The 556,912-nt window shown below is 36.9% G+C and overlaps 25 protein-coding genes and 2 long non-coding RNA genes across 87 annotated transcripts in view; 16 read left to right on the top strand and 11 right to left on the bottom strand.

The window, feature by feature from the left end:
* Nucleotides 1-71,554: 71,554 nt before the first annotated feature.
* LOC125268873 lies at nucleotides 71,555-75,277 on the bottom strand. The gene is made up of 3 exons (XR_007184984.1): nucleotides 72,490-75,277; nucleotides 72,325-72,388; nucleotides 71,555-72,072 (listed from the first exon to the last, which is right to left on the bottom strand). It is a non-coding gene; the product is annotated as an uncharacterized LOC125268873 (long non-coding RNA).
* Nucleotides 75,278-91,113: 15,836 nt separating this feature from the next.
* On the bottom strand, nucleotides 91,114-95,370 carry LOC125268872 (RNA polymerase II-associated protein 1-like). 3 transcript variants are annotated; one of them, XM_048191475.1, is made up of 7 exons: nucleotides 95,159-95,370; nucleotides 94,862-95,074; nucleotides 94,562-94,704; nucleotides 94,382-94,474; nucleotides 94,130-94,298; nucleotides 93,880-94,038; nucleotides 91,114-91,934 (listed from the first exon to the last, which is right to left on the bottom strand). In XM_048191475.1, the coding sequence occupies exons 2-7, from the start codon at nucleotides 95,043-95,045 to the stop codon at nucleotides 91,720-91,722; spliced, it is 963 nt and encodes a 320-aa protein (XP_048047432.1). In that variant the 5' UTR covers nucleotides 95,046-95,074; nucleotides 95,159-95,370; the 3' UTR covers nucleotides 91,114-91,719. The 3 variants fall into 3 exon arrangements, with proteins under 3 accessions (XP_048047432.1, XP_048047431.1, XP_048047430.1); XM_048191474.1 differs by having other exon boundaries at nucleotides 91,115-91,934; nucleotides 94,862-95,054; XM_048191473.1 differs by having other exon boundaries at nucleotides 91,115-91,934; nucleotides 94,862-95,370.
* Nucleotides 95,371-95,678: 308 nt separating this feature from the next.
* si:dkey-13p1.4 (transmembrane protein 151B) lies at nucleotides 95,679-105,255 on the top strand. Its single transcript, XM_048191472.1, has 2 exons — nucleotides 95,679-96,460; nucleotides 101,880-105,255. The coding sequence occupies exons 1-2, from the start codon at nucleotides 96,356-96,358 to the stop codon at nucleotides 103,428-103,430; spliced, it is 1,656 nt and encodes a 551-aa protein (XP_048047429.1). The 5' UTR covers nucleotides 95,679-96,355; the 3' UTR covers nucleotides 103,431-105,255.
* A 1,126-nt stretch (nucleotides 105,256-106,381) lies between these two features.
* On the top strand, nucleotides 106,382-115,715 carry heatr4 (HEAT repeat containing 4). 3 transcript variants are annotated; one of them, XM_048191462.1, is made up of 15 exons: nucleotides 106,383-106,859; nucleotides 107,049-107,584; nucleotides 107,818-107,842; nucleotides 107,933-107,999; nucleotides 108,129-108,311; nucleotides 108,517-108,660; nucleotides 109,956-110,132; nucleotides 110,277-110,446; nucleotides 113,243-113,347; nucleotides 113,449-113,567; nucleotides 113,646-113,826; nucleotides 113,948-114,017; nucleotides 114,100-114,289; nucleotides 114,377-114,455; nucleotides 115,570-115,715. In XM_048191462.1, the coding sequence occupies exons 2-15, from the start codon at nucleotides 107,052-107,054 to the stop codon at nucleotides 115,660-115,662; spliced, it is 2,136 nt and encodes a 711-aa protein (XP_048047419.1). In that variant the 5' UTR covers nucleotides 106,383-106,859; nucleotides 107,049-107,051; the 3' UTR covers nucleotides 115,663-115,715. The 3 variants fall into 3 exon arrangements, with proteins under 3 accessions (XP_048047417.1, XP_048047419.1, XP_048047416.1); XM_048191460.1 differs by having other exon boundaries at nucleotides 106,382-106,859; nucleotides 107,818-107,999; nucleotides 110,292-110,446; XM_048191459.1 differs by having other exon boundaries at nucleotides 106,387-106,859; nucleotides 107,818-107,999.
* Nucleotides 115,716-115,885: 170 nt separating this feature from the next.
* haus2 (HAUS augmin like complex subunit 2) lies at nucleotides 115,886-125,936 on the bottom strand. 5 transcript variants are annotated; one of them, XM_048191468.1, is made up of 8 exons: nucleotides 119,541-119,669; nucleotides 119,302-119,350; nucleotides 117,913-118,018; nucleotides 117,734-117,829; nucleotides 117,570-117,639; nucleotides 117,343-117,475; nucleotides 116,539-116,647; nucleotides 115,886-116,314 (listed from the first exon to the last, which is right to left on the bottom strand). In XM_048191468.1, exons 3-8 carry the CDS (start codon nucleotides 117,997-117,999, stop codon nucleotides 116,156-116,158), a joined length of 654 nt encoding a protein of 217 aa, XP_048047425.1. In that variant the 5' UTR covers nucleotides 118,000-118,018; nucleotides 119,302-119,350; nucleotides 119,541-119,669; the 3' UTR covers nucleotides 115,886-116,155. The 5 variants fall into 5 exon arrangements, with proteins under 5 accessions (XP_048047425.1, XP_048047426.1, XP_048047424.1 ...); XM_048191469.1 differs by lacking the exons at nucleotides 119,302-119,350; nucleotides 119,541-119,669 and adding an exon at nucleotides 125,890-125,936; XM_048191467.1 differs by lacking the exon at nucleotides 119,302-119,350 and having other exon boundaries at nucleotides 119,541-119,676.
* On the top strand, nucleotides 119,468-123,635 carry adprs (ADP-ribosylserine hydrolase). Its single transcript, XM_048191463.1, has 6 exons — nucleotides 119,468-119,806; nucleotides 121,514-121,610; nucleotides 121,691-121,898; nucleotides 122,324-122,511; nucleotides 122,921-123,021; nucleotides 123,099-123,635. The coding sequence occupies exons 1-6, from the start codon at nucleotides 119,632-119,634 to the stop codon at nucleotides 123,470-123,472; spliced, it is 1,143 nt and encodes a 380-aa protein (XP_048047420.1). The 5' UTR covers nucleotides 119,468-119,631; the 3' UTR covers nucleotides 123,473-123,635.
* LOC125268870 (cyclin-dependent kinase 2 interacting protein) lies at nucleotides 124,744-126,243 on the top strand. Its single transcript, XM_048191470.1, has 4 exons — nucleotides 124,744-125,141; nucleotides 125,274-125,406; nucleotides 125,492-125,621; nucleotides 125,919-126,243. The coding sequence occupies exons 1-4, from the start codon at nucleotides 124,975-124,977 to the stop codon at nucleotides 126,119-126,121; spliced, it is 633 nt and encodes a 210-aa protein (XP_048047427.1). The 5' UTR covers nucleotides 124,744-124,974; the 3' UTR covers nucleotides 126,122-126,243.
* A 58-nt stretch (nucleotides 126,244-126,301) lies between these two features.
* Nucleotides 126,302-134,822, bottom strand: znf839 (zinc finger protein 839). The gene is made up of 7 exons (XM_048191458.1): nucleotides 133,758-134,822; nucleotides 131,889-132,776; nucleotides 131,622-131,804; nucleotides 129,124-129,216; nucleotides 128,830-128,976; nucleotides 128,613-128,747; nucleotides 126,302-127,922 (listed from the first exon to the last, which is right to left on the bottom strand). The coding sequence occupies exons 1-7, from the start codon at nucleotides 134,568-134,570 to the stop codon at nucleotides 127,257-127,259; spliced, it is 2,925 nt and encodes a 974-aa protein (XP_048047415.1). The 5' UTR covers nucleotides 134,571-134,822; the 3' UTR covers nucleotides 126,302-127,256.
* A 3,425-nt stretch (nucleotides 134,823-138,247) lies between these two features.
* On the bottom strand, nucleotides 138,248-149,338 carry vsx2 (visual system homeobox 2). 2 transcript variants are annotated; one of them, XM_048191456.1, is made up of 5 exons: nucleotides 145,206-149,338; nucleotides 144,732-144,816; nucleotides 143,989-144,112; nucleotides 140,647-140,827; nucleotides 138,248-139,263 (listed from the first exon to the last, which is right to left on the bottom strand). In XM_048191456.1, exons 1-5 carry the CDS (start codon nucleotides 145,636-145,638, stop codon nucleotides 138,890-138,892), a joined length of 1,197 nt encoding a protein of 398 aa, XP_048047413.1. In that variant the 5' UTR covers nucleotides 145,639-149,338; the 3' UTR covers nucleotides 138,248-138,889. The 2 variants fall into 2 exon arrangements, with proteins under 2 accessions (XP_048047413.1, XP_048047414.1); XM_048191457.1 differs by having other exon boundaries at nucleotides 138,248-139,200.
* A 4,803-nt stretch (nucleotides 149,339-154,141) lies between these two features.
* Nucleotides 154,142-170,152, bottom strand: lin52 (lin-52 DREAM MuvB core complex component). 2 transcript variants are annotated; one of them, XM_048191455.1, is made up of 6 exons: nucleotides 170,038-170,152; nucleotides 169,332-169,406; nucleotides 169,145-169,182; nucleotides 168,987-169,053; nucleotides 168,673-168,756; nucleotides 154,142-154,526 (listed from the first exon to the last, which is right to left on the bottom strand). In XM_048191455.1, exons 1-6 carry the CDS (start codon nucleotides 170,054-170,056, stop codon nucleotides 154,471-154,473), a joined length of 339 nt encoding a protein of 112 aa, XP_048047412.1. In that variant the 5' UTR covers nucleotides 170,057-170,152; the 3' UTR covers nucleotides 154,142-154,470. The 2 variants fall into 2 exon arrangements, with proteins under 2 accessions (XP_048047412.1, XP_048047411.1); XM_048191454.1 differs by lacking the exon at nucleotides 170,038-170,152 and adding an exon at nucleotides 169,661-170,000.
* Nucleotides 170,153-170,791: 639 nt separating this feature from the next.
* pomt2 (protein-O-mannosyltransferase 2) lies at nucleotides 170,792-182,391 on the bottom strand. 2 transcript variants are annotated; one of them, XR_007184983.1, is made up of 21 exons: nucleotides 181,856-182,391; nucleotides 181,689-181,773; nucleotides 181,474-181,578; nucleotides 180,248-180,356; nucleotides 180,039-180,147; nucleotides 179,791-179,950; nucleotides 179,243-179,349; nucleotides 179,058-179,140; nucleotides 178,814-178,923; nucleotides 177,124-177,190; nucleotides 176,980-177,040; nucleotides 176,824-176,902; nucleotides 176,510-176,661; nucleotides 175,723-175,814; nucleotides 175,543-175,619; nucleotides 175,357-175,428; nucleotides 172,199-172,258; nucleotides 172,008-172,113; nucleotides 171,758-171,926; nucleotides 171,443-171,554; nucleotides 170,792-171,180 (listed from the first exon to the last, which is right to left on the bottom strand). XR_007184983.1 is itself a non-coding variant. In XM_048191453.1 (21 exons), the coding sequence occupies exons 1-21, from the start codon at nucleotides 182,125-182,127 to the stop codon at nucleotides 171,075-171,077; spliced, it is 2,265 nt and encodes a 754-aa protein (XP_048047410.1). In that variant the 5' UTR covers nucleotides 182,128-182,390; the 3' UTR covers nucleotides 170,792-171,074. The 2 variants fall into 2 exon arrangements, 1 of the variants encoding a protein (XP_048047410.1); XM_048191453.1 differs by having other exon boundaries at nucleotides 171,786-171,926; nucleotides 181,856-182,390.
* Nucleotides 182,392-183,825: 1,434 nt separating this feature from the next.
* Nucleotides 183,826-184,957, bottom strand: dtd2 (D-aminoacyl-tRNA deacylase 2). 2 transcript variants are annotated; one of them, XM_048191451.1, is made up of 3 exons: nucleotides 184,684-184,957; nucleotides 184,525-184,594; nucleotides 183,826-184,417 (listed from the first exon to the last, which is right to left on the bottom strand). In XM_048191451.1, exons 1-3 carry the CDS (start codon nucleotides 184,795-184,797, stop codon nucleotides 184,095-184,097), a joined length of 507 nt encoding a protein of 168 aa, XP_048047408.1. In that variant the 5' UTR covers nucleotides 184,798-184,957; the 3' UTR covers nucleotides 183,826-184,094. The 2 variants fall into 2 exon arrangements, with proteins under 2 accessions (XP_048047408.1, XP_048047409.1); XM_048191452.1 differs by having other exon boundaries at nucleotides 184,525-184,613; nucleotides 184,684-184,945.
* Nucleotides 184,958-184,965: 8 nt separating this feature from the next.
* Nucleotides 184,966-189,723, top strand: nubpl (nucleotide binding protein-like). The gene is made up of 11 exons (XM_048191450.1): nucleotides 184,966-185,270; nucleotides 185,423-185,570; nucleotides 185,687-185,721; nucleotides 185,836-185,926; nucleotides 186,007-186,046; nucleotides 186,747-186,837; nucleotides 187,094-187,187; nucleotides 187,459-187,544; nucleotides 187,850-187,970; nucleotides 188,107-188,189; nucleotides 189,452-189,723. The coding sequence occupies exons 1-11, from the start codon at nucleotides 185,139-185,141 to the stop codon at nucleotides 189,512-189,514; spliced, it is 984 nt and encodes a 327-aa protein (XP_048047407.1). The 5' UTR covers nucleotides 184,966-185,138; the 3' UTR covers nucleotides 189,515-189,723.
* A 5,409-nt stretch (nucleotides 189,724-195,132) lies between these two features.
* Nucleotides 195,133-234,572, top strand: arhgap5 (Rho GTPase activating protein 5). 2 transcript variants are annotated; one of them, XM_048191442.1, is made up of 7 exons: nucleotides 195,133-195,436; nucleotides 197,382-201,271; nucleotides 201,912-202,065; nucleotides 224,758-224,835; nucleotides 226,664-226,795; nucleotides 232,342-232,447; nucleotides 232,700-234,572. In XM_048191442.1, the coding sequence occupies exons 2-7, from the start codon at nucleotides 197,555-197,557 to the stop codon at nucleotides 233,013-233,015; spliced, it is 4,503 nt and encodes a 1,500-aa protein (XP_048047399.1). In that variant the 5' UTR covers nucleotides 195,133-195,436; nucleotides 197,382-197,554; the 3' UTR covers nucleotides 233,016-234,572. The 2 variants fall into 2 exon arrangements, with proteins under 2 accessions (XP_048047399.1, XP_048047400.1); XM_048191443.1 differs by having other exon boundaries at nucleotides 195,133-195,455.
* Nucleotides 234,573-236,289: 1,717 nt separating this feature from the next.
* abraxas2 (abraxas 2, BRISC complex subunit) lies at nucleotides 236,290-245,241 on the bottom strand. Of its 2 annotated transcripts, none has more exons than XM_048191444.1 (9): nucleotides 245,107-245,241; nucleotides 242,959-243,049; nucleotides 242,181-242,217; nucleotides 241,694-241,760; nucleotides 241,360-241,550; nucleotides 241,012-241,134; nucleotides 239,919-240,003; nucleotides 239,108-239,225; nucleotides 236,290-239,036 (listed from the first exon to the last, which is right to left on the bottom strand). In XM_048191444.1, exons 1-9 carry the CDS (start codon nucleotides 245,236-245,238, stop codon nucleotides 238,579-238,581), a joined length of 1,302 nt encoding a protein of 433 aa, XP_048047401.1. In that variant the 5' UTR covers nucleotides 245,239-245,241; the 3' UTR covers nucleotides 236,290-238,578. The 2 variants fall into 2 exon arrangements, with proteins under 2 accessions (XP_048047401.1, XP_048047402.1); XM_048191445.1 differs by having other exon boundaries at nucleotides 241,012-241,131.
* On the top strand, nucleotides 245,132-247,554 carry eef1akmt2 (EEF1A lysine methyltransferase 2). 3 transcript variants are annotated; one of them, XM_048191446.1, is made up of 7 exons: nucleotides 245,132-245,259; nucleotides 245,802-245,938; nucleotides 246,203-246,268; nucleotides 246,611-246,725; nucleotides 246,855-246,962; nucleotides 247,083-247,299; nucleotides 247,379-247,554. In XM_048191446.1, exons 2-7 carry the CDS (start codon nucleotides 245,832-245,834, stop codon nucleotides 247,474-247,476), a joined length of 711 nt encoding a protein of 236 aa, XP_048047403.1. In that variant the 5' UTR covers nucleotides 245,132-245,259; nucleotides 245,802-245,831; the 3' UTR covers nucleotides 247,477-247,554. The 3 variants fall into 3 exon arrangements, with proteins under 3 accessions (XP_048047403.1, XP_048047405.1, XP_048047404.1); XM_048191448.1 differs by lacking the exon at nucleotides 245,132-245,259 and having other exon boundaries at nucleotides 245,824-245,957; XM_048191447.1 differs by lacking the exons at nucleotides 245,132-245,259; nucleotides 245,802-245,938 and adding an exon at nucleotides 245,959-246,086.
* A 4,570-nt stretch (nucleotides 247,555-252,124) lies between these two features.
* On the top strand, nucleotides 252,125-257,793 carry ube2d1a (ubiquitin-conjugating enzyme E2D 1a). The gene is made up of 7 exons (XM_048191441.1): nucleotides 252,125-252,236; nucleotides 253,219-253,282; nucleotides 253,372-253,403; nucleotides 253,522-253,599; nucleotides 253,676-253,781; nucleotides 257,230-257,323; nucleotides 257,590-257,793. The coding sequence occupies exons 1-7, from the start codon at nucleotides 252,213-252,215 to the stop codon at nucleotides 257,633-257,635; spliced, it is 444 nt and encodes a 147-aa protein (XP_048047398.1). The 5' UTR covers nucleotides 252,125-252,212; the 3' UTR covers nucleotides 257,636-257,793.
* A 2,991-nt stretch (nucleotides 257,794-260,784) lies between these two features.
* bicc1a (BicC family RNA binding protein 1a) lies at nucleotides 260,785-301,724 on the top strand. The gene is given in 22 exon segments (XM_048191440.1): nucleotides 260,785-261,296; nucleotides 269,261-269,307; nucleotides 279,093-279,162; nucleotides 282,522-282,601; nucleotides 284,377-284,535; nucleotides 285,458-285,511; nucleotides 286,173-286,358; nucleotides 288,367-288,618; nucleotides 290,843-290,974; nucleotides 291,050-291,251; nucleotides 294,024-294,227; nucleotides 294,309-294,469; nucleotides 294,562-294,685; nucleotides 294,860-294,998; nucleotides 295,129-295,234; nucleotides 295,331-295,370; nucleotides 295,474-295,628; nucleotides 295,751-295,852; nucleotides 295,855-295,924; nucleotides 296,026-296,183; nucleotides 296,542-296,641; nucleotides 299,596-301,724. Coding segments are annotated over 22 exon segments (2,859 nt in total). The 5' UTR covers nucleotides 260,785-261,109; the 3' UTR covers nucleotides 299,727-301,724.
* Nucleotides 301,725-303,304: 1,580 nt separating this feature from the next.
* On the top strand, nucleotides 303,305-313,912 carry phyhipla (phytanoyl-CoA 2-hydroxylase interacting protein-like a). Of its 5 annotated transcripts, none has more exons than XM_048191434.1 (6): nucleotides 303,305-303,449; nucleotides 303,719-303,963; nucleotides 311,502-311,695; nucleotides 311,938-312,112; nucleotides 312,314-312,431; nucleotides 313,007-313,912. In XM_048191434.1, the coding sequence occupies exons 2-6, from the start codon at nucleotides 303,867-303,869 to the stop codon at nucleotides 313,542-313,544; spliced, it is 1,122 nt and encodes a 373-aa protein (XP_048047391.1). In that variant the 5' UTR covers nucleotides 303,305-303,449; nucleotides 303,719-303,866; the 3' UTR covers nucleotides 313,545-313,912. The 5 variants fall into 5 exon arrangements, with proteins under 5 accessions (XP_048047391.1, XP_048047393.1, XP_048047396.1 ...); XM_048191436.1 differs by having other exon boundaries at nucleotides 303,407-303,482; XM_048191439.1 differs by lacking the exons at nucleotides 303,305-303,449; nucleotides 303,719-303,963 and adding an exon at nucleotides 309,002-309,628.
* A 2,610-nt stretch (nucleotides 313,913-316,522) lies between these two features.
* Nucleotides 316,523-326,401, top strand: LOC125268851. 2 transcript variants are annotated; one of them, XM_048191431.1, is made up of 6 exons: nucleotides 316,523-316,638; nucleotides 317,191-317,241; nucleotides 319,208-319,551; nucleotides 319,645-319,972; nucleotides 324,573-324,866; nucleotides 324,959-326,401. In XM_048191431.1, the coding sequence occupies exons 2-6, from the start codon at nucleotides 317,202-317,204 to the stop codon at nucleotides 325,225-325,227; spliced, it is 1,275 nt and encodes a 424-aa protein (XP_048047388.1). In that variant the 5' UTR covers nucleotides 316,523-316,638; nucleotides 317,191-317,201; the 3' UTR covers nucleotides 325,228-326,401. The 2 variants fall into 2 exon arrangements, with proteins under 2 accessions (XP_048047388.1, XP_048047389.1); XM_048191432.1 differs by lacking the exon at nucleotides 316,523-316,638 and adding an exon at nucleotides 316,958-317,108.
* Nucleotides 326,402-326,975: 574 nt separating this feature from the next.
* On the top strand, nucleotides 326,976-340,006 carry tmem26a (transmembrane protein 26a). The gene is made up of 6 exons (XM_048191433.1): nucleotides 326,976-327,498; nucleotides 332,092-332,188; nucleotides 333,017-333,094; nucleotides 334,827-335,035; nucleotides 337,799-337,878; nucleotides 338,976-340,006. Exons 1-6 carry the CDS (start codon nucleotides 327,308-327,310, stop codon nucleotides 339,275-339,277), a joined length of 957 nt encoding a protein of 318 aa, XP_048047390.1. The 5' UTR covers nucleotides 326,976-327,307; the 3' UTR covers nucleotides 339,278-340,006.
* A 9,287-nt stretch (nucleotides 340,007-349,293) lies between these two features.
* cdk1 (cyclin-dependent kinase 1) lies at nucleotides 349,294-356,404 on the bottom strand. Its single transcript, XM_048191430.1, has 8 exons — nucleotides 356,265-356,404; nucleotides 355,625-355,679; nucleotides 355,238-355,394; nucleotides 353,701-353,824; nucleotides 353,034-353,204; nucleotides 352,765-352,928; nucleotides 349,883-350,024; nucleotides 349,294-349,786 (listed from the first exon to the last, which is right to left on the bottom strand). The coding sequence occupies exons 2-8, from the start codon at nucleotides 355,659-355,661 to the stop codon at nucleotides 349,673-349,675; spliced, it is 909 nt and encodes a 302-aa protein (XP_048047387.1). The 5' UTR covers nucleotides 355,662-355,679; nucleotides 356,265-356,404; the 3' UTR covers nucleotides 349,294-349,672.
* Nucleotides 356,405-356,484: 80 nt separating this feature from the next.
* On the top strand, nucleotides 356,485-362,174 carry LOC125268850. Of its 2 annotated transcripts, XR_007184982.1 has the most exons (4): nucleotides 356,485-356,563; nucleotides 359,942-360,334; nucleotides 360,407-360,459; nucleotides 360,561-362,174. It is a non-coding gene; the product is annotated as an uncharacterized LOC125268850 (long non-coding RNA). The 2 variants fall into 2 exon arrangements; XR_007184981.1 differs by lacking the exon at nucleotides 356,485-356,563 and having other exon boundaries at nucleotides 358,252-360,334.
* A 44,107-nt stretch (nucleotides 362,175-406,281) lies between these two features.
* Nucleotides 406,282-505,513, top strand: ank3a (ankyrin 3a). 39 transcript variants are annotated; one of them, XM_048191389.1, is made up of 51 exons: nucleotides 406,283-406,716; nucleotides 431,619-431,720; nucleotides 432,654-432,752; nucleotides 433,085-433,183; nucleotides 436,741-436,839; nucleotides 437,449-437,634; nucleotides 438,021-438,044; nucleotides 442,150-442,248; nucleotides 442,903-443,001; nucleotides 444,068-444,166; nucleotides 445,775-445,972; nucleotides 446,338-446,436; nucleotides 446,637-446,735; nucleotides 447,556-447,654; nucleotides 447,814-448,011; nucleotides 448,133-448,231; nucleotides 449,724-449,822; nucleotides 451,275-451,472; nucleotides 451,553-451,651; nucleotides 451,794-451,892; nucleotides 451,974-452,072; nucleotides 452,436-452,531; nucleotides 452,787-452,859; nucleotides 453,201-453,239; nucleotides 457,356-457,479; nucleotides 461,159-461,170; nucleotides 464,586-464,673; nucleotides 466,683-466,733; nucleotides 467,206-467,315; nucleotides 468,351-468,383; nucleotides 469,873-470,097; nucleotides 470,333-470,487; nucleotides 470,587-470,798; nucleotides 472,730-472,937; nucleotides 473,310-473,406; nucleotides 474,286-474,514; nucleotides 474,858-474,983; nucleotides 477,057-477,179; nucleotides 477,486-477,512; nucleotides 478,096-478,174; nucleotides 479,379-486,572; nucleotides 487,266-487,340; nucleotides 488,704-488,835; nucleotides 488,999-489,142; nucleotides 492,594-493,647; nucleotides 495,687-495,867; nucleotides 496,062-496,142; nucleotides 498,919-499,002; nucleotides 499,299-499,454; nucleotides 501,960-502,046; nucleotides 503,443-505,513. In XM_048191389.1, exons 1-50 carry the CDS (start codon nucleotides 406,600-406,602, stop codon nucleotides 502,020-502,022), a joined length of 13,680 nt encoding a protein of 4,559 aa, XP_048047346.1. In that variant the 5' UTR covers nucleotides 406,283-406,599; the 3' UTR covers nucleotides 502,023-502,046; nucleotides 503,443-505,513. The 39 variants fall into 39 exon arrangements, with proteins under 39 accessions (XP_048047353.1, XP_048047351.1, XP_048047371.1 ...); XM_048191398.1 differs by lacking the exon at nucleotides 453,201-453,239; XM_048191392.1 differs by lacking the exon at nucleotides 461,159-461,170.
* A 1,632-nt stretch (nucleotides 505,514-507,145) lies between these two features.
* On the top strand, nucleotides 507,146-524,973 carry ccdc6a (coiled-coil domain containing 6a). Its single transcript, XM_048191429.1, has 9 exons — nucleotides 507,146-507,629; nucleotides 508,611-508,760; nucleotides 511,539-511,667; nucleotides 512,035-512,138; nucleotides 512,246-512,406; nucleotides 513,496-513,652; nucleotides 513,956-514,056; nucleotides 515,356-515,477; nucleotides 523,731-524,973. Exons 1-9 carry the CDS (start codon nucleotides 507,330-507,332, stop codon nucleotides 523,908-523,910), a joined length of 1,404 nt encoding a protein of 467 aa, XP_048047386.1. The 5' UTR covers nucleotides 507,146-507,329; the 3' UTR covers nucleotides 523,911-524,973.
* A 6,096-nt stretch (nucleotides 524,974-531,069) lies between these two features.
* On the top strand, nucleotides 531,070-539,671 carry slc16a9a (solute carrier family 16 member 9a). Its single transcript, XM_048191385.1, has 6 exons — nucleotides 531,070-531,558; nucleotides 531,935-532,176; nucleotides 534,637-534,780; nucleotides 535,799-535,894; nucleotides 537,146-538,030; nucleotides 538,200-539,671. Exons 2-6 carry the CDS (start codon nucleotides 531,972-531,974, stop codon nucleotides 538,406-538,408), a joined length of 1,539 nt encoding a protein of 512 aa, XP_048047342.1. The 5' UTR covers nucleotides 531,070-531,558; nucleotides 531,935-531,971; the 3' UTR covers nucleotides 538,409-539,671.
* An 11,494-nt stretch (nucleotides 539,672-551,165) lies between these two features.
* npy4r (neuropeptide Y receptor Y4) overlaps nucleotides 551,166-556,912 on the bottom strand; it is a 5,866-nt gene continuing 119 nt past the window's right edge. Inside the window, exons 1-2 of the mRNA XM_048191384.1 lie at nucleotides 556,373-556,912; nucleotides 551,166-552,407 (exon numbers count right to left, since the gene is read on the bottom strand). The exon at nucleotides 556,373-556,912 is cut by the window's right edge and continues 119 nt beyond it. Coding sequence (XP_048047341.1) covers nucleotides 551,230-552,363 — 1,134 coding nt within the window. The 5' untranslated portion in view covers nucleotides 552,364-552,407; nucleotides 556,373-556,912 and the 3' untranslated portion in view covers nucleotides 551,166-551,229. The remainder of the gene's footprint in view (nucleotides 552,408-556,372) is intronic.

Below are 556,912 nucleotides of genomic sequence, written 5' to 3'. Positions count from 1 at the left end.
AAGACTACATCACAAACGTTAAGCTCTGATTTCCTTTGAAACAGTAAAACCTTTCCTGACATCTGATACAGATTTGCACAGGCCATTTACAATGGAATGACATATACCTCGCCTAAAGATGCACTGATAGTAAAATTCTTGATGACACCGACACCCTGATAACTATTTGAATGTTATTGCTAATATATCTGGCCCATATTAAAACTCTATACCTTACATTAACATCAATATATTAGCAGTGTTATTAAAGAGCAAATACTATGCCCTTTTACAAAGTCTTGTAAAGCCTTGTATTTTGTTTTTGGGCTCTACTAATATGGGTTTTCATGCTTGAATGTTCACAAATCAAATAATTTTTCCCATATTTGATATTTTTGCAGCTCCTCTCTTCCGTCTGTCAGTAATAGGGCTGACCGATATATCGCATGTGATTTTCACGCGCATTTCATCAGTAAAGCCGGTTCCCTGATTACCGCTAAATCGCCATCAACTGCTTTCAAATGGAGATCACTGACAAGCTACGCAATATCGCGTTCATATCGCAGATGAATCGCCTTCGATAATAACTCCGTTGCTTAGTAACGACGGCGCAGGAGAAGGCTGCAAAATGCCTAACGTTTCTCTCCTCAATTTGATTTTTTTTGTTTGTTTGCTTGTTTTTGAGCCGTTGGTTTTGTTTCCAAAGCTTCAGTACATAACGGCACTTGCAAACGTAGAACGCTGAAGGCGAGCAGAAATGAGATATACAGCTCTCTGCTTGCAGCACATCAGTTACGCTATCGGGAAAGTGAGTGAAATGCACACAAACACATTTTTTATGAAATAATACGGCATTAATAGCGGTTCACTTCCGTGGTTTGGTACGTTTGCGTTCATATCAGCAGGGCACCGTGCCGGAGTTCGCTTGAACCGTACCCCAGACCACCCTTTTTAAGCAGACTCGGGTATCTGGTTTGTGGGTGCGCACCCGAGTTCAGAAGACAGTGTTCACATCAACCAAACGTACCGAACTCTGATGTCAATCGAACCCGGGTGCGCACCAAAAGTGCTAATGTGAAAGCACCCTTGGACTACATTTGCAACTAAAACAGGATACAAATTTGCATCACATACCTAGTCTACATTTAAATTTCAGGGTTTATAAAGATTACAGACCAATTTCTCATATTCCCTCCACTAACCCTGCATGAGGTAGATAATTACTATGGCAACAAGTTCAGTTGATAAACTATTAAAATCACCTCTCTTTTGTATGCGTTTGCTTTTTCCAGCAAATCTCACGGTCTCAAAACACATTCAGGGTCTTTTCCTGCATTGGCAAAAGGTAATATCTGAGACCTTGGGGAGCCCAAGATTCTTATAAGACACAATGTCAAACGTAGAAGACAGATGACATGTCACGCTCACTTTGTTCACGAATTCATTCCCACTGATATGCGCCTGTGCACACACACAAACACCCACCCACAAACTAAACAATACTTTCATCTTTCTCAGAAAATTTCCATAATGCACAGGCTCAGCATTTATATTGCAGGTAGGGAATCCTGTGGAATGTTGCACTTTGAAGTGTGCTTCATCAAAGCCTTCCCCGCCATCAAGTGCAATGATTTTATAATGAACCTAAATATAAAACATTTGCATCTACGAACATTGGTGAAAAGAGAAATAAAGAGTTGGAACAAAACGTTCCATACAGCAGACAAAATATAATTTATGTCTCATCACGAATCCGGCTATACGAAATCCTTTGAAGATGCACTGAAGGATCAGACATTTTAACATGGCAAAAAATGTTTTTGTGTGTGGTATTAAAAATCAAACACTCAAACACAATGCAGTCCGAGCACATTTATTGTTAAAGCTGTCCTAGAACCCTTTTTCACAAGGTGTAATATAAGTCTAAAGTGTCCCCTGAATGTGTCTGAAGTTTCAGCTCAAAATACCCCATAGATTTTTTTATCATTCAATTTTTTTAACTGCCTATTTTGGGGCATAATTAAAAATGCACCGATTCAGCGCGTGTCCCCTTTAAATGCTCACGCTTCCCGCCCCCAAGCTCACAACTCTATAATACATTGCATAAACAAAGTTCACACAGCTAATATAACCCTCAAAATGGATCTTTACAAAGTGTTCGTCATGCAGCATATCAGATCATGTAAGTATAGTATTTATTTGGATGTTTACATTTGATTCTGAATGATTTTGATAGTAGCCTATGCTGCAGCTAATGGGGCTAAAGCTAACATTACACACTGTTGGAGAGATTTATAAAGAATGAAGTTGTGTTTATGAATTATACAGACTGCAAGCATTTAAAAATGAAAATAACATGGCTCTGTGAATACAGTAAGAAACAATGGTAACTTTAACCACATTTAACAGTACATTAGCAACATGCTAACGAAACATTTAGAAAGACAATTTATAAATATCACTAAAAAATATCATGATATCATGGATCATGTCAGTTATTATTGCTCCATCTGCCATTTTTCGCTATTGCCCTTGCTTGCTTACCTGCATAAAGTCTGTTGATTCGGCTGTGCACAGCTCCAGACGTTAATACTGGCTTGTCTAATGCCTTGAACATGGGCTGGTATATGCAAAAGTTGGGGGCGTACATATTAATGATCCCGACTGTTGCGTCTCAGTCCGTTTTATGTTGAGATTTGCCTGTTTTTCAGAGGTCTTTTGCACAAATCAAATTTACATAACGAAGAGGAAACAATGGTGTTTGACACTCACTGTATGTCATTTCCATGTACAGAACTCTAATTATTTATCTATGCCAAGGTAAACTGAATTTTCAATTCTAGGGCACCTTTAAATAATTGGCAGGGGCACACTGAATAACAACACAGCAAACTTTGAAACACCTAGAACGTAGGGCTGTTAATAATAAATTTATTTTCTATTTCAGCTTCCACTAATTATGAAAACAACAATCAATGTAAAACAATTATTGTGCTGCATTCCATCTACTACACCTTCCAACTGTGAGCTTTTGTTCCATGTTAAATGTTAATTGTTTGAGGACAGTTTACTTACACTAGTTAACCTAGTATTTGTTTTTGCTGAAGTATCAAAGCTGTTCTTGATAATTGTGAAATTTTATTGATGTCTAAAATTACTTGTGAAATAGGAGTTTGATCATATCGCCCACCACTAATAGTGTTAAAATCATCAGAATTTCAATAACAGCCAAAATCGGATTATGATTTCTGACATAGAAGAGCCCTACCAGGGGGTTAAGGCTGAATATTTGTACATGTCGTTAATACACTAAATTAGGCTAATCAATGCTTAATCATATAAAGTTAATCAGCTTTATCTCTGACTACACATTCAGGTAGGCAAATCATTCATTGCATTGCATTATGGGATTGGGATTCCAAATATCCCAAAGAAAGAGCGAATCTACAAGTTCTTGAATAACCTGCAACCACAACCATAACCCGCTGAAAACCCACACCCTGTAGAGACTGCAGAGATGCTGATCCCAGCAGACAAGAGGCGTGGAGTGAAGGTTTGCACTGTCTGCTCAACATGCTTTACTTCCCGTCATCATTGTGTGCAAACCCTCACGCCGCTGAGAAACATGCTCGCTTTATGTCTGGAGGCTTAACCGCAGGAGCCAACTGTTATCATCCCCATAAACACCACTTTGTTTGGCAGATTTTGGACTGGATTTGTTCTGACTTGAAATAAAAGGATTAAGTGATTAGCATTAGACAGATTTGCGCCATTCCTGACTGAGCCGTTGAGGATTTTTCTGTGCATGAAGGAGAGATCTGCAATTCACTTCGGCACATGAAATGAGACAAACCAACAATAGCAGTTTGATTCAATGTCACGAATCATATTTTGCCCCGTATTCAACTATGCTGGAAATTTCGGATAAAATGAACCATTTGAGAACTTCATAAAGACATCAACCCTTGATAATGCAACATTTCTTGGAACTGAACTGGAGTTCAGTCTGATTGGCCATTAGATTCATTGTCCATTTTAAATTGATTGATTTTATATTTTTGTGCTTTGAATAGTTTATCTGGATATGCCAAATGAAGGTCATTGGACCGAAACGTTGTGATAAAAAATTTGATACTTTTTGTATGCTCTGATTGTGTGTGGGACTTCCTTTTGATTTTTGACCACTTTAAATTAATTTTTTTTTATTAAAGAAATACTCTCAAAATGAAAAGGTAGGGAAGAGATGGCAGCCAGGAGGACTTCAAATATGGCTCTGTTTGTGAATGTGACATTCATCCCAGAGCTTCCTGTCTCAGGCTGGAAAGGCGAACACAGAAAGAATGCCCAAGAGTCCCGGTTTCTAAGACAGGGTGGAACTGAATGAACGGGGAAGAAAAGAATGAAAAAGAAAGAGAAAAGGGTGGGCGGGTCAACCAGGAAGATTGACAACTAGTGAGTGTCGCTTGACCTCTCAGGGTTCACCTCCAAGTATTCTTGACAGGCTTAAAGGAGGAGAACATAAAAGAGCTGGAATGTTAATTTATTTTCAATTGCCAGGCCCAAGATGGGAGAAAATAAAGAATGCATACATACATGCATAGCAAGTGAAGCAGGCACAAATGAGACGTAAAGCTGCATTCAAAATTAAGCTCAAACGCAGCTAAATAAAAAGACCAGACCAGATTTATTTTTCATTTTTGGAGAATACTTACTCTTTCAAACATGGACTGTACAATTTTCATAAACTAATCCATCTGTCATAACAGGGCTCAACAGTGCAAGCGCTTCACTCACATCTAAAAATATAAGATGTGTGTAACTATAAAATGTAAATATAAAATGTATTTAATATATGTATTTAACATGGTTTCTTAAGTCTAAAAAATTTAAAGTCATAAAAAAGGTATAGCAAATTTTGGGATGAAAAATAGCAATACAAACTAATGTGATTATTAAACTTCAAAAGGCTATGATTTCATTAAATAAGCGCTGCACATTTCAGGGTAAAAACGTGGCAATGTTGTGCGTTCTACAGGGCCGTGGATTCAAAGCACTTCGTAATCAATGAATACCATGCATTTATGACACTAGATTGCTTATGACTTACTGTTGATGAATTATGACGATGTTTACTTAATGTCTATACTGTAATATGTTGTAGATGGTTGTATTTAACACTCAATTTAATGTAAACTCTTGTATCTCATGTCTGTGCTGCCCTGTCATAAGAAGGAAGGAACATTAACACATTATTCAATATATAAATTTGACTAGTGCTGGCACAATAACATGTTTATTACAGTGTGTGTATAAATATATAATTACATAATACAGTCTGAAGCAGAAATATTGAAAAACCTAGTGTACTTCTGCTTGTAAATTTTTTCCCGTTTCCCTTTATTAACAAAACACACATTTGATAAATTCACCCACATTTGGTCATTGCACCCCTTAAGTTTTTGTTTTTAAAGCACTCTTAAATATAAACTTAGGAGCACATATGCTCCTTTGGAAAAAAGTAAACGTTAAGCCATGTATAATAATGACTCGCATTGAGAGAAGAGACTATTTAAGATGTAAAAATGTGAGAAACATTTTTGTCAATCGTGCATTTCTAAAATTAGCACTTAACGAATCCAAAATATTAATGTGATTTTGATCAATGTGTCCAACACATGTTGTCACTGATTATGATCAATGGATGTAGATAACCAACGATTAACCCACCTTAATTTATTCGACTAATGCCATTGGTTAATTTACAAAAACATTTTGCTTATTTATTTTTTTTGACAGGCTTTTCCAATTACCGTCATGTTAAATTCACAAACTACAATCATTAAAAAAATAAATAAATAAAAAAAAATGGTTATCTGGAGTGTATGATGTTTCACAACAGGTGCTCTGTTTAATTATTCTCAGAGTTATGCTATATTATTATCATATACTGATAACTAAACTAATTATGCTACATGTTTACTCTGAGTGTTAAGTGTTTATTTATGGCTCCTTTAGAGCAGCACACTTAATTTCCAACTCTGCTCTAACACACCTGTCTGTCAAGCAAAACCTTGATTAACTGGTTTGATTGGGAATGAAGGAGTACTGGGTGCAGGGTTGACTACCTCTACAAACATTTGGTTTTAAACTATTTGTTTTGTAGAACATTAAGCATCACATTAGTTCTAACATTCCACATTAGTCAACCCCTGATCTGACGTGTAACAATCCGGTTTAGACACTTGTTGCAGTGGCCCTTTAAATTCAATCACATTCATTCATCACTCTTACATAAACAAACTGACACCTCCACACACATCTCCACTTTAGCTGATGGATGTCACTGATTTTTGGCTATGGCACTGTAATCTTTTCAACTGTATTAAGCCATGTTATTTACATTTTTGCACAACTATCGAATCTGTATACTATTGTTCTGTTCAGGGGAGTATAAAAATATTTCTGCTCTCATCCAGGCATGGCTGGATGTTAACTGATAAAGCTGAAATTATATATAAATATTAGTTAAAAAAGAAATATTACAAATGTTGCCTTGGCAAGAAACTGAAATTAGTTTAAGTAGAAGCACTAAAATTCACCACCTTGGAAATTGTAAGGCTCTATCTGCATTCTGAGCAGTTTTGAGATATTGAGCTTCCAAGTTTTTGCGTTCCATAGCAAAAAATTATATGGGGGAAAAAATTGATCCTAGTTTCTTTCATACATAAAAATGACAGTGACTCTAAATGTATTCTAAATGTACAATATCAAAATCTTGTCAAATTTGTAAATGGGGATTTTTGGAACAGGTCAAATGCAGATAGAACCTTCTAGTTCTAAACAATCATTTTCCGCTGGGAATTATTAGGTTCTGTCTTGCAAAACATTAATTGTACGGTTTACTTATTTGTTTTTAAACATAAAATTAGTGTTGTAACAATGTGTCATGTATGAGAAAATGTATGAGTTAAATGTAATGCTTTCTATGACATTTTTTTCATATTTTTAGAACAAATAATTATTTTCTTGTTCAACTTAAGCATAAAAGGCAGTGATAAATATTTTGTCCAGTGCAGATGTTCATTTTAGGTAGAAATATGGTGGGTAATTAAACACATTATTGCAGGAAACAGTTTAAATTTCTTTTGGTTTAGAGTTAGACAAAGCAGCTGCTGTAATAATAATATTCCACAGAAAGTGGGACAGGTAAAATGGCTTTTTCTCTAGAGATCAGTATGGATTGGAAAGTTTTAAGTTTAAAATATTTTTAAGTTTTAGCTTAGTAGTTTTAAAAGCTAGAACTGTAGGTGTAGGTAGGTAGAATGGAAGCTGAAATTAGTCTATAAGGGCTTCTGGGTGTTTAAACTTGGCTCATTGATCTTCTTGTGTACAAAGTGCTGATTGGCTCACAGATAGAACCTTATAGAATCAAATTAGAGTTTGACTTTGTAGCTAGAACCTTTTTTTCTAAATAAAAAGTCCAAAAATATACACAACTAAACAATAAACATCACATAATGTAAATGCGTTGTCACAGAATAAGAATATGTGAATAATAATGTCAAATTTTTATATATTTTTATTTTTATAACTCCAAGGTGACGAATTATTAACTGGAAATAAATAACTATACCTATAAAAAAAAATGGCAAAAGCACATAATGAAATGACAAAATTAGGGCTGCAACAGCTATTGGACAAAATCAATAATAATCGATAATGAGAATCGTTGTCGATGATTTTCATTATCGATTATTATTGATTTTGTCTAAGTTGGGTCTGCCTAGTCGTGTCAAATTACAGCACTGAATAACACATTTATATGGGCAAAAGTGCATCTAAAAATAGTGGAGGAAATGGAGTGCGCTGCTGCAGGAAAGGTATGTGATCCAAGCTGCCCAAAACATGATAATTCTTTATTTTAAGCTTGGTTGCTTGTAGGTCTCCCTAGGTAGAAATCGCGTTCCGGGGGAGGAGAAATGGGAATGCAGCGGCAGCGAGATGTGACGGCAAAGGGCGCTTTCACTTTTCACTTTCGCGATCAAAGGGGCAGGGGGGGGCCCTGCTACTGCAGAACATTTATCTTGCCTGTTGGTTAACAGAGTTTGTTTGTTATTCTTTATCATCTTTATTACCTATCTTAATTTTTAATACAGAAGATTTAATATACATTTTTAATATATTCACTATATACAGTGCTTAATTTTTTTAGACCTCTTCCACCCTAATGTAAGGTTTGTGCCACAGCTGCCCTAAACTATCAGGAGGTTATTTGTCATTACCAAAATCATTTTTCATGTTTCTGTAATGATTAATCCACCAGTATGTGTAAGCTCTTTAGTCACAGCAGTGTTTTCTAATGCTAAAATATAATTATTGTTATCCATGAATTTTCACTTTTACTGTTTTACAAGAAAGACAAGAAAAAAAGTAAAGCACTTTATAGTTGTGATTTTTTTTTCAGATGCCCAATTACAGTCAATAACAACAGAGACTGTTCAAGTATTTTTTGGGATATTATGTGTGAATAATGACTATTTAGCTGTTTCAGTTTGTTATTTGACTAATAAATGGCAATAACATTTTTAGTTTTAAACAAATTTTTGATTTCTAAAATATTTGTGATCTCTTTTTATTATGACATGTAGTCTGATAAACTAAGCACTGTATGTTTTCATAACATTCAATTGCCATATTTGTTTGAAGTACACTGGGCAGGATGTGCAATAGCATTTTTTTATTTTAAAAAATAAAATTAGGATTTTTATCCGATTAATCGGGGGGGGGGGGGAATAAATATATAATAATCGGCCAGCTAATCGATTATCAAAATAATCACATCGCTGCCAATGATGCTCAGCCACAAAGATGCTGAGGTTGTCGGGCACGGCCCTAGTTCCCGAAGAAAATTCAGTCTTCTATTGATAAATTCGGCATTGCGTTCACATGCATTTATTAAAAAATTACTTTTGTCAAAAATGCCATGGGAATCTATGTGGACGTTTTATCTAAAAATGTTTATCATTAAGCTTAAATACCAAATCATGGTATGGAATGAAGATGTGAAAAACTTTCAACATCTAAGAATGAATAAGCATTAAATAATGACATTTCACATGAATAATGAAGACACCAGTCTTTCAACTGTACCTTTTATCAATGTTCTGTTCATTAATGCAAGGAAAATCATAATAAATCTGCAGTCGCTTCAGCTTCATTGGCTTTGTATCCATGTATTTTGTATAGAAAGAATGAAAGTAACTTTTTTGATAATACAACAAAAGAAAAGGGACTGCTGGCCGCTGGATCCATTTTCTGCCCCAATCCTCCACTCCAGCCTTTTCCCTCTTCTGTCCCCCAGAACATAATTCCTGCTGGTGTCTGTGTACCATCCCTTAGTAACCGCATAGAGAACAAGGCAACACAGTGATACAAAAAAATGCCAGGTCCCACTCTAAAACAAATCGTTCAATGATTCACAGTAATTAGTAGCATTATCTAAAAACTATTTAGTTCTTAGCATAGTCTGTGACAGGTCAGGAAAAGATCACGATGACAAGATGGAAAGAGGGTTTGTTCTTGGAAAACAGGCCAAAAAAGGAAGCAATAAGGACAATTCAGACTAATTGAATCTAGAGATCCATATATTTAGTGTAGTAGTCCATTCCTTTAGTGTTTAAAACCACACCTTCTAACTAGAGGAACGTCTATGTGACCAAGACTTATTCATTTTACTTAATTAAAATAACTTAATGAAAACTGAAGAGTTGCAAAGTGAAATCAACCCAAGCACCTGCACTTTTTTTTCAAAGCCTTTTTTTTCAAGATTTACACATTTCGATTAATAGTAAAATTCCATCAAATTGAATTTGCATACTATGAATTAAGAATTTTAAATGAGGAAAACAAGAGCTTAATAAAACATTTTGTATAAATCTTAATGGAACAAGGAAATGGACCATTTAGTTTATGTGATTCGCATTCATAAATTCAAAAGAATGAAAATATGTTTAAATTTAAGTTTAGGATTTATACAAAATGTTTTAAGCTCTTTAAATTAATTGAAATATGTAAATCTTGAAAAAAGGCTTAACTTTTTTTGTGTGTGTGCCCGTTTCACAACTGTATGCTGATTTAGCTTGAGCAATGCAAGCTGAGGAGAAAGAAAAAAAAAAAAACACCTTACAGTGAACAGCTACATAAAATCAAACCTCAAAATTTCATTAACAAAATGTGACGATGATAAATAGGTGGCAGTGATAAAGTTCACAGCCTACATTTTCAAGAAAATGTACCATACTTGCAACAATGACAACAAAAAGCCTTCCTGAGAGATGTTTGAAGCAGTCTTACATGTTGGAACAATAGGGTAAAAAAAAAACAAATGTGTTGTTAAAAAATCCAAATCCAATAAAAATCCAATAAAATTCCAAGTATGTTAAAAGGTTCCAACCACAAGCAAACTCAAGCGTTAAACATCTGTAAATGTAGTGCAACAATATTCGATACACCATTTTTATGACTTGCACCATTAGCAAATAGCTTTGAGCATTTTTAAGAGCTCATGATTTCCATAATTAAAACCCTGAACAACCAGCAATCATGCTACTGCTCGCCTGGCTGATCAACACAGACTCGCTTTAGCAACGCATCTATAGTAAGACAGTCATGCCTCTTTTTCCACAAGCCTGTTTAAAATGGAACAATTCAGAGACAATCAAGAAGGAGGGAACGGCACCTGGGTCTAAAGTTGCCCTGACACACCAAACCGACGCTCGACAGCCGAAGACTGACAAGTAGCACATCCGTTCTGCACCTGCGTAAGATGAAATGCCTTTCCATACCAGCAGGTAGCAGTAGCTGAACAGCCAATCAGAATGATCAGACGGCCCGACAGACCGACGAGCTCCGACGTTGATTCAACATGTCGAATAGGCCGAAAAAAAAGCCAACGAGGACCAACTTCAGCCGATGGTGCGGAACACACTGAGAAAACTTAGTCGGCCGACGAACAAAAACTGCCCGACGGCTGACCGTCGGCTTGGTGTGTTCCTGCCTTAACACAGCTGGTCCATGTGGCAATTATGTCAGGCAGGAAATCCAAATGTTTGCATATCATTCAATGAGACTTATCATTTGAAACACATAAGTAGGGCCCTATGAAATCCGTTTAATTTTTTCCCAAATTCCATTTTATTTTTTCCCAAATTCCGTTTTTTTCTGTTTTAATTTTTCTGGATTCCGTTTTTTTCCGTTTTATGTATTTTTGACTCCATTTTATTGGTTAAATTAAATTTTAGTAATCAAAACGCATGTCTAATTAATTGAAATAATGAATCTTGTCCAATTTACCAACAATTTAATTAAAGTTTAACAAAAAAATATATATATATTTTTAGGGCCCTATCATAAACGTTTTATTCCTTCCCCTCAAATTTTATTTTTACCAAATTCTGTTTTCTGGATTCCATTTTAATGGTTTAATTCCATTTTAATAATCAAAAAGCATGTCTAATTAATTGAATTCTTAAAACAACAATATTTATTAATTAAAAAATATATTTTTATGATTTTTTTTTCCAGAAGTACTGTTGTGTATTTAAATTTTTCTGGCAATCAAATGAACGCATACCATTTAATTTATCTTTTAATCATGAAATTAAACTTTTTTGTCAAACAATGTGCACAACAGAGCTTTACTGTTAAAATGAAAACATGGAAGAAACACAGATTATTGTTTAAAAATATATTTTAATAATTGTTAAATTAATTTATCTAAATTCAACAGTAATATGTTTCTGTCAAGTTAAATCGAACTTTTATTTTGACGGTTTGCCTAGAGCTTTGAGTTTCTTTGTGTTTATTTATGGCGGTAGTTTTCTCAAACAAATGCTGATGAAGTGACTTTCAGAGCAGCTCTGGAGATGAATTCGTGCTTTCATATAGTGAGGCGACATAGGACGAAAACACCGCGAGCGTTGCATGTGCTTCATCGTGCGAGTGTGTGTGAGGCGGTGTGAGGTAAATGAAACCGCGCTTCCTCATCATTCATTTCAGTCACACAGGCAGTGGCGGCTGGCCAATAGAGGGCGCTAGGGCGCCGCCCTCCCTGAACCACACACGCAAAATTATAATAATATAAATTATTTAAATGTATATTTGTATGATGTAATATATTAGAAAATCATCTGTGGAAAATATTTTTTTTCACAATCACCATATGTCCTCTGTGTGCACCATTCAATTTCAGCTGAGGGGCAATCGAGAAATCGCCCAAAGGAGGCGGGTCTTTGTAGAATTTAGTCAAATGCCTATTCAATATATAAATATATTCAAGATGTGACATAAAATTTAGCCAATCAGCGTCCTCAATTCTTATCTGCAATGGGCGATTTTTTTTGTCGCCCCCAAACTGCTCAAATGAGGGCTTGGCCAGTAGTGGCGCGATTCAATGCATTCTCTTTTTTTTTTTTTTTTTTATTGAAACAACAGTAGGGGAATACAAAGACATTTGAATATATAAAACAAATCAAAATTCTGTATCTTATATCACAAATCAATCATGTTTCTATTACATTAAGTATCCTTTTCAACAGTTTAGATGTCTTAACAGCTTTTCGATTGTTCTGTATTGATGTTAGAGAGTCATAAAAAATCTTCAAATCAGTGGAAAATAGTCTACTATTTGGTACAGTCGATATACATTTTGCTTTATGTATATGATATTTTCCTAATAGAATAAGAAGTTTAACTATATTATCCATTTCCAATAAACCAGTATCACAATCCATAAACAAGACCATTACATCAGTTATAGTGACAAACTTGTAAAATAAGTCAAAAAGAAAAATAGAAACTTGGGACCAAAATGTTTTTGTATAATTACAATTGAAAAATAAGTGTACAATTGTTTCAGTTTCTTCTTCACAAAAACTGCATAGTGGCGAAAACCCTTCTTTAAATTTACTAATAAAATTGTTACATGGATAATATCTATTTATTATTTTAAAGTGAGTTTCTTTGACTTTGTTAGGAATTACAAATTTATTTATATCTGACCACAAATTCTGAAAAACAAGGGAGTGATAATCCTGTTTCCACCTCACCATTGCCTTAGGTGAAACACTTTTTTCTTTGATTAATATTTTTCTGATATACATATTATTAAATTTTTTATCCCTAATGGAAAGGCCCTCAACAGTCAGAGCAGGAAGAGAACCAATTACAGGATTATAAATCTTTTCGTTTTTTATAAGATTTTTTTGTTTTAAGTTTTGGTGAGATACAATGAATGAGTTTTAAATATTCTTTAAAAGATATATTTGTCCCAAGATAATTAACTAAGTCATTATAATTATATAAGTCACCTGACTGATTTATTAAATCTGTAACAAAAATTAAGCCTTTGTTAAACCAGTCATTCCAAAAAATTGTTTTGTTTTTGAATAATATATATTGGTTGTTCCAAATTACACAGGAATGGGGAGAGAAATTATGTTTGTAGATTAATTTCCAGGCATTCAAAACTTGTTTGTGAAAATTGGACAACTTAATTGGGAGTTTAGTACATTTAAAATCACAGGTAAGTAGAAAATTAAGACCACCACATTCTTTGAAAATTAAATTGGGAATAAAGAACCATGGAAAGTTGTTATCACAAAGACAGTGCTTGATCCAGTTAATTTTAAATATATTATTGATAGTGTCAAAATCTAAAACATTTAGTCCTCCTTCTGATGAACTTCTGATTATAGTTTTCCTTTTAATACACTCCGTCTTGCCTCTCCAGATAAATTGAAATAAAATTTTATCAACTGCGGCACACATTTTGGAATCTACATAAAGAGACAATGCAGGATATACAAGTCTGGAGATCCCTTCAGCCTTGGAGGTCAATACACGACCTTGAATAGATAAATTTCTTTGGAGCCAACAGTTAAAAATATTTCTTGTTTTTTGTAATCTCTGCGAAAAATTCTCTGTGATTCTCTCTGAGGCTGATTTACTAATTACAATACCCAAGTATCTAACTACCTGTTTAACCTGTATTCCAGATATACATGAGTCTTCTAGTTGGTGTACAGCCATAATCTCACTCTTAGATTGATTCACAGAGAGACCTGAGGCATCAGAGAATAATTTGAGTGCCTCCAGAATCACAGGGACCTGATCTTTGTTTTTCAAAAATAAACAAGTGTCATCAGCAAGTTGACTTATAGTTAAAGTGAAATCTCCTATCTCAATACCTCTAACTTGGGAGCAATGCAGAGTGTAAAGATTTAATGTTTCAGCTGCTAATAAAAATAAAAACGGGGAAATAGGGCATCCCTGTCTAATGCCTCTTCGGATAACAAAACGAGAAGACGTACCACCAGATAAAGAAACACTACTTGAAATATTATTATAGAATGTGTGCATCATATTTGTAAAGGTTGGGCCAAAACCAAAGTGATTAAGGGCCTGATACATGAAATTGTGCTCAACGGTATCGAAAGCCTTACAAAAATCTAAAAACAAAATAAGAGCTTCCTTGTTTACTAAATCTGAGTAATCTAAAATGTCTAACACCAATCTAATGTTATTTGAAATACTTCTTCCCTTCATAAATCCAGACTGTGTGACAGATATGATTTCCTCCAAACAAGGTTTTAATCTGCTGGCAAATAGAGATGCTAATAATTTGTAATCCGAGTTAAGGAGTGTGATTGGGCGCCAGTTGTCTAAGTGCAAAATGTCTTTATTAGGTTTTGGAATTAGTGTAATTACTCCCTGTTTCATAGATTCTGTAAGTTCCCCATTTACTGCACACTCATTGAACACATTCAAAATAAACTCTCTAATATCTTCCCAAAAAACTCTGTAAAACTCAAAAGGTAAACCATCGGGTCCTGGGCTTTTGTTAAAAGGTGTTTTTTTAATGATATCATCCAATTCTTTCAATGACATTTCCTCCTCACAAAGGTTTTTACTATCTATACTTATGCAAGGGGTGAAAGGTTGTATCTTGTTAAAAAATATATCGCTTAAATCAGGGTTAAATGATAATGTATATAGTTTTTGGTAAAAATCTGAAACAAATTTTGAGATTATTTTGTCATCTGATATAATAGTGTCATCAATATATAAAGAGGAAGTTTTTTTAAGTTCGGCTCGTTTTTTTTCCAAATTGAAAAAGTATGAAGCGTTTTTTTCTCCGGCTTCTAGCCATTTGGCCCTAGATCTAATGAAGGCCCCTTTAGCCTTTTCTATATAGAAGGTGTCTAGTTTTTCTCTTAATAGGTATAAACGTTCCTTCTCTGAATCATTTGGATTGGCAAGACAAGTAATATGGTTAATTTCTTTTAATATAGATTCAAATTGTAATCCTTTTGATTTTAGAAGATCTTTACTAAATTTTATAGAAAACTTTCGACACTCATATTTAAACAATTCCCAATTTAAGGTATGAGAAATATTAGTATTTTTTTTAAAAGAATCAATTGATTCAATGCATTCTCTTTGGGTTCCGGGAGGTCTCGCACTAACGTGCTTTCGTCATCATACGTAACCTTAACTTGTGCTGCGATTGGTGGACACAAACATACTTCTATTAATATTTTTTTATGCTGAAGTGACATCCAGTAATTTCCTCAGTGCATTATTTACATTTCACAGATATATTCTCCATCTGCAAATGTTAGAAAGTCGAGAAAATATTTCCATTTTGCAGTCAGGCGTGGATGAGCCTTCAGCAAGCACAAACTTTCATGAACGAGCGCCGCCGCGCGCATGCGCGCCAAACAGACGGAGTTCAATCTGAGTAAAACACATTTTGCTAAAAATATTTGTAGTTGAAAATTCGTTTTTGTTGGCAAACATAATTATGCCATATGTAGAATTTCGAAAATACAACTAAGTGTATTTGTACGATAGCAGTAACTGTGTAAAGTGACTGTTGTAGGGCATTTAAATAGACTGTTTCGTGTATTTAACTTCTGCTTTAAAAAACGTTTTGTTTTTAGATTGTAAAGCTATAATTTTAGAATATAGCCTAGGCCTAATGTGATTTGATCCCTTTTTTGCACATAATATAGCATGTACTACACAGTTACATTCATGTTTGTTTTTATAGCCTTCAATATGAACATTGTTTCTAGGACAATATTGGGCAGGATGTAATTTTTTTTTTTTTTTATTAAATACAGAATTTTTTTTTTAGATCCCAGCCCTATGGCATGCTTTAAATAATGAATTTTCCATGTTTTAGATAAGCGGTAATGATACATTATTATATCACTTGTTAAATGATTATTTAACAATTAGCCTATTCATTCCTGCATTTCTAAAACAAAAAATGTTTTCACCCCACCAAAAATTTTTTGCACCAGCCGCCACTGCACACAGGTATGCAGGATTCATGTTTAAATAGTCTTTTTGCGGTTTAATATTCACAGACACTAGTCTTTATCGCGATTTAGTGTAAGTGTACTGACCTGCTTTTAATTCATTCATCAAAAATTTGACAAATTCCGTGACATTCCGCGTTATATAGTAAATTCCGTTTTTATGAATGGATTCCGCGATCGCGGAAATTATAGGGCCCTACATAAGTTGTAGCCTTTTTTTAGGCACATATTCAAGTGTTCGTGCAGAGTGTGGAAGCTAAATTAGTACCGTGCTTATGGCATGGCATATTTAACTTAACATGCATTTCTCTCTATAGACCTTTTTCACAAGAATCGGAAATCACGTGATGCGGGGTAAAGTTAGTTCCGCTATGCGTCTACGGCTATTAGATCGATATGCTCTTTTCTCAAATATCGCTTCTTACCTTTTCTGTTTTGTCTGTTTTCCGAGTTGCTGTTGTATAATCTACAAAGAAATTATTTTCTACTTGTTTGTAGCTTATACGGCCACTCAAACCGTTGCTCGAATTTACGGCATGTGGATTTATAGTCAGTATAGGCTACGCAGCTACTCGTTCAGTAATTCCCCTGATCACATTACGTATGATGCACATTATTTATATAATTTATACATAACAAAAAAAAACCTCCCAATATATACTTCAATGGGGGATATAAAGTCGTGAGATACACAATATTGACGCAAGTTTAATACGTTTTAAAAATATATAGGCTAGCATGTATTAATCTCATGTGGCATTACATCCCACATCAAGCATATGTTATATCCTGATCGATTAAAATTATTAAACTAGTAAGACAATTAATTTCCAACACCACACTGTACACAACTATCAGTCTTTGCATTAATGTTGCAACAGCACAATAATACTGTGCATAATACACACTTTATGATGATGACGACAGGAAAATATGAGTGAGAGATGACTGAAGTGTTATATATATATATATATATATATATATATATATATATATATATATATATATATATATATATATATATATATATCCAGAAATATCCAGGGTGCGAACGGTCCTGTTTTATGAATCGGAGGATCAGGCTTGCGTGATAAGGGAGCTGCCAATCATTTCCCCAGCACGTCGCTAAAACAAACTCTATACATCCCAATGTGCATACTATCCACCCTAAATAGTACTAAATATTACTAATGTCACATAGACTACTATTCAGTATGGCTAGTATGCACGTTTAGACGCAGGCACTGTCTTTACAGCACATAAAGCGCGATAATGCACAGCCGCGCCAAACAGACACAAAGAATATAACCAGTTTAACCGCCATCACTTCAAATTATTTATTAAATTTAGCTCTTAATCAGAGCTCTGTAGTCTCACCAATAACTCACCAAGAAAGTTCAAACATTTTCATGACATTTAATTTGTAAAACAACTTTGATTCCCGAGCTGGTTCTGATCGAGGCTATCTATCACTGTAACCGGAAAAACTTTTACCCAGCGTGGATCATTCCGGAAGCCAAAAACACGGAAGTGTGAAAAAGGTCTATAAACACAGAAGCACTGGGATAAAAGTTTATAGTTCTGATATAAACACTGATGTCTACAGTAGTGATCAAAACAGAATAAAATACCTTTTGAAAGTAATTTGATGCTTCAAATAAAGATTGTATTAATTACATTGTTTCACCAGTAGGTGGCGACAAGTGACTATTAAAAAAATGTAAGTCATTAAATTATTCTTTCAAGAGATTCTTTAAAATAAAAACTCCAGTAATGAAACAAGTGAAGTCTTTATGAGTGAGTCATTGAATCATTTATTCAAACCATTTATTTTTAAATAATTCATTCAAATGAATTATTTTTTAAAATAAACTGCAGCAATTAACATTTTGTCATAACCTGTAGTAAATTACATTATTTTGTTTAGTTGTCCATTCAGAATCGTGGACGAATCATGATCTCGATTTTAAATGAATAATAAAACTAAAAATTTGCGATTCTCAATTTATTCCGAATCGTGCAGCTCTAGTTCAGTTCATTTCTCCAATGTAGAACAATGCTAGAAATATTACATATAATACAAGCCCTGAAACTCAAACTATTTTCTGAAGCAATTAAGATCATAAAAGTGCAGCTAGTCAACTAATGGCTTAAATGAACTACTAGTTGGGGGCAGCCCTAGCTGAAACAAACACAACAGAGGAAACATTCCCAGCTACTGTGTGCATCCTATCAGCCACAAAAATAAATAAATAAATAATAAAAAAAAAATAATAATAATAATTAGAAATTCCCGCAGAGGTATACAAATACATTATCACACTAGTCTCTGATGAGCCTGTGGTCTCTATCTATGTTAATGTAGCCATTTGTTGTGCGGTAGAGCCCAGGGGCCGATGGAGAGGTCGCACAGGTCAATGCTAATCCCCTGATAGATGGAGCTACAAGACCTTTAACCATTCATCAACCCTCTTATCCACAGCTCCAACTGGATGTGCTGCCCCAACACAGAGCGCTTAATACATAACCCAAAGGGTCTCACAAATATCCATCCGTCAATCTTGGCAGCTCCAACAGGGTGTGATTAAAAGACTCTTCTCTAAAAAGCTGCATGGAGAACTAATCTGTCCCGTTCACCAACACAGCAGTTGCAACTCATGCTAGGTGTGCAATACAGGTTCTAACACACGTCTTTGTGCATTACTTAAAATGTCAAGATTACAGAAGAGAACAAAGGTGAGGTTACAATACATTACCCAACAAACTGGAAGCTTGGATTTACACTTAAGTTTCTCTGTAATTCCCCAAACTCTTTTTACTAACATGATTTATTAGCATTCATACATTTGTATGAAGTGCAGTTTTAGCACCAGTGAAGTGTACGATGTTAACATACTGACAGCATCTAATGTAAAGTGTTTTAAGCACAACTTATACTATACACATGTAAAGCACTATATACTTTATATAAGGGCTGTCCCCAAATAAAGATATTTCTAGTCAAATAGTAGTCCTCCATTTAAGCCATTTTTTTGACACGCTCCAGTTCACGGAGACCAAAATGGCAAAAAGTGCATCCTGTTTGTTTTCTTTTACAAAAGCACAATGTTTTATTGTTATTGTGAGTTTACACAAATCAGGGCTCAACGCTAAGGATTTTTTCTACTGGCCCAGTCAAATTTTTACTTGCCCCACCAAAATTTTCACTGGCCCCACAACAAAAAAATGTATAAAAGTAAAAGACAAGAAAATGGGCCTATAAAATAAGCATAGTTATTGTTTTCATTGTCTTTGTTACAATTAACCTCAATAAATAGGGTTATGACACCAAAAGCTAAGATTAACTTATATTTTAAATACTGTTAGACAAATAAACAGTAAGTAATAAAATAGCAACAAATATTCAAATTACGAGTAATAGCACAAATATATACAACAGAACAAACATAAAAATGAAATAAATGGTGCTTTTCAAGTTTTTCATGTAGGTTTAAACAGGAGATTTTCAGGTCCAGAAATTGTAATCTAATGTATAACTATAGAATAGATTAAACTTTATTAAAGTTAATCAGTCAAGATTAACTTTAATAAAGAGCAGATACAGATGCATAAATAATCAAGAGCAGTTACAGATGCATAAAAATGTTTTAATGTTGAAAATATAAAACGTTAAATACTGTTATTTGAAATCATTGAGAATCAACCGATTTATTCAAGCAGCCGATTCATTCAGGAAGTGTTGCTCAGAGACGCAAAACAATTCTGTGGACTTTGGAACTATTTTCGTTGGCAAAATACAGCGAAACAGACGATTTGATGTCTAAAATGTAAGTCACTTGATATTAAGTTCTTGTTCATTAAACCGTACGCTGTATAAAATCAATATCACATTTGTAATCATGCTAATATTTTGAGAAAAATGACGCTCTGTGTAATATTGGTAAACTATATTAAATTATATAAATATGAAATATATAGGGGGGCATTTTTGCCCCTTACCTTAAATTCTGGGGGGCATTCTAAAGGCATTTTAATAGACTAAATCACACAGTGAATGCGTACGTTACACTCTAAATATGCACGCGCACTAGTCTAAACTACTGGACTACGTCACGTAGTGCATGCGTGCACTGAATGAGTGCGTTTTTGTTTGGTTTTTTTGTAAAGTGAGAGACATACTCGATAATATCAGATCGTTACATAATTCCGATATCATAGATGATATAATGCACAACCTACAGCACTGGCTCGATCAGGCAAGTGACTGCTCCGTCTACCGTCCCGAGCGTCATTCACACTGTCCTCGGGCCATCGGGCAGTCCTCATTGTCGAGCCCTGCAAATGATGCATTACTTATATCTGTATGACAAAAATTACGGAGTATTTTAAGTTTTTTACACTGTTATCACAAACACTTGGATATGTGCCTAATAATTACTAGGGCTGCCCCTAATAGTCAACTAAACGTTAGTCGACAAAGAGAGGCTTAGTCGCCCAAAATGTTATTAGTCGCAGGGGGAAAAAAACTCCACAGGAAGGGCTGAAGTCACGCAATCTATGACAGACAGATTGTTACCAGCTGGTCTATGTGGTAATTACAGCGTATCAGGCAGGACATCCAAAAGCTCGCCTATCATTCACTGACCTCAAATATGGCTTATCATAGCATCTTTACATGGCCGCTTGCTTTAACGTTAACCTAGAAAAATGTGAACTATTCAAGTGTTTGTGCGGAGTGTAAAATTTGAATAGTAGCACACCTACCGCCTGGCACTTAAAATACTCTGAAGTTTTTGGTCATACAGATAAGAGTAATACATCTTTTGAATCTGTTAAGAGTCTACTTTTATTTGTGTGCACTCACAATAACAACAAAACGTTGTGCTTTTGTAAAATAATAAAAGCACACAGGATGCGCTTTCTGCCATCTCTCTCTGTGAACCTGAGCGTGTCAAAAAAAAAGAAAAAAAAGAACCAATACACCATGTAAACTTCCCTCACAGACATGAAAAATCTATCTATAGAAAGCGAAATGTCTACTTTTAAATGAACCAATTCAAATGGAAAACAAATATTCTTAAGTTATGAACTCGGTATAAAACATGTCCACTACTGCGGAGATCAACTTCATCACTGCAGCCGAAAATACAGAAAACACTAGTTCATCAATTATTTATTAAACTGTTAAAGCAGTCTCCTTGCTGTTTTTCCCCAATGCTTTCACAATTATTACTTTTGCCGGTGTGCTGTGGCAAGCTTTATGCGTGCTCTTGAACGCCGATTAAGCTGTAGGCATTAAAGTCTCTTTATTATGATTTATATGGTTTATTAATAAATGTGAGATTAGTTGACTAATCACTTAAGATGCAAAGAGTAATCGCTTATTGTAAGTTGCTACTACTTACGTTTCAAATGATAAGCCATATTTGAGGTCGATGGATGATAGACAAACGTTTGGATTTCCTGGCCAACATACTGTAATTACCACAAGGACCCACTATTAACAACTTCGCCACTTCCTGTGGAGTTTTTTTTCCCCCCTGCAACTAACCAACTAACATAAATTAACTAAAAAAACTAACAAAAAACAACCGTAACATGTTTTCTGACAGATTGTAGTTTGTCCAGCGCTACTTTCAACCAGCATTTTCTTTCCCTACATTTCTTCCAGTCTTTTTACACAGATGAATTGGTGAGAAATGCTTCTTCTACAGGTAAATGTTTCCTCTCAAACATTTTAGCCTTCATTAGAGAAATGGTGAGTGACAATAGCCATGTGAACGGTTTGTGTTTTCTCTATAGGAATCAGTGGTATTCTAGCACCATGTTCTACCAGTTGAACTGCAGCAACAGAAACGCGGACACTAGCTTTCTTTCATGTGTAGATCAGTAATAAATCTGACCAGCAGAGCTTTGTTTTTAACAGAGCTCTCTTTAATGGCCTATGTTGTTTGTTCACAAAAAAAAAAAAAATCTGAAAAAAAAAAAGGTATGATTATCAATAGCTTTCATCATTGTCACTCAAAGAGCACTATGTGTTACTTTTCAGCTACTTAAGGTTACTGGCATATACGGAAAGACTCAATTTAATTTTTTTATGAAAGTAAAATAATGGCAAAAAATATTTGCATAAGCAAAGTAAGATTTGTGAAAGCATGGAAAATATTGTTACCAGACTCACCACACACACTTGCGTTGGAGTTTAAATTTAAAACGTAAAAAAAATTGTCCTGAGAAAGTACAACATCCCAATTATAGATTAAAACTCTGCTTAAATGTAATAGTAAAGTATGGTCATATTAATCTACATTTAGAAGAGCATTAAATTGCAATATAAATCCAATACAGGGAAATGTGTCATGTCAAGACAATCTGAACTTGTAAGCTTTCTTTAGGTTATGTCCACATTTCTATTCGTTTTGTCATTGACATAACATACATCTGTACTGCAAGACAAATGCATAAAGTTCTGGCTTTCTTCTGCATGGCTGCCATTTGCTCTCTCATATACTTCCATGTTACGGAATTTGTCGCATGATTTACAACATTTTAGTAAAAAGAAAAAAACTTAGATAATGTGTTACTGTAAGGACTTAGCCTATTTATTAGCTCAATTTAATTGTTACAGGGAATAAGAATTTAATCAACTGTAAATGATTCACTGTAAATGATTCAGAATTAATATTTAACACTTCATCAATTATTCGTCCAGCGAAAATTGAGGTTAGAGTATTTTACCAATTCTGGATAAAATATTATTCTGCGGCCAACAGTAACAATATTTTATTATGATTATTGTTATTATTGTAATTATTATATTATAAGCAAGAGGTAACTTGATCTTTAAGTTTAAGACAGTAATTTGATACACAGCACAAGAAACTCGTATATGTGAAAATCAAAACAAGATTTATTGACTACTTCTAATGATTACAGGAAACTAAGGCTAAACACACACACACACACACACACACACACACACACATACATGCACACACATTTGCGGAGTTGATGAGTTATGAAAAGTCCCAAGTTCAGTGCTAACTTAACTCATAACCTGAGGAAAATCACAAAAGCAGAGCTTTGGCTTGATTCTTTAGGTTTAAAGGAGTTTCACCAGTTTCCAGCAAGAGAGAGAGAAGTTTGCTTGTACCTGCGTTTGCTGTGACAGCTGAGGTAATCGGGTTGTTCCGTGACTCGTGTACAGCGGAATCCCGTTCTGGATTGGCTGTCTTTCAGGTGACGTCTTCTCGGGAAAGCCCTGTGGGTTGCGCGGAAGCTTTGAAGGATGCTGCTGGCTGGTGTGGTGCGCTGTTCTGAGCGTCTGGCTTGAGCGGCTCTCTTCTTGGGAGACTTTGGTCAGATATTTCACAGAGGGTTGCAGAGTCTGGATGTGACGGCTGTCGAATGATCAGCGGCGCAGCTCGTGGTTGAAATCGGGTGTTAGATGGAAAATCAGCCCCGGTCAATCAGTTATCAATGACCCATGCGACTTTTCCGCCGTGGTCAAAGTAGCGGTGTTTCGGCTACCGGCTTCTGACCGATTTCGAGCGATTTCTGACCGACTTCTGGCTTCCAGCTTCTGACTTCTGACATTAGCTTGTTCGGACAGCATAGTTTTAAGGGAGCGATCCTCCAATGAGACGTTGCTACGGAGATTAGACACGCCTCGTCTATTGTCTATTGATCACATCGCGTGATATCTGCAGAACATTCTGTTTCATTCACACAGAATTACACAGAATTATAAATTCTGCATTTAGAACTCAGTCCCGGGTCACGATGGACGGTCAACACAAGGGAGGTATTGATAGGACAGATTCGTCTTTAAATCCGTTGATGGGTATTTTCCTGTTCCGTCCGATAATACAAGAGGGTTTTGTGAGAGAATCAATAGATTTAATGTAATCAGATCCACGTGATGGGTTCTGATTAGTTTATTGCTGATGAGCTAAGAAGTCCTTTAGACAGAGTCCTTTGTTAAAAGAAGTCACGTCATCACTTCAGGAAATGGATCTTTTGGACCAAATGAAGCTTTGTTCAATCATGCCTCTGGCTGATGAAGCCATTTGGTAACGTCTGTCGAACGAGTCCCTACATACTGATGTAGAAACTGTGTAATACTGGGGTTTAGTGCAATTGTGTGTGTGCAGTAAGCCATGTTGTGTAGTGTTATATATTAACCCAACCATAAAAACACATTTTAAAACGATTTTTGGAAGACAACACATGATAGTGGCAGCTTGCTTACATGCATCATGAAGTCTAAGTAGTAACGCAAGAAAAACTCAAGACTTTCTAGGACAGCAGAAATAAGATATGTCAAGCACTTGAGTAATCCAGATAATTTCTGTGGGAACATTAGCAAACTACAGAGATCAATCTCCATTCATCGACTTTAAAGAGTGAAACGCATTCAAAGACAAATTCGGGAAGCTGTTAATTACTTAAACACAATTAAAGGTATGGGCAAGTGGCATGTTAGGTCAGGAAATCACACTTTTTTCAATTCATAATACTAAAGATTATGACATCCATCCATTGTGCTGTGTAATATGAGAAACATTAAACAATTATCATCATTCCTTATGCATGAGGTAGTCGGCGCAACAACTGAATTCTCCCACTGTACAAAACATCACTGAACTTTTCCAGATGCTTCATTCCTCATTGCACACAGCTCCATACCATTTTTTCCATCGACTCCAAGTACTAACCTCGTTCTGCCTTTCGCCCCAAGTTCTTGAGCCATTATTGCTTTCGACAGACAAAGTCTTTTGGTGGATGGAGTCAGTGAATAGTGGTAAAAGAAACCAGTGGTGTAATATGATATAGCTGATTGCCGTCTTCAATGACGTTTTCTTCTGTGCAGCTATGTTCACAACATATTATATATATATATATATATATATATATATAAAAGAATTAAAGAATAACTTATACATGTATGTATGTATATGCATTCTTCAACAGGACAGTGAGAATAAATTGACAGGAAGTGGGAGAGAGAAAGGGGTCGGGATCAGAAAAAGGACCCCAAGCCACCGGGACTCAAACTTGGGACGCTCAATGTGTTGAAGAACAGCCCACATGATAGACTCTGACAGCAGCATTGTTTCAAAGATACAGTAAGTAGCTGGTTTCACACCATCAGTGTAACGTAATGTGTGAAACTGCATTCAATATGTATAATATTTACATAAAAAGTATCATATAAAAACAAATATAAACATTTTGTTTGGTCATAATATGAAAAAACAGTTATTTATTTTTTGCATTCAATTAATTCTAATTTAGTAAATATGTAAAATAAATATATTTTTATTGCAGCAATTGTTATGTGTTATTTATTTCAGTGTCACATGATCCTTCAGAAATCATTCTAATATGTTGATTTGATACTCAGTTATTATCATTGTTGGAAACAGTTGTGCTGCTGAATATTTTTTGGTACCTGTAATACTATTTTCAGGATTCACTGATTAGAATAGAATAGAATTTATTCAAAATAGAAATCTTTTCTAACAATATCACTTTAGTATCACTTTTTTTTTTTTTTTTTAACAATTTCACACATCCTTGCTGAATAAACGTATTAATTTCTTTCAAAAAAAGAAAGAAAAAAAATGACTGACCCCCAAATTTTAAACGGTAGTGTATATTGTTACAAAAGATTTCTATTTTAAATAAATGCTGTTCTTTAAATTTTTATTCATCAAAGAATTCTAAAAAAAAAGTATCACAGGTTATAAAAAATATTAAGCAGCACAACTGTTTCCAACATTGATAACGGAGTATCAAATTAGCATGTTAGAATGATTTCTGAAGGATCTTGTGACACTGAAGACTGGAGAAATGATGCTGAAAATTCAGCTTTGATCCCAGAAATAAATTATATTTTTATGTATATCAAAATAGAAAAAACATTATTTTAAATTGTAGTTATGTTTCACAATATTTTTTTCTGTATTTTTGATCAAATGTGCATGTTGTGGAAATTTTAATTTTCATATGCTTTTTACCTGTATTCTTGTGAAATATGATGCTTATGGAACATGATATGATGCTGGCTTAAGTGGTAATGTTTAACATAGTGTTAACATAGATGTTAGAAATAGAAAGAGCAAGATATGGTATGGGGAAATGCAAGATGTATGTTAAAAACATGTCTGTGCTAACAATGTGGGAAAGTTACAGCCACTAAGGGATGTTCCAAATATGGTAAAAGGATAGAGGCTTCGGCCTTGGAGGTTAGAGATATAAAAGTGAGGGGAAACTTTCGTTCTGGGTCTTACACTCTGCAGCTACTTGTGTTTCTGTATGACCTGTCTGACCTTTCTTGCAAGAAATAAAAGCTTTAAAGACAATTGGACGTGTTTGTCTCTTATGCAGTAGAGTCGGAGTTGATTTTTTTTGCCACAACAATTTGGTGTCAGAAAGTGGGATTCCATGGATGTGCCTTTTGGACCCGAGAGCGGACGGTGACTGATCATCCTGGACTTAATAGTAGTCTCAGCCCTACCCCGAATAGATTAAGGGATGAGGGGCCGACCGCCAGGGTCCAGAGGGGGACAGCACTGGAATCAGAAAACGAACCCAGGTGGCTACACGACTCTCTGGTAAGAGATAAATTTAAATTTTATGGGGAATTAAGACTAAGTATGATTTGGTAAAGTTTGGAAGATTAGGAAACAGGAAAAATTGAAAAATTTGTGATTTAAGTGATTTAAATATGAGTTTATGTGGGTAAAATAAGTTTTTGAATAGAAAAAGTGAAAAAAAAGGGGAATTTATGGTTTGAAAATTATAATTAGGAAACAGGACAAACCATTGTGGCGACTCTGACTGACTCTGTGGTCGTGGTCCGGGGGGTTTTGGGAATTGAGGTCGGCTGCTGTAGAAAATTTCCGGGGAGAAATTTTGAGCTGTACCAGGTGAGCTGGAGCAATCTGTGGGAAAGGAAATCCCGAGAGGCAGATCGCGCCAGGCTTTATGATGCATCTTTTTTTTAACATCATAAAGAAAGAAGCAGTGCGATCAAGAGGTTCCTAAAACTGACCACGTTTGGGTAGTAAGAGCGCTTTCCAAGGTGGAAGATTTGCAATCGGCGATACCTGTTACCGATTTTGGGGTAAACATTCGGCGATACCTGTTACCGATTTTGGGGTAATAAATCTAGGCTGGATCACACTGAAACAAATTTTGGGATTGAGCCCAACTACAGACGAGGTTGCTGTAGGTTATAAATTTGTGAAGGTGTGACAGTCTGAGCGCTCGAGTCTATAGTGATCTGAGCAGAGAGGCTCAACCCGTCCAATTTTGGGATAAAAATTGGATCTGGAGGAGACGTCCACCAGATTATTAGGTGCGCGCCGAAAGGAAAGCCACGGGAGTCAGAAAAGGAGAACCAAAATGGGGAATCCCAGAGCAAGCTTGCAAAAAGTGTGTGTCTAGGGGACATTGATAAATTAAATAAGTATCACAATTTCCCAGCAGAAGGGACATTAAGTGTAACTCGGCTCACAATGATAAAAGCGGATGTAGAGGCAGGAAATCAGGTGAAAGCAGGCTGCTGGAAAAGAAAACGTGTGTGTAAACTGCGCTCAGACAGTGAACTGCTGGTTGCAGGAAGCAGAAAAGAGAGAGCGGAGAGCTCTGCAGAAACAGTTAGTGCAACCGGTAGAGGAGGAAGTGCAGGATAAAGAAAAAAACCTGAAGAAAAACAGAAAAAAATATAAAACACGATAAAAATGAAGGAAAAGTTAGTTAAGTATTGTGATTTCCCAGAAGAGGGAACGTTGAGTGGTCATAAGACTTAAGGTCGTAAGGGAATGAGTTGAAGAGAATTGCGATTTGGGGATGTTGTGTTTGTGTGAGCGCGGTGTGTGTGTGAAATGTAAGCAGACTAGAGATTGTAGGCTAGAGGAAGCAGACAGAAGGGAAAGAAGGTTAATGCAGAAAGAATTGGCATGTAGGGAAGAAGAAAGAATTGGCATGTAGGGAAGGAGGATAGAATGTAACACAAAAAAGTTTTGTTTATTCATCCATTAAATGGATGCATGACATTAGATGTCTAGAGAACTACAATTTATATAAGAATGGTTGAAGGAGAAAGCAGCTATAAGGCTGTCAGTCCAACCTAGTAGTAGAAATATGATTAAAATAATATTGTGGTTCTGCAAAACAGTAGAAACCATATTGATAATATGTTTTGCATCTGCAAACTAACTATTTGATAGTGAGATAAGTGGCTATGATGAAGGGAAATATAACAGGAAAAAATTAATTTTATGAAAGTGAAAATGAAAATTCTAAAAGAATGTTTCACTTTGGGGAAAAAGGTTGAACAGTCTCAAGTATGTTTTTATGTGATGAGCGCATCGCTATCACAATGTAAAATGACTAAAATGATTTTGGACCTTTAATGTCTTAATGTTTGGTTTTTGATGATCAAAAGTGAAATGGCAGAAAAATGAGACTGCCAGTTGTAACAAAGACTCAACCTGACTGGAAATTTGTAACCTCTAATCTCCATGATGTGTGAGTAAAAGACGAATATAAACAGTTGTTTATTTGGAAATCAATGTCATTTCTGGCAAAGTCTTAAGCTGGGCCAGAGTCAAAAGACAGTAGATAAAGTTTGATGTTAAAAGTTATAAAAGGCAGAGTACCAGTCCTGAAATCCTCAGTCTCTCTCACTCAAAGTCAGCTAAAAGCTGCTATCTGAGCTTGTGTCATAAGAGATAACAAGCTATTTATAGTGAAGCACAGTGTCTCAGTTGAAAATCATGGACACAGAGATGTTAAAAGAAATGACTGCCATGAAGAGGGAAATTAACGGTTAAATTTGTTAAAGGGAAACTCAATGAGTGTAAAGAGGTCTTTAAATTAGTAATATAGACCTTGAATGATGTAAGAGACTATTTTGATGAATTTCTTCTATGACCAGTAATTTTTTGTCTGATCTTTGTCACCACCATGTGCAGGGCTGATGGCTCCAGTTACAGATGTGATAAAACACTACACTGAATGGACAGTTGTGAATTAAATTCACAGAGTATCGTCTCAGCACTGATATGCTGCTGCTGAGAGAATGCACAGTCTAATGGTTTTAGTGATTAAATACTGCTGTTATTAACCTGTCTCCATGTGTTAACACTATTAGGCAGTCCAATGGCTCTGGTGGCTCTTGAATGCAACTTCCCTAAGCTCCAGAAAACACCTGATTTTGGTGAAGAAAACTGTCAAAGATCTGGAATGGGAAAGAGCGGGTACCAGTGTGCACGAGGTGATTTCTCAAAGACGGGTAAGATCCTCTTTGGCCAGACGAGGACAACCTAAGGCAGGGGGTCACGCCGCCACTGGGCACCTACCCTGATGGGAGGTGGTTATGTGAGATGGGTATGAGAGTTGAGCAGGATGTCTGTGAGGCCAGCAGCATCATGAAGGGGGGATGACCTGTGAGAAGAACAGCAGTCTGACCCAAAAATGCTCCTCTATACCACTCACCAGAAACCGCGTTCCTAAGATGGCTTGTTTTTCATTGTGACAAGCAACTATGCCAGGGGACAAGACCCTGAGGAAAAAGAGTATTGATATAGAGCTGATGGGAATGAGCTTTCAAGAGCCGACTGAGAACATGAGGTGATTGTCCGTAAGTTCTGGGGAGACCAGAGTAAAATTTAGTAACATGATGTTGGTTGCCCTGTTGGCAAGAATTGTATAGAAGTTTAGGATTCAGCAGGATGATGAATCCCTGAATTCATGAGGCTGTGTGATTTTTGAACTAATGTCTCTATCATAGTTTTTACTCCTGCAGGTCATTAGACATGGCAGAGGATAATTCCAAGGCAATGGTGGTGTTAAAGATGAAGACTGATTTTGCAGATTCAAGAGAAAGTTAAGTGCATTCAGCATTTAAACTAAAGATACCCTCAGAAAAGGCAACTGGCATAACATATTTTAGATGGTGGTAATGTTTTCTTTATTTGAAAGTTAAAACATTTACATTTGACCAAGGGTTATGTATAGTAATTTGATGTTAAATTCGGTCTAAGTTACAGTCTTGAGAGGCTGCTGAATTGATTATTTGTGCAGTAAGAGAGAGAGACGGCTGGGGTAGGGGCAAGGACACTCTGTCTGTCTGTTATCAGTCTGCTAAAGTTTAAACAAAACAAAGCAATGAGACTATTACCAAAACAACCCAGCTGACTTTTGTGAAAAAGAATTAAAATGAACAGAGATGTTTTGAGACTGAATAAAAGATCATGTAAGAAACGTAAAGTAAAGATCTACAGAAAAAATGGGAAGTTTAAAGATATGCTTTTAGATTTAACACCAAAAGCAACTTTGAAAGTGAGCAGTTTATAGTCATGTGTGACTAGTGTGAATGAGTGTTTATCGTTACAGATGGGTTAAGTGAAACGAGAAATTTGGAGAAGCAGATATTTTTGATTTATTTTGATTGAATCTGATGAAAAGACGATACAGAACATGGGACGAGCTTTAAGTGGATTGTTTATCCAGCTCTGTCTACTAATAGTAATTATGACTACTTTTGTCATTTATGATATTGATTTGAATTACTCTCTGGATCAGTAAGTTTAAGTATTTATGGAAAATTGGAATTGTGAAATTGAAGATTGCCGTCCATGGGTTAAAACCCCTTGTCTAAAATTCAACTTGGGGTCTGAATTTAAACACTGTCAGCTATGTGTGATCACAATGCTAAATGTAAAAATGTAGACTTGGCGGCAGAGAAACAGTGACACACTGGCAGTAAACAAGATTATCCAGAGAGCCCAGTAACTTTCATAGAACGAAGGATGATGAGAAGAAACATCATTGTTGTTTGACTATCCTTGATCAAGTCTGTACACCATGACTTGACCTGCTAGATAAACCATTTGATAACTGTGAGTTAGATTGTAGATGGCTCTGTCTTCAGAGACAAAACAATAGGCCGGAATAGCGAAGGATAAGTTGTGACCATGGAATGTGAAGTGTTGGTTTCAGGGCTACTGTCCTAACTATTTGGTATAAGCAGATGAGTTTTGACCCTCACTGGAGGGGGTAGACTGACTGAAAGACTTGTAATACCAATTCAGAAACAGAGTAAAGAAAATCATTCAACAGTAAACAATTGCGCTTCAGAAGTACACCGAGCATTGGCTGAGGTACCTGCTAAATTTTGAGCTAAACATAAGAATAAAGTGGTCTGGTTTGTCAGAGAAGTGTGTTGAGACTGCAGACTGGAGTCTCAAGAAAAGAGTGACAATGTGAGTTATAGTGAGAAGTTAGGAGCTTTTATGACAGAATACAAGGGAGAAGTCAAGGTGGAAAGAATTGTGATTATCTATAAAAGTGCTCATTATTAGGTTGGGGTGGTAGATGATCTTTGGGGTGCTGTGGTTTGAATTTCTGTTTGTGCCCAAACTAATAATAAAAAAGTTTCTGTTTCTTTAGGAAGTGCTGGAGCAGACACAGGAGATTGTGTGTAATCTGTCATCTGAAAATAACCTTGATTTTTCAAACTCTTTACAGAGCAGGTTCAGAGACAGAGAAAGCTGGAGAAAATCTGGTTGCAGAATTGAAGATGGATTTTAGTTTATTGTTGATGGCAAATGTTGTTTAGAGAAACATGTTTCCAACCACTATGATCAATTAATGATGAACAATGCATCAAAAAGGGGGATGGTAACTAACGAATGCATGGCTGAAAATATGCCTGAAATTTTTAATTTAGGTTGGAAGAGCCCATTTTTGGGAATAGAAGGGGCTAAACAACGAGTGGCATCAACAGAATTGTGTGAACAGGACATGTTGAATTATTGCAAAGAAATGTTTTCTATTTTCTATTACGTTTTCTATTTCTATCTGTTTCCTGTCTAAAATTTGCATGTAGGTGAAATCAGCTCAAGGAATTCCAAATCACCACTGAGGCTGGACAATGACACATCGTGGGCTACAAAATGGATCTGTTGTGATAAGATGTTATAGAACCTAAATTTGCATGCTATATGTCTGTAAAATGAAGGATTTCTATGATTGGCTGATGTATCTGAATTTGTTGTTTGTATGAAGATCAGAAATGAAGAGCATAAATGTGACGTAAGAACTTAAATTTACTGTATAAGATACTTTAAGATGAATATGGATGATTAGTGGTTAATCCTCAAAGAATGTGATAGTAAAATGTGACTGAGGTATTTGACTTCATGGTAAAGCCCATTCTTTATCTATCCTATTTAGCTTGCTAAAACACAGGGTCTATCCCCACAGAAAAAGCCTTAAGCATTTTCTAACTTTCTTCACAAATTTAAGAGTGTGATGCGAAATGAAGTAGAAGTAATCATTAGTTATCAATGAATGATAAGAAGAGGGAATTGTTGTGGAAATTTTAATTTTTCATATGCTTTTTACCTGTATTCTTGTGAAATATGATGCTTATGGAACATGATATGATGCTGGCTTAAGTGGTAATGTTTAACATAGTGTTAACATAGATGTTAGAAATAGAAAGAGCAAGATATGGTATGGGGAAATGCAAGATGTATGTTAAAACATGTCTGTGCTAACAATGTGGGAAAGTTACAGCCACTAAGGGATGTTCCAAATATGGTAAAAGGATAGAGGCTTCGGCCTTGGAGGTTAGAGATATAAAAGTGAGGGGAAACTTTCGTTCTGGGTCTTACACTCTGCAGCTACTTGTGTTTCTGTATGACCTGTCTGACCTTTCTTGCAAGAAATAAAAGCTTTAAAGACAATTGGACGTGTTTGTCTCTTATGCAGTAGAGTTGATTTTTTTTGCCACAACAGTGCATGTTATGGACTGGGAGAATGCACAGTGTATGCAGGGGGTGTGGCCTCAATAGCCCTGCAGTAAGTAGTGTGCTGTGTGACTGATTGAGGAATGTGCAGGGTAAAAATTCAACTGAAATTGCATTAAATATGGTTGTTTTAACCAAAATTATGCTGCAAGATGTTCTTTTCAACTACATTTAAGTACCCTGTTACAGGCTAACCTGTAATTTTGCAAATTCCCTGTTTATTCCCATTAATTCCCATATATTCCCGTTAATTCCCATATATTCCCTTTAATTCCCATGGAAAGTTTCCAGATTTGAAAATTCACGGAATTTTGCAACCCTAGCCACAACTCATTATGTGTGTTACAGTGCATGACCATGATTAAATCATCAAACCAATAGCCTAATCATTATGGTGAAGTGATAGGGAATCAATTAGGTGCTATTGAAATTGTCTATATAAATGAAAATGTTAAAATTGATCAGATCACTGTTATCTCCTTAGAATTACACTTAGAAAAAACCTAACCAAAGTTTCCACCAACTATTATTACTATCTAAAATTAATAAAGGATTTCTTTTAATAGAGGTTTAGCAGTCTTCAAAAATCTATCATTTAGTTTCTTTTTGGACAACAGTAATGGATGGTTTTACTGTTTTATTGTACAAACTATGATATACAGCTGGATTGCTTGTATCGTTGCAAAATGTAAACTATATTATTGCCCAGCTCTAATTAGCTAAAGGCGATTTAAGGTATGAAGACATTAACGTCATTTTTTTGTAAAGCTGCTTTGAAACGATGTGCACAATCAGCCATGGGCATACTGCAAACAAACAGATTTAATATACACAGAAGAGCAAATCACAACTGCTGTAAAACAAAAACAACAAATTCACAATAAAATTACATTTCTTAAAGTTATTTAACTTAAATTAAAACCATTCTAAGAACACTGCAAAGTCAAAAAAATCCTAAATTTTCTGACAATCGAGATCTGGATCTAGGGATTTTTGGAAAATTGGAAAATAACTAACTTAATTGAATCTTTTAGTATCTGAAAACAAAAGGCTCAATGAAAAAGAAAATCAGACTGAAAGTACTACTTTAGCATAAATGGCAAATCAGTAGGATCTCTGAACACAACTGTGTGCCTCAGTTCAGCCATACTTTGGGAGGGGGATGGTGGCGACTCAAGTTTTTCGCAATTGAGATTCAACCACTTTGTTATGTAAATGCAAGCTTGGAAATGAAGCGGCAGAAATCAGAGGCAGTTGATGTGAGCTGAGATGGCACTTCCTCAACAAACGGAGCGCTCCACAACTGCGCATTTGTTCATGTGAGTTCACTCTCTGAATTCAAATGAATGAGCACTAAACAATGACTCATAATACAGATCTGAAATACATTTAAACTGTACATACATTTAAAATGTAAACTATGGGGTTTCCACATGGATGAGTCCTTCATTTGTCCTTTTACACCAGCAGGTTTTATGTTATCCACATACTTACAGAATTATTTCAAGTAAAATGCGTTTGGTTAAAGAGGACGGGGTTCATTCAGACAACATTCTTTTTTAACCGTTTTGCTCATGTCACGTTCAGACACGAGAGTCTGCTTTCAGGTTTATCTTGCTGCGCTGCTCTTTACCGTTTTTGAACACAAAACACATCCAGTGTGAACACCTTCTAATCCAAATTCAAATTTGACAATTTTAATGCCATTTTTATGACTTCTTATTCAAATGACAAATTATAGGCTCATCCATGAGTTTGTCTCTCATGAGCTATTGTGACGTGTAGCTCATAACATGGTGAATAATGCATGTGCAGTAAAATGATCTTAATGTAGCTGCAGCACACGGACCTTCAAAAGTCAACTGAAATAAACTCCTATTCCCATTTTATCAAGAAAGGGCTCATCCCAAAATATCCCACTCTAAACTACTCATAATAAGCCATTCTGTTAAATAAAAAGTTCACTACTTTATTCATTTTATTTTACTAGGGCTTCTACATTCTATGCATATATATATATATATATATATATATATATATATATATATATATATATATATATATATATATATATGTGTGTGTGTGTGTGTGTGTAATGCATAGAATATATTTTATATATACATAGAATATATAAATATATATACACCACAATGCAGAATGAAAGTGGGCTTTTGTTTGTTGTAGCTATAGTTTGAGAAACTATACTCATCATAGTCTCTCATAGTGTTTTGCCCCTTTATTTTATGTTTTATTGCACAGGTCTCTATATTTCTCCTATAGAGATAATTCTAGGACAGATAAGCATGATGTATAGCCTCCTATGAAAATCACATCTGGCCCTCATCCTTTTCTTTTTAAAGAAAAAAAAAAACATTTATTTCTAAGATAAACTGCCGTGTTATCAATATTACTAAAACAATGCGCGCGCCATTAGTCGACCCTGCACGCTTTCACCCCTTTAGACATTAAATCTTTAAAAAGTATTGAGCAAGATCTTCATCCTGCTGATGTTTTGTTTAAAAAAAAAAAAAAAAACACTGCAGTTTTGATGCTCGTTGTCCCAGTATCTTAATACTCAAATGGAGTCGCTAAATGTGTAGACATGATATAAAAAACACGACATTCAGTCACACTGTGACCGTACAATGGAAATATGCAAGGTGAATAATACTCACAGATTAAGGAATAGTCCCAGCGGATCTATTGACGCAAGATAAAACGAGGGTTTATAAGTCACCTCTAAATCAGCGCACAAAGACTTTCATCGCGTCCAGTGCGTTCGCGCAGGTAGATCGCAGATCCGTGCAGTCCAGATAACCCCATTAGGCCTACGAATATGGAATGCTGAGGAAAACCAACCCCGAGCATTTCGTCGTTTTCAGCAGCTGGAGTTGTGCTGCTCCATGCAACACTCGGTTTAGGAGAGAGCGCGATGAATGTCCGTTTAAATCAAAGCCACGCGCCTTTCTGTCGTCGTGGTGGCCCGACGGGTTTACTTCTAAACCCCCGTTTTGCAGTACCGAGACGGTACTTGCCGCACACTTAATTGGAAGAATGCAGGGACGTGCACAGGAATTTTGAGGGGCAGTTGCTCTGACCTAAAAAAAAAGGGCACCCCCCCCCCAAAAAAAAAAAAAAAAAAAAAAAAAAAACCTCATGGGCTATATGAAGGACTGAGAATAACCGCGGTATAAGCGGAATAATTGACTCCGCTTCGAGTCGTGACCGAATCACGACCTCAGGTGTGCATTATTTTTCTAATAATTCAACGGCCCGTCGTCAATTATTCCTTACTTGAATCACAGCTTAAATAGTGTTTTGACATCGACAACCCTTGCATTTTACCTGCGTCTAGTTAACTTTCTTTCGCTTCTCGGGTCGACATTAACACACTGACAAAATTATATTCAGAATTAAAAATATTTTTATACCACTTTTTAATGTGTGATTGTGTAAAGATTTTCACGAGATACCAACCTTTCGCAAACTTGCTTCCAACACTCGTTCTCATGGAGGCGCGGTGTGCACGGAGGGAGGGGCTGTGCGTGCGCAAGTATGTGAGAGAGACGCGTGAGTGAGAGACGCAGGGAAATGAAATGCAGCTGAACGTTTGCTCTATGAAAGACATTGACAAAGACGAAAACTAAGGACATTTAATCTATAATTGTATTCTATTTTAGTTAGTTTTGCCAAACACACATCACAGTTTTGGTTAGTTATCGTTTTTTGTAATGCCTCGTTTTTATTTTTATTTCAGTTAACGACGTTGTTTTTCCCCAACTAGTTTTCGTTTTTTCGTTCGTTTTCGTTAACGATTATAACCTTAATCACCTTTCCGACAACGTTAAGTCGTCTCTCCCGACAACCGCGACAATCTCCTTCTAGTGCCGCTCATGCAGGCTCAGCTCAGGTGCCGGTCGCGTGCAGCGCTGCAGCCACGTAAACAGAGTTTGCCCTTCCCCTACTGACTTTCACTTTAAGACGGGTGCCCGAATATGGAAGTGAATGAGGCTTTGCGATTTTTATATTTTTATTTTTTATCTAGGCCTACGTGAAATTCTGCATCCATTGTACGATTTTTTTATTTATTTTTTCCACCTCGGAAGGGCAACGTGAGTCGAGAAGGGCATATGGGCAGTTGCCCGGGCAACCTGAGCAACCCCCCTGTGCACGTCCCTGGAAGAATGTATTTTTTTTTTTTTTTAAAAACAACAACTTAAGGAAATTCCACTCGTTTCGTACTGCGGAAAGTGAGTCTCGATCCAGGATCAGAAAGACGGCTAGAGCGTCGAGCCGGCTGCGTGTCTCACTGCAGAGGCGCACTGGAAAACCCGACCTGGAGTTCACACAGACCTGAAGACGGACCGGAGCAGCACCTGGCGAGTCATGCCCATTCAAGGGGCCATAAACCTCACGGAAGTCTCTCTTCTCAACAACTGTTCAAACGCTGCCAAAACTTTGCTTTGGGATAGTGATATAAAATCTGACTTCCTCTTACACACTGCTCATTCTACACTTTTGTTTAATATTATTGTCTAAATTCTGTGTGAGCACATTATTACATACTTTTGGAACATCTGTATAGATATTGTGTGATTCATTACATCACAAACTAATATTAAACACATCACAATTGTGTAATCACTTTACAATTATTTTACCATATAACTACACTTGTTGATTCATGAATCATATGAGAATGAGAACTTTTTATTTTCATTTATTTTCATTACAACTATTACAGTTTTGTGGGCTGTTTTTCATAACAGATACCATAGCTACGGTAAAACATGTCTTCCCTAGCTAACAGTGAACATTAGCTAATGTTCTGGCAAGGTTCTCTCAAAGTTATAAACAAACGTTCTTCCAGTAACTTTAATGAATGTTCATTCAAAGTTATTTGGCCTTTACAAATGTTCTCAAAACATTAGCGCAATAACATTTATAAATAAATTGTTCATTGAGATTTTTTCTTTCTTTCTTTCTTTTTTTTTTTTGAAATGTTAGGCTACTTGTTTCAGAATGTTCAGAGAACATTCAAACGTAACATTCCCATAATGTTTGAAGAATTTTCATGTGGAATGTTCCCTTAATGTTCTTATTGCCAAAGGAAAAACGTTTTTAAAACATTAAAAAAAACTTTTTGAAGAAATAGTTGTTAAACTTGTTTTTAATTAAGTCAAAGTATCTTATTTTACAGTTAAATTATTTACAAAAGTTCTTTATAAAAAATAACTGCACATTTTAACATTTTACAGTGAAATGAGGTGACATCTGGTTTTACCTCCAATTATTGGGTCATGTTTGGCCATTTTGATCCCACTCTCCCTTCAATTCAAGCAGGAAAACAAGCTGAATCATTTCTCTTAGATGAAGGAGGACATTGAGGAAAGATCTTTTCGGCTGATGAATGAGGTTTAGAGAAGAGTCAGATCAGCAGGAAGTGGAGAGTGGAACAGGAGGGATGAATGAATTAGGCAGACTCAGTGGTAACTTGAGCCCCATGCAGTCATCTCAACACTTCAACCAACAAAAAATGTTTGTCCAGCCATTTGTTCCCAGTGGTGTCAGTAGTGTCTCCCCTGAGTAATACCTCTGGGGGCCCCAGCCCGCTTCCAGGAGGAACCAAGATAGCCAAGGAGAACAAATGATATGTGCTGCAACAATAGTCGGTTCTTTGAAACATATCAGACTGTGTTTTGTCATTGTGATTCATTGTGATTGTGAAAAGAACATCTTTCAATTTTGATCTGTATTTCAGCGCAAAGAATTGTCCTATAGCCTATCACACCACTAAGCTTTCTGGTTGGTTTCAAACACACTCTTCATTGTCTCACCAGTATATATCTGAAAGAATGAGAGATTTTCTCATTTGAACCAGAACTCACTCTGCTACTGTGCTTAACACAAATACAAAAACAAGTTTCACGTTGCTTCAGAAAAATTAATTTCCATCTTTTTCTTTTTTAATTCCAAGAATAAGAACATAGGTCATAGGATCTCATGTGGTGTCAATATTAATAATATTTTAAAAAAGAAAAGGAAGCACACAAGGGAAGCTATGAATTTGGGTCAGATTCACAAGGTGGATTAGTGGTGTACTCTCAATGTATTAATAGGCATAATTTTACATAATAAAAAAATAGCAGAATATACCACAGGTTTCTACCACCATAGCCACATATTGTTATTGGAGCAAAAAAAAAAAAAAAAAAATGTTTAAGCAGGTCGAACAAACAGGAAGAAATATAGATACTGACATTCACTGTGTTTTTTCTTGTAATGCAAACACTTATTTGCATGATATATGAATTGATCTATGTATTATAAACTATTTATTATTTAAAAAAAAATGATGTTGCATCCATTATAATGTAATGCAAAGTTGCAAAATTAGAACATTTGAAAAACTTTTGTAATACTTTAGAATAAGTTCACATTAGTTAACTTTAGTTTATGCATTAACAAACCTTAACTAACACTGAATAATACAATGGTTGTAGTTTACTTTTAAAAGTATTAATATTTGTTAACGATATTTATGAAAAATACAACTGTTCATTGTTAGTTTATGTTTGCTCTGCTGTATTATAATATGCAATTTTAAGAGATAATTATAAAATAACTTATTTTGACAATCTATAAGTAAATGTTGAAATTAACATTAACGAAGATTATTGATAAGAATGATAAGTAATGTAGTTAACAAATGTTAACAAATGGACCTGTACTGTAAAGTGTTTCTATTTTTTTTTTCAATTTTTACTATATGCGTTGGTAATAGCGTAAAATGCATAATACTCAATCAGCTAATGCATCAGCAACAAACTATGAAATGCATGTACTTTTTTTTTTACAGAGATCAAATAAATGAATATACAATAAATGTATGTGAACAACTGTATATAAAAAAAGAAGAACCCAGATTTAAATTAAAAATGCATTTCATACAATTCTTGAATGCAGTTTCTGCAATGAAAAGTAAACAGTAAAGCTTGCCTTCTTTTGATATAGCAGTTGAAAACTACAGACCAGTCTCTCTTCATCCTTCTCTGTCAAATACTCTTAAAAGAGTTTTGTTCAAATCAACTCTCTGCTTTCTCTCACAGAATGGCCTATTTGAAAACAACCAGTCAGGCTTTAAAACCAGACACTCAACAGAGACCGCCCTGATGTCTTGTTGCTAAAACTGTTTGGCTGGCAAGAGCGAACTTCCGATCATTTGTTATTATTTTCTTCTGCCTTTGACACTGTAAACCAACAGATCCTTCTGTCCAACCTTCATGAAACTTTCGTGGCTTCAGTCTTACCTCAAATTTAAATCTTTCAAGGTTTCATGTGGATGGGTGTCTGAGTCAAAATAGCTAATCACTGGGGTACTTCAAGGTTCAGTGCTTGGACCTCTTTTTTACTCCAATTACACTGGGATTAATCATAAAGGCACATGACTTCTCCTACCATTGCTATGCAGATGATATGCAGCTTTGTGTCATTTCAACCTGACTGTCTCAGCTCATGTCTTCCAAACATCTCAGCTTGAATAAGCATCATCTACAGATCAACCTTGCACAGACAGAGCTCCTGTAATCCCTGCAAACCTGTCGGTTAAACATAACATCACTGTTCATCTGGGACCTACATCACTGGGATCTACAACCTGGAGAGCCTGAAATTGACTTTCCTCCCACATTTCAATATGGCCCGATCATATGGAACCGTGCTTTATAACATCAGGAAAATTATACCCTTCCTGTTATAGCAGGGATGCCCAATCCTGTTCCTGGAGATCAACCTTCCTGCAAAGTTCAGCTCCAACCCTGATCAAACGCACCTGGACCAGCTAATTAAGATTTTCAGGAGCACTTGATAATTACAGACTGATTGTTGGATTAGGGTTGTATCTGAACTCTGCAGGCTGGTAGATCTCCAGGAACAGGTTCTGGGACCCCCTCTGTGTTAGAGTATGCAGTGCAGCTTCATTGTCCAAGCTCTTGTCATTTCAAGACTGGACTACTGTAATGCTTTACTGGAAGGCCAGTGCGACTAACCCTCTGCAGATGATCCAGAATGCTGGTCCTCAATCCTGCCAGCTATGGTCAGTGAATGAGTAGCACCTTTTGGAGGCATGGCACAAAGATGCTCTCCCAAGCCCTTCACCCTTCTCTTCCTCCTCCAGTTCCCCTATGGTGGTCTCCATCTCTGTTGGTGCCACTGTGGTCTCCAAGGCCACTTACACCTCATGGTCCTGGCCCTCCATCCCTCCCCCTAGTGCTCTCCACCGCCACCTCTCGAAAGAACATATGTTCTGCTTTTGTGCCTTTTGGGTTGCCAGGAGCGGCAATGTTTATTTATGTTTAATGTTTTTAATATCTTCATCCTTTCTGTTTTGGGGACTTTTAGTTTGCAGCTATGTTCTGTTCCTGTTTCCCCTCATTAACCCATGTCTATTTAATGCCTTGTGTTGTCTTTGTTGATCTTTCTGGTCTTGTCCTTGAATGACTTTATTGGTGAGCTCAGTTCTGTTTTCCTTTTTCTTCTGAGTTTCCAGTGTAACAACAAGTCCTTAGGTGTTTTTCACTTCATGCAGTGCTGCACAGACCAATCAGCATCTGACTTGAAGCAGTGCATGTTGGTTAGAAATTTTGTCCAACTTGAGATGGCAATGATGCTATGTCAACATTTCACAACAGCATTTCAGGTGCTGTGCAAAGAGATCTGTCCACTGGTTGGTCCAGATATGCCATCCCACCGCAAAGTCATGTCTTTTTTGAAGTGCATCAAGGAATTTAATTGGTAAAAGTGTTTCCATTGTAGTTTATGCGCGTTTCCGTATCACATAAAAAATGTATCCGACTCAGTTTTTTATGCACATTTTTAGAATCTATGCACATCTTGGCATTTCCATCCAGCAGTTTTTAATGTGATATCCCAAAATGCGCATAAAAAATAGGTGCATGGAATCATAGCTACTGTGACGTATGCCATCAAAGTACCTCGAGAGTGATTCAAGAACAGTCAGCCAGCTCATTCTGCACAGCTTTTCCAGGGCTGCTGTTCGAGCTCTGATGAAAACACAGCTGTTTTGCACTTTGCCAGATTCACAATGATAATGATGACGAATTCTGACTCCTTCGGTTCAGTTTATGCTCACAAATCCATGTTTTTATAAAAGTAAAAATCTTTTCATGTAATCAATGTTATATTGTCTCATATTTAACAAAATAAAACTGAAAATATATATAGACCCCACGTTATTGATAAATAGTATAAGCTAATATGTTTAACTTCATTCTTGTACATATGGGTGCTGAATTAATCCGTACATAATGCAATGAAATGTGTTAATGATGGCACATGAAAACCTCTGAAATGTCTGTGTATTTGACAAATATTATCAAATCCACTTAATCTTTGATGAACGTCACTGCAGGAAGCAGAAAGTGTCTGATTTGCCTCAGTTTTTCTCAGTTTTCATTTCCTCCCTGACTGCAAGTGGCAAATCTTGCCAATTGGTTACATCCAGCCACATTTTTAAAAGCCAAATCTGGTGAGACGTGGGAGACGAGTTCATGTACATAAGAAAAATAACTAGAATTGCCACTTACTACTGTAGTTAGGGACGTTTTCATATAGCATTCAACAACTAAATATGTGTTGCCCTTGATGATCAGTGTTCAATATGTTTTTTGTCCACTTCCCTGGAAAAGAAAAAATGCACATTTTAAATTATTAAGTTAATTTGTTTTATCTTTCTGGTGTACATATAAAACGTCAGTAGGCGTAGCCTAAAAAAAACCCCTCTTTTGATGACATCTAAAGAAGAATTTCAGCAGGAAAATATTTAAATTTTTCCATTCACATGCACAGGGTTTCATTTTCTCACCAGCCTCTGCTTTGTACTCTCTCCATATTTTGCACGTGTTTCCCTTTTAGACATTGTTCTCTATGTTGGGAAAACATCACAAAGAACTGAGAACTTTTCAGAAAGTGTTTCACCACTAATAAGAGAGCACTGGAGAACTGCGGCAAAATATATATCTGTTGTAAATGAGTCATTCATTGGTTAGTTGGGTTAAAAAAACAATGTTGTTCAGATGACTCTTCATCAAAACTTTGTGAAGAAACACATTTCTGTGCTTTTTAATGGAACACAAAGCACATGCCATGTACTCCATCCACAAACTATCTTTCATGACCCACTTTTTTAATCACATTCTTTGCTGCTGAAGTCGCCTCAATTCTTCACCCGCCTGCTCATTAATCTATGAGAGACTGAAAACAGTGATGCTGATTTCAGCACTAATTAAACAAAATCTGATGAGCCAGATCTCTTCTACTGTTCAGTGTAAAAGACTTCTGAGTTAGTGTCTACTGGAACCCTCTTGTATTTCTACTGATTTTATCTGGTTTTCAAAGTCAATATGAAATCAAAATTGACAATTTTTTATGGAACATTACTTTATTATTCCCCTCCAACAGCGACATCTGTTCTCTTTGATGATGTGTTTACCTGTCACTCAAGTGAGATCGACCAATAGCAAACCACAACCATCCAATCAATTCCCCATGGACAAAATCAAGTCCCGCCCTGCATTTGTTTTTGTTCCAGAAGCCATTTCACTTGGATATACATCACAATAGGGAAGAAAAGACTATCACAACATCTGGTTAATGCTGATGTTAAGTGTGATGTCACAAAATGTGTTAACGTACATTCATGTGTGTTGTATTACTACCAAAAAAATCATCCATAAGGGGCTGCCGCATTAACTTTCGCTTTGTGTTTGTTTATTTGATTATTAAAGTTGTTAATGTTCGCTGGTTCCCGCCTCCTTCTTCCCTGAACAACTAACCTTACTACATTGGTGGTGAAACCATCAAGAGGAAGGAGGGATATGCTGTCAGAGTGCCCTCGCTGCTGAGGGGAATCGTGGTGCTGAGGAGGTCGGGCAGCGTGAAGGAGTGGAAATCGCCAGTGGCTGCCTGAGGCGGTGGTGCTGGAGTGATGGAAGACCAGGTGGGACAGAGAGCTCGCTGCCATGTTCCTGGGTCAAGGTGGGGTGGCTGCCATCCGTAAGGGGACGGAGAAGTTGCTACCGTTCTCCAGATGCCAGGCCTGCTGTCGTCCACCATGATAGGGAGGAGCAGGCAGACCTAGGGAACGGGGAGCTTACTGCCGGGCCGCCGTAGCGGAGGAGCCATCGCCGGCCGCCAGGAGGCGGAGGAGTATCGAGCTGTCCACTGAGTGTCCAGTACCATCGCATGGCACCGCGAGTGAGAGCCTTTCGACTGGCTGACGACCATGTGCCAGTGTGTCGGGGAACCGGACCAAGATTTTTTTTCCTCTCTCCCCTTTCTCGTCTTTGTTGCTCCTGATGCTTCCGTCTCCTTTTCCCTCACCTCATCTGTCCTTAACCCCAGATGCTGCGGCCAGGGTGGGGGTGTGAATAGAGCGCAGTCTCGTGAGTACCACCGGCCTGCGAGGGGCGATGGGGGTAGGTGGTAAGAAGTACGAGGCCGAGAGAATGGCAAGTGGTGTGATTGATAATGAGTGTCACCTGTGCACTGCACCAGTCTCGTATCTCACGGAGGAGCTCAGAGGCATAAAAGGAGGAGTGATGACAATGAAGGACGAGAGAGGACCAGGCCTGGACTTTACATTATGTTCTGTTTATATGTATGTTATGCATGAGGGGCTGCCGATTTTACTTTTGTTTTGTGTTTGTTTATTTGATTATTAAAGTTGTTGAACATTCGCTGGTTCCTGCCTCATTCTTCCCTGAACAACTAACCTTGCTACACTTAGCTTAAAGGGTTACATTTTTGGTTAACCCAAAACTGAAAATTCAGAGATATATTTTAATATCCTGGCTTCCGTGTTTTATAATGGTAGTGAATGGGAGGCGCGATTTTGAAGCCCCAAAAAAATGTGTCCATCCATCATAAAAATAATCCATACAGCTCCAGGGAGAGATGGGTTATCCATATAATATAAACCTTATAAACTAAAATAACTAGCTTACGGCAGACGATCGTACACATACTGCCCAAGTCGACTTGCGCCACAAGAGTAACAACTGACGCAATGTATGACATAAGATGTAGGAGTATCGTAAACTCCTCAATCCTGACGCCTCTCGAGGTTCAAACAAAAAGGGCTGTGTAACAAACTCAAACTCCTTTTTGGGTCAGGCATTACTCTTCTGCCACAAAGTGATGTGTACGGCCGTCTGCCAGAAGCTAGTTATTTTAGTTAATAAAATTTTAAATATGGATATTTTTCTTACAAAACCCCATATCTTCACTTCAGAAGGCCTTTATTAAATCCCTGAAGCCAAATGGATGAATTTTTGGGGGCTGCAAAATTGCGCCCCCCATTCACTACCATTATAAAGCTTGGAAGATCCATGATATAATTTAAATTTATCTCCAATCGTGTTAGTCTGAAAGAAGATATTCACCTAGGATGGCTTGAGTGTGAGTAAATCATGGGATAATTTTCATTTTTGGGTGAACTATCCCTTTAAAAGTTTGAATTATGCACATAAAAGACTGTGGAGATGGTATTCTCAAATAGAGAAGAGGCTTAAACTCGAAACAGTAATCGATACATAACAAGTGGATTAGGGCCCTGTGCACTGTGTCATGTCTTGTTTTGGTGTTGTTTCATGTTCACGTTTTTTGGTTTATTTTATTGTTATGCTATGTTTGTTTTCCTTGTTTTTGCTATGTGATTTTGTCATGTGATTTCCCTTTGCCCTCTTGTGATCATGTCATGTGCTTCCCCTGTCTCATGTGTCATGTTCTCATTAGGCTTGTTCGACTTGATGCAGCGCTGCACAGACCGATCGGAGGCTGACTTAAAGCAGTGCATGCCGGTAAGAAATTTTGTCCAACCTGAGACAGCGCCGACGCCATGTGACTGTGACGTATGGCTTCAAAGTACCGCGAGAGCGATTCGAGATCAGCCACCTAAGTCAGCCAGCGCAGTTTCTCAAGAGGAGCTGCATGAGCGCTGATGACTACACAGCTGTTTCATGATTGGCCTGTCATGATCACTAGTGAGAGTGCCCTAATCAGCCACTAGAGGGCACTCCATCCTGGACTCTTGTTTTCACCCCATGAACTACATTACCCATAACACACTTCCCGGACTGATTATCCCACATCATTGCACCCAGCTGTTTTGTGTTTGTTCATTAGTGTCTGTATATTTATACCTGGTTTGTCTTTGCCTTTGTTATGGTGTTTTCATGTATGGTTCCTGGTTTCGTTGTGTGTTCTCTTGTTTTTCTTGTTCTTGTTTTGTACGTACGGCTTTTCTGGATTTTGACCTTTTGCCTGTTTTGGACTCACGATTGTTGGATTACCCTTATTAAACAACCCCTGATATTGGAACTGTCTTTTGTCTCCGTGTTTCAACGTGACAGAAAACACCATCACTTAAAGGATCCAGCAGGATGGGAATCCAGATCACTCCCCCGGCTACTATAAAGGAGCGGATGGATCGCCTAGAAAATTTGACCACCCTTAAACAACGGGGGAATCAGGTGGGTGGATTGGCACAATTATTTTGGACCCTGGCGGTAGGGCTGGGTTACAATGATGCGGCTTTAATCGACCTTTTCAATGATTGTCTGGACAACTCATTACCTCTGTGGGAGATGGAGAGACTGGGAGACCTGGACTTTTGGGGGTTCGTCCACTACCTCAAACGTCGGAGTAGGGGGCCCGCACCGAGTCAACTAGGGCATGCTCCAGCCAGTGAATCCCTCCCTGAAGTCACAGAGGAGGTGGGCACTGAGCCTCTGCTTCACCGCAGTAAAAGGAGGAGAAGGAGAAGGAAGAAGGCTTCCTTCATCCCTCAAGGCCCGGAGGCCTCTCCAGCCAGTGAGTCCACTCCAGAGCCCGCTCCAGTCAGTGAGTCCACTCCAGAGTCCGCTCCAGTCAGTGAGTCCACTCCAGAGTCCGCTCCAATCAGTGAGTTCGCTCCAGCCAGTGAGTCCACTCCAGAGCCCGCTCCAGCCAGTGAGTCCACTCCAGAGCCCGCTCCAGTCAGTGAGTCTGCTCCAGCCAGTGAGTCTACTCCAGAGCCCGCTCCAGCCAGTGAGTCCACTCCAGAGCCCGCTCCAGTCAGTGAGTCCGCTCCAGCCAGTGAGTCTACTCCAGAGCCCACTCCAGCCAGTGAGTCCACTCCAGAGCACGCTCCAGCCAATGAGTCCACTCCAGAGCCCGCTCCAGTCAGTGAGTCCGCTCCAGCCAGTGAGTCTACTCCAGAGCCCGCTCCAGCCAGTGAGTCCACTCCAGAGCCCGCTCCAGCCAGTGAGTCCACTCCAGAGCCCGCTCCAGCCAGTGAGTCCACTCCAGAGCCCGCTCCAGCCAGTGAGTCCACTCCAGAGCCCGCTCCAGCCAGTGAGTCCACTCCAGAGCCCGCTCCAGTCAGTGAGTCCGCTCCAGCCAGTGAGTCCACTCCAGAGCCCGCTCCAGCCAGTGAGTCCACTCCAGAGCACGCTCCAGCCAGTGAGTCCACTTTGGTGCCTACAGATGAAGTAGGCACAGTGCCACCGCCTCACCCTCATAAGCGGAGGAAGAGGAGGAGAAGGGCTTCCTCCGTCCTTCAAGGCCTGGAGACCACACTAGAGGTTGTTTGTTGTCTTCCCAAGCTCCTTGCCCTGCCGGCGCCACCCAAGCACCTTGCCCTGCCGGCGCCAACAAAGCGCCTTGCCCTGCCGGCACCAACGAAGCGCCTTGCCCTGCCGGCACCAACGAAGCGCCTTGCCCTGCCGGCGCCAACGAAGCGCCTTGACCTGCCGGCGCCAACGAAGCGCCTTGACCTGCCGGCGCCAACGAAGCGCCTTGCCCTGCCGCCGCCGCCAGAGCAGCCCGTGCCCGCTGCCGTCCCAGAGCAGCCCGAGCCCGCTGCCGTCCCAGAGCAGCCCGAGCCCGCTGCCGTCCCCGAGCTACCCGCTTTCCCTGATACGGCCACGGAGGCTGTCACCGAGTTGCCCGCTCTCCCTGATACGGCCACAGAGCACCCTTGGGCTGCCCTGCTGCCACCGCCCAGGCCGTCTGCCTTGTCGCCTGGTCTGTTCCTCCAGCACCACCCTGGCACTCAGCCAGGAGTCCAGTTCTGCCAGTGCCCGCCTGGTCAGTTCCTCCAGTGCTGCCCTGGCGTTCAGCCTGGACCCCAGACTTGCTGGAACCTGCCTGGTTAGTTCCTCCAGCGCCACCCTGGCAATCAGCCAGGACTCCAGGCCTGCTGGCGCCCGCCTGGTCAGTTCCTCCAGCACCGCCCTGGCCTTCAGTTGGGGGCCCTGGATCTGGCCCGCTATCCCTCCCCCTGATCCTCCTCCTGTCCTCCTCCCACCTGAGTTTTTGTGTTTTTTTGTTTTTTGTTTTGTCTGGTGGAGCGTCTGGTAGCCGCTCCTTTGAGGGGGGGGTAATGTCATGATCACTAGTGAGAGTGCCCTAATCAGGCACTAGAGGGCACTCCATCCTGGACTCTTGTTTTCACCCCATGAACTACATTACCCATAACACACTTCCCGGACTGATTATCCCATGTCATTGCACCCAGCTGTTTTGTGTTTGTTCATTAGTGTCTGTCTATTTATACCTGGTTTGTCTCTGCCTTTGTTATGGTGTTTTCATGTATGGTTCCCGGTTTCGTTGTGTGTTCCCTTGTTTTTCTTGTTCTTGTTTTGTACGGACGGCTTTTCTGGATTTTGACCTTTTGCCTGTTTTGGACTCACGATTGTTGGATTACCCTTATTAAACAACCCCTGCTATTGGAACTGTCTTTTGTCTCCGTGTTTCAACATGACATGGCCGGATTCACCACATGACAACGATCACGTGTGTTTCGTGTTTATTGTCATGCCTTTAGTTTTACTAATGCTCACAAATCTGTATTTTTATAAGAGTTAAAGCTCTTTTCATGTAGTTGCAATGTTATATTGTTTCATGTTTATCAAAATAAAACTGATAAAAAACTTAAACCCCACTACATTAGTTTTTATATAGTATATAGGCTTATATTGAACTTTATTCTTGTACAAACAGATGCTGTAAGCAGTACATAAAGTATTGAATGAAAATGTCTCTGAAACATCGGTGTATTAGTCAAATATTTATTTAACTGTGATAAAAAAGTATGCAAATGCAGCACGAGCGTCACTACGGGAAGCAGAAAGTGTCCGACTTCACGTCTCCGTTTTCATCTCCTCGCCGATTGGTTACATCCAGCCGCAGTCGATGTCGAACACACCTTGTGGTTGTCATTGTCATGTAATTTCAGTTCTGTCCTGTCATTGGTCCTTTGTCTTGATTGTTCACAGGTGTTCCTTGTTTGTCATTAATCTCTTTGTATAATAGCCCTCATGTTTCATTGTTACCTTTTCTAGCTTTGTTTATATGTAACCTGCTTTTGGTGAGTGTCGTGTCAAGTCAAGTCAAGTCAAGGTCAAGGTCAAGTCATCGGGATATTGTTAATAAACTGCACTTGAGTTCCAACTACACTCGCCTCCAGTAGGTCCTTATGTTACACACTGTAGGTTTTGAAGATTTTTTTTCCTAAGGATTTTTTTATTATCTAATGTGCTAAGTACTTTGTGTATGTGAGTCACACTACAATTTAAGGTGTGTTTCATGTTCACAGTCCACAGAGTAAATTAACTGACCATCAACTGTTGGTGTCGTTCACCTGCTTGTAAACAAAGTTTAGCGCTTCCGGCTATGCCAGCACTTCATCTTGAACACTAGGTGGCGGTAATACTCCTAAGGAGTGAGCAGCCAGTAACAAGTAGTAGTAGAAGAAGACCGTCGTCAGTTTAGTTCTCGCGCATGCGTCATGGAGCTCTCGTGAACTAACGTCAGAGGCCTACAAGAAAGAAAATGAATAGTTGAATAAAGTCGTTCTTTTGTTTGTTTTTTTCGCACGAAAAGTATTATCGTCGCTTGAGAAATGTACGGTTGAGCCACTGTAGTGGCATGGACTATTTAAACATTTTCTTCACTGACTTTCTGGACGGACAAGTTTGGGCCCCCGTAAGGCCAATGGAGGAGTATTCCACCGCTCATATTTAATCACAAAAATATTAATTTGTGATCCGAAGACGAAAGAAAGACTTACATGGTTGTATCAACATGAGGGTGAGTAATTACTGACAGAATTTTCATTTTTGGGTGAACTATCCCTTTAAGACAGTGTTTTGTCTGAAAAAAAAAAAAAATCCTTTACAACTTCCTTTTCATTGATCTGCACTACTTCAGAGTATGACAAACATTTCACTGTTCCTCTGAAGCACTCTGGCAAGGACAACTCATCATGTTATTCAAGAAGTACAATTCCTGCGTGGGCCCAGTGGAGCAGCAATACTCTGCAAAGCAGGCAATACTCCTGTTCCCATGGATTTTGAATTGCTTTGAGTTCTGGTAGAGAAACTTGGCCTAGAGTGGTCTTCCTCTGTCAAGCCTTCACGCAGCTGATTGGATACGTAGTTTCTCTAGTTGGGCCTCAGAAACCAGACACTTATTTCCTGGCCCGAACCCAGTGCTGATTAAGTAGCTTTGCAGTGCCATGGATTTGGCTCTAAGTGACCAAAGTGACAGCACAATCTTTTGGCCGCAGTATGGGGGGTTTTGACATGCTGAACGTAAATCTCACGAACATGAAAGACTCAGAGAAAAAGGACCTCCTGGATGTCCTGGTGAACCCTGTTAGCCTTTTTGGGGATGCCGTTGAAACAGAGTGCTTTCTAGAGACTCAGAAGCAGATAAAAGGCATAAGTCAACATTTCAAGCTAAAGCATGCCGGAGCACCCCCTCCCACGCTCCTTATCTGTGCGACACTCTGCCAGAACACCAGCCAGCTCCAGCTGTAAAGCCCAAGGTCTTGTGGCCATAGTACCACCCCTTTCCAGAGTGTGAAGATCCTCACCCAAGTGACAAACCATCTTGAGGAAAACAGCATTGTTCCTGACAATGCTGCTTGACAATGGCACTGAAGATGGTACGACAGCACATCCCACTGCCTGTTGTGGGCAATGAGGGCACAAAAGTGTTATTGTGTTCCAGCTGTTCCACTGTGCAGTGTAATATAGTTGAAAAAATGCACAATTCACCTCGACATCAGAGCTCTTTTCCACTTTCAAGTCACACTCACTCTCACTATGAACAGTTTCCTGCCTCCGAGTGGTGAGCGGTTGTTTAGTTTTCATGGACTTGTATTGTTTCCTGTGTTTCCTTTCTGTTGTCATGGTTTCTAAGAATGTTATCATTCATTGTCATAGTTACCCTTTGTTAGATTGATTTCATTCACCTGCTTCTTGTTTAGTTCATCTGTTTGCCGTGTAACTATTGCCCTCAGTTTGCTCTGTTTTTTGTCTGGTGTAGTTTGTGTATAGGTCACACTGTTACATGCTTATTTTGTTCTTTGGATTCTCACCTTGTTGTATTTTTATTTTAATTTGTTTAATAAAGTAAAATTGCTGCAAATAGATCCACTTTGCCTCATCTCATAATTTGACCTGTTCAGACGTGACAGTGGTTCAATCCAAGTCTTCTGAAGAGACTAGAGATGCAAAGTCTGATACATTTCCGTGAACCAGTTCTTTTCGGACAGTTTGGCTCAATGAACCGGTTCAAAAAGCTGATTCATAGATTCTTGACGTCATCATGCTCTGATGCCACTACGCATTTCTTTCAGTGTCATGTTCTATCAATGAAACGTTCAAACAAATTCACTTGTGTCAACACATATTGAAACATTCAAATAAAAAGTTATTTGTGTGAACGCATATTGCTGATTATTGCCTTTCATTCACATAAGTTTGTGGTCACAGTTTCTTTGTATCACGGATCCTTTATGTCGGATACAACTGACCAATATTGATACAGCCTACATCAAGATTCACAACTACAACACACATATTTATGCACAAACGCAGATATGTTCTACATGTCTAAAGATTAAACTCATCGATTTCACTTAACAACTTAAAATATAATCTGCATTTATAATAAACCATAGTAAAATTTATCTCTCGACAAAAAGGTTTTTGCAGGTTTTAATAAAATGGTATTTAATAACAGTAGTCATAATACGCGTATTTCCAGTACGTGCCTCAGGCTTGCATGGTATCGTCAACTCACTCATCAGACTCCTCGATGATCCTCGGCAAACTTCGATAGTTGGTTGAACTGGCTCATTTGGTTCTTTTTGAGTCGGACGTGTTACTTCGGCTTGTGCGTCTTGTGTCATCAACCCGGAAGTTCGATTAGTGAACCGGCTTGACCTGTTACTTCCTATGAACCAGTTTCAACCGGCTCAAAAGAATGATTCGTTCAAGAACCGAACATCACTAGAAGAGACATATGATCACTTTATGAACAGATTTAATTTTGTTGTATCTATATGTATACTAGGATGTAGGATGAAGCAGTGTAATTAATCCTGGAAAACTTTTTTCATAAAGACCTAAAATATGGAGAGACCTCCATTGGCCAGGCCATATGACATGACCAGGGGCAAACTGGGGAGCACTGGGAGTTTTCCCGGTGGGCCGCTAGACCAGTGGTTGTCAAACCTGCCCTGGAGTACCACCAGCCCTGGACATTTTGTATGTCTCCCTCATCTATCATACCTGATTCAACTAATGAGCTCATTAGTAGAGACTGCAAGACCTGAAATGGGTGTGTCAAGCCTCGGGAATACTTCACTTTCCGCGCCCGGACGCGTCAGGCGTGCAGTCGCGCCCGCGCATCTTTCAAAGTATACTAAACCAAGGATGCGCGCGGATGACAGAGTTCGACACATGCGCAGTTCAATTTTTTCTATACTATTACCAGACAACCAGACATTCGCTGGGCAGGATCGGAGGAGAAAAATAGTGCAGCCACCATTGCAACATAGTTCAGAAGATACACCAAGAGAACAGAAATCAAAAACGATGGAGAAGGCATGCTTTTGAGTTTACTCGTCTTATTTTTGAATCGTTCTTTACACACTCTTCTTCGACGACTGCCCATTGTGCTCAGTACTGTGTGCGTATTGCCACCTAGTGGACTCTTCTGTCCTGCTTGCGCATGCGCTGTTGCACGCGCACTGTCTGTGCGGTCTCGAAATTTGGGCTGTGCGCGTCCGCATGACGAAAATTACGTCATGCAGACGGTGCACGAACGCGGACAGCTGAAGTATACCCGGGGCTTCAGATATAAGAAAACATACAAAGTGTGCAGGGCTGGTGGTACTCCAGGACAGGTTTGAGAACCACTGTGCTAGACAATGTGGGCCGGCCCGTTGCTACTTAAATATATAAAGAAGGAATAATAGTACATTTACATGTAATTCCGCCGGCCCAGGCGAATGCCCACATGGCCCACATGACTCAAAATGATTAACCTATTTAGCATGCTCTGGCTCAGTGCAGTGGTCTAACAGCGATCGTCAATGTCTAAATGTTTGAGATGGTCAATCAATTAAAAGAAGGCAGGGTTTACTGTTCACAGAAGTCAACCCCAAGCAGTAATGCTGCATTACAGGAATATTTGCTAACTGTTTAAAGGTGCCCTAGAACTTTTTTTAAAAAGATGTAATATAAGTCTAAGGTGTCACCTGAATGTGTCTGTGAAGTTTCAGCTCAAAATACCCCATAGATTTTTTTAAATAAATTTTTTTAACTGCCTATTTTGGGGCATAATTACAAACGAGCCGATTTCAGGTTGCAGCCCCTTTAAATCGTGTGCTCTCCGCCCCTTTCCCGAGCTCTCGACTCTATCACAGCATAAACAAAGTTTACACAGCTAATATAACCCTCAAAATGGATCTTTACAAAGTGTTCGTCATGCATACTGAATGCATGCGTCGGATTGTGTGAGTATTGTATTTATTTGGGTGTTTACATTTGATATTGAATGAGTTTGAGGCTATGCTCTGTGGCTAACTGGCTAACACTACACTGTTGGAGAGATTTAAAAAGAATGAAGTTGTGTTTATGAATTATACAGACTGCAAGTGTTTAATAATGAAAATAACGACGGCTCTTGTCTCCGTGAATACAGTAAGAAACGATGGTAACTTTAACCACATTTAACAGTACATTAGCAACATGCTAACGAAACATTTAGAAAGACAGTTTACAAATATCACTAAAAATATCATGTTATCATGGATCATGTCAGTTATTATTGCTCCATCTGCCATTTTTCCGTTTTCCTTGCTTGCTTAGTCTGATTATTCAGCAGTGCACATCCAGACATTCTGCTCTTGTGTAATACTAACTGCCCTTGTGTTATGCCTCAATCATGGGCTGGCATATGCAAATATTGGGGGTGTACACCCTGACTGTTACGTAACAGTCGGTGTTATGTTGAGATTGAGGTCTTTTAAACAAATGAGATTTATATAAGAAGGAGGAAACAATGGAGTTTGAAACTCACTGTATGTCTTTTCCATGTACTCAACTCTTGTTATTTAACTATGCCAATATAAATTCAATTTTTAATTCTAGGGCACCTTTAAGATAAAAATGGAAAATACGGTGGCCATCTGCCTGGTTTTAGGTCGGGCAGTCCGGTTTTAATATACCATGCCCATCTACCGGCACAGCCTTGAGCTGGACGCTCATTTGTCCTCCTTTTAAGATCATCATTATTTTATACTTTATTCAATAGTATATAATTAATTCATAAATAGCTAATAAATTAAAACATAGGCTAAGTTTAATCTCTTGATGTACATCCCCCTTTTGAGCCCAAAAACAGGAACATGACATGCTTGAACATGCTCAAATGGTTGTCTTTCCTAAACCCTTTAGAGTTTGAGCATAGTTGTGGTCAGAAGAAGACAAATGGAGCTTTGTTTTTCAAGTTTCAGAATTGATATACTGTAAAAATAAGTTGTTATTGTTCTTAATATTTTTAGACAGTATTCTATAGAGTAAATGTTTACCATGGTAAACAAAGTGACATCAAGCCTGAGGTCAGGTCAGTGAATGTCAAGAGGTTAAGCTGATATTAAGTGATGAAGCCCACAATATAGACACAATATTGTGTTTTTACTCCAAAATAGTTCCAAACAGAGTCACAGCAGAACTTTTGTGTCTCTGCTGAACACAGTAGTGTTTTGTTCTTGAATGATTTTTTATTGAATCGCCTGAGTCAATGATTCAATGACTCATTCATAAAGATAGTATGTTCAGTTATTTCACTTTAATGGCAATGAAAATGACCTATTAATTGCCACTGAAGTCAAATTACTGAACCTAAAAATACGAGCTTGATAAAAATGCTCATTTTAGAAGAAAATTTCAGACAGCACTTAGAGGCTTTTGCATCTGAAGTCTTTAGTTTTAAAAAATTATACAACTGGCCTCTGTATCCCTTTAAACAGAGTGTGCATTTTTGTGAGATAAACCTTGAAATGTAGGGATGATCACCTGGAAACTGTTGCCATCAACCAGTCAGCCACATGGATTTTCCAGTGAATCAGCTCTGAGCTCATTCTTGCCTCTATATGAAGAAATATTGCAATTTAGAAAACAATGCGTTATAAAATATGAATAAAAATAAACTTTTCGTTTTTACTAAATTCTCTCTCTCTCTCTCTCTCTCCCGGTAAGGATAAAAAACGGCAAAATATCTTGAAATAGTACATGTGGAAAAGGTGTAGTAAGTGGTACACCCGGAATTATTTCTCCAGGCCGTTAAATTGACAATATTGTGGCCGCATTAACACGACGTGTCTGCTTAGGCCCGTCGTCATTTATTCATTATCACACACCTTAAAGTTATTATGACATTAAATAGGTGTTTCATAGCTTTTCAAAAAGTTAATAGTTTATTTGAGACGTTATGTTGTCTTACCTCAGATTTTTGTGTCGTTCCGCTCAGTCCCACTCGGTCCTGCTGCTGCCGATTCAAAATTTGTAACGGTTTTTTCCACGTGACCACTGACATCATTGCGCGAGAGAGACTTGTGGAGATTAAGTGCATTGCGTTGCGCACCAAAGCCCCGATATAGAAAACATTTAAAGCATTTTGAAGGATTTGCTTATTCATGCTTAAAAACGAAACAATATTAATAATCTCGTTTACATTTAGTGAAAATAATGTACTTTTGAATTGCTAGTTATTTGTCAGTGTTTTTATTTTGTAAAAACGTTTAGGCACAAGCAATCTCAGCACATAAATGATTAACAACAGTTGTAGTAAAAGCAATAGTAGTAGTAGTAATGATAATAATAATAAACTAAATAAAGAAAAAAATAAGAATAAAATAATCTTCCTGATGAAACCTTACACAATACAATTATGAAATGTTTTCTAAAACATGAGCTAATAACAAAGTAGATAAAGTTGGAACAGAAGGAGAGATGAAACACGTAAAATAAATTGCCTGTGCATCGCACCCATTCATGATTTTTGCTCCAAAACTGCATAGTGTCCTTTTCAATTGGGGAATATTTATACGGTTGTCTAAGCGGAAGATATTGAACACAGTCTATTTTTAGGGCTAAGAATTTCACGTCACCTCTCCATTTAACATTGAACAGCTTCTTGTCCATTTATGAATGTAAAACTGAATTTTTATTCTTGTTCTTCTTAGTTTATGCTTTAAAAATGGACAAAAAACATGGTGTCTTTCAATGTTATGATGCAATTTATAGAAATGTGCGGTGAGGTCGGGGGGTACAGATGAAACACTGTATCGACTGTACACTCCATAGAATCCAATCATACTAGAAAAGGTTCATAAACGAACCTTAACTACACACAGGTTCTAATATGAACCCTGTTACCACAACAAAGGTTCTAAAAAGAACTTCCAAATAACCAGTTTACCTGTAAGTTCAACTTTGAACCTTTTTGATAGTTAGAAGTTCATATTTGCACTATAAAGTTCTTTATTGAACTCCAAAGGTTCGACCTCTTCTAAGAGTGTAGTGCACAACAATGCCCGGCCTCACGTAGCGAGAGTATGCAGGCAGTTCCCGGAGGATGAAGGAACACCATTGAATGGCCCCCACATTCGCCTGACCTAAATCCAATAGAACTCCTCTGGGACATTATGTTTCGGTCCATCCGACGCCACCAGGTTGCACCTCAGACTGTCCAGGAGCTCAGTGATGCCCTGGTCCAAATCTGGGAGGAAATACCCCAGGACACGCCATTGCGTCAGATGCCATGTCACTTAATGTTAATGCTGCTGCTGCAGACAGGCATGCATACAAGCACGTGGGGGCCATACAAACTACTGAGTACCATTTTGAGGTGCTGCAATGAAATTTCAGCAAAATGGACTAGCCTGCTGCATAATTTTTTCGCTTTGATTTTTATGGTTTCTTTGAATTCAGTCTTCTGTAGGTTGATAATTTTCATTTCCATCAAACGATGTGGCATCCTTTCCTTCCTAACACATTACCCAGTCCATATCAGTATAGATACCCAGCACAATATTTTCTATATATATAGACACCGAGCTGCATTGTCATGGGAACATCCGAGGTGAAGATACCTTCCCCATTGGTTCACCTGTCGTCTCATTCATAGACATAATAAAATACCTACATATATATTTTATCAGGTCTCACTAACCAGGTGCTCTTAATACACAGCAGTGTCACCCAATGGACAAAACACACATTGCTTTAAAATTGCTCCTACTGCATTTCTGGACCTTTTGTATGAGGTGATTTCGTTGCTTTCTGTATGGGAGATAAGATAAGCCCCCCCCCCAACCCCCCCACCCAATTAATATCTTAATTTGTGTTCTGAAGATGAATTACGGGTTTGGAACGACATGAGTATGACATTAAGTAGGGTGAGTACTTTATGACATAAATTTAAGTTTTGGATGAACTAACCCTTTAAGCTTTATGAGCTGGATCAAGGTTTCTGTAAAAAGCTGAAGACTATTCACTTTATACCTTTAAGACGTGTGAAACAACCATATGGTGCTTTTGCAAAACGTAGCCTAAATGTAAGAAACGTATCCAAGATGATGATGCTGATGATGCTGATGATGTCGATGATAATTATTATTAACTTAAGTTGATTACAAATTACTTTATTTGAATGTGTTTCAATGTATTTTCATCCGCCGGGACGATAGAATTGTCGTCATTACGTGAGGACGTAAAAGAACCGGTGAACCGGCTTTTTGAACCGGTTCATTGAAACGAACAGTCCGAACCGGTTCGCAGAAAAGAGTCAGACTTCCTATCACTAGTTTAAATTAAAATATCGCTCATAAACTCTCAAAACAGCTACAACAGGCTTACAAACGCGCAGGCTCCCCATGTGTGATAGCCTACTCTGTTATCTTTTACACTATAAATGGTAGTTACAGACTAGAGACGAGGCGTGTTTTCTCATTGGAGAATCAGTGATGCTGACACGAAAGTGAAACTAAAGGCGAAACAACGCTAGTTGGGTCACTGGATAAGGTTTCCAAGAAATCACCCGTTACCGACTTGGGCGGATACTGAAAAACAACACCGTCTGCAGTTCCGTTCAGTGCGCAGTGAGAAGCATCGTAAAGGGAAGAGAGAGCATCGGTATCTTTCATCTCATCATACAGTAGATTCAAGACAAGTTATAGCTAAATTTAGTGTCATGTAAGTCAACCTTCTTTTATTTATTTGGCATTTATTCAAAAATAAAATATTCAAAAATGAGAGATCAGTGCAAACATTTTATTAAGCTACCGTTAATAGGTTATATAATCAGTTTTCATCGTATGTTCATTCAAGACTTAATTGTGCAAGTTACACATTTTATTTACAATGTGATTTTTATTGACATTTAATTTTTAACAACACATTCTAATTATGTGAATATCTGAAGAACTGTTTTGAAAATACATCCCTATTGGCTTTGAAATCTAGCCTGACGTGGTCATACTCAATTCTAGTTCGAATATGAGTCTGATACTGCTCCATTGGGCTTTGATTATGGGGGCGTATTTCAACCGATCCAGGAAAGACCTCAATTGGATAGACCTACAACCAATCAGAGCTACAGAGTAAGTGACGTATGTTGAGAGACGCATAGTTGTCAACAGAACTCTTCTTAGCGACCATCGGGGCCAGCTGATAAATCAAACTTTTGCCGAATCCCGTAAGAAGGACGGCAAAGACATCTTTCCCATCGACAAATGCCTTGATCGCGGTCCTCTGTTCCTTTTTTAAAAATAATGCGCTGTCGATATCTTCTATAACGGCGGAATCTACACATCTCAGTTCTTCAACAGCCATCATTGTTGTAAAATAATTGACCTTTCGCAAAGACCCGCCCCCCTTAGTTACTGTTGCTTTGTCCGACAAGCCGTGGCGCTGTCACGCCACACAGAGTGGAAAATACATCGCGGAGCAAAGAGGAAACTGACAACACATCGACAGACGAGACAGAGCAGGTTACTTATGATATTAAACAAAGTCCCAGCTTTCAAACTGTGTAGTTCAGACAGGACCACTTTGGCAAGTTACTGAGTTTATTGAACACAATTATCTTTGGCGGTATGGTTCCTTACGGGGGTTCTTGCTCAAAAATTAATTGGACATACAAGAGCTTTAACATTAACCCCCCAGAACCATCAGCTTGGAAATACACAGACAATTAAGACACTAGTAATGTCTTTAAGAGCGAACGTGGTATCATGTAGATATGGCAGCAGGACGTCTATACTGTAGCTTGGTTATGAGGATGAGTGTCTCTCAGCAGTGAGGTCCATGCCGGCCGGGACTTGAAGCCTTATTGACTTTAAAGGTAGTGATCTGGAACAAAAGAAGACGACAACCAGAAGGTGCACTGTAATATGCTCATGCTTATAATGGGGAGGGAGGCAGGGTTGCGAGCAGTTTGAGCATACTTACCGAGCAGCGATGCCACGTATATATGTCCCGTGTCTAATAGGAGAATAGTAATGATTGGAGTGATTTGACAGCTGACCGCGTCAGCTGGTCGCGGCACTATGCCTACGTGGCCTGACTGAACTAACGCTGCGCTCGATTTATTAAAAAAATTCAAACAATAAAAACCGTTTTGTGGCTCTTTAATGGGTTGTGACCATGACCGTGACAGATTGCTGTAGCGCCTCAGCTCAAGAGGCTCGTGAACCGATCATCTCTTCCTACTAGTCCATTTATAGCATCAAATAAACATGAATGAACATGAGAATGAATGTTGTTTCAAACGCGGAAAGACGTCAATATGCACAATTTTTCAAGTCTAACTCCACCGAGGTTAATCTTCTAACTCCTGACTGCTTTGTCGGACAAAATGGCGGATGCGGCGTTCTGATTGGTTAGATCGCTTGTCAATCAAACTCCCCAAGCGCTCTTTGATGACGTGGCTGATTACGTTTCTGGTGATAATCTGTCAATCATCGCCCTGACAATGTGATTGGTCCGAACAGTTTCTGTTCAGGCATAATTACTCCTCTACGGATCGAGTCCAGACCGAACTCCCCGACCTCAAAATGTTGTGGGCGGGGCTAAGTTCGGCTGGCATCCAGGCTATTTGAAATCTGCAGCAGATAAATAACTATTCCTATGAGACAAAAATTATTTTCCTTTAGGGGGCGCACGAGGGCTCGGAAAACCACATTCAAATGTCAGGACGTTTATGTCATTCCGTTGTGATTCTGACTCGTATTTAGACCAATGCGCGATCAGACCGGACCCATTCCTGCTCAGATAAATGTAGATGCTGTTTTATTAAAACACTGTTTACCTGATTTAATGTATTATTGCTGATATATAGTATTATTATCCCTCTGTGGTACAGAGTTACCATATGGCAACAATTAATTTCTACTCATTTCCTTGTTATTAAGAAAAATACAATATATTGCACTATGGGAATTAAAAGGTTAGGCCTTAAGGTTGCCAATGATGTGCTGTTTTTAATTCCCATGACATTTGAATGTCCCTTAAAAACTCTCTCCCACTGTCACCCTCACACGGAAGACATGTAGAAGTGCTCCAAAAATTGCTCTATTTACCTAATTTCTAAACATCTCTTCTCAAGGGGGATTTTTTCTTTTTCTTTGATAAGTAAATTAGAAAGTTTTATTCACAAATCAACTCTGTCTAATATAGTTTTACTGTAAATTGAGAAAATATCAATATGGCAACACTACCACTATGGAAAAATAGGTATGTTGCCATATGGTAACTCTGTACCACAGTGGAATTGCAGTAATGTATTTCCCCATTGGGATTTTTTATAGATAGTAGCATCAACAATATGATTGCTGTTATTTATTTATTTTGAAGTTTTTTTTTTTTTTTTTTTTTTTTTTTTTTTTTTTTTTTTTTGTAGTATAGTTGTGTTTATGTATAAATAACAAAATTATTTCTTCTTTTCAGAAAATTAATATAGCAATATTTTACGGAAAGGGCAACAGGAAGAGTGCAGAGTTAGCTCTTCCATGTGATGACAGTGAGGATGAGTTAGCCAAATGATAGGGAATGATAGGGATTAAATGATAAGGATCTACTTATTTTTGGTTTGCATGAGTTCCAAGTATATAAATTTATCAATTTCTAAAAGTAATGTGCATTTAAATAGAGAAGAAAATAATAATTTTATATATAAAAAAAAACAAAAACGACTTTTTTGACCATTTTCCATTGTATACAGAGTTGCCATATGGCAACTTTTTCTAAGTTCCCACCCCCCAAAAAATCTTTTTTGATTTGCATAATTGAAACTATTTCATATAATAAAAACTTATTTGAAAACTTATTTATTTTCCCCTCGAAAATAAATCACAAACCACAGTGGAGCTATATACTATTTTCTGCAGATGTTACAGAAACATTTTTTTTTTACAATATACTGATTTAACCTTGAGTTTTGAAGTATTAGACAGATTAGATAGCTTCGATATTTGACTACTGCTTACAATTACACTAATAATTCTTAATTTCTGATAATGCAAAATCATGCAAAATCAATAGTTAGCCTATTGATACTTTGAATAGAATAACGAGACACAAACCTCAACATTCAATCGCGTTTGCTCCATTTATTTTTGATCACAGTGTATAACCTACACAAACATATAGTCCAAGAGCGCGCACATTAGGAGAAGTATGTATTCACACGTTTACCTCATATTTCGTTAGATAGAATAGAACCAAGGCCATAAGCAGGTTTTCATAATTCCAGAGGTCACAAAATGTAGTTTGCTAGGGGGGTTGGGGGGCATGCTCCCCCAAGAAAATTTATATTTAATACTTCCTACATACATGCACGCACAGTTTTGAGGCAGCTTTAATCGCATTTTTGGAAATATCATGACTTAATTTACAACAGAACAACGATGCTGCATGCTCATAGTTTCTTTTGCGCTTTATTTATAATGAAATTATATACAGCGCGTGCCGCCGCATTTGTGCGTGCAATTCTCGAATGCACGCCGCGAGCACAATATAGCCTAACGGCTGATTGGACAGTCATGTTCATTTTTACTGACATAGCCTGACAACATCTCATCTGATTGCAGTTCACTGTTGTTCAACTGAAGCTCTCTCGTCGTCACCTTTACCATTTCCGTGCTCGTTTGTCTTGTGCCTGGTGCTGAGGCGAAGTTGGAATGCGCGTCTGAAAAGTATCATGTTTGTTGTGGTCATAAAGTGACGGTTCTGGGTCTATATAAACGCAATTATAGTCTAGAAAAAAAAGAGAGACAGAAACAGCAGTCATGAGCGGGGTGGCCAAGCTTAGGCCAATATTCACAACCAGCACATCCTAGCTCGCCCCTGCATTGATGAGCGCTGTTTGACCGCTGACAGCTCAGATGAGAAGGTCGGTAATCTTGGCGTTGTGCAATATAGCCTATCCGTGCGGCCGGCACCAAAGAGTTAATACTAGGCAATTATTTCACAAACTTTATTATAAACACCTCATAAAAAGAAGTCCAGACATTGGGGACCTCAATTGTGGGTACGGCCGGCCCAAAGTTTCGATTCTCTGCCAACCCATCAGTCAATTGCATGATAGTTCCCGGTAAACTTCTGCGTTCTCTCATAATACACTTATGCGTCAGTTTATTATATACAAACCCGATTCCAAAAAAGTTGGGACACTGTACAAATTGTGAATAAAAAAGGAATGCAATCATTTACAAATCTCATAAACTTATATTTTATTCACAATAGAATATAGATAACATATAAAATGTTGAAAGTAAGACATTTTGAAATGTCATGCCAAATTTTGGACTTCATGAGAGCTACACATTCCAAAAAAGTTGGGACAGGTGGCAATAAGAGGCTGGAAAAGTTAAATGTACATATAAGGAAAAGCTGGAGGACCAATTTGCAACTTATTAGGTCAATTGGCAACATGACTGGGTATAAAAAGAGCCTCTCAGAGTGGCAATGTCTCTCAGAAATCAAGATGGGCAGAGGATCACCAATTCCCCCAATGCTGCAGCAAAAAATAGTGGAACAATATCAGAAAGGAGTTTCTCAGAGAAATTTGCAAAGAGTTTGAAGTTATCATCATCTACAGTGCATAATATCATCCAAAGATTCAGAGAATCTGGAACAATCTCTGTGCGTAAGGGTCAAGGCCGGAAAACCATACTGGATGCCCGTGATCTTCGGGCCCTTAGACAGCACTGCATCACATACAGAAATGCTACTGTAATGGAAATCACAACATGGGCTCAGGAATACTTCCAGAAAACATTGTTGGTGAACACAATCCACTGTGCCATTCGCCGTTGCCGGCTAAAACTCTATAGGTCAAAAAAGAAGCCATATCTAAACATGATCCAGAAGCGCAGGCGTTTTCTCTGGGCCAAGGCTCATTTAAAATGGACTGTGGCAAAGTGGAAAACTGTTCTGTGGTCAGACGAATCAAAATTTGAAGTTCTTTTTGGAAAACTGGGACACCATGTCATCCGGACTAAAGAGGACAAGGACAACCCAAGTTGTTATCAGCGATCAGTTCAGAAGCCTGCATCTCTGATGGTATGGGGTTGCATGAGTGCGTGTGGCATGGGCAGCTTACACATCTGGAAAGGCATCATCAATGCTGAAAGGTATATCCAAGTTCTAGAACAACATATGCTCCCATCCAGACGTCGTCTCTTTCAGGGAAGACCTTGCATTTTCCAACATGACAATGCCAGACCACATACTGCAGCAATTACAACATCATGGCTGCGTAGAAGAAGGATCTGGGTACTGAAATGGCCAGCCTGCAGTCCAGATATTTCACCCATAGAAAACATTTGGCACATCATAAAGAGGAAGATGTGACAAAGAAGACCTAAGACAGTTGAGCAACTAGAAGCCTGTATTAGACAAGAATAGGACAACATTACTATTCCTAAACTTGAGCAACTTGTCTCCTCAGTCCTAAGACTAGGGTTGTAATGATATACCGGTATGACGATATATCATGGTATGAACACGTACGGTTATCATATCGTGTACATTTGCTTACTTACGGTATGGCACAAAAATAAATAAATTAAAAAAATCAAGACGCAGAATTTCACTTGTGCATAGACAACAACTTTCCACTTCATTAAACTTGCTCCACACCCACACATACAGCAGACAATGAGACAGAAGTTGCTATCTCTATTCTCTGTGCCCCGTTGAAAAATAAGTTACAATTTGCAGTATGGGAATACTTTAGATATAGAAAAACAAACGCGGGGTTGTCCTCGAGTGTAGATATCCAAAAACAATGCGGGCGCAAAGTAGGCCTAACGTTACCTGCAAAAGGAGGAAACACATCAAACATGTTGACCTATATATTCGAGAACACCATCCGTGTAGATGCAGGTATGTTCCGTTTATAACTTAGGTCGTATGATGTGCGTGATGGAGAGGAATCCCGGAATCCAGTCATGAAAATGGAATGTACAGTATAACGCAGCGATGTCAGGTAAAAACGTGCGATTTGTTGGACTGATGAATAAAACAGCAGAGCTGTACAATATATCAAATCGCGACATGGTCTAGGCGGGGTCTTTGAATATTAAACGCAAACAGACTGCTGTATAAATATATCTGTCTGTTTAAAGGTACAATATGTAATAATTTTGTCCGCTAGAGGTCACTAGAAGCCTATTCAAAACAAAGGCGTAGCTTGATGACGCCAAGTTTTAGAGCGGAATCTTGGGACATGTGGTCTCCATCTCAATGGACGGTGCAAAAGAATAGGGATACGACTCGGGATCAAATCATGTTCATGGATGAGATTAACGTTACTGTAGTATGAAGCAGAGCAGGACCGAGTGTTGTGGGAGCTTAACGAGGCCGCTGGAGCAATTGCGCAACACACGCCTCACAAGCAGCGGAAATTTTATTATGACACAGTCGCTGGTGCCACTTCCGCTATTCCGGTCATGAGTATGAGGTAACACAGCCCTTTTTATCATGTTAGATACATTTGAGTGTGTTGAAAGTGATGTTATAACGTTATTCTGCGCGTTCGCTCGGCGGCTGCTGTGAGACACTTGTTTGAGACACACTGCAGTAAGCTAGATCGATTTTAGAATATCACATTAAACATTGGATGGCTTGTATTGATAAATGGCATGCAATTAATTTTAAAATTAAATTAAAATTAAAGCTGCATCTGATTATGCTATGTTAGCTACTTCACAAAATAGTATTTTTCTCTGAGGCATGGTAAAGCATGGTACTTGGAAAAAATCAAGAAAATTGATTTAAACAATAAGAATAAACATGTTGAGCTATATAACAACAATTTGTTTTCTGTCTATAAATATATCAAAACAGCTGTCCCATTGTCTATTAAAACATGTAAGTGTCTTTGGTGTTTCCATGGTTTCTACAAAATAAAACCGAAAACCGAGGGTAACGCGGGTGTGACGCAATTTACAGGCGGTGACTCACACGTCCCGGAGCCTTGGTTAAAACTGCAATTTTCTCACGATTTACAAATAGTTTGAAACATTTGGGATGTTGTAAATACTCAAGTGAACAAAATATATAACACTGGCCTAGTGGTTTTTGGATATTTTACTGCAAAAATATTACATATTGCACCTTTAAGTGAGTACTTAATGACATCAATTTAATTTTTGGATGAACTAACCCTTTAAGCTTTATGATCTGGATCATGGTTTCTGTAAAAAGCTGAAGACTATATCAAAGAATATACAATAATAAGAAGCGACACTTCATAGAACGTTCCATTGCAACACCGGCGCCCAGCGGCAGCCCTGCATTTCCGCCATTTTGGGGTGAAAGCGAGTCGCAGTCCACTAGTTTCTATGGCAATATCAGCTGCTTTGTTAAAAAAAAACGTACATTAATGCTGAAATCGAACCTGAATGATGACAACATCTCTAGTGATCATCAAATCCTTTTTACAGTTTATTTTACACACTTATTTTAAAACCTTTGCTCTCTAGAAACCTAGTCAGTTTGGGTTAAAATTCTTTAAAAGGCTTATAAACACTGAATTATTACCAACATATGAAATTAAATTAAGGACATGCATTGGAAAAATTGGGAATGTTAATGACAATAAATATATGAATATAACAGCTTGATTTTGCAGTGTTGTCTAATGTCCGTTAAAGCAAAAGTGTGAATAATGAGATTACAGACACAGCATCATGTGTTTTAGATCATTATGTACAGCGTGATCCATTAAAATGTACATTGAATTGAAATAGCCTATTTCAATTCAGACTTAGATATTCCACTAGGTGTAAAATATATTGTTCGCTGCAAACATGAAGATCTTAAATTAATTAAGTATTAATTTACTATTAATAAATGTGTAAAGTTGCATGAAATGGAAATACTCAATAAAGTAGGCTAACTACGTTACCTCAGATGGATGAATGGTTGGATTCCACAACTGGTAAAATAAAACATATAAGACAATACAACATTTACTGTGGGAGCCATACAATTTACTGGTGACTTAATTTAAAAAAAACTGTTCTATTGCGCTTCTGATTTGGTTGTGAAATTCGCAGATTTTGGGTGCATAATATGTGAAGGATTCTATGGTCCAGTTAGCATAGATATACAGTACAGTCCAAAAGTTTGGAACCACTAAGATTTTTAATGTTTTTAAAAGAAGTTTCGTCTGCTCACCGAGGCTACATTTATTTAATTGAAAATACACTAAAAAACAGTAATATTGTGAAATATTATTACAATTTAAAATAACTGTTTTCTATTTGAATATATTTCACAAAGTAATTTATTCTTGTGATGGCAAAGCTGAATTTTCAGCATCATTACTCCAGTCTTCAGTGTCACATGATCCTTCAGAAATCATTCTAATATGCTGATTTGCTGCTCAATAAACATTTATGATTATTTTCAATGTTGAAAACAGTTGTGTACTTTTTTTTTTTTTCAGGATTCCTTGATGAATAGAAAGTTCAAAAGAACAGCATTTATCTGAAATACAAAGCTTCTGTAGCATTATACACTACTTTTTGAAAAGAAATTAAAGAAATGAATACTTTTATTCAGCAAGGATGCATTAAATCAATCAAAAGTGGCAGTAAAGACATTTATAATGTTACAAAAGATTTCAGATAAACACTGTTCTTTTGAACTTTCTATTCATCAAATAATCCTGAAAAAAAAATATTGTACACAAATATTTTGTATAATTGTACACATTAAATGTTTCTTGAGCAGCAGATCAGCATATTAGAATGATTTCTGAAGGATCATGTGACACTGAAGACTGGAGTAATGATGCTGAAAATTCAGCTTTGCCATCACAGGAATAAATTACTTTGTGAAATATATTCAAATAGAAAACAGTTATTTTAAATTGTAATAATATTTCACAATATTACTGTTTTTTTACTGTATTTTTAATTAAATAAATGTAGCCTTGGTGAGCAGACGAAACTTCTTTTAAAAACATTAAAAATCTTAGTGGTTCCAAACTTTTGGACTGTACTGTACATAATAAAGGCTAGATGTCTCGTCCGCGCTACTGGCCAATGGAGGTCGACGTCCGCACCTGGCGGCCATCTTGTAACAGTCAGCTCGCTCACTCGTAACATTGTGTTTTAATGGTGCATGTACTTTTTAAATAACCATAACTTGCTCAATTTTCTACCAATTTTCAAACTGTTTGGTTTGTTATATAAACGTCAGAGATGTACTTATGACACTGCATACTTATGAATAATTACAACCATGGACTTCCATATGAAAATAACATTGAACAGAACAGATAGGTGCAATGAATATACACACGCACAAGGTATTTATGTTAAATCAATATATAGGCTACTAAAACTCAGTGTACAGAATGGCAACATGAGATATATATATATATATATATATATATATATATATATATATATATATATATATATATATATATATATATATACACTTGTATAATATGAATATTACTATTATAATAAAACAATTTGAATTATTACATGTAGTGATCGACCGATATTGATTTTTTATAACCGATACCGATACCGATTATTTGCATGTTTATGTACCTGATAACCGATATGCAGAACCGATATTTATTTACTGTTATATATATATATATATATATATATATATATATATATTATACTTCTGTTTTTGACAATTATTACAACACAAATGAGCTGAACAAACTTTTTTATTTATAACAATCACTCCCTCCTTGCATACAAAAAAAAAAAACCTTTATATTTATACACAAATAAATAGAGGGGTCTGAGTCCAAAAAATTAAAGTGCACTGTTACTAAGTGTCTTTGTTTTAAAATAAAAGCTTTGAGGTAAAAAAAAAATAAAGCACAAAAATGATTATAACATATTGGTGGATGCCAACTGACAAAGTGCTGTTTGACTATAACTTAATCAACCGCGATCGCGCATGGAGATAATAAATAATTAATTTCCACAAAGCGGTAGGCTATATTTATATGTGTATTAGCGAAATAATTGTTATGTAGTAAATGATAATATAATCTAGGGCGTTTAAACAAGATAATCTTGTCAAAAGTTCCATTCAGTACAGTAGCCGTGCTTAAGCCTCCTGATCATCCGTCAGTTGCTAAGCAATATGAACGAACTTTTTCTTCTAGACTAATGGTGAGCAAATACAACAGATAGAGAATTAAATTCAGCGCTTTTATTTTCAACATGCACTCATTCATGTCTGTTTTATTTAATTCATGTAAAGTTACGTTTTTATTGGGGCAGGACATGACGAATTACACTACGTGACTCAATGAGTTCGTCTCAATTGTTTAGAAACAAGCTGCATAAATTAACTATATCAGGAATTTATGTCTCAGATCTAATTTGTGCATGTCTGTTATGTTAAATAAAGTTGATTAATTAAAGCAAACCAAGTAGAACATATACTTTACCTGTGCACTGAGTTGTTGTTGACTGATCTCCTCAGACGCCCGGGCTGCAATGGCGGAAATCTCAAAACGGCCACAAGATGGCGCCGTAAATCGGCGAATCCGATATTACAAAACCGATACCCGATTATGGAAAAATGCTTAAATATCGGGAAAAATATCGGTAAACGATCGATCACTAATTACATGTTTATTTTAACTTCTTCAGGGTTGGGCCATTTACTAGGCTTTTCCCCTCGACATTGCACTGTGCCTACTTCAGAGATCACTGTTCCAAAAAAAAAAAGAAAAAAAAGAAAAGAATGTCCAAAAGAAACATTCTGCGATTGTGTAAACAAACTTGTAAAAAGCTTTGGGTCAACAACAATCTTGTAATACTATTATGTCACAGCCCCGCTGTTCCTGTGTAACAGGACCTGTATTGTACATACATCCACTAAGTAACTAATGATTATCCCAAATATAATCATATTATTGTCATATCTTACAGGTGAAAGGTGATCCCATGGGCTCTCGTTTTGAGACTATGGTGATTGGAGCATCTGTAGGCTGCACAAAAGTCTGACATCTTCTCCTGTATCATAATGTAAGATGTTTTTAACAAACCAAACCGATTGGAAATCATGTGCAACTTAAGTTACCATATATTGAAAAGAAAGAGCAATTCTGCCTCTCCCACTGATGTAAAATTGCTGGGTAGCAGCTAAACTGTCAAGTCAAGTCAAGTCACCTTTATTTATATAGCGCTTTTTACAATGCAGATTGTATCAAAGCAGCTTTACATTGATAACTGGTACATAATTTTTGCTGCACAGCAGCTCTTCAAGCTTCAATAGTGTCAATGCAGGCAGATCAAAGCACTGTTGAATAATGTCAAGAATACTGTTGAATATCGAATGTCAAGTCAAATGTCAAGTGTCCCCAACTAAGCAAGCCAAAGGCGATAGCGGCAAGGAACCCAAACTCCAACAGGTGACATCAGGTGGCAGACAAGTGGCAAATAAGTGTTAAAATGGAGAAAAAAAAAACCTTGGGAGAAACCAGGCTTAGTCGGGGGGCCAGTTCTCCTCTGGCGAACAGTGCTTTGTTACGAATCAGGTTGCTGTCATAAATCTGATAGGATCGCAACATTCAAAGTATTTATTTCAGTTCCATCCAGTTGAGGATCGTATTCATCACGGCGGTATGGATGGTTTGTTGAGGAACTGTGCTACTGGCTGTCGTGTCGATGAGACCTTCACAGTGGATGATCTAGTCGACTCGATCTCTGCTGATACTTCAGGGCTGCGTTGTGGGTGTGTCCAATTGAGGATCGTAATCATCACGCCGGTATGGGCGGTCTGTAACTACTAGGTCTCACTCAAAGCTTCTTGTTATTAGCCAGCTAATAACTACAAACACATCCACAAAGATTGTAATTTAGACAAAAGATTAGTTGTCATAAAATCGTTATTGGTTTCAGTAAAACATATATAGCCTAATTGAACAGCTCGATTTTGGTCTCAGCCTTGATAACTCAAGTAGCCGTGATACACAACTATGCTGCACGGTTAAGTCGTTTTTTGAAAAGAAAAGCTGCAATTTCAACACCTTAAAGCATCCAGAATTATAGCCACGTCAATAACGTTTGTAAGAAACCAAACCATTTTAAAATCCGTCAAGATTTCAGCGAGAGTATTTGTGTTCGTGCAGATCACCCACCTTACATCAGGTACCACAGAGCCGGCCAGAAAGCTTGCCTGTGACAAGATGGCCGCCGGTGATGACGTTAGAGACTCCGCCATAAGACATCTACCCTGTGTCTCAATCAGCTCCCTAGTTCAGTAGTCAGGGCACTGACCAGGGAGTCGGCCATTTTAAGGGCTGTCTCAATCGCAGAATCCTTCCAGGGCACTGAAACGTTCGCTCCCTGAAAAGTCCCACAATGCACCGTGAAAACCAGGGAGCATCGATGCTCACTATGCTCCCTTAACGGAAGTTCTGAAGCGCGAAACTTGAATCACGTGAGCCAACTCACTACACATAACAATGCGCGATAGATGTTTTTTAAAATACAAACCGTTATTTTATTATATTTCAGCATAAACATACATCGCTAGACAGGTAATGAAAGTATCTAGGAACATAAACAATTAGTCACAGACCCAACAATATTATTATTCAATGCCAGGTTTATTAAAAGAAAAGAAGCTACAGAAGAAAAAGAAGAATACACATAAAATAACAGAATTTATGTTTTTTTAGGTTTACTTATTCATTAAATATTGCTCATACAGTGTCACTTACATTTGGATGTCAAAGCCTTTTAAAAAAAATTAAATAAAAAATGTAAATTTGAGAAAATAAAAAAGAAGAAAATGACAGATGCATGGTTTAGGTGAAAAATATTGTGGAAGAAATGTATGGAGTTATTTGGTGGGTTTCCTCAGCTCACCTGTGTCTCCTTCTGTCAGCAGCTTCCTTCAGAAATGTTGAAATCTTCGGAGCTTCCCCTCTGTTGTAGAGGGGCTATTTTGCTGAAATCACAGAACAATGTTTATCAATATTTGTTTACCATAAGAGCTCAAAACGCTTTTGAAAACTTGTGCTTCACTCAAGTTACATCACCGATTAACTAGGCTACATTTACATTTATAAATTAGCCAGCTTCTAATCACCCATTGACAGCAAAAACCTTTATAAAACTATCAAAACCTCTCATCTACACCTAAAGATGTGATTAAAAGCCTAAACTATCATAAACAAATCGATAGTTAGCCTAACGTTACCTCTTCTGAAAACGGGATGCTAACGGAGATGCTAACGGAGTTTTTCGAAGACACTAAATCGTTTCTATAAAGTAAATATTCAACATAATTGTGTCAATTACATGTTAGAGAAGTGTCAAGAACAGTTGTGTGTATTATTTGTGTGATTTTAGCGACTAAACTCACCTGAAAGAAGTGAAAACAACAGCGAGAGACTGCTGTTTTTGCTGCTTGTCAGTTGTTGTTTGTCCGTTTCCATGGCAACTTTGCGCAGCTCCAGTGTTTGAAAGCGGTTCGAATGTTCGGCGCGCACGCGCAATAAAACACGTCACAGTCATGCAGTATTTACATAAATAAACACCTAGAATTAAAACATTACATAAAAAAAATCTCATTAATATTAAATCATGAATTTAAAACTCATTTTGTAGTTTTGTAACCCGTTCATAGGAGCAAAATGCCACCCCCAGCACGTGATAGTGGAACAATTGTGGCACTTTTATAACTTAATAATTGTATAACTTAAACTTTTATAACTTAATTATTTATTGTTGTTTTTACAATCATTTAACCATGTTATTTTGTTTGAAAGCGTGCTTATAGGCAGTTATACCAAGCTTTTGATATAGATATTAGGTTAGTCTCAATATTTTTTTATTCAGTGCTTTCGGATTCTTTTGTAACTGCAATAAATATAAGATAAATACAAACTTATCAAAAAAGATGTCCTGTAAGCGCTCAGTAGAAACTGGACCGACTATCAGTTTGCCACTGGTGTACCAACGGTGGCCCAGCAGTGGCAAACCGCTGGTGGCGTGCCACCCAAAAAACGCTGGCAGACCGACGGCATTTTCCGATTGGTCGGCTTGCCGATGGTGTGCCGACGGTGGTCCGACCGCGTCTAGCCGCTGAATTTGTGCCGCCCAAAAAACGCTGGCGGACCGCCAGGTCATTGTTAGCTGGGTAATCTAGCTAACGTTTATAATTTATTCACGGCTGAAATGTTGCACGTATATGTAACAAGCAAATAATTAATCACAATGTACTTTAAATAACATTACAAGTAATGTCAGAAAATATCAGCTCTGTTGTTGTTCATAAATACCAGTAGTGACCCAGATAGCAAACTGACATAGAATCAACGTAGAAACGACGTTTCTCGTGACATCGAAACGACGTTGATCTCCGACGTTGATCCGGCATCAGTTTGCTCATCGGGGTAATGTTGAATCAACGTCAGAAACTCCATTCAAATCTAACGGAAAATCGACGCAATTGGTTTGGTTACCGAACGTTGAAACGATGTTGATTTTCGGATGGTTGAAACGACATTGTAGAATCAACACATATTCAACATAAAATCGATCTAATTGGTTTGCTTACCTAACGTCGAAACGATGTTGATTTCAGCTGAGTGAAACGACGTTGTAGATCAACACGAATTCAACATGAAATCGATCTAACTGGTTTGCTTTACCCAACGTTGATGTTGATTTCATTTGGGTGAAACAACTCTATACACAGTTAACACATTTTCTACTTATTTTAAAAATCTCAAACACTTAATACTAAAAGATAAGCCTGTTTACAAAATAATCACACATCACATTCAGTTAACATTGCTTTAATATTTACAAAATACAGTTACAAATAGCCTACATCGTTAGAGCATACAAACCTTCTATACAAGACTAACATAGAAAAGGCATTTAATCTCAAATACACACAAAGAGGTATACAAGTTAATTATTAGCTATTATAAATAGTCTCATGCTACAAATTAAAACCAATATTTACTCAAGTATAAAACTGGTCATGTTCTTTTGTACCAAATGTGTTATTTTTATTGGAGCACAAAAGGAGATGTAAGGCAGAACATCAAGAGACTGACAGCCTGAGTCAGAATTCACTATCACTGCTTCTTTTCTAACTGTGACTGAGACTTTATGACTCTCTCCTTTTGTGTTCAACAAAAATAAAGACATATGGATCAGTAGATGATTTATAAAAAAATCTTACCCTTAAAAATGGAGGACAGAAGAATATAGACGATGAATTGGTTTTCCTGTGCAATTAAAATGTAAGTTCCTTGCTCTTGTAACAGGAATGTAAACTCATCAGGGGTGAAAAGGGTGACAAAGATGTAACCCACAATTTCAATACAATGGACAATAAAATATATATTTTTAATTACTTTTTTAATTTCAAGGTTTATGAATATTTAAATTTATTTCATAATTATTATTGACATTTATATCAAAATTAAAATATTTCATCTTTATCTAAATGTAAACCAGTGTCAATTCATGAAGTGCCCCAATGATTTAACGGATTCACTCCTGTAATTGGATAAATGCGAATGTCACTCCTGAAAATTTGCAGTGCAGGTGGTTCTCTAGCAGCGTAAAAATAAAACTGAGTACAGAAAGCAATGTGCATATTTATTATAATATTGCTCATTTATTATAAGTCTATAGCCCCCATCTGTTAGAATAGCGACTCAATTATGCACATGCTGTATTATATCTAGCATTATTGTAGTGAAACTGAGCAACTGACAGTGGAAGGAGTAGACAATATTTCAGTGAAGTCATCAAAATGTTTTAGGAGTTGAAAACTTAGTTCCTTTCTCTCTCAAAAACACAACAGTTACACCTTTTAAATTTCAGAGTGTCTATTTACATAAAGTGCAAATAGCGTCCCTTGTTGGCAAACGCTATTTACACTAGCTTTTGGGCCACTCAAGTTTTAAAAAAGAAGCACAGAAGGCAACGTCTTCAGTGACACAGCAGTAGCGAGTAGGGAGTTCTGGCTTTTGATGCAGGTTCAAATCTGCCTTTTGCTAAGCTCACATTTATTTTCAATAAAAATGAAAATAATGTTCTAAAAGAGGAAATAAGCTGCAAATGAGTGTTTAATAATATTAAAAGTGTTTATTGGGTAGGGTTAGGAGAAGGTGTAGGGAGGGTTTATTCTACCAATAAGGCAGCATCCATTTAATCATTTTAATAAATACAATCATTTACACTCTATATTATTGCATCCTGTTAATGTACAAAAATACTGAGGTGCAAATAGTATCTGCCAATATTAAGTAGGCCTATAGATAGCATCTATTTACTCTTATTGCAAAGAATTGATACTTTACATGGTGTAAATAGAATCTATCACTATTTTCACCTAGTGTAAGAAAATGTGCTATTGTCACTTAGTGCAAATAGCCGCTGCCTTTAATTTTTTTTCATTGCAGGTGCACTAAACCTATTCTACAAATCACAAATTAAGAAATTCATAGGCTCAATTTTTTTGTAGATCAGTAAAACTTTGGCCAATCATGCACATTTCTTTGTGTATGATTTTGTGAATCACCTACACTGTTTGGCTATTCTCATGTGGTAACATTAAAGAAATATTAAGTGCTAGCTACAAAAAACAAACAAACAAACAAAAACAGTTCGTAATAAAAAAAACATCATACATAAAAGAGACTTGTATCCCTTTAATATAGACTAAAATACTGAATGTCAAATAGTAGCATTTATAATAAATATTTAGCTACTGTTCATTTCTTGCCAAAACCATACTTCTGCAGTGCATGGTAATTTCAGGGTGGTGCGGTGTTGATTACTGATTGATTAATAATGACAAGATCAGATTGTCAGATTGTATATCTTTACATTTTGAATATATTTGTTAAAATTTGAATTCATGTTAATAAAAAAGATACTGCAAAGTGTGACATCATATCAGGACTGTTACAGTGTCTGAAGAACACGGCTTAAATGTGAGCATATGAATTTCTTAATTTGTGAAATAGGATTTGTGCACCCCCAATGAAGAATTTGAAAAGGTATAGCTGTTTTTGTAACTGTAGAAAAAAAGTTTGCAACTTTTAAAAATCCTTTCAAATTTTTTAATAAATAAATAATTTACTGATGTATGACTATTCTTTAAAATTAGAAATCCCACTGTCACATGTGCTCAGTTTTGCTATAATAATACCCTCACAGAACATGGTAATAATCAGCCATCCATTTAAAAGCAGAGGTCTTTGTGGTGAACTGTTGGTACATCTGTCCAGGCCAACATCTGATGTCCTGATGCCTTCAACTGGGGATCCCTGAGAACCTGCAATAGAAATAGTACAGATCAAAATCATACATCATACATACCCATTACAAAGTATCTCATCTGGTAACACAAATTATCATTCCAGGTTTAGTTTAAGTTTAGCTCAATATACAATATTTGTGGCATGATAATGCCCAAAAGAAATTAATTCAATTCGCCCTTCTGAATATTCCTCTAACGTGGCATTTTGTGAGAAGACCAATGACCTTGTCACGTCTTCTTTTACATTGTAATTTTCATATAAGAGAAATAATTAATGCAAAATATGAAACATCCATGCATTTACAAACCTCATTTGGATAAATACAATGGTGGAAAACTTGAATCAGTGATACACAGGAAAGCCTGTCAGTGATGTGCTGTAAAGTAAAAGGAAAGACACGAATAACACTGTAAAACTGTGTTTTCATAGTGGGTCCTTTTATAATAAAGTCATTATATTATGTTTTTAAAAGATCTTGTTAATTTTGTTTAATAATATGAACAATATTAATAGTAGTAATAGTAGTAGTATATATAAATGCTAGAAAAATTTCACCATGAGCTGTTTGCATGTAAATGAACATAATGGGAACAGAAAGTAAAAAACAGCTCCATCTGAAACTTTTCAATCAAATCAAAGGAGTACAAGCTCCTGTTCTAAAATTATAGTACACAAGACACACAAATGAGAGGTACAGTCTCTCCCTAATCTTACAAAATAACAACCATCCTGACAAACACATGTTGTATGAAGACTAGAGTTGGAATAAAACACCCCTCCTAATCCTCATATAAAGTATTTCCCCTCCTCAAGTCCATATTGTCCTTTCATCTTCAGGAAGCCATCTTTCAGCCTCCATGCAGTGGTTGGGTAGAGCTACATTAGGTTAGGACAGCCTTAAGAAGTTATTTCATGTGACTCATAGAAATTATGTCAGTTATGTTATATGGGTAGGGATAGGTATCGTTATACTTCTAACGGTATTGCTACTGTTAATTATTGATCGGGTACTTCAACGGTATTCTTATTGGTTCTTTTTATTATATACAAATTAAGAACATAATTAACATTGCTTTATAGATTAAATCAACTGAATATAAAATACATTAAATCTCTCAAGATCTCAGCAGAGGAGGATTAAACAACTCTAAACAACAACTAACACCGTGTCTACACCAGACATGACTTTTTTTGTGTCGCGCCTCAACAGCTAAAAGCTGACCGACTGTTGCAAAGCACTTGGTCTACGTCAAAAATAGAACGGGAAACCAGGAATTTGTTGTGTTGCGTCACTCCTCATCCAGTGTAGACAAAATCACAGATTATAACGGGTTCTATTATTAAACATGCTGAGAAGATGTTACTGTTTATGTGATCACAGATATCCCGTGCATCACAGCACACATGAGCTTTGAAGCAGTCTGTCTCAATCGAGATGTGTTATAGGCTGCCCACAATATGCGCGGCAATATCCATCGGCAACTGTAACAGATTTTAGATTTTTGAATTTCATCTTGGGATTTCAAACAGAAACCAGATTTTTCTTACCCCCCCAATTTCTAGATATTTGGAATATAAACAATACGAAAATATTAAATAAGAAAATCATTTTTTGTAGTGCAGTACATTTTTAAATATATCTCCGATTGTGTTTGTCTAAAAGAAGAAAGTCATATACATCTAGGATGGCTTGAGGGTGAGTAAATCATGGGATAATTTTCATTTTTGGGTGAACTAACCCTTTAAGGTCTTTTTTTTTATCTTTGGTTGATTTCATCTAAGGCTGTGGCTGGAAGTTTTACACTTTTTCTGTTGTTGTTTCTTTCCTTCAGTAATTCTGCTCGTTAACAGCAGGACTGGTTTACGTCACGTGACAAGCATTGATAATGACACAAGAGTGGGTAACTTTTGTCCACCTCGTCTATAGGCAAGGACTAAAATAGAGAAATTTCATATGAATTAATATTGATTCTGGAATAAAAATGTTTTTTTTTTTTTAAATCATAAACAAATTGCGATAGGTGAAACGATTTTTTTCCCCCAGCCCTAACATCTATATAGCAATAATGAATAGTGCGTGTAATTTCTCCAGTACCGACGGCAGAACCAATATTGTTCAAGCTTATCGATACTCTGGTCTTTCAGAATTTAGCCCCGGGGCCTGTTTAATACCATGTTTCGGTACCCATCCCTACATATGGGTGAGTTCATAAGGATGAAAGCTTGAGTCAGTCTCTTGATTTGTGACTGTGCAGCTATTGTGAAACTCACCATCTTCATGTATCAAGTGTGAATGGCATCTTGTCCTGAAGAATCACAGCTCCAAATGCTAGAGATTACATCTCATCTGGTAACAAGAGCATAGTACAGCCATATCTGTAAGAACTGTAATGATATCTTTACCCCCTAATATTGCATTGATGATATAAATTCAAACATATTAGAGGCTAAGAGTATGAGCAATGAGTAAGCTGCCCAGATTTCTGTCGAAAATAACTTACTTGCCTAAAGTTGTCGACCCCCTGGACCACAATCAGCATTTATAAGTAAAAAGTATTTAAGAATATATCATTAAAAAATGCATGCACGTATACAAATAAATAAATACCTTTGAGTGGAACAGTATGGCGTCTGTCACTGGCAAACATAACTACAAATAGACAGAGAAATACAATAAAATAGATTAATGACCATGATATCCTGTCATCATAATAGTTAAATAAATGATTATAACTACAAGCATTATAACATTATACTTGTCACGTATGTTACCTCTTTTAGCTGATTATTTAGCCTACAGGCCTTTCAAAGACAACCTCACTGAAACAACCTGGGGTTAATGATTTTAAAATGTGAGACTTCTTTCAAAGACATGTAAAACTCTTACAGACCCACAACTTTTCAACAGTAGTGTAGTGAATGATTGAGGTTTTGCTTACTATAGTCATCTGGTTCATGGCCTTTGACAGGAGGTCGCTCAGCTCTGCTGGGGTGCAGGAGGCCATCCTCATGGAAGGATCTAGGAACACAACATGCAATTTGTCACAGAGCCAACCACATTTATTACAGGTTTATTACAAGGAACCAAGCTAGAGCAGAGGTGGAAAGAATAAAATTCATAATATTAAAAAATAATTTCTTAAGTTAACAGAATTTATATTTTTAGTATTAGAATTCACTATTGTACATACAGCGTCACTTACGTTTGGATGTCAAAGCCTTCTTAACTAATGCATTAAAAATAATTTTACAAAAGAAAACTGCAGATGCATGGTGATATCGGTAAAATATATTGTGAAATAAATGCATTTTAAAGTATTTAATGAGCTTTCTCAGTTCACCTGTGTTTCCTCCAGAAATGCTGCAAACTTTGGAATTTACCCTTTGTTGGAGGGGGTTTTCTGTCGTCCCTGAAATTACAGAACAATTTTTATCAATATTTGTTTACCATTAGATCAAACCGTGTTTGAAATAGTTTCAGCTAATATTCGCGCTCATGTAAATGACGTCACCGATTAACGGTACAGCAAGCGCATACTTTTAGGTTAAATAAATAAGTTTACCATCATTCATTGATAATATGCCAAAAAAACGTTAACAAAGCTATCAAAACATCTCATCTACACATAAAGATGAGATTAAAAGCCCAAACTTTCATTAAACAAGGGCTCAAAATATAGAGTTAGCCAACCGCTTCTGAAAACGGTTGAGATGCTAACGGACTTTTTCAAAGACACTAAATCATTTCTTTTAAGTAAATATTCAACAGAAGTGTGTCAGTTACACTTAAGAAAAGTGTCAGGAACAGTTTTATATATTATGTGTGTGATTTTGTGGACTAAACTTACCTAAAATCAGTGAAAACAACAGCGAGACGGAGGCTTGCTGCTTGACGTTTCCCCGTTTCCATGGCAACTCAGATCCGCTACAGCATTTGAAAGCGATTCGAACGTTCAACGCGCACGCGCATTAAAACACGTCACAGTCATGCAGCATTTACAAACATAAACATATAGAATTATAACATTACATACAATTATTAAATCATGAATTTAAAATGCATTTTGTAGTTCTATCGACCCATTGTGCAAAATGAGAAAGTGAAACTTTAAAAGAACTTATTTGTATTTTTGGAAAACGTGCTTGGAGTATTTTTATACCAACACTTTACTTTTGTTATATATAAAGCCAGTTTTTTGTGCTTTTCAGATTCCCTTTAACTGTAAAAAAATAAATAAAATAAATGTACAATATATTAGATTTTTTCATGTCCACTACAATGGGCACCAGGACGGAAGCAACAACAACAACAAAAAACATATTTTAACCATACAGTATTATGAGCTAGAGTTCAAACACAGTATGTGAACTAGCGTTGAAGACTTTGAACTTAACACATATACTGAAACAATGAGCAATGGCAATCAGAATGAAAAAATGTAAGATAGGATGGAGTCTCAAAAAACATTTTGATTCTTTTTGTTGGTCGAGTGGGTGAATTGAAGTATATGTACTTGCTGGTTTTGATAAATATGTGTTTGTGTGATTGATTGCATATAGCATCCAGGCATCAGTGTGTGTGTGTGTGTGTGTGTGTGTGTGTTGCTTTGTGTACACTCATAGTCATTTCACATTCGTTGTTTCACAATATTGTCTCTTGTTAAAAACTATACATAACATGATTCATGAATAGGCTATATTTTTTAAATATATATTTTACATATGTACACAGGCCTATTTATGCATGTAACATGAAGATCAATTTTTAAGCTTTATGTTCTATGCATTTTTACATTTTTAAAATATAAACTGTATACACACACACACACACACACACACATATATATATATATATATATATATATATATATATATATATATATATATATATATATATATATATCTGGAAAAAATTAAGAGACCACTTAATATTGATTTCTGAACTTGGAGTGGTCTCTTAATTTTTTCCAGAGCTGTATATATATATATATATATATATATATATATATATATATATATATATATATATATATGTATATGAAGACTTCAGATGCAAAAGCCTCTAAGTGCCATCTGAAATTTTCTTCTAAAATTGAGCATTTTTATCAAGCTTATATGTTTATGTTCAGTTATTTCACTTTAATGGCAATGAAAAGGACCTATTCATTGCCATTCAAGTGAAATTACTGAACCTACGAGCTTGATAAAAATTTCAGACGGTACTTAGAGGCTTTTGCATCTTAAGTCTTCATATTAACAGTGTTTCACATATATGTTGCATTCATGGTTTTCATTAACGCTCCTTCTCGTGTGTTTATGACCTGCCGATACCGTTTGAGCAATCTTCGGTAGGCTATGCTTTCATTTAATTTTAAAATGGATGCATCGGACAAGAAATCACGGAAATATTGAGGACTGCTCATTTTATCAGTGTCAGAGTAAGAGCCTGCTAGATTTTGCTGCTCATTTATGTGGATTTATTATAAATAACCACTGCTATAAACTTGTTTAATTTACTTAAATAGGGTTTTTATAACGAATTAAAATTATATCAGTAAATAAGTCAAAAGACATGCACGTCCTAATGCACGCAATGTCCGATTCCTCTAACCAAGTTTCAACATATATTAGACGTTATAGATTTCGATCATATGCGTCGGTGTAGCTATCTGTTGATGAAACAACCTCATTTCGACATTGAATCGATGTCATATTTTCGACGTAATAACGTTCTGATGTACCGATCAAAAAGTGAACGTTGAATCAACATTGAAATTTGATCGGCGACTGATACTGATCTTTACAACCAAAAATAAACGTTGAATCGACGTCCGTTTGCTATCTGTACAATGAGGATGTTGTCACGTCGCCGGAAATAGAGTCATAAGTGTCTCAATGTGTAGTGAACCAGCATCTTTTACTGTCCTTATCAGTGCCCGAATTCGTGTACACGATACTGATTCACGAGCTCGGGAGCTAGGGAACTGATTGAGACACACCCCTAGACTTTAATAGGTATGTCTATGCCAGTTAGTATTTTCAGCTCGGCCGCGCTACCGGAGCGCCATCTAGTGGCTGTTGCCCAAAAAATATCAGAGTGTCGCATTGGGTTCTAAGCTCTTTGACTATGTTCACTTTATAGGCTACCTTTAAGACGTGTGAATCAACCGCGTTTGCAATGCAGTGCCTGCATTGGGTGCTTTTGCAAAGCCTATGTAAGAAACGTATCCAAGATGATGATGCTGATGATGTCGATGATTATTATTATTAACTTAAGTTATGATTACAAATTACTTTATTTGAATGTGTTTCAATGTATGTGCGTTCACGCGGCCTCGTAATTCCTGTAGTTACGAGATTCCTGCTTGTAAAAAGCGTTCACGTCCTCGTAGAGCTCATAATTACAGCTTGTAAGCTGGGATTTTTCTGAAAGCTCCCAGATGTACCACGTGGCTGCTATACCACCTGACCGCTGTAGATTCATTAGGCGTTGGTTGAGGTGCCTAATGCTGCGTTCACGTCACCTCCTATTTACCGGAATCTTGAAATGACAACACGTGACGTTATATTCGGAGCTGTTCACGTCCTTTTGGTCCTTGGACTGGGAATTATGCGTTTCCATGGCACCACTATCAACGCCTAAATGAATCTACAGTGGTCAGGTGGTACAAGCGCCCACGTGGTACATCTGGGAGCTTTCAGAAAACTCCCAGCTTACAAGCTGTAACTACGATCTCTACGAGGACGTGAATGCTTTTTACAAGCTAGAATCTCGTAACTACAGGAATTACAAGGCCGCGTGAACGCACCTATAGAAACGCATAATTCCCAGTCAAAGGACGTGAACAGCTCGATTTCGGTAAATACGAGGTGGCGTGAATGCAGCATTTTCATCCGCCCGGATGATAGAATGGACGTTTTTTTAATCGGTTGAAACGAACTGTCCGAAAGAACCGGTTCACAGAACAAACTTCCCAACACTAGTTTGAAACATCGTTCATAAACTCTCAAAACAATTACAACAGGCGTACAGATACGCAGGCTCCCCATGTGTGATACTTTATTATCTTTTACACCATAAATGGTACAGAGACGAGGCGTGTTCTCTCATAGGCCAATTTCACACGTCCGGGTTTTTGGCTTCCGGAACGATCCACGCAGTGTAAAAGTTTTTCCGGTTACAGTGATAGATAGATAGCCTCGATCAGAACCAGCTCGGGAATCAAAGTCGTTTTACGAATTAAATGTCGAAAATGTTTGAACGTTCTTTGTGAATTATTGGTGAGACTACAGAGCTCTCATTAAGAGCTAAATTTAATAAATAATTTGAAGTGATGGCGGTTAAACTTTTATTAAACTTATATTCTCCGTGTCTGTTTGGTGCGGCTGTGCATTATCGCACTCCATGTGCTGTAAAGACAGTGCCTGCGTCTCAAAGTGCATACTATCCATCCTAAATAGTAGTCTATGTGTAATAGTCAGTGCTATTTAGGGTGGATAGTATGCACATTGGGATGTATAGAGTGCTTTTAGCGACGTGCTGGGGAAATTATCAGCTGGAAGCTCCCTTATCATGCAAGATCCTCTGATCTTGGACCGCTCGCACCCTGATATTTCTGGATATAAACACTTCAGTCTCTCACTCATTTTCCTGTCGTCATCATCTTAAAGTGTGTATTATGCGCAGTATTATTGCAACATTAATGCAAAGACTGATAGTTGTACAGTGTGGTGTTGGAAATTAATTATGTCTTAGTTTAATCATTTTAATCGATCAGGATTAGTTATAACATATGCTTGAATGTGGGATGTGATGACATATGAGATTACATGCTATATATTTTTTAAAACATTAAACTCACGACAATATTATGTATATTTTATATCCCCCATTAAAGTATATATTGGGAGGTTTTTTTTTTTTCAATATTATGTATCTCGATTTTATATCCCCCATTAAAGTATATATTGGGAGTTTTTTTTTTTTTTAATGAATAAATTATATAAATAATGTTCGTGGTACTTAATACGATCGGGGAAATTGCTGAATGAGCTGCGTAGCCTTTACTGTATGACAGCTGGTAATATAAATCCACCTGCCGGTAAATTCGAGCAACGGTCTGAGCGGCCGTACAAGCTACAAACCAGTAGAAAATAATTTCTTTGTAGATTATACAAAAACGACTTGGAAAACAGACAAAACAGAAAAGGTAAGAAGCGATATTTGAGAAAAGAGCATATCAATCTAATAGCCTTAGACACCTGCGTGAAGTTGGCCCCCCACCCAACGCAAAACGTCTGCAAAATAGTCTCAATCGTTTGTGCTCCGTTTGTGCTGGTTTGTGCCGTAAAAATTTTCGTTTGTGCTGCTTTGGTTTTTTAGATATTAAAAGAATATTTATAGGTCATTCTCAGGTCACTCAGCCCCCCCACATGTTCCAAATTCATCGAAAATAGTCTCAAACGTTTGTGCTTCGTTTGTGCTGGTTTGTGCCGGTAAAAGTTTCGTTTGTGCTGCTTCGGTTTTTAAAATATTAAAAGAATATTTATAGGTCATTCTCAGGTCACTCAGCCCCCCCCCACACACATGTTCCAAATTCATCGAAAATAGTCTCAAACGTTTGTGCTTCGTTTGTGCTGGTTTGTGCCGGTAAAAGTTTCGTTTGTGCTGCTTTCGATTTTAAAATATTAGACTTTGAATTATAGGCGATGACGTCACTCAGCCCCCCACATGCTCCAAATTCATCGAAAATAGTCTCAAACGTTTGTGCTTCGTTTGTGCTGGTTTGTGCCGGTAAAAGTTTCGTTTGTGCTGCTTCGGTTTTTAAAATATTAAAAGAATATTTATAGGTCATTCTCAGGTCACTCAGCCCCCCCCCACATGTTCCAAATTCATCGAAAATAGTCTCAAACGTTTGTGCTTCGTTTGTGCTGGTTTGTGCCGATAAAAGTTTCATTTGTGCTGCTTTCGATTTTAAAATATTAGACTTTGAATTATAGGCGATGACGTCACTCAGCCCCCCCACATGCTCCAAATTCATCGAAAATAGTCTCAAACGTTTGTGCTTCGTTTGTGCTGGTTTGTGCCGGTAAAAGTTTCGTTTGTGCTGCTTCGGTTTTTAAAATATTAAAAGAATTGGGTATTCATTCTCAGGTCCCTCAGCCCCCCACATGCTCCAAATTTGCCCAAAATAGTCTCAAACGTTTGTGCTTCATTTGTGCTGGTAAAAGTTTCGTTTGTGCTGCTTCGTTTTTTTAGATAGGGCCTATGTCTATTAAAATAATATTTATAAAATCTCAGGTCAATCAGCCCCCCACATGCTCCAAATTCACCACAAACAGTCGCAATCGTTTGTGCCGATAAAAGTTTCATTTGTGCTGCCTCGCTTTATAAATATTAGACATTGATTGCATTGAAATGAATGACACTGAACGGCTGTAAATGCAAATCGCATAAGAGCATATTATAGTGACTATTAGGCTATATACCAAAGCATAGACATTTAACAGAAATAGTAGGCGCAATGTGATTTCAAATTAAGTCTGTTTGCTTTCCTCCTTTTCAGTGACAAGCGCGTGTCAGAAACGGAAAGTTGTTGCATCAAAAAAGCTGCATCAGTCCGTGTAATTCCTTTAATTAATTAGCCTACGTCAAGAAAATACGACTTATTTAATTGTCTAACTAAACCAAATCGAAAAAACAAATATAGGCATTCGTTTAATTTGATTTTACTTGAAAGTAAACAAAGACAAAAAAGAATTAAGCCTATATAAGATTAATAAATGAGCTTTAAGAGTTTTTTTTTTTTTTTTTTTTTTTGTATTTTTGGTTTATGGGTTTAACTTAAATTAGTTTATGCTTTAAAATTCGTTTCAAATGTGTGGGTGGCCCCTAAAATACTCATTTTGGCTTTATGTGGTCTAAAACAACACTGAGGAAATTTTAATCTATTTGTATTTATTTTATTCTTAAAAGGCCTAAGTAAAACCTAATGGTGCAACATGTTTCACTCGTTATTACAAGCAGTTTTTTTGTTTTGTTTTTTATTCTTATAAATAATAACATAATTTGTGTTTCATTGGAAAAACCTAAAATATCAGAAAACAATGGATAGGATTGCGCAGGCGCCTCCGCGGACAAGATGCTCTCTGATGAGTGATTGATTCCTAGATGTGTATGTGTTTTATGTTTTGTATGCTTTATATTAATTGTCCCTTGTATTTTCTCCATTTTAATGTACAGCACTTTGGACAACTTCGGTTGTATTGAAATGTGCTTTATAAATAATAAATACAAATAAGTACAACGTTGTTGAAAGGTTTATATAATATTGTGTTTCCTGAAGGATAATTGATCATGATTACATAATTAATTGATGATAATTCTATTATTTTTATTTTATTTTATTTTTTTTTTTCATTTTGGTTTTGTAAAGAAATAATGAAATAACAATATTGGATGTTTAATTGGGGTCCGGGTCCGTCATCCGTGCACCTGGTAGGCTGATTTGATTTTTTTACTTAAAAAGAAATAAAGAGGAATAAGAAAGAGTTTGATTTTTGTTTTTTGTTTTGTGTAAAAAAAAAAACTGAAAACTGAAAAATAAAGCTAGATTTTTCGTAATTTTATTCATGGGTAAAAAATATGATTATTCTTTAATATTTGTTTCGCATGAGTGACGCCCTGAAACGCCATTCAACTTATGTCTTGCATGTCCCATCATGCAAGTTTATCTTATGTAGGCTACTGCTCTGCATATTAGTTTTTTTTTTCATATATTTCTTGCCAATGTAGCCTACATCTATAGTGCAGAGCACAACAATAGCCTACTTCTCTTGTCCGCGGAGGCGCCTGCGCAATCCCTTCCATTGTTTTCTGATATTTTAGGCTTTTCCAATGAAACACAAATTATGTTATTATTTATAAGAATAAAAAACAAAACAAAAAAACTGCTTGTAATAACGAGTAAAACATGTTGCATCATTAGGTTTTACTTGGGCCTTTTAAGAATAAAATAAATAGGCCTACAAATAAATAAAAATTCCCTCAATGTTGTTTTAGACCACATAAAGCCAAAATGAGTATTTTAGGGGCCACCCACACATTTGAAACGAATTTTAAAGCATAAACTAATTTGTTTAACCCATAAACCAAAAATACAAAAAAAAAAAAAAGTCTTATATATGCTTAATTCTTTTTTGTCTTTGTTTATTTTCAAGTAAAATCAAATTAAACGAATGCCTATATTTGTTTTTTCGATTTGGTTTAGTTGGACAATTAAATAAGTCGTATTTTCTTGACGTAGGCTAATTAATTGAAGGAATTACACGGACTGATGCAGCTTTTTTGATGCAACAACTTTCCGTTTCTGACACGCGCTTGTCACTGAAAAGGAGGAAAGCAAACAGACTTAATTTGAAATCACATTGCGCCTACTATTTCTGTTAAATGTCTATGCTTTGGTATATAGCCTAATATAGTCACTATAATATGCTCTTATGCGATTTGCATTTACAGCCGTTCAGTGTCATTCATTTCAATGCAATCAATGTCTAATATTTATAAAGCGAGGCAGCACAAATGAAACTTTTATCGGCACAAACGATTGCGACTGTTTGTGGTGAATTTGGAGCATGTGGGGGGCTGATTGACCTGAGATTTTATAAACATTATTTTAATAGACATAGGCCCTATCTAAAAAAACGAAGCAGCACAAACGAAACTTTTACCAGCACAAATGAAGCACAAACGTTTGAGACTATTTTGGGCAAATTTGGAGCATGTGGGGGGCTGAGGGACCTGAGAATGAATACCCAATTCTTTTAATATTTTAAAAACCGAAGCAGCACAAACGGAAATTTCACCGGCACAAACCAGCACAAACGGAGCACAAACAAAAGAGACTATTTTGGGTGAATTTGGAGCATGTGGGGGGGGGCTGAGTGACTATAATTCAAAGTTTAATCGCCTAAAATTCAAAGTTTAATATGTTAAAATCGAAAGCAGCACAAACGAAACTTTTACCGGCACAAACCAGCACAAACGATTGAGACTATTTTGGGTGAATTTGGAGCATGTGGGGGGCTGAGTGACGTCATCGCCTATAATTCAAAGTCTAATATTTTAAAATCGAAAGCAGCACAAACGAAACTTTTACCGGCACAAACCAGCACAAACGGAGCACAAACGTTTGAGACTATTTTCGATGAATTTGGAACATGTGGGGGGCTGAGTGACCTGAGAATGACCTATAAATATTCTTTTAATATTTTAAAAACCGAAGCAGCACAAACGGAAATTTCACCAGCACAAACCAGCACAAACGGAGCACAAACAAACTAGACTATTTTGGGCGAATTTGGAGCATGTGGGGGGCTGAGTGACGTCATCGCCTATAATTCAAAGTCTAATATTTTAAAATCGAAAGCAGCACAAACGAAACTTTTACCGGCACAAACCAGCACAAACGAAGCACAAACGTTTGAGACTATTTTCGATGAATTTGGAACATGTGGGGGGGCTGAGTGACCTGAGAATGACCTATAAATATTCTTTTAATATTTTAAAAACCGAAGCAGCACAAACGGAAATTTCACCAGCACAAACCAGCACAAACGGAGCACAAACAAACTAGACTATTTTGGGCGAATTTGGAGCATGTGGGGGGCTGAGTGACGTCATTGCCTATAATTCAAAATCTAATATTTTAAAAACCGAAGCAGCACAAACGGAAATTTCACCAGCACAAACCAGCACAAACGGAGCACAAACAAACTAGACTATTTTGGGCGAATTTGGAGCATGTGGGGGGCTGAGTGACGTCATCGCCTATAATTCAAAGTCTAATATTTTAAAATCGAAAGCAGCACAAACGAAACTTTTACCGGCACAAACCAGCACAAACGAAGCACAAACGTTTGAGACTATTTTCGATGAATTTGGAACATGTGGGGGGGCTGAGTGACCTGAGAATGACCTATAAATATTCTTTTAATATCTAAAAGACCAAAGCAGCACAAACGAAAATTTTTACGGCACAAACCAGCACAAACGGAGCACAAACGATTGAGACTATTTTGCAGACGTTTTGCGTTGGGTGGGGGGCCAACTTCACGCAGGTGCCGTAGACGCATAGCGGAACTAACTTTACCCTGCGTCACGTGATTTCCGATTCTTGTGAAAAAGGCCTATTGGAGAATCAGTGATGCTGACACGAAAGTGAAACTAAAGGCGAAACAACGCTGGTTGGGTTAGACCACTGGATGAGACTTCCATGAAATCACCGTTACTCAGCTATAAATCGATTTGGGCGGATACTGAAAAACATACTGCGGTTCCGTTCAGTGCGCAGTGAGAAGCATCATAAAGGGAAGAGAGAGCATCGGTACTGTATCTTTCATCTCATCATACAGTAGATTCAGATTCAACGTAGGCCATGTAAGTTCTTTTATTTATTTGGTATTTATTCAAAAACAAAATTTTTCAAAAACAAATATAATCGCAAATTATTATGAGAGATCAGTGCAAACATTTTATTTAGTTTTTAGTTTTAGTTTAGTTTTCATTAGGCCATATGTTCATTCAAGACTTGTGCAAGTTACACATTTTATTTACAATGTGATTTTTATTGACATTTAATTTTTAACTACACATTCTAATTATGTGAATAATATCTGAAGAACTACACTGGAAATAACTGTTCCGATGAGACAAAAATTATTTTCCTTTAGGGGGCGCACGAGGGCTCGGAAAACCACATTCAAATAATAAAATATTAATATAGCTGCGAGCAGCGATGGCGGGCCCAAGCCCGGTGGCACCGCCACCCCGGTGGCTTCAGGGCAACTGTGCACAGCGGGCAATAGGCATTTAAAACGGTTAAACATCAAAGGACTATGTCAAATTCACTCCACATTTACTGCACTACAAGGTGCCGCTATAGAGCCCCTCCTCCCTGCCCATTTTCAAAGGATTACATGTGCCAAGTTTTANAAAAAAACTATTCCTGCTGCCTGTTTTTAATGTTAAATCAAACAAAAAATAACAAAGAAATCACTCACTGCTCTTGACTGAATAGTTTTTGTAACTTCAATAATGATTCATTTTTATTTAATTTATACAGTGAAGATAATATGCAGTGTTATTTTATATTTGATTAATTTATCCATTGTCTGTACTTGAAAACTACTGTTAGATACCCTGAAAAACTGAAAGGTTTTTTTATTTGAATATTTGCTTTATTGTACTTATTTGTGATGTTGCTTGTAGTTTGATTGTTTGTTCTTATTTTCTTTATTTTTATTTGACAATAGTACTAAAACCGTAACGAAACCGTGACCCTAAAACCGTGATACGAACCGAACCGTGAGCAATTTGAACCGTTGCACCCCTAATATATATAGCGCTGAAGCGCTGAACGTAAACAGCGTATGGGAATGACACAGAAGAGAAGAAACTGTTGAATAAAGTTATTTTTGTTTTGTTTTTGTACACAAAAAGTATTCTCGTCGCTTCGTAAAATTAAGGTTGAGCCACTGCGGTCACATCACCTGTTTTAATGATGTCTTTAGTACCTTTCTGGACCTTGAAAGTGGTGGTTAAAAGTCATATACCTCTCGTATTTCACCAAAAATATCTTAATTTGTGTTTTCCGAAGATGAACGAAGGACTTACGGGTGTGGAACGACATAAGGGTGAATAATTAATGACAGAATTTTCATTTTTGGGTGTACTAACCCTTTAAACAGCCAATTCGCATGCATATTGACAGTACCACATGCTGACGGCAGTGCAACTACGGAAGAACTGTCCTCTGAACGGTAACCCCTGATGTGCTTCATCCATAAATGTCAATGAGTTCCTCTTATCTCTATTACCTTAAAACAAATTGGTGCTTGCTCTAGCTAACTCTGATCTAATCAGACTAATTGAAATTGATGCATTTGCCTTAGCATGCTGGGCTCACAGCTTAGCTGGACAGATCTGCAAAGTGTACAGTCCGAAATCTGTGTGGCCAGTTCCAAGCCCAGGGTGAATAAAAAACTGGAAAGCATCCAGCTGCACTTGTGCTGACAAGATTGATAAGACCTCGTCCAGGACATTAGCTTTACTTTCCACTGCTGTATGCATGCAAACCAGTACAAATTCAAAATACAAATACAAAAAAAGACTAAAACAATACTGTAATGAGTAGCATGTGTCAAATAAACCACAAATATGTAGGTTTTCTGTGTCTTTACAACATTTCATCGCAACACAGTAGTATATTATATGATCTGCTGCTGCTAAACAAGCTCTGAAATCACTTACCTGTAATCGGAGGTTGAACTACAAGCTGATTCTCATCTTCTTCCTCATCATCCTCCATGGTATCCCTTTGAGATTCCTGTGCTTTTATTGTGTGGTCTAACTCTGTAGAAGTGCTATTAGGCAGACGTTGCACAGGACTGGATGATGACTCGGATCCTGGTGTTCTCTGTGCCTTCCGAGATCTCACAAAGTCCACTAATCTGGGGTCTGACATAATGCAACAATGTGAGGTCTAAAACTCTTAAATAAATTAAATGAATAAAATCAACAAAACAAAATTAAGAAAATGGTCAGTGAAAAAGGTGATTAAATGAAATAAAAAGCACTAATCAACCTTATGAGGTCAAACTATGGGTGTCTTTTATTAAATATTTATTTTATATGAAATTTGCAGCCCCGTAACTAAAATATGAGACATTTTCAAACGTATGGGGTTAGTATGATTTCTTAAATGTTTTTGAAATAAGTCTCTTTTGGTCACCAAGGCTGCAGTTTTCAATCAAAAATGTTATTTTATATTTTAAATATTTTTATATCTTAAAATGTAATCAATTTGTTTGATGATGGCAAAGCTAAATTTTCAGCATCATTATATCTAGTCTTCAGCGTCACATGATCCTTCAGAAATCATTCTGATATGCTGATTTACCACTCAAGAATCATTAATCATTTCTTAATATCAATGTTGAAAACAGTTGTGCTGCTTAGTATTTTTGTGGAAATCATGATACATTTCTTTTCAGGATTCTATGATGAACAGAGAACAGCATTTATTTTAGATATAAATCTTTTATAACATAGTAAATGTCACAATCGATCAATTTGATGCATGATAAAAGTATTACTTTCCTTAAAAAAAATGCTGACCCTAAACCTTTATTATACATAATTTATTAAATTACTATGCAAGAATGGGTTTGCAAGTAAAAAGCATTTTCATGCAAATTATAATGATAATTGAGAAGGCTAGCCTGTTAAAGGTGCAATATGTAATATTTTCTGTCCGCTAGAGGTCGCTAGAGGCCTATTCAAAACAAAGGCGTAGCTTGATGATGCCAAGTTTTGGAGCGGAATCTTGGGACATGTGGTCTTCACCTCAACGGACGGTGCAAATGAATTGGAATAGGACTCGGGAAGAACTCATGTTCATGGATACGATTATTAACATTACTATAGTATGAAGCAGAGCAGGAGCGAGTGTTGTGGGAGCTGAACGAGGTCGCTGGAGCGATTGCGCAACACACGCCTCACGAGCAGCGGAACTTTTATTATGAAACAGTCGCCGATGCCGCTTCTACTTTTCCAGTCATGATTATGAGGTAACACAGCTCTGTTTATCATATTAGATACATTTGAGTGTGCTGAAAACGATGTTATAACGTTACTCTGTGCGTTCGCTCAGCGGCTGCTGTGAGACACTGTTGCACACTGCAGTAAGATAGATCGATTTTAGAATATATTAAATGCTGGATGGCTTGTGTTGATAAATGGCATGCAATTAATTTTAAAACATATTGTATGATGGAGAAAATGCTGTATTACTGTTACTAAAAATAAAGCTGCATCTGATTATGCTATGTTAGCTATTTGACAAAATAGTGTTTTTCTCTGAGGCATGGTAAAGTATGGTACTCGCAAAAAATCTGGAAAATTAGATTTTAACAATAAGACTAAACGTGTTGAGCTATATAACAATAATTAGTTTTCTGTCTATAAATATATCAAAACAGATGTTCCCTTGCCTATTAAAACATGTAAATATTAAAGCGTCTTTGGTGTTTCCATGGTTTCTATAAAATAAAACCAGAAACCGAGGGTAACGCGGGTAAGACGTAATTGACAGGCGACTCCTTACACATCCCGGAGCCTTCGTTAAAATTGCAATTTTCTCACGATTTACAAATAGTTGGAAACATTTGGGATATTGTAAGTACTCAAGTGAACAAAATATATAACACTGGCCTAGTGGTTTTTGGATGTTTTACTGCAAAATTCTTACATATTGCACCTTTAAGGAAGCAAATAATATATTCCCATAAACTAACAAATATATATTTGTATATAGTATTTTTTTCTTACAAAGAAAAACAGATATAACAGATGTGAATGGTTGATCCTGCTGAATGCAACACTTTGAAGGTATTGAGCTCACCAAGCTGTGCCAGAAGCTTCCTCTGTTCCTCAAGTATCTCACTCTTGGACATCGCCTGCAACCTTGCCTGATTCTCCTCATGGATTTTCATTGTCTCCATGGCACTATTTGCAATCCCAAGTCCTTGACCTGAAAGTAGCAAGGGGCCACCAACACGGTCTGTAACAGAACCACACACAGAAAATATGTCATGCTTTAGTTAGCCATGAAAAACTAAAAAACTTTGTGGAATGTGATAGCACTCACTCACCCATAACATCTGATTCAGGTCGCTCAGTCTCCATGCTCTCCAGTGGTGAGCAGCCCACATGTCTAGATGCAGAAGACTTATCTCTAGTATCTGAACCATTTAAAGACCTCTGTGCTGCAATTTGACGTGCGAAAATACTTTTTCTTCCTCTAGGAGCTTTTTCCTGCCCCTAAGTGCAGTAAAAAAAAAATGCAGAAACGTCAGACAATAGATCTAAAGAAAGGATATTTTGTATGTATAATGTTTTCTCACCTCATTTTCCACTACAGATCTACGTAAGACTTTGGGGAAAGCAGTGCCTGTGATACACGGGAGCGACACAGGTACTGCACTCGTGTCCCTCTCCTATTGGGAGGAAGACATAAACAATAGGCATGGCATAATCTTATCATTCAATTAAACACCAGACATACTGTAATAAATATAACTCACAATGATCCTGGAGAGAACAGCACTGATATGAGTATCATGCCTGTCCAGTCGCTCTTCTGGGTCCTCATCTTCAAAACGCACCCGCTCCTGTTTAAAGCGTGACTTCTTTGCGGGGGTCAAGGTGGGAATCTCATCTGGAAGATCTGAAGGTGCAGTCAGATACATTAATTTCAGTCCAAGGCTAGTTTATTTTCTACAAAACATGAATGCAGGTCTAATGAAACTCATTATTAAATCTGTGTATGATGTTAAAACATGTGATTCAGTAATTTACAGAAAGCTCAGATCTTCCTAACTTACCTTCAATAGTAACAACATCTCTCTGCTTTTCCTGCTCATGTGCATCAGCAGCTGCAGCATCTCCTCTGCGTTTGTCAGGGCGCTTCACTACAGTGACAGTGGACTGGCCGCCCGCCGCCAGAAGTTCTTGCTGCTCCCGGAGCAGATCCGCCTCACTGTCTGTGGGCTTGGGACGCCGCAACATCCCAAACTCCTGAAATAACACAAGGGCGTCTAATGTTTCAGAGAAGAGTGTCAGGAATAATACCGACTCAACATTTACCCCTTAAATCTGCATCTTGTACTTCACTGACTTACAGTCTTAATGTTTTGTTATTGGCTAGCAGTGGATAATCAACACATATCCAGCGAGCTTCTAATATCTTTATAATAATAGTTAGTCCGTGATCAGCACAGCAATGACGCAAATGTTTCTTTATTGGGAATCCAGGAAGATCGTTCATGCCACGATCCTCTGGCTGAATATGTACACTAAACACATGTAGAGTTTACAAACGTGCCTCAGTTTCCGGGTTAACCACTACAAAATAAAAGCCTTTTCGGTTTAAGATTTTTTTATTTAAATAAAAGATAGCATCGTTATTAAATAATATAAATATATAATATAACATAAAATAATGGATTGTCTTATTTTTTGTGTATATTCTTATTATTGTTTTTATTTACATTACTGAAATTGTATGATTTATTTCCCTTTCATTACTATCATTGATTATTATATTATATTATATTATATTATATTATATTATATTATATTTATTTAAAAAACACATAATTTAATAAATATATCAGGCAAAAAGCTATAAGAGGCTGGGGTTGAGTGTCTGGCATTGGCATGAAGGATAATAGAAATTATATTTGAGCAATAATGTCTTAAGAGAAGCTATGACAGACATAATGTCCTAAAATCCATGTCTGTGTATCACTGCCTTTCCAGACTGTTCACTTTGGCAGTTTATTTATATTTATGTACATATGTTCATCATCAGTGAACGTCATACATTAGCAGGGAATTAATTTAAAAGTTTCTTTCTACCGTATAAAATGCTTAATATAAAATTAGTAAGTTTAAAATGAGTTACATTAAAGTTCTATGTGTTGAATATATCTTCACAGACACTATTTGTGACAAACATGGCAAAAAAGAGCAAAAAAAAGCAACAGCTTTTCTCTAATTATGTTGAAGTATCGATCAGATCTCGTGCAGTCCGGTGAGTTCAGTACACATAAACCAAAGAACAGTCTTCGGTCTCCATCCATGAGACTTTGGAGAGCAGTTCTCTTTTTTTCCTCTGTCCTCCGCAGTCTCCCCGCGGTCTCCGCCCCCCCAGTCTGCCTGAATGGGAACACCCAGAGCGGGATCCCCGGCGTTCCTGGCGTCTATCCCAAACACAGCTCACAGTCGGTCAAAACAACGTCCTAAATTGTGTTTCATTAAGAAAGGCGGCGTATTGCAGATAAAATATTTGACTGCAATGTTACACCTGCCGCAGGATGTTGTCTCTAGATCTGGAAACTGATACTACTGCGGAGGACACAGCGCCAAGCACCCCAGATGGTGGCGCGGAGACACCGGCCAGTCTCGATGTGCTGGAAGAGGTATGAGATAAGTCTTATGACTGCTGTTATTACTATATGTAGGCTACCACAGTCATGGAGGAGAGGGATTTCTGTGGAGTGTAACTGTCTTACTGTGGTTTCACTTCTTCCAGTAAAAGGCTGGTCACAGTAGATCTGAGATTGAAAAATGTTATCGTAAATTCACTTAAAGAAGAAACTGTTAAAAGTGATACCTTTATAATTTCTCTGCTTCCAATTGATGCGTAAACTTTATGGTGTACAAGTTATTGATAATCATCTAGCCTGGAAGACATTACCGACTGCAGACCCATAGGATGCCATACTTATCTGATTTATGCTGTATGGTCTGTACTGGAAGGAGAATGTTTGAGACACCTCGTTTAATTTTTGTGGTGGTATTAAAATCAGTGCTGCTGCTTGATTCCATAATGGCAATAAATTAGACAAGACCTCACATTCACAAGGACAAACGTAGATTTAAATTACATCAGGTGTATAGCTCTAAATGCACTGTCATAAATGTCTAAATGTGTGATATGCCATATATGTCATATTCACTGCACTCAGCCTCACTTTAAATGATTTGTGCATTGATTAACAACACCTCAGAAATACACTGCTGTAATTATGGAACTGCCGTTGAGGAAAAGATTATATGCCTGTTAGCTTGATAATCAGTCCCACCAAGGGAGTTAGAGTAGTTTTTGAGCAGATCTGTTTAACTCCATGTTTGGATGAACCCTTTTAAATATAGGCAAACACACTAAAAAGTCTGGCACTGGTGCGGAGTCCATCCATGCATCTCTGGGTACATATTGTCTTGTGAAGCATTCTGGCATGGCCTGCCAGTTCTATGAATGTCCCTCAGCTTTCACACAAATCCTGCTTGCTTAAACCCAGAACTATGATTTGTTTTCTTCTGAAAAATTACATCTGAATAGTATGTTGAATTGACTTGCCATTTTCAGGATGTTATTCTTTATAAATATTATTGAATTATTAAATGTGCTGAAAAAAAAAAAAAAAAAAAAAAAAAAAAAAAATATATATATATATATATATATATATATAGAGAGAGAGACACACATCAGGCATAACATTATGACCCCTGACAGGTGAATTGAATTATCTCTTCATCATGGCACCTGTTAGTGGGTGGGATATTTTAGGCAACAAGTGAACATTTTGACCTCAAAATTGATGTGTTTGAAGCAGGAAAAATGGGCAAGTGTAAGGATTTGAGCGAGTTTAATAAGGGCCAAATTGTGATGGCTAGACGACTGGGTCAGAGCATCTCCAAAACTGCAGCTCTTGTGGGGTGTTCCCGGTTTGCAGTGGTCAGTATCTATCAAAAGTGCTCCAAGGAAGGAACAGTGGTGAACCGGCGACAGGGTCATGGGCGGCCAAGGCTCATTGATGCACATGGGGAGCGAAGGCTGGCCCATGGTCTGATCCAACAGATGAGCTACTGTAGCTCAGACTGCTCAAGAATTAATGCTGGTTCTGATAGAAAGGTGTCAGAATACACAGTGCATCACAGTTTGTTGCGTATGGGGCTGCATAGCCGCAGACCAGTCAGGGTGCCCATGCTGACCCCTGTCCACCGCAGAAAGCACCAACAGTGGGCACTTGAGCATCAGAACTGGACCACGGAGCAATTGAAGAAGGTGGCCTGGTCTGAGGAATCACATTTTCTTTTACATCACATGGATGCCCGGGTGCGTGTGCGTTGCTTACCGTGGAAACACATGCCACCAGGATGCACTATGGGAAGAAGGCAAGCCGGTGGAAGCAGTGTGATGCTTTGGGCAATGTTCTGCTGAGAAACCTTGGGTCCTGCCATCCATGTGGATGTTACTTTGACACGTACCACCTACCTAAGACCATGTGCACCCTTTCATGGAAACGGTATTCCCTGGTGACTGTGGCCTCTTTCAGCAGGATAATGCACCCTGCCACAAAGCAAAAATGGCTCAGGAATGGTTTGAAGAGCACAACAACGAGTTTGAGGTGTTGACTTGGCCTCCAAATTCCCCAGTTCTCAATCCAATCGAGCATCTGTGGGATGTGCTGAACAAACAAGTCCGATCCATAGAGGCCCCACCTCACAACTTACAGGACTTAAAGGATCTGCTGCTAACATCTTGGTGCCAGATACCACAACACACCTTCAGGGGTCTAGTGGAGTCCATGCCTCGACGGGTCAGGGCTGTTTTGGCACCAAAAGTTGGCCCAACCCAATTTTAGGAAGGTGGTCATAATGTTATGCCTGATCGGTGTATATACACACACACATACACACATATATACAGAACCGTGATGAGCAGTTACTTCAAAATTAAACGTAATTTCTTACCACAGGTACCACAGTAATCAAACAAATATAATCACTGCTCCCACATTCTGTATTCCTGAAGTCATTATCAAGTTTCAGCTGTAATCTGCTTATGCATCTTAGATCATCATAACCACATTATGTCCAAAGTTTCACTTATCACAGAGCAGTGAGGATAAGAGCAGTTTTTCTAGAGTATGCTTTTGAATGGCTGACTGTTAGCTCTGTCACAGTATTCTCTTTCATGTGGGATTTCCATTATTGATGTTGCACCTCACTCTTCCCTCTTTAAAAGCCTTTCAACCCCTATAAATATCAGAAGCAGTGGTATTAGCTGCTGAAATGTACAGATGCTTACTGGACAACACCATACATTCTCAACTCATGCAGATATTGAGCTTAAAAACGTTTTTTACACATTCTCAGATTTTTGATCTGTTCCTTTAACTAACAGTACCATATTAGTATTTTTAATTCATTGAACTCACAGCAATAGCTGCCATTTTTCATCATAATTTGCATTCAGTACCCTTTGAGTTAAATTCAATCTCACAATTGGGAGCAAAGGTCCTATTCCACTTCTGTGCACTGCTAAAGAAGTGTACCGCAAGTTCAGAGTTAGCACACACATGCATTGCTGAGCCACTCTCCTGCAGGTTTCAAATACAAAAAATCTATTTGATAGATTTTGTCTGACATTGATTGAAGACTCAATACAAGGTGGCAATGACATCCACCATGTTTTGTTTCAACTGACTGTTGCCTGGATACATAGGGCCCTATGATTTTCACAGTGTTGAAAGGAAAAACAGGAAATCGCAAAATGTCATCATAAAATTTTAATTACCTGTTAACCATTTTATTGCAGATCAATTGTCTAAAGCAAGAGTGCTTGTTTTAGGCTTAATAGACATAATCTGGAGACTTTGTGCCAGGATGTACTGTAAGTAATTAAGTCTGAACTGAGGGATTGCTACAAATCCTCAGTCTTGTCAGGCCCCACTTTCTCACATAGATCTATATCCCTCTAGTCATGTTAAGGGTTTACTCTCAGTGCGTTGTCTGCACTTTATTTGAATTAGACTCAAATGAAACCATGCCCATTGCAGACTTGAATTTTATTTTAAATTGATTTTATTTTTTTTTAGAAGTGTACATGAAGAGGTTAAAGGTACAGGACATTTAAAGGGATAGTTTATGCAAAAATGAAAAATTGCTGTTAATTTACTCAACCTCAGGCCATCCAAGATGTAAGTGACTTTTTTCTTCAGTAGAACAGTACAGAAGATTTTTAGCTGAAACTGTGGTCCTTGGTGATTCATATAATGGAAGTCAATGGGTGCCGTCACTTTGAGATTAAAAAAAAAACATATGCAGACAAAACTAAATTAATACCTGCGGCTCCTGGCGATACATTGAGGTCTTAAGAAGCAAAACGATCGGTCTTAGCAAGAAACTGAACATTGTTTACAACATTTTTACTTCTAATCGACACCCTTGGCAAACAATCCTGAGTGCATTCACAACAGCCTGGAGCATGATGTTACTCAAAGTATGGAGACATCCAAAGGAACCAAGTAGGCCTACTACTGAAATCATCAGCCAATGTGATGACCAGTACTTTTAAACAGCTTTAGAAGTTTGTACTGCTGGTGAACACGCGTCCTCCCTCTCTAGTAAACAAACAACATCAGCTTCGATCGTTTCACTTAATATCTCAATGTATCGTCAGGAGCTGCGGGTATTAATTTTGTTTTATCTGCATAGGTTTTTTTGAATCTCAAAGTGACGGCACCCATTGACTTCCATTCCATGAATCACCGAGGACCAGGGTTTCAGCTAAAAATCTTCTTTACTGTTCTTCTAAAGAAAAAATGTCACCTACATCTTAGATGGCCTGAGGTAAGTAAATTAACAGCAAATTTTCATTTTTGGGTGAACTATTCATTTAAGAAGAGCACAAGATGCACTGGAGATGTAAAGCCGCATTTCCACCACAGGAACTTTCATCAGGAACTAGGGACTCGGGGTGTTTTGACCACAGGAACCAGGGTCTAAATGAAGTTCCGGGTAAAATTTTCACCCCCAGAAAGTCCCTGCTCATGAGGTAGTAATGTTTTTTTAAAGTTCAGCAACATTCGGGGGTGGAACTTGGGCGCCTAACATGCTGATTGGTTGAGTTCACGCAGCATTTTGATTGGTTGACTCCTCACAGCATTTTATTTCAACCACCATTTTTAAAAGTCTGTTGCGGTACATGCAGTAAGAGTTGTTTTCTATTTGAATCAACAAAAATATGACAGATGGATGGACCAACGACGAGGTTCAGGCTTTATTAAGCTTATATGCGAATGACAAAATCTAGCGGGAGCTGGAAAGTCGTGCATGCCTAATCCTCACGGTACTTTAACTGCGATGGAAAAGCAGCCAGCAACAGGTCTGGAGGGAAAAAGTTCCTGGGACGAAGACTTCAGATGCAAAAGCCTCTAAGTGCCGTCTGAAATTTTCTTCTAAAATGAGCATTTTTATCAAGCTCATGTGTTTAGGTTCAGTAATTTCACTTTAATGGCAATTAATAGGTCCTTTTCATTGCTCTTAAAGTGAAATAACTGAACATAAACATACGAGCTTGATAAAAATGCTCATTTTAGAAGAACATTTCAGACGGCACTTAGAGGCTTTTGCATCTGAAGTCTTCAATTGTTCTGGGTAATTTTGGTGGAAACATGGCTTAAGGCAGTTTTATTTTATTATTTATATTATTTCGAATTAGCTTTTATTTTTATATTCTCAGTTTTCATTTTAGATTAACATTTACTAATTTTGTGCTTTTGAAAATAATTTCTGTTTAGCTTTAAAGTTTTAGTAATTTTAGTACTCCAACAGGTTTTTGTTTATATTGTATCTTATTTTAATAGTTTTAAATTTAATCACAACACTGATGTGAGGAAAAATGATCCTTTTGTACAATATCATTGTCTCATATAAGAGACACTAAATCTCTGATGATTTGTTTCTTCATTACCTCTTGTTTTCTTATTCACGGCTAGTCCGTGTTACAATATACTAATTACTATTTCTCTTTCTCATTATCCCTTGTAGCAATGGCCAATAAAGCAGTCCCTGGGTGCCTCAATGTGCCGCGAGACGCACTGGCGTTGTCTTCTCCTTTCCTTGCTCATGTATAGCTGCCTGGGTGCCGTGGCCTGGTGTCAGCTCACCCAGGTCACCAAGCTGAGCTTCGATTCCTCCAGTACTTCCCTCACAGCCTCAATGAACTCTCTTAGAGGAGGTCGCTCCATGATATACCACGACAGCCCTTGCTCTGACGGTTATGTGTACATCCCCTTGGCCTTTCTGCTAATGCTCTACGCTGTTTACCTTATGGAGTGCTGGCACTGTCGGGCTCGTAGCGAGTTGCAGTGCAAGGCCAACGTTGAAAGTGTGTACGATAGAGTTCTGCGCATGCGTCAAGCCCGACCGTGCGTCTGGTGGAAAGCCATCAGTTACCATTTTGTACGTAGGACTCGACAAGTAACGCGTTACCGGAATGGAGATGCGTATACGACCACGCAGGTTTATCACGAGCGTGTTAACACGCATGTGGCCGAGGGCGAATTCGATTACAGCCGCTGTGGAATGAGAGACGTCTCGCGAAACTTACGTGGACTGGAGGGTCATGCGGCAACGCGATTGCATTTCTCCAAATGCTTCAGCTTCGCAGGAGCAGGACCTGAAAATGCATACCTCAACCAGCGAGCCAGGTTCTTCTCAGAAATTGAGGGTTTGGACGACTACATGGAAGCCCGTGAAGGCATGCTGCTGAAGAACGTCGACTTTAAAGAGCACCTCATCGTTTACGTGGATCCCGACCAACTGCCGTGGTACACTTCTCGGGTCACCTTCTGGATGGCGGCTCTCCTCATGCTATCCTGGCCACTGCGAGTGCTGATCGAGTACCGGACGGCGTTTGTGCACTACCAAGTCGAGAAACTCTTCGGACTAGAGTATAGCAACAACAGCCCATCTCCAGAGGCTGACACCACCGTGAGGAACACTCGCTATGGCCTTCCGAGAGCAGAAACGGTGGACAGTACGGAGCTGGAATGGCACATCCGTTCAAACCGCCAGCTTATACCCAGCTACTCGGAAGCCATGCTGATGAACCTGGGGGCTTCTGGGTCAAACCACAGAGACAGCATTTCCTCCAACCGCTTGCTGTTGGACAGCTGCTCAGCGCAGAGCTACGGGACGTTGGTGCAGAACTGTGAGCACTGTTTGCAACAAGAAGGTGGGCAAAGACGGCCAACAATCAGCTCTAGCTGTTCCTCCATCTTCTCTCGCCACACCTTCCACTCCCGTTTGTCCCTGGACACCTCGCACTTCTCGTTGTGCCGCATGTATGGCTCCAGACGCACTATGGGACTGTGGAGAAGCCGCAGTAGTACACTTACAGAGCGCTGCTGCCCTGATGAGCAGTGCTGCAGGTCTTACACCAGTCAGCTCGCCCTTAATGAGAGCCCGCCAAACTACCAAGACGCTCGCTTCTTCCCAGTCCTCATTGTCCATCGGCCTGAGGGCTGTGGGGACTCATCTGAGGTGAGGAGGTATTATGTTCGCAGAGGCTCCTGTTGTGTGGAGACTTCGGTTTGAAGTGGCTTGAACTGGTCAAGCTGACTAATTCTGTGATAGAAAATGTTTAACAAACATCATTATTTGCACTATACGCAGAAAGTGGACTTGATGGCTATTTCATTCAATATGAGGAATTGCTTGACGTTGAACCGATGAAGTGTATTCTCATGAAATGTATCTTGCTCTAACAGCTAACAAATGCAAAATTAGAAATGTGGCGATACTGAAGACTTTTTTGTTTACATTTTAATTTTAATTAAGGGCTGAATTGGAATTATCAACCAGCTTTTGACACTATTTATTAATGGTTGGTTGACAAATATGTCAGCTTGAATAAATCAATTTAAAATAAAATCTACCAATAGACATGTTGCATTTATATATAATTACCTTATCTTATTTTTATTTATTATTAATAAAAATATGTTTTGTGTTAATCCATGTATCATTTATAACTTATCTAAACTTGGCCATAGTGTTGCTGCAGAAGAAGATAAGCATTGCTATAGGATTATTAAAGACTAAAAAGGTTTACTTGTCAAATAAAAGGAAATGGAATATCCCTAAATCCTTAAAAGATTTTAATACATGCTTCAAAATGAAAGAAATGAGTCTGGTTGTATCATGTACTGTTATCTTTTCAGAAATTTTATTTTTCTTTTATTATTATTATTTAGTTGTTGCTTTATTTTGATACTGCTAATCCATTGAATGAATATGTTGGCATCAAAGAATTCTCTGTGATGTTCGGTTTATATAAGCTAAGGTTGCATGGCAATTTGCTCACATTGTTTCAAAGAAGCAGGTGATCTATTATGTATGCAGCTTGTTGGAAACTTTCCCTCTGAAGAGGTTCCCAGACACAGCAATATGGTCCTTCACACCTTGGTATATCAATGTGTAAGTCTCTGTAACAGGAGAGACATCACATTCAAAATACATCAGCTCATCAAATGAGCTTAATGAGACTTATTATATTAGCAATTCCCCTTTAAAGTAAATGTTATGGCCTGTATCTTTGAAGTATGGTTGTGAGAAAGACAAGAAATGCTGTTGAAATGGCAGTGACTGTTAAAAAAATAAATTGCGGCAATGCTAAAACATGCATAAATGTCTCCCAAAATGTCTTTTATTCATCGATTTGTTTATTCTTTTCATGTGTAGATGTGGTCACGATTGCTTTTGTTTCATCTGTTGTGTAGTAAGCATTGTCTATGTGAAGCTGTATTGTGACTGAATCCTCCTCCTGTCATGCTGCATGGAATTATGGTCCGGTCTTGGTCCATAACTCACTTGCCGAAGTCCAAGCAGCTGTACACCAGAAATAGGCCAAACTCACTCTCTCACTTTTCTTGTTTGCCCAGAAAGCAGCTTTAATTGGACCATGACTGTGCATCATTCACAACAAATGTAGCCTACACAACAAATACATTTCACCATCTTCTAAAAGATATCTCAACTCTCCTTAGGTCAACCCAAAAGTTTTATCTTTGTTTTTAATTTTTTAAAGTATTAAGTGACTTTAACAAACAGGCTACATCAGCATAAGTCATTTTTATAGGTTGGATCACATAAATAGATGCTTAAAATAACAATTAGCATGGAGTGAAGAGCACTGAGCCGAATCTGCACAGTACAAATCAGTTCAGTCTTAAAGGGTTAGTTCACCCAAAAAAGAAGAAAATTCTGTCATTTATTACTCACCCTCATGTTGTTCCACACCCTTAAGACCTTCATTCACTTTCAGAACAATTAAAAATAAAATTAAGATATTTTTGATGAAATCGGAGAGGTAGGCTATATGACTTAGCCTGGTAATACCAGACTCTGCTACTTCACTTTGCTTCGTAGACAGAGTCTGGAATGGCATAATAGAGAAGTGTTTTCTCTCTCGCTAGGGGGCGCTTGTCTGAAATTTAAAATCATTGGTTACCCGTAAGCCAATCAGATACGTTTAGTTATGACGTATGTTATGGGCCTGTACAGCCGCATGGAAGCACAGACATCATGCATCGAACTCAAATCTATGATTGAACTTCCACTGTAAACCTGTTGTAAACACATGATGATGCGAGCGAAATACCGGAGTGAACATGGCTGTAAACGACTTTTGCAGATTATGCGAAGTTAATGCATCCCGAAGTTTGCATCCCGTGTCTCGTTTCCCATTTCCGCGGTCGTTTCGGTTTTCGATTTCTCTAACCTACAATGTAAAACTCGGCGCTTAGCATTACGTCACGGCTCTCAGCCCGCCCTCTGTTCGTTGATTGGCCCGGCTGTTTCCAGACCGGTGGCAAACACAAAGCTCTGACGCTGTATCAGACTGAGTACAGAAGCGAAATGAAATTGAGCGGAAGTAGGAAGTCTGACGTAGTCAGGCTATATATGACTTGTCCAGACAGCAATTTAACAACCACTTTCAAGGTCCAGAAAGGTACTAAAGACAACGTTAAAACACAGTCGACATGACTGCAGGTGGTTCAATGTTAATTTTAGGAAGCGACGAGAATACTTTTTGTGCGCAAAAACAAAACAAAAATAACTTTATTCAACAGTATCCTCTCTTCTGTGTCATTCTCATACGCATTTGCGCAAATAGCAAAAGAAAAACTCCACAATAGAGTTTGCACAACTTTCAAAAAGAGGAAAAAAATAGAGAGTGATTGATAACAGCAGTCAGAAGAGAGAAAGATGTCATTTTTACCATCACTCCCATAGCCGCTGTATTAGAAACACCCTCACAGCAGCGTTAACTAGTCTTTTGTAATTTGATGCAAATGTAATACAATACTAAACATGGTGTTATAAATGTACACACATGTTTTAAAAAAATAAAAATATAAACAAATTTGCAGGATTTACGATATAGATGACCGTTAAAACGCGTCATCACAGTCTTTGAAAGTGCTCCGGAGGTCGCATTTGAAGGCTGCATACGTCATCGAGTCAGTCTCATTTGAGAAAAGTAAACGTTAGATTTCTGTTAAACATTAAAAAAAAGAAAAAAAAAAAAAAAGGAAACGTTAGATTGCAAAGTAATGAAGAAATTAAAGTATTTTATACCTCACGAGGAATAAAAGTCCATTTTATTACGGTTACTTTTTCTTAAATGAGACCGACTCGATGTCGTATGCAGCCTTAATGCGACCATTTGGACAGTTTAATATATCTAGGATCATACGTTCACGGAGGCATGGCAGCAGCTCTGCAGCGAAAACAAGCGAGTCTCGTTGCTATGCCAACATTTGAGCGCTACAAGAGCTGTAGTAACTTAACTTTACCTTTGTCAGCGAACTGCTTTTCTTGTTTTGTTAAAAAAATATATATTTTTACCCTCCTTGCAAGTCGAAACGTTTGATATAAACTGCTCTGGAAAATAAATATGAAATTTCCAGTGTGATCTTTATGCTGCGATTCCAGTGGAGACGTGATTTGTGAAGTGTGGCGGTAGGTGGCTTTACATAGTAACCATAGTGGCTAACTTACTGTTTTTTTATTATTTTATTTCTTTATTCATTGTGTTCAAAGTATGTAGTGTTTTACAACGAAGTTCAGATTTCTTTTAACAGCTAAAAGGCTGTTTTTGTTTAAGAATCAAATAATCAATTTCTATTTGATCGTTGTTTCCTTTTTTAGACAATGTCCCATAAGACCTCACAGACAACCATGTATTTACAGCATGCAAACTGGAGACCAGAGCACCATAGCAAGCGCAGAGAGGAGCGCCTTTACAAACGATTTCTGAATAATGCAAGCCGGAGCCTTTCTTTCTCTGAAGAAGTTATGTATGACATGGGGGCCATTTCATACAGAAAATTTGATTTTGGCTGGCTTTTCCAAGCCACAGGCCCTTTAGCACCATGTACCAAGTTAAAGAAAATAAAGAAGCACGAGAACAAAAATATAAACTGCAACATTAAACCTTTAACCCAAGAAGGCGGCAGAATTTCAGTACAGGCTCCTTCAGTGAACACCAAAGCATCTTTCATCACTCCTAGTGATCAAACCAAGACATGCGATGCATTTAGAAACACACAACCAGTCAAGGTGTTGAATGTGCAAACCTGTCTAAAGAAATCTCATACAGAGGATCGGGAAGCCCAGAGCAGCGAGTGGCAGGAGTTTGCACAAAATAAGACTAGTCATCTGTTGCAGCTGAGGAAACAACACAGGTAAAACTGCCACCGAATCTTATCATCATTTACTCACCCTCATGTCATTCCAAACTTTTTTTGTGGAAAGAAAAAGAAGATATTTTGTTGGTTTCGGTCTTGGAATGACATGAAGGTGAGTAAATAATGACAGAATTTTCATTTTTGGGTGGACTAACCCTTTAATTCATACACATACTTGTATTTCACATGGTTTTGTTTTCTTTTTTGTGGCGTCTGTCCTTATTTAACAGGATACCAGGTCATGTGCTCTCTCCAGTGAGTATCAATGTGCAGAACCACTTAAATAAGTCAGCAACCACTATAACCATCAAGCACATTGAGATCCCACAGGCCCCTCGTCTGCAGGATATCCTGAATCCATGTGCCGGTGGCCATGTCACAGAGAACATCTTTAAACAGGAGATCTTCTCAGGTATGGCTTACTAAAAACTTACTAGACTTACTTACTAAAGTAAGTGTTAAAGATGTATTGAGACATGGAAAGCTGAAAGGTTTATATATGTGGCAGTAAATATTCAGGTTGTTGTCTTACATTTGGCAGGTAGAGCTGTAAAAGCAGAACAGCGATGGGTGGATCAGCCCACCAGTATTGACTATGACCTCAAGCAGGGTCTCAGACCTCCTGACTTCAGCGTGCAAGAACCTGAGACCCCCAAACAATCTGTGGCCGAACTTTCCACTCTTCGCTATGCAGTTGACAAGTGGAGGAGTGCCTGCAACATCAGTAGGTGTTTCTTTTATTGAATTTATCAAGTACTTGCAAAAATGTATAGATTTGTTAGCCGTGAAGCACACAGCTATATATAAAGATATACGATGTGTTTCGTATGAAGGAAAGCACCTTAAACACCTGCATACATTTGATTATTTTTGCATCAGTTGCTCTCATGGGAACACCTTTTGGAAAATAATTGTGTGTTTTCATCTAGAGTTGCCCTTGCGGAGTGTGACCATCGAGGGCCTAAAAAGGGCTCTTAGTGACCCTAATAACACAGTGCGGCTGGAGGCCATCATAACCTGTGCATCAAGAGCAGTTAATGGACCACAAGAAGAGCTTCACCCTGGCAAAGCAGGTTAATCTGTCAGCTAAAAACTTTCAATGAATTTAAAATAAAATAAAAAACGTTCAAAAGTTTGGGCCCAATAAGATGTTTTTAAAGAAATTATTTTAATCAGCAAGGATGCATCAAATTAATCAAAAGTGACAGTAAAAGCCTTTACATTGTTATAAAAAAAATCTATTTCAAATACTGTAAATGCTGTTCTTTTGAACTTTCTATTCACCAAAGGTTTCCACAAAAATATTAAGCAGCACAACAGTTTTCAGTTTTTTTTTCACAACAGTTTTGATAATACTAAGAGCACCAAATCTTGAGCAGCGTATCAGCATATTAAACATATATTTTATAAAATGTATAGTTCCAGGCCTTGATTCTGATTGGTTGAGCCGCGTTTGAAGCCGTTGTAAAATTCCCAAAAACATGCAGCTGACCGCAATTACATAAGTATCACTGCGCCACTTGAATGTGTATGTTGCTGAGTTTGTTTAGCAACAACTCTTAGCAGCGTAAACGTCTTTATTGATTTTGTTCATTGAAGCTTACTGCATTATGTAGAAGAGTTTTGTGAGAGAGATATCGAGTGACCGAGTTTATTACCTGCATTCAGATTTAGCATTTTCCTTCAGGTCAGTCCTGTTTATAATAAAAAATCAGTTTGAATGTCCGCTGCAATCTTGTCCTTTTAACATTTAATGGGTTTTCCCGTGCCCTGCTGACTAACGGCATTAGTCAAAGCATTTATCAGTTGCGTCTTGCTCCGTGTTCACATCAAGTTTCAATATAAAATCTTTTTGACTGAGTGACTCATAAAGGCAATCTGTTTACTTCATGAAAGTTGCATTGATACGTATTTTTTGGCTTTAATATTTGTATGGTACTCCGCTACGCGTCGTGTCTAACAACGCCCCTTAGCTGTTATAAATTCACTGTAAACCACAGCTCCACGGGGCTTATTGCTTTATTGATGGATCATGTGACACTGAAGACTGGAGTGATGACTGCTGAAAATTCAGCTTTACCATCACAGAAATAAATTACATTTTAAAATATATTAAAGTAGAAAACAGTTGTTTTAAATAGGAAAATATTTTACAATATTTCTGTATTTTTGATCAAGTAATTGCAGCCTTGGTGAGCATAAGAAAATTCTTTCAAAAACATTTAAAAATCTTACCGAACTTTTCAATGGTGTTGTAATATAGCAAAATATAATATAATATAATATAATAATCTTTTTAAAAAAATTAATAATTAAATAACATAGTAGAATTTTATTTGAAAAGTGACAGCTAATTCTGTTTGCTCAGCTCAGCGTAGTAAGGAATGGAAGTTGAAGGCGGAACCACAGGAGCTGCATGCTCTAATTGTCTCAGCCCTTGAGGACCCAGTGAAGAGAGTTCAGATGGCTGCTGCAGTGTGCCTGTATGCCATGAGGACACCTAACACACACGCCAGAGACCTACTGCGAAGCATGATAAAACAAGGTGCATAGAAGGAAGGATACCACTGCTTGAAACCTAAAAATGCCAATTAAAAATAAACTTAATAGCAAACATTATTGTCATAAGTAAAGCAATCTGTCCTACTCAGATGTTGACTCAAAATGACCATCATATGTTATGACTCAGACCCCTCTGACACAGGTGCAGACAGCTGGGTGGCGGCGCAGTGCTTGGCGATAGACGGTGATGCAAGTCAAGCTGTCATACAGAGACTCCTGTCACAACACTTCCTCAGAGACGCTCCTTCGGATCAGGAACAGTCTATGACGTTACTCTCCAACATCAGCAGCAAGACTGTGAGTGACTCTCTCACTGGTTTTTGCATAAAAGAAAGATTATATCATTTTTGCATGCACTAGTTTATCTTGTTCACGTGAAATAAAAAGTTTGGGGTTAATAAGATTTTTGAAAGAAGTCTCTGACCAAGGCTGCATTTAATATTGTGAAATATTAGTTTAAAATAACCATATATATAATTCATGTCTTGGCAAAACCTCATTTTTAGCAACCATTACTCCAGTCTTTGTCACATGATCCTTCAGGAAATAATTGTAATATGCTGAATTGACCCTCAAGAAAGATTTCTTATTATCAATCGCAGAGTTTGAATAATGTACTGATCAGGAGATTGTGCTCGCCCCAGGGTATCAGTAAAAACACATCACAGGATCCAGAATTTTCTCATCTTTACTTTCTATTTTTGTGTGTGTATGGGTGTGTGAAATAAACAAATGAATAACATATTACAATAAGTAATTAAAATATACATATATAATAGTAATGTACATGTCATTCTACATTCAGTTCAATTCTCAGGGTTTGGACTGCACTACCGAAATTAACCATTAGATGGCGCAAATAAACACAACAGGGATCGCAAATTCTCCGTGTCTCTGAGAAAACGCTCAGTCATCGGCTGCGTCCGAAAACCTAGGTAGCTGTCTTGCTGCCTCACTATCTTATAAGAGAATGACTTGTACGGCAGCATGAAGGTACCTCACGAAATTGATTTCGGACAGACTGCTGAGACAGCGTAACTGTTTAATGATCTACAGCAATATAGCGCGAGCTTTGGTGAGAACTAAACAAATATTTAATTACTACAGTAGTAATTTCTCGATAGAAATGATATCAAAATTGAAATATGTTGATCAAAATCGTACATTTATACACAAACTGAGCAGCAACTTTCGGACGCCATCTTTATTTTTCTAGCTCAACTGCCACAGAATGGAAAGCACTGGATTGTGGGATATCAAAGGCAGCTAAGGATACATCTGTGCTTCCTTCAAAAATCGATCTGAGGAAGGTATCTCATGACAGAGGAAGTGAAGCTAACATTGGATTCGGACGTGCCTTGATGCCTTACTACCTTGAAATGTGTCCTCGGAAGGCAGCATTTTCCAGTTTTCGGACGCAGCCAATATCATATATCGGCAGGGTTACGGAAGATAAGACAGATATTATTAACTTGACACTAATTAAAGGTGTTAACATTGCACTAACTACAAGCAGGGAATAAAGCAACTAAATAACTTAAGTAAGTTAAATAACTTTGTGAATGCTAAGGACACAAAGGAGACAAACAACTCGATAATTTACTTTGAACACATTTGTAACAAGACAGATAACTATACTAAAGAGCACAAATAAGTAAAAAGACTTACATTTTATCATGAACACACACAGAAGGTAAACTTTGAAGGTTAAAGGTGCTAAAGAGGGTGTTTTGTTTTATACATTTTTGCAATATTACTTGAAACTGTCTTTACTAACTGATAAAACACTATTTATTAGGTGCACTGAAACTAATAATATTAATATACATCATCTGTGCACGAGGTAGGGCCTTAAAAACATCAGCCAATTGTTTACGCGATCATCGCGTAAACGATTGGCCCTCTGGCTTGTCAATCACTGCCGTGACATTCCTTGTGAGAGACGTGCGCGGATTGGCCCTCTGGCTTGTCAATCACTGCCATGACGTTCCTTGTGAGAGACGTGCGTGGCTGCGCGCTCCAGTAACTTTCCACACTCCACAGGCGCTGCATGCAATGTTTTTGTCAGGAGACAGGAGTAACAACTGCAGATTATGAGTTACCTGCGGTGAGTCTGACATAATGAATCCACTAACACGATACGGTGGCATTCACTCGTGTTCTAATACTCGTGCACGAATTTTGGGAGGCGTTCCCTCGAAAGGAAGGGGGGTTGTTCTTATGCATGCGCTCATTTCAAAAACTCAGTAACAGTCTTTGGTTTCTCAGTCGACGAAAAGATCCTCTTTATCACCTTTAAGATAGAGGAAGATATATGCGTGTTCTTCTCTTATTTCCAAGGAAGTTTCTAGCACGCCACCTAGCGTCCTTTCCGACGTCACCAGTAAGTTCGTCGCTGATTGGTTAAATGTCCTTAAAGGTGAAATGTGTAAAATTTTGGAGGATCTATTGACAGAAATGCAATATAATATACATAACTATGTTTTCAGTGTTGTATAAAGACCTTACATAATGAACCGTTATGTTTTTATTACCTTAGAATGGGCCATTTCTATCTCATACACCACGTCAGCAGCCCTAAACGGACACTCTACAGAGCGTGTTTCATCACTATGTTGTTCTTCTTCTAAATCGTCACTATGTTGAATACGCACAAAAAAGTAGGTCTAGTACCTTTTTCCATTCTTTGTTCGAAGTAAGAAGAATCTTCATCGCTTGACTGGCTAACGTACTCTCTGCTGTCTCAGACGATGACATCTTTGACTTGTGTCGGCCAGACAGCCACCGTAGCTTCTCTATTTTGCTTCGAAAAGGAGAAGGGAGCTGCCGTTGGTTGCAGTTCCCAACCTCACCGCTAGATGCCGCTAAAATTTACACACTGCACCTTTAACATCAATACTATTTGTGTTAGGATTCTTTGATGAATAAAAAGTTCAAAAGAACTGCTTTTATTTGAAACTGAAATCTTTTGTAACATCATAAAGGTCTTTACTGTCACTTTTGATCAATGTAATGCATCCTTCCTCAATGAATATTCTTTCTTTCAAAAACATATTTCTGACCCCAAACTTCCGCATGGTGTTTCCCATCCAGACCGTAGTGCGCTCTCTTCTAGCAGAAGAGTTAAACAGCGCTAACTGGAAAACACGAGTTCAGGCCTGTACTAGCATTGCAAAGCTCAGAAGTCCAGTCAACAAGGTATCATAAAGTAATTCTTTAGGACATTTCAGATACCTATATCTACATATCTAATATCTCTATAATGATTGTTGAACATACTAGAAATGCTTCTCTTGCAGGATATTTGCAACAAACTGATACACATGATGTGGAACGACTGGAACTGTGCTGTTCGTCATGCTGCAGCACTGGCTCTGAGTGAACTGAACGAGGCCAGAGAGATGCACAGTGAGCTGAGGTTACTATCTCTACCCAACAGACACATCAGAACACTTATATTCAGTTCATTCTTAACAGACAAACAATATCTCCACAGCGCAAAACTGGAGGAGGGCCCAACCGCTTGGCGGGTGCAAGCGCTGATCTTAATTGGTCAGCTCAAAATAATGACACCCAAGCTACTGCCCACTTTCCTGCGGTGCTTTAATGATGACTTTGTGACTGTGCGCAAACAGGCTTGCTTGACTGCAGCTTCTCTAATGATGAAAGACCAGTCGGTGAGGAAATGACGCAGCTGTGGAAATGCACAATAGATCTATGATAGCATGTGAACAATACAAAGACTGTGAAAAAGAAATTGAGGGTTCACTCGACTGACCACATAAAACATGTTCACAGATCCTGAATCAGCTAATTAACCTGATGCAGAATGAGCCAATATGGGAGGTGAAAGTGGAAGCAATTAATGGTAAGCTTGAAAATGAATGTGCAGCCATTCTGTGTTACTATTTTTATTATTATACTAAAGAAATATTATTATATAAATGAAGCTTTAAAGAAAATAGGTTGGATGAACACGGCTCTTCAGGAGTTGTTGATGTGGGCTGTACACCACGAGGAAGAGCCCAGTGTGCGCATTGCTGCCTGTGAGGCCCTGAGCACTTCAGACGCAAAGGGCCCCGAGTTACAGCATTTCCTACAAGAGCGTTATGCACTGGAACCCATTGCTGAGGTGCAGAGGTGTGTGCTTATAGGCCACTATCATTATTTGGAGTAAGATTGTAAAATTGTTTTCTAAATGTTACTTTAATCATATTTCTCACCAAGGCACATTAAAAGTCTCCTGAAAAAGCATGGATACAGTCTGCAGGCAGATGAAAGCAAGATTCATGAGATAAAGCTCCAGGTAGTACGCTTCACTGTATGTTACCATTGCTTCAGGTACAAAAATGAAACTCTGGATATGTGTTAAGACTGTCAAAATACACATAATTTCTTTCTAGATTTTTACAATAAAAAAATTTAAGAGATATAATCATTTAAACTAAATTGTTATGCAAACTCCCTTTGCATTCAGATCCGTTTTGACCTTAAGTGAACTGTGGCTTTACACGTAAAATAAAATAAAAAAATCTATTAGTTAGGTTTATCTAAAATTATATCACATTTTTCCTTCTTACTGACAGCATTTTGTTTATAAACATACTCATGCACACACAAATATTCTGAAATTACACTAAAATGGCAAATTTAGTTGTCTGAAGGTCAAAAGTTCAGACCAAATAGTCAATGTCCATATATATACATAAGTCTATAAGTCCTTTTTTCATCTGAAAGTAAAAGTTTATGCAATTAAAATTAATATATTTTGTTTGAAATCATTTCAGAGTAATACTGATGTTGTTCTGTTAGAAAAAGATTGTTTAGTTTTTCCTGCATCACACTGGTTTTTGATGTAGTTCTTGTAACATTTTAAATGTCAAAGAATTTCTCCCTCTCTATATATATACATATTCTCTATTTAATATTTCAATTAATAAAAAGGGGGGGGGGGGGGTAAATGAAATAATAGCATTGTAAAAACATGATAACTTCATTAATGACAAGTTACTTATCAGATACAAATGTTTTTAGTTGAAAAATATTAAGTTATGACTGCATTATAAGCTTACATTCCACAGGGTCCAAACGGACTGGGAATGCAACAGGTGTATACAGTTTTTTTTAAAGTAATAAAAATGTTTCTGCAGAGCCAAATGACCTCCAGCTCCACCTCTCTGGAGCTTAACCTGTCTAATGGGTGGAGAGATAGGGTTATGGGTAGGGTTAGGGTGTGGTTGGGGGATGCAGCTCCACCCATCATGCCCACAGTAGGTCGAGAGAGGGGGAGCTGGAGGTTATACTCCACCCCTGGCTCTGCAGTGAGTAGCCTCTCCACCTGGTTGAGAATTACTGCTCTAGAAATAGATGTCTCAGCATCACGCTAATTGCAAGTTTCTCTTTTTTCTGTTATTCTATAGGTGGAGCTGTTGTGTACAAAACACATCATTACACAGAAAGTGCTCTTAATAGAAGAGATGGGAAAGCAGCAACAGCACAAATTATTGTACTGAATTTATTGTTTCATTTGTTCTACTATATAAAATATTAAAAAGCCTAAATCAAACTTTTTGAGTTGTTCCACCTAAAAATCATACATTGCAGTCGCTGATGTTTAAGCAAGCAGGCTCCAACAGTTCACTAATTTTACACTGATAGTATATTGAGATATCAGCAAAAGGAAAGTATATGTAGCACACAAACATGATGCTGGTTACCAGTGCTGAAACCCTCCGGTTTTGGTTTGAAATGTGGAACATTTATTTATTATTATTATAAAAGAAAAACATACAAAAAATTTAAATGTATATACTGCCACAGAATATACTCCATAAATCAGCTCTCTCTAATGCACCAAATTCCTTGTCACCAACCACTAGGTACACGGAATAGAGACAATATTAAACAAAATGTGAAAGCTTATAGTTAGATGTTTACAGAAAATACAAATGTAAAAATGTATACTAAATCTAGTCAATGATTTTGTAATTAGTTCATTTTATTATTTTACTGTCCACTAGTATCCTGAACAAACAGTGAGTGATTTTCATTCTGAAAATCTTTATCAACTAGACGTGTCTGTGAATGTCCTCGTCGCTTAAGAACTTGCTTGTACAGGTTCTCGACCTCAGTGACCTGAGCCAGCAGTTGAGTTCGGCCGTTGTTCTGATGGGGAACATATGCATTTTCATTATAAACATGACAGGTTTGTGAGAATAAAGGTAAAAATCAATCACATATAGACAGTGGTTTCAAAGCATAACACATTTATATGAACATTTAACCACCATATTCTGTATATTTTTAGTTCTAATGAGCACATTCATGTTGACTGATTCATCAAAAAACATATATATACACTATATACCAGTGCGTATATATACACTTACCAGATCACTCAGATAACTATCAGTGTTTGGAATTTCTCGAACCATCTTAATTTTCACTTCCAAGTTCTGAATAAACTCCACCACCATCCCCATGAGCTCTACCACATATCTGTACACATAGTTTTGTTACATTAAACAATAATCAGTGCTGTAAGTAAATATTTCAATAGAAAAGCACAATTTAAATCTCTAAATGAAAGCCATTTTGTATGAGTGGCACATTAAAGGGATAGTTCACCCAAAAATGAAAATTTGATGTTTATCTGCTTACCCCCAGGGCATCCAAGATGTAGGTGACTTTGTTTCTTCAGTAGAACACAAATGATGATTTTTAACTCCAACCGCTGCCATCTGTCAGTCAAATAATGCGAGTGGATGGGAACTTCTACTATAAGAGTAAATAAAACTTGCATAGACAAGTCCAAATGAAACCCTGCGGATCGTGACGACACACTGATGTCCTAAGACACGAAACGATCGGTTTGTGCGATAAACCGAACAGTATTTATATCATTTTTTAACTCTAATACACCACTATGTCCAACCGCGTTCAGCACTCGTTAGTAAGGTCTGATCGCGCTCTGACATCACTAAGCGATTGCTGAACGCGGTTGGACATAGTGGTGTATTAGAGTTAAAAAAATGATATAAATACTGTTCGGTTGACAGACGACAACAGTTAAAAATCATCATTTGTGTTCTACTGAAGAAACACAGACACCTACATCTTGGATGCGCTGGGGGTAAGCAGATAAACATAAAATTTTCATTTTTGGGTGAACTATCCCTTTAAAAGCCTCTGACCTGTGAAGATCAGCCTGAATGGGCAGGTTCTGCTGACACAGTGGCTTTGTAAGTCTCTCTCGCAGGACTGTCTGTTCTCGCAACACTTCCTGAAGGTGGGAAGTAAACTGTTGCAAGGAAGCAAACCTCTGACCTTAAAACGAAACACATATTAGTAAAATTAAAGTCTAGAGTATGTGTAAATCTATGTTGAAAAGTCAATGTAGGTACACAATTCCAACACTTACTGAGGTAATGACTGTGAGTGACGTCTGCACCGTCTCTTTCCAGCCTCAGCAGCTCTAAATCTAAATTAGTCTAAAACAACATGATGACAAATAGAAAATCATTTCAGTTGTTTGTAAATCAGAAAAGTGGTGAAATGTTTTCATGGCTCTAGTTTGGTTTCAACCTGATCAAGATCATGTCTAATTCTGCTGAGCTGTTCAGCTTCAAGTAAAGACGAGGAGAAGACTTCTGATTCCCGTGGGATAGCATCAAGCTCCTCCTGTAAGATTCATAATACAAATGCATAAATTTAACCATCAGAACCGTTTATAATCAATGTCAAAAAATCATCTCTTGGTTTACCTGTGTCATGGTGCCTGATGTTACACATCTTGCTAAAATCTTAGCAGCAGGTGTCACTGTGTAAGTAATGGGGTCCCAGGGATTCATAACATGCGTGATTTCAGACCTGATGCCAATAATACAAACAATAAAGCCTAATAAATTAAGTTGTTTCTTCAGATATGGGCATTTTCATGATTTTTACTCAAACTAACAGATTACAACTTTTTGTTATGCAGGTCTGACAGACATTGTGATGGGGAAAAAAATATCAGATGGTAGGAAAAATTATATTTCAATGTTTTTGCTTTCACCCACAAAACCTTTCGCGTACAAATGTTTTGCATTTTCTCGCAAAAATATTGCTTTCCCCCGAGAAACCAAAATCACTTTTCTCAGTGAACGCAAAACGTTTACATTTAAAGACAACATGAAACAGAAGTCTTGTATTGTTACATATATGATATCCTAGTAAATTCTCAAACAAGAAAACATGTAAATTAGATTGAATCATTGTCCGCCCTAGCGCCAGTAAACACGTCATCAGAGAAGAGATCTTGTTACATTAAAAAAAATAATAATAATAATAATAATTAAAAAAAGACAACGACGGCGCATTTGTTTAAAAAAAGTAATGATGTTCACGGATACACCGTTTATAATAATGAAATATTCCATAAAAAAATAAGAATTGTCCACTTGAATTTCATGGTGACTTTAATTTTCAAAAGGAAACTAGACCTTTAGGGGCTTCGTGGTCCACTGCTGGACATTGGACACATTAAATTAACTCAAAAAACATGTTCTAACTCTATTAAAACGTTGAACGCTCAGTAATTTTCTTTCTAAAGTAAAACTAGATTGACAGCTTGTTGCTCTAACAGCGCCATTGCTATGTCTCAACTGTTATATTAATAAAAATGCTGACTATATTGCTGTGTGACTTGTTATTTTCAAGTCGTCCCGTATTACCTGTCGTTTATGAATGCGATGTCCTCGATCTGCAAACAAAACGTCTGTGTTGTTTCAATCTACCGCCTCTTTGTAACTTCTCACTTGAACACTTGCACAGCTACGCAAGCGTATAAGAAGCGCAGATATCGTCAACATAAGCGTACATTAGAACAGGATTAATCGCTAACCTGAATACTATGCATATAACATACAGATCATAGAAAATGAAGCGCGATGCGCAATGCAACTTCCTTCATCGTGATAGTCAGCAGATTCACAAATACCCACAAAGAAGAACAAGTGTGCACTTTTATGAGTAGTTTAAATCACTTATAAATAAATTACAAAAGTATACATAAATATGACTTGCCTATAACGGTCTTATATCCGTGATTTAAATAATTTCCGAATTTAGAATTTGTCGAATCAGCAGACATCGAAATGTAGATCACTAACTTCAACAGCTGCACGCCATTGCTGTTTGCATACTAGATCCGCAGCGATTCTGTAATAATGAAATTGAGGCATTACGTGAAATAGAAACAATCCTTTCTGCAAAGTTAGGCATTTCCGTTGTAGTTAGTCAGTCGAAATTATTATATTCGCGAACAGTTTGATGAATCGTGATGCGGTTATATTTGACATGGTGCAGTAAGAAGCGGGTCACACAATGACAACAGTCCAGCAAAACAAACCCCAGATGTCACTGTGCTAGATTCATCCCAGGGTCGTCTCAACCTGTTTCTCGAGTGCAGTTCACATTTACATTAAGATATAGTGAGAGAAATGTCGGCTGCGGCGCGTATAGCAGCGCCAGTGATGCTGTCCCGGTTCCGCGGCGCTCTGGTCGGTTCGGTGTTGGGTGACTGTATAGGCGGCGAGTTCGAAGGCGCTGTTGATGTGCCTCTGGATCGAGTCCTTCAGCATCTCAGCGCTCTGGATGATGAAACACGGGGCGACGGTGAGCATTCTCCTATGTTTACGCTGTACTTTTTATATTATTAAACGAGCCTATTTAGTCAAAGTTGCGTCCCAAATGACGCACTTATACTGTATATTTAATCTCTGAAATTACGACATCATTACCATATCATAAGGCCATATCACGTACTAATATGAGATATATAACCCTTGGCATGTCCTGAAGTCGTTGTTAACCCTCTGGTTTTCCTCACTTAGTGGTCACACTCGTAATCTTTAGCGATCAGACCGAAAGCATAACATTTTATTTGTAGGGAATTTAATGGTACTACTAGGTAATATTCACCTGATGCACTACTTATTTCTATATAAAACAATACAAATATTATAATATACATATTTTAAATTCATACATGATTTAGGTTAAAAATGGAGTAAAATCAAATGGATGAAAGACAGATTACCAGATGTCTGTATTGTCATATTTACATACATACATATCCAGTGGTTGCAGTGAAACTGAAACACTGGCTAATATAGTCTTAGAGGTTGGTTTCACGCCTATATGTGTGGCCAATTTTCACTTATTTTACAGTCCATCAGTAAGAGAATAGTGTGAAGGTTGAAATTGCAGAGCAATAGCACAGCTGTACATAAAATATTGCAATCCAGACAACATTGTCTGTGCGCATCTCGCTGGCTTGGACAGCAAGTCTTTGTGGTGTATTGAGAGCTTTGCTATCCACTGTAATGTTGGCATATCAACACCTAAGAGGAACCACATCCAACAGGAGTAACTGTGGATGCTAAAGGAAGCTGTCTGAAAGGGATGTCCAGATACTAACCTGGGGCGCGTTTCCCGAAGCGAACTATGGTCGCAAATTCCGTCGTTGCCATTAGAGTTCAATGGGACTTACGACCATGGTTCACCAACGATGCTTTCGGGAAACGCACCCCTGGATTGTAACCAAAAAACCACAGATGTCCAACTCACTGCAGAATTAAGTGCACACCCTTGACTCAGCTGTCTCCATCAAAACTGTCTGTACAGAGTGAAAATTCATGGTCAAGCTGCTGTAGCCAAACCTTTGGTCAGTCGTGCCAATGCCAAACGTTGGTTTCATTAGTGCCAGCTGTGCAAATCTTGGGCTGTGGACAATGTTGATTTCCCTCACTTTTAATTCTTTTACTTCAATGAAAGGTTAGATTTTTGCGAATTTTTTGAATGAAAGATAAGTTAGGATTAACAATGCAGATTTATTTTTACAGTCATCTTTGATTATATTTAGCAAGGGTGCCAATAATTCTGACCACAGCTGTATTTTTTGAGACATAATTTTATTATGTTTCACATTTGGATATATATTTAGACCTTATAAATTACTATCGTGGCTTATTTGTAGATTATACCCCAAAAATTGCACTGCATTTTTATATTTCCAATTAATTTCCTATGGTGGTCATTTTGACCATGTAGATCAGTAGTGTGACTGTTTTTTAAGACCATTTAGCCTTTTTAATCTTATCACAATTTTTTGTGTATGTTCATATTGCAAGTGCCACAAAAGTCACAAAGTTTTGCAACATGCGTACCCAATTTTTAATATGTAAAATTTTTTTCGGTCCAAAAACCACCAGAGGGTCAAGAGTGACCATCAAAATTTTACTTTCGTTAACAATATTTTTGACTATAAATCCAATGTTTCTTAGTTCATTTTACACAACATCTCATCTACATTTTATCCAGGAATTCTTCAGTACAGTGATGATACAGCCATGATGCGATGCGTTGCAGATTCACTCCTCACCAGGATGGCGTTTGATGAACGAGACATGGCTCGAAGGTACAAAACTGCTGGAAATGGCTAAAAGAGTCCTTTTAAGCAAGTATTTGCTTTTCCTTGATCATCTTACTTGATTCTAGGTTCGCAAAGGAGTATAACCTTGCTCCATACCGAGGATACGGCTCAGGTGTCGTACAGGTACTGCGGAAGCTTGCATCGCCCTATCTGAAGGATGTCTTCCAGCCGGCACAGGCTCAGTTTGGCGGCCGCGGTTCTTTCGGGAATGGAGGTGCCATGAGAGCAGCACCTTTCGCCCTGGCCTTTAAAAGTTGCGATGATGTCCGCAAGGTGAAAAGTCATCCGACTGTCACATCTAAACATTTAGCGTCTTGGACTAAGTTGCCATAAAAAGACTGAATTGCAACCAGCAAAAGCTTTAGACTCTATAAAGCTTGTTTAAATCAATAGTTCTCAACCAGATGGCTTAACCAGGTACAATTAATAAATTGTATTAATATATTTTAAAAAGAAACTTTCATAAAAAAATAACTATAATTAAAAATCTAATTTAGAATGAATCAAATCAAGGATTTTTTTTTTTATGTATCTCTCTAATGTTTTTACTGAAGAACATGCAGTTCTTGAAACTTCTGGAATCACAAAATTAATTGTGGTTAATTTAATATATCAATATTGAAAACAAATGCTTCTTTTGAAAGGCTAATTTGGACTGTCCCAGGCTAACATTCTGTCCTTGCATTTGCTTTTGGCAGTATTCGCGGCTTGGCGCTATGTTAACACACTCATGCTCTTTGGGCTACAACGGGGCGGTGTTGCAGGCCCTTGCTGTCCATCTGTCTCTCCAGGGCGCTTTGGCTATGCCGAAAGAATTCATCGACAAACTGATCTCAGAAATGGAAGAGATGGAAAGAGATGAAACAGCCCAGTTTGATGCTAAAGCGTAAGTGAGCCTATCAAAAGAATGGACTTCAGTTGTTTGTTTCCTAAAGGGATAGTTTACTCAGAAATGCTAATTCTGTAATTTTCTCAACCTCATGTATTTTTTTTAAGTTTAAACTGTTTTTGTCCATGCAGTGTTGAACCCATGATCTGTTGCTAGCACCATATTCTACTGTTTGAGCTACAGGTTTTTTTGGCTGAACTATCCCTTTAAAATTATTTTTAATAGAATATTGCATGTTCCCTCCTAATCTTCAATCAAAATAACTTCCCCTCCCTCTCGCCACCACATCTCATCTCTTTTCTGATGACACGTTTACTGGTGCGAGGGCGGGCCTACATTTTTTTGTTTGTTTGTTTTTGTTTTTTTGAGCTGTCTGTTTCATGCCAACTTGGGTTCTGACCCACAGACTCAATTTATCGGAGTTCCCATATTGCTCACGTTTGCACATGGTGAAAGAACTTATGGACAAGAAAAGTGTGAGCATTGAGGAGGTCATATCTGAACTGGGTTAGTATCGATTTGACCATTTATAATGGCATTCTGCTTTGTTTTGTCTTGTAGTTGACACTCTTTTTTTGCATTAGGAAATGGCATCGCTGCCTTACAGTCTGTGCCCACCGCTATCTTCTGCGTGCTGCATTGTTTGGAGCCCCGGGAAGGGCTGCCAGAGCAGTTCGGAGGACTGGAGAGGACAATAGCCTACAGCTTGGCTCTGGGTGGTGACACTGACACCATTGCTTGCATGGCAGGGGCAATTGCAGGGGCACATTACGGCATCGACTCCATTCCCCAGAGCTGGCAGAAGAGCTGCGAAGGAGTGGCGGAGGCCGATGATTTGGCGCACCGTTTGTATGATCTTTACTGCCTTCCACAGTTCGAAGAGGACAGGGGGACAACAAGCTACAAGAACAATCAACTGCACACACATACCAGTGATCAGCACACAAAAACTGACTGACCCTCTACACGGCCATATGCAACATGCAGCCACACATAAGAGAAACATTACTTGGCACATAGTGTCAATTGCACTTGATAATATACCATCATCTGTGTTTATAAAATTGTGAACCTTCAGTTCAAAATGTTTACAATAAAAAGAAGAAAATTGTATCGTTTCATTGGTACTAATCTTGTGTTTTATTCTTTATTTCTGTCACATTTAAAATGGTTCGAAAAACTATATACAATACAGTGGGGTTTGGAAGTTCACTAGTGAACATGTCTCCATTTTTGCATTTTTTCTAATTTAATTACAGTTTATTTTAGCAGCATAATATGATTTGAATACATTAGAAATACATTAGAGAAAAAAAAGAATTCTAGTACATTTTCCAGTATTTTTCCACATTAATTTCCAAAACCTATGATGGTTGGGTGATGCTGCACGTTAATTTTTAATGATAAAAGCTGCCCGTTATGTGGCTGTGAGAGGAAATACAACAACTAACATTTAATGGCCTGTGGGCAAAGTTTCAGGAATAGGGAAATTCAAACCTGTAACATAATCATATAAGAGATATAATCACAAAAGAACATCCGAAGATTGTTATAAACATTGTTAGAAACCCATTGAGTCTAGTTGTGTTCATATTATTTGTCAAAAGGTCAATGTTAATATACATTTTGAACCACACACAGATTAATAAATACAACACTTGAAAAACAAATATGTGTGAGAATCTCCTGCTCTCAGCTCTGTATGAGCCCCTATGAGGTAATAGATGAATACCAAGAGTTTTAGAACCTGACATGTGACTATATAAAAGAGTGAAACTCACCTGCTTACTTTGTAGCGAGTAAGGAGTAGTCTCAGCAGTGTTTACAGTTGTTAACTTTCATCATGTGTTAATAATTAGTGGAACAACAGTCGACAAGGCCAACATTATAATTTCAAATTAGACATGTCTCTTGAGCACATGGTATAAACAGGGTGTTAATGACCAAAGCACAAAGAGCTTTTTACATTAAGTAAATTATTAATATTGACATTCCAATCAGAATCTGGCTAAAAAAAATATTTAATTGGTTCTATGCATGTGAGTTCTGTGGTCCAATTACAAACCAAGACTTCGCTAAATAATATAATTAAGTAATATATATTAAATTTAAGACGGCACTAAAGACTTAAATACTTGTATAGCTTCTACCCGCATGCATTCAAGCAGTTCTCAAAATATAATGACATATCTGTTCCAGTAGGTGGCACTAACGCACTTTGCAATTGTCATAGCATGAAACTATAGAAGTACAGAAGAGTAGAAGAAACACGTGAGTTTCTGCGACGTTGTTATGAATTAAAATACTTTGATTGTATAAAGGATTAAAATGACAACTATACAGAGGAGACAGATTTGCAAATAGATAATTTGTACTGAGGTTATATATTACGTTATGAGGAAAAGTGCAACCTAATTCAGTTGCTGTTGTATTATACATACAAATAATAATAAATGCATAATGTCGGAGTCCACGACCCCAGGAAAAAAAGGCAATTTGACCGGCAGTGCGAGAAAAATAAAGGATAACGCCGCAGATTGGCATAATCTCATCCTGAAATGGGAGCGATTAAATGACGAGGGATCCACGATTGCGACTAAAATTGTTAATCTGGGACTGAACAAAAAGTAAGTTTAATGTGTCAATTAAACAATAAATACTATAAAGAAATTATACATTAAAATATAATCAAATATTTATATACATCTGCCTGCTCTTTGACACCTGTAGCCTGTTTTCTCTGTCATCTCTGTTCCCAGATCAAACACGGAGTCTGATATCCTGATGGAAGGAGGCAGTTCGGCAGCTGGAGACCTCTCCGAGAATCTTAAACAGAGCAACCGAGAGCTTGAGGAAGAATGTTTGAAGTTACAAGATGTTGTGGATAAAATGGTACTTTTTTTGTTGTTGGAGAACGGGCTTTACCAGTATTTTATCTTTGTGACATTTTTATGTAGTCTAAATTGTTTCACCAAAGGCAAACATACTGTCAAAGATGGAGAAGATAGTCCATGCTGAGCATGGGATCTGTGAGCTAGAAGCATTCCAGTATGGAGAGAAAGGAAGAGCAGAACCACTGTTTCACACGTGGCCCACTCAAAAGTTTGGTAAGAGAAAGGCTTATAATCATATAGCAAGTCATCCCATTTTCTGTTATTGTTAATTTGATCTGCATTTACTTAGTAGAATTCGTTTGGATCAAAAATTGAAATGAATTACTGATTTAGGAGTGTTATCTGTTCTGAAGCAGTCATCTGTTTACCCTGCATATATAACCCCTTATAAGACAACCATAATATGTCTTTGGTAGCTGAAATACACATAAATCCTATGTAATCTCAGAGTGGTTTTTAAATGTCCACTCATGTCACTGACCTTTTGTTTCTTTGTCCTCTTCATGGCAGCTGAAGTGTCTTCTAAGCTTTACGAGTCATACAAGCAGGAGTTGGCTCTGAAGAAGACCATACTACAGGAATTGGCCCACACTTCTAATGCTGATCTTTCAATGGTCTACCTGTCATCTTGGCTATATCAACCCTACATTGAGGACAGTGGAAAACTGCTGCTAGAGAGTTTGCTATTAGAAACGGGTCACAGACCTTTGTAATTCAGTCTGGAATCCATGCATGAGGACAAATTGAAAACATATCACCACATGTGTATAGCTTTAATCTGTTTAACCTTCAAAATCCTCTCAGAAAAAAATAAAATGCTGTCTTTATACTGTAATACTTCCTTGTCATAACTTATAAGCAGTCTTTACCATACAAACTAAGTACTCCATAAACTCACTCACAAAAATTTTAATGTCATATATGAACATGTCCCTTTGTATTAAAAATGCTGAGATGTTTCAAAAACACAGTAAACCAGGTATTATATAAAAAGTAATAAAATAGTGCAACAACTTTTCAAATGACTTTTGCACTAGACAAACTACTAAGTAACGGAAACAACGGAACATCTGAGGCTGCAGACTAAGATTATAAGCACCTCAAGTCTCAGTTTGTTTTACAAATCTAGAGCGTTTTCTCACTGCTTACAGTGGCCTGTTATGAAAACATCCCCTATGTATAAGACATCTCATAATACCATGTTTTTGGGCAAAACCTCTGGGGAACAACCATTTCAGCCTGAAGGGTTCATTTTCAAACAAATGTCCAGAAATGTTTGAATCGATCAAATGTCAGAGTACCAATTTAAACTGTATTAGAACTACAGCCTGGGTTTCTAACATAAAGAAACAGTTATGTACAGATTTCACTGAATGGGCAACTAAGAGGACACATCACAAAAATCTTACCACAGCTTTACTGAACCTTGCTGGAGTCCATAACTTAGTTTTGGCAGATAGTATTTTCTTTCCTCCAGTTTGTGCATGTTGTGAAAGAATCAGTTTCCAAAATGAAAAGCACTGGATTCCCTCCAATATTTAGTGTGTTGTCACATATGCGAAGCCACCATGTAGTCACTTTCCCCTTGAGACACGTAACACGCAGCTACATAATCATGGCCTCCAAAACCAATAGTTAAGATATGCCAACATAAGTGAACATTGTCTAAAATTCAAAATGAACAATGACTTTCGTTGTATAAACTGAGAAAACACTAATATATAATAATACTGTTTTTATACAAATTTACAAAGAATGCAATAAAAGTTCATTGAAAAAACACCATTATGCAGAACGTATGTATGGTGTGAATAATGGACAAAAACAGGACGTGAAGATGTGACTCCATTAAGTCTTTCTTTCGGTTTCAATGCCCAGCAGGGCATGAACGGTCTCTAAAGGAACCCCTTCAGGTGCCTCAATGTGCATCATTGTGCCATCAGGCCCGTTGACAATGACGATGCCTTTGGCGGCTAACTCTTCTGCGCTCTGCATGACAAGCCCCTCTGCTGTCTGGATAACAACCGGAGATTCTTCCTGCACCACCAGACTGGCCTCGGGATCCTCGAGAGTGTCTGCCTGGCCGTCTTGAACCTCTTGCTGAGCGGGTTCTTGCGAGTTCTTAAACTCCGAGTCGGTGCTCAGAGCCTGCTCCAGCTGTTTCATCTGATCCGCGATGTCGACGGTTACGCTGCTGTTTAGAACCTTGGAGATGTCTGGATCTTCTACGGTTTTTGTAGCATCAGAATCCGAAGGCGGCACTTCCGTCTCCATAGGCTCTTCTTCTGTCCTCGGCGGGCTGGTGTTTTCAGCGCTCTGTGTAGCGTCTTCAGCGGTCAGGTCTACAGAAGTCAAGTTCTCCAGTCTGGTCAATACCACCTGAGGCTTTCGCAGCACAGAGCCATCAACGGTCTCGTCCTTCTGGATACCATTCTGATTAACTTGATAGCCGTTGGTTTCTTCATTGCAGTTTTCTATTTTAAACCTTTTCGCAGGAGGCAGCATTTTGGCATTCTAAGGATAACATGAAGGATAAATATGATTACCATACACAGTTAACAGCGTTTTGTTTATATAAAAGTATGACGAGTAACACAGAACAGCTCAAAGTGGAGAGGTTATGTTATGGAGGTTCAAAACCCACAAGGAGCAAATCATGATAAAAATAAATAAAAGTGTCTACTATATCATGTTAACTCTGATATTATTACATTTCATTCTGCTTTCTAAAGGCAGAAAAACGAAAAAAGCGTAACTGACGTCACGCCAGTTACGCTTGTTTCGTAAGCTGAACATGGAAGAACTGCAAGAGGCGTTACACTTTCTTCCTAAGGTGAATACGGAAGGCGGTCTGGGGGAAGCTAGTTATTTTACTTTATAACGTGTTAAATATGGATATGCAAAATCATCGCTTTGCTTAAGAAGGCCTTTATTAACCCCCCCAGAGCCAATTGGAGTACATTTATGATGGATGGATGCACTTTTTTTGAACTTCAAACAGGTGGTTTCCGTGCACTGCCATTATAAAGCTTGGGAGCAACAGGGTGATTATTAGTATAACTCCGATTGAATTCGTCTGAAAGAAGAAAGTCATATACACCTAGGATGGCTTGAGGGTGAGTAAATCATGGGCTAATTTTCATTTTAAAGTGAACTAATCCTTAAAAGGAGTCTTTACTGGATTTATTTGTGCACAGAACGTACCTCAAAAGTCCGTAGACTCTTGGTGGCCTGATTTGCTCGTGGCTCTGACTGATTTGTCTTTTGACTTTGTTGTCCCTCAGAGGAAGTCAGGAGTTTTAGTGCATTGGGATCAGTTATACCCAGAGATTGTAAAACCTGGAAAGACAGGAAATTTGTATGGCATGTACTCAAGTTTGATCACAAAGCTGCAATAATTAAATGTCTAGCAATTACTTACTCCCATGTTGTTGACTTCAATAGCTGGCCGGGAGGCTGGTGAAGTGTGCAAATATTCAAGTGCCATCTTCTTCACTTGGCTGTGTAGTTGTTCAAACTCATGGTAGACGCTCGGGAACTGTTGCTTTGATGGGTAGCCCTTTTCCACCTATAGGGTCAAGGACACTGTTATTGTGCATGAAATGCTTCCAACACACGTAGTAACATGGTATTTTACATTTTGATTCAACAGTGAGAAATGGACACAAGACAAAATTCAAAAATCTATCCCATGTTTCAGAATATCTAAACATACCTTCATCAGCACAAACTCCCATACAGTCATAACTCTGGCCAGACGTGGAAGAATGATCTCCATGAGATCCTCATCGTCATACTGTTTAATAAACTGGAGAAAGATGAAAGATACTCAGTATTAGTATAACCGCAGTTACACTAAGTATTAGTATTAGTGGTTTAATTAAAGGTGCTAAAGAGGATGTTTTGTTTTATACATTTTTCCAATATTACTTGAAACTGTCTTTACTAACTGATAAAAGACTATTTATTAGGTGCACTGAAAGTAATAATATTAATATACATCATCTGTGCACGAGGTATCAGCCAATCGTTTACGCGATCATCGTGTAAACAACTGGCCCTCTGGCTTATCAATCACTGCCATGACGTTCCTTGTGAGAGACGTGCGCGGCTGCGCGCTCCAGTAACTTTCCACACTCCACAGGCGCCGCATGCAATGTTTTTGTCAGGAGACAGGAGTAACAACTGCAGATTATGAGTTACCTGCGGTGAGTCCGACATAATGAATCCACTAACACGACACAGCGAATGCCGGTGGTAAACATTCGTGTTCCAATACTTGTGCACAAGTTTTGGGAGGCGTTCCCTTGAAATGAGCTGTGAAGGAGGGGGGCTGTTCTTACGCATGCGCTCATTTCAAAAACTCACTAACAGTCTTTGGTTTCTCAGTCGACCAAAAGATCCTCTTTTGCACCTTTAACTGTTTAGGTGAGAACTGTTTTTGCAGCCATGAGAATATTTACCACTGCATTATAATATCTTTGTGAAGATAGTAGAATAAAAGTTTCACTTTAATTGCTTAAACATGGTAAGAAATAAACTTCAGTCAGGGATAAATTAAAAATTACAGTCAACAAACAGTCATAAGTCTCAAACAGTCAAAAGTGTCAATCCTATCTCAATATTCAATATGATTTAGAAGTATCAGTTCACACTGAAAATTTGTGACATTGACCATGTGAATCGATTTGTAAAAAATAAGACTACTAAAAGAATCTAAAGGCATGTTCACACTAAGGACGATAACTATAAAGTTTTAATAGTCATTCTAATTCTATAAGAATAAGGAAGTCCACACCATGACTATAACGATAATAACACAGAATCACTCGTTGGAATCACTTTCAGAGCAATGTTTTCCAGTAGACAAACACTAAAAACATTGACAGCAAATCAGAATCCATCCTTCTTTAAAGAGCTCAAGCTTTTAAATTGGCAGACGACATAACTGCAGTGACTATAAATAAAAGTTAACGTGAATTGGTGTGGCCGCCAGTAGCAGCTCCTGACTGTAAATTTAGATAGGGCAGATTCTGGGTCTTAGTGCTAGTTTATGATAAACATTCGGTAAGTTTTATATTCTAATCACTGAACACAAGCAGTCTCCTTGCGTAACACTGAAGGTGTCAGTCTAACGTTGATCTTATTATTGCCTTAATGTAGTACTTATTGCCTCCAAGTGTTGTTTTAGAATGTTACAAGTTGAGGAAAAATTCCAGTGAGGAAAAAGGAAGTCATTTCTATTCTCAGAACAAACATAAAACAAACACAACAAAACTATAAAGGCTTTTCACATAAGCATGTTTAAAATTTCATTAATTTGATAGGAAGAACAGACATGCCAACTAATTACTGACCTGATGCAGATACACATAGCTAATGTTTGTTATTGTCTTGGTCTGGAGCAAGATTTACGTAAGGTAACGTGAAAATAAGCAGGGCAGTCTCAAATCTACCCCATTGGCTCTCAATTAGAGATGCAGTTCCATTTTTCATCACAGAATTACATTTACATCTGTGGGGCGCTGCAGAGCTGGGCAGGGCTCAGGCACCCGCTTGCCCTGCTTAGTATCATAATAGATGCCTGCCGAAGCCATGCGTTAAATTTCACTTAAAATAGTCTAGAAATTCCGAAAATATTTGTTACAGAATGCTGAACATATTTACAATTTATTATTGATTCAGTTTATAGAGGTCCTTGTTTTGGATGAATATTTTGGTGAGGCTCTGCCCCATCTGCCCTAAGAGATGAGCCACGGCTAGCGGACGCTAATATAGTTATCGTACTTGATATGAACAAGAAGACATTCTGGAATTTAAGTCAATTATTTTTCAAACTTTTCAAAATTATTTTTTAAAATTTTTCTGATAACATAATTTAAAAAAAACAACAACAACAAAAAAATTAATTTAGAAAAATGCAAAAAAAAGAAATATTTTCACAAGTGGACTTTTGAACCCCACTGTATCAAGCAAAATACTGTTATAACATTTGGCTTATATCACCCAGCCCTCACCATAAGCATTTTACTCCGTATGTAACATGATGTAACTTCCTCATAGGTGGAACGCATCAAATATGTGAGTGTACAAACCGCAGAGATGATGGTGAGAAGTCACCATAACAAAGCATTTCTTTAAAAAACACTTCACCTAGAATGTAGGAATAAATGATTTGAATAGTGTAAGCACACAGATGTATAGCAATCATACTTCTTTTAGCCGATTTCTCTGTCTTTGTGCTTGCTGCTCCAAGCTCATTCCTCCTGGGTACTTGGGTGGCCGTCCTGGTCGTCCTCTCTTAGGTGGCCGACCAGGCCTCCTAGGACGGCCAGGCCGTCCTGGTCCCCTAGGCCGCCCAGGTCTCCTGATTTCTACCTTGCCAATTTCTTGAACCTGAAATATTGTTAACAACATGTGATTATTTGATGAATCATATAAATACACCCATTATCAAGCAAGCAAAACAAATCATCTTACTTTTTGAGTACTGAGTGTTTTCACATGACTAGTATCGGTGACTTCAGTTCCCGAAGGTTGTTCGTCTCTAGTTTTGGAGAGGTCTTCTGCTTGAGGTGGCGTCGGGTTCTTGTCATGTGTGGGATTTAGCTTATAGTGTCTATTCAAACCGGCGACGCCGATGTACGCTTTATCACAGGTATCACATTTAAAGGATTTGTCACGTAGATTGAGGGTTACATCTGAGCTCTTCTTCCTGTGTTCTTCTCCATCCTCATCCTCCACACTTATCTCAGAGTAGTCATCGGAATCTGATTGGTGGCTTTCTGCCAAGTCCTCATTCTTAATAAACTTGTAGTCCTTCACCTTGTGCTTAGGTGGTCTAGACACCCGACCAGAGCGGGTCTGGATTTTTTGAGGCTTCTTCTGGCGATTCTTAACTTTCTGTGTGTCCTTTTCAACGGTTGGAGTTGAAGTTTTTGTTTCCGCAGTAATAACTTTGGTAGGCATCGTTATCTTGGCTGGAGGAGATAAAACTTTAGGAGACGGCACAAGGACCTTTGGGGTAGGAACAACCGGCTTGGCTGGTGGGCTCTTGACTGTGGCAGGTGCAGGGACGTGTACCTTGCTAATTGGGACAGAAATGGTGCTAACCACAGGAGATGGTTTCTGAAGGAGAAGCTGAATAGGAGGATCGCTTGGGTTTTGTAAGAAATATTGCTGCTGTCCTGGCACAGGGGTGATATGGATGATCTGTGGGCTGCTTAATGTTCCTACGGTTGAAACCTTCACCAGCGGCTGACCGGCTGACAGATTCTGCGACTGTAAAATTGTTATTGGAGTTGTCTGCCGTTGTTTACTGTCTTGCTTCAGAGGTGCCTGCACTTGAATTTGGATGGGCTCGACTGCCTGAATAATTTAAGGTGTGAAAAAACATTAACACTGGAAATAAATGGCAAAATAACATGCTTACACAGTCTGTGGACTAATTCAATCATGTATATTAGAATACCTGACTGAATTTATGCAGAATACTAAACAGAAGTTAGGAGGATGCATTTGACATAACACTATTGTACGAAGAAAGAATTGGTTTGTCTTGCAAAAACTTCACATCTATTATTTCTGCCCAAATATTATAGAATTACAATTATTATACAACAGTAAAAACAGAGACATTACTAAGATCTCATGCCAACAACAGTCTAATAGGATTTCAAAGTACTTAATAGTTTGTATAATTTCTTTATGCAATACATATGCATGAATAAAAAGATGTATAGAGAAAAATAACTATATACAGAAAAGTGCGAAAATAAGCAAGCACAAAAAGAAACACTTGTGGAAGAAAAAAAGCACAAAAGGAAGCGAGGAAGTACAAGGTAATAGGATTGCACAAGGAAGTACAAAAGGAAGAATGTTTGAAAGGAAGTAAAGAAGCAAATACTTGTGAAATGTACAGAAGGAAGCATGGAAGGAAATCTGTAAAGCAAGAGGAAGAGAGGGAGGAATTACAGGAAGACACTTTTGGGAAAAAGGAAGTATAGAAGGAAGTATGTGCTGAAGAAAAATACTATGGGGACAGGAGTACAGAAAGGAGGATGGAAATGCAAAAAAGGGAAGTACAGAACGAAATACTTGTGGGAAAAGGGAGATGTACTTTAATGTGCAGAAGAAAGGAAGTACATATGGATGGAAGGAAATGCAGAATAATTCAAGTACATGAAGGAAAAACTTGTGGAAGAAATTAACAATATACACGACAGGAAAAAGGAAAGGGAAGGAAAAGGAATTACTGTTTCTAGATTTTCTTCAGTCCCATTCCACACTGTAAATAACTGGATCTTCTTGTAATACAATCTCTCTGACTTATGAAAGCCAATATCCTACCTTCTGGGTGGTCGTGTTGGCTCCATTCTGCGACTGCTGCAGCGCGACCTGTTTGGCGACGCTCTGCAGCTGCTGCGACGCGTTTTGCACGATACTGACTGGCTGTGGCTGGATCGCTGTCGCCAACTGCAAGTTACTGGATTCCAGTGTAATATAGGACGTCTGCTGCGATGTGACAGCTCTCTGCAGTATCTTCGGGGTAGTTGTATGGGTCGTAGCTGGCTCTGTCTGGGCGATCACTTGTGCTTTACTCACTATAACCTGCTGCACGTCCACGATAGGGGACGTGGAGGGTTTCACAACTGTCTCAGTCCCTGCCACATGGACTAATTGTTGTTTGGCTAATTGCTCGATTAGTTGCTGCTGCTCCTCGGCCGATAAGCCCGAGCTCTCCACGAAGCTGCCGTCGGGCTGCACGTAAATGATGGTGGTCGTCGGTGCAAGAGCGTTTAAGACTTCGCCGCTTACAGTGGTGCATTCTGCCGTCACACCGGCCTCTGCGGTGGCCTGGACATAGGACGTTATGATATTCGGATCGGTTATCACCTCACCCCCCACGATTTGCCCGATCACCTCCTGAGTACCATCCACAACTCTGACATCCACCGCCGACTCGCTGTGCATTAACTCGGCGAGGCCTTGATCAACGCCCCCTTCTGCGGTGGACGGCGTTTTGCTTGCGTCGACTTCATTATTTTCTCCCTCGGCTTGTGTCGTCTCTTGCTGCGGCAGAGGTCCGCTCGCGTCGAGATTTTCCATTTTCGCTGCAGCAGATTTGGACGCTGAATTATTATCGTCTTCATTGTCCGCCATTTTGTTTACAGGAGCAAAACTTGCTAACTGACGTAGGGATTTTCACAAGAGCGCGAAAAGAAGCGGTTTGCTTGCAGGCGATTAATACTCAAAATGTGAGTAATATGTGCAAGATTGATTCAAAGCCAAGTCCAAAACATCTCAAATTAGGAATACGGTTATAATCCAGAGACGCTCGCGAAGGTAACGGTAGCCAGGCAATTGGTTTTCCCGTCCATGCCACTGATGACGATAGCACGGAGGATGGGTAATAACAAATTACGTCATTTCCGCTTTAAGCGCGCCGTTCTTTCTTTTCTGTCTTTAATAAGACATATTTTACCTGGTTACCGCTTATATTGTCCTACTGCCTTTACTTAAGAATTGTTGTTAAGATGTGAAGACACTTCTCATGAAAAAGGGCTTTTATTCGATGAAAAAACCTTTTTCATATTGAATGATGCAGAAACACAATTTGAGAAGTATTAAATAACTTTGGGACACACCTTAGTCAACAATTGCCCCTTTTTCTGATTAATTCCTATCACTTTTGACATTTTATAATATCCCATGTACGTTATTATAGACTACTATGAATCGTGTACAGTAGGCCTATCTTATACATTTAACAATTTTTTTATCTCCATTTTTTTAACCCAACATATACATTAATATGGAAGCATGTTTACGCCACAGTTTAGTAAAAATATTATTCAGTAAATCATAATAATGAGAGACTTTCTCATAATAATGTAGCCTAGAGTAGATTTAACTCATAATAGTACATAATTTAAGATGTGTTGGTTGGGTGAAATGTTTTTGATTTTCAGAAGAATAAACAACAATATAATTCTCTGGTGCATGTATAAACACTGTTGGACATTGTTAGTGGATAAACTATGAGAGTGTTAAAATTGTATTTCTTAAAATTTATACAGGGACAAAAAATGCCAATAGCTAAATAAAGACTATGTCGTAGGGAAAGCCGTTATATGCACACAATCCCTAAGGAAATACCTGCATTTATTATTAAGACTAAAACACCATAGTAGGTTAGTGTTGGTGTGTTTGTGAATCGAATTATGTATTTCCCCAGTGGAGTAAATTATCTACATATTACAGTAAATCTCCAGCAGGGGGCAGGAAAGCTCCATTTTTACATTTCTCAATCCACATTTCATGGTCTCTTTTGTCATGCTGAATCACTAATAGGATTTTTTTATTATTATCACATTGTTGCTATTATTTTAATGGGCCAAAATACCCTCAAACAGAGTAACACCTATAATATAATAATCATCAAGTCCACTAAACAAACATGTTATTATGCCTTCAAAATATGCCATTTTCTCACAAAGACTTTTGCAGTCCAAACATTTTTACAATATTACAATACATATTGTATATAATACAAAATAATACACAAAAAAACACCTTTTTTAGGTGGGAGAGAAAAATTTCTTTCAAAACCTTTTTTTACTCCCAAGATATTTTTCCCTGTAACTGTGCGATACTGAGATAATGGTCATGTGCGAAGAGTAATAATATTCGAATGATATATTATTCTTAATGATCATGGCAAATGTTATCCCTACAAAAATCGCATTCAGCCAAATTTTATTTTATATATTAACATTTAGAATTTCTATAAGATTATTAGTAAAGACTGCACATGAAGTCATTGGACCAGCTTTACGATTAAAGGATTTAGAAATCAATTAATAATTCAAATCAGTTTCATTGATATCAAAATGTATTCTACATGGATGTCATCCTTTCTTACCTTTCTTTACTCCAGAAAAGACTATTTTCAAACATCTTAATTGCCTACGTTACTTAACGACACAGCAGCTTGGTGATCATCACAATCTGATTAAGAAATCACTCTAAAGACAGCATGGATAAGTCCAGTTCATCCCTCAGCCAGCCCTCTAATGGCCACCATTAGTGACATTGTGGGATTAGCCTGCACAAGTACTTTATGTGATTCAGGATTCTCTTAGTGAGAGTGCATGAGAGAGCTGCCATAAGTCCTAAACAAAGAAACTGGTATTGTCACAAACAGCTTATCTAAGTCTCTGTAGATCAAGAACAAACTAGTTAATAAAATACGCATCACAGTATAAAAGCAGTGAGTTCATTTTAGTTTTTGAACAACATTTATTTATTAAACCATGTCTAGAGCAATATAGAGAAATGTAAATGGCTAATATGCCTGCAGGATCAGCTGGGTGACAGAGATGTCAGAAAAGCGGATAGAGATACAGTATTCTGTTGCTATAAGCCTAGCCTTATCACCCCAGATGTCAACTAATTAATTACGCAGACACTAAGTAAATTAAATTACAGTGCGTATCAATAATCTGTTGACAGGCCTTGATAATAAGGGCATGGAAAGGATCAACAACCCAGATGAAATAGAGAGCATGTGCAACATACTTTTGGATGGTTCTTCTAATCAGCACAAATCCTGATTGATTTCACAATTTACGGATTAGCCAGAGGAAGACCTATATATTTTCATTTATTAGGTTTGAACATGGCAATTTTTATGGCTAATATTTAATTATGTGCAGTTGTAAGATAATTACCATGCTTTTCTCTATCCTGTTATGTGAGGATTTTTAAATTATAAAGCATCCAAGAATGGCTAATATCAGCTTGTCTGTAATCCTGGGTCTTATTTATTCAAAATATCAGTGCAGTAATTCAGGAGAACTAGCCTCTTGGATGGATGGATGGATGGACGGACGGATGGATGGATGGATGGATGGAAGGAAGGAAGGAAGGAAGGATGACTCTAAAAATGCTGGGTTAAAAACAACCCATTTTGGGTTGAAAATGGACAAACCCAGCGATGGGTTGTTTTAAAATGAACCCAAAATGTGCTGTAAATTAACATTTATTAGTATGTTTAATAAATGAGCATTTATTAATAAGTTTAACTAATAATTATTAAACAATAAACATTATTAAATTGCTTATTAATAAATGTCTTTTGATTATTATTGTTTCCTCTAGTAATTATGTGTCTGATTTTTAATTTCCAACCTATTTTTGGTTCATTTTAAGCCAGCCATATAGTAATTTTTAAACAATGGTTGGGTTAAATAAAACTGCCCAGCATGTTGGGCAAACATTTAACCCAATCACTGGGTTTGTCCATTTTCAACCCAACTTGGGTTGTTTTTAACTCAGCAATTTTTTAGAGTGATGGATAGATAGATGTTAGATAGATAGAAATGTTTATTATTTTATTATTATTTATTAAACTTATTAATAAATGTTCATTTATTAAACATATTAATGGGTCAAAACCCAAGATAGATAGATAGATAGAGAACTAGCCTCAGTGAGAGCACTTTATCTAGGACTGCTTTCATGCTCTCTCCCATATGTCTGTTATGCATCAGTCCTGCTGTTTAATCTGCCCAGATTGAGGCCTCTCAACTGTGTCGGATTACGCTCAGTGACACAGAACTGTTTAGGCTACATATAAATGATTGTTACTCCAGGCAGATAGAGCGAAACATTGCAAAATGCAAACAAAGAAAATGATTTTAGTGCAGATTTGGATTTTAAGTACTTCATTATAGCACCATGTATGACATAACCTTGACGCTGTATGTAAAAAATTCAGTTTGTTAAAATTTGTTCTCTTTTAATTATGATTTAAAACACAGTTGATGTAAAACAGGTTAGCATTGTTCATCCTTTTTTTAATAATTTGTATTGCATTTTACATGTTACGAAAAAAGCACATAATAAGACTACAGTACATTGATGTATAGTTCAAACAATACTGTAGCAGGCTATCTTAATTTACAATATATACAGCAATACACTCTATTACAACTTTTAACCACCGAGAGTTTGATGGGGTTCTGTACAAAATGAAAAAGAAAAGCCCTGAATACTGTTATTTCAAAGCGCAGGTCTTGATCAATTATTTTCTGATAATGACAATATTAATTTATCCTGAAATTAAATATCCAAACATTTAATCTTATTTAATTGAGCCATTCTGCAAACAGCACTGAGTACGCTGGCAACCTACCAATCAGTATTCAGTACACAGTATTCATTTTTGTAGGCCTATATTTAAAAAAAGAAAAAAAAACATTTTATCAATCACTGGCATGATGGACTGATGCCACTATCAAAATACTGGAAAATGTTAAGTGGTTTTGATCTTGCTAAATGAAATAAAATGCAGAGGAACATTGAGAATCAAAAGTCCAGTGTTATCATGGAGACAGTGCAGGAATAAGAGGAAGAGAAAATAGCCCAGATATTTTCACACCAAGCATATCTTATGGCATTACGAAGAAATGCACAATCTAAGAACTCTTTTCCTCTTCTTTCGCATCTATCTGTTCGCTGGACTTCTCCTCTGTCAACGACGTCTCCATTTTGTGCTCTAGTCTCTCAGAGGAAACGGTTCCCAGCACTTTGGCACTGTGCTCCTGTGCTTTTGCCCTGAGAACAGCAATACTGTTCTCCCTCAGTTCCTCTTTAGACATAGGTGACTCTGTCCTCCTTTCTTCAGCCTCGGCCTCATCCGCCTTGGGATTGGTGGGTTTCATCTGAGTGACATCTGACTTCTCATGTGGTTGGACTGCAGCAGTCTCCAAGGACTTCTTGTGCATCCCTGCAAAGAATGGTGGGTATTCGTGTTTAGAAAAGCAGCTGGTGGTAGGAAAACCATCTTGAACTGGAAATAGCAAGAGAGATTTTAGATTTAGTGACAGCATATGACTAATCTGAGCCATGAGAGTCACGAATAAATGGATGATAAGAAAAAAAGATGACTAAATAAAAAATACAGTAATATTATTTTTGTTGTTTGTTATTATAATTGAATAATTTAAGTAAAGCCTTAGTATTTTGTTTTCAATTATAGAATAGCAAGCGTACAGAGACTTCGAGTAGCTTACAGTGATGTAATGAGAGATTTAGATGGTATAGTGCAAGTGAAATGTTTGTGGTTGCAGGAGTTAACATTTTTCAAGCCATGTAACAAAATCTAATGTATAATATTTGTCATCTTAAGGCTTCAAATAATGATTGTGGGTTTATCAAATATAAGGGTCAGCACTACACATTATCAGTTCAAGCTGCGGAGACACTGGTATCATTGTATTTGTGTAACACATTGATTTTTATCTTTTGTGTGTGTGTGTGTGTGTGTGTGTGTGCGCGCACGTTTTTGTGATTTAAGAGGACATAAATTTGTATAATGACAAGGGTATTACACTGGTATTACGACGTAAACATGAAATATGAGGACATTTCATGAGTCCTCATATTTAAAATAGCTTTAAAATCATACTAAACAATGTTTTATTAAAAAAGTAAAAATGCAGAATGTTTTCTGTGATGGGTAGGTTTAGATGTAGAGGGATTGAATGTACAGTTTGTACAGTATAAAAACCATTACGCCTATGGAATGTCCTCACTTTGATAGCACAACAAACCTGTGTGTGTTTGCTGTTGTATTTTCTGTATTATCTGTTTTTAAATTTGGACCCTGAGTCTGTAATAAAGTTTGATGATGGTGATGGTGATGATGATGATGATAAAGTATAGCAATTTAATTATATGGCTAAACATTTTTTGTTCTTGTATTTTTGCAATACAGTAAATTATTGCTGTAAAGTGGTTAAATACAATTTAAAACATGCTTTGGTAATTTATTTGCTAAAAAATATGACATTTAAATTATGGACTGAGAACATTATTTTAAATGTAACCAAATTACTTAATTTACAGCAGGTTTAAATTCAAAATGCTTGTACTGGTTAGGCAATTTTGCATATATAGATATGATGTAGATCTGCTCTCAGAAATTTTGATTCATAATGTTCATGCATAGGCTATAAAGTTGAAATTCAGCAGTGCTGGTGACAAATGAAATACAATATTTAGAGTATAAGAAAGGCTCTGAATTATTATTATAATTAAAGATTTATAAAATAGACTATATAAAAACATAAATACTGCAATTAGTTATAATGATGGTAAAATATAAAGGTCAATAAAAATGAAAATAAAGGTGTAATAAATAAATAACTAGTCTTAATGTGCTCTGGAATACCTAGAAGCCAGGGGGCACAGGAGTCCATGATGCCATCTTTAGCAGATTTCAGTATGGACTCAGGCAGCGGGATGGAATGACGCACCATTGCGCCGTAGAGCCCGTACTCCGCCATCACGCTGCTGCGACCCCAACACTTCTCCCGCTTTCTCCACTTGGCCCTCCGATTTTGGAACCACACCTGTCCATAATTAAATGTATACAGTTTATTAATAAAGATAGCCAAAAAAAAAAAAAAAAAAAGTCAAGTCTATTTTAGGCGGAATGACAGACATTCATATGGAAAAGATGAAAAGTAAAAGGTGAGGTTGTCAATCTGTCTAAAATATTTTTCTGTGTGCGTGTTTCAGCAAGATAATCAAACAGATTTGGAAAAACATGAAGGTGAGTAGCCTAAATGATGCCATAATTTTCATTTTTGGGTGATGGAACCCTTTTAATTAGGATAATCGAACAAACAACAGCATGCTGTTGAAATTTTCAACCACAAATCTAGAATAACAAATAGCCAACGTAATTTCCAAAGTGTGCCAACTGAAAACAATTTTTAGGCTATGTTTAACCATGGCTTATCAACTACAACTATCATATTGTAGTCATATGTGGGCCTGTTACATGATTGCGCAAACAGTTTAGGCAGGCGGGCAGCATATAGGCTAGTGTCCATTTCAGATAAACGACACGACGCGCAAAGCGCCTGCAGTTCAGTCCTGTCATGACGCGACGCGAGCGCAGGTTGATCAGCTATCACAGCAGTTAACCAGCAATTGCCCTTCACTAATTCTAGCTGCTAGCAGAGCTGACGGAGGGAGGGCGAGGAGGAGGAGGAGGAGGAGGGGCTGTCGGGTCCAGAGAGGCCAGACATTGGATAAGAAATTATCAAAACCATTTTCCAATCTTTTCTGGTAATGCCGATGATGATAGCCCTCATTTCATGCAAGATACTTTTTGAGGAGAAATTGGTTATCGGGCACTCAAAAGAAAGCGCGTGGAGACAGCGATGAGAGACGACCCCAAGGGCACGCAGAAGCTGATTGAAAAATAAGTTAATTTCGAGCCCAATCGATGGTGGACAGGCGGGCAAATATCACGGGAAATTAAACGAGCAGGACCCGAGAGAGCAGCGCCATTGACCCGTGCTAATAAATTCAATGTAGTTATTTCATTTGAACTCCCCACATCTCGCCACATCCCTTCCATCGGAACACGACGGGCTTTTCTCATTTAACTAATTACACTCGATGAGAAAATTAGATGTTAATTTTACTTTGGATTGAAATAGAATTATTTATTTATTTCCTTATTATTTATTCACTGAGAGGCACGGTAATGAGAAGGAAATTAAAAGGCGTGCCAGCAGATGGATGGTTCAGGTCACACAGTAATCTTCTTCCGCCTTGATTGCTTGATTAGGTCGTTAGCGCCTTTCTCTCTCTCTCTCTCTCTCTCTCTCTCTCTCTCTCTCTCGCACGCACACACACACACACACACACACACACACACACACACACACTCTCTCTCTCTCTCTCTCTCTCTCCTCTCTCTCTCGCACGCACACACACACACACACACACACACACACACACACACACACACACACACACACACTCTCTCTCTCTCTCTCTCTCTCTCTCTCCCTGATGAGGCCGATGAGATATTATCTGTCCTAGTGGGATGCTGAACTTGATCAATATAGTCAGTGTGCGAATTGTACAATGACTTTCAGGGTGGTCGACTATTTTAAAGGGATTTCGATGTTTTTACAGTCTTCCAACTTATTATAACTTACTAAATAGGCTATTAAATGTCATTTTCGAGGCGCCATTTCTAGAAATAATTATCTAAAACTTTCTAGGCTATATCTAAAAAGATATTCTTAAATATTCTTATTTAGAATGTACATTTATAATAAAGTGATACATAAGGATAGTATTTGTCATTATCGACTTAAACTAATCGCAAAGTAAAGCGCAAGCATTATTATTATTATTATTAGCCATTATTAGGCTATTATTATTATGGTTACCTCGCTACAGGCGAAAATACTCACTCTTACAAACTTGTAGAATAATCTAACTTTAATAATTACAGAAACTTTTGAAACCCCTTTTGAAATATATGCTCATAGGTATGAAAAGAAATAATAACTTTCGAAAAATCCCGTAACACTCTTTAAAATAAAGGTTCTTTATTGGCATCTATGGTTCCATTGAGAACCTTCAACATCCATAGGATCCTTTCATTCCACAAAAGGTTCCTTACAGTCGAAAAAAAGAGAAGATTTCAGATCTTAAAAAAATGTTCTTAACACTAGAAAAAAATCTGTGGCATTGCTGGAATTTGCTGGGGTCCTTTTGGAACGTTTACTTTTAAGAGTGCAGCAGGGCTAATTAGAGTGCTCTAACCCCCATAACACCACTGATATACCTTCTGCTGCTGGCGTGAATCATTCTCCCCCAACTAACCTCTACACAAACCACTATCCGATTAACTAAATGCACGCAACATAGGGTCCATCCAAACGGAAAAGATACTTAAGGCACAATTTCCAGATCACCACACTGGCAGAACCTTCTGAGAACCTAAAGGCTACACGGCCTTTAAAAGGTCAGTTCTCTAAGGAACCAACAAGTTCCTGCACGAACTCTAAACACTGATACATCAACAATGGGTCATGCGAGGAAAGGTTTTGAGGCACTTCAAAGTTCCTTGATTAGGCCCACAAAGCAGCATATCTGAAGCAGCTTCAGAAAGGACATCTCCGAGAGCATCTTCATTTTTATAGTGTGTAAAATAAGATTACCTATATGGGCTCAGAGTAGAGACCTATTTACCAAATCCAACCCAAGATGAATTTATTTTATTGCATCAGTCCTTTTTTGTGTGTGTTCGATTTCCTAATTTTTAAGTGTAAAGTTTTCCTTGGAAATAATTTAAAACAATATGTTGAGATAGCCTACCTAATTAGTCATATTGATGTAAAAATAGGAAATAAATCAAAGCATTTTACGAAAGAAAGAAAGAAAGAAAGAAAGAAAGAAAGAAAGAAAGAAAGAAAGAAAGAAAGAAAGAAAGAAACTGGCGTGATTGCAATTTTATAGGACATCAAAATATTTTTACGTCTTAATGTAAAAAAAAAAAAATATATGAAAACATATTTTGGACAACATATGCTAATAACAAAAGTCAAATAGCTTGTCACAGAAAAATGATCACAAAGGCAACGCCCGCATAAAGAAAAAAAAAAGATTAGGCTTATTATTTAATAAATAAAAGAGCGTTCGATGGCTGTCGTTTCCTTATATTCTCGTTTAATTCAAGCGGCGAGTGTTCGTTCCTTACCTGTATTCTGTCCTCGGGCAGCTCGGTTTTCATGGCCAGCATTTCTCTGGCGTACACATCCGGATAATGAGCCTCGTTAAAAGCCTTCTCCAGTTCTTCCAGCTGGTAAGATGTAAATATTGTTCTACAAAAGAACAACATTCAATTGTCATAGGAAATCAATATTAGAAACATCACGCATAAATTGTATTTAAATAACTGAGTGAACCAATGTCGAGGTGTAAATGTTTTCTTTTAGGTTTTAAATTAGTTTAATGAACAAGAAAATTGTGTGTAGCCTATTAATTTATTTTGTTCGAACATTTAAAATAGGAAAAACTAAAAATCATAATTAATAGGGCCTATTATTATAGGTGTTTCTAACTGTAATTGAACTATAAAAATACGCTAAATGCCTCGTACAAAATTACAATATAAAAATACAAATCACAACGACAATGTATTATTATTATTATTATTATAAAGGAAAATAGGCTATTTTCACACTGCCCTTTAAAACCTACGAGCATTTAATTAACTAGTTACGAAAAAACAAAACAAAACATAATTAGCTCCCAAAAAAGGCACAGAGATCTGGGCATCATAACCGCAGTTCGTCAGTTTCTCAAATGTTATTTTCCAGTTGGTATAGCCGTGATTGCCAAACCAAGGAACAATTTTATCAATTCCTCTGTTCCGGAAATTTAATTTCATTCAGGCAATAATGCTAAAAATAAGTGTCAATTTACATTCGTTCAGCCTACCTGTGTCGTCTCTTTTTTCTCTTCTTGCTCTGACTCAGTGAAGACTTTGATATTTTTCTTTCGCTTGAAGAAACATCCTCTGAATCTGTAACATCGGAGGAAATGTCATTCAAAATGGCTGAGACATTTTCAAAATGTAAAATATTTTAATTTTCAAAACTGCTATTTAACATTTTTGACAAATTTTAATCACTTGGGATTTGGAGGAAAATATAATGTAGCCTATTATTATAAATCATTTAAATAAAACAGACAACAGGTTGCAAGGCTTTTTATTGCACATTTCCGTCTTGATAAAATGTGTGGCCTAATAATAGCAACAACAAGAACTGTATTGATATTAGCCTATTATTAAGGCCTTTCCCCCTTCGGTTAACATAATGACAGGGCACTTTAACAACAAGAAATTGGACCTTTGTCTTACAAAGGACAAACCCCGAGCGGGCGTTAAAGGTGAATTTCGCAGGCCTGTACCTGAGCTGGCAGATTGGTTATTTTCCAGCGGGCCCACTGTCCTGTTGAGCGGCTGTAGATGGACGTTCTGCGCGTCTGACAGCACCTCAAGAAACGCGGGCTGGCTGTAGAACGACGGAATACCTCCAGGGCCAATTAAGCCCATCCCGACCCCGACCCCAACACCAACACCAACACCAGCTGGACCGAGCATCGACCTGCTGGCTAGAAGGTGCGCCCCGGCAGGGAACGAGTCCAGTGTGCTCCGCGGAGCCGAGGACGGCTCTTTATTTAGTCCCAGGATCTCCTGGATGCCGAAGCCCGTGCATTTAGGCGGATGTGTGGTGCTGCTCTTTGACAGATGTGGATTGTTATTTCCCCCGTTCTCAGCGGCACACACTGATTTTGATTTGTTCAAACTTTCCGACAAAACAGCCCCATCCTTTCCTGTCATGGTGCCTCTGAGACTATTCCCTTCTTCACATACGAGTCGGTCCCTTGTGCACAGGCATCCACGGTGCAATACGCATGATCCCTCTAGAAATTCTCCTTTTATCCAACAGGTCCATCCCAACAAGGGTCAAAACTCAACAGCCAATCAGCGGCGAGTAAGTGATTTAGAATTCCAGAGGATACAGGATGCTGCTCTCCCTGTTTGTCACGCATGATATCATTTCATTCACATCACATTTTGCTTGCAATTATGTGTTAATCAGGCATTTAACCAAAATTAGAAAATAAAATGAGATCACTTCGAAATTATAGCCTATTTCGAAATAAATTCAGTCGTAATTTAATTAATATCATAATAAAGGCTAGTCTTCGATAACCAAATTTTCTGTTTGCTTCAACATTTTAGACGTGTTATGTCTATTATTAACGGGTTTAGGAATCTGTTTTACGTGTATCTAGATGATAAAATAAAGGGAATATTATGTCTGAAATAAAAAGGACACCTGGACAACGGAAACGTACAGCCTATAGGTAAGACTAATGTCGTCAAATGACAGACCGATCAGAAGCATTACAATAATTGTTGTGAGAACCAAATCAAACAGTATAATGAATGAAGTTATTCACTATTACAAAAACAAGCAAATTTGACAAATTAGTTATTTTATTGAATAATACATCTAATAAAACTATATATAATTTAATATAAGGTCGAATGTGTCCAGTTGAGATTGCTTAGTTTAGTTTAAAGAACTCTTGTATTGAAGGGTTCCACACGTGCGAACGTGCGAGGATTTATAATTCCTAAATCGCTAAACAGCCTATTTCAAATCCATTTTAGGTTTAAAATAAAACGTTTCGAGGTTCAAGGATCCAAACATAAGGCATGCAAATTAGCAAAACATCTTTAAACATTAAGTTCTTAGAATATTATATGACAAGGCTTCCTGCATGTTTGGGAATGACACTGAATTTTGAGACGAAATTGCATTTTTTTTTTTTTAAGAAATATAGTAAAAGATTACGGTAAACAACTAATTTTTCAAGAAATTCAGCTTTTTTTAATTTATATTCCCCCCATGAAAACATGTTCATGGCAGAAAAGGTGCAATTTATAATTTCTTTATCTTCATCTTTGAATACCAAATAAGAATAAATGTGCACCTAAACGTACATTCATGCACTTAATAATCATAATCTTAATAGTCATATCACATCAGTAAATGTAAAATTTTCATGATAAGAAATTCAGAGAAATCAGCTTAATATAATGCATGGCATGACCTAGCTGAATTATAGAATATGAAATTTATATTTAGTCAATTGTAAGCTGAAGACCAACAGGAAAGTGGGTGTTCAATATTATGACCATAAAAATATATGCTTAAAGATAAATGCAAATTAGTTTAATTTTAAAGGGTAGCCTATTTAGTGGGGGAAAATCCAGGTAAATCTGGACATCTTCCATTATTCTTCATTATACACTTTCAGAACTGTTGCATATAAAACATAGTCGATACCCATCTGAACAGACTGCAAAATATAGCTTATTCTAATTACATCCAAGTTTCTTTAATACACCGAGGTCTAATCAGCTATTACTAAATTACAGTGGGATTTTGATTCGTTTTGCAGATAATTTGTGGCACAATTTGGACATCTGGACAGATAATTACTGGAAGATAATTTATGGAAATGAGCAGCGAGCCGTTGATGGAGACAGAGATAACACCAATCTTATCAAAGTGCCATGTGCTGATGCATAAATAAACGTCATGATTCATACGACACCAGCAGAACGTCAGACGCGTGGCGTCAGAGACAGGGAAAGCATCCGAGCGCGCGCTCCCGAGAGACAGCCCCTGATCTGTTGTTTTTCTGGCTAATTATTAATAGCTACACTGAACACTTGAGATGTTTTTTCACGACGAAGTGGCCTGATAATAACCATGCCCTGAATTTTACTAATAAAGGTGCACTGTAATCCTGTTTGAACTGTTTATCAGCTTAAAAATACAGAAAAGCCATGTGATTTTGTGGCCTTATGGGACATTATTCAATTAGCCATCCATGCTAATTCTTTGTTGGCCTGGCTCCATGGCAATTACATGAGATGATCATCAAAACTGGCAGCCACACAAAAGTAAAGTTTAATCACATATAGGAATAGCGCAAATGCAGACACATTGAGAAACAAACACGTAGTAAAGTGCAAGAGAATGAAACTTCACGCAAGAGTTTCCTTGTCGTATCAAAGCATTAAACTCCTCTCCGCTGTGCAAAATATTACAGCTGCAATTACATGAGCACCAGTTGAAACTAATTAGAAGCCATTAAGTGGAAATTTCATTAAGGGTAATGAAGAAATCAATGTTATCAAGATATGCTAATGACACATCACCCGTTCTAGATAAACCCATCTATTCACAAGACTCGCGCTCTGTCAAAGCAGCCTGTCAATTACAAACTGCTTCCTGCCCTCTCGTAGCCACAGCTTCTGCTGTAATCTGTGCCGGGCTTTGTTGTTTATTGTGAGCTGGAAAAAAAACCCACTCTCCCTCTACGGCTTTTAATAATCCATCTACATATGAAAATGACTGCATTCTGATTTACATGCATAAGAGGACAAACTAATAAGGCTGTAGATTAAGGAAAGATTTAGTTCAGTCATTCGTGTAGATTGGGTGGCCTATCAAAGACTGGAAGATCTGATGGTGGCAGATTAAAAGGCAAACAGCTGTTGCAAAAAAAAAAAAAAAAAAAAAAAAAAAAAAAAAATTGTCCCTCTTTCTGCGAATATTCGGTCTCTTGTGGGCTCATGTCTATTGCCTACTTATTTTAAGTGAAATCTGCCATCTCCATCATACAAACACAAAGCTAGTGCTGGAGATACTGAAAAAACGATTGCGTTAGTCAAACAGATGGATGGTAAATTACACCGTCGCCTTGACCTCTGTGCAAAATGGGACACAACCCTTGTGTACTTTTTCAAAGCTGCTAAAATGAGAGTTTGTCCAAACTTGTAACAATTACAGCATGATGTGATGCATACAAATAAAGACCTCTCTTATATTGAAATGCTTGACAGCTATTTGTCTTTACGAAGAACTTGGAAGCTGCTGGAAGGTCACCGCAAGGTAATGAGCTTTGGAATGGGGCTGTATTAGGGACATTGTATTGCATTAGTCCGTCCCCTACACAGATTGCTGCATGGTGCTTGATCTTCTCATGCCAGGCAATCTAAATGAAGAATCACTTGTGCTCTTCTGGTCATAATTCTGTATTTGCAATGTATTGGAAGTGATGAATTGTTTTTAATGTTGCATTTTGTTTTTGTACACCAAGCACACATAGTCTGAAGCATAGAGGAGTGTCTTTAAACCGCACACCCAAAGACCAATTTAAGAACCCCTTCATCCAAATCCTTGCTGATATTGGACTTGATACTATTCAGCATTAATCTTATTAATATGTCCATTATTACAATAATTCAGTCAACTGAAACAATCAATACTGTGAAAATATATTAATAAATGCAATATAGTTAAGTCATCATTTCTGTTTTATACACTAAAGTATATAGTTTCTTTCAAAAAAAAAAAAAAAAAAAAGACCAACCCCAAACTTTTGAATGGTAGGTTTAAAGGAATATTTTGGGTTCAATACAAATTAAAGGCACAATATGTTAGATTTGGAATTCAAATATCCAAAAACCACTAGAACAATGTTATACATTTTGTTGACTTGTGTACTTACATTATCCCAAAAGTTTCCAAGAATGTTTAAATCCAGACAAATAAGCGTCCGTGCGTCGCCTATCAATGACATCATACCTGCGTTAACCCTGTTTTTATTTTGTAAAAACCTCATACAGCTCCCACAGCACTCGGCCCTGCTCTGCTTCATACTACAGTAACATTAATAATCTCATTCATGAACAGGATTTCTGCCCGAGTCCCATCCTGATTCTTTTCCACCGACTGTAGACTCAAAGACGACACCTCCCATGATTCCACGAAATCAAGGCGTCATCAAGCTGCGCCTTTGTTTTGAATAAGCGACCTCTAGCGGTGAAAATTTACATATTGTGTCTTTAAGCTGTATCAACAGCACTTGCATAATGCTGATTAAAATTTCATTTCTCTTCTTTTCTTTAAAAAAACAGCAAAACTTGATGTTTACAATGGAAATTAATGGGGCCAATCTGTACACATTAAAATACTCACCGTTTCAAAAGTACAGCGAAAAAGAAAAAAGTAAACGATATGAAATAATTTTAGTGTGGGGTTAAAGTTACACCCAATTTTACAGCCTTTTTGCCACGACAACACAATGCCATAACTTTACAGCTCAAAAAACAAACAAGTTTTACCTGAAGAATTAATGTAGGCGATTTTATAAAATAAGGCTCACATTTCCATTTTTATATCTTCCAAAAATTGGTCTCATTTGCTTTCATTGTAAGCACCTCACTTGATTTTTGTCTAAAAATATTTTTTGTTTGTGTGTTTTGTCAGGCTGTTGACTGAGTTTAACTTGTATTGAACCTGGAATATTCCTTTAACGAAAGCAAAATCAAAGTACAATTTAATTTAGAAAGTTAAAACCCTGTCTTGAATTAAACAAATGCCTGTGAGGTTTTTTAAAGTTACTGCTAAGGCTACCTTTTCCTGAGACTAAGGATTTTCAGAGCAGATACTGAGGACAGCAGTCTGATAATGGCAAACACCTTGTGCTGAGTAGGTGGAAAAAAAATGGAAACTGTAGAGTTCTTTCCCCTCATGAACCGCCAAGGGTGCGATGACCCCCTGATACAGAGCGAGTTTGCTAGCTCCAGTTTTCTCATACAGCTCCCACAATAGCGTGTTTGGAAGCTGCCTGCCGGCATTGCTTAATTAGGCGAGGAGTTGATTAATTTGCACTAATTGACAGCTAATTAAAGGCCTGAGGGCACATCGGATTGACGTCTGTTAGGGCAGCAAGGCCCGTCGAGGTCAGCCCGTCGGGTTGTTTATGGCTGCTCTAATGTTTCTCCTTTCTTCCCCTCGTCCTGGAGACAGCCCCTCTGTGGGGAATGACCCTCAACTTAAGGAGGATGTCTGGACAGGACCTCTTTGACAGGCAGAGACTACTGGCGGGTGCCATTATGTGAACCGCAACTTCCGTGATGTCAGTTTACTGGCTGGTCCATTCACAACAGTCATTGTACATCACTACTGTCACAATGTATGAGGGCAACAAAGTGTAACAGACGCAATTGTACAAAACCAACGAGTGCAAAGTTCTGTCAAACTTCATAAAGTCTATGACTGTAGACTTAAAGTCAACATCAAATCAATTTTGATTTTTATGGAATATTGCAGTATTTATCAAATTATTTATCCACATAAACGATTTCTTTTTTAAAAATTCATGTGCCCTCATAATCTTTAATCAAAATAATGTCTCCTCCGCTTTGAATTGACATCTCTTCTCTTCTCTGATGATGTGTTTTTCGGCGTGAGTGCGGGACAACTTGTCAATCAGATGAGATCACAGCAATAGCAAACCACAGTGATCCAATCAATTCCCGATGGACAAAATCAAGTACAGCCGTACATTGTTTCTTGTTTGAGAAGCAGTTTCATTGGGATATGTTACAACAGGAAGAAAAGATCATGCAACTTCAGTTTCATGCCAGCTTTAAGGTCCCATGGCCAAGTTCTTTTTCATTTCAGGGGTAAACAGAAGTTTGAAATACCTGAACAGCGGTATACTGTTAGCCAACATCCCAATGCCGCGCTGCTTGGAATTGCAGATGAATATGTAAATATGTGTTATATGTTTTTATCTAAAAAAAAAAAATAAGCACAGCAAAAATGACAGCGGTGAGAAAACAGCAGTTGGTAAAGAATCTGATCATAGTGATGTGATATGCTTTCACAAGTTTGCAAATATTTTTGAACTCCTGAAACAAACTTCAAACGAACTTAAACGGCTTGATTTTGAAATGACGTCACAGCAGTTTATTCTTCGATTTCACTTGATGTATATACAGTTGTGGTCAGAATTATTGGCACCCTTGGTAAATATGATCAAAGATGACTGTAAAAATAAATCTGCATTGTTTTTTCTTTTGATCTTTAATTCATAAAATTAACAAAAATCTAACTTTTATTGAAGGAAAAGAATTGAAAGTGGGGGAAAATCTCATTATGAAATAAATGTTTTTCTCCAAAACACGTTGGTCACAATTATTGGCACCCTTTTATTCAATACTTTTTGCAACCTCCTTTTCCCAAGAGAACAGCTCTGAGTCTTCACCTATAATGCCTGATGAGTTTGGAGAAAAAGAATCTCTCCAGATCCTTCAGATTCCCAGCTCCATGTTGGTGCTTCTTCTCCTCAGTTTACTCCACTCAGTTTCTTTAGGGTTCAGGTCAGGGGACTGGGATGGTCATGGCAGAAGCTTCATTTTGTGCTCAGTGACACATTTTTTAGGACACATTATAGGATTTCTAGCAGAAGCGGTCAGGTTTTGATTTTTATCTGTTGGTATTTGATAGAATCCATGATGCCATGTATCTAAACAAGATGTCCAGGACCTCCAGCAGAAAAATAGGCCCACAACATTAAAGATCCAGCAGTATATTTAACCGTAGGCATGGGGTACTTTTTATCCATGTGTGCACCAAACCCATCTGGTGAGTTTGCTGCCAAAAAGCTCTTTTTTTAGTTTCATCTGACCATAGAAGCCGGTCCTGTTTGAAGTTCCAGTCGTGTCTGACAACTGAATATGCTGGAGATTGTTTCTGGATGAGAGCAGAGGATTTTTCTTGAAACCCTCCCAGACAACTTGTGGGGATGTAGGTGCTGTTTAATAATTTTTTTAGGCTTTCTGAGACTCAAGACTCAACTAATCTCTGCAAATCTCCAGCTGTGATCCTTGGAGAGTCTTTGTCCACTCAAACTTTTCTCCTCACCTCGCATTAGAATGATTTAGACACATGTCCTCTTCCAGGCTGATTTGTAACATCTTTAGTTGATTGGAACTTCTTAATTATTGCCCTGATGGTGGAAATGGGGATTTTCAGTGCTTTAGCTTTTTTCTTACAGCCACTTTCTATTTTGTGAAGCTCAACAATATTTTGCTCACATCAGAACTATATTCTTTGGTTTTACTCATTGTGATGAATGATTAACAGAATTTGTCCTTTGTGTTTCCTCATGTTTATACTCCTGTGGAACAGGAAGTCATGGCTGAACAATTTCATGCTCCTAGTCTCCCTGGTGTGCTAAAAAATGGGAATATGAATGGGAATATACTTCAGAGATATTTTACTCATAAAAAATTCTAGGGGTGCCAATAATTGTGGCCAATGTGTATTGGAGAAAAACATTTATTTCATAATGTGATTTTCCCCCCACTTTCAATTGTTTTACTTCAATGAAAGGTTAGATTTTTGCTAATTTTATGAATTAAATATCAAAAGAATAAACAATGCAGATTTATTTTTATAGTCATCTTTGATCACATTTACCAAGGGTGCCAATAATTCTGACCACCACTGTAAGGGCCTTTAGTAAAAGATCAACAACAGGACAGAGAAAAACATACCTCCATTCAGCTAGTATGTGAGACTATTTGCCAGAAGTTAAGGTTGTTTGCCAGAGAATTTGCAAGCTTACTTCACTTTAAACTTGCAATAAAAAGCTTGTTTAGACAGTTTAAAAAAAAAGGGGGAAATCTGGGGCCTCCAGAGTGGGATCAGGCACCAGTAGCTTTGCAGGGTTTAAATCAGCAGCTTCCTTGTTCTGTGTGAATCAGAAAGACAATTAGGGGCTTATTAGACACTGGGGGAGAGGCGCACCCCTAAGAATTGGTGGGAGCATGAGCGAATACTCGCCAACCGCAGCATCTACGACATCTCCAGCCGAGAACAGTCCTGGCCACTGTCTCACCTAATTACGCTCGCCAGAACGTTCTTTGTTTGCCGTTCAGCATGCCTGTCTGATTCCCTTTTCTCCCGGACCGTTCGCGCCAATGTCCCTGGAAGTGTGCTAATTAGAGAAGAAATGGCCCTAGTAATTATGTCAACTCTTGTTAACAGGGATGACAATGAGCAATATTATTTTTACGCAATGTTTTGTACTGGGGGCCTTCAAAACTTCCAATTCCCATTAAATAGAAAAAATGGCCTTACACTTGTGTGGAAGCACTCTCATGTCAAAGCCTTTTACATGTCCGGAGCAAAAGAGAGACGTTAATGGAGCAGTCGATGGAGTGGCACAGGCATGAAGTTATTGCCCTAATTAAAAGTTTGAACGCTACTTCATGAACTTGCTCATTGTTTCATGGAAGCTACTTTTAGGAGACGCCATTGGCTGGCCAATGGAAAACAAAGCTGCACTAGCTGAAGCCAAAAGCAAAAGTGTTTAAAATGTACATAATAATAATAATAATAATAATAAGAAGATCATCTTTTTTCCCAGCAGGGCATGTAGGCGAACACAACCAACTGTACTTCATTTAAACGACACAGACATTTTATTAAAACAATTGAAGTTGTATTAAACTGTATTAAACACAGCATAGTGAAAAATAAATACATTTATGAACAATGAATAGCACTCCACTATCCTACCCTTTCTACTCAGCACCTGTCATTTAAAGAACGTTTTGCGAACATATATACAAAAATGGTGCATCGCTGTTGTGATGTTTTGACCTCAAATCAGTCAAATCTTAGTGAAAGCATTTAAAAGCTAATGTATCATGCTACTGTTTTCTGCCTTACAAGATCACAATCAAGTGGTAGCTGACCCGACAGGTCAGCGGTCACCATCTGGGTCTTCACTTTTTGGGTCTCTCCAAGATGTTCAGGAATTTCCCTCTCGTCATTTCTCGGGCTGGAAAAGGATAATGAAGTCAACAGGTTATTGCACTATAATATGAAAGACCTTGTTAGATTCACATTAAGTAACTTTAAATGACATATTTTAATCAGGGAAAGTGAGATCCTGAGAAATTAAATATAATGTACTTATTTACTTAAAAAGTAAATATAATGTACTACATTAAAGTGGTTCTAAAGAACCCATTTTTTCATCTTCATTTTCAAAGCTCCAACATAATCTACAGCACACTCTCCTTATCGTTTAGAAATGGAGGTGTAACAGCTATGACCCCTCCAGTGGTCAGGCTGACACAGGCACTGATGAGCTGTTTGGTGTGTTTTTCTGGCAGGAAAATGATGGGTGTGAGGGACAGGGTAAACGACGGTGTTGGGCAGCAGATAATAAAATAATGTGGCGGATTGTAATTTAGATGAGCTGCCCTGCGTGGCGTGTTAATGACGGGAGCAAGTGTCAGTGAATTCACCTTCAGCTTTCCATCACTGGATTAAACATGATGTTACCTGGATTTAGATTTAGATCTTTAAACCATCTCTTCAAACATTTTATTTTCAAATATTAAAAGTTTCCACAGTTTAAAAGTAAAGGAAATTAGCAAATCAAGATGAAAGAAGGCAATAAACAAACAATAGTTTATATATTATATATTGTTGTGAAATACTATTACAATCATTACCCCAGACTTCAGTGTCATACGATCCAGCAGAAAACATTATAATATGCTGATTTGTTGCTCAAGAATCATTTTTTATTATTATCAATGTTGAAAACAGTTGTGCGGCTTAACATTTTTGTGGAAACAGTGATACATTTTTTTCAGGATTCTTTGATGAATGGAAAGTTCAAAAGAACAGCATTATATTATCAATTTCATTCATTTGAAACAGGAATCTTTAGTAACATCATAAATGTCTTTACTTTCACTTTTGATGCATTCTTACTAAATAAAAATATTAATTTCTTAAAAAAAAAAATCTTACTGGCCCCAAAATGTACTAACCCACAACTGAAAATGTGTATGAATATACTTAAAAGGTATTTTAGAATATTACAAATTAAATTTAATATTCTTTTTAATTGACTTTATATTCATCACACATGAATGTAACATGGTGTGTCATAACCAGTTTAAAGAGTTGAATGAAGCTTAGAGTCACCCTAACTCTAAGGTCAACTTAATTTTCAGTATATTAATACAACGGATATCAATATTATAAGTAAAAAAAACTTAAGTAATGATGAGCATTATAAGATATTACAGTCATTAAACATCCCACTGCAGTCTCAAAGTAAGAGATTAGTGCTTTAAGTACTTTCCATAAGCACATGTGTGTCTTAATCCCAGGTTTAATGTCAATGATAGGGCAGCTAACGCTGTGTTAAACGGGCCACTGGTTTCTGGAGGGGTCCATGAACGGGGGAAAGAGCTTTGTCATAGCTAAACTAACAACCCTACTCTAACTCTTACTACCCCTCTCCGAATCTCCCTCACATGTTCTGTCCAAAACAATACAGGAGTCTGTCTGGCCAAGCATTCTCCCATGAGACCCCTTCACCAGAGTGCACCCCTCTGATCCACTCATTAATTAGATTTCCATTTATCCACAATTCCCGTCAGAGCAGAAGAGAAATGATTTGCATTGAGTGAGTTAGATTAAAAAGGGGAGTGTAGAGGGTCCTGCCAGCAAGCCTTGCTCAAACACACATTCACACACACACACACACACACACACACACACACACACACACACACACACACACACACACACACACAAGTATGTGCATTTACACACACACGCACAAAGCTGGTGCTGCCACTGGACGGGGCAGATCAATACTGATTAGCAGGAGTTAGAGATTTGTTTAGTTGATTAGAAAGGTCAATTACTAATTCTGTACTTAGTTAATCAGCAGCTTGTTGCCGGTGACATCCATACTAAATGACATATTATGGATTCCAGAGGCCATATTATCTTCTTGATGGTGCTTGTACACTCGTTCATATGTGAACAAAACAAATATGCTACATGATGAGTTAATAGGCAAAATAATGGGAACAGAAATAAGCTGGTATATAAGTAAAATCAAAAGTGCTACAAATGGTTGTTTTGTTTTTATTTTGTTTTAAATAATGTTTTGTTTATATAAAATTAAAATATATACATATCTGCAAATATTAAATTATAGATCTTATCTAAGATAAATATAAATTTAGATCTATATATGTCTGCATATAACACATTATATGAATTATAATCAAACATGTTACCATTAAACTTTTTTTTCTTTCAAAATGAATGCAGTTTAACAGACATGAATGGTCTTTCATCTTGGGAATCTTTTAGAGGCCATTACGGCACATCTGGAGACAAGATGGTTTGTTTTTAACAGAGGAGAAAATGAATTCCTGGACCTTAAACTGAATTTTCTCCAAAACCTGACTGCCCCAATTCACTTTCATTAGAAGTCAAACACACTAATCGTGCCCCTGTTGCACATCTGAAACTGCCACTTGGCTATTACGGGGAGTAATCTTTATTTAATAGATTTAACATCCATTCTCGCTGCCTGAACCTCATGGGACGGGGGAGGACAGACACACGCTCGCACACAAACCCACCCTCCCGTCCCCGCGTTGGAACACATACACCTGATGCTCATGTTTGTGTTCAAAATTCAATTACCTACTTATTGATACTTCACAGAGATATTTAAGATGCAGACATGGTGAGTGATTTCCCAAGGGAGCCACTGCTTCCTCTTAATGTCCCAGCCGAGAGCTCTCCTCTTCTTACCCCTCCCTCCAACCGCTTGACACCACGAATCATTACACACACGCGCTCACGCACGCTGCCAGCCCTGCCACAGCCTATCCCTGTTCAAGAGGTGTCCTTATTAATAGGCAATCAGTCAAAATTCATTCATTAAAAACCCTAAAAGGTTTCACACAGGCGCTATGATTAGCTGGGAAAGAAAATCCAATGAATTCCTAATGTATTTATGGAAATAAGGTGTCATTTCCGATCTGTTGACAGAGGTGGTGGCTAGGACAGAGAAGGAAGAACGATTTAGATGAATTCCCTCCACTTTTCCGCTATGCTGGTCCACATTCCATGCTGAGCTCGGGTGTATCTGTGCAGTCGAAGAGTCTGAATGACGTCATAGCATGTCAGGGTCAAAGTGAATAAACTAATGCACTGCAAAAAATGTTTTCTTACTCAGTATTTTTAAATTGTTTTACAGTGCAAATATATAAACATTCTTAAATCAAGATAAATTTATTGAGAAGTAAACTTACTAAGAGTTAGTTCAACTAATCGTCAAACGAAAATATATGAATAAAGCAGTTTAGTCCATATTTTCTGAAGAGACTAGATCGCTTTATATGACGATTGAATTTAGGCTTTTATTCACATATAAACATTGATCAGCAAACATAAACTGAAGCTCATCCGTACATGCTTGACACGTGAGAACACAACTCATTGGTTCTTGCGGAAGCTCAAACGTGATGCGTAACATGAGAATGAACCTCATTGGCTCTCGCATCAGTTGATGAATGTTTATATGTGAATAAAAGCCTAAATTCAATCTGTTCATCATATTAAGCGATCAAGCTTTTTCAGAAAATTTGGACTAAACCACTCAATTCAATTCATATAGATTAGTTTTATGATCTCTTTATGAACTTTTTGAAGCATCAAAGTGGTAGTTTCGTCAACTGTCAATGGAGGGACAGAAATCTCTCAGATTACATACAAAAAAAAAAAAAAAAAAATCTTCATTTGTGTTTCGACAATGAACGAAAGTCTTACAGGTTTGGAACTACATGCAAGTAAATGATAACAAAATTTTCATTTTTGGGTGAACTAACCCTTCACTTACAGTATTAAAGGTGCCCTCGAATGAAAAATTTAATTTATCTTGGCATAGTCAAATAACAAGAGTTCAGTACATAGAAATGACATACAGTGAGTCTCAAACTCCGTTGTTTCCTCCTTCTTATATAAATCTCATTTGTTTAAAAGACCTCCGAAGAACAGGCGAATCACAACATAACACCGACTGTTACGTAACAGTCGGGGTGTACGCCCCAATATTTGCATATGCCAGCCCATGTTCCCAACATTACGAAAGGCATTAGACAAGGGCAGCCAGTATTAACGTCTGGATCTGCACAGGTGAATCAACAGACTAGGTAAGCAAGCAAGAACAATAGCAAAAAATGGCAGATGGAGCAATAATATCTGACATGATCCATGATATCATGATATTTTTAGTGATATTTGTAAATTGTCTTTCTAAATGTTTTGTTAGCATGTTGCTAATGTACTGTTAAATGTGGTTAAAGTTACCATCGTTTCTTACTGTATTCACGGAGACAAGAGCCGTTGCTATTTTCATTATTAAACACTTGCAGTCTGTATAATTCATAAACACAACTTCAATCTTTATAAATCTCTCCAACAGTGTAGCATTAGCCGTTAGCCACAGAGCACAGCCTCAAATTCATTCAGAATCAAATGTAAACAATATAACAGTATACAATACTCACATAATCCGATGCATGCATGCCGCATGCATGACGAACACTTTGTAAAGATCCATTTGAGGGTTATATTAGCTGTGTAAACTTTGTTTATGCACTGTTCAAGGCAAGCGCGAGCTCCGTGGGCATGGAGCACGAGAATTAAAGGGCCAGTAGCCCTGAATCGGCTCATTTATAATGATGTCCCAAAACAGACAGTTAAAAAAATGAATTAAAAAAAATCTATGGGGTATTTTGAGCTGAAACTTCACAGACACATTCATGGGACACCTTAGACTTATATTACATCTTTTTAAAAAAAGTTCTAGGGCACCTTTAAGTGTTTTCTGAAATAAATTATCGAAATTAAGTGAGTTTATACTTAAAACAAGAAAATATCTGCCAATGGGATCAGAAAAATAAATTTAATTTAATTCAAAGTAAAAACAAGTTTTATTTTTCCTACCACATATTTGTCCTTGTTTTGAGCATAAAGTCACTTAACCCAGATGTTTTATTTTTTTTAAGAAAAACAAGACTTTATATCTTATGTCATTATCTTGATTTAAAAATGTTTAGGTATTTTACTGAAAACATGAAAAAAACACTTTAGAAAATAATTTTTGCAGTACAAAGTTAAGGATTATATTTTGAATGTGATACCGCAAACATTCCTGCTCCATTCTGCCGTTATATTAGCCATAAAGATTCAGGAATCCAGCAGGACTGTGTGAGGGGAGGGGAAGATGAGAGGACAGGAAGACAGAGGAGAGTAAAGTCGAGGAGAGCTTTCCCCCAGCTCAGCCTGTCATCTAGCAGCACTTCATAACTGCTTGCCCCTGCGGTCAGGTGTCTCTGATGGATTGATGGAAGCACATTACTAGGGTAGGGTAGCATCACTGCAATCATATTCAGCGACACACTCCGCTTAATAGAGAAGAGATTGATCTAGGGGAGGAGGCAGTGAACATTGGGGCCATTAGTGCTGGATGGGTCTGACCTTCATACTGGGTGCAAGAACAGATTGAACAGAAGGAGGTTCTTGGACGTTGCGAGCCAGAGTTTTGTTCCTTTCTGAATCTTTAACATTTATCATATGCATCTAGATCAGTTAACCTCCTATATGAAGAACCATATATGGGTCAATGACATGACACCCAGTTTTTATGCGAAGATCTATTAATTTGTTCAAAAATGCATAAAAAATGCAATTAATGCACACAATCACTTGAATATACCTCCTCTGAACATTTTTTTACATTTCTGTATTAAAATTCATTTAGATCTTTTTGGAGGAAAGGAGATTAAAAATGACAAACTCCTAATATTATAATAAAAGGAAAAGCCTTATTTAAAAAACAAAAGTATTTTTGCATATTCTTAGTTCTTATGAAAAATATTTTAACAAAAATCCTTTACTGCTAATTAATATTTTAAAAAGTTTCATCCACCAAATCAAAATCAATGTGAAGAAAGCAACATGAATCATAGAGGACCCCTGAGTGCAGGCATTCAAGTGCATGGCAAGGTCAATGGGCCAGTCCAAAAACCAAAAACTGCGGTTTTGCCAACTAGAGAGCGTGTGTTTATGCGACAGGAAGTAAGCGTGCAAGACTGTCCCAGATCTTAAAAACGCAAAAGCTTAACGCACACTAAACTAACACACACTTATCTTGAATACCGCTTGAATGCCCCGAAATCGCAAGATGTAAGTTAAATTAATTAGATAAAATATTTAATTTGGTAGAAAAAAGATGTTTTACATTTTATTGGTACAAAGATGAGCATGTGTATTTTTGTACAACATTTACAACAGCTTTTTATCACTTAATTAGAAGCACCACAATTACTAAATTGTGTCATCTGTTATACAGACTAAGAAACAGAAGTTTATATTAAAATTCAGAGTATTGAAAATCAAAATAAAGCTCTGTAAACACTTGCATTTTTACAACACTATAAGTGTGTCCCATTGGGCAATCAAAATCACTTGCAGTTTTCAAGACCACTTGAACACTTGGGCCAAATACAGGAAATACGTCATGTAAGTAGACAAGTCCAAAAACTGCAAGTGCAGGTATTTGGACAGGCCAAATAAGTCTGTAAAATATCAGATAATTTGGCCTTTTTATTACAAGGAAAGGCAAGATCAGGTTATAAAATGTTATGTGGTGTGACTACTCAAAAACGTAATGACATTTATGAATTAATAATTCATGTTTGTTTATACACACATATACAGTAGTGGCCAAAGTGATGTCTGGCCTAGGAAAATTGACATCTTCATCCTTTATTAAAATATTAATATATATATATATATATATATATATATATATATATATATATATATATATATATATATATATATATATATATATATATATATATATATATATATATATATATATATATGTTTTTTTTTTTTTACTTAAGTTGTTTTATTTGTGACACAATAAAACATGCCAAATTGTACAGAATGTTTAGACAGGCCATCATACAAGAAAAGTATGAACATGCAAAAACATGAGAACCATCAAAATAATAATAACTTATGATTTGGTCAATGTATGCTTTTTCCTGTGAGTTTTTTGTTTTTCTATACATTTTTTTTTTTTTTTTGCATAGTAAAAAAACAAAAACAAAAAACAGATAGATAGACTGACTTGATTTTTAAAAGACATTTCCTTTTCTTTATTATGGACACTCTAATTTGTCATTGAGCCATATATGCTCCTACCGTATCATCTGTAATAAATAGTAATCATGATATCTATCCAGGGAAACATGAGACTAACTAGAACACCATATTTTCTGAAGAAAATGTGATTGCCACTTGACCGTACAAAACACGCCGCCATGTTACTAGAATGGTTGCCAGAGTTTTGCTTTACAACTGCAAAGGTTTTTTAGTACATTCCTAAATCTGATAGCTTTGAAAAGTAATAGCCCACCTCTCCACAACAAGCGGCATGATTTGAGGTGATCGAGAAGATTATTTATGTTCAATCCACAGGGTTGGGCACCTCAGGGTTTTGAAAACCCTTTATTGGGTATTATTAAAGGGTTAGTTCATCCAAAAATGACATTTCTGTCATTAATTACTCACCCTCATATCATTCCACACCCGTAAGACCTTTGATCATCTTCAGAACACAAATTAAGATATTTTTGATGGAATCTGAGAGTATCTGATCTACACATAGGCAGCAACGTCATTGCACCTTTACCACTACAGTGGTTCAACCTTAATGTTTTGAAGTGACGAGAATACTTTTTGTGCGCAAAAACAAAACAAAAATTACGACTTTATTCAACAATTTGAACCGTTGTCATACCTAGTGAACTCAGTGCAGGCTTCCTTGTTTACGCACGAATGCCAACTCAGTACTGGCCGAAGCTGAACACGTGAGCAGCACGACGCATGCATGCGATGCTGACACAGGATCCGGCCAATAATGAGCCGGCATTCAGACGTAATCAAGGAAGCCTGCACTGAGTTCACTAGGCATGACAATGGTTCAAACTGTTGAATAAAGTCGTTATTTGTGTTTTGTTTTTGTGCACAAAAAGTATTCTCATTGCTTCATAACATAAAGGTTGAACCACTGCAGTCACATTGACTATTTTATCCATGTTTTTAACTACACCTGGACATCAAAAGGTGCAATGACGTGGATCAGAGTCTTACGGGTGTGGAACGACATGAGGGTGAGTAATTAATGACAGAATTTTCATTTTTGGGTGAACTAACCCTTTAATACATTTTATGCATTCCTATTTTCTTGCTGCTTATTTTGGTTCAAAACACAAAAATGCAGTTGTAATCTTGTTAGACCAACAAAATATTTCCAAATTATTTAACACCCCATTAAAAATAACACCCCCACAATTACTCAAGTACAAACAAGTGTGTTACATCATCTGTGCAAGCCGCCGCAGTGGAATCGGAGGCATCATCAGCATCGCCTGAGGCCTGGTTGTCCCAGAGGAGCACTCTCCATTCAATTACCTTCAATAACAGTACTTATCAGTGTAGTGACTGGTCCTGTGGGAGTGGAGGGCCTGATGACCATGCTCAGCAGCCCCCCGACAGCAGCATTCATCACGGCCTGGAGCAGATGGGTACTGGTGGGGGGCTGGAGGGGTAGGCACGCGTCAGGCCCTCCCACAACGACCCTGATCAGCGTCACTCAGCTAGGAGAGGAGGGGTTAACGTCCCCAAGGAGACTGGTGTGGCACATGTCATGCTCACACACACAAATAAATACACACGCACATGATATCCTTATCTGCCTATGGTCGCACCCCTCACGTAGCAGTTACAGATGAAAATGTGCTGATCCACTCAACACCAAGCTATTAAAATACTTAATATACACTTATTTATACATTTTTAGCTTAACATAAGTCCACGATTAATCAAAGCTTAATATATGCTGCCGTTGATCATATTTTTCCACCCCAAACATAAGCAGCTAATGCATCTAAAGGCTCGGCATCTGCATGTGCCTGAGTCGAAGAACTAAATAAATATATAAATCAAATGTGTGGCTGATAACCTTGCCTTTGGGGTGAGTTTTCACTGCCTGATTGCATTATCCCCATTAACTGGATCACGACTTTAATGGCCGCCGAGCCAAAGATGCAGTAAATCTTCCTCCTCCTCCTCCTCACCCTCCCGCCTCCTAACACTACCTCTCATCAGCTCGTTTAAAAGCACTGAAGAGAGAAAGAAACATGATGAAAAAGTAGCTCAGATTTACAAGGCTTCCCCTGACAGCCAGGAGAAGGAAGAAAATTAAACCACACCACATTAAAGGGCGCTGCGTTAAATGCTGCACTGAGCCGAATGATAATCATAATTCCATATCTGTCTCCTCAGACTAGGAGGTATTACATACAAGTACGCTTACTTAAAATATCTTTATGGTATTGAAATATAGAATATAGAAATGATGCAGAACAATATAATGAATTGATGTAAGCACAGACCGGATTACAGCTTAGTTCCCCTACATTCATGTTACACATGTGAACAGAAGGGTCCAAACATCCAAGACCATATTGTGAATCTGCATTTTTTTCTTTCCATCTGAACCTTGAAATAAACAGTATTACGATTTTAAAAAAATACAAAGAAACATTATAATGTACACTACTGTTCAAACATTTGGGGTTAGTAATATTTTTATTGTTTCTGAAAGAAGGCTCTTATGCTCACCAAAGCTGCATATTTTGATGATAAATACAGTAAAACTGTAATATTGTGAGATATTATTATAATTTAAAATTTGTAACATTTCTATTTTTAGCAGCCATTAGTGTCGTATGTTCCTTCAGAATTAATTCTAATATGCTGATTTGCTGCTCAAGAAACATTTCTTATTATCATCAATGTTGAGAACAGTTGTGCTTAATAGAATAGAAAATTCTATTTGAAATAGAAATCTTTTGTAAAACTGTAAATGTCTTTACGGCCACTTTTGATCAATTTAAAACATCCTGGCTGACTTAAAGTATTAATATCTTAAAAAAAAAAAGCAAAAAAAAAAACAAAACAAAAAAACAGGTAAAATGAATATGAAATATTTCAGAATTTGCACTCTCTCTAACTAACTAATCTAAGCAAATTTATGACATCATCATGTGAATGCCTTTGCACTGACGTTCAGACTTTCTTGCTTCCGCACAATAAGATGCACTTTGGATCATTCTCAAATTATGCTGGAAAAAAAATGATAATTTGGTTTTACACAAAACTTCTGGGAGTTCATGCAGCCGACTATTTTCTAACTATTATTTCCCTCAATGGCATAGAGCTGTGACAAATTATGTTTGGCATAATCTTGGTTGAACGAGCCTACTTTAATCATGCGTCTTGATGGAGATTTTACAAATCAACAGTGAACTCACAAGGCGACCTCTCATCACTTCACCAGTATATTTTCCACTTTACAGCACCAAGTTTGACCAGACTTAAGTAACCAGTGGGTGGGTATAGCCAAAGATACATAAGAAACAAATGTGAAAACAAACTCACACTAAATCACAGATTTGTCATGCACAGGTTATATATTAGATGGAGAGGACCTGCTTCTAGAAATTGGAAATTAAATTTCTTACTGCTGTTAAAAAGAATAAATGTCTTGAAGTAGGTTGCATTCCTACAGAAGTCACCATGAACAAGCAGAGGACAAAATGACTGGAGGGTGGAGACATCTACATTGACTTATTACACTGCTAGCAAGCTTACTGAGTGCAAAGTCGAAGATATTAAATGGAGGCAGAACAGACTCCGGTTATGCCTTTCTACTTGCCATTGTTACATAGCAAAAGCGGCATGGAAGCTAAATCCAAAAGTGAGATATTTACCCCAGAAATATGCATTTAGACAGCATTCATGTACTTTTACAGAAATATAAATAAAAATATTGCTATGGGATACTCTAAATATTAAATGATAAAACATTAACTGATACATTAAAAATATAAAAAATATGGAACTTATGCTCTTTCTCTTAAAAAAAAAAACGCATATTCAGTTAATAAAGCAAAGTATATTAATATAAAACATTAAGTTATTATTTTATGCACCATTTACAACCAAAAGACATTATAAAATAAGTAATATGGAGATCCTCTTTACTCAAATGTAATAGACTAATTTATGAATAAATATTACTTTTTCAAGTCAGAAAGACATTTAATTTCTATGCCCCTTTCACATTTCCAGGGTTCTCAGAAGCGAATGTCGTCATAGGGTAAACTTCTGTAGCAGTCAACGGGAGATGACAGCAGATATAATTTTTGTATTTGCATAATAGCAAAGGAAAAAACACATGATATTGTATCCACAACTTTCCAAAAGAGGAGAAAAAAAAAAAATATTGAGAGATTGATTACAGCAGTCAGAAGAGAGATGTCAAATTTGCCATCTCTCCCTCAGCCGTTGTATTAGAAACACCCTCGCAGCAGGGGTAATTTATTTCTTTGTCATTTACTGACAAGGTAATATAACACAATGTATAGCTTTATAAATGTGTATAAAAAAAAAATGAAAATATGAAAAACTTTACTAGACATCTATGAAAATGTGTCACCACAGTCTGGGTGCATAATAGGGTAAATTCAAGTAAACTGGGAAACTTTTGTTCGAGATTTTAACTGAATTCATCCTATGTCTCTCCTTGAAGGAATGCTTGTTGAGGGACGTTTTTGAACATGCTACATAAAAGGTCAAAATGTCAGATGGAATGTAATATATTTGAAACAAGTGTTTATAAATGGTTTGCAGTAGTCACTTTCAAATTGTGCAAGATTTGTACATTTGATGCCCATTTTCATCTAGTAAATCATGGAAACACTTATCTTTCCTGTAATCCTGCCAGTATGGATTATGGCTTCATCTAGCAATTCTGCGATATAACCTTTCAGAGCTACTGGGCAACAAGCCAGTTCTGTTTAAATATAGAGTGGGGATTCATTTGAGACTTATCAAATAAAATAAAAAAAATAGCATTTTTTGAGTAATGATGAAATTTTTCAGGTAGGTTTTAGACAGATTTACATTCTGGATCATTTATAACAGTTTATATGTTTTAAAGAACCTGTATCATAAATCTAACAGCAGTTTTTCGATCAACTTCGCAAAATATTTAATGGTCTTAACCATTTTAATCACATATCACTGGTCAGGAAATTAGCAAAAATTCAACAAATACTGTAGATAAAGTAACTTAGCACAGAATAGCCTTTCCCTTTGTTTTCTTTAAATGTTTAAGCCATGTGAGTAAACTTGCAGAAAGTTTTTTTTTTTACAGGAAGAAGTCAGTGTTGTTGCACCTAATGTTAAATGCTTAAAACTTAAAGGTGCCCTAGATTCAAAATTTGAATTTACCTTGGCAGAGTTGAATAACAAGAGTTCAGTACATGGAAAAGACATACATTGAGTTTCAAACTCCATTGCTTTCTCTTTCTTATGTAAATCTCATTTGTTTAAAAGACCTTCCGGAAAACACGCAGATCTCAACATAACACAGACTGTTACGTAACAGTCGGGGTGTACGCCCCCAATATTTGCATATGCCAGCCCATGTTCCCAACACTATGAAAGGCATTAGACAAGGGCAGCCAGTAACGTCTGGATCTGCACAGCTGAATCAACAGACTAGGTAAGCAAGAACAACAGCGAAAATGGCAGATGGAGCAATAATAACTGACATGATCCATGATAGCATGATATTTTTAGTGATATTTGTAAATTGTCTTTCTAAATGTTTCGTTAGCATGTTGCTAATGTACTGTTAAATGTGGTTAAAGTTACCATCGTTTCTTACTGAATTCACGGAGACAAGAGCCGTCGCTATTTTCATTTTTAAACACTTGCAGTCTGTATAATTCATAAACACAACTTCATTCTTTATAAATCTCTCCAACAGTGTAGCATTAGCCATTAGCCACAGAGCATAGCCTCAAACTCATAGAGAATCAAATATAAATATCAAAATAAATACTTCACTCACATAATTTGAAGCATGCATACAGCATGCATTACGAACATCTTGTAAAGATCCATTTGAGGGTTACATTAGCGGTGTGAACTTTGTAAATGTGCTGTAATATAATCGAGAGCTCATGTGGCAGGGAGCACGCGAATTAAAGGGGCAGCGCGCTGAAAAAATCAGTGCATAGTTAATGATGCCCCAAAATAGGCAGTTAAAAAAATTAATTTAAAAAAAATCTATGGGGTATTTTGTGCTGAAACTTCACAGACACATTCAGGGGACACCTTAGACTTATATTACATCTTGTGAAAAAGCATTCTTGGGCACCTTTAAAAAAAAAAATGTTTCCCAGTTTGTTTGAGTTTAATAAGAGTCCAAATATTCACTAGCATTCAACTCTGGACTCTGACTAGGCCAATACATAAAATGGATGGACTTGTTCTCAACTTCTCAAGCTACTTCTTGGTTGTTTTTGCAGTTTGGCCAGGTGCATTGTCTTGTTGAAAAATAACATCTGGTCATTCCTCTTTAGATAACTTTTCATTTGTGGGAAGCAAGGCATTCTGCAATATTCTCCTGCACTCCAAAGCATTAAATGACTTTTCATAGTGAAGTAGTTCATCAATACCAGCAGCTAAAAAGGATCCACACAAAAGCACCTCTTCCTCTATGCTTCACTGTGGTAGAGATTCATTTATTATTATATTTTTCAGCAGATTTTCAAAGACACCGCTCTGGAGCATCACCATGCTACTCGTGTTTCATTGCAATACATCACTCTTCACACAACTTCCCATATAAAAACATTGTTCTGTCTTTGATGATTTTCTGAGACAGCAATGGCTTTTTAAGTAGTGCATTTGCTTAACTTTTGCTAATTTCCTGACCAATAATTTGTGATTAAGAAAATTTAAATCTTAGCGTTTAGCCTTTTTTTCCCCAGGAGTGTAGATGTGTAAAATGTCTTAATATATAACAGATGTGTTTGCGTTTGTGAATTTTTTTTTCCCCCTTTGGTAATAACGCCATCTAGTGGAGGCTTTACAAAGTCACTGCATAAACGGTGAACTGATGCACTGACAGTTTCTAAGAAACTAAGATTACTTACACTCCTCCAAGCCCAACTGATAAGCCAGATTCTGCAGTCCCTTCACCTTCTCCATCAGATTTGCTGTGGTCAGACTTCCTAATTCTAAAACAAATCAAGAAGACCGAATCACATCTAATATGTATTGACCTATGCCAATGACGGCACAAATAAGTTAACAAAAATGACCACACTTTTCTAAACTCAAATTGCAATTTATCAAACCATTATTAATCTCTTCAATTGAAGAAATCATCTGTCACATGGGGCCATGACAATAAAACAATATTCATTTCAATATTCATTTGTTTTATTTGATGAAAAAGGCAACAGACCTTTCAACATTTCAATATCTTCTGACTCCAGTTCAGCCATCCACTTGGGCGGAGAATTTGTGATAGGCTGAAATAAAAAATAGAAGTCTTAATTCCATCTCTCATGTTTGAAAATAATTTATTATAATTTGCTATGATAATTCAATTTTTTTACTCACATTTTTGAAGGATGCAGCAAATTCTGAGACACCCGGTACTGTTAAAATATCAAAGAAGTGCATGGGACTTTCAAACAAAATTCAAAGATACATTTTTAAAAAAAGCCATTCACAACATCTGTGAGTGTGGCATCTTAAAAAATACTATTTGTTGTCAAAATCAATAACATTAGACAATCAAACTTACACTGCTCTGGCCACAAGTCAGGTGAAGCCCGGTCAAGTTTTTCAAAACTCAGCAGAGAGGACTCGAAGTCCTCACCTATATATAGAAAAAACAATCATATATGCTCTTTATTACAACACTGGTTCAGATAAAATCGATCAGTATTGACTTTTTTTTTTTCTAAAGGCATTGATTACAAAAAGAACTGATATTAGAGCAATTCTAATACATGTACAAGTTTAAATACTGCGATTTTGGGAACAATAATCCTTGTTATTCAAGATATAATATTAGTATACAAGTAATGTTATGACGGGTCACAAAAGAGGGGGAGGTTAAATTATGATTACTCAGTAGTGCATTGTTGTGATCAAGCTGAGCTAGCTGCATTGAAGAGCAATGTTTGTCAAAAAATAAACAAAAATACATATTTAAAGATAAAAGCAAGATTCAACAAAAGTAATCTTTTCCCGCATAACCGCTGCATCATCGCATTCGTAAAATATTTAAGACAGTAACTGATGTCGCTTGACACGTAGCTTGCTAATGACTGACTCCAAACAATTTTATGACGCTATTCCGTGGTAAAAGCTTATTTTGAAACTCAATTCGAGCTTTTTTTTAAGAGGATATGCTGAACAGCATAACAGTTGTTATGTTTAATCGGTCCGTTGCACTGCTACATTAACAACTAATGCTACCAGGGAAAAGAGGAATTAAAATTTACCTCCATTCGGAGACGCCATCTTGACAACAACACACGTGATTCGAGGTAGCCAATGGCTGAAGGTCGTGGACACCTGTAGCCCCGCCCTCTCGTGTTGTGCGAGATGTCGCAACCATTGACAGCGAAATATGAATCATTGGTAAACATCAGTTTCAGCTTACCTGAGAAGCGACAGTAGTTTTAACTGAGTGTTAATTTAGTAAAACTGAGTACAAGATTCAGTCTGAGTTAAACAGGACATATTTAAGAACATACAGCAGAAAAACTTCTGAGATGTTAAACTTACCAAATATACAGCCCAAAAACGCAACACGACTCTTCCTCCAAGTATTGTGGTTTATGAAAAGTATTTTATATTTTCAGTAAAAGAACCAAGAAAATTTTTTGCTATCAAATGCAACACAAATAAAATTAATACATGGACGTTTTTGTATTGTATTAATTTCAGTCAGTCATTGATCTGCATTTATAATTTCAGCAAGACAAACGAAAGCAAACAGCAAAAAAAATCTTGCAAATAACATTATTATTTCAGAACCACATAGCCCAACATAAATCCAATTGAAATTCTGTAGTATGGCCATTTCAAATTAACAAAAAAATTGGTTAAAATGGAAAAATCACCCTACATATCATAATCAAAGGTTGCCTGTTTTTGAATACACTATTTCATAAATTTCTTCTTAAATGAATTTTGTAACAAATGAAATGTAAAAAAACCACAATCAAGAGGGTGAATACATTATACAGCATCTTTAAATTTGAAAACTGAAAGGCACTTTATTTCTTCTATCAGTTTATTACACTTCAGCAACAGCAGGTAAACACTATCAAAAATACAAGACTGTAAAATACTTTAACTTTAAAACACTATTTTAAAAAACGTTTCATCACAGCAGAGTAAAGGCTGTCCTTCAACAATGAAATCACCCAGTCAACACGAAACAACTAAAATGGTTAAAACATGTTATTAAGCCCTGGGATAAATAGTCTAAAATTGAACGGAATTAAAATGGTCTAAAATTGAATAGAAATGTCTAAAATTCCCAGGATTCCATCCACCTGAGGCCGGCCATGGAGGAGGCAGGGTCGTGTGCCAGCGGCCCCCTCATGCCATAGGAGAGAGGGTGAAAAAGGTAAAAGCTGAAACAAGAAGGGACAGTAGAAATTTCAGAGTGAGATCAATATTAGAAATGGGCTGAATCTTTCACCTAAACAAACATAATACATAGAATATTTGTATAATACACAATTTTTGCATTAAATAAATAAATATACCCTACTTTAATTATTTCAAACTGGAAATTTTGTAAACAGTTAAAAAAAATAAAATAATAATAATAATAAAGAAAACAAAGTAAATGTGAGCCTAAAACAACTAAAAGTAAATATTGTAGAGCCTTACCTGTAGATGAACCCTAACAAGAGTATAGATTGACCTCCCCTCAGAAGATAATGGGATATGGATGGACTAAAGAGAAGCTGAAAATTCTGAAGGAAGATGTCCAGAGTAATACCTTAAATAAAGAAAGTCATTTAATGTGTTAACTCTAATAATGTTGTGCCAACAAATATGCTAATTAATGCAGAGTTTGAACTGTTAAACAACCAAAACATTTTAAAGACCAAATTAGGTTTAAATAATTTACATAAAGCAAATTAATTATTAACCTTCAGTCCATATGAAAACAGTCTGATAAGAACATTAGCAGATTTTCACCGTTTGGTTATCTTGTTTGCCTTTGTACCTGTGAGCATACTGCTGAACAGCATGGCAGGAAAGTAATGGTGGTAGTAGAGTATGCGACCCATGATGAAGAAAGGGAGGTAGTGTAACAGCCAGCCCAAAAGCAGCATCCCACCACCCTCCATGAGAGTGTGACAGTGCACTGAAAGAAAGCATCAGTTGTTTTAGACTTATTCAGATTGGCTCTTTTTCCAAGTACTGCATGACCTGCAGTGCTGCTTACCATTCCTCATTCCCTCCATCTTCACTCCTCTCTGTACTGCTAAAGAAGCCACTGTCAGCATGACAACAAATAGAGCCAGACTCAATATGTTCAGCCACCAGATGACCTGAGGATGAAATATGATGTTTTGGTAATGACAGGAGAAGAGATCTCAGCAAACAGAGGGCATAAAAAAGGACAGAGACACTTACAGGGTTGCCGAGGAGATAAACACGGTACTCTGTCTCATTCACTCCAGAAAACCTCAAACCCTGTTATGAATAATGAATAATGATGAGATAATACTCAGATGTGGATCTTCAAAAAAATCATTTTTGTTTATAGAAATACAGCTGAAAAAAAAAAAAAAAAAAAAAAATGTAGAAATGTTGTGCTGGTAACTAACTAAAAATAAGTTGAAGTACTAAAATTATTACAATTTAAAGTGCCCCATTATGCTATTTTAAAGGCTCCTAATTTTGTTTTAGAGGTCTCACACAATAGGTTTACATGCATCCAAGGTCAAAAACCACTAATTTTCTCATAATATATAATGTACATCACCTCATTTCTTAAAGGTGCCCTCGAATGAAAAATTGAATTTATCTTGGCATAGTCAAATAACAAGAGTTCAGTACATGGAAATGACATACAGTGAGTCTCAAACTCCATTGTTTCCTCCTTCTTATATAAATCTCATTTGTTTAAAAGACCTCAGAAGAACAGGCGAATCTCAACATAACACCGACTGTTACATAACAGTCGGGGTGTACGCCCCAATATTTGCATATGCCAGCCCATGTTCCCAACATTATGAAAGGCATTAGACAAGGGCAGAACGTCTGGATCTGTGCAGAGCTGAATCAACAGACTAGGTAAGCAAGCAAGAACAATAGCGAAAAATGGCAGATAACTGACATGATCCATGATATCATGATATTTTTAGTGATATTTGTGAATTGTCTTTCTAAATGTTTTGTTAGCATGTTGCTAATGTACTGTTAAATGTGGTTAAAGTTACCATCGTTTCTTACTGTATTCACGGAGACAAGAGAGCGGTCGCTATTTTCATTTTTAAACACTTGCAGTCTGTATAATTCATAAACAACTTCATTCTTTATAAATCTCTCCAACAGTGTAGCATTAGCCGTTAGCCACAGAGCACAGCCTCAAATTCATTCAGAATCAAATGTAAACAATATAACAGTATACAATACTCACATAATCCGATGCATGCATGCCGCATGCATGACGAACACTTTGTAAAGATCCATTTGAGGGTTATATTAGCTGTGTAAACTTTGTTTATGCACTGTTCAAGGCAAGCGCGAGCTCCGTGGGCGTGGAGCACGAGAATTAAAGGGCCAGTAGCCCTGAATCAGCTCATTTATAATGATGCCCCAAAATAGGCAGTTAAAAAAATGAATTAAAAAAAAAAATCTATGGGGTATTTTGAGCTGAAACTTCACAGACACATTCAGGGGACACCTTAGACTTATATTACATCTTTTTAAAAAAGGTTCTAGGGTACCTTTAAAGAGTTTGAAAACGGTTTGTTCAAAGATTCAGCCTCTCTAAACCCATCCTTTCCGCAAGCCTGCTTTGCACCGATTGGTCAGACTGCCCAGTCTGTTGTGATTGGTCTACTGCTTACAGCGCATGCCGGAAATTAAAGGGCCATTACCTCCAGAAGCATACCCAGCTCCTGTATATACAGTGATGAATTATGAACAGTAATGATGGTGTCGTATTTACCGTATCAATTTGAGTCAGAATCCTCATCCTTTGCAAGCGCATGCAAAGTGGATTTGCTTTCGCAGCGCAGAAACCAGTGTCTTCTTGACATGTCAACAACACAAACCAATCTCTTCCAGGCCTCAGTTTTTGAAGGACGGTCAAAGTAGAGCAGACCAATGAAGACTATCACCTTACATTATGCAGATTTGTTACAAACCTACATAGGTTTGTGCTTAAGTAAGAGTGAATAACTGACGACTTGTTTCGACAGTTCAGAATCGGTTCTTTGTTTTGGGAGAAAATAGCTCCATTTATCGTGCACTTTGATCTTTGAAAATTTGCAGACCTTTTACATTCACAAACAGCTATATTATACACAACATGAAAGGTAAATCCCAAAAAAGCATAATGGGGCACTTAAAAAAAAAAAAAAGCTAAATAGAAATACAAATTTATTAAAACAAAATAAAATTACAAAATTGAAAATATAAAAATAAAAGCCAATTAAATATTTATAAATACTATAATAGTACATAAATACGGAAGAGGATTAGGGCCAAGCAATAATAAAAAAATAAAACCATCTCGAGATTAAAGTTGTTAAATTTCAAGAAAAAGCTCGTTAATTTCGAAAGAAAAGTTGAAATAAAATGTTGAGAATAAACTCGTTAAATTATGAGAAAAAACTCGTTAAATTTCAAGACAAAAGTAGAAATAAAATGTTAAGAATAAACTCGTTAAATTACGAGAAAAAACTCGTTAAATTTCAAGAAAAAAGTCGAGATAAAATGTTGTTCATACAAATTTATTCTCGAAATTTTACAACATTTTTCTCATAATTTAACGATTTTTTTCTCGAAATTTAAAGAGTTATTTTCTCGTAATTTAACGAGTTTATTCTCAACATTTTATCTCGACCTTTTTCTCGGAATTTAACGAGTTTTTTCTCGGAATTTAACAACATTTTTCTCATAATTTAACGACTTTTTTCTCGTAATTTAATGACTTTATTCTCAACATTTATCTCGACCTTTTTCTCGGAATTTAACAAGTTTTTTCTCGTAATTTAACAACATTTTTCTCATACTTTAACAACTTTTTTCTCGTAATTTAATGACTTTATTCTCAACATTTTATCTCGACTTTTTTCTCGAAATTTAAAGAGTTTTTTTCTCGTAATTTAACGAGTTTATTCTCAACATTTTATCTCAACCTTTTTCTCGGAATTTAACAAGTTTTTTCTTGGAATTTAACATTTTTCTCATAATTTAACGACTTTTTTCTCGTAATTGAATGACTTTATTCTCAACATTTATCTAAACTTTTTTCTCGAAATTTAACAACATTTTTCTCATAATTTAACGACTTTTTTCTCGTAATTTAATGACTTTATTCTCAACATTTTATCTCAACTTTTTTCTCGGAATTTAACGAGTTTTTTCTCGGAATTTAACGAGTTTATTCTCAACATTTTATGTCGACTTCTTTCTCGAAAAGTTTTCTCGAGTTTTTTCTTGAAATTTAACAACTTTAATCTCGAGATGCTTTTATTTTTTTATTATTGCTTGGCCCTAATCCTCTTCTGTACATAAACAACACTTCTACTCAAAACATCTGCTTTTTCACAACATACCTGATAGTTGATGGGCCAATGCCAGGGCTTAGAGTTTACCTCATTGTCTTTGGGCTTTAAACCACTATTTCCCTAAACAAAAATACAAGTTTTATTAAACTTAAACCATGTAATTGAATTTATACATCATTCCCATGTAAAAAGAGCATTTTTAAGGGGTAGATTTTCTTGTAGGTGAAATCTTACCCTGATCATCACAATATGAGACTCCCAGAGGATCTCCAGGAAAGTGGGTTTGAGCACTGAAAGACTGATGTTGGGCACTGCAAATACACAAAGACATTTTACAATCAGCTGAGAAAAACCCATCCAGTGGCACAATTCTACCTATTATCATGATTTTAAAATGTAGCTATATGCACATACATTTAGGGTTGATGTGATCCTCAATATTCCATTGCGAGTTGGGGGTCTCTTTGACATACGGGCTACATGTGACCTCCACTTGTTCCCATCCCCTGTTGAAAAGTAAAATGCAGTTTAATAATGGCTTTCTTTAATATGTTATGCGCTACTAACCAGAGATGTGTTTCCTGTACAACTATGTAACTTGCTGATTAACTACCATTGTATGATGCATCATTGGAAAAACAAATCACCTAGTCATGACGGTTTCCCAAAACCATAGTAATATGGTCGCACCGCTGTCGTTTTAACCACATTGGTTCAACAATATAGGACTATCGTCAATACTTCACACACAGGTGGCAGAGTAATAACTTCGGCTAATTAATCTGTACCAGATCTCCGAGATGCTGCTATTACGAACATGGCACCTAGTGACTACTTTACTGTTTTTGTTCCATGTCATTTTGCTTTATTTGATGTTTAATTCATCACGGGTTCTCTTATACGTCATCACTTCAGAGTTCCCCTTGTATATTCCTACAATATATTATATTATATTTAAATAGAATGAAAGATATAGAATGTACAGAATGCTAGCTAGGTTATTGCACCCAAGAGCATGATCCATTTAAGTCCACGTCATTTAACAAGAAACTATGCTTCTAACCACAGCTCAAGAGGAAACGGGAAATGCCAAATTGTTGAACTATGTTGGTAACAACAGGACTTTCAACCATAGTTGGCTAACAACGCTTTCGGGAAACGCACCCCAGATCTGAGTTTTGTTCTGAACAAACGCTCTCACCACTTGGGGAGGGTCTTTCCAGAAGAGCAGAGCACGCAACCCGTGGAGCGATGGAGAAAGCGCACTTTACTACGCAGCACCTTCACCGGATCTCCCTTCCTCCCTCCACACACCTCCACCTGCCACAAGTCATTCATGTCTCCGCTTCCATTCTGAAATGAAAAGCGATTCTGTTTGATGATGCTGCTGTCTTTGAACTTATAAAAATGATTAATGTTCATTAAAGGTTTAAAGATGTGCTGAAGTTCGCTGTTATCTAGTAGGAATACCAAAACCAGTAGTACATGAACTGTTACTTCTACTGAAAAACTCACAATGCCGTATCCTGTGACCTGCAGATGTTTTTTGGTCAGTGGAGCTTCATGGAAATGACTGTGAAGATTCCTTGTAGTTCTGATGAAGAGAATCAGGTGTGCACTATTACTATTATTATCACTGTTACTTTAGAAAATAAAAAACTTGATGCTTACTCTTTGTGTTCCAGTCTAATGATGTCACCATGTCGGACCAGCTCTGGTGACCCTGTGGGATCTTAGCAGAGAACAGGAGTTATCGACTCTTGTGCAGTGTCTATACAGAGTAGTAAAGTAGTGCAAACATATAAATGAACTCACCTTCAGTGTTGTCAGGTCTCTTGACCAACCACAGGTTGTTATAATCTTTGTGCAAATAGGCTGTAACCTACATGGGTTAAGATGCAAAATAGATTTAGGAAAATTATTTACTGTTACACACCACCTAATAGAATAAAGTTCAAAGTACAAACCATATAGAGTACCAAACATACACATTAAGATACTGTACATTACTGTTAAAAAAAATTGAGGTTGGTAAGATTTTAAAAGAAGGTACGTTTTAAAAGAAGTCTTTTATGCTCACAAAGGCTCACAAAAAATTCATTTGATCAACAATTATTTTAATATAATAAATGTTTACTATTATATTTTGTATTTATTTATTCCATTATATATATATATATATATATATATATATATATATATATATATATATATATATATATATATATATATTTATTTATTTATTCCTGTGATGGCAAAGCTGAATTTTCAGCATCATTACTCCAGTCTTCAGTGTCACATGATCCTTCAGAAATCATTCTAATATACTGATTTAGTGCTCAAGGAACATTTCTTATAATTATCATCACTGTTGGAAGCAGTCGTGCTGCTTAAAGGGTTAATTCACCCAAAAATGTAAATTCTGTCATTTATTACTCACCCTCATGCCGTTCCACACCCGTAAGACCTTTGTTAATCTTCAGAACACAAATTAAGATTTTTTAGTTGAAATCCCATGGCTCCGTGAGGGCTCCATAGGGAGCAATGGACACTTCCTCTCTCAAGATCCATAAAGGTACTAAAAACATATTTAAATCAGTTCATGTGAGTACAGTGGTTCAATATTAATATTATAAAGCGACAAGAATATTTTTGTAGTGCCAAAAAAACAAAATAACGAAATATTTAGTGATGGTTGATTTCAAAACACTGCTTCATGAAGCATCGGAGCACAAATGAATCAGTGTATCGAATCATGATTCAGATCGCGTGTCAAACTGCCAACGGCTGAAATCACGTGACTTTGGTGCTCCGAACAGCGGATTCGACACACTGATTCATTTATGCTCCGATGCTTCCTGAAGCAGTGTTTTGAAATCGGCCATCACTAAATAAGTCGTTATTTAGTTTTTTTTGGCGCTCCAAAAATATTCTCGTCGCTTTATAATATTAATATTGAATCACTGTACTCACATGAACTGATTTAAATATGTTTTTAGTACCTTTATGGATCTTGAGAGAGGAAGTGTCCATTGCTCCCTATGGAGGCCTCACAGAGCTATCGGATTTCAACTAAAATATCTTAATTTGTGTTCTGAAGATTAACGAAGGTCTTACGGGTGTGGAACGGCATGAGGGTAAGTAATAAATGACAGAATTTTCATTTTTGGGTGAACTAACCCTTTAATATTTTTGTGAAAGCCATGATACATTTTCAGAATTATTTAATGAACAGAAAGTTCAAAAGAACAGTATTTATTTGATATATAAATCTTTTGTAACATTATAAATATCTGTGTCACTTTTGATCCATCTAATGCATCTGCTAATGTTGCATCCAATATTAAATTCTTTTAAAAAAAATCTTACCCACCCAGCAATTAGAAATTATAAACGAAAATAAGAAATATATGTTGGAATTTCATCTTAAAATCTTACAGATAATATTGTTACTGTTGTCTACCTTTTTGGGTTTGGTAAGAGAAGAAGAGAGTGGTGAACTGACCTGCTGCTGGTGAGCTCCAACCCCCTCTGGGTAAAGATGCCAGTGAGAGTGCAGATATCCTCCTGCAATTCGCAGATTCTTCACCGTTATGACAGAGCCATAAGCCAGATCTGTGTGGAGAGAGGAGTAAAAGCCCAGGACATTGTCAGAAAATTGAATCTTTTCACAATTCAATAATGTTTTTAAGTAATAAAAGAAACATGAGCAGTAAAAATGCTCAATATTGATCTTAAGTTGTACTTACACTCTGGCATGGAGGCGTTGTGTAGATTGTTTCCAATCAAGCGAGACTGGAAAGCAGAACTGAAGAAACCATCCCCAGTACCGCTGTGTATGAAAAAAAACAAGGCTGTTAAAATTATGTTTTATTTTATTTATGACCAACTGCTTTTACAATAGAACAGAATATCATTATTGGCTCAAACATACCTTCTGTTTAAGACAATGAAGTGGACGGCAAATATTGTAGTGTATAGGAACAATGGAAGCATTATCAACCCAAAAACTCGAGCACATAAGTGCTTCCCAAAATCCACCTAGAGGAAAATAAGAAACTATTTTCAGGGTTTTTTTTTTTCTGGGGGGGTTGACAGGGGAGGGGGGGGGGTCATATCATGGTTTCCACAGAAATATTAAGCAGCACAACTGTTTTCAACATTGATAATAAGAAATGTTTCTTGAGCACTAAATCAGCATATTAGAATGATTTCTGAAGGAACATGTGACACTGAAGACTGGAGTAATGATGCTGAAAATTCAGCTTTGACATTAAAGGAATAAATTACATTTTAAAATGTAGAAATAGAAAATTGTTATTTTAAATTGTAATAATAATTCACAATATTACAATCATTTTGATCAAATAAATGGAGCCTGGGTAAGATTAAGAGACTTCATTCAAAACCATTAAAAAAATCTTTTGAACAGTAGTGAATATGTTTGAAACTTTCAATCTTGAAACAGGTTCTCATTTATACCAGAGACAAGCTGAGATCCCCAAGCAGCCTCCACAGATCAAATGCTGTGTTGATTCCGACCAAGACGATGACAAACAGCCCCACAAACTTCACTCCCAGAGACCCAGAGAGGCAGACCCCCGTCAGAAGCAGCCAGAGCCACCAGGAGAAGCTGAAAGGACTGAAGACAAGAAAGACAGTTTGCATTCCTGATATATTAGGTACACAAACTCAAACACTAAAACTTCATAGAGAGATTCCTCCTCTACCTGAATCCCTGTGTGTTAAATTTGACCATGCACAGAACAGAGCCCATGATGAAAAACATTAGAATGGGATCCAGGAGAATGTACTGAGACAGGGTGATGCAGCCAGTGTCTGTTGTAAAAAAAAAAAAAAATAGACCAGTTGATTTAGATTCAGATTATCATTGTTGAATACAGCTCACCTCTGTGTTGATGATCACTACCACACTCACCAAAAATAAGAAGAGAGGCTGCGATTAGCGCTGCTGGTGTAGAATGGGACAGCTCCAGGACAATAAGAAAGGCAAAAGGAGGTAGACAGGAACCAAGAGCTGCACAGAACTACACACAAAAGGAATTAATCACAATAATATACACTACCGCTCAAAAGTTTGGGATCGGTAAGATTTTTAATGTTTTTAAAAGAAGTTTCATCTGCTCACCAAGGGTGCATTTACTTAATTAAAAATACAGTAAAAACAGTAATATTGTGAAATATTATTACAATTTAAAATGACTGTTTTCTATTTGAAAATATTTTAAAATGTAATTTATTCTTGTGTTGGCAAAGCTGAATTTTCAGCATCATTACTCCAGTCTTCAGAAATCATTCTAATATGTCAATTTGCTGCTCAAGAAACATTTATTGTTTACAATTGTACAAAATATTTGTGTACAATATTTTTTTTTTTTCAGGATTATTTGATGAATAGAAAGTTTAAAAGAACAATGTTTATTTGAAATCTAATCTTTTGTAACATTAGAAATGTCTTTACTGTCACTTTTGATTGATTTAATGCATCCTTGCTGAATAAAAGTATTCATTTCTTTAATTTCTTTAAAAAAAAAAAAAAAAAAAAATTCTTACTGACCCCAAACTTTTGAACGGTAGTGTAAAATGTTACAAAAGCTTTGTATTTTAGATAAATGCTGTTCTTTTGAACTTTCTATTCATCAAAGAATCCTGAAAAAAGTACACAACTGTTTTCAACATTGATAATAATAACAAATATTTCTTGAGGAACTAATCATCATATTAGAATGATTTCTGAAGGATCATGTGACACTGAAGACTGAAATAATGATGCTGAAAATTCAGCTTTGCCAACACGAGAATAAATTACTTGGTAAAATATATTCAAATAGAAAACAGTTATTTTAAATTGTAATAATTTTTCACAATATTACTGTTTTTTCTGTATTTTTAATTAAATAAATTAAGCCTTGGTGAGCAGACAAAACTTTTTAAAAACATTAAAAATCTTACTGATCCCAAACTTTTGAGCGGTAGTGTATATATATATATATATATATATAAAAATTTTTTTTTATTTTTTTTTACTAACAATATTTTTTATGTTTTCTTATAGAAATAACTTAAACTTTAATATATAAATATAGTTTACCTCAGTCTTAGAAATCTGCATGAAATTAACTGGGAGACAATTAAAATGTTTACCGCTCTCATCCCCCAGTAGTTGTGGTGCTCATATTTGTCCCCTGGTTTTATGAAGGGAAAGGTGCCATCATAGCCTGTCAGGTATCCAGCAAGGCCAATCAGCATCTGAGTACGGAGTGTAGATGCATCCTTTTGAGTCACAAACTACACAAAACTGACAAAATAACTCAGATTATAGTGGAGCAACAGGGGTCTAGATGCAATGAAATCCATACCTTTCCAAGTGGCGGATGGACATCAAAGAAGAAGGTGCGATTAATGTAATAACTTCCCATTTTCCCGAAATGAGTCTCATCCCAACTGCAATAATGAACCATAAGGTTTATTGACCGTGCACTGGTATTAAGGTTATTATTATCAATTCTACAGATCTAATGCTCACCATACATGTGGAGGCTCAGTGATCTTGTAAAAGCGTGTGCATACAGAGAGCAGAAGCACCAAGACCAACGTGTAAACTGGAACATGATCATCTCTGCAGGGAGAACCGAAGTGTCCTCCTCGCTCGGGGATCCTTTTATTTGCCCCGTTAGAAGTCCCATTAGAAGGCTGGGAAAGGCATTCAGCCCCCTTGTTTACCTTACATGTTTTTCGATGTCGTACAGCTGATGTGTCTTGTCTTTGTGAGTAAAGCTCCTTCGGTCTGCCGTCCATTAGAAGGTTTTTTGATGAAGAAGACAATGAGTCATTTTCAAAGTGCCAAAAACACTATAAAGATAGTGCCTTCGGAGTTCATGAACATTGAATCCTTACAGGATTTAAGATCTTGCAGCCTGGTCGTGTCGACATGTCGCTGAATGAAACATTCTCTTGCTCATTATTGCAATGCCCACATTTGGTGTGCAAACTGTTTTGGATGTGGATCGTTGGTTAAGGAAGCATTTGGGAATGTCTGCTCTTCACTGTCACCTGCTGGACAGGAGAGGGACATTCAGCCACAGTAAATCCAAAGCGTGTCATTCAACAGATCAAATGTTGTGGATGAGTTAAATGACACGTCGAAATTGATTTCTTAGGGTCTAATACAAAAACCGGTGACAAAAAATAATGTGTCAACTTTAAATTTAATTTGGAATTTAATTAACTGTGCTTATAGATTAATTAGCAGGTATAGTTTTTTTTTATCACTGTGTTTTGAGGATTATACAGTCAAACCAAAAATTATTTCTTATATGTATACCAACCTCATTGATTTGTATGGAGAGGATGTATTTACCTTCTAGACTTAAATGGGAAAAACAAGATACTTGGGAATTCATCTGTAAAAATGCTTTAACATTTTCATACAACAGTAGTCACGGAATAATACAGTTTAATATTATACACAGGGTATATTATACACCTGAAAGATTACACAAGATAAGTGATTCATGTTCAGAATGTTGTCCTAGATGTAAAACAGAAGTTGGTACATTATTGCATATGTTTTGGACTTGTTTGGAACTTGAAACCTATTGGAGAAAGATAATAGCCTACAAACTATTGACAAAATTGTTTAAGCTTGCATTTGATCCAAGATTTATGTTATTGGGGGATGAATCTGTCTTCCATCTTGATCAAAGGAAGAAATTACATTTTGTTAAGATGGCTCTGATGGCAGTAAAGAAATGTATAGCTATACAATGGAAATCAGAAGAACCACCCAGTCATATTTTATGGCTTAGAGTATACTTTCATCCTATGTTCCTGTTGAAAAAATAATGTTTAATTTGGAACCCCCCAAATTCTTGATTCTGTGCAATATTCATGTGAAAATAATAAATATATTGATTAAAAAAATATATTAATTTTTTATATTTTTGATATATTTTTACTAGTGAGTGCAGGTCACTATAGTTCATTTATGTAAGTGAGGATAGCATAATAAAGTAAACTGTGACATATTATACCCAAAAATTCTTCATACAAATTGATAAAAATTTGGAACCAAAAATGATTCAGACACTTTGACCTGCCCATGTTTTGCTTAAGTGTTATCTGACATAATTAAGATAAATTTTTTCTAACACAACTCTGAGATCTTGTCATATTTTATTACCATTTAGTGAATAAACTGTATTAATGAATGAAATGTTCAAGGTGTCTGAATAAATGTTGGTTTGACTGTTTATGAATTTATATGTATGTATGTATATATATATATATATATGTGTGTATGTGTGTGTGTGTGTGTGTGTGTGTGTGTAAAATAAGAGGTGCATACAAATAAATTAATTTTGAAAACTATAATTTGCTGTTTACTACTGCTACTACTACTAATAAATGTAGTCCTCAAGGGGCCATAATACAGAAAAGCCTTTAGTTAAAAGCCAATCTTCCTTCCTAACTGGCTCAGATAAAACACAGCACAGATAGGATTGTATGATTTTTTTGGTAGTTATGGCCAGAATTACAGGCAAATAGGTGATTAACATACTCACAGAATCACAGCACTCATGAAGATAACAAAAACACAGACACATACACCAGGCTTACGCTTTGCACTTTAGTCAGGAGTGGAAACTATAAATGTGCATTAACAGTCTATTGTACTTCTGAAGTCCATATTGGTCCTTCAATCACCCATATATTACCGATCACTACTGTGAAGCTGATTCTACAAACAAGTGAAAAAGTCAATCTTAAAACTCCATCAGATGAGTATAAGGTCCGTTTGTATCCAGCTTCAGTACTTGTCGGTTTCCATACGTTCCATGTTTGACCTCTGTAACAGTGTCACTGTTCTTGCAGGCTGAGAGTTCACTTTGACAGAGAGACACAAAGCTGTCGTAGAGCTTCAAGCCTTCATCTTTCCCAATGTTGCCATGGTACTGCATCCCTTTTCCCTTTGGCTTTCCTCCAAGTGTGGCTTGGGGTACTATGAGAATACTGCCAGGTAGTGCAAGGACTGAAGTATACTTTCCAGATTCTGTCTCACAAAGCTTCATGTTCAGCAGAGTGTTGACTGAGAGAGAAAAACATATCTTGAATAGCCTATATAATTTATTACATTTCAGAATTCATGCATACGGTATGTTTTATTGCACATGTGAGACAGGAGCAATTGCATACCCATTTTGGGGATTATATCTTCAGTTGCACCTTTGAAAAAGCAGATGTAGATAACCATTCCCCTATTAATCTGAATAATCAGAAATACACTAGACATGTCATCATTTAGGCAAAAACTGGAATTAATTAATATTAATTATATAATTATTTTTCTGATACCTCAACCCATTCAGCTTCACTCTCAGCATCTGGAGGTTTGACCTGCAGTCGTGCATGCAGACACTGCTGGAGAATCACGCGCGCTTTCATGCCGTCATCTGTTCTCTCGGACATTGCTACGAAATAAGCCAACAAATGACGAATGCGATGACTGTGATCAATATAAATAATATATGTGTATTTTGCGTGAACTTCACTAATTCATTGGTTATGGAAATGAACTCTGGAACTACAGGGGGTTCCGCTTCCGCGTGTGAATCCAAACATTGTACGTCATCAACAGGAGACAGTGCGACGCATATATTTTGGAAAAACTGCTCTGTACTAGCAATGTTTCTTAAAGAAAGAAATTGGTTTACCACTGTAACCGAGCGCTAAACTGATAGAAACTAGTTTCACATTTAAGTCTTTGTTTTGCTCGTGGCATAGTCTGTCATCTTTATAAGCTTTATAAAATGGTTAAATTACACGACAACTTCAAAAAGCTTTTGCAAATATATAAATTTTCCTCAAATATTATAGGCACTCCGCTATTGCTTAGCAGATGTGTTCCATCATATCAAAATAGACATGAAATCCGTTTCAAGGTAAGGAAATCTCAGAAATACTAGGTACAGGTTCCATTAGTATTAATGTTGTATTGTTTTCACATAGTATTAATAATTTATTTTCACATAGATGCAAAGAACCCAACTATATTAAATTATATAGACTGTAATACTGGTGTCTATTCTCACAGACTTCAGGTGCTGGTGAACGAGCTCTACAGGAGAGACAGAGGCAGCACATGGCACGAGGTTTGCCAAAACAGAAGCCCATAGCTGGAGTCAAGGAGGTCATTGTTGTTGCATCAGGGAAAGGAGGGGTGGGAAAGTCCACCACAGCAGGTATATTGTCTTTTGCATTCATTGACCTTAGTTTGTTTCATTCCACACCACAATAATCTAACAATAAAAAATATGCCTTTGTCAACTGCCAATATTTCTCTTTAATGTCTTCACAGTGAATCTTGCTCTTGGACTTATGGCTAATGATCAGGTAACATACAGAATCCAGATAGCACTATCAACTGTATTAAATTCACACAGTTATTGCACATTTCTTATCTGATTTGCCTTCAGTAATCTTCTTTCATATCACTTTTGCATGTAGAGTAAATCGGTGGGTCTTCTAGATGCTGATGTCTATGGCCCTTCGGTTCCCAAGTTAATGAACCTAAAAGGAAACCCTGAATTAACAGACAGTGAGTGTTGTGGCCACAATTGCTTTGTGAACAAAAATCATAAAAAATGGTCTGATCCATTTTTTCCTCTTTATTTTCAGATAACTTAATGAGACCACTTGTAAATTTTGGAATGTCTTGGTAAGTAAATTTCTGAATAATAGTTAATAGTATAATAGTAGTGCAACAATGTTGTTTTATATAGAGTACCATTTTTTTAAAAAATTGAGTCGGTATGATTTTTTAAAAATATTTTTGATAGAAGTATCTTATGCTTCTCAACATAGCTGCATTTATTTAATAAAATACTGTAAAACAGTAATATTGTGAATTATTATTATTAATGCAATTTGAAAAGAATTGTTTTTGTTTTATTATTTTAATAAATTTTAAAAATGTAATTATTTTCATCATCATTACTCCAGTCTTCAGTGTCACATGATCCTTCAGAAATCATTCTAATATGGGGATTTGGTGCTCAAGAAACATTTCTTATTATTATTATTATCACTGTTTCGACTGCTTAATATTTTTGTGGAAACCATGATCCTTTTTTCAGGATGCTTTGATGAATAGAAAGTTCAAAAGAACAACATTTAATTGAAATAGAAATCTTGTGTAACATAACCTTTTTGTAACAGTATATCTTTACTGTCACTTATGATCAGTTTAATGCATCTTTGCTGAATAAAAGTCACTTGCTGAATAACTGTCACATTTGATCATCCGTGCTGAATGAAAGTATTAATTTCTTTCAAAAACAAACAACAACAAAAACCTATGTTTTTTTTATTATTATTTTGTACAATTTTATCTATGTGTGCTTCCCTGTCCTCTATAGCATGTCAATGGGCTTTCTTGTTGACGAGGTCGCACCTATTGTGTGGAGGGGTCTGATGGTGATGTCAGCTATTGAGAAACTCATTAGACAGGTGTGTCATTTAAATTTGGAAATTGCTGTTGATAATGGGATTTATCAAATATATATTTTTCTCCATTGTCCTCGTCCTGCACAAATAGATGTGGTTTTCTTCAAAGGAGTTCAATTTCCATTCTTCCATCTTGAATTATTGTACATGCATTTTTGTTTACATGCAAAATTGGTAATTTTCTGAAGTCTAAGAAAATGATCCAATTTACTCAACATTGTTTTTTCTTTCACTACTGTAATGACTTTTTCCCTTGCAGGTAGACTGGGGGAATCTGGATTACCTTGTGATTGATATGCCACCTGGAACTGGAGATGTCCAACTGTCTATTACTCAGAACATTCCTATAGCAGGTAAGTAAACAAATGTTTTGGCTGATTTGTGGTCTGAAAGCACCATGGATTTTTCCAATTCAGATTCTCATTTAAGGGTTGATTGTCATCTCTCCTGTCGGGTGGGAGACAAATGGATGCATTAATGTTTTCTAGTATTCGGAACATTCATTACGAAATCAGTTTTTACCGCTCTAAATCACACATCTATGTAGAAACTGACAGGTTTATTCTTTAAATGACAAGCCTTTCTGTATACTTTATGCGGACTTATGTCAATTTCACCTCTCAGGCGCTGTGATAGTGTCCACTCCTCAAGACATTGCCTTGCTAGATGCACGAAGAGGTGCTGAGATGTTCCGAAAGGTTAACGTTCCGGTAAAGCATTTGCTTTATATTTAAAGGTTTTACCTTGTCATTTATTTTTATATTATATTATATTATATTATATTATATATATTTATTTACATATATTTATAGTAATTGAATTTAGAATGATTTTTAAAGTCATTAAACTTTATTGTTGTAGTTATAGTCTTGGTGTAGGCCTTAAGAATCTTAATATCAGTATCTTTAATCATTGGTTTTTGTTGATTGATGTGCAGATTTTTTGTTTTATTTTTATTTCTTTATTTATTTTTGCTTTATAAATATGAATTTAAGTATGTGAATTGCTCTTTCAGGTGCTGGGTCTGGTTCAAAACATGAGTGTTTTTCAGTGTCCCAAATGCAATCATCAAACGCATATTTTCGGCTCAGATGGGGCTAAAGAGCTGGCTCATACCCTCGGTGTTGAGTTGCTTGGTAAGATTGTGTATCAAAAACTGTGGCATTTACGAAATATAATACGTAATATGAAGTCAAATTGTATGTAACTAGATTTGATTCAAGTGGATTAGCCAATCTGTGAGGACACACAGTTTCTCTGTTCTCACTGCAGGAGACATTCCTCTTCATCTTAACATTAGAGAGACATCAGACAAAGGACAGCCTGTGGTCGTGTCGTCCCCAAATAGCCCAGAAGTAAGTGGATCATAATAGACTCCTGTCTTGCTTTTCATTGTTTGAATTTGGAAACCCTTGTTATTATCGAGAACGGTGGCCATTAAGTGAACTGCAGCCAGCAACTAATTGCTCGTGCTTTCAATGTTGCACACATAATGTACAAGAGACTGAAAGTTACGTGATTCAGTGCATCGGTATACAGTACTTACAGTGAAGATTTTTTTTATTCTTTGCTTAGAAGTAAAAAAAGTTGGAAATAACTTTTTCAGTAATGAACATCCAGACGCCATCCAGGCTGCTCAGAGTGATGCTTAGATGAATAAGTAAATATGTGCTGTGTGCGTTCCTCTCAATAACAAAATAAACACAAAATGACAGCAGTGAGAAAACAGCAGTTAAGAAAGCATCTGATCAAAGCGATGTAGATATGTTTGCAACAGCTCTGCAATTCACCGCCACATGTCAACAGATGACAGATGAGGTAAAATTACACAATTATAATGATAGTTTGATTATAAAGTATATTTGAGACAATAGACTATATAGATCTGGCTATGTGAGTCTATAATTAGCATGATTAGGTTAGCTTTTGCATGACACATTGATTACAATAAAAAATGGCTCTTTCAGCCTAATCCTGAACATTGTATAAGCATTCATTTAATTTGTCATAGAGCTGAAGAGAGGCTCTCAGGAGCATGCATAACCGTCAAATCCTTTTGATATTCCCGACAAAAACGTGCTTCACATAAAAATCAGTCTACAGGCTTTCATAGACAACTTAGGAAGTTGTGGAAGGTCTCGTTTTTTAAAGTTTCGTTACAAGCTGTTCACACATTGGCAAAAAAAAGCGATTAATACATGAAAATTCTTACAGCCCCTTTAAATATATATATATATATAATAGTATACTTGAATACTAAATTATATTTCTCAAACCACTTGTGTTGAGATAAATGGCACAAATGGCAATATAAATATTGTATATTTATTGTACATAATATATCTTTTTTTTTTTTTTTTTTTTTTTTTTTAAATGCTCTTTGAAACTTTCTAGTTTGGTTAAAAAACTTGGTTATTCCTAAAATGAATAACTGAATTAATATAATATGCCTTTTAAAGTACTGGAGTCGTAAAATGTTAAACTAACCAATTAGTAGATTTCTATCAAACATAGCTTCAGATTATTACAAGTAACAAATGTTTGTAGAACTGATTTGAAAAAGAAAAATTATAAACTCATTTTCTAATATATTTATGCATATTTATCTGTTTTGCAGGCTGAAGCTTACAGAAGAGTTGCCGCAGCAGTAGTACGGAGACTGGCGAAGCAAGTTAAATGACTTCCACATTTAATCTAGTCTTAGTGACCTGAGGAAAATATCAGTATTGTATCATTGTCTCCTAATCAACTTGTTTACCCATTTAAATTGGTATCACATGCCAATTAGAATGTTATAATTTATGTACTTTATTTATACACAGACATACTGTTTATGTTATTTACAGACATTAAAATAACTAATATTAATAAAGTAGTTTTGAGTTTGAACAGTTTGGGAAAATGTAATATTTCATTACAGAATTTAAGTTACAAAACAATGACTGCAATTATGATCATATTATAAGCTTTAAGTCATTAATGTATTGGCCCTTTTAGTGTGCGAATTTAAGATGTGGATCTCTTCCTGCCAGAATAGTTGTGTTTACCCAGAAGGAAGGAACTGGGACAAAGTGCAGATTTAGTGCCGCTTCAGTCAATGATTTTACTTCAGCTATGTGTCATTCCAGACTCTTTCTCTCAACATAATGATGGTCATTACAAGTCTTAACCACTTGGTGGCACTGCAAATGTATTCATACATCTTATCTTGCTTTGTGTTTGATTTATAGGGAAACAAGCTAAATTAAGTATTGCAGTTAAACTGTGACTTTCCTAATATGATAGTTAACATGATTGGACTCTTTTCTTACTTCACTCCATTTAATAAAGATAAATGGTCCCAGTCCAGTAGGAAGGTGGGATGAAGTTTTCATGGGATGAGAAAAACAGGGTCACTTCCTGCATATTTTCACAACTCCCTTGACTCAGCTGAAACAGCCGTATTCAGTCCACCCCTGTGTAACACAGTCCAGACAGACCAGTCTGTGATTCATCACCGCAATGAAGCTATTTTGCTTTCTTTTAGTCTCAATTGCTTAACTGTTCCCAGAAGACCGACCCCATGGTTTCAGCTGTACAATGACCTCAACTCAATTTGGACAGTTTCACATTTGGTGTTATTTATTTTCTCTTTGTTTTCACGATAAAGAAAGCGTTATCCCGATAACATGCCTTGTCTGATGTCACTGAGCACAGTAGTGTGACTCACACTGCCATGAGTGTGTCAGTGAGGTGTGTAAACAGCAAATAAACATCCATTCATAAATAGATGTAGAATTCACCAAAATTCTGTTTGGGATTATTGTCCCAGAAAGGGAATTTCACAGTGAATAGGAGAAAATTGAAAGAATTAACAAACCAGCTGATCCTAGTTCAGACAAATTCCAGTATCTGTTTGTCGGAGACTAAGATGGCATATTCAGATCACTTAAGAAGCAACATGATTGAGCATGTTTCAGGCAATTCCCAGTTTTGCTGGAAACACATCCCAATGTCCTTGTAGTGTTATCAATGGCATTATAAAAGCAGACTTTGCCCCATGTGGTAAATATGGCTTATAGCTTCTACTTCCTACGGCTATGGAAAAAAATCAATAATTAAATGGGGTAGCTGTACAGCCCAAGAGGACAGAGGACAGTCTTATTTCTGTGTCATCTTTGATTCATGAGCAGATAGCATTATCAAACAAAAGAGACTAAAAGAGGAATCAATTTTTTAATGAATTTTGCTCATGAAAGATCACATGGAATGCATGTTGTGGGTCCCTTGACTTTAAATTGTTCTATTTACATTATTTAGACTAAAACTGAACACACTTTTCAGTCCGATCCATGATCAAACAATATCACCGCAATACTTTAACTATAGTAAGCTTTCTCTGCAGCCATGAAGACTTCATCATGTACATAAGGCTGAAGTATTGGCTTCATGCCCGTATATTGGCTGAAATGGAGATCTGCACATGTATAATAAAAGACATATGTATAATTGATTAAAATTATGTAAGGTACATGCCTTTTGGGGCCAAGGTTTTCAAATGGAAACCCTTCTCTGGATGGGTTGTGCTTGACCTAGTCCAGCTCCACCTCTGTGGATCTAATAGGTGGAAGGACAGAGTTATGGGTAGGGTTAGGGTGTGGTTGGACCCTCTAGCTCCACCCATTATATCCAGATTATAGAGTGGAGGAACTGGACGACCAGAGAGGGGGAGCTGGACTTCACACTCCACCCATGAATCTGCAGTGAGCAGCCTCTCAAGGATTTTCAAAGCTGCTATACTGTTGGCATGTATAATATGCATTAATTAATGCTATATCTTGAGACCTGGTTCTAAAATATCAGAACGCTTTCAGAAATAAAATGTTAAAATTGTACCAAGCTTGTCACTGGGGCAGCACACTTAAAGGGACAACTTTGTGTTATTTTATTAAATGTTTTGAAGTTTTCAGGTACATACTATGAGGTGCATTTAGTAATTTTTTTTATTAGTTTTTGTTTTTTAAATATTTATATATAGCTTTAATTTATTTTTATTTTAATTTTAGTATTTTTACTTGAACTGTAGTTGCCAAGGCAACAATTAACATTTTTTGAAGTGTGCACCTCTTATAAAGATACTTTTTTTTAATATAAAAGCGTGTTACTGAATTTGATAAATTGCATATATCTTGCATATAGCAGTCAATATTTTGTATATTTATCATGTTTAGCTTTTCTATTTTATTTATTCTGTAAAGTAGGATCTTTTCATCATCTGTCAGTTTAACTGAAGTAACAAAATATTAACACATTGATGTTCCTCCCATTGAAAATTCTCATAGGAAGCATGTACTTGAATTCTTGAGCACTTGTTCAATTTTTCATCCTAGCTAAAAACAGCATTTTTAAGCTCTAGATTTCAAGATCAGAGAGACCATTTTTGACAATATTCCGCATGTGGCTGTACATATTTTCATGATCTCTCTCTCCTGAAGCCTTATCTTCAGTGACCCGGAAACCCAGCCCTTCTCACAGTCCCAAGCGTGGATCCATAACCATGGCAATGTAGCTGTGCTGCTGCTCAGGGTAAATAGCAGCAGCAGCTGGTTCCAATTGCACTGCAGCACAAGGAAACAGGAGGAGGGCGATGTATGCTTTAAGAAACGTCTGAGAGTTGCTTTTAACTCTCTAGCATTGGTCGTCTTTACAATAAACTTTACATAAATCTCTATAAGTAATATTAGCCATATAAAACTATATTATAAGAAGTAGTTTGTGTAGTTAATCAGGTATTTATTAAAAAAAAGAACTTGGGGGATGCCCTTCCTGAACATTTACCTAAGCGCTTGGCTAATCCACAGCGATGACTAACCTAATCTTGCACAATCAGGCTTCACACAAAGGGTGTGGACACCAGAGCTTCTCAGCAAGACTCCAAGCACAGCTGACAGTGAATCTGCAGATCTGAGGGGTGTTGGAAGGAGATTTGGGGGTGGGGGGAAGGTAAATAATTCATGATGTAAAAAAAAAGAGAGGGAAGGAGATTTAAAGGAGGCACGGCCAGTCACATTAGTGAGGTTTGATGCTGAGTGTTTGATGTACACGTTTGTGTTTTGTGAGCGGTAGCTGCCCTAATGAGCATAAATTAAGAACATTAATTACTGCTCTTCTGCATACAGCCTGTGTTGGTAAATTACAAGCATGACAACTTGATAAATAAACTGAAGTAGTAAAATGAGTAAAACTAAAAATTAAATAAAAAAATTAAAGCCATCGGCCTAGAAGTATTTAAAAACTAAAAAAACAAAAAAAAAACAAAAAAAAAAACTATTTAAAATATTAATAAGTACTACAGTAGTATTTTAATAATACTAAAATACCACTGTTTTGAATCTGAAATTACACAAAAATAGATATTTATTGGCAAACAGAGTTTCAATGGATTGTTTTCAAATGAATATTTTTAGAGGAAGTGATGGCTGCACATGGCTGATGGCCGTAATATTTGAATGCCAAATACAGACACAATCATGACACTGTGATGAAATTCACTCTGCAGGCTTTCAAATCACTGTTCAAAAATTGTAGTCACACTTACTTAGGGCAGACACAAAGAACCCTGAAAAAAAAATCATGTTTTTTTTTTATTTTTTTAACATTGATTTCTGTGATTTCTGAAGGATCATGTGACTGAAGACTGGAATAATTAGCTTTGCCTTTACAAGAATGAATTACATTTTAAAATATATTAAAAAAGAAAATGTATTTTAAATTGAAATAATATTTCACAATATTACTGTATTTTTGATTAAATAAATACAGCCTTGGTGAGTGTGAGAGACAAAAACAATAAAAAATCTTACGGAACTTTTACAACCTTTGAATGGTATATATGCAGTATAAAGTCATAAATAATTCGAAGCAAACATTGACACCTCTAAAACTCTGACCCTCTAAAAATGAAAACATAAGTTTTGTTTTTTGTTAATAGTGGTGCCAAATTTACAACATACAGTGGTGCAAACGCTATGGTGTACCACATGACAAAACAATGATTTCAGACCCAAAGTGGTTGGATTGATCATTTGCATTTACAAAAGAAGAAACTTGACATTTGTGTTGTGTCTCGGGACAGGGAGGGGCCGGCCGCTGACCACAGAAGGCGTTGTCTTGGGAACAGATGCTCTCTAGACAATAGATTTGTTGAACAGAGTGTTATTTTATAAAACACAAGCATATCAAACACAAGCATGTAGGCTGACCCACCTTCATTCCTTAATCAGACCTACCCATGTCAAGTTCTGCTGGTTAGTTGCAGGGGATCCTTCTGTCTGCCACATATCATTTCAAAATCTTTTTATATGAACACCGAAGGAGTATGTTATTAAATTATTTTGGATATGCTAGTGTCTGAAGCTCAACTGACACTCAAAGATAACAAGGAAACAAATAGTAAACAGAATTTTTATTTTAACTGATTTCAAATAAAGGCTCGTAAGCACAAATAAAGGCTCGTAAGCACAAATGGGGCTGTGCAAATCCAAAAGGTATAGGCAAACAATGGTAAACAATGGTAAAAAAAAAAAAAAAAGGTAAACAATATAACCTCTCAGTCCCAAAACAAAACAAAACAAACAAACAAACAAACATGGACTACAGATGTTTGCCAAATTCATTCGTCGATAAATGAACACTCCTATTGACATATTGATGGAGTAAAGGTATGATAAACTAGTTTATAATAAAAGCTATAGGCTCAGAAATGGTTTTTTAATTGAACTTTAGACTTTGTTCCAAATCTTTCCATAAGAATAGTTAAAAATTGTGCACAGAGGATAAGACCGGCCTTCCTAATCTGTGGTGTTTTTTGTGTCATTGAAATAGCAGCTGACCCTTCATATAAACGGACTGGACCAGGACAACAGAGCTTCAACTTCCAGCTTTATAAAGAAATTAAAATAGAAGATATATGCAATACAATATGCAAATGAGTATTTATTATAATATCACTTAATATAAAATAAAGCCAGGCACTTCTTTTAAAACTTTAAATTGTAGTAGGCTATTTGAGAACAGAAAAAGAAATTATGGAAAAGACACAAATAAATAAAACAACTTAAAACTCTATGGATAGATAGATAGATAGATAGATAGATAGATAGATAGATAGATAGATAGATATTGATACATTTTTAATGGTTTATTCCTTGCTTTTACTTACTTATTTTTGCTATAGCATAGATCACATTAAGATATCAAAAATCATAAAGTATTAATCTACATGATCCTCAGAGGGAATCGTGAGCGCGCGTCGTGCCCCCGCGGTGAGCGGAATGGAAAAGTTAGTGTGGAGAGAGTGAGTGAGAGCCGGATCTATCCGTCGCCATTACTGACTGGAATGAGAGGGGAGGGGATGGCTCTCCGATTGAACGCATACCACTCTTACTGATAGAAAAGACTCAAAACAACCACTTTAGGGAAAATTTGCCGATTATACCAATCACCCTCTGGAAACGCAACAAAACTGGGATTTGTTTCGGAATCGCATCCTTGGAAATTAAAGGAAATAGTTGGAATGCCACCTCCTATCTGTGGTGTCGGGAGCTGGGAGCGACCATGTTAGGTAGGGGAATGCACACGGAGTATGTGACTTTCTAGCATGCTTTTTGTCGTTTGCTTTACTGAATTTGGTTAAATGTGTGATTTTTTTCTATGTGTAAGCGGTAGTTGTGTAGCTTTATGTAAATGCTCAGATTTGTCTGTCTCGCCTACTGTGCGTTGTGTCGGTGTCACACTTAACTAGCTCTGGCTAACTGGGAAGCTAGCAAGCAAAGGAAGCATCTAATGCCTTGTTAGAGGCAAGGCCCCTGTCGATGCGAATACAAATAAGCATATTAACAGACACTAAACTGACCTAAATCGCCTTGTTATTTAATACAACAAGCGCGTGTATGTAATTAATTTGCTGCGATAAAACTACTCTGATGTAAAATTCAATGCTGGGATTTAAATGCAGTGAATACTGTTGGGTTGAGGTGTTTCGAAGTAAAAGATACTCAAATTCTTGCCAATTTGAAACCCCCGTTCAGTTCGTTGTCATAGCAATCATTGCGAATAATTCACTCGACTAGTTTTGGGAATCGTTGCGTCCACATCTGATCGCAGTGTGGCTCGCGACTCCCCGTAACAATAGCGCTGCTGGTCGGAATTCCTTCTCACCTTCAGCAGATGCTTCTGTCTGCTTTACATCCTCGCTTGAGAAATGCAGCAGCCGTCATTTAGACACTGATGTCCAGTGGTTCACGCTCGCGAGGTCAATATCTCCCATAAACGCGGCCGTTATTTATGAAATTCACAACACAAAGGGCTAATTAGGCAAAATGATTTTTTTTGTCATCATTTACTCCAGAGTTCGCACGGTCATGTAAAAAATGGCAAATAGCCTATATAATAATTTCAAAAAGTGTTTTCCAGACGCGGAAAATTTAAGTCATGGACATTTCAAAAGTGAATATGATATGTTGAGCTTTTCCGATATTTCATCAATCAGTAATTGATCTTGTGTAGAGTGAATCGATTTGTGAGCCGATTGTTCTTTTGAGTCGGTTCTTTTCAATGAATTGTTCTGTTCGGTTCATATAATGGTCTGAAAGATTCATTAGAGAATTTATGCGAATCGAAATGTCATTTAAATGTCCTTATCCAGTAATGAAAAATGCCTGAAGTGGCATGGGAATTCATTGTTTAAAAATGTGTGTGATTTTATTTCTAGAATGACGGCCTCAGTTATCATTCACTTTCATTATGTGGAAAACAGATGCAATGAAAGTGACTAAGGCTGTCATTCTGTCTAACATCTCCTTTTGAGTTCCACTGAGAGAAAAAAAAGTCATACAGGATTGGAATAATATGAGGATGAGTAAATGATGACACAATTTTCATCTATGCATCGCATAATCTTTTAAAAGATTCACTTCAGGGTTTATATTGTCAAATATTGAGTATATGCATATTCAGAAGTGTAATAGTTAATCTATCAGTGCCAACACTGAATTTAATAGCATTTATAAAATAATTTCTTTGAATTGTTTTGTTTATCATGAACAGAATGCTCTTGAGCATAACTTTGTTGCCTTATTTCTACTGACAGAGGCATTTTTCTGTACAAATCTTGTCACTGCCGAAGACAAGCATAGCTTGCATATATATATATATATATATATATATATATATATATATATTATTTTTTTATTTTTTATTTTTTTTTTAAAACTGGGGTACATCAGTAAAAGTATATTTAAGTAAATGAGCTTGTGCCACAGTGTTAGTACTCCTACATATATTAAGATCATCCAATGCTTGAGCTAGTTGAACAGTAATAGTACAGGAGCTCAATAAATCAGATGTGTTGCTTATTAATCAAGGCATCATATTTGGTTGATTCTGTTGTGATTGTGTCTGTGTTGTCAACAAAGTTATCATGCAGAATATTAAATGATCAGTATTCTGCTATTGGAAACTTTAAGCTTTATCATATTGTTGACTAATTTAATATTTTTGTATTGCAGGAAGGTGATAGGAGGGGAAAGAGCAATCATCCAGTACAGATGATCCAGATTAAAGCTACATCGGCTTATTTAAAGGGAGACATGGAAATGTGTCTGCACTAGCAAATGGAAGTACATGCTTGCCTTGCCGGCATACTTTGCTTAGTGTAACAAGCAATGAGAGGGGCAATATAATGGCCAAGAATAAGGAGCCCCGTCCGACATTCGCTATCAGTGTGGTTGGGCTCTCAGGCACTGAGAAAGAGAAGGGCAACTGTGGCGTAGGTAAATCCTGCCTATGCAACAGATATGTGCGCCCCAGTGCGGACTGCTACTACTCAGAGCACACTTCTGTGTTGAGCACAATTGACTTTGGAGGGCGTGTGGTGAATAACGATCACTTCTTATACTGGGGTGAAGTATTACATCGAGGGGATGATGGCCTTGAGTGTAGAATCCAGGTCATCGAGCAGACCGAGTTCATCGATGACCAGACCTTCTTGCCTCATCGGAGCACAAACCTGCAGCCTTACACAAAACGGGCTGCAAATACGAAGCTTCAGTCTGCTGAGAAGCTGATGTACATTTGCACAGACCAGCTTGGGTTGGAGCAGGATTTTGATCAGAAGCAGATGCCTGATGGCAAGCTCAACATCGATGGCTTTGTATTGTGTATAGATGTAAGCAAAGGATGCAATAGAAAATTTGATGACCAGATGAAATTTGTCCACAGTCTTTATTCTCAAATTTCCAAGACAAAAAAACCCATAATCATTGCTGCAACAAAATGTGACGAATGTGTCGAGCAATACCTGAGGGAGGTTCAGACGTTTGTTACAGGTAAAAAGAATCTCATGTTGGTGGAAACATCAGCTCGAGCATCTGTGAATGTGGAACTTTGTTTCAATGCTCTGACACAGCAGATGGACAAAACCCGAGGTAAACCCAAAATCATCTCTTATTTGGAAGCATACAAATCCCAGAGACAGTTAGTAGCTTCGGTCTCTGACAAGTTTGAAAAGCTCATCGTTCAAACTGTCCGAGATTATCACACGAGCTGGAAAATTGTGAGCAATAAGTTGAAAAGCCACCCAGACTATGAAGAGTACATCAACTTGGAAGGCACCAAAAAGGCCAGAAACATCTTTTCAAAGCACATAGAACAGCTGAGACAAGAGCATATCAAGAGGCGGCGTGAGGATTATCTTACCAGTCTGCCAAAAATTCTTAATAAGTTGCTTAACAACCTGGAGGAAATTGAGACTCTGAGTTGGACTGAGGCTCAGAGCCTTATGAAGAGCAGGCCTGAGTTTCAGTACTGTTTCATTGAGTTAGAACAAACGCCATGGTATGAGACTGACCACCTCGATAAAACCGACGACAGAAGAGTGCCCTTCGATCTCCTCAAAACCATGGAAGGAGAGAGGATTTATCAAAACCACGTCCAGCATTTGATATCTGAGAAGAGGCGGTTGGAGATGAAGGAGAAATTCAAGAAGACGCTGGAGCGAGTGCATTTCATTAGCCCCGGCCAGCCGTGGGAAGAGGTTATGTGCTTTGTCATGGAGGATGAGGCGTACAAGTACATCACTGAATCAGATCGCAGGGATGTTTACAGTCGGCATCAGCAGGAAATAGTTGAAAGGGCCAAAGAGGAGTTTCAGGAAATGCTTTTTGAGCACGCAGAGCTGTTCTATGACCTCGATTTGAATGCGACCCCGAGCTGTGACAAAATGAGTGAGATTCATGCCGTACTTAACGAGGAACCTAGATACAGAGCTCTCCAGAAACTCGCCACAGACAGGGAGTCACTTTTACTCAAACACATCGGGTTTGTCTATCACCCTACAAAAGAAACGTGCCTCAGCGGCACGGCCTGCATCGATCTCAAAGTCGAGCAAGTCCTCGCCAACAGGCTAGTTCAGCTGGATCACGGCCGCTCAAATATCTACTACAACAGTGCCAACATTGATAAGGTTAACCTGTGCCTCGTAGGCAGAGAAGGATTGGCGCAGGAGCTCGCAAATGAAATCCGAGCTCAGTCCACTGATGATGAATACACCCTTGATGGGAAAATCTATGAATTAGACCTTTTGCCTGTGGATGTCAATTCTGGCATGCTTTTGAACCATTCCTGGATATCGACTTTCAAGCCCCATGGGTTCTTTTGTGTCTTCAGCTCTATAGAGTCGCTTAATTACATTGGTGACCGCATAAGCCGGATACGAGCTGAGATTGCCCAGAGCAGAAGGGATAGGTATAGCCAGCCAGTGCCATTCATTCTCATTCTAGCAAACCAGCGCGACAGTGTTTGCAAAAACATGCCTATTTTAAGGCATCAGGGCCAACAGCTTGCAAATAAGCTACAGTGTACTTTTGTAGATATACCCTCCGGCACTTTTCCCAGGAAGTTTAATGAGTCTCAGATAAAACAGGCCCTCAGAGCGGTGTTGGAGGGATTGAAGCACAATTTCGACATGATGAACCCCATGCCCTCAATTAAAGATCTGTCTGAGACAGATTTACGGATAGTCATGTGTGCCATGTGTGGAGATCCATTCAGCGTGGATCTCATTCTCTCCCCGTTCCTTGACTCGCTTTCCTGCAGCGCCGGACAGCCCGGGCAGTGCAACACGTTGATCCTGGAGAAAATCATCGGCGACAGTCGCAGACGCATACAGGTCACTGTGATCTCCTACCACTCCTCAATTGGAATCAGAAAGGACGAATTGGTGCATGGGTACATTCTTGTTTACTCAGCAAAACGAAAGTCTTCCATGGCTATGCTGAGGGCGTTCCTGGCCGAAGTCCAGGATGTCATTCCAGTTCAACTGGTGGCCATTACGGACAGCCAGGCAGACTTCTTTGAGAATGAAGCGATAAAAGAGCTGATGACTGAAGGGGAGCACATTGCCACGGAAATTTCTGCTAAGTTTACCGCTCTTTACTCGTTGTCCCAGTATCACAGGCAGACAGAAGTTTTCACGCCATTTTTCAATGAGGTCCTCGAGAAGAAGAGCAACATTGAAAGCTCCTTCATGTTCGACAACAGCAGAGACGGAACAGGCACAGGTGAAGATGTCTTCCCGCAGTCACCTCATAGCCATTCACCTGCCTACCAATACTACCCTGACTCTGAGGATGATGGGGAGGGTCCGCCACCTTACAGCCCAATAGGCGATGATGTGCAGCTGCTGCCTAATCCTAGTGAACGGAAGTACAGAATCGACCTAGAAGGAAATGAGTACCCGGTTCACAGCACACCTCTTGGTGATCACGAGCGTAACCACAAAGTGCCTCCCCCAGTAAAACCCAAGCCCAATGTGCTGCCCAAACCCAATGTTAAGAAGCTGGACCCCAACCTTCTGAGGACCATTGAGGCTGGAATGAGGACCACCAGGTGGACGCGAAGTCCAATGATGGGTCACGGCGATGACCTTGAAGCATCCGACAACTATGCAGAGCCGGCTGACACTCTTCTCAAATTGAAAGGCTTCAGTGATGATATATATGCCGTACCAGAAGATGCACACGGCAGATCTGGCAAGATCCGCAACTCGTTCGGTGGACTCGCTCTGCACGGGGATGAGGAAAATGGCTTTGACTCCATGTCTAAGTCTCAGGGTGGCAGACGGCCTTCTAAGTATAAACATCGTTCAAAGATCCTCTTCAGCAAAACAAAAGCTTATCAAAGACGAGTGCACTCAGATGTCAGTGATGATGAGTCGGGGCCTGCAACGCAGAAGAAGAAGAAAGGAAGGGGCAATCGAGGAAGTGAAGAAGATCCACTCCTCTCACCAGTGGATCCTTGGAAAGGAGGGATAGACAATCCAGCCATCACATCAGACCCAGAGCAGGATGATAAGAAAATGAAGAAAAAGAAAGCACCAAAGATCAAGGAATCCAAAAAGGTGAGCTAGTGTATATATATTTTTTAAACTTGTTCTCACTTAAAACTCAAAGAATTATGAATCATATAGGATTAGGTACCACATTGACTAATATTATAGATATTTTTTTATTTATTTGTTTGTGCCGATGTTGTGTATTTAACTGTGTATTTCATTGTGCATGCTCATTTTTCTTATTTTAAGATTTAGATTACCTTTGCTGTCATTTAAAGCTCACTTAAAGTTAATCTTTTAAAAACAGTTATGTAATTTAATAGCACTTTTAAATCTTTAACTCTCCAAAATGAATATCAATTTTTAATACTGTACATTATAATGTTGTGATTCCTAAATTTAGATAAAAGTTTAGGTTTTTGTATTTAATTTAATTTATTTTTAGTTTTTATTTAGACCAATTAGTATAGAATTTTATTATCATTATTTGCCAGAATTTTCATATCTGTGCAAAGATTTCCAAAAATATTTTTTTTATTATTTTTTTTATTTTTTTCTAAGATGCTTATGAAGAAGTTGATTTATAAGATAATTATAGTTTCCACCATTCTCCAATTTAAATGCTAACAGCAGGCACATTGAAACATGATTGTTGTCAGCATGCATTGTAGTGGTCATAGTATGTAATGTTATCTTTTCTCAACAGACAAAGCCAATAAAGACCCCAAAGCCATTGTACCCACCAACTCGAAGAAATTGGGAGAGCAACTATTTTGGGGTGCCTCTTCAGAACTTGGTCACTCCTGATAGGCCCATACCATTGTTTATTGAGAAGTGTGTTGACTACATTGAGCGAACAGGTAAGTTTCCTGTTTTTCTAATGCTGAATAACTAAATATAACATCTGAATACATGTAAAAGTTTCTTGTCAGTTCTTCGTTTGAAGGCTATTTGAGAATTGTATCTTTATTGTGTGAGTTTGCAAGAAGAAAGTGATTTATGTTAGTCATTTTTGTTCTTGGCATTTTTCATTTAGTAGATTGCAGTTTTAGTAACATTTGCTAAAAATTTGTCCTTCCTGGTCCTGAGGTGCTTTACTGAAAATTGTACATTTGTGCGTTTCACATTGCATACTTTGTGAGCTTGATACAGTCTATATTTTAAAGCACAGAAATTCTGTATGTGGTTCAAATGCCATCAGTAACGAATGAAATCCATTACTCTGAGGTAATAAATTCTGACACAACAGGAAGTTGATGGGCAGGGGAGGAGGGAAGTCCGTCTGGTAAATGATTGAATGGATTTTTATGGCACGTGTTATGATGATCTAATTTTTCCCAGAGTACTTTGTTCAGTTAGACTGTGGTTTGCATTTTCATGGACTCTGCAAATGATGTGTAAACTCTGAGGCCCATCATACATCGTAGCCACGGGGTGGGCTTAACATAATTTGTGGACGTGCTGACCATATTTGGACTCGAACAAAGTCTTCTTCATATGCATAAAGCAGAGATAGAGGCCCTTTTACTGTGGCTGTTTGTTTGGTTACAACATGCCCTTCAGTAGCTTGTTCTGTAACTGTGTTCAATGGAAACTCTGACTAACAGGGCTGTCAATAAACCCAGCTGACCCGTAATATAGCTTGAGGTTTCATTAGCGAGTAGGTGACACACACATTCTGTCATTCAGGTTGGTTGTGGTCAGATCAGTGCAAATCATGCATGGATGACATACGTTGATGTGGTTTCTTAAAGGAAATTATTAAGCTGCTGTTTGTGGTTTTTATGGTGTGTACTAGAAGTGGGCAAAGTGTCTGTGGTGAGTGTAATACTTGGCCTGGTTTTGCTTTGTATATGTGTGGTCGTACACCCATGAAGCCTATACGTGATTATCCGAAACAGATTTTGCTGATCTCATGTTTAGATCTCACATAGTGCTGTGCACTGTTAATGTGCAGGACTATTTTGTTGGTGAGTGGCTTGATTATTTTTGTGACATGCAGGTTTGTGGACTATAGGGAAGCATTTAGCGTTATCATTTAACTTGAATAAATTGATGTAATTTATGGAAGGCATTCTACACAATTTGACACAATTTTGTCAACAAAAAAAAGGCTAAAAACTAAATTCAGGCATTTTAAATGCTACGATTGAATTTCACAACATTATAATGTACAGTATGAAAAATAAATATTCATTTTGAGATTTGCTAAAGATAATTTTTTTTTTTTTTTTTTTTAAAGATTAACTTTAAGTGATCATTAGATGAATGCAAAGGTAATCTTAATGTAGAAAAAGATAAATGAGTAGAGCTGGGCTGTGCAAAACATATTGATTTCTTGACTTAAAAAAAAAAAAAAAAAAAAATTTATCGATTCTCATTTTTATGAACTAATATCAATCCTTAAATCCCAAGAGTCTATTTCTTGGTCTGTGCTGTTTTCAGGTGATGCGTGAACAAAATTTCACTAAACATTTGTAATGTGCCTCTTATTCAGTAAATCACATTAAGCTTTGAGTTTTGTTACTTTTGATATGAGACAAAGTCTTAGCTTTAAAATTCTGTCAATTTTATAGCAAAATTCAAACAACATATACTGTTTTGACACTCTTTAATGTGGCGTGACAGATTGATGTAGTGCCTCAGTTCAAGCAAAGCGGCAGTGCAGAAAGTGTGTAAACTGATCATCTCTTCCTCTTTAGTACTAGTTACAGCACAAAATAAACATGAATGAACATCAGAAGGTATGTTTAAACATACAGTACAATTTACTGAAAAGTTTCATGTCTCATGTAATGACTAATCAGTGTTTCAAATGCCGAAAAGGTGTCAATAAAACGGCTTGTAAACAATATCATGTAATGTTACATTTACCTCAGCAAAGCCATTCAGTGACCATAGCTCACTCGTTAGCTAGAAAAATTAACTCTAGCAGCATTTTGCTAAATATATGCACTATATTACAGATTCGTTATATTTTAACCTGTTCTTTAATATTTAATACATTTGTATAAATCCATCATGAAAATAAATCCATCATCCATAAGTGTGTAAATGTGTTTATTTCAAAAAACGAATAGAAACATAATTGTCATTAAATTTATTATAAAAACTGCCTTCTGTGCAATTTAAATGGTTGTATACAAATGTTTGTTAATTTGTAATAAATTAATTTACATTTTTTTTCCTTAAGAAAAATAGACATGTAATGTACCTGATGTATATCCAAATGAATCAATAACATATCAGATTGAATCAAAATCAGAATTGGATCTAACCATAAGCTTGAGTCAAATCGTGAAATTTGTGTCAATGCCCAGCCATTTAAATGAGCAAGAAAAGTGATGTACAATAACAACCAATATATGTCCAGTATTGACCAATGCTGATTTAAAAATATTTAAATTTAGTAAATATTCAATATTAATAGTCCGTATTAATATCAAATATTTATTATACGTGTACTATCCCTTTAAAATCAAGGCTTTTTGACCGTGGCTGAATCCGGGCCTTTTTTTGGTTTCCACTGGAATGAGATGAGATGGCACATTGTGCCCATGGCTGCATCTGAGCATCGCGGGGCTCTTGTTTAAGAGCTTTTTGAAAGCATCTTGCTTCACAGAGCTGTGCAGATGAAAAGGTTCATCAAACACCCTGCCCCCCAAGCCAAACGCTCACTCCCTCCCATTTATGCCCCTCTGTCTCGCTCTGTACTGCATTGTGAAACCCAGAGGAAATTATAATACTTGACTCCATTTCTTTTTTTTTTTGTGGTCAAGAACAAGTAGTCAAACAATCCACTCTTCCAAACATGGGTGTATGCACACACACAGTCCTTTATTTCTCGTAGCCCAGCATTTCTGAAAACCTAGAGCCTGTGGCGTTGAAAACTGTACGAAGAAAATGGACTTTATGGATGTTTCCTAATTGACTTTCATGGCTCATTTAGGCCTGGATGCTTCATTTATCCATCAGAAGAGTACCCCCATTGTCATTTCCTCCTTGCAGGGCTTCACAGTAATAACCTCTTCTTGTGTGAAATGTTATGGATGTTTAGATATTTATATGAGACACTAACTATGAAATAAACCATGAACTTGACAGACACTGAAGACATATGATCAGAAAAACATTGTTGCGTCAGTTCTCAGCAAATTTTTCTAGGCCTTGAATAGGACTACATGAGTGAATAAATGCGCTGACCACAATGCGCAATCTTTGGATCCCACAGTGAAATAAATTTTATGCCAATTTAAGAAATGTTGCAACAAATAGGATGCAAATTAGGTGCATTTTAGTTGACTTGATGTGTTCCCTAGGGTGCAGCGGTGCGTTAAACAGCTCTGTGGAAAGGAGGTAATTTACAAACAGTGCTTACTTGCTTAAGTTTGCATGTTTGAATTGTTGTTGTGCAATACAGTTGGAACATTAGCTCATTTTTTATATAACGGCTTTTCCTGGAAATATTGGATATTAAAGGGTTAATTCACCCAAAACTGAAAATTATGTCATTACTCACCCTCATGTCGTTCCACACCCGTAAGACCTTCGTTCATCTTCGGAACATAAATTAAGATATTTTTGATAAAATCCGATGGCTCAGTGAGGCATGCATCGCCAGCAATAACACTCCCTTATTCAGTGCCCAGAAAGCTACTAAAAACATATTTAAAACAGTTCATGTGACTACAGTGGTTCAACTTTAATATTATAAAGCGACGAGAATACTTTTTGTGAACCAGAAATAACAAAATAGCGACTTTATTCAACAATATCTAGTGATGGGCGATTTCAAAACACTGATTCATGAAGCTTCGGAGCTTTATGATTCTTTTGTTTCGAATCAGTGGTTCAGAGCGCCAAAATCCCATGATTTCAGTAAACGAGGCTTCGTTACGTCATAAGTGTTTTAATGTAAGCCAAAGTCATGTAAACATAATAGTTTACATGACTTTGGCAGTTTGATTCATGCTTCAAACCACTGATTTGAAACAAATGATTCGTAAAGCTTCGACGCTTCATGAAGCAGTGTTTTGAAATCGCTCATCACTAGATATTGTGGAATAAAGTAGCTATTTTGTTATTTTTGGCGCATAAAAAGTGTTCTTGTGGCTTTATAATATTAAGGTTGAACCACTGTAGTCACATGAACTGTTTTAAATATGTTTTTAGTAGCTTTCTGGGCATTGAATAAGGGAGTGTTATTGCTGGCGATGGAGGCCTTACTGAGCCATCGGATTTTATCAAAAATATTTTAATTTGGGTTCTGAAGATGAACGAAGGTCTTACGGGTGTGGAATTAATTTGCTAATTAATGCTTCTATGAGAGTGAGTAATTGACATAATTTTCATTTTTGGGTAAACTAACCCTTTAATATAACAATTAGTGTATGTTCCGGTATTTCCAGTAAAAACTTTGTCATGTAAATAATTTGGTAATATTTCAAACTCATTTAGCTGCATATTAATATTATAATTTCCATTAATTCATATTCCAAATTTGAATATTAACTACTAATTATTTAACGATAAAGCATTGCTTGGAATATTTGAATATTAACTAATTGGAATATTATTATCCAACTAACTGGAGTTGGAATATGAACTAATTATTTAAATAAAGCATTTACCTCACATATTAAAATATTAACTAATTATGTATACAAAGTGTTACCTTAACTTTCTTATTTGCGACTCATTGGTCTGCAAAATATTTATTTTTAGCAAAAGCTATTTTATGTATTCTGTGTAAAACATCACAACCTGTATTTCAAGTTCAGTTGACATTGCTTTGCCAGCATCATTTGATCAGCTGTCGTTGAAATCCACAACATGGACTCAGGGCTGGTTGCAAAGCCAAACACAAAGGCTTCCCTGTGGGCGCATTTTGGTTTTAACTCGAATGGAAAAGAAAAGCCCAATAACTCGGATTGGCTGTCTATGCAGCAAAGCGGTGGCAGCTAAAGGCACCAATACCATAAAATGTCAGTGGCTCCCCATCAGTAGACTATTACAGAGGTTTCGGTCCAAATTTGAATGCGATATGAATGGTGCGAAAGCTTGATGAGCTGTATGAATTGCCAGAAAAACTTCAGAAATTACAGTTCCCAGCCTATAAAGCCACATGAAAGATGTCAAGGTTTAAAAACCTGACTTGGCCAATGCATACATGTGATCAAGTGCAGATGTTGCCCCATACGCAAGCTTAACAATACATTACCTCACCAATGACTGGATGCTACCAAGTGTGAAATAAGATATGTGCCAGAGAAGCTCATAGCTGAATGATTTCAGTATGCTTTGGCAGACTGGGTATTAGATTAGCAGAAAATGTCCTGCCTAAGCACGGATAGCCAGCAGTTCTTGGCCGGACATGCGGAACTGCTTCGAATGAAGAAAAAGGCGAGGGTATTTGTACAACAGTTAATCAGCTGACTAATATTTCATGATTAAGACCACACTGGGCTGAAAGGGTCACAAGTGTGTTTAGAGACAATCTCTAAACCATTATTCTGCAACATTGGACTGTTTTCCAAGAGAATTTGATGAATTGTGATGGGGAAATGGACAGGATTGTTTACAGCTTGTTGACGCTTCCTCTCAAGGTCTATGTTTTAGTTTATTTACACGTTATACTATAAACTGCACTGTAACAAATCATCAGAGAGCAAATTTTGTGAATACTGCGGTTTGAATAGCAGCCCAAAAACGCCTCTTACATGTGTATCACCTTGTTTTTCTGGAGTCAGATATGAATGTGAGATTACAGCCTGTATATGTCAATAGCTGTGTTTTAAAACCTAGTCAGCAGGATAACTAGACAGCTAGCTCTTTGATTGCAATGTTTGTGCATCTTACTGTTTCAGGTCACAAAAGCAAAATGCTGCGCATTTCCCAGGAGGCTGTCGCAATGATGCACTTTTTAAAGTGACTCTTTTGCGGTGAAAATGCAGGAGTCAGCCTTTTCACAAGTCTTTAGCCCTTTAGCCTTGCTTTTCAATATTGTACGGCTTCCTCTCAGTCATAGGGATTACTTAACTCGGTAGGGAATAATTGTCATACCCCGTTTCTGCGTTTTGAGACCTAGTGCTGCAGAGTATGATGCATTGCATTTTAAACAAGGAAATAGCTCAATCTTAATTGATTTAGCTACCATGGTAACTATATTATAGTTAATAGTTATTGTTGCAACTGAAAAAAGAACAATAATATAAAACATTTTGATTGATTTAATTTGTAATATAATGAAATTCAATATTTTTTATAAATTTCAAACTGTGAGAAATTTTTAGAAATCTATCTGTCATTTTGGAATAGTTCCTTGTTTTGATAATAGTGGCTAATTGTGGTATTATGGTGGAAACTGTGGTTACTGTATCATTTCTGTTTGGGTATTCTAATCATTTGCTTATGTCATGCTTTTGTCGACTTACACCTTACACCATGTAAAACCTGATATATGAAATAATAGTCAGGAAAATATATTTTTCTGATCCAATAAACCACACTGTTATTATGTGCAACAATCATCAGAGAGACATTTTTGTGAACACTATGGTTTGAACAGCAGCCCAATAATACTAAGAAAAATCTATTTTTCTTTAAATGGAACAGTTTGAGTGTTTTAGATGAAAAATATTCATTCATTCATACACACATATACAAGTTAATTTTACGTTTACTTTAAAAAAAAAAATCATCAGTGAAGATAAATCAAGATCTCACAGCAAAAAGGCACATGTGCCACAACCTGAAGGGAGACGGTTTTAGAATTATATTAAAATTATACTATCAATCAAATGTTAGAATGTAGTAGAGTGTGTACAACAGGTTTTTCAGCAAAGTTTTGATCATGTTGATAATTGAGAGGCCTATATGATACAGTAGGCTTTATGGGGTTAAGTGTCATATCACTTTGGACTCGCATCCAGACCACTTCCTCTTTGAATAGTTGTTCTCTCTTCGGCGCTACAGAGCACTGAGCACCAGATCTATCTCATGAACCGTTAAATGCCCCCACTGGGCAATAAACATGTAAAATACACACAATACTATTTATACTCATATTTATTTAGCATACCATACCTCTTATTCACATTCCTTGCAATGTATATAACATACCTGTATATACATGTATTGTCTATTTGTATTTTTTAAATATTTATTTTTATCTATTTATTTAACTTTTATTATCTGTCTTGTTGCTGTCGTTCTGTCTGTGCACTGGAAGCCAAGTTTTGTCACCAAGACAAATTCCTTGTATGTGTTGGCATACTTGGCAATGAAGCTCATCTAATGCATTGTGTTTAGGACAGGGGTAGCCAACCCTGCTCCTGACTTCAGTTCCAAGTAGGGCTGGACGATTATGACCTAAAATCAAAACCTCGATTAATTTAACATTTTACCTCGATTACGATTAATGAACGATTATTTTGTCTCTTTTTGTCCCCATAGTTCACTTTAGAGGTGTAAAGTACTTGAGTAAATGTAATTAGTTACTGTACTTAAAGGTGCCCAAGATTGCTTTTTCACAAGATGTAATATAAGTCTAAGATGTCCCCTGAATGTGTCTGTGAAGTTTCAGCTCAAAATACCCCATAGATTTTTTTTAAATTAATTTTTTTAACTGCCTATGTTTGGGGCATCATTAACTATGCACTGATTTTTTCAGCGCGCTGCCCCTTTAATTCGCGTGCTCCCTGCCACACGAGCTCTTGATTATATTACAGCACATTTACAAAGTTCACACAGCTAATATAACCCTCAAATGGATCTTTACAAGATGTTCGTCATGCATGCTGTATGCATGCTTCGAATTATGTGAGTAAAGTATTTATTTTGATGTTTATATTTGATTCTCTATGAGTTTGAGGCTATGCTCCGTGGCTAACAGCTAATGCTACACTGTTGGAGAGATTTATAAAGAATGAAGTTGTGTTTATGAATTATAAAGACTGCAAGTGTTTAAAAATGAAAATAGCGACGGCTCTTGTCTCCATGAATTCAGTAAGAAACGATGGTAACTTTAACCTCATTTAACAGTACATTAGCAACATGCTAACGAAACATTTAGAAAGACAATTTACAAATATCACTAAAAATATCATGCTATCATGGATCATGTCAGTTATTATTGCTCCATCTGCCATTTTCGCTGTTGTTCTTGCTTACCTAGTCTGTTGATTCACCTGTGCAGATCAAGACGTTACTGGCTGCCCTTGTCTAATGCCTTTCATAATGTTGGGAACATGGGCTGGCATATGCAAATATTGGGGCGTACACCCCGACTGTTACGTAACAGTCGGTGTTATGTTGAGATCCGCGTGTTTTCAGGAAGTCTTTTAAACAAATGAGATTTACATAAAAAAGAGAAAGCAATGGAGTTTGAAACTCAATGTATGTCTTTTCCATGTACTGAACTCTTGTTATTCAACTATGCCAAGGTAAATTCAAATTTTGAATCTAGGGCACCTTTAAGTACCTTTTTGGCTACTTTGTAGTTGTACTGAGTATCAAAGTAATCGGCAAATCAAATCAAATATCGGCATCTAAGGTATTGAAGGTACTATATCTTGTGCGTTTTGCCTTTACTCACCCAAACTTGTCAACAAGGCTATTTTATGTGAATGCGAGTGCATTAGCAGGTAGTTTCTTAATTGCAGGTGTTTGATTTATGAGATCATGACTGCAGCTGGTGATGAGGCTGAAACCAGCACATCTAGTGCAAGTAGACTTTGACTATTTAATTTTACTTAACTTTATTTTATTTATCCGCTATATTGACAAGACCTTTTTGACGGATATAGGTTTACTCATGGCCTTTTTGTGCACTTGAGCTTAACTGAGACGTGAGAGTTTGTAGACATTTAAAAGGTTGTTGTGTCGACCTTGATTTATTGCAACATTGAGGTGTTCAGTTTTATTTTGATTTTACAAAATAAACATATTTTCTCATTTTACAAATCAGTTGTTTATTTTCACCGGCATGTCTCTCAGGTGTTGAGGACTAGTGCATCTTTGAGCCTACATTCAGTACGAGTAAAATACTTAAGTACTGTTAAAATCATATACTCTAAGACTTTTACTCAAGTCGTATTGGAATTGGTTACTTGTAACTTGTAATGGAGTCATTTTCGATGTAAGGTATCTGTACTTTTACTCAAGTATGGTTTTCAGGTACTCTTTACACCTCTGGTTCACTTACAAGGTTTGTACTGTAAATATGCTCGACTATTAAAGGTGGGATATTTTTTTTTCCTATTGAAAGAGTGATCTGACATAACAGCTCACTTTCAGAAGTTATGTATGTTTCGTAACATTTCTTACAGATTTCTGCTCATTGTAAATCAGATAAAGATAAATTAGCACAGTACCAGTACATAATGAGAGCGACTGCGTGTGAATTAGTCATACTGTCTCTCTATTGATTGTGAAGCTGTGGGTTGTAAATAGTTACTTCAAAAGTAGAAAAGTATATGCTATAATAACTTTTGAGTTTCTAAGCTACTTTAGTGATAAATCACAGGACAGCACTGACAACTAGTTTCTGCTACTCTCAGCAAGCGCGATCTTCAAGTTTTGTGCAGCTACTGTACTGCACGAGCACGGTGGCTCGATATAATACACATCCGATCGTCTAAAATCGCTTTAATGTCCAAACTGGCAAACCTTAAAACACATACAACTGATAGTTTAGTGAAGATGCAAGGCTTACCGCTCACGCACCATCTCTGTGTGTTGACTCGGTGTTCATCTGCGTGACCCTCACAGTGCATTATGGGTAATTCTGTAGGCGTTGAGTGTACATCAGTTGTACGCTCGTTATTGTGGTGCATTGTGGGATTGAATGAGCGCACTCGATAATGTCCACTATGGTTTCGGACACCACTACAAATGGCTGTCCCCTCAAATAGTGCCCTATTTAAGGTTATAGGGGGCGATTTCAGACACAACCTCTGTCTGCAGGATGATCTACAGATTATCCTAATGCCTATGTAAAGGTGTGGCTTGTAATTGTTGGTGTGGCTTGTAAATAAGTACCTTGACTTAACACTTTGCTCTGCTTTTACATGCTCAGTTTATTATCAGTCCGAATGAATTTATCAGACTTCGAATGTAATGGTTATATGTACCCTGAACCTAATGTTTTTATGTAAGTGCTGAGATCTACGCCAGAAATGCTGCAAAACTACACTGCCACTTTGATCAAATATATGTATTCATGTTGGCTTTTCATGCCAATTGATCTCTGTCATATTACCATTGGTTTATTTGGCTGTATGTAAACATAGCTAGTTACTGAATGTGTTTTACCTTTTACAGGCAGAGACTAGATTAGTGTAAACAGGATGAGTCCTAATTTATGTGCCTCCACTTCCCACACTTCCCTTTATATGATGCAGCTAAATTAAGCATATTAAGGACACATTTAATCTGCTAGGCTGCTCTGCAAGTGGAGTTCCCCTCCTGATGACTGTTGCATTGCCCACTCTAGACATGCACCTTGCTGGAGGGTTGCAGAAAGTTTTGATGACTCTGGCTTTTGCCTCCTTTGACACATTAAGGTCTCTGGCGAATGCTTAGCAATAAGTGTCCGACAACGCAAAGTCCTGTTATTCCCCTTGGCCTGCTACTGCTTGTCGTGCTCGAGGGGAGAGGATGTCAGAAGCACTTGGCTTTGACATGCTGTCGCCACACATCAGCCAGTGCATCTAGACTCAGGATGTGGCTTAGAAAATGTAATGAAGGGGAGGGCGATGATGCCATAAGCTCTGGGAGCTTGTGAAAAAGCAAGAATGAAGCTTATGTACTTGAAGAATTGACAAGCAGAACTTTGCTAACTTTTTTAAGCTTTCAATGTGCTCATGCCCGATGATGGTTGTTTGGGGCTGCTGTCCATGTTCACATAAGAAATGCTGCTGATTTGTAATATCTAATTGGCAACTGCCAAAAGAAGAATTATGTTCACAATAGCATTTTTATTTTTGCAGTTGATACTTTATGCACAGTTTGAGAATTTTCTGTATGCATTGAATACCCATGTGACCTATCAAGAACTGGTTCCAGACCACTGAATCAGTCTAAAGACAGTCTGTTATGAATCAGCTCTCAGAAGTACTAGAAAAGTCATTAATGGAATTAAGGAACCAGAATCTTTGTTGACATGGAATTGTAAGCAAAATTTTTACATTTTTGTATGATTCACATTCCTGTACACCAAATTAAACGAAATGTGCAGTATTCATTGAGAGCACACTGTAGAGCACTCAGTGCACTTTTCTTGACCTTTTGTTTACAGTGTGAGAAATTAACTGGAAATAGACCAGTCAGACCAGGAAATAGATTGGTTTCAATGGAGCTACAATCAACTTAAGCTTACGATGCTTTTGGGAAACGCTGCCCAGATCAGACTTCTAAGAGTTAATCTATGTTAGGGCTGCACGATTATGACAAAAATTATTCCCTCGATTATTCCCTTGAAATTGTAATTGCGATTAGCTATTAATTACGATTATCACAAGTAGGGCTGCACGATTAATCGCATGCTATTCTCACGCGCATTTCGTCAGTAAAGCCGGTTCCCTGATTACCGCTAAATCGCCATCACCTGCTTTCAAATGAAGCGGCATTTAATAGACAGAGCCGTAGGTCACTGAAAAGCCACGCAATATCGCGTTCATATCGCAGATGAATCGCCTGCGATAATGAACGCGATATTGCGTGGCTTGTCCGTGAACTACGGCTCCGTCTATTAAAAGGCGCTGCGTTTAAAAACAGGTGATGGCGATTTAGCGGTAATCAGGGAACCGGCTTTACTGACGAAATGCGCGTGAGAATAGCATGCGATTAATCGTGCAGCCCTAATCACAAGTTACATTGAATGATGTTTCAAATAGCTTTATACCATTGTTTTAAGCAACTGCATGCCATATTTTTATATACAAATAAAAAACAAGCTGAAAACACTTCCTGAAAATTTGTTTTATAAATATTATTATTTATAAGACATGTAATAATAATAATGATAGGGGCTTTCACAACGGGCTGTTCTCGGAACTTAGTTATAGGAACTAGCCACCAGGGTGGTTCCCCGAGAACTAATATCCCCCTTTAGCCATTTTCCTAGTTGCATTCGCACCGCCAATAGGAACTCTGAAGTGACGTAAACTGCGCTTGTTGTTGTGACTTTTATTTTGACTGCACTGAGAATGGCTCAGCCAGAGCATGACCCATTCTCCATCTTCATTCGTTTACGATCTGTTTAACAGTCCTATCTAATACGTTATTAGACAGAACTGTTATACAAAGTAAGTAGATGAAATATGAAAAAGTATTAGCTTTTGCCGTGTGGTTGATGCCCAGTATCGCTAGCTGAGCAGAAATACAAAATCATGTTTCGCTTGGTCCGCTCAAAGTCACGCTGGATTTTCTTCTTAGTGTAAGGTTGAGAGGTACATCTATCACCATTTTCCATGTTCGTGGAGTTAATATTTAAGCTGTGTACACGGCTTTTTAAAAATGGTGGGTGCCGGTGTTTCGTGTGTGGTCGACCAATCGGCATACACTTAATGTCACTGGTAGCTCTTTTTGTGCTGAGTTAGACCTTTTACTCTCTGAAGGTATTCACCTCTCACAATGTAAAATGCTCTAAACACACCTCTTAAGTACGCAGAATAATGTAAGTGGATACATTTTTTTGTAATCGTGCCTTTGAATGATTACGAAATTGTGGCATCTGTAATCGTAATGATGATTAGAAATTTGATTACGGTAGTTGTGCAACTTTTTAAAAAAACTTTATACAAAATTAGATCAGATATGCAAAATAATTTGACGCTTATTGAATTAAACCTGTAACATAGAGAACATGTGACTCTTATACCATACTACTGTTTGAAAGGTTTATAGTTGCATAATGTGTCCTGTTATACACACTGGTTTTAAAACATTGTAAGCAGTAACACAGTGTTTTTTTTGCCTGATGTTTTGTCAAATGTTAACTAAACAGACATGCGTAGAAAAGCATTGTTTCTGGTTAAGATTTTGCTGTGGAGTAAGAATGTAGCTGCAATGTTACCATCACTTTGGTTTTCGCTAAATACACCTACTCCCAAACGGACATGGTATCTGCCGCTGATTACGCAATTGCAGTAGTTTGCAGATTAAAAAATGACTATTTTTAAGCATATCCCATCTGTTCATGATGAATTAGAGATGAGCTGGAGCAAATGATGCCGTTACTGTTTGCTGAAGGGCAGATGTCCTGGGTCAGTCCATGGTCGAGCTGACCACATCTCATCCGCCGACACATTACACATGCTTTACTGCTTTAAGTACAGACTCACTGCAGTGGCCTCACAATGAGCCCTTGATGATAATTCACACTGAATAATTGAACATGTGCTTTTTGTTGTTTGCTTTTTTTGATGGTTTTGTTTTTAGTTCTGTTTTGGTGGCTTCTTGCATTTGTTCCACAAACAGCTTGCTTATTTTCATCATATCAGAATTTATGTCAATCAGCCCGCTGTGCACCTGTGCCGCTTGCCTGTTCACTGCGAGCAGATATTCTACATTAAATCAATGCCACGTAGTTCTTAGGACTGTGCGAGGGGATGCCGTTTAGCTGCAGGCACTAGATAAGGCCGCTCGGCTCTGCTAAATCCTCTCGACTGCCATGAATTTCTCATGGGGCTAAACACACGCAAACCCACCCCTCTTTGATAACAGCCAACTTGCTGCGCTCACAACTTAGATTGGACTCGTTTTTTATTTTAAAAGCACTTATGCCACTCATGCAGCTGTCAACTCAGCATGACTAAATATGTCAGGGCTTAATTTTTAACCACTTTCAGACAGTTGTTTGACTCCGGAATCTAGACATCTAAGCGTTTATGTAAAAAGCATAGGCTTAGGACCTTACATGCCACTGCTTGACCTTAAAGTAGCTGAGCTTATAGGGATTTCTTTTGACATCTTTTCCCATTGCCGTTTTGCATTTTCTGCCGATTCTTTCACAGAATAGCGACTAACTTCGGTCCGAACGCACAAAGCTACCATGTGGCTTTCATAAGAAATATATATGTATATAGTACATAGGATATGGACTACTTATACTTTTAAGGTGCATTTGTTTCCTTTTTGAAGCTTGAGCACTCCACTTTCCATTCTTTACAGTTGAAAGGAAAATAGCAGCCAGCTTGTCCTTTAAAACTTGTTCAATGGTATGAATAAAGTCATTAAAGGTGCCCTAGAACTTCATTTTAAAAGATGTAATATAAGTCTAAGGTGTCCCCTGAATGTGTCTGTGAAGTTTCAGCTCAAAATACCCCATAGATTTTTTTTTTATTCATTTTTTTAACTGCCTACTTTGGGGCATCATTAACTATGCACCGATATATAGGTTGCGGCCCCTTTAATTCTCATGCTCCCCCTCCCCCGGAGCTCGCGCTTGCTTTGAACAGCATAAACACAGTTTACACAGCTAATATAACCCTCATAATGGATCTTTACAAGATGTTCGTCATGCATGCTGCTTGCATACATCGGATCATGTAAGTATAGTATTTACTTAGATGTATTACATTTGATTCTGAATGAGTTTGAGGCTATGCTGCGTGGCTAAAGCTAACATTACACACTGTTGGAGATATTTATAAAGAGTTGTGTTTATGCATTATACAGACTGTAAGTGTTTAAAAATGAAAATAGCGATGGCTCTCTTGTCTCCGTGAATACAATAATAAACGATGGTAACTTTAACCACATTTAACAGTACATTAGCAACATGCTAACGAAACATTTAGAAAGACAATTTACAAATATCACTAAAAATATCATGTTATCATGGATCATGTCAGTTATTATCGCTCCATCTGCCATTTTTCGCTATTCTTGCTTGCTTACCTAGTCTGATGATTCAGCTGTGCACATCCAGACGTCCTGCCCTTTTCTAATGGCTTGATCGTGGGCTGGCATATGCAAATATTGGGGGCGTACACCCCGACTGTTACGTAACAGTCAGTGTTATGTTGAGATTCGCCTGTTCTTCGGAGGTCTTTTAAACAAATGAGATTTATATAAGGAGGAGGAAACAATGGAGTTTGAAACTCAGTGTATGTCTTTTCCATGTACTGAATTCTTGTTATTCAACTATGCCAATATAAATTCAATATTTAATTCTAGGGCACCTTTTAAGGTTTGGAACAACATTAGGTTCATTAGATTCATATGTGAATATTCATTGCCAGAATATTCACTTTTGGGTGAACTCTCCTTTTAATAAAGGGGCATTGTCAACACGTTTTTTTTCTTGTATGGATTTGAAAATCAATAAAAGGAGAGCTGATATGCTTTGATATTTTCCTTCACATCTGCTGCTTTGATTTATAGTCGCCAAGAGCTGCAGAGAAGGGCAATTATTATCACAGTAGTGTGAAAATTGATGACTTGACTCAGATTCTGCCCCCCTCTACATTCTGCAAGGTTCGATTTCCAAAGCAGCTTTTGTTTGCGGAGTGACTAAGTGACACTAATGTCGGCATTTGAGGCTTCACGTCTCACATTGCAGAATCAACCCTGACCTGAGTTTATTTCCTAAACCTTGTTAAGTATATTGAAACCCTGTGAGGAATAAGGTTAATAAGGGTTGGTATATTTTTAAACCGATTTCCTGTGGAATGAGCATGTGAGTCGACGCTTCCCCTCTGCTGATTTATTATCGTGTGTTAGTGGAATGCTGAGGCAATAGCTTTGAAACTCACGTTTACCCCCCGCTAACACAATCATACTGTATCTCATGGAGCATTTCTTCACCAGGCTGCTGCACTGACGGATGGAGGTTGGTTTAGAAAAGCACTTTCCCTCCATGTCTATTTGTGGACCCTGATATTTGGTCTTAAACTCCACCATAGGGGTGGGCGTTATGGCAGAATAATTAAGCAGATGGTATCAAGCGATGGTGTATAATGGTTTAGCATCAGCACCAGCTGCACAAGATCTTCCATGTAATCATTTCCCTTCATTTGAATGGTTTTGGGTACTTGCTCGTACTGGAAAGATGCATTAGAAATCACTCTCATTTCCTGCCAACACACTAGCTCTGTTCCAAAACGTAGGGAGCCACCTTGCTCCCTGCTGCCTACTTAGGCTACTAATTTAGCATCCTAATTTGCATGGAACCTATATATAATAAATGTATTTATTCTATTAATATATATTTTTATTGACACTTTGTGGTATTGAATATACTTATAATCAACATTTCTCTCGTCTACTATGGTGATATTTTAATTTATTTATTTTTATCCATTATTCTTTTCTACTGATCTTCTTGTCTCAGTGCATTCTGGGTTAGGAATCCAAGAAGGATACGTGCAGAGCTGCCTCAAAGTTTAGCCAGGAGAATGTATCTCAAAGGAATAATTATGCAGCCAACCTTTTAAACAGATTTTGCAACAGAGGTAATGTTTCAACACAGATTTAAAATTCTGTATTTATGTAAAATAATTTTTCACACAAGCTGTGCTAGTCTGGGTGCTGCAGAACAGGTGCAATCTGGGTACCTGGAAGGAAGACGCATCAAACATTTGATTTTACAATAGATTCCTTTTAAGCTCCTGAAACATTTCAGAATAATAAGATAAGATACATAAGATAAAATCCCATGAAAAGGTGTAGCATATAAAATGGATCAAAGCATCATACCGGGAATACTCTTTGTTGGGTTTACACAGGCCTCTGTGGGGGAATGAATCTTTTGATTGCGGCCCATCCCTGGTGTGTTCCTGTACAGGCACGCCCTTTTCAGAAAGGATTTGATGACAGCATTATAGTGAAAAGGTTGCAGTCCCGGTGTGACGTTTGTCCCAGCTCTGAAGCAAGAACATTGATTTTGCACTGACATGCGCTGTAGCATTTACAGAAGCTGTAACCCCGGGCTTTGCCCTTTTATTTTGTACGACCCCTTCAAGACATTGTGGTATCATGGGAATACGATGCGTGACATTTGCCATTATCCTCTAGAGTCCAGCCTAAAGCATTCATGTTGACAGCGATTTTATCACTGGAGGTCGCCAGGTCACTCTACTGTTGCTCGCTGTAATCGCAAAAAAAGATGTATTCCCAGTAAAAACAAGATGTCATTGTGTTTTGACAAGAAATCTTTCCTTGCTTGTGAAAATGAATGTTATTCACTCACAGCAACATTAACTTCTCATCTACAGTATCTCACAACAGATGGATGATATGGGCTCCACTGTCTTCACTTCTATAGAGCGCAACATTCGAGCTCTGAAAGCAAATATCCCATTCACATTCTCCATGGCAAAATAGATCTGTAGTAATAATATAGGTTTATTTTGTTAAATAAAACGGGTTGTTAAATCATAGGATATGCTTAGGGAAACTACAATTTTTAACTTCACTTACTACTACATTGTATAGTATTAAAAAAACTACACTACCCACAATGCTGACACAATTTGCTGTTGCCATAGAAATGAAAATCATGGTTAAAAATCTCAGCATTAAGGATTGGGAATGATGTAACTGAAGTCTCCCAGCAATCTCAGATAACTTCGACTAAAATTTTAAGAGATGAAGTAAATACTTTTATTCAGCAAGAATGCAAATTGATGAAAAGTGACAGTAAAGAATGAATGCTATTCTTTTGGCTTTGCCAACACAGGAATAAATCACATTTTAAAATATATTAAAATAGAAAACAGTATTTTAAATTGTAATAATATTTTGCAGTATGACTGTTTTTACTGCATTTTTGATCAAATAAATGCAGCCTTGCTGAGCAAAAGAGACTTCAAAAACTTTCAGATAAAATAATAAATACCCAATCTTTTAATCTGTATTGTATATATTTCACTATTTTGCAATAAACTTAAATATACAAATATATTTTATTATTAAAATAAAGTAATGACATTCATTCTAATTACATCATGTCTAGATGTTAAGTACACAGTCTGATTTAAAACTTTTTGAATCAATCACGTAATGTGATTTGTTGGTTTTGGTTCAGGAAATTACTCCTATAAAAACCTTTCGCAACAGTCACTGTTGTGCTTTAGTGCTCATTTGCATAAAGTTAAAAAGTTATCTCAACACTGAGTCTCTGAACATGTTTACATGTCACTGGAAATTATCACCAACTCTCAATGAAAATGAATGATTTAGCTCTGCTGCTGTTATGAGGGCTCATTGTTGAAAACAAATACTCATGAACAACCTGACATTTTAGTTTTCCTAATGAAGCATCTGATTCTGTGTGCAGTGCACTGATATTGTCTTCTTCCTGCTGTGTAAACACTTCATCAGGTGATAAAACAGCAATGCTCAAAATGGCAGGTTTCATTACCATGCTGACCTTTTGTGTTTGTCGTCTCACATAATTTCTAGCCAGATTTGAAATCACATCTCTTGAAGGACAACTACTAAAGCTAGACTGATGAATGTGTTATATTGTGATTTTCTGGGTTTTATATGAGTGCCTGATTTGATTTATGGTCTGGTTTTGCATATAGGCTCTATTTTGACATTTCCTGCTACGGTAATGCGTGTGATTTCCTGTATCACGGTGGCCTTTTGTTGCCACTGAGGTTGAGCGTGATGGTAATCTGCTGATGAGGAGGTGCAGATAAAGTCCAGCGGTGGATGGGATGGGCTTAGAGGGGACAATAGACATGCATCCAAGTTAAGATCACTTCCCTTAGTACCACTTCCTGTTACTGTTTTCACCACACTTTTGACATTGACCTTCCTTGCAGCATTTGACTAAATAAGATCATCACGTCTGAAATTACTGACACGCTACACAGGATCTGTATGCTGACTGATTTTACTTTTATGGCTAGCGGCTGTTGGTTGCTGTGATTTATTGTTGCGTTCAAGTCTGATTTTGGTGTGTTACTTACTTTAGATAAAAGTGTGGTTATTAGAAAAAAGTAATTTCCAGTTAGTTTTTTGGCCAAGTGCATCCAGAATTGCATCCCTAATGTTTGTACCACTTTAGAATGGCCAAAGCTCAAAGAAGTGGGAATGTCTGTATTTATTGTCTGTTGTAAATAGTATATGAAATACTAAGCTGACACATTCCCAAGCAGGCTGACGGTTCGGTATGTGTGAACTCCTTCAAGGCATTGACTTTGATATTTTACAGTATTGATGTGTTCCTGCACTTGTAAGTGAGCTCACACTCTGTTCACAGTGTCAGGCTGGGCATAACACCATCAGGCCAGAGCTCACGCTCTCACATGTGACAGGCCTGACAAAAAGGGTTGGATCCAAACCCACGCCGTTGCATGGTAACCTCACCAAACCATCACTTAATCTCCATGAGTCATCAAACGCTCGCCAATGACAACGCAAAACAACAAGCAACCACGGATGGGTCAAAATGGTTGATTTAAGCAATAAATGAATTTGGCTAATTTATCTAGATTCCTTTTTTTGATTTTTTTTGTTTTTGTTTTTTAGGTTTATTCACTTGAGTGTTATTTAAATCACACATTTGTGTGTGTAAAACTACATACCTTTTGCACAAGCTCTTTTGACTCTTTCTCAGGAGAATATACAGTCAAACCAAAAATTATTCAGACATTTTTGATATTTTTGATATATTTTTACTATTTTACATAAATAGTTCATTTATGTAAGTGAGGATAGCAAAATAAAGTAATCTGTGAAATATTATACCCAAAAATTCTTCATACAGTGGACTACCAGTAAAATTGATAAAAATTTGGAACCAAAAATTATTCAGACACTTTGACCTGACCATGTTTTGCTTAAGTGTTATCTGACATAATTAAGATTATTTTTCTTACACAGTTTAACTCTGAGATCTTGTCACATTTTATTACAATTTTTTTGACTATAGTGTATAAACTGTTTTAATGAATGAAATGTTCAAAGTGTCTGAATAAATTTTGGTTTGACTATATTTGATAATATGTTGTTAGAATTAAAATCATGTGCTCATTAAGTTTTACCCTAGCTCCTACCATAACTATCATTTGCAAGTATGAGAGCGTCAAAACATTAATTTCAGTCACTTCTTTAGAGATGTTCACTCAAATGAATAAGTGCAAAGCATTAAGTTCAAAGATTTATTTCCTTCATCACTAAACTTTCACGTCCTCATGTCCTGTTTTACAGCATTGAAATTTGTTTTAGTGGAAACATTTAAGTACGTTTCTCTTTTTTATCCAATGAATCACACCCAAAAATGTAGGGAGGCAGAGAGAGTTTGTAACCATAACTGTACAAAAGCACAGGAAAAAAATTAACTAGATCGCTCTGCTCTGAACTCCATCAAACATGTTCAATAGAGAATTCAAAAAAGGCTAGTGTCTCAAGATTTTCGAAAGTAATTTTTTTTTTGGACATGTTTGAGGGAAACGGGTGACTCACCCAAGGCAGTAAAATAGCCCACATTCGTCACTACACCTGCCCTTTCCGTAGCAACACGTGGTGAGTTAAGAGGCAGGCGCCTCTGTGTAGCCTCCCACCGCTCTGGAGGAGGAACCGGCTCTGACATGTGGGAGCATCTCAAGAATGCACAGCGGTTTTGACTTGTAGCAGTTAGCAGCCCACAAGGCTTTGAGAGTGACTGTGGGGGCCCTGTGTTTTGCATCAGTGCACCAGAGCACTGCGGAGCTGCACAAGGTCATGGCTTCACAGAGCTATCTTTAGATTGATAAACGAGCTACAGTAGATTAGACATAATGAATATAAAGAGATACTTGCAGCGTTATCGGGCAGGGAACTGGGAAGTGTGTGTTGAATTCTGCTGCATTATCTGCATTTCTGCCCTACTTTTCTCTTGGTGACATCAGCTAGTATGTCCACTCATCCATCTGGAGTGTCCCAGTTTACTGGGTTGAGTGCATGATTTTTAAATATTTGAGCAAAGGTTGTAGGAAAAGAGCTGCTCTGTGATATGGGAAGGCTTTCCTGCTCTCAGTAATATTTGGTCTTCTGTGGAAGATTTACACCTCTGTAATGACAGCATTTCCACTGATGTGACACAAACATGTACAGTTTTGGCAGACGCATTCTTACCAGTGTCTGACAAGAACCTCCGTATAGTATACTGTTACTTCAGAATGTATCAAGTACTCAGAAGCCAAAGTATTTGTGCTAAGACCGGCAACAGCAGAAATACAACTAGTCACATTCAAATCTTTAGGCGAAAGGGCTAAGGGCTAGCAGGGTAATCTCAGTTATGAAATAAAACTACTATATTGTCTAGGGCTCATATATTGATATCACAATGATTTTATATTGATACTTTGTGACCTTGTAGAATGGTATTTATTTTTAATTGTTTTTTTAATGATTTATTATGTGTAAAATAATGATCTTAATTGTTTTGTTTATGATTTGTCAATTCATTTATAATTTATTATGTTTTTTATGATTATGTGTTCGTTTATAAGGTTTCCTATGGTTCAAGCTATGAAGAAGCAGATAATCATTTATTTATCTGGATGTTAAATATCCATAAACAATTAACTTAATTAAACTTATGTTGAATTTTTGTCATTCTCTAATTAAAATACCTGAATAAATTGTTTGCATTCAACAATTAAAAAATAAATAATTTGTCCTTGGAATAAAATTACATAGGATCAGCAAAAAGTGCTGAAAAGATGCATTTTGTTTATTTTCTGTTGAAAATATGGACTTGCTGTACCTTTAAAGGGATAGTTTACCCAAAAATGAAAATTTGATGTTTATCTGCTTACCCCCAGCGCATCCAAGATGTAGGTGACTTTGTTTCTTCAGTAGAACACAAATGATGATTTTTAACTGCAAGTTAAAAATCTTATAATGCGAGTGAATGGGAACACAATCAATAACTAACTGCGTTCAGCACTCGTTTAGTGAGGTCTGATCGCGCTCTGACAACGGCAGTGATGTCTCACACTCATTGAAGTATATGCACGAGACATCACTACCGTTGTCAGAGCGTGATCAGACCTCACTAAGCGAATGCTGAACGCAGTTGGACATAATGGTGTTTTAGAGGTAAAAAATAATATAAATACGGTTCGGTTTCTCGCACAAACCGATCGTTTCTTGTCTTAGGACATCAATGTCACCATGAGCCGCAGAGTTTAATTTGGATTTGTCTATGGAAGTGTTTTCGACTCTTATTGTTCGAGTTCCCATTCACTCTTATTATAAGACTGACAGACGGCAATGGTTGCAGTTAAAAATCATCATTTGTGTTCTACTGAAGAAACAAAGTCACCTACATCTTGGATGCGCTGGGGGTAAGCAAATTTTCATTTTTGGGTGAACAACTTGTGATTTCTTCTTGTACTGTTTGTTCCAGCGTTTCTTAATTTGTATTCACTCCATATTTAATAAGAAACTGTGGAACTGACACCCATGTCATTCATTTTTGCATCCTTTTAAATGGTTGCTTTAAGCCTTAGCTGTTTTTTAGAACACTAACTGCTTTGTTCCACTGAAGTTTTGTCACATAACCTTTGCGGGATTGATTTTAATGAAGTTTCGCTCTTAATTTGCAGGTCTCACCACAGAGGGCCTTTATCGAGTGAGTGGAAACAAGACGGATCAAGACAACATTCAGAAACAATTCGACCAGGGTACGTACTGATTTTAACTGGGCTCTGTGGGAAATTAGGCTTCATTTGCAGGTGTTTGATGCATGCGGCTAGGACACGTTAGAAGATATTTCACAAATTGGATTGGAGTCCCTGATAAACTCCAATTTGAAGGGTTAATTTGTGTGTTTTATCTTGGCCACCTCACACTGAGTGGATATCTCATCAACATTTAGATTCATTGTGGTTCTGTTTAAGCAAACCATGCACAGTAGTATTCATCAGAAAATGGTCTCCGCTTTCTTGGATAAGTTATTTTAATTTAAAATATGTTTATTTTAATTATTTTATATAAAAATATATAATTTGTATGAAATTTTATGGATGGATGAGTGTGTATTTATATGTAATTTTGTTTTAATTCATTAATTATTATTATTAACTAAATAATATTATCAGATATTTAATAAAGATTATATAATAGCTTAATATATAAATATAATGTATTTATATAGTTTGCAGCTATTAATTATATCTTCAGTAGTGTAATCAGATTACTGTATTAATTACTCGTTTAGTTTTGACGTTAGATTGGTTTATGTAGAGTTGTTTTATAGTCTATACAGTATTTAATGCAATGGCATCAAAACTAATTAAATTACAGAAAATAGTCCCTTACCTTTTTAAGGGAAAAATAATTAAATTACAGTAATTAATCACTTTGTAATGCGTTACACGTATTGTATGCAATATTTTCTTTTAATTTCTAACTTATAACTATCAAGACTAGTGAATACTCAGCAACACTCACCAGCATGAATGATGAGAAACAGGCCCTGAATTACACAATTATGATCTGTCACACTGTAAATGGACCATTCCTGTAAAAACAAACTTGACATTTGTGGCTTCTGACTGGCTTGGTGCCTGCAGGCCTCCATCAAGCTGTGATTTGCACTAGTTATTAGCTTATGCAGGACGTTTTTAGCTTAAATCTCCTTGTGATACATTAAAGTGATCTGTTATGTTCTCTTTTTAAAGCTCAGAACTAAATTGTCACTACGCTGACGATATACTGAGGCAGTTACAGGCTAGCGGTGGGCGGTATGACCGAATGTATTCCATGCCATAAGTAATGTTATTTCACAGAAACTGTTTACATCATAAAGTAGTTATTTTGCAAATTCAATGAAAAAATGGCTTATATAATAAATAACCATGACTATTGTAGATAATGCAGTGAATGCAATCTTTTACTTCATCTCATTTCATTTTTTTATCTTCTCCTTTGGAACTTGATGGACAGGAATCAAATGATAAGATTATTCATAAAGGAAGTCTGGCATCCATGCAAAAGCACCTTTTAGCACGTTATGTAACACTTGAGTTAAAAACAATGGCATCAAAATGGTTGCGCTTAGCAAAAGCTCTTTCTCATTTTTACTTAATTTATTATATTTGCATTCTGGAAAATCTTCAGCCGAGTGACCACATTATTCATTCAGTGAGCCATCGTTTGCCCAAAACAGTCACTATAGGCATCAGCCTGCCCACTGGCCTGGAGCCATTAGTCTTTCTCTCTTTTATTCTTCTCCATCCTCACGATACTGTGAATTGGGTGCTTTTACCCCTTCTTGTGTTCATTCAGTGACTTTGCAGAGAGATCTAATCTGACAGCTGTCATTTCACCTTAAACCCGGCTCTTACAGCCTCTCTTTCTCCTCTCTTTCCTGTTTATTTTCTGTTTTCCCCCCATAGTTTTCCTTCTATTCTGCTCAGTCCCGTTAAATCTGTTTTAGTGGCTTTACCAACACTGATAAAGGCAGTTGGATGCTTACACAAGATCACACTATTTTCGTTCTTCTCTCAGACCACAGCATTGACCTGATAGTGATGGATGTAGCTGTGAACGCCGTGGCTGGGGCCCTAAAGGCCTTCTTTGCTGACCTCCCTGACCCCCTCATACCATACTCTCTCCATCCAGAGCTAGTGGAAGCAGCCAGTAAGTATCGACTCATTAAATTTCTCAATCGTTTCCTCTTTTGTCTGAGGTTTGTGGTAACGGACTGCTTTAGAATGGTTTCATTTTACTAGTTGCATATTGTTTCAAAATGTTCATTAAACCTGACAGTTGTGTAGCATTCGGTGTAGTATGCTTTATCAAACCTTAAAGGGCAGGGTACGTGATTTGCAAAACATTTTTTGTTATGCTGGTTGAAAGTCTCTTCACAACCCGATAGCAGTGTTTTTTTTTCTAGGCTTGATTGTGTTTTTGGGGCGCAGTTTAACATAACAGTTTAACTTAATGCTTTGTTTTTTTGAAAACGCTGTATTTTTCATATATTTTACATTTATTCTATACCTCTGTTTCCATTGTTTTTCGAATGGCTCGTTTGACTTCCTGGGTCTATGAAGCCGCTCCCTCCAAAATACACAATGTGCTCAGATTGGGTAGCTGGCCCAGTGTATCGTGATTCGCTCAGGATTCGCTGAAGCTTCCGGAAGCGCCACGCCCCTTACCATTACCTGTTACGTGTGCTTCTGCTTCAGTGGAAATAGAAATAATGGCGTCTATATTGCTGTATCAAATTGAGCTGAATCAGACCCAGATGAAGAGGGTCAAGCAGAACCTCTGCAATCGCTGCTATAAGACGTTTATAAATGGTATTTCATTTTGTATTTGTGTCAAAGTGTTTAGATGCTGTCACTGCTGTTTGTTAGCTTTCAATATACGATTTTATCCTGATTAAAACTTTACTGTAGCCGAATACATGACTGAGTAGTAGCATTTTTGTAAAGGTAGCGTTTAATTTATAGCATGAACAACTGTTTGTCTATGAACATAGAAGTTTGTTGGTGTTTGTAGAATTTAGCTAACTGGATAGCAAAGCAAAAACGCATTGGTCTTTGTTTACGTCCTTGATGCAACTAGTGATGTCTCGATCAGGTTTTTTTGCCCTCGAGTCCGAGTCCGAGTCATTTGATTTTGAGTATCTGCCGATACCGAGTCCCAATCCGATACTTCTATAATACATCAAAAAAAGAATAAAAAAGAGCGAAAAAAAACCCAGACGTTCCAGGACGTTCCTTATTTTTTATTTAATCACAAACAGAGCACTTCTGTGAGGTAGCTTGAACAATCAAGTAATAAATAACATAAATTGTTCACTTCACTTCACTTTAGTGCAACAGTAAATATAAAAAAGTCTAATATAAAAACAAATATATTTGGTTTGATTTGGGTATGCTGCAGTCTGTGTAATAACTAAAATAATGTTTATATATATCATATTTTCTGGCTAGTTTACTTTAGTTTTTTATAATACACCATACTTTAACCCAAACTGAATAATAAAAAACAAGTTTAAATGGGTAAATCTTCTATTATTATTTTTGATTCTTAATTTTCTTTTCTGTCATACTCAAATTCTTGTTAAAACACATTAGACATGCGTATTGTGTGCATTTTGAACACTTTTTGTGTGAAATTATATTTATTTTGTCCATCAAAAGTGTGCTTTCACTTTAATTACGCGTCAGCAGCGCAGCGTGTGTCTCAATCAGCTCCCTGGTTCAGTAGTCAGGGCACTGATCAGGGTATCAGCCACATTCACTTTCATTATATACTGATTCACGACCTAGGGAGCTAGGGAGCTGATTGAGACACAGGGATAGACTCGGTGCCGAGACGATCGCGGCACTGCTGCTTACGCGACGCTCCTGCCTGACGCTTTACGAGCTGCTCCTGCTGCCTGTGTGAATGCATCCGTTGGTTGACATGCACGCTTAAAAAAAAATGCGCTACTCACGCGCCGCTTACGCTTGCAGTGTGAAACAGGCCTAACTCTGTGCCACCGCATCACTATAGATGTGTTAAGAATAATGAGAATATATATACATATATATCCGAGTCCTGATCGGGAGGTAACGTCCGATTCCGATCGAGTCTGAAACCACATGATCGGGCCCGATTTCCGATCACGTGATCGGATCTGGACATCCCTAGATGCAACCAAAAACAGCAACAGAACTATACGTTTAAAAGACACGTACAAACAATAAAATGTACTTACAGTTTGAAGCCAATAAACAGCAGCTTCTGCTTTTAAAGTGGGAACTGCTTCTTTCAGTAATAGCATTTGTGCAAATCCAGCATTGAACTCGTGTAGATTCTGGAAGCTATCTTCAGTGCCGCATCCAGTGTAGAAAATATCACAGATTATAATGGGTTCTATTATCTTTTGACGCGTCGCTCGCGTCCAGTGTACACAACTCTTCTGCTTCCACATGCTCTGCCACATGGCCTCACCCACTTTTTATTGCGTGTTCCCGGGGGCGTGTTTTGCAGGGTTTATGATGTCACCAACCCGGGAAGAAGCTCGTTGTAGTCCAAACCGGTTATTTTTGTAGGCGTTAAACTTCCATAACTTTAAAAGACAATATCTCCGTTTGCATTGAACTTTCAGCGCTGTAACTTTGCAGATACTGTTTATGTTCAAGCAGCAACATTACACACTAACTAAAGTTAAAAAAGTGAAATCGCAATGAGCCACCCCTTTAAGTGGTCTAAAAGTATTTATATGCATTTCTGTGGAAGGCGTAGGACCATAAAATGTTAGTCCGATCATATCCCTCGATCAAAGGGATACGATGCCTGTCAACGTATGTTTTTACATACCCTCGTGCACACTGTTCACGCTGACATCATACGTCATTAGCGCGTTTCATGCTATGCAGAGTTAAGACAGACGTCAGTCACGAGCACCGCAACCAAAACAGCAGCCACGTTTTATAGTTCCTCCTGTACCAAAATAACGAGCTTATGCTGCATTCACGCTATAACTACCGTAATTTGAAAGGGATGAAAACTCGTGACGTTATACTTGGAGCAGTTTGTGACTCGAATTTATGCATTTCAATGGCAGCACTATCAACGCCGAAATAAATCTGCAGCAGTCAGGTTGTACAGGTCAGTGCTCTTTAAGTTGTTTATGTTCATTATTATAGTAATGTTATGTGCTTTGAGACATGAGGTAGTTTAACGCCGTCTCTCGTGACACTTTTTTTTTTTTTTACTCCCTGCTGTACGTGTTCATGTGTTTTGGAGGAGGCGTGGCTTTGGAGACGCTCTGAAGGGAGAGTGGGAGCCTCTCTGAAAAAGATCTACCATACCTTTAAATAATAAAGTGTGTGAATTTTTCTTTTTTTTTCTCAGTAGTGTTGACACTACCAGTTTTGTGAGTTTGAAGCGTGTTTTTGTACCAAATCAGGGTGTACTTAGTTCAGTTTCGTTTTTTTTTTTTTTGTTTGATCATGCAAAATCTGATGTGATTTACAGACATGAATAAAATTTCACCAACAATTTAGACAGTCTGGTAAAATATATTTTAAAATGGAATTTATTCCTGTGATGGCAAAGCTAAATTTTCAGCAGACATTACTCAAGTCTTCTAATGTGCTGATTTTCACATTTCACACAAGGATTGAGATCTGGGTTAGCACTTTATTTTATTGCTAGTGTAAGAAGGCGTAAGTCAACCTGCAGTTGACTCCATCTGTAATCATATGTCTGACTCTAGCTCTGACCTCAGCCTCTCATTCATACATTAGTCTTCACAAGCTGGCAGTGTGTTGAGGTAAAATGAGGTGGGTTTAGTGAAACAGCATTCACCTGTGACATCAGCACAGGTTGCGGCTACAAGAAAGACAGGAAGTGTGTCTGCTACAACTATGAGATCAAGTAGAGACATGCTCGTCTTTTCAACGGTCAAGTTTTTTTTCTATCCTTTGCATACCGGTTTCTGCTTTCAGCTACGTTCAATATTAATCCTATCACCGCACCGTCTAATCCCAGCCCAAGGTAGCTGAGAAGTCATTTAAATGCATCTGCATTTCCGTTTGATGCTTCCGAGTGCTGAATCTAATCCAGGGCCCCCTGTGACATACTCCTCGTTATTTCTGATCCTTGCTGCTGTAGATAAATGAAATAAAGTGCTGGGATGCTGTTCTCTATGAACATACTGATATTTCATCTTTATCTTCTCCCTCCCCTCGCATGTTCTCGGCCAGGCAATTGTAGCTCATTGCATCTTATAGAGAAATCTCTTTTTGATGATGTTTAACACACAACTGCAAATCTTCTTAATTGTCTTTTTGCTGGAAAAGATGAAATGTTTCAAATCAAATCACCTTTATTGTCACACCACCAGAAGTGGTGGATGAAAGTCTTTGGTACATACTCCAGACAGTGCACAAGACGTGACGTGAACATAAAATATACAAAATACAATAAATACACAGTGTATACAATACAGTGGTTTCTTATGTGCTTCTTAGTTTTCCATGTTCAGTTCTTGTTGAATTTTGTCCACTGATTGCACATCTCTCTGAATGCTGGATTCTGATGGGTCAATTTGCGGTTAAAAAATTTTGTATAATATATAGGGATGGACAGATATTGACCATAAAGATAATCCTTATATAACTTCTGTGTTTTAAAAATAAAACACTAAAAAATAAAATCAGTCATTTAAAATGCTACAAGTGAAGTTATGCATCACAACATTATAATGTACAGTATTAATATTCATTTTGAAGTTTAACAATTTCATTTAACAGTGTTATTAAATTACTAGTTCACAAAGATTAACTTTAAGTGGGCATTAGATTACAAGGTAAATAAGCATAAAAACAAGGGGAAATATGTACAATTAAATATCTAATAATTTGTTTTGAGCGACTTTATTACCTGCATTCAGATTTAGCATTTTCCTTCAGGTCAGTCCTATGTTCATAATAAAAAATCAGTTTAAATGTTCGATGTATTATCTTGTCCTTTTAACAGTTAAGGGGTTTTCCCGTGACTGACAGCGCTAGTCAAAGCATTTATCAGTTGCGTCTTGTTCCGTGTTCACAACAATTCAGTCTTTTCAATGTAAAAGTCTTCGCTATTGACTGATACACTCAAAAAGACGGTCTTTGCCGCCATCTAATGGCATAATAATGTAACGTCTGTTACAGTTCACGGTCAGGGACTATTTATTCTGGCGGAAGGAAGGCTTTAGTGAAAGTTTACTTGATGAAAGTTGCATTGATACATATTTTTGTCTTTAATATTTGTATTGTGTGGTAACCGTTTTATAAAAGCAATAAGGTACTCGAGGCTAGTGCTGTATCGTGAATAGGTCATGGCTGAAGGGGTTGCTTCGCGTCGTGCCTAACAACGTCCTTCAGCCATGACTTATTCACGATACAGCTCAGTCTCTCGTACCTTATTGCTTTTATTTATATATATATATATATATTAACAAATATTGCTAGATTTGTCTTGCATCACTTTCTCACATAACTCAAATCATGTCTTTATTTAGTAATTTATTTATTTAATAAGTAATAAGCAGGTTAATGTATAAATAGCTACTTACTATGACAAAATAAACCCTAGCAGGAAGTTTTTGTATCAACTGGAAGGAGTTGCCACAACTATTTTAAATTCTGAATTTCCTCATTTCTCTGTCTAATGAGTTTGTTCAATGTGTCCTTTTCTAGAAATCGTAGACCATTACGAAAGACTGCAGGTGCTTAAGGAAATCGTGAGAAAATTTCCTCCTGTGAACTACGAAGTTTTCAAATATGTCATCACTCACCTCAACAGGTAAAGCTTTGGCCTTCCCCTCTTTAGTAAAAATGGTTTCTCTTTGTTTATGCTTTGTTGATAAATAATTCATACCAGTGATTGTTATTTATAAAGAGGTTGATTCCCAGAAATCCCCCCACCACCACCCAATTTTGTTAACGTTATGAAACTATATTATGTAAGACAAAATTGTTTAATATATCTTGTGAAAATATATATGTAAAAAAATAGTTAAATTGTAAATTCATTTGTATCTCCTTCCTCCACCAGGGTAAGTCAGCATAGTAAGACCACGTTGATGACGGCCGACAATCTCTCCATCTGTTTCTGGCCTACGCTCATGAGGCCTGATTTTGAGAACAAGGACACGCTGTCCACCACCAAACTCAACCAGTCTGTCATCGAGACCTTCATCCAGCAGTGCCAGTATTTCTTCTATGGTGGTGACATCACAGAGCCCTCCAGTGCTGAGGGGACTCCTCCTCCACACGGCCACGGCTTGGAGTCTCTGCTGGCCCTGCAGCTCCCTCCTCCCCTCCAACCACAGCAGATCCAGCACCCGCTGCCCCCCGAACCCCTCATATAGACCCCCAGCTCACATTTGGCTGACTGCAACATGCTTGTATGTGTGCGTGTAAGCCTCTTAAAATAAGAAGTGAAAAATCTTTTTTTTTTTCTTTTTTTTTTTTCGTACAAAAATGTGACTTGCAAAAGACTTTTTCCTGTTTTTTTTTTTTCCTTCCCTTTTTTTTGTTCCTTAGCCAGACTGAATGAGAGCGAATAAAAACTGTAAAGAAAAATTGTAAAGAAAATGTCAATGTAAATTTGACAGTAAATGTGCAGATTGACTAATTTCAAACATCACAAACTTAAGGAAGATATATTTATAAAACTTTTATTTTGTTTTGTTTTGAAAGACAATGGAGCTGTCAGTCACTCACTAAAACCAACACCACATGCACGGCTTGCCATAATGGCAAAGTGTGCCATTTTTCTGCTTGTGTTTGTCCCCTTTTTATTTCACAATGGACTAAAGATATATTTTTAGGATATTTTTATCTTAAAGACAGCAGTCGTTGTTGGGGTGGTGGTATCCCAAGGCATTTGGGATTGAACTAACATGAGTTTATAAAATCAGGGGCGCCTGCCTAGGATGCACTTTGTCCTACAGACATTGAGCCAGGAGCCCCTCGTACTCTGGAAACCACAGAAAGGGAAACAGCCCACTGCAACCATTTGGCACATCTCAGAGATCCAGGCTTCAGAAGACGCCTGGTTATCTCCGTCTTGTTTCATGTTTGTTCGTTTCGGTTCCACAGACCATCTTTAGAATTTCTATGGTTCTGTTAATTCATTTTGTGAACTGAATTTGCATGTTCTTTGCCACTTGTAATAACTGAAAGAGTAAGCGCGGAGAAAACCCGTAAATGCTTAACTGTTTTTATGCAAGACTTTTTTTTTTTTTAACCTAACTTGTTTAAGGGAACATTAAACTGGGGTAAAATTGTTATATATGTTTGTTTGTGTCATGCCATAGTTCGAATTTTAATATCATTATTTTGGCTTTAATTGTTTCCCTAAAATAGGAAAATATAAATATCTCTATATATATATACAATATATATAAAAGGCGGCATCATTTGATGGCTGTTGAAACAAAAATCACGGGGTACTGGAGCTCTGTATAATCTTGTAAAACCTATAATCAGATCTCTTTGTGGTATGATGTATTAAAATTTGGGGTTAGATCCATTGACTGTACTTAATTCCCTATATGAATAAAACTTTTTTTTCTTTTTTTTTATTAGATGGTACTGAATTTTGTTCCACTGTAACAGATGCTGTTTAGAAAGCTTGCAGTCTTTGTGTGGAATACAGCACAACTCAGAGATGTTTAGTTGTGATGCGAGAGCTTGTATGTGAATGGATGGGAACAAAAATGACAAGATTTATCTCAATTGACTCACTAAAACGGAGGAAAGGGCTCAATAGGGTAAGTGTGCAGCTGCTAGGATCCCATTTAGTGTAGTTTTAAAAAAAAGAGCAACATTATGTTCATATGACTGCCTCATATGATGTACAAACTAAATATTTTAACATCATCTGCTATGTATTATAGTAAATAAATGATTTTGACAAATGATGTTTGCCTGATGTTATTTTTCAGTGAAGAAAATAACCAACCAATGGTAGCGTGCCTTTAAAATGTCCCCAGCAACCAGGGTTGCCAGATCTGCGTAACAAAACCAGCCCAAAGACCAAAAATATACCACTCCCATTTCTAAAATAGAGTAATGTTAATTGTAACATTTAATAATAACTTATTCAAATCAAATTATGTCTATGTTAACATTATTAATGGACCTGAGCTGGCTAACAATCAGCAATGTATTAAGTTTAACAAAGACTAATAAATGCAGTATAAAATGCATTGCTCATTGTTGATATATTAACAAACATTAGCTAATGGGACTTATTGTGTGACCAATAAAATCACCTTACCTTAAGATTGACTGCTGGGAGTTTAAAAGAAGCCGAACTTCACCCTGCCTGCAATGTTGGTTTGGCATAAAGTCGCCTATGAAAGACGCACATTTGTCAGTGAGCGCCGCTGCAGACCTGTGGATGAGGAACGCCACCTTGAGGTGAGGATATGAACTACACAACTCAATCCAAGCGTGCGGTAGCTACTGCACTTTATTTGATTTGTTTACATTATTAGGCAGTAGTCACAATCCCTCAGTGTTTATGTTTTGCAACAAAGATGCTAACACAACTAGCCTCAAGCACAAAATTTAGTGTATATGATAAAATATTCGACATTTCTTTGAAAGGAAGTCATGTTCCAGCAGCTTACTTTCTCAGGAGTCGGCTGAAGCTTTTGCCATCAAAGATGAGAATTTGAAAGGGTCACATACAGTGAAAGGGGGATTGTTCTTACTCTCGAACTCGTATATTTGATCTCTCAAATTTCTTTGCCTTGTGTAAAGAGTAACAAATCATATAGTTATTCTTAGCTGGAGGTGGAGTTCTTGTGAAATATGAGGTTAGCAAATCACACGCCAAAATTTGCCGTCGAGTGCCAGTTTTTAAAGAATGTTCCTTATTATTTAACAAATATTTATGTATGCTAAAAAATCTTTTTATTCAAATATTATAGTTATAGTAATCATTTTAATGAATGAAATTATAAACAAAAAAGAAAAAGTGATTACTGAACATAAATCTGGATAAAATATTATCTCATGTCTTTCAAAACCTGTATGACTACCATAATGTTCAAGCTGCTCTTTTCCATACTATACGTGAATGTCCTGTCCACGACCTCAACTTAAATTTCTGTCATTTCATGACATAAAGATATCAATACAATATAGTGCTTACAATATAGTATAATTACAATATAAAGCATAGGTCATAAAGACCAGCTTTATGATGTGTTTATAGTGTTTTTGTCCTTCGTGGAGCTTGACAGGACCTGATCCCCATACACTTTCATTGTGTGGAAAAAGTAGCATGAATAATCTTCAAAATATCTCCTTTTGTGTTCTACAGGGAAAAAAAGTAGTCTGAACTACATGAGGGTGAGTAAATGATGACAATGGGCAAATTAGCCACCAAAGGATGCTAAAGATAAAATATGTGTTTGCTAACTGTATATTTGGGAATTTGCATTGTATTTGTTAACATGGTGGAAAATTTATGACAGAAGTAAATGGGAACGGTTAATGCTTGGAAGTGCTGCCAACCACAGACTGCACTAAAACACGAGAGTTCAGTTCAGTTCTGATGGGAACAATGTTAGTCACTTACAGCTGCTCGATCTGACTAAACTGACAATAAAAACGACAATCACATCATTGCTATTTCCCCATTAAAATGGCACACTGCCACATTTTGATTTATTTCGTTATCAGATTTGAAAGCATCTATTAGAGGAAGGCAAAAAGCAATATGGCAGCAGGATTGACACTGAATGAGTTGTGATTGAGATGTTCAGAATAGGTCACTATGAATTGACTAATCATAAATAGTAAATATTTGTTAAGAAAAAAAAATCAGACTGTGTATGTGTATATGCATATATATTTTCCTCATCTTAAGTGGCATTTATGCTCATTCAAAACTTTCTAAGGAACATGTTAATATGATAAAATCACATTTTTTTTTTTTAAAGCTCTGAGGGACTGGCTGCCAGCTGTCCAAACAAACATCAAATTTAAGCGTGGCATTTCACCATATCAGTGTCACTGTTCACTTAAACGCTTTCAGATTTGTACCAAAATCCATGGGCGGTGGTGTTTTTTGGCCTTACGCATAAAGATGTGTAACATTTAAAGGCAGAAACATTTAAAACATTTAAAGCAGACGGTCATTTCAACATGATACAGCTGACTAAATCATCTGTCGGTGTACTCATCCACACTCATGCCAGGGAGCAAACATTTGTTTTTGTTTTTTTTGTCCTACATAGAACTGGAGAAATATACTGAATGAAAAGTGAGACATTCACAGCCTCTGCCAAAATAAAAGTCAGAGCATCAAATCCTGAGATAAAACAAAGAAATTAGTTTTTGAATTCTTTGGGTGAAAAAGTCCATCAGCTCCTCAATCTCAATTCAATTTGCCCAAATTGTTGGCAATACGCACTACATGCGTGAATCTCACAAGAACATGTCCTAATCATATTTCACATACATGTATGTAAAACAATGAAGAGTATGTTTTTGTACCATTGAGTTTTGTTGCAAGTTTTTTTGCAACAGTTTCTGTTTTTCCCCCGAACTTTATTGCAAAAAAGTTATGAAAACATAAAAACTAAACTTAATGTATTTATACATCATGCTAGTATGTTATACTACCTATACAAACACAGTAAAACATTTCTGTATTATGAGAATAAATAATGATAATCATATGTATATATTAATATTTTACTCAATATATAATTTATATAACATTAATTAATGGTAAATTATTATTATTTAATGTATAAAGGTAAAGTAACCCAGACATGTTTTTCTGAGACTCACACACAAGCAAACTTTAGAGGGGAAAAGCCATTTTGGTTTGATCAGACAGCAAAACGTCAACTAAAAGATGACAAAACTGTGCTTCTATAAGTTCTATAAGTTCTGCTGCATATGGCTGAAATCTTTATTTCACATTATCATAGAGCGCTAAACTGATCCACCGCTGCATTGCTTTGAGTAAAGCGATCATATATTCTCAACTAATGAAAAAAAGACGTGGACAAAATGATGAGAGAAAGCAACAGTCCTGGTTACTGTAAAACAATCCTGAGATCGATGATGCTGCATTTTGACCCTTCCAGTTTCTGATTGGCTCCATCAAACCACACAACCGGTAAAATCAGTTAAAGCTCAATGGTAAAAGTTTGAAGTGCAGCCAAATATAATATAATCATCGGTTCATTCATCAGGACAAAAACATGTTTGATTTAAGCCAATGAAATTAGTAGTGATCTACAGTATGTCATAAAAAAATACAAGCATTAAAGAAAATTATATAATCATTGACCAAAAATTATCCCCCCCCCCCTCCATGAATAGGCCATTATATTACTCAATTAAATCCAATATAACTAATAAAACCAAAAATAAAATAAATTTTCTAGAACAAAAACTGTTCAAGTGTCAGGCAGCTGCAGTCCTAAGCACTTATTATAACTGCTGATTTTTTTTCCTTTTCTTTTTTTGTCCATTCAGATTTATGAAGCGAGACAATGAACAAGTCGTGGTTTAAGCTCACACAGAGATGTGTTTGAAGGCCGCAAAAAAACATCTTTCCCTTTGCTTTTCTATTTAAACGCAGATCAAATGAAGGCAAAACAGTGCAAGAGGTAAATGGTGCAAGAACTGAATGACTCCAGTGAGTAGCAGACGCCGAGATAAGCAGGATGCACCTCTCCAACCAAACAAAGAGCATGAAACGGAGAAAAGGGGGTCCGTCGGTCCACAAAGATGGGAACATCATTCCATCACCACTTCGGAGTCCGTCACAACCCGATGACGTCCCCTGAACAGAGCTGTTAAATGTGTACAACAGGACACAAAAGGCAAGTGCTTGTTTGTTGTGAACACCACCGGCCTCACGATCACCTGTAGTTCTGTTCGTTTGTTCAATTACTATGAGCCCGGAGGGCTGTGGGCATCTCCGTCGGGCCACAGGGTAGCCGGTCGTCCTACTGTAACGGCTTCCGATAAGGAAGGTGACTGCAATTGCTCACTAACTAAATTTTCATACTCGCTACTGTCGTCGTCCTCATCCTCATCCTCCTGGTCTTCCTGGCCGGTGGCCTGGCGGTTCAGGGAATCTGAGCTCGAGCCGTCTCCGTTGCCCAGGCCCAAACTGGGAGATGGGTGGCCGGGCGAGCCCACGGCTTGGGGCCGCGGTAGCAGTATAGCGCTTGGTGAATCTGGAGGCAGTGTGGTGCTGTAGATTGGTGGAGACGACGAGTTTACGGGTCTCTCTAAGTTGGGCTCCACCGAGGGACCTGAGAGCACGACTCGAGTCAGCGAAGAGTGTGAGGAGTCGGGAAGGGCAGAGTTATCGGGAAGCGTGACAGCGGCTGCCTCTTGTAGTCCTGTGGAAAAAATAAAGACGATTTTAAAAGAAATTCTTTCCTTTTTTTTGCAAATTCACATCAGCACATACTTCTCTCTTCCTCAGCGCTGTTACGTTTCCTGAGAGCGATTTCCTCTTTGAGTTTGTTCACTTCTTCTTGGATTTTCTCCCTCACTCGTTCACTTTGATCTACTTCACAGCACACCGTCTGCAGAATGACAGAAAATTCATAGATAGCACATCCTCAGCATTATGCTAAACATTAGACAAGTATTAAAACATTTAAATGTTATTACCAGGACAAATGCTGTTGGATTTCAACAGTGGTGTGTAACACAGTCACTTCTACTAGCTACTTGTAATGTAAATCATTTATAAATCTATGTCAAGACAGGAGAATACATCAATATGTTTCTAAACTTGTGAACTGCTGTTCATCATGATTTCAAAATAAAAGTTTAAACCTTTGCTTTGAGTTTGCATTAGATTTGATGTCCACAACTCCTCATTATTCTTGTTCAAGAAATGACAGTGGTTGTAGCATTTCTATCGTAAAGAAGTGGCAAAATACTAAAGATTAAGTGGACATTTGAATTAAATGTTATTTGGTCAATATTACACAGGGTCATGCTGTAAAGTGCAACAATCAACCCAGTATCGTGTATCGTCTCATGAGCTAAGTGTATCATCACAGCCCTAATAAAAAGTAATTTCCCTACAACAAAATTGTGGCCAGTGAAAATGCTGAGTGGCTAGTAACTTTGGAAAACCACTAGCCACAGTGGCTGGTGAGCAAAACATTAAGGTTAAGCCCTTGTTATTGACCTACAAACTGTGCTGTATGTTTACAAGCATCTCCTAGATTGATCTTAAAGTTAAGCAGTATAATTGTGTAACTCACCTGCACTCTTTCTTGAAGGGCACTGTACACCTGAAAGATAGCTCGAATGTCTTTCATCACCCCATCCTTATCAAAGAAGTCAGTCCTATAAATAATAATAATAGTAATGTAGTAATAGTAATTAGCAATCACATATTCAAGTATTTACTGCAGCAAAAAAAAAAAAAAACAGCACTAGTTTATGTTTTATGCTGTGTAGTTTGCAATAAGCATCATGACTTGAGCTGTGTAAATATATGGCCTCAAAAACAGATAAGTTTCATCTTTTTCTCTACTGATAGACCAAATATTGGCAAGGCTGATTGATCTGAAATATACCAAACTTGATATTGGATACTGCACATTTTCTGTTTTCAAATATTCCTGTGTAAAATAAATATTTATTTAATATTTAATGAATATAATGAATAAATGTTGAGTAATATATTTAATGTCAGCAAATTTGAGAATGCCTTGCTATACTTTGCTAGCCAGTTCTCTAGATATAAGTATTGGTCAACCACTTATTTTTTCAGATAAAAATACAGTTCAAAAGTTTGTGGTCACTAAGATTTTTTTTAAAGGAATCTAATAAAAGTATTAGATTCTTTAAAAAAAAAAAAGGGGGGGGAAACAACATTTACAAAAGATTTATATTTCAAATAATGCTGTTCTTTTGAATGTTCTATTCATCAAAGATGAAGAATCCTGAAAACAATGTATCACAGTTTCCACAAAAATATTTTGCAGCACAACTGTTTTTAACACTGATAATAATAATAATATTTTTTCTTGACAACCAAATCAGCATATTAGAATGATTTCTGAAGGATCATGTGACACTGAAGACTGGAGTAATGATGCTCAAAATTCAGCTTTGCCATTACAGGAATAAATAATATTTAAAAAAAAATATTAAAATAGAAAACAGCTACTTTAAATTTAATAATATTTCACAATATTACTGTTTTTACTGCAATTTCAATAAAACAAATCCAGCATTGGTGAGCATAAGAGACTTCTTTTGAAAACTTTAAAAACACAATCATTTCCTATAGCTACATTCTGTAACATGTCAATAAGAATATTGAACATTGCAGTCAGGTTGCCTCACCCATGTTCTTTAATGACACTGGCGTAATTCTTGGAGGTATTCGGCACAGATGAGACTTTATATTCCTGTTGACTGGTGTTGCCCAGGTTTGGGATGCTTAGAGATATCCTCTGATTATACCTGCTGGGATAAATATGAGAATTCCAACAGAAACACTCATAAACACGTTATCAGCAAAATGGTGCCATTTGCAAACATTATGCATGGTATTATGAAATAACAATAAAAGAGAAATTATTATAAGTATAATAATTTTTAAAGTTAAAATGAGTCTTGATTTTTCATATTTTTTTTTTCCAGACAGGATTACATATCTCCATAAGTTAGTATTAAATAGCTAGTACATACTTTCTGTTGGGCCTGAAGAGCACATACTCCAAAGCATGTGTGGAACTATTGGCTGTGGAGATGAAACTGAAGAGAAGGAAGACCAGATCTGGGATGCCAAGTATATTGGTCAACTGCTTATGGATCACCTGCTCTCTAAATGACATCTGCTGTTGGGTGTTCCTTCGAAACCGGTACCAGCCGATAACATTCTGCACAGGAAGAAGAAAGTGAAGTGTGAAGTGGGTCGGCTGATTTAAACACACAAAGAGGCACAACGTATCTGTCAAGGTACCTGTTAATAATTTATTTGTCTCTCTCACATTTTTATGCATATTTTATGGTAACTGCTTACTTTTCTTCTATCCTTGAGGATTCTGTTGAGATTTTCTTCATTGACGTTACCTGCATAGTCATAAAAGCTGCAACATGCAAGACAACTGTAAGTTTGATTAAAAAGAAAGAAAGAAAGAAAGAAAGAAAGAAAGAAAATGTATCTTTCTTATAACATTCAAAGTTTGGGGCAGTAAGATTTTAAAAGATTTTTTAGAAGAAATGAATACTTTTATTCTGCAAAAAGTGACTAAACTGGAGTAATGGCTGCTGAAAATTCAGCTTTGCCATCACAGGAATATATTTTTAAAATATAGTAGTATAGAGAACAATTTCACAATACTACCTTTTACTGTATTTTTTGGTCAAATAAATGTGGCTTTGGTAAACATAAAAGACTTCTTTCAAAAACATTTTTAAAAATGGTACCGACCCCAAACTTTTAAATGATAGTGTATATTTTTATAACATACAATAAACCTACTAAATCCAATGCAGGATGTTCTTACCTAAACAGTTGTGTACAAGGTTCGTGATTATGGACCTCTGAAATGCAAGTAAATGCAAGTGATCAGTTATATTCAACATCTGAGTAAAATAATCATGGTGTGACAGTTCAAAAGGTCTAAATTTAAATATTCATATGCATACATGCAACATTAACCTTGGAATGGACAAATAAAAGTAGGCAGGCAGTATGCTGTCATGAGCAGAGTTGTCTAGAGGACTACATGACCTTCATTATGACTTCTTACTGCAAAAATAAGATACTATCCAGGACCACATTTAATGTTGGAGGCCTTTGTGAAATTCTTTGTAAAGTGATCAGAGACGAAGGGGTCTGGGAGCAGCGCCAAACTCAGAAAACATGATCTCTTAATGTTGGAGAGGAGCTATTTCCAGCATTTCTGAGCAAAAATTGGTCTACTTTGATGTATGAAGCTTTATCTCTGAGGCCTCAAGACTTTTCTCATCAATATTGGCTGACACAAACTTAAAAACACAAATCCAGTCGAAGTGTTGGGTGGTTTATCAGGTTATTGACAACCAGGGCTGACTGCTACAGTACTTTGGATGGTTGAGAATGAACAGATTACATCAGCCATATCTTGAACTGATAACGCACAGGAAGGTCATCACGTCCTCACTGTGAAACATGTTATGTCTGTGATCTGAGACTGGAATGAGGTTTCCACCAAGGATTTCAGTGATGAGAATGGTCATGAAAATCACTACATTTGTATCTGTAGCTTTAAGACAGTAAAAAATAATCAAACATGGTTTTACCTATTACAGTGAGGAATTCTGAGCTACCGATGTGCGAGTCGCTGATGTTTAAAGTTTCCTCTTGTCTCACTTCTCCCAACAGGAAGCCCTCCTAAAAGAGTCAGTAAACATTTTTGCTGTACCATCAAAATTGACTTTTGCATATTGAATATTGCAGTATTTATTATAAATGATTTATCCATGCACATCATTTTTAATCTTTAATCAAAACAACTTCCCCTCCCTCTCACAGTGACATCTCTTCTCTTCTCTGATGACGTGTTTACTGGCACGAGGCCGAGCCAACCTGTCACTCGCATGAGATCACAGCAATAGCAAACCACAACCATCCAACGATCCAATCAATTCCCAATGGACAATCATTTTTTCTTGTTCGAGAAGCCGTTTCACTCAAATATACACATCACAAAAGGGAAGACAAGGCTACAGTTTCATTCCGACTTTAAGATAAATATGGACGAAACTGAATAGGCACCTTCCACAACTTCATGCAACTGTTTAAAAATTAAGTAATCATTATTAATATTATTTTTTATTACAGCCCTATTACTACATACAGCTTTAAACCTTTGTATGGTTTAGCAATTTCCTAGCAATAAACAAAAATTATGCTGTCACACCATCTGGGCTACTTGGGTTCAGTTCAGTTTAAGTTTATTTGTATAGTGCAATTTACAATACATATTGTTTCAAAGCAGCTTTACAGAAAATGCTTGTTTCAATATTACAATTAGGAATTATTCTGTCAGAGATGAGTGCGTCAAGTGGTTAGTGGTTAGTAAACATCATGTATTCAGTTAAGCAGACACAACAGTTATGTTAGGCAGACTACTAATAATAAAATATGAAATTAAAGTTGTTTTATTTTTTTTGCCTTACAGGCTGAATGCCATTTAAAGGGGGATACAGATATTTAATGTGTTTAAAAAACAAACAAAACATGAAATTTGCACCTTTAATGGTCATGATATACCAAAGTGTACATGTTAGTCGAATGTGCCCAGAATTCATGCAGTAAATGTGTTAAAAAATAATGCAAATTTGTACAAAGAGGTCTGAAAAACAGAAATTTCACTGCTGCAATGAAAGAACAACAGAAACTTTGTTCTCCAGGCACCAATGGCCGTTTACGTGTTCAGTTTGAGCAACTAGATTGCATTGAAATGGCTGATTATGTTTTACAATTAAAATAAAATTAGGTCATGAAGGTGGTTTTGTATCAAAAGCCCACATATAAATTTTTAAGATGTTGACAGTCCATCCCACAAATACGTTCAAATCAAAACTAAAGTGGTTGTCATTTTGATAGTCAATAAGGAAAAAACAGTAAAAAAAAAAAGTAATATCTTTGACAGGTTGAAAACAGGTTAAGCATAACACCTGACCAACCAGCTCAAGACAACTATGCGAAGCCTGCAGGGTCAATGGCAGATCACCTACTTCCTAATGTCTCAGATATTACATTAGAGAGAATGACACAAATAGCAAAATTCTATAAAAATTATCATTATCATGTTAAGCAATTTGTGAATACTTCATTCAATATGTCTGTTACACATTCAAGTTTGCATTTGACAGTTGTTGCTGACAAACAAGTTAGCCAGTCAGCTAATGTGATCATTTGGGGCATGGACACCTATAACACTATGTCGACGAGATTTAATTCACTGAACGCTACCGGGCAGAATACATTAATGATAGCGAGAGATGATGCACTGAATTAACGGCAATGCCACTTTCGGGCAAGCTTGTAAAATCCGTCGGCTTGTAGGTTTGCTAGCTGTCACCCTGACTGCGTCTCAAAACCTAGTAAGCTGCCTATCTAGACCGCATTTAGTTTTGCATCAAAGGCTTGTTCTGAGTCAGCTCTATTAGAATTACGATATCTGAAGCGCCGCAGACATGAAATACTACAAAAATACCAAAGACTTGGAATTCTGCATGTTCTAATGCACCCTTGATCCTTACCAACGCTGTCTAGATAGACAGCTCACCAGGTTTTGATACACAGCCTTTCTGTAGCCACACCAGGAAGATGACACCGGGAAATGAATTAATTCTGATTTGATGGAATAAACTGTTTGTTGTTTCGCTATGCGATCGTGCCCTTAAACATTCAGCCTCAAAGTCAGGTGACAACGTACTTACATGGTCAGAATTGCTGTTGGCACTGTGATAACACACAGAACTAAAAGTGTATCCCGAAATTGACGCCGCCATGATGGAAACATACGCGCCGAGCCCACAATCCTTTGCGCACGCACTGTCCAGCCTGTCCATGAATAAACATCTTCTGATGAGGTAAAAAATATATATATATCATAATGCTGACCCTAAAATGTGAACAGGCGTTTTTATGTTTGACAGGATATATTTTAATAAATACATAAATAAAATGTTGTGCATTTATCTGTTTGGTATATAAACAAAATATTTTCCTTGAAACCCTTACAACTTTATAAATAAAACGTTATTAAAAATACATTTATATACTTACTTGGTATGTAAATTATAGTATTTACCTTACAATTCGTTATAAATAAAACGTTAAAAATAACATTTATATGCTTATCTGACGGAAAAAGCATAGCTAAAAAAAAACAGAACAACCAAAACAATAATAATCAAATTCTGACATATTATTTACATAATTGCAAATTCATTAACTGTTTTTTGAAGTGCACCATTTGTCAACTGTATGTTTTTTTATTTTAATATTTATTTAATATATTTTCTTTTGAGACCCTTCATTATTATTTTATATTCATGTCAAATGTGTATCGCTTTGCTTTCAATTTTGAATATACAATAAAAGTGTTCAACTCTCAACCTTTATTTTGAAGTGTCACCGGAAGTTGTTGAGACAGGACGTCATGATGGACTCGTCAATGAGCAGCATACATGGGGCAGAAAACTGTCTAATACAGTGTCCAGAACCAGAAGAAGAGTTTGCTCCGTCAAAACTAGGAACAAAGGAGTAGTAAGAGATTTTTGCCCTGGTATTACTCGATCTCATATGATAGGGAAAAGATTAGCACATGGGTTACATTTATGTTTTTGCTTCTCTGACACCACACATGGATATTTATATTCTGCCCAGCAACTGCTGCAAGTGAAATGTTACTCCTGTATGTTAAATAAAACCAAACAGGATTGCTTTGAGTGATTGCTTTGAATGTAGTGTGACTGATGTTGGTAATTAAGTGTTTCTTACCAACTGGCTTTTCTACTGTTTTCCTTGAAGCTGGGATGATGCTTATAAGAGAGAGCTGCAGACTTACAAAGACATTGGAGATGTGGGAGAAATATGGTAATTTTGCTGTTTTGTGTCACATCACTCTAAAAAATAACTGTAAAAAAAAAAAGAAAGAAACAAATGTAAACAGTAAAATGCTGTTTTCCATTGAAACAGTAATTTACCATAAAAACGATACATTCTGGTATCCTACTTTCTCGAAAACGACAAATATTATCCAGAATACATTGTTTTTAAGGTTTTTATTTTTATTTTTGTGTAGTGTACTTGTTTATGAATGCCCTTGCATATTATGATATGAATCTAAACCAGCACCATCTTCTGGTGTGTTAGTTGTGTTCTGCAATTTAGGACAATATAAAGACTGCAATTCTTATGCCCCTGATCAACCCTTAGGTTTGGTGAGGAAAGCATGAACAGAGTGATCCGATGGATGGAAGCACAAAATATATCTGAAAATGCTGCCGTACTTGACATTGGGACTGGAAATGGGATGTTTCTTGTGGAACTGGCAAGTCAAAAGTTCACTGTATATCTGCATTTAGTTATGGACTCTATTCATTTAAATACTTTTTAAAATCATAAAAATGTAAATTAGTATAACTATAAATGATGATAATCACATGAATTATCCCCTAAGGCCAAGCATGGATTTTCAAACCTTACTGGAATCGACTATTCTAAGGCTGCTGTTGAGCTCACTATAAATATTCTGGAAGAGGAAGGCTTAAAAAATGTTAAAATTCAGGTAGTGGAAATAATTTGCTTTTAACTCGCATAAATCAAGTAAATAAATTCACTGCTCTACTAAAGAGCGCAGAATGAAGAATGATTTCTGTTTGTCTTTGTGTTTTGCATGTGACTTCAGGTGGAGGATTTCTTGAACCCCAGCACAGAATTGAAGGGCTTTGATGTATGTATAGATAAAGGCACATTTGATGCCATTAGTTTGAGCCCAGAGGACAGAGAGGAGGCAAAAAAGCGCTATGTGACCTCTTTAAGAACTGTTATGCAACCTGGCAGCTTCTTCATCATCACCTCCTGCAACTGGACCAAAGAGCAGCTGCTGCAGATCTTCAAACCTGGTACCAGAGCTAAAGCACATTTCTTTAACTAACATTGTTTCAAATACTGAAATGATTGTACAATAATTGTCTCTTGCAGGTTTTGAGTTGGTACATGAGCTGCCCACCCCCCGTTTCCAGTTTGGTGGTGTAACGGGTAACAGTGTGACAGCTTTGGTATTTAAACAGATTGACTGATCTTCAGGTTTTTTTAAATGTTAATTTTTTCATTGTAATACCATTGATTTAATTCTATAATAAACTCTTTTTGGAAAATGCTTGTTTTTCTTTATTATAAAGATAATGCAAGTAATTAAATTTTGATTTACCCGTTAAATATAAACTGGTGTAGTATACGGAGATGAACACATGAGGCCAGTATTGAGCTAAATTTAATGTTAACATTGTCCATTTTTACACTGTTCTCATAAAGTTGATGTCTTATATATAACAGAAACATGAAGTTAATTGCTGTGTACAGTGTTAGATAGTTATTTTTTGTCTTTGTATGTTGGATTTGTCTGAAGATTTGAGTAATAATTTTTTTTTTCTTGTATATTTCTTAATGTATTCTGAAACTATTGAGGCCATACAAAGGACTTAAATTTAATGAGAATTCACGGTTGTAATGAAGTGCATTAGAACTTGTTAAATGTTTACATTTGTTTGTTTTTCAGGCAGCACTGTAAAAGCCAATTTAACACAGAATTATAAAATCGATTTAACTAAATTGTCAAAAGCTCCTTTATTTGTGCTACATAATTTAATACATTTACTAAACATCCAGTAATTTAGCTATTTTCACGGACCAGAGCTTCACCTGAAGTTTTCATAACCGTCCCTATCTAGAGAATATAATGAAAAACAAAGACCTGAATTTGAATCTCTCTTGGCACCTTCTAGGGATAAAAACAGAAGTTTACATTAAGCCCTGAAGGCATTTTTAGAGTTGTTTTTTTCTGAGTAAAGACTCATAACTCCAAAACTATAGTGTAAAAAGGTAGGTAATGTTTGATAGAAAACTTTTTACATTTTTAGATAATTTTTTTTTTCTCATGCTGAGAAACTGCTCATAAAATACAAAATATATATAATTTTTTATTGTAATTTTACATTTTTTTTTATTATTATTTGACATGGAATAACTCAGGAAGGAAATAAGGTAGGATGACAGTCCTTTTTTGGTGAAGTTTCCCTACATGTGAGCTGCATCTGGTCAAATTTTGTGATGATAGCATAAAGTAATCAAAAGTTACAGCATTTTGAACCTTTTTGTTTAGGTCTTGATGCCCCTTAATGAGCATTTTTAAAATAGTTCCTTCATGAGTAACGACGCAAGGAATTATGTTGATTTTTATGGACTCAAAATCATGCCATATAGTTTTGCAAAAGAATAAAGTATTGCAAAATAAAATAAAGTTTTGCAAAAGAAAAATAAAGTATTAAGCAAAAAAAAAAAAAAAACTGTTTTGCAAACAAAAATAAAGAATCGCAAAAGAAAAAGTACTGAGAGAAAAAGTTTTGCAAACAAAATAAAGAATTGCAAAAATCAATGACAGCTTATGAACTTTGATCTTATTTTATCTCTGCAACAGATATTTTCCATGGTCACACTTACCAATTAATGAATTTCAGTCAAGTCAGCTCGTGATACTGTTTTCCCTTTGCGCTGCACTTTTCTGTGCGTTTCACTTCATGGTACTGTTTTGACGTGGGGTGGCAAGTGCAGTTAGAGTAACAGAATATGTGTGAGAATGTTGCTATAGTGTGACTATACTGTACTGCAAAACAGACGGTAGCTCATTCTGAGGGATAATTTGAGCCACTCAGGATGTGCTGCCCCTCTATTGGACCCATTTTATCAAGACAGAATGAGGCAGTGCTTCAGTAGTGTCCCATGGCCAAACCCTGGCTTCCTACCAAAGCTAAGCAGGCTTGAGCAAGGCCTTGACATGGATGGGAGAACTTTTTGAAAAAACTTGAATGTCATTGGAAGATGCTTTAGTGAGGCCACCTTTAAACCGAGGTCCTGACTTGCCATGGTCATTAATTGCCACTTTAATTAGTAATTTGACCTCATTAATTATGATGGTAGCACATTCTGATAAGGGTGGTTTCACTACAGTAGCTGTAGGATTGCCAAATATCACATTTATTTTTTCACATTGATTTGTATAGCGCTTTTTGGGTGTCCCGAGATAAAACAGAAAAGATATGATATGCATTATGTGAACGTTTGGCTAAAGAGTTGCGTCTTTAATCTAGATTTAAACTGGGTGAGTGAGTCTGAGCCCCGAACATTATCAGGAAGGCTATTCCAGAGTTTAGGAGCCAAATGTGAAAACGCTCTCCCTCCTTTAGTGGACTTAGATATGATAAAGGTGTCTCCTGGAAAAAAGGTTGTTAGAGTAACTCTAATAATGTTAGGGTAACGTTAGAATAAAGTTAGAATAACATTAGTAGAACGCTAGAATAACGTTAAAATAATGTTCCCCTAATGTTATAATAATGTTAGGGGAATGTTATAATAACGTTAGGGGAATTATAGAATAACGTTAAGGGAATGTTAAAATAACATTAGGGGAATGTTAGAATAATGTTAAAATAATGTTAGAATAACATTAGAATAACTTTAAAATAACATTAGGGGAATGTTAAAATATTGTTAGAGTAATGTTAAAATAACATTGGGGAACGTTAAAATAACTTCAAAATAATGTTAGAATAACGTTATAATAATGTTAGGGGAATGTTAGAATAACGTTAAAATAACATTAGGGGAATGTTAAAATAACTTTAAAATAATGTTATAATAATGTTAGGGGAACGTTATAATAACGTTAGGGGAATGTTAGAATAACGTTAAGGGAATGTTAAAATAACATTAGGAGAACGTTAAAATAACGTTAAAATAATGTTAGAGTTATTCTAACATTATTTTAATGTTATTTTAACGTTATTTTATTTTAACATAATTTATTTTAAAATAACGTTAGAATAACGTTAAAATAACATTAGGGGAATGCTAAAATAACATTTAAATAATGTTATAATAATGTTAGGGGAACCAACAAGTTTGCTTCAATTTTGCCTAGGGCCTCCAAATGTTTAGAACCGGCCCTGCCGGTACATTTTCTGTTTTTATTTTTTACAGTGTATCATGTAAGTCTAAATAAACTGTTTTAAAGATTGTCGTTTAGTGTAAGTTCAAAGAACTTACAATTTCTTGTCAAAATTAAACTGCTGAAAAAAAACAGCATATGCTGTTATTCTAACATTAGGGGAACATTAGAATAAAGTTAGAATAACATTAGGGGAATGTTAGAATAACGTTACAATAATGTTATAATAATGTTAGGGGAATGTTAGAATAACGTTAGGGGATTGTTAGAATAACGTTAAGGGAACGTTAAAATAATATTAGGGGAACATTAAAATAATGTTAAAATAACGTTAAAATAATGTTAGAATAACGTTAAAATAACAATAGGGGAACATTAGGGGAAAGTTAGAATAAAGTTATTATAGAATAATGTTAAAATAACATTAGGGGAATGCTAAAATAACATTTAAATAATGTTATAATAATGTTAGGGGAACCAACAAGTTTGCTTCAATTTGGCCTAGGGCCTCCAAATGTTTAGAACCGGCCCTGCTGGTACATTTTCCGTTTTTAGTTTTTACAGTGTATCATGTAAGTCTAAATAAACTGTTTTAAAGCTTGCCGTTTAGTGTAAGTTCAAAGAACTTACAATTTCTTGTCAAAATTAAACTGCTGAAAAATACAGCATATGCTGGTTAAGGTAGGTTTTGGAGCTGGTATGATGGTCTTATGCTGGTCTTATGCTGGTCCTATGCTGGTCTTATGTTGGTCCATGCTGATCCCATGCTGGTCTTATGCTGGTCTTATGCTGGTCCATGCTGGTCCTGAGATGGTCTTATGCTGGTCCATGCTGGTCCTGAGCTGGTCCTAAGCTGGCCCATGCTGGTCCTGAGCTGGTCTTATGCTGGTCCATGCTGGTCCTATGCTGGCCTTATGTTGGTCCTGAGCTGGTCCTAAGCTCAGGACTAGCATAAGACCAGCTCAGGACCAGCATGGGCCATCTTAGGACCAGCTCAGGACCAACATAAAACCAGCATAGGACCAGCATGGGCCAGCATAAGACCAGCTGAGGACCAGCATGGACCATCACCATCTGAATGTAGATACGTTGGCTGGATTGCGTTTACATTACTCTGAGATCTGATCACAATGCGTCCTCGACTACCTCCGAACCAGAGCCCGAACCAGGGGCCTGTTTCATAAAACAAGTTTACCAAATAATCCAGGTTTATTTCAGTAAGTCTGATTTATTGTCAGTTGATTTGGTTCAAAATAATCAGACTAACTGAAATAAGCTTAGCTTATTTGGTAAACTTGTTTTATGAAAACATTCCGATCACAAATACACACTCTCAATGCGTATGTGGACAACATCCAGATACAGGTCGCATGTTAAGGCCAAGTGTAAACGCAGCCATTTTTTGTTTGTTTATTATAATTAAAGGATTTGTGAACGTGCAGTATTCAGAATCCATGCCTGAGTTTTTGTTCAGTACTTAAACACCCCAGTTTAGCCAATGTGTTCAAGAAATCAACAGATATTTTGTGATTCCTTAATGCTGCAAAAACACTAAAAAAATAGAAACATTTGACATTCTCCAGAGCACAAACACAAATATGGACTGGATCCTTAGCCAAATCTGCTTTGCTAATATGCTATTATTATGAAAAAAAAATGAGCCTAGACCAGCAGGAATGGGAAGCATTTCCCTAAAACAATCCCTCGCTCTAAAAGGTTACAGGGACTTTTATTTTGAAGTGAACTCCCCTCATGTCTGCCCTCTCATCATTGTTCCCTTCACATCCTTAGGCGGAGAAAAGAAGAGATCTGATGGCTTTGAAAAGGATCCAGAAGGTAATATTTTTATTTATTAATAGATTAAATGTCTTAAAAGTAGACTAGCTTTACGGCGAACCAAGAGATCTACACATGACTGATACCGTGAACTACCTCTCTGACCACATTACTATGTAAAGTCAGAAGATCAGAAGAATTTATTTTTCGGCCAGATGAAAAGATCTTGATGTCGAGAACAAAGCGAACTCAAGTCTTAAGACATCAGAAAATATTATATTATAATAGTGATATAATAGTGATGAATGCCATTGCATTAGTTTAGCAGCTATAGTTAAACAAGGTTAGCCTTATTTAAATAAGAAAATAGTCCGTTTAGACATTAGACAGTGAGTACATTAAAAACATAAATACGTAAATATATAATGTTACATTATAATAAAACAAATGTTATATTTAAACAAATACATTATATAAAATGTGTAAAATAAAATATAAATATTAGATTAGAAAACCCTAAAACAGAACGAAAATTAGAAATGTTGCGTTGGAAACTAACTGAAATTAAGTGTTTTAAGTGAAAGTACTAAATTTACTCAAACTGAAATAAAAATAAATTAAAGCTAAATATAAAATATTTAGTTTAATTTAAGCTAAATAGATAATTAAAAACAAACTAATAAAATGACAAACGCTTTTTGAAAATGAAACTTGAAAATAAAAAATAAACAAATTCAAAATATTAATAAATATTATAATAATATATAAATAATAATAGAATGGATTATGCATATAAATATATAGTTAAACGATAAAACAGTTTCTTTAATATTAAACCTGGCATGTATAAGACTAGGGTTGGAGCTCATGAATTTTAATACAAATATATTAACTTGATATTGTGTGTGTGTGTGTGTCCCACTTTAAACTTTCAGAAATAAGCACTTAATAAACCTTTAGCCTTGTTTGAATTGAAACTTTGCTTCTTAAATCTGTTTTTGAAGCATATCAATTTTCTCATCCATTTCTGCTGTATTTGTAGGAGCTACAGGACTTGCAACGGGATCCACCCTCGCAGTGCTCAGCTGGACCACTTGGAGAAGACTGTAAGTGTGTCCATTTACTACATACTCAATAATGGCATTTAATTCTTTGACAGGATGGTCTGCTCAGTATATTTTATTTGCTCTTTCAGTGTTTCACTGGCAGGCGACAATAATGGGCCCAGTAAGTACACATGAATAATTTCAGGTCAATGTTTATTTTGTGAAATTAGTAATTGGTTCAGTAAATCAAAGGAATTAGCTTCGGTCATACACAAACTCTCTCTTTATCTCCCCCTTAGGGTGATAGTCCATATCAAGGAGGGGTTTTTTTCCTCACAATCCATTTCCCGACTGATTATCCCTTTAAACCACCAAAGGTGAGGATAACATTTGTTCTTATCTCCTCCATAGATTATTTGTTTTTAGACATTTGACATTCTGTTTCTCTGACAGGTTGCCTTCACAACAAAAATCTACCACCCAAATATCAACAGTAATGGGAGCATCTGTTTGGACATTCTGCGCTCTCAATGGTCACCTGCCCTCACGGTATCCAAAGGTTAGAGAGCAGCCTTAATCGATCTTTTCATCATAAACAAGTCCAACATGATAACATCTACATCAGGGCTGGGCCACTCTGGCCCTCAAGATAGGGGTGTGCAATATCACAATTTTAGATTGTGAATGTTTAAAATGTCTCCATGATCTGCTTTTGAAGAAGAATCGAAGTATGCTGCAGCACACATTTTATCAGTTGCAGTTTTGGCGCCTCCATCCCAACATACCGTACATTCACATCCCGTGTTTAGCAATGCAGCGATAGGGTTATGCGCTTGTGACATTGCAGTTCTTCGCAATCACTATTGCATGCATTTTAAACACTTGCCAGTTAAACATTTTATTCACACACCATTCCAACATACGCTTTTCTGAGCGTGTACACCCAAAGCGCACGCACACTAAAAGCATGTCACACAGTGTGTGAGTACTGAACTAAGTTCTCTTTCACGTCTTATTGCGCTTTAACTGTCAAATACATAAAAGGGTTACATAAGCGCAGTCAGTTATGTCTTTAGTGAACGTAAAGAGTTGGAAGAAAATTGGATGCGAGTCTGTGTATTAGAGCCGTGCATGAGGTCTTAAAGTGATAGCAGCCTAATAAACCTTCTGCCGCTATTCGAGGAATAGTTCACCCAAAAATGAAAATGATCCCATAATTTACTCACCCTCAATCCATCCTACATGTATATTACTTTCTTCTTTCAGCCAAACACAATCAGAGTTATATAAAATAATATACTGGCTCTTCCCAGCATTTTAATAGTATTGAATAGTGCCATTAGGAAAAGCTCCAAAAAGCACATCCATTCATCATAAAAGTAATCCAGTGGGTTAATAAATGCCTTCTGAAGCAAAGTGATGGGTTTTTGTAAGAAAAAAATCTATATTTAAAACTTTATAAACTATGCTTCAAGCAACGTCCGTATGCGCATTCACTAGAAAGTCGAGTTCCAGAGGAACGGTGACCTCTGACCTGATGTATGACGTAGAAGAGGATATATGAGAAGAGGAGCTACATCATATGTCAGGTCAGAGGTCACACTTCCGCCAGAACTTGACTCTAGTGAATGCGCATACGTGCCTCCTCAAAAAATTGGATGAGAAAATAACCCACTGTACAAAATAAATCAACTTAAATATTACGAAATATGACATTGAAAGATTTGTGAGGGGGGCGTCACACCCTCACCCGGACTATCCTGCTTCCTTAGTCAAAATCAATGTGAAAATAGATTTTAATGATGAAATTGAATGGACTATTTAAAAAAAAAAATAAATTCACAATTCTTTTTCACAATATCACAATTGCCAAGTGCATAGGCTTTCTAGCATTAATCTTATTAGGCTATTATAGCAACACTTTAGTTAAGGACAGTGTGTTTCACAGTATGTTTTCACCCACGCCATGAAGAATGCAGCTCTAACTCACTAGGCTAAAGGTATGATGAAATATTTTTTTTCATGTTTAGAGGACTAGATAATTGATAGGGCTGGGACAATTCATCAATGCATTGTGAATCGAGAAATGATTCTGGATCGATTCTGATATTTTCCGTATGTGTCGCAATTCTCTCTCGAATTGATTCTGAGCTGATTCTGATCCTGAGCACAGTTAATTACTTTTGCTGGTGGTACTGTAGTATCATGGTAACCTGTCTGTATTCATTGTGAAAAATACTGAAATTGTGTTTCTGAAAAGACGTACAGTACAGTCCAAAAGTTCGGAACCACTAAGATTTTTAATGTTTTTAAAAGAAGTTTCGTCTGCTCACCAAGGCTACATTTATTTAATAAAAAATACAGTAAAAAACAGTAATATTGTGAAATATTATTACAATTTAAAATAACTGTTTTCTATTTGAATATATTTCACAAAGTAATTTATTCCTGTGATGGCAAAGCTGAATTTTCAGCATCATTACTCCAGTCTTCAGTGTCACATGATCCTTCAGAAATCATTCTAATATGCTGATCTGCTGCTCAAGAAACATTTAATGTGTACAATTGTACAAAATATTTGTGTACAATATTTTTTTTCAGGATTATTTGATGAATAGAAAGTTCAAAAGAACAGTGTTTATCTGAAATCTAATCTTTTGTAACATTATAAATGTCTTTACTGCCACTTTTGATTGATTTAATGCATCCTTGCTGAATAAAAGTATTCATTTCTTTAATTTCTTTTCAAAAAAATAAAAATAAAAATTCTTACTGACCCCAAACTTGTGAACGGTAGTGTATAATGCTACAGAAGCTTTGTATTTCAGATAAATGCTGTTCTTTTGAACTTTCTATTCATCAAGGAATCCTGAAAAAAACTGTTTTCAACATTGAAAATAATCATAAATGTTTATTGAGCAGCAAATCAGCATATTAGAATGATTTCTGAAGGATCATGTGACACTGAAGACTGGAGTAACAATGCTGAAAATTCAGCTTTGCATCACAGGAATAAATTACTTTGTCAAATATATTTAAATAGTACACAGTTATTTTAAATTGTAATAATATTTCACAATATTACTGTTTTTTACTGTATTTTTAATTAAATAAATGTAGCCTTGGTGAGCAGATGAAACTTCTTTTAAAAACATTAAAAATCTTAGTGGTTCCAAACTTTTGGACTGTACTGTATTTATATCTTTTGGTCTAAAATGTGTTTATGTCATGAGTTGAATTTTCGAATATGTTAGCTTAGGCCTTTTCCTTTGTTTTGTGTAGTAATATTATTCGATGCTCTGCCATCTGTATTTGCGCAGTAGTTTTTAGTTTCATAATTGTAGTAGGGACAGGTTTGTTTACGGTCTGACAAATACGTGAATGGGCCACATGTGTATTTCTAGCTAGGGATACTTTGTGTTACACCGTGCCCCCTTTCGTTACTTCAGAAGCCTCAGTCTGCAGTGCTCTGCTGACGCTGGCTCTACTTGGATATGTTCACTTATCTAACTCATCCACTTCATGTCACCTGAAATGACACGATCTGTGAAGGGTTTTTAGTGAGCAATCTGCTTGGTGAAATTAAAGGTACATCTCTGTGTCTTTGACCGCCATGCAGTGTTTACCGAGCTTTGTTGACTGATTATCCGAAAATAAGCTGACTATTAAAAAGAATAGCTGAACATCACTACACAAATGAAATGGATGTAATCTGAATTTTTTCAGTGCATTCTTTTAGTTATTATTTTGGAATAAATGTAAAAATGCATAAAAAGGTGTTTGATACTGTACGTAATAATGTCTATTTAAGCTGGAAAATGTGTCAAAGAATATAAACTTTTTTTTAAAGTTATTTTTGCAAAGAATATAAATCTATACCTAAAATGGATATAGTTCAGCATTAAGCACATAAAATTAATTTATTTAATAAAATATGAGAAATATTCACATTACTTTTATCAGCATCACTTAAATGATTCTGCTGTTTTCTGTTGTTGTTTTTCCAGTTTTATTATCCATATGCTCACTACTTTGTGACCCAAATCCAGATGACCCTTTAGTTCCAGATATTGCACACATCTACAAATCGGACAAAGATAAGTAAGTAACTTTGTGTGGATGGCTCTCTCTCCTTATTGTTTTATTGCTAAAATAACTACATCTGCATGAACCATCTTCTCTTGTGTGGTTCAGTCATACCACATTTTCATATCTTTTCTACATTTTCTTCTTTTATTACTATCAACCAATATGTAAAATGTTTAAGTACCAAATTACTCTAAATTTAAAGCTGGCACTTCATCTAGACTTTTAATTTCAGCTGAGTGCTATTCTTTTGAATGAAGTTGGCTCATCTTGTTTTTTAGGTATAACAGACTGGCAAGGGAATGGACTCAGAAGTATGCAATGTAACTGGATGGCAAGATTTTGAAATGGTTGCACATGGACACTATTACTGCACACGGCTCTACAATGCACCTGTACAAAGACAAGACGTTTACCAACAGATGAACCTCCCCCACCACAAAACACACACACACACACACACATACTTGTATATGTGGTTTATGGAGACTCTCCATAGACATAATGGTTTTTATACTGTACAAACTGTATATTCTATCCCCCTACACTACCCCTACCCCTAAACCTACCCCTGCATTTTTTTGAATTTCAAAAAAACACAGTTTAGTATGTTTTTTCAAGCCATTTGGTTTACAAGGACACAGGAAGTGTCCTTATAAATCATGTTTATGTTGTAACCCATGTCATTATACACATTTGTGTCCTCATAAACCATGTATACAAGAATACAAATACAAGAATACACACATGTGGGCGTGTGTGTGTGTATTATATATATATATATATATATATATATATATATATATATATATATATACACACACACACACACACACATATATATATATATATATATATATATATATATATATATATATATATATATATATATATATATATATTTATAATACACACACACACATGCCAACGCACAGCTTTTTAGAAAATCCTTGTTCAGGAGGTAACTTGTCTCTCTTCACAGAGGCATCCTGGAAAAACACAGTCAGTTAACACATAACAAAGAAATATTGTTTTATTTTCAAATGGATTAGCTACATTTTAGTAATTTTATTGTATAGAAATAAATACAATACTGGATCATTTTTATTGTTTTTGCATTAAAAGGTGTTATTATAAAATCTGTCTCTCTGCAACTGTTTTATGATGGCTCTAGAATATTGTTTGAGAGAAAGGGAGAAAGAGATGTTTTCCATACAGGTGCTGGTTATATAATTAGAATATCATCAAAAAGTTGATTTATTTCACTAATTCCATTCAAAAAGTGAAACTTGTATATTATATTCATTCATTACACACAGACTGATATATTTCAAATGATTATTTCTTTTAATTTTGATGATTATAACTGACAACTAAGGAAAATCCCAAATTCAGTCTCAGAAAATTAGAATATTGTGAAAAGATTCAATATTGAAGACACCTGGTGCCACACTCTAATCAGCTAATTAACTCAAAACACCTGCAAAGGCCTTTAAATGGTCTCTCAGTCTAGTTCTGTAGGCTACACAATCATGGGGAAGACTGCTGACTTGACAGTTGTCCAAAAGACGACCATTGACACCTTGCACAAGGAGGGCAAGACACAAAAGGTCATTGCAAAAGAGGCTGGCTCACAGAGCTCTGTGTCCAAGCACATTGATAGAGAGGCGAAGGGAAGGAAAAGATGTAGTAGAAAAAAGTGTACAAGCAATAAGGATAACTGCACTCTGGAGAGGATTGTGACACAAAACAAAAATATGGGGGAGATTCACAAAGAGTGGACTGCAGCTGAAGTCAGTGCTTCAAGAACCACTACGCACAGACGTATGCAAGACATGGGTTTCAACTGTCGCATTCCTTGTGTCAAGCCACTCTTGAACAACAGACAGCGTCATAAGCGTCTAAAGACAAAAAGGACTGGACTGCTGCTGAGTGGTCCAAAGTTATATTCTCTGATGAAAGTAAATTTTGCATTTCCTTTGGAAATCAGGGTCCCAGAGTCTGGAGGAAGAGAGGAGAGGCATACAGTCCACGTTGCTTGAGGTCCAGTGTAAAGTTTCCACAGTCAGTGATTGTTTGGGGTGCCATGTCATCTGCTGGTGTTGGTCCACTGTGTTTTCTGAGGTCCAAGGTCAATGTAGCCGTATACCAGGAAGTTTTAGAGCACTTCATGCTTCCTACTGCTGACCAACTTTATGGAGATGCAGATTTCATTTTCCAACAGGACTTGGCACCTGCACAGAGTGCCAAAGCTACCAGTACCTGGTTTAAGGACCTTGGTATCCCTGTTCTTAATTGGCCAGCAAACTCGCCTGACCTTAACCCCATAGAAAATCTATGGGGTATTGTGAAGAGGAAGATGCGATATGCCAGACCCAACAATGCAGAAGAGCTGAAGGTCACTATCAGAGCAACCTGAGCTCTCATAACACCTGAGCAGTGCCACAGACTGATCGACTCCATGCCACGCCGCATTGCTGCAGTAATTCAGGCAAAAGGAGCCCCGACTAAGTACTGAGTGCTGTACATGCTCATACTTTTCATGTTCATACTTTTCAGTTGGCCAAGATTTCTAAAAATCCTTCCTTTGTATTGGTCTTAAGTAATATTCTAATATTCTGAGATACTGAATGTGGGATTTTCCTTAGTTGTCAGTTATAATCATCAAAATTAAAAGAAATAAACATTTGAAATATATCAGTCTGTGTGTAATGAATTAATATAATATACATGTTTCACTTTTTGAATGGAATTAGTGAAATAAATCAACTTTTTGATGATATTCTAATTATATGACCAGCACCTGTATGTGCGTGATCTTGGGATCAAACCACGTTCTGCTCACATTTACTCACATACTGCGTGGTAGCTTTGTGCCACTAGATGGCGATATTCCTTCGTTTTATTTCCACCATAATAAGTTAATGCAAAGACGCTTTTATAAATGTGTTTTTTATAAAAGTTCTTTTAAAGGATAAATCCACACAATTAAGTTTCAGTGACGTCGGTCTAATTAAATCTTTTAAAAAAATATTAAAATACACATAAGTTAATAGAATTCTAATCTTTTTGTTTATGTTCATACATTTGGAAAAAAACATTTATAGATTTTCCTACATTTTTGTTGTTATATATATAACAACAAAATGGCTTCCTGTATGTTAGTTAGGCTGCACTTCAAACGTTAACGTTAAATATCTCACTAAATATTTTTAAGGGAATGATTTAAAAAAAAAAACAACTTATGCCCAACTTTTTTTTTTCTCAAGAATATCAGTCTTTTAAAGAAAACATGTTCATCACAGAAACACAAGAAGTGCATGCAAAGTGGTTTTGAAAAAAAAAATCACCTTTTTTCGAATATATATATATATATATATATATATATATATATATATATATATATCTATCTACATATATATATATCGGAATGTTTTATTTTGCCCGCTTGCAGGAGAAACTAGGCGAGCGAACTGGATATGATGATGAGAAAGTTTGGGAGGAGAGTGGGCGGTTATCCTGACACGTGAATGCTCCCATAGGAGCATAATCCATCCATGCATCCATGTCCTCCAACTATAGTGTGTTCTGGTCCTGGAGCCAGAGGAAAAGTGGAAGGGAGAGGAATCAAGGGGCAGACTGATTTTCACGGGGGCAGTAACTGGCCAGAGGAGCTTTAAGGGACTTCAAAGGCAGGATAGGAAAAACTTGCCTGGACATCGGAATGTTTTTCTCCTAATGTTGATTTACCTCTTTCACATAAAAACCCTGTTTAGTAAGTTTGACACACTTTAAAGCGCAATGGCTGAGCCACTGAGTTTCATGCATCATGATCATGGTTCCAGCAGCGAGCGGAGTAACGACTCACCGTCTGCCGTGTCTGAGGATGACTCTAGCGGCCACTGCGGCCACATCTCCCCGCCTGACCCAGACTGGACCGAGGAGAGGTTTCGAGTTGACCGCAAGAAACTAGAAACTATGTTACTGGGTATGTTAACTTATTAAAAACTGCCTAAAAGAACTGGGAAGACAGTTTGATGTATTGAAAATACTTTTAGCTAAAATTGCAGTGTTGCTTGGCGTCGAGTCAGAAATAGTTCTGTCTAAAAATATCACAATGTTTCCTCGAAGCACATCTTGAAGGAGATGTGTTGACTTGGTGTGTAGGGCATGTAGACCAGTATTGGAATGTTTTATTGTTTCATTTAGTAGCCAAGTAGGACAAACAAACAACAATTTTTGGGTAACTTTGCATTTAAACTAAGACTTTCGCACTCTGTAAATAGAATATATAAGTCTCTTACGTTCATTTAGTACAAATATGTTGAGGTAGATTTTCAAAACTTTAAAATTTCAGGCAATTATTTTATTTTGGTGTCATGAATGGCTTACATGAATAGTCATTTCAAAGCATTCAGCAGTTTCACAATAAAATTTAAATATATAATATGATGAATATGGGATCAATATTACTGATCAATCAAGGTCATCACTGTCACAGTCTTTCAACACATATATACTCACTCACTGGTTTCCATATCCCTATGAGATCTCAGACAATGGTTTTTATACAGATGTGATCATTTTTGCTATATATTCCCCAAACTTTAAGAGAATAGTTCACCCAAAAATTCAGATTCTGTCATCATTTACTCACCCTCATGCCGTTCCAAACCTTTATGATGTTCTTTTGTGGAATACAAAATATATTTGGAAGAAAACTGTTTTGGTTGCCATTGACTTCAGTTGTACCCACAAAAATTACAGGGACAATTCTCAAAATCTCTTCTTTTATGTTCCACAGAAGTCATCATACAGGTTTGGAAGGACATGTGAGTGAAGAAATGATAACAGTTTTCATTTCTGACCATTATTTCCCAGTTTATCACCATAAAGCGGATTTGAAACGATCTGTATTGTGTAAAGCGCTATATAAATAAAAGTGACTTGACTTGGCTTGACTTTTGGTTGAACTATCACTCATTAAAAACCTAATTATGTCTGTAGATTTGAAGCAAAACATGATTTGTTTAATTTACTGTATGGGTCTGTTGAATATTGAGAACCGCTTAAATGTCCTCAAAAGTCAATTTTTAACAAATTCATGGCTCTCACAGGTATAATAACATTTAGACATTTGAAGTTATGTTTGTGAGGACCTCTCATACATGCAATGTTTTATAGTAGGATAATGATATTTACTGTATTCTAAGCCTTAAACAAACCTTCAAATATAATGATGTCAGCATGTTTGTGTGAAGTAAAATATAATTTGGCTGATTTATGATTTATTTCAAACTGTGAGGACCACTTCACATCGCTTTTCACCATGTTTAGCTAAATTATTGAGGACATTTTCACAATTGTGTCCCTCAGAAGTACTGCCACACATACAAATAAATGGTTAAAGCAATCATATTCTACAGTAAGTCTGTCAGCAATGGACAGTTTACTTCACTGCAGAATTATGTTCAGTTCGCTTTGTTTTTCTTTTGTTGTAACTTCAGCAGAGTAGAATTTTAAACAAGTTTAAGTATTACAAGTTGAGGTCAGTGGTTTGGTATTGGCCTTTTCTAAACATGTACTAAAAAGTTCTGGTCTGTTATAGCAGGGCTTCTTAGTTTACAAAGACTGCATTTGTTAACATGCATTCAAACCAACCATACTGAATGGCCATAGCTGCCATACATTTATACGCGTATGTGCATTTTTTGTGATTACTATTTTATGTAGTTGTGTATTTGGGAAACGTGGAAAACTAAGACCCTCGGCACCCTTCTACCACCTTGAGTGTGTTCATGTGTGCGACTGCATGAGTGAATGCTTCCCTGACATTTGGACCCCAGGTCAAAGGTCAGTTCAGCATGAGAGAGCTCAATAGCACCAAGAAAACTTCCATAGCAAGGCTACCGCATTTTTGAGACGTTTAACAACACCTTTCATGTCACACAAAGTCATATACTTACTCCAGAATCATTGTTGTAGTGATGTGGACATTTTTCCCACACCTATGATTCAGTGACTCGTAATCATCCCTTTGCTCCGGATGATGTGCAACATCTGGAGGTGTTTGAACGGTTGTTGTTTTGATTGGTCGGATGAGCAGTAGGCGTGATCATAAATCCAGTGATGTGTGTTTTTTGTGTGAAGGTTTATGTGTGGCACAGTTTGGCTCCCCTTTTCTGGGAAATGGAGAGAGGCTGAGAGAAACAAGACAGAGAGGGTTACAATTAAAATCATTTTTCTTAAAAATAATGATGACGAACGTGGTGAGGGAGTAACAGAGGGGAGACCCATTCTTGTACTTTCCCCTTCGGCCAGACCACAACTAAATCAGCTCATTTTTATAGACTTATTCAGAAAGACTAATGGAGAGAAATGGATCACCTATGATTCATGTTCACGTAACGGACTATAAGAAGCTTTAGGGGTTTGTCAGAAAGCAACAAAGTTAGATAGTCATACTGTGTCAAATAATCACTAACACAAGTGAAAATTAGGAGGAGGGAAAACATGCAAACACACTTTAATGACTGTCTTTTTCTCTTGCACTTGCTTTTTCTCACTAACTTTTATGGGAATAGTTTGTATATTAGGATTCAGTTTTCTCTTTACCCCAATGTCTGTTACATCAGATGTCTGGTTTTGATTAAAAACAGAGGAATGTGTGCTGGCCTGACCTTATATTCTGTGTGATAAGAATTCTAAAATGAATGTAGTGTTTGTTTAGCTGAGTTTATTCCGGCACTTTATGGAAATACACCCCCCCCCACCCCAAGTGGCTATGTGATCAAAATGTGTCTTTTGTGGGTCACAGAAGCATGTGAAACCACATATTAAGCTAAATGCCAATACATCTCACACCTGCCACATAAATCCTTGTTTTTGTGTGTGAATGTGTGTGTGAGTCGGCTTATTACCACCAAAAGTTTGCTTGTATTTTATTAATTTGCTTATGCATGCAGCGTGTTTTATGACATGTGGGTTTTATTTAATGAGTCTAATTTCGTCTGGGTGCATGTTCTGTGCATGGTGAGTGAAGCAACAGGAAGTGCGTTGTGTTTTGGGAATGTGCTCATGGCTCAACGCGCTGTTGCCAGGGAAACCCAGGTCTGTTGCCTTGGATTGTGATTTCTTTATGTGCATACATGTGCAATTTTAATATTAAAGGCACACTTGTGTCACAATGTTTAAGTGATAAATCGGTATAAATCAGACATTGATGTGTATTTATGAATTATTAATCACTCGTTGTGGTATTAGAATGAATTTTGAAGTAGTGTTGACTTGGTAACACACGTTGACAGATGCAACATGCCAGTATGCTGATTTTATTATTTATTTTGGCATAATTTTACCCATACTGCCAAAATTGGTGCAGTTTTCTTCCAAGAAATCTTCTTTTTTATGTTTACAAATGTAAATCAATTTCTTGGGTTTAATACATCAGTATTTGCATTGTTTTTATAAAACACTTAATACTTGAGAGATAAATCTTAAAGAACTGATGTATTGGATTACTAAAACTTGTGTTTGGCAGAAGTACTCCAAATCTGGTGTGGGAGAGTTTTAGTTTGGATGCAAACTCATCTGTGTTCATAACTTGTCATACAAGGATAACGTTTCATTCTCGACACAGGGAGATGAGATGTTCACATTTTTTAATTCACATTATAGCCTAATCCTTTTCAGTCAATACCTTCGGAGAGGGCTTGAATGTGTTTTCGGCACATCTGTAATTTATAATACAAAAATATTTGTGCAGTTCATATTGCCAGATTATTGCCCTATTTTCCATCTTAAGTGGAATAGTTTCACAGACTTGTCTTTTAGTGGTACACATTTAGTGGTACACATTGTTTCTGAAAGGAATTCGGCCCTGAGTGTTTGACTTCAGCTCTATACTTTCATGCAGACTGCTTGCTTTTTAGAAGTTGCAAAAGAGAAGGTTGCAAATTGTACAACCAGTTTGCAATAGATGTGTCTGTGGCATGTGTAATCTCAAGTTATGACATGGCGCATAAATTGTTTGAGAGGATAAAAGCTCTGAATCTTTTGCACAAGTGGTTGAGTACTTTAGTTTGGGCATTGATAGGGCCGTGCTTATGTGTAGCATGATTTATGTTTCCTGTTGTGAGAGGTTTTGCCGTAACCAATCAGATTATACTCCACACTATCTTACACTACCGTTTAAAGGTCAGTCTGTATGATTTTTTAATGGTTTTGAATGAAGTCTCTACTTACAGTAGTAATATTGTGAAATATTATTTCAATTTAAAGGTGCTCTAAGCGATGTCACACGTTTTTAGGCCAAACATTTTTTTGTCACATACAGCAAACATCTCCTCACTATCTGCTAGCTGCCTGTCCCCTGAACACACTGTAAAAAAACGCGGTCTCTGTAGTCGCCACAAGCTCCGAAAACGGTAATGAAAACAAACTGGTGCAGCCTGGACCACGAATCATAATAAACACGCTCCAGCCGATAACCGACAAGAATGATTTTAAAGGTGCCCTAGATTCAAAATTTGAATTTACCTCAGCACAGATGAATAACAAGAGTTCAGTACATGGAAAAGACATACATTGAGTTTCAATCTCCATTGCTTTCTCTTTCTTATGTAAATCTCATTTGTTTAAAAGACTTCCGGAAAACACGCGGATCTCAACATAACACCGACTATTACATAACAGTCAGGGTGTACGCCCCAATATTTGCATATGCCAGCCCATGTTCCCAACATTATGAAAGGCATTAGACAAGGGCAGCCAGTAACGTCTGGATCTGCACAGGTGAATCAACAGACTAGGTAAGCAAGAACAACAGCGAAAATGGCAGATGGATAAATGACATGATCCATGATATCATGATTTTTTTAGTGATATTTGTAAATTGTCTATCTAAATGTTAGCATTTTGCTAATGTACTGTTAAATGAGGTTAGTTACCATAATTTCTTACTGAATTCACGGAGACAAGAGCCGTCGCTATTTTCATTTTTAAACACTTGCAGTCTGAAGAACTTCATTCTTTATAAATCTCTCCAACAGTGTAGCATTAGCCGTTAGCCACGGAGCACAGCCTCAAACTCATAGAGAATCAAATATAAACATCAAAATAAATACTTTACTCACATAATTCGAAGCATGCATACAGCATGCATGACGAACATCTTGTAAAGATCCATTTGAGGGTTATATTAGCTGTGTGAACTTTGTAAATGTGCTGTAATATAATCGAGAGCTCGTGTGGCAGGGAGCTCGTGAATTAAAGGGGGCGTCGCCGAGTGTAAATCAGTGCATAGTTAATGATGCCCCAAAATAGGCAGTTAAAAAAATTAATAAAAAAAAATCGATGGGGTATTTTGAGCTGAAACTTCACAGACACATTCAGGGGACACCTTAGACTTATATTACATCTTGTGAAAAAGCATTCTTGGGCACCTTTAAATGTGCATTCATGACTGTTTCAGGAAGCACGGAGGGGAGGAGGAGGAGGAGGAGGAGGAGGAGGAGGGAGGGTCTAGCTAGCCTCTGTTTTGTTTGACAACACTTCGAATGTCAACAGGAAGTTACTCCACCCAGGATCGCTTAGAGCACCTTTAAGATAACTGATTTTAATATATTTAATAAGTTATTTATTAAATGTGATGGCAAAGCTGATTTTACAGCAGCCATTACTCCAGTGTCACATGATCCTTCAGATATCATTCTAATATGCTGATTTGCTGCTCAAGGAACATTTCTTATTGTTATCAATGTTGAGAACAGTTGTGCTGCTTAATTTTTTGAGGAAAATGTGATACTTTTTTCAGGATTCTATAATGAATAGAAAGTTAAAAAAGCAGTTATTTGAAATATAAATATTTTGCGAGATAGGCCTAAATGTTTTTACTGTCTCTTTTGATCAATTTAATGTGTCCTTGCAAAATCGTACCGACCACAAACTTTTGACCGGTGGTATATTCCGTGACATCTCTGACTGCAGAACAAATGGCTTCAAATCTTAATAGTTAAGATTTGAATCCAGATGCTGATCGTGGGTCTGTTTCTCTGATCTCTCGCCCACTCTCTGAGCTCTGGAGTTGAAGGGAAGTTCCAGGATTTTTCAGGAGAAATACACTCAAATTATACAGTTTTGCTCTTACACTTACACTCACTTACTCATCACATTCCTAACGCACACAGTTTACAGGAGCTGTGCTATAATCAAACACTATTCTTCATGTGTGTGTGAAACTGTTTCATTAAAGCAGAATCTCAAACTCTGTGGAGTTTTTCTGACCCACATCCTAAATAGAGCACAAGAAAGAGCTGAAATCAACACACACACACTGCATTTAACATTCTGTCTGGTTTAAGGCTTGCTATTTTCATATTTTTCTCTGTGTGTGCCTCAGTACAAATGGATGCTTGTCTGTGTTTTTTTTTTGTGAGTATGAGAAAGTGAGCATCATATCTGAGAGAATAAGAGTATTCTATATATTGGAACACAGTGTTGTCAGCATATGTGTTGATCTGTCAGCAACAGGGACATGTTCAGTTCAGTGGTGTTGTATCCTGTACTCTTTACAGATGATTGACCATATGTGTATCCATTCTGCACAGATACAACATTGTCAAAACATCTCATGAAACTGTTGATTCAATTTACAGCATTAGATAGGAGAGATGTGAAGTGGGGTTTCTCTGATTTCACAACTTCAGAGAGTGAACTCAGTCTTTCTCTGTCCTCACTTCACCCAGAGTGCCAAACTCTGGATTGGACTTTTGTGAGCTAATGTGAATAATGCTAGATGTCTGAATGCTTTATCTATATATCTATCTCAATAGATTTAGTTTTGGGAATGCAGGAGTTTGTCTACTTCTCTGTCCATCTCTCTTTCTCTCTGAAATTTCATCAAAATCTCATTGCTGTGTAAATCCCACCATTACTCCTAGCCTGTGCAATGATTTTTGAAGTAGGGTTCAACACACTTTGGTTTAATGAGATGGGAACTTCTTGTAATTGTAGCTCTTTCCCTGCTTGTTTTGATCTGGAAATGTAGTGAATTTCATGGTGAAATGGGTGGATGTGCTTTTGCTTGTGATTTTAGGGTCATTTAGAGGTTTAGATGACAAGATTGTCTCATTTCTAACCCTTTTATTTCCTCCCATTTGGGGTTTGTTGTTCTGAACTCTCTATGAAATCCATATTTCAATGTTATATGTAAAGAATAGTGAAGGGAAGGGCTTGGTGCTATTAGATAAATCGCTCTTTATGCAGACGCTTAAACATGTTAAACAACATGTTTAATTTTATTTGATAGGACAATCTAAACCAAACATCTGGAGACCCATCATCCCACCAAAGAAAACAAGTTCTCAGATTTTCCTGTGATACATATTTAAGTGATTCGAAATCTGATAATGGTCAAAAAATGGATGTAGATCATTGTAGTAGTTAGTTTAAAATGACTTTTTCTAGTGTTGTTTCAACACATGCTTTACATGCATAAGCCATATGTAAGCATTATACACTGTGTGGGATTCTGCAAGTGTGTTATGAAGATTTATGAAGTGTTTTTTTGTCATCTATAACTCAGTGCATGAGTGTGAGCTTGCATACAGCTGCTGTGTGTGTGTAAAAGACAAGCGTGTGCGTGACATGTGAAATAAATTTACTTTCATCAGGCTTTGAGAATGCTGCTGCCTGATTCTTGTATGTGTGTGTTTTGTGGCTGTATTTGAATACATCTTGTGTAAGTATGTGAATCTGGGACTGAAACTTGTGTGCTTCTCACGTCGTGCCTAACAGCTCCTCAAACTAATTCACAATATAGCATGGCTTCTCATACCTTATTGCCTGAATAACATTCAAAAAGTTCAACAATTTAGTGAACAGAAATAACTGTGAAATAAAAGTTTATCTTGCTAATGGTAATGTAAACATCTCTCTCTTTTTCTCACACAGCAGCCAGTGAGGGGAGGATAAATGGAGGAGAGGATTTTTTTCAGAAGGTGAGAACCAATTTGTTTATTTTTGTTTATTTCCATGAAATCTCAGGGGTAAAAACTCAACTCAAAGAGTAAAGGTTTTAGCAATTATTTAAAGGGTTAGTTCACCCAAAAATAAAAAGTCTATCATTAATTACTCACCCTCATGTTGTTCCACGCCCGTAAGACCTTCATTCATCTTTGGAACACAAATTAAGATATTTTTGATGAAATCCGAGTGGTATATGACTCCTCAATAGACAGCAATTAAACCACCACTTTCAAGGTCCAGAAAGGTACTAAAGACATCATTAAAACAGTCGACATGACTGCAGTGGTTCAACCTTAATTTTATGAAGCGACGAGAATACTTTTTGTGTGCAAAAACTAAAAAATAACAGCTTTATTCAACAATATCATCACTTCTGTGTCATTCTTATGCGCTGTTTACATCCAGCGCTTCCAGGTTCAACGTCAGAACGCCGGCTCAGTATTGGCTGGCTTCTGCGTCAGCATCACACACATGCGTCACACACTGCAAAAAATGCTGTTCTTACTTAGATTTTTTTGTCTTGTTTCCAGTCCAAATATCTAAAAATTCTTAGATCAAGAAGCATTTTCTTGACAAGTAAAAATTATTTTCTTGTTTTTAGGAAAAATAAGTCAAAATTAAGTGAGTTTTTCCTTAAAACAAGCAAAATAATCTTAATCCAAACTGAAAACAAGATTATATAGCTTATTTTTGGTTTGATATAAAATTATTTTGCTTACCCCACTGGCAGATTATTTTGCGTGTTTTAAGGAAAAACTCACTTAATTTTGATTTATTTTTCCTAAAAACAAGAAAATAATTTTTACTTGTCAAGAAAGTGCATTTTTTGCAGTGCGCTGCTGACGTGAACAGCGTCGGCCAATACTGAGCTGGCGTTCTGACGTTGAACCTGGAAGTGCTGAATGTAAACAGCGCATAAGAATGACACAGAAGTGATGATATTGTTGAATAAAGCTGTTATTTTTGTTTAGTTTTTGCGCACAAAAAATATTCTCGTCTCATAAAATTAAGGTTGAACCACTGCAGTCACGTTGACTGTTTTAACAATGTCTTTAGTACCTTTCTGGAACTTGAAAGTGGTGGTTTAATTGCTATTGAGGGGTCAAGAGCTCTCAGATTTCATCAAAAATATCTTAATTTGTGTTCCGAAGATGAACGAAGGCATTACAGGTGTGGAACAATATGAGGGTGAGTAATTAATGACAGAATTTTCATTTTTGGGTGAACTAACCTTTAAGCCACAAAGCCACCTGCTCTTTTGATACACACTACCATTCAAAAGTTTGTGGTCAGTAATTAAAAAAAAAGAAAGAAATTAAGTGTTATTCAGCAAGTACAAATGAAATAAAGTGAGAGTAAAGACATTTATAATGTTACAAAAGATTTTTATTTCAAATAAATGCTGTTCTTTTGAACTTGTATCACGGTTTCCACAAAAATATGATGCAGCACAACTGTTTTCAACATTGATAATCATGAGAAATTTTTCTTGAGCACCAAAACAGCATATTAGAATGATTTCTGAAGGATCATGTGACAATAAAGCCTGGAGTAATGGCTGCTGAAATTTCACAGTATTACAGTTTCTTTTACTGCATTTTTGATCAAATAAATGCAGCCTTGGTGAGCATAAGAGACTTCTTTCAGAAACATTCAAAAATTTAACCAACCCCATATTGATCAATCACTATTCTGAAAAATTGAATGACCTGTCCCCCTCAATGTCTATAGTGGTTAAGGCTCTGAAATTATTTCAGAGCTAAAGAAGCCCTTTTGTGTCATCCCACACACTTATGTACATAGTGAGATGATTAAGCTTGAATGTCTCACTTTACCTTATTTACCCTGTGCCAACTCTGTTTGCTTCACTTTATTATGCTCAAATGACATTATTAATTTCAGAATTTGTTTCACAGCAGGATGGAAGTATCCCCCATCTCCTGCATCACACACTGTAGCTGTTTAACACAAACTCACAGCGAACATCCTTGTTCCAGTAGCATGCTGGTGTTTCTAGCATGTTTTATTGTGGGAGAGAGAGCTTGTGGTGAGGCTTCTTCAAGCACACAATAAACCTGACCAAAGATGCTCAGTGAAGGGGCCAATTCAGAATGATGATTGATTTGGTCCAAACAATTATCCCTGCTTAGGTTTCTAATAAACAGAGATAACAAGGGCCAATGAAATTGTCAAAATATTCTTGGTTTGGCTCAGATGATTGAGGTTTGCATATAATCTATGAAAAGCACTACTCTGGTTGCAGTATTGATATGATCACTGGTTTTTGTCCTTACTTGCACTTTTGCTGTCTTTCTATGGTTGATCCAGAAAACCTATGTGCTTATCATTTCTTTGTAAATGCCAGTGCTCAGGCAGTCCAAAATGGTACATGCATCCATATATTTTCTTGTATGCATGTCATGTTTGCACAGAATTAATCTTTGTTAGAGATTAAATGCCAGCAGACTTGATGATTCTGTTCTTCGTGTATGATGTGCAAACAATGCAGGCTGATTTTTGGTAAATTTATTGTCAGTTTGCATTTTGGTCTGTATGTGACGCTTTTTTAACGTCATAATGAAGCAGTGGCAGATCATTATGATGTACATCCGAGTGAAATGGATTATCAAAAAAAAAATAAAAAAAAAATTGTGGAGCGGCACCATTTGATCTTTCCAGCAGTTGTCGCTATTTTGTCCTGTCAGATGCAGTTTTAGTCTTCTGAGAATCAGCCACAAGCAAAGATAAATGGAGACACACAAATGTCTGATGATTTTGATAGTGGTGCATGGGAAGCGATATCATTGTTTGTTTTGGGAGGCAAGCAGTTGAAAGTAATCATTTCAGTGATTAAACCTTTTGTTGAGTTTCCCTTCCCTGAAGTGAAAGGGTTGGAATTATGCCTGTTGTTCAATTTTTCCTTTCAGCCATGCTCTCTGTCTCTGTCTTTGTCTTCATCATTATCATTATCGCAAACATCACCACAGCAGGAGTCTGCTAATCTCTTCACTGTTCTTTTACTGTTGTTTTACATGATATTTGCTGAAATTTGAATAACTCATTCTGTATATTTACTCAAAATTCACTCAGAAAAAATTAAACACAGAATCTAACATGACCAAGAATTACACTTCTGCTGGCATAGTTACCGTTTCAATATCAATAATTATACAATACAGTTTAAAAATTTGGGGTTGGTTAAAGGTGCCATCGAATTGAAAATTGAATTTACCTCGGCATAGTTGAATAACAAGAATTCAGTACATGGAAATGACATACAGTGAGTCTCAAACACCATTGTTTCCTCCTCCTTATATAAATCTAATTTGTTTAAAAGACCTCCGAAGAACAGACGAATCTCAACATAACACCGACTGTTACGTTACAGTCGGGATCATTAATATGTATGACCCCAATATTTGCATATGCCAGCCCATGTTCAAAGCATTAGACAAGGGCAGCCAGTATTAACGTCTGGATCTGTGCACAGCTGAATCATCAGACTAGGTAAGCAAGCAAGAACAATAGCAAAAAATGGCAGATGGAGCAATAATAACTGACATGATCCATGATATCATGATATTTTTAGTGATATTTGTAAATTGTCTTTCTAAATGTTTTGTTAGCATGTTGCTAATGTACTGTTAAATGTGGTTAAAGTTACCATCGTTTCTTACTGTATTCACGGAGACAAGAGCCGTCATTTTCATTTTTAAACACTTGCAGTCTGTATAATTCATAAACACAACTTCATTCTTTATAAATCTCTCCAACAGTGTAGCATTAGCTGTTAGCCACAGAGCACAGCCTCAAACTCATTCAGAATCAAATGTAAACATCCAAATAAATACCATACTTACGCGATTAGACATGTTGCATGACGAACACTTTATAAAGATCCATTTTGAGGGTTATATTAGCTGTGTGAACTTTGTTTATGCAATGATAGAATTGAGAGATCGGGAGGGGGTGGAGAGCGCGAGCAATTAAAGGGGCCGCAGCCTGAATCGGCGCATTTCTAATTATGCCTCAAAATAGGGAGTTAAAAAAATTAATTTAAAAAAATCTATGGGGTATTTTGAGCTGAAACTTCACAGACACATTCAGGGGACACCTAAGGCTTATATTACATCTTGTAAAAAAACGTTCGATGGCACCTTTAAATATTTTTTAAATATTTAAAAAAAGCTTCTTATGTTCACCAATGCTGCTTTTATTTGATCATATAAATACAATAAAAACAATATTTTTAATTCAGTTTTTATTACTATTTTTTATTTTTTATACATTTTTATTAATTTTTATAAATGTAATTTATTTTTACAAATATTTTAAAAAAGTTTTCTATTTTAATATACTTAATTTTTTTTAACTTTTAGATTCTTTGATGAATAGAAAGTTCAAAAGTTAGCTTTTGATTATTTTAATGCATACTTGCTGAATAAAAGTATTAATTACTTTAAAAATAAATCTTACTGACCCCAAACTTTTGAACGGTATGATGTCAGTCTGTCAAACCAAACATCATCATACGTCTGTTAAAGGGATAGTTCACTCAAAAATTTAAATTCTGTCATCATCTACTCACCCTCATGTTGTTCTAACTTTCTTTTCTTTGTGGAACATAAAAGAAGATATTTTGAGAAATGTCTGTGTCTTTTTTTTCTTTATACAATGGGGCTCCAATGTTGTTTGGTTCTCAAAAAAAAAGAAAGTCATACAACTTTGGAACAACATGAAGGTGAGTAAATGATGACAGAAATGTTTTTGGTTGGAGGATCCCTTTAATTCCTAACGTGCCACTAAAATCCCATTGTACAAATCAGTAAATATACTGCAGAGTCTGTAATAGATTTGTGTTTTGTTTTTTTTGTTTTTTTTCCAAGAGTACACACCTCTGCAGTTTAGTCTCCAGTGAAAGTCAAGGCTTTCCCAACCCTTCCCTCATTCTGTTTCCCTCCTTTTCTCCTCCTCACACCTCTTTTCTTTGCTTGTTCTTCTGAGTGCTCCTCAGCTGAATCAACAAAGGAAACAGGAAGCAGATCTCTATACACAAGCTCTTGCACATGCACTCTCTCATTCACAACATTTGTCAAATATAAACACTCTGCTCTCCATCACAGTGCCCATTATTAATGATTTAATGAAGATCAGAGTTTGTGTGACTCTGGTACTTTGAAGTCACAGCCGTTTGTAACTCTTTCTTCTGTTAACGGTGCGTGTATACATTCCTGTGACAGGATGATGTTGGGTGTGGGGGAATAGGAAAGTAACATTTTCAAATGTATAGTTAACCCAATTTTTCTGAAATCGTCTGACCCATTTGAGAGGTATGTGCTGGTCCGTCACAAAAATAAACCGCAAACCCCAAAACTGCTGTGTGGTCTGTCAGAAATCTCCCTCATCTGCAGATCGGAGCCAAAGAAAGCAGTCAAGAGAGAAAGTGAGAGCAGGTCAGGAATAAAGACCTATAGAATGCACAGCAGCATGGCAGCACAACACAAACACACAGAATGGAAATGGGATCTGGCTCTCTGCCTGTACAAACTTTAAGCACCGTTCACCTTTTCATCCCATCTGAAATGTTTAGGTTTCCTTCAGGCATGTTTGATTGTGTCTTCGCTTGATTCAAGTTCATCAGTGTAGAGAGTTCTGACGTTGTTGCATTGCTCAACGGAAACACCATATTTAAACTACAATGTAGCAAATATTACAGGTTGGCTTTTTTTTTAATGCTACAGTCAAAGAGTTACTTTGTTTTTAGCTTACAAGTAACTAGTTTCTAGTGTCTACAAGTGACTTTGGATATAATTAGTAATATAATTTACACATTGGTGTATTCAAATCAGCTGAATTTTTAAGAACATGCAATACATTTGAAAAATCAGTGGTTATTTTTGCAAGGCATAAAAACAAAAATCAACGAACATAAGATGTATCTTTTTTGTTCATCCCATCACATATGCAGAATGACACAGATTAGGCATGATACCCTGAATTTTGGACACTTTGAAAAGGCTTGTAATTTCATAAAGCCAAAGAGCATATTTTGATGGCTTAATGGTCAGAATTGTGAAATGGGAAAATTGTTTTGCATGTTGTAACATGGAAGGAAATGCAACCTCATTCAGGCACACTGTAAAAAGGGTGTGTAGATGTAGCTGTTTTATTGTAGCTTTGCTGAACTTTGTTGTTTTCAAGCCATAATTTCACAACTCTAAATCACAGGATGTGTCTCAGCTGTGCGTGTGATTTACAGACTTAAGATGATCTGGAGAGATTAATAAACTTGTTCTCCTAAGTTAAAAAAACATTCTCGTGTTCTTTTGTCCTTTAGGGTGTCAAAAGAAAGTAAAAGCTGAAGCCTGCTGTTGAACCACAGGTCCAAGACTAATGAAACCTGGAAAAGTATGGGCCATAAATTTTAGAATAGCACGCGGGACCGAATGTTCCCAGTCTATGCATGAGCATGTGCAGGCTGGGGTGTAAACATGCAATAAGTGCAATACTGGAGTATTTACACTGTAAGATTGTAACTGCCTTATGACATCACTCACTTTGCTCTTATGCACTTAGATGTGTTTTTTTCCCAACAGTGTGAACAGCACAACCACATGAAATCGAATCTTTTCACCACTTCCATATGTGGCATAAAATCATATACAGGTCTGATGTTTTGCAGTCTGAACAGGCATATCAAAATGAATGCGAATTTCACGTCACTCACAATTCAGCACTGATGGGAGTCAGTCAAAAGATTTTACATACCGGTAGTTCTTTGGTCAATCGGTGAGCATAGAAGACAGCAGCAAAGTTAGTCAGTGGAAGGATGGTAAGCTGTTATACTCATGGCCAGTGTTGGGGAAAGTTACTTTTAAAAGTAATGCTTTATAATATTGTGTTTCTCCCTAAAAAAAATAACTAATTGCATTACTTGCACTACCATTCAAAATATTGGAAACATTACTATTTTAAATGTTTTCGAAAGAAGTCTCTTCTACTCATCAAGCCTGCATTTATTTGATCAAAAATAGAGAAAAAACAGTAATATTGTAACATTTTATTACAATTTAAAATAATGGTTTTCTATTATAATATACTTTAAAATATAATTTATGTCTGTGATGCAAAGCTGAATTTTCAGCATCATTAAATCCAGTCTTCAGTGTCACATGATACAAATGTGCTGCTTAATATTTTTTTTCAGGATTCTTTGATAAATAAATAAAAAGTTAAAAAAGACCAGCATTTATTTAAATTAAATCTTTTCTAACAATATACACTACTGTTCTTTTCTTTTCTTTTCTTTTTTTTCAGCAAGGATTTGTTAAATTGATAAAAAGTGATAGTAAAGATATATATTGTTAGAAAATATTTCGATTTTGAATAAATGCTGTTCTTTTTGACTATTTATTCATCAATGAATCCTAAAAAAAGTATCACAGTTTCCAAAAAATATTAAGTAACAGAACTGTTTCCAACTTTTATCAAATCAGCACATTAGAATGATTTCTGAAGGATCATGTGACACAAAAGGCTGGAGTAATGGGTGATGAAAATTCAGCTTTGCATTACAGAAAAAAAAATATTTTAAAGTATATTAACATAGAAATCCATTCTTTTAAACTGTAATAATATTTCACAATATTACTGTTTTTTCTGTATTTTTGATCAAATAAATGCAGGCTTGATGAGCATAAGAGACTTCTTTCAAAAGCATTAAAAATAGTAATGTTTCCAAACTTTCGAATGGTAGTGTAGTTACTTTTTATGAAAAATAATGTGTTACATTACTTTTTCTCACCTGGGCTGGGCTTGCTTGTTTGTTTGTTTTTTCTAATAACAACAAAAAAAGTTCTATTTTGGCAAATGTTAAGGCCCTTTCAACCAAAAGTGAAATGAATAAGCCTCAGGCTGAAGGAAATGCATATTTATACCTGTACGGTAGAGGGCAATCCTTTCAGATGTGCTGCAATTCTGGATTAAAGAAGAATAGGATACAGTAATACTAAGGATACTAAATCTAATCTAAAGTAATTTTTGCTTATTAGTATGGTTGAATTAGATCATTGAAGGTCAGCAGCAAAGACACTGGTTAATAATGTGAGATTAAATACATAAAGTATATTTGTTTAATTTAATATAGTTTATTACAAGTTTGTGTAAAATTCATTGAACTTATTTTGAGGAATACTGAATGTTTTCATGCAAGTGAGATGAGAAAATGCATGTTCACCTTTAGTCTAGAACTACAATAACCATCATGTTCACACAGCGCACACAACACCTCTGTACTTTATTTCTCTCAACATGGGGACAGGAGCGCTGTCAGTCAATAAATGTGTAAAAGTAACTTGCGTTACTTATTTGAAAAAGTAACAGATATTTTGTTGTCTGGACGATTAATCAAAGTAATCGACACCAAAGTTCAGAACCTCTAACTGACGTAATCATTATTTTGGGCTACTGTGCTGATGCATTGTGACACACAAACACTCATACGGACAGCTTGCGCATCACGTGAAGAAAAATTTCTTCTCATCCTTGTCTGCGACTTCCTTTATTGTCTGTGCTCAAATTCACTAGCTTCCCGCAGCACATCACCTTAGAAGTGCATGCAAAAGTGCTGACTTCAGTGGCCTGCCTATTTACTTCCATATGACAGTGTGCTGCCTATCGTCTCTGTTAATGTTCTTTTGTGCTTGCGGGCCAGTTCAGTACTGTGACCAGTTCACACTCAAACCTGATGTCCACATTTAAAAACAATGTGAACAGCCACAAAAAGAAATCCGATCTGAGCAAAAAGTCTGTAGCCAAAATGACTGCTTATTATAGTATATGCAGTCAATCTTTCAGAGAAGCAGATGCAAATCTATGCCACGTTTATTTAAAATAAATTTAAGTCTAGTTAGTATTAGCCCAGAGGCTGAGATTCTCCTAAAGTTCATGTGGAAAGCTACACTTGAGGATTTTTTTTGTTTTGTTTTTTGTTTCATGCTCAAATTTTTTTTTCCTGAAAGAAATTGGGTTTGTTGCCAAAACTTCTCATGAGAACTGCTGTACAGTAAAGCCTTGCTGACCATGAAAGCCAAGAGGTTTTATAGGAAGGAAGATAGAGAGTGTGCCACAAAACGGGTACAGAAATGTGTTTTCTGTAGAGACAAATTAGTGTTTTGCCAAAGTTGTGGTTTTCTCTAAAAAAATGAATTTACATGAACGACAAAACCACTAAAAATAGTGAAGCGCTCTGCCTTCTTCCAGAGGAGGATTGAGCTCCAGGCAAAATCATGAGTTTTATAAAACATTGAACCTGTATATTCATGTAGCTGCAAATTACCGTAAGTCTCTCTTTTGTGTATTTTATATGGACACAAACACATTAACATTCTTGCATTCTCTCTTTATTTCCTTCACATATGCTACTGGTTAGCACACTAGGCCTGTCAAAGACTCGCTGCCAACTGGCTGTTACATGTTTCACAGGTTTTTGAGCCAGCTGTGTATATGTGTGTGAAACCGAGAAAGTGGGGCATGTTTTAGCCAGAGAGAGCGATGATTGTAAGACCTTTATTGAAACAGCCTGAACATTTCTGTCAGTGTGATTTAGCATAACTGAAAAGGTTCCTGTGTGTTTGTTTGAGAATGACAAAACATGGATTTGCTAATATTAGCGTAGCAGGCCAATGTGTTTTAATGTATATTTGAGTATTTTAAATTGGATTTGCATTCACTTATGTTCATTTTTTTTGTGTTTAAGGTCATGGATGAAACAAATACTCAGATTGCTTGGCCTTCCAAACTGAAGATTGGAGCAAAGTCCAAAAAAGGTATACACACACACACACACACACACACACACACACACACAGACGGTAGTTATGGGAAAAGTTGTTGCGCTAGTCACACGCCATAAACCTACAATCTGTTTACAAGCAGCCGCGTCTCACAGAGAATGTGGTTATTTTCACTTGATATTCTGCTGTCATGTTTTGTGTTGTTTGTGTCATTTGTAGCCTGTCCTTTGGTTGTGTGTTGGAATATCTTACAGCTTTTAAAAGCTTGGTCACCCAAAGATGAAAACTCTGTCATCATTTATTCAGCTTCATTCCTTTCCAAGACTCTCTTTCCTTTGTGGAAAATAGATATTTTGACAAATGCCTCAGTTTTTCATTGAATTTCATTTAGAGATGCACTGATTGCAATTTTCTTGGCTGATTCCGATTTCCGATTTTTTGTTAGTGAGATCGGCCGATACCGATTTTTGCCGATTCCGATTTTCTTTCTAAGAACTATAATTGACAACATATACAAACAAAAATCTACTTTTCTTCAATGCAGAGTTTTATTTTCATTAAAAAAAAACAAGTAAAAGTCAGTAATAAAATATAAACAGCTCAAATAAATGCAATAGAATAAAGAGAGCTATGAAACTAAGTTTTTTGGGTTAACTGGGTTTCTATACAGGTAAGAAATACTACAGAAATTAAAGTAATCAAATGTAAAATGACACATTCAGTATTATTTTACATTGGTTACATTAATTTCTGTAGTCTTTATTGTAAATATTAATACAGATCAATTCTTACCATTAAAGTTATAAAACGTATTTAGTCAAGAGTTGAAACTGATTTTCTTTGTCTTTTGTTCTTTGATTAACATGACAGACAGCAGCAGGAATATTGGACTGCTGTCCCTTTAAGAGTTTATGAACGGCGTTCAACGGACCCAATACTGTTATACACGACATGGGTTCACTTAGCTATTTAACGATTCAAAACTTACAGTGTTTATCTGTGTACTCGCCAAGATTGCCTGTGCCGCTGGTTTTGACATACTTGTGTGTGCATTTGACAGTTTGAACGCAGGAAGGCGATTATTTTGGTACTTGTGAGTCTGTTTGACTTCTATCTCTGTTTGAGACTGAGCGTGGCTTGTTCGCTTCAGTGGAGCGCGCGCTTTCGGTGTGAGCGCGAAACCTGCGGGAATGACTAAAATTATGCGCAGTAGGCACTATTTAACCGGAGCGAATGAGGCGAGTGAGAGAGAGGAGGCGCCCGCGCGGGTGTGTGTCACTTCACCGTGACAGAGAAGAGAGCGGGAACGCGCATTTGACGTTATTGCCTGTGCCGCTGGTAACAAAAAAGATCGGCTCGGCTGTTTCTGGACCCATTTCTGGGTTCTCAAAAAGAAGTAGGCTAATCATAGTTGGGTAAACTTCTATAGAGGTAAATGGGAGACGACAGCAAATATAATTTTTGTATTCCCATTTGCTCCGATAGCAAATGAAAAAATCATGATAGAGTTTCCACGACTTTCCAAAAGAGGGAAAAATATGAAGAGATTGATTACAACAGTCAGCAGAGAGAAATATGTGAAATTTGCCATCAGTTGTTTTAGAAACAGACATGCAGCAGCGTTTATTTGTTTTTTGTCATTTACTTCTATGGTAATATAACACAAAGTATAGGGTTCTAAATGTATATTAATTAAAAAAAAAAAAAAAATTATAAAACATTTTTAGCAGAGATTAGGTGTAGCAAGTTCTCAATTTTTTTGTGTGGCAACAGTTCAGACCAAAATGTTGGCTTTAAAAAACCATAGAACATAATCAGGCCCTTAAGGATTTTCCTAAATGATTCATGTGAGAGGATCTGGCAACACTAGGCAAAACCAAATCTAGTGTGGGTGAAGAGTGACATGGAGCTGGATGGATTAGGTCTCTCAAAAGAAGTTAGTGTTCTTTGCTACCTTGAATGTTTAAAAGACAGAGGCCATTTTGCTGTAATTCTCGTAAGTCTTATTTAAAAGATGATAGGCTCTTAATTTGTGCTTTTCCATATAACTGATGATATACAAATGTACTTTTGGAGCTAATATTTCATGAAGCTGTTTTTGTGCTTATCTGTCTGTCTGCCTGTGTGCACGTTTGTGCACATTTTTGTATATGTGGCTTTCTTTCTTTCTGGATGTGCCCAAGATCTCTCTTTTTCTCCATCTCTGCACATTCTTCTGTATTTCTGTAAAGTCCCCTGTTGTAAATAATGGTCACTGTTAGGGTTAACGGTTAGACTCGCATGCTATATTTTACTTTGCCAGGTCTCAAACTCTTTTCTCATTTTCTCTCTCTGTTTTCCTTCTTATATTTTTCAGCCTCTGTAACAGATGTTATCAATCTGAGAGATGTCTGTTCCACTCTGTCCTGAGTCAGTAAAGCACTTTTAAATGAGACTGTCGGACAAAACAAAATCACTTTTAACTGGAGTGTAGAGAGACCAGACACTTAGGTTGACAACAGAAGTAAATGACTCGATTGAAGCCATGCCCAGCCACTATGTCTTTGTGTGTATGTACTGTATGTCTGTGTATTAATATATACACTAACATTTAGAAGTTTAGGCTCAATAAGATTCTTTTGAACTTACTATTTATCAAAGGAAAAATATCATGGTTCAAATATCATATCATGATCATGGTTTAAACAAAAGTTTCTTGAGCAACAAATCAGCATAGAATGATTTCTGAAAATTCAGTTTCCCATCACAGGAGTAAATAACGTGTTTTTATACATATACACCTTTATATTGAGCACTTAAAATGAAAGACAGACATTGGTGTTGATATAATAACACTGTATATGCATGCATGAACTATTAAATTCTTCACAGACATGCATAGACATTCTCCATTCATAACACATGCCACACATGCAACCCCACACAAACACACACATGCTGGAGTTGATGACTACCACATGGCAGGAAGAGGATAGTGTTGTGGGCTGGACAAGGAGACCCCTACTGGTGTTACTATAATACCTCCCCCAATAACAGTGTAATTTATATATGTGTGTGTGTGTAAGACAGTGATCCTTCCTGTTTCATTCACCCCCTCTGCTCTTCTAGGCCCAAATCCTGAAGTTTGTGGGAGTGTCTTAGGGGGAGTGAGTAAGTCGGAGAATGTGTGTAGAGAAAAACAGAATTCTAAGAAGTTACGCTACAGGAGCTATTTTTAGAGCAGCAGTAAATAAGCTATATATTTCTCATGATGTATGTTGGGGTGTCTGTGTGGAAAACTGAAAGAGAAAAGTGTTAACTCTTGAGACCACTGGTTTGAAACCACATTTATTAATGGATGACTTTCTTTTCTTTTCCTGTACTCATCTGCTCTCTTCCTCTCCTCCTCACAGATCCACATATTAAGGTCAGCGGAAAGAGGGAAGATGTGAGAGACGCCAAAGAGAAAATAATGTCTGTTCTTGACACAAAGGTAACAGCTAAGTATATGTTTGTCATGGTAACTGCAGGAAAAATACAAAAACCCATTTCTATATCAGTATTTTTTTTTCTTATTTTCTAGTGTAAGGATGTTAATATACTGTATAAACATATTTAAAAGCTAAATTGCATAATATATTCAAAGAGAATATTTATCTTTCTTACCCCTTTGAGAAATATTTTTTCTTGTTTTTTTTAAGCATAAATTTTGTTTTCTACCGTTTTAGTTCATTACCAAGACTGCATTTATTTGTTTAAAAATACAGTAAAACAGTAATATTTTGTAATGTTACCATTTTAAATAATGTTTTTATATCTAAATAAATTATTTTAAAGGTGCCCAAGAATGCTTTTTCACAAGATGTAATATAAGTCTAAGGTGTCCCCTGAATGTGTCTGTGAAGTTTCAGCTCAAAATACCCCATAGATTTTTTTAAATTAATTTTTTTAACTGCCTATTTTGGGGCATCATTAACTATGCACTGATTTTTTCAGCGCGTCGCCCCTTTAATTCGCGTGCTCCCTGCCACACGAGCTCTCGATTATATTACAGCACATTTACAAAGTTCACACAGCTAATATAACCCTCAAATGGATCTTTACAAGATGTTCGTCATGCATGCTGTATGCATGCTTCAAATTATGTGAGTAAGGTATTTATTTTGATGTTTATATTTGATTCTCTATGAGTTTGAGGCTGTGCTCCGTGGCTAACGGCTAATGCTACACTGTTGGAGAGATTTATAAAGAATGAAGTTGTGTTTATGAATTATACAGACTGCAAGTGTTTAAAAATGAAAATAGTGACGGCTCTTGTCTCCGTGAATACAGTAAGAAACGAAGGTAACTTTAACCTCATTTAACAGTACATTAGCAACATGCTAACGAAACATTTAGATAGACAATTTACAAATATCACTAAAAATATCATGCTATCATTGATCATGTCAGTTATTATTGCTCCATCTGCCATTTTCGCTGTTGTTCTTGCTTGCTTACCTAGTATGTTGATTCACCTGTGCAGATCCAGACGTTACTGGCTGCCCTTGTCTAATGCCTTTCATAATGTTGGGAACATGGGCTGGCATATGCAAATATTGGGGGGCGTACACCCCGACTGTTACGTAACGGTGTTATGTTGAGATCCGCGTGTTTTCCGGAAGTCTTTTAAACAAATGAGATTTACATAAGAAAGAGAAAGCAATGGAGTTTGAAACTCAGTGTATGTCTTTTCCATGTACTGAACTCTTGTTATTCAGCTCTGCCAAGGTAAATTCAAATTTTGAATCTAGGGCACCTTTAAAATGTAATTTATTACATTAGTAGTAGTTTTTTGTAGTTTTTCATGTTGATTAGTCTCCCCAGGTGTATCTTGTTTCTTCATTACCTTGTTAAGCTTGTTTGCCCCTGTGTATTTATAGACCTTGTGTTTCACTTGTTACTTTCCCTGTGTCTCAATCAGCTCCCTAGGTCGTGAATCATTATATCATGAAAATGAATGTGGCTAACTCCCTGATCAGTGCCCTGACTACTGAGCTAGAGAGCTGATTGAGACACGTAATGGTAGCTCCTGGTTCTGTTATCCTCATGGTTTTGTTCCTTTGTTCCTTGAGTTCTCTGTTATCTGTTCAGTGTTTTACTTTATTAAAAAACCCTGCATTTAGATCTGCGCCTCAGCCTGCTTTCTCCAGCTCATTACATAAATGATTTTAATTCAGCTATGAAAGGTTTCCATGAATGCTGTTTTGTGACCTTTGACACCTACAGAGTAATCGTGTGACCCTAAAGATGGACGTATCACACACAGAACACTCACATGTTATTGGGAAAGGAGGGAATAACATCAAACGTGTTATGGAAGAGACGGGCTGTCACATACACTTCCCTGACTCCAACAGGCACAGCCAGGGGGAAAAGAGCAACCAGGTACAGACACACACAAATACAACAGACCCAACCAAGACCAGCAACTAGCAATACATTGTTTTTCATAACCATTTTCAGGATGTCCATTTTTATTTTAGTAAATGTTCACCCTAAAATGATAATTCTGTCATGTACTGGTGCTTGTGTTCTTTCAAACCTACTAGCAGAGGGATAATTACTTACATTTTGGTGTTTTCCACACAAAAATATTAAATGGAGGGTGAATACATGATGACAGAGTTTTTGTGTTTTTGCATGAAATATCCCTGCTATGGGAATATGTTTAGTTCTTTGTGCTAATTTAGAAAACACACAGCAAAGCTCTTCCATCCAGCCAACCTTCACTATCCAGCAGTGGCTGAACTCTAGCTGAATCATTTTATTGGCTGAGAGACATGAGGCAGTTTGTATTGGCTGGAGGATGATAACGGTTTGGAGTATGATGGATCTGATTGGCTGTTGGACAGCTCTCAGGTTTAAATAGACTGCTGAGTGGCCTGACGAGGCGTGCAGACAGTTTGGAATGTTAGTAGCGTATACACGACCACGCATGCACAAACATTGACTTCAGAGCCAAACCAGATGGACTCTCTGAACTGGGCTGAAGCACCTGGTTCCAAAACGGGATTAATTCTCACAGGCCTTGATTAAACGTGTGGTCGTCGGGATGAAATGATGGAAATAAAAAAAAAGCTAGCAGGACCTTTAATTAGGGTTTTTAGTCTGGCGCACTGCCACACACATACTCCCATTTAATGTTTTGATGGGTAATAAATCAGGTTTCTGGATGTGACACTGTGTTATTTAAGATTAACAAAAAAATTCTTACTGGATGAGAGAAAGGAATAAACAGCTGCACATATTACGAAGAAAGATCATGAAGAACAATCGTTTCTTTGTCCCCTTTTTCTTTTTCTGTCAGGTGTCGATAGCGGGGCAGCTGACTGGTGTAGAGGCAGCACGAGTTAAAATACGGGTGAGACTTTTTTTTTTTTTGTGCTTTATGAGCTTGCTTTCTTCTTTTCCTTGTCATTGTGTGCAGGACAGGGGTTTTAAAACTTTTTGATGGCAAGGAACCTCATATATGGTGATCCCCTTGCGAAGAACCATCCATTTAGGCAGCTATATAAAGGCCCATTTACAATGTAGCAAGGATTACATTAAAAAAATTGTGATTGCACTAAATCCTAAGTGCAGTGTAATCTGTAAAATATTTACTTGTAAGTATTCACAATTTGAGTGTATATCTTTTTACCCATTATTAGATGTATAAACTTGAAGAGAAACCCTTTTACGTTAATTTAAATTTATTTTAAGCACCTAAAACAGGAGTTTTGCAGATGATTTTGCCTTAAAACCCATATTTTCTCAAATATCAATACATTACTACATCGATATATTAAGCTACTTAATAACTTAACACAATAACCTGGACAGCCCTGTTTTTCCTTTTTAATTTTCTGTTGGCCCCCCCTAACGCCTCCTTGTGGTCCAGTTTGAATGGCCAATCATAGATTAGGGGCTTTATGTGCTGCACCCTAGTGGTTAAAAATGTCATAATTTCTTGTTCTGTGTTGTCTTCAAGTCATCTGTTGTTTTCTACTCAAAAGCATTCTTCTTCCCCATCCTCTCTGTAGGAGCTGTTGCCGTTGATGCTGATGTTTGAATGCAGTGGGGTGGTGCAGCATGTGGACTGTAGCTCTTCTGTAGTTCAGCATATCTCCCACACTTGCAATGTCTCCATCTCCTTCAAACCACCCTCCCGTCTCTATGGCAACACCGCCATCGTCCGTGGCAACCAGAACAATGCCAGTGGCGTTAAGGTGAGGCATGAAGTGATAGACATGAATGAATGCTGCTACTGAAAGAGATGGGGACTGTTTTTATTATTGTTATTTTATAATTTTATTTAATCTCTTTTATTATAATTAATTTAATATTATATATTATAATGCTTGTATTAAGCAATGAACTATTTATGATTACATATGTGTATTTATATATACATAATAAATATACACAGTACAGGCATATATTATGTAAATACATTTTTTTTTGGATGCGATCAATCGCGATTAATCATTTGACAGCACTAATAAATAAATAAATATATATATGTTGTATGTTTCACCCTTGTATGTATATGTATATATACAGGTGCTGGTCATATAATTAGAATATCACCAAAAAGTTGATTTATTTCACTAATTCCATTCAAAAAGTAAAACTTGTATATTATATTCATTCATTACACACAGACTGATATATTTCAAATGTTATTGTAACTGAATGTTGTATTATAACTGACAACTAAGGAAAATCCCAAATTCAGAATCTCAGAAAATTAGAATATTACTTAAGACCAATACAAAGAAAGGACTTTTAGAAATCTTGGCCAACTGAAAAGTATGAACATGAAAAGTATGAGCATGTACAGCACTCAATACTTAGTTGGGGCTCCTTTTGCCTGAATTACTGCAGCAATGCGGCGTGGCATGGAGTCGATCAGTCTGTGGCACTGCTCAGGTGTTATGAGAGCTCAGGTTGCTCTGATAGTGACCTTCAGCTCTTCTGCATTATTGGGTCTGGCATATTGCATCTTCCTCTTCACAATACCCCATAGATTTTATATATTGTTAAGGTCAGGCTAGTTTGCTGGCCAATTAAGAACAGGGATACCATGGTCCTTAAACCAGGTACTGGTAGCTTTGGCACTGTGTGCAGGTGCCAAGTCCTGTTGGAAAATGAAATCTGCATCTCCATAAAGTTGGTCAGCAGCAGGAAACATGAAGTGCTCTAAAACTTCCTGGTATACGGCTACATTGACCTTGGACCTCAGAAAACACAGTGGATCAACACCAGCAGATGACATGGCACCCCAAACCATCACTGACTGTGGAAACTTTACACTGGACCTCAAGCAACGTGGATTGTGTGCCTCTCCTCTCTTCCACCAGACTCTGGGACCCTGATTTCCAAAGGAAATGCAAAATTTACTTTCATCAGAGAACATAACTTTGGACCACTCAGCAGCAGTCCAGTCCTTTTTGTCTTTAGACGCTTCTGACGCTGTCTGTTGTTCAAGAGTGGCTTGACACAAGGAATGCGACAGCTGAAACCCATGTCTTGCATACGTCTGTGCGTAGTGGTTCTTGAAGCACTGACTCCAGCTGCAGTCCACTCTTTGTGAATCTCCCCCACATTTTTGAATGGGTTTTGTTTCACAATCCTCTCCAGGGTGCGGTTATCCCTATTGCTTGTACACTTTTTTTCTACCACATCTTTTCCTTCCCTTCGCCTCTCTATTAATGTGCTTGGACACAGAGCTCTGTGAACAGACAGCCTCTTTTGTAATGACCTTTTGTGTCTTTGTGTCTAAAACCATTTTGATTGAACTAAAATAAAAGGTAAAGACATGGTAAAAAGACAGTTTTGACATGATGATCTTCCTACACCAAATAATAAAATTGTAAAATCTGAATTTCTTAGTCAAAGTCAACCCTTAAATGCACGTAGTGGACCCAAAAACAATCAAAACCTCCTACTGAAGTGGCGTTCATTAGCAGATATGAAATGAGCAGAGCTCTTAAGTAGAAGAAGGAATGAAACTAGGTCATTTCATGAAATGGAGAGATTTAGTTTTCGAGTAGAGCTGCCAGAAATGAAACTGAAAACAGCAGCCTCCACCACATAATATAAGACATTACAAGTGATGGGCGACGGGTTTATTAGTGTGTGTGTGTGTGTAAGCTCAGATGCTGGCATCCCTGTGTGTGTTTGTGCAACTTCAGATCTATATCAAGTGTGTGCTAACATATTTGTGTGTTTCAGCGTGGTACGGCTTTGTTATTGGAGCACCTCGCTGGGACTTTGGCCGGCTCAGTGCTGGTCAGCACACAACTGGACATCGCACCCCAGCACCACCACTTCCTTTTGGGCCGAAACGGAGCCAATGTCAAGCACATTAACCAGTGCACTGGAGCCCATATACACTTCCCCGAGCTCAACACACACACCAGCCGCTCTGCTGTCTACATACAGGGCAGCATTGATGCCGTATGTGCGGCTAGACAGCAGCTTATGGTATGGCAACAGTTTATCTGCCTTTTTTCTATTTTGTCTTATGCTCTTTAGTTTAATATCTCTCTATATTTGTGGCCAATCTGAAAAACAGAACAAATGTTATGTTGAAAGAGATGACATCGAAAGAGATGTTTGGATGAGAATCACTATAAGTACTGGCAGATGATGAGACTCATACCAGGCTGGCTGAAGACCTTGAGGCTTTAGCAACGTGCCCAACCAGAGGGATTTCAAGCCTCTTGCCAGATTTATTCTTCTCTGCTTTTTTATTTTCATAACAGGAAATACAGATTTAGCCTTGCTGCCATTTCAGACTACAGTCTAATGTTAGAGGTCCCATAATAGACATGTGCAAAACTACATTTTCAAAATAAATTAGTCGGTAGATTGCCTGAAGGACTAATCATCTAATCAGCAATGTTATTTTAGTATTATTTATATACTATTATATTATTTATTAATATTTTGAATTAGCTTTTATTTTTATACTTTCAGTTTTAGAAATGTTATGAGCTTGTCATTTTTATTTTTATTTTTTTAATATTTCTGTTTAGCTTAAATTTATTTTAATTTATTATTTTTAGTACTTCAACTTGACCTTATTTTATTTCAGTTATTTGACAAGGCAACAGTTTTTCCATTTAAGTTTTTCATCTATATCTATGTTTTATTTTATTTCAGCTTCTTTTAAATGAACAAAAAATGATTTGTAATGGTTATAGTTGCAGTTTTATGTAACAATAGCAGCACTGGTAATCCGTTTTAAAGGAATAGTCTGCTTTCAAAACTTAAGCTTTTTTTAAAAAGTAATTCCACTTGTCTCTTTTGGTTATAGTGAGGTATTTATAATAGAAGTGAATGGGGCCCATCATAAATGTTAATATGCACTGTTTCAATAACACAAGACGTGAACAACATGAACATTACCATGATTTTACTGTGATAAAATCCCTTACTAACCATTTCTGAGTAAAGTTATATCCACTTTTACAATTTTGTTGCCATGATAACATAAGGGCCCAGTTTCACAGACAGGGCTTAGCCTAAGCCAGGATTAAGCCTTAGTTCAGTTAGGATATTTAAGTAGCTTTTATAAAAGTACACTAGATAAAAACATTGCTGGTGTGCATCATGAGACAAAGCAATGACGCTGACATATTTTTAATATACATCAGTACAAGCTGCTTTCAGTTAAAACAGCTCAAACATGCATTTTGGTCTAGGACTAGCTAAAGCCTTGTCTGTGAAACTGGGGAATAGTCTCTGAAATGACCTCAATCAAGTTTACAGCTCAGATAATACAGAGCAGTTTATGTGATTTTAAGTTATAATATAAGCTTCACACTTCTGCTTTTAAATAAAAATAAATAACTAAATAAATCACCCCCTTCACTTCTATTGTATAAGGAAGAGGATTAGGGCCAAGCAATAATAAAAAAATAAAACCATCTTGAGATTAAAGTTGTTAAATTTTGAGAAAAAACTCATTAAATTTCGAGATAAAATGTTGAGAATAAAGTCATTAAATTATGAGAAAAAAGTCGTTAAATTATGAGAACAAATTCGTTAAATTACGAGAAAAATGTCGTTAAATTTCGAGAAAAAAGTCGAGATAAAATGTTGAGAATAAAGTCATTAAATTATGAGAAAAAAGTCGTTAAATAATTTAACAACTTTTTTCTCGTAATTTAATGACTTTATTCTCATAATTTAATGAGTTTATTCTCAACATTTTATCTCGACTTTTTCTCGCAATTTAATGACTTTATTCTCATAATTTAATGACTTTATTCTCAACATTTTATCTCAACTTTTTTCTTGAAATTTAACGAGTTTTTTCTCGTAATTTAATGAGTTTATTCTCAACATTTTATTTCGGCTTTTTTCTTGAAATTTAACGAGTTTTTTCTCATAATTTAACAACTTTAATCTCGAGATGTTTTATTTTTTTATTATTGCTTGGCCCTAATCCTCTTCCGTAATTTTGTAAGTGCCTAACCGTAACCTTGATTTTTGCTTTTTTTAAATATTGAAAAAATATGTGGTAAAAAATAATAAATATAAGCATTATATTAAATATAATAATTATAAGTAAATAAATAAAAAAATTGAGTTTAACCCATACATTCCTTTAAGGAAACCCATTATATTTTTTTAGGTTCATAAGGTAAAAGTTTTGATTTGAATTGATTTGTATGTGTGATTGAATGCATGTGTATTTTAGGGGTGTCTTCCGTTGGTGCTGCTGTTTGACATTAAAGAGGAGACGGAGGTGGCATCTCAGGTCATCACTACACTTATGGAGCAGCTAGACGTCTTCATCAGTATTAAACCCAAACCGAAACAACCCAGCAAGGTAAAAAAAGCCCAGCTCTTTTGTGTATATGTGGTACATTTAGCCTCTGTCACTGACTATACATTTTCCTTACAGTCTGTGATAGTGAAGAGTGTGGAAAGGAATGCTGGGAGTATGTATGAGGTACGCAGGATCCTGTTGGGGCTGGAGTCCAGCAGTGTGCCCTCTTCTATCAACCATGTCTCTGTTAATGGACATGCTCCTGCCTCCCCTCCCCTGATTGGCTCCATTGGACTGGACACCCTAGCTTCAGCTGAGCTGAGGCTAAGAACTCTGGGTAATGTAGTTATTGTGTGTGTATATACAGTGGGTACGGAAAGTATTCAGACCCCCTTAAATTTTTCACTCTTTGTTATATTGCAGCCATTTGCTAAAATCATTTAAGTTCAATTTTTTCCTCATTAATGTACACACAGCACCCCATATTGACAGAAAAACACAGAATTGTTGACATTTTTGCAGATTTATTAAAAAAGAAAAACTGAAATATCACATGGTCCTAAGTATTCAGACCCTTTGCTGTGACACTCATATATTTAACTCAGGTGCTGTCCATTTCTTCTGATCATCCTTGAGATGGTTCTACACTTTCATTTGAGTCCAGCTGTGTTTGATTATACTGATTCGGACTTGATTAGGAAAGCCACACACCTGTCTATATAAGACCTTACAGCTCACAGTGCATGTCAGAGCAAATGAGAATCATGAGAAGAGCCTTGGTGAGAGAGGTAAAGAAGAACCCAAAGATCACTGTGGCTGAGCTCCAGAGATGCAGTCGGGAGATGGGAGAAAGTTGTAGAAAGTCAACCATCACTGCAGCCCTCCACCAGTCGGGGCTTTATGGCAGAGTGGCCCGACGGAAGCCTCTCCTCAGTGCAAGACACATGAAAGCCCGCATGGAGTTTGCTAAAAAACACCTGAAGGACTCCAAGATGATGAGAAATAAGATTCTCTGGTCTGATGAGACCAAGATAGAACTTTTTGGCCTTAATTCTAAGCGGTATGTGTGGAGAAAACCAGGCACTGCTCATCACCTGTCCAATACAGTCCCAACAGTGAAGCATGGTGGTGGCAGCATCATGCTGTGGGGGTGTTTTTCAGGACGACTGGTTGCAATCGAGGGAAAGATGAATGCGGCCAAGTACAGGGATATCCTGGACGAAAACCTTCTCCAGAGTGCTCAGGACCTCAGACTGGGCCGAAGGTTTACCTTCCAACAAGACAATGACCCTAAGCACACAGCTAAAATAACGAAGGAGTGGCTTCACAACAACTCCGTGACTGTTCTTGAATGGCCCAGCCAGAGCCCTGACTTAAACCCAATTGAGCATCTCTGGAGAGACCTAAAAATGGCTGTCCACCAACGTTTACCATCCAACCTGACAGAACTGGAGAGGATCTGCAAGGAGGAATGACAGAGGATCCCCAAATCCAGGTGTGAAAAACTTGTTGCATCTTTCCCAAAAAGACTCATGGCTGTATAAGATCAAAAGGGTGCTTGTACTAAATACTGAGCAAAGGGTCTGAATACTTAGGAACATGTGATATTTCAGTTTTTCTTTTTTAATAAATCTGCAAAAATGTCAACAATTCTGTGTTTTTCTGTCAATATGGGGTGCTGTGTGTACATTAATGAGGAAAAAAATTAACTTAAATGATTTTAGCAAATGGCTGCAATATAACAAAGAGTGAAAAATTTAAGGGGGTCTGAATACTTTCCGTACCCACTGTGTGTATATATATATATATATATATATATATATATATATATATATATATATATATATATATATATATATATATATATATATATATAGTAGTGTAGCCAAGTATGGTGTCCCATACTCAGAATTTGTGCTCTGCATTTCACCCATCCAAGTGCACACACACAGCAGTGAGTATTGAACACACACCCGGAGCAGTGGGCAGCCTTTTTTTTGCTGTGGCGTTTGGGGTTAGGTGCCTTTCTCTAGTGCTCCTCAGTTTTAAATAATGATAGTGGAAGAAAGCGCTGTTCACTAGGTCACAACTGCCCCTATATATGATGACTTAACCACAGTGTAAGGTACATTTATGAAATAAAAGAAATTCATTTGAATGTGTATTCTAAGCAAGGCCTGTTTGTATCAATACAACATACACAGTCCTGCTTTAGCTCTGCAGTCACTATAATTACTACTGTCTGTGTTCGCAGATTACAACTCATGCTGCCAAACAGCTCCATAATTAGCTATAGCTGTGTGTATGTGTGTATTTGCATTTGCCTGTGTTCCGTATTCACTCACACACTATTTGTGTGACTTAAAACGGCCCCTTCTGTTGTCCTCAAGACTTAGTTGTGCATGTTTGCAGTACAGTTACGTTTAGGATCAGTAAGATAATAGTAATTAAAGGTTAACAGTCATGCTGGTAACAATAGCTTTGTTTCAAAACCTTAAAAGCTGTCTACCTAGATAACTTTTACAACATGGTAGGTTGCCTTGTAAGATATCTCTTTTTGACCAAATCAAGGCAGTATCACATGTGTAATTTATGGATAAGACAATGATCATTTTTGTTGTAATAATGTATTCTGGCAAAGACTACACAAATCAAATGGGTTGTGGGAAATATTGAAAATAATACAATAAAATTATATTGTTTTTTTTAAGAATATAATTTATTTATAATAAATAAAGGATATTTTGTTTTATTTTTTATTTATAATTTAAAATGTACTATTTCACACAACATTTGTGTTTTTTGTGCTCGTTAAGAGTATCAAATTATTAGCTTAGCATCATGCTAATGTTTGAAGATTGTTTATAAAATCAGTAATAAAAATCATGCTTGTTTTTCAGGCAGGTCCAACTAGTATGCTAATGAGCTATTGTTGTCTCTTGTAATTGTTTGTGCTGTCCCTCATTTGATAGTTGCATTGTAGCTAAATAAATAATAATAAAAAATCTAAATGTATATACGTTATGCACTATACTTATGCACTATACACTATACTATGCTAATACTTTTGATATTTACATGGCACTCTCTCTTCTGTCTGTTTCTTCAGCTGGTATTCTAAGGTCTGTCAGCCCCATTCCTAATGGTTCCCCAAACCCAAACTGTGTTCTTAATGGACACGGCTTGAGCATTCAGAAAGGAGCAGTGAAGAACACGCAACACATTCACACATCTGCTCACACACATTCACATGCTCCTGGTCACACTGCTTCACTCTGGGCCAGTGCGCTTAGTTCAGCAGCTAACACGTCAGGTGAGTGCATGCTCTTGTACATCTTTTGTACATCATTTTTTATGTTTATTATATAACCCTCTCTCTCTGTCCCTGGCTCAGGGTTTTCCACAGAGCTGATGTTGCAGTCAGTGTCTCAGACGACTCTCAGTGGTCTTCTGCTCTCTGGGGTCCAGAGTCAAGCACACACTCACACACCTTCCCCTCCACCTGGACTTCCACCAATACACAAACCAGCCAATGCAGAACATCTCAACGGACATGTGAGGAACTTCTCTTTATCAAAGTTACTACTTTGTTTTTGACTCGGTATGCTCCCTGTGTATGTTTATGCTGGATGCTGTATATGTTGCAGCTCGCAAATTCTGTGTACAGCCGAATCTCCTCTGTGTCACTAAACCCCGCCCACAGTGACACAGCCCAGGAAGTCATTGGACACTCCCAATCTGAATCCATTTCTAATAAATCTACAGATGAAGGTATCTACAGATCTCTCTGCCTGTCTATCTACCTATCTGTCTGAATGCCTGTCTGTCTATCTATCCAACTATCTATCTAGCATTTTTTGCACCCTTGGTTCACTGTGTACAGTATTGATTCATTATAATATTCATTATCTGTGTGTGTGTGTGTGTACTGTATGTTTATATCAGGCTCAGATACGTTTGTTGAAGTGGGCATGCCCAGAAGCCCATCTCACTCAGCCAATGGGAGTGAGCTGAAGCAAATGCTGGCCTCTTGCACAGTGTCGTCAGGGAAACTTCTGCAGAGAACCAAGAACTCACTACTTCAGTATGTTCAGTCATAAAATGACCTTATATTATTATAATGTCATTTCTGTGTAACATCATATAAAAGTTTATTTAACAAGGTTACGCTGCAGCTATGAAGTGCCGCTTAAATTTTGTTTGTGTGTGTGCAGTGTTGAGTGCGTGTTGGCCGATTCTGATTGTGAGAATTCAATGGCTGATAAAAGAGCACCAGGAAGTGAGAGAGCTGCAGAAAGAAGACTTGGACCGCATATGCAGGTTTATATACACACATACACACACACACTGTACTCGTATACAAGTGTACACAATCTAAACATATTTACACGGAACTTGTGTTTGAATGACTTTCAGGCTTTTGACTATGAGAAAAAGAAGCTACTGGCCACCAAAGGTAAGCAAAGACTAACATCTAAATGTGAAAATGTACATAAATAACATCTGAATATGAGATCGCTGGTTAGGTTGATGTTAAACAGTTGTGCTGTTTTGTACAGCCATGTTGAAGAAGCCGGTTGTGACAGAGATTCGGACTCCCACAAATACCTGGAGCGGATTGGGCTTCTCTAAATCAATGCCAGCGGAGAGCATGAAAGAGTTGCGCAGGGCACACCATGTGCCTTATAAACCCAGCATGAGCACAACTTATGAGGTACAAACTCACTGGTGCACAGTCACATGCAATTCAGCTTAAATGAAGCCACATCTAAAGGTTTTGATAAAGATCTCTTTAGTTTCTCAGGGTTTTCAAAGTTGCTTTTTTGTGTTTTCCAGGACTCTCATCTCTCTGTGTCACACTCTGGTAGCCAGGAAGGTTTGGGTAATGACACAAAATCCGATAATTGGGGGGATTTGAATGGGAATGTTAACATCAATGGAACGGACTGTCAGGAAATTCTGAATTTTCCCCTGCTGTCAGCAGCCCAAAGAGAATCAAGAACAAATCTTGTAAGACTAAAGATTTTGTACTCATTGAACTTTCTTCTAAACTTGAAGCAACCTACTCACTGGTTCTGTCCTTCTCCTCATCTTTGTGTTTGGGTCAGTAGGTGAGCAGTATCTCAGCAGCAGTAATTATATGGACAGTATCTCCATGTCTGGCAGTAATGGCTGCTCTCTCAGCTCCTCTCTCAAAGGAACAGATCTCCCGGAGCTCTTCAGCAAACTTGGTCTCGGCAAATATACAGACATCTTCCAGCAGCAGGAGGTAATTTATTAACATTTGAATGATGATTTCAGTTTAGCATAAAAGGAATTACCAGTGTGCAGTGCACTGCAATGCAAAAAACAGATGTGTTTTGATATTTATATTAAAATATTTTAGTTAAAATATATATTTAAATGTAAATTATATTTATTTAGTGAAACAGTGAGAAAAACATGCTTTGATTATTTTTACTTCCTCCATTAAACATTTTTAATCTAATTAGCAAAACTTCATACTTTATTTCCAGTTCTCCTTGCAAGAGCAATAATAATGAACAAATGTGAATTAGTGGATATTCGTTTCTGCCTTTTGTAAATGTACTTTTATATGTGCATGTCTGTGTGTTGTTGTCTGATAGATTGATCTGCAAACATTTGTTACACTAACGGATCCAGATCTGAAGGAACTGGGAATCTCAACATTTGGTGCTCGCAGGAAAATGTTACTGGCGATCTCAGGTCTGTCAAATTTGTGTTTGTGTCTAAGCTACAGATCAACAGATAAACCAAAATAAAGGATGTGGAAAGAATAGGATGACAAAACAGACTTTTTTACCACAGTAACCTGAGAAAAAAATGTATTTGCTGAATAAATTTACATTTTCTCTATTTGATAATGTGTAATCTGTTTGTATTATATATATATAGACTTAGCAAAAAATGAAACGTCCTCTCACTTTCAGCTGCTTTTATTTCCAGCAAACTTCTTAACGTGTAAATATTCATTTAAACATAAAAAGATTCAACAACTGAGACATAAACTGAAAAAATTCAAAATTTAATGGACAGAAATGAAATAATGAGTCCCTAACAAAAGTAGCAGTCAGTATCTAGTGTGGTCACCTTTACGGTGCATCTTATCCTCATGGACTGCAGCAGATTTGCCAGTTCTTTCTTTGAGATGTTACTCCACTCTTCCACCAAGTCATTTGCAAGTTCTCAAATATGTCTAGGGGCACATGGTTTGACACTGCAAGGACGATCAGCTGTCCTTCCTGTCTCCCTGTAGCTCTGTCTCTCACCGTGTCCTAACTAGACGCTATGCGATAAGATTTCAGTGACAAGCAATTTTGTCTGCCCCTGTTTTATACAGTCTGTTGTCTGCCCACACCAGATGAGACTTGTCTACGAGGCTGTGATCAGAAATGAAAATGAAATACATAATCAATCAATCAATTCATAAATATTTCACCATTTAAACATTATTAAAAATACATGCAGTGTGACTGAAACAATCTGTCATAGAATAGACTTGTTCACATTGAGTTTCACAGTTTATTTCTTTTAATTTATTTTCAAGGAGGTGAATTATCCATTGTCGCTTTCAGTATGGCTATAAAGGTAAAAGGTTTAACATAATAATAATCACAGGTACTGTTTATGTGCTTTGTCACATTTTGTATGATGTTGTTCCAGCCGTGACATCGCATCGTTATTTAAACCCTTTCCAATAAAGATCTGTAAAGCTTATCCAGATTTTACCAAATTATCTTTAAAAAGGAACTAATATGCAAAATTCACTTTTATAAGGTGTTTGAACACAGTTGTGTGTAAACAATCAGCCAATAATGATAAAAATCCACCCACTCCTTTTTTATAATCTCCATAAATCATAAACAGTCTCTCCAAACGAGTGGTTCCAGATTTCCCACTCCTCTTGCCCTATTAGCTTAGATCCTACCCTGAATGAGCTGAACACAGTCCGCCATGTTTATCTCATTGACAGAGCATTTAACAACAGCATTCATGTAAGAAATGTATTCTTATTAAAGCTACTAAAGTTATTCAGTCAAAAGCAGTAAGTGATTTTCTGTTTTTCTTTTATTGGTTGATTCAAATGAACAGCTTATACAGCAGTAGGTACTATATATTACACTGCTGTCACTTTAAAGGATTAGTTCACCTTCAAATGAAAATTAGCCCAAGCTTTACTCACCCTCAAGTCATCCTAGATGTATATGACTTTCTCCTTTCTGATGAACAAAATCAGAGATATTTTAATAAATATCCTGACACATCCAAGCTTTTTAATGGCAGTGAACAGGGTCACGAGTATGAGCTGAAGAAAGTGCTTCCATCCACATCCATCCATCATAAACGTATATTCCACACAACTCCGGGGGTTAATAAAGGCCTTCTGAAGAGAAGCTAGGATGGCTTGAGGGTGAGTAAAGCTTGGGGTAATTTTCATTTGAAAGTGAATCCTTTAATACACTGATCTAATATACACATGCGATTTCTTTCCCTGTTGTTTACGTTCACAGACTGTTTTGTGAACTTTGTGTGTATTTGACAGTTTAAGTTCAATAGGACGTGTAAGAGAAATCAGATGTGTGTGCTCAGAAAACCCTATATCAGAAGTTTAAACTGCTCTGGAATTAAAACTCACGCAAATAATTAAAGTTGCTACAGAGGATGTTTTGTTTTATACATTTTTGCAATATTACTTGAAACTGTCTTTACTAACTGATAAAAGACTATTTATTAGGTGCACTGAAAGGAATAATATCAAAATACATCATCTGTGCACGAGGTAGGGCCTTAAAAACATCAGCCAATCGTTTGTGTGATCATCGCATAAATGATTGGCCCTCTGGCTTGTCAATCACTGCCATTACGTTCCTTGTGAGAGATGTGTGCGCTCCAGTAACTTTCCACAGGCGCCACATGCAATGTTTTTGTCAGGAATAACAACTGCAGATTATGAGTTACCTGCGGTGAGTCCGACATAATGAATCCACTAACACGACACAGCGAATGCCGGTGGTAAACACTCGTGTTCCAATACTCGTGCACGAGTTTTGGGAGGCGTTCCCTCGAAACGAGCTGTGAAGGAGGGGGGTTTTTCTTAAGCATGCGCTCATTTCAAAAACTCACTAACAGTCTTTGGTTTCTCAGTCGTCGAAAACATCTTCTATAGCACCTTTAACTTTCATGATAATTAACTTTCAACTGCAATGTCACGTGAGCTTAGCCGCGACAGAGATGATAATCAAAACCAGACAGATTTTGTTAGTTTTTGCAGAGTATCCGAGGTACGAGTTGTACAGGCTCCACCCTCTTCTGGAAGGTAGGGTAGGGATCAGCAGCTCATTTGCATTTAAAGATATATGCACTAAAACAGACAGTTTTCCCTTCAACTCAAAAATGGACATTTACAACATGGTATAATAAATGAGATGTGGGATATTTTGAGCTGAAACTTCACAGACCCATACTGGGGACTCCTGAGACTTATATTACATCTTTTTTTAAAGATGCCTAATGCTTATGTAGAGTTTAACTTGCAAAGCTCCATTTGAGTTAGGATGCTGCTTTAAAGTACAGCTGCCTATGTAGTAGGAGAAGCAGCTTATTAGATTTAGGAATGAAGCTCTTGAAGGATTACTGATCATTTTTGAATTTCTCCTCAGAGCTGAATAAGAGCAGGAGGAAGCTTTTTGACTCGCCCAACATTCGCTCTTCCTTCCTAGAAGGCGGGGCCAGTGGTCGTCTGTCGCGCCAATTCCACTCTGACATGGCGAGTGTCAGTGGTCGCTGGTGATCTCTTACCTGTAGGATTCTGGACCACAAACCACTTCATACTGGACTCTGATTGATATAGAAAGCCAAAAAGTGATGCAGATTCTTTTAGATCTAAAAAATGTGGTGGGGATGTTATTAAGGTTGCTTTTTGTCTGTGCCAAAAAAATAAATTAAGGGAATATATTCAATATTGTTAAGAGAATGTGCCCTTAATATGATCTTGCATTTACTCTGGGAGAACAGGCAAAGCACAGAGTTTAAAACTAACCATACTGTCAGCAAGAGCGCTTCGGTATTGGTGTCTAGCACTTTAATCTTGTAAACTCTGCTGTTTTTGCAACTCGTCTGTCTTTTGTAATGTTGGACTGTCCAGTGTTAAAGCCAAATGTGTGCACTTAATTTGCAGGTAATTCCAGATCACACACAAAGATCATCTGCTTGTAATCACAACCAGCTGATGCTTATGTTGTTTACCAGACTGTGTACTAGACTTCATGTTCAGTGTTTAATTACTCATTGGTCATTGTGGTGGTATTGTATTGTAATACATTTTTTTTTATATAGTTTGTTTTCATATTTTATGTTAATCTTTTTAAAAGGCATTATCAGTTTACTTTTTTATTTTTACATTGTTTATTGTTTAGTCTGATTCATCAGAACGCCGCACAGTCATCTCAAACAGATGTCAGTCATTCTTTTGGTGTAAATGAAGTCTTTGGTTTTCTGAAGAATAGTAGGATGTTATAAAATTCCCGTGATTTGTTTAGGAAAATCTGTTTAATCATTATTTACATAAACTTGTAGCACAAACATCAAATTTAAGCTGCATTAGTACTTTTCATGTCTAAGCCATTTGATGTTTGCATGTATAGCGGAATTAGTTTCCTTTGTATGTGCAAACATGTTATGTATCTGGCAGGTGTTTTGTCATGGTTTGTGTGTATAAATGTATATGTGTGTGTACTTGTCCTTAAAGCCATAAATGAAACTCAAGGGCTACCTTTGGTAAATTGGATTATTCAAAACCTTGACCAGATATTACTTTTTTTTTTTTTTTTTTTTTTTTTTTTTTTAAGTTTTTGATTTTTGTTCTGTTCTTTTCCAGCCAGATTGTGTATATCAGTAGAATTATTCACAGTAAAATCAGTGTTAGCAGATTTTTTTTTTAATTTGTTTACATTTGCATAAGGTTTGTAGTACATTCATGGTACAGCCTACAAAGAAGAATGTATAATGCATGGAAAGAGCTTTTTGAAATAGAGCTTTTTGAAGTCATCTGTTGTTAAATACTTCATAAGAAACCATACTAATCTGTTTTTATATGCTTTTGTTTTATGAAAGGAAAATAATGACGTCTCTAAAATATTGCACAAAACACTTGTGGTACTCATGTATTATTGCTCAGAGATAATATTAAGTGCTTGATTTTAGGTCCAAAGTGAAAATCTCATAACATTCATGTGCAAAATATGGACTAGAGATTAAATTTCTCACTATAGTGGAACCAGTGTATATGGTTAGTGAGCAGGGTTTGTGATCAAGGTTCATTATTATTATTATTATTTTTATTTTTTTTTGCATTTGACAAATGTGTTCATTCAGTTATTTTCCACTTGTCACCTGAAATAACTGTTTTAACAGTGTCATTCATTTTTTTTTAATATTATTTCTTCTGAGGGAACAACTGTGTTCTGTTTTTTGGTTATGCTACCTTCCTCCTGGACTGTTTTCATTTTCTTTTGGAAGTGACACTGGCATTTGCATCATGTGTAAGTCTTTGACAAAGGGAACAATGTTCATGATTTTGCTTTGTGAAAATGTTCTATAAATTCAAATCGGTGTCTCCTAAAATGGACAGAAGCCATTTGCTGTCTGTGATTCTGAGTGTTGCCAGAGTATTTCTCTCTGAAAGTAACAGGAAAAATGGGGATTTAAAACAAAAGCAAAAGAACAAAAAATATTTGAAATGTTCTTTTTGGTTTTGTTCTAGAAAATAAAAGAATGTTTGCAAGCAAAATCAAGTTTACTTTATTATTTATTATAAATCTATAGTAGTTAAAGGGATAGTTCACCCAAAAATGAAAATTGTCATTTACTCACCCTCAGGTAGTTCCAAACCCCATTGACTACTATCGTATTTATTTTTCCTACTATGGCAGTAAATGGGTGGTGAGATCTGTTTGGTTACTGACATATCTTCCTTTGTGTTCAGCAGAACAAAGAAATTCACACAGGTTTGGAACTACCTGAGGGTAAGTAAATGATGACAGAATTTTAATTTTTAATTGGGTGAACTATCCCTTTAAATAGGTGTAAAGCTATGCAATTTCTTTAGGTATGCAATCAAATGAAAGGGAGAGAGAGAGAGAGAGAGAGAGAGAAAGCCATTGTCTGTTGATTGCAAATGAAATGAGAGTAGCTGGCCAAGTTGAGACCCTAAGAACACATTTAGGGTTGATGACCATAGCAATCTACAGTGGCACTTAAAATCGAAAAAATCACGATCTGCTTCACACATCAGAAAGGACACCCACTTCTCTTTTGAAAGTAGTAGCAAAGGCACGGCTAATCATGTGTAATTGTATGCTGTGTTTTGCATATTAATGTGCATCTGCCTGTAAATAGGAAAAACTGCAGGACCCGTGTGTGAGGAAGAGACCAGGAAGGGTGAAGCTTGATGTGAAAGACTTTGACAATAAAACGCTGAGTAAATAACAAGCAACAAAGCTTTGAACCTCCAGGCTTTTCCATTTTAGAACTAGCTAATTTAGCGCCATGGGACATCAGCCACCCCGAGCTATTGAAACTGGAGACAGAAAGAAGAACTGATGCATGAAGGGAAAAACCTGTGCTATATTGTGTCGGTATAGATTTTTAATGTACCCAAGAATAGTAATACATACAGCCTCTTAATTTAACTAAACTTATGGTAGCAAACGTGTGCATTTATGCATTAAATAACAGCATTTTGTTCCAAGATATTTGGATTTGTACACAGTAGAGGGCGCCAGTTGCTTTATTTACTGCACTTGTTTGAATGAACATCAATAAGAGATGTACAATTTGACCTATTTGTATCTAAATCTGATTCAATGCAAATGACTAATCATGACTTACAGGACTACTAATGGGTAACATATTTTCCCCTCCTTTTCTACAAGTGGCCCAAGAAATTCATCAATTTGTACCGTTTTAGCAAAATTGTGAATCTCTCGTCAGTGTTTCGTTCGTTCGATTGTAAGTTTTTAAATGAATCTTATAAGTGAACGACTTGTTCTCGTGTATATTAATATTTTTCACGTGTGAATTATGAATCTGCATAAAGTCTAAGGTTAGTTTCAGTTGTGCATGACTCGGTGTTTTTCTTTCTTTCTTTCTTTCTTTCTTTCTTTCTTTCTTTCGGAATCGATTCACTCATTACATGTCACCTACTGGCATAAATAATAACTGATGAAAATGAACTAATTTCGGTCGTGAATATTCGTTTTTTTTTATCGATTCACTCATAACACATCACCTACTGTCATAAAAATATCCATTGGACGAACCAGTTCAGGAATCGGAGTGAATTTTGGTAAACGGTTTCAAAAGATTCGAATCACTGGGATGAATCGATATCCCCACCCTGTTCATGCAGGGGCCGATTCGGTACCAAATAAGGACATGAGCTCGAGCGCTTGAAGTGACGTCAGTGAGATGGACGGAGGAATAAGGAGTCTTTCGCTCAGAGGCGGGAGCAAAGGTACAGTCAGGAGGTGTAGAATGAGAATTAACGGTAATGTAGACCGTAATATCGTTACATAACCCTTCACTGAATGCGCCGTTCGTCTGTTCATCCGCGTTAATCCGTTATTCCACACAGAAAACACTTGTGGCGTTCGTCAGAGCGAGATAACTTGGACACATTTCTGTTTCTCGAGATGAGGAGAACTAAGTTCATTTTATCGAGTTACTAGAAGAAAATACTCTTCCTTATAGCGTATATGCTTCTGTCCTTGTATCTATGTCTAGTGGCGACGACCCGCTGACGCGGTTTCCACCACAACGCCAGGGAAGAGAAAAGAGAGGAATCAAGAGCACCAGAATCACTCCATTTGGTTTTCCGAGCCGAAGGTAAAGAATATTTCCACAGATATCTTATCCACGAGCCTCTGCAGACATGGAGGCGGCGAGTTTGGCACACGGGGTCGCGAGCCCGCGCGAGGGCATGATCAAGAACGTGAGCCTGGAGTCGCTCCAGCTGTGCGAGAGAGACGGTAAGAAACAGCTGGAACCACAGAGAGAGTGACTGTAAACTTGACAGTTTCATCTACGCCTGTTTCCCATCTTTAAGGAAAGTGTATATTTTGTCCATGTTTATTCATGTATTGAACGCTTAAAATACTGTAGTAATATGGGATTATACATTGATGCAGAAAAAATCGCTTGTCACATCCATGAAAAGCGGAATAGTGAGACATGGCAGGCTGCCTTTGTGTGTGCTGGCAGTGGTATCTCAGAGTGAAATCTCTGTGAGGGTTTCGTTTCAGCACCATGGACACTACCCTCTTGCAGTCAGCTACCTTTTCCCATTTAATCTCGTTTTATTATCAGTCAGTCATGCTGAAACCATGAAACCGGTATTGTGAACATGTAGAGAAAATAATATTTAAAAAATAGTATAAATATCATATCCCTAAACAATTTAAGAATGAGGGTTTTTAGTCTTACTTCATACATTAACACATTCTTGTTCTCGTTCTTCTACAAATGACTTAATGATTTTAGACTTAATGGCAGAAGGTAAAGTCATGTGCTTAAGACACATATTGGGAGGAACCTGCTGTGGCTTTCAAAGGTATAGATGCCTGATGTAGAGGCTTACACAAGGATACAGTATTTGCCTGTCATCTGATCCCTGCCTCTACATCTCCATCTCATTTTGTTTGTGTGGGATTGCAAGCTTATAAATGTAAATCCATTTTAACTGAAGGAAGCATTTTTGTCTTTTTCATAAGCGTTACAATCATCAGTGTTTCAATAATGAGCGCGAGTTCGAAAATGCCAAAATGTGTCAATCCTCTAAGAATGACTGAAGCAACAACCTGCAGATACGCAATTTGGCAACCTTCAGAAGAATGCAGTGTTCCTCTAAGGGTAGCACAATGACTCACCAGGTTTTTGAGAGGGAGGCAATGTTTTTATCTTCCCTGCATGAATGTATTCGAATCAGGATTAATTAGCCTGAATGGATTGCTGTGCTGCTCTTATCTCTTTTGAGTTACCATCAGCGCTTGTTTTATTTTGTTTAAATGCAACAAACTGAGGGAGTGCATAATGCATTGTGTTTTTGAGGTACTGACTGAACTCTCTCATTAGTTAACATGAGTTTGTTTCTCAAAAACATTCCCTTTAAACATCAGCCAGACTGCTCACCTGTTCAGGTGTCCTAACCAAACACCGCTGTATCGGATTTTAGGCATCCTTATTTAAGATCTTTACAAGATGATGTTTTGCATATTTTAAAATTGAAAATTATGCTATAAAAAAGATTTTAGCTTGCACATGTATTCAGATGATGTTTGAAACTGCTAGCGCTGCCTAATGCTAACCCATCAGCTGAGTGCTCGGTGTCAATATCTAAATCAGATTAGCTAGAAACCAGAATCTGTTCCGTGCAGGACTTTGAACTAGTGATCAACCGATATTGATTTTTTTAGAACTGAAACCGATAATTTGTGTTTATGTGCCCGATAACCGATATGCAGAACCGATATTTATTACTGTTATACTTCTGTTTTTGACATGATTGCAACACCACTGAACTGAACAAACCATTTTATTTATAACAATCACTCCCTTCTTGCATAGAAAACAAAACAAATCTTATTTATACACCAATAAATAGAGGGGTCTGAAAGTGCAAAAAATAAAGAAGTGCACTGTTACTAAACTAAAATACTTCATTTTAAACTACAGTTTTAGTAGATTTGTAAGCTGTTTAATAGGCTAAAGAGTGAAGAATAATTCGCTGGATAATGTTTAATAACTGAATAATATTCTCTGTATATATAGGAATATAACAAACAAAACATATTTTATTGCATTTTTTTCTCAATGGTATATCAGAATTATTAATACTGTTTTTTAGCACTGTTTATCTATGCATTTACACAGAACTATACTCAAACTGCGATCGCTCGCGGAGATAATAAATAATTAATTTCCATAGAGTTGTGTTTACTTGGATGTTTATTAGTGAATTAATGGTTATATAGTAAATGTTTATATAATTACTGTGTTTTAAACAAGTAAATCTTGTTAAAAGTTTCTGAGCATCAACATGCTGAGTAAACAGCAAAATGCAGACGACTTCATGAGACTAATGATGAGCATAGACAACAGAGAGAGAATTAAATTCAGCGCTTTTATTTCCAACATGTGCTCATTCATGGCTGTATTATTTAATTCATGCAAAGTTACTTTATTGGGACAGGACTTGACGGATTATCTTACGTGAATCCGTGAGCTTGTCTCTATTTCTTAGAGACAAGCTGCATAAACTAGCTACATTTCAGGCATTTATGTAACACATCTAATTTGTGCATTAATGGCTGTTATGTTAAATAAAGTTTATTAATTACAGCAAAGCAGGTAAGTATACATTACCTGTGCATGCCGTTGTCTCGTCTCCCCTCAGATTCGCTGTAATGGCGATCCTGCGCGCATTTCTCAAAACACCCACAAGATGGCAGCGTTTATCGGTAAATCCGATATTACAAAACCGATATCCGATTATGGTAAAATGCTTAAATATTGGGGAAAATATCGGTAAATCGATATATCGGTCGATCTCTACATTGAACATCCCAGTTAGAGGTGACTGGTAAACTGTAAACTTCACTATTGTGTCCTTGAGCAAGGGATATGAGTATATGGGATGCATTGTATGTGCAATATGAGGCCTAGGCTAGGATGTCTGGATGAGTGAAATATAAGAGAATTAACAAATTAACTGGCTAAAAAGAAAAGAAACATCACATTCCCAGTTAAAGAAAAACATTTGTATGGAAAACATTGATACGGAATTACAGACATGCTTAATTAATAGAGAGACTGCTTGTAAAATCATCTCTAATTAAATTCAAAGATTTCATTCTGTATGATTAAGTGCTGTAATGATTATATGTTGCTTGAGGCTTATCTTGAGTTCATTTTCCCTACCCTAGAGAAGCTGTGGGCTCATAAACTAGAAAACAGCAGCCTACAGTACCATTATATTATGTGCTTGTGTTGTCTTTATTGCTAGTGGAGAGAAACAGATTATGTTCTGAGCAAATTTTGCCACACATATTTGGAACTAGGATCCAAGGGATTCATGTAGAATATGTTGGGTTTTTTTTTCTTTTTACTAATAAAATAGCATACAACATCCTTAATCGTTGACCGGCAGGCTTTTATGTGAATTGTTTGGATGGTTTGCTTTGGATGTAAAATTAATATCCTTTCAGGTTAAATTATTTAGTGTAGATCAGAGGTTTTCAATCCCACTCTTCATCTTTATTGAACTCTTGATTGTGTTCCTCATTCCTAAACAATGTGTGCAGTGTGGCAGGGAGCATCCTGCTGAAAAAGGTCACTCCCACCAGGCAGCACCACTGTCATGAAGGGGGCTACCTGGTCTGCAACAATGTTTAGGTAGGTGGTACGTGTCAAATTGATGTTCACATGAATGGCCGGACCTGGACCCAGCAATGACTTGCCTTAAAGGGACTTTGGTGCAATGCACTGTGTGTTGTGACACATTCCTCCCATTACCATCATTAAAATCTTGTGGGACTTGTGCCACAGTAGACCTTCTGTTGGCTTGGACCAGACGGGATAGTCTTTGTTGCCCTCATGCATTGATGAGTCTTGAGCACCTAACACCCAGTTGCTGAAATTCTCACCACTGTAGACAAGGAGCAACCCACAAGCCTTGCCGTTTCAGAGATACTCTGACCCAATCGTCGCTCAAGGGTGTGTTTCCCGAAAGCATCATTAATCAACTATGGTCGTGAGTCTCATTGAACTCTATTGGTAACGATGGAACTTGCAACCATAGTTCGCTTTGGGAAACGCACCCCAGATCTTTAGTCCTGCCCTTTTCTCCTGCATCCAACATAATAGGCTTGTTCGAGATGAACTACACTAGCCTGACATCAGTTGCTTTGGTGGCACATGTAATCGTAAGGTGGCTGCAGTGCCGATCAAAGTCTGACAAATTTTTTTGTAACCAGAATGCATTGCTTTTGTCAGGTGGCAGCTGATCTTTGATGAAGTTGAACTGTTGTTTACGAGAACTGATTGGTTGCTTACCATTGGCTTGGGCTTGTTATGAGATGATCAACGTTATTTGCTTCACCTGTGGCTGGTCATAATGTTTTGGCTCATCAGTGTGTGTGTGTGTGTGTGTGTGTGTGTGTGTGTGTGTGTGTGTGTGTGTGTGTGTGTGTGTGTGTGTGTGTGTGTGTGTGTGTGTGTATATATAATTGGGAATAAATTAGCCTGGGACTAAACTGTTAAAAATATGAATTTGCTGCCGTGCACAGCTTGTTGATCTGCAAATTACAAATGTGTTTATTGTTTGTGTGTATTAATATGCAGTTCAGTGTGCATTTTGGAGTGGGTCCAAAGCTCATTAAACAAACTGTAAACCCTGATAAGCTAGCATTCTGCCACAATAGCTTGAAGCTGCAATCTCGCTCTGCATTGAAGCTTATACAGGAGAAAAGGCTTGTTTTTATTCACAAGGTCCACTACTCTTTTGTAGTCACATGATGCAGTGCTGTTTGCCCACATAAAGACCTCACTGTAGTTTTCGATTTGTGAGTGTGTGGTATTTCCTAGGTTAGATTTGCAGTCTGTACAGTTACGTTTCTGTTTCGCTTTGTTATGTAACACTGCAGTTTTCTGGGTAAGCTGCTCACACAAGCTGCTCTCCTGATGAATATTCTTGGGTTTTTAGGTGTTTGTGAAAGGAGATATTGATGTGCATTGGTGATTTATTTGATATTTCCGATGTTGTAGTACTGTAGGTTCTTTTGTGTATGGATGTCTTAGATTATGGTACCATGGGAGGCTTTTAGCCCTGATTGCAGTCAGATATAGAACCAGACGCTATATATATATATATATATATATATATATATATATATATATATATATATATATATATACATACACATATATACACACACACATACACTTCTGTTCAAAGTTTGTGATCTGAAATATTTTTTGTTTTTAGTTTTTCATTTTTTTTTAAATGTTAATAGAAAATTTTACTTGAAATGCATCTTTTGTAACAAATGTCTTTACTGTCACTTTTGATCAATTTAATCTATGCTGAATAAAAGTATTAATCTTACTTGACATGTTTTAATGGTAGTGCTAGTGCATGATATATAAAATGTTTTATCTGTCAGCTTTTCAGAAGAAAAAAAAAAAGATATTTTTCTAAAAAAAAAGAAAAAAAAAAAAACCTAAAATCTTTCTATTTGAATAATATTGTCACATATGGGTGAGTACAAACTCTAAACGAAGGAGAATATCTAAACACAAGCTGTCTTTATTAAATCCAAAGGAGAAAAAGGCAAACACAACCACTTTACATCGACGAGACAGGACAAAGAACTGAACAGAACAGGTTGTATATATACCAGAATAAACGAGGGAACTAATGAGTTAAATAATCAACAACAGATGAACTGAATGAGACTTGCATATACGTGGGAACTCGGTTAACTTAGAATGACATGAACAAACACAGCATAATCCTAACAGATATAAAAAGTTTATTTTAACTGCTAGAGACTTTTGTTTACGATCTTACAAGACCAAAACTTGAGTGCTGATCACTGTGTATGTAAAGGTTCGGCCAATCTTCCTCTTTAAATTATGGTACATTGATTAATGGCCTTGATTTGTTTCCATAGAAACTGCAGTCTTTGTTAAAGCATGTCGAAAGACCTGTGGGTGTGTTTTGAAGCTGGCATTTTAGAAGAGAGATGCATTCTGCTGGTATTGTACTTGTTTTTAGGTACAAACAAGTTTGGAGTTATTGATGCAAAGGAGTTATTTTAACCACTGTTTGACCAACACTTCAGCAAGATTATATTAACATTTGCTGAAAATACAGTCGTTTGTTTATGCTGAACGTATGACACATCTAACCAGTTTCAAAGCGTGAAGGAAAGCAGATTCTGTAGTGAGAAGATGTCTGATCAACACACATCTGTTGTTTGTGTAAGTGAGGCTGTTGGCAGGGGTAGTTCTGACAGGGCCAGTGTTGTGGGAGGACTAGTATAGTGCAGGAACGTGTCTATTACTGAGCTGAATGTTGTAAGTCTTTTCACTGTTTTATTTGTGCATTTGTCTTCTTGAAAGACCCTTTCTCTTTTCCCTTTTTCTCTTAAAACTTGTTTTTAGGGTTACCTTTTTGATCATATTTGTTATTTCATATTGTATTATACATTGGTTTTAATATAATGATTTCACTCTGTATTTTGTAGTCTTTGTATTTTTACTTTATTCTTGTAACGCACTTTGAGATGCAACTTTTATTTTATTATTATAATTGTGACTTTATTTTCTTTAATTGCAAATTTATATCTCACAAATATGGCTTTTTATCGCACAATGTGACTTTATATCTTTAAATTTTGACTATTTCTCACAATTTAGATTTTTTGCTTATTTTGAACTATTTCTCATAATGGCAAATTTATATTTCACAATGTGACTATTTCACACAACTTTGAATTTCTTATTTTAGCTTTTATCTCACAATTAACTTTTCTACTTTTTACTTAAAGACAGAAACAGGCTTTCATATGATGTGCTGTGGTCATTTTCATAACATAAGCAGAGGTGCATGAAATAATACTACCATTCAGAAGTTTGAGGTTGGTAAGATTTTCTTAACGTTTTTTGAAAGAATCACTTATGCTCACCAAGGCTGTATATATTTGATTCAAAAATCAGTAAAAGCATCATTACTCCAGTCTTCAGTGTCACATGATCCTTCAGAAATAATTCTAATATGCTGATTTGCTGAAGAAACATTTATTATATTATTAATGTTGAAAACAGTTGTGCTGCTTGTGATACAATGTGATAATTTTTTTTGATGAATAGAAATTTCAAAAGAACAATTAAAACAGAATTTTTTTTGTAACATTATAAATGTCTTTACTGTCACTTTTAAACAATTTAATGTGCCCTTGCTGAATAGACGTAATAATTTCGTTAAAAAAATCTTACCGTTCCCAGCTTTTTTTAGTGTTCAGTACTTAATATAATGAAAGTGCATCTCCCCATGAATCATGCAGTAAACCGGATAATTTGTGAGGATTATACCCTTTAAGTTCATATTAAGAGTAATTTCTTTCCAGAGGAATATGTCAGCAGTAGTAAAGAAATAAGTTTAGGAGAGAAAGAGGTCAGTGTTTAGTTGACAGCAGACTGAGGGTGCTTATTGTACAGTGAAGCTTTAAATTGATCCCATTCATGGTTTTGAGGGGCGGATCTATGTTCACTGTGGTTTGTTTAGTGTGTGTGTGTGTGTCATTGTGGATTCCCACATTCCTGTTGTGCATCTCTGGTTTCTAAGATAACACAGTGCCCACACTGTAGCCATACCAGTGCAACACAGCACATTTCTCACTCTGTGTGTGTGACTGTGTATGCGGGTCGGAGGGCAGTCATGTAGCAGTACTTATAGAGAAACACTACAATACAAAGGATTTCAGACAATATCCTTTCTTTCTGTCAGGTAAAGCTGAAGACACTGGAGTGGTAGGAATGGAGGAGTTACCTGTTGCTCGCAACATCAAGATCAGTAACATCACCTGTGACTCCTTTAAGATCTGCTGGGATATGGACCCTCACACCACCGAGAAGATCACACATTACTTCATTGACCTTAACAAGAAGGAGAACAAGAACTCTAACAAATTCAAACACAAGGTATTTTCAGAATGAATATATTCATAATAATTAATATTCTTTTTAAAAAATTACATTCATTGGCATTTCTCAACAATTTACAGTTTTACAGTTTTTAATAGTAGTTTTATAATGGCTTCATTTTATTTATTTATAAGGGAGGTACAGCATCAGTTGGCTCTGTTGTTCATCAAAACTTAAATTTTTTTAAAATTAACTAAATACGACTACATTTTAAATTCTTTCTTACTCTCTGTCTTTAGGATGTGCCTACGAAGCTTGTTGCTAAGGCGGTCCCATTGCCCATGACAGTGCGAGGCCATTGGTTCCTGAGTCCACGGACAGAATACACCGTTGCTGTGCAAACAGCTTCCAGACAGACCGATGGAGACTATGCCGTATCAGAATGGAGTGACATTGTCGAGTTTTGTACAGCAGGTTAATCATCTAAGCACACACTTAAATATAAAAGACAGTGTAATACAAGGCTAGTGTAATACAACACCAAAATAACTTGCTATGAGAGAAAAAAGATAAGAAAACAAAATGTTATGCTACTGCTCAGCTTTTTAGATAGATAACATTGTTCGACTAATGAAAATTGAGGATGAATAAAAATATTTCCCTTCATTTTTCTAGATTATTCCTCTGTGCATTTGACGCAGCTGTTGCAGAAGGCTGAAGTCATTGCTGGCAGGATGCTCAAGTTCTCCGTCTTTTACCGGAATCAGCATGAGGAATACTTCCAACACTGCAGGTGATTCAGGATTAAAAATACCTCAGTAAAAATGCTTAGAGGAGAAAGAGATGAGGTAATGTTGGTTGAGGATGACAATGACAATCTTTCTTTGCTTTTGAGATTCAGCTTGTCGCTAGGAAGCAAACAGCTCCCTCTTGTGGAATAATGTCCTCATTAATTGGCCACGTTTATGTTCTGTTTCTTGCAAACCACATTTTTAATTTTACTTACACTACCATTCAAAGGTTTGGGGTTTAAATTGATCAAAAGTGACAGTAAAGACATTTTCAATGTTATAAAAAGATTTCTATTTCAAATAAATACTGTTCTTTTTATTCATTAAAGAATCCACAAGAATATTAAGCAGCAAATCATTGATTATTAGAAATGTTTCTTGAGCACCAAAACTACATTTTTAACATATATTAATAGAAAACAGTTCTTTTTGCAATATTTGACAATATTACTGCTTTTACTGTGTTTGTGATCAAACATTTGCAGCCAAAATCTTACGACCCCAAACCTTTAAACAGTTTAATGAAAATATGAAAAGTAATTAAGGATATTGAGAAATGTCTCTCTTTCTCTCACAGAGATGTTCTTGGCGGCCGAATGATGCCCTCAGTAAAGGATAACAGCGGTAGTCACGGTTCACCTCTCAGCGGTAAACTGGAGGGGATCTTCTTCAGCTGCAACACAGAGTTTAACACGGGTCAGCCCCCGCAGGATTCCCCGTACGGCCGCGTCCGCTTTCAGGTGCCCGCCGAGATTCTGTTCACCCCTGACACGCGCCTCTACTTCGGGGACTTCTACTGCATGTATACTGCCTATCATTACGTTATCCTTGTCCTGGCTCCTCGGGGCTCGAGCGGAGACCTTTACTGCAGCGATCGCCTCCCGGAGCTGGATGTGACGAACAACCGCTTTCTGACACGTGTGTGCGGGGAGGATGGGCGGGTGGTGTTTCAGCACGCGCAGGATGTGATTCTGGAGCTGATTTATACTGATCCGGTGTCGCTGGCACAGGGGACTGTCTCTCAGATCAGCGGCCACCAGTTGATGAGCTTGTCAACCGTCAACGCCAAGAAAGACCCCAGCTGCAAGACCTGCAACATAAGCGTTGGCCGCTAACTTTGGCGCACACTCACTCACAGACCCAATTGTGCATAGGCTATAACAAGGTGAAGACCTCATGAACAAATAAGACCCCTCAAAATGGTACAGATGAACTCCAAGAAAAATGGCCCCACAATCCTCTATATATGTCCATGTGGCACTCAAACCCCTTGGAGGCTTCCCAGAATCTTCGCTTAGGCTAGAAAATTCTGTGCTTGTTTAACTGAGCATTCTAAAAGAATACATGTAAATTAAAAATACATTATTGTGCAACAAAGATAAAAAAAAACAATCAAATAAAAAAAAGAAGAGTAAGACAAAAAACAGATTCAAGGGGGGAAATGCATATCAAGACAAAAAAAAAAAAAAAGAAAAGAGAGAGAGAGAGAGCAAGAGTAAAAGCTACTTTTTCCAAAAACTTAAATCCCACTGTGAATCTTTCAGATGTGTTCTTGGTGCTTTTTCTGCTCGATATTTAGACCCCAGCCCTGTTTATCCGCAAACCATTTGTGACCTTTTTTTAACACACAACGTCTTGTTCAGTTTCCTCTGAGGCCATCAAACCGCCCGTGTTTCTTATGTCAGACTTGTACTGCATGAAGTCTGATCCTTTAAGCATATACAGTACATGCCATCTCAGCCTTTAAACTTCTATATGGGGATTTTCTTCTCTTAGACCAATCATTTCCCCTTTGGCCACTTAGGCCCACTCTATTCACCCTTGACATGCGCCTCTGAGGAATTCTACTGCATGTACAGTACAGTATACTACCTATCATTACATTATCCAGATGGAGCTGCTTTAAGAGTTTTACGCCAACCAATCCTTTAAGCACCTACATGCCACCTCAGCCTTTAAACCCTCTATTTTACACTTAGTCTTTTCATTTTCTACTCCGATCGCAGTTGTCCTTTAACCTTTCTTACTCACTAAAACATTGTATTTCCATGTTTCATTGTTATGTTTTGTTTTTAGAGAATGTGTGGTGCAGTAGTAATGGTGTATGTTGATTCTTGATAGAACATCAAGCAGTTAGTAGAATTAATTTAGTCTAAAACATATCCTAAACAAATCCATTGCTGGACACAACTAGGTCCAGGTTCTTGAGGGTTTGCACTGTCCTATTAGAGGCCCTCTGGTGGTGAAAAAGATCACAGATGCATGCCTAAGATTTTGTGCTGTACTGTATCTGAACTTGTTACTTGTTCCTTAAGCTTCAAAAGCCACAATTTTATTTTCATTTCTGAAAACTATTAGCTGCCAGTATCCTAAAACCTGTGGTCAACATGTAGCTTTTGCTCAAAACAAAATATTTTTTTATATTTTCCCCCACTATAAACAGTTCTACACTCTTTATTCTCATACACTACTGTTCAAAAGTTTGGGGTTAATATGATTTTTTTAATGTTTCTGAAAGAAGTCTCCTTACCAAGCATTTATTTGATGTAAAATATTTTTAAATGTATTTTATTCCTGTGATGGCAAAGCTGAATTTTCAGCACCATTACTCCAGTCTTTAGTCAGATCCTTTAGAAATCATTCTAATAATGTCATTATTATCACAGTTGTGCTGCTTAATATTTTTGTGGAAATGGTGATGCATTTTTTTCAGGATTCCTTGATAAATGGAAAGTTCAAAAGAACAGCATTTATTTGAAATAAAACTCTTTTGTAACATTATAAATGTCTTTACTCTCACTTTTGGTCAGTTTAATAAAAGTATTAATTTCTTAATGTTAATTACTACACCCAAACTTTTAAACCGTAGCAGTGGGGGGGAAAATCCAGTGAGTTCTGATTAGTTCTCTGGGAGTGTGTGTGTTGGCATGTTTTGTTTATAAATGTGTATGTAAGTGTGTGAGCTGATTAGACTAGAGTGTGCTGTGTGTCAGCTGGAGATGCGAGTGTTTGACTGATAAGAAGCTCCCATTTACTTAGCTCAAGAATTTGTCTTTTGGCAGAGGAAGTCTGTCCTACCTCTGTGAACTTCAATAGAGAAGAAGGGATGAAAATAAAAACACTGACTTTTTTGGATCAACTTACTCTAATCTTACTCTGTAGAAAACAATAGTTCAAACTTTGGACTCATGCACAGGTCAAGCGACTCATGCACCCAAATCAAGTTCTTGCTGTGTGAATGTGCCTCAAACTGACAGACATGTTCAGTAAATATTTTTGTTTTTCTTGTTGCCATGTTTATGAAAACCAAAATGTGACTGTTCAATAAAGATCATCCTTCAGAATGAGACTATACTGTGTGTTTATGTGTACCCACCAATCTTTGAGATCATTTTTCTTCAACAATCAATTTTTTCCCAATCATCCATGCATTTTTATACTTTAGTTTAAGCTTTACATATTTATAGAGTTTATAGATTTTTACTACTTTTGTCTAGCTGTCCAAATATATACTTGCAGGTATGTTGTACAAAGCAATATATACATAAAATAAACAAAAAATTCAAAGAATTATATTAAATCAATATTCTGGTTAATGCACAACAAATATATAAAATGACCAAAACCTTCATCTGAATATTCTTTTTCAAAAATTCTCCTGATCTTCACAAAGAGAAAAAAAATGAAATTGTTCATATTGCAGTTTTTTTTCAACTGCTTACACACATTTTCAAAACTTTGCCTTTTTTTTTTTCAAAACTTTACACACAAATCCAAGAAATTAAGCACTGCATTCAAAATATCGCAAACACATCTCAAAAGCAAATATTTGTCTTACGTTGCAAACACCTTTGCCATAATATTCTATTTTTGGATATACACAGTTATTAAAAACCTAAAGCTCCTCTTTCATGATTGTGTGACAAGTAAGGATTTTGTGTGTAAGCATTTGAAAAAAACAATACGTACCAAGGGAAAAGTCTGTTATTTCCCCTTTCTCTCAGCCCTCTTGAGATATTCCCCTTTTTCCCTATTGGTGAATAATAAATTAGCAGGAGGAGCGTGAAACAAGACAAAATAATTTTGTCTTTCTATTGTAAACAAGAAAATCGTTAGGTGTGCACCTGTGCAGAAGCTACTCAATTTAATGTCATTAAATAAGAACAAGAGGAAGCGTCCAACCAACCAAAAACGCAACATACACGCTATGTAAGTAAATGCGTTCTTATTATTTTTAATGTCACTCTTTTACTCATAAAACAATATAATCTTAAGTAAAGTAGCCTTGTATGTAAATTTGGCTCTTTGTCAAATCATCTATAAACTGAAAGTATGTTGAAGCTCGCTAACCTACAGAAGCTCGCTTTAAATTAATAATTCAGATAACCTTTTAACATATCCAAAACCCCTGTCCATACAACACCTTTGTTATTGTCACGCGCTCGGCTAGCTAGAACTGATGCAATACAAGTAGGCGGTCGCCTACATCAAGCACGTTAATTGGAGTGAAGAGACTTTTGTTTTTGCTTTTGTATCTTTGAGGGAATCAAAACAGCAGATTTTCTTGTCGACAATACACAGATGGACAGGCAGTTATTAAAACGGTTCACGTGCTTGTCAAGAGTTGATTTCGTCCAAGGTTTACAAATGTACAGTATAGAATCTCTAAACCTGAATAGGTACCATTAATTGCTTTAACAGAATGAAATACTATTGGGTTTAATTCTGAGGTGTGTAATGATGCTTTCTTCTTTGCCACAGGTTTATGGGTGATGGCGAATGTCATACTATGCATCTTTCTCTCTGTGGCTTGTGAGTTTACAAAAGCTTATTTTTTTCTTTCTTTCTTTACTATAAGATGCAAATATTAAGATAAATTCCAAAGACCTTAGAAGTCATGACGACATTTTATATTAGGCTACCAAAGACTTTCTAATACTTTTAAGGGACTTTGCTTTAACTCATCACAATAAGTTAGCTAAACAGTTTTCAACATTTTGTATGTTATACAAGATTCAACTAATTTTTGAAGTGAGTTGTTGACTTATATAGGTTGATTGTACTTAATAAAAATGTAAGTCAGCAACTTTTTTACAGTGTGTTAATGAATTGCTTGATATAGATTGCTAAAGTTAAGTTGCTAAAGAGGATGTTTTGTTTTATACATTTTTGCAATATTACTTGAAAATGTCTTTACTAACTGATAAAACACTATTTATTAGGTGCACTGAAAGGAATAATATTAATATACATCATCTGTGCACGAGGTAGGGCCTTAAAAACATCAGCCAATCGTTTACGCGATCATCGCATAAACGATTGGCCCTCTGGCTTGTCAATCACTGCCGTGACATTCCTTGCGAGAGACGTGCGCGGATTGGCCCTCTGGCTTGTCAATCACTGCCATGACGTTCCTTGTGAGAGACGAGCGCGGCTGCGCTCTCCAGTAACTTTCCACACTCCACAGGCGCCGCATGCAATGTTTTTGTCAGGAGTAACAACTGCAGATTATGAGTTACCTGCGGTGAGTCCGACATAATGAATCCAAAAAACACGACACAGCGAATGCCGGTGGTAAACACTCGTGTTCCAATACTTGTGCACGAATTTTGGGAGGCGTTCCCTCGAAAGGAAGGGGGGGTTGTTCTTACGCATGCGCTCATTTCAAAAACTCAGTAACAGTCTTTGGTTTCTCAGTCGACGAAAAGATCCTCTTTATCACCTTTAACTGTCTCCCCCTTTTTGAACATATGTGAAAATGCACTATCCACACTGAAATGATTGTAATTCATGAATTATTTGGATGTTACAGACCTATTTTACTAAATAATTTGGACTCTAAAATTGCTATAAAATCAATAATCATCATTTATTCAACATTAAGCATATAGGCGGAGTGTGTGTAAGGCTGGGGAAGGCCCTTTTTTGGGTGAACTATCCCTTTAAAGGGATTGTTCACCCAAAAATGAAAATTTGATGTTTATCTGCTTACCCCTCAGGCATCAAGATGTAGGTGACTTTGTTTCTTCAGTAGAACACAAATGATGATTTTTAACTCCAACCGTTGCCGTCTGTCAGTCGTATAATGCGTCAATAGGAACTTCGTCTATAAGTATTTATATTATTTTTTACCTCTAAAACACCACTATGTCCAACTGCCTTGCACATCCGGTTGGTGAGGTCTGAACGCGCTCTGACAACAGAAGTGATGTCTCGCACACACTGGATGCTCAAAGCAGTTGGACATAGTGGTGTATTAGATGTAAAAAATTATATAAATACTGTTCGGTTTCTCGCACAAGCCGATCGTTTCGTGTCTTAGGACATCAATGTGTCATCACGAGCCGCAGGGTTTAATTTGGATTTGTCTGTGCATGTTTTTTTTACTCTTATAGACGAAGTTCCCATTGACGTGCATTATACGGCTGACAGACGGCAACGGTTGAAGCTAAAAATCATCATTTGTGTTCTACTGAAGAAACAAAGTCACCTACATCTTGGATGCTCTGGGGGAAAGCAGATAAACATCAAATTTTCATTTTTGGGTAAACTATCCCTTTAAAGTATAATTTCCATGGTAAAGCAAAGTCCAATTTCAAAACGGTTTTCACAGGATGAAGTTTGAGTATTTAAGCTTTGAATAGTACCTAATTTATGATGATTACTAAAATATGTGTTAGGAAAAAAATAAAAAAAGCTCTAGTGGGACTCAGATTATATTAATGTTGTGTGATTTAATTGGCACAGAGCTTAAAACACAAATGTAAATATTTTTCAGTATTAATTTCAGAGAAGCTGGTCGTGGTGCTGGCCCATCAAGGTGACACTCAGCTTGGTAGTTCAGTCACTCTTCCCTGCCAGGACAGTAAGCACCGAGATATATCAGCAGATCTTCTGGACATCCAGTGGTTCACTGGAGAACATCTGGTTGTGCGATTTCAGCGTGGCAGAATCACCCAGGGCAGCAGATATATCAACAGAACATATCTTTCTGCAGAAGGCCTCAGGAACGGAGATTTCTCTCTTTCTATTCCTCGTACAGAGTTCAGTGACAGCGGCCGATACAGATATGTGCTGACTCAAGAGGGACAGGAAGTGGCTCTTGGAGAGGTTGACCTTGAGGTGAAAGGTTAACCTGATGAAGTGTCATAATGCTTTTCTCAAAGTATATTTCATAATCATTTCTCATACTTGCACTTTCCATCTTTTTTTTAGTCCCCAGATCTCAAAGTGCTCTGTTTGTTGAGTCAGGACAGAGGGTCATTTTATCTTGTTTCGGCTATGGTGATTGGTCAGGCTCAGAGGCTGCATTTGTGCAATGGAAGAGATGGACTCAGGTGGTGCTTCAGTGGAAATCTGGATCTCTGTATGTGGATCCAGTGTTTGAGGGCAGAGTGTCAGTTCCAAAGGACAGAATCATCCATGGCGACATGTCTCTTATTTTCAATGACACTCAGCCTAGAAGATCAGGGCTACTACGTGTGCTTCTTTAAGAAAAATGATGACATCAGACCCTCTACAATCATAAATCTTACTGTCACAGGTAAATATTGCTCAAGTGCTACCTGAAGCATTTATTTTAAAGACATTAACCCCTTTCACACAGATTTCCTTAATTTTTTGTGGTGGAAATTTACCTGTAAAATTGCATCCCTATTAAAGAAAAAAAGGTGCAAAAAAAGTGATATCACCTGATATTGTCCATTTTAAACCTAAGAGTAGATTTACCTCACCTAAACATAGAAATCACTCTGTGGAGACATTTTGTTGCCTAGTTGAAGAAGCCAGTGAGAAAACCACTAGGGTACAAAAACTTAATCTGAGCCCAGGAGAGAAGAAGGCATTAAAGTCTCTACGGTCAGATTCTACCATAACAATTAAGCATTCGGATAAGGGTGGAGCGAAAATAATCATGGATACAGAGAAATAAAAAACAGAATGCAAGAGACAACTGCTGGATAATGTATTTTATACTATAACTATTTATACTATTCAATTTTTTACAGCCTGGAGTAAGTAAAACAGAGTATTTATTCAGTAAAAAGACTGTCTTGTTTAGTTTTATTCTTGTTCAGTTTAATTTTTTGTCTCTGTTAGCCTGTTCTAGTTAAAGGTGCCCTAGATTCAAAAATTTAATTTACCTAGGCATAGTTAAATAACAAGAGTTCAGAACATGGAAAAGACATACAGTGAGTCTCAAACTCCATTGTTTCCTCCTTCTTATATAAATCTCATTTGTTTAAAAGACCTCCGAAGAACAGGCGAATCTCAACATAACACCGACTGTTACGTAACAGTTGGGGTGTACGCCCCTAATATTTGCATATGCCAGCCCATGTTCCCAACAATATGAAAGGCATTAGACAAGGGCAGAACGTCTGGATCTGCACAGCTGAATCAACAGACTAGGTAAGCAAGCAAGGACAATAGCAAAAAATGGCAGATGGAGCAATAATAACTGACATGATTCATGATAACATGATATTTTTAGTGATATTTGTAAATTGTCATTAAAATGTTTCGTTAACATGTTGCTAATGTACTGTTAAATGTGGTTAAAGTTACCATCGTTTCTTACTGTATTCACGGAGACAAGAGCCGTCGCTATTTTCATTTTTAAACACTTGCAGTCTGTATAATGCATAAACACAACTTCATTCTTTATAAATCTCTCCAACAGTGTAGCATTAGCCGTTAGCCACGGAACACAGCCTCAAACTCATTCAGAATCAATGTAAACATCCAAATAAATACCATACTTATGCGATTAGACATGCTGCATGACGAACACTTTGTAAAGATCCATTTTGAGGGTTATATTAGCTGTTTGAACTTTTTTTATGTTGTTTAAGGCAAGCACGAGCTCTTGGGGCGTGGAGCACGAGATTTAAAGGGCCACACACCCTGAATCGGCTCATTTTTAATTATGCCCCAAAATAGGCAGTTAAAAAAATGAATTTAAAAAAATCTATGGGGTATTTTGAGCTGAAACTTCACAGACACATTCAGGGGACACCTTAGACTTATATTACATCTTTTAAAAAAAAGTTCTAGGGCACCTTTAAAGATCAGTTGTCATGGTTTCTGTTTGGTGTCTCACCTGTTTCCTGACTGTTCTGTTAATGACATTCCCTCTGTGTATTGAAGCCTTCAGTATTCTCAGTTCTGTTCCCTGTTATCGTTTATGGTGAAGATGTAGTGGTTTTGCGTTCTCTGTTCATTAAAGTTTATTCTGCGTCACGCATTATACTTGGGATTTAAAATACACGCAGCCTTGACAACTTTGAAAATTGATTGGATAAAAAAATGATTAGATTATCAAAAGGCCTCCCACTTTCTTTTATCACACTTTCTGGTTCATCTTCATACGTTGGTCTCCCTCAACATCCCATAACTTACAACATCTCCATGCTTATCATTCAAAATCTAACCCTTACATGAATGACATTTAACCTCTGTTTGGCTGTGACCTGCTTGAAATCTTCAGTTTGTCCCCTTACATTCTAAATAAGCAGTTAAAGGGTTAGTTCACTGAAAAATGACATTTCTGTCAGTAATTAACGTTACTCACCCTCATGTCATTCCAAACCCATGACATTTGTTCATCTTTGGAAAACAAATTAAGATGTTTTTGATGAAATCTGAGAGGTTTTTTTTATCCCTTATAAAAAGCAATGTAATTACCACATTTTAAATCCAGAAAAGTAGTAAAAACATTGTTAAAATAGTCCATGTGACTACAGTGGTTCAACCTTAATGTTATGAAGTGACAAGAATACTTTTTGTGTGCAAAAACAAAACAAAAATAATTACTTTTTTCAACAATTTTGTCTCTTTGTCAGTCTCCTAAGCTGTTTACGTTGTATATACAGTGCAGGTTTCCGTGTTCGATGTCAGAACACCGACACTGTATTGGCAGACGCTGTTCACGTGAGCAGCACGATGCATGCATGTGATGGCCAATAATGAGTCACATTGCTTATTTTAACAATGTCTTTGCTACTTTTCTGGACCTTGAATGTGGTAACTACTAGGGGTGCAACGGTTCTCGGTAAAAAATCGAACCGTACGGTTCTCCACTTACGGTTCGGTACGCACTTGCACCGCGGTCCATCTCGAATGACGACGCATCTATTGGTTAATATGGTTTGTTTAAAATAGCAACGTGGAAAACAGACAGACAGAGTTCAGATAACGTATGTTTCAGGCGATGGATGCGCAAAACGTTACAACAACGATAATCAAAAAGCGTGGACAAAACAGTCACTCTAATGTCCAGTCATTTACGCCGTCATCACCCGGGTGTTGATAGCGCGCGAGCGCAGGTGAGACATGAGAAGCACACGTCGCTATCTGTGTTTAAACTAAACTCATTTAAGACTTGCTGACTTAAACCTTCAAGAATAAGACGCGAAAGAGAACTCGCACGCGCTGTGAGAAGATTTGTGTGTGCGTTCATCCGAAGCGCGCACACGCTTATTTCAGTCAGCGCGCAAATACTGAGTTCTCTTTCATGTCTTGCGCTTCAGCGGACAAATTCATACAAAAATTATGTCTGCATGCCTGTCTTGGCGAGTATCCTAGCAAACATAGTCGGTTATGTCTTAAGTGAACGTATATTAAACGAGAAAGACAGCGCATGTGTAACAGTGTACTGGATCGTGCATGTCTAATAGGGAAAAAAAACTATTCCTGCGCTTAATGTTAAATCAAACAACAAATAACAAAGAAATCACTCACTGCTCTTGACTGAATCGTTTTTGTAACTTCAATAATGATAAATCTTTATTTATTTTATACAGTAAAGATAATATGCAGTGTTATTTTATATTAATTTATCAATTTTCTGTACATGAAAACTACTTAGATACCTGAAAAAAACTGAAAAGCACTGTTTATTTTATTTGAATATTTGCTTTATTGTACTTCTTTGTGATGTTGCTTGTAGTTTGATTGTTTGTTCTTATTTTCTTTATTTTTATTTGACAGTAGTCCTATTTTCCCTAAACATAGCACATACCGAACCGTACTGAAACCGTGACCCTAAAACCGTGATACGAACCGAACCGTGAGCGATTTGAACCGTTGCACCCCTAGTAACTACGTTACTTTCAATGGGGGAATAAAAAAAACCCTCGGATTTCATCAAAAATGTCTTATTTTGTGTTCCAAAGATGAATGAAGGTTTCACATCAGGCTTACTGATGTGGAACGACATGAGGGTGAGTAATTAATGACAGAAATTTCATTTTTGGGTGAACTAACCTTTTAACATAGGAACAATTACTTTGTCCTCATCCCCTTATCCCTCCGTCAAAAGTATCATATATTGAGTAGCAATAAAAGTAGAGAGTCTGCTTTCAGTACATAGAATAAAAATTATGATTTGCAATTTTGCACACATATATTTGTATATATGTCAAAAACAAAATGTATCAATCATGAATGAAAGTTGTGTAAGGAAATCTCTGTAATCTCTAACATGTAATTTAAAAACAAAATCATGTATAAGTGACATTAATTGAAAAAATATTTCTCTTACACTTTTCAACATTGTTATTTTAGTATTTAATATTTTGTATTAGCTTTTATTTTTATATTTTCAATTTTAGTTTAAGTTTTTGTGCTTTTGTCATTTTCATAAATTTCTATTTTATTTTTATTTCAGTTTTAGTCATTTTAGTGTTTCAGTGTAAACTTATTTTTGTTTTAGTTTTTTATCTAATATTTAGATTATTGTATTTCAGCTTTATTTCAAATATCGAAAAAGCTTTTTAATAGTTTTAGATAACAGCAACCATACTGCTGTAATTGATATTCTGTTTTGTTTCCTTGAGTAACCTCGTTTCAGTTTCCAGAGTTATGTTTGTTTCTATAATTACCGATTATCCCCAGCTGTGTCTCGTCTAGTTCTCAGTGTATTTTTACTCCCGGCTTGGTTATTTCCTTTGTCGGTTATTGTGTAGTGTGCTATATTCTTCTGAGTGTTATTCTCTGTGTTCATTAAAGACTTTTGGATTTGGTTTTGTGTCAACTGCATATAAAGCATTGTTTAGCAAATACTGCACTTATGCGTTCACTTTGTTATAAAATAATCTTGTTAGTGAATTTATACTTAATAAAATTCCTTCTCTTCCTGTCAGAGCAAATGTCCAGAGTAAACATAACGTCTGGGTCACAGTTTCAACTCCCACTTCCCAATGAGTCTCCAGTGATGCTGAGCTTTCTGCCAGATGGTGAGAACTACACTGTTCCTGTATGTGAAGTAGAGAAACGTCAGTTAACATGTGCCAGGCATTACTGTAACCGCACACTGCTACAAAACAACTCTCTCATCCTAAGAAATATTACATTAGCTGACTCTGGCACATTCATTGTGAGTGAAAAAGGCACTAGCAGGACCAGAAATGTGGTGAATGTTCATCTCTGCAGAGTTGGTATGTTGAAGAACAAGACAGAGTACAGTATCTTGATTTTTACTAAATCTGGCTTCTGTATCTCACCGAATATTGCCTTTTTCTTTTTGAAGGACCTGGACCTGGGAAGGTCACTTTTGATGGACCTTTAAGTCCATTAGCAGCTGCAGCATTGGGGGGAAGTCTGTTGTTTCTTGTAGTAACTTCAGCATATTCTGGATATGTGTGTCATAAACAACGACAGATAAACAGAATCCCAGAACATGGGACAGAAAAAAACAGGGAAAAGGGAGCAGAGAAAGAGTCAGAAATGCAGCCTCTGCAGTTTATAGAAGTCATCACTCAAGGCTCTGTCAGCTCCAAAAAAAGTGCAGTCATATAGTTTTCTTCTCTCAAATATGTTATTTAAAATCAGTGTTTCATAATGAAATGTCTAAACAAATTAAAAACAGTGTCTATATAAATATATATTGCTATACAATGTAAGTGTACACTTTTTTAAGTAATTTTTATTCTTAGAAGGTACACAAATGATCTGTTGTAGTGCTTTCTACAATATAGTATAAATATTTTATCTACTTTATAGATACCGTTGTCATGTATAAGGTTTTATGAAATACCAGGATGTAGCCTGTAATATGGTGCAATGGTTTGGCAGCTTTAAAACTGAAAAGATTATAATAACAGCAAACTTTCGCTAGAGGTTGCCAGATGAATTGTTTCATTTTTTTTTTACTTTGTCTTTGAACTACTGTTTTATTAGCTGAATTATCCTGAAATATTACATTAAAAAACATCAGTAAATTTAGCTTTGTATTGCAGCACCTATAATGTTACTATTATAGCATTCACCATTTGTCATGTTTGCTAAATGAATGTACATGTTTATTCTCTATTGTGCCCTATAAGCACATTCTTCTTCTAATTATTATTTGGACATATAACTTCTCACATATTTTATATGTGAAATGACTGATGATACAGTATATATAATGTATATATAGTATGTAATGTAATCTGTACTGAACTGTCATTGATGTTGTGTTGTAATTTTGACATAATGCAATATTCACTGCATTGTTCTCATTAAACCTTAAAGCACTGAAAAGGCAAATTATGCTACAGACAAGATTTGACTGATAGCAATATTTTAAGACAGAAGTTAAAAAAAATCAGTATATGACTGGATTGATTTCTCGTGATTTTAAAAGATTTTGTGTAGATCATATTTGTCTAGTAAATTATGGATAATGGATTGACTGTAATAAATTAATGGTATTTTGCTTTTCTAGTGGTTGTTTATGAGATGAGCCTTGACAACTTTGAACATTGATTGGATAAAAAAATGATTAGATTATCAAAAGGCCTCCCATTTTTTTTTATCATACATGTACACTTTCTGGTTCATCTTCATACGTTGGTCTCCCTCAACATCCCATAACTTACAACATCTCCATGCTTATCATTCAAAATCTAACCCTTACATGAATGACATTTAACCTCTGTTTGGCTGTGACCTGCTTGAAATCTTCAGTTTGTCCCCTTACATTCTAAATAAGCAGTTAAAGGGTAAGTTCACTGAAAAATGACATTTCTGTCAGTAATTAACATTACTCACCCTCATGTCATTCCAAACCCATGACATTTGTTCATCTTTGGAAAACAAATTAAGATGTTTTTGATGAAATCTGAGAGTTTTTTTTTTTTTTTGTATCCCTTACAGAAAGCAATGTAGCCTAATTACCACATTCAAAGTCCAGAAAAGTAGTAAAAACATTGTTAAAATAGTCCATGTGACTACAGTGCTTCAACCTTAATGTTATGAAGTGACAAGAATACTTTTTGTGTGCAAAAACCAAACAAAAATAATTACTTTTTCAACAATTTTGTCTCTTTGTCAGTCTCCTAAGCTGTTTACGTTGTACATACAGTGCAGGTTTCCGTGTTCGATGTCAACAATAATAAACTAAACTCACACGATATCTCCCACACTGCTAAATGTTTATAGTTAAATAATCTTATTTTACCGTAATTTAAAAGAAAACAATACAAATATGTGTACTTTACTGACCCATATTAATACTTAGTTAATGCTGACCTCTATCGGTCACATAAAGTTTCACATGTTTCCTTTGTCACTGAAAAAGTTTTTCCCAGCCCTGTCATTTGGCTCTGCAGTAAGCGTTACTTGGAGGAAAAAAAGAAAAAAAAACTTTGCTAAACTGTAAATAAACAGCCTCCAGATATCCAACAAACGTAGCCTGCTTTTAAATTGCAAGGTTTTGTATACAAAATCTTTCAGGGGTCCTCCAGCAGTGTCTTCAGGACAAACATTTCACCACTGCAACTAAGTGATTTCACACACTGACGCTAGTGGGAGGATTCAGCACAAACTGGAGACTCAACTGGACTCTCTACAAGCGCACTTTATCCCACAAACCCGGGACACTATTGTCTTTAAGATGATTTTAGTTAAATTCGTGTGCGCGATCATAACCAGATCCTTCTTCATTCTGGTCTCTCTCATCGGCGTCTGGAGAGTAAAAACGGTGAAAAATGACAATATGTACTGGTTACTGACTGTCCTTTACCTTCCTCTGGTCGTGGAGATGATCTTCACTCTAAGACGTAGGAAAGGGCAAGACTACAAATGGTGAGTGACACTTTCAAACATTATTATACACGCTTTACAGTACTGACAGACACTGATCTTCCCAACAGTATTTTCTGCTGGATGGATTTACACTCGATGCAAATAACTTCTGCTCAATATATTTAGAGCTGAATATTTGTGTTTATGTGGCTTTTATTTTACTTCTTTAGTAGACAATTGCTGTTCTCAGGTTTCGGTTATATTTTTAATTAAATGTTCCTAAAAAGTTATAGACATTCCTCCCTCCCTCCCCTTGACCCAACATCCTGCTAGACCTATTGTTACTGAGAATGAAGGATGTGACTGAAAATAGGGTTAATTTTGTCAGCTATTTTTCTATAGCTGACAATTAGTCCTGTGTCAAATGTACTTTTTAGCTTTTTATCATATTTAGTCAACCTTGTCCTGTTTTTGTTTAGTCATGTTTTAGTCGACTAACCCCTGCTTAAGCCTTGTCCCAGACTAAAATGCATGTTTGAACTGTTTTAACTAAAAGCAACTTGCACTGACATATCTTAAAATATGTCAGTGCCATTGTTTTTTCGCAAAATGCACACCAGTAGTGTCTTTACTCACCCTCAAGCCATCCTAGGTGTATATGACTTTCTTCATTCTGATGAACAATCTTGGAGATATTTTTATAAATATCCTGAGGCATCCGAGCTTTATAATGGCAGTGAGCGGGATCAATAAGTATGAGCTGAAGAAAGTGCTTCCATCCACATCCATCCATCATAAACGTACTCCACACGGCTCCGGGGGGTTAATAAAGGCTTTCAGAAGTGAAGCAATGCGTTTGTGTAAAAAAAAGAGCCATATTTAAGTTATGAAGTAAAATAGCTTCTACCATGGACCACCAGACCACCTTCCGTATTCAGCGTATGAAGAAAGTGTAAAACTCTTGCAGTTCAAAACGCTTACGTCACGTCCTACGCCTTCCCTATTCAACTTATGGAAAAAGTGTAACTGACGCGACGCCAGTTTACACTTTCTACGTAACTTGAATTATGGAGGGCGGTCTGGTGGAAGCTAGATATTTTACTTCATGTATGTAAATATGGATTTTTTTTTTTTTTTTTTACACAAATGCATCGCTTCGCTTCAGATTGAATTTATTAACCCCCCGGAGCCATGTGGAGCACATGTTTATGATGTATGGATGGATGTGGATGGAAGCACTTTTAGCAGCTTATACTCGCTGGTCCCATTCTCTGCCATTATAAAGCTCGGATGAGTCAGGATATTTATAAATATATCTCTGATTGTGTTCATCAGAAAGAAGAAAGTCATATACACCTAGGGTGGCTTGAGGGTGAGAAAAGCTTGGGGTAATTTTCATTTGAACGTGAACTAATCTTTTAAGTCTAGTTTTAGTGGTAACACTTTAGAATAATGTTCTGTCATTAATGAATAACTACACAGGAACAAATGAGTTACACAATATTAACACTCTTGTAACTACTATTAAGGTAAAGTCAGCTAAAATGGGCCACGTTTTGGCAAATGACTTATAGTACCATCAAATAAACTATGCATGAGATCTAATGATATTTTTACAAATTATCATGGGTCTCTTAAATATATATATTTTTTTTAAATGTGAAAAAGTATAATTGTTTTAAAATTATGAGAGTTAGAGTATCAGCAGGTCCCTTCTTGAGCCACGGCACAACATTCAGGTAAAATGGGCCAGCTGTTCAGTTAAAATGGGCCATTATAAAAAAAATGAGATCAACACTGGTAATTTTGGCTGAAATCATTTTATATTTAACAGTAAATTGACACTATTGTCTTTAGTGTGCCATAGCAACAACACTATAAACTCATTTCATTAAATAGAAAGTTGAACGAATATTTCATTAAAAACTGTAATTAAAAATTAACTGATCATGTTGAACAGGTGTGTGTTTCTGTGCATTGGTGTCTTTTATGCGCATGTATGTGTGTACGCTTGTCAAATATCTGTCAAACGTTAGAACATCTTTGACACACACACACACACACAAAAATCACTTTAACATTTCCTGTAGCTATAGGTCTTAACATTGTACTGTACTGACATCTTCCTTTCTTTCCCTTTCTCTTCTCTTTTCTTATCTCTCTGTTTCCTTCCTTTGCTTGTCCTCCTGCCATACTGTCTGCAATGTAATTTCTTTTAAATGACTGTTAAGATTGTGTATGGATACATCTAGGCCTATAAACCTATTTTCACCCTCAATTTCTGTGTAAAAGTGTGTGTGTATGCAGCTGAGCGCTGATAACAACTTGGTAACAAATTGGGTTGTCCTTGTCCTCTTTAGTCCGAATGACATGGCGTCACAGTTCAAACTTCAAATTTTGATCCGTCTGACCACAGAACAGTTTTCCACTTTGCCACAGTCCATTTTAAATGAGCCTTGGCCCAGAGAAAACGCCTGCGCTTCTGGATCATGTTTAAATATGGCTTCTTTTTTGACCTATAGAGTTTTAGCCGGCAACGGCGAATGGCACGGTGGATTGTGTTCACTGACAATGTTTTCTGGAAGTATTCCTGAGCCCATGTTGTGATTTCCATTACAGTAGCATTCCTGTATGTGATGCAGTGCCGTCTAAGGGCCCGAAGATCACGGGCATCCAGTATGGTTTTCCGGCCTTGACCCTTACGCAGAGATTGTTCCAGATTCTCTGAATCTTTGAATGATATTATGCACTGTAGATGATGATAACTTCAAACTCTTTGCAAATTTTCTCTGAGAAACTCCTTTCTGATATTGCTCCACTATTTTTCGCCACAGCATTGGGGGAATTGGTGATCCTCTGCCCATCTTGACTTCTGAGAGACACTGCCACTCTGAGAGGCTCTTTTTATACCCAATCATGTTGCCAATTGACCTAATAAGTTGCAAATTGGTCCACCAGCTGTTCCTTATATGTACATTTAACTTTTTCCGGTCTCTTATTGCTACCTGTCCCAACTTTTTGGGAATGTGTAGTTCTCATGAAATCGTTCCTTATATGTACATTTAACTTTTTCCGGTCTCTTATTGCTACCTGTCCCAACTTTTTGGGAATGTGTAGTTCTCATGAAATCCAAAATGAGACAACATTTGGCATGATATTTCAAAATGTCTCACTTTCAACATTTGATATATCTATATTCTATTGTGAATAAAATATAAGTTTATGAGATTTGTAAATTATTGCATTCCTTTTTTATTCACAATTTGTACAGTGTCCCAACTTTTTTGGAATCGGGTTTGTACGTCAACAAGTGTTGAAGCAACAATACAGTAAAAATTTAAAGAGATTTGTCGCTACAACCTTATTTGGCCCATTTTAGCTGACTTCACCCTAACTAGTAACAAGAAACTCTGATTAATGAATTAGTAAGTAATAGTGCTAGGTTGAATGTTATATGTTTTTTTTCCCATACCTCCCAGAGGACTATTAAGAACTAGGTTCATAATTAAATGAATAATGCATAATGTATATTTAATTCTAAAGTTAAGGTAATGGTAACCCACGTGTTGCTACATCCTTCAGAAGGAACTACTAATTATTTGGATCAGTATTCTGAAGTGAAAAACATGATAACTAATGACTGAAATCATTTTAAGCTTTTGAGGTTTTTGCAAAGTATTGGATAGTAATGATGCAAGTCTTACTATATCTTTCAGAAGGAACTACTCATAATTAGTAAATCCTTTAGAAGGATGTTGTAACACTTGAGTCATTACTATCCAAAACATTAGAAAACCCTCAAAAGCTTACAATGACTTCAGTCAGTATTAGGGAGTTATCATGCTTTTCTCTTATAATACTGATCCGAATAATATATTCCTTTTAAAGGATTTGGTAATACTAGAGTCATTACTTGTGGGTTACCATGATCTTCACTTTAGAATTAATTTACATTTTGCATTAGTCACATTAATTATGAACCTGTATATAGTGTATGAAAAAAATAGTTATTGATTAGCTTATGGTGAAAAACCACATTCAACTGAGCACTGTTACTAATTCATTAATCAGAGTTTCTATCTATCTAGTTAATAGTAGTAACTAGAATGTTAATAGTGTGTTTGTTCCTGTGTAGTTATTCAGTAATGACGGAACAGTATTCTAAAGTGTTAGCGTTTTCGTCATGCTGCATAAATTGATAATCACAATTGTTATTTGCTTAAAATTATTAGCATAACAATTGTTGTCATTTGAGAAATTTATTTTTACATTTGATCAGAATTAATGCACTTTCACCTAAGCCCATACACATGGTTTATTTGACCTGATCTAGAGTACTGATTTATAATAGGCTATTTATCATGTAAATACGATAAATATTCATCATGAAAACTGGTAAAACAAGAATCTTCTCTCAAAATTCCTCTTTTAGTTAGTCATGTTGTCAAAGAACATTTTTCGTCATAGATTTCAATTAAATTAACACTAGTCTAGTAAAATCTGAGTGGTCTTCAGCAATGACCTTAACCCTAGTTCCCTTGAAAGAAACTTATACAATAGACACAATAGACAACATCATCCCAGTTAATTTTCTGTAAGTGTTTTTGTGTATGTTCCGTAAAAATGATGCAACCATCTTCGGTCATCTTTCAGGTTTTCTCCAGCCATCCTATTGTTCCTCATCAGCATTATTCCGTCCATATGGATTCTAGAGTTGCATCATCAGGAAAACAAAGCCAGTGACCCTCAGGTATTATTCTATATAGCCATTCTTTCAGTGAAATTTTGACTTGTTTTTCTCTTAAAGGGACAGTTCACCTAAAAAAAAATTGTGATTAATTTTTGAGTGAGGACAACAATTTTAAAGGTGCTCTAAGCGATGTCACGTGTTTTTAGGCCAAAACATTTTTTGTCACATACAGCAAACATCTCCTCACTATCCGCTAGCTGCCTGTCCCCTGAACACACTGTAAAAAACGCGGTCTCTGTAGTCGCTACAAGCTCCGAAAACGGCAATAAAAACAAACTGGTGCAGCCTGGACCACGAAACATAATAAACATGCTCCAGCCAATAACCGACAAGAATTATTTTAAATGCGCGTTCATGACTGTTTCAGGAAGCACGGAGGGGAGGGGGGGAGGAGGGTGTTGAACATCCTGTTGATGTTCAACACTTCGAACATCAACAGGAAGTTACTCCGCCCAGGATCACTTAGCGCACCTTTATTTTCCCAAAATGAAAAATGTGTCATCATTAACTCACTCTCATGTCGTTCCAACCCTTTTTCCTGCTAAACACAAAAGAAGATATTTTGAAGAATGTTGATAAGTTTCAGTTCCCATTTACTTCCACTATATTTTTTTGTTCATACAGTATGTCAAAGGTCAATGAGAACCAAAAACTGTTTGGTTATCAACATTCTTCAAAATATCTTCTTTTTTTCATTTGTAGGAGGACTGTCCCTGTATATATGTTGTTGTGAAGTTATTGTAGTTTATTATGCTCATATTTAATATAATATGATATTCTGAGTGTCTTTCTCCTCTCATTAAACTCTGTAATTTTTGTGTCTGGCAGTGTAGGAAACTGGACTCTTGGGATAATGTCAAGAGCATATTGCCTTCAAATGGCACTATGGTTAATGAAACACTAAAGGTAATCTAGATACTTATTATGTGTTTGTTTATTTAGGTTTTTAATTCATGGTTTATTGTAATACTGTTAAATTATGACTAATGAAATGACTGTAATCTATCACATGTGCTTCCAGTTTGTGACAGTTTTCCTCAGAATGCAGAATTCTAAATGGATCCCTTTGTCTGTCCTTTTTCACTTCCTCTGTCTTTCTCTAGAATGAAAATATAACATTACTTAAGATTTAAATAGAAGAAATCATGATATATCACTAACATGGACACCCCAGCCATCCCATCTCCTTCTGCTCTGGTTTTGGTGGGAGTTCTTTTAAACGTTGCCATTGTTATGTTTCATGGAGGATGTCCAAAATGCATGTCGACATTTATGGGAATTTAAAGGCTCTAGCAAGAAGTCTTTATTATACTGGTTATTCATTCTGCCTCCAATTCTATGATGAAATAGTGTTATTATTGGACCTTATTATCAACTCTCTGCGGGTCCTTGCTTTCCTTCTCATTCATTTGCAAATTTGATCTTGAACAAAATACAAATGATCCATTTAGCTGATGCTTTTATCCAAAGTACTTGCACTCTGAATCTAAGTACCAAAGTGCTGAATCCTTGTTTTTACTAATATGATTCATACCCATGTGAGATTCATGGTGGCATTCTCTCATGTGTTAATTCTGTTTCTTGGGATTGAAGAGACTATTTCTCTGTATTTTCAGTGGTGTGAAGTATTTAGCAATTTATAAGTATCTGAATCTATAATTGTCAGCAAGGGTTGCAATAAAAACAGAAAATAAATGCAGGATCTATTTGCAAGCAGTTTTCTTTAAAAAACTCAAAATAACACTACTCAGAATTGCAAGATAATAAACACAGTAAACAGAACAATCACATATATTAGATGAGATCTGACAAAGACTAACTGAAAATGAGGGCTATAGAGGGTATGCATCGACGTCACTTTCCCGCCGAAAACGCGCTCCCTCAGCTGGACTGAGTGGCAAAAGAACCTGCTGCGTAACTAGGAGAAACGGCGAAAACGCGAGTAAAACTAACGAATTACCCTAAAGGTTGGACTCGAAAGTGTTTCTTACAACTTGTCAAATAAACCTAATCCATGGATATTGACATGCAGCCAGGAGTCGTGTTTCCTGACATTTATATGTGCCTGATTTGACGCTGGGGAAATACATAAAGCAAATCTGGCTGTGAATATTTTATATAACTACAATATCGGTAAGTTAGGTTTAAATCTGCTTAATTATTTATATCAATGTTATATCGTCATATTGTCCAGCCCTAAAACATATAGTTCTGTGACTTGCAGTGATCCATTTGCTTCTTTTTCTGTTGCTTTCTCTAGTTTTTAAATATATACCTCAGGGTTTGTGTCAAATCTATTTGTACAGTCAGCCGCAAAGCTCTTTCCCGTTTTGAATGTGTTTTGTGTGTTTTTCGCGACATTCACGCTGAAAACCAATGCTGCTGCTCAGTCTTTTGCCACTCAGCGTGCGTAACCGCAGTCCTAACGGTCGACGGTGACGTCACGTGCATACCCTCTATATAAAAATGGATAAACACTAGGGATGAAACCTTGTAATTAATTAAACACAGGTGTGACACATGAGGGCAAATCAAAAACCATGGTATGAACACAGACAAAGGAAACTGATTTAGAAACAGTGAAACCTAACTCAAACACAGACAAAACCTGACAATAATATTGTGTTGTGTCTTTCAGCACCTGGAGCGCATGCTCACCTCCGTCTGTCCAAATGACTGGATTCTCGCTCTTCATCAAGTTCTGCTTATTCTTCTCATTCTTGGAAAGTGGCTCCTCCCACTAGGGGGAGGAGTAACGCGTGACGAGCTGTCTCAGCTTTTGCTCATCTTTGTTGGCACGGCAGCAGACATTCTGGAATTCACTAGTGAAACACTCTCTGATGTCAAGTGGGTACTTCCTGTTCTTAGTCAATAGACAAAAGCTTAAATGAATGCCAGTTCATATACTATTGTTGATGTGCACTACCATTCAAATTTAGTTTTTTTTTTTAAGAAGTTAATACTTTCATTCATCAAGGATGTATTGAATTGATCAAAAATGACTAAAGACATTTATAATGTTACAAATATTGGTAACACTTTACAAGTTTTTATTAGTTAACATTAGTTAACTACTGTAGTTAACATGAATTAAGAATGAATAATACTTCTACGGCATTTATTAATCTTAGTTCATATTAATTTCAAATTTTACTCATACATTATTAAAATCAAAAATTGTATTTGTTAACATTAATTAATGCACTGTGAACTAACATGAACAAACAGTGAACAACTGTATTTTTATTAACTAATATTAACAAAGATGAAAAAATACTGTAACAAATGTATTGCTCATTGTTAGTTAATACATTAACTAATGTTAACGAATGAGACCTTATTGTAAAGTGTTACCCAGATATTTCTGTTTCAAACTGTTCTTTTGAAATTCCTATTCATCAAAGAATCCTGAAAAAAATATATCACCATTTCCACAAAAATATTAAACACTTTCAACTGTTTTCAACTGTCATAATGTTGAGCACCAAATCAGTATATTAGAATTTTTAAATTTTTAAAGAATCATGTGACACTGAAGACTGAAGTAATGGCTGCTATAAATTCAGCTTTGCCTTAATAACAATAAATTACATTTTAAAGTATATTAAAACGTAAGGGGGAAGTCAGCTAAAATGGGCCACATTTTGGTAAATTTGGTAAATTGCTTATAATACCATCAAATAAGCTATGCATGAGATCTAATGATATTTTTACAAATTAGCATGGGTCTCTTAAATATATATATATATATATATATATATATATATATATTTTTTTTTTAAATGTGAAAAAGTATAATTGTTTTAAAATTAGGAGAGTTAGAGTATCAGCAGGTCCCTTCTTGAGCCACGGCACAACATTCAGGTAAAATGGGCCAGCTGTTCAGTTAAAATGGGCCAATATAAAACAATGAGATCAATACAGGTAATTTTGGCTAAAATAATTTTATTTTTAACAGTAAATTGACACTATTGTCTTTAGTGTGCCATAGCAACAACACTATAAATTTATTTCATTAAATAGAAAGTTGAACAAATATTTCATTAAAACATGCAATTAGAAATTAGTGGGTGCATTGGTGTCTTTTGTGTGCATGTATGTGTGTACGCTTGTCAAATATCTGTCAAACATTACAACATCTTTGACACAAAAAACAAAAAATCACTTTAATATTTCCTGTAGCTATAGGACATCTTCCTTTCTTTCCCTTTCTCTTCTCTCTCCTTATCTCTCTGTTTCCTTCCTTTGCTTGTCCTCCTGCCATACTGTCTGCAATGCATTTTCTTTTAAAAGACTGTTAAGATTTTGTATGGAAAACCTATTTTCACCCTCAATTTCTGTGTAAAAGTGTGTGTGTATGCAGCCCATTTTAGCTGAAAATTGTGGCCCATTTTAGCTTACAAACTTTTTTAAACTAAAATGACCTTTTTCACAAACATTGAAGTTTCTTTTTTAAACTAAACTTTTTTATTTGAAAGAGCATGTCAAAACATTGTTCATAAACATTTACTTTGTTGGTAAGTTTACTTATAATTGCTTTAGTACCCTTATTAGTGATGAATGAAATTTACTATGTCAGGCTCACTTTCCTCACAATTTCTCTGACAAGCTTCATGTAAAACTCTGCTCTGCCCCCTTATAAAACTCAGATCAGTCAAAACTATTATTACATGTCAGCAAGAAAAATATAAAGAGATGCTACAACCTTATTTGGCCCATTTTACCTGATAGTAGGGCTGCACGATTAATCGCATGCTTTTGTCATGCGTGTCTCGTCAGTAAAGCCGGTTCTGTGATTAACGGTAAATGTCCATCACCTGCTTTCAAATGGAGCGGCACTTAATATACAGAGCCGTAGTTCGCGGACAAGCTACGCAATATCGCGTTCGTAATCGAAAGCGATTCATCTGCGATTATGAACGCGATATTGCGTAGCTTGTCCGCGAACTACGGCTCTGTATATTAAGTGCCGCTCCATTTGAAAGCAGGTGATGGACATTTACCGCTAATCACAGAACCGGCTTTACTGATGAGACACGCATGACAATCTCGTGCAATTAATCGTGCAGCCCTACCTGATAGTCCATTTTAGCTGACTTCATCCTATTAAAACGGATGTTGGGTGCATTGTGTGCTCAATGCTGTGTTTCCAGTCCATTCTCTGATGCCATTTGTGCCTGAAAAGATCAGCATTTTTTTAATTGTTTCATTTAATCATTTGAAAGATTATTAAATCTTAGGGAAATCATTTTAGGGGAAAAACAAACAAACAGACAAAGTAGTATATGTTATTTATTTATTGGATGACATGTAAGTCAGCTGCTGTTCTGATTTAAAAATAAAACTATAAAAGTTTTGCATTACATACTAAATACATTTGAATCAATAATATATGACTACGTTCAGGATCTTTGTTTTTTCCCGTCAGTGATATCAGTAGTCATGTGAACACAAATGACCCGTTTCATGAGAATAGGGCTGAGAATCTGCTCCCTGTTAGGCCAATCAGAATTTCCTACTGATTTTTAAGTTAGAAGATAGACTCACATATAACTGCTAGTACATTGTTTGTGCTCATCTGCATAACACATTCTTCACTTTGTGTTATAGGGAGAAGAACCATCAGTTGGTGTATATAATCTTGGCAGTGTGGACGTGGAGTATGTTGCAGTTTCCTTTGCACCTGGCAGGTTTGTGATAACATGTTTAACTGTGTTAGCATGTGCTTCTTTAACATCCCACCATCAAACGTCACAGATATTGCTTTGATAAACAGAAAATGACTTATAAAATGGTTCAGGATGCCTCAAGTGACTGGATGAGAACCCTGCTGTCCTGTGTAAGTTCAGTTTGACGCTCAGATATCATGAATCTTTCATCCTGCTCCATCAAAAGTATTTTTCTTACCCTTGGATCTCACACAAACTAGAGGTTTGGGTTGCAACTCAGAGTAGTGTAACAGCGCTTTAGTCATTTGTAGACCAAAAGCATGTGTTTTAGTTTAGGTATGCTCAATGTGTGTTTCCCTTTGAGGAATGAGAGTTTTGGCAGCTACAGTACATGTATTTATTACCAAACCCCATAGAAAGAAGAAAGGGTGGATTTTCTTGGATCTTTTGAACCCTTTTCCTTAAGCGCAGCTGACTTTTCATTTCTGCAAACTTACAATGCTCAGCTGCTCTTTAAAATTATGTCAGTAAAATCAAATACATTTTGTTTTGTTTTCTGTAAACACCCAGAAAGGCACATAACTTTCTTTTCCAAACACATAATGGATTAAAATCACTCATTAAAAGAAAAAAAAGGGTAAAAAACATTTATAGTCATTGATTTCAAGCAAAAGAATGTCATAGTGGCCCTATGCCAAAACTGAAGAGACCACCATTTAAACTCTAGTAAAAGCAACTTCAACTTTACTGAAAATAAACATTTTTACAAAGTAACTTTTTATTAAAATAGAGACAACATGAACTATACAGAACATGATGACATAATTACTGCATTTCCACCAAATGTCCTTTTTTTCATATATCTTAAAATTTAATTTGTTCCTGGGTTGGTAAAGTTTAATTTTCAGCAGAATTTTCATTACTGCCGACTGGCGTGTCACATGATCCTTCAGAAATCATTCTAATAAGCTGATTTGGTGCTCAAAGAAACATTTCTTCTTATTGTTGAAAACAGTTGCGCTGCTTAGTATTTTGTGGAAATAATTTTTTCAGGATTCTTTGATGAATACAAAGTTTGAAACCACAGCTTTTGTTTCTCTCTTTTATGTATATTACAGTTGTGACATCTCGGCCACAGAACCCAGATGAGCCCAAGGCTGGAGAAGGCTGTTGCAACTTACTCTTGTCAAGACACAGTACAGATATTTGGAACATCGTGGAGAGTTTGTTTATCCAGGACGGCCCTTTTCTTGTGGTGCGTCTTATTGTGATGATATTCTTTGATGTGTTCCACCAGATGTTGGTCTTCTTTGCTATCAAGAACTTCCTAGTGGTCGTCCTCAACCTCTACAGGCTCATTGTCATCTGTCAAGACTTTAGACCACCACCACCATCATCATCTACCTCTCCCTCAGTCTGAAGGAAAAAAAGAAAAGAAGTTTAAAATGAACATTTAACTTCTTTAATGTACTTATGCATTGTTAATGTACTTATGCAACTGTGCTTGATGGTTTGCTTATACCAGGTGTTTTTAAACCCGAGGGGGCCACAATCCAGTGCTAGGCAGTGTTATTTTAGTATCTATTTAGTAGCTGTTATTTCATACTTCATAAAATCCGAAAGCATTATAAGTAACCCCTAACAAACATTTTATTCATAAAACAAAATAATTTACTGCAAAATATTGTTTTATTCCATGCTTGTTACTTAACGGGAGGCATAACTTGTAGTAGTAGGTGTAACTTGCAGAGGTGTGACATAGACGGACCCTTCTCTCTTTTGTGGCTGTTCGAACGCATTCGACCACATGAACATTTACACTATGAAAGCAATCTGGTTGAATGCGTTTTTGACTACCTCTGGAAGTGGATCAAAAAGATCAAAACATTTTAGACCCTGTTTACACCTGCATTTAGCGTCGTGTCCACTTGTGATCCGATCGATCAAATGCAAGGCCCTGTTTACACTTGGAGTACTGTTATTCTGTTGCGAAGGAACAGATACTGAGGAACAACTGATAATGGCACGTTTTGATCTTTGGTTGACTAATCAGTGGAAAGGGGTGTTTCGTTCCCCCCCACATGTAGAATATTCAAGCTGTTTATTCATTTTCTACTCCTGAAGGTAAAAATGAAGAATCAAGCAGAAATCTTTTTTTTTTTTTTTTTGTCGTTTGCTAATTTTTCTGCTTTCAATATAAAAAAAAAAAGAAAAAAGAAATGAATGAAGGAAGGATAAACAGACCCAGTTGAGATACTATTATAGTTTGTATTAAAGGTGCCCTAGAACTTCTTTTTAAAAGATGTAATATAAGTCTAAGGTGTTTCCCTTGAATGTGTCTGTGAAGTTTCAGCTCAAAATACCCCATAGATTTTTTTTTATTCATTTTTTTTAACTGCCTATTTTGGGGCATCATTAACTATGCACCGATATATAGGTTGCGGCCCCTTTAATTCTCGTGCTCCCCCTCCCCCAAAGCTCGCGCTTGCCTTGAACAGCATAAACACAGTTTACACAGCTAATATAACCCTCAAAATGGATCTTTACAAGATGTTCGTCATGCATGCTGCTTGCATACATCGGATCATGTAAGTATAGTATTTATTTGGATGTATTACATTTGATTCTGAATGAGTTTGATGGTGCTCCGTGGCTAAAGCTAACATTACACACTGTTGAAGAGATTTATAAAGAATGAAGTTGTGTTTATGAATTATACAGACTGCAAGTGTTGAAAATAGCGACGGCTCTCTTGTCTCCGTGAATACAGTAATAAACAATGGTAACTTTAACCACATTTAACAGTACATTAGCAACATGCTAATGAAACATTTAGAAAGACAATTCACAAATATCACTAAAAATAACAGGTTATCGTGGATCATGTCAGTTATCGCTCCATCTGCCATTTTTCGCTATTGTTCTTGCTTGCTTACCTAGTCTGTTGATTCAGCTGTGCACATCCAGACGTCCAGCCCTTGTCTAATGGCTTGATCATGGGCTGGCATATGCAAATATTGGGGGCGTACACCCCGACTGTTACGTAACAGTCTGTGTTATGTTGAGATTCGCCTGTTCTTCTGAGGTCTTTTAAACAAATGAGATTTATATAAGAAGGAGGAAACAATGGAGTTTGAAACTCAGTGTATGTCTTTTCCATGTACTGAACTCTTGTTATTTGACTATGCCAAGATAAATTCAATATTTAATTCTAGGGCACCTTTAATATTTTATTTAAATGTTAATTAAATGTAAACATATTAAATGTTGTTATACATCAAACAGTACAGTACTATAGTGAGTAGGGGGAAAAACAATGTATGAACTGAATATCTTCCAAATAACAATTTACACATTTATAATAGTAATTTTTCACAGTATAAATTTGGTCTTTTTTTTACATGAAAATACATAGCTTTTTAGGTCTTTTTTTATAGCTCTTTTTAGGATGGGGGCCCTCGCACCAGGGCAATCATATTTAGGGGGCCATGGCATCTAAAAAGTTTGAAAACCCCTGCTTAAAAACACATTTATGGGTGACAACAGTTTGATATATCTTGAATATGTTATGTATAACCAATAGTAGATTTTAGATTATGGCATTCATTCTTTGGTTCCTAATTTTAAAATATTACTTTTATTGAGCTTTCTTAGTGTTTTACAATGTTTGTATACCAGTCAAATAAGATTCTCTGACTCAAAAACAGTAAGAGAACACTTTTTGTATGTGTGTGTGTGAATTTGTGTGTTTGTGAATTCAAAGAGGCAGATACACGTTTATCGGTTGCATACATGCGTGTTTAAAGTGGTCTGCGCAAGCATGATTACTCTCCCAGTGGGCATTCAGATATGACTCTCTGATACCAGGCTCTTTGAGTCACTCAGGCAGAGATTATTGGCCTTTTAGTGGAGAGCGTTTAGTTGCTTTACAACAGTTCCTAGATCAGCCTTTCAAAGTGCCCTACAATTTAACCAGAGATAGTTACAGCACATGAACACAGCAGTAACCAGCATGTGTTCAGTAATATCTGCTTGTGAACCAATTAAAATAAATATTTTGTCCAGTTTGTGTCCAGCTGGATTCTCCATGTTTATGTATGTGGGATGATTTATGCTGGATGTCTGACCTTTGGGTACTCATGGCTATTTTAACATTATGGGGAAAAATGAGACACACCATCATGCCTTTCTCACACAGTATCTCTTGAGTTTCCTGCGTGTCTTCAAAGTACACACACTGGGTTGGTGTTTATGTTTATCCCTATCATCAGGTTGTTCCTGAAACATACACAAATCCCCAAAGCAGGAAAACACATTAGTTCATTAAACATTTCATGAGAGAACAGAGTCTTCTATTTTTGTCCAGCAGGGGAAACAGGAAACAGCCACACAAAAAACTAACAGGATACCAACAAAGAAAGTTAGATTTAAATGGATGGTGACCTACGATATGTGTGCATATTTATATTTATTTTATGTAAAGAAATCCCTGTTACACAGAGACATGTACTGTAACCTTTGATTCACAGTAGATCAAAATATTAACCTGTGGACACATTTACAACCCATTTATCTCAGCAGTACAGGGTATATGAATGTAGAATGTTTTATAAATTTGTAATAAAATAAAAAAAATAAAGATAGCAAAATAAAATCAAATTTAATTATATTTTATAGCCTTTTGATGATTTTAAATGTTCTGAACTGGTCATTTAGAATAAATAATTCAAAGCAATAAAAGAATATGTGGGTCAATGATGAATAAGGTTTTTAAAAGTGTAAAAAAAAGAATGGAGATATAATTAATTTTGACATTTTTAAATGAGATTTTGTGGTTTTTATAATCAATTAACACTGCTTTTGTCATTTTTTACAAGATTTGTAAAAAATTTGTCACCAAAAAAGTCATTCGGTTTAACCAAAATTTTGGTTTTACCAAATGACACTTTTGGTTATACCGAATGATGATATTTATAAACAATGCTAACAGGCTGATATCTAGCTAGCATGCCAGCAAAACATTTTATATTTAGTACAAGTTTTTAAAATATTACAACATTTTCCATGTTTTGTAGAGGTTGTACCAAATGACCTGATGTTTTGGGACATGCGTATGAGCAAGTGAAAACATGAATTTTTCAAATACAGTTAGTTACTTTGCTTCATAACCATGTGGTCCTTTGCAGGTGTCTGAATGATGTCACATCCTGTCACATGATATTGACTGCATGACTTGATCCAAAATGGTCCCTTTATATTGTTACTCCAAATGACAACAATGAATTTCCAGACATTCTATCTCATAACAAAGCAATGACTTTTATTTAATTTTGCATAATGGATACACCTGATTGATCAATCAGACGACTTAAACATTTAATTGAAATGGACCTTAAAAAACTCAGCAAAGAACATTTAAGACTTTTTAAGTCTTCACAAGTACCCTTGTATTTTCATTCAAAATGTCAATAATTTGAGGAATAAATGCACAAGGGTTTTGTTGTTGTGAATTGAAAAGGCTGTACAGTACAGCGTGGACTACTGTCTGCTCTCAGCCTCATAAATATTCATGATGAGTGTGAGTTTTTTTTCTCTATAGCACTCTTTGTTAATCATTACATTGCAGAGCTGTTGGAAAAGTCTAAAATGTCAATGTGACTGATTTAAATTACTATACAGTAAATATACTGATAATACACAAATACATCTGTTTCAAAGAGTATATCTGAAATCAAGACATGATAATAGGCTTTATTATTTAGCATGGTACAATGAGGAGCTGAAGAAGAAACTGGTTAGAAACGTTTTATTTCTTTGTGTCCAAAGTTATGAAAAAGGGGGATAGGTTCATGTACACAGTCATTTAGAGCTTGCTGTGCAGTGACATTTGGAGTGATATCTTTGGAGCGTGTAAAGAAAGATTTCTCTTAAACACTCAATCACTGTTTAAACAAAGAAACTATCTATTTCAGAAAAACATTAACATTACATGGAACATGATGTGATCTGTAGTGAAGCTGCTGGTCTTCAACTGTTTACAGATTAGACACAGAGATAAAAAGATCAAAAGATATCATGAGGGAATATTACCAAACGCTTTTCCCTCCATATTTTTTTCTGGCCAACACTATGGGAAATTTACTGGAAAACCCCAAAAGCAAGAGAATAGTATGCTTTCATGCTGAGAGAAAAATGAATGGGCCAAGTGTTTGTTCTTCTGTGCTCGATTTCACTGCACTGCAGAACGCTGGTTCCTTACTTATGATCAAACAGTGTTGCACATCAAAATCTGAGCTCATTACGTTAGGTCAAGATGTTCTTAAAAAAGTCACAAAACTACAATGGATAAGTTAGAAACAACTAAGTAATAACAAGAGCAGATTTCATAGCCATCTTCATCAGTGTTTTGAAATCGCCCATCACTAGATATTGTTGAATAAAGTCGCTATTTTGTTATTTTTGGCACACAAAAAGTATTCTCGTCACTTCATAACCTTAAGGTTGAACCACTGTAGTCACATGAACGGTTTTAAATATGTTTTTAGTAGCTTTCTGGGCATTGAGTGTTATTGCTGGCGATGGAGGCCTTACTGAGCCATCGGATTTCATCAAAAATATCTTAATTTGTGTTCCGAAGATGAATGAAGATCTTACGGGTGTGGAACAACATGAGGGTGAGTAATTAATGACATAATTAAAATTTTTGGGTGAACTAACCCTTTAATGATCCAGACAGTAACAGGTATTTATAGGATTCTGTCACTTTAAGACCTAATGCACAGATCCAAAATAATGAAACACATTCGCTTTCTTTTCAACTGTTTACGTTCACTTAACTGACATAACGTGTTTGCGAAGCACTTGCCGAGACAGGTAATGTAATGATTTTGTGTCTGTCAAATGCAAGGAGATGCCAAAGAGCTAAATGCTGTGTTTGCACACTGTCTGAGATGCAGCTCTCTGACTGAATTTTTTTTCAGGCCAAGTCATATTCCTTTTAACTGACACTCTGTTTAAATAGACCTATAGCGTTTAAAGGGGAGAAGTTTTAAACTTTGTTTTTTTGCCATTATCGCCATATTGAAGTCTCCTGTGGCTTACTGTGCAAGGACATATGGAAGCCCATTTCCTTAAAGGTGCTAAAGAGGATCTTTTCGTCGACTGAGAATCCAAAGACTGTTAGTGAGTTTTTGAAATGAGCGCATGCGTAAGAACAACCCCCCTCCTTCACAGCTCTTTTCGAGGGAACACCTCCCAAAACTCGTGCACGAGTATTGGAACACGAGTGTTTGTTTACCACCGGCATTCGCTGTGTCGTGTTAGTGGACTCATTTTGTCGGACTCACCGCAGGTAACTCATAATCTGCAGTTGTTACTCCTGACAAAAACATTGCATGCAGCGCCTGTGGAGTGAGGAAAGTTACTGGGGCGCACAGCCGCACACGCACAAGGAACGTCATGGCAGTGACTGACAAGCCAGAGGGCCTATCGTTTACGCAATGATTGCGTAAACGATTGGCTGATGTTTTTAAGGCCCTACCTCGTGCACAGATGATGTATATTAATATTTTTCCTTTCAGTGCACCTAATAAATAGTCTTTTATCAGTTAGTAAAGACAGTTTCAAGTAATATTGCAAAAATGTATAAAACAAAACATCCTCTTTAGCACCTTTAAGCCAAGTCAAAGAATATACACTAACAAGAAGCGACAGTCAATAGAAGGTTCCACTGAAACACCGGCGCCCAGCAGCAGTCCTGCGTTTCCGCCATTTTGTGGTGAAAGCTAGTTGGCAGTCCACTAGTTTCTATGGTAATATCAGCTGCTTTGTTAAAAAAAATGTACATTAAAGCTGAAATCCAACCTGAATGATGACAACACAGAATAAAATACTATAGTGATCATCAAATCTTTTTTACAGTTTATTTTACACACTTTGGGGCGGTTTTCTGGACAGAGATTAAGCCTAGTCCTAGAATAAAATGGCCCTTTAAACCAGATTAACAGAAATCTGCTTTCTCTGTCATGGTTTAAAATAGTCCTAGACTTAGTCTAGTCCAGAGTTTAATAAGATGATTTCCTGGAGGAAGACTAGAGCTATTCCAGGACTAAATTGAGGCTTAAATTAAACCAATAAGGAGGCAGGTTTAACTTCAGATTAATGTTGTGTTTCAAAGAAGACTCATGTATTACTTGGATATATATCGATATTGATATACACTGTGTGTGTATGTATATATATATATATATATATATATATATATATATATATATATATATATATTATTATTTATTTATTTATTTTTTGGTGCTGTTCACTTTATTTAAACAATTTATTTTGATTTAACACCATTGTTTCTGGTTCAAATGTGATTGCTTTATGTTAAATTGACTTGAAATGGTTACTAGAACTCACTTGATGTTTTCATTTTGAAATAACATGTTTCAGTCAAATAACCCAATCGAACAGGGCTTTCACTTCCCATCATGCTTTGCACCAGGCTGAATTGAGAGAGTAAATGTTGAAAAAGTGTTATTTTATGCATTTTTTAGAAAGATGAGAATATGGAGAGACTTCTTACAGTTAAATGTTCTATTATGTAAATTTTTTTGTTATGTTAATGTTTTTTTGGTGATTACCATTGTGGTGAAGCTTGTGCTTGGGTTGAGGACCTGCCAAAGATTTTTTTTTTTTTTTTTTTAAATGCATATATAATGAAACAACCACTATGATAGTGCTTTGGATCAAACCAGTATCATTTCTAGACTGCCAACACCGATTATCACATGTGTAAATAGTTATGTTTAGTTCTTTTTTTCACAGCTGATGTATTTTGCTTGCTTTAAGAACTGTCTCTTGTTTAGTTAAGTTTTTATATTGGAGTCTTTTTTTGCTGCCACTGTTTTTTCTTGGTTCATGTTTTACAGGCAACCTCTCTCATGCTAATTCAGATTAGCACAGTTGGATTTAAATTAATAGTTTATTTTAATTCAGGACTCCATAGTCCAAGTTTTAGTAATCTGAACTTAATCTGTGTTTCAGAAAGCCATTTTTTAAACCACGATTAACTATTCTGGATTAAGGCCTATCCTGGCTTAATTTAAACCCTGTCCGGGAAACCGGCCCTTTGTGTTTAAGTCTTCCACTTTTTTCACAAAACCTTTGCTCTCTAGAAACCCAGTCAGTTTGGGTTAAAATTCTTTAAAAGATCTAGTATAAGCATTTCTAAACACTGAATTATTACCAACATATGAAATTAAATTAAGGACATGCATCAGAAAAATTGGGAATGTTGGACAATAAATATATGAATACAACAGCTTGATTTTGCAGTGCTGTCTAATCTCCGTGTGAATTATAGGATAACGGACACAGCAATGCATCATGTATTATAAGATCATTATGTTTGTAGCATGATCCATTAAAACGTATATTTCAATTCAGACCTAGATATTATTACTATTACTCCACTAGGTCTAAAATATATTGTTTGCTGCAAACATGATCTTAAATGTATTAATTATTAATTTACTATTAATAAATGTGTAAAGTTGCATAAAATGGAAATACTCAAAGTAGGCTAACTGCTACCTCAGATGGATGAATGGTGTGATTCCACAACTGGTAAAATAAAACATATATATAACAATACAACGTTTACTGTAGGAGACATACAATTTACTGGTGACTTAATTTAAAAAACTGTTCTATTGCGCTTCTGATTTGGCAGTGAAATTCGCCGATTTTGGGTGTGTAAGGCCGGGTTCACACCGCAAGCGGCAGCAGAGCGGAAGCATTTTTTTCGGCGCCCATGTTAACAGATGAGAGCGTTCACACCGCACGCAGAGGCTGCGCGGCAGCACGGAGCAGGAGCAGAGCAAAAGCAGCAGTGCCGCGATCGTTTCGCCGCTGGGTCTATTTTTGCTGCGCTGCTAACGCTCAATTAAAGTGAAAGTACACCTTTGATGGACAAAATAAATATGATTTCACACAAAAAGTGCTCAAAATGCACAGAATAAGCACATCTAGTGTGTTTTAACAAGAATTGAAGTATGTCATGAAAGAAAATCAATATTAAAAAATATTTATAGAAGATTTACTCATTTAAACTTGTTTTTAATTATTCAGTTTGGGTTAAAGTATGGTATATTATAGAAAACTAAACTAAACTAGCCAGAAAATATGATATATAAACATTATTTTAGTTATTACACAGACAGCAATATAGGCTCTTGCATTCCCAAATCAAACCCGAGTTTGCTGTCTTTTTCGCCGAGTTTGCAGTCTTGTTCATGTTCATGCGTCAGATGATGTAAAACACAAAGCTTACTTCATTCGTGTGCAGCAATGGATGACACGAGGCTTTTATTTATTTTTATTTAGGCTATTTTATGTTTATATGTGAGTGTTGTACACCTTGCATGTTAACAAACTTTCAAGACTATCAAGTTTAACAATGACCAATTATAAAAACAAATTTATAGCTGTCTTTGTAAAGAAATGCTCACTTTATATGTAGCTTCGAGCCGCTGCTGTGACGCTGTACAAACGCTTCCAGTGTGAATACTCGCGCGTCTCTGCAGCTGCAGTTCACGCTCACGCGCTGCTAACGTGCTGCTTCCGCTCTGCTGCCGCTTGCGGTGTGAACCCGGCGGATTCTATGGTCCAGTTAGTATTTTCACCCCATAATGGCGGCCGCGCTACCGGAGCGCCATCTAGTGGCTGATACCCAAAAATGATCAAAGTGTCGCCTATTGGGTTCTATACTCTTTGACCAAGCCCATCTCCGTTTATTTTCTCCGCCTATTTATTTCATCAAGTCTTCTTCAAATGAAATATGCAAACTGGACAATGATACAGTGGTGTAACTTAGCCTATCTGAACGCGATGACACGATTATTCTAATAGACAAAAAACTGATTTAGATCGAAAATACAAAGAAAAATGGAGAAAAAAAAAATGAACTGTCGTTTATCATGAGACTGCAGTGCTCATAAACGTAAAGTATTATTAGCCCTTTTAAATATTCTTTCGAATTTCTCCCTTGTGCTTGGGAGTTTGCTGTCATTTTTCTCCGTGCTCATTAATTAATATTCATTATTCTGTATAATGAGTGTGTTGTAGGTCTGTGTTTCATTGGTTGTTCTCTTCCCTCTTCCCCCACTCTACAGTCCAACTTTTCCAGAGCTTTACATGCCCATTTTTTTCCAGCTCAGAGGTGTAAATTTATGAAAAGTGAATTTAAGACATTAGGACAGGCGGGAACCCGTCGTAGACCCGCTGAAATTAACGGAAATAAACGGATAACTTTAACCCATGCTTAGAAACACCTTAAAATTATACATGTTCTCTCTATGATGGTTACACTTTGCAACTAACTTTGTATTTGTACTCAAAATGTAATTGAAAACAGAAGACATCAGTCCACGATGGGGATCCTATAAGTGCTCTTTATTGAGAACACCTTAGTTTATTTTTTTTGTAATATGTTTCAGGTCCACAAAAAAAAAAAAAAAAAATATTAGTTTTATTTACAAACGGGGGTTTTATGTAACATAAAACAGGATTGGAAAAAGACATACAAAAACTGACAAACAAAAGTAGAAAAACCACCCAATAAACAAACAAACAAATTTAAGGTTAATTATTGCATGTCAGAAGATTGCATTACTGCAGGTTGGAGTAGTAAATCTACATCTCCAGGCATTCTGGACTCCCAGAGGTCTAGAGTCAGATTCATTATGACCCCTAAGCTCACATTGCTTTAGTATGGATGTGTACGTGTGCATAGAAAGGGGTATAAGATCTGAGGTGTCTATATCTTGAGGTTACTGGCTGGAAGACTGCTCTTATCCAAATCGTCAAAATACGGGTGTGTCATCGCTTGCCGTGCCGAAATCCTCTTAGGAGGGTCATAAATCAGCATTTTCTAAACAAAAGAGACAAATATATTTATGTGTTGAGAGAAGGGGAGATAAACCCAAACAGATAAGTAGGACACCAGTATGTCAGGACACCCTCTTACCGTGAGCAGGTCGATTCCATTCTTGTCAAGGTTTTTCACTGTGTTGGCCAGATTCCCAGATTTCCACTTTGGGAAGGTATTCTTATAATCTGGTAGTGACTCAACTTCTGGCCAGACCTCATTGTTAGGGGTTCCCAGAGTCCTGAACACAAATGAACCACAGAAAAACAAACAAACAAAAATGTTCAGTGCAAAATGTACATTGCAATATTAATATGAATTTAATTTTTTTTTATAAAAGTCATGTCTCATTTGAATGCCAGTAGCTGATTGTAGCATCTTCACAGTATTGAACACTATCTCTGGATGACTAATATTAATATACTGGCCGAAGAAAGTTTTTTTTTTTTTTTCTAATTGAAAGTTTTATCCAGCAAGGACTAAATTATTCAAAAGTGAGAGTAAAGACATTTATAATGTTAAAACATTTCTATTTCAAATAAATGCTGGCCTTTTGAACTTTCTATTCAAAGAATCCTGAATAAAAAACGTTTTATGGTAAAAAAAAAAAAAAAAAAAAAAAAAAAAAAAACTGATATTGATATTAAGAAATATTTCTTGAACATCAAATCAGCATATTAAATTAGAATGATTTATGTTGGATCATGTGACCGTGAAGACGAGTAATTTCAACTTTGCCATCAGATTAATAAATTACTTTAAAATATTTTAACAGAAAACCATTTTAAAAATATTAACAAATATTACTGTATTTACAAATAAGAGCATAAGAATTATAAAAAAATAAAAAATAAAAAAAACTTACCGACCCCAAAATTTTGAACAAGTGTAAATGTTTGTTATTGTCAATATTTAAATACTTAAAAATCAAAGTTAAAGGTACAATTTGTAAGATATTCGCAGTAAAATATCCAAAAACCACTAGGCTAGTGTTATATATTTTGTCCAGCTGATTACTAACAATATCTCTAATGTTTTCAACTACTTGTAAATCATGAGAAAATTCCCATTCTAAACAGTGACACGGGGCAGTGCAGTCGCCTGTCAATGACGTCAGTTACCCTTTGTTACCACCTTTACTGACGTAGAAACCACATGACAACAGAGTCGTGGACAAATGCGGAAGCAGTGTCTAGCATCCAGCAAACCACTAGCTTGCTTCAAGCAGTTCCTTATTTACTTCTTGCACGTTTTATGGTGGATTGTGTTACTTATTTATGGAACATAATTACTGTTTACCATCTGCCGCTGGTTCTGTCGACAAGGACAGCTTCCGTAAACGTAAGCGTACGGGCCAACCAAACGACCCAAGAAGAGTTTGGGACAAGAGGAGAGAAAGAGCGAGGATCAATATCGGTGTTGCATTTTCTAGATGGAGAGAGCTTCGTGACAAACTTCACCTAGAAAGAGATGCCGATCTCGCTTGTGTTTTACTCGACAGGTGAGTTGTTTTGATTCGTATCTTTACAGAAAACATATGCCATTATAACGATCAACACGATTAGTATTATGGGGCATATACGCCAAACGCGGGGCTTCGCGTCTCTAGACCCGCGCGAGGACACGTCTGATCCATAGTCTGATCGCGTCTTTGCATTGACTTTGTATGTAATCTACTCGCGCAAATCGTTGAACTTGCGTTTGCTATGTATGCCCAATTATTGTGTTTGAATGTACACAAGTCTATATATTTGTTGAACAAGTGGTAATCGTTTTCATATCATCTGACTAAACAGTAATCAATTAATTTACTGTCAAACTATATTTGCTGTATTGTATTGCAATATAGCATGACGCAATATGTAATGGTGGCATGTGAAAATTGTCTTTTTCAGACACTTACGAAATCCAGTATTGGATAGATTTTGCTAGTTACTGTAGCAGCTACAGTGTAGTTATCATAATTTTACATCATAACCTCACAATAAAAATTGTGCTGTCAATACATATGATACATATGGTACAGCGGAAGCAGCGCTGGCATTTGTGGCATAATAAAAGTTCCGCTGCTCGTGAGGCGTGTGTTGCGCAATCGCTCCAGCGGCCTCGTTCAGCTCCCACAACACTCGCTCCTTCATACTACAGTAACGTTAATAATCGCATCCATTAACATGTTTTCTTTCCAAGTCCTATTGCACGGTCTGTTGAGGTGGAGACTACATGTCCCAAGATTCCACACTCAAACTTGCCGTCATCAAGCTACGCCTTTGTTTTGAATAGGCCTCTAGCGGACAAAATTATTACATACTGCACCTTTAATTTACACAATGTACAGTATGAAAAAAAAAATAGATGTAATATCAAAACGAACATTTATCAGTTTTCTTTCAAAAACATTTAGTGACTGAGTTACGACAGCATACAATCTAAATAAAAGTAATAGAAGAAAAGAGCAAGTACAATTAAATATCCAATATTAACTGGCACAGGTACATAAAGAAAGAAATGAAATCACAATGGAACCAATATATTGCACATCCCTAACTTTTTCATCAACTATTTTAAATACTGTATCATGGGTGGGATACTGACCCTAAGATTTTAAATTGAAAGTGTAAATGCAACTATAGGCACCACCGTAAAAGCCCTGCTGATAACTGCACTGCACAGACATTCATTAACATTTAATTTGTTAGTATTAGTACAGCCATTTTAGACTTTATTTTGTGAAAACAACAGGATATAATAATGTCATAATTGTTGTTCCAGAAGTCTGTATAGGCCAGAGGTGCCCAAACCTGCTCCTAGAGAGCCACTGTCTTGAAGAGATCTGCTCTAACCCCAATTAAACACACCCGAACAAGCTAATCAAGGCCTTACTAGAAACTTCCAGTCAGGTGTGTTAAAGTGAGTTGGAGCTAAACTCTGCAGCACAGTGGCCCCTTCAGGACCAAGTTTGGACACTCCTGGTATAGGCCTACCTAAATATCCTGAAAAGCTGGTCTATTTCTGAGTCTCCATGGAAGAGTGGTTTCTTGGTGGCAAGTTCGGCAAAGATGGTACCAATACTCCAGACGTCTACGGGTGTGGAATAACGTGAGGCCCCCAGCAAGACTTCAGGAGCTCTGTACCACAGAGTGACCACCTGTGCAATCAAACAGTCAGTAGAAACACGTCAGCATCATTGATTTCAGAACACCTTGAGCAGGGAGAAATTGCTGTCACTCTGAGATGGGATGCGTGTATGTACCTCATGTGTGTAAACTCTGACTGGGACTCCAAAGGCACGTGCGAGCCCGAAGTCTGCAAGCTTAATCACACCTTTATTATCAATCAGCAGGTTCTGGGGCTTTAGGTCACGATGCAGAACTCTGCGACAATGGCAGAACAGAATCCCCTCGAGGATCTGATACAGGTAACTCTACAAAGAGGACACACAAAGTTAGTTACTTCCAGGTACAGACTCTATACTTAGGACTGTACTGTACAATCCAGAAGTAAATCAATATAAAACCCTGAGGAAAATTAGTTAAATTCATCCATTTGAACGTGAAAAAATAATCTGTATAGTGTTGAACAAATTATCGTTCAAAAGTTTGGGGTAGGCGAGTCTCTCTCTCTCTTTTTTTTTTTTTAAACGTCTTTGAAAGAAGACTTTTATGCCCAAGAAAACTGCATTTATTTGAACAAAAATACAGTAAAAACAAATCTTACCATTTAAATTTAATTTTCTATTTTAATTTAAATAAATACATGTACAGTGGGGTTTTAAGGTCCATGTTGATAATACTGGTATGTATATTATATTATATAAAAAAGTTGGGATGTAAATGGCAAAGAAATATTTAAGATTCTGCATAAGCAAGGCAAAAGAGTGACAGTGGTCATGTGAACACGTTATACACTATTTAATGCACCTTGACCAGCATTGGCTCCATGAACTGGCCAGATGGGATGGAGTCCAAGTACTTCTTCAGATCCATGGACAGAAACTCAAACACCAAGTATAACTTTGACTCCTGCATCAGCACATCCAACAGGCTGTGAAAAAGGGAATAGAGGGGAAAAAAAGGGTGAGAGGTGAGTACATACATAAAGTAGTAATGAGGCAGGAAACCATATATTTTTAAAGCAGCTGTTTGAGCAATTTGTGAAATATATATATTATATTATATTATATATGACTTTATTTTCCCTATTATATTATGATTTACATAGTTTACAAATGTCAAGTATTCATACAATAGATGTTTTAGTATATGCTACCATAAAAAAAAAATAAAATTGCGGTCAGTAAATTTTTAAAAAGAAATCAATACTGTTATGCAGCAAGGACACAAATTATTAAAAAGTGACAGTAAAGATATGTTACAAAAGGTTTCCAAATAAAAAAAATTAAGCAGTACAAATGTTTTCAACATTGATAAGAAATGTTTCTTTAGCTCCAAATCATATTAGAATATTTTCTGATCATGAGAGAATAAAGAGACTAAAGACTGGAGAAATAATGACTGAAGAAGATTTTTTTTTAATTATTAAAATAAATAAATTTGTAATATTTCACAATATTAACTCTGAACACTGGTGTGTAAAATGTAACTGTCACTTTGTTGGCTAGGACAACTCGATTAATTAAAAAGCACAGTTAAAGGCTTAGTTCACCCAAAAATGAAAATAATGTAATTTATTACTTGCCCTCATGCCGTTCCACACCCGTAAGACCTTCGTTAATCTTCGGAACACAAATTAAGATATTTTTGTTGAAATCCGATGACTCAGTGAGGCCTCCATAGCCAGCAATGACATTTCCTCTCTCAGGATCCATTAATGTACTAAAAACATATTTAAATCAGTTCATGTGAGTACAGTGGTTCAATATTAATATTATAAAGCGACGAGAATATTTTTGGTGCGCCCAAAAAACAAAATAACGACTTATATAGTGATGGCCGATTTCAAAACACTGCTTCAGGAAGCTTCGGACCGTTCTGAATCAGGGTGTCGAATCATGATTCGGATCGTGTGTCAAACCACCAAACAGCTGAAATCACGTGTCTTTGGCGCTCCAAACTGCTAAATCAGAATGAAGCTTCCTGAAACAGTGTTTTTAAATCGGCCATCACTATATAAGTTGTTATTTTGTTTTTTTTTGGCGCACCAAAAATATTCTCGTCGCTTTATAATATTAATAATGAACCACTGTACTAACATGAACTGATTTAAATATGTTTTTAGTACCTTTATGGATCCTGAGAGAGGAAATGTCATTGCTCCCTATGCAGGCCTCACTGAGCCATCGGATTTCAACAAAAATATCTTAATTTGTTTTCCGAAGATTAACGAATGTCTTACAGATGTGGAAGGGCATGAGGGTAAGTAATAAATTACATTATTTTCATTTTTGGGTGAACTAACCCTTTAAAGTCAGCAAGAAACATGAAATCTGTCTCATACCGTACAACGTTTGGGTGCTGAAGCTCCTTGAGGAGGGAGATTTCTCTGACGGCAGTGCTGGGCACCCCTTCCTCCTCACTCTCAAGGCGGATCTTCTTCATAGCCACCACCTGTCCAGTGGTTTTATTTCTGCCCTTATATACCACACCATACGTACCTAATGAAAACACACACATACATGGATTTCTATTAGACATCTCTACAGAAAACATTACCAAGAACTTTTATGTAATCTCATATTCTGCCTTGAAACAAACTCTGCACACTGAGAGAGAGAGAGATTAGAGCACAATAGTCAGCTAATGCTCATATACATCTATACAACATTGAAGAAAAATCACACACTCACTCACACACACACAGACACACACAAAAGATTCAACTTACCTTCACCAATTTTCTCTATCTTCAGATAGTCATCCATTTTCCTTCAACACTCTTTCTGAGGAAGCACAAAGGATTGAAAAAAGTCAATTTATGACAACATAACATGTGCAATTACTCTACAGGCTACTTAAAAATAACTCGCCTTAAAAAGCTAGTGTGCCAGACAATCTTGTCATTTATTTTAATACAGTACCTAGTGTATGTATTTATATACATAAACATGAGGTAAAAGACTGACTGAACACATTTCTCAACTTTCATTACAACTATTAGCCTTGACATCACGAATATAACCATAACATACAGTGAAATTCATAATTATCAGTCACAATTTAGTGATTATAAAGACACGAAGTCTCATTTTTATATTCATGTTTTGCAAATAAAACAATGTGGCCACATTAAATCAAAATGCAACAGAAACAAGTGTTAAAACCAAGGCAAACTCGATAAAGACCGTGATCTGCTTTTATTTAAACTATATTTGTGAATTTGAGATTATTTTCAAGTATAAACTGCATATTGAAGTTAAACGACTAAGTAGTTTTTTTTGCCAGTGGGCCCTGAGCAACTTTAAAACGTTCAACGACCAGGATTGAGATTGATAACAGGCAATCACCTTCATATATTAAAAACTCACCTTTTCTGTAACTATATCTAATATGGATGAATATCCAAACCCTCCTATTTTCTTTGGATTTCTTGATGAAGTTTTGATGAAGAAGAGAAAGAGCGTGCGGATGTTGTATGTCGCTGAACTGCGAGTTTCTTGATTCAAACTGGCCGCTTGGGCGGAATTCAAAAGCAGCCAATCGGAGTTCTCGGTGGACTTCAAACTAACCAATCAGAAGGTGGGGCGGTTAGGAGCGGGAGGATACGTCAGTCCGAGAGTACGTGCGCGTGCGCAGTTGTTTGTTTGTTCAATATTGTGCAGGACAGGTAGGGAATAGTGGTTTTCCCACGTTTTTCTATGGTTTTTTCCACTATGACAGATGTTCGTTGTTATAGAATCGCTGATAGTATGTTCAGGAAAATATTTTCTAATTTTAATCTATAAGTTGTCCTAAAACACAGACTATACAAAGCAACAGACTTTAAACTTCATCAGTGTTAGTGTTTTTTAACTTTTTTTTTTTTTTTTAATAAACTTTCCAATATAGAATAATTCAGTGATTATAGGGAGGGACAGTAAATGTGTCGCACGTATAGTTAGTTTGTGTGTGTCTGTCAGGATATATGTACACATTCATACATACAATCCTCTGTTTGACCACTTGGCGTCACTGTTGGACCGCTGTATTGAGTAAGAGAGCCACCAGTGGGAGCGCTGTTTTGTAAATCTCAGTGGGGTGACATCACTTACTTTTTATTCGTCCTCTAAAGATTCTAACGAGAGAAAGAAAAAGTGTGGTGTACAGTAAATAAATAAATAAATTAACATGTTGTTCTAATGTACATGTATACCAGCCTACTCAGCATGTGTCTACAATATCAGAAATTTGTAATGTTAGGTCACAAAGTGAAAACCAAATGTTTTTTTTATTCAACTCCTCAAAAAGAACTATTTAAAAACAATCTCTCAAAAGGCCAATGAAGCATAACTAGGCTGTCTAATTACAGAGCAATGAAGGAGGCTTAGTCCCCAGGATAAAATCTCAATTCAAAACCCAAATCCTCAGAGGTAGAGACTTTAATTAAAGAAGTGATTAGTGGCAAATTATTAAGATGCATGTTTAACGCCCTGATTGGCTGAAGAAATGAACACTTAAAGTGGAATGGAAGGAGTCAAACTGATGATGGGTGTTGTTGTTGTTATTATTCTTATATAATGCCACCATTCTCTATTTAGGCTACATGTAAGGGATAATGTACAGTCATTATCTTGTTTTAGGCTAGATTTTTATCACTCTGTTGAGATTTATTTTATAATAATGATCTGACTGTACATTGTCCCTCTTATTACATGGCTACTTACCAAATAATTAATAAATGAACATGAAACATTGGTTTGAGCTGAAATGATTTTATTCTATGAGTGCTATAGGAGCTGTATGGTCATTGATAAAGTTTTAGCGACCATTTACAAAAATATTTGGCACAGATTGCACTGACTGACACAATCAGAATCAGGCATTCCAGAGTTGTGTTATTTTAGTATAATTGAGATACTATTATAGGTTTTATTATTATATAGAAATAGTATTTATTTTTATATTTTTCATTCCATTTGACGTTTTAGTAATTTTTAGAGTTTTTTTTTAAGCTTTTTAGGCTATATAGTTTTTGTTCATTTTTATTTCTGTTTTATTTTTAGTTATTTTAGTACATTAAGATAAACTAAATGAAAATGAGAGATGCTTCCTTGGCTACTAGCAGAAATAAAATAAGTTTAAAAAATGTATAATTTATTTTATTTCAGGTAACAAACATTTTTTATTGTTTTAGTTAAAGAGATGGTTCACCCAAAAATGAAAATTCTGTCATCATTTACTCACCCTCAAGTAGTTCCAAAGGAAAATATTTGGAAGAATGTCAGTAACCAAACAGATCTCACCCCCCCATTTACTACCATAGTAGGAAAAATAAATACTATGGTAGTCAATGGGGGGAGAGATCTGTTTGGTTACTGACATTCTTCCAAATATCTTCCTTTGTGTTCAGCAGAACAAAGAAACTCATACAGTTTTGGAACAACTTGAGGGTGATTAAATGATGACAGAATTTTCATTTTTTTATGTGAACTATGGCCCTGTTCCAGAGAGCCATGTAACGCATATTATTGCCATGTTCTTTGTCTGTTAATACCATAGACTGTATAAAACAGTTAATACATACAGTGTAGTCTGATGTCTGTGAGAGAGACTGAAGCACACTGAACCATACTCAGCAGGAGTCTTCAGGGAGGAAGATGAACCTTGTGTATTTTGTGTCTTGTGTGAGAGATAGGATGTGTGTATGTTTATATGAACATGTTTTTGAGAGAAAGGTGTGCTGAAAAAGAAAGAGGTCATGATGAAGGGGGTTGAGAGGGGTACTGAACCAGAGACAGGGGAGTGGGCAAATGCTACAAATAGTTTTTAGGACACTGAGATTTTGGGGCAAGGGAGGGCTGTTGTGTGTTTGAGTGATTTTATATGTGCGAGTGTGCGTATGTCAAATGTAGGGCAAATGCAGGACCAAAGAGGATTCCCTCACCTAGATTTCAAGTTTCATACGACCTTCATGTGTGAAAATCTACAGCAATTAATGAGTGCATTTACATGGGGGAAAAACACAGATAATGGTGAAAACTGGCTTATTATAAAGATCTGATTATGTAAAACCCTTAACATTAAGCCATTTATACAACCTTATGCATTGTCCATAACAGGGAAAATTGCATGTAAACACACACAATGTGTTTTTGACCAAAAATAGCACTACATATATGGGACAAATTAAAAAATTCATATATATATATCTACATTGAATAATATTGAATGCTGTAAAACTACGAAATCATGATATTCCATATTGAACATTATCCATTTTCTCTCTCCCTTCGCTGAACAGACTCCCTGACATTAGAATTCCTACCCAGGCTCGGTTGCCATGGTGAAAGCATGTGGTTTCCTGGCGTTGCCATGGGGATTTCCTCCCTGAACATTTCTTCAGCAATCATACACTTGTCTTTTCATGATTTATTCCTTTTCTCTCTCTCTCTCTCAATCACTCTTTTTGTCTTTCCCAGTGATTCTCTCCCCTGCTGAAGATCCTGGGTGGCAGTTGCTGTGACTGTGTAAAGGACAGTTGATGAGTCTCGATTCCCTTTAGATGAGGGTTTTCTCAGGGTGACCTTGAGCAAGCGTGACCTCATTGGTTTTCTAATTTCACATACGGACACGCAGATTTGCACAAACGAGCGCACACCTTGAGCAGAAATGATCAGCTAACGGGCATATTATAGCACCCACTCACCCAGCCACCCCCATGCTCACATTATATGAGCTTCTTGTGCTTGCATTTATCAGGAGGTTCCTGAGGAAAACATGCTGTTGTGCTAACGAGCCTCATTATGGCAGCGCTCTTATTAAATGGCCTCTGGGTTAAACAACATGAGGAATACTGTGATATGTAATCTCTCTACAGCCATTAACACCGAAGCTAAAAAAAAAAAAAAAAAAAAAATTCAGAAATGTTTTATGGCCTTCATCTCACAGCTGAAAATTTCACATCCTTAAAATGGAGAAAATAAGACAAAATGCATAATATGACCTTTTAATTGTGTAAAATAAATTACTAATACTAAACTAATAGCATGCTGTTTTTTCCTTGCAGATTTTTTTTTTTGCAGGTAATGAAAGACAGGAAACACATACTTCAAAGATGATAGGTAACAGCACAGCTTTATTGAATGATGTGGAGATCAGATGGTGAGTAAACCGGAAATGCACAACAACAGTGAGAGAATTGGGGATGGGAAGCAGTGTATATGTAGTGTAAATAGAGAAGTGGAGGGGTCCAAGAATTGAATGAGGAACCCCAGTGATCGGTTGATGTGCTTTGGATACCTCCCCTCTCCAGGCAACCCTGAAAGACCTACCTGTGAGATGTGATTCAAATCAGTGAAGTGGAGTTCTTGTGATGAGAGGGTGGACAGAAGAATCTGATGATTCATGGTGTCAAAGGCAGCAGATAGATCCACAGATTCACCAGGTCAATCTATCAAAGGTGAGTTAGCAACATACATACACCAATAAGTCGCTGATAATTGACAAGTAGTAATGTCTCTGTGTCTTAAAGGTTCGAAGGAGCAAACTTGGAGACCGGATTGTGGAGGAGGAACAATACTGGAGGTAAGTGGAGCAATAAAAACTTTGGGTAGTCCTAGTCAAGATCAACTGTGTGAGGAGTGCAGACTTATTTGAGTGCAAATGAGTGCTGTGATCAATTACAGGTCGCATTGATTAACGCTCAGGAGATGGTGAATGTTGAGATGGCTTGAAGTTGGAGCCTGGTGAATCTGTGAAGATGAATATTCAGATACTAATGATCACAATTACTGTAGGCTATGATTATTCATGTCATCCCATTTATGCTTTTGATAGATGCTTTTTTTGCATTCAAGGTACTGTATACATTTTATCAGTTCATGCATTCCATTTTATATCATTAAATATGAATGTAATATGACTTCTGAATAATATTCTGGTAATTTTCTTGATATTCTGTATTTAAATCTGAAAATTCTTAAATCTGAGCATGATCCATTCCCTGCCAAAAAAGTAATTTTCTTAATTATAAGTTTCTTTTTACCCCATTTGTATTTTATGTTTTCTTGTTGTAAGCATAAAAGCAAACAAATGTTTGTGAGGTTTATGCTTTAAACAAAAACAATATTTTGGCTAAAAATGTTTTCAAATTCCAATTCAAGATACTTATAATAATTTGTAATTATATTTTAATAAGAATTGATATAATTGTGTTAATTTATAAAACACATTTGATTTTGCAGCACATTAGCATTTGGTTATATCTGGGGAAAAAAAAGAAATCCTGCTCCAAGGCAATTGAAACAAAAGGTAACTATTTAGGGATATGTGTTATATACCTCAGCTGAGCTCTATAAATTATTTTCTCAAAGCCTGCAGATTTAATTGCGCCTACTATATTGGCAATCTGAAAGACAGACAGGCAGTAATATACAGGTTATTTCCAGCCATATCGTGGTCCTTTAGTTTGTATGTTTGTGTGTGTGATTTGTAAAGGCTCGTCACAGCAGGTGTGTTCCTAATGTGAAGTGGACAAAAATAAACCTGTGTACCTCCCCCAAACATTTTACATTTCTACAGAGGAAACCCTGTCATTACTGGAACTAATTCAATAGTCTGTAAATCAGTGTTATCTTTTCTCAGCTCAGCTGGTTTCTCCTTGCCGGATGGTTTTTGTCACAAGTTTTAAGTGTTCATATATACCTCTGATCATTGGACAACCTTAGTAGTTGGTGTATTTACTGTGTGCATGAGTATGTTGTTTGGTTTGGAGTAGGGGTGAATTCAGGTTGATTGGGACATGTTTTGTCATTGACATGACTGGAAAAAAGTGTCCCAGTCAACCTGAATTCACCCCTATATTTGAAGGCTCTCACCATGCCAGATCAACGGAAGTCCTTTTAACACCGCTATCAACACATACTTTCTCTCCTCCTCTTTCTGTCTCAGTTTGTCTATTTGACCTCGAATAAAGGTCACTTCCTCTTCGGTAATCTCGTAGCATGCAGAGTATGTGGGCTCAGGTTTTGTTTGCATGTATGAGTGTTTCCCTGCAGAGTGTGTACATGTGTAAATATGCATTTGGGAAGAGTGTGAGAGAGCATTGAACAGTGAGAACATAGATTTAAATGTAAAAAGGCAGACTGATTTACATGTGAAAAACTTATTCTGACTTCTTGTGAGTTTATACTGTATAGGTGTTTATTGAATATATTGTTCTGGTACTGGATGCTGATTGGTCAATATGCTATATTATAAAAAGGTTAGTTCCTGTCCTTGATTCTGATTGGTCAATATCTGTGTTTTATTCATGATAAAACACAGCTATGGCCGCTTCACCCAACGGTTCTGTGTCTCACTACACAACACCCTTAGCAATCACTCTTAGCAACGTAAGCTGTTTGTTCTCAATTGCTATTGTTCATTTGAAGCTTACTGTATTATGTAGAAGAGTATCCATGGGTTTCAAAGACGTCACTTCCGCTATGCCCGCCGCCATATTTGTGACCGGTCACAGCTGCGCGCTCTGTTTAAGTCTATGGTGACAGCCTGGTGACAGCAGCTACAACTACCAGAGGAAGGCCAACGAAACACTCTCAGAAGGTTCACAACAAATTTACAATATGTCTGGGATATGTGGTGCTGTTAGCCGTTTCAACAGTCGTCAGAACTACACATTTATTTGATCCCAAAGGAGTTAGATCGGCAGAATTATTGGCTTCATTCAGAAAGGACCATACCACTGGCAGCCAAACAGCAATGCACAACATTAATAACTGCTGGGACTGTCATTTACATAAGATTATAATTGTATACAATATTGTATTAAAATATTGTGAATTCTAGTTGCTGTGTTTCGGCTTGTTATTACAGGATGACCAAATTCACGACACGAGATGACTACATTACTTAGTTCAAGTACATGCGTGCATGATTTTGTGCAAATATGAGTTGTAATTTTATGTATATCTTGTATAAATATATATGAATTACCTTATATAGGATGTGTTCCTTTGAGTTAATTAACTTAAAGCGCTTCATTTTACGGATGTTCATTCAGCGCGCGCAGCTCAAATAATACTATCAAAATGAGATGATTTGAGAAAAAAATCTGTTATTGTTCGTGATCCTTATTAATCAAACCATGTGTTGCTGAATATAATACAAGAACAATATAAGAGCTAGTTATTAAAAACAATGTATCATTTTTTTAAAAAAAAAATTAAAGTTTTAATATTACTGTAAACATTTTAATGACTTAATCATTGCTGTTTGAGCTGCGCACGCTAAATGAACATCCGTAAAATGAAGCGCTTTAAGTTAATTAACTCAAAGGAACACATCCTATATAAGGTAATTCATATATATTTATACAAGATATACATAAAATTACAACTCATATTTGCACAAAATCATGCACGCATGTACTTGAACTAAGTAATGTAGTCATCTCGTGTCATGAATTTGGCCATCCTGTAATAACAAGCCGAAACACAGCAACTAGAATTCACAATATTTTAATACAATATTGTATACAATTATAATCTTATGTAAATGACAGTCCCAGCAGTTATTAATGTTGTGCATTGCTGTTTGGCTGCCAGTGGTATGGTCCTTTCTGAATGAAGCCAATAATTCTGCCGATCTAACTCCTTTGGGATCAAATAAATGTGTAGTTCTGACGACTGTTGAAACGGCTAACAGCACCACATATCCCAGACATATTGTAAATTTGTTGTGAACCTTCTGAGAGTGTTTCGTTGGCCTTCCTCTGGTAGTTGTAGCTGCTGTCACCATAGACTTAAACAGAGCGCGCAGCTGTGACCGGACACAAATATGGCGGCGATAGAATACAGTGACGTCACATGAAACCCATGGATTGTGAGAAAGAGATCGAGTGAGCGAGTTTATTACCTGCATTCAGATTTAGCATTTTCCTTCAGGTCAGTCCTATGTCCATAATAAAAAATCTGTTTCAGCGCTAGTCAAAGCATTTGTCAGTTGCGTCTTGTTCCGTGTTCACAACAGTTCAGTCTTTTCAATGTAAAAGTCTTCGCTACTGACTGACACACTCATAAAGACAATCTTTGCTGCCATCTAATGGAGTTATAATGTAACTTCTGTTGCTGTTCACGGTCAGGGACTATTTTTTTCTGGTGGAAGGAAGGCTTTTAGTGATTTTACTTCATGAAAGTTGCACTGATACATATTTTTGGCTTTAATATTTGTATTGTGTGGTAACCGTTTTATAAAAGCAATAAGGTACTCAAGGCAGTATCATGAATAAGTCATGGATGAAGGGGTTGCAGGCACTCTGCTTTGCGTCGAGCCTAACAACACTCTTCAGCCGTGACTTATTCACGATACAGCACAGCCTCTCGTGTGCTTGGCAGCTGTGAAAAGCCTACACATAGGATAATGAGTTTAATATATATATATATATATATATATATATATATATATATATATATATATATATATACTATATTTCCAAAAGTATCGGGACACCCCTCCAAATCATTGAATTCAGGTGTTCCAATCACTTCCATGGCCAAAGGTGTATAAAATCAAGCACCTAGGCATGCAGATTGCTTCTACAAACATTTATGAAAGAATGGGTCGCTCTAAGGAGCTCAGTGAATTCAAGCGTGGTACTGTGATAGGTTGCCACCTGTGCAATAAGTCCATTCATAAAATGTCCTCACTACTGAATATTCCACGGTCAACTGTTAGTATCATAACAAAGTGGAAGCAATTGGAAACAACAGCAACTCAGCCACGAAGTGGTAGGCCACATAAAATCACAGAATGGGGTCAGAGCATGCTGAGGTGCACAGTGTGCAGACTTTGCCAACTTTCTGCAGAGTCAATAGCTACAGACCTCCAAACTTCGTGTGGCCTTCAGATTAGCTCAAGAACAGTGCGTAGAGAGCTTCATAGAATGGGTTTCCATGGCCGAGCAGCTGCATCCAAGCCTTACATCACCAATGCAATGCAAAGCGTCGGATGCAGTGGTGTAAAGCACGCCGCCACTGGACTCTAGAGCATTGGAGAAGTATTCTCTGGAGTGATGAATCATGCTTCTCTGTCTGGCAATCCGATGGAAAGTTCCAGTGAAAGGAACTCTTAATGCTTCAGCATACCAAGACATTTTGGACAATTTCATGCTCCCAACTTTGTGGGAACAGTTTGGGGATGGCCCCTTCCTGTTCCAAAGTGACTGTGCACCAGTGCACAAAGCAAGGTCCATAAAGACATGAATGAGCGAGTTTGGTGTGGAGGAACTTGACTGGCTTGCACAGAGTTCTGATCTCAACCCGATAAAACACCTTTGGGATGAATTAGAGCGGAGACTGCGAGCTAGGCCTTCTCGTCCAACATCACTGCCTGACCTCACAAATGTGCTTCTAGAAGAATGGTGAAAAATTCCCATAAACACACTCCTAAACCTTGTGGAAAGCCTTCCCAGAAAAGTTGAAGCTGTTATAGCTGCAAAGGGTGGGCCGACTCCATATTAAACCCTACGGATTACGAATGGGATGTCATTAAAGTTCATGTGCGCGTAAAGGCAGGCATCCCAAAACTTTTGGCAATATAGTGTACATGGTATATAATATAAACAAAATCACATTGAACTTGAGTGAATTTTAAAAGACATTTAAAAACATATTTTTTACATTAGCTTTTGATCATGTTTGAGTGACGAAGTATTGTTGTTTTTGGATTTTTCCCGAATGGTTTTTGTGGACGTTTTTAAATTTGTGTTTATTTTTGTAACACTTCTATTGATTCAGTATATTGTACAGCACTGTGGTCAACAATGTTTTAATATGTGCTTTCTATATAAATTGGAGGGGAAAAAAATTAGTTTTCCCCTATTTTTTCTTTATTTGATGTCTATCTTCAGTTTTTCTTTCCTTTACTCCTGCTAAACATTTTTCTGTGTGTAGGTCCTAACCCCGCTCTATTCTCTGACCTGGCTAAACACATTTGGCTAGCACACATTAATCAGGCTAGCTTTCGCTGACTCTCTCTCTCTCTCCATTCCTCTCCATCTCTCTCTGACAGAATAGACCAATGTATTTCGTTTTGTGCTCTGCTGTGGTCAGCCCTACTAGCCGCTCTGTTTTATCTACCTGGCCTTTGTCATGCACACTTACACAGTGCTTCATTAGGTTGTTCTGTTCTGTGAGAGAGTTGTGTTGCATTAGCTGTAGGTCAGCAGGTTGGGAAGAATTTGTTAGGATTCTTATTCTGACCTCCCACTCCTTTCCTTAAAGCACTGCTCTAAAAACTTCCCCGCCCACAGAGAGTTGGCCAGCTTTATCATTTCTGCTCTCATTTTTACACCTCATATTGATGATGAATTATAGAAGGTTTAATTAGCCTGCTAAAGGAGAGCAGAACGGCTGAGGAAGCAGAATTCGGACTTTGATTATGAGAAATGCCTGAGCTAATAAACATGGTATGGTGGATCATTGCCTTCTAGCACAGAGGTCACTGCCACTGGAAACATTATTTGTTGCAACATAACAAAAAGAACATTAAAAAATAATGGACTGCTCATCTGTCTCAGTCAGTCAGTACACCACAAAATAAACATTATTGAGTTAATTTATAAAAGATAAAGTAAGCCTATATGCTATAGGGCTACTTTAGCGGTACCATGTGCTTCATTTTATGACTTACCAGGGCTTATTGCCAGGGATTTATTGCACCTCTTAATACACATTTTTTCCCTCTAAATGACAAGATTATTATTATTTATAGTCTGCTCATTCATTTGAAAAGAATAAAGGTAGGTACACCATGTAACTTTTTTTAAATTAACATTTAAATAATGAGTCAATACTTTATCAGTCCTTCTTCCAAAACGCATTTTTGTCTTACCCTGATTCACTATGGTATGCTTTATTGAGCGTTTATATTTTAGACCGGTCAGGATGGTTTTCGCGAGAAATTACGTAACTCACTTATCCGTGCGTGTCACGTCATATCCATAAATAGAGAAATGTTGCTCGGTCACATGACAAATCGGGTAATCCTAAATAGCCTACATACGAACGATATTAATTTAAAATATTTATAACTTACTATATATTGCATATAATAAAACAAATTGAACGTTTATTTTACTTGGTACTGTTAATTAATCAAGATTAACAAAAACACAAGAACACAACACGAAATATAATCCATGTACCTTCTGAGGTGAATATATCCGTTGTATTGGTCGCAGCAGATTCGTCATAACAAGACGTTATCGCGTTCACATCTGTCAACTGTAATTCTGACTGTCAGATAAGCGGAGTTTCAGTGCAGAGATATCAGTAAAGAAAGTACACGTGTTATTTCAAAACACTGCTTCATGAAGCTTCTGAGCTTTATGAATCTTTTGTTTCGAATTGGTGATTCGGATCTCCTATCAAACAACTGCTGAAATCACGTGACTTTGGCGCTCCGATTCACGGATTCGATTCTTAAAGCTCTGAAGCAGTGTTTTGAAATCGGCCCATATAGATATTGTCGAAAAGTCGTTATTTTGTTTTTTTTTGGCGCACAAAAAGTATTCTTGTCGCTTTATAATATTAAGATAGAACCACTGAACTCACATGAACTGATTCAAATATGTTTTTAGTACCTTTATGGATCTTGAGAGGTGCAGTAACATTGCTATGCAGGCCTCGCTGAGGTCACGCAATTGACCCAATTCTCACGCTCTCACGCCACACCCCCATATTCTCACGCAGACTCGTGCAGCAGAGAGGAAAAAATTCGCGCCGCATGATCTCGCAAAGCAACGCGCAGAGAGACCAGACAGACAGTGTACAGTGAGTTTTTTGTGACAATTGTGAGGGAAATACACAATTTATTCCCATAAACTGTGTAGTCAGCCGTTCTCCCTCCCATCTGCACCGTGTGAATTGTGAACGCAGACAGGTCAGTGAGTTACAGGGCGCTCCGTGTCTCCGTCCAGTTTAGGCTAGTAACTAATAGGCCTAATATGCTAGTTTATAGGGGTGTGACGAGATTGCTCGTCGAGGCGAAAAGTAGTCTCGTGATATTGCCATGACAGTGTTAGGATGATTAGGAAAGAATATGCCATCGCTACGTTTACATTGCGCCTCCACTATCGTTTTGCTTTGTATTTAAATAAAACACATTTAATTCAGTTGGATAACGGTCGCCGCCGCTCCATATTTACAGAGTTACGCGCGATCACGAAAGTGAAAGTAAACGCGAGCGCGCATTCAAACGCGATTTCAATACCCCGCATTTGAAAGCGGCTCCCTGATGAATGCAGATATCTCTCAATATGAAAGCTATTTTAGGCTGGGCAGTGTAGTTGTAACCATCTCTTAGCTCTGTAAAGTGTTACCATAAAAAATGAATAACAGTTTTCTCTTAATCTTATTAAGCACAAACAATAAGGTTTCATTTGTTAACATTAGTTAATGCACTGTGAACTATCATGAACTAACAATGAATGATTATTTTTATTGACTAACATAAACAAAGATTAATAAATACTGTAGCAAATATATTGCTCATGTTAGTTGATGTTGGTTAATACATTAATGTTAATAAATGAGACCTTATTGTAAAGTGTTACCATTTTTATTTATACTGTTTTTATTTCTATGATCAGTTTGTGGAAAGGAGTTCAGTTAGGAGGTCAACAGTTGTAGAAGCTCATAAATCATGTACAGTAAGGTCTGAAGGGACTGAAATCATACAGAAGAGAAGTCAGTCACTTGAGTTTGTGGCAAAACCTTTTACAGTGCTTGAGTATTGTTGTCTTTTACTGCATATGAAAATTCAGTCTCAGAAAGTAGAACTGAAATGACATTCATTACAAGATGATTAGTTAAAACATTTCAAATGCACCTGCAGACTACTTTTTCTAGTCATGTATTTCGCCATCTTGTCTCTTCTCATGAACTCAATCTCGAGTCTCGTGAGATACCTGTCTCGTCACACCCCTAATAGTTTATATAGAATTAAGTTAGCATTAGCAGAGTTGTTTGTTTTGCAGCACTGAGCAGTTATTTTACATAACTTTATCATAAAAAAACAGTACAAAAGTAAGCCACGCCCCTCCATACGCCCCTCCCCCATAACCAAAGCCACGCCCCCCAAAATCTCACTCTAAGCTGAACTCAAAAGTTGGCAGCCCTGTGAGGGTGTGTAATAAATGACATTATTTTCATTTTTTGGGTGAACTAACTCTTTAATCTTGATTTCTCACATCTTTTGTGCTTTTTCTGGGCGAGACGGAGTGAACAGTCACATGAACGGCGCGTAACCGTGCACTGAAGACCAATGGCCAAGGTCAAGATTTTCGTTAAATAATACATTAATACATTTCATGTCGTATACCCCCAGAACACAGGATCATTCTGTGATACTTTTGCATCTTTTTTAAGAAAGCTTTATGTTTGGTCGAACGGGATACAGCACTAGAACAGCAGGGTGAGTAATTTATGACTTAATTTTCATTTTAGGGTGGACAGTTAGTTTTCAGTTAGCTAGATTAGGCAAAATTTCTAATTATCATTTAAGTTTCTAATATTTATATTTTATTTCAATTACTATAAAATGATATTTAATATTTTTGGTTTTAAAATGTACCTACACATTATTTTAAGGACTAGTGTGGCAACAAACGACAAGGTAGCATGGTCATTTTTATTAGCTTGTATTTTAAAACTTCATAAAGACCTACTATTTCACAGCACATCATTGTATTACAGATCAGATGTTGCGAAAAATTGTGTGTGTATATATAATATATATATATATATATATATATATATATATATATATATATATATAAATAGTTTGTATAAACAAATATGTTGATCAAAAAAACCTGGTGACAGTGTGGAGTGGTGATCAGTAGCTCTGATGTGAGGAAACCAGAGGAACTAAAAAGAGCTTCAGTGTTTTTTTTGTTTTTTTTTTCTTTCATGGCTGTCTATTAATGATGCCTGTTGCCACGGTTACCCATGACATCTCTTTTCCTGGAAATGCAAAAGCACAGTCACTGGTTCCTTTCTTTTTTCGCTCTTTCTTGCAGCATCAGATCTTCCTAAGGAGGTAAGAGCCATCTCTTGTTCATCCTGACACTTTTCATGTGACTGTCTCTCTCTCTCTTTCTCTTTCCCTGGCTGATTGTGCTAAGGGAGAATCACACATTATTCACAGGTTCCCAAAAGCATACAAGTGGGCTGGCTAGAGCGTGTTACCATAGTGATGGGGTAATGGAGTGATCACCGTAGCAACATGGCTTGACAGGTGGATGGAAGGACTAACAAGACTTGTGATTATGTCTCTCTCTCTGTCTGTCTGTAATTGGCCAATTCCTGTCTCCCACTTAATCAGAGACTGCTATATTTTTAACCAAAATTAGCAGCACAAAAGGAAATGAGCCTATCAGCACACTGATCTGCTTATATGCCCTCAAGGCTCTATTTGAAGTACACCATAATTTTGAACCCACAGTTACTAGTCATCAGAGTCACACTTTATTGGTTCATAGTAATTTATACTATTAATACAGGCATATCGAACTGTGCGCATACTTTACAGCTGTGATTACACAATAAAGATCCATAATGTGGAGTGGCTGAATATAGATATTTGGTGAAGAGATAAACAGAATAATACATAGAAAGATTTGTGAACGTGTGCCTAAGTAAAAGTAAGTGTGTGTGTTTCAGAGCTGACGGAGCACTTGAGCACTGAGGCAGAGCCAGACGGTCACTTTGGAAAATAAGCTCCAGAGAACCGCACTCCCAGAGAACGAGTGAAAAAGGCTGAATCAAATCACAGACGTTCACCGGAAAAGAAGTGGGCAGCTCAGACAGACCCAGAGCTCTGGTGCCCAGTGGTGTAACGCAAATCTTGGACCCCCACCGGAATCGTGAGGCGAGGCATCAGGTGGTCACGTCAGAACATTTGTATAAGGGATGAAATAGTTTTGCCAAGGAATCTGTTAAGGACAATTTAACCCTGATTTATCCTTTATGTGCTATAATACTTTTTTTTATGACCTATTTTTTATTCGTTTAATTTATTTAGGCAAATAGTATAGAATTTTAATATTGATGACCAGGAAAATAATTATTGGCTTATCTGTAACGGTTAGAATTTTAATATTGGTGCATTCCTACTACTAGCATTTAATTGAAACAGATGTTTTTGTAAATTTTGCTCAATTAATGTGTCCTTGCTGAATAAAAGTACTCAGCAGGGACACAAAACCATTAATCAACAGCTTTTGTGTGGCATAAAAAATATGCAAACACATACTTGACGCTTTGAATCATCTTCTATTCAGAGTAAAATTGTTCCATAATATAACTGACTCATAATGACATGAGAGGGTCTCCACAAATGGTCAAGGATTTGTTGATTCACTGTTGATTAAGAGGAGCATTCCAGATCATGAGGTAGAGAGAGATGTATCTGTAGACTGAGAGTTCAGAAACATTTAGATGCAGTCTAGTGTTCTGAGGAGCAAGCGTGCCGTTGTTAAGCACTGTTAAAGACTGAGCTTCTTTGTGTTGTGGTAAGCTTTAGATTTATATCTGATGGTTTGCTTTGACCTCCATTGTTTGAGACAGGACCAGGGCTCACTCAGTCCCAGTTTGCCATGGTGCCAATTAATTTTTGCTGTTTGAGCTAGATAATGTCATCCAGTCCATTTTAAATAAAGATATTTAAAACTATAATGAAATATGATGGAACCTTTTAGCTTTTTATGGTTTTGTACAATTGAATATGAACAGAAATGCAATTATAGTAGATCTAAAGTCAATTTCAGTCCCAGTTTGAATATATTAGTCATATTTGTACTGTCTCTTAGTGTCACTTAGTTCCGTGATTAGTCACGTTGTCACGGCAACTGTCGATTGGGATGCCCAGGTGGCCACACTGAGTGGGCTGAAATTCATAAAGCATTTACATATGGCAAAGCTTCCCAGTGTTGGTATGAAATGATGTGAACAGGATTAGAGTGTCTAAATGAAGGTTTAGAGTCAACCACAGCACAAGCTATGAGAAAAGCACACTTTAATGTGTACAACTGGCTATGTCAACACTTGCGTTTTAAATGCCCCATGTTCATCCAGCTTTTGAGATTCTTTAGTGTGTGTTTCACACGATGAGAACCGCACAGATAGAAATTAGTTTTTTTTCTGAATCTCAACACACAGGTCACGTAACTACATTTACTTGCTTTCACTGACCTCTTACATCTTTTTTTGCAAGAGGTCAGTGAAAGCAAGTAAATGTAGTTAAGTGACCTGTGTGTTGAGATCCAGAAGAAAACTTACTTCTATGTACTCTGTCCCCCTCTCTCATTTTATCCTTCTCTCCTCTTTTCCTTATTTTGTATTTGTTTGCGTTCTAGACAGACTACATTAGTGATGAGGATTTTAGAGTAAGTTTTTCTGTGTTACATTGTTATGCCAGTAGGTGGCGACAAGTGAATAGCTTTATGAATGAGACATAGAATCATTCATTCAACCGTTTCGATCAAAAAACACTGATTAATTCAAGAACAAAACCAGTCTTTATGATTGCGTCATTTAATCATTCACTCAGCCTATTTGTTCAAAAATATTGATTAATTCAACAACAAAACATGTGACTGTCTTTATGTGCGAGTCATTGAATCATTTACTTAAAGGTAGGGTATGCAATTTTGGAAAGGCTAGCAATAGCGAGCTAGCTTTGAAAGCATGAGATCCCACCCCTTATTCAGAGCGCTCTCCAAAGCCATTCCTCTTTCAAAACACATGAATGCACACAGCAGAGTCTGCAAAGTGTCACGATTACCTAATGTCTCAAAACACATAACATTATAGTAATAATGAACGTAAACTCTTACGCCGGGTTCACACCGCAAGCGGCAGCAGAGCGGAAGCAGCGCGTGAGCGTGAACTGCAGCTGCAGAGACGCGCGAGTATTCACACTGGAAGCGTTTGTACAGTGTCACAGCAGTGGCTTGAAGCTACATATAAAGTGAGCATTTCTTTACAAAGACAGCTATAAATTTGTTTTTATAGTTGGTCATTGTTAAACTTGATAGTCTTGGAAGTTTGTTAACATGCAAGGTGTACAACACTCACATATAAACATAAAGCCTAAATAAAAATAAATAAATAAAAGCCTCGTGTCATCCATTGCTGCACACGAATGAGGTAAGCTTTGTGTTTTACATCATCTGACGCATGAACATGTTTACAAGACAGCAATCTCGGGTTTGATTTGGGTATGCAAGAGCCTATATTGCTGTCTGTGTAATAACTAAAATAATGTTTATATATCATATTTTCTGGCTAGTTTAGTTTAGTTTTCTATAATATACCATACTTTAGCCCAAACTGAATAATTAAAAACAAGTTTAAATGAGTAAATCTTCTATAAATATTTTTTAATATTGATTTTCTTTCATGACATACTTCAATTCTTGATAAAACACACTAGATATGCTTATTCTGTGCATTTTGAGCACTTTTTGTGTGAAATCATATTTATTTTGTCCATCAAAGGTGTACTTTCACTTTAATTGAGCGTTAGCAGCGCAGCAAAAATAGACCCAGCGGCGAAACGATCGCGGCACTGTTGCTTCTGCTCTGCTCCTGCTCCGTGCTGCCGCTGCGTGCGGTGTGAACGCTCTCATCTGTTAACATGGGCGCCGAAAAAATACGCGCTGCTTCTGCTCTGCTGCTGCTCTGCTGCTGCTTGCGGTGTGAACCCGGCCTTACCTGTACCACCTGACTGCTGGAGATTCATTTTGGCGTTGATAGTGTTGACATACACTGTAAAAAATGACCGTGATTTTAACAGTAAAAGACTTTAAAAATGCTGCGGTGAAAAACTGTTAATTGGCTTACAGAAAGTTCCCGTACTATATACGGTGAATAACTGTAATAGATCCAATGGTACATTTAATGTAAAATACCATTAAATTCACAGTTTTTGGAAGTGAAAATAACAATTCATTGTAAAATTTACAGTGAAAAACCGTAAATTGACATTCCCACAATTCCCTGCGTGACACTTCACATTTGATATATTTTTGTTTCTTCTTAGTTTTTCTAATTTTTTTCTAATCAGTTATGTACATTAGGGTTTTATATTACACCCAATGTTGTTAAATGAATGTTTATTGCATTTTTAAAATGTCATGTGTGTTACCATGATGGTATTTAGTGTATGTGAATGACACTGTGTGCACCTTCTATATATTAGTATTGTCCTTCTCAGCTTGTGGAAAAGCTGCTTGTAATGAACTTTGATTCATCATGTGACTCTCATCACCACTGTGTTTGGTGATTGTCAGTGTATTATAAAGGTGCAAAAACAGATATTAGTACTTCATTAGGTTGGTAAATTAACATTAATATCAGTTAATGAAATTTTACTGTTATTTTACCGTAAATTTAACAAAAAATTTTTTTTACGTTGCTACCGTGTTTTTTATGGTAAAATTCTGGCAACCACAGCTACCGTAAATTTTACTGGGATTTTTTTTACAGTGTAGAATTGCATAAATCCGAGTCTTGAGGACATGAACATCTCTGGGTAGAATTTCACAGGTAGGAGCGTAGGAGACTGACAGGGAAGAGATGAATTTTTTGAATAAAATGGTTATTTTTGTTTTGTTTTTGCACACAAATGTATTCTCTGTTGCTTTATAAAATTAAGGCTGAACCACTGTAGTCACGTGGACTATTTTAACAATGTCTTTTCAATGACTTTCACTCGTCTTCGAAACACAAATGAAGATATTTTTAATACAATCTGATAGATTTGTCCCTCCACTGACAGTCTACCACTACTGACACTTCAAAAAGTTCTTAAAGAGATCGCAAAACTAATCCATATGAACTGAGCGGTTTAGTCCATATTTTCTGAAGAGACACAATCACTTTATTCAATGAATAGGTTTATTGATCAGATATGGTTAAAAGAAGCTCAAGCGTGCTTGCTTGACATGCGAGAACCAGTGAGGTTTATTCTTGTGTGTTATGCAGCATGTTTGAGCTTCCGCAAAAACCAGTGAGGTTTGTTCGTGTGTGTCAAACAAGTACGGTTGAGCTTCTGTTTGTTCGCTGATCAATGTTAGTACAGTATGTGAAGCCTAAAATAAATCTGTTCATTATCTGTTCAAGCGATCGTGTATCTTCATAAAATTTGGACTAAACCACTTGATTCATATGGATTAGTTTTGCGATGAATCGTCAAAGTGGTAGTTGCATGTACTGTCAAAGAAAGGACAGAAATCTCTCAGATTTCATTAAAACATCATCATTTGTGTTTCGAAGACGAATGAAAGTCTTACCGGTTTGGAACGGCATGATCGTGAGAAAGTGATAATTTTTTTTTTATTTTCGTGTGAACTAACCCTTTAATTACAGACCATTTTTATAATCTATTTGTAAAATCATTATGTTAAATAATCAATCATAGGAACTTGTTTGATATATTGTCATCTAGCCTGTCAAGAAAGTCTAGAAATTTCGTTAATGTGAATATGGCAACAGACTGCCAGAATGTTGCCACACCACGCGTTTCAACAAAAGACTTCCACTCACGTGATCATTAATTATACAGTTAAGTTGCTATTTGGGAGATACACCCTGTAATTTGTGGCAGATTCATTTAAAAACCGCAGAGACTCCTGAAGTGAAAATATTTACATCTGCACGCAACTGTATTTGATTGTCACATTCTTCCCCATGTTTTTGTCTGAAATATTTTATAAGTCAGGATTAGGAAATGCATTAGACTCTAATGCTAGTAACCATGATTATTTTGATTATTGATGATTTTACGCATTTGGTCTTGTCTTCATTCTTCAGGTCCTAAAACAATATTCCTGTTAAACAGACGCTAATGATTTTAACCCTAAACCTAAAATCCGAGAGAAAACCCCCCAGACCTAAACCTAAACCTGATCTTTTCAACATCTCTAAAATATGATGTTTCTTATGTTCTCTTTTTTATTGTCAGGAATGGCTTAGTTGAGATTTTAAAAACATACTAAGATGATGTTGTATTATATCTTTGTTTATATTTTACAGTTACAATCCACAGATGGGATGTCTGGAGGCTGGGACGGTAACTGTGCACTTCTGTGTTGACAGAGAGACAGTCTTTGAGGCCGTTTCAAGTTCCTCTACAGCTTGCAGGACGCAGTTACACTGTAGGAAAGGTCAGTCTCAAAGAACACTTATTATTTATGGTGCTAACCACCAGAGGGCGGAACAAAGAGGCACCAAATTTGTGGGCGCTGTGTTTGTGTGTGCGCCTGAGAGCAGAATCGATCACTGCCGACTGGAGGTAGTCCCTCACGTCTCAGCAATAAGCTGTGTACATCACACACACACAGATACAAAGAGATGCACAGACACATTATAAATTATTCATGAGAGAGGTGTAAGTCAGTCACAGTGACACACAAAATCACTGACTAACGCCTGAGAGATAAACAGAGCTTATTTTTTTTTGGTTTTGTTTTTTATGGTGGCGATCACAGATGTGTATGTGAAACTGTGGGTGGAGCGTGTGTGTTGTCAGTTATGTGCTGTAGGGCTAGAAGCATTTGCTTGGCCAAGCCCAGCAGTCTGTGACCAGATTACTGTCTTTCTCTTCATCCCCCGATTCCTCCCTCTTTTTTTCACACTCACTAACTCTCTCACTCTCCTCCAATTTCCCTCCTCCCATTCCCTCTCTCTTCTCTTTCCCTGTATTCATCGCTCTGTGTTGATGATTCTGTTATCCAAATGGAGAGGAAGAGAAAGAAAGCCGCCATGTCTGCATGCTCTAATATCATACACTGAAGAACATTATATCACAAACCCCTTGAGAAAGACATGCCATTTGATGGCACTGCATGTTTTTCTAACAAATAAAGCAAGGATGTACCCACCAGACACATCTATTAAATGGTGATTCTTAGAGGAATAGTTTTGTTCATAGATTAAAATTTTGTCATATACTCACCCTCATGTTACTCCAAGCCACCATGTTTCTGTCTTCCGTGGAACACACACACAAAAAAAGATATTTTGAGGATGTTCATGTTGCTCTTTCTATATAATGACCGTGACATGGGACTGTCAAGCTCTAAAAATGACAAATAAACATGGTAATGTTACAGATAATTTGCCTTTACCAAACCGCAGCCTGTGTGAGAGAGTGTGTATGGCATATGTGTTGAAAATTAATAATTGTTGAAAATAGTTAAGAGTGTAAAATTAATATTGGAGGGGTGCTTTGAATTCAAATTCAATTTTGTAATACTTTATTAACATGGCTGTTTTTACATACAATATCACCAAGACACAAATACACATAAAACTGAATGGAAAATCTGTTAAATAAGAAAAATGTAAAATAGAAACTTTTTTTGGTCCCTGTTGTACATTTAAGCACTTACATACCGTTTTTGTTTTCAAAGAAATTAATATTTTTACCAGGTAAGGATGCAGTAAATTGATCAAAAGTGACTAAAGACTCTGAACATTGTTGCAAAGATTTTTTTTTATTTGTTTTAATTTTTTTCTTTTTTATAAATGCTGTTTTTTTTAACTTTCTATTCATCAAAGAATCCTGAAAAAAATTATCACAGTTTTCACAAAAGTATATTAACCAGCTTTTGTCAACATTGAAAATGCTAATAAAAGTTTCTTGAGCAGCAAATCAGCATATTAGAATGATTTCTGAAGGATCATGTGACACTGAAGACTGGAGTAATGATGCTGACAATTCAGATTTGTGATCACAGAATATATAAAATATATAAAAAATATTACTATATTATTGTTTTTATTATATAGTTAGCATAAGAGACTTAAAACAACATATTGCCAATGCTGAACGTTTGAACGGTAGACTATTCCTACAATAAAATAATACAAAATAATTCTATTAATAAAATAAAAGTAAAAATAAAACGTTTTATGTTTCACAACATAAATGTTTCTAATGTCTTTCTCTCTCTCTCTGTTCCCCGTCTCTCTCTCTCCCTGTTAGTAAGCTGATCTCTTGGCACCGTGCTGAGGAGTCTTCCTTTTCTGGAAGGACCTGATGCATGCTGGTCCAGCCCTGTACATACACACACGTTTACACACCCTCGCGCACACGTACACACACAGCACAGAGGTGTCACATTTAATATTTCACTCTGTGCACACTTGCAAGCGCACACACATTCTCAGAGAGCACATGAGCAGAGTATTGGCAGCAATCTGAATATATCTCTGCATTTACTGTGTGAGAATAAGAGTTTCTCTGTCATTTTACAGCTATTGTTTTTTCTTTCATGTCATTTAATTGTTCCTCTACACCTCCTCGTTTTGTTTCACTTTTTTTTAAGTGTTCCCTCGCCCCCCCCCCCACTCTCTCTCTCTCTCTCTCTCTCTCTCTATGAATATTAGGAGCGTCTGTGTGGGTGTGCTTAACAGATCAAAGCAGGTAGGCTATTCAACAGGATTACGCTCCTCTGCTTTACTTCTTTCTCTGTTCTAAACTAATCTGTCCATCAACATCTCTTTTTCCTGTCTCTCCATGTCCCCTCCTTCTCTCCCTCTCTTTCGCTCCACTATCTCTCCACACCCTTTCTGGGGAACACCAGACAGAAGGCGGCGAGTCTTCTGGAACACAGAGGGAGAGAGTTCACACGAGAGTGTGCGCTCGCTTCTCAGCATCTCTCCCATAAACAAACACCATCAGCGAAGCTTTAATGGACTTCTCTGCCTGGCCCACGTTGATCCGAGTGGATGTTGGAATAAGGAGGATCGCTCAGGGAGTCTGATTGGATCAGCTTTCCCAAAATGAGTGAAGAAGCCAAAGAAAAAAGTAGCACCAAACCAGCGCACCGTAAAAAGAAAGGAAAGAAGGTAAGATAGAATTGCAATATGTTGTGTTATTGTGGTTTTGGCTGTTGTTTGCTTAAGGGCTCATGATGGATGGATGAAGATGCTTTAAACCCACTGAGAGCAAGAAAAGCCGATAAGGGAGGTGTATGTCAGGCTTTTGATTGGGAACTATGGGTATTTGATTTTTAGCAATGATTGATTTTTGAGTGTGTTTTTTTTTTTTTTACTATTATTGATCTGAAGACTGATATCTCAATGCATTGACTCTATTGTCATTTGTGTTGGCTGTCAATCACAGCATATTTTAATATAATATTAATAATAATGTATTTTTTTATATATTTATAGTTTATTATATATTTTATATAAATTTGTATTTTTTTTATTACTAAAACATATTTAATTATTTGTTTGGGTGTGCATACGTGTGCATGTTTAAACGTGAGGCATGTTTTGCTCTATGATTTCTTGGTATGTCAGAAGATGGTTATTAGTGGGTGTGGTTTAGGTCAATAGGTCGATGGCCCTTTTTTGACAGTTAAACAATTTGACCAGTTTTTTTGTACCTACATTTTGGAGGCATGTGTGCACTTGAGATGAAAAGAGGACGTGCAAACGGTCATGCATTCATGACAGCATGTCCATCTCAGCTTAATGTTGTGTGTTTGTTTATATGTGATGTTATCAGACTCTGAACACTTTGTGTTGTGCTCTTTTCAGAAGTGTACCTTTAGGATTTTTGTGCTTGTGTGTACAAGCACAAGTTTGTGCATGCTTGTTTACACATCTGTGCATATATTTGCCTCTCTATATCTGAATTTGCATATTGTGGAATGCTGAGTGATTGACAGGTCCTGTCATTCGGTTATTTTGGGAATTTGAGAAAAAACAACACAAATGCTTTAGCCAGGAATCATGTATGAAACATACACACACACACTGAAATGAAATGAATATTTTACACCATTTACAAACCTGATTATCAGCATCGTGTGTTTGTTAATGTCAAGCATGTAGTCTCATGACTGACACAAATACTTTAAAGCAGTTGCTCTTCTTTGGTTTTGAAGCTGATGGCATGTTTGAGCCCTCAAGGGACAAACTCCCTCCGCCAACACACACCTCAACAATTAAAGGATTTTCACATATGGCCAGTGGCCCCTCCGTTTTTGGCTGTAGTTCTGTGTGTGAGTGTGTACTTGTTCTTAATGAGTCATGTGGTGTGTGGAAGTTCTTCTTTCAAATTAACATTCATATCTAAAAACATACAAACTGAGAGCAGCTGAAACACACTTACATATAGTGATGTTCACGGTACACAAACAAATGTAAACGATATGTAGTCTTTGTAGTTGCAATCCTTTTTGCACAAAAAACAAAATAAGCCTAAAGCCTTCTACACTGCAAAAATATTTTTGTTACGGACTGTTTTTGTCTTGTTTTCATTCTTAAAATAAGATTAAAATTTGCTCTCAAATCTAAATTTCTTTATAACTTATCTTGTATGAAATATTTTTTGTTATTTTTAATCTATTTGCAAATTGTTTTTATCATGAACAAAATGAATTTTTGCAGTGTAGTGGTTCCAAGGATATTTCATTACCCCTCTGACTGGCATCATTTACCTCAGCCATTAGTAAAAGGTTTTGGCATGGAAGGCATTTTGTCAGCATTTTAATGGTTTGCGCCTGTGCGTGCACTTGTCTTGGCCTGCTTTGTTACTACACTGTGAAATAACCATGTGTTAATGATTGTAGTCATGGAAACAAGAGAAAGAGAGATTTGGACTAGACAGACAGACACAAAGTACAAAAGCTGTCAAAAAAATCATGTCTTTAAATAACATACAACATACGTCTTATGAAATATTTTGCATTTTAAAATTAGAGATTGGTGTTCGATGAATTTCTTTCTTCATCAGCCCAATCAACAGTCAGACAGTGTCACGCGTGTGACAGCTCTCATGTCTCTTGTCGCTATGGTGCTATCCAAGATCAAATTGAGTGTCTGAAAGAGAGTGAGAGAGATGTTGTGTTGTTGTTAAATCAAAATAAAAATCATTTACTTGAAGTCATATAAAAAAACAGCATATACAAAACATTTTTCTCTTTTTCTCTCCTCAATATTTCCTACTTCTTGTTTCCTTCTCAACGGTCACTTTTTGAAATAGATGGTTCCTCATTTGCTATGACTTCATTTCTATCAACCACACACAACTACACTTTTCTTACATACTGTGCTTGTATGAGTGTGTGATGCTGACATGGGGTGTGGTGCTCCATTATAGCCCCTCTGCCACCATCATGTCCCCACACACAGACACAGACTTTGCAGCGGTCATGAGCATTATAACTGTAACACAGATGTGAATTCAATTCGGAGAGGTTAGAAAATATGAGAGATCCGACCACTCTGGCCAGAGAGATCAGACCTGTCAAAAGAGGGAAATAAAGTATGTTTGAAGGAAAGAAGAAAGGAAGGAAGAAAGGATGGAAGGAAGGATTTATGTTATTGTTAGAAAGGCAAGGAAGGAAGAAAAGAAAGCAAGGAAGGATGAAAACATTCAGGAAGGAAAAAAATAAAGATTGTTGGTATGCTGGAAGGAATAAAGAAAAGGATTTTTAGAATGGAAGGATGCTAAATGGATTGCTGGTATGGAAGAAGAAAGAATGGTACTGGAAGGTAGGAAGGAAAGAAGTGTTGTTGGTAAACTGGAAGGAAGGAAAGAAAGGTTTGTATACAGGAAGGAAGGAAGGAAGGAAAGGTTGGTATACTGGAAGGAAGGGAGGAAGGAAGGAAGGAAGGGTGGGAGGGAGGAAGGAAGGGTGGGAGGAAGGAAGGAAGGAAGGAAGGAAGAGAGAGAGGAAGGAAGAGAGAGAGGAAGGAAGGGTGGGTGGGTGGGTCGGAGGGAGGAAGAAGGAAAGGTTGGTATACTGGGAGGGAGGGAGGGAGGAAGGAAGGAAAGAAAGGTTGGTATACTGGGAGGAAGGAAGGAAGGAAGGAAGGAAGGAAGGAAGGAAGGAAAGGTTGGTATACTGGAAGGAAGGAAGGGTGGGAGGGTGGGAGGAGGGAGGAAGGAAGGGTGGGAGGGAGGAAGGAAGGAAGGAACAAAGGGTGGGAGGGAGGAAGGAAGGGTGGGAGGAAGGGAGGAAGGAAGGGTGGGAGGGAGGAAGGAAGGGTGGGAGGAGGAAGGAAGGGAGGGAGGGAGGAAGGAAGGGAGGGAGGGAGGAAGGAAGGGAGGGAGGAAGGAAGGGTGGGAGGAAGGGAGGAAGGAAGGGTGGGAGGAAGGAAGGAAGGAAGGGAGGAAGGAAGGGTGGGAGGAAGGAAGGAAGGAAGGAAGAGAGAGGAAGGAAGAGAGGGAGGAAGGAAGGAAGGAAGGAAGGAAAGGTTGGTATACTGGGAGGAAAGAAGGGATGGAGGAAGGAAGGAAGGAAAGTTTGGTATACTGGAAGGAAGGAAGGAAGGAAGGAAAGATTTTTGGTATGGAAGGACGGAAGAATGGATTGTTTGTGTGCTGGAAGTAAGAAAGGAAGGAGGAAGGAAAAAAAGATTTGTACTGAAAGGAAGGATGGAGGAAAAATTAGGAAGGAAAGAAAGATAGTTGCATTCAAGCAGGAAGGAAGAAAGAAAAACATTCAGGAAAGAAAGGAATTAAAGAAATATTGTTGGTATGCTAGGTGGGAGGAAGGAAGGAAGGAAGGAAGGAAGGAAGGAAGGAGGAAGGAAGGGAGGAAGGAAGGAAGGGTGGGAGGGAGGAAGGAAGGAAGGAACAAAGGGTGGGAGGGAGGAAGGAAGGGTGGGAGGAAGGGAGGAAGGAAGGGTGGGAGGGAGGAAGGAAGGGTGGGAGGGAGGAAGGAAGGGTGGGAGGAAGGAAGGGTGGGAGGGAGGAAGGAAGGGTGGGAGGGAGGAAGGAAGGGTGGGAGGGAGGAAGGAAGGGTGGGAGGAAGGAAGGAAGGAAGGAAGAGAGGGAGGAAGGAAGGAAGGGAGGAAGGAAGGAAGGGAGGAAGGAAGGGAGGGAGGAAGGAAGGAAAGGTTGGTATACTGGGAGGGAGGGAGGGAGGAAGGAAGGAAGGAAAGAAAGGTTGGTATACTGGGAGGAAAGAAGGGATGGAGGAAGGAAGGAAGGAAGGAAGGAAAGTTTGGTATACTAGAAGGAAGGAAGGAAGGAAGGAAGGAAGGAAAGATTTTTGGTATGGAAGGAAGGAAGAATGGATTGTTTGTGTGCTGGAAGTAAGAAAGGAAGGAGGAAGGAAAAATAAAGATTTGTACTGAAAGGAAGGATGGAGGAAAAATTAGGAAGGAAAGAAAGATAGTTGCATTCAAGCAGGAAGGAAGAAAGAAAAACATTCAGGAAAGAAAGGAATTAAAGAAATATTGTTGGTATGCTAGCAGGAAGAAAGCAAGAAAGGAAATATTCAAGAGGGAAGGAAAGGAGAGAAGGAAAGATCGGACCAGTGTGAGAACAGAATGAAAGAGAGAAATGGCAAGCAGAGATTTCTGAAAGAGAGGGATGATGTGAGAACAAACTGCTTTTCTTTTGAGAAGGTAGAGAGAATAAGAAAAGATCTCGACTTAAAGTGCTGACAGAAAGCATGGGAACATAAAAGTGTGAGAGTAGGAGATGATGTAAACAAAGAGAGCGAGGGAGGGTTCGTCTAAATGGAGAGTCAGTGTATTTAAAGGGGCTGAGGGCACTAAATCATAAGAGTCTTAGAAAAACCGTTGCCATGGAGCTTTCGGCAGAGGGGCAATCTGTCAGTCTGCTCAACTACACATGCGCAGACACATATGTTCACATGTGAATGTAAACACACACATAAATACTTTCATCAGAGCTTCCTGAACGATGCTGAACTGGCCTAAATGCTGCTGCAATCAACAACAACAACAAAAAATATATTTTCTTTAAACCTTAAATTATCAAGTCACATGACTTCAGAGATACTTTCCATTGGCTGGTTCATGTATCAATCTAAATATTAGCATAATATCTAAAATATTGAGAGAGAATCATGAAAACACTCCTTTTTTCATGGTTATTTATTTCATTTGATTATTAACTTTTTAGTGAAAGCCACCACTCTTCATTACACTTTTTTTTTTTCCTTTTATGATCCTTAAAGGGTTAGTCCCCCCAAAAATGAAAAGGGGTAGTAAATGATAACATGTAATCTGGATTACGTAATCAGGTTTCAAAAATTAAGTACTTGTAATAAATTATATTACGTTTTACGGTCTACCCAGGAAACAACATTAGACCCCTTTGACTTTGTTTCACAGACGAAAGAAAGTCATAAAGGTTTGGAACAACATGAGGGTGAGTAAATGATGGCAGAAACTGTAAAAAGGTGAACTGTACCTTTAAGCTTCTGAAACCTTAACATATTTTAGGATTTGAAATGAAAGAATACATATTTAAAGCCAAAGGTATCAATAATACATTTCTAAATGCGTGCCGGTGTTCCTCAGCAAGGCCAGCAGAACATGTAGGTTAGAAGAAAAAGTGTGACTGATACTAAAGCTAAACTTTCTATTGCTCTCTCTGTAATATTAATCCCACTCCTGAGCAAACAGACAGATTTTCCCAGCCTCTCCGGTGTCTGCAGGAGAATCCAACACACACTTGGTTCCAAAAGCCAGCCTGGAGAAATATTTAGCACACGGAAGGGCACCCCGAGACAGATCGGAGAGGAGAGAAACTGTACACCTGTCAGGGAGAGAGACAGGACGAGAGCAGTTGAACCCCATACTGACTAGAGCAGCATATGCAAGACAGGTCTAACACTAGGGGTAATGTATCTTCTGGCTTTCAGGCTATATTTTGACCTAACACTCATTAATATAAATTACCATGATTGATTAGCAAATCCATATGAATAACCTTTGTTGTCAGCCCTGTTGTTAAAAGTATTTACAGAATTATTGACAGCAGTTCTAGATGTAGACATCTGGTGCATTATCGTAGTAGTGTGCATGTGTATGCCACTATGCGTACAAGTGTAAATCCATGTGTTATGTTTGTGTAAGTTACTGATATAACTCTTTAAGGAAAGAATCTGCAGCATTAGTGAGCTGTAACAGTCTGAAGTGCTGATGAGGCAGTCTGGGCACTAGTGCTGCTGGCCATTTGGCTCTGCAGAGATGAAGCTCTTTGGCCCATATCACACATTCTGGACACCAAGTTGCACTGTCTGAACCCTTAATGCGCTCGCTCGCTCGCTCGCTCGCTCGCTCGCTCGCTCGCTCTATCTATCTATCTATCTATCTATCTATCTATCTATCTATCTATCTATCTATCTATCTATCGGTCTATCGGTCTATCGGTCTGTCTGTTTGTCTGTCTGTCTGTCTAATAAAGGGGAGTAAATTATATCAGTAATATAATAATTTTTTTTCTATAACTTGAGTTAAAAGTGATATCAATATATTAATTTGATTGACAGGTGATCTAACCAATCATAACACAGACAAAGCAGTCAGGAGAGTTAGTAGATTAACGTTGGTGGACTTCAACTTGGTGTAAATTCAAATGGTGTATACTGACATCTTTCCGCAGTTGAAACAACATTCCTTCTGATGTCCATTCATGTTTATTTGATGCTATAAATTAACTAAGAGATGATCGGTTCACAAATTGCTTGAACTGATCTTTCACGACACATTAAAGAGCCACAAAACGATATTTATTGTTTAAATTTCTTAAAGAATTTGAGACTTTGTTTCATATCAAAAGTAACCTGCTCTGTCTTGTCTGTCGACACATTGTCAGTTTCCTCTTTGCTCTGCGATGCTATGTATGATGTGTAGCGTGAGAGCAGCATGGCTTGTCGGACGTAGCAACAGTAACTAAAAGGGGCGGGTCTTTGCGAATGGTCAATTTACAGTTACAACAGCGTGAAAACTACCTCTTTTGTGTGAGTTTAAAAATAAGTAACATTATCATTTCATTGTCGTCAGATTTCATTTTTTTAAATGGTACTGAAACTAAACAAAACAGTATGCCAAAATGTTCCCATGTCCCCATTTAAGTAGATAGGAGCTTCACTTGTAAAGTAAAGAGAAGCTTTACCTATTACCTACAACTGCCTGGGGCTGTTTACCAATATGGCCGCAGAGTGAACTGACATGTTTTAAAGGGATAGTTCACCCAAAAATGAAATTGTTGTCATCATTTACTTGCTCCAAACATATATACGTTTCTATCTTCTGTTAAACATAAAAGAAGATATTTTGAAGAATGTTGGTAACCAGACAGTTGACGGTAGCCATAGACTTTCTATAGTGGGAAAAATTCGGTGCCATCAACTGTCTGGTTACCAACATTCTTTAAAATATCATCTTTTGTGTTAAACAGAAGAAAGAAACTCATACAGATTTGGAACAACACGAGGGTGAGTAAATGATGACAAAACTTTCATTTTTGGGTGAGCTATACCTTTAAAGGGACTTAACCTGTACACTGACCTCCAGAAAACAGGCATATTTACAGAAAGATAACAGTTACTTAGCCATTGCTTTCATTTCCATTTATTTATTTAGCTCTCATTCAAAACAGCTTACAGTGCACTACATTTACAACAGAAGCAGTCCCTTTGGAGTAACCTGGGGTTAAGTGCCTTGCACATGGGCACATGGGTAATAGGGAAGCCCTCTTGGGGGTTTGAATCTACAGCCCTTGGGTTACTAGCATAAATCAATAAACACTAAACTACCATCACATAGCATAAGATGGAAACACACACAATCGAAAGCTTTGAATATACAGTACATAACAGATAATTCTAGGCTGTTGTCTGAGGTTTCCATACTTTTAGTTCCACGCTGTTGCAATAACGAGAGGAAGAACAGTTTTACCTGATTTTCCATTACACGCCCTGTTTACTGAAACTACCACTTATAATTACTGGAATAGTTGTTTGTGCTTTTATAATGAGTTGTTTTGATGTGCACTTGCTCCATCAGTGAGATGACTTATTCATGACTTACTTCAAATCAACAATGTGTCTCATGCACTGATTGTGCATATTTTATTGTGCAATAAATGTTAGAACAAACTGAAACCACAAATGAAAAAATCAAAGAATCGTGAAGTGTGATTTACTTCATTTATATCAACTATGATGGTGTGAATGTGTAAATGCAACACCATTGGAGACTACAGTTCCCCACTCATAACAGCTACATTGTAGTATGCGGACTTACGTGTACAGATTATGTGAAATTGAGTGTGACAATGGCTGTCGGCCAAGACAGATGTGAAATATGAGTGTGAAAGTTAGATTTGCTGACACTTTATGTGTTTGTACATTGTTGCAGTTATTGTAGTGGGAATGGTGATTTTAATCTTTAAAATATACAGTCTATTTAAAATATTATTAAAGGTGCCCTAGATTATGTTTTTAAAAGATGTAATATAAGTCTAAGGTGTCCCCTGAATGTGTCTGTGAAGTTTCAGCTCAAAATACCCCATAGATTTTTTTTTATTAATTTGTTTAACTGCCTATTTTGGGGCATCATTATAAACGCGCCGATTTTATGCTGCGGCCCCTTTAAATCCCGTGCTATCCGCCCACAGAGCTCGTGCTTGCCTTGAACAGTGCATAAACAAAGTTTACACAGCTAATATAACCCTCAAAATGGATCTTTACAAAGTGTTCGTCATGCATGCGGCATGCATGCGTCGGATTATGTGAGTATTGTATACTGTTATATTGTTTACTTCTGATTTTGAATGAGTTTGATAGTGCTCCGTGGCTAACGGGTAATGCTACACTGTTGGAGAGATTTATAAAGAATGAAGTTGTGTTTATGAATTATACAGACTGCAAGTGTTTAAAAATGAAAATAGCGACGGCTCTCTTGTCTCCGTGAATACAGTAATAACCAATGGTAACTTTAACCACATTTAACAGTACATTAGCAACATGCTAACGAAACATTTAGAAAGACAATTTACAAATATCACTAAAAATATCATGTTATCATGGATCATGTCAGTTATTATTGCTCCATCTGCCATTTTTCGCTGTTGTCCTTGCTTGCTTACCTAGTCTGATGATTTGGTTGTGCACATCCAGACGTTAATACTGGTTGCCCTTGTCTAATGCCTTTTATAATGTTGGGAACATGGGCTGGCATATGCAAATATTGGGGGCGTACACCCCGACTGTTATGTAACAGTCGGTGTTATGTTGAGATTCGCCTGTTCTTCTGAGGTCTTTTAAACAAATGAGATTTATATAAGAAGGAGGAAACAATGGAGTTTGAGACTCACTGTATGTCATTTCCATGTACTGAACTCTTGTTATTTCACTATGCCAAGATAAATTCAATTTTTCATTCGAGGGCACCTTTAAGAACATATTGAGAACTTAGTTTGGCTCTAACTGTCTTGATAATTAGATAATCTATTGAAATACACAGAAAATGTAGAAGGAGGCTAAATGTCCTGTGACTGCCAAAGATCTAATGAGATTAATAAGAGAACTGGAGCAGAGAAAAAGACAAAATGGTGATGTTTGAAGATGTAGAAATGATTGAAGGGCTTCTGTTTAGTTGAGCGTGTTTAGAGAGCTCTATTTCAGAAACATCACCAGAGAGATCTGCCTACATTTGCCTGTTCCTCCCTCTCTGTTTCTCTCTCTCTACATCAGTTGGCCATATTCCAGCGCTTAGAATCTCAGTTCAGAAATGCACCTGAGACCAGCGATCACCCTCACAAAGACAGCAGAAGTTCAAGAGAAAGAAATGGCAGTGCTAATGGTGTATTATGTTGGACTAAATGAGGAACTCCCACATGACTGAAAAGAGTTATATAAACATGGCTTGTGTCGTTTGTGTATTCAAACACACATTCACACATATTTCCTTTTGCTCTCTTAAAGTAGCGTTTGGTATTACTGTATGGCTGTGCAGACAGAACTGGAATAGAAGTACACAACAATGTCAACTGTCAACACTGTCATGGAAATGCAAACACACAGACACTCTCTGTAGGTCTTGTAATAGAAGTTTTAGGTGCGAAGTGTACAGAACAGAAAGAAAAATCATCCAATTTTTTTCAAACCAGAAATCTGAGTTTGTTGGTGTTTTTGTGAACACAAAAGTTTTTTCAATAGCCATGTTTGAAACGTTGGAGTTTATTGTTTACATTGAAAGGTCGACACTTTCTTTATTTGTAGGCTGAACAGGAGCTGTAGTGAATTATGCAGATTTCATGGGATTTGGCTGTGGAATGGTGCCATAAGCTTGTTACAGGGACAGTATGCTTGGAGAAACTTGGGGTTAAGTGTCTTACTCAAGGGCACAGTGGTGATGGCTGATGCGGATTGACCCAAAAACCTTAGTTACAATCCCTGAACCTTAACCTCTACAACACTATACATTTCCTTTAGGGATGCATGATATATTTTGATTATGTGCAGATTTTAAAGGTCCCGTTCTTCGTGATCCCATGTTTCAAACTTTAGTTAGTGTGTAATGTTGTTGTTAGAGTATAAATAAAATCTGTAAAATTTTAAAGCTCAAAGTTCAATGCCAAGCAAGATATTTTATTTAACAGAAGTCGCCTACATCGAACAGCCAGTTTGGACTACATCCCTCTACTTCCTTCTTTAATGACGTCACTAAAACAGTTTTTTGACTAACCTCCGCCCACAGGAATACACAAGAGTTGCGTTTGTAGAGTGTGTTTGTCGCCATGTCGTCGAAACGCTGTTATTTTCATCCCGCAGTCCAATCACCGGGTCTGATTCCGGCTCAAATTGATAGGGTAAAATTAAAGACACGTTTACAATAACACTGAGCGCCTGCATCTCCACGTTATGGTAAGAGGCGTGACCTTTCCGGGCAAGGTTCGCTAAGCTGCTGTCGAATCACAACACAGGAACCGCTGGCACAATCAGAACTCGTTACGTATTTCTGAAGGAGGGACTTCATAGAACAAGGAAGTCATCAGCCCGTTTTTATGACAGTGGAAACAGCGGTATACAGATAAGTAAATTATGTGAAAAATACTGTGGTTTTTTTACACACGAAACATGAACACATGTTATATTGCACACTATAAACACAATCAAAGCTTCAAAAAACCACAAAAAACGGGACCTTTAAAGATTTTCTAATGTATTTGCTTTGGTCGATATTGGATATGTAATTGCTCTTCCGCATTTCACTTCTAAATATAAAAACACTAATAATTAAAGGACATTGTTAAATAAAAATCTTTAGCAAATCTCAAAATCAATATCCATTTTTTTATACTGTCAATTATTATAATGTTATGATGCTTAAACTCACTTGTAGCATTTAAATTGATATGTCTATTGATATAGACAACTTATGATTAATTAATGTAGACAAAATTATAATTTTGACCAATTATTAGTTATCAACCATAATATAAAAAAAATCAGCTTATCTTATTGCATAATTGTATCAGCGCATTCCTTCTTTTGGTTTTAATAATTATTCTTTTTCATATATCTTCATTGTTGAACAGGAAAAAAATATTTTCTCTTAACCCTCTATGGTACGCAATATGATATCAATGAGGAAAAAATTATTTGTGTTGTTTTTCCTGCTTAAAATTGGACACTTTAACAAAATCAATAAACATTTTCATAATTTTTTAATTTATTTAATTTTTATAAGTTTGTCGCCTCGAGGCAACATTGTACCACAATGGAAAAAATTAAACATTTGGCATTTTCATGTAGAAAAAAATAAATATATTTATTGAAAACATTAATTTCTTTAACTAGACACTTAAACAAACAAATTTCTCTAGTTTTTAATGTATTAAAAGTTTGATATTTAATAAAAAGTAACATTGTATATCCAGCTGTTGCCCTCAGGCAACATTGTACCATAGTGGAACACAAGTATTACCAAACCATCATATCTTTATGTTCTTATATCAAGTTATCATATCCATATTCATCCTCATCTCCATCTTCTCTCTCATCCTCAGTCTCTTCCTGATGGATTGTCACTATGATTTAATCTTCCTCATCACAGTATGACCCCTCATTAACTCCTCATCCTCACCCTCATAAACTGGCTTTGCTACTTGTGTTTTATACCTCTTTAAAGTGCTATAGAAAATGTGCGGATCATAATATATGCAGATATGGTATGTGAATTATTATTCTTAAAGGTGCATTACAAAATCATGTGAAAGTGCCAACATATTTAGATAATTTTAACTCTTTTCCTTACAAATATGATACATTTGTATTGAAACCTATTATGGCTGTATGGCCTTATGCGATTCCATTATGGTACAATGTTGCCTTGAGGCAACACACAGTTTTTTGTTATTTTCTCTAAAACATTTGATGATATATAATGTAAAGTTCTTAAAAATACTTCTTTACTTGCCAGTGAAGGTGACTCATATTTTTTGTGGGTGATTAAATGGTTACAAACAAGTGAAAAAAGAACTTTTCAATGGAGAAAATATGGAGTCATGTGACATGTGCACATGTGCTGAAACAGGACACAAAATGGACACCTGTTGGTCATGTTTTGGTCTTTTTTGCACTTTTATTGATTAGTATTTGAGTTATTCTGTCCTGAGATATGTTTGATCAATCAATTGGTGGCTTATTTTTAAAAAACAAACTAAAATAGACCATGTTGCCTGGAGGCAACACCGTACCATAGAGGGTTAAAATGTAAACAAAATCTTCAGAGGTGGTGTGTAATTTATGTGCTAGTGTCAAAGAACTGCAAATTAATTTTAAGTTTAATATACTTCATCTTCCATTTATAGGAACTATGTGATGGTGTCCCTACCCAAACGTCAATCTTTCCTGTATTCTTACCCAGAATGCACAGCAAAAAAAAAGCAGAGAGAAGAACCAAAGGAAATTAAGCATTTAGAACCAAAACAAAAACAAATCATTTTGAAATCTGATTCTCCTACACTTTTTTTTCTGATGAAGTGTGAATGATTCAGATCACGACCTTTGTGTCTCTGTTTTTCCCATCCCTCCTTCTACAGCCATATTGACATTCTTTCCTTCTTGGTCTATTTGACAATCTGTCTAATTCATCAGTCACACAATCATTGTATGATCTCCCTTTTACACACATACACACAAATAGGATGTTGAATTTTGGTTAAATATGGCAAAAGCATCAGATTATGTCCTCTCAAGTTCATTTCATGAGCTCAACAGAAGTCGGATCAGGTTTGGCCTTGAGCTTACTTGAGATACTTGAATGCACAAAGATAGATTGGTTATTAATCTTCAATTAATCATCAAAGGCTTATGTCAGAATCACCAAATGAAGCATAGCTTTTCATAAGAGATTATCAGCCCTGTGTATGGTTGTGTGTGCAGACAATTTTGACAGAGCAGAGAGCTCGGAGCACAAATGAGAACTGATAAAGAATAACATTGATGGGAAGTAGCAGTAGATTTGCTCTGAAGGCTGAGCATGTCTATGTGTGAACCAGCTCTTAATGTGGTTAATAACCACCCTTTGCCTTCTGGTAATACTGTGGTATAGACCTAGACGATTTGTTCTCTCTTGGGATATAAACAAAAAACAGTTTTCAGGAACTCCCATAATATGACATATTTCAGAGTGAAACAGGATATTAAAACATAGGGTGGGACTTGATTTAATTTATCTAGGATTGATTGTATTGTGAAAAATGTCTCAATAATTGTCTTTGCAATGTCAGGTTTTAAAAAGGTAAATTTCAAAACATTTATTTTTATTTTATTTATTTATATACATTTACATGTAGTATTATGTTTATATATTTTATAAAATTGTATATTATAATTTATAAATATATTCACATTTATTTATTTATCAGAAGCTTTTATTTAAAGTGAAATGCAAATGAGGAATACAAAAAGCGATTCTACTTGAGGAAATGCTAACAATATAAAGTTTCAAACGTGTTGTTGCTATACACTTTGCACTTATACACTAGTATATGGGTCATTGATGAATAAGGTTTTTAAAAGTGTAAAAAAACATAATGGAGATATAATTAATTTGTGGTTTTTATAATCAGTTAACACTGCTTTTGTCATTTTTTACAAGATGGACAAAATTTGTCACCAAAAAAGTCATTTGGTTTAACCAAAATTTCAGTTTTAACGAATGACACTTTTGGTTATACCGAATGACGATATTTTCAAACAATGCTAACAGGCTGATATCTAGCTAGCTAGCTAGCAAAAGGTCAATCAAACATTTTATATTTAGTACAAGTTTTTAAAATATTTCAACATTTTCCATGTTTTATAGCAGTTGTACTGAATGACCTGATGTTTCAGGACATGCGTATGAGCAAGTGAAAACATTAATTTTTCAAATAGTTACTTTAATTCATGACCATGTGGTCCTTTGCAGGTGTCTGAATGATGTCACATCCTTACACAAGATATTGACCACATGACTTGATCCCAAAATTTTCCCTTTATATTGGTTACTCCGGACATTCTTTCTCACGACTTCTACACATAATTCTACACATAATTTCACTATGTTGATATATAATGTTATAAAATCATGCCAGAATAAAATATATATACATTTATTACATTTTTAGATATTATAATCACAAATTAAATGCTTGTATTGGCCTTTGGACCGTTAAAGCTGCTGTAGGTAACTTTTGTAAAAAAATATTTTTTACATATTTGTTAAACCTGACATTATGTCCAGACAGTAGAATATGAGACACATAATCTGTGAAAAAATCAAGCTCCTCTAGCTCCTCCCAGTGGTCCTATTGCCATTTGCAGAAATACACCGCTCCCGGTAAGAAACAACCAATCAGAGCCAGGAGGAGTGTCTTAGCAGTGTCAATCAATCAAGCTCGCGTGCGCGCTGATCACACTCCTCTCATGCACAGTGTATAGGCGTCAAATTCAATATTACCGGTGTGCCGCAGCTTTGCTTATGGCGAAATAAAACGATGTTATATGCAAAGGACCACCCTGAAATCTACAAGAAACCATGCCATACATAATTTGTCAGTCCTGTTTTGAAATTATCTTAGTTGTGTAGTTCTTAAAAAATTAAACAAATCAAGCAGGGATACTTACTTGTCAAGCAGAAATGTGGCTGACTCTGCATCGGTTTTTAATCCTTTCAGGACACGTAGCTCCCTCCACCTCGGAAAAGCCGCTCCGATATTTACCCTCGTTTTATTTCGGGCTCTATCTAATTCTTTCTTTTTGGCATTTTTATCATCGTCATCTGTCTTTTTCCGTTTACCCGTCTTTATTTTATGAGGAGGTGCCACTCGAGGAATTGACAGTTTGGATTGTTTTTCCGCCATAAGCAAAGCTGCGGCACACCGGTGATCTTGAAGCCTGTATGCGCTGGCGCTGTGCATGGGAGGGGTGAGATCAGCGCGCACGCGAGCTTGATTGATTGACACTGCTAAGACACTCCTCCTGGCTCTGATTGGTTGTTTCTTACCGGGAGCGGTGTATTTCTGCAAATGCCAATAGGACCACTGGGAGGAGCCAGAGGAGCTTGATTTTTTCACAGATTATCTGTCTCATATTCTACTGTCAGGACATAATGTCAGGTTTAACAAATATGTAAAAAAATTTTTTTTGCAAAAGTTACCTACAGCAGCTTTAAACCAAATGACCTTTTGGCACTTAAAAATCTTTAAAATACCTTTATATGTAGCAAAATATAATTGAAATCTTTTGGATTCAATAAAAGAGATCTAGTTGTACTACCTTACATACTTTGGATGTCATATCTTTGTTTTTTATTATTATTATTAAGGCCTTTGGACAAAAAAATGACCCGTCACGTCATTGACCCATGTACTTATGCACTGTGTACTCAACCGTGTTGTATGAATTTTATAAGGTTTTGTCATTCACCATCTGAGTCTGATTGCCCCTCTCCCTCCGCTATACGTAATTAAAGCTGCGACAGTTGAGTGCAAGTCTCCAACATTCCACACTTCGGCTGTGTCCGAAATCACCCCATATACCCTTAAATAGGGCACTATTTGATGATGATACAGCCATTTGTAGCCACACACACAACATTTGTGCCACCTTTGCAGTATGAAAATGGATGAAGATGGCATAAATGACCAGTGGATGGTTCGGAGACTTGGTGATATCTGCCAAGAAGTCAAGCTGTTTTGTGGGTGGAGCAAGTTATTGATAATCCTTGACAATAAGACAATAATTCTGATTTTGATTTGCATTGACATGGAGGTCTGTTTACACTGACAATAATTAAATCACCTGATGTCAACAGTTGCTTATCGGTGATCACTATATTGCATCATGCTCCTTTGCACTTTAAGTTAAACTCAGCTCATCTTTGTCATGTCGCTCACAGTCACTCATGTCACCTCAAATCATACATTCACGTTAAAAATGAATGACTTTTGGTCACTGACAATCACTGTCACTGTGAACGAGCCATTAATATTCATAGATCAAGCCACAGCAAGGGTCTCAATTCCTTCTTTTAACAGTGCTATCTGACCCTGAGAAGGGCCATCCAAGAAATACACACATGCGCGCACACACACACACACACAGATGTGCAAACTCGCATAGCTCGCTTTAGGCTTCGGATTCATCTTCTTGGCAGGTGGAAGGAACGGGATGCTTTGAAGTCTGGCTGCACACAAACACGAAGACGCACAGACACAGGCGCTGAAACAAGCAGTCTGTCACACACGGATAGACGGCAGCACACTGGCAGCCATGTTACAGGATTAGCAATGTGTGTGAGATGGGAATGAAAGGGCAAGTGTGTGAAGCAGGGACAATCATGACCTGTTTTCAAGTGTGTAGCCTGTGTGTGTGTGTGTTTGCACCACATGATCTTGAGATGTCTTGATGTTGTAATGATTGTAGATGGTCGAAATAGATTGAGAAAGAGGTTCGGTATTGTGATTTCTGCTTTAAAGCTGTTAATGAGTGTGTGAAATGTGCTTAGCTTATGGTAGGAGGGTGTGTATGTGTTGTGCTCTTTTCTCAGAGTGAGGGTGTTTTTCATGGTGCTCTATTTGTGTCGCCATTGGTTACTCTCCTGTGTCCGTTGCCTTGACGACCCTGGGGCGGGGTTTCAGACTGAATATCAGCAGTCGCCTCTCTCCTTTGCTCCTTATCTTCCCCTGTCTGTCTGTCTCTCTCTCATATATGAACATACATGCACATAAAATGATTTTTAGCATATATATATATATATATATATATATATATATATATATGTGTGTGTGTGTGTATGTAATAAATAAATATAAATATTTTATATATAAATATAATATATTTTTGTGAAATATATACATGCATGTGTGTGTATTTACATATACATAATAAATATGCTCAGTACACACACATATATTATGTAAATACAAACCTTTATTATGGATGCGATTTTGTGATTTTATTTTCAAAAAAACTTCGCAGGGCACAATGCTAAGGATTTTTTTCTACTGGCCAGTGGTTCAAATTTTTACTGGCCCTACAATAATAAAAAAAAGTAAAAGAAAACGGCACTATAAAATAAGCCTAGTTATTGTTTTCGTTGTTTTTGATACATGTAACCATAACAAATACGTTTTTGTCACCAAAAGCTACTAGATTAACTCGGTTAAATTTTAAATATTGTTAGCAAGTAAACTCTAAGAAATAAAATAGGAACAAATAATCAAATTACAAGTAATATCACAAATAAATACAACAGAATAAACATAAATAAAATAAACTGTGCTTTTCAGGTTTTTATGAAGGCTTAAACATGAGATATTCAGGTACAGAAATTGTAATCTAATGTATAACTATATATTGAACTTTTATTAAAGTTAATCAGTCAAGATATTGTGAAAAGTTGAAAATATGAAACATTAAATAGGCCTACTGTTATTTAAAATAATTTATAAAATGAAAAGACACTTTAAATGTGAAATTAAACCTGCCAGTAGGTGGCAGCAAGTCTCTGTTTATGAGCGTTGAGATTCAACCGATTCATTCAAACGGATGATTCATTCAGGAAGTGTTGCTCAGAGACGCAAAACAATTCTCTGGACTTTGTTTGGAACTATTTTCGCAAGCAATTTGGTGTCTAAAATGTAGGACGCTTAATATAAACTGTTTATTAAACTGCACGCTGTATAAAATTAATATCACATTTGTAATCATGCTTATATTTGGATAAAAATGGCACTCTTCGTGTAATATTGGTTAACTAAATTATATACATATAAAATATTTACAGGGGCATTTTTGCCCCTTATCTTGAATTCTGGGGACATTCTAAATGCATTTTAATAGACTAAATCACGCAATGAAATCGTACACTCTAAATATGCACGCGCACTAGTCTAACCTACTAGACTACGTCACGTAGTGTATGCGTGCACTCAGTGGGTTTGTTTTTGTTTGGTTTCTGTGAAGAGAGGGACATACTCTATAATGTCAGATCGTTAAATCAACCATTACGATATCATAGACGATATATATCGCACACCCTACAGCACTGGCCTGATCGGGCAAGTGACAGTTCCATCAAATGTCCCGAGCGTCGTTCACACGGGCCATCGGGCAGTCCTTAGTGTCGAGCCCTGCCTTGTAGTTTACAGTCAAAATGGAATGGCTGACTATTCTCTGGTGACATATGCCGGACTTCTCCAATCATTTTGTCCGTACAAACCTCTCCTCTTTCTGTTTTCTGCAAACTCACATTCAGATCTGCCTCCATCCAATAAATAACTGATGAATTGAACCAAGTCACTGTCCTTCAGTTTTTTTCTTATAGATAATCGGTTTCATTCTGATGTATGTCATAATAAGAAAGAAAAGATCTGTCACTGCTTCTTGTTTAATTGTGACTTGTGGAAATTTGGAGAACTATTTCCTTTCATCAGCAGGAAAGGACGTAGGTGTAATATCTTATCAATAATAGCTTATCACTGTCATTTGTATTGTAATTACAACGTTTGATAAACACTAATGTGCTAAAATTTGTAGGTATCCAAGTCAGAACTTTTAATAGGCTGTAAATCGCAACTTTCTGTGTTGAATAAACACAGTACAAGTTTCATTAAACAAGAAAAGCATGTAGCGGTTTTATCACAAAATTCAGTATAACTGAATTCCTAATCCTGCCTTGATATTGTTTCTACAGGTAGATCTGCATGTACTTTTCTGCGTCTGCGCTGACTACAGGTAGTGAAATTAATCCTCTGATCTCTTAAACTGATTAGCGATTAGCACGCTAACAGTGCCAGATCATGTTCTGATTGCTGTTAGCATGAATGCTAACTCAGACTCCAGCTGTCACTCAGTCACTGCCAGTGCGCTCAATTAAGCAAGCTAGAATGATCTGTGACACAGCAGAACACAACAGTGTCTGACTCACATACTTGTTTAGCTATTCTCATAATTACAGCCTGGAGATAAATGTGTGTGTTTGCATGCATGTGTGTCCAATTGAAGTGTTTTTGAGGATTAATGGCCATCATAATAACATTCAGCTTTCAAGTTGGGACCATTAGGAAACATCAAAGTGATGTTCCAGGAAATGAAACCCATTATTAGCTAGAAAAGTAAATGCAACAATACCTATTTGAATCTGAAATACATTTTCAGTAAATCACAAAGAATTAAAAGCTAAGAAACAAAGGAACAGTCTTGTCACTTTTTGTACAAATCTGTGAAAAAAATATTTTTGTTTTTAAGATTTATGCATTTCAATTGTATGACAATTTTGAATTCTGTAACCAGTTGGTGGTGTTAAAATTATTTAAAAGTAATTTTTTAAGACTACAAAGTAACTACATTTGCTGTGGTGCAAATTTTAAATTAAAAGTAAAGCATATTTAAATAAATATAATTTAAAATATTTGTTTATATGTTACTTTTGCAAAGATTTTTAATGTGCTTTTCAATATTTGTTTGTCTTTTGAATTGATTAGGTCATATAAGAGACATTATTTTGAATTTCGTAAAAGAAAGATTTGTGTCCATTCAAAAATGTATAGACAGCTAAACCTTTAGTTCTGAGAACTTATTTGGGAGTTGTGGGACATCAGTGTGAGTTGTGGGACATCAGTGGGCCTTATTTGGGACTTGTGGGACATCAGTGGGACTTATTTGGAACTTGTGGGACATCAGTGGGCCTTATTTGGGACTTGTGGGACATCAGTGGGACTTATTTGGAACTTGTGGGACATCAGTGGGCCTTATTTGGAACTAGTGGGACATCAGTGGGACTTATTTGGAACTTGTGGGACTTATTTGGGACTTGCCGTCTGCCACAGGAAGAGGACTAACTGGTTTTCACATATTTGTAATCAACTCTCCCTGATTATATCTGTGTGTATGACGTTCTTGAATTCAGAAAATTGCCTGTAGACATGAATCACATGAGGTGCATCTCTGTCACGTAGATTCAGCTTTGAAGTGGTAAAGGTGATTGACAGCGCTAAGCTTAGTGTGTGTGTGTAATGTAATACTGGTTCAGAACATAAGATACAAGTAACGCTACTAAAAACCTTCACATAGGTTACACACATGTGCATACACCAAATTAGAGCAGAGGTCATATGTCAAACTAGTCAGTAAGATTTCTTAAAGTTTTTGGAGTTTGTTTATAAAGCTTAGTCTGTGAAATAGCACCCGTGTAAGTGTGTGGATCAAGGCTGTGAAATTGACAGCTTAGAGAAACTCCTGTGCCAGCACAAGCAAGCAGATGGCATACAGACCCACTGATGGGCACACACATATGGTCACACACAAAGATATGTCACACGCACACGCACACACACACACACACACACACACACACAAAAACTGCAGACTTGCATTCACAAATTCATTCTTATTTACTATATACGGCATATAATTAGATTTAGCATGCTAGGTGTGGAGCTGGGTTGCATAATTTTTCTATCGTCATCAGCGACACAAAACTGGGTTCTGCATTATGTGTCGTTCGAGTACCTCAGGTTTTTGGATTTCTGAACGCCCTTCCCTTACTGGGTCTTTCCACAGACACAAACCCCTCTGAGTTCATCATTATGCACTGAAATAACCAGCTCTACCAGAGCGTAAAATCAAATCGTTCCTTTTTCCCTTGCATTTATTTTATTTATTTATTTATTTTATTTCTAATAATTGGGTAAACTTTTCTCTCTTCACTTTTTGAGTTTCTTCTTCAGGATGATCAGGGGTGGGAAGTTTAAACAGAATCACACCCTATATACTGAAATAATTGATTTGAAAAGTTATCGATTAGGAATAGATGTGGTAATCGTTTTATTCTGTTTTTGTATTTGTTCAATAAAGATCAGTTGCTGTTGGATTTGAATGGAGAAACACGCTTTTTTTCTAATGTTTAACTAGCTAAACTTTGACCCCATGGAAGTATCTTCTATTATAGAAATTTCACTCCTGTATTACCATTCTAAAGTTTGGGGTTAGATTTTTTATTTTTTTTATTTTTATTTTTTTTTAAAGAAATTAATGATTTTTTTTTTTTTTTTTTTTTTTTTAAGCAAGGATGTTATTCATTTAAACTTTCTATTCATCAAAGAATCCTGAAACAGTGTATTATAATTTCCACAAAAATATTAAGCAGCACAACTGTGAAAATAAATATGGAGTAATTGAGTAATGATGCTGAAAATGCAGCTTTACAATCACAGGAATAAATTACATTTTAAAATATATTAAAATAGAAAATAGTTATTTTAAATTGTAATAAAAATTTCACAATATTACAGTTTTTACTGTATTTTTGATCAAATAAATGCAGCCTTTGTGAGCATAAGAAACTTTTTAAAACATTTAAAAAAAAAATTGAAAAAGTTTTAAAAGGTTTAATTTAGTTTTAAAAAGTTGTAAATATGGTCATCCCAAACTATGCAGTGTTTACATAGACAATTCTGTTAGCATAAAGCACCATTAGCATTTGAAAGCACTTAGGTGGCATCACCATGGTGACAGGAACTTTTATTTGCTGCTGTGACACATAAAACTGGCCATTTGCAAGAATAACAGGGTCCACTTTGCGATTGATCTGTTCCTCTTGATGTTGCATAAGTGTTTTTACGGGATCAGATTTATTTATAAAGCTAACTTGAACTGAAAGTAAAAATACTATTCACATGGGAGAGGATGGACTCAACTCAGGGACCTCTACATTATGGGGACAAAATGTCCCCACAAAGATGGCAATATCCAAAATCTTTGTTCTTGTGGGAACATTTTTTGAACAAATCATATTTTATGATGTTTTTTGACAATGTAAAAATGCTGATTTTTTTATGTGATGGCTAAGGTTAGAATATACATTTTGTACAGCTTAAAATAATTATGTCTGTGGAATGTCCCCATGAAACATGGAAACCCAACGTGTGTATATATGTGTGTGTAAAGTGGGCTAACTAGGTTAACATACAGAGAGTTAATGTCATCTTTCATCTTTCTAGAGAGGAGAGGAAACAATAGAGTGTGACCTGGCTTCACTATAAAGAGAGAGAACGGGAGAATTCATTTTTTCCATGTATAATGTGAGACCTGTGGCAAGGACATAACCTCCTCATTTCTGATACATGAGACAAAGATTTCATGAATTTATGGATCTCTGTTTGAAGTGGCTGTCAAGTTCATGTGGCATTTTTATTGGTTGATTTAAAAAAATAAAAAAATAAAATAAATAAATATATATATATATATATATATATATATATATATATATATATATATATATATATATACAGTACAGTCCAAAAGTTTGGAACCACTAAGATTTTTAATGTTTTTAAAAGAAGTTTTGTCTGCTCACCAAGGCTACATTTATTTAATTAAAAATACAGTAAAAAACAGTAATATTGTGAAATATTATTACAATTTAAAATAACTGTTTTCTATTTGAATATATTTCACAAAGTAATTTATTCCTGTGATGGCAAAGCTGAATTTTCAGCATCATTACTCCAGTCTTCAGTGTTGCATAATCCTTCAGAAATCATTCAAATATGCTGATTTGCTGCTCAATAAACATTTAATGTGTACAATTGTACAAAATATTTATGTACAATATTTTTTTTCAGGATTATTTGATGAATGGAAAGTTCAAAAGAACAGTGTTTATCTGAAATCTAATCTTTTGTAACATAAATGTCTTTACTGCCACTTTTGATTGATTTAATGCATCCTTGCTGAATAAAAGTATTCATTTCTTTAATTTCTTTTCAAAAAAATAAAAATAAAAATTCTTACTGACCCCAAACTTTTGAACGGTAGTGTATAATGCTACAGAAGCTTTGTATTTCAGATAAATGCTGTTTATTTTATTTTATTTTATTTTTTATAAAAGAGGCTATTGTACATGGTAATAATGCTTTGGACCTACAGCAAAATTCTGTAAAGAAAGAAAAAACTTCCTTTTGCCATTCAGAGTAATCAAAGTAGATATTTTAATTTTGTTCTTTATTCAGAGAATGTCTTTTCTTTTTTCATTTTCACATTGCTTCAATTTCTCTTTCATACCACAAGAGGGCAGTAGAGCACCACTGTAAGTTCTAAGATCAGGAGCGTATGTGAATATTGCAGTATTACGGCTTAGTGAATTGATTTGCATGCATATTTGCTGTGCAACGTTTAAGCAGTAACATTTACATATATTGGTTATTGTCCTCAGTATTCAGCTGTGAATTCAAAGCTGCCATTTTGCAATTTAGGATTATCATTTTGAAATGATCCCTACACTATTTTTAAATCATCCCTATACTTGCTGTCTAAATGTGGATTGAGAGCAGGGTCCCCTCTGAAATGTACAGCAGCTACACTTAAAGGACATAAATGTTTTGCAAATGCAGACGACACAGGGCCAGCACTCTAAAAAGTAATTTATTCACGGGACCGTTACCACAACTAAAATAAATGAATAACTTTGGAAATTGGGTATAGTATATTTCTAGTTCCCAGCATGTTTTGTAGGTGCATGCTTAGGTGATATTTTATGCAGGTTTTTTTTTTAGTAAAGGGAGAAACCTGTTTCTATTTAATGCGTTATGTTTGACATTTAAAGGAGTTTCTGTAATGTTGACGTTTTTATGGTTACCATTGTGTTGAAGAGTAGATACATGAAGGTAAAAACCACGTTGACTTTATTAGCAATAACTGCTCTAATGCCAGTGAGAAGTAATATCTTACTTGTTCAATAAATATACAAGCTAATGAAGTTACATTTAACACCTGCAATGATAATTATAGATTTTGTCTGAAACAGATAAGGTTAATTGGTTCCAGGAGCAACTTAATTTTTTTGAGTAATCAACTTTAAAATTTCCTCTAAAAAGTTCCTCTAATTCAATATAGTTTGTTGGTTGAAAATAATTTCATTCAAAGTTGTCTGTTAAAAATGTTAATAACGGTTACGTTAATTTTTTTTTTTTTGGTTCAACACATAATTTTTTTAGAGTGAGGATAACATTCCCGGATGTCCCCTTCGACGGTGGCCCTGAGGCCTGAGGCTCTAAATTTGGCCTTGGCAAGTTACTGACCATTGCCTGCCTGGTGACTGTTGAAATTGCATGGTCTGTGTCCAGACCCCGTCATGGCGACTGTCCTGAGCTGTATCATCAAAGGCAGTAGACAGGGAAAATTAGTTCGTTTAATGGTTACAAAAAACAAGTTTAAGATAAATGTAATGAAAAATGTGTGATTTACCCTACTGTTCAAAAGTTTAGAGAAAGAAAAGAAAAGTTTATAAAAGAAATTAATAATTTTATTCATCAATGATACGTGATTGAATTGACCATTTACACTGTTACAAAAGATTTCACACATCTATGGTCATCATTGGAGAAAGTTACTAACCACCAAAATCTGTTCCTCTTCGTAATCTGACAATTCTGTACTGAAAACCGTTTTTTTGGGCGTTCGCAGTCCTTATGATTTATCAGTACTTGCCCACATATAGTTACAGATTGTTTTCAATGGAAGCTACCGTTTTGTTTCGTTTGTCTTATCTGACAGTGGCTGATTTGATGGGTTTAGCTTGGTTATCTGATCTGACTGGTCCAGCTGTTGTGACTATTATCACTGGTCAGTTTGAATTGAATGCTGAACTGGTCACTGCTGGTGGAGGTGCTCAGGGGTGCATTTCTGCTTGTGCATGACTGCAGAGGTCACTGGGTTCAACAACTAAGTACAGAGATGCATCATGGGTAATTCCCCAAGGTGTGATGGGGTGGAAATGGTCTCTTTGTTGATACCGGTGAGCTGGGAATGTGCACCACACACTGTCCCAAGGGAGTGGGGAACCATGACTATAAGCACAAGCTTTGCTCAGTGTGTCAATGAATTATGAATCAGCTTTTCAGGAATCGTTTGGACTCTGATGTGCTCTTAGTGCTGGCACATTTACAACCAATCATTTAGTAGTGGTCATAGTTTTGATGAATGGGTGGGGAGGGGGGGCTAACAGTTTGGGTCCAATTCTCACTGTTATCTAGTTGCTTATTAGCCTGCATATTACCAGGATATTGGTTGTTTATTACTTAAAGCACATATTAATGCCTTATTCTGCATGACCAAATTCTACATTCCTTAATCCTACCCAATACCTAAACTTCACAACTACCTTATTAACTATTAATAAGCAGTAATTAGGGGTTTACTGAGGCCAAAGTCCTAGTTAATAGTTAGTTATAGTGAGAATTGGACCCTAATCTAAAGTATGACCAAAAAAGGTTCCTGAGATTGTGTGTGTGTGTTTATAAAAACAAAAGCAGTACGTTAAAAACAGAGTTCCCAGACAGAGGTAGTATATGTGTTGGGCTTTTTGCCCAGTCAGACTGGTAAATGGACCCTTTCGACTTGTGTTTGTGGCAGTAACAGTGTATTCAGAGCAAAGGGAACTGGGCCAGGCTGAGAGTGAGCCAAAACAGACCACTTGCTCAGTCTGACTGGGACTTTAAGACAATGTTGAGAAGTATTGTAGTAAAAGAGTTTTTTTTACATCATGATTTTTCATTGGATACCTCTTTCAATTAGAGACTGATGCAAATTAGTACAAATCACAAAAATTAGATGATAGTCACAAAATAGTATAAATCATTTCTATTTAATATATATATATATATATTTATCAATGAATACCACTCAAGGTTTATATTAAATAGAAAGCAATTTATATAATTGGTCTGCACACAAATAATATAAATCACTTTCTATTTAGTAAATTACCAATGGTATTTATAAAATGCAAAGTAAAAAATCTTAGTAAAGACACTATAAACAACACATTCATTTTATAATTTGTTCTATTCATTTTTCTTGAATGATTCATATCAGATAAATATAACACATGATTTGTTAACGTTAACAATATTATAACCGATTAAAGAGCGATTACACACAATAAATGAAAACTCATAATTTATTCACCCTCATGTCCTTCCAAACCTGTATGACTTTACCTTACATCTCCTTTTGTGCTCCACAAAGGAAAGTATTGTTCACACTTCTCTTTTCCATATATTGTTTGTACACTGAATCTCTGCACTTGCACTTGCTTGCATTTCATTAAAAAGAGCAATATGACCATTCTGCCTTTGGTGTTCAGTTGAAGGAAAAAAAATGTTTGAAATGAAATGAAGGTGAGTAAATGATAGAATTATTATTTTTGAGTGAACTTTCCATTTATAACCCATGTTTAGTGAGTAGTTAAATGATGTGTGTCATCCAATGGAGTGAAATGGATTGGGCTTTTTGGTGTTTTTTTATTCTCTTCTTCTGTCACACACACATTAAGTGCAGTGTGTTTTGTACAGGCAGTGACTGAGGCAGTCTTGGAGTTGTCGAGGACCCTACTGCACTCAGGTGGCTGATAACGCAGGAGAAAGCCAACATGGCTGCCGTCACTCCATACTCAGAATGTCAATGACATCAGAGAGAAGCCGAGAGCTGTCACGCGTGTGAACCATGATCGTTTTTCACTTGTGTTCATTCATCTCTAATGTTTCCCTATGGGAAAGACACTGGGCTTTATGGCCACACCGATTGTAGCTGGCCATGAATTCACCCCAAATCTCAAATATATATATATAAAATTTAAATACAATAATCCATTACCAATGCACAAAATATTGTGTACATATCTAAGTTTGTAATATGCAAAAATATACCACTTTCTCCATTTTGAGTGGGTCAACTGTTACCATAATGAGATTGGAATAGTAGTGGTACCCTCCCTCACATTGAATTGTGTGTGTGTGTGAGCGGGAGAGATCGCACATGCATGAGCTAAATTGTGCAACACCCCTCCCCTACAACCACCATGCACACACACACATGGTGCTGGTGGGGGGCTACACATATGCGCATATATTCACACTCATACACACTGATGTTGGTTGTCGTGTACACGGTTCAGGTAGGACCGTTTGGGAACGGCTGAAGAGAGAACGTGGTTTCCGTAGAAACCACCCCAGCTGCCCTCCTCCACCCCTCTCTCTCTCTTTCTTTCTCTTCTTCAGTCGTTCACTCGTGCCTGGTGATGTTGGTGTCACCATCCATTTCTCTCTCTCACCCTCTTTCTTTCTTTCTCTGTATCTTCTCTCTGGATATGGTTCCTTGAGCAGCCAATGATAAAGACTGGAGGAAAGAAAACGGAGTAGTCGATTTTTTTTTTTTTTTTTCTTTTCTGGATGGGATCTTTCTCTTCCACTTGGAGGGATTTTTTTGGAATCTTTGGAAATCTTCCATAGTCTGGACGTTTATCTCAGTGTATTTGTGTGAGTGTGAGTGTGTGTGTATGGTTGCTGTGGGGACGTGGCTGATGCTTGATAATGGCTCATGCGGCGTCTCAGATTAAGAAGAATAAAGATGTGGATATTAATGCACTGGAGGATGAAAAGGAAAAGAAGAGGAAGAGCAGGAAACAATTGCGGGATCAAAAGAAAAAGGTACACCTGCACACATACGTGTTATTACAGGGAGATTGATTGGGTTTGTGGGACATCTCCTCGCCTGTTACTGCTAGTGAGTTTATCGTGTGTGTGTGTGTGTGTGTGAGTGTGTTAAATCTGTGCTGCAGTGCCAAGGTTATACTTTACATTTACTGCTCGCCTTCCTTCTCACATAAACACACACGTATGTCCCATAAACAACCAGCCATGGTGTGTGTGTGTGTGTGTCTTCTTATGCGTTCAGGTTAAAAATGAGAGCATCACACTGCAGCATGTTCTGAGAGATTTTACTGTCCTCTGAAACGTGCGTGTGTATGCACGCGCACAGACGCTCGTGTATTATACATCACATCCTGATTTATTGATGTTTGTTCTGTACAGAGTGATGGAATGAAGCATGCAGATGTTAACCGTGCTAACTGTCTATCATTTCATATTATAGAGACACAACACACATACACACAGCCTATATCCACCACACCCAGACAGATCTTCTTCAGCAGTATCTCTGCGGTTCCTATTTGTTCTTCTGTTGCTGCTGTGAAATGTTAAACTGGAGTGTGTTTTGTGATTGTGGTTTAAGACATGAAGTGGTGTAAGACATGAAGGATCCATGTGTTAGCAATGGCTGGCTGCCTCCCTTTTGCTTCCTTTAACATGTGTCTTACCTGTGATCAACACACCAAACTGTGTTCACATCTGTTGACCTTTGCTGGTTTATGATTTGTGTGTGTGTGTGTGTGTGTGAGAGAGAGAGAGAGAGAGAGAGAGAGACAGAGTTTCACCCTCTACTAATGTACCATAATTTGTTACGTTAATAAATCATTAAAACACTGAAAAACTGAAAAGGTTTGAGAGAATCACATTTAGCAATATCAATACATTTTTATTTTAACAAAAATATTATTTTTAAGAAGTACTTTTTTTTTCTTTTGTTGGTTTAAGTTTTTATTGTATTTTATTTTCATTATCACTGACACCCTGTTATTTTATTTATTTTATTTATTTATTTCCTTAGTTTTTTTATTATTTTATTTTATTATTTTTAACTTGATCTTTTCCATTTAATTCCATTAAAATCCATTTAAAGATCTTTTTCATTCCTTTACCATTTCTGTAACCTTTTTTATTCATTTATTCATTCATTTATTTGTTCGAATTTTATCTCATCTTATTTTCTTGAAATAAGATTGAAATGTGAAATAAGAATAAGTGATGAAATGAAAGTATGAGAGAAAAGAGAGGACAGTGTTTCCTTTTAACAGAGAGACATAAAAATGGAGGTTAATCTGTGTCGCACTCTTGCATGGAGGAGGTAATTGCCTTGGCATTGTGGGACAGAGACACACATGTGCTTTCACACAAACACACACACACACACACACACAGTACATCACATGCATCTAATAGGAGAGCAATTATGAAGTCTAGTTTGCCAAAGATAGAGAGTTGTTTTTTGTATGGGTTTCTGGATGGTGAAATTGGGAACCAAATGTAATGTTTGAAGAACTGACCATTGAAGACCCATTTATCAAGCTATAATTTTATGTCTATAGTGGATGCGGCCCTGGTAATACCATGGTATATAAATATCATTTTATCATTTGGTACAATGATATATATCAAAATGGTACACTTTTCTTCCTCATAGAGTGGGATTCTCTGTTTATTTCAGTGTTTGACTTGATTATTTTGAGAACACACAACCACAGATCTCACTGTTTTAAAGCTGTGTCACACAACATAGATTTCTGCATCTTAGGTTACGCTGAGGGTTGCCGTGGGAACAGGGAACCATCTGTTGTGCTATGGGAGTCAGGCCGTCTGAGTGTCACTGACCTGATCTCAGATCAGTCCACAGGGTGTTGTTGTGATTTATTGCAAGGTCTCATCTCTCAGGGGCCAAAGTAGGTGTCCATTTCACGCAGAGCTATAACAACATGTATGTGTATGTAAACTTTTTTATTCAGGCGTGTATTTAGACTGACTTTAGTATAAAATCAATCTGTTACACTTAAGAGAAAGACAGTCAGGAACATAAAATAATCCGTGAAGTATGAAGCTGTCACTGTGGTCTTAGAACTTGATTCTCATCATTTACAGCTGGTGTAATGTCTTCATCTTATATTACAAAAATAGACAGAGAAGAGCAGAATGAAAAAATTACAGACAGAGGTAGAGGCAGAGAGACCAGCTGATTGCCATTGGCAGAGGTCATATGAAGGTTAGATGTTGCTTGTGTGCCCCAGGACAGTGTATCCTGATACAGAACTCACTCATGAAGAAGTGAAGCTTCTGGATCCTTCAGGACATTTGAATCAAGTTTGAGCTTAACTCGCTGACCAGTTGTTGATATTCATAATTGTCATTGAGCAGATGACCATTGAGAAAAATTCAGTTTAAGAGATGGTGTATCCCATTTAGATGTCAGGGGAAGAACAGATAACAGGTGCCATAGATATGGATAATATAGTTGTTTTTTCTCTATAGTTTTGTGTTTCAGCTGAAAAATATCAGCCCTCAGTCCAATATTTAAAAAATATACACTGTATATAGTTCGTATTTATTTACATTTTGTCTTCTTTGATTAAACTTTATAATACATTTTTTTGTTATTTCTCTTAACATGTTTTATTATATAGCCTCATATAACATCGGTGACAATTTTCATACAAAAAAAACCATACAAAATTAATATATTTTTTTAGTGCTGTCAAAAATAACTAATTAAATGCGTTTAATGGAGTCATTTTAACCTGTTAGTGTACACCTGGTATTAAGATGCATTTCGGTCAATCGGATCGCAACTGGACAACGCTAAATACAGATGAATATGGGGTCTAAAAATGTTTTGAGCTTGTCCACTTTCAACCACTTCCAGAGGTAGTGGAAAACAAATTCGACCGGATTGCTTTTGCAGTGTAGACGCTCATGTGGTCGAATGCATTCAAACAGCACAAAAGACCACCTACTCTCCGCCTACTGACTTAATGCGTAAACATTAGGGAAAGTGCGCTATCCAGACGAGATTTAAACTTTGTCAGGTGAAGACACAAGTTTGGTTTTAAGAGGAAAAATGTACCAATCACAATGTTCTCTCACCATTCCTGATTTCTAACATGCATTCACCGCGTTTGCCGTGGTCTTGCGGCTGTCAGAGCAGAAATGAAAGCTTATGCTCTCCGAGCTTTTTCCCTCGTCTCTGGGCGCGTTAATATGTAAATTGCGCAAGCTTATTTTGTCCATTAGATCGAAAGATCTGAATAAACCCATACATTTATCCGCCCATAGACATGTCCTCAAAGAAATCAGGACAGAAGTGGTTGAAAAAGAGATGGATTTTAAACGGGTATGTGTCTTACTCGTCTACTTGTGATCCGATCGACCAAAACGCATCTTAATACCAGGTGTAAACCTAGTTTTCTATTTTAAGATGGTAAAAAATATAATTCATATATAGTACATTTACATTTTATTTACATTTTTTTGAAAGATTATCAAAACAATTCTCCTTTATAGCTGTTAACTGGATTTTCTCATAGCTGGTACAGACTGGATTTAATAATGATGCAATAACTATATTTTTTTACAGTGGTTTGTGCAATGGGCAGTGAGAGGTCAGAGGAGTTAAAAGCTTTTTTGGGGGTTTGTCCCTGGTGAGTACTCATGCCTTGTGGAGCCCCTACAGCAGAATATACAGTTGATCTTGTTGTACGTATGTGCATGTGGCAGGACAATGTGATGAATGAGCTTTGCTCCACTCCATTAATGAGAGAAGCCATGCAATAGTGTGTCTCTCTCTCTTGCTCACACACACAAACATGAAGAAGGAATGATGTGGGGGAGGGGAAGGGGGTGATAGAGAGCATGAGACACACACACATCGAGGGGGAGATGAAGAGTGTGATTTTGTTGGAGAGGTGGAGAAGGGCCCATTATCCATCTATTCAGATGCTTTGTTCTATTTTGTATGTGATCATGTGATCATCAATTATGGGATAGATCACTCTCAGTCTTTCACTCCCTTTTCTCTCTCTTGCTTTGTTACCATATATGCTTGCCTGTAAATGCAAGTGTGTGTTGCAGACAGTATTCAGCCATTTCAGGATGAACTGCATCTGTCGCAGTTGCGAGATCCGTTCAAAGCAGATGCGCATCAACAAATTACTGCATTTGTGATTGTAATTGAGAGATGGATGATGCCAGGACTTTTTGTCTATTATTCAGTGAAACATGAGTAGCAGATGTTTAAGGTGTCCAGTGTTGGAGAGAACAGGTGTACAACAAATACATTTATGGTAATAATCGTGTGTGTATGAGTGTTTGCTTGCATTGTGGGTACCAAATGTATCCACAGGGACAGCAAAAACTGACGTTCCAATGAGGAAAATGGCAACAATGTTTGGGTGAGGGTTATGTTTATGGGATAGACGTCAACAGAAATCCATGGGTCATTGGGCTTTTATGAAAATTATAGATCTTTTATTTATTTATAAAGCTGTAAGCAACATATTTTACATTTGTATCATTTGACATTTCCTTGAGTGTTTGTGTTGGTTTACAAGCTGTATCAGTTGTCTGTTAAAGGTTGATACATGCTTGAGGCTCCATATAGAGCTTCAGTTCCCTGCTGAGAACACTGTGTGTCAGAGGACAGATCACACACTCTTGAACAACCATACCTCCTTACAGCCATATTTCCACATAAGTCAAATGTAAAATAAGAATGAAAATGAGATTTAGAAGAAAATGGCTCATGTATCTCTCTCATTAGACAATAAACATAGGCTTGTTTTTACATTTGCATGTACAGTACATTTTTGTTAATTAGTGAGCAGTGTGTGAAAGCTTGATTGTGGATGTTTGTGTTTGTTTGGTCCTTTGTTATGTCCAATTTGCAAACAAAAGCTAAAGACATGCTCAATACCAACCTTTATTCAGCAAGGATGTGTTAAATTGATCAAAAGTAACAGTAAAGACCTTTATAAAGTTATTAATCAAACAGACCTATAAAAATGTTTCATAGTTTCAACAAAAAATATTAAGTAGCACAACTTTGGTTACTGATTTGTTTGGCTTTGTTTATAGTTTATTAAGTAGCACAACTGTTTGATAACTGATTTGTTTGACTTTGATAATAGTTTTGATAATTAGAAAAATCTGTTGTGCAGCAAATCAGCATATTAGAATTATTTCTGAAGGATCATGTGACACTGAAGACTGGAATTATAATGCTGAAAATTCAGCTTTGCTATCGCATGAAGAAATTATGTTTTAAAATACATTAAGATAGAAAACAGTTATTTTAATTTGTAATAATATTTCACAACATTACAATTTTTACTGTGTTTTTGATCAAATTAATGCAGTCTTTTGATTGGTAGTGTGAGTTAACAGATTTGACGGCACTGTAAAAAGGTTTACTCCTAAATAATTGATTTGTACTTAATTTTTTTTTTAAATAATATACATACTGTATGAGACAAGTCAGTCAGTAGTCTAGATAAAATTGTTTTATTTTACATATTGTGTTTTGTTTTCATGGAGGCTGCCATGTTGAGATCACATGACTAGGCAGTAGGGGTGTAACAGTATATTGTGTCACAATATATCGCAATACAAAAATGCAACAATATCATACCGTGGATGGTGACAATATGTGTTGTGTATAGTTCACCCAAAATGAAAATTACTGTGTGAGACCAAGTTTACAGAGTTTTAGTGTCAGTACTACATTAAACTACTATATATAATGTTTATTATCATGTGTAATAATGCAACGGGGGAATATTTGTGGGTCCTCCTGATAATGCCAAATGTCTTATTTGACCAGTAAAAAGTACATTATTTTAAATATATCTAGTCAGTGACAGAGTGCAAACATATTCATCTAAAATAAATCTGTTTCAGCGTTAGAAACATGAATATTTTTATTCTGGTGTCACCATTGTCCTGTGCATTGGGTTACCAGCACCAAGTCCAAACCTATTAATTTCCACTCCCAATGTAATACTCAATTTAGCATTTTAATCAACAGTACAATTTTTGTTATCCTTTTACCATATGTCTTGGAGTAATATCGTATCGTGAATTCAGTTTCGTGATATGTATCGAATCATGACATGAGGGTATCGTTACATCCCTACTTGGCAGATATTTTCTGTGTACTGTACAGTGTGATTGCCTGGCTGCTAATGCATCCCAGTTTCATTACAGGAACAAAAAAAATTATCCATATATTAATGTTTTAAAAAGAACACAACACATAAAATGCTGTGCAGAAATTTCTGGCAAAACTACTAAATATTGATTCGACCTATCATTGAAATCAATCATACAAACGAACAGATTCACAATGAATCAGACTTTCAAAATGGTGCAGAAATCATGGGTTTTTAATTGAACAAAAACTTCAAAAATTTCTTTCCATTTTGTAATTATATCCAGCTACTGTTAATGTTCAGTATAGATCAATTAAGGGCGTATGACATGAAGTTGTATGTTTTTTGAAGCGAGTGATTTCTTGAAAGATGTGTGCGTGAGAGACTTGTGTGATCAGAAATGAGGTCGCCCTTCTCATGGTATATTATATCTTCTGCTTAGTCAGCAACACCATGAAAGTCTCCCTGTGTGTGTGAGTATGTCTTTGAATAGTCCGTTACACAACATGTTTATCAATGAGTTCACTTCTAACCTTGTAAATATCTTCTTCAGTATCTCTGTCTGTAGGGATGAAGTACCTTTGTATGTGCACTAACACTCCATATTATGTTAATGATCTGTCTACTTTCTTTAGTATGTACAGTACCATTCAAATTTTATGCTCACCAATGTCTCATTTATTAAATCGAAAATACAGTAAAAACAGTAATTTTGTGAAATAAGAATTTAAATTAGAATTAGAATTTAAAACTTCTGTTTTCTATAATATATTTTAAATTTAATTTAATCCTGTGATGGCAAAGCTGAATTGTCAGCATCATTACTCCAGTCTTCAGTGTCACATGATCCTTCAGAAATTATTTTAATATGCTGATTTGATACTCAAGAAACATTTCTTATTATTACACTGGTCATCTGACTACTCATCTTCTTTAGAGATAAAATATGCTATTATGTATTTGATGGGCTGATTTTAAATATGACAACTGATTGGCTACTCTTTCCAAGATATTTCAGTTTGTCTATTGTGTCATGTGTATTGTGTAGTAGATAATACCTGTCACCTTTCCTGTTTGTGTAACACTTAAAAAATCATCAAAAGGGTTATATAAATCAAATTTATCATGAGACAAAAGGGCAAATAAATACTATAGTACATAGTTTAGTCCTATTTAGTGTCTACTCTGCGCTTCTTGGCATATCTCTTGTATTCATTTAGGAGCATTTAGGGGTGTGACGAGATCTCGTGTCACGAGATCTCGCGAGACAAAAATGTGATGAGATTTCTCATCGAGGCGAAAAGTAGTCTCGTGATATTGCCATGACAGAGAGGTTAGGATGATTAGGAAAGAATATGCCACCGCTACGTTTACATTACGGCTCCACTGTCGTTTTGCTTTGTATTTAAATAAAAAACATTTCATTCAGTTGGATAACTGTAAATATCCAACTACCAACTAATAACTGTTCTCTGTAAAACTTTACAGAGAACGCGCGATCGCTGAAAGTGAAAGTAAACGCGAGCACGCATTCAACCGCGATTTCAATACCCCGCATTTTGTAAGCGGCTCCCTGATGAATGCAAATATCTCAATATGAAAGCTATTTTAGGCTGGGCTGTGTAGTTGTAACCATCTCTTAGCTCTGTATCAAAGAAAAATGTGGTCTTATTTGCACTTTGAATATTGAGAGAGTGCGATTATGGATTACTTATTGTAAAGTGTTACCATAAAAATTAATAACAGTTTTCTCTTAATCTTACTAAGCACAAACAGTAAGGTTTCATTTGTTAACATTAGTTAATCCACTGTGAACTATCATGAACTAACAATGAATGACTATTTTTATTAACTAACATAAACAAAGATTAATAAATACTGTAGCACATATATTGCTCATTGTTAGTTGATGTTTGTTAATTAATGTTAATAAATGAGACCTTATTGTAAAGTGTTAACATTTTTATTTATACTGTTTTTATTTCTATGATAAGTTTGTGGAAAGGAGTTCAGTTAGGAGGTCAAAAGTTGTGGAAGCTCATAAATCATGTACAGTAAGGTCTGAAGGGACTGAAATCATACAGAAGAGAAGTCAGTTGAGTTTGTCAAAATCTTTTACAGTGCTTGAGTATTGTTGTCTTTTACTGCATATGAAAATTCATACTCAGAAAGTAGAACTGAAATGACATTCATTACAAGATGATTAGTTAAAACATTTCAAATACACCTACAGAATATTTTTTCTAGTCATGTATTTCGCCATTGAGTATTTCTTAAAAATAGTGTGTGAAAATCTTGTCTCGTCTCGTGAACTCAATCCCGAGTCTCGTCTCGTCTCGTGAGATACCTGTCTCGTCACACCCCTAGGAGCATTTCTTGTCACTGTCCAGCAATAGTCTGCAAGCATTGATGGGCTCCATTTGAAGTTATCTGCACTTACTGTTCACACAAGCAGAAGGCATCTCTGCTCACTTTGGCTAAACAGAAATGTGTCCCTTTGCAAAATCATTGACAAATAAGAGAGCACGACACTGCTTATTTGAAAACTACAGGTATGTGTGTTGGAGCAGGGTTGTAACTAAACTATGCAGGGCTGTGGCCCTCCAGAAAGTGCGTTTTGCACCTCTGCTTTTCTAGGGCAGATATAGGGCAATTTGTTCAACAGAGTAATAATTGCATCATGTCCTGATTGCATCTTTTTTTTTTATAATTGCATCATGCATGATTTCTAGGAATAACATGATACAATTCATATCATGCACGAGCAGTATCAGCTTCAGAGTGCATCATTTGTTGTTTTGCTCCAATACTGTCCAAACCCAGTCACAGATTTATTCATAGATCTAGTCAAAGATGTATTCAAGTCATTTCTGATTTAAATTGAAATCCTTTCCCTTTTTTACTCACTTATCTTCCGCCATTCAGTCAAGGGTCGTATATACTGACCAAATAGCAACAATCAACAATTTTAAGAATCATTGTCATTCAAATGTAGTCACTTCTTAATAAAGTGACTACATTTATTTCAGAAGCATTGTGGCTGTAGAAAACTGTTGTGCTGCTTAATTTTTGTGGAAACTTTTTATCAGGATTCTTGGAGGAATAAAAAGTTTAAAAGTACAGCATTTATTTGAAAAAAAAAAAAAAATCACAACAGAGTGTTTCTGTAAATATATTTCTCTGGTTCTACATGTCCATCTTTTTGTGTTCAATCTCTCTGCACTGTAATTCTTTTTAGATCACATTTGTTTCTGTCCTGTAAAAGCCAGTCTAAGGTAATGGTCTATCTGTCTGATAATGGTCTATTACCCAGCAGCTCTCTATTGATCTTGTTCAGAGTGTTGTTATATCAGCTCTGGTACATTCTCAGGGTAGCAGCCAGACTGTCTACCCTTATAAAACTCCTTTACTGTAAACTCAACAGAGATGTGTATATTTGTGTGTGTGTGTCTTTGAAAGGCTACATTATAATATCTTTTAAAAGTTTATGGTGAGCTGGCAGGTCCTCACAGCTTTAAGTTCTGTGATATTACTTGGAATGTCAGTATAATAGGTTATGGTTTAAACAATTTCGGTAACACTTAAAAAATGTCTCATTTGTTAATACAAATGCAGTTGTTCATTGTTTATTCATGTTATTTCAACTGAGACTCCACTTAAGCTCCAGGAGCTCCGCAGCAGTGTTACATTATGAAAGTGTGGACTCGGGATGTATTTTGCGGGAAATTGTGTACATACGTCACTTGCCTGTTCATGTCTCATCATATCCGTAAATAGAGAAAAGTTGCTCTGACTGCTTTGATTTATTAGTTGTCACAACGGGTGAGAAAGGTTGACATGGAGAATGTTAAATCTCAATCCTCTTGGGAATCACCAGTTTTAAAAAAACGTCGAATAAAGGAGTCTGCTGCCAAAAAGAGAACGTGACAGAGCTCGTAATTAAACAAGAATCAACATTGACTTGCTTTTTGGAGAAGGGGAGAACTGAGGGGATTTGAAATGTTGTAAATGTGGAGGTGGGGTTTTTATTACTCAGCAGGTGAATAAGGTATTTTACTGAAAAGATCTAGCTCCCTAACAGAGTTCAATGTAGAGCATTATCTATTGTGAAGGGTCATTTCATTATAGGTTCTTGTAGCGCTGTGCTGGAATTTACTTTCAAGGAAGAACCGTATTAAAGCGTACAGCTATAGTAATGTCTTCAGTCAGCTTGAGATCCATCTAAACTGGTTATATCTCTTAAACCTAGTAGTGAATGTTTTATGACGAGTAGGATAAAATCTCCCTCTTTTTTTAAGTTATGATAAAGCACCAAAACAATATACAAAACAACGTTCTTCAGCAAATTGCATGCAGTTTTGTTTTTAAACCTCTAAAGTGGCCAAAAGTTACATTGTGTACCTTTTAATAAATATAATTTAATTGTAAAGTGTTTCCGCAATTTAAAGCTGCTGTCCGCGATTTTTGGCCCTCTAGCGGTTAATAAACGGAACCGCACGCGTCTTGCGGAGGAACATTGTAGCCGGAGCTACTTTTCTCCATGTATGTCTCTGGCGAGTCACGCAGTTACTGTGATACTCTGCGGCAAGTCCTACCAGTCTGGTCTGAAATAGTCTGAATATAAACACTTATTATAAGTGTACCATAATAATTCAGGATAAGACAAAAACACGGTTTGGAAAATGGATTCATGTTGTATATTCTCATTATATAATTTTTGTAAATTTTTAACACAAAAAAGTTGCGGACTGCAGCTTTAATTATTACATTATAGAAAAATCATTACTATTTAAAGTAATGATATGGGAATCTGCATCATCTCTTGTATGCAGTAATTTTGACTTCCCTCAGTTCGTTAACAAAGGAAAAATGTGTGTCATTCAATTCATGTTTTACAGATTGACCATTAGTTGAAGGATGAATGCGGCTGAATGATGCAATATCTCGGCTTATGGTCTTCAAACAGCATGTGTGTACATTTGAGATATTTTGAGGTGTGTGTTTGTGTATGTCTGTGTGTGTGTGTTTTGGGGGTGTTTGAGGGCACAGGGGGGAGTAATACAGGCAGATGGCCTTTCCCTCCTCTCTCATCTGCTACAGTCTGGGTGCCAGATAATATCCTACACACACACACACACACGCTTCTAAATGGAAGAGCGTTTGACAGTCATTCATTGAGCATGTGCACAGATTTGATCCTGTATTCTGCATCAGAATATGTTAGAAGCAGAGCATGTGGTTACTTATCTTTAAGTAAAGGGCATGAGACGGTCTTTAGACTATATCTCAAGGTTTTCAGGGATTTCTGTCATAGCATTTGGTTAAATCCTGGCGCACAAACAGACTCTTGATTCTTCTGAAGTTTTGAAATTGGTTTTATGGTTTGTTTGTTTTTTTGTCTGGTTGGGGTAGAAGTTTTACCCACCTTGGCATCTTTTTCACTGGCCCCACCACAAAAATGATATGTTTTGAAAGAAGTCGCTTAGGCACATCAAAGCTGAACTTATTTGATCGAATATAAGTATAACAGTAATTTTGAGAAATATTATATAGTTATATAAATAATATACAATTTAAGACAACTGTTTCCTATTTTCATGATTTCAGCAGTCATTACACCAGTCTTCAGTATCACATGATCCTTGAGAAATCATTTTAATATGCTGAAACTTTTCTAATCATTATCAGTGTTCAAAACGATTGTGTTGCTTAGTATTTTTGTGGAAACCGTTTTGTTTAGAAATAGAAAGAACAGAATTTATTTGATGAAATGAATTCTGTCAATTTGAATGATCAATGAAACACATCTGCTGAAAAAAAGGTATTCATTTTTTCTTTTGCAATTATTTCTTATGTTTTTTTGTATGTAGTACCCCCTGTGGAAATGGACTTATTTAAAATCAATATTACTCTGAGCATTAAATCATGGCTATTGAATGTTGTACAGTGTTTCTGGACTTTTTGTGACCCTTTGGACACTTTGTCTCTCAGCAGACTAACATCATACATGGCTTGAAGAAATTTCACATGGCTCTCTCTCTCTTTCTCTCTCATTCTCACTTGCCTCCTCCATCTCTTATTGTCTCACTAATTCACAAATGATTAAACACACTCACATTACATTGCGGCCATAGTCTTGTCAACACTTAGTTCCTTTATTACGTTCCTTAATCCAGATTTACAGTGTAGTACGATACCTTAAGATACTTGTAAGCCTATGGAGCCCTTTTACCTTCAGATTTTTTGTGTCTTTGCTGCTCCCTCAGTTAGTCTCTTTCTTTTCTCTCTGACCTAATGATGGGGGTTGGGATTATCCTTCTCACCTGACTTTAAATTCACAGTGAAATTATAATCCAGAAATCCAGCTAATCTCAGTCCCACAGCTGAATGGATGTCTCCAGTCCTCACCACTGATAGTGCTGGGATGTCACTAAAAATTACACACTTTATGTATTATTAAGATTATCTTTAATGTATAAATATATATACTATGTATAAATAATGTATAAATATATATAAATATATATATATCTATATATACGGCTAAAGCAATTATAATAAATTGTAGATGAAATATATAAATATATATATATATATATATATATATATATATATATATATATATATATATGATCGAGATTATTAATAATGAAGTGGCAGCAGTCATGTTTGTGTTATGATATTGAGTGTAGAAAATTATTTTTCTGAACAAAATAGGTTTAAGTAAGACAGATGTGTGCATGTGTACAACATTGCATCCCACATCTGCAGGCAGTCTGCACCTGGGTGCTGAGGCCACACACACACACAAGACACATTTCAGAAAATTAGTTTTAACATTTTACTTCTCACTGTGTGTGTCAGATGTGGTTTTATGGAGGATGGTTGGGGTCTGTAGTGATAAATTCCTTGTAGAAAAATGATTCTGGGTCACACGCTGCTGTTCTGCCTCCAGAGACCCACAGACACACACACTCGCAAGTTCATGCATGCCGGCACACATTAACTGCTGCCCCTCAGAGAGAACAGGAGAGAGTTTCAAGTATTTCCAGCTGTCGAACCCACATGAACTATTCAGTACATCTTTGATTGACTCATTAATTGACTGATTTGGTGATTGGCTGATTGTAAACTTGCTAAGTTAGTTCATTGAATTGAAATTGAAAAAACAGTAAATTGAAAAATGAATTGAAAAAACAGTATCCAGCACTCATAGTGATGACAATAAATATTACTTCTCAGTATAGAAAATTGACATAAATACATAAGAATCCATCAATTTTTCTCCAAATGTGCATGCTTTTAAGCTAAAAGCCTATATGAAATGCCATAGAGGTAACATAATTGTTCAGACACTTCGCATCACAGAAATACATTTTATTTTAAAGAATATAATAGAATACCATTATTTTAAATTGTAATAATATTTCACAGTATTGCTGTTTATGATGAGCTGAGACATTATTACAGAGGGTTTTTTTCACAGCCTACCTGACTGAAAGGCCTCATTAATATGCAAGTCATTTCAGGTCATTATTATGTGATTCTTTTGTCTTCTCAGGTGTAAATGGCCCATTATTCATGCAGATTCACGCCTCCATGCATACTGTGTTTCTTGACAAAAAATGTCTTACAAAAACTAAATCAATATATTGTTTTATATGAAGGAGTAGGCAGCATAATTTTTACATAATTCTGAAGCAAAAACTCTAGTCTACAACCTCCAATACCCAAAAGTCTTGTGAACACAGATTTAATATACTTTTTTTGGCCTTATTTCAGTGACTTAAGTTCTTTGTTTTTTCAATAACCATGCATAAACATTATTCCTTCAAAAATACAAACATGTACATACATGTTCCTCACATATTATTGTAGCATAGTTTGTGCTGAATACAGTGTAATGACACTTTTGTCATTTATATGTTTATGAACAACTGAAAAAAGCACAAATGTCAGAGCATGTCAAAACTTCTCCAAGCCCCAAATCAGCCTCAGACTCCAGAGGGTTAATAATAAAAATTATTATTAATATTATCATTAAATATAATAATAATAATATTATAAATTCACAATACATTATCTGTGGAGGTTATAATAATATAATTCTTCTTCTTCTTCTTCTTCTTATATGTCATAATTTGTGCAGTGCCAGGCTTAAATTCAACCTGAATTGTCATTTGTAATCTTTTTTATTTTGGTGATATTACATAATTTGTGACAATTCTGACTTTTTTCTCAAAATTCCATGTTTATACCTCACAATTTTGAGAAGAAACAATCAGAATCCCCCCTTTTTTTCTTTTTTAATTGTGGTTTAAACTTGCAATTGCAAGTTATAAAGTCGGAATTGAGAGATATGAACTCGCAATTGCGAGAAAAAAAGTCAGAATTGTGAGATAAAAATGTTATAGGTTTAAAAGTTATTTCATGCAGTAACTATAGGGCCAAAACATTATGCCCCCTGTGAACTGCATGTGTGAATATTATGTGCAGTAGAGACCTATTGTTTGTTTACATTAAATTCATGCTTGAATGGCAGGGTAATCTTCGCAGGTTTCATCAGTCCAGTCTATCAATTTAATGGCTTGCAACCATAAACGTCTGCGTTAAGCTTCAAAGGGCATCTTTGACGTTGGTATGCTGTAAAAATGAAAAATCATTTTTTGTCCGATTTTGCCATCCAAAGGCAGAAGACATTTTTTCTCTTATTCTGTGAATCATACCCGTTTTCCTCCACTTGTTACCACTGTTTTTCAGTGCCACCACAATGCTGTGACGTCTGCTCCCAAATGTTCTATTGTTCTTATGTTTGATTTAAAGATTATGCTGATTTGTTAGGAATAACTTGATCTGATTAGTCTTCCACAATACAACCAGTACCATGCGTTAGGAAAGTAAATAGGGTCAGTTTTGATTTCATGTTGAGTTTAACATTATGCCATTTCAGATATAACAAAAAGGAGAATGCATAGATGTGTTCGTTTATCTGTTTCTGTTAGGTAGAGCCAGTAGTATTGAATCTCTCCACTAGGGTCCAGTGTGAGTCTGGATATCAGGCACGTTCTGATGATGTCATCATTTCTGGTGTTTCTTTGCAGTCACTCTGTCTTTGTAGTGCTGTTCACCTAATTTCCTCTGTGTCTGTCTGACATAGACATTTTCATGCCTCTGCTTTACATGTAAGAAGACATACAAGTGTTGTCGACGGGCATTAAATTTCACATTTTCAGCAAATGCAGTAAACACACACAAACAGCATCATCACAAATAACCAACATACATCCAGACACAGTACTTACAGCCTGATGCATCGCTCACATCCAAACTAAGTGAAAACGCATGCTTAAATACTGTTTCTACATCCAGAGTCTGTGCTGGCATTTCAGTCATGTAGGAGCGAAGCTCATTTATCTTTCTAGAATGTGTAATGATGTCCTATTTCTGAAAGCGTGGAAATCCTCCAGTGCCCATGGGTTTAAAGCAGGTGTAGCCCTTGTGAATACCTCTGTGTCTGACTGTATTTGAGAGGGAGAATGATGACTCTCATACACTCTCCGTGATTGGCTGATGAGGTGGAGGTCATTGAGGGAAACCATCACCACGGTTACTGAACATCTTGAGCTCCTTCAGATCACATTCTCATTCCCCTCCTCCTCTGTTGCCATAGCAACGCCACCATCCCAGAACGAGGAGACCTGTGATGCACCCCAAAGCATCATGGGATGCCTCTCTGCATAATCAAAGTGTGTGTGTGAATGCCTGTATGTTCAAGTGCATGTCTATATGTCTACATATATTTTACAGAGAGAATTCCATGAAACATGAAACCGCACCATACATAAATAATCACAGCAAAAAAGTGTTGCAGATGTGATGTGTATCAGGAAATATGTCTAAATAGTGTTTGAGGGGTTTACAGATGTATTGGGTGAATCCCACAAAGCCTCTCAACACCCAAAAATAAAAAAATAAAAAAAAACAAGAAGAAATTTTTTCATAACATGATGCATGTTTTTAGTACTATTAAGATTTTAAGATTTTTAATTTTAGTATAAATCTAATTTTCATTAGTCTGCTGCAAAAACATTTTATTATATATTGTAAATATGTACTACCATTCAAAGGTTTGGGGTTAGTAAGGTTTTTTTTTAATGTTTTTGAAAGAAGTCTCTAACGATCACTAAAGCTGCATTTATTTGATCAAAAATACAGTAAAAACCGTAATACTATGAAATATTTTAATTTTAAATAACTCTTTTTTTTTCAATTTGAAAATATTTTAAAATGTAGTTTATTCTTGTGATGCAAAGCTGAATTTTCAGCATCATTACTCCAGTCTTCAGTGTCACATGATCCTTCAGAAATCATTCTAATATGCTGATTTGATGCTCAAGAAACATTTCTCATTATCATCAATGTCGAAAACATATTTTTGTGCATTTTTTTTCATGAGACTTTTTGTTTTCAGGAGAGTTCAAAAGAACAGTATTTATTTGAAATATTTTTTATTTTTATTTTTATTTTTGTAACAGTATAAATGTCTTTCCTGTCATTTTTGATCCATTTAATGTATTCTGAATAAAAGTATTCATTTATTAAAAAAAACAACAACAACTAACTAACCCCTTACCTTTTGAATGGTAGTATATTTTATTTAAATAAATTAAGTAATTTTTTAAAATAATACCATTATTTAAATTTCCATACATCATTGATTTGCATTTAAAATATCCATACATTATGGTAGTATTTGTTGTACATTATTTTCGGCTATTTTTTGATGATTTTATGAGAATGTTTTGATGAGATTTACCTTTTGTTAGTATTTCTAAAATAATTTACTATTATTTTTAATTATATTAAAAAACTCTTGCTTTGAGCTTTACAATTTATATGGTTAAATCTCAATAATGTACAAAAGCAAGAGTAAAATAATTCTTTTGTTGTAAAATCAAATTGTCAATGCCGGTTAGCTCTCCATATGTTCACACAGTATGTGTCTGTCTCACACACAGCTCTAGGCCACTCCCCTTTACCATAAACACATGGGCACAATACTGATAATACATAACGGAAAATAACAACCAACCAACCGTACATTTAACAGAACAGTATATTCAAACAGACACTAAGATACACACAGAGCAAGCACAGTAGGTAAACAACACAGTCTGTGTCACTGTATAATGGGTGACACACTTCATCCCTTTGTCAGAGGTGCAGCTGGGGTGTGTGTTTACATGATGGTGCGGTGACCCTAATACTGGGGGGAAATGCCCCCTAATCCTTTTTTAAGCTGCACCATGAACCCAGCATTCAGCCTAATAAACCGACCCCCAGCAGTCCTAAACACGCACACTCTTTTTGTCCAAAAAGGGAGTAGATAAGCATTCAGACAATACAAACCAGGCACATGAGGGTTTGCAGGGAGGGGGAGACTGCAGAATGGAAGGAAAGAGAGTCTGCCAAAGTCCTATTTGCAAATGCATTGGAATCAGCTGCTATATTTGGACCCCCTTAACACCTCATATCAGTATTCAAAAGACCCCCACCCTCTGTGTTCTGTGTGTATGACAGAAAGAGAGAGAGAATCAGAGAGGTAGTGAGAAAGCACATAAAATATGACAGCGATGTAAATGATACACATTTTGTCCATGTTGAATGAAGATTGGAGCTGGCGCCCATTGGATAGATAGAAAGAGAGAGAGGAAGAATAGCATAAAGAAAGAGAGAGATTGTTTGCCAGAAGTTATAAACTGGACTGTGAACATTGAAAGAAAACAGAGAAGTCGATTGTCTTTGATGCAGAAGGAGAGGTCAAGTTGTAAAAGAGAAAGGAAGAACAGGAAAGGAGGGTTGAATTCAAAGTGACTTTGTATTTACTGTAGTACTGGAGAGCATTGTATCCTTGTATCCGTACTCACACACACGTCAGGTGGAAGCGTGTCTTTGAGCATCCTGCTGCCAGGGCATTTTTTTACACGTCACATGACTGAATGGCACCTTGCTGGCCGCAGAGCTAGTGAAGTAAGTGATCGGGTTTCTGTGGGACTGCAGGAAAAATGGCGGTGGAAGAGGCTGCTGACTATTTTTCATCTGTAAGTACTCTACAAATATGACTGGGAAAGGTTGGGAAGTGCGTGTTGTTTTAAATCTGTGTGTTGGGAATGGTTGGGAAAATTCAAGTTTTGTTGGTTGAAGATGTTTGGGTCATTGTGTTAAGAGACCCTGAAATGCTCTTGCTGTTTATCTGCTACAACTTGAGTCAGATTTTGTGTTTCCAATCTTTTATTATTAATATATTTCTTGAATACATGCTATATTTGACACTGCTGGTAATTTTAAACTCTCTGCTACATCCTCTGCAGTATAAATGGCGCAAAATCTGATCTATTGCTCTCGCTGGGCTCAGATTTCCAGATTTTGTTTGCAGAATTCTGCAAAGCTAAATGTTCTCACAAATAATATAGAATAACTGTTTATTTGGTGAGTGTCTCTGTTGTCAGTTGTATCACATGCAAAATAATATCTGCTTCACGTGTGTTAGTGTGATTAGCACCATTTTGACATTCATGGTGGTCAGGCGCTGCAACTCTACCTTTGCTCTAGTGTTTTTTTATTGACCTTGGTGCATGTGTGCATGCAATGTAACACAAGCACAGAGTTCTTGTAGTGCTCACTACTGCTCTAGACCACTTTATCTATGTCATTCACCCAATAAAGCTCTATACATTCATGACTGCATGATTCTACCTCTTGAAGCTGTTGTGATTGTGGGTCTTCATTTTTATTGTGATGTTGAGGTTAGAGACACATTGCAGTCTTGGATTTCGATCTATCCGACTATCTATCATATTGGCCATTATTGAGATTTAGATCTCCATCTACTTTAGCAGTAATTAATAGTGATAGATTACGTCAAAAATGTAACCCTCATTAGTTGCTGTGTGCATGTAATGATAGTTTTTATTGTGTTTTAGTTTCTTTTCTTCTTTTTTTTTAACAAAATAGTAGTAGTACTTTATAATATTGGCTGTTTATCAGTTATCAGCCATAATATGAAAATTATTATTATTATTTTGATTAGACAGGAAGCGAAGTGGGAGAGAGAAAGGGGGATGGGATCGGAAAAGGACTACGAGCCGGGACTCAAACTCGGGTCGCCCGAAGCGCACTGGTGCTACATGTCGGCGTGCTGCCCATGAGGCCATCGGTGCCAACATAAAAATTATTATTGACTTGAAATTGGCCAGAATTTCTACATTGGTGCATCTGTACTTATAAACTTATAGTATATGGTGAATATTTTGGCCTACTTTAAATTAAGAACAATTTATATGAATCAGTCACCAGTAGGTTTTAGGCATGTTTTAAAAATAGTTTTTGTGAGAATCAAAATGGACAGGCTAAAAATGAGTGGAGGAGGGATTTTAAAACTAAACAATACCAGACTGCTTCACTTGTGGCCAACATCATTGCAAAACCAACCACAACTGGTCCATTCCAACTGTAAATCACAACATGTTTTGCATTATTTGACTGTAGTGATGCTGATGTTGTTTTTTCAAAGGACAGGACTCTTTCTTTCTCTCTGTCTCTATGTGTGTGTGCACGTGTTTTTGTGACATATCAGGACACAAATTTGTATAATGACATGGGTATGACATAGGTATTACAAGGAGAGGGTGATTTATGAGGACATTACCTCATGTCCCTATTTTTCAAAAGGCTTATAAATCATACAGAATGAGTTTTTGTGAGAAAGTAAAAATGTGCACAGTTTCCTGTGATGGGTAGGTTTAGGGGTAGGGGTAGTGTAGGGCGATAGAAAATACGGTTTGTACAGTATAAAAACCATTACGCCTGTGGAATGTCCCCACAATTCACAAAAACAAACGTACGTGTGTGTGTGTGTGAGTGTAGTCGCCCTGTCTGCAGCCACACTGATGGGTAGCTTTGTTTTTTTGCCAGTCATGCAGTATTTGAGCTCACTGCTTATCTAGGAACTGAAGAGACACTGAGACAGAGAGGCAGAAACTATTTAAAAGCTTTCTCTCTCTTATTCTTTTATGAACAACAGCTGTACTGACATTAGCATTTTGTCTTCATACGTAGTGTCACATTATTTTTATCAGCTATGACCTTTTCTCTTCTTTCCTCATGTCTTTCTTTCAGTCCAGTATCTCTGATGTTTTAATAACAGCTGTACCCTAGAGAACGTCTTATGCAACTCCACTGGGTGTGTGACCGTAACTATGTGTGTGAGGTAGCACAGAGTATTTCCACTGTACTGTGTGTACGTGCATAAAGTGTTCACAGGATTTCCCACACTGAAATATTGATGCTTACTATTTTAAAACAGAGAGACCTTTCACATTTCAATGCTTGAGATGAATTATACAACGGGAGCATTTATAAAGATTCAGAGCTTGACACTTGACACAGGTTGTTAATACTTGAGTCACAGGGAAATATTTATTTGCTTTTAATTTTGTGGTTCGTTTTTTTTAATTATTAGTAAAAAATGTGCACGAAGAAAGTCCCATAGACAGATTAGGGAGTGGGTTCTGTTTGATTTAAGTCAGGAAGAAACCACCACTCGGGACACCTTAGAAACCACCTCAAAACCACTCGAAACATAGCATGAGCATATAAACATAGTAATTTAATTTTTATCTGAAATACCCTTGCAACGTCCTGGCAGTATATCAAAACTGAACTTTAGTAAGTGCTCCACCGTGCATGTCTAAAAAAAAAAAATCTTTAGAATCTATTTTATGCATTACATTGCAGTATAAACACCAAGAAACTGTAAAATAAAATAAAACTGTAAATATAAAGGAAAAAAAGTTAGCACTGGTTTTTCAAAGCGCAGATTTTGCACAATGCCAATTCATGACGTGTGTGTGTGCACGCGCGTTTTTGTGACATATCAGGACACAAATGTGTATAATGACATGGGTATATCATAGGTATTACAAGAAGAGGTGACTTATGAGGACATTACCCCATGTCCCCACTTTTCAAAAGGCTTATAAATCATACAGAATGAGTTTTTGTGAGAAAGTAAAAGTGTGCACAGTTTCCTGTGATGGGTAGGTTTAGGGGTAGGGGTAGTGTAGGGCGATAGAAAATACGGTTTGTACAGTATAAAAACCATTACTCCTGTGGAATGTCCCCACAATTCACAAAAACAAACGTGTGTGTGTGTGTGTGTGTGTGTCCACAGTGGGACTTTTTTGGAGTTTGCATTCAGTCATACATTTTTACCTAGTTTCTCACAACCTCCCACAAAACTGTTTTACTTACTGAGAAAATATTTATCTTCTGTGGTGACTGAAGTATGTATGGTTTTGTGTAATACTAAAGAGATACAAAAGATAAAGAAGGATCTGTTCTGATGGAGATGGATGTTTGAATGCTGTGGAAATCTCCAAGGTGGAGTGAAGATTGTGTTGATGTTATGAGTGTTAAGGTAATGTAAAGTTTAGATTAAAATGATTTATGGATGTTGTTGGTGTTCTGTGATGCTGTTTTGTAGGTTGTATATGAATGTTTACATGTTATGTGTAATGTGTATGCATTGTGTGAATGGTTTAATGATGTGTACCGTGTACTGTCAATTTCCCTGTGTCCTGTTTTGTAAAGCAACTCACTTAAGCACTGGTTAGCAGGTTCAGCCTTAGTTTATGTTAAAGGTGCCTGAAGAACATGTTTTTGAAAAGATGTAATATAAGTCTTAAGTGTCCCCTGAATGTGTCTGTGAAGTTTCAGCTCAAAATACCCCATAGTTTTTTTTTTATTAATTTTTTTAACTGCCTATCATCATAAATGCACCGATTCAGGGTACGCGGCCCCTTTAAATCTCATGCTCCACGCCCCAAGAGCTCGCGCTTGCCTTAAACACCATAAACAAAGTTCACACAGCTAATATAACCCTCAAAATGGATCTTTACAAAGTGTTCGTCATGCAACATGTCTAATCGCGTAAGTATAGTATTTATTTGGATGTTTACATTTGATTCTAAATGAGTTTGATGGTGCTCTGTGGCTAAAGCTAACATTACACACTGTTGGAGAGATTTATAAAGAATGAAGTTGTGTTTATGCATTATACAGACTCCAAGTGTTTAAAAATGAAAATAGCGACGGCTCTTGTCTCCGTGAATACAGTAAGAAACGATGGTAACTTTAACCACATTTAACAGTACATTAGCAACATGCTAACGAAACATTTATAAAGACAATTTACAAATATCACTAAAAATATAATGATATCATGGATCATGTCAGTTATTATTGCTCCATCTACCATTTTTCACTGTTGTCCTTGCTTGCTTACCTAGTCTGATGATTCAGCTGTGCACAGATCCAGACGTCCTGCCCATGTCTAATGCTTGAACATGGGCTGGCATATGCAAATATTGGGGGCGTACACCCCGACTTTTACTTAACAGTCTGTGTTATGTTGAGATTCGCCTGTTCCTCTGAGGTCGTTTAAACAAATGAGATTTATATAAGAAGGAGGAAACAACGGAGTTTGAGACTCGCTGTATGTCATTTCCATGTACTGAACTCTTGTTATTCAACTATGCCGAGGTAAATTCAATTTTTGAATCTAGGGCACCCAAGTCTAAAGTTTGAGGTAAATTTTTTTGTATGAAACAGATACTTTTATTCAGCAAGGATACATTAAATTAATCAAAAGTGAGAGTAAAATATTTATGACTACTGAAAAAAATCGCAATTTTAATTATTAAGCAGCACAATTGTTTTCAACATGATTTCTGAAGGATCATGTGACTGAAGACTGAAGTAATGATGCTGAGAATTTAGCTTTGCTGTCACATGAATAAATTACATTTTAAAATATATTAAAATAGAAATTATAATCATGTAACAGTATGTATTTTCAAGCGTAACAGTAGCATTATTCCTGTTTTTACTGTATTTTTGATCAAATAAAAAAAGATTTGGTGAGCATAAGAAACTTCTTTCAAAAACATTGAAAAAAAAAAAAAAAATCTTACCAACCCCAAACTGTTGAATTTGTCACTGGACAGTCTTTTTATCAAAAGCTTTCTTTAGTACAGGGAATTCCATCAGATTAATGAAGGGTTAAGAGTCTTGCTCAAGGGCACAGTGATAACAGGACAGGAGGTCCTTCCTAAATGGCAACCCGTGCCTCGGATTGAACCAAAAACAGTATGTTAGAAAGCCATATCTTATTCAATAGGACACCAGCACTCACATTATGTTCTTTGTGAATAAATTATATATATATATATATATATATATATATATATATATATATATGTGTGTGTGTATGTGAGTGGGTGTGGATAGGTGTTATTTTCCCAGACAGAATCCTCCAGGGAGGGAGTTATGGGTGACAAGCTGGAAAAACTCATTAACTCAGAGATAAGAAGGGAAATCACAAAAAAGACTGCCACACACACACACACACACACATACAATGTCCTTTCTCTCTCAGTCTTTTTTTATTGTGTATGTGTGGGGCAGAATTTGTTTACCATAAGCATTACCCTCTAAGCAAAGGCATTTGCGTGTGATTTTTAATCCATCATTTCATACGGCACAGACTGTAAGTGTCTGATGATACAAGCACACACTCTCGCACACACACAGGAAATGGAGGTTTTCCCTGCAGAATAGGTCAAGTAAATGACTAGTTAATGAGCTTAGAGTTTATTATGAACTGTGAATCTCACAAAAGAACACCATTACAAAAAACACATCTGTCCTTTTCTGTGTTATATGTTATTGAGTGTTTGAGTCACTAGATGAATGTGCATGTGTTTTATCTCCATGATAAGCCAGTTTAGCCTCTTCTTGTCAAACTCAGATGAGTTACTTTTGGAAAGTTAACCTTTCTTTCCAGACCTTCTTGCCAGCACACACACATTGATGATAGATATGGGGAGGAGTTTGTCCTGGGTTTAGTGAGAACTAAATATAGCTTCTCATTTAGAGGAATTCCCCATGTGAGTGTGTCTCTGAGATAACCATGTCCTATTCTTTATAAAAGAGTGTGTGCTTATGTGTGTGTGAGGTAAACTGTACTGAAATTTTGCTGTGTGTCCTCTTCTGTCAACAGCAGTGTCCCTGAATCAAACTGAGGCTGACAAAAGAAGACACATTCTCATGAGGCACACACATACAAACACATCGTATTTTCTCTCAAAATCTTGCTCTCTTTCTCATATACGCATGAGAAGAGAAAACTAAGTGAGAGACTGAAAGATCGGAGGGAAAGTGGGCGGAAACCTGTGTCAGAATAATAGCCGTTATTTAGTGTTCTGTTCCGTATCCTTTGATGAGAGACCAGAGCTGTTTTTGGCTGGATTTTTAACTGGAACGCTGGGATATCTGCTCAGAGATGGACTGCCAATGGTTCTTGGTGTTCGGTTAAACTTTGATCCTCTGTCACGCTACAGTTCTAGCTTCTCTGTAGGATGTCCACTTGTAAACAAAAGCTGATGTTTCCCTGGATGTGTGTATGTGTGTTTGTGGAGACAAATGGCACTGAGTAAAGATGGAGTTGGTATGAATTCTTTTCATTTCTTTGCATTTCAATGATTTAGACAGCTGAAAGCTGTAAATATGTTTGGTTTGTTCATTTGACCTCAGTTGTTGCCCTGGATTTGACCTTTAACCCTGTCATTAGAATAATATGTATTAAACACTTAATGTGTTTTCTCTCATTACTTGCAGCCGGACAGCAATGCCAGTTACCTGCGGGCAGCGAGGGCAGGGAACCTTGAGAAGGTCCTTGACTACCTGAAGACTGGTGTCGACATCAACATCTGTAATCAAGTATGAATTATTTTTTTTTAGTTTAGAGCTTTATTAATCCTTATGGGGATTAATTATGGGAAATCATTTATGCTACTATATGACAGGATGTAACAATATCATTATAACTAAGAATGATGGTTGTAAATTGTCAAATTTGCAGTGACAAATTGTAATTTTCATAAGTTGCTGTTTTGTGATGCTCTTGGGTGGTTATACTGTACATTTTTACAGTTAGTATACACAGATGGTGTTGTGTATTTTTATATGACAGTGATGGTTTTGTTGATACACTACCATTCAAAAGTTTGGGATCAGTAAGATTTTTATTTTATTTATTTATTTATTTATTTTTGGAATACATTAATACTTATATTCAGCAAGGATGCATAAAAATTGATAAAGCATTAAACAGTAAAGACATTTATAATGTTAAAACAGATTTCTGTTTCAAATAAATGCTGTTCTTTTGTACTTTCTATTCATAAAAAATCCAGAAGATAATGTACAGTATCACATTTTCCACAAAAATATCAAGAAGCACAAATGTTTTCAACATTAATAATAAGAAATGTTTCTTGAGCACCAAATCAGCATATTAGAATGATTTCTAAAGGATCATATGATACTGCAGACTGTAGTAATTGCAATATCAATCTTTTACAATATTACTGTTTTACTGTATTTTTGATCAAATAAATGCAGCATTGGTGAGCATAAGTGATTTCTTTCAAAAACCATAAAATCTTACCGACCCCAAATTTTTGAAAGGTAGTGTATATGATTCAGCTGCCATTCTTAGGACGTGCTGCTGTGCTGCACATTTATGCAGCAGTGCGTAAATATGATATGTGGGTATATATTTCCATGCTGGTCCAGGCTGGTTTATATTGGTATGCTGCTGGTAACCATAACCATCCTGTTCACTCGCAAAATTTGTGTTGTGTGTTTCAGAATGGGTTGAATGCATTGCATCTGGCATCCAAAGAGGGGCACGTGGAGGTGGTGGCTGAGCTGCTCAAACTGGGCGCCAACGTAGATGCAGCAACCAAGGTCAGTTTGACACACACACACACAGCTTGAGGAGATGTTTGTGTCTGCGTTTGATATCACATGGTGTTCTCTGCTCCTGTGAGCATGTTCACACTGGGTATAAAAAGCCTCTAGAGCTGCATTCACTCTGCAGGAATGAAGTGTGTGTCTGGAGGTAAATTACAGGCCAGCGGAAACAACACCTCTCTGGCAGAGGGTACGGAATGGTGGTGGGATGCCAGTGGGACAAAACCCCCCTTTGAATGGGGTGACACAAACAGGTGGTAGAGGGATTAAGCAAGATATGCCACTCATTTTCTCTCGCTGTTGTTTCTCTATCTATTCTAATCCAGAAAGGAAACACGGCGCTGCACATCGCTTCACTGGCGGGACAGACGGATGTGGTGAGAGAGCTAGTGACCAATGGGGCCAACGTCAATGCACAGAGTCAGGTATACACAAACACACCTTTGACTCTTTCCCCACCATTGACGGAATTTTCCAGCTTTCCCTGATTTTCAATGTTATATGGTAGGGGGCGCTATTACACGTCTTCTGAAAGAGTACAGAACCTCCTGATCAAAACACAGGTGAAAAAGAAGCATAAACAAGTGATAAAAGCATCGCTTATGCACGTTGTAGTCTTTGAAAAAAAAAATTGATTTTCTCAGCTATTTGTTCAAAATGTTGCTTTTTTATGAAACATAGCCACATTCAGTTATTGATAAAAAAGATTGCATGAAGCTAGAATACTTTTTTTTTAACCAGAGGCTCTGTTCTTTCTTTTGATATATTGCATGTTCAGATATTCATATAGCAAAATATTCTGGGGACCATGAAATGTTTGTGAAAATGATCAAAAATGCTGGCGTGGCTGGCAAAAAAAAAAAAAAAAAAAATTCTAGCGGAGAAGGAGTTAATATGCACGCGCACGCATCATTTAGGTGGATCAACCAGCTTTTCTGCAAGGCAGCACACATACTCTCTCAATCTGTTGCTATTTTAGATGACCAGCCAATAAACACCCAAATATACACATACACATACACACACACTGCTTTAAACTTGAGCTCAGTAAGTTATGAAGGCCACCTACATTACTGGTGTGCCAGTAATAATAGTATTTCTTACGCTAAGCTCAGCTCAGTACATACAGATGTAAACACTGGTAAAAAGGGACATATTCTGCACTTTTGTATTTTTATTTTTATAAATGCTACACTTACAAAGTTTTTTGCACCAAATAAATTGTACTTGGGTTTTTTAATGACAGTAGTTTTACTCCCTCTCTTTAGGCCGTGTGTCCACCTAGGCGCTCTGCTTAAAACATCTGTGAGCGCTTGAGAGCACTTAAGCAGCGCAGGATTTTTTTTTTCAGTTGAGACGCTTTGTTACTATGATACGGAATACACTGTTACTCATAACTGATTTTGCAGGTAATTTTGTTTCAGACTTAAATTGTCGACACGATGTAGAGTACTTGCTATGTTTGTTCGGTGACCGGCAATATTAATTTCTCATCCATTTTGTTCCATTCTCTGCTTCTTGATGTTGTTGTATAGCAAGAATGTTGTGACAGTTGGCCGGTGTTGTATTTGTCCCACCCCTCCTCCACTCTGATTGGACAGCTGGCTAAAAAGTGACAGTGATAAGCGTAGTGTTTTACTCAAAGTTGAACATTCTTCGACTGGAGGTGACCGGTAAAAACGCAGAGCGCTCAGCGCCTCTTTGCACTCTTGCCGTTTAAAAAATGTGGTGCTCCTATTGAAAACAATCGGAAAAGTATGCTAGCTGCTGGAAAAACGCTTTGGTGGACACACGGCCATAGAATGATATGTGCAGTTTTTGCTGCTGTACCCTTAAAGTCAGCATGAAATGGAAATCCGCCCTATTTATTTTCTAAATGCATGTTATTGATCTTAAAGGTTTAGTTCACCCAAAAATGAAAATTCTGTCATTAATTACTCACCCTCATGTCGTTCCACACCTGTAAGACCTTTGTTCATCTTCAGAACACAAATTAAGATATTTTTGATGAAATTGGGCTACTTTTACACTGTTGCCGTGGGTTGTTTTTCATACAACCCAAAATCGAATCGACCCAAAATAATGTGATATTTAGCCCCTTGGAATGCAAATTTTACAAGGGGCGCCCCACCAAAAAAACGCAAATTTTACCCCCCAGAAAGCGAGTTTTACCGTGGGACCCCCTGAAATGGGATTGGGACAGTTTTGAGGAGCAATTGGGCGGGTTTTGTTTTGAAAACCTGGCAACCCTGATACAGTGGTTCAACCTTAATGTTAATGTTATTCTCTTCACTTCATAACATTTATGATTAACCACTGTAGTCACATGAACTGTTTTAAATATGTCTTTAGTAGTTTTCTGGGCATTAAAAGTGTTAATTATCTTGCTGGCTATGCAGGCCTCACTGAGCCATTGGATTTTATCAAAAATATCTTAAAGGTGCCCTAGAATCAAAAAATTGAATTTACCTTGGCATAGTTGAATAACAAGAGTTCAGTACATGGAAAAGACATACATTGAGTTTCAGGGAGCATGCGATTTAAAGGGGCCGCAGCCTGAATCGTGCATAGTTAATGATGCCTCAAAATAGGCAGTTAAAAAAATGTATTAAAAATATCTATGGGGTATTTTGAGCTGAAACTTCACAGACACATTCAGGGGACACCTTAGACTTATATTACATCTTGTAAAAACTGGCTCTAGGGCACCTTTAATTTGTGTTCCAAAGATGAAGGTGTGGTGTGTTACAGGTGTGGAACGACATGAGGGTGAGTAATTAATGATTTTTGTGTGAACTAACCCTTTAATGTAAGGATTCATCCATGCACATTCAAATCTGCCTCTATCTAATCAACAACCAATGGATTGAACCAAGCTCCTGCCCTATATTTTTTTTCTTTTTCAATAATTATTTTTCTCTCAGATGTATTTCACAATGTCGCTACTTCCATTTAATCTTGACTTTAAGGCAGATCTACACATATGTTCATTATAGTTTATTACTGAATTGATGTTTTTGTGTAAATGTGGGTGGTCATATGTAAATGTTGATATTATGGTCATGTCTCAATGACACATAGGTTACAGATTTAGTTTAGTAAATGGTATAAGACCTTATTTTTTTGCGTGGAACTTTGTCTACATGGTAGATTTAAAAAAAAAAAATATGTAAAAGGAGCAAAGAAATTTCTGTTTTCCATTACATATTCCATTAGAATTATAAATATACACACACAAAAAATATGAAATGGATTTTGAACTCAGAGCAAAAGTGCTAAGACATAAAATAAGTAAAACATGATTATGAAGAGAGATTGTGTCTGTGTCCCTGCTTGATGCACCATCATCACAAAGTATTGCTCTCTCTTTTCCTGCACTGTCAGCATCTCTGTGTTGCCATGGGAACAGGGTCACTTAGGTTACGGCAGGGGAGTGAAATGGGGAGTCTGTCCTCTCCAGGGAAATCTCCACTGATTTCAAAAATATTAAGAATGACAGAGTTGCCATGGCAACCTGTATGTCTAGTCACCAAAGCAAGATACTGCTTATTAAGAAATTTGAAATAAAAAATTTCACTTGATTGATTTTTCTTTGCCGAGAGGAGGGGGTGGGTTGCTCAGTGTAACTGGGATGAACAGTGTGTCTAGTAAAACATATGAAACACAGAATTTTTTCTGGTCTCCTTTTGATGGGTTTTAAAATATTCGTTATGTTTACAATTCATATATATTATAGGACACATCACATGGGTCTAAAAGTGATGTCTATGGCATTCTGCTGTGAGTATTCTGGGCTTCGGAGGTGTTGTTTTGGGAATAGTTTTAATTCCAAGATCATTTTTTTAATGGCATCTTGAAATACAAGTTTTTCGATTTTAAAAATAAAATAAATGAAGGTAAAAGGATGAGAGAAAAGGGAGAAAAATGCTGACTGATTAATGATTCATATGTATATGTAATATTAATGTAATGTTTGTTTCAGAATGGCTTTACCCCACTGTACATGGCTGCACAGGAAAACCATTTAGATGTGGTGCGCTTCCTCCTCGAGAACAACTCCAGCCAGAGCATTGCCACAGAGGTGTGTGTGTGTGTCTGTGTGAGTCTGTTATTGATTATTGAGGTGAACCAGAGTGACCTTGAGTAGTTCACAGATAAGTGCTTCCTACTTGCGTCAGTCCTCCTCCTCACATCTCTGTTTCTCACACATTTGGGGTCAGTAAGATTTTTTCATGTTTTTGAAAGATGTCACTTATGCTCACCAAGGCTGCATTTATTAAATTAAAAATACAGTAAAAACAGTAATGTTGTGAAATATTGCAGTATAAAATAATTCATTCCTGTGATGACTGAATTTTCAGCATCATTACTCCAGGCTTCAGTGTCACATGATCCTTCAGAAATCTTTCTAATATGCTGATTTGGTGCTCTGTTTGAAATTTTTGTGGAAACTGCAATGTTTTCTTTTCTGGATTCTTTGATGAATAGAATAGCATTTATTTAAAATAATTTTTTTGTAACATTATAAATGTCTTTACTGTCACTTTTGATCAATTCAGTGTATTCTTGCTGAATAAAAGTATTCTTAAAAATGTTACTGACCTCAAACTTTATATTTTGAAACAAAACACAGTATGTTAACTGATGAATATGAATCAATAATCAGGCCTGTTTCTCTTCCTCTCTTTAGGATGGCTTTACACCGTTAGCCGTAGCCTTGCAGCAGGGTCATGATCAGGTGGTTTCTCTGTTGTTAGAGAATGACACGAAAGGTAAAGTCCGTCTGCCTGCGCTCCACATTGCAGCCCGCAAGGACGACACCAAATCTGCAGCTCTGCTTCTTCAGAATGACCACAATGCGGATGTTGAATCCAAGGTCTGTCTGAAAGACATGTTCAGCCCTTACTCATATTTTTCCCCCTCTGTCTATCACTTATTTTATTTAAATCCCAAAGTTCTTACTGAAACAGTACCATCCTGGTCAAATATATACTCCTCTACCACCCACACACTCTCTTACACACACACTTACTTTCCCACACCTTTTTTCCTCATATTTTATTATGTAATTAAGAATACTTTACCATATACTCTATATGATTTGCTTTTAAATGTAATTTTAGGCATAATTTTTTTTCCCTTTAAAACACTCGCCCACTCTTAGTCCTGTGTTTAGATACATGTCCTTAGTTTCTTTGTTTTCATTTACCTGTCAGTGTTCACTAACTGCCCATTCTCTCCTTTCCTCACGTCTCAACGTAGATGATGGTGAATAGAACAACAGAGGTATACCCATGATAAAAATTAAGCTGTTGACCCCCACCTCCACCCCCTGCTTTGCCTAGAACACCCTCTATTGTTGCTCCCACCCTTGTTGTACCATCTCTGTTTTTGTATCATTTCCTGTTTTCTCTTCTCTTATTCGCTATGTGCCCTCCCTCTTTGGGGATGGAGGAATGAGACCATGCTTTGGGTGGAGGGCTGAAGCATGCTTTGATTTCTGCAGCTATGGGCCGGTGTTCCAGATCTCAACATGCAGCTTTCTGATTGGTTAAAAGAGTTTTATCAGTGGTTTTGTTTACTTGCTGGTAATGTTGGTTCAAGTGTTTCAGTTTTTAGAGCCCTTTGATCTAATATACTGCTGTTTGTAGAGAAGTTTTCAGATGGGTTAAAGAACCCTCATGTGGAGTAAATAAAGCAAAAGATCTAGTCTACTTTTGCTGGATCAAACATGATCATTACTGTTGCCATTTAAAGATCACATGAAATCAAAATTGGAAAAGAATTGACTTTAATTTAATTTAACCCTTGTGCGGTCTTCGTTTGGGAAGTACACTCAAGGTCTTCGGGGTCTCCACAGACCCCAGGCAACAAAATGCAATTTTGTAACAAAATACTTGTTTGTTTGTTTTTAAACAAATGTAATTTTATTCTGTTTATTAATGTTTTTACTCCATGTTTGTGCAGTTTTTGGAGGATTTATCATATTTATTAAATTTATATAAATCAATTTTAAAATATTTTTTTAAATAGGTTTTTGTACAAAAGCAGCTTTTTATGTAAAATTCACTTTATAAAAGACCCACATTTCTAAATTTCATTCATGGGGATAACATGGATAATTTGACATGGTTTAGTGTAAGATTTTTGCCCATCTTTTGGAAAATGCAGTTATAAAAGTAAAAAAACTATAATTTTTACCAGTAGATGGCTGCAGAGCTCCACTATTTGCTATGTGTTATTTGACTGACAGAAATACATCTTTTCATAAGTTTTTTTTTTCAGTTGGATTTATATCTAAATATTCTGAAATCACAATTATAACAATAAAGCCTACTTTAGTTTAGTATTTTTTGTAATGAAAAAAATCAGTTTTTCAATATTGTTACATTATGATGAGACTCCACTTAGAAAATGGACAATATTCATCCTCAAAATCAACATTTTTGAAAAACTTATTTTTTTCAGTACAAAAAAAATGCTAAACTTTGACAAAAAGTCATTTTTATTGTCTTTTATTGTCATAATTGTGATTTCATAATATTTAGATATAAATCCAACTGAAAAATACTTGTGAAAAGATGTCTTTCCGTCAGTCAAATAGCACATAGGAAATAGTGGAGCTCTGCAGCCGTCTACTGGTAAAAGTGATATTTTTTTTACTTTTAAAACTGCATTTTCCAAAAGGTGGGCAAAAATCTTACACTAAACCATGTCAAATTATCCATGTTATCCCCATGAATGAAAGTTAGAAATGTGGGTCTTTTATAAAGTGAATTTTACATAATAAGCTGTTTTTGTATAAAAAATATTTATTTATTTATTTTTATAAATTAAAAAGATATGACAAATCCTCCAAAAACTGCACAAATATGAAGTAAAAACATTAATAAACAGAGTAAAATTACATTTGTTTTTTAAAAAACAATTATTTTGTTACAAAATTACATTTTGTTGTCTGGGGTCTGTGGAGACCCCGAAGACCCTGAGTGTGACCCTTTTTTTTACACTAACATAAAAACAAGATATCACTCCAATTTTTTTTTCTTTGTAGATCTAGAAAGTGTTAACAACTGTACAAAGTTTCATGTCATTTGGACAAAGAGAACTTTTTTTTTTAATTGAGCAACATCGTTTGGTGTCTGTGCAAGAACCTTATATTAACCTATAAGGGTTAATTCTCTTTTAAAGAAATAAGGAATAAATTATAATTGCCACCTACCTCTGACATCTATACTGTGTAGTAGAGCTGCACGATCGTTAAAAGATTGTGATCTCAATTGAAACACCCGTGTGATCTCATTCCTAATCGACAACGATTCACCCGTGTCTATCAAACCTTTACAAAATCACACTGTAACATTCAAATCTGCGTTGGTGCTGCTGCTGACACAGAGAGAGCAGTTCTAATGTATAGGTATGAAACAGCTTCACAAACTGTTTTTTAAACCACACAGTATCGTTATATCTACAAAAATTCTAATTGAGTAATTGAATCATTCATTCAAACTGATTTGTCATAAATAATTCATTCAAAACATTTTAAATAGACTGCAGCAATTAACATTTTGTCAGAACCTCTAGTTACATGTTGTTATGCTTAGTCTGTTCAGAATCATGGGAACAAAAAAAAAAGTATTTGGTTGTGCTAACATTCTATTTCATTTTCCAAACATCATCTGATTGTGAAAGAAGTTGTTCCAATCTAATCATTTTAAAAAGAGTCTATATTGCAGGAATTCAAATTTATCAAACCATTTTATAGGGTTTTTAAGGCCTATAATATAAAATATAGTATAAAATAAAAAAAAACTTTTTTTGCAACAAAACTAATCACTATTCTGAAAGGTCAAGCAAGTAAATATATGGCTTCCTTTTTTTTTTTTGTCCCAAATAAGAATCATTTCAATACAGCATTTTAGACTGTGTGAAAACGTTTATAAAGTATGAAAGTCCATCTGGCCTTTTGGAGTTTCAAAGAGAATTCATAAGAATTAGAGTATTACATAATGCAAAGGTCAATTTACTGGCATATCATGCTGCTGTAGAACTAAGAAAACGGTACAATTTTAAGTTTGACCTTTTAAGCAACTTTTATTATTAACTGGAAGTAGCATGTTGTTCCTTAGAGCATTAGAGATTGTGAGACATTTATTCATTTGGTTTGGCTGTGAAAGAGGAACCCGGCTGGCCAGCTACAGAGATGAGACGGTCTGTTAATTTAGTCCTCCTCCCTGGGGCTTGTGCATGGGCCTTTAGACAAAAACTCCCCTGGTTTCAGTTAAACAGCTGGAAATCTAGTAGTTTAGGATTGTTGCACTGTTGCTAAAAGAATCTGCACATGTGCATGGTCAGGTTTGCCCACACAGCAAGCAAAAGCAGTTTGGCTGTCTAGATTTATAGTTCGCAGTTTTGCATGATAGAGAGCATTGCCAAATTGCAAACTAACAAACACATATCTCTCATATATACTCATCCCAGTATAATATACATAAACATTTAAAGGGTTTTCTGAGTGAATAGAAATTTTAATGCATCATTGATCTTGATGACTTTATGGTGATAATCTGAGAATAGGTGCACAATGTGTTGTCTCTAGTCTAGTGTTAGTTTTTTTAAATATCATGGTTTATTAGTGTGCATCTGGAAATGTTTAAACCCCTGCTGTTTTTCCATTCACGCCTGTGGCTAATAATTGCAATAATTCCCCTCAAAATGGGTGGAGCCCGTTCCCTTGGAGATAAGAGAGCAAACAGAGGCGGGGAAGGGCTATGCTGAGAACCACCTGCTTTGTGTTGGATTATTGGCTAATTGAGATGGAAATCTCCATGACTGGAAGGTTTTTACTGTAATGCATCCTACAGGACACCTCCATCTCGCTTTGACAACTGTGTCTCATATTCCAAATGTTCTTATAGTCCAAAAATAGTTGATGTTTTGATATAACATTCAGATCCATTATCCTTCACTTTGTCTGAGTATCTATTGATGGAATGTAGTGAATACAGATAGCTAAATCTGATCATTTGTAATGGGACTATATAATTTCATTTAACCATTAAAGAGAAGATAGTATTAAGTAGGAAGATGATTTTGCATATTAATTTTTCTGTAAAAATTTTGAGTTGTCTTGAACTCGTACACGCTGTCCCCTCATATGCCTACTTACATACTATATAGAACATACATTTTTAATGGTCGCAAAGTAAGTTTCAAACTAAATATTGTACCTATGATATAGTATGCGAATTTGGACGCAGCAACTGTCTTCAGATAATCCCAAACTCAAGGCAAAGACATTTGACATAAGAAGTTCAGGTAATTAAATGGACTGAGTATTTTTTTTTTTTTTAACCATTCTGCTCTTTGTCTTCTTTTTTTTTTTCATCAGAGCGGTTTCACTCCTCTACACATTGCTGCCCACTATGGAAACATCAATGTTGCAACACTACTATTAAACAGAGGAGCAGCAGTGGACTTCATGGCAAGGGTAAGTTTTGGTGGACAATGAATGATAACAGATTATAGGGATAAAGGTCCCCCATAGTCTGTTTAAATCTTCTCTTAAATCTTCCCAAAATGCTTTGCTGAGTCCACACATTTGAATAGAATATTCAGCTGCATTGATTTCCATTCAAAATGTAGCTAGACCTGGTTTGATTTTGACCGTTGACATGCAGTTCTTCTTAGTATCAAAGGGGGGCGGTATTGCATTAATGTTGTATACAGAAATGTAACCAGACTGAGGCCTAAAATGCTCCAAAGTGTTTTAGTGAATGAGCTAAATGATCTGCCTAAGGCTCTTTGTGTGCACACACGCTCACATGTATGTGTGTGTGTGTGTGTGTGTGTGTCTGTGTGTATGAATCTGCCAAATGCCCTATCGACTGAAACCTCTAAACTGTCATATGGCCAGCACTGTCCAAACAAGCGCATGCATGAATCTGCTTCAGCCTCAGGGTCACACAGTCGCAGTACATCTCAAATGCAATTCAGGATATTGTGTATGCTTCCATAAAAATATATGATTATTATTGTTTCATACATAGTTATGTACTTTACATTTATTTTCTGTGAAGTGTGATTGTAACATCTCTGTTGTACCCGCTGTGTATCTTATGGTGTTTGTGTGGGTTGCATACAGAATGATATCACTCCACTGCATGTGGCGGCTAAGAGAGGGAATGGAAACATGGTGAAGTTGCTGTTGGACCGAGGAGCGAAAATTGATGCCAAGACAAAGGTAACACACACACACACACAGACATGCTATACTTCAACTACAAATACATTTGTGCTAGGTAAGATTTTTTAAATGTTTTTGAAAGAAGTTTTTTATGCTCACCAAGGCTGCATTTATTTGATCAAAAATACAGTAAAAGCTGTAATATTGTGAAATATTATTACAATTTAAAATAACGTTTTCAATTTTAATACATTTTGAAATCTGTATTTTCAGCAGCCATTGCTCTAGTCTTCAGTGTCACATGATCCTTCAGAAATCATTCTAATATACAGATATGGCGCTCAAGAAACATTTCTTATTATCACAGTTTAAAACAGTAATTCTATATAATTTATAATTTTTTCCCCCACAAATAATTTTGGAAACTGCAATACATTTTCAGTATTCTTTAATAAATAGACATTAAAATCTTTTGTTACATGTTACATAATTTAAATTTTGAACAATTTAATGTATTCTTGCTTAATAAAAGTATCAATTTTATGTCAAAGAAAAATAAAAACACATTTTACTGACCCCAAACATTTGAACGGTAGTGTTTGTGAGCAAATATGGCAATGGGCATCCAATATTATAAAATATGAAGTCATTATAATCTATTATACTAATAGAATAAAAAGAAGAGATGTCGTTTCCTGAATGAATCTGTACTTCAGTGCTCTTTACTTAAAGGAAAATGTCAGACAGCTTCTTAGGACGTTCCTACAGTTATATATAGAAGCTCACCCTTTGACCTTTTACCTCAGTGATGTCTCAAATGACAGCAAATAAATGAATTTTATATATATATATATATATATATATATATATATATATATATATATATATATATAGTCTTCAGTGTAGGCATGTAAGTAAAGTAAGACAGGCAAGATCCAATGAAGTGTAAAATGCAGTACATTAAAATGAATAGCTTTGCAAGAAATATCAAACAGGTCAGCATGCAGTGTCAGTGAAGCATCTGGAGGTGCTGAGGTTTGTCTGTGGTATCAGCTGTTTCTAAGATTATGTAATATTTTATCTTTGTGTTGGCCTGTACGCCCGTGTGTGTGTCTGCTTATAGGATGGTTTAACTCCATTGCATTGCGGTGCAAGAAGTGGACACGAGCAGGTTGTTGAGATGCTGCTGGACAGGGGAGCTCCCATCTTGTCTAAGACAAAGGTAATACTTCTGCTTTTTTGCCCCCAATTATTATTTCTGCCCCTTTGTGTGTGATTGAGTATATACAGGTATAATTGCTGGTCTACCCATAATTTCTCCCCATGCCTAAGACTGCCCCCATGTGGCCATTATTTCTACAGGAGCATATTTATCAGGCCCTCTTCCTCTCTCCCTCCCTCCTTGCTATCAAATTTTCTCCCGACTGTAGGAATCTGATATTTCACCATAGATTGTGGTTTTAGGTGCCAAAGCAGGAGGGATTTCCTGTTATACTTACAAGCCCTTCAAAATGACAACATAGATGCATCAATTTCTTTATACGTTGGCCCTCTTTGCACATTCAAATTTGTAAGGCTATCCTGCAGGTTTTGTGTAGAACAGTCTGTTTAAATATTTATCTACTGTATAGAAGTTATCCAGTTAGTTTTATAGAGAACAGTTGAGGTGTGGTCACATTTAGCATTGTTTGGCAAATTTTCGCAGTCTAATCCAGTCATTTCAATAGGAATCCAGGCAATAAGGAATTTCGCTTGAGGGCAAAAGATTCCCTAAGCAGATTTCACATTGGGTTCAGTTAGTCATGCAAATTCACTTTGACCAACAGACGGCTGCTTGTTTTGAAAGCGACTTGTGTGTGAGCTATGCTTCATATTTGACAATATGCCACATTATTGAAAATAGACAATGGCTCTTTTTTTTTTTTTTGCATCTTTATTTTCTATCACTAGTGGTCAACCGATCAAGACTGGTCAAGGCTGATATACTGGCCGATTTTTTAATGTTTGGCTGACAAGCTTTTATTTTGATAATGCCAGTATATTCATGCCATATTCACTGTGTACTGTATGTAAATTTATCATTATTGCTCTTTATTTGAGAAAATATGATTCCCATTGCACACAAACTTACCAGCTTACTTCCTTTTTAGTTGTTTATTCTTTATTTGTGAAAAATACTGTAATAGGATTACAGAACCAAAACGCTGTTAAAATACAAATCTTTTCATCATATCAAATGTACTTTTTTAAATGATTTATTTCAAATTAATTTATTTCTTTTCTTCTATTTCTTAAATTTTATTTATTTCTTTTTTAAATTAATTATTTCTTTTAAATTATTCAATTTTAGTAAATATTATTTAAAATAAATGTAAAATTCATTGCAGCATGGGTTTAATTACTATCTTTAAATTAAATAGTGTGATATAATTTATATCAGCTTTATATTGGCCATTGGCCATCTTGCTCTCTAACACCGTGTCTACACTGGACGCGACTGTTGACGCGTCACATTGGGCCGCGCTGCAACAGCTAAAATCTGTCTACACTAGACATGACAAAGAGACCGTTGCAAATCCATTTGTCCTTCTTATAAGAAGTATCGCCAGTGATTGGAGTATGTCATAAATAGAACTAGGCATCAGTTTACTGTTGGGGATTTGTCGTGTCGTGTCGCACCGCATCCAGTGTAGACAACATCACTAATTATAATGGGTCCGGTGTAGACACAGCGTAAGACATTGGCTTTTGCCATCAAAAAATCTATATTGACCAACCACTATCTATTAATCTCATTAAATGGACATTGCTATTTTTTGTTTTACTATAGAACGGTCTGTCTCCACTGCACATGGCGACCCAAGGGGATCACCTAAATTGTGTCCAACTGCTCCTCCAGCACGATGCCCCTGTGGATGATGTCACCAACGATTACTTGACAGCACTGCACGTGGCCGCTCACTGCGGACATTACAAAGTGGCCAAAGTCATCGTAGATAAGAAGGCCAACCCTAATGCTAAAGCCCTGGTGAGAGCAAAGAGAAAAAGAGAACAATACACAATCAAATACCTTCTCGCTGTTTCCTTTCTCTCGCTGCGTTTCTTTTGAAGGGTGACTGGGTTCATTTTCCTGTGTTAACAGATGGAGCTGTATGAATGTTAATCTCTCACTTCACAATGCGCATAGTTGTGCATGTTGCCATAGTGATACTGAGACATTTTAATGACAGTTAATAAATAAACCTGAACCTCAGAAATAACTTGATGTGAAGTTTAAATAGATAAAATGATCATAATCAACCAAAAGGAGTTTTTTGTGGTTACCCACTTCTGGTAAAGGTGGGTGTGGTGGTATCTCAGTCAAGCAGAGCATTTTTGTGTTCACATCAACAGAACGGTTTCACACCTCTTCATATTGCCTGTAAGAAGAACAGAGTAAAGGTGATGGAACTGCTGCTGAAACATGGAGCGTCATTGCAGGCAGTCACTGAGGTATGAGAGAGATACGAGGATTGAATGTTCATTAAAAACATATGTTATATGATAAAGTGCCATAAAAGCACTAGAAATTCATTGTCTAGTTCTGAATTGAATTTAATGTTCATAGTTGTAGTGTGTATATGCTTCTGAAATATAATGGAACAAGCATTGTTATAGTGAAGTTTTCATATTTGTTTTTTGGTTGTTTGTAGTCGGGGTTGACACCCATCCACGTTGCTGCATTTATGGGTCATGAGAACATAGTGAAACAGCTCACCCATCACGGAGCCTCACCCAACACCACCAACGTGGTACGTTTCCTCTTTTAGACATACATTCTGTGAAACTTTTACTTTTGAAAAGTTACTTTTGGATTTTCTGTCATTTTAAACATTCTATCATACACACAACTTTACGTGTTAGTATATTAACTAATATTGTTTGTTTCAGTCTCAGTCTTGAGAGTTGTTCTGTCTCAGTCTAAATTGATACAAATTAAATTATATATTAGTAAGAAAAAAATACTTAATAACAAAATTAATTTCATTTTGAGTGTGTTTGTTTGTGTATGTGTGTGTTCTGGCATATGTGGTTGATGAGGACACAAATGTGTATAATGACATGGGTATTAAAACATAAACGTGTTTTTTTGAAATTCAAAAAATACAGAAAGTTTTCTGTGATGGTTTAGGGGTAGTGTAGGGGGATAGAATATGCTTTTTGTACAGTATAAAAACCATTAAGCCTATGGAGAGTCCCCGTAAACCACATATCAGCGTGTGTGTCTGGTGTGTGTGTGTGTGTGTGTGTGTGCGTGTGTGCGTGCACGTGTGATTTATCTGAATGAGAACACCATTTATTCATGGAAAAGTTTTGGTTGATATCTTTTTCTTTTCTTTTTTTATATATTATAATAGAATTTGTATAATTGGCTATACTGCATTAAAAATACTCCATAATGTTAATATAAATATAAATATTGTTATGTAATATTTATAATTCAAAATTATAATTATTCAATTCTTTATACTTATTCAATAATTCGTTATAATTAATTTTTAATTAATGTATTAAAGCTTGCAAATCACATGCACTTTATCAAATGTTCTGGCCATGAATGTTGTATTGTAGAGAGGTGAAACAGCACTGCACATGGCAGCAAGGGCCGGCCAGGTTGATGTTGTCAGATACCTGCTACAGAATGGTGCTAAAGTGGACATCAAAGCCAAGGTGAGACACACACAAGCTCCAATTTGAATAAACCACTATCCACATCCTGCCACACATACGATTAGAACATGACAGATGATAAATGTGCTTTGCAGTTTTGCCTCTCATCTCATCTCATCTCTCTCTCTCTCTCTCTTTTTCCATAACAACAATTTCTAGGATGACCAAACAGCACTGCATATAGCTAGCCGTCTGGGAAAGTTGGATATTGTACAGCAGTTGCTGCAGAAGGGGGCACTACCCAATGCTGCCACCACCTCCGGCTACACCCCTCTCCACCTTGCCGCCCGTGAGGGTCATCAGGAGATAGCAGCTCTCCTGCTGGAGCAGGGAACCTCACTCTCTGCAGCAACTAAGGTGTTTGTGTGTTTGTGTTTGTGATGTGTTCCCACATACAGTGGGGTTCATCTGTAATGAGTATCTTTTTCACTGTTTTTTGTTCTCTTTCCTTCTTTCATCCCCATATATAAATCCACAGAAAGGATTCACTCCCCTACATGTGGCTGCAAAGTATGGGCAGTTGGAAGTGGCCAATCTTCTACTGCAGAAGAAAGCTGCACCGGATGCAGCAGGAAAGGTTGGTGAACATATGCATATATTATGCATATTATTAATGGTTGGGTCACATTTGTATAGTGATGGAACATTTATGAGTCCCCTTGTGCATTTCATAATACAGCTTGTTCTTATCCCAAATGGTGCACTTGATGTGGACTTCACTTGGGCTTACACTTTAGGCATTCGTAAAATATAATATAATATAAATACAATGAAATATTTACATTTGAAATGTTTCTTGCAAAAAAAAAAAAAAAATACATGTCCACTTTCGAAAGGCTTCAATGGAGAAACCTGCTTTTTGTAGCCAGATGGTGTAGTTACAACATCTACCAGCAGGGGCTAACTGGGCCACACTAACCAGCCAAACCATGATGCCTTAAACCACAAGGACAGAGGGTGGCATTTGGGACAGTGCCTTCATTTGTCTTCATCTTGTCTGTTCATCTGTGTCAACCTTCCTCCAAATGGTTCCTCCTCACCATTCTTAAACTACAAAGTATGGTTGTCACCCACATAACTATATTGAGAGAATCTCAGAGCTGATGAGTTTTGCGGTTTTTCCTAAGTGTCATTACATCATCTGTGCTGTCATGAAGGTCTGGTTTCCTTAACAAAGATTAAGCTTTTTAATAAGTACAACAATAGTGTACAGATATACATAAATATTGCATAGAAGCTTAATCTGTGTTAAGGAAAGACACACTCACTTCATATTATGTGTGAGCTCATTGGTGCTTGCTTAATATGGAGGCCCAAACCTGCAGAAATTAAAAATAAATACACAGATAGATAAATAAATGTAATAATAGGAAAATAAATTAATGAATAAATGACTTGTATAGCTTTTTATACAGAGAAAATATTGCCAATCCAGGGCCGCATATCCCAAAAGCATTGCAAACCTAGGTTCAGATAAATCTAGTAAACCTAGTCAAGATTTTATATGTGGTTACAAAATAAACACAGGTATTAGACTAGAAATCTACCGGCCACTGAGTGTCTTGGTGTCATCAACCTAAAATCTAAATGAATAAAAGAATAAAAATAAATACAGAAAATAATAAATGAAGAAAGTAATACAAAAATAAATTCAGCATTAAATTGAATTAAAAATGAATTATATTTGTTCTATCAAGGCATTTATTATTTTAATTATTTTAATATAATTACATTTTATACATGTTATATATTATACGTTTTATATATTTATTTATTTTTAATTTCTACAGGTTTGGTCCTCCATAATCTTAATGTGGTTTGTTGGGATTTCTTCCCTCTAACTTTAACATGGTGTTTGTGTGTGTGTGTGTGTGTGTGTGTGTGTGTGTGTGCGTGTGCGTGTGCGTGTGTGTGTGTGTGCGTGCGTGTGTGTACATCCATTCGTGTGCACACCCATGTACTGTATGTGCTGACATACATGCATGCATTCTGTCTATGTTTGTGTGTATGTGTGTTGCATGCTGGCGTGGGTGCTTGTGATCGTGCTGGGGTCTGTGTGTATATTGTAGACTGGGTTAACACCGCTGCATGTGGCTGCTCACTATGATAATCAGAGAGTGGCTCTGTTACTGCTGGACCAGGGAGCATCTCCTCATTCTGCAGCGAAGGTACGAGATTGGGTTGCTGGTTTAACCCTTCCATGCTGTTTACCATTGAAGGTCTAGTGTAGCTATTACTGACCCTACATATCAAGTTACAATGTGCTGTTTGACTTTGTTGCCATGTTCAAATCACATTTGTAGAGGATGTCATGAAGGCTGAAATGTTGATGTTAAATTGCATGAAATCTGATCAACTTTAAAGGAACACTCCACTTTTTTCAAACTCAAAGCTGAATTTCCAACTCCCCTAGAGTTAAACAGTCGAGTTTTACCATTTTCGAATCCATTCAGCCGATCTCCAGGTCTGGCGGTACCACTTTTAGCATAGCTTAGCATAGTTCATTGAATATGATTAGACCGTTAGCATCTAGCTCAAAAATGACCAAAGAGTATTGATATTTTTCCTATTTAAAACTAGTACAAGATATAACTACAGCAGAGTCAAGTTTTAAATAGGAAAAATATCAAAACTTTTTGGTCGTTTTTGAGCGAGATGCTAACGGTCTAATCAGATTCAATGAACTATGCTAAGCTATGCTAAAAGTGGTACCACCAGACCTGGAGATCGGCTGAATGGATTCAAAAACGGTAAAACTCAACTGTTTAACTCTAGAGGAGTTGGAAAATGAGCCTATTTTTAAATAAAGTGGAGTGTTCCTTTTAAGCAAAATAAAATAAACTCACTCAATCTGACCCACAACAGCAAGGAAGAGTTGTTAAACAGGCCATATTCTCACATTGAGCTCTGCAGAAGTGTTTTCTTATTATTTTTATTTTGTGTTACATAAACATATGTAAACATATCTAAAACATGAATATGGGATATTTTATTTGCGGAACAAATTGTGTAAGATATAAAGGTTTGTTGTCAGAGATATGTCTTGAATTAATTTTATTATTTAAATTTTGATTATTCGGAGTGGCTAAAGGGACTAGGTTATGCTTTGGTGTTCTTTTTTTTTTTTTTTTTTTTTTAACACAAATTTTCTCAGAGGAACACAGAACTTTTGGGATTAAGTTTCTCAGGTGATTGCAAAAGCTTTGCAAGCTATCACAAAAGCAATGAAATATCATTTTTCCTCCTATCTCATATTTTTTCCATGACCTTGTCCCTTTTGATTTATGCTTGAGGAGGACAAAATCTTGTTTTTTGTTATATATTAGATATGTTTTTAGAGCATTTTTGGGTATTTTAATAAAAAACAAGGCAAACATATGGATTGAGTATATGATTTTTATGCAATTTCATGCCTTGCTTTTTCTCAGAGTTGATGTACCTGGAGTGATGTTAATGTAATCTCCATGGTAACAGGCTAGGAATTTGGAAGGGAAAGAAATGCTTGGTTTGTCAAGAAAAGTACTAGAAAAAAAACAAAGAAAAGATTGCATGCATGCATAATATTTCAAATAAAAAAATTACTGGATCTTTGCATTTTGTTTCTTTCTCATTCTCTGTAGAATGGCTACACGCCTCTTCACATTGCAGCTAAGAAGAACCAATTGGAGATTGGGACAACGTTGCTGGAATATGGGGCGGAGTGTAACACAGTGACCCGTCAGGGCATCAGCCCCCTCCACCTGGCAGCACAGGAGGGCAGTGTGGACCTTGTCTCCTTGCTGCTCAGCAAACATGCTAATGTTAATATGGGCAATAAGGTAAACATACTTACACCTTTCAGAGCATAAAAATTGGGGAATAAAAGTAGTTTGACTCACTGTGTGTGTTTGTAAAACAGAACGGTCTCACGCCGCTGCACCTGGCTGCACAGGATGACAGGGCAGGCGTTGCTGAAGTACTGTTGAACCATGGAGCAGAAATTGATGGCCAAACCAAGGTCAGGGGTCTGATTTTGTGGTGTTTTCATAGATTACATAACCAACACAAGCAGACTGATTCATTCAGAGGTTCATTGTCAACTGTGCTGCATGTCTGTATCAGTGTCTGATATTCACTTGTCCTTCTTATTCTCTTAATAGAGTGGTTACACTCCGTTGCACGTGGCATGTCACTATGGCAACATGAAGATGGCCAACTTCCTGTTAGAGAATCAGGCCAGGCCTAATGCCAAAACAAAAGTGAGTCTGTTTGTAGCTTGTCAAAAGATATATTATCTTTTTTTGCATGTAAACTAACTCTTGCTGTCGTTCTGTGCATAGAACGGTTACACACCTCTTCACCAGGCAGCACAGCAAGGCCACACCCACATCATTAATATGCTGCTTCAGTATGGAGCTTCAGCCAATGAGCTCACAGTGGTGAGTACTGAGGCAGAAATGTATACTTTATTCAGCTAAATTGATCAAAAGTGACAGTAAAGACTTTTAAGTACTGAGTAATATTAAGTAACTACATGTACTTACTATAGGATTAGAATTAGGGTTTGATTTAGTTTAGGGTTAGTAGCATGTAATTATGCACCATTTATGGTTATTACTATACTAACTACATGTAACATATGTAACTGACAATGTAACATAAAGTGTTACCAAAAAATCTTACAGACCCAAAACTTTTGAATAGTAGTGTACCTTTCACATCTCTCTCCTTTTCTCAAGAAATACCTAATTTACAGATAATACAGTATCCAGTCATTTTTTGTGTGTCTGTGTGTGTGGCAGAATGGGAACACGGCTCTCTCCATCGCTCGGCGACTTGGGTACATCTCCGTAGTGGACACGCTGAGAGGAGTTACAGATGAAAACCTCACTGCCACGGTAACATACTTAACTCTCCTGACCACCCGATTTTAGTTTTTACTGTTATATTTTTAATTAAATCTTTAATTTATTGATTATCGGCCATAACATGAAAATAACATCCAACATTTTTACATTGATAGTTTGACAGTATAATACAATAATATGATACAATATATCAATATAATTAGCCTTTTTATGCTATTTATTCTTATGGGAGTCTCAGTATCTCTAACTTTTGTTGTATTTTGCATGTTTTCCATTTTTGACCAGCCTGTAACTGAGAAACACAAGATCAATGTCCCGGAGACCATGAATGAGTTCCTCGACATGTCTGATGATGAAGGTACAGCTGAACTAGAGCTGATCTAAACACACAACCACACAGAAAGTTTCACTTTTTCTTTGTGAACTTTATAGGTTTATTCTGCTGAAAATAGCTCTTTATCTGCTGTGACCATATGCACGCTGAGTCAGTGAGGCAGTTGTTGAAATATTATTTAAATTAGTCTCGCCACCATATATATATATGGTATATTCAAATTTAGTTATGTTGACAGTTGCCCCACTTGCTTGCACCATGATCACTGGGCTAACACTATATGCCTTCATTATTCTGTGTGACAATGTGTGTGCGTGTGTGAGCGTGAATGTTTAACCAATTGCTGTGTACTGTATGTTTGACAGCTGTGAAAGATCATGAAGCCCTGACTGATGGGGAAGAAGGTACACATTTTCGCAGCTCTGTTTTTTTTCTCCCTTTTTTAATCATCCCTCGCTTCACGCACACACTCGCTCGGCTTAGATGCGTTCCTCTTGCCTGGCTTTGCAGTGTGCTGTATGTGTTTTCTTGAGTCTGTATGCATATAACCAGAGTGTGATTGTTGTAATTTCCTGTGAATGCTAACTTGACACAGTTTTTTTCATAACTATAAACACATATTTACAAATGCTCACATGTAGAAACACAATAACAGATGCCCACAAAAGCCTGTATGTGACTCATATGGTTGCCTGGGATACAGTGAAGCTGACGTGCAGTGGATCAGGAGGAGAAGAAAACACTCCACGTGTTGACTATGATGTCAAACTCTCTCTCTCTCTCCTCTCCTGGTGCAACGCTGAAATATTCATGAGCTTAATGTCCCTCTCTGCACCCCTCTCCATGGTTACGCAGAGAGCTGAGGGTGTATGGTTACCATGTGTGTCAGCAGATATGCTTAGAATCCCGCAGGTGACACTGGCTTGGCCCACAGGTGTCACCCCTCTACCTGAGAGCGAGAGAAACATGCAAAATAATCAGAGAGGGATACAGAGACAATCTTGAAATATAATAAAGCAGTAGAATGCATAAGTCTAGTGTTGAAACTGCGGTCTGAGCAGTATGCTGAGAGGTTAAGTGTGCATTAGTGCATGTGTGTGCGTGTGTTAGCAGCAGACGCCTATAATATATCTATAGTTTATCCTGTAAGTTGTCTGTGTAATCCTATTGAGCTGCGCAGGCAGGCCTCATGTCGGTCAGCAGCAGTGAACACTGCACCTTTGATCTCCAATCTGATTTTGTTACTCACACGTACACACACTTGGTTGTTGTCATATAATGGTGGAGACTGACTAATGAAGTCTATTGTTTTTATTTTACGCTAATTATATTTGCTATACCTTAACCCTAGCCCTTCCTTATAGAAAACCTTTTTGCATTTCTAGATTTTAAAATGATTACATTAACTTTCTAACCAGTGTTATTTTATATTATTATAGTTTTTATTAATATTTCGAATTAGCCTTTATTTTTATGTTTTCAGTTTTCGTTTCAATTTTAAGTTCATTTTTAGTCATTTTGTTATGTGCTTTTTGTCATTTTTATTAGCTTTTGTTGTTTTAAAATATTACTATTTAGTTTAGTTTTTAGTTTTATTTATTTCCAGTTAGTAATTTTAGTGTTTTAACTCAAGGCTGCATTTCTAAATTTTTCAGCCAATGAATTTTCATGACTTTTTCAGTCGTTTGTGGTGACTGGATTTAAAATAATTTTATTTTATAGAGATCATCCTCTATTTTCTTTCATTAAGAAAGTGATGAAACCACTTTTTGTCATACAAATGAATTCATAATTGTTATTCAAAAAAACTTAGCTTTTTAAATTTGCTATATTTTTTTCATTTAATGTTTTTGTTTTTTGAAATTATGTTTTAAAATTTTATTTACATGATTATCAAGGCCTAGAAATCACACTTTTTAAGTTCCCTGATATTTTCCAGGGCTGTGTGAACCATGTGTTTAATCCCTTCATTACACTGTTTTAATTGTATTATCATTTTATTACAGTGTAAGTCAGTTAAATAGTCATTATGGGACATTTCATGTATTTAAGCAAAGCCTGATTCTTCCCACACACAACAAAGTGCCAAATACATTTAAATACACATATGGTCAAAAGGAGATTTTGTGTGCATAACTGTAGGTACAGTACTAGAGAGAAGGATGAACTTCCTTACAGTTATGTAATGTTCTTTAGCACTTTGTAATGAGTAGGACGTTCTACAGTAAAGACCTAGACATTAGTTGATAAACTTTAGCCCATGCAGACCTGTTAACTTAGTAAGATCATTTCATTCTGAAGCCCCCAAATTAGGGTTTGTTAACAACACCTACAATACTGTCAAGCATAAAATTATTCAGACGTGCGCATCTCAAGCAGTGAGGACCACTTCAGATGTCCACAAGTTAGTTTTCAACATGTTTCTATATATTTGTGATATATTTTTTTTTATATTTAACCCTCAGAAGTAGTCAAACCAGCACACAAACACATTAGAGAAGTGCTTGCACTGTCTCCCTCCCTTCATTCTCCTGAGAGAACTATGTTGACAGTACTTGGTGTCTTATTACCATCTTGCACTTGCTGCTAGACCTGCAAAATCTTCAACAGCGCACACACACACACACACACACACACACACACACACACACTAGACCTGCTCTGTTTCTGCGCGCGCGCCTGTTGTGTGTGTGTGCTTGCGCGCACGCGGGAGGCTGGAAAAAGAGCAGAGCTCCCCTGACATGTGAGAGTGCAGCTTTGGTAGATCCTCCTTCGCTTGACCCAGGCTGCCTTGTGATTCAACTTTTACCGGGCGAATGAACGGATGTAAATTTCGCACATACAGTGCCACGAGAGTTCTGGTCGACTCGGGACGACCGACTCTCAAATGACCAACCGGAATAGACCAACCTCACCATCACTCATTTTCTCAGAGGATACAGACTTCATTGAGAACTGAACGAACAATTGGGGGAATACGCTAATAACGGATATATCAGTATCGGAGTGGGATATGGCAGCGCTTTTATGTGAGTGTTTGATAGGGATTGTCGGTGTGTCAGAATACTGCGGTGTTTTGGGGCTCTGCTGCATACAGTGTTCACCGGCTGGACGCTGCTGGATATATTCAAATGTGCACTTTTAAAACTCATAATGACGTCAAATGTCGTGTCTTCTATTTCTAGACAGGGTCATCTAGTAGTCTTTGTCATGAGTGTTCGTTGTCATTAAGTCGCTAATTCGGTACCGGAGTAGATAGGAATTAGCGAGCCTGTTTGGGAAACGGAGGAGTTCTGTAGCGGGAGGGGAGGGGCTGCAGCACGGAGAGAGAGAGGACAAGCAAAAGTCGCGTTTATGAGAGATACGACAAAGATGTTGGCCGTGTCTCAAAACCTTGAGAACCTTGCTTACCCTGATGTCATTTTGTGCATCATAGGCGCCCTAACCTTGTAAAATAACGACAGTCTGAACCCCTTGAAAGCTGTCTGCCTAGACGGCGTTGAATGTTTATGATAATGTCTAGTAACGTTAGTTAGCAGCTAACGAGATTTGAGACGCATACGTTGCTTTTTATCGCGCGGAATTAGTGACTATTTGTTTGTTTTTCGCGAGAGGTTTAACATATAAGTGCTACAAAAACCGTTACAATTGAATATGTTATTAAACTATACAAACCAGCATGCCTAAACTGTTTTGCTGGTGCAACTAGATCGTCTAGCTGTTCTGACTATCTGAAAAGTGCCCAATACCCACCTAAAGCTAGTCAACAGAACAGCAAACCATCTTTTTTTTTTCTTCTATTAGACAGGAAAAGCAGATACGGGTTATCATGTATCATATAATGTAAAACATGAAATTAATTTGATCTAAATTATTTTTTATTGTCATATTTTATATTTTCCCTGAAAACAAACTGCTTAAAAGATGCCAGCCTAAGATGATTTGCTGGTCTTACCAGATTTAATCTAGTCTCCTAGCTTGACCTGCATGTACATGCTCCAAACCCCTCTAAAACCAGCTGCAAACCATCATAGCCTAGTTTTAGCGTTTTTTATAAGGTTTAAGAAACTTTTTGGGGTGTGATGGAAATGTGCTTCATAGCAGGAGACGCAGTGGTGTCCTGATGCAGCAGTAACCGTTCCCTGTTTGTTAGTGAAATATCGCCACCTAAGCTTCTGTTATTCACACAGTGGGACAGAAAATCACCCAGGTGTTACGTGACATAGATTAATAATCTAGAAGCTGCGAGCTGGATGTTTGCATGACACAAGAAGACTGTGGGCTGGTAGGTTCACCCCACAAGAGATGATCCACAAATTATTACCATTGTGCATTCAAAGCAAGACACTTAACCTCAGGTTGCTCTAGTGGGGCAGTCTTGGCAATAATAGTACTGTAAATCGCTTTGGGATTTATTTAATTAGAAAAACGAAGGGGAACTGACTGCCGCAGCTGCTGATAGGTCACCTTACCCGTTCACCTTCAAGTGAGCTCACCTTCGGCCCGTATCATCCCTGCAGGTGAAGATGCGATGACTGGCGAGACTGAGAAGTATCTTCGGCCACAGGACCTGAGGGAGTTGGGAGATGACTCCCTGCCACAGGAGGGGTACATGGGTTTCAGTATTGGAGCCCGCTCTGCCAGGTAATAGCACATTTACTTTATTTATATGGATGCTCTCTTTTTTGTGAAGCTGTTTGTTACCTTTGCGCTGGTTCTCCATTAGTGGCAAATATTAGGTGTTGCAAGTTGCTGTGGCAGGTATATGGAGGTGTTTGGATGAAGGATCATGTGGATAGATTTAGGAATAGTGTTCAGCTGGTCTTCTCTGAAAGCATTACATCTTAAAAGGCATGTAAACGGACTGCTAGTGAGCAAACAAACTAAAACACCAAGTCCAGGCTGTGGGCTTATTGTTTTAATTACAGGACTTTGTGTATTGGCTTTCAGTCTGCATTAATAATTGTGCTTCAAGAACAGAAAGATGGTAGGAAACAGACCAGGAATGAAGGAAAGCCAAATCTTGGTCAGATTCACTGTGCATTCAGTCTTCATATCCTGTTGTTTACTGGAAATAAACAACACTGGGATTTTGGTTCTCAGGAAACTGTTCTCACTACACAAATTCAACTCACCATGTGCCATTCAAGTTAAAGCATGCATGACGTAAGTGTGTTTAGATGACAGGATAAAACTATGAGGAATTGTTATGCAAATAGTAACAGAAAAACACCTGTTTTACTCTTAGTGCAGACATTAATCTTTACAGTATTTAAAATTTTTAAAGAGGTGATATCATGCAGTTATCCCACTTTAGGCAAAATTGTTGCATGCTCTACTGCTGGGCAACTTTTGCTGAATTTTTAACAGTTATTCATGGTTGCAAACTGTGATTTTATCAAATATTAAAACTGAAGTAACAATAGAGTTCTTGTAAAACGGACACATTAGTAGAATTCACACCATTCATTATAAATATTGTAAGATTGATTGGAGATATACAGTGTAATTCGATTTGAAAATAGGATTATGACTGCAAGTTCTATTTCAGTTTAAAGAAAGTATACATAGTAGATTTAAACTTGGTCACATTTGGGTATGTATCCATCAACACTTTAAATATTAACGTAAGGCTGCTCGATTATGGCAAAAATCATAGGCTAATCATGATGATTTTGGTCAATATTGAAGTCATGATTATTTAACACAGTTATTGGTAGGTGATTTGATCAAAGTTATTTCATGATATGACTATATGAGTAATTTTTGATATCAGTAAAAATGTCACAATTATCTATAGGCTACTTCAGCAAAAACTAGCCTAATATGTAGCTAAGTAAAAGGTCCCCAATACAGTTACAGAAGACAAGAAAACAGTCAGCAAACAATAAGAACAAAGAAACTAATTACAAACAAAAATAAAAATTAAATAAACCGTGCTTTAAGTTTTTCAGGAAGATGTACTAACAGTGGTATTCAGATAAGTAATAGCCTACAACAGAAGCTGAATAATGTAATCAAATAACACCACATCATCGTCTTTACTGTAATCCTTATTAAAGCTACAAAAGTTATTCATTCAAGAGCAGTGAGTGATTTATCTTTGTCTTTTGTTGTTTGATTAACATTTATGACACAGACTGAAGCAGTAATATTTGGCTGCTGTCACTTTAAGACCAAATGCATGAATCCAATATACTGTTTACACACATTTTCTTTTTCAACTATTTACATTCACTTAAGACATAAACGACTGTGTTTACAAGGATACTTACCAAAACAGCATTTTGACTTTTTTTGTGTTTCGGAGCATGCGCACAGAAAGCCGACTGGGGAACAGTGTCTCTTTCATGGCTTAATGCGCTTATAATGACTTTTAATCAGGCACGTCCCACAGTTTTTTGCATTTTACAGCACTCACTTATTTGACTGATTTGGATGTTAATTTTGGCTTAGGGAGGAACGAAAGCGCACCACTGAATGTGGCAGGGGCATAATAATCATTTTACCCTGATTATCTTGTTTTCATAATCGTTGGAAGCCAAAATCTAAATCGAAAATCAATTACGGTTAATCTTACAGCCCTATTTTAGCATAAAGTTTACAGTATTTATGTGGGCTGAACAACCTAATGCATTGACCCATATTGTGTTTTGTTCCATTTCCTAAGTCGGTTTGGTATTTACATGCACAGTATGGTTTATTAATGTTTTCTATCTGATTAGCAAAAATACAAGTGACCGAGTGGAAATAACCGCATAAAAGATGCTCGGATGACTAATTGTAGGCTAAATGTATTAATGATTAATGAAACATGATCAAATGGATCTTGACAGCCTTGAGAACACTTCATAACAAGGATGATATCCTTGCAAGCATCGTCATCCAACCATATGCAAAATCCGATCTGATATTAGACATTTTAGAAAAAAGTGACATGTAGGGCTGTCAAATGATTAATCGCGATTAATCGCATACAAAATAAAAGTTTGAGTTTGCCTAATATATGTGTGAGTACTGTGTGTAATTCATATGTATATAGAAATACACACAAATTAATGTATATATTTAAGAGAAATATGTTATTTATGGACAAAATATTTTTATTTATATATAATATAAAGTATGTAAAAATATAAATAAATAAATATTCTTGTAAATATTTCTCAAATATATACGTGAACGTATATATATACATAATAATTACACACAGTACACCCACATATATTAAGCAAACTCAAACTTTTATTTTGTATGCGATTAATCGTTTGACAGCCCTAGTGACATGGTGTTTAGAAATTATAAATACCTTTATAGTTCCTTATGTTATGGTTGCCCAGCTAAGTTTCACAAAAAGGTTTAGGGCAGAAGACACACATCTATGGTGTTTTGTGCTGAAGTACATCCCATCCCCTCATTTAAGAGGTCATCTCGACAGTATCTGTTTATCGTTGCAGATGGATGATGAGTGTAGCAGGTGAGTGAGATGGAAAGGTATACCAGTCCTGTCATGCAGGCATTATGTTGCACAATGGAGTCTGATTTTCTGTTGTCGCACGAGACATTTAATTCTGATTGGCCGGCTTTTGTGTGTCAGCAGTTATAGCATTCGAGGACAGGAAATAAATGACTGAAAAAAACAATGACATCATCACCGGGAAGGGAACGCTGAGTGACAAAGCCTGGAAAGTGCGTGACTCTGTTTGTGTGAACATGTGAAGGTGTGATGTGATGGATGCAGACCTTCAGCCTCTTATCACCTTTAGTTATGATGGATTGATTGAATTGATCATTTCAATTTTGTGCTCAGAACACTAGTGTAGCTCAGAGGGAAGAATTAGCTCTATGGTTTGCTGTATTTGGATATCGACACAAGAGGCATTAAATAGTCAAATGCGAGTCAAATTAGCTGTATAGATTATTGCCGTAATTACGTCATTTGCAAAATACTCAGTATACCAGCTGCTTAGCCAAGGTAAGACATGCTGTTTCATGTCTGAAAATAGGTTTAAATTGCTTTAGAAATGCTTATTGTTATTTAGATGTTATTTTTGATGTTTCTAAATGTCATCAGTGATATTCTACCCTACTGAGCTTCATATCTTCTGCCTCTTTTGTTTTGTTAACATCAGCCTGGCATTGTTTGCTCTTAGATAGGGCTACGAATGTTGCTCGTTTTTGCCAAACACGTACCCAGTCATGTCTAGGAGCACAACACATGCTGTGGCAGAGCCTCAGTACCATGCTTAACTCTCACTGCTTCTGCCACGTCCAGTACATTTTACTCTCTTTTCTCTTTCTTCGCTTCTCTCACTCTCTCTAGCCCCAGGATAAGGTAAGAGTGATGTCTTTCTCTGTGCCTTTCTCTCTCTGTGCCTTTCGCCTTCTCTCTCCGTATCTGTCGTTTCTGTCACTGCCCCTTTCCATACGTACTACAACTCCCATCATGCCTCGCTCCACCGTGTCATCTGGTGCAGTGCGTTTCTGTGGAGTCTCATCCCTTTCATACACTGAGGCCTGAGCTCCTCGGCCTGATAAAACAAATTCATGTATCTCAACTGGAGTTCTGGTCTCTGAACTCCTCTTGCGTTGACATTTGATTTGTTCTATCCGGCTCCGAAGCCGAACACGCTTCTTATCGGTCACACAAAAGCCATCTACCACTTTTGAAGGCGGTTTATAAATGGAAAAGATGTGAGGAGTGTTTCAATAAAAGGAAAAGTGGGCAGTAGTTGTGTGTTGTGAAATATTGTGGTTTTAAATGTTATTGATGTCTGAAATATTAATGATTAGTGTGCTAACTATTATATTTTGTTTGCTTAATGAGTTTTTGTTCAGTGTGGCATGGACTGTGTTTATATATGTTGTGTTTTGCTGTTGTTTCAGTTGTGATGCTCTATGTAACATCCAGGGACAAAAGCTTCAAGCTGATCAGTCAGCAATTGAAGCCGATAAGTCTGTCACATTGCTGACGGCAACTTTATTTGGCCATTACTTGGAGCATTGATCACATGTCAATTTTATTGTAAAATTAAGAATATATATGGTGTTCTAAGCATGTTTGGTTGTAATCGCTAGTGTGCTTTTGATACGGAAGTATAGAGAGAATAGTTAATCCAAGCACACATATTTGCACAACTTTATTGCAGAACATGAGGTAGGAGGCATATGATTAGAATATAGCTTCGCCTGTTAGGATGAGAGAAGCAATATTCCTCATATTTCATCGTATGCTGTTTCACATGCAATGCACACGAAACCATAGTACAGCCTTCCTATAACATACCGTCTCTGTTCAGAGTAAGATGATTATAGAGAGAGAAAAGTGCATTGTAAAGGAGGAGAATGATGAAGAACAAAAGGAAAAGGAGATAAATTAATGCAGAGGAAGGAAAAGAGAGAGTGTGTACTGCAGAGAAGGGTGATTCGGCTGCTGTAATGCTACAGAACCATAAAAACGATGCAGATCAGGACGAATGAAACTGACGTATGAGAGGAAAGGATAGAAAGAAAGTTGTAAACCCATTCATCCAAAAACTAGCTCACAAACGAACACCGTTTCTTCCGTAAACACACCCTCGTGTACAGTTCTGCTGTGTGCGCTACAGCGCTGTACCTTTAAATCCTGCTGATTGCTGCAGAATTTTCAATCTCTCATACACACTGTGCAACCAACCCAAGACTGCTGTCTTGCAGAGGTCCAGACGTTTCTAGGAGCACTGCAGAAGGGTGCACATGTACATTTAAAATGAGCTCAAATTGTCAGTTTAGTAGTGGTGCTTAACTGCTCCTAGTGGATTTTTTTTTCTTTCAAAACTCGTCAGGTTAAATTTAACTAGCATACAGAGACCTCTGTTCATTTAAATATGTCTCTACAGTTCAAAAGTGTATGGTCAGTTAGACTTTTAGAAAGAAATTAATATTTTTATTTTGCAAGGATACATTAAATTGATCAAAAATGAGTAAAGACATTTCTAATGATACAAAAGACTTCTATCTTTTTTTTTATCTTTTCAACTTTCTATTCATCAATAAATCCTGAAAAAAATGTATCACAGTTTCTGCAAAAATATAAAATATTTTACTGTTTTAAATCAGCATATTAAAATTATTTCTGAAGGATCATGTGACACTGAAGACTAGAGTAATGATGCTGAAAATTTGCCATCACAAGAATAAATTTAATTTCAAAATATATTAAAATATTTCACAATATTACTGTATTTAAATGTAAGAGACTTCTTTCAAAAACATTAATTAAACAAATCTTATCGACCCCAAACTTTTTAATGGTAGTGTATTTGGTTAAAACATTTGAATGTTACTGTAATGTTGCCCATTAGAGATGTTCATTTCATTTTTTTCCCCCTGACCGTTACCGACATTGGTCAACTAATCAATAACTGTTAAATTAGAATTAAATTAAATTACAATGGATAAGAATATCTACATTTGTTTTCCAGGGGTTTAGTTTTACATGTGCAAATAGCAGCATAAACAACAAAACATGAGGATTCACACATCATGCACCTGCAGTACAAGGAATAAAACGATAGGAAAAAAAAAACTGCAACAAGTAGTATATGCTGAGTTTCGGTTCATTTTTGTGATGCTTTCCACAAACAAGTTCACAGAAAGGAAACGGCAGAAAGTGGCATCCTGTTTGTTTTCTTTATTTTACAAAAGCACAATGTTTTTTTATTTTTTTTGAGTGTACACAAATAAAAGTAAACCCTTTACAGTTTTGAAAGATGTCTTGCTCTTATCTGTATGACCAAAAATGACAAGAGTATTTTATGTTTTTTCCACTTTTATAAGGAAAAAAATCAAGTGGTCGCACAGGCCTCATGCACACACATACAACATATCAGTTCCAGCATTGCTAATTTGATATCGCAGCCTCTTCATTATCAAATTAAAATGTAGTCAAAGAAACATATAAAACATTATACTTCATAATTTAAATAGTCCATAGTAAAATCTATGCGTTCAGCATGCGCTTTACCGCACTGGTATTATGCCAAGCACATTTTTGTCCATGTGAATAATGATGTTTTACATAGATATTGGAACGCGAGTGAAGTACAAAACCTAGTTTACATACTAAATAATAGTTTAGCATCCAAATACATCATGAATATGAAAACATTTGGATTCGTGCCAAATGAGAGAGATAGGCTACAAGAACCTAACAGTTGTTTCTGTTTCAGTTTTGCTTGAAATTAATTAATTTTTTTGAAATACCGTTAAATTAAATGTATTTGCTGTGGAGTGAGGGGAAGTGATAATAAAATGCATCTTGACATCAAAAATTATTGTATACTGCAAACGTTTTAAAATATCTTGAAAATGTACTTTTTAAATTACTTAAATTACTTTAATCAATCAAAATTCTTACCATCGGTAACCAGTCAATTACTTTTAACCTGTTAGTAACTAGTTAATTACTTTAGGTTTAGCATCCCTATTGTCCATACAACTTCTCTTCTACATGTCTGGCCATGTCAGTTTTTTTCTTACTCCCTCCTCTCTGACCATCAGACCTCTGTCCATCCCTTTCTCTCCTCACTTCTGTGAAGGGTTTGATTTTGTTTTCCCTGGATGTTGCATGTTGTAACTTTTGTGTTTTTGTTTTGTGTTTATGTTTGTTCGTCCCTGTTTGTGTGTCGTTTGCTTTATGTTTGTGTGTATCTGCTTGTGCGTGTGTACATATGTGAACCTCTTACACACTCCAGTCTGCGCTCCTTCAGCTCAGACAGGTCCAACACTCTGAACAGAAGCTCCTTCGCTCGAGACAGCATGATGATTGAAGAGATGCTGGCACCTACCAAAGACACGGTAAGAATCCTCACTCTCTTTATCACTGTTGCTTGTGGTTTTCACTCTCTCACTCTTCATTCAGTACAATACTCTGCATCATGCTTCCAGAAAGCAGTAAGAATTAAGAGGGGGTTTTTTTGCCAAATTTTAAGGTTGCATCATCCTTAGTAGTAAAGGCAATCCTATAATATTTAGAATGCTAGAATGTGATGAATGCCTCAAAGATGATGGATGAAGTAAAAAAAAAAAAAAACATTTATAATCAGTATTGTATTATTATATTATTATATAATATTTTTTATACTACTTTATTATTTATTAATATTTTGAATTAGCTTTTATTTTTCTATTTTTCATATTGTCGTTTTAATATATATATGATTTTCATTTTCATTTTAGTAATTTTAATATGTGCCTTTGTCACTTTCATTATTATTGTTATTATTTTTAAATATTTCTATTTCTGTATTTTAAATATTTCACTTTTTTAAAAAATATTTAGTAATTTTAGTTCTTCAACTTAGTCATTTTATTTCAGTTGTAACTTTCATTTGTTTTTTCTTATTTTTTTCAGATTTAAATTAATTAAAAAATAATTAAATAAAAACATTTAAGTTTATAACTAATAGTAATAACAAAACGTCTTACTTTTAGGTTTAGTTAACAATAACAACCCTGTTTATAATTTATTATAAATATAATTAATTTGTTCAGTATTGAAATATATACTTAAAAATGGCTTAAATTTAATTTACTACAAATTTGTGTGCTATCTATGTGTGTGTGCCACTGCACCACTATGAGATATCACACTTGATCTGCATCAACACTGACTGGTCACTACTAGAAACTATATACAACAACAACAAAAAAAGGTTTGCTATATACACTTTATATTAGCTGTCTTTAACGACCATGTACTTGCATAAAAAAGTTAGCTAAATTGTACTTATGTTTATGTTGTATTGTAAAACATTTTTGCTGCTATTGAAGTGGGATACAGGTAAGGTTAGGACAGTTTCGGTGGCACAGCTGTAATCACATGCAGGTGTGTTTTAAAATAAGTGCATTGTATCAAATGCTTAATTTAAATGTTAATACATAGTAGTTAATTACACTTAATATAGAGTGAGACCCTTGTCAGATAACCCTTAACCCTGTAATTATAAAAAGCCATAGCTTTATTTTTGATTCCATTTCTTGTCATGAAGTTTTCCTCAAGACTTTCAACAACACAGCGAAATGTCCTGGAATATTTGTGTTGGGTCCCATGAGGTTTGCGAAAGCCCGGTTCCCATCCACACTGATACAAACACACTCACATTCTCTTCTGTCCAGTGTCACATTCTCATTTCCAAATGTGCCTTTAAATAAACACTTAGACTTGAGACTTTCAGTCTAAAAAGAGTTTATTTAAAGGCACATTTGGAAATCAAAATGCTTGACCTCAATCTATCCATAAGCAGATGGCTAGACACTGGTAGAAGGACAAAGAGAGGGAGAGAGAGACAGAGTGTCAGACTTGGACTCTGTCAAGCTTTTCCATGATGTGTTTTCCTGTTCAGAGTTCTGTTACTCTTTCCATTTTCAGGAGTAAATATTCACTCCAGACTCTTGAAATAACTGAATTCCTAAAGAATACAATGATACAAATTTGAATCGGATTAACTTATGCATATCAAATATGACAGCAATTAGCTTTAGCTAAACATATGTTATGGTTAGTATTCATACAGCCTTCCTTGAGAGTGCACTACTGCATACTGAAGTGTTTTCATTTTTGCTTCAGTGTTCGAATTTGTGTTCCAAAAGTGATTAGGCTGACTACCTTGACAGCTTTTTGGGTATCATTCAAATTTTCAATTTCAGGTAGACAGATCACTAGGTTTTGAACAACATCAGAGAAAGACTTTGTAATTTGTTTTATCACACTACTTACTCTCTTTTTGTTTAGCAGAGCAAGGATCACCCTTTCCTGCTTTACAGCAAGTAGCATAAACATGCCTGTGTGTGTTTTTCTTTTAAAGCTTCAGAGTGTATTTAAAGATATTTCCTACATGGTGGACCCTCAGAATAAGGTACAGGATCTTGTTAGATCATCACCATGTTAGATCATCACTCCAGTTTTCCATTCTTTCATTACACAAAAATCTGAACACACTCATTTTCTCTCATTGATTCGCTCATTGGCAGTTATGTGTTATTGTTTGCTTATACAATACAAGCTCCACCCCCATCGGCGGCCCTGTCAGTGTTTATTTCATTGTCTTTCACTCATTGTGGGTTTTTTTTTCTGATTGAGGTTCCTGTTTGAGGCCATGTTTTTTCCAGATGCATCAACGCAGTGTTTTCTTGGCAGCGGTTTTACAAGGCATCTTAGGAATTTTTAGATAACTGAGTCATTGAATTTAAAAATATTATATAACATAATTTCATTTTATCATATAATTTCTGAATTTAATTACATTTTTAACAACCTGCACACTCCTTTAAATGGGTAAGCAACTTTCCTGACCCTTAAGTATGTTTTATGTTTGTATGTGTTTACAGCACCTTGCAGTGACTCGTGAATACAATAGCGAGTGTATGCGGCGCTACAGTTGGACCCCTGACACAGTGGACCACTCACACAACACTGTGTGCAGTCCTGTGCACTCTGGGTAAGAAAACATCTTTGTGTTGAGGTTGTTTAACACGATTTTAAAGGATGCAAACACATACATGAATATCTTTTGATTATATATGATGTTGTTTTTTATACACTACTGTTCAAAAGTTTGGGTCAATGAGATTTCTGAATGGTTTTCAAGAAGTCACTCTGTTATTCTCATCAAATATATAATAAAAATTTTATAATTAATATTATAAAGATGGCAAAACTGAATTTTTAGCACCCTTTAATGTAGTCTTCAGCATATTATCCTTGTTCTGCTTAATATTCTGATTAAACCATAATACATATTTTTTCAACATATTTTAATATACAGAAAATTCAAAAGAACAGCATTTGAAATAGAAAACTTTGTAACCTTATAAATGTCTTCACTGTCACATTTAATTAATTTAATGCATCCTTGCTGAGTGAAAATATAAGTTCACTTTTAAAAAAAAACAAACAAAAACAAACAAAACAAAACGTTTTTACTGACCCTAAACTTTTGAACAGCAGTTCCCCACTTATTTTACAAAAGAAATTTATTTTTTTATGAGAAATTAAAGGTGTAGTAATTTCCAGTAGTGGCACCAAATTAACTGTTTCTGTTACCATTGTCATTCATTTTGATGCTAAAACTTGATTCCCTACTTTTAACCACTTGTTTCTCCTAATGGGGGATTGAGCATATCATTAGCATATTATAATGATACCATTTATGATTGGAGGAAGATGATTTAACCCAACCAAACTGCAAACATAATGCTGTTTTGGGCAAGCATGCAAAAAGCTTTTCATTGGCTTTATTGAGTTGTTTTGCATAAAGCACATTTTGTTTTCCATTTGGTCCCTCCCCCCCACCTTAAACACACACTTTCAACTGCATTGCACATAATATCAGATTTTTTTACATCAACTTCATGTCTTGCTTACTTGTATGTCAGCTGTTTTACCATGACAACAACTGTAATAATGAATGTTGTTTATTTTTACCTCCTGCTTTCTGTTCTTGTTTTCTTTTCGTTAATTTTTCCTTTTGCAGCCCTTCCTCCCCGCTTCCTCAGTATGACTCCAGGTGAAAACTGAGTCCGGTGACATCACTCTTTCTATAGCTTTCTGTCCTGTCTTTTCCGTCTATTTTTCATCTGTTCTCTCCTGTTTTCTTTCACTCTCTTTCCTGTTCTCTGGTGTTTTATTCCCTGTTTTATCTCCTCATCTGTGTGAGCGCTCCTCCACACTGTGTGTGTGTTTAGCTGGTCTTTGGAAAGTGGACCTTATATTCAGAGATCAGCAACTTCAGCACATTTCTAAAAGAAATTGCAGATCACTCATTACACACACTAGTACTACCACCATCAGCACATTAGAAAATTAGTGATGAAATGGAGTTTTTTGTCATGATCTTCACTTCTCAGTAAGAAATCACCTGTTAAAGCTTCATCATTTTTTTTTTTCAGTAGGAATGGGCAATATATTGAAATTATGATTTAAAATAGGAATTGTGAATTTCACAATGATGTTAACACGGTTTTTATTTTAGTCCACACCATTAGACATAATCCTTGTCTTGTGAGTATGAGGACATTAGGACAGGCGTTTTAATAGTGTCTCTGATTTAAAGTTTACTATCATTCAAAAACTTGTTTACATCATCACTTAATATTGTTCCTGGAATTCTTGCGCTGACACATATCATATATTAAATATATATTTTTATTATAAATATGTAAGCAGTTTGTTTTAATGTTTGTTATAAAAGGAAATGATTAAATATGAATCTCCATATTAAAAATAATATAGTGAAACATGCATCATTAACTTTACAGTTTCAGTTCCCACATTAAGCATTTTGAATTGGAATCAGTGGTCAAAATAGTTCCTCTGACAACAACAACAACAAAAACATACTTTCAAGCCATTTTAGAGCAAATGCATCAATATACACTACCGTTCAAAAGAATTTTTTTAAGCCCTCGTCAACAGTTTTAGAATCTCATGAACACACAATTGCATTCATTTCACATTAACAGATAATGGGTGTTTTGGGTTTTCTGTCCACCTGTGGAGGTGCTTTTGGTCACACTGTTGATCACTGATCACTGCTTCGAAACAATTGATCTTGGCAGTAAAGGGGGTAGCATTTGACTCAGAGTCATGAGTACAGTGACTGTGGTAATATTTTGGTAAGTCGATATTCAAGGATTCCCTTGTGTTTCTTCTGTCTCTGCTGCTGTTGTATGAGGGAATAAATGCTGCCAGGTTTAACAGCTCGAAGCACTGTCACTCTTTTTAATTGTTTTTCTTCTGTCTCTATCTCTCTCGCTGTAATGGTCTGTTCTCGCTTACTGTTTCTCCTCCTTTTCGTTTCTGCTTAGACCTTTCCCTTCTCCCTCCCTCCCTCCCTCTCTTTCTCTCGCCACGTGTGTTGGGTGTACAGTGATCACAGCATGGGAATCGTCTCTCACTCGTTCGTGTCTGTGTAGTGGTTTTAGCGTGGTTTCCCTCTTTCTTTCTTCATTTCCTTCTCTCTCTCTCTTTCATTAATCCTTCATTCTCTTTGACAGGTTCCTAGTGAGTTTCATGGTGGACGCTCGGGGTGGGTCGATGAGAGGAAGTCGTCATGATGGTATGCGTATAATCATTCCACCCAGGAAGTGTCCAGCACCAACACGAATCACTTGTCGCCTAGCAAAGCGCCACCGCCTGGCGTACCCACCCCCTATGGTGGAGGGGGAGGGTCTTGTGAGCAGACTGGTGGAGATGGGGCCGTCCGGGGCACAGTTTTTGGGGTAAGAGTTCCTCTTTTAAAAAATTTATATACATATTAATCTTAAATAGATCAGTTTTTAAGCTACACAAAAACATCAAAGGGGAATGAGTTCAGACTGAGTAATATCAGGGTTTTCATCTTAAATTCTGTTAAAATCAGTGCAATTTGCATGGTGCAGTTCTCCATCTGAATACATTGGACTTCCACCATCTGTTTAGTGAATTCGCCCCTTATTGTCTTCACTTCATTTTCAGGCCTGTAATAGTAGAAATTCCTCATTTTGGCTCTATGCGGGGAAAGGAGAGAGAGCTGATCGTCCTACGCAGCGATAATGGAGAGACCTGGAAAGAACATCATTATGACTGCAGAGTGACAGAACTCACCTCGATTCTCAATGGCATGGATGAGGGTAATGTACAAACAGTTGACATAACTAAAACTACCTCACAGGGAGCTTTCATTTAATTCACATCATTCTGTTTATTTGTGATTTCATATGTGATTACAGAGATGGACAGTCCAGCAGAGCTTGAGAAAAAACGTATCTGCCGCATCATCACAAAAGATTTCCCACAGTACTTTGCGGTGGTGTCACGCATCAAGCAAGAAAGTGATCACATGGGACCTGAGGGCGGAGTCCTGAGTAGTGAGGCGGTTCCCATGGTGAAAGCTGCCTTTCCTCAGGGAGCGCTTACAAAGAAGATTCGTGTTGGACTACAGGTATAAGGGCTTATCAAGATGGTTGTTATCAAATTTTGTTTGGTCAACCTTAATCTTTTAATTTAGTTTCCAAGGTCATGGAAAACAAGGACATATCAGGGAATTTTAAAATTGTGTTTTCAGGAGTTGGAAAAGGATTTTTTTATAGTAAATAAATATACATTTATGGTGGTTATCCACTTTAAAATATTTAATAAGCTACATAATGATATTGTTTTAGAGCTTATGTAGATTAAACTTGCTTACAGGATATAATAATGTTCAGTTTGTGAGTGCTTTTGTTTCATCTGAGTTAGTTTATTTTTAATAAATCAGTCAAACTGGTTCACTAAATTATCTGAATGATTCTTTAGAGAAAGTAATTTTAGAAGTTAACATAAAAGTGGCCTGTCTTGTCATCTTAAGGAACTCTGGGAACTTTCTTTCTCTCTCACATACACACAAGAGTAGAATATTTTCCCACACACATACTAGAGGTCTGCACTGGCTTTAAACTGAGGCCCGAACCCGGCCCATACCCGAGATCATTTGACCTGACCTGACCTGATCCGAACCCGAACGGTATTGTTGTAGTTTAACCCTAACCCGAACCTGACCCGAACCCCAAATCCGCCGCTATAGAGATGTACCATTCTTGCTATCATAAGCCAAGACAGCTCTGTAAGACCTACACTGCACGTAACCGCTGAGCTATTATTTGGTTGAATGACAAGATCATATTGTACAACTTTTAAATAGACAGAAACATGAGGCTAAGTAGTAGAAAAGATGCACAGAGGCCATTTGCCATGCTATTGAGCTTCATTACATTCTAGTTTGCACTCATGTAGCCTATTATATAGTACAATGTTTTAAACATTTAAATACACATATCAAATAAAATAATACAAAATGTGTATGATGTAGTGTTTTAGGTGATAGTAGCCTGCTCTTGACAGCTGATTTCTGAGAGATGCAAGAGAAACGCGGCTATTTGATTTACGAACGCACTTGGCTCATTTCATTCATAGTTTACACTTATTCATCTATGATATCATGCAATGTTTAAAACATTTAAATATACATATCAAATGATGTAGTATTTTACAGTAGACCTAGTCTTGACAAAACTGAGACGGTAGTGCGGCTGTTTGATTTGTGACTGCTCTCAGTAGTCATTCACTTCACACAATAATTAATTTTGTGCTATCCCCTGGCTCACCTATTATTGAGTAGATTTTTTTGTGCTGCTTTCCCTCCATCGTTTGGCACTGTAATAAGTTTTCCCTCAGTAATTGTTTGCCTTATCGCACTCATAGTCAGAGGTTTGAGTCTGAAAGAGTGCGCGAGAGCGGGATCACATGCGCAAAACAGTTAAAATATAAATGTGAATTATAAGTGTCCTCCCACTCTCACCCGCTCTTTCGAGCACAACACAGAAGACGGCACGCAAGACTTATAAAACAGCCTATATATTTTTTTCTCAGTTACAGACCCGAACCCGACCCGAAGCTATTCATAAAAACCTTAACCCGAACCCGACCCAAAACCCACGAGTTCGGGGCTTTGGGGTTGCAGACCTCTAACACATACACACACAAAATAGCATCTTTTTTGCAGATTTGATTTTTATTTAATTTTATTTCAAAGTGAATATAGCATAGAAACTGTAGAATATATTTGTACATTACACAAGGAACATGTCAGGAGACTAAAGCAATAAAAAGCTATACACATTCTAATGTTGATTAGTTAGATGCATATTGCCTAGAGTGACCTTGTGCCTATCAGAGTCCTGCATGGTTCCTGTTTTGTAAACCCGCACCCGCCCCGCACCTGCAGTACTTGACAGAACACCCGGCCCGTAAAGTAGATGCTCTCTAAAATAGATGCTCTTCTTTTTTTTCTCCTGTTCTTAATACTGCTTGTCTTTCTGTCTTTTTCTCTCTCAGGCACAGCCGGTGCCAGAGGACCTGGTGTGGACCATCACTGGTAACCGTGCATCATTCAGCCCAATTGTTACTGTGGAGCCCAGAAGGAGAAAATTCCACAAGCCCATCACCATGACAATCCCTGTGCCGCCCAGATCCAAAGAGGCTGTTGCTAATGGACGCAAAGGAGAACCCGCCCCCTGCCTTAGACTGCTCTGTAGCATCACAGGTGAATAGTGAAAGCTTGTGTATTTTAAATGAGATGGGAGAGAAAATGTCAGGTTTCATTTTTTTTTAATATAAAGTACTTCAGAGTTTCTTTTATTTGAGAGCAGAAATATAAATAAAAATCATCAACAACAACTGCACATTGATTTGAGAACCCCTATCTCAATTTAAGTTCAACATTTGGGTTCGCTTTGGTGTATACAGAGTTAAAAGAGATAAAATGCATTTGCAAAGGAACATCAAATTTCCTACTGCTGACAAACAAATCATTAAGTACATTACTATATCATACCCAACAGCATATTTTGATAACATATCACAGTTTCTGTAGTGATTCCCAATACCAGTGTTTAAAAGTGTTGCATCTTTTTAGGTGGAACATCCCCTGCGCAGTGGGAAGACATCACTGGGACCACTCCTCTCTCCTTTGTCACAGACTGTGTTTCCTTCACCACAAATGTATCTGCCAGGTGAGTCTCAGCTGATGTTGGAATACATCACATGCAGATTCAAATCATGGGCTTTAGAGCGAGAGACAGTGGAAGGTTTCTGCCCTAGATTAAATTATATCATTCTAATTATGTTCATCTGCACATCTGCAAAAAAATATGACTGTAGACTGTTGCCTAGAAAAATGAATTAGTGAGAAGAGGAAGGTTCACATAAGGTCATTAAAGAACAGAGACCTTTTCTATAAATATTGTGAGGGATCTGCTTATCTTTATGCCAAAAATTTGTCTAAATTATGTAAATCGCTGGCTTGTGTGTGCCAGTTCCTAACAAAAATGTTCTTAAAATCAAACATTAAAATGATATTTTGATAATTGATATTTCCTTGAACTGCATAAGCCCAGCAATATGCAAAATCTAATCTCGTTGCCAGTAAGCCTGCATTTAATGTACTTTGGGTTGTATTTTATTTGACCTATTTTACATTTTATATGATTGGTATGCACAGCCTTTGACATCAACAACAAAAGAAATGGGATATGTTTTCTCCTCCCTTTTGATGAGCATATTTATTTTCTTATTCTAAGTATGCATGCTTCTATATTCATATTTTGTTATTTGCATTTTTATCTGTGAACCTGTCAGAATAGATTTGTGGCGCTTTTTTGGATTTTGACCGTCCTGCTGAGCACCACTGGTATAAACATTCATTGTTTTTGTCAAACAGCTGAGTAAAGGATTTGCTTCTGAAACTTATATCATGTAAACATCTTAGAACCTAGATTCTTCATCCCGTGGAGTTGTAACAGTAAAAGTACTATAAATATTTGTGAAAATTTTAAGAATTGGGGAGGATTTTCCTAATTCTAAGGAAATTTTTCCCCCTCTCCTTTCTGTAGATTTTGGTTGGCAGACTGTCAGCAGATCAGTGAGACGGTGGGTTTAGCATCTCAGCTGTACCGAGAGCTAATCTGTGTTCCATACCTGGCCAAGTTTGTGGTGTTTGCTAAAATGATCGACCCTGTAGAGTCCCGTCTACGTTGCTTCTGCATGACTGATGACAAAGCCGACAAAACTCTGGAGCAGCAGGAGAACTTTGAGGAGGTGGCAAGAAGCAAAGACATTGAGGTGTGCAGCTGTAACACTCTAGCCTACACACATTGCACGCACACATTCACTATACACGTTCACATAAATAATTAACGATCTCTCAGTGATTGGAAACAGTGAGTCATGAGTTTGTGAATATTCATGTATATACACACATAGGGAAATTCATTTCAAAAAACTAAATTGATAGAATATGTACCCACAAACTTTTTCATTCACAGTTCATATTCATAAAACAACCACACATTCATTCATTCTCCATATTTTTCTATAACACAATAACACTTTTCTGATCATTCAGTGACACTATACAGACATAAATGTACAACTTCTTATGATCCGTTCCTTTTTTTCTTTTCAGATTCTGGAGGGTAAGCCCATTCATGTAGAATGCTACGGTAACATCTGTCCTCTGGCAAAGAGTGGCCAGCAACTCGTCTTCAACTTCTATGCCTTCAAAGAGAACCGACTCCCATTCAACATCAAGGTTTGAGAGACAGTGGCTCATTCATCCTAATTCTTATAGCTATTAGTTTTTCTCAATTGATTTGACATATTTCTCCAAACTCAGATCACTGTTTTCAAAACAATTAGCATGATCTGAACACTTTGTAATTGTCCTAAACAAATTGTAAGATTTCAATCTTTATACAAATCATATGCATAATTGTCTCAAAACATTTTGTACAAAATTCTCAAATGTGTTCACATCTGTTCACACAGCCAACCAAAATTTTAATATATAAGGGGAAAAAAACAAACATTTGTAGCTCTTTATGATAATTTTACAAAAATCACAAACATTTATATACCATTTTTCCAAACACAACAAACTAAACTGTCATTTTTCAATTGCACATGGAATGATTTCACTTGGCCCTAAACTGGTATCTGCTATGTTAAAGCTGCAGTCCGCAACTTTTTTTGGTTAAAAAGTACATAACCAGCCTGTGTTCAAAACTATCTAATTATTTTGTCTCAATTCACAACAGTAAGCTTGTAATAATGTTTTATAATAAGAGCGACATAAGAGTGGATTCCCGGGGGAAATTTGAGCATGCAGCAGTTAGTCTGTGCGTCATTACGTCACGTCCGTAAACAAAGGAAGGAGAGAGGCTATTCGTTTTTATCACGCGAGGATGCTGCCGGTAGTGGCACATTTATAGCATGTTCTCACAGCAGCTGGAATAATTAAACTTATCATTTTGATGGCGGATTGTAATCCAGAAAGGTCCAAATGACAATCATCAGTGACAACTGGAGATTCACTCGTAGTCAAAAAGCAAAAGACTTTGGACTGTGGAGTGGCTACAGAAATTGAAATCTACAGGTAACGCTAATACACACTAAATACACAGTCACGCAATGCTGCTGTTGTTAACATTAACAATTTGAGAACAATATAACAGTAATAATAATTTGCACGGTTTGACGTGATCCGAGCTAAGCGATCGTTAGATTTAATCATAATAGGCAGCACGATTTATTGTAGGCCTAATGCTTTTTTCCTCAGTTGGTCAGAACAAAAGTGGCAGAAATGTTACTTACTTGTTCAGATGATATTTTCCAGTGAAAATTCTTATATTGGTCATACTTTCAAGACGTAGAATCTGTGATTCTGAAGTGCAGTATCCACACCGGTGACTGACAGCAAGCATTAGATTCATCCGCGCTGGTGAGCTGTGCTGAGTAACAACGCACATACAGATAACTGTTCCGCATATGACTGCAATTGCAGGTTTCAAACAAGAGATGGCGACAAAGAGGAAAAATCGCGGACTGCAGCTTTAATAATAAACAATAAAATTTCCTAATTGTTTACAACTATCTCAATTACAACAAAAGGGGAAAGAAAACAAAACAAAAGAAGGAGAAGGAGAAGAATAAGAAGGAGAAAAGGAAGAGGTGTAAGAGTGAGAAGTGGTAGAGGAAGGGTATTATTGAGAGGGAGAGGAACTGTGAAAGAGGTAAAAAGAAATGAGGGGAAAGGAATGTATGGTATTGAAAGAGGAGATGGAGCAAGAAGAGTTGAGGATGTAGAAAGAAGAACTTCAACTTTTATTTTGTCTTGTGGACTATATGTAATCCTCTTATGTAAAAAATCTTATTCATGACAGTACTAAATAAAAAATAACATGCATTCTGTATGATCCCTCGTATTTTTTTAGATTCTGCAAGTTGTATGTAAACTTGACTATGACTATATGTATTTTTGTGTGTTGCACTGGCAGATATAACAATTGTCTTGGACATTATATTGATTCTTAGCGGTGTGAAGGCAGTAGCATCACAAACGTTTAAGGTTACCAGTGCCACTGAAAAAAATGCTCTATTCACAGTCAGCCATGAATAATTTATTCCATTGGCAAAAGTGTCCTGTAACAGGGGGTTTCCAAGATAAATTAAAGAAAATGATTATCGGCTGGTCATGTGATCACAACATAACAGATCCCATGAGGCAGCTTAGCTCAATATATACTAAAACAGCTTTTATCAGGCTACTGATATGACTGGAGTTATATGTTAAGATTTTTTTGTCATTCTATGTTGTGTTTTGTAGGTCAGAGATATGGGCCAAGAGCCATGTGGGAGAATATCTTTCCTCAGAGAACCTAAAATCGCAAAAGGCCTGCCGCAGAGTGCAATCTGCAACCTTAACTTTACACTGCCAACACACAGAAAGGTAAGGACAAACATGATTCTGTGACATTTTCTCTAGTGTTATCTAGAGAGTCTTCAACTATTAAACATCATCACAGAGCTATTTGTGTCGCTGCTTTAGCTGTAACTTTATTTTGCCTTTCCTTTTGTCTTGTTCACTTTTAATCTCTCTGCATCTGCATTTTTTTACCTTTTCCACTCCCTTACTGTCCTCTTTCAACTCTTTTTCTCTTACTCCTCTACCTCCAACGCCATCTTCACATACTCACCATCCTCGGCTGCTGCTGCTCCATTATGTATTGCTGCAATGCATCGTGGGAAATTGTAGGAAATGGAGTCAGATCCTGATGATGAGGTACATATTTCGTAACTTGTCCACCTTTGCCTTTAGTGTGGTGCTTATGTGATCATACGCTTATTTATGTGATTGGTCAAAAGCTTTTGTACCAGCTTGTCATTGGTCATGCAAGTGCATGACTTCTTTTTGTGTTTATCAGTAGATTTAAAGCATTGTTATTTTGTGGCTTATTGAAAACATTTTTCACATATCTCTTTTGCAGATTTGATTTTTATTTAATTTTATTTCAAAGTGAAGCAATTAGGCAGTTTCACTGGAAAATACCTTTCACACTGTTAGCAAATGGACTGTGCTTCTCTAGTTGACCCTCTCTCAGGAGACCGCATTTCAAAGTGAAATGTAGCACAACATTCCTTACAGAAACTGAAGCAATTGGAATGTTTTATCAATATCCTAAATTAAATGTACCACATTAAATAATTCCTTCCCAAAAAAAAAAAAAAATCTGGGGCAACATAGATACAGTGCTTTCAAAACAATCAAAAGGAAATGATAGTAATTAGCCACTTAAAAGATCATTGCACTACGATTTTTGTCACTTTGTTCTTACATAGGATTTTTTACTTTTGTGTTATTGCAGAATGACAAAGATCGACGACATACCTTTGCCTCATTAGCATTGCGAAAGCGCTACAGCTATCTGGCCGATCCAGCATCCAGTGAGTCCTACATTTTCTTTATTCTTGAAACATCAGCATGACATAATTACACAGTCAAAGCGTCACATATACACAGGCATCTGATACAGGCATATATGAAGGCACAGTAATCTCATATCTCACCATTTTCAAAAACAGAACTGCCAGTATGCCATGTCTGTGTACATTAGACATAAACAATTACATTTGTTTGCTTGCTTTTTTTTTTGCCTTTTTTTTCTTTTTCATGTGTTGTTTTTCCATTGTTTGACATTTTATATGATTTGCTACCACATTGTGTATTGCCTGATGTGTTTTTGAATAAACCTATCATTTGTCTTGTTGTTATTTATTGTATTATTTTCAAAAGAACTTGCTTGGTTTATTGACAATTCTTATAATTGCTCATTATTTAAAAAAAAAAAACATGGTATTCAATATCCGTATTTTACCATTTGCTTTTGTATTCATTTATTTAGGTTTTTTTTTTGTAACTTATTAAAACCAAAAATTCAATAGTCATTACCAATATTAGCCAATATCTAAAACTAATATGCTATTTAACACACTCCTTTATTTTTAAAGTTAATTATTAATCTAAATATTAATATTAAATTAAAACAGTGGCATGTATATATTTAGCAGTGATTCTAATTTAAAGTACAGTATATTTTTTTTCCCATGTGGGCCTAACTTTGTGTTCATGTTCGATCATAGATGGCTTGATAATTAAATGTATTAAAGTTACCCAGCTGTGATCGGTGAGTGTTTTTCCCCTTCATTTTTGGTTAATATTAACAGTATAATAAACAGTTGCAGGTCACCATTTACACTGCAGGGCATAATGCACAGATATATTTTGACAAATCTTATTGACTAAATATAAATTTACAAAGCACAAGTACTTATGACATTTCTGAGCATAAATTATTTAAAAAAAAATCATTTTAAATTTGAACAAATTTTCTGAATATTTAGAGTTTATCTTATTTATGTGGCTGATATTTTTCCATAATTTTGCCTCTCCACCCATTTACCACAGGCATGACTTACTTTTTCTTTTCTTTTTTTCACGTAGATTTCCATTGTCAAAAGACTTCACACTTTATGTATTTTCTCTGCTAGTTGTTTTTGGATTTATCCCCTGACTAAATCTTTCTTGTTTCTCTTTTCTCTCTTATTTAACTATTTCTGTTTACTTTGTTTATTAATTTGATTATGCTAGAAACAGCTGAAAGAGGCCATAACACCACTCCAAAAGCCACGCCGCAGCCTTCTGGCTACGCTTACAAGCCTGTCTTTACGACGCGCTCCTACCAGGCCTGGGCGACAAGCTCTCCCATCAATGTCCCTAGCCAGACCAAGTCTGGATTTGGCTCCCTCTCCAGTTCCTCATCCAACACCCCCTCAGCCTCCCCACTGAGGTCGGTGTGGTCTGTGAACTCTGCTTCTCCCATCAAATCTATAATTGGAGGTTCACCAGCATCTTCCATCAAATCTGCCAGCGATGTTGCATCACCGATACGATCCTACAGAACAATCTCCTCACCAATAAAGACTGTAGTTCAAGGTGCTCAGTATCCAGTCCAAGCCTCCCCCACCCTTCTGTCCTCTCCAGGGAAGAGTGCCCCTGATCCAGTTTCACTTAAAGGCCTCACAGGGCTCTCAGCCAGGACCTCTCCGGTACCATCTGGTGGGACCTTGCTGGAAAGATCCTCCATTTCTATGACCCCTCCATCCTCGCCTAAGTCTTCACTAAACATGTACGGCTCAAGTTTGCCATACAAGTCTGTTGTAACCTCAAACCCTCCAGCAAACTGCTCCCCCATTAAAACTGTCCCGGGCTTCTCCTCTATCAGAACCAACACTGATGCCTCTGCCAGAGGATTCCTGTCATCCCTCTCTTCACCGTTGAAATCCGGCTCAGCCACTACAGCAGCTGCGCTGATCAATGGGACAGTTTCCCCAACCAAATATCGCTCCTCCTCCCCAACAACCCATCTTACCAGCACCCTGCAGGAAAGAATTCAAGCCACAACAAATGCAGCAACAACAAATGTGAATGCGGCATTTGATGAAGTGGAAAAAACATTTAATTCCTGCTCTGCTGGCTATGGCACACTAAAGTCAGTGTCCTCCACTCCCTCATCCTCTTACCAGTCTATACGTTCCTCTGCGTCCAGCTCACTGTATGCCTCCCTCAGATCCCCTCCCAATTCTACCACATCTGTAACTTCCAGCACTATTACAGTTCCTGTATATTCCGTTATAAATGTCTTACCAGAACACCAGTTTAAAAAGCTCCCTGAAGTCTCCAAGTCAACAGCTGCTCTCCTGTCGCCCAGAAAGGCCATGCCCCAAGAGGTTAATACCCAGACTCAGTCCTCTTTTGCCAGAACTCTGTCTCCTGTCAAGACTCCCCTCCACATGTCCCCAGGAACACTAAAATCTGCTACCTCTTCATCCCCTCTGTCTAACAGCCAGGAGATACTAAAAGATGTGGCTGAAATGAAAGAGGACCTAATCAGAATGTCTGCAATTTTACAAACAGATACAAATTCAAGCTCCAAAGGTTATCATTCTGACTCTAAGGAACATAAAGTGGAAGATGAGGAGCCTTTCAAGATCGTAGAGAAAGTAAAACAGGACCTGGTCAAAGTCAGTGAAATTCTTAGCAAGGATGTTTTGAGAGAGAGTAAGGCAAATATTAAAAACAGCAAAACAGAAGATGTCCTAGAGGATGACATAGATGATAATCAACAAAATGAATGGAGATGCCCCCCTCGATATGAAACATTAGCCCCTCAAGTGAAAACAAAACAAGTATCTGACAGAGATTTTAACCTGGCCAAAGTTGTTGATTACCTAACTAATGACATTGGCACAAGTTCTCTTTCTAAAATAGCAGAGGCTAAACAAAGAACTGAGGAAGCAAGGAGAGATGGAGAGGAGAAACAGAAACGTGTCCTGAAACCTGCAATGGCATTACAGGAGAACAAGCTCAAAATGCCTCCAACCAACATGCGCCCTTCACCATCAGAAAAAGAACTTTCAAAGCTAGCTGATGCATTGTTTGGCCCTGAAATAGCACTGGACTCTCCCGATGACGTATCCCATGACCAAGACAAGAGTCCGCTTTCAGACAGTGGGTTTGAGACTCGCAGTGAGAGAACCCCCTCAGCTCCCCAAAGTGCAGAGGGAATGGGGCCCAAAGGCCTCTTTCAGGAGATTCCCCCTGTCATCACTGAAACACGCACTGAGGTTGTACATGTCATACGGAGCTATGAGCCTCCAGAGGATCCTAAGGAGCCAGCATTGGAAGATGCTAGAATGACAAAGCCTCCACTGCGGTGTGCAGACACTGAGCCCCGATCACCTGGTGGGTCCATCAAAGAAAGAGTTAAAGCTTACCAAGCCAGAGTCAATGCAGAGGATGATATGATGGGCAAAGGCATGCGGGTCAAAGAGGAAACTCACATAACAACAACTACAAGAATGGTGTACCACAAACCTCCTGCTAAAGAGGCTGCATCTGAGAGGATGGAGGAAACAATGTCAGTACGAGACATAATGAAGGCCTTCCAGTCTGGAAAGGATCCATCCAGAGAGTTAACAGGCCTGTTTGAGCACAAAAGCAACAGTGAAGGGGCAGATCCATCTGTTAGGCCTCTAGACCCAATGCCCAAAGTCGAGCGCATCATTGAGGTTCATATCGAGAAAGGCAACAAAGCTGAACCAACTGAAGTAATTATCAGAGAAACAAAAAATCACCCTGAGAAGGAAATGTACATATTTCAGGGGAAAAGTGGCATGAAAGAAATACAAAACAGAATGGGCAATGAGCAACATGACAACATAGAACCTGAAGAATCTCTTCCTTGTTATCTGGACTCCAGAATACACATGCCTGTCTCTGTGGAGAATGATAAGACCTTGAAATTGCTTAGTCAGCAGTCAGTTGAGTACCATGATGATGAATCATCTGAAACTAGGGGAGAATCATACAAGTTTGCAGAGAAAATGCTCCTGTCAGAAAAATTTGACTCGTCCCATTCAGACTCAGATGAATCTGTGATTGACAGGTCTCGATACTATGGTGAGGGAACACAAGGTGGCTCAATTAGAGAATTCATGCTAAAGCCTGATAGGTCAGGTAGATCATCAGATGATGACAGTTATGACAAACTCACTTTGTTGCAGTACGCTTCTGATCCTGATAGTCCAAAAAAGTCTATTTGGATGAGAGTTTCTGAGGACGGGCAGAATAAAAGCAGAGAGAAGCAAAAATATGAGGACAGAGTAGACAGAACTGTCAAAGAGGCAGAGGAAAAACTCAGTGAAGTGTCACAATTCTTTCGTGATAAAACTGAAAAACTGAATGACGAGCTTCAATCCCCTGAGAAGAAGCACCACAGACAAGATGCAAGGGAGACTCGTTCTGGGCCCAGCTCAACTTGTAGTAGCCCAGAGAGGTCAATTCACAGGAATGGAGGGACTGGAGAGGACTGGAGCAGAGACAGGTTTAGGGATAAATATGGTTCCCATGACAGAAAATGTGCCAGTCTACCAAGCAGTCCTGAAAGACGGGTCTTGCTTCAATACAATGATGACCCAAAAAAGGGGGACTGCTCATCTGCTAGTAGTGCAAGTGAATCATCTAAATATTTCCAGCCCTCAACATCTAAGGTTAGCTCAGTAAGAATGAAATTTGAATCAGAAGCTCAGAAACAAGATAAAGGTCCACAATGGGGACAAACTTCAGGATCCCCCGTAAGGAAGCTGCAGGAAAGTAAGCTACCTGTTTACCAAATTTTTGCAGGGGGGAATCTCCCAAAATCAACAGAGTCTTCAGAAAGTGAGAGAAGCCCCAAAAAAGATAGTGAGGGTGGGCATAGTTACAATGTTCGAAAGGCTCAAGCGTTTGCCCAAAATCAGAGTGACAGACAGAGAAATAGGTCAGATAGCTCTTCACCAAAACATCACCAAAATGTTTACACCAAGGAGCAAATTGTCAATGAAGACAGGAAAATATACAAAACTTGGGAAAACCATGGTAATGGGCAACTGAAAGGCCAAAAGACAAAGCTCACCCATACCCTAGTGCATGATAGGCAAAAAGATGACTCACAGAATGAGCAGCACTCATTGAGAGATGGAAATACTACAAAGGAAGAAACAACTAAAAAGATAATTTACACAGAGTTGGTAATTCGAGAAGATGCTGAAAAATGCAATGGTGCTCTAAAAAAAAACTCGGAATCACAAATTCCTGTTAGGGTGTCATCTAGTTTTATAGACCATCATCAAAGTAGTACTTTAAAGTTAGATTCCTCCATTAAATCTGAAAGAACAGGGTCTCACATAGCCAGAAATACACAGCACTTTAATTCAGGTGCCAGCAAATCACCTAGTGAATTGTCATCTGTAGTGAACGCAGATTCTAGCAGGCAGATTGTTAATATAGTATGTAATGGTGTGGATAATAACCAAGTTGAGTACATTGAAAAAGTGACCCCAGGTGTCACTGCGGACATTAAACCTCTTCCTGTGTATGTCAGCATTCAAGTAGGTAAACAGTATGAGAAAGAAACTGCTACTGGGCAGCTAAGCACTTACAAAAAAGTAGTAAGCCATGAGAGCAGGACAGTACACGAAACACGTGGAGCATTTTATTCTGTCAAACAGAAACAGCCGTCTTCTCCACAGGGAAGCCCTGAAGATGACACGTTAGAACAGGTGACATTTATAGACAGTTCAGGGAAGAGTCCGGTAACTCCTGAGACACCTACCTCTGAGGAGGTCAGCTACGACCTGAACTCCAGGGCTCCAGAGTCTGTCATTGGTTCCATGGCTGGCATGCCTAGCCCTATCCCAGAGGAGTCTGAGGAAGAGGAGCAGCCTAAAACATTCATTTTCAAGGAATTGCCAGCAGAAAAAGCCAAACCAGCCACTCAATCATCAGAGTCTTCAAAAAGAAAACAAGACTCCCCTGGAAAAAGATCAAAAGACAAACGCATTGCTTACATTGAGTTCCCACCACCACCACCTTTAGAGACTGAGCATGCTGACCCTGTAAAGAGGGGGTCATGTCCTTCCTCAGAAGCAGAAACGGAGATGATGGAGGTTAACCTTCAAGAGGAACATGACAGGCATCTCCTTGCAGAGCCCGTAATCAGAGTCCAGCCTCCTTCCCCTCTCCCACCTGGAGCTGACAACAGTGACTCTAGTGATGATGAATCTGTTTTTCACCCTGCCCCCCCTAAGAAGTACACCTTCAAAATGGCTGAGGAGTGTGAGAAACGTGTTAAGCCTAAGAAACCAGAGAGAAACGGCTCACATCACAAGGAGTCAGGTATCAATGGCATTGTGAAAGGAGAAGAGGTAGAATGTGAACAGAATGGAAATGATCAATCTATCACTGATTGCTCTTTAGCAACAACTGCTGAATTTTCCCATGACACAGATGCCACTGAGATAGATTCTCTTGATGGGTATGACCTACAAGATGAGGACGATGGACTGAGCGACCCTAAAACGTCCAGCCTGTCAAATGAGGGAAAAGCAGGAGATCGGTCTTTCAGCCAGAGTAAACTTGAAGTAATTGAAGAGGAGAGCATGCCAAATGAGGAAACAGGGGAAAAGGCACAGACAAAGAGGTCATCTGGGAAAAAATCAGACAATGGGAAAGAAGATAAAATCTATTCTTTGGAGGGAAGACACCCTGATAGACAAGGTTTTGCAGACAATTATTTTAAGCAACAACTAGAGGAGGGAATAAACACTACCTTTAAAACGGTTGCTACTAAAGGCTTGGATTTTGACCCATGGTCTGCTAAAGTGGGAGAGGAGGGAGCTTTTGATGCTAAAAACAAAGACGAAGATCCGAAGCCCTGTGCTTTGTCAGTGGAAGACAAATCGCAAGCAACCACGCCGGATACCACTCCAGCAAGAACCCCAACAGATGAAAGCACCCCAACTAGTGAGCCCAACCCTTTCCCCTTCCATGAGGGCAAGATGTTTGAGATGACCCGCAGTGGTGCTATTGACATGAGCAAGAGGGACTTTGTTGAAGAGAGACTTCAGTTTTTCCAGATTGGTGAGCATACATCAGATGGGCAGTCAGGGGACAAGGGGAAAGGGGGCAGGAGTGCGGGGATAGTCACCTCTCACTCAAAGGCAGGGGAAAGAGCTGTAGAGGGGAAGGTAGAGGCAACCACAGATATAACACCATCCAGAGGCAGCACAGTGCAGGGCAGTGCTGACTGCCTGGACGCACCTCCATCCGTTGATACCACCTCATGCACTGTCACAGCCTCCAAGGTCGACCCCAAATTACGCACCCCCATTAAGATGGGCATCGCAGCTTCCATTACTATAAAGAAAGACCCTGGCTCAGCTGAACTGACTGATGTTAAAGCTGAGTCCTCAGACAGTCAGATGCCGGAATACATTAGCTTGGAGTCTCAATTAGCTGAAAGTCACTTTGATAGCACTAACTCTTCCCTGACTGGCAGAAAAGATTACCCCACAGAAAACTACAATAACAACAATAACTTAGAGTTCTCTAATGTGCAGGCCAACTACATCCAGTGTGGTAGTGTAGTTTTTAATTTGCAGTCATCTTCTGAACCCACCTTACAGAAAGCTAGTAGAATAGAAGCTCAGTTCTGTAGGGAGTCTGTGGAGAGAGTGGAGAAAGCTAGCACTCAAAGTCATCAGACTAAACTAGTCTTAGAGAACAGGCAACCAAAGTCTAGACTCCCAGTCAAGGCAGCAGGGTTTAGTTTTAACACACACAGTTCAGGAAAGCAGAAGCCTAAACAGGTTGTGAGGCCAGAGGCAAGGAAAGTGGATCCTACATCCATAATGTCTGAGCCTAAGTCTAGAATTCCTGTCAAGGACATCAAAAGAAATGGTGCAGCTAACTCAACTGTCACAGCTCAGGTAGTTCCAAGGTCAAGTAAGCCCACAGACTCTGAGAGATCAGTCCGACCAGTAGTTCCCTCCAGGCGGCCTTTCAAAGACAGGTCATCTGGTGCTTCCGGCTGTTCAGTTAGCGAGGAAGGTAGAGGCAACTTTAGTGAGGTGTGTAGGCAGTCAATTGAGTTCTTAAAGAATGTTAGCGGAGAAGCAATAAAGGTGGCTGAACGACTTTCAGACGAGGAGAAACAGACACAGGGAGAGCAGTCGCAATCGGAGGAGGACAGCAGCACTTCACGAAGCACCTCACTATCGGACCCCTCTCAGTCCCAGCCCTCCCTCTCCGCTGGCTCCTCCCGAGGGGTCACACCCTCGAGGACAAAGGTCACAAGGGCAGCGGGCAGTGAGAGGAGGAGGAGTAAGCGGACTGGAGGAGGGAAGGAGGGCAGTAAGAACGAAGGGGCTCGCAGGTCGCCCCCCGTCGCGGAGATCAAGCCTAGTTTGTAAAACTTTATTGAAAACTTTACTTAATCCTTAGTTGCATGAGCCTTTGTTACTTGATTGGATTGCCTGTGGCGTGAACAATAGCTGTCATTCTTGTCATTCTCTCATCACTGTGCTGTGTGACTGTACCGTACTGTATCTGTCCCTGTCAGATCTCCCCTTCTCTCTCCCCTACCTTACATAGATAATTTATCGTAATGAGGGGTGGGGCACTGAACAGTGTATCTGTGCTGGGTTGGTTAAAGGAACATTGTTGAGGAATTTATACCTGCTTCAGTGTTTGTGAACTTTGTTAGAAAAAATGTACAATACTATGTTGTCTGCATGCCTCATCTCAACAAAATCTATTTTTTTTAATGTTTTGTTTTCATTTTTATACCATTGTATAAACTCATAGTTATTGCCTGCATAGATTCTGTGGAAAATTTGTTTTACATACACAATCGGAGCACCAACTGTGTTGCCCAAACATTGTAGTTCACCATCTGTCTGTTCTTCCTTTTCTAGCCAAAAACAGTACTATTCTAAAAATGTCCCTTAGTTTTACCTCTCCTGTCCATAGCCTCTGTTGGAGAAAAATAGTGTTGTTCATTTTTCCTTGTTTTGGCCAGAAAAGAAGGAAGTCGTCTGTATTTTTAATTTGAAGTGAATAAGTAATATGTTTGTAATGTTCTGTATGTCATGACAGGTCCACAGAGTCCCTGTGAGAGAACAGACCTCCGCATGGCCATTGTGGCTGATCACCTGGGTCTGAGCTGGACAGGTGAGAGCTATGACTAGCTATTACTGATTTTACATTCCTCTTTCCATGTGCTAATTATTTATTATTGACCTTTTGAAACCTAAAATATTTAAGTAGAAAGTTAAAGGGAGGGTATCATACACAGTTTCTGCCAATCTCATGTTAATCTTAAGAACCTATAGAGTAGTATAGCATCCTTCATATCGCCGAAAGGTCTTTAGTTTTATCATATTTATAAAAGATACATACGCTGTACTGAGTCTTTCTGAAAACAGCCAAGTGCCTGTAGGCGTGTCATTGCGAGCGAAGATAGAGTGACAAGCTGTCACAAGCGCATGCAGCTTTTGTGTAGAGATCGGCTGCAAGCTATCAATGGTCAGCTAAACAAATATATTTAAACACGCAATACACCATCGCCTTATCCCTGGATAACTTTTGAATCACTATAATGAATATAGCGTATAGTGAATGATGAGTAATGAATTTATGAATTTATTACGTTCATGTTGTTTACATCATATGCATATGTGATTGCAACTGTCAGTTTCTATGGTTATTTTAATGACAAATATCGAGAGTACATCAATGTAATGCGTGAGAACAAAACTCTCAGCTCCACTTGACGCTGGGTTCTTTGGGAAGCAAGGTTATTTTTCCCTTACAACCAAAAACACACTTCTTTGGTGACATTGTTGATTTTGTGAAGTCCTGTGACCTGTGCAGCGCTGCCGACGACTTCCATAAAGCCGAACACGCGTTGATGGGCGTGCCCTTGCTCTCTCTCTGGTCGACGTGCGCACACGCTCTTCTGGAAGAAGTGCCCGTACAAGGAATTCCGCCCCCGTTTACATCACTCAGGCCCATACTCGAGAAAAAAAACCCACAAAAGTATTTTTGGCACAGAAATACTCCGTCATGCGTCCAACTCGTGTTTTGAAACTTTGGCCATGTTTAGCATGATAATCCAACTCTTTAGCTGTGCAAATAAGCCAGAATGCATGAAATAGCATTATACCCCCCCTTTAAATGATGATTTATTTAATGCCCTCTTGTGCCTGTGCGTGGTATTGCAGTGCAGTCCTGGATTTTTCTTTAATTCGGATTTTTAAATTAAATTCAATTACATTTTTGATTCTTCACATTATACAACATACTTCACTGTATTTTCCTAAATATCTGATTCTGATTACGTTTTCAAATGTTTACTTAAGAAAACTCAGAAACAGGAATCCTTCAACAAAGAACTCAAGCACAGCAAATGTTGGAGGGCTAAAAAAGTTCTAGTGTTTTTAATTTTATTACTAAATTATCTTTACATCTGTCATCATTTACTAGCTAGTTATATGATGCTAGTTATAATGTGATTTGCTTTACTGTTCTATAGAGCTCGCTCGAGAGATGAATTTTTCTGTGGATGAGATAAACCACATTCGCACAGAGAACCCAAACTCTCTCACAGCCCAGAGCTTTATGCTCCTTAAGAAGTGGGTCAGTCGGGATGGGAAAAACGCCACAAGTGAGAATCAATTTCTATCCATCTCTCCTGGCCTTTTTTTTTTCTTCATCCTTTTGCTTTCTTACTTGTAGTGTGAAGTTATTTTAATCTTTTTAATATATTTCTAATCTAATATAGTCTTTCCCAACCAAATAAAATTAAGTTATTTTTATTTTTTTCTTAGCGGATGCACTGACGGCGGTCCTGACTAAAGTGAACCGGATGGATATTGTGACTCTGCTGGAAGGGCCCATATTTGACTATGGTAACATTTCAGGCACCAGAAGTTTTGCAGATGATAGCGCTGTGTGCCAGGAAAAGGCGGATGGTAAAGTTTAGCCCCATCTAGCTGACCCCCCCCCCCCCACCCACCCACCCACACCTGACCTCACCCCCTCCTCCCTAAATCATTCCTTTTTTATTGTCACCTTTGTTTTTTCCTATACAAACTCCCTGTGCATTTTGCCAAAGTGTTAATCACAGATGGACCACAAATAGTTAATATTTTGTACTTGAAGTCTACATTCAGACATTACCTTTGGCACATTTATATAAGATCAGATCACAAGCATCTTTTTAAAGGCCCCAATCACACACAGTGTGTTGAAGCACTCACTACTCTCTTAGTTTAAAGACTTTCTCTATTCAGAGACTCTTCATTTCTGTTACCCCTTTCCCTTCCTCCCAACACCATATGCATGTACCTGGTTTGAACATGCATGTATATGGTCATGTAACGTGAAGCAATCACAGCATGATGCTTTGCCTCAAGAAGTGTAGGAAGGGCCGCTCGAAACAGTATTTTCCTGTTACACATGTATACACTTTTCTTACAGTTTTAATGAAGGCCCTACAGTATACTGCCAGTGGAACTAGAAACAAACACTGTTCTCAGCCATTACATTAATTCTGTTTTTGAAAGGACAGGAAAGAGTTACTTCTAAACCAAATGCATGTTATTATCAGCTGTATCCTGATGAAGCTGTTTTGATATTAGTTGGTAGGAGTGTTATATACCAGCTGTTTTTTACGTAGTGGACCACAGCGCATGGCCTCAGCTAAAAGACTCAGCTGTCCTCTGCCTCTCAAGCTGTCGATCTGCTTCCTCCTCCATCTATCCTTCTCTCCTCTCCTCCCCTGCACTGGAGCAAGGGATAAAAAGAGAGAGGGGAAAAAGAAGAGAAAGAAGGAGATCATCCTTCTCTCCGTAGTCTCCTCCTCCTGAAGTCTCCTATGCCTCCCTCTGTTAACTACAAGATGACCTGTGTGCTCCTCTCCTCCAGTACAATCCCTCATTCCCCCTCCCAGACCCCCTGTTCATTTTTCTCATTCTCCGTCATTGTCATGTCATTCTAACTTGCATGTTCTTTTTTCTGTTTTTTTTTCTGTCATCCCACACTCCCAATGCTCCACCACAACACCTCATACAACTGTATCCTGATGTGGCCCAAGACTTGTCATCCAGTTCTTTCTTCCCATCTGCTCCACTCAATTGCTTCTTCTCTCTCTCTTCTCTCTCTCCTTCTGCTCTCAGTCTGTCATCTCCCATTTCCGCACGTAGAATTTGTCTCTCTCCTTCACCCTGCCCTTCGCCTCTCCCCTCTTTCTCTCCCTGTGCATCCCGTTGCCTGAATCTTGCCTCCTTCTCCCCACCTCCCACGCCATTACCCCCTTGCGTATGCTGTCACTGCCCCTGCGTGCCCCCAGGACCACCCCTCACCACTCCATCCCTCTGTCCCAACTCCTCTACTATTGAGCTCTTCATCTGAAGAGACATATTAATCCTCAATTTGTTTTACCTGATTTTGAGTCTCCTCAAATTGAGTAGCAACACACATCTTGACTATGAATATAGCCAGGTTTCCATCCCAGGATTTAAAAAAAAAAAAAATTAAGGCTAAATATTCTATATTGAACTATTTTGTTCATAATAAATTACATTTCCTGCCTTTTAATTTTGTAGGATATTGGTAATACTAGCTATATTGTTTATATTTGTTTCCTTGGTACATTGTATAAATACAATTTATTAATATTGAATATCTTTTTGTCTCAAATAAATTAGGAAAATAAAGTGGGTTGAATTTTAGAATTGTTATGTAACAATAAAGACAGCACCAGTTCAACTACATAGACCATTTAAAAAGGTTTAATACACAAATAAAATGTTTGTCACAGCTGCATCTGTTTCTGGGAGGAAAAAAAACAGCAGCAATTTGATGTTATTGAACTTTGAAACCAGAACAAATAACTTTTTTGCTTTGAATGACCTGAATATGTGCGTTCTCAGCCATGTCAAAAAGTGACTGGCTTGACTGCATGTTCAAGGGTAGCTTACATTACAGATTGTTGCTATATGCAAAGACTGAACATTTCACTATACCAATCTATACCCTAAAATTTTGCATACAGGACAAATGATCTGCCCTGTGTCCAAACCAATCATGGGTTTCGTCACATAAAGGCAGTTACATGCAGTCCTGTCAGTCAAGCTTCTCCACTTCACCATTGTTTTCTGCTATTTCCTTATAATAGTAATAATAATAGTTTTTTTAGGGATGACATCATTACACAAACCAGTTTATCGGTAAAAGTAAAATTGGATGGAAACAGAACTGGAGACAGCACCTTTTTTTTTTTTTTTTTTTTTTTTTTTTTTTTTTATGCATATTCACTTTGTCGATAACAAAAGAGCACAAAAACTGGATGGAAACTTGACTGTGCCTCTTATTTGCAGTTATGCAGCAAATGTAATGTTGTCCAACTAACACAATTAACACCCACTTTTTATTATTATAGACTATAACATTAAATCCAATGCTGTACATTTTTTTTAAAGTGAAAGTTAAACATGAATACACACAGCTCTTTTACTATGGGGAGATTACACATACTCATACAGTACCATTCAAAAGTTTGAGATGTTTTTGAAATAAGTCTCTTCTGCTCACCAAGGCTGCATCTATTTGGTCAAAAATGCAGTAAAACTGTGATATTGTGAAATACTATTAGAATTTAAAATAATATTCCTGTGATGGAAAAGATGAATTTTCATCAGTCATTACTCCAGTCTTCAGTGTCACATGATCCTTCAGAAATCATTCTAATATGCTGATTTTGTGTTTAAGAAAGATTTCTTATTGTTATCAGTGTTGTAATTTTTATTTATTTATTTATTTTGTGAAAACCATTAACACAGATATTTTTGTAGAAATTGTGGTTCTTTGATGAATAGAAAGTTCAAAAGAACAGCATTTATTTGAAACATAAATATTTTGTTTTATTATAAATATAACTTTTGATCAATTTAATGCATCCTTGCTGAACAAAAGTAGTTTTTTTTTTTTTAAGGAAAAAAAACTTTTGAATGGCAGTGTACATGAAATCACAATCCCTCTGTTTTTGGAGATCTGAATCGGTCCATTGTCATTGTGTATTAACTGTGTGTTCGTTGGCCTGTGTGTCTGCTTAAGCTTGGGAAATTCTGTCTAAAACTGTGCTTTTGATTTTCAAGGTGGGCTTAGGTGGTTGTTTATGTCTACATTTAAATAAATAGTTCACCAAAAATGAAATTGTCGATTTACCCTCATGTTGTTTCAATCCATCAAAAAAAATCTTTAAAAAAAATAGCTGAATATATGTTTGAAACAACATGAGGGTGAGTAAATAACAAGGAAATCATTTTTGGGTGAACTGTTCCTTTAAGCATGTGAACGTGCGTGTGATCGTAATTGTGTCCTGTCATGTCCATCCATCTGTGTGTATATCATCTTACCCAGGTTTCCACAACATCCTGGCTCAACTGCAGTCAACTACCAACCCCACCCCCACCACACCCCCTATCTGCCTCTCTATGTCTGATGACCTCGAACCAATCTTAGATCTGCCCCTTGACCCTCCCCCTTATTGCCCCTCCTGGGGGCTAGTGCTGTACAATGAGGACGAGTCTCTCAGAATCACCCCATCCAGACCCTGCGAACTGCCCCTGTCCAAACCTGTAAACCAGCCTCACATACTCTCTGAAACATCTGCAGAAATACACACACACATACTCTCCCCTGATCCTCATACACACTCTCAGCTCCCTCCCGACAACCCCAAATGCACAACACAACCTGCAGCTGTCACATGTGACCCTGACTCACACCTTATCCCTGAGCTTTCTCCATTAGACCATGATGAATCTCCTCTAAATCCCTCAGTTTGCTCTGTACCACACCAGTCTGTCCCAAAAACAGACCGACCATCTCTGATCGAACAGGACCACCTTATACAGGGGAACCAGGAATCTCAACAAAGGGAACTGAGAGAAGAAAATAAGAAAAAAGAGTCTTTTCACTCCCAACTGAAATCGTCCCCTACGGTGGAACAGACTGACCTAACACACAAGGGAAAAGAAGAGCGTAAGAGTCCTTCATCACCATTATTACCATCACCATTAGAAGAACCAAATGTTAACATAAAAGGACAGCAGAGAGTGATCCTGAAAGAGGTCAAAGGTCATGATGAGTCCACTTTGCGACCCTGGGCAGAGGTCCTGAGGGAGTCTGGCTCAGGAGGAGAGGAGGAGGAGGAGGAGGAGGAGGAGGAAGCCGAGAAGAGACAGGAGCAATTGGAGGTGTCAGGAAGCCACGTCAGAGAGAGGGAGAGGGAAGTGAATGAGGAGATGACTAAGGAAAAAGTGAGAGAGGTAGTGAGAGGTGTTGAACAAATTGAGTCTGAGATATGCTCACTCTCCACAGGCTGGCTCACTGAGACATCGAATGTTAATGTGGAGCTGCCCACTTCAGGGCGGAGTCATGGGTCAGACTTCATGGACAGACAGGACAACAGGTACTTTACACAGTTAAGCTTACACAAACCCACATTTAAAGGGATTTATATCTTGAGAAATCAATTTTAAACTTGATCTTTTGATTGTGTCTGAAGTACTAAAAAAATCATACTGTAACTTTCTAAGCTTGCTCCCCTTTCCAAAAAGACCATTTATTGAAACTAAGGGCGTTTTCTCACCTGGCTCATTTGGAGCATTTGTTTCGGAATCTTGTGTGCTTTCTTCCTTGGTTCAGTGCATTATACGTTATAACTGCATTATACATATTTAAAAACAGATGACAGCTACAGATAAAGCCACAATAAGCTCGCAGAGCGAACTTGTCAATTCATCTTGATGGATGATGCAGAGGAAACTCTGACCAATAAGAGGACAGCTTTGCTCACATGTGACTTTCAAAAACACAGTTTGGCATGCTTTGAAATGTTGCCTTGTAAAAGCGAACTGAACCAAGAAGAAAATGCAACACTGTAACTAATTAAGTCCCTGTTTCGGAACAAAGCAAACGATCTGCAGTTCTGAAAATGTCTTTACATTAACAAATCTCCCACATGTGCAGCCTTTAAATATGTAAACAGAAGTACTATAGTGTTGTAAAGCATTTCATTTTGATCTTGTTAGGACTGATGTTTTAAACTAATTTTGCCTCACAAAGATGTTATTAATTATAAATTAAATGCTTATAAATTAACATCCTATTAAAATACACTACTGTTCAAAAATTTGCCATGAAATTTTTTTAAAGGAAAATAATACTTTTATTAAAGGCACAATGTGTAAGATTTTTGGATTAAAATATCCAAAAACCACTAAAACAATGTTATATATTTTGGTGTATATATATAAATATATATCTGGTGTACTTGCATTATCCTAAATGTTTCCAACGTTTAAATCCAGAGAAATCAGCTATTTTAACCAGTGTAGCGATCCATGTCATTGTGTCGCCTGTCAATTATGTCATATCCACGCTAACCTTGATTGCTATAGAAACCATGGAAACGCCAAAGATGCTTTAATATGTTATGCATTTTATTAGACAGGTGAGCAACTGTTTGGATACTTTTATAGACAGAAAACTAATCATTGTTATATAGTTCAAAACGGTTAGTCTTACTGAATCTCTTGTTTTCTTGATTTACCACGAGTAATGCCTCAGAGACAATGCTATTTCGTCAAGTGGCTAACATAGCATAATCAGAAAGAGCTTTATATGTAGTAACAGTAATACAGCATTTTCTTCACTATACAGTATATTTTAAAATGAATATGATATTCTAATATGGATCTAGCTTGCTGCAATCTGCAACAGGTGTCTCATACCAGCTATTGAGCGAGCGCAAAAAATCACATTATAATAACATTCAACACTTTCAAACGTATTTTAGTATGATTGTTTTGACCAAGTAAAACAGCGCTGCCTTACCCCACAATTTTAATTCATCAGATAAAGTGACATGTATGAGTAGTAATTCAGCATTCCCAGGCTCTCGGCCCCGCCCTGTTTCTTACCACAGTATCATTACTAAAACTTTACATTAGCTCACCCATGAACATTATTTTTGCCTCTTTGGATTGCTTTCCATTGATTCCACGCTCATTCACAGCGTCATCCATCTACATCTTAGTTATTGTTTTGACAAAGTGACTTCTAGCGGCGAAACTTACATACTGTGCCTGAAGACTGGAGTAACGATGCTGAATATTCAGCTTTACCATCACAGTAATAAACTACATTTTAAAATATATTAAAATAGAAATCAGTTATTTTAAATTATAGTAATTTTTTATTATATTTGTATTTTTATTGTAATTTTGATCAAATAAATGCAGCCTTGGTGAGCATATGAGACTTTTTTCAAAAACATAAAAATCTTAGCGACCCCAAACTGTTGAACTGTACTGTATATAAAATTAAAAAGTACAATATTATACAAGTTTGCCAGAATGCATGATTTTGTTTTTAATTCTTACCCAGTATCATTTCTAGTTATTTGTTACTAACTTGCTAAATTTTTACATTTCAACCCCCTTGCAGTCAGGAGAACTCCAGCGACTCTATGACCTCATCATCCAGAGCAGAATCAGGAAAACCTCGACAAAATGGTGAGCACTCCAACGCCATACCCCGCAGCTCAGTGTCTCCGGAATCAGCTAGTGGTGTGAAGACAGGGGCGAGCAAGCAAGAAGGAGCTCTGATAGCTGAGCACAAAGTCCAGGTGAGATAATCGCTGGATTACCAGCATATAATAGCTGATTAGATAATGCTGCCACTACCAGTTTAACAGTCTCATCCTAATACATGTATTTGCTCCAGAAAAAAGAATATTCCGATGACTATTTACACTAATTAAAGGAGAGAACTGAAATCGCACACATACATATTAAGATGTATTTTATATGAATCCATTAGCAGCGTTCATCAACAGAGACTGGCCTGGATGAAGAGCGTACTGTCACCACCAAAGTGTTTCGTAGACGTCTCATTCTCAAGGTATCCACCTGCTAAACTGCAGGACGGTCAGGTTTTGGTCCGAGTCTGATTGGATGGTGGATGGAATCTGATTCGTCCAATTAGAGAAACAGTGTGATCTGATCTTCGATCACTTTTATTTATTTATTTTTACATCACTTGATTCTTGCTGTGTGTTGTTTGCTTTTTCTCTGTGCTTACAGGTGCTTGGTTTGGGTTTACATCTTTTTTGGCACTTTATCATCTTTTTGCTTGTGTGATATATACAGTGCTCAGCGTAAATGAGTACACCCCCTTTGAAAAATAACATTTTAAACAATATCTCAATGAACACAAAAACAATTTCCAAAATGTTGACAAGACTAAGTTTTCTATAACATCTATTCAACTTATAACATGAAAGTAAGGTTAATAATATAACTTGGAGAACAAAATGTTCAGTTTTACTCAAATTTGGGTAATACAAAAATGAGTACACCCCACTGAAAGTCTCTGGAGCAAAACTACATTTTAGACTACAAATGTCTAATTTAACAAGAATTCAACCACAGGTGAGTCTAATTATTCATTACACAGGTGTCCGTCAGACAGTTGACTATAAAAGGGTGTTAAAACCCCTTCCCATTTCATGCTGTCAGCAATGGCACTACATGGAAAAGAAATGTCACAAGACCTGGGAAAGAAAATAATTTCTTTACACCAGAAAGGTGAAGACTACAAGAAGATCAGCAAATCTTTACTTATCAGTCAGAATACTGTAGCAAAAGTGGTACAAAAATTTTAAAAAGATGGAACTGCAACCATCTAACAGAGACGTCCGGGGTGTCCACGGAAGTTAACACCTCGACAGGAGCGTCTTCTGATGAGAAGGGTTGAAGAAAATCGTCATGCAAGCTCACTGCAGTTATCTAAAGAAGTAGAAAGCCAAACTGCCGAGGAATGGCATGCATGGGTACCGTCCACGAAAGAAGCCTCTATTAAAGCCCCAGCACAAAAAAGCCTGCCTAGACTTTGCCAGGGCCCATGCTGACAAAGATGAAGACTACTGTTACCCCCTTTCCACCAGCACGAACCGGGTGCTAGTTCAGAGCTAGAGCTAGTGCTAGTGCCAGTTCGGAATTGGTTCAACTGACGAGCCTTCTAAGAACCGGTTTGTCTTTCCACGTCACTGTATACGTCTCATATTTCACAGCAAAGCTAGCGCTGCAGCGCCAAACACAAACACACCAGGCTTGTTTGAGATGCATCAGCTTCTCGCATAGCAATCGGCGCATGACATCAAAGCTCCGCGAAAACGATCCAAAAGCACAAGGAGTCGTATGCTCTACAAACGCTCCCGCGGATCCGCGGCACCCGCCGAATCGGTCCGCGTTGCTCCGATGCATCTCGAACAAGCCTTCTATCAACAATCACGGATGTTTCACTACTGTTGATGCTCATGGCTTTGCGAACCTACATCGGCATCCAAACACGACTCGCCGTAATTTGTATATAGACGGAGATTACAATTGATCTGCTATTAGCTCGATTAGCTGCTATTTCAAAAATGGCGGTCAGAGGTGTCTTGTTGGTCACGGTAACCCCGCCCCCAGCCCCTGACGCAAGCGGTTCTTACTTCTAGCCCAGCAACGTTTTGGTGCTACTTACGAACCACTTTTCCTGGTTCGGAGCTGGTGCTTTGTGTGTCGAAAGACAAAGAACTGATTTGAAACTAGGCTCTGGCTCCGAACCAGCACTCAAACGGCCTTGGTGGAAAAGGGGTATGTGACTCTATCCTCTGGAGTGACAAGACCGAGGTAAATGTTTTTGGAGCTGATGGCTTCAAAACTGTATGGTGTCGCAAAGGTGAGGAATACAAAGAAAAATGCACGGTGTCTACAGTGAAACAGTGGTGGCAGTGTCCTTATGTGGGGCTGCATGAGTGCTGCTGGTGTCGAGGAGCTGCATTTCATTGATGGCATCATGAATTCACAGATGTACTGCTCTATACTGAAAGAGAAGATGCTACCATCACTCCGCGTCCTTGGTCGTCGTGCACTTTTCCAACATGACAATGATCCTAAACACACGTCTAAGGCCACTGTTGGATTTCTGAAGAAGAACAGTGTGAAAGTAATTCAGTGGCCAAGTATGTCTCCTGATCTGAACCCAATCGAACACCTATGGGGAATTCCGTTGAGCATCACTCTTCATCCAGCATCCAGTCTCTAAAAGAGGTCATTCTTGAAGAATGGAAAAAGATAGATGTTGCAAAATGTCGCCAACTTGTTCATTCCATGCCCAGAAGATTTGGTGCTGTCATTAAAAATCATGGAGGCCATACAAAGTACTAGATGTAGTAGTTTTTGTTGTGGGGTGTACTCATTTTTGCATCACCCTAATTTGAGTAAAACTGAAAAATGTGTAATCTAAGTTATATTATTAACCTTACTTTCATGTTATAAGTTAAACAGATGTTATATTAAACTTAGTCTTGTCAACATTTTGGAAATTGTTTCTGTGTTCATTGAGATATTGTTTAAAATGTTACTTTTCAAAGGGGGTGTACTCATTTACGCTGAGCACTGTATATACTGTACATGCACATAAAAGAGTGTGTTTCTGTTTATGCTTTGTGTGATCTTGGTGGTGATGTTGGGCATGAAGGTGTGTTGGCTCATATTTAAAGTTCCAGCTTTGCTTGCAGGTTCACATGGCTCTGGGTGTGTGGAACATGCTTGTAGGTGTGGTATGCCGCTTTTGAAGGTGTCCTGGATATGCGTGTCTGCATATTGAACTAAGTGATTTCTTGCTTTAGGGAGAGGAGGCTCGGAACATTCCTGGCGAGTCAGTTTCAGAGGAACAGTTTATTGATGAAGATGGAAACATCATCACCAGAAAAGTATCTCTATTGTTCACTTTATGTTAATTTTTTCTCCTACTTTCTTATCCATTTCTAATTTAGCAGCATATTTTACTCCCTTAGGTTGCTTGTAGTTTTTTTAGCTTTACCTCTTCAGAGCTGATTTAGAGACAGTGATACAAAAATCAAATACTGAAAGACATCACATAATACATTTTTCTTGCAGCTCACTCCTCCATAACCTTAACTGATCCTTTCTTATCTTTCCTCACATTGCTTTGTTTTACCATGGCAAGCATTCACAATGACCTCTAACCTTTAATACCCATCTACAGGTCATTCGAAAGGTGATTTGCCGTGTGGACAGTCCCACTCCTGAAAACCAGGGCTTGGGGAGTGGCATAGGGTCACAGGGAGAACCTGCCACCCTGGGAAAGAGCCATACCCCTCTGGTCCCTGACATCCACACCCACCTCGCTGCACATGCTGAGGTTTGCACAGCCTGTGTGGAGTTCTTCTCTTTCCGGATATTTACATACTGATATTATAATACCTATAAAGTTTCCTTTAAAGTGTCCCATTCCCTAATATAATGGTTCATATCTTTGATGTAAGTGAACACTACTGTCTATTTATAAAAAGAGATGTGGAAAAAAAAAGTACACCCTCTTTGAATTCTATGGTTTTATGTTTCAGGACGACATAAAAAAAATCATCTGATCCTTAGTAGGTCTTAAATTTAGGTAAATACGACCCAGCTGAACAACAACACATGGCATATTAAACTGTGTTATTATTTATTTAACAAAAACTAGACCAAAATGGGGAAGCCATGTGTGACAAACTAAGTACACCTTTACTGCTTCCATAGGAATTAAGAGGGTAAGTATTAGTCAGGCACTGCTAATCAAATGCCTTTGATTAATTAATCATCAGCAAGCTCTATAAAATCAGAAGTTTTGGCAGTTTGCTGGTGTAGAGCCTTTAGGTGTGTATTCACAAAATGCCAAGGAGGACAGACATCATCAATGATCTTAGAGAAGCAATTGTTGCTGCTCATCAATTTAAGAAGAGTTACAAGGCCATTTCCAAACAATTTGAAGTCCATCATTCTACAGCAAGGAAGATTATTTACAAGTGGAAAACATTCAAGACAGTTGTCAATCTTCCGATGAGTAGACATCCCAGTTCAGATAGTGCACTGCTCAGAGAAACTACAAAAAACCAAGAGCTACATGTCAGACTCTACAGTCCACAGTTAACATGTTAAATGTTAAATTTCAGGGCAGTACAGTTAGAAAAACACTGAACAAATATGGCTTTTTTGGAAGGGTTCCCAGGTGGAAGCCTCTTCTCTCTAAAAAGAACATGGCAGCACGGCTTAGATTTGTAAAGTTGCATCTGAACAAACCACAAAACTTCTGAAACAATATCCTTTGCACAGACAAGACCAAAGTGGAGATGTTTGGCCATAATGCACATCAACATACCAACTGTCCATCACGCTGGTGGCTGGGAGATGATTTGGGCTTGTTTTGCAACCACATGACTTGAGCACCTTGTAGTCACTGAGTTGACCGTGAACTCCTCTACATACAAAAGTATTCTAGAGTCAAATGTGAGGCTATCTGTCCTCCACAACGATTAAAGACTGATGAAGTCACACAGAAAACCATTACTTCAGGTTATTGCTGCTAAAGGTGGTTCTACAAGCTCTTACATAATGGGGTGTACTTAGCTTTTCCACACATGGCTTTTCCATTTTTTATTTTTGTTAAATAATGAATAGTGTAATATGCGTTGTTCTTCTGAGGTTGTTACTGCTAACGACCAGATTCTTTTTTTTGATGTGCTGATACATAAAAGATGAAGAAAACTAAACTCGGGAAGTATTTCATGCGATCTTTAAGATTTTTGGATTAATTATATTTATACATCGTTGTTTATAAATGTTGAAACTTTATATGTAAAATACACTACACTTCAAAAGTTTGGGACCAGTAATGTTTTTGATAAGTGCTCACCAAGGTTGAATTTATTTGCTCAAAAATACAGTAAAAATACTAATATTATAAAGTATTATTATCATTTAAAATAACTGTTTTCTATTTTCATATTTTTTGAAATGTAATTTATTCCTGTGATGCAACGCTGAATTTTCAGCATCATTACTGCAGTCTTAAGTGTCACATGATCACTGTGCTGATTTGCTGTTCAAGAAACATTTATTACTATCAGTACTGAAAACAGTTGTGCTGCATTATATTTTTGTGGAAACTGTGATAATTTTATTTGAAATTTAATTTTTTTGTAACATTATAAATGTCTTTACTGTCACTTTTGATCAATTTAATGCGTCCTTGCAGAATAAAAGTAATAAAAATGTATTTCTTTCAAAGGAAAAACACCTTACTGACCCCAAACTTTTGAATGGTTGTGTATGTGCTATAATAATAAAACAATAATGCACATAAGGTTTTTGGTGTTACACTGGCTTAGAAAACAGTAGGACAGTTTTGGATACCAGAAATAATCATTATATCCACACAGACTGGAGAACAGAATTAACCAAAAATGATTTGCTGTGAATTTGTGTGTGGGTTTGAGATTTTTATAAATAATAAAAAATAAGACATCATGTATTAGTTATTTTTTCTGTTCATGCACAAACTGATGAATATGGTTCTTCAGCCATCTCTCTTCTAACCTTCAACTTGTTTTCTGTATTCTCTTTCTTTTCCTTCCCTTTTAACCTTTTTTGCCTTCCTCCCAGTTCTATACACTGTGCCTTTCCTACAGGAACAAATAACATGAACTGAACTAATCTGTTTAATATTAACTTCCTGTCAATTGTTACTGATAAACTGTTATGTAATGATGGTGTCTGGCTATTTTCAGGGTGATGTATTGATTCTGAACTATAATGTATTCCTAAAAGATTTGTACAGAAATTGTCCATCTCTTTGACACAGATTGTTCTCTCTATGTGTAAACAGGGAGAAGTTTCCAAGGTGAGGAAGAAGGAAGAAAAGCGTTCAGAGAGAAAACATCATTCATAGATGCGACTTCACGACTATAGGCAGGTACAGCACTTCAGATTGCTCTGTTTATTATTGTTGTTATTTATTTTATTAATTATTCTCTGTGCCTAATGTACTACTCAGGGGTAGACTTAGTGATGTATGGGGCCCTAACACACCAGCTAGTGTGTTCTTTTACTTTTTTAACCTTTTACTTTATTTGCTATCTCATAATTTGGAGTTTATTTACCCTATCACACCCTGTCTATGGGATTGTGCAAATTCAGTAATTAGTCAACCTGATGTTGCTCTAAAGCCATTTTACCTTGTGTTTTTTGGATTACAAAAGAAGAATTTCCAAAAGAAAAAATCGTACTTGCACTTGTCAATTTAGTGGCAGTGGACGTGACTTCTTCAGTCTTAAAAAATAAATAAATAAAATGATTCAAAAAATAATCCCATGCAACTGTATTTCAAGTGTTCTGAAGGCCATATGGTAGGGTTTGGCTGGAAACAAACCAAAAATGTAATCTGCCATTAAGCGAAAATATTTGGTCGCTGCACTACTGTGTACATTTACATAGGAACAAAGGAAAAGCATACAAGTGAATCATTTTTAAAACATCAATACAAATATAATCATGGCACGAAACACAAGGCCTATAAACCTCAGAAGCATGTGTTAAATTTTTTTTCTCTAAGGCGAGTATCTCTGTTGTCAGATTGTCACATGAACAATAGTATAGTAGGCTATACTTGACACAATATTTTATTATTTTCTTTGTGCTAATAATTAAGATTATTTAATTTTATTTAAAACTAATTTAATAATATAAAATTTAATCATTTTCTTACTTATAATATTAAAATTCCTAATGGACTATATATAGCCAAGAAAGCACGCAAAGAGCTCTCCCCTTATAATCACTAAAAATCTTCATTATAATCAATGAATCTCTCATTTACCTCGTGTCTACATTATGATGGGATTCATGAGCATGTGGTACTCTGGCGTTTTGAGTGATGAGTGGATTCTTTTGACATACGTTTGCCAAATATGTTTAGCCAAATAAGATGGGGGCCCCCTAATTCCCTTGGGCCCTAAGCAGCAGCTTACTTTGCATATTACTGGTTAGATCTGCCCCTGGTACTACCATTCAAAGGTTTGGCGGGTCAGTAAGGTATTTTGTATTTCTGAAGGATTATGCGACACTGATGACTGGAGTAATGCCTGCTGAAAATTCAGCTTTGCGACACAAGAATAAATTAAAATATATTCAAATATAAAAGTTATAGTAGCTCTAATAATATTTTGCAATATTACTGTTTTACCCACCCTAAACTTTTGAATGGTAATGTATGTCAAATCATTCCCCATATAACTGCAACATTACAATTAGAGGTCCAATTTTTAGATAATTATTTGTATTCTTTTATGGTCTGTTTTGTGTCTCTCAAGGTTTGCAGGCATATGTTTGATCTGTTTCCTGAGCGGCGGGGCCACAATAGATGAAAAGAGACATTTGGCCTGAAAAACCGTCTACGGCTTCCACTCTGAAACGCATGGTCTTCAAAGAGACAGAACTTTGACCTATTCGCTTGCGCATGAGCATGCATCACACTGCTGACACACTTCCTGTTCCAAGGGGGTCTTGAAGAATTCTACTTCTTGAGATGGGTCCCGGCGAATTCTACTTCCTCTCTGTGTTGGGTCCTACGTAATTCTGCTTCCTGTTTCTGGGGGACCTACGAGATTACACTTCATTTTTCTTGATGGTTTAATACCTGTGCTGACTTGGACCATCAGGAAATTGGAAACTGTTTTGTGTGCCATGAATATCAGATGCATAAGTAAAGGGGTATATTCAAAATACCCCTTAAACTCCAAACCGTATACTCACACAAATTTCCCTGTGACCAAAGATGGCACAAAAGCTCTTTTTCGTGTTTTAGGGGGAAAAAAACAATAGATGCTGTTGAACCACACCTTACATTGGCCTTACACGTTACCGTGGACCCATGACGTCAGGAGGAGGATCCCTGTGTTTTAATTTTTTTTTAATTTATAAAACAAAATAAATTATGTGGTGGACTTTTCTGTACATAAATCACATTATGTAAAAAATAAAAAATAAAATTTAGTAGTTAGGTTTTGTCGAGAGCACCGCAAACATAAACTTTACAAGTGCTTTCGACATTTTAAAGACAGTGAAACTTCACATGCTCTTGTATAATTAATTATTATAGCAGGTACGTTTGTATATGAGAAAAGTTGGTTCGGTTTTCAGGGGACATTTCCTTAAAATCCTCTGCGAATTTCAACTATTCCCAAAATGGGAATTTATCGAATTCTGTGAAGAAGTCATACAGAGGACTAATATTTTGATGCATGCAGTTCACCTTATTTTAAGAACCTTTTTTCTAAGTTTGCAAAACACTGTATTTAAAAAGTCCAATAAGAAAAGACTTTTTCTTGTGTACACATACAACTCTAACATGTCTCAACTTTTATATTCCAAAATGTCACCCTACAAGTGTCCATCGTGTAGAAAGTGTGAAAAGCTCTAACCAGATTGCTTCCTCGGGAGTTAAGTGTAGTGTCAGTTATCCTTTGTATGGAAGAGAGCGTCTGCTGATATTAGCCTGAGCGCTACAAGTAAGAGGTGTTCAGAATGTATATGCTAGTTATCAGCATCTCTGTTCAACTATCACTGTATCATGTGTATTGGCTGTACAATGTAGAGGTCTCTCTTTGTCTTAAGGCTGTTTGTAATCATCATAGGAATGTCTTCATTTTTTCTTTTCGTTTTGATTGCTGAGGTTTCAAAAATAACATTTTGGCAATTTGTTTCCGGTTAGGTAAATATTTAACATTTTCATCTGGAGTCACACTTACTCGTATGGGAAGTCTTTAGACCTTTATTACTTGTAGATTTAATAGCTTATGTATTACAAATGACACACACTGGATGTCATTATAATTTCAAGTATTACGAGAACTCGTTTCCAATTTTGAAATTGTGTGATATATTTTAGACCAGCGAGTCAATGTGTTGCAGTGTTCTGCATCGGTTTTAATAATATCAAATTTTTCTTTAGATATTACTTTTTGTTTGACTGTTTTGTTTTCCTCCAATAGAGCTTGAGTCTTTTTTAGCTTGTGGTGTGTATGGTGTGAAATATCCTTTAGTGTGCTGAACTTTGCTATTGCAATGAGATCTGACAGACTTAAGGAAACTAGGTCATGATGGGGTGTGGTTCTGCTTCCCTGTTACATGTCAATCAAAATGTGGGAGGGGCCTGGCATTGTCCAGTGGTTGATTTTGTTTAATATAATATGTTTTCACCTGAGCAACATTTTTGATGTACAATTCTTACAATGAGTGAAGCCATTTAAATGTAACTATAATAGCACTTTGGTTATTGGAGGTCTTCTCTTTTAGAAACTAGCAGCTATGATGCCACCATAATGTTTCAAATGTCTTACAAAAATCTGATTTAAAAATAAACGCATTGATTTTGCAAACCTACTACATTCTTTTTCAATGTATGTATTTTGTGCATCACATCAGTGAATGTATTATGTATGTAATGTGTATCTATATACATAAGTCATGACATTATGATTATTGTCTTATTTGAATATGTCTGCAGAGATAAGATGCGTTCTTTATGTAACTCTGACTATAACTCCATTCATAGCTGTTGTTTTGACAAAATGCCCTGATGATTATGATTAGTTTTCTTCTTTGTAGGCTTCATACAGGCTATTTTTCTAGAATGAAGTAGGCCAATGTCTGTGGAAATTTGTGAAACATGATTTTGCATTTCTCTTGTGCCTCAAACAGATGCTAACTTCTCTTTAAACATTGCTCCATCGTTACTGAAATCAGAACCATGAAAACAGCTTGCAGAGCAAAACAAACATGATGTATCAACTAACATTTTGTCACAAAATCAACTTTAACTAAGCCTCTTTTTAATAACACATTAAAATTGAAAATGGTCACACCTTTCTACTCTATAGAAATATGACATATTGGTTGACCTTGTATATTGAGTTTATTGAAGACTGACATGTTAATCAAAGTCAAATAAGTTTATTAGTTTGTCTTTTCTCTCCTGTTTAGTAGTAGAAAATAGTGTTACCAGGAACCACAGTGTGGAACAAACTGTGACTGTGTATTTGAACACTTAGTAATGTATGAATTTAATTTTATTGCATATTTCATTATAAAATATCAAAATAAGCAGAATTTACAAACAAATGAAGCTAGACCACAAGTGCTTCAAGAAAGTGTCCAAATATTGTATTAATGGTTAAACTTATTACTGTGAAATATTTTGCATCACAAGCATGCTTCTATATACATAAACGTTATTCAGTTAAATATTTGCTATATAGAGCAATTTATTTTTAAGTGTCAGCATATTTTTCAGGGCCACTGTATAACAGATTTCAACGTTTCACCATATACACACTAAAAAAAGAATTGTTGGTTTAAATTTAAAAAAAGTAAGTCACCTGGTTGCCTTAAGATTTTGAGTTCATTGAAATTAACAATTTGAGTTAATACAGTTAAGGTGATTGGTTTAATCAACAGAAACTCAAAATTTTAGGTTATCTGAACCAATTATTGAAGTTGATTTGACAAAAGTTTTTTTACAGTGGAGTTGAGACATAAGTTCACAAATTAATAAATACAGATGTGGGCTATATAACACAAAATAAAACAAAAAAGTGGGCCATAAAATTAAGGACGTTGTTAAAATGTATTTAGGCTATTATTTTGGTGTGATTTATGCATTTAAAAAAAAGTCATGCCCATCAGTGGAGAAAATGGAGGAACACAATGAGAATTGTGTTGTCATTATTGAAGAAGATGATTAAATAATCGTGCTAGAGTCTTTTGGTAGGCTAGTGTGCACATGAATAGTTTTAATTGGTCGTGAAGGAAGCAGGTGTTTTAACGAAACAATTGAGTGAATAATTCAAAGATTCATTCACAACATACAAGTAGACTCACTTATCGCAATCTACTGGCGTGACGGTGTAATCTAAATAATAAGGTCGGCGGCGAAGTGAACAAATCCTTTTGCAGAAGGGATCAAAAAAATTCGAGTCACTGGGATGAATCAAAAAACCCAAACACGTTGTCCTCTCCACCACAGGACGGCGCCACCCTCCCCATTCGTCTGCACTTTCAGCACGCCCAGTCATTTCTTGGACCGTTCCCTCTCCAGTCTAGCCACACTTGCTCTATCCCTCTTTCTCTTAGCCCCTGAAATAGACTTCCTCTCTATTTGAAAACCGTCGCGAACACTCGGTAACGAGCTCGCGACACCATGGCGGACAGCGCGAGCGAGAGCGACACGGACGGTGCGGGCAGCAGCAGTAGCTCTGCCACCCCGCAGTCCTCCTGCACCTCGGCGGCCGCCTCCAACACCACTACGACCACAACGAACACCGCCACCAAAGCACAGGGCGTCGTGATCTCGCAGTCCCGACTGGAGGAGCTCACAAACCGACTCGCGTCGCTGCAGCAGGAGAACAAAGTGCTGAAGATCGAGCTCGAGACGTTCAAGCTGAAGTGCAAAGCGCTGCAGGAGGAGAACCGCGACCTGCGCAAAGCTAGCGTCACCATCGTGAGTCAGCCCGTGTTTATGTCGCTTTAATCTCCGCGGCACACCTGACAACACCATCACGGCATGCAAAGACGTCTGAGGCACATTATAAACCACATTGGGGTGCAAAGTTAACTTGTTTGTGGGCAAAAAAGAACCGTTTAAGGCCGTTTTACCTGCTAGCCTTCGAGCTAACTGAGCCAACAAAAGCCTGATGGCACGTTAACAGTTTCAGTGCAAATGTATATCACTGGGCAGATTCTTAAAATAGCTTTTATTTCAACATGGCCTGTTATAACCTACAATGTATCTGTCTTTATGTATATTTTTAATCTTAACCTTGTTTTTATATGGTCAGTAGTACTGCCGCGGTGTGTGTAACGCTATACTGACCACACAAGGCGTTTACTGATTTACCTCATGCTTTATCGTCATGCTTTTAATGCAGAACGTGTTTTTGCACGTCTGATGTTTTGTGTTAACCGAATGAGGTTGTCATTCGTACTTTATATTTGAGGCCTGTGTCAGGGTGGGAAGTTGGCACTCTGAATATTTGGCTCTAATGCGTCAACATCCTGTATGTGAATCAGACCATCTGCATTTTAGACAATGAGCCAACACTCAAGTGTCACTAGAGAAACACTGACACTTATATCCAGTGCATTTGCGTTTATGGCACCCTGTAATGGTTTAAATTGATAGTGGATTGGGTGTCTTGTTGGTTTTGCAATTGTTTACTTTTGTGAAATGCATTTCTGCATAATTCTGCTGGATTTATTGTGCAGAATATGTAATAAATGTCTCATTGTCAATATTAATTAGGTCTGAATGTTTAGCTCCTTTGTAATCGGTATTTGTGATCTAAAATATGGTAAATAATAGGATGTTTCAGGATGAAATGTTAATTACTTGGTTACAGAAATATATGAAAATATTATTTTTCCAAGAGAAATCTTTAAGAATAATGACCTTTTTCTAAGTGTTTTGTTTATTTTTCTTCAGCAAGCGCGGGCAGAACAAGAGGAGGAGTTCATCTCCAACACTTTATTTAAGAAGATTCAGGCTCTGCAAAAGGAGAAGGAGACTCTCGCCGTCAACTATGAGAAAGAAGAGGAGTTCCTCACCAATGACTTGTCCAGGAAGCTCATGCAGGTGAGAAACTCTAGAAGGAAAGAGCACATCAGTGGCTTTTGAGGTCAGGGGTAGGAAATGTGATCGTTTGCCCGTAGAATCATCCCTAAAGGTAACTTTCACATTGAGATACAGTGGCCTATTATAAAGTTATCATTCAGCAGCTTGCTTTTATAATGCAGATTTTGGTTGCTGCTGAATGCAAGCAAACAACAATGGCTGATTAAATTGTTTGAGAGATTGTTCTGGTGATGTGGTCATTAGTCAGACTGAATCTGGCTCTTCTTAGCTGAGACCAGATGACATTGTTTATGGTGCGTGTGTTTAGTAGGTGTGCTGTATTGTGTGGAGGAGAAACGAGATAGTGGAATTAGTGTGCGTATACAGTTGGTGTGACTCATTAACATTTAGACCACTGTTCAAAAGTCGGTACGTTTTTGTAATGTTTTTCAAAGTCTTTAGTCTCTCACTGCATTTTTTTTATAAAACAGTAATATTGTGATTTATTACTGCAATTTGAAATAACTGTTTTCCTTTTAATATATTTTAAAATGCTATTTTTCAGTCTTCAGTGTCACATGATCCTCCATAATAATTCTAATTTGCTGACTTGGTGTTTAAAGGTGCTACAGAGGATGTTTTCGTCGACTGAGAAACCAAAGACTGTTAGTGAGTTTTTGAGATGAGCGCATGCGTAAGAACAATCCCCCTCCTTCACAGCTCATTTCGAGGGAACGCCTCCCAAAACTCATGCACGAGTATTGGAACACAAGTGTTTACCACCGGCATTCGCTGTGTCGTGTTAGTGGATTCATTATGTCGGACTCACCGCAGGTAACTCATAATCTGCAGTTGTTACTCCTGACAAAAACATTGCATGCGGCGTCTGTAGAGTGAGGAAAGTTATTGGAGCGCGCAGCCGCGCACGTCTCTCACAATGAACGTCATGGCAGTGATTGACAAGCCCGAGGGCCAATCGCGTAAACGATTGGCTGATGTTTTTAAAGCCCTACCTCGTGCACAGATGATGTATATTAATATTATTCCTTTCAGTGCACCTAATAAATAGTCTTTTATCAGTTAGTAAAGACAGTTTCAAGCAATATTGCAAAAATGTATAAAACAAAACATCCTCTGTAGCACCTTTAAGTAATATTTATCAATTTTGAAATGAAAACCGTTGTGCTGCTTAATATTTTTGTTGAAACTGATCCTTTGATTAATAGAAAGAATAGCAATTATTTTAAATGGTATTACTATTTAATGCTTCCTTTCTGAATTAAATTAAAAACAAGTCTTACTGACCACAAACCTTTTAATAGTAGTAATATGAAATATATTATATGCAGACATGGCTCAACAATGAAAGGTTGGCCCAGTATGGAAAAGTTTTGGACCAATTGTTAGAATAGTCTCTTACCCTATCAGTCCAGTGCTGTCTAGTCAGTATATCTTATGCTTGTTGATTTTAATGGCTTGCAAACATTTGTTTTTCTGTGGCATATTGAATTTGGAACATTGTTGCAAATTCTTCTGCATGGTATATTTTAAATGGTTAGTTCACCCAAAAATGAAATTTCTGTCATTAATTACTCACCCTCATGTTGTTCCACACCCGTAAAACCTTCGTTCATCTTCGGAACACAAATTAAGATATTTTTTGATGAAATCTGATGGCTCAATGAGGCCTCCATTGCCAGCAATGTCACCGAACCTCTCAAGATCCAAAAAGGTACTAAAGACACATTTAAAACAGTTCATGTGACTACAGTGGTTCTACCTTTAATATTATGAAGCGACGAGAATACGTTTTTTCGGCCAAAAAGACAAAATAACGACTTTTCAACAATATCTAGTAATGAATTCAAAACACTGCTTTTACGAATCTTTTGTTTCAAATCAGTGGTTCGGATCAAGTAAACAAAGCCTCATTTACTGAAATCACATGACTTTGGTGCTCTGAACCACTGAAATATGTCTTTAGTACCTTTCTGGATCTTGAGAGGTTCAGAGACATTGCTGGCAATAGAGTCCTTACTGAGCCATTGTCTTTCATCAAAACATGACCTTAAACATGATTGATTTATAACGTAAGTAGTAGCCTAATGTTAACCACTTTACATGGCCCCTCACACTATTGTTAATGTTAACCTAGATAGATGTGTGTTATTATGAGGTGAAAATCCAAGTGTTTTTGTGGACTGTGGAAGCTAAATTAGTACCTTGCTTACAGATCATATGTTTAACTTAAATTCCATGTCCACGCCACTGGAGTGGTAAGACATGGAGCTCACTTCTCCCTGACGTGGACAAACGCATGTTCCTTTCTCATTATATGAAGAAGACTGAGATGAACGGAGTGAAAAAATAGTGACGCGAGTCATGTATAGCCTAATTGTCTATATTATTGTAGTGTTTCAGTTTGCTGGTATATTTTATTTATTTATTTTTTTTATGTAATGTATATTTATTTTGTTCGTGTTCACACCCCGATCGCTGCATTTCTATTTTAAAAGCTCATTATTATGGTTTAGTATATCTCCCCCGACTAATTGCTTGAATGCACAACTAACAGTAGACTAGGAAAATCTTTAGTTGGGGGCAGCCCTAGTATATTTGCAACACAAGTAACTATACATGAGCATTTAAAATGGTTACCATGAAGAATGGGTTATCATGGTAAGGGTAAAATGTGACCAAAAAACATAACTGCGTTGCATCATAGATCTTTTGGGGTGCCCATTATGTTTAGGTGCATCTTTTTTACTTATAATCCCTTATGTGCTCTTTCTTTTTCAGCTTCAGCATGAAAAAGCAGAATTGGAGCAGCATTTAGAGCAGGAGCAGGAGTTCCAGGTCAATAAACTGATGAAGAAGATCAAAAAACTGGAGAACGACACCATCTCCAAACAGCTCACTCTAGAGCAGGTACCTTCTTCAAACAACCTGCTGTAGAATAGGTTCACCTCTAAACCACTCATTCTTAATTGGCCACTATCTATTCGTTTCAGATCAATTGGTCTAAACCAGTTGCGTTTTCAAAACAGAACAGGTGCCTACAATAACCTTGCTTCTTTTTTTTTTTTTTTGTTAGCTTGGGCATCTGCCAGTACCTTGCTCTGAAACACACATTCAGCAGTCTTCTCAGATTAGAACAGGTTATTCAGGAGCAAACACATCATTTGTACTTTTGGAGTCCCATGATTATTATTGTGGCCTAACATTTTTTCTTAAGGCCATGCATTGTATTGTTAAAATGCCACATTTTTTTATTAATTGCATGTAATGTGTACAGCTCCGGCGTGAGAAGATTGATCTGGAAAACACTCTGGAACAGGAGCAGGAGGCACTGGTCAACCGGCTTTGGAAGCGCATGGACAAACTTGAGGCAGAGAAAAGGTAATATACCTTGTAATGTGGTCTCTTTTTTTTCTTTTTCTTAATGCTTTTTTATACCACCTGAAAAATTTGATCTCACAATTTTACCTCTTCATTCTGATTCGCAGGATTCTGCAGGAGAAGCTTGACCAGCCAGTGTCAGCCCCGCCTTCTCCACGTGAAGTTTCCATGGAGATTGATTCTCCCGAGAACATGATGCGGCATATCCGCTTCCTGAAGAGTGAAGTGGAGAGGCTGAAGCGCAGTCTCCGCACTACAGAACTACAGCGTGAGTCCTTGTCTCATTACGCACACATGCACTCCTGCACCAACACAGCCTTTCTGCCATCATACTAAGCCAGAGGGAAACAAACTGTGATGCAAATTTAGATGCATGGTATTTATACTAAATAGCATTCCAGATTAGGATAAGTATGTCCCAATTTATAGTACATTGGAAATAATACGCCAAAAATACCTGGATGGTATACTATTTCCAGTGGTAATCCAAAGATATGTGTCTTTGTATGGTTTTTGGAGACAAATTTTTGTATACATTTTTGCATTTGTATAAATGTTTGCATGTAAATATAAACTGATGCAAATACTAACAGTATGACAGCGAGGTTTGTGGTATCAAGGTGCGATTTTATGTTGCGATGTACTCTTGTATACTGACCAGTGAAGTACATGGTTTTACTTTTGTAGTACAGTTATATGTATTGGGATGCAGCCATAATTTGTGGCACAGTACAGTGAGTTACACAGATTTATTCTTAGCTTGAACACTTTTTGAATTTTTATGGCCACTAGAGGGAGACATCTGCTTTTTAAGACAACCATAGCTTACTTCTAGCTCATGCTATCACACTTATTAAAGCTTTAAGTAGGTATTAACACAGCAGTGCATTGAGTCAGCAATAAGGTAGTTATAAAAAGCTTTTAAAACTTAGCAAATAAAAGATCAAAGTATTTATACTGTCTAAGAACTGTGTGTAGATGTATATGTATATACTGTATGTATGTATTTGTGTGCCTTTTAAAACTATTTTAATTATTTATTAACTATACTGTGGACTTCAGACTGTGAAAATGTTTGTATTTTTCTTTCTTTTTTTTTTATTCATTATAAATTATATCATCAGCTGTACTGTGAAAGTATGCTGATATAATATAATTTATAATGAATAAAAAAATTTAGAAAATATTTAATTAAAAAAATAGCACAAATTAGTCTTAGTATTTGAAAGTTTAAAATTATGATCATGTAATCACACATTTCAAAAATGATCCAAGGAGAATCTTTGTCATCTTCAGTTTATTACAGTTTGTATATAACTGTTTGTAACATTTGTTTTCCCATCATCACTCCCTCCAGACACAGAGAAGCGGGCTCAGTATATTGAGGAGGAAAGGCAGATGAGGGAAGAAAACATCCGTCTTCAGAGGAAACTCCAGAGAGAGATGGAGAGAAGAGAGGCACTGTGTAGACAACTGTCAGAGAGCGAGAGCAGCCTTGAGATGGATGATGAGAGGTGCTTTAATCACATACACACAAGATGACTAGAATCATAACCTTATCTATATATAATGTTTTTGACGGTCTGAATATGATAAACCTGTAAATAACCGAACATGTTGTTATTATTAACGTAGAAATTACCTGGGCTGCATTTCCATGAAGCATCATGAGCTAAGTTGATCGTAGAGACTATTGGTGGCAATGGTGCCTATGATGCTTTTGGGACACACTGGTTACATTTAAACCTTGGATATTGCAACTTTAGTTATAATGAATCTCTCTCTCTCTCTCTCTCTCTCTCTCTCTCTCTCTCTAGATATTTTAATGAGATGTCTGCTCAGGGACTGAGAGCTCGTACGGTGTCAAGCCCAATCCCCTACACCCCCTCTCCCTCCTCCAGCCGCCCCATCTCCCCTGGTATGTTTCCACACAGTTATCTTTGTACATTTATCACTCTTTTATATCAAAATATAATGAAAAAGTACAGTACGTTGCAAAAGGTTGGAATCAGTAAGATTTTTTTTTAAGGAATTAATAATATCAGCAAGGATGTATTTAATTGATCAGAAGTGACAATAACGACGTTCAAAATGTTAACAAACAAAAAATGTTTCAAATAAATGCTGTTCTGTGTCTTCACAGGAATACATTGCATTTTAAAATAATCAAAATAGAAAACGGTTATTTTAAATTAGTAAAAGTAGTAATATTTCACAATATTAGTGTTTTTACTCATACTTACTGTGTATTTACTTTATACTGTTATACTTATATTTCTGATCAAATAAATGCAGCTTTGGTGAACATAAGAGACTTCTTTAAAATAAATGCTACAGACATTTGAACATAAGTGTTTATGATTAACAGATTGCAAGTGCTTTGTCTTTGATTGACATTTTAACACTCAAGGCTTTCGGCACACAGCCTTTCGGTCAGTTCATAAGGTGATAATTGATTAGACAAACATGTTTTTTATGGAGTGTTAATTATTATACAAGTTGAACTGTACTGTGATGTGAAGGTAAAACCGGTCAGAGATTTGCTTTCATTTCCATTCTGAGATCAAACAGATGAATGACCTTTGAATGAATGGCTTCAAACAAGAATCTTTCAGACTGATGCTGCAGTAGATGTTTATGGGTTGTAAATTTACTTTGCGTATATTTTAGGTATTGATAAACTAGATAATGAACTAAAATAATCTTTAATAAAAAATATATATATCATTATGTAATTCAAAAGTATAAGTACAGTAGTTCAAATGACCAAAGATTAATGTCAATAAGGAGTGTTTAAATAAGAAAAAAAAATGTCAGCATTTAGGCACAGTGTACTGTTTATAGCTGGTTTAATAACAGGTTTCATCATGTAAAAACATGTTTGCTTTAGTTTATCAGATGACCTTACATACGCATGATGAATATTATAACGATGCACGTTTGATGGTGTGAAAGCCAGTTTTTATATTCTATTGCTGAGGAAGAAGACTGGTTTATAGTCTTGGTTCATTAGGTTCCATTAAAAAGGGTGTCCAGTTATTTATACATTTTCCCATGATCCCTGAGGAGTGATCTACAGAGTTATTTATATTTGTTCTGCATACTGTTAGTATGCATACTTGGCCAGGTTGCATTGTTTTTGGATATGTTATCGCATTATAAACAGCATTAAGGACCTCACTAAAACTGATTAGCAAATGCTGTTTTTCCATTCCAGGTTTGTCGTATGCTAGTCACACGGTTGGTTTCACCCCTCCAGCCACACTGAGCCGAGCACCACTCCCCCACTACACATCTCCCGGGCTACACATCCACCCAGGACCCTCACACGCTGTACAGGTGCGTACACACTACGTGCACATGTCCGGCATCTTTATCAGCATGTATATAAATTAAGACTTCAGATGCAAAACCCGCTAAACTCATATATTGAGTGAATGCTCTCCGTATACGTTCATCAAATACTCTCCTTTCAAATCAACTAAATCACAACCCATTCAGAAATATTGATTTGTCGGCAAAAAATACTAAACGCCACTTCCCTTTGTCAGCAAAAGCCTCTAAGTGCACAGAACCAATAAGGCGCCGCAAATCGAATCATATGATTTCAAGATGAATGATGGCATGCGTATAAAGAAAATCCTTAGTGGCAATGACATGATTTCACGAGTAGCATGTAAACATGTAACTCTGACAGAAATGGACATAACCTGCATCTTTAGTGATTTTTGCAACGGTTTACTATGGTTTTGTTGTCCAAAGAGGTGGACTTAGAGGTTTAAAAAGGGTTAAAAAAGCACACATAGACTTAACTGGTTTTGCAGCAAAAGACAAAATTTGATAAATACCAATGAATTGATTAAAGTGACATTTTTTGAAAATAAGGCATTTCAGTAACTGACTTGTAACCTTTTCATTGCCATTAAAGTGAAATTACTGAACCTAAACATAGGAGCCTGATAAAGAAAATATGCTCATTTAAATTGTTGGTGCGCGTCTCGCTGGCTCATCTTTGATCAGGACAGCAAGTCTTTGTGGTCTGTCGAGAGCTATAGTATCCGAAGACAAACCACATTCAACAGGAGTAACTGTCGAAGCAAGAGGAAGCTGTCTGAAAGGGATGTCCAGGTACTAACCCGGATTGTTTCCAAAAAAAAAACATAAAACCACAGCTGCCCAACACACTGCAGATTGAATGTGCACCTCGACTCTCCTGTTTCCATCAGAAGTGTTTGTCAGGAGCTGCATAGTCTCTGTATTCATGGTTGGGCTGCTGTAGCCAAACCTTTGGTCACTCGTGCCAATGCGGTTTCATTGGTGCCAACAGTGCAAATCATGGGCTGTGGACAATGTGAAACATGTATTGTTCTCTGAGTCCATCTTCACTGTCTTTCCCACATCCATGGGAATTACGGTGCGGAGAAGCCCAAAGAGGCTTAACACCCGGACTGTTGCTTCCCAGAGTGAAGCACGGGTGGATCAGTGATGGTTTGGGCTGCAATATCATGGCATTCCCTACTGTGCTTGATGGACAAACACTACTGAACCATTCAGGAGGACCTGAAGTGCACCCAGTGGTTCAAACATTGTACCCTGAAGGGGGTGCTGTGTATCAGCATGATAATGCACCAATACACACAGCAAGACTTGTGACAGAATGGTTTGATGAACATGAAAGTGAAGTTGAACATCTCCCATGGTCTGCACAGTCACCAGATCTGAATATTTTTGAGCCACTTGGGGTATTTTGATGGAGCTAATCAGAAAATGTTCTCCTCCACCAGCATCACATAGTGACCTGGCCACTGTTCTGGAAGATGAATGGCTTCACAGTGTCAATCCCAAGATGAACTGATGCTGTATTGGCTGCAAAAGCAGGCCCTAACCATACTAACAATTGTTGTTGTCTAAAACCAGGTGTTTCAGTTTTTCATTGTCCAAACCTTGTATATAAACACACTTGGACTTTGCACAAGCTCATGACGATGATGAGCAAGATGTTTACATGCAGGAAGCATGTGTGTATCATGGATGGCCTGTTTTCAGTTAATATCAATCGTAACGCCATTCCGCTGAATTGCTAACAGCACATTGGATGACTCATCTGTGACTCACCTGGTAACACTTGACCTCAGAATGCTCTTCCCTTTTGTATTTTTAAGTTAATATAGACCACTTCCTGGAATCCTCAGCCATCTAAATAAGATAAAGCACAAAAGCTGCATTCTCTTTTTCCTCCTGCATCTCCTCCCTTGCTGTGTCCTCTTCAGTGTATTCTGACCTGTTAGATTGACAGATAGTGGGGAGTCTCTTATATACAGAATCTTGCACACAACCCTAAATCTTGTCATCTTATCAATCACAAACTCAAAGGTGCCATGTCATTTGTATTATGTAAAAGAGATATTCAATTATATTATAATGCAGAAACCCTGATAAGATAACAAACTCGCTGAACAAAAACATCCACAGTGTTTTAGTACATACAGTTGCCTATCACTAGTGATAATAGACTACATTTTCAAGTTTAGTTTTAAGGAAAATGTTTCTTGACGTTGCATACACCTGTCATAGTATTTTGATGAATTGACACGTCTTTAATCTTTCCACTGGTTTTGGTGAGATTAAAGATTAACTGTGTAGTGTAAAAACACACCTTTATTCCTCACACTCAGTGTTGGGTAAGAAAAAAGTGAAATGGTGGTAATGTTTAGGAAAGTCAGACAGAGTGGTTTAAAAATTACTTTAAGGATATATGTCAGGACCAGGTTCATTCCAGATCATACAAGGCCTAGACATTCTTTATCAAACTTTCTGTCATTCATGGCAGCAGTAGAGTAATTGAGGTCACAGTAGGGTTGTGCCGGACCGACATCATGATGGAGAGACACCATCGTGATGCCATGCCCCCGCCCCGCTCTGCTGCGAGTCTTGCGAGTCGACACACTCTCTTCTGTAGACCCCTTAATCGCCTACGTCACTGTGACGTCACCGCTCTAGCTGGAGGCAAAACATAAGGAAGAACTAATAGCAGGCACGCTAAAAGTTTGAGGTTTTGACTTTAAAATGTCGTCTTGTGGTGTTTTTGGTAGCCAGAATAGAAGGAACAGCACTTTTGGTTCAAAACTAAAGTTTTACCAGATCACGGCAGACATTTCTTCATAGAAATCAAGAAGACAATTGAGGTTGAATGCAATACGACGTACAGACTGGACAGAGACGATCATAAATAATGCTCGTGTTTGCAGTGCACACTTCATATCAGGTAAAATAATCGATGCATATGTAATGGTGTGTTGGTTTTATCAGTACAAATCAGCAAGTTTCTGTTTTATAGGTGAAAAGTCGCCAACCTTCAGCGCACTATCTAGCTTAAATGTTAAACATACAGCGATTGCTAGCCATAATCATAGTTAGCCCAGCGTTAGGTTACATTAGACAATAAGCCTTGAAAAAATTCCCCGAACCACCCGAAAGTAATTCATATGTTGTCTTGGAAATATCCAAAACTTAATTTAATTTACAAAAATAGCTGTCACGGTCCCGCAGAGTCAGTGACTGTACATATTCGGACAGTTCTGAACCTTCTTCTGCATCCATGTTTAATAAATCCCTCCTAAAACATGCTAGCTTATGCTTGTCAACATTGCGTCCAGCGCCTCTTTTTGCCTCCAGCTAAGCCCCGCCCACCAGGAAACATTGCAATGTTTACAAACTTTTAAGGGGTCTATAGACTATAGTTAACCTAAAATCTTTGCAGGAATTGCTCTGTAAATTAAATTGAGAATATAACTAATGCATATGCCATTTTAAATACTGTAGTTTATGCCAGAGACGTGATGTGTGTTAGTCTGTGAAAAGGCATACCTATTGGAAAGCCCGGATGAGTCATTAGTTGGGAAATAAAATAACCCTTTCGCACGTAAGTTTAAAATATTCTGGCGACCGTTATTTAGAACGTATCGCTTTATTGTTTCCATGGTGACGCGTCATTGCTTGTCATGTCACACACCGCAGCATTGTATGACTGATGATCTGCTTTTATTTCAGTTTTCCTTTTTTATTCAAAATATTCACAAATTTGTTAACTGTAACATGAAATATCTGATATTCCGATTGTCAAATATGAGCACCTTTATAATGATCGCGTTAGTTGAGCTACACGTTATTGGCGCCGCCAAAACGTGTCCTTTAATTATAATGGAAAGAATTGTTAATGTCGCTTCTACAAACTTTAAATGTATCGTTTTGTTTGTACTTATATGTATTTAAATTAAAAATAATTAAAATTATCCCCTCCCCACCCCCACCCGACGATATCATCGTCCATCGCGATGTTTTACTGTAAACATCGTCAACTACCAATTTAGGGGACATTGCCCAACCCTAGGTCACAGATCAGCTTTTGATTTCCAAACGAAAGGGCTGCTTCCTACATGTAAAAATTTGTTTTTTATTATTAATGTTGAACAGTTGTGCTGTTTTAATAATTTTTGGAACCTGATTTTTCAGAATTTTTTTTAATAGAAAGTTCAAAAGAACAGCATTTGAAATGGAAATCTTTTGTAACATTATAAATGTCTTTACTGTTACTTTTTATCTATTTAATGTATCCATGCCGAATCAAGGTATTAATTTTTCCAAAAATCTTGCTGACCCCAAATTTTTGAAGGGAAGTGTATAGGCCTATTCCTTTTCCAAGCTGTTTAGTAATATTTGAGATAAATGATGGGTGCAATGTGGATAATGTGTCATTTTATCATGTTATTGTTAGCTAGCAGATAAATGAGTTGGCTATAAATGTACAGCAGTGAAGTAACCATTTTAACCAGTCTCAATTTCAGCTTATGCATATTCCGCAACACCCTCTGGATACCGTCCAGTTGAGCGGACGCCAACAATGTAAGATTAGCCTTGTTGCAGCAGCGATTAGTCCAGCCTCATGTTTATGTCTGTTGCACAAATACGACCCCTCTATTTACCAGCAAAGACTAGTGATGAAGTGACTGACTAGGTAAGCACATTATATAACTTCACCCTCACCATCCCCTAATGGGATTGCTCATTGCAAATTTTAACAAATAACCAAAAACATCAACAATAAGGAGCAAGAACTTTTTTTAGTGAGACTTTTGCTTTATCTGAGTGCTCGTCCTTTTAAATATTGTTGATAAACTTCTGAGGTAGGTTATCAAGACGAAACATTTTAGTGTAAGTTTTGATGTGTGGACACATGGATCCCCAAAAGGGAAATGGTATGGAAAAAAATCTAAGAGATGCTTTTGTGATCTTTTGCAGTAGTATTAGCAATCTTTCAGTAAATCCAGTCACCTGACCACCATTCGATGTACTTTTCAACCGATGTAGCCTTGGTATGGCAGCTGAACTGATTTTGTTAGGTAATAAAGAATTTGAAATTCTTACTACACAGGTGATCACCTCAGGCTTTTGAAAAATAATATTTAGTGACATGTTTGGAGTAGTTGCTAATTCGTGACTCATTATGTTTGCTTCTTTTTGCTTTCCTAATACCCATTTGAACATTGTGGATTATATTTTCCTGTTGGGGAGCTGTTGGCTATAGCAACAGTGATCTGTTTGTGTTAGCAAAGAGTGGTTGGCTCACTTTCATGTCCTGCAGTGCCATGAAAAAGTCAGCTTGTTTTGATAAACCAGGAGTGACGGCAGAGCCAGACCCTTCCAGCACACTCGGAGGGGTCACATTTGCACTTGCACACTGTTTTGCACATGTAAGCACTCATGTGTCAAATAAATTAGGGGTGATGATACCAATGCACATTTTATGTGCAAGAGTTTTAGCATAGGTTTGTTTAGCAAAAACATGACCGCAATTGTCAGAAACTGTTGAATTGTTTGAACAAGTTATGGATTACACTTCCATTCAAAAGTTTGTATTGTCATTTTTTTTAAACCAGTCTCTTACGTTTACCAAGGCTGCATTTATTTAATAAACAAATACAGTAAAAACAGTAATGTTGTGAAATATTTCTATTAAAAATATGTATTTTATTATATTTTGAAGTCCCCTGCATTTAATAAATTTATCTCTTAAAGGTAATCTAGGAATAGTTTTTTTTTTTTAAAAAACACTTTTTGTTATGCTAGTTGAAATTCTTCACATTCTGATAGCATACCAATAATAGAAGTGGTCTAAATATTAAAAAATGTACATATATCGTCTGTGGAAGTCTCAAGACTGAAAAATATTCCTCCTATCGCATCATGTTCTACCTGCCCGTCAACATATGCGTTTTCATACGTCTGTGTACCCCGCTCACGCAGACATCACACGTCATCTGCGTATGCAGAGTTGTAAACAACAGTCACTGAACACCGCAAACAAACAACGGCCACCTTTTACAGTTCCTTCTGAACCAAAACAAGCTTATGCTGTGTTCACACCATGTCGTAATTACTGTAAATTGTGAGCAGTGTTGGGCACGTTACTTTAAAAAAGTAATTAGTTATAGTTACTTCTCACAAATAGTAACAGTTACATCATTAGAAAAGTAACTAATTACCAGGGAAAGTAACTATTGCGTTTAAAAAAAAAAAAAATCAAATGTCAATTAACTTAGATGCCCCCAGTATTAAATATAAGTCTAAAAATAAATTATTTGTTTAAGTAGGCCTATGTTATGTTTTAAATTCATCTATTTGATCATGAAAAGTGAACAACATGAGTAATATAGGATACATCATAAGATGCGCAATATATTGGGAGACATGGAGTGGGTCAGACATGATTTTGACCACTTCATTAAGTTTTTTTTGTAGAAAGCCTTTCTTTAATTCTTAATTTTAATCAATGTTTCATCAACCAATTGTCTGGATTTAATAAATAAGAAGCAAATATAGCAGAAAATATAATCATGACATGGAGGCGCCAGCGCGATCACATCCATGTGAATTGGAGCGCGCCTAAATGAACTGAAATTCGGCGTATAGGCTGCTTGCCTCACAGACATGAGAAATATATCTATAGAAAGCTTGAAATGTCTACTTTTAAATTAAATAATTCAAAACAAAAAGAAATGGGCTACTCTCTGATTATGTAATCCGAATGAAATCTGCAGTCTCTCTCTAAGCGCATCCAAGGAGATGATGAGAGTCAGTAATGTTAACTTCATCTTTCCAGCCGACACGGATTTAGAAAACATTAGTTTATTAGTAAACAATTATAATGTGTCCTTGCTGTTTTTGTCACATTTATAATCATTACTTTTCCTGGTTCTTTATGGCAAGCTTTATGCATGCGCTTGGGTGCTATATAGCTTATATATTACGCAAACGCTCATTATTATGGTTTATTCTCTCCAGTATTTAAAAAATCAAATGAATATAAATGTGATTATTCAACTAATGGCTTAAATGAACAACTATTAGTCGACTAGAAAAAACTTATTTCACATATTTCGATCCAGCATGTCACAAAGGGTATTCTGGTTTGAGCTTGCGCTCCGCTCGCATGCTCTGACATGCACGTGCACGCTCACACACACACACACACACACACACACACACACAGAGCATCGTACGTTATTATTATCAGTTTAAAATTATATTTGTGTATGACTAACCTGTACTATTTCTTTACAATAAAACGCTTTGCAGGTCTATCATCTCTACTCGCACACCAATCGTCATCAGTTAGCACGTGTCCCACCCCAACACACACCAGAGAAAAAACTTTGCAGGTCCTTTGGCTGAGAGAGAGCTTACTCGGATGAAAACTGCTTCAGTGAGCTCAATTATAGTAACGCAGCACTTTTTTGTCAGTAACGGCTTTGTAAAGGAGGGGAAAGTAATTCGTTTAATTACTTGTTACTGAAAAAAGTAACACCGTTAGTAATGCTGTTTATTTATAACGCCGTTATTCCCATCACTGATAGTGAGATGGCAACCTGTAAAGTTCAACCCAGAGCTGTTCACGTCCTCTGACTCAGAATTATGCACAACACTGTCAATGGCAAAATTAATCTGCAGCAGTCATGATTGCGTTTATGCTTCCATCTTCTGTCAGCTCGCTTTCTGATTGGATATTGTTTCGTTTCAAGTGATAATCTCCAGAGCGTGCGCACGTTCGTGCTCGGGGTTCCCCCCTCACACATCAGGATTTCTGATCGTAAATATTCAGCGTAGAATATTTACAATTCCGGCGTTCTTCCGAGCAGATTGTCACTCTTAACACACCTCACACCACAGGTCACAAAATCTGATAAGACAATCTGTAGAACCATCAAGATAATCGGGAAGTTACCTAGAATTGCCGGAAGGGGAGAAATCGGCCCAATATCAGCCCGATTATCTTGTGGTGTGTACCCAGCATAAGGATGCAGATTTTTTTTTTGAAAATCATAGAAAGTCAGTGGGGGGAAAAGCCCTTTTTTTTGTGGTGAAGGTGATGGTTTTATTCAGGATTCTTTGAGTAAAATGCTCAAAAGAACAGCATTCATTTGAAATAGAATATTTTTGTAACATTATGTCTTGAACATAATATTTAATGACCCTGAACTTTTGAACGGTAATGCATATAACATTATGAGCTTGTCTTTTATTTCCTCCACATAGAGGCCATCCCCAAGGAGAAGCACCAGCCCAGATAAGTTCAAGCGTCCAACGCCGCCTCCCTCCCCGAACACACACTCTGGAGCACAGCACCCTCCTCCTCCCCCACCACCTGCACAGCCAATGGTTCAATCCAGCTCCTCCCACTCTGTGACATCACAGAATCCCCCATCTCAGCCTTAATGCATGCAACGTGCGCTACCTTAAGCTAGGCTGCTCCAAGCTAGGCTACACTACTACTACAATGACAACAACTCAGTGATCCTCCACTGGGCAAAGGTTGGAAGGGTTTTGGAGTGGATATGGAATTAGAGAACAGTTGAACTGGGGAACGAAAGGACTGGGAATGTGAAAAGGGAGAATGTGTAGATGCTTGGCCGACTGACAGATCCATAACCAACCCCATGCCGTTAAGTTTTGTTATTCTTACTGGTTTTGTTTTTGTTTTTTGGTGTGTGCGTGTAAAATGATCAAGCTGGCTCAGGAAATGATTAGGAAAAGTTTGGAAAATAGTTTGAGAGGGTTGTCAGCTGCGTATGTCTGCATTTTGTTTGTGGAAAGTCTACTCTTGCCCCCATTTAATCTTAATTGTTTTAACAGATTGACTGTTATCTAATCAAAATTTTACATTTAATAAACAAATAAATGCTCGATTGGATAAATCCTTCCTCTCATATGACTTTCTTCACAAGGGTTGAAAAAGAACTGAATCCCAGCACATTTGCCGTGGGGGCGGCAGTAAAATGTTTTTTTTTTTTTTTTTCTTTTGTTTTATTGTCTGTCTTTTAGGCCATTTTTGTTTGTAAAACAGATGGGTGTGCGTGTGGCTCTCGTTGGCAGCATGTAGATGGTAAAGAAGACAGACTGAAATGTACTGAAACAGCACTTGTTGCCTCTCTGCGTGTGTATTATAGTGGGATTATAGTGTTTGTGTGTGCGGGTGTTTGTGTTTCTGCACAGCCATAGAGGTTTCCCATGACTGCTGGTCGGGGACCAGTCTCTCCCTGCTAGAATCCAAACATGACCCACTACGAAAACAAAGTCAATACTGGTTTCTGATCAGCAGCTCGACCTCTCTCGGAGCCCTCGCTGTAAAGCGAGTGCCCTGAATGCTTATTCAGATGGGGAATTTTGCTTAATGCCAGTGTCATATAACACATAAAAATGAACCGACATGTTGATGCAACAAAATAAGGTACTGTTGAACAATTAACTCAACATGATTAAATGCTTGTACAAAAAAAAACTTGTATGTGTGATTATTATTTATTTTTACCTGAAATGTGTAAGTGAATGGGTTTTTGGATTTTAAGGATATTAAAGGAACTTAAAACAATATTCTAAAAGGTAGGAAATATACAGAAAGTTATCAAACACTTTACAGTCTTCACTGCATAAATTATAAATATAGATTAATCCTTATTAAAGCAACAATTTTCTGTTACCTTTGTTCTTCGACTTACATTAACGACGTCTGAACAACTTGTTTATTAGGCTGCTGTGACTTTAAAGGGTTAGTTCACCCAAAAATTAAATTTCTGTCATTACTCACCCTCATGTCGTTCCAACTGCAGTAGTTCAACCTTAATGTTATTAAGCAACGAGAATAATTTTTGTGTGCAAAAACAAAACAAAAATGACTTCATTAAAATGACAATTTTTCCTCTTCCCTGTCAGTATGTTACGCAGTTGCAGTGAACGCAGTGCAGAGCTTCCGTGTTCTACATCAGAATGCTGACTCTGTATTGGCCGGTAAAAAATCCGGTAGTGCGCGTATAGTAAACGCGTTCTCTTCTGATGACGAAATTCGCGTCACGCGCACTGTATGCTGAGCCTCGCGTATGCATAAAGTATACTTTGTGCTTAAAGGGTTAGTTCACCCAAAAATGAAAATGATGTCATTAATGACTCACCCTCATGTCATTCCAAACCCGTAAGACCTTCGTTCATCTTCGGAACACAGTTTAAGATATTTTAGATTTAGTCCGAGAGCTTTCTGTCCCTCCATTGAAAATGTATGTACGGTAGACTGTCCATGTCCAGAAAGGTAATAAAAACATCATCAAAGTAGTCCATGTGACATCAGTGGGTCAGTTAGAATTTGTTGAAGCATCGAAAATACATTTTGGTCCAAAAATAACAAAAACTACGACTTTATTCAGCATTGTCTTCTCTTCCGGGATCCTTTCCATTGAATTGATTTCATTGAATCTTTTCATCTGTCGGCGTTGGTAATGCACTTTTACATCGCCGTGGTTGTTTTTGGCGATTAGGACATCCGCGACATTTTGAAGCATCGAAAATACATTTTGGTACAAAAATAACAAAAACTACGACTTTATTCAGCATTGTATTCTCTTCCGGGTCTGTTGTCAATCCGCCTTCACGCTGCTGCTGCTGCTTCTTTCCTGTTTTACGGCGGTTGGCATCCAGCTTATTGGTGCATTACCGCCCCCTTCTGCCCCGGAGTGTGGTTCACGACTCTGCATTGACGCTGCTGATGTAAGACGCTGCTGACGTGTCATCTACTGCGCCCGAGCTTCGTTTACAGTCTGAGGGAGACACACGCTGTATCCAAGCTATTTTACATTGTTTGTATTTTGGTATTGCTATATTTTTTAAAATGGTGCGTAAGTGTCACGGATGTCCTAATCGCCAAAAACAACCACGGCGACAGATGAAAGGATTCAATGGAATCAATTCAATGGAAAGGATTCCGGAAGAGAAGACAATGCTGAATAAAGTCGTAGTTTTTGTTATTTTTGGACCAAAATGTATTTTCAATGCTTCAAAAAATTTTAACTAACCCACTGATGTCACATGGACTACTTTGATGATGTTTTTATTACCTTTCTGGACATGGACAGTATACATACATTTTCAATGGAGGAACAGAAAGCTCTCGGACTAAATCTAAAATATCTTAAACTGTGTTTCGAAGATGAATGGAGGTCTTACGGGTTTGGAGCGACATGAGGGTGAGTCATTAATGACATAATTTTCATTTTTGGGTCAACTAACCCTTTAAGAGCGTGATTATGTAATGTAACGGCAGTCAAATTATGCTGTATTAAATATTTTTAATGCGATTAATCTGAAAAAATTAATCGCATGCGTTAACGTGCTAATTTTGACATCACTAGTTAAAATTATTCATATTTTCACTGATTCTACAAGGGGTATGTAAACTTTTGAGAACAACTGTATATCCAGATGAGAAAAGCTGAGCTAGATGATACAATCTGATATTAAGGACCTAGAAAGTATTGAATCAGTGGAATTCTGTTGATAATTAAATTTCTAAGCTTTTAAATGGTACCATATGTGACTTCATGTGCTCCCTGGGCTATTGAACCATTTCTGAGGATGTTACATTTCCATTTCGGCTTCAATCATTACCAAGATGTCTTGATACCTATCATAAAGCACATGTCTGTGTTAATGTGAGCTATCTGTGAGTAGGATTATGTAAAACTTAACCTCTGTTATACATTCACAACTCTAAAGAAGTGTGTGAACCTTCAGCTGACGTGGACAGACAGACTGACATTGTGCATCCCCTTCATAACATCAGCCCTTTTTAGGTGTCAGGTAACAGCGCACACCTGTTTGGCACTGCATATGAACCCCCCACTACAGTTTTCCAGTCTAATTACCAAATGCCTCTCATGTCTTACCAAGCACTCTTTCTCACACACACACACACACATGCATACAGTCCTGTAGCTGTGTGGTAATTCCTGCAGAAGTATTTCAGCATAAGCTGTCCTGTGCCCCTTTCTCTCTGCCAAGCCACTTTCACCTGGTTCAGACCGGTTTTGTCAGGCTAAGGTGGTCAGAGGGGTGTAACTGACCCTCAAGTTCTAACATTCCGGTCAGATTCGAGGAATAGCTGAAGTCATGAAGTTCACTGTTTGCTTATGTTCTGAAAGAACTAACAGATATACCCATGTGACTGCATTAACAACAGGTATAGGGGACAACCAGGGGTGCCTGTAAAGATTTAAAATATAATAAAATATAACAAATATAATAATCATTAACAATAATGATAATTCTGGTACCAATCACGGAGAACGTGAAGAATAATTATAATACAATTCAAATATAATAATAAAATGATGACCTGTTTAGGGATATGAATGGAATGGCAAAGCAAGACTGCAAACATCAGGAGATGCTATATGTGTAAGCAAGTCAATAACAGAGTATGAGGGGGGGAGGGGGGTGACAGGATATCGCAGAGGTCGCTCAAGATTTGTGTTCTCCTGCCATGCTAGTCAAGTTGAAAAACTCTTGAGTCAGCACTCTTGAAAGAGGAAGCGAAAACTCACAGAAAACAGGAGATCATGTCACACTCACAACTTTTGTTTAACCAATTTCCTTTAATTCCACAGCACAGGTTTGATGCAGCTCTCATTACACTTCCTCTGAAATGGGACAAATCTTGGTTTCCAAGAAAAACTTTTTTTTTTTTTTTTTTTTTTAAAAAGCTCTTAATAAGTATGGCATTCAATATTAATTAAAATTACAGCAAACAAAACAAAATTAAACCAAAAGCAATTTCATGACTCAGTTTACTCTGACCCTCTTGTGCAAAAGGAGAAACATCAATAAACTTAAAACTATGTACTGTAGCAGTCAAAAATTTGGACACACTCGACTTTTTAACATTTCTCATGATCTTAAAGACCTTTGTAGTTTTGTTGACAAATATAAATAGTTTTTTTTATGAATTTATTATTATTAAATTTTTAATTTCATAATCACAGAATTCATTCGGAGAACTGGCCTCCTGACTGAGCCTGTTTTTTTTCTCCATTCTGTCACCTGTTGGAGTTTGGGTTCTTGACTTGCTTAGTTGGGGACACTTAAAGCTGCGGTCCGTAATTTTGCCTCTTTGTCGCCATCTCTGTTTGAAACCTGCAATTGCATTTATTTGCAGAATTATCATCTTTATGTGGGTTGTGTATCGGCACGGCACCTCAGCGCGGATTAATCTAATGTTTGCGGATGAATCTAATGTTTGCTGTCAGTCACCGCAACGGTGTGGATGCTGTACTTCGGAATCACAGATTGTAGTCTTGGAAGTATGACCAAAATAAGAATTTTCACTGGAGAATGTCATCTGAACAAGTAACATGTGTACCACTTTTGTTCTGACTGAGTGAAAAAAAGCATTACAGTAAATCACGCTGACAATGGTGAATAAATCTAACGATCGCTTATCATGTCAAACTGTGCAAATTATTATTATTGTTATACTTTAGTCACAAATTGTTAATGTTAACAACATCAGCATTGCGTGACTGTGTATTTAGTGAGTATTAGCGTTACCTGTAGATTTCAGTTTCTGTACAGTAAAATCACTACGTTAATTTGTCATATAAAATCCACCATCAAAATGATAAGTTTAATTATTGCAGCTGCTGTGAGAAAAGGCTATATATGCTATATAGCCTAGTTAGCTGGGACTCCTTCTTTATGTATACAGACGTGATGCAAAGACAAACGGTGACGAATTTCCCGCGGAAACCCACCAGTACCACCCAAATTACAAGTCAAAGTCAAGTCAAGTCAAGTCAAATTTATTTATATAGCGCTTTTTACAATTGGTAATTGTTTCAAAGCAGCTTTACATATTAGAAGCACAGAAAAAAGAGAAGTGGTTAAAAATAAGCTGTACAAAACATTGTTACAAGCTTACCATTGTGAATCGGGCTATGGTAAGGAGATAGTTTTGAACACTGGCTGGTTATGTACTGATTTTGATCATTTTTAACCAAAAAAAAGTTATGGACAGCAGCTTTAATATTCAACAATATCTGCTTTACAATGGAACTGAATCAACACTGAACTGACTTCAGCTTCATTTTCCTGTTATCACTGTAAAGTTGCTTTGAAACAACCTTTATTGTATAAAGCGTTATATAAAATAAAGGTGACTTGACTTGATTTTAGCTAAAAAAAAAGAAAAGGGCCCGAGAGTGAAGGAAAAACAACTGAATGACTAGAATGCATGGGAACTAGCTACTTCAAGATTGTTGGAAAAGCATCCCAAGTGGCTACTTGTGAAGTTTTGAGAGATTGCCAAGAAGTGTTGGTAGAATTGTTAGTAACAGCAAGTACATTCAAGTATTTAAAACAAAATACTTGTTTCATAGATGACTGATGACTTTGCTATAATTCTTAACTGTGCAAAACAGTATTAATAGACTTAATTAGGTGTGTTTGGACTGGTACAGATGCTCTGTCCATCATGTCAAGTGCTGTGTTTTCTTATTAAGAATACTTTTTAATCCAAATGTAATCTAGAGCCAAGCACATGTTCCTTCCAGAAGTATCCCATTGGCTTCCCAGATCTCTGCGGGCTGCAGTCACGCTGCATAATAAGAGATGTTGTCCAAAAAGGTGATATGAGGCAAATGCAATTAACTGTTCTGTTCTGTCTTTTTTGTTCCCTCTCTTTTTATGTCAGAGAGGATTACAGAGTCAGGGTGGGGGAAGACTGTACTTCTCGTTTTATGTGTGTGTGGGAACGAGTACAAGCATAAGGCAGGAACAGGATCTCGGTGGGCTTAAAGCCCAAGCCGTCTAACCCTCACGCACTCACCCAGCACAAAAGTTCAGCCGACCACCCAGAGAGGAGAGACAGAACGGTGGGAAGAAGTTTTTAATCTAGTCCTAACAGAAGTCTAGTCCTGTGAAGTTTTCTCTGGGAGCCAGTGTAAACATGTCCTTCAATAACTTCAGCTCTGGCATCAAACAGATTTCATTATATGTACTGCCTACAAATAAGTGAATTATAGTAGGCTAACATAGTGGTCGAAACCTTTTGTGATGCCAAACTCCTATAGATTATAATGAAAATGAGTGTGCTCACACAAGCAGGTGCAGGATTTTTATTTTAAAAATGTGCACATTACTTTAGAGATGACATTAGACATAACCTTGACATGAATTCAGATGTCCAACGATTTACTCAAAAAACTGTTCTTTATTCATAATTTTCCCTTTATAATATAAGTTTATATAAAATATAAAATAGTAATATAAATAATAAAAAAGTAAGATAAAAATTGCAGAATATGTAAAATGTATGTGATATGATATATGTCCACAGAGTCTCAGTTGTAGGCCTAAACTTCATGAACTATAAAGAGCTGATGTTTCACTTTCAGCATAGGGAATGTAATTTTATAATATTGATGCTATGCTATATTAATAAAGTATTATAATTAATTGTCATTTTTTATTTATTTTTTTTATTTTAAAATGTTAATTTACATAACAATTATTATTATTATTATTATTATTGTACCAGCATTTTAAAGCAACAGTATAGTTTTCCTGGGACGCGATATAAAATACTAGACTCAATCGCTCTTCTTGCCAGTTGATCGTACAGTTGATATCACAAGTCTGGCCGGTGAAAACAGCTTTAAACCGGTTAGTTATTTCACGAGATAGAAGGGCGCGTGTTGAGAAAATGAGAAACTTCAGCACTCTTCCGTTGCACCGCTCTGCGCGCGCTGGAGAGAGAAAGATGCATCCGCGCGCTCCAAACGGCACCAGTTCTCCTCGCGACTGCAGGATGTTATCTACGTTATGGACGAATATAAAGAAAACAGGGCGATAAAAAGGCAGTCCGGTCTGTGGTCTCTCCACCTTCGAGGTGTGGTCTGTATCCAGAAGCGTTTAAAACTTTGCGGCGCGCGTTGCTGATCTCGAGAAGGTATTCAGCAAAGAATCACGTGAGACTGGCCTGGTTTACCAGGCACGAGCGGTTCAGCACACCGCGCTCTGCAAGCAAGAGCAACATCCACCTGCCGTAAGTATCACAGCTTTTAAATTTTGTTTAATTTTCTCATCTTGTTCGAGTTGACAAATAACATTCACGTGAACTACATTATATGGACTTTAAGATTTATTTGAAAATGCAAAAGTGGACGTTGTAGGTGCAGTAACCAACTAATTTTAATCGCATTTTAGCTTTTTTTTGTATAAAGTTATTGCCTAAAAAGTTATTTGTATATCAAAATTAAATAGGGTATTGCAAATTTTAAATAATTACATATAGCATTCCTGCAAGAATATTATTTAAATTAGTTTTGCATAAATTATAGTATGTCACACTGCTGTCACTGCTTGACTTGTGACACCTTCCTAGGCTATTATCATATATGTTTCACAATTTCTTTCTGCAGGCCCCTGTGTCAAGTCAGTGTAAGATCAGTGCTGAGAATGGGTGCTGTAAAGGGTGAGGGTGCATTGGATGGTGGATGGGGATGGATGATTGTGTTGGCCTCCTTCATGGCCCAGTTCCTGTCGTTAGGATCCCCCCAGTCTGTTGGGGTGTTGTACCCCGAGTGGCTCAGTGCCTTCCAGGAAGGAAAGGGCATGACGGCTTGGGTCGGATCCATGGTGTCTGGTGTGGCACTCATCACCAGTGAGTACAACTGATCATTTCTCTCTTGTGTGTGTGTGTGTGTGTGTGTGTGTGTGTGTGTACACCTGGTATTCCATATGTTATGAGGACCAAATGTCCCCACAAGGATATAATACCAGTAGTTTTTGACTTTGGCATTTTTTGTTCCCCATGAGGAAAACAGCTTATAAACCATACGAAATGAAGTTTTCTGAAAATGCAGAAAGTTTTCTTTGGTGGGTATGGTTAGGGGATAGTCTATACATTACTATACATAAAAGCATTATGTCTATGGAAAGTCTCCATAAAACATGGAAACCAGTGTGTGTGAGAGAGAGAAAGTGGGAGATAAAGAAAGTGAACAGGTTTCCTAATAAAAAGCAGCAAGTGCAAACAGAAAGAGTCCCTTTGCTGTTATGTAATGCACATTATAACACATGCTGACAAATGGGTTCCCACTTCCCAGCTTTTTTTTTTTTTTAACTCAACAAGCCAAATTGTGTAATATAAGTTTTACTTTTAGTTTTTTTTTACCTTATTGGCAAATATTATTATTATTATTTTTTTTTAAAATCTGTAATATCTCATGCAATTTCTTCTCAACTAAAATATGTTGTTTTAATGTTCTTTACCTATTTTAAATGGAAAACAAGCCAAAAAAAATCTTAAGTATCTTAAGTATAGCTCAAACCTGTTTCTTTGTTTAATCGGACATAGAAATCACACACACTTAAATACAGCATGGCTCTTTATTCACATAGCATGCTGACTCATTGTTCTAATCCCCTGTCCCATGAAAAGACATGCTGACAGATAGAGTAATTATCTACTTGTTTACAGTGCAGATGTTTATATTAGTCGGTCATTGCTGTCTGCGTTGCAGGTGTCAAATGGCCAGAAGAACATCTTCTAAACTTTACCTACAAGAGAGAGAGAGAAAAGGGCAGAAAGATAGAAACATGATCAAGCAGTCTAAGTTTGGCTGGTTAGCAAGTTAGCCCCTGGTGGTAAATGCCATAATCTGGTTATCAAATGATGCCTTTTAAGATAAGCTGTCAATTATTTTTTCCCCCATTTATTTTACAAGCAACATTGTTTTAACATTCGTGAAGAGTTTTCAGTTACTGACATTAATGGGAATGCTAACAGAGAGCTCTCTTATAACGTAAAACGGATGGGGAAAACATTGTGTTCTGAAGACAAGAAAGACAACCCTCTCTCAACTTTCATGAGCTACAGTAAAAGTTCACAGAGGCTGAATGCGTGTGAGTGTAAATGTGTCTGTGCATGTTTGGTTTTTGGAGGTGTCAGGTTTTGTTTACAGACATAGCTGTGTAGTCTATCGTCATGAGAAGGAAAGTCTTGACTGGACAGAACTGGCAAGGACATGGGTGTGTATGCGAGGACATGAGCATGTGTTTGTGTGCCCTGGTCATGCTGATTCAGAAGCGGAGAGTTGTTTATGGCCTGTGAAACACACACACACACACACACACACACACACACACACACACATACACACATCAGTACTGTCTAGATGTCAAAGATTCTCTGAATAATTCCTGATTAGACACACTCTGGGAAAGAGTTATGGGGAAAACAGCAGATAGTTGCCCTCTCCACTGGTTACATTGGCTATGTTATAGTTTAATTTCTCATTATGTTTGATAGAGTATTAGTTATTATAGGTTGGGTGGTTTTGATTCAGCTTTGAGTTGTCCATTCATACTGATAAAGCTGGTCATCTGAAACTAGTGTAGTGTAGGTCAACATTCGATTGGCTGGTGTAAGTGCATTTGAGGGCATTTGGCAGCGATATTAGGGGATATAAAGTATCCCATACCAGACAGTACAAAACTTAATGCCCCATCAAAATAAAGACAGGGAAATTATTTAGTGTGGATGGCACAATCACACACTGTTCAGACATTTTGGCCATATTAGGAACAACACAGTGCTGAGTCATTTGTTATTTCTAATCATAGATAGATAGAAAAACACATTCTCTACACTACTTAAGTTTAAGAGTGTCTATTTTAGTATATGTTAATACAGAGATTGAATGAGGGTCCCCTTTACAGATTAATAGGACAGAAGGGCTGTACATCCTGTGAGGGGTCTTATAACATGGTACCAATAATTTAGTTTTCAGGTTAAGCTTTTATTGGCAAGCTTAAGGTGCATTTGTGTTGCCTATGCATTGGTGCCTACACTGAAAATAGTGTATAATTAAAATAACTGCAAGGTAAATAACATACATTCAGTGATACAATAATTCAAGATCAAATAAAAAAAATAAGAGTACAAATAACAAGCATCAAAAATAAAAGTCTGTGTGGAAGGCAAAGACATTCAGTTCTGTGCTGCTACAGCACAGCAGCTTAACTCCATTGCGCTTTGTTTTTCTTTGTAGATCCTTTATCAGATTTTTCTGTGTTGTTTGCATTCAGTAAGATTCTGTTCCTGTGTCTCTCTTTGTAGGCCCGGTGTGCAGTGCCTGTGTGGATAATTTCGGTGCACGGCCAGTTACTGTCTTCAGCGGTGTGATGGTGGCCGGCGGTCTGATGCTGAGCGCTTTTGCTCCGAGTGTCTCTTTTCTCATCTTCTCCTACGGCATTGTTGTCGGTAAGAAAATAAAAGCATCATTAGCATTGATTGAATGCTGGATTGAGAAACAGATGTGTTTGTGTCTGTTTTTTGACCTTCAAAGCTTATGTGAACATGTGAGTCTACGTGTGAATGCCCTGTATTAGTAGGCACATCCTGATTTTGCAGAGTTAGACACGTTCCTGGGTCAACATATTTTGTTGATCCTGGAACAACATTGCTCTTCGAAAATTTTATGCTAACCATATCCCTACCCCTAAACCTAACACTACTCATAAGTTATCACTAAAATCAGAGGGAAATGATAGCTGAATAACACTGATGTAGAAGCACTTACCCCTGGTTGTAAGCCTAAACTTGACATAAACTGTAAACTCATCCCTCAAATCTGACTGGTTGATTGGAATGTTGTTCCAGGATAAAAAAGGATGTTGATCTAGGAACATGTTGCACTTTGTGAAATCAGGTTCTGTGTATTGGTCGAGAGTGATGTGTGTATGATGTATGTGTTTGTGTGTATGATTGATAGTAAGTGCTAAATAGTTTGCTTATGTCAGATGCATATGTTGGAGTGCTTGTGACAGGGTTGCTTTTATGATAATATAACATTCACTGACAGTTTAGAATTTGAAACCATGGTACCATCACTGTTTACAGTGCCGACCCCTCCTCTGAACACACACACACACACACACACACACAGAAATGTACTATCCACAAATACCATTGCATATTCAGTTCAGTGGTGTTACTTTACTTACACCAGAGTTAATATACTCAGTGTTTACGTCCTGTTTTTTTTAGGGTATCTTTACTTTCTTTTTCCCCTCAATCAGAATCAGTACATGATATGGGAAATTATATAAAAAACAATGGCGACAAGGCCTTTAGTGCGTGTGTGTGTGTGTGTGTGTGTGTATATATATATATATATATATATATATATATATATAATTGACGTTAAATTTATAGTTGCAGAGATTTTAAATGTGTAAATATAGTTATGAAATGCTACATTCATGTTTTTTTGTTTAAGGCATGGGCTGCGGACTTGTCTATGCTGCCACATTGACCATAACCTGCCAATACTTTGACAAGAGGCGTGGCCTAGCACTGGGCATTGTTACCACAGGTGGGGCCTTTAAACTCTTTGAATGTAACTGCCCTTTATGGAATGAAATGTGTATTGTGATATTATAGTTTTTTTTTAGTATTATTTGTTTTTCAACACAAATCAGATTCAACAATCCCCCTTTCAAAGGAAGCATTGTCTTTAAATAAATCTTTGAAACATTTTATCCCTTTGTCAGACCATCTCTTATATGATCCATCCTGCATCGAAGGCAAAAAAAGTGATTACGAGCAATGGGGCTAAGAAGAGAGGAAAATCCTGAAAGCCAAATTAGTAGGGCGTTGTTAGGGCAGTGGGTAAAAAAGTCTGAGGATTCTAAATAAAAAGCAATAGATTGTCTGCATATAAAGTTACCTTATGCTCTACATCACCACAGGTAATTCCAGTAATCTGCTGACTAGAGCAATTGCTTAAGGCTCAATGGCTAAAGCGAATAATAATGGGCTTAAAGGACAGCCCGGTCGAATCCCATAGTACAAATTAAATGGTCTAGAGTGCAGAATATTGGTCAGGACTAATGCAGAAGGAGCACTATATAATAATTTAATCGGCCATATCCAATTTTTTTCAAAACTAAAAAATGGTACTCCTACTCAACCCTATCAAATGCCTTCTCGGCACCTAAAGAGACCAAACGCTCACACTGGGATAGCCTGTTGCTCAGAATATAGAACATTACGTAAACAGCGGATATTGAAAAAAGGTTGGCAATTCTTTATAAACCTTGTTTGATCATTGGAAACAATAGTGGGGAGGACATCATCAAGCCTTGAGGCAAGAGCCCATATATAATAATATTTCATTGATACCTTAGTTTGTATCAAATCATTTTTTGCTTTGGCAAATTTAGTGGAAAATAAATGCATAAAGAGTTTTTTAAACTTTCATTAGATGTGGAGCAGATAGCAAAAAAAAAATCGCCATCACCTGCTTTCAAATGGAGCGCCATTTAACAGACAGCCGTAGTTCACTGATAAGCCACGCAATATCACATTCATATCGCAGATGAATCGCCTTCGATAATGAACGCGATATTTGCGTGGCTTATCAGTGAACTACGGCTCTGTCTGTTAAATGGCGCTCCATTTGAAAGCAGGTGATGGCGATTTAGCGGTAATCAGGGAACCGGCTTTACTGACGAAATGCGCGTGAGAATCGCATGCGATATATCGCCCAGCCCTAATAGTTATGTTCTTCTTTAAGATGATTTTTCAGAATGGGTCAGATGATATTTCTTTTCATTCTTCTCAGGTACAAGTGTGGGTGGGTTCACTTACGCCACACTCCAGAATGAGCTCATTGAGTTGTTTGGATTGGAGGGCTGCCTGCTTATCGTTGGAGCGCTGGCGCTCAACCTGATGGCATGTGCTGGGCCAATGCGACCTATGAACTTACCTGGTTACTACCTAAAGCAGAGAGCTGCTCTACAGCGTACAGAGGAACCAGAACCACTCTACACCAAACCAACTGCCATTATCATTGACTCTGGCTCAGATCTCAAAACCACACCCGGCTCGGCCAATAACATAGCCGCCATTAAGCTGTTGATCACCAAGGAATCCACAGAGCTGCAAGAGAGTGAAGGGGAAAGAAATGGCAGGATATTGTCCTGTTCAATAGTAGCACGAGCCATTAAGAAGTGTATGCGTCCCTATAGACGGTACATGAGCGAGACTATAGAGCTCCTACAGGACCGTGTCTTCATGGCTTTCTGCATTGCCATTTTTTTGTTCAGCTTAGGGGCATTCCCACCTGTTCTCTTCATGGAGGACGTAGCCCAGAGCGAGGGGCTTATCGATGGGATTGCACTAATACCCCTCGTCTCAATCGTTGCAATGACAACTGGCATTGGTAAGCTGGTCCTGGGTGTGCTGGCAGACATGCGATGGGTAAACAGCCTGTACCTGTATGCCCTGACGCTGACAGGCACAGGTTTGACTCTGCTGCTCATCCCAGTGTCTAAGAGCTACCTGGCTCTGCAAGTTTTGTCGGCCATGGTTGGATTTTTCTCAGGGAATTGGTCTCTCACGTCCTACATCACTACCAAGATAGTGGGCATGGAACGACTCAGTCATGCTCACGGCATTCTCATGTGCTTCGGAGGGTTTGGAATCACGCTTGGGCCACCTGTTGTAGGTAAGAATATTCTTCACAAGTAAGAATAATCAACACAAGATGAGTAATAAAGAAAAAAGCAAATATATTTTCCTGGTTGGCTCCACCAATGAAGTGATCTCTCACCACAGGTAGTTTTCAAACTACCCTGCTCTTTTACTGATGTTGTCTCCATTTTCTTTTCTTATAGGTTGGTTCTTCGACTGGACTCAGTCATATGACCTGGCGTTCTACATCAGTGGCACTTGTGTTTTAGTGTCTGGTTTGTTTCTGTTCTTGGCCACCCTGACTTGCTGGAACAGGACGATGGAGGAAGGAGATTCTCCTCCAGAAGAAGACATCAACACTTTGCAGCAAAAGCACACTCTTGATTGTGACAAAGTAGCCTCTGTGGCATGAAAAATATTTCCAAGGTCTAAAACTGAACTTGGCCTTAACATTCTGTTGAACGTAGAAGCTTGTCTTCCTTTTCTTACAGTTTTCATACCTGGTGATTAGACTGACATTTTGCCAGGTGACTTCTCATGGTGCCAAACTTTTTCTTTGGTTCAATATGATATATATATATTTTTATACATTTCCCACAAACCCTGTCATTTTTTGAGAGGGTGTATTATTTTTTCTTAGATGCTTATAAAGACGGCCTCATTTTTGAGGCTTATATTGATATCAGAAATTGTTTGCGAGTAGTATATTCAGTAGATTGTTTACTGGACACAGATGCTTTTTTGTAGACCTTGATCACTTGAATTGTTACTTTATTCTCTGAGATGAATGGTCTTGCTGAGTTGTACATGGATATCACCAACTGTTAATATATACAATAGTTTCCATTAATGAGAACATTTCTGACTGAAGGCTGCAGAGAATTATAGGATGTGTGAATAGGGCTTTTTACTGCACCATCCAGATCCAAAGATTTCTTTCATTATTTCTGGAGTGACAAGGACTTGAAACAAAGAGGAAATGCACTTTAATGCACTCTTTTAAATAGTCAGTAACTGCACATTATTTTCCTACTTTTTTATTTGCAACAGCCTTCCCGCACATCATCTCCTTTTATTGTATGTAATACCAAAGTGACACAATCAGTTTCACCTGGTAGAGAAAGGCTTTATTTTGAAATGTATTTACTTCAGCCACATTTGATTTCAAGACATACCTCAGCATTTTCAGTATCTCTAATTGTTATTAATTTAGAAATACAAGAATATGCTGATGAAAATGACAGAAAAAAACCCCAGAAAGACAGTGTTGGATTCTGTGACTGCAATGTACTATTTATGTGTGCACCTGGTAATACAGAGTCATCCTCCACATTTGTTCAACAGGCTGGTACCTGGCAACACTATGTCTTATATTACTGTATATTTGAAATGCCAGTGTCATTATTTCATATGTCAGTATATGTTTTAGAACCATTATATATTATGTATAAATATTTGCAAAATAATGTTAAGAAAAGGCCACTACACATTTGACCAAAGACTTGCTTTGAGTCTTGAGTGAACATTTGACAAGGTGCAAAATAATTTAGAAAGTGTAACACTGCCCCCCCCCCCCCCCATATGATGTGCCTGTCTTTTTCTTTTATTTCAGTGTGTTTGTTTTGTACCATACTGTTTGTTGATTTTTAAGTGACAATTAAAAGATTTGATTCAATTCCTTGAAGCAGCAATGGCTAATCAATCTTAAGAGTTGATAGTTTTCCAGTTTTGGTAGAATTATTGTAATTAGTCACCTTATAATTGGACATTTGGCCTTCAATGTACAAGGAGAAACATAAAACATCTACTGTCAAATGTGAAATCCCATTTCATCATTGACCTTTACAACCTTGTACTTTTCACTATTTATTTCTGTACAGGACAGATAAATGTGTGTGTGGGTCAGGTTTTATCTACATAGTGGGGACTGAATACAAAAACTTTAAAGACTGCAGTTCAGTGACCCTACAACTTATTAGAATTGCATCTAATATAGCTTAATTTTAAAAGGTGCACCAAGCTCCCTGCTCATGAACTGGTGGAACATGGCAATACTTTCTGGATTTTTCAGTAAGTGTCTCGGGTTCCTTTGTTTAGTCTATAAAAAAGGGTGTGTCAATGCTTATTAAAATAAAGCTTCAGCTATCATCTGTCACAATAATGTAATATCTTTGACCTATGTTTATTTGTGGAATTTATTTAACAGTCATATATGCTTGTGTGTGTGTGTGTGTGTGTGTGTGTGTGTGTGTGTGTGTGCAGTACAGGAAAATAACCTTGTCATGTTGTTGCATACAAGACATTCCTATTGGCATGTTTCATTTGGAGCAGTGGAAAAATAACAGACAGAAAGTGAGTGAGTGAGTGAGTGAGTGAGTGTGTGTGTGTGTGTGTGTGTGTGTGTGTGTGTGTGTGTGTGTGTGTGTGTGTGTGTGTGTGTGTGTGTGTGTGTGTGTGTGTGAGAGAGAGATGCCCTTATGTATTTTTAATATGACTTAGATGGACAGTCTGGTCACTCAGTAAACAAACCTATAAATACTTCCATGCTATTAATAATTTGGCTGGCCTCTGATACACCCTCTTGAGCACTTTGCCACAAACAAAAACAATATTGGCAGCCAATAATACATTGAAACACACATAAACTGATAAAGTTCAAACAAAATGTATGTTGAATACAGTTGAAATGTAATGTCTGTAGAAATATTATTATTAAATACAACATGAAATGCATGTATATTTACTTATACACATACATTTATATATAAATGTTATTTATATATACTTTATATATTCTTTATATATATACTTTACATATATATATCACTTTACATATAAATGTATATTAATGTATATTTACTCTTATAATTAATGTATATTTACTCATATATACTAGTATATATAATGGTAAATATAGGCTACATTAAATTCATTTTATATTATATTACATGTTAAGTTGAGCAATAGCACCCTCTTTAGGATAGATGTAGTGATTCAAGAGTGATGCCTGACAATGTGAATGAAAGCCACATCTTTTTCAAACATTAAGCTAGATAAGCAATTTGATTTTATTATGTTATTATAGACTTTAGCTATAAATCCTGACCATAGGTGTGGGTCGAGCTCGAGCACCAACGGAAATGGTCGAGTATCCACGGAAAAACACGAAATGTTCTCCATTCATTTTGACACAGGTTTAGTTGAGTAAGCGCAGCGGTGTGTTCGCACAGCATCTTGATAGACAGGAGATCAAAATTTCCTGCTGTTCCTCTGGTGAACAGAAGGGGGAGGCAGAGCTGAGCCGCTCGAGCTTAGAGAGTTTTCATGCGAGTGTTTGGGTGTTTTGTAAAGCTCTGATTAAAGTTATTTAAAGTCTTCTTTAAAAAGTACAATGAAAAGAAACGAATATATTTCATGTATGTGTGTTTACTAAATGGAGTACTTAACGGAAATTCACTGTCGCATCATGTTCTCTTAATCCTGTCAAACACAACAGTTTCACCACCTTTATTTCTTTTGTTTTACTTATTAACTAACATAGTCTCATGAAGTAGTCCGGGGGAATTTAGAGCTGTAATCATGAACTGTTGTTTCGATTGGTAAATCAATGGTAGGTTAAAGGTACCCAAGAATGCTTTTTCACAAGATGTAATATAAGTCTAAGGTGTCTCCTGAATGTGTCTGTGAAGTTTCAGCTCAAAATACCCCATAGATTTTTTTTAATAAATTTTTTTAACTGCCTATTTTGGGGCATCATTAACAATGCACTGATTTACACTCGGAGCCGCCCCCAAATCGCGTGCTCCCTGCCACATGAGCTGTCGACTATATTACAGCGCATTTACAAAGTTCACACAGCTAATATAACCCTCAAATGGATCTTTACAAGATGTTCGTCATGCATGCTGTATGCATGCTTCGAATTATGTGAGTAAAGTATTTATTTGGATGTTAACGTTTTATTCTGAGTGAATTTGAGGCTGTCCTCCGTGGCTAACGGCTAATGCTACACTGTTGAAGAGATTTATAAAGAATGAAGTTGTGTTTATGCATTATACAGACTGCAAGTGTTTAAAAAATGAAAATAGCGACGGCTCTTGTCTCCGTGAATACAGTAAGAAACGATGGTAACTTTAACCTCATTTAACAGTACATTAGAAACATGCTAACGAAACATTAGAAATTAGAAACATTAGAAACATGCTAACGAAACATTTAGAAAGACAATTTACAAATATCAGTAAAAATATCATGCTATCATGGATTATGTCAGTTATTATTGCTCCATCTGCCATTTTTCGCTGTTATTCTTGCTTACCTAGTCTGATGATTCGGCTGTGTGCAGCTCCAGACGTTAATACTGGCTTGTGTAATCCCTTGAACATGGGCTGGCATTATGCAAATATTGGGGGCGTACACCCCGACTGTTACGTAACAGTCGGTGTTATGTTGAGATTCGCCTGTTCTTCGGAGGTCGTTTAAACAAATGAGATTTATATAAGAAGGAGAAAACAATGGGGTTTGAGACTCACTGTATGTCTTTTCCATGTACTGAACTCCTGTTATTCAACTATGCCAAGGTAAATTCAATTTTTGAATCTAGGGCACCTTTAAACATTACAGGTGATGGTCACAGTCATTGAGGTGCACCTTATAAGTTAATTCCGTGTTTACTTCGATTAACAACTGAAGAAATTTGTTGATGTTGGAGACAAGTATTATTGACAGGCGAACAGAACGTGAGAGACAGAGCAATCAGCCAATCAAAACGATGATAACATGACAGGCAGGCGGGCACTATAAGCTCGACAATAGATATCATAATTTAATCTTATTTGTAGATTATTATTCTTAATATTATTATTCTATTATTTAAATTTGCCCCTATTATGCTTTTTCAGATATTCGCTTTTATGAAGTGTGTAATAGCAAAGTCCCTTTAAGACAAGTCCTTTCACTCGGCGGCCATCTTTGAAACGCCAAGTGCAGCTCCTATCTCTTTGAATGGGGAAACATCAAATTCTCCAAAGCTGTTTGCCAAGCTTTCAATTCAATTTCATATTTGAAATCAGGAATGAAATCTGACAACAACTGTCTCACAAATTTTATTTCTAAACGCTCGGATCATGCCAAAAATAATTATATTTTTCAGGCTGGATCAAGCTAATGCGCCTGCGCAGTCCTAAAGTGCACGTCTCTTGCATGGGTCTCATTTCGGAGGCGCGCCTTCAGACTGTTTCTATAGAAACCGGAGCTTCTAACGGCCGCTGCAGTGACACGATGACTTTATTAATCGGCAGTTGGCTCTTAAGGCAGGAACACACCAAGCCGACGGTCGGCCGTCGGGCAGTTTTTCTTCGTCGGCCGACTAAGTTTTCTCAGTGTGTTCCGCACCGTTGGCTGAAGTTGGTCCTCGTCTGCCTTTTTTCGGCCGATTCGAAATGTTGATCATTCTGATTGGCTGCTCAGCTACTGCCACCTGCTGGTACGGAAAGGCATTTTATCTTGCGCAGGCACAGAACGGACGTGCTACTTGGCCATCAGCTGTTTAGTGTTGATTTGGTGTGTCAGGGCAACTTTGGACGCAGACGCTGCCGACGTGAGCCAACCCCGCAGTCTGCTTTTGTCGCCATTAGTTTGTCGGCGTTGGCTTGATGTGTTCTGGCCTTTATTTAGAAGGTGGGACTTATTCCGCCATATTGCGCATTGCACTTTTCTCCCATTCAAAACAATATGAGTAACTCATCTTGTGTTATACTATAGTCTTTGGTAATAGCCAGCCTACAGCTGTGAATGTAAAAGGTCTGCAAAGTTTTAAAGATCAAAGTGCATGATAAAGTTATTGTCCCAAAAGAAAGAATGGATTCTGAACTGCCGAAACTTCAGTAATTCCCGTCTCACTTCCGTAACATTCATACATAACATTCTACATTTGCATAATTGTCAACCTATGGCCTTTATTGGCTGCAGGGGACAACGTCTACTATGACACGCCCTCAAACACTGCAGCTGGTTCTGTTGTGTACATGTCCAGAAGACATTTCCTTCACTTTCAAATCATATTCCCTTTGTATACACTTCCAAAGGATGATGTGAAGAGTCAGTGGTTGAAATTATCACAGCGATACAATAGCTGTATATAACCGTTTAACCATGTCAATGCAGGATTTGCAAAACGCTAATCCATTAAAGATGGGACAGTAATCACTTTATTTGGACCAGCTTGCTCCTCTTATTCACAGCCTGTAAGTATGAATAATTATTGATATATATATTTTCTAACGGGTGTTCAAAATACGTAGTTTTGTGTTTTATATTGTAAACACCCAGTGAAGCTGTAGGTCTCCACTGAAGCTATTACTGGTCTTTTCTCAATATGCGTTCTTCAGCAATCTTGTGTCCTTGGCTGCATCCAAAAACTGAAAAATGCTGCCTTCAGAGTATAGATGTATCCTTCACTGCGTTTGATATCCCACAATCCTGTGCTTTCCATTCTGTGACAGTTGAGCTAAAAAATAAAGATGGCATCTAAAAGTTGCAGTTGATGGTCAGTTTGTGTGTAAATTTATGTTTTTGACCATTGTTTAACACTTTTGATGTAATTTCTACCGAGAAATTACTGTTGTAGTACTTAAATATTCGTTTAGTCATCACCAAAGATCGCGCTATATTTTGCTGTAGATCATTAAACTGGTTACGCTGCCTCAGAGATCTGTCTGTTTCGTGAGGTGCCTTAGTTTGTGCGTAAATACTGCCTGCAAAGTCACTGCCTGATAGGGCAGTGAGGCAACAAGTCAGCTGCCTAAGTTTTCGGATGCAGCACTAGTGTTCTCGCTCTACGTCAGCATTAATACTCAAGAACGCAAGTACAGAGGATGCATGAAAATACCCAGATTTGTTCTTGATATTGAGGATGCATTGAATGCAGATTTGAGAGAATCGAACCATTAGAAATCCCAAAAGATGCTGCAGGCGGTCGACGTACTGCTCTGAAAGCTTAAAGCTTTATCGTGTTTATTATAGGTATCGCAATATATTGATATTATTGGCAATAATCGTGATATTTAAAAATTGAAATATTGTTATAGTGTCATTAGAGGTGTTGCAATATACCAGTATTGGCGATAATTGTGAAATTTAAGAAAAAAAATTAATACCATTATCGTCCAACGTACCACCCGGAAGCCAGTGTTAAATTTATCGTTCTCACTTAAGAGCAAATGATGGCTTGTGAAAGTAAACCTTTGTCTGTTTGTTTAGGTTCATTTAAAAAAAAAAAAAAGTGCCTAAGATTAATGCAGATTCTTCTTACTACTTTGAGTATTGATAAAGGATGCAGCAAGATTGTTTTACAAACTTTAATGTTACATCAGTCATTTACGCCCCATTGACATCCATAGTATGGAAAATAATACTATGGAAGTCATTGAGGCCCATCAACTGTTTGGTTACTGACATTCTTCAAAATATCTTCTTTTGTGTTCAGCAGAAGAAAGAAATTCATAAAGGTTTGGAACAACTTGAGGGTGAGTAAATGATGACAACAATTTCATTTTTGGGTGAACTATCCCTTGAATCTTTGGATGAGTCATTTTAGAGTCTTTGAGAAATGAGATGATGCGCAATGTATATTATCATAAAATGAAAGTGTTTTTTGACCTTTGATGCATTTAAACCAAAATTAGGAACCTTTAAAATAGCATAAAAGGGGCACTTTAAAGTTTCCGCTTAGTAAATGATCGGCCAAACAACAAAACGAACACAGCAACCATATTAAGATATGTAATGTTATTAGGGGTGTAACATATGTACTTGTCCCGAACCGTCACGGTGCGGTGCATACAGTCAGACAATACAGTCAGTCACACACTCCAGTTCAGGGGGTGCGTGTGCGGTAATGCATTGTAGCCTAACTACTTTTAACCAGAATTAACAACCAATAATCACAATAAGCTCTGTGTTTTGTTACTTTCGATAAGAAACAAAGTGTCATCTTTACAATTCTGACCATTTTATCACGAAATTCAAACAATGCCATTTCGACGCTTTTTTGATGTGGCGTAACAGGTCGTTGTATAGGTGCCTCAGTTCAAGCAGCAGCACTGAGGCTGCGTCCGAAAACCTAGGTAGCTGTCTTGCTGCCTCGCTGTCTTATAAGAGAATGACTTGTACGGCAGCGTTTGTGCATGAAGGCACCTCACGAAATTGATTTCGGACAGACTTCTGAGGCAGCGTAACAGTTTAATGATCTACAGTAATATAGCGCGAGCTTTGGTAAGAACTAAACAAATATTTAATTATTACAGTAGTAATTTCTCGATATAAATGATATCAAAATTGAAATATGTTGGTCAAAATCGTACATTTATACACTGAGCAGCAAACGCAACTTTCGGACGCCATCTTTATTTTTCTAGCTCAACTGTCACAGAATGGAAAGCACAGGATTGTGGGATATCAAAGGCAGCTAAGGATACATCCATGCTTCCTTCAAAAATCGATCTGAGGAAGGTATCTCATGAGACAGGAAGTGAAGCTAACATTGGATTCGGACGTGCCTTGATGCCTTCCTATCTTGAAATGTGTCCTCAGAAGGCAGCATTTTCCAGTTTTCGGACGCAGCCTGAGTGTGAGAAGGGTATGCTACACCTACACCTGACCCTAACCTGGAAATTGACTGCATGATGGGATTTTAGCAATAATGTGGTAAAGAAAGTTGCATTTCAGGAGATAAGCAGTTAATAAGATTATGTAATATGAGATCACTGAGCCGGGCATTTCTATAACTACCCAACTGGACCTCACCAGACACCCTGTGAATCTTGAGCCCTGGGGCGCCCCCATTGATTAAAACAAAGCAATAGAGTAAAAACAGCACAGCACATGGGACAGCTTGCGGGGATTCCCGCTTATATCACTGAACGGAGGATCAAACTCCAGTCCAAACGCCACTAGCCACGAGACAAGGCATCAACCCACATTATTTTAACTATATAAAATAATTGTGTTCAACAGCAGAATTTGGCATGAAAAACTACATTACCCATGATGCTGTGCAGAAAATTCCACCAATCAGAGAGATGATACGGAAAAAGATTTTGTTAGCTCTGCCCACAGCGCTGCAAGTGATGTAATCGAATTGGTCTCCCTACGCTCTCAAAATACTTAAATATTTGAATGTACATTTGAAATTTTTTTTTATTATATATTAGTTTTTATATTTCTTAATTTATTTCTCTATTGTTTTTAATTTATGCTCTTTGCAATGCTTCATGAGACTGTAGTTCTTTCTATCACTAAAGCCATTAAAACAGTCTTGTAGGCCTACTTTTATATTTTTGTATTTTACTTTTTTGCTTCAAATCAAAGTTTATAATGTTATGATTCACCTTGTAGCTGGTTGGTTTGGTTCATGGCTTTAACAAAGATGTTTTTGAAATCCCTTTGGGGGAAATTAATGGAAAAAAATACTTCCGGAATCAGCACTGCTAAAAAAGTGGAGGGGCACTGTTACACTCTATAGAAGAGGACACAGTAAGCTAGGCTGATTTTAGGCTGAGTTTACTTTATTCCCGATGAGGGAAGGGGGTGAGAGGGCCAAGGTTTAATGATGAATATTTGAATATTTTTTGTTTAAAACAAATACTTTTTAAAATTGAACAGTTAATCACACCATGTCAAATGTCAGACCAATTATCAAGACTACTATGAAAGTCAAACTCCAAACAACTGAAAAGTTGATCAGTGAAAACCAATTTAAGCACCTAGAACAGTTTTCAAGAGGAATGAAAAATGTCTTACAAACATTCATGACAGTGGTTGAAATAGTCCATGTGAAGATTACAATTGCTGATGTTTAGTTTTTGAATTCTCAGAAATATTATCCATCCCTATAAATTGTACACAGCCTACACCATATTTTGCTGCCAAAACAAAATTGCTTTTTGAAGTAGTGTGTATGCATGGCTGATTTAAAACCTTGCTGACTTAAATCTTACTATTAAAAATAAAAGTATAATTCCTGGCCATTAGATAAAGCGCCAAAACAACATCAAGGCATGCATGACATCAGATCTAATGTAAACTTAAAAATACATTGCGATAGCCAATCATTTTAACCTATTTATGTGCTGACTTTCTATCACATTTACAAATAATAAACAGCATCAAATCAATTATAAGTAGTGAAAAAATACAGGCAAACAGATGCACAAGTGGGAACCTTATAGCATAAGCCAATTGTACCGTTCCAGGAAAATTCATATTAAACTCATCTATCCTCTCTTCTCTCCTTACTTCTCCCTCTAAATCTCTGCTTTTCTCTTTTACAACATTTGGTATCACCCCAATTGCCCATAAAAGAGATTTATTGATGTTCCACCCATGGATATGACATTACACAGATACAGAACAGAAGAGTAAACATTTCTAATGTTTCACAAATCCTGAAAATATACAACACTAAAATAAGACACAGTCACATTCAGTTCAGGCATTAAAAATTGTCTAGAGAAGTTTGAGCAGTTACAATCTTGCTGCTGAATGCATTCAAATATTCGAATGTGATTTTACCAAATAAAACATGTTCCTGGATCAACATCCTTGTTTATCCTGGAACAACATTCCAATCAAACAATTTGAGGGATGAGTTTACAGTTAATGTCAAGTTTAGGCTTACAACCAGGGGTAGGTGCTTCTACGTCAGTGTTATTCACCTATCATTTCCCTCTGATTTTAGGGATAAGTTATGGGTAAGGTTAGGTTTAGGGGTGGGGATAAGGTTAGAACTATGTTTTTGGACAGGATTGTTGTTCCAAGGTCAACAAAAGACATTAATCCAGGAACATGTCTTACTTGGCAAAATCACGGCGACCTTTCTTAGGGACTGTCAAGGATGTCCTGCCTGGCAAGGTTACAAGCACTCAGTCCTAGATGATTAAGTTACAACTCATGTCATGTAATGGGTGTAATCTTGAGATGTGGATCTATTGGGAATGCACTTGAAAATAAATTGATGTATTTTACCAGAGCTTTATCATACAAAATTATTACTCTCATCAATCATGTCTTTATGTGACAGACAGATGAACTATGGGGCCTGACACCAGATCAAAATTATGAACAGATATTAATTTTGTGTATTTCACAAGAAAACACATATATGCTTATGAAGATGACTTTTACATCTCTTTCTCCAATTCCATTTAATGCTCTTTTTGAGTTTAAATGTTGTACAATATTAATATTTTCTGAAAAACTACATATTTGATAGTACATTTTAGACAATTTATCTTACAAAAAAAATGCTGCTTTGTGTTGGTTTTCTGTGTGCGCTTGTTTGGAAGGATGAGTCACAAAAATAAGCCCCAGCAGAATGAAAGACTCCAGTCCAGTTTTGTTTGTCCAGTGGATATTGTCAGTTGTCTCCTTTTAGGCTGCAGCTTGACAATATAAGCTGACAGGTATATTCAGATTTATTGGGGGTTTTAGCTTCTATTACGCTAGGCATTAGGTTTAACATTAGGGCTTAGCTAGCTGCAATTTCCAGGCATTTGTACACTGGCAGTACCTCCAAACTTAGCTCTGTGCCTCAAGGAAGAAGAGATAATGTTTCAAATGCAAGTGTTGCCTTCAACTAATTCATTCCTTGAGCTTTCATTCTGTTTGAGTGAAAAAAAAGGTACATAGCTCAGTAATCTTCTGCTGCCTTTTCCTTAGTCTACTAGATTTAGCAGAGTAGAATGGTTTTAGAGTCTAAAATGTAATCAGTGTGCATTAGTACATACCTCAATATTACAACATAGAGATTAGGAGGATACAATTCTGAGAAATCAAATGGGTTCTAGTCATGACTTTCTTCCTTGAACCAATCAAAATCCACACCATGAATCGTAGAAAAAGTTTACATAAATTTTCAGTTTATGTTTCTTATATTTCTATATACAGTGGCATGAAAAAGTATGCGAACCCCTTGCAGAATCTGTGAAAATGAGAATTATTTTAATAAAATAAGAGGGATAATAAAAAATGCATGTTATTTTTTGTTTAGTACTGTCCTGAGTAAGATATTTTACATAAAAGATGTTTGCATTTAGTTCACAAGACAAAACAATAGCTGAATTTATTAAAATAACCCCATTCATAAGTATGTGAACCATTGATTCTCAATACTGTGTGTGGTTACCTGATGATCCACGACTGTTTTTTTGTTTTGTGATGGTTGTTCATGAGTCTCTTGTTTGTTCTGAAAAGTTAAACTGAGCTCTGTTCTTCAGAAAAATCCTCCAGCTCCTGCAGATTCATCAGTTTTCAAGCATTTTTGCATATCTGAACCCTTTCCAGCAGTGACTGTAGGATTGTGAGATCTGTGTTTTCATACTGAGGACAACTGAGGGACTCAAACACAACTATTAAAAAAGGTTCAAACATTCACTGATGCTCCAGAAGGAAACACGATGCATTAAGAGTCGGGGTGTGAAAACTTTTGAACAGGATGAAGATGTCACAATTTTTCTTATTTTGTTTAAATATCATTGCTTTTCATTTAGTACTGCCCTTTGGAACCAACAGAAGATACTTGCATGTTTCCCGGCAGAAAAATTAAGTACAATTTACCTTGATATTTGAATTCAAAAGTTTTCACCCCTCGGCTCTTAATGCATCGTGTTTCCTTCTGGAGCATCAGTGAATGTTTGAACCTTTTTTAATAGTTGAGTTTGAGTCCCTCAGTTGTCCTCAGTGTGAAAAGATGATTCTCAAAATCATACAGTCACTGCTGGAAAGGGTTCAAATATGCAAAAATGCTTGAAAACTGATGAATCTGCAGGAGCTGGAGGATTTTTCTGAAGAACAGAGCTCAGTTTAACTTTTCAGAACAAACAAGAGACTCATGAACAACCATCACAAAACAAAAAAACAGTCGTGGATCATCAGGTAACCACACACAGTATTGAGAATCAATGGTTCACATACTTATGAATGGGGTTATTTTAATAAATTCAGCTATTGTTTTGTTTTGTGAACTAAATGCAAACATCTTTTATGTAAAATATCTTACTCAGGACAGTACTAAACAAAAAATAACATGCATTTTTTATTATCCCTCTTTTTATCCCTATTATCCCTCTCATTTTCACAGATTCTGCAAGGGGTTCACATACTTTTTCATGCCACTGTATATATATAAAGAGAGAGAGAGAGAGCTGGCATCTATCACTGGAGCAATAAGCCCAATTACACAGAATTGTTTCTGAGTCTAAAAGATGTCCGTGACACATCAGTGTTCATGGTGGACATTGGAAAGTGTTCATAGTTGTCTTCGATTGGCTGAAAATGGCAGTGTAGCACCACGGAGGCCACATCCTTGCGGAAGTTGCTGTTGAGGAAGCCATAGATGATGGGGTTGATGCAGGTGGAACTCATGGCCAGCAGATGGCAGAGTGAAAACAGCAGATTGTGGTAACACACAGGCAGCGCCTCCTGGTGCCAGTCCGCCACCACATTAAAGGCATTTAATGGGAGCCAGCACACAGCAAATGCAGCCACCAAAGTGGCAAGCATAATATTTATGCGTTTGCTGTGCATCACACGCCTGTGTTCGTCTTCTCGATTGCGGCTGCACTGACGCTCCAGCATGCGTTGTCTGCGTTGCAGCCGCAGGAAGATGCGAAAGTAGCAGAGAAGCATGAGGAGCAGCGGGCAGCAGTACTGGAATAGTAACAGGCTTGTGGTGTAGACTAGTTTGTGCTGCTGAGAAGGCCAGACTTCCAGACACGCCTGTAGCTGGCTAAGCGGCGCAGGAAGCAGACTGTATGGCTCGCTGCTGAGCAAGTGGAATGCCAGGAAAGGTAATGATGTTACACAGGCCAACAGCCACACAATCAAGACGGCTATGTACGCCTGTGGGACGCTCGGCTTCCAGCCTGATGGATGCAGGATGAGCTGGTGCCTTTCAAGTGCAATCAAAACCAGAGACAGAACTGAAACTGTCACCGACACACACTGCACAAATGGCATTAGGCGACATAGCAGCGCACCGAAGATCCAGTGATCCATAAGAGTGTAAACCACAGTGAAGGGAAGGCAGAACACACTCACCAGGATGTCAGAAACTGAAAGGTTGGCAATGAGGATGCTAGTGACATTAGGAGGGTCCCGCTGGTGCATAATAATGCAAATGAGGAGGATGTTACCAAGCAAGCCCAAAATAAGCACCAGGCAGTAGCACAACACTAATGTAAGTGTCATGGCACTTGACTGCCAGCAGGGGTTGTCAAGCAGGAACAAACTACTGTTGCTATGGTTGAGGGTGAGGGTGGAGTTTAAGAGCGCCTGCCACCACGGCACGTCAAAGAGAGCCGACGGCATTGGCCACCTCAGGACAGCTCCAGACAGCAAAGCATCTTGGGAGTCTGAAAATAACAAAGAGGTGCATCTAAATTAGATGTTCACACCCCTAGGGCACTCTGCATGCATTTCAACAGCTATGATACTATAGAGACTATAACGGTTATTTAGGAAATAATGAGGACGTAAAGGCCTGGTTTCATAGACAGGGCTTAGATTAAGCCAGGATTAGTTCAATTACGACATTTAAAGTAACTTTTATAACCGTGCCTTAGAGAAAAACATTACTGGTGTGCATCTTGAGACAAAACAATGGCAGTGACACCTTAAGATGTCAGTCCAAGTTACTTTTAAGCCTTGTCAGTGAAACCAGGGGCTTGTGTAGGAATGTTAAAAGGTGATTTTAAGACAAGGGTTTTACTTAAACCCAAACAGTGACTCTTACAGAGTGCTATTATGAGTTCTTCTGAGAACATAAAACATGAGAGACCTTTATATTTATGTGTAAGAGAGAGCTGGGTTGACACCTTTGATTAAAAATAAAAAAGACAAACTCTGTTATTTGACTTTTTCTGTAGTTGGAAAAAATGGGAAAGAGATAAAAGAGAAGTGTGTGGGAGGAATGATACTGTGACCCTGCTGAGGGATTTGCAGTGCATCCAATTATAGATGTTCCTTTGGGGGGTGGCCATTGATCAGGACCTGCAATGGCTCATAATGAGAACACAATCAGACCATTTCAGCAAAGTATCCACAGAGTGTATTGGAGACTGTAGTGTGTTATTTGTGTGTTTCTTGGGTAGCAGGCTTGCAGACCGGTCTCACATTGATCTGGGTGTTCTGTATGGATAATCTATAGATGCTCTGAACACACACACACACACTAACACACACAGAGCTCACTGGAGTTACCGTTTTTGATTTAGTTTTAGCAGTGTCTGAAAAGCTCCTCACATTCCATCTATCACCAATCTAAATTCTTAAAGAGATAGTCGACCAAAGAATGAAAACTCTTTCATTAACTCACCCTCATGACTTTATTTCTTCAGTGGAATCAGTTTGTCAGAGAGAAAAGGAATCACAGAGGACAGCAGGTTTATTCTTGCCTATTTCTTGAGGAAATTTTATGCAAAGTGTAGAAGATATTTAATCAGTATATTATTTTGAATAAAATGTAGTGTTTTATTCAAAATAATATACCCAAACCCATTGTCACTCTTGCATCTGTATTGCAAGGGAAAGCAATATAGATGTTGTGGCAAAGACGATTAAAACTTAACGATCACTACAGCAATGGTAAAAATTTACGGCATCCCAATTTAGAAACTCTGGTAATGATCTTTTTTATGATAATTCACATTTATGGTCATTTCAGCAGCATTAGGCAGGATGTTCACACTGTTCTTTTCCACACACTGAAAGTGAATGGTGACCATAGGTTGTCAAGCTCCAAAAAGGGGGGGGGACACTATAAAACGTTCATAAACTAGAAAAATTCATTATACTGAAAAGAGCAGCATCAGCAATCTTCTTTAGTGTTCCATGAAAGACTGAAAATCATACAGGTTTGGAACAACATGAGGGTGAGTAACTGATGAAAGCGGCACAGTCGATCATTACAATTTGCATGACGTATCATTACGTGGGCGTTGGCGTGAAAATCAAAACAAGATGACAGAGAGACTGATTGTGTTGCCCAGATGTAAATCATGTGAAAAAGCCATTAGCTCACTATATACCAGCTAAACTCAGAATAGGTTAGTCTAAGGTAAAGAGGCATTCATAGCTTTTGAATAGATGTGTAACAATGACCATAACCATCCTTTATTTGCGCAACAAATTACATTTTCATGCTTGGCTGTTGTTGTGGCTCTGTCTTCTTTATCTCTCTTTGTCAGTCTCTCTCTATCTAGTGCTCTCATTCAGAGGATAGAGATAATGAGATAATTTTAGACTTCCTATTGTAATCAGTGTGCCTCATTTAATTATATTATAATATTAGAATTCTCTCATGACCAAACATATCTGCAACTTGGCAAACACAGAGCTGAAATTAGTCAAAAATCATCAAAAGTTTGTTATGGTCAAATGTGTGGGTGTTTCCACCACGAACAATTAAATATGTTCACACTTTTAGCACAATTTGGTTAAAAACAGATTGATTGGAAATAATGCTATAAAATCCCTAAAAACGTTTCCAGATCATTTTAATGTGTGACCATCCAAAAATGTTAGGTTAAATTACAATCCCTCTCCATGGCATAAAAGTACCTGTAACACCTGCACATGTGTTTTTGTGTGATGAAGAGAGGAAAAAGGGAAGAGTGATCTCTACCCTGCTTTACAACCGATATCCTTTTCTTTAATATCATCAAATGTTATTTTTCACCTGTGATAGGACTCAGAGGGTGAGAAGATCACATTATCCTCCTGCACTCTCTCTCTGTCAGTTTCATTCTTTTCGCTCCCTTTCATAATCATCCTAATCTCACATCCTCTCTCCATTCTTCTTCTACAGGCGTGGATTTTCATCTAGACAGTTTACATGTCACACTGACCAAACCGTAAAATACTACTCACTACTAAAATACTACTAAAATACTACTACAATGCACACACACATACTGACTGAACTATAATACAAAACCTGAGCTGTAGATTATGTAGTTGATATTAAAGCCTGGGGTATTCTGGGATTCTATGTGGTTTTAGCTATTTACTAAAATACTTTGTAGCCTACATGATTTTCATTTTCAGAACAAACACAGATGCTATTGTGCTGACCTCTGACCTCCTTTTGGTCGAGGGTAATTGTAAATTTCAGTCAGAAAATCCTCCCTAACCCAGTGAAAAAACCTATAACACAATGAATTTAAAATACATTTATTTCATACTAAGTATATACTACAAATGCGTTAACATATTTACTGACATCGCTTGAGACTTTCTGATATAAATATTATAATTCAACTTTACTTGGAGTACTTCTCTAGTGCACAGTGCACATTTCTTAATATTATGCTTAAAATGTGCTTTAATATCACTATTAGTAAGGATAGTATGATGACTTTATAATATCAGTCTTTAAATGCAAGATATTTGAAGTGTACCTAAAGTATACTTGCAATAGTTCCACTTTAGCACAATCAAATATAGTTGTTCCAATTTAGCAAAAGAGCAATTGCAAGGTATTTACATTAATTACATAAATATGTAAGTGTATTTGTTGTATACTTAGCATAAAATAAATGTATTTCAAATACATTTTAGTTTATTTATTTTTCACTAGGGTACACATAACATTGTGGTCATCTCTGGTGACTAATCAGAATCAGAACATCCTTAAAAAGATTAAAGAAAACAAAATTTAACTCTGAAAAATAGCTTTTCAGTCCAACTCTAATATGATCCAAATAAAGATGTAAAAATCACTAGATTCTGTTGCCATACTGCCCGCCTGCACAAACCTACTGATCTGAGGAGGTGTGTGTGCATTTATGTGTGCAAGGGAGAAAATTGTGTCCTGTGTGTCCTCACTTCATGGCAACACCAAAGAGCTGCAGTCTATGTCAACAAGTCCAACAGAGGACAGTGGGTTACTTAAAGCTTTTCACAACCTATTCCAAACAACTGTTTGCATGTTGTGCATGTATGGCTAAAGCGAGCTGCTATATCAACATCTCCAATATGGAAGTGAAACTGATCAGATATAAAATATTAATTGGAACACAACCTTTCCTAGTTACAGAGACAAAAGCAGCCACAGATGCTTAATATTCTCTCTTCACAGTGAATCAAACTTAAAACACATGAAGATGCTCTACAGAATAATTAAACTGTGACCCTGATACATTCATAAATTGAATTATAGTACGTTCTCTCATCTTTAAAATAAGTAGATAAAAGAAACAGTTACACTTATAAATTGTTAAATTGTAAATTTATAATTGTTAACATATTATCATTTTTTATTTCTGAAAGCTGTATAGTGTAGAAACATGCATCTCTCTGTGTGTAGCGTAGAACTCACCTGTCTTCTACAGCAGATTGCTGTCAGGCAGTCGGGGGAATAAAGACTCTGATTCAGTCAACTCCAGGTGTTCTACCTCATCTCTCTCTCTCTCTCTCTCTCTGGGCTTCTTTTTAGCTCACATCCTTGCAATGTGCCATCTCTGTTGTAACTATTCTGCTGGCCTTCACATTGTAAGCACAACCCCATGTGATTGCATTGTGTTTACTGCCCACGTGTGACATGAACGATGTACTGCATCAGGTTCTTTTTGATACAGATTATAAAACACATTCAGGTCCCTTTAACACATATTTTCCTCATAAATACACTAGTAAACACAAATGTATGCTTATTGGTGTGCAGTACATTTAAAGGTAGGCTAGGCAATGTTTTTCATAAACACTATTTGTTATAGGTTACTGGTTGAAACTATCTTCACATCCTGATAACAATCAATAAAAGAAGTGGTCTAAATATATAAAGCCACCTTTTACAGTTCCTCCCGAACCAAAACAACAAGCGTATGCTTCACACGATGTCGTAACCATAATTACAAGA

This window comes from Megalobrama amblycephala, linkage group LG5, assembly GCF_018812025.1.
Source record: "Megalobrama amblycephala isolate DHTTF-2021 linkage group LG5, ASM1881202v1, whole genome shotgun sequence".
Lineage (NCBI taxonomy): Eukaryota > Metazoa > Chordata > Actinopteri > Cypriniformes > Xenocyprididae > Megalobrama > Megalobrama amblycephala.
Note: the sequence above shows the minus strand (reverse complement) of the source record. Positions and strands in the feature narration are given on the sequence as shown.

Excerpts from the sequence above, each read along its gene's own strand:
- LOC125268872 (XM_048191475.1), bottom strand. The coding sequence starts at position 95,045 with ATGTTGCGGCGTCCCAAGCCCACAGACAGTGAGGCGGATCTGCTCCGG. Across the intron at positions 94,705-94,861 it reads AGATGTTGTTACTATTGAAG|ATCTTCCAGATGAGATTCCC; the intron begins GTAAGTTAGGAA and ends CTGCACCTTCAG. Across the intron at positions 94,475-94,561 it reads CTGTTCTCTCCAGGATCATT|GAGAGGGACACGAGTGCAGT; the intron begins GTGAGTTATATT and ends TCCTCCCAATAG.
- si:dkey-13p1.4 (XM_048191472.1), top strand. The coding sequence starts at position 96,356 with ATGTTGTCTCTAGATCTGGAAACTGATACTACTGCGGAGGACACAGCG. Across the intron at positions 96,461-101,879 it reads GTCTCGATGTGCTGGAAGAG|CAATGGCCAATAAAGCAGTC; the intron begins GTATGAGATAAG and ends TATCCCTTGTAG.
- heatr4 (XM_048191459.1), top strand. The coding sequence starts at position 107,052 with ATGTCCCATAAGACCTCACAGACAACCATGTATTTACAGCATGCAAAC. Across the intron at positions 113,827-113,947 it reads TAATGATGAAAGACCAGTCG|ATCCTGAATCAGCTAATTAA; the intron begins GTGAGGAAATGA and ends ACATGTTCACAG. Across the intron at positions 114,456-115,569 it reads TTCATGAGATAAAGCTCCAG|GTGGAGCTGTTGTGTACAAA; the intron begins GTAGTACGCTTC and ends GTTATTCTATAG.
- haus2 (XM_048191469.1), bottom strand. The coding sequence starts at position 117,999 with ATGAATCCCTGGGACCCCATTACTTACACAGTGACACCTGCTGCTAAG. Across the intron at positions 117,476-117,569 it reads CACTCACAGTCATTACCTCA|GTCAGAGGTTTGCTTCCTTG; the intron begins GTAAGTGTTGGA and ends TTTCGTTTTAAG. Across the intron at positions 116,315-116,538 it reads ATAGTTATCTGAGTGATCTG|AACAACGGCCGAACTCAACT; the intron begins GTAAGTGTATAT and ends GTTCCCCATCAG.
- adprs (XM_048191463.1), top strand. The coding sequence starts at position 119,632 with ATGTCGGCTGCGGCGCGTATAGCAGCGCCAGTGATGCTGTCCCGGTTC. Across the intron at positions 119,807-121,513 it reads TGATGAAACACGGGGCGACG|GAATTCTTCAGTACAGTGAT; the intron begins GTGAGCATTCTC and ends CATTTTATCCAG. Across the intron at positions 122,512-122,920 it reads GCCCAGTTTGATGCTAAAGC|ACTCAATTTATCGGAGTTCC; the intron begins GTAAGTGAGCCT and ends TCTGACCCACAG.
- LOC125268870 (XM_048191470.1), top strand. The coding sequence starts at position 124,975 with ATGTCGGAGTCCACGACCCCAGGAAAAAAAGGCAATTTGACCGGCAGT. Across the intron at positions 125,407-125,491 it reads AAGATGTTGTGGATAAAATG|GCAAACATACTGTCAAAGAT; the intron begins GTACTTTTTTTG and ends GTTTCACCAAAG. Across the intron at positions 125,622-125,918 it reads GTGGCCCACTCAAAAGTTTG|CTGAAGTGTCTTCTAAGCTT; the intron begins GTAAGAGAAAGG and ends TCTTCATGGCAG.
- znf839 (XM_048191458.1), bottom strand. The coding sequence starts at position 134,570 with ATGGCGGACAATGAAGACGATAATAATTCAGCGTCCAAATCTGCTGCA. Across the intron at positions 129,217-131,621 it reads AGAGAAATCGGCTAAAAGAA|TTTATTAAACAGTATGACGA; the intron begins GTATGATTGCTA and ends ATCTTTCTCCAG. Across the intron at positions 127,923-128,612 it reads AGAGTCTACGGACTTTTGAG|AATGCCAAAATGCTGCCTCC; the intron begins GTACGTTCTGTG and ends TGTTATCCTTAG.
- vsx2 (XM_048191456.1), bottom strand. The coding sequence starts at position 145,638 with ATGACAGGAAAGGATGGGGCTGTTTTGTCGGAAAGTTTGAACAAATCA. Across the intron at positions 144,113-144,731 it reads AGAAAAAAGAGACGACACAG|AACAATATTTACATCTTACC; the intron begins GTAGGCTGAACG and ends GTTCTTTTGTAG. Across the intron at positions 140,828-143,988 it reads TGCCCGAGGACAGAATACAG|GTGTGGTTCCAAAATCGGAG; the intron begins GTAAGGAACGAA and ends AATTATGGACAG.
- lin52 (XM_048191454.1), bottom strand. The coding sequence starts at position 169,739 with ATGTATTTTTGTTTATTTTTTGACAAACATTGCTCTTCAATGCAGCTA. Across the intron at positions 169,407-169,660 it reads TCACAACAATGCACTACTGA|GTGAGGACTTCGAGTCCTCT; the intron begins GTAATCATAATT and ends TTCTATATATAG. Across the intron at positions 168,757-168,986 it reads AGATATTGAAATGTTGAAAG|AATTAGGAAGTCTGACCACA; the intron begins GTCTGTTGCCTT and ends GATTTGTTTTAG.
- pomt2 (XM_048191453.1), bottom strand. The coding sequence starts at position 182,127 with ATGGACGGCAGACCGAAGGAGCTTTACTCACAAAGACAAGACACATCA. Across the intron at positions 177,041-177,123 it reads GAGACCTGACAACACTGAAG|ATCCCACAGGGTCACCAGAG; the intron begins GTGAGTTCATTT and ends TTCTCTGCTAAG. Across the intron at positions 176,903-176,979 it reads ATTAGACTGGAACACAAAGA|AACTACAAGGAATCTTCACA; the intron begins GTAAGCATCAAG and ends TCTCTTCATCAG.
- dtd2 (XM_048191451.1), bottom strand. The coding sequence starts at position 184,797 with ATGTCCGAGAGAACAGATGACGGCATGAAAGCGCGCGTGATTCTCCAG. Across the intron at positions 184,595-184,683 it reads GTGAAGCTGAATGGGTTGAG|ATTAATAGGGGAATGGTTAT; the intron begins GTATCAGAAAAA and ends CTGATTATTCAG. Across the intron at positions 184,418-184,524 it reads AGATATAATCCCCAAAATGG|TCAACACTCTGCTGAACATG; the intron begins GTATGCAATTGC and ends TTTCTCTCTCAG.
- nubpl (XM_048191450.1), top strand. The coding sequence starts at position 185,139 with ATGGTTAAATTACACGACAACTTCAAAAAGCTTTTGCAAATATATAAA. Across the intron at positions 186,047-186,746 it reads GTAAATTTTGGAATGTCTTG|CATGTCAATGGGCTTTCTTG; the intron begins GTAAGTAAATTT and ends TGTCCTCTATAG. Across the intron at positions 187,971-188,106 it reads CCTCGGTGTTGAGTTGCTTG|GAGACATTCCTCTTCATCTT; the intron begins GTAAGATTGTGT and ends TTCTCACTGCAG.
- arhgap5 (XM_048191442.1), top strand. The coding sequence starts at position 197,555 with ATGGCCAAGAATAAGGAGCCCCGTCCGACATTCGCTATCAGTGTGGTT. Across the intron at positions 202,066-224,757 it reads TGACTACATTGAGCGAACAG|GTCTCACCACAGAGGGCCTT; the intron begins GTAAGTTTCCTG and ends CTTAATTTGCAG. Across the intron at positions 224,836-226,663 it reads TCAGAAACAATTCGACCAGG|ACCACAGCATTGACCTGATA; the intron begins GTACGTACTGAT and ends TTCTTCTCTCAG.
- abraxas2 (XM_048191444.1), bottom strand. The coding sequence starts at position 245,238 with ATGGACAGGCTGGACAGTGCGTGCGCAAAGGATTGTGGGCTCGGCGCG. Across the intron at positions 241,135-241,359 it reads CTCTTCAGGCCCAACAGAAA|CAGGTATAATCAGAGGATAT; the intron begins GTATGTACTAGC and ends TATTTATCCCAG. Across the intron at positions 239,226-239,918 it reads CCCTTCAAGAAAGAGTGCAG|ACGGTGTGCTGTGAAGTAGA; the intron begins GTGAGTTACACA and ends GTCATTCTGCAG.
- eef1akmt2 (XM_048191446.1), top strand. The coding sequence starts at position 245,832 with ATGATGGACTCGTCAATGAGCAGCATACATGGGGCAGAAAACTGTCTA. Across the intron at positions 246,269-246,610 it reads GGAGATGTGGGAGAAATATG|GTTTGGTGAGGAAAGCATGA; the intron begins GTAATTTTGCTG and ends ATCAACCCTTAG. Across the intron at positions 247,300-247,378 it reads GCTGCAGATCTTCAAACCTG|GTTTTGAGTTGGTACATGAG; the intron begins GTACCAGAGCTA and ends TGTCTCTTGCAG.
- ube2d1a (XM_048191441.1), top strand. The coding sequence starts at position 252,213 with ATGGCTTTGAAAAGGATCCAGAAG. Across the intron at positions 253,283-253,371 it reads TGGACCACTTGGAGAAGACT|TGTTTCACTGGCAGGCGACA; the intron begins GTAAGTGTGTCC and ends TTGCTCTTTCAG. Across the intron at positions 253,782-257,229 it reads TGCCCTCACGGTATCCAAAG|TTTTATTATCCATATGCTCA; the intron begins GTTAGAGAGCAG and ends TTGTTTTTCCAG.
- phyhipla (XM_048191434.1), top strand. The coding sequence starts at position 303,867 with ATGGAGGCGGCGAGTTTGGCACACGGGGTCGCGAGCCCGCGCGAGGGC. Across the intron at positions 303,964-311,501 it reads CCAGCTGTGCGAGAGAGACG|GTAAAGCTGAAGACACTGGA; the intron begins GTAAGAAACAGC and ends TCTTTCTGTCAG. Across the intron at positions 311,696-311,937 it reads CTAACAAATTCAAACACAAG|GATGTGCCTACGAAGCTTGT; the intron begins GTATTTTCAGAA and ends CTCTGTCTTTAG.
- LOC125268851 (XM_048191431.1), top strand. The coding sequence starts at position 317,202 with ATGGCGAATGTCATACTATGCATCTTTCTCTCTGTGGCTT. Across the intron at positions 317,242-319,207 it reads CATCTTTCTCTCTGTGGCTT|TATTAATTTCAGAGAAGCTG; the intron begins GTGAGTTTACAA and ends AATATTTTTCAG. Across the intron at positions 324,867-324,958 it reads TGTTCATCTCTGCAGAGTTG|GACCTGGACCTGGGAAGGTC; the intron begins GTATGTTGAAGA and ends TTCTTTTTGAAG.
- tmem26a (XM_048191433.1), top strand. The coding sequence starts at position 327,308 with ATGATTTTAGTTAAATTCGTGTGCGCGATCATAACCAGATCCTTCTTC. Across the intron at positions 333,095-334,826 it reads TGGTTAATGAAACACTAAAG|CACCTGGAGCGCATGCTCAC; the intron begins GTAATCTAGATA and ends TGTGTCTTTCAG. Across the intron at positions 335,036-337,798 it reads GAAACACTCTCTGATGTCAA|GGAGAAGAACCATCAGTTGG; the intron begins GTGGGTACTTCC and ends TTTGTGTTATAG.
- cdk1 (XM_048191430.1), bottom strand. The coding sequence starts at position 355,661 with ATGGATGACTATCTGAAGATAGAGAAAATTGGTGAAG. Across the intron at positions 353,205-353,700 it reads TGGAGCCAATGCTGGTCAAG|AGTTACCTGTATCAGATCCT; the intron begins GTGCATTAAATA and ends TCCTCTTTGTAG. Across the intron at positions 352,929-353,033 it reads TCAGAGTTTACACACATGAG|GTGGTCACTCTGTGGTACAG; the intron begins GTACATACACGC and ends TTGATTGCACAG.
- ank3a (XM_048191388.1), top strand. The coding sequence starts at position 406,600 with ATGGCTCATGCGGCGTCTCAGATTAAGAAGAATAAAGATGTGGATATT. Across the intron at positions 431,721-432,653 it reads ACATCAACATCTGTAATCAA|AATGGGTTGAATGCATTGCA; the intron begins GTATGAATTATT and ends TGTGTGTTTCAG. Across the intron at positions 443,002-444,067 it reads AAATTGATGCCAAGACAAAG|GATGGTTTAACTCCATTGCA; the intron begins GTAACACACACA and ends GTCTGCTTATAG.
- ccdc6a (XM_048191429.1), top strand. The coding sequence starts at position 507,330 with ATGGCGGACAGCGCGAGCGAGAGCGACACGGACGGTGCGGGCAGCAGC. Across the intron at positions 512,407-513,495 it reads CCGCACTACAGAACTACAGC|ACACAGAGAAGCGGGCTCAG; the intron begins GTGAGTCCTTGT and ends CACTCCCTCCAG. Across the intron at positions 513,653-513,955 it reads CTTGAGATGGATGATGAGAG|ATATTTTAATGAGATGTCTG; the intron begins GTGCTTTAATCA and ends CTCTCTCTCTAG.
- slc16a9a (XM_048191385.1), top strand. The coding sequence starts at position 531,972 with ATGGGTGCTGTAAAGGGTGAGGGTGCATTGGATGGTGGATGGGGATGG. Across the intron at positions 534,781-535,798 it reads CTCCTACGGCATTGTTGTCG|GCATGGGCTGCGGACTTGTC; the intron begins GTAAGAAAATAA and ends TTTTTGTTTAAG. Across the intron at positions 535,895-537,145 it reads ACTGGGCATTGTTACCACAG|GTACAAGTGTGGGTGGGTTC; the intron begins GTGGGGCCTTTA and ends CATTCTTCTCAG.